This window comes from Syngnathus acus, chromosome 9, assembly GCF_901709675.1.
Source record: "Syngnathus acus chromosome 9, fSynAcu1.2, whole genome shotgun sequence".
In the NCBI taxonomy this organism is placed as follows: domain Eukaryota; kingdom Metazoa; phylum Chordata; class Actinopteri; order Syngnathiformes; family Syngnathidae; genus Syngnathus; species Syngnathus acus.
This window is the reverse complement of record NC_051094.1, coordinates 7,807,875-8,324,086: the sequence shown is the minus strand read 5'-3', so window position 1 is coordinate 8,324,086 and position 516,212 is coordinate 7,807,875. Positions and strand designations below refer to the sequence as shown.

Genomic DNA, 516,212 nt, shown 5'->3' with positions numbered 1-516,212 from the left:
TTTCCATACCTTTGCACAAAGCAATAAAATAAACTTTGCCCCGTGATTAGCATGGTTACCATTCCAGGGTTTATCTTGACTCTTGCACAAATACAACAGGGATAGGATCCAGCACATGGATGAATTCTTGCTAAGTCACTTGTTGCCAGGGTAAATTCATAGGGATCATGCATAACTGCCCCATTAGCTTAAAAAAAGGGCTTATCCCGGACATGCCCACTTGGAATGACTACCTATCAATATAATGGTACAGTGCACCTGGAGGAGGAAGTCAAAACAGTGAGTTACTGATCCGTACTGACTGACTGCCACAGTCTGCGCGAAAGGTAGCAGCGTTAACCACTACACCACCAGTGCGTAATATAGTACTGCAGGGATTGTCAACAGGTGGTCCGCGGCCCTCTAGTGGTCCGTGGCGGTATTGCAGATAGCCAGTGAAATTAGAAATGGAAAATAATTGTAACATTCTTAAAAATGAAATTGATTTATTATTTAGAATTGATTTATTTTCCAGCTAATTTTGTGAATCCCGTCCGAATTATGTCAAATGTAGCAGAGATTCCCATAGACATACATATGCAAATAAGTAGCCTGTATAAGTCTATCCTCCTTCAATGCAAAATAAAATAATATGCCTCCAAAGCAGTGGTCCCCGAGTTGCTTCTTGGTTATAATGGCGGTCCCTTGGACAAAACCAGTTGAAAATCCCTGCAGAACTGCATTGAAAAGAAAGAAAAAAACAGGGCCACCTGCTGGATAAGGTTGGGTACTACAGGTCAAAAAGCCAATCCGTGCAGTCAGCCAGTTAGCCAGCAATTCACCCACCAGCCGTTAGAATGTTGGTTTAGTAGTTACTATGACACTGAGTCCAAAAGGACAGTCAGTTGGTTAGGAGGTCGAGTCGTTAGAGCATCTCTAGTGATTGGGCATGACTCCTTCTTGTGACTGACTTCTAATTATCAGCCCTAAGATAAATTAGTTAAGTAATTTTTCCCCCCATAAGCATCTTTAATTTTTCCTGTGCCACAGTGGCATTGAATTTTTTTCACTTCACTTCCAGGCATGGTATGTCAGCACACAAAATTGGCATTCATTAAATGTTTGACAAAACACATTTTAGATTATACATAAATTACTCTTATTTGAATTTACTTTTCCTAGAACTTGCACACAAAATATCTTGTTGAGATGTGCTTCTGAATGCAAGCCTTGTCAGTGTGTTACTTCATATTGACACACACATACCTGAGCAGAGTTAGCTCAACTATGACCTTTTTCACAACACTACTAAACTGCACACATTCTCCAGTCTTTTTTTTAGGTCACTATCTTCAGCAAAGTGTCACAAAAAAGCCAGAGACCAAGAAAATGCCCCTGCAGAGATAAGAGTTTTAATAGGAAAATATAAAGAAATAAAAGTTTCCTCAAATCATAACATACAACGCAAGTACATAATTTTGGGGGGGGATGCTCTACAAGACCTTAATCATAGATATGGGGGGGCATACTTTTTAACCTGAATGTAAAAACATTTATACTTGGAGCTAACTTGGGTTCTGTTTTGCCGCATATTCCATTTGTAGTAGAAGTTAATGCTGATATAACGCTAGTTCAACCAAATGAAGTAAAATTTACCTGTCTCGGCCAATAAAACTTTCACAACAAAATGTTTCTCACGCTCACCACATATTATGTCTGTTTCTCTGTCTCAGACTCTCACAGAGACACACACACACACACATTAAAAAAATCTAATGAAAATATAAAACCGTGTATGAATGGGAATAAAACTGCTTCAAAATATTGGAACAAAAAATGGTTTTTGTTAAAAAAAATAAATGAAAAATGTAAAAGTACATATAAAATAGGACACATACATAAACTATTTATATACAAAAGTTAAAAGAACCTTTAAAACCTTGCCATCATGACTATCATTATCACACGTGCTCCATCACAGAATATCGGGTTCCACTTTGTACGTTCTTTACTGCATATTTACTCTAGATGTCATATTCAAACCCCCTTTGCAAACCCTCCACCCCACATTGACCGTGCAGTCCAGGTCGCAGCTGACTAAACGCGGTCATTCTGGAATGTGCTGGCTATTATCCACCCCATTCACTGTTGACATATTTTTGTCACCTCCCCATGGACCCCCTTCCCAAGAAGATGGGAGGAGCGTCCTAATCGCATGCTAATTGGAGCTCAGTTCCACCAATGACTACGACAAGCGTGTCAGGCACCGTCGCTCCATTCCAGGATGGGGATGAAAGAGAAGAAAGGAAGTAACATATGGGTATTTTTTTTCAGCCATTCAGACTTTCCAAAGTAGACTAAATAAACCCCACCCCCAAAATCCTCCAAGCAAGTGGACCCAATGAACCCCAAGAAAATGTCAATAAACTCCAAGGGACATTCCTGTGCCGTTTGGGGGCAATAACAGGGTGCATCATATTTGCCTGTTTGTCTGTGTTGGACAATCTAAAAAATGAAAGAACAGAAGTCAGGTTAAACTTTTGTCTCAGAACCTTTATTTGGAGGGCAATGAGGATTAAAATTAAATTAAAATATAAAATTTGGGCGGGTGTTTTGCGTCTTTGACACGAGAGGGGGAGGTTACAAAATGAAGATTCAGGGAGTTGTGTGTGTAATGTGTCTATATATATATATAAAAAAAAAAAAAGAAAATAAAGCGAAACAGTAGTTGTGGTGAAGCCCCTCACCCCCACCAGAACAGTCCTCATGTATCAATCAGTGCTGTCGTTCTGTTCCTTTTTCCTGTAACTTTGTTCTCTTCTTGCAGTGTTAAAACTTAACCCAAAAAGTCCTTCAAAAATATGCAGCAACCCATTTATCAAGTTCTAGTATTACATATACAGTATATATATATATATATATATATCTATATATTTATATAAATACATAAATATTTTACACGAGCAACCAATTTGGAGGCAGGGAGAGGAAGAGAACCATTATGAGGACTTGTGGAGGTGGGGGGCGAGGCCAGGGCACGAATGGTTGCTTGTGTGTCTTTCCTTTTTGTTCCTTTTAGTACACAGGAGGGATGGGTAGGGGTCAATGGAGGTGTGGGGTTTTAGAAGCAATCCTTAGTTGCCCCAGTAGGGAGAGCTGCCGTAACTGGACTTGCTGCCTTGGTTCTTCTGCTGCATGCTGTTTGACTGACTGCGCTGACCCGGACCACCCTTGAGAGTGAGAGAGCAAGAGAGAGCGAGAGCGAAAGAGAGAGAGAGAGAGAGACCAGTCAAGTTTGCAAACAATGCAGTGCAAGTAACACACTTCTGGTACGGTTTGATTGCACGTGAATCGATGCTCGGTATTACCGACTCATATAAGCCACAAAAAAATATATAGTGTCTTTGGTACCTATTAGTTTGTACATGGCATTACCTGTGTGTCCTGTGTGAGGTGGTGATGTAAAAGCTGCGAATGGGGCTGCTGATGGGGGGGCAAAATGTGCAGGAAGGGAGCTGGTGCGTAGCCTGGCGCACCCCCGGGATTCATGGGCCCCGCTCCAAGGGCCGACGGAAGGCTGAAGGGCGGCGGCGTCCCCGTGTGGAAGCCCTGCTTGTCAAACGACTGGTTTAAAAAGAAAAGAAAAGGCTCATTTAGCAAAGTGCTCCTGTGCTCTATTGTTACGATACTGCGCAAAGGCAGACGTCGCCCATCTTCCCATTCTCGCTTGAGAGCAAAATAGTTACTCAGTGTGTACTTGTAAACGCTAAAGGTGAAAGCGAAATTACCTGCGTTTTGCTGTAAATGGACGCACTGATGTCAGGTACTCCTCCATTGCTGCCGGATCCAGACATTCCAGGTGCTGGTAGCAAAAGGAAAAGGGACACAAGTGTTACAAATGGGCACACCGTCGTGCTGTGCCTATGCAGTCCGTTAAGAAATGAATAAACCCAGGTGGTGGGGAAAGGTCAGCCAGTTGGAAGATGCTGATAAATGAAGTTGGAAGCACAGTACAAGCAGGAAGCGCGCTGATTTTCCGGCGTGAATGACGTGCAATCACAGACACACACGCTCAGCGTCCTCGTTTGGTTTTTAAACCCCCACTGAATTGATATGCTGTGTGTACATGCGTGTGTGTGTGTGCGCACGTGCATAGTTGTCGCATGTACCTTTCCCTGGGCCGCTGCCCGCCGACTTGGCGATTTGAGATTGGGCAGAGCCTCCGTACCCTCCCTTATTGTACTCCCCAGCGTGGGCTTGAGACAGGTCATCAAAGGCTGAAGGAGGAGGAGGAGGAAGAGCAAGTAAAGAAAAAGAGCAGATAGGATAGATGAGGTGAAGAGGAAATGAAGAGGAGGGAGGGGAGAAAGGCAGTAAGGTAACCTGTCTACAATGACAGCAGTGTCTATATTGAGGGGCAATGACAGTAGTAATGGTGGGTTTGACGATGATCGTGGTGGAGGTGGTGGGCTTTGAGCTATGCATGCAGCACAAGCCTAACACACACACGCGCGCGCGCACATAAAAAGGCTGACTCCCAACAACCCACACACATGCAGTGTAGAAAGGTAACCTTGCACAAACCACAAAATGGAAGGCAAACCGAAAAGCATCAAGTTGCCTTCCATTTACTTTTGCCAATTGTTGTCTCACTAAAACACACCAAAATTCTTCACATTTCACCTACCTGCAGTACATACACAAGCTGTATATTGCTTATAAAATAATAATCCCCCCGCCAAAATTTGTGACATTCTTAGTTTACAACTATTGTAAAACTAAACCACAATTGGGGGGTAAACATAATCTGGTCAATGTTTTTATTTATATTGAAATAACATGTTTGTGTCAAATCTGTCGCTCCATCACAGAAAAATTCCACATGACATTTTTACACAAGTCTTAAATTTTGTTGTCCACTGTTATTACAAATTATACAATCACAAAGAGACTTAACCTTAAAAACAGAAAAGGGAACTTATTAGGATCATTTTGCTTTGATGTGGCTCTTACTTACTAAAATTAGGCATAAGAATCCTTTAAAAAAATACAGATTTTGACAAACAAAAAATTATTTTGTCTAAGATCACAATTTCGATCCCTAAGTGAAAAATAATTCTGCCCTACTGGAAATTACAGGCAAAAAACAAGTGTTGTTGGTCTTACCTGCGCCATATGCATGTTGTCCATAGGTGGGCTGATGCTGTTGGTGGTACTGACTGGAAGGGTTGGCCAGGCCTATTGTGGGCTGTTTGGCTGAAGTCGGAGGCACAAAAACGGTGGGGCCGTACTGGAAGGCTGAGGGGATGCCAGGCATGCCTGGATAATACGGCAGACCTGACAAACACACACACAGACGTATGAAAATGTGTCTAGCTCATGTGTGAAGCATGTAGTTTCCCATCTGTACCAGCGTATCCATAGCCAGGTGGTAGCGGGGGGTTGAGGAAGGCCTGGTTCTGGTTCTGCTGGCCTTGGCTCTGGCCTTGACCCTGCCCCTGTGTACCGGCTTGTGGCGCCTGCTGGGCCTGTGACTGCACACCCCCTGCGGATAGGCTGGTGGGTGGTGCCGGGGACGACGAGTCATTCCTGCCAAACTTTGTCGCCTCACCTGGACAATGAGCGCAAAATAAGATTTTGCAAACTGGGGGCGCATTTAACACCGAATTTAGTTAACAAGAGAGTCGATTTTAGGGCAGCAAAAATTAATCTGTCTCGGAAACCACTAATATGAGCTGGCAGTTGGTACACAAAATTAATGTTATGATTTTTAAAGCTGCCAACACCACACACACACCTGAGTAAGGATTGTTGGCCAGGCCATCTCTTCCAGGCATGGTTGCCGTAGAACCAGGGAATGCTACACCATAGTAGTCCTGCATAGATAGAGTTACTTAGTGCAATACTATAGCTGCCATGCAATAGAACCTTTAACTAACACATGCACTCACTGATAGATACAAAATGAGACTCACAAAAGGAAGGCGAGATTGCAGCATCTGCAGGTCCTCATAACCATAGATCTGCTATTGGGATTCACATAAATGGCATGATAAATATATGTCTCACATTATTATACATCAGAATTTGACATTTGACGTTACCGGGTAAGCAGGGAGCAAGCCACCAGGGCCCATGATGTACTGGCTGGCCAGGAGAGGGGGTACTCCTTGGGCCAAGTTGGGGGGAGTTTTACCTGGTGGGTATAAAGAAAGTTGACAGATTAATATCACAAAAATTCAAACTTTTGACATACTTACTATAATATTCCTTAATGAAGGCTAAAACACAACACTGAGAAAAAAAATGTATGCACCATAAAAAATTACTCAATTACTCTCAGTTCCTCACCATCCGTGACAGTGCTCAGTCCCTACTCTACTGTACCAAGAAAACCAGTGCAACAACATTTCTAGAGGGCGTACCAGCGGTGGTGGCGAGTAGGGGCGCAGTGCGACTGTTTGCAGCCGAAAGAGCACCGTTTGTGCCGTTCTGAGTCAGTCCCGGTGCTCCGGCCGGGTGCGGGGCGCTGATGGCACTTGAAGTGCTGACAGACAGCGAGGCAGAGGAAGTGGCATTGTGGGGCTGGCTGGAAGGAGCCGAGAAGGCGTGGAGATTGCCGCCAACGTTCTCCTCGTTACTTGTCTGGGGAAGATAAGGTTTGAGAGAGAATGAGGCCAATTCTTGTACACCCAACTGTTTCAAAATAGTTCACACTTACTGGGAGAGATGAGCTTGTGGCATAGGTCAGTCCAGAAGAATGAGAACTGCTCACGTGGCTAAAAAGCAAAATACACGTATTTATATTTGTCAGCTTTCACATGGCAACCATAGATACTTTTCATTTGACTGTTTTATATTTTATTCTATCGTAAACTGTATTTCCCACTTGAAAAACAGTTAGCCTCTGTACCTGTTGAGGGAAGGAATCTGCGCTGAGTGGGCAGTGGTGGCTACAGGGGCAGGCGTGTGGTGGGCAGCGCCGCTGTCACTCATTATCGGAGACTCCGTTTTCACAGTTCTCTGTGATGGTGCAGCTAAAAAAACAGAAATAAAAATAAATAAATAAAAATTGATATTTGGATCATGTCAATTTGACAGGAGCTTGGAGTCACAAATTTACCGTCCTGTGTGCTTTGCGCCTTCATGCCACAGTAACCATTCTATAACAAATGAAAAAGAAAGCACTTAATTTCTGTAACATAATGCACGTTTACATGGACAAAATGTCTTTAATCCAATCAGTTTGGATCAGATGCACGATTTTTAATGGACCCTAAAAATATTGATCTGATTAGGACTGTTCAGGCATCACACTTGGAACAAATCACTGACATGCGTAGGTTGACCAAATATGCTGGAAATAGTAGAAGCCGTAGCGACTTCAACATCAACTAAACTGTCCATTTCTACTTCAAACATGAGCATTATTTGGCGTATTTTTCCCGTTTGCGCTGTTACGTCGAGTTAACACTTCCTAATGGAGCTGCTATGTACCCTCCAAACCGCTAGTTTCGGTTAATTGCACCTGCTGCCATGCATGTAGTACAAGACCATTTGATTGTTCTTCTGTCACTATACCCATCTGGCATAGAGTAAAGACAGATGAACAAAGAGATGACTTGTAGTAATTTTGAGACTAATGAAGTGAAATTGTGTACCTCCAGCACATGTTTGGTATCACTGCTCTAGCCTTACCGTGAGGGGGGCGGCAACAGATGGTGCACTCTCTTTGCTCTGAGAGAAAGCCAGGTGGTGAGGGAGGGATCTGGGCCCCCCACTCTCCACACGTTTTCCAGGAGCCGGCGCCGTGGAGGATGGTGGGCCAGCCGCACCGGGGAGGCCCATGGAGGCGGAGGGTGTGGCACTGGGTAAGCCCAAGGACGGCGAGGGGAAGCTGGCATCTGGGAGGTTGGGTATGTTGCTCATGTGTTCGCTGCTTGGACAGCATGGAGAGAAGATTTGCAAATAAGGCATCTATTTAAAAAGATATTATACATTCAGTAAAGTCTCTCTCTCACACACACACACCTCACAGTTGCAGGCTTGGAAAATAAACTCTGCGGCTGCTGTGCGGTCATGGCAGCAGCGGGGACAGCCATCGCCGCCACCGCTGGAGGTGGTGCCAAAGGTGCTTGCTCCCGAGTTGAGTCCTTCTGGGCCAGATCAATGGCACCTGCCTCGGAACCAAAGTCCAGCGCGCCGAACTGAACATTAAAGCCTGAGACGTCCGATGAGCCTGGCATCTCCACTGCCGATGAGGGAATCTGTGTACACAGACCAAGTTGATGATTAATACGATGCATATTTAGGTTATGTTAAGTTAAAATGAACAAATGCAATTGGAAGATGGGCACAGATGTCAATACAGTTGGTCTTCAAAAAAAAAAAAAAACCAGACACTGATAAATAATGACGTTAACTAGCCGATGACAACCATCTTAGGAGTTACGGGATAGTGGGGCACCTTGGAGGGAGGTGGTACTCTCCGCTTCTGTGTCTTGAGCTGTCGCATGGGAGGTGGTTCTGTAATAGGAGGGTCCACCCCAGGCATCTTTATTCCTGGAGAGGCTCCATCTCTTATAGGCAGAAGTGATGACTCGTGACCTAAAGCATACAGCATATAGAGATTTATAGTATGAAAAAAATAATCAATTGTTTGACCCTGATGGGTAGCGTGGAAGAGTGTGTAGCGCACAGTCATACCTGGTGGTGTGGGCACTTGCGGGGCATGTGACTGGGACAGAACCAGAGTCTCTGTGGTGGTGGGAAGGATGGAAGAGTGTTGGTGCCTGTGTGCTAGCTGGCTGAGCACAGCAGAGGGTTCTGGCTGAAGCTTCGTCTCCACTACAACAAAAATGGAAAAATGAAAGTCAATTGAAACGTGCAAAGTGGTTCAGCTCCTTGGGATTAACCTGCAAAAAAAATTGCTCCCCAAAATGTGCAAACTGCTCCTCAAATGAAGTTACCGTTTAGCAAAACTGCTCATTCAAGAAAATTGTTATTTTAAGTATTCATTGTACTGTGTAAATTTGCAACACTTACACCCAAATGTATAAAAATTCAAAATGGCTTGCTTAAACATTTTGGAAAACCAGCAGTGATGTGATGGGTGGGAAGGCACTGTAGATAACTACTGGCATACAAATTTAATCATTTTACATAATGTCAACTTTAAAGACAAAGGGACCAACTTTGTTCACTAACTTACTGTGCAGGCCTATTAAGGGTCCGTTGTCCAATCTCTGAGGTTTGATTTCGACCAAAGGCGAGGGGGCAGGTGCAGGGCTCGATGACGCGGGTGGCAGCGCATCTTTGGAAACATTAGCTGTGATGGTCGCAGGGGTGGCCGGAATCTGACTCGCTCTTTGACCGAGCCGAGGCCCATTGATCTGATCTGCTGTCATGGTGTCTGAGACTGGTGCCGGCTTGGGTGTGTTCAGGGACCCAAAACCAGGGCCTGGGATTGAAGACTGGCAAGATAAAAAAAATATACAATATAACTACAGGCATCAACATTGGTCGATGAATCGACAAATCTATAATCAAATCACCTCGTATTGCAATAATAGAGTAATTGTTTACAGCCATTTTAACCAAAGATTGTCTAGATCTTCTGATTTCAGGCTCCCAAAAGAAATAATCCTGATTTCTCTAGTCCTTCATGAATGCAGACTGACTCGTCTTTTGTGTTTAACCAAAATAAGACATTTGCAAACATTTATATGTATTCGTTAAACAATAACCATCAACCCTTCTTGTCTGACAGCGCTTAGCTGTTGTTGGTTAAACAGTTTTTTGTCATTACAGTAGGTATAAACAATGGGCGTCCATACATACCAGTGCGGCGTGCGCGTAGGTAGTGCTGGCAGAGGCAGCGTGGGCGTAGCTGTGTGTGGCTGTGCGCCCATTATGGTGGGAGTTGGTGAAAACCAGGCTTTGGCCAAGATCCTCTGCAGAAGGTCCATCGACCAGGTCCGACTCCAAAGACACTCCCGTCTTTGGCAGGAGGCCTGTCAGGTCCACACTGGAGAGAAAGAAATGATTACTATGATGTTAATGTGAATCCCGCAAAAAAAAAAAAAAAAAAAAAGTGCGGCACATTTCATATTCTGTCTGAGGGCTCACTTGTGGTTTGCCGGGGTGGAAGAGGAAGTGAATACTTTGGTTTCAGATAACTGAAAGAAGAAAAAAAGCATTAAAACTATTAGCCAAAAGCCTCTAATCTAGTCCTCATCGTTATCATAGCTCTCTCTACTCACGTCTTCATTCCAGTCTTCTGTAGTCCAGTCTTCTGGGTTGCCTCCCCATGTTGCTTAAAAACAACAGCAGCCATGTAAATGACGGAGCGATTGAGTAATTTCACTTAATAGTAAAGCCGCAGGCCACATGGACAGTTTCAGTTCTTTCACCTTCCTTACCAGGTTGCTCAGCAGTTTCGTTGCCATCGCCTTCCCAATTCTCGTGGCGACCGGCAGTGTAATCGGCAGGATTGAAGGTGCTGAGAGAGAGAGAGAAAGAAAGAGAAAGAGAAAGAAAGAGAGAGAGAGAAAGAGAACATTTTGATATGACCAATTGCAAGAAAATACCTTTGATAAGCTAAATTTCCAAATGAGGTTCAGAAAGTTTTTTTTATCCACATGGTCATAATTGAGATGTGTGCTTGGAAGAAACATCACTACCTCGGTCTACCTTCATAAGTGGTGAGCAACGAATTGTTCTTACCCCATAACCTGGGTGAACCTGGTGCCGGCAGCTGCTCTTCCTCGACCGCGAACGCCTGCCCCTGAAAGTACCGCGAGAGGTTCTTAAGCAAGCTTCGCACAGCTGTCATTAGGGGATGGTGACACAGCAGCGAAAAATTTACAATTTCAAATGATATTGATCGATCCCCTATCGCCGCTGCCGTTGTGCGAAAAGCATAATAGGCACCACCACGTGTGCATTTTAATGTATTCAGACAGAAACCCTCAACATGCATTTTATCCGATGGCAGTATTAGAAAGTTGGTTACCTCTGCCTCGTCCTCTGCGTCCACGATCTCCCCCCCTCTCTCCGGGCACCACTTCAAATCCATTCTCCTCAGCACGACCTGGAACCAAAGCGGTAAGAAAAGGAGCGGGATGAGCAAGATGCCCACACTAACCAAAACACCAGGACAAGACAAGTCACAAAACATCTTAAGTGCAACAATACAACATTGACACTGATCACATTTCCGTAGGTGCCATTTTGTTCAGAACTGTTTTCCAATCACACCCTCAAATTATATTCACTGGTCAATTAATATCAGAGTACCACTGTATTTATGTGGCGCTCTTTACAAGAAAACTCTAAACAAATCTAATCCTGTTGACAAAGTGGCCAGCGATCATTAAAAACAAGGCAAGTTTTTAATTCCACCGCTTGCCTTTACCTTCGCGTCCTCTGCTGATCCCGCGGCCTCCCCTCCTGATGGCACCCCCACGTCCGCGACTAGCCTCTCGCTCGCTTCCCTTCTTCTCGCGGCTCTCCTTCACCTCGGGGGTGGCTCCCTCTTTCCCAAGGCTACGCTTCTTCCCGACCGTCTCCCAGGAGTTCTGATCGCAAAAAAAAAATAAAATAACCAGCAACTTGTTAGCATGCAAGTAGAGGGACAACAACAAAGGCGATGCAGGCTCTCACAGTGTCAGAGGTGCTCTCCAGCAGGAAATTGATGGCTCTATTGACATCCTCGTTGCAGTCATGAAGGGCAACCATACACTCATCTTGAGTCTTGCCAGTGACCTCAATCAGCTGTGTGTGTCAAGCATGGCATCATCAATAAAACTACACGCAACAAAGCAGACAACCAAAGGGAAACATTACCTGTTTGACTTTGTCTTCAAAGAAGGGATCATTTTTGTCATAGATCATCTGGGCCAAACGGATCTGTTCTGCTGTTGCCTGGTAGGCACAAAGACTTCAGTGAGAAGCAGCAACATGCACAATATCAACAACAGACAACCACTCAAGTCAAATCTATTTATTGCTTAATCACTGAAAAGACTAAAAGTGCCCCACAAGCGACAAATATTCACAACAATTGCTGATCAAAAATAGGTCCAGATTAATTCAATAATTCAGTAATTAATTACTGATAAGTCAAATAATTATTGCACCTCTTCTGATGGATAAATGGGTATTGCATTGAACCAAGAGGAAAAATTATAGTAAAGTACATACAGTAATAACACATCCCATTTATTTTTATACAATACAGCGCTAGTTTTCTTAAAAATAAGCAAAACAGTTTGTATTTTGTTTGTGGGGGGGGGGCACAACAGATTAATGGCATTTGACACACAAGCAATTTGAGTTACACGCTTTTCTGTCCAACCACAATGTGTACGGCAACCACCCACCTGTATGTGTTTCTGCGGCTGTGTGGTTTGTGTGTTGGTGGGCAGCGTTCTGTCCCGAGTCCCCCGGGTTTGATTGCTGACCAAAGAAGTCATCACATACAGTATATACAAAACAATGTATGTACAAAATAGAAAAAAATCTGGAAACAAGAAGAGAAATGAGAATCATCAGCCTCCTGGAAAACAGCAGATTAAAATAATAATAATTCAAAAGCACAATGCATTGGTGTCGACTAACTGTTAGAGTGCCACGCCTATTTTCTATGTTTGGTAATGTAATGTATGCAAGCTGAAGTTAAACTATAAGGCTTGGTTGAACATGTTTGATATACAGTTCTTATTTACAGCCAAAACTGAGTATATACTGTACTCTACTGTCCACAAGGATCATCTGAGCAATAATTTTCCATTTTTGCAACTTAACAGGGGAGTTTTGAGTGCAGATATCATTTGAAAACATCACAGTAATTTTGACCCGCCGACGTCACATATTTTTAGCCTGCCCGAGCAATTCGGGTTTATTTTTAACTGAAACTTGTACGCCAATCAGAGGAGGGTGTTCCCCCCAAATGAAGACAACATGAAAGGATCCGAGAGAACTTTGAGGAATATCAAAGATAATCATACTGTTTTGTTCTATTTTGAACAACCTCTTGACCAGAGTTTCTAAAAATGATAGCAAGAAATAGCCATTTCAACTCAGACTCAGCATTGTGACAGGGAACATCTTGTCACCTTACTCCCTGGAAAAATGTGGACTGAGACAGCAAGCACAGGTGGCAATGAAAATTTCAAAACAGGTTTAAAGCACGTGGCAAAGGAATAACTTTTATACAATGTGTCACATTTTCACCAACTGCAGGGTGGGGCTTGAGACACCCATGATAAACAGAGGTTCAGAGTCTTTGCATACCAACTTTAAAGTCAACTTTCCATAACATGTCCCTTTAAAGTAAATATGCAAGTGGGCTGGTGCATTGAAGTATACCATGTAAGAGTATAACTCCATCTGTCACCCACCTACCTCTTAGGGTTAAATATAGAAGTCCAGAAGGGACAGGCAAGGTGTCATCTTACAAACACCCCTTTGACACAGTCACCCACACAAAAACACTGAGCAGCGACTAAGCACTTTATGCCATTATTCCATTATTATTCCAACAATTCCATTTTAATTTGACGTGTCTCGACGTGTCTCAATGGAGTGCACAGAAAGTTGATCAAATGGCCGCCCGTCTGGCCACGTTCAACATAAACACTAATTAAGTCAAGGGACATAGTTTAATGTGGTATCAAGTAAACCTTTACTTATAGCGGCATTGGGCTGATGTATAGGAAGCGCGATTATTAACAAACAGGAGCCGCAGTGGGCGAATGCCTACGTTAGCTTAGCTTTTAGCAGCCACTCCGTCTTTGTTTCGTGTGTGCGACTCTCACACGATATCTCACTCGAGATTAAACTACGCAGTATCAATAAAACCATAAATTCGTCGATAAGAAAAGACTTTCGCTCTACGTAATCATCTTGGGGATGGAATTAACAACAAAACAATCTTTTTGAGACAAGTGCGTCAAGAACTCGCCTTATTGTCAACGCCGCGGACAGGAGTCCGTGGAAGCTAACGCTAGCGGCGAGCTAACAAGTGTGACCCAAGACAGCGCTATCTATTTGGTATATATGGTTTAAATGCTTCAGTGAAGGAAATGTGAAGCGTGCAAATTAGAAATACATTGCGGCCACGATTATATGACAATTTTATGAAGAACGCTCCAAACTAGCCTGGCTTGTCAAGGGCCTAGTCATAGTCAGGATTCAACACATGCGAAGCTCTGCATTTTAACCAGGGGTTGGCGACAGATAACAAAAACTCTTGAGTCGGACGTTTCCTCCAATCTAATACTTTCAGCCTTAAACTCCATAATTAAACATAATCTTTTCTCACTGTGTTTTTCCTACCTGCTATCAGGCTTCGCTCAGACTAGCAGCAGCAGATGTCACGTGACCCACCGTGCCGTTGTGAAAAGCTTTTCCGTTTTTTTCTTCAAAGTGCTTTATTGATCAACTCAACAGTGCAACCGCCAATCAGACGGCAGAGATGTGTATCACGTGTTTCAACACACGCTTCCCTCAAAAATACATGCCCCAAATTGCACGGAAGCGCGCATGTTTTTCGTCTCACGTTTTTTAATGGGGAAAAATATCAACAAATATAGTGCCGTTGAAAAATTATGCTAATTTACGTGTTGTTTTGTTGCTATTTGTTTTACTTAATCCCTCAAGAAACATAAAATTAAAATATTTAAATCATGGGTGACAGACTAATTTTTGTCACCCTGAACTGGTCGCCAGACACACAGCCATACACTCCTACAATCATACCTACGGACAATTGGGAGCGGTCTATCGGCCTCCCGTGCATGCCTGGAATGTGGGAGGAAACACACGAAGGGAGGCATGCAAACTCCACACAAGAAGGCCAGAACCAGAATCAAACCCTGCACCTCTGAACTGTGAGGCGGATGTGCTAACCATAGCCCCACCGTGCTGCCTTCCATGATAACATTTTTATTATTACTTTACTTATTTACTTACATATTACTACTTTTCCCTCATGCGGCAAAAATACATTGAAATTATTCAATTGTGAATATACTGGTTAATTTTTACAGTTTAAGGTCACAAAAACTCACATGCATATAATATGAAGATTTATTAATTTAATTAAAAACTAGTCATAAAACCAAACAACAATGAATTTTAGTCATTAAACAAATGTGGAAGAGGTTTTCCATCTGACAAGTGATGTTAACATCTTAAATTGAAATTAAGCCATCCGTCTAATAACTGAGTGAAAAATGTAAACACTCGCTTCTGACCGTGCTTTATTCAAGCCACTGCTTAACTATTGAGTGCTGCTTGTGTGTATTCGAGCTCAGAAAAAGAGCTGGTCATGCGATACAAGCGAAGCTTGGTCCTCATGCTACGCAGACACTGAGCATTGCGATCCAGAATCTCCTCCAGCCTGTCCACATAGTCCACAAATGCCTAATAAAAAAAGCAGGAAGTCCATCAGAGTAAAATCAAAGCCTTACAATGCAGTAAACAGCTGAATTGTATTTTTCCTGACCATATGAGGTTGCTTGGAAAGAAGTGTCTGCTCTTCCTGCAGTAAAGGCTCCATTTTCCTTAGTTTCTCCCAGTGGGCCTGGATGAGACGCCATCTTGAGAGAAAAGAATGTTGGGATTTTAGCATTACTGAAGAGCAACCAACCCATTGTCTATGCACAAAGCAACATCCTCCAACTTCTGATTTTCAACACAATTCCAGCTATGTTACTTACTTGGCATGATCCACTGTTCCAGAAAAGTCTGAGTCGCAGGGTCGTTCTTTGCAGTGCAACTCTGTAGGATCATCCATTTGGACTTGAAGAGATTTCCAGAGGAGTCCTGGTTCTGGTGCGGTGGTCCGAAGATTTGGCATGGTGTAGGTTCCACACATATTCTTTGAGGGTGAGACGGCTTTCTTTGGTGCACATGAGGGGGTTCCACGTGTCAGCTTTGCTGCGTCAGAAGTGGGAGACCAGAGGTCCTTTGATAGGCAGTCCTCACCTTTTGCATGTGTGAAATGCTCTAAATTGTAGTTATTGGCCAATTTAGTGTCCAAAAATGAAAAACAAATGTCTTTTGGGACACAGACGTCTGCATCTTTGGCATGCATGAAATGCTCCTTTATTATGTACTCATGGGACGACTTGGCGTCAGAGGTGGGAGGTCGGAAGTAGAATTCTTGGTGTTTATTCTTTGCATGTGTAAAATGGTCCTTTGTTGTGAACTTATTGTCAGAAGTGGGAGAGCGGTGATCCACTGGGTGGCAGATCTTTACGTCATCCTTCGTGTGTGTGAGATGGTCCCGTTTGCATTTACTAATCAGTTTGGTGTCACAAGTAGGTGGTCTGATGTCAATTTTGTCATCTTTATTTTCTGCATGTGTGGGATGCTCCTTTGTGTTCTTTTTGGCCAACTTCCTGACACAAGTAGGCGACTGGAAGTCCTTTGGGTGGCATATATCGGCATCCTCACCCTTTGCATGTATGAGCTCCTTGTTGTGTTTTTTTGCCAATTTGGTGTCAAAAGTGGACGACCGCAAGTTGAATTGTCTGTCTTTATTTTTTGCATGTGTGAGTGGCTCCTTTTCTCTCCCAAGTGGACAGAAATGGCTATTGCTCTGACCTACTTGAAACAGTAAGGGTGTGGAGGAGGCCTCACATTGGGAGAAGCTTGAGGCATTATTATCCTGAGACGTTTTTGTTTCATCCTCCGGATATTTCTGTAACTGAGTATTTTTTAACTGTTGCGGTTGCTTTATCTTTTCCTGGAAGGTTCCGACTACATTCTTAAGTTCACAGGCTGAGGAGATGGGATGGCCAGATTGCGCTTCCCGATGCGGCGGTTCAACAGCAGGAGGGCTGCTGAGGGTCTCGTTGACTGACATTAGACAGTCCGTCCACAGCCCGTCGAGCGAGGGGTCCATTTCCAGCAAGTCCTCTCTGTTTTCTCTGGTGTTGAAGGACACAACAGCCGCATCCACCACGGGGTTAGCCGACCACCTCATCTCCCCCTTTTGTGGCGTATCTTTTCCAAATGACTCACAACTTCCGACCCCACTGTCGTACACGGTCGGAGTGTCGTTCGAACCGGGACGACGGGCAGAAAGGGCGAGATGTACAGTTGATGATGTGGAGGAGCAGAGTGATTGGCGGCTGGTGGAAGGCGGCGAGACAGAGAGGGGCATACACATCTGCAGCTGCTGGTGATAATGTCGCAGGTGCTGCTGCTGCAACTCTTCGTCCATCGTCTCGACGTCTCTTTCTTTGGTTGACTCCTTCCCATTTTGGCGTCTCTCACTTCTCTTACACGAAATGTTGGTGCTCCAGTTTTCTTTGTTACAATCGAGCCTGCCGTCACCTTTTTCCTGGCAGTTTCTCGCTTCTTCAGGCCTGACCCCATGTTTGGCTCTTGCCGCTCTTTCCTCCCCATGTCTGCTGTTCCTAGGTGTGGAACAGTCGACAGGACACCCCACGATATTCCTTGGGGTGGGTGACACGGAGGCAAAAGTTGCTCTGGGTGTCGGTGTCTTTCCAACGCTACATTTTGAAGACGATGTGGTTTTGGATTCAGGTTCTCCGCCGCGACCCCTCAACTCCTTCACACTGTGGAAAATAAAACATATGTCCTGAACGAGGCTGCTCACCAATTAAACTTTTATTTTTCCCCTTTTCTCTGTCATGCTAGGCACCGAAGTCCTATCTAATAGAAAAGTTAACTTTGGCGCCGTCTTGTGACATCTATTGACAATTCTAAGTTATTTTAGTGGAAACATCACATAGCCTTCCAGTCTATCAAAATACGAGAAAAAAGATCACTGCGTTTTGCTTCTTCTTTGACAAATTGCACCAATGGTAACCCACACAAATAAACTCACTTGCCATTATGAACACTTACCGGTCAGCATATCTTAGTGTGTTCAGAGTGTGCTCTGTGGCAACGATAGAGGGTGAAATGTTGGCAATCATGCAAGTCATGGAGTTGCCAACAAAAGAATCTTTCAGGACCTAAGAACGAAAAAAAAACCACAGGAGTTTCATGAACTGGAAAATGACATTACAGAAAGACTGCAATGAGGTCTTAGTACCTGAGTGAGTTTGCTTTGTCTGAAAGGTGTGTGCCGCTGCTCTTGATCAAGGGAGCGAATACATTCTTTAAGCTGCAGCAGGGAAAGTTACAAATTATTTCAGGTCTTCCACTTCTGATGCTAAAATTGTCTAAAAAGCACACAAAGGAACACCTCATGCCTGCAGCGATTGAGGACAGAGAATTTCACCTTCCATCTCTCACTTTTGATACAAGTAGCTACATAAGAGTGTGTTGTTGCAGCTTACAGCCAACAGACTCTGGTTGATCTCAGCTCCCTCCATACGAGTCTGCCAGTCTTTTGTTGTGGTGTCCGACGCCCGCTCACTTCCCGCCAAGTCGATGAACCACATTCTTTAAAACAAAAACAACGGTCTTGTAGTTTATGAGTGTAACACGTATGCAGTATGCAGATAACATGCTGACGGGACAATGTAGGTCACCTGCCAAAGATCTGCTGGTTGGGGGATCTGAGCTGGATCTGAAGCAAGGCGTGGGACCGAGATGAGAGCGGATTGACGCTACTGACCCTCTTTGTGCGAGCCGCTAAACCCCGCGAGATCACCTTTTAACGCGATAAAAAGAGACAAAGATGGCATTATTTTATGCGCTAGATAACGAAAGACCTTCATTTGTTTTAAACGTCTGAGGCACTTGTTTACCCACCTTCAGCAGCGAGTTGACAGAGTCCACTCTGACGTCACAAAGTCCTGCAATGTGCACCACGCTGTGACTGTCCTCCCTCACGTACAACCTAAAAAGGAATAAAGCGGGAGTTTGGAACATTGGGAGATAAAAAAGATGAGGACTGAGTATTTTCTCCTCCTCTGGTTTCCCACTTCTATGTGACCAATATCTCATTTTAAGCTGAACTCCTGCAAAATCAAAGAGCACCTTTTCCTTTTGTTGAGCAGGTCATAGAGCTGACGACAGTAGATCTCACAGAAGCTGACGTACACCAGCATTGGGCTGCGCGTTGCCGACAAGTGGGCAAAGATGTCCTGAACTGCCAGTACATATATGCCGGCTTCCCCGGGAGAAGAACCCATCATGGTGTGTGTCTTGCCTGCGCCCGTCTGGCCAAATGCAAAGCAAGTGGCCTTCCCCCTACATATACAAATACGATTTGTCTCATTAGTACCGATATATACTGCTCATAAGGTCTGTTAAGGCTGGGGAGATCCTCTAAATCAGGTGTCAAACTCTAGGCCCAGGGGCCAGTTACGGTCCGCCACACACATTTATGTGGCCCGCAAAGACAAATTGTGCACCGACTTCATGTGTCAAGACTAAAATTACAAATCGTCTTCGCTTTTTAAAAAAAAAAATATTGCTAGCATTTTTTATTGCCATTCATTTTTAAAAAAAATATTCAAACGTCATTTAAGAAAAATATATTTGAATGGTTTTTACTAGTCTCTGATTTCAAAACTAGTTATTCATCAGTTTGTTGTGTAGCCTATGCTGTATATAAGGCATTGACAGTCATAAAGGCATAATGTCATAATAAATATGACTATGTTGCAGCCTGCGACAAAAACGAGTTTGACACCCCTGAGAGTTGAAATAAAACATGACAATTTGTCGAATTCATTGAATACTGAGAGAAAAAGTTCATACTAGCTGGAAAGAACCTTTTAAAAAAAAACTTACAACTGCCCAGTCGAGTAATTCGTGCTCAGAATTTCGATCTAAATAAACTGAAATAAAAAGTGATTCATAAATTGAAGTTGACACCTTACCCATCGAGCATGTGCTGCACCAGAGGGTATGCCGTTTTCTTATACACTTCCTCATTGGAATGACACTCTCCAAAAACTTGGTCAAAGTAGAACGGGTGCTACAAAACAAATCAGATAATGTGACATCATTGCTTTGTCGGGGTATTCTTGTTTGTAAATGAAAAAATTGGAATTGTCGTACCTGTAGAATGTACTGGGTGAGATCCAAAGCTTCTTTGCCTTCTTCCACAACCACGCACTCTGTGCTCGGCGTTATCACCACATCGGCTTCGCCCTTTTTTCTCTCACCGTGCGTCAAGGGTCGTTTCCTCACGCAGACGATGATCCTCGGCCCGTGGGTTTGCCTACAAAATCCAAATGGGAGAAAATGAAGCAACCACGATCAAATTTGGCCATCACTTACCACTCACTTTTTCACAGAAACGGGCTGAAGAGGAAGCCCGTAGTTGTACCCCGGTTTTCTCTTGGCTTCATAAACAGGCATTGGATTGCTTTCTTTATCGGTGCATCTCTTGGCTGCAGCTCTGGGTCTCGATTGCTGTTGGTGTTGTGAGTGGGGCGCGACATTCTTCTGGGGTGGTAGTGCGGAGGACGTATTGCACATGCCTAATCGTTTAGGGATGTCAGGCCTGCCGCTTCTCACCGGCGCCCTGTGGCTGTTGATCTGTGCAGAATGCTTGTAGGATGCGCCCTGGTCAGCTGCCGCTTCACCAAGTCTCAGCCCGCCCTGCTCCAGCGTTTGGACCAGGTGGACCAGCTTGTGGAGGCGGCTTTTATCTTCGGCCGTGTGGATCTCAAGGTAAGGTAGGTCCTCCGAAGTGAGGGCTACGAGATGGCCTGCTTGGCGGATCCCCATGGAGGTGAAGCTGAGAAGTACACGGCAGAATAAGCGATGGCTTGGCCAATTGAGTTTGAATTGAAGCTCTTATTACCGGTCGTGAAGACGGTCCAGGCCCACCACCTTGAGGCACTCAAATAGACTCAGTGTCATGATTGGATGATATTCCACTTGCCTCCACAGACCCTGGTGGGAGCCAATCGCTCACTTTCTTGATCAATTATGCTTGAAATCAAAACAGTAATTCCCCAGTTAATTTGCGGTTCACTGAACCGGTCGCCAGCCAATCGCAGGGCATACAGACAACCATTCATTCACACTCACAATCACACATACGTGCAATTTGGAGGGCTCAATCATGCATGTTTTAGAAAGGGCGGAAACGGGAACTGGTAACCGTTTGCAGTAATCAGTAGCCAAGGCTTTCAGTTTCCAAAACTTTGGTAAGCCCTGCTGTATAGCTACAGTGTGCTAGAATTGGGGGATTACTTTACCCATCCATATGAGATGATGAATCCAAATAATACAAGGTCTCTTACCGCTGCCATGGCAATTTGTCCCTGCTGCTTCCCCTTCCTTTGTGCCTTATTTCAATCAATGACATTGACCACAATGTCATCAGAATACTAATGAGGAACAAAGCACAGAACAAAAATGTGAAAAATGCATTTCCTGTGATAGTCGCCTTCACACAAATTGACACTGCACCCCTCAATAAAATCAACCAGTGTCATCATAACACCATTGACGTGACACCTCAAGACACCACACTTCAATATGAAGTAAAATTTGCGTAGCAGAGCAAAACTTCCGATCTATATGTTTATTATGGTTTTGTACAGTACTGACAAGTTTTGTGTCGTGACAGTGGCGGTATTAAGAGGTGGATTAAGTCAGGTTGCCATGCACGATCCGCCATTTAGTGTTCAAGCGCATAAATAAATAGACGTACATTTATAATAACAAAACATCAATGCAATTGAATGACCATGTTTAAAATTATTTACGGAACAACATTTTTCCGGAGTTGACCCATAAAAAAATACTTGAGAGCCTATTATTTGGGGAATTCTACGCATGACATATATGACAGCTTACCTGTGTGAATTTCGCGCAAAAATAAAATGGACATTGAAAAAGGCCGAAGAAAACGTGTGAGCACGTTTCCATGGTGCAATGATGTTTGAAAAGTACTCTGGACGCCACAGAGGCGTCGTAATATGCGAGCCTTTTTGACCAAAAAACGAAGTGACGGCGATAGTTTACCGCTGTTGCAGGTTCAAAAAGTGCGGTAAATCGCTCCCTTATTACAGTTTCCGTTGACAAGTATCGTTATTCCCGTACACTCGGGTCTCTATGGCGACGGCTCTCGCGGACGAGCACAAATAGAGGATAATCCAATAAAGATTTGAACACTCAGTCACGAATTATTAAAACATGTCACTCGGGTCAAGTGAACAAATAAATAGAGCTCCTCCCAGATTTACTTGTGTCAGAAAATAACGGAAAACGTTGTGAACAACTCACACTTATGGTCCCTGAAGAAAGTGGCAATGTAAGATGGCCGCCAGTGACTTCACTTACGACTACTACAGTAAGGAGGAAGCAGAATTTCAGGTTTAGGTTATTCTATTCGTCCGTGGCAGGGAGTACACAACTTGCCCAACCTTCAAACTCTCCGGCCGTTGCAGTTGAGTTGTCTTTTTTGTAAAATATTATTATTGTTATGAAGTAGACACGCGGTGTGACATTTAATGCACGAACCGAAAGTTGACACGGAGTTACATGTAACGTTAGCGTGAAGATAGCGTAGCGTTAGCCTAAACTCAGCCTAGTTGAGCATGTGAAGGATGTCTCAAAAATAGTTACGTTGACGCTCACATTGGCCCCTGAAAATTTCTTACAACTGTTGTGACGTCAGCCAAGATGAAAGAGAAAAGGGACGCTGCGGCTTCACCAGTGTAACATCTTTTTGCAGCCACTTTCGGTGGCTTAGTTCTTGCATCACAAACAGTCCTCTTCATCTTTATGTAGCCTCTTTCACCAGCATAAGTTGTTTTACCAAAGTATCTTTCCCCCGCCCAAGCCTCATCTCCCTGTTTTGCCTCATCTTCCTGTTGTGTTGACCTCTTATGGAGGAATAATTTGCCCTTCTAATTTCAATTCAACTTCATCCCCATGCAGAGCTTGCTCTTTTACTGCTGTGACTTCATGAGCTCACAGCTGGCTTCTTTCCTAGCATAGCTTCCGCTCCATCTTTTTTGCAGCTTTTCTTTATTAACCTTGATCGATCAATGGTCAATACACACTACGATTACTCTTCTAGCATCTTCTGCAGCATAGATAGCACATTATGCATCACCAGCATATTGCATATTTTTCTTTTTTTTCTGAAAATTCATTCAAAGTAAAAAAAAAAAAAAAAACACCAGCAAGGATGAACTTTATTGATCCTTTTCCTGAGCAGGAATGCCCCTGTAGCAAGAAACCAACATGTCCTGTGAGGAGAAGACTTGGCAGATTTCGTCTTCTCCTTTCCTTCCTCCACTTCCTCCCCCACCTGCCTCTCACTTCATCGGGAAACGTGACGACGTCATCAGACGGGGCCGTGTGACCAAGCTGGTGAATGGATGCCGCGATGTGCTAGTTGTGTACCACCAGGGAGAGTTCCATGCCATGGATATGCGCTGTTATCGTAAGAGTCTTTCATTTGAATACAATACCTTTTTTTTTTAGCCAGCATTACTTGCTCTTCATCTTCAGGCAGCTTCTTCCATCAGTATAGCTTCCTCTTTTCACCGAGGTATTTGCCTCTCTTGCGCTGGCATGTCTCCATGCCGCGCATTGCTTATGTGTTGACAGATGCAGGTGGTGCTTTAGAACAAGGAGACATCGAGGTGAGCTCTCATGCGTCTGAATATCGTAGTTATCACTATTTTACATCTCAGCTTTGTATCTATTTTACTTACCCATCAGGAGTTCAATGGGCGCACGTGCATCGTCTGTCCATGGCACAAGTACAGGATCACTCTGGCGGAAGGCGAGGGGCTGTACCAAGCTGTGGACAACCCCACTGTCAAACCTCTGAGAACTCACTGGCGCTCCAAGGGTGTCAAACAGAGGGTCCACAAAGTCACCGAAGTGAACGAGGACATATACGTCACACTGAATGACTCCAAAGAGGCCATTGAGTCTGATTACTACCAAACTGACACATACAGGACCAATTTACGCATCCAAAAAGTCCACTGACAAGAGACTGGGGCATGTTTTGTATGTACTGTACGTCTTTTTGCAATATTATATAACACATTTGGTTTTGTTCTAGTGGTCAAATTGTTATTTAATGAGTACAGTGGGGATATACAAACATACAGTGGGTCCCCGCTATTCACAGGGGATAAGAACTGAGCTGGCCCGCAAATCGTGAAATTCCGTGGTGCCCATTGAAATCCATCAAGGGGATAAAAATCTTTATAAAAAGTGATGATGAACATCAATATGCATTTTCCATGGAAAAAGGTGGAATCCCTTCCAAGCAAAAACATGGGAAATTAATTATCAACTATATTGTGGGTAATAATTCTCCAGTCAGACATTAAATGGATGAACAAGTCATGAAATAATAAAATATTTTTAAGATCCATCCTTTCTCTTCTCTACACCGCTTATGGTGTTTAGGGTTGCCTGGTGCAGGAGTCTATCCCAGCTGACTTGGGGCAAAGAGTTGCCCTACATTCGATGCACATGTAAGGCTACACAATAGTTGTCAAGCAGTCGCAGGGCACACAAAATACAGAGACAACCGTTCAGACTCACATAGACCAGCATTGTTACCTGCACCGGAGTCAGGTGAATGTGCTACAACAGCATCATATTTGGAGAAGGACTAATAAGAATTAATAATTATCTATATATTTTTTTAATTTTAGCACAAACATCCCCATAAATCAATATATGAATTACATGCCATGAAAAAAATTAAAGTTCAGCATAATGAGTATACATCACAACTTAATGGACACCCTTATAAATCATTTCACATTTGAATGAATTTGACATTTGAATGAATGATGAATGAGTTTTTTTAATTATCTATTCACCTAGCTTCATATTTAGTTTAATGTTGACACAAACAACTATTCATATAGATGAATATATATTGCAATGAATTAAAATAGCCATTAAATCACACAAAAAATTATATTTATATAAAAAACCATAGTCAAAGACTAGTATTTGGCGGTTTATTTAATTACTACTTCTCAAAAATATATTGTAATGGGAACGTACGAGTTGTCTTAAAAATTTAAAACCACTCCATGCCATAGGTGGCAGCAGTGCACAATTTAAATCTAGAAGAACAAGAAAAAGAAGAAGAAGCAGAAGCGTCATAATCTGCGCCAAGAGTTAATAATACGTATTACGATAAATGTACACATTTCTTAGATTTTATCAAGTTTATTTTAGCGTAGCATATTGACCAACATTTTTTTCATATTCGTCGTTTTCTGTAGTTTTAGATGAAATATGAACAATACAAGGGGATAAAACATACCATTGCGCCGTCGTGATGGCATCAGGTACGTTTTGTTGGCTTTCAGGAAACATCGACTTTACATGTTTCCAATCTATTGTGCTTATTTATTTGTGTATTTTTCCAAATTTGTTTCTGCAGAAGAGGAAATCAGCTTGTTGGTCATTGTCGTGGACGTTAACCCGATTTGGTGGGGCCAGCAAATCCAGCGTGAGCCGCAGGTACAGGTCGGAATGATGACATCAAACTTGACAATAATCTTCATGATATTCCTAATGAATCAAATGTTTTCATGTGGCCCTAGTTCACGCTGTCCAAATGTATGGATGCCGTTATGGTGATGGCTAACTCTCACGTGGCCATGAACAGGAATAACAAGCTGGCCGTCATCGCCAGCCACTGTCAAGACAGGTCACGCACCGTCTGTCTGTCTGCCCGTCCGTCTTTATACGTAGTCTGTATCAGTTTGTGTACATCTTGCTCTTCTGTCCCTCCATTTGTCTTGTCTATCTGGGTTCAAGTCTATCGACGTCTGTATCTATTAGGGCTGCATAGGTGAACAGTGTCTAGTCGCATTACTAAGCCTGAATAACTTGTTTTTTGAATGTACTCATTGTCAATGCTTTTTTGGTTTCAGTCACTTTCTGTATCCCAGTAAGAGTCAGTCAGATGGAGATGGCACCCAAGATGACGCGTGCTCCAGCGGTGACGGCAAGTACGAACTGCTGTCTTTCGCCAACGGCATCATTGCTGACCGGATCAGAAACTTGATGTCCAACAGTAGGTCAACTCCACTACTAAATGATGAATCAATTCAAATGTATTGTACATGAATTTGATGGGGAAGAAAACTTCTATCTAAATAAATGTTGGACAACAAACAGTTCATAAAGATTAAACGTAAATGCAATTGAATTGTACTTAGCAAATGTACACTACTGCATTTGAAAAACAAAAGGTTAAGACGCAGCGTTTGAACACTTATTCTTTGTGACACCTAGATGATTGATATGATATTTTATACTGTACGTTTTCATTTTGCAGTTGAAGTGACGGGCGGTTCCACTGACACTTTGCTGGCTGGATCTCTCGCCAAAGCTCTCTGCTGTATCCTTCCCCTACAATCTGCACAAGTGCTGTTTTTTATATTGCTAAATATATACTGCAAAACTGACATTTGAAAATTTGTACATCGTTTTGACAAAATACAAGAAAATATAAATACAATAATACAATATAAAGACAGAAAAAAACATCTTGCCAAATGATTATCTACTTAAAATATAAAAACAACTTTGGAAAAATTGCACATCTATTTTTTTTCAGTAATTAATCTCTTAATTATTTCAACTCAGATATTAACAGAGTTTCAAAGGAACTTGAAGGTACTTTTACTATGACTAGTCATAATTGTCTTGCATGTTTAATATTTCTTATGTTTTTTTCAGTGGGACAGGAAGTCAAGTCTCGAATTTTGGTATGTATTGATATATTACGTCAGAAGGAATCTTGCTAGATTTACTCCCTGAAGTATGAATCAAGTAAATCTGCTTGATTAGGTGATAAAGGCAGCAGACGATTGCGCTCTGCAGTACATGAACTTCATGAATGTGATCTTCGCTGCCCAGAAGCAGGTCATGACATGATTCATTTCTTGCTATTATTTGAACAATTATTGCTCATTTTACAATATTTTTACCAACACTTCAAATTATTATTATTATTTTTTTTTCAAAACAGAGCATCCTGATAGATGCGTGCGTGTTGGAGTCGGACTCGGGGCTCCTACAGCAAGTACTGTTTTATGCTTTTATTACGCACACACCATACTTGTAGTCATATATGTTCACGCACACACACACACACACACCATACTCTGATCTCTTATTATCACCATAAATTGATTCCACAATCAGTATTATGAAATCACTAATAATAGTGGTGAAAGTTAGAACTACAACAAAAAAATGCAAATATGAGACTAAACCAAACAGCCATCCATCCATTATCTGTACCGCTTGTCCCCGCATTGATGAAAAATACTAACATGACCAAATAAATACAAGTTGTTCTTCTGTGTCCGACAGGCCTGCGATATAACGGGTGGCTTGTACCTAAAAATCCCCCAGAAGGCGGCCCTGGCTCAATACCTGCTGGTGACCACCGCCACTCCATGCATTTCTTCACCCACTTACTGGTAATTGACGTCAAGGTGTTATAAACTTTTTTACTTTACGGCACAGTGGGTGTTCCTGCCTGATGGCGAGCAACGTTCACAGCTGCTGCTGCCACCGCCAGCTCATGTGGACTACAGGGCGGCGTGCTTCTGCCACCGCAACCTCGTTGAGATCGGTTACGTCTGCTCTGTCTGCCTGTCCAGTAAGTGCTCAGGTCTTTCTATTATAATTACAATAAATGCCCATAGAAATCCTAATAGTACCACTAGAAAGCTCTCAGCTATTCACTTTTTCCTATCCAGTTAATACTTTAAATTTAGTTTTTGTCCACTAGAGGGCGTCCAAGTAGCTTGAAATAAACGGAAACGTTCATGGTTGGTGAGGCACTGACTTCCCAAGGGTCAGATTTACAAATATATAAACCCAAAAGGGTCTCTTATTCAATTGGCTACTGGTTATTTTGTATCTCATCAGCATTCTACGCGCGCGCACACACACACACCCAGTTTGTGGTCTTACCTTTATTTGTTGAAGTCCATGCACCTATCCTTTGCCACAAAAATCTCCATTACTTTGTTGTGAAAGTCCTCTTCATTTTCAATTACTTTAGGCACCTTTTCTTTAATTTTGGCCTGCACCCCATTAAGCTCTGATGCCATCACAGCAGCTCAGTCATATGTTTGAGCTACTAGCTTTTCACAACAGCTATATGTCTTCAACACTCCCAAGACATACGTAGCTACAGTAGGGTCTCGTTTATCATCACTCACGTCATCAAATCCCCAGAATGCCTCCTTCACTTTAGTCCACTTCACTTTTAGTTACATCGAGCAAAAAAAGAGTTCTGTGCTTGTCTGTTGTCTCTTCTACCTCTACGGCAACAAATGGGGCAGCATTAATCACCCATTGAATCAGGTACGCCCCCCTTCGGTGAGGCAGAGTACTATCTGCCGCAACCTGTGCCTTTTTACTACGGTTTTATGTCCTATCAGCAACCTTAGTATTTGAACAGGAAATATGCAATTCCAGCGATTTTGACTATAAAAATGTTCAAAATTTGTCATACATAAAGACCACTGATGTGATAATGTTAATGATGTGCCATGCACGTGGTCCATAAAGTTTCATTACAGATCAAAAGAAGTCATTAATAATCATTTCTGCTACTTTCTTCACCACAGTATTCTGCAACTTCAGCCCCATCTGTACAACCTGCGAGTGAGTTTAAAAAACATTTTTTTAATCACATTAATATTTACATATTTTTATACTGAATATTTGTGTTTTGTAGGACGGCTTTCAAAATCCAGCTCCCACAAATGGTCAAAGGCAAAAAGAAGAAATTCAAAGCATCATGAGCATTTTTTTTCTATTACCGCCACAGCCTAATTAATCTTGTATAAAATGATGGTTAAACTCTAACATTTTTAATTTTGAATAATGTTTAACCAATTATGATTTTTTCAAACGTAAAATAAACGAAACATGCTTTGTCTTAATTTGAGTCTTTATTTATATGAAAGTAATTGAGGCTTATGGTGGAGACATGGGGACAATCTTACACCTGGTAACAAAACAAAGTGAATGATGAGTGACCGGTCAAGATTTTATAGCTGCATGTGCGCTGTAATGGACTCACCCCATCAGACCCTGGCCGGACCACCGCTGCGGAGTCAAGCTCACATGGGCTCTCTGCCCCCCGCGGACCACCGTCACTCGTAGTGGCTTCTACACCAATCCAAAAAAAACATAATTAGCACAGAACTATTCAGAATTTAACTTACACCTTTCAAGCAGCTTGAGATTGACCAAAGTTTCTGTGAACCTTGAAATAATCAGAGCCAGAATGTTCCAAATTGACAGGCACTTAAGAAGTTATCTCTTTTTTAATGGCTGGAACTGAAAGAGGTGGAGGCTATATAAGTTGAGGTGGCCATGTTTTGGGTGGATTTGTCACATTAAAGCGATCATCTTAGGACTTTGACACGCTAAGATATGTTCATGTCTATCTGGAATCTTACCCCTTCACTGTGCTGCACGACAGAAGCAATGTTATTGAGGCACTGGAAGTTGCCAGTGTTCACTGAACCAAACTCAACAACTTCATCTCCAATTCTCAAGCCCTTTTGCAAAATGGAGAGCAAAAAGTCAAGAAAGGCTCAAACATCAGAGCCAAAGGGTCGCTCTATCGCCACTCACAGCTATGGCGGCAGGCGAACCCTGCGTGATGTCATCCACCCGCGCAAAGGCGGGTGGGAGCACATCCTGCTGCTCCATGGCCTCCTCCAGAGCTTCTGTCTGACCGTGCAGGCGCTTGGCTTTTTCATGAGCGTGCAACCTGTGCAAGGCGTCCTCAATATCTGCCATGATGGCCTTGTGATCGTTCTGCAAGCCTGCAACAGCCAACGGTTCGAGATGTAATGTAGAGCTTGCGACGCAGATGAAAATGACTGTTTCAGCTCTTTTTAAAAGATGAGTACTTCTACTTTCTTCCAGCATTATATACACCGGATTTGCATATTATTACATACATAGGTTACTGTAATTTTCTCACACGACTTTCTGAGTGGGTAAGTGAATGTAAAAGGACAAAATGTGTAGAAAGAGCACACTACAATTTAGCCTACAACTATGACGTTACATTTTTCTTAAGTACATCAGTTAGAGATATTTGTTGTAACAGGTTACTTACACGAAATATTGTGTCTGGCGGTTCTTATCTGGTACAAGTTGATGTCGGCCCTCGGGTAACCTTCTGCGTCCACCAAGGGACCATGAAGTCCGACGCCTTGCTGTAAAAACAAAAAGCTAAGATATAATCATACAACACTGCACAACTTCAGCGACTGGGTGTTATATTCCATGAACTTACATCTTCCAGAACATCGTGGTATGCTTTAATCTGTTCTTCGATCTCATCTTTCTTTTTAATAAGGTTTTTAACATCATCCATGGAGGTTTCTGGATTGTTTTCGTTTGTCGTCTTCATAGTAACTTCCTGGTTGTGTTACAACACGTTTGTGTCCGGGCGGATTTAGTACTTCGGGCGGAACCTTCAAGACATACACATTTGATCGCTGGCGTAATTGAGATGAAAATATTTGAATAGCACTCAAAAATCACTTAAAGACCCTAAATATCAAAAATATATATTTAAAATGATAAATAATTTCTCTGGCTTTGAGTGTGGCTCATAAAGGGCGGGCTTAGTGATCGTTGGTTGTGATGTCACCAAAGATGAACGCTATGGAAGGAGAATGAAATACAGACGCAACACGGGCTAAAAAAAGTAGTACAACTTAATTTCACTGTTGGCAAGTTGTTGTTGTTTTTGGGGGGGGGGGGGGGGGGGATACAAATGTTAATCATGAAACAAATACACTTTTCATTTGCTTAAAAAGGTAAACAAAATATTTTGCATCATAAAGTCTTAATTTTCTTTATTATGGAAACCCTTCAAAAGCGAAAATATGCATGTAAACAGTGCAATTACAAGTACGAGTTATTTCTTAATTCTTTCACAACCCCATTAGCAGTATTATAGACCATCTTAAATTTTTACAAATGTATTTAATACATATATATTTATTATATTATAAATATTTTTTAGGAAAACAAATAAGGCTGAGGTCTACATTATCACAGTTGCTGGTCATCACGGAATGTATTTAAAACTTCCTTCATTTTGCCCACACCCTTAGCAAACAAGTGCAAACGATTCACATATACAAAGTGGAAGTACAACCTGTGCTTTTGTGATCAAGTAATGAAGTTATTGCAGAGCAATTAAAAATACAACAAGTACCTTTTGAGATTGGGATTAACAGTCTGTATCTGGAGACCCTACATGTTCATCTGTAAGAATCAAATGCTCTATTTCCGCTGAATCAGATGAGGTGGATGATGACGCTGATAAAGAGATATCGGTCACTTCTTCTTGTACCAAAGCCAGCTGGGATGTTGCCTGGTCTATCTGCGCATGAACTGCCTGCACCCAGGTCTGCAGCTGCACATTGAGGGCGTCCACTCCATGGTCCAGTCGCTCCTGTCGTGACATCAGCTCGTCCAGCAAGTGGCGCGTCTCACAGGCCGCGGCCTGCACCCCGCTGGCTGCCGCTGGGGCCCGTCCCCGACGCATGTAGCCCTCAAACTCCTCCGGGCTGAGGTTGAGCGAGCGTCCATCCAGTTTTTCAATGAAAGCCACTGCACAGGACTAGAAAGCAAATTGTAAGCAATGGGTTCATTTTGGAAATGGTAAAAGAACTCAGTCTGTACTTGGGTGTAAGAACAAATGATTCAGTTATTTTTCAGAGGCTTCAAATATTTGTAAGGTGTAAGAAACTTACCAGATTGGTGAAGTAGTAGCCGCTCTCTCCAGCCATGAGACTCTGCGGGAGGCCAAAACGGATAACGTATTGCATGTTGGAGTGCAGGCGAGGCGGGTTGGCCTTGAGCACCACGTAGACCAGAGCGGACAGGAAGTCATCGGCGTTGGCCGGCTCGCTGTTGGAGGTCGAGAGCGCCTCGAACACGTGCTGGCTGCACTTGGACACACACACTAGCTTGTCCTGAGGTGCCCGCTTGGCGTCCATCTCGATAATTGCCGTTATGGCCGGAAGAAAGGGGTCCCCCGTGATGGTGCTCTGCATTTCTGGGAAAGGTACGCTGAGCATCTGCGGGGTGACCCAGTTTAAAGAACTGCCGAAAAAGCAACAAAATAGGAAATGAGTCAGTGTCCAACCGTGAATTTGGAAGCTGTCAAGAACCAAAAAGTAAAGATTTGGGTTGTAGACAAGGATGATGTATATTGTATTATTTTTTTTCTGGAATGATCTTTTCTTTTTTTTTTTTTAAAGAATCCATTGTAACTTGAAAAAGAAAATTATCATTGCAATTGCCTATTTTTAACTTAAATTGCTTTAGTTAATTTAAATTTGAGCCAATTACACACTCAAGGGATTTTTGGAGGGAATTCATATTTTTTAAGTATACCTGAGGCTATTGTCATTCATTTATGTCATTGCATTCTCAAGGCATTGAATCAATAGCAGTTCTGGATGAAGACAATTTACATACGAGTGGTTGTTTTAAAGTGCTCTATGACTATAGTAGAGCTCAGCTGAGAATTAAAAACATCAACATGTGAGACAAAAACTAACCGTATCCTCCTCTGCAAAGTCAGGTCCTTCTGTTCATCGTCACAGCTGTCATGGCAGAAGACCCACTTGTGCAAGCGCGTCATAATGAGCTTCTCCACATGCTCCATCGTCCGAGTGAGCTCGGCTTCTGAAAAACCTGAAACGGAGGGTGGGGGATAATTCGCTGTTTTGAGGTTTGGTGAAATGGATGACTAGAATGGCAGTGAAGCGATTGGCATTGGGTACTCACTGGTGAAATATTCAGCAAACGACTGGTAGAAGTCCTGCACGAGGTCGGACTGCTTCTGCACCTGCAGAGCCTGCAGAACAACATCCAGTTAGAACACCCCCATGGCATCTTCTCCTAATATAATGACGGTAATTACATGATAGGCCTCCATTGTGTTGAGGAAGGCTGTGCAACGAGACTGCAGACGCTGGCAGGACGGGCTGCGGAGTGTTTTTAAGAAACCGGTGAAGTCTCCGGGTTCCAGCTTCTGGAAGGCTTTCAACGCATTCATCTGGCTGTCGGAAGGTTCTAACAGCAGAGGTTGGAGCAACATATACAACACACAAACATTATTACATTACATGTTCTGAAATTACATATTGTCAAAATACAGTACATCTTTATGAGCAACCAGTACGTGGTGCACAAGAAGTTGGGCTCCAGTGCTATGATATGATGCCTACGTTTGGGAGGGGATGGGCCACCCCAGAACAATCTTCTCATGGTGTTGATACGACGACCCTTCTCCATATTCTTCTTTTCTTCAAATTTGGAGAAGGTGGGTGTCGTGACTTCACCACTCTCTCTGCAGGAAGTCAAAAAAAGGAAGTCAGCGAGAGAACCAACTGGAATCCTGCCAACATTTTGGGAGGCAAATGAGCCTTTTAACAAATTCTTTTTAAACTCATGTGATACTTTCATTACATTTGTTTTTACACTTGAATGACTATGTTACTTTAATTAATGCCTGCACAGTTTACCTGGTGTCTAGTCGGCGGGCTTCAGCAGGCCGGACCCGCTCCCTCCAGCACTTGGAGCAGAAGCCCTGCCATGCGGGGTTCCCATAGTAACCACAGGAGTTCTTGCACAGGAGTTCGTGCTGAGACAGTCGGATCCCTCGTTGCTTGTCCGTCCACATTGCCCTGCGTTGTTTAATACTATATATATTAGGGGAAAATGGACGACAAAAATAAAATCATTCATATATATATATATATATATATATATATATTTCATACGTCCATTTTTAATGTCAACTTTTCAATATCTTTCAAAAATGTTTATTTGTTCCAGGCATTGAGAATAACACAAAAGTCCAAACAGAGGGACACACTTAAAAAAAAAGTTCACCACCTCTTCCGGAATTCCTCAAAACCTCCTTGTATAACTAAACGACCCAGGTTAAATCTGTTTTAAGACTTTGACAAACTACAGACTCGATTGCGTCACCCTTCAAGCCTGGTTCGACTGAATAAAAGGACGTCCAAATGTTGAGAAAGTCTGTTCGGCGTCCGCTTCTTGTTAGCATTGCTACTCGTTAGCATCTAAAGTCACCAGCTGACTGTCATCTGAGTAGGAGTGAGATAAGCGACGGCGAAAGCTCTAAACTAGAACCATTTAGGTTAAAAGATTTTAACCGATTTTGATGCTAAAGCAGAGTTCCAAAACGTTCCCAATGACACATAAAGCCAAATCTGTACGAGTAGAATTACTTACTTGTCAAAAAAGAGACGGATTTAGTGTAAGCAAGCGTTAGTTTACTCGGAGTGGACTACTCGTGACTAGAGAATGACGTCATAAGAAGTCGACAGTGTTGAGAATGAGAGAAAAACGAGTCTGTAAATCTGCCAAAAGGATTACTTTTCTGAGTTTTGATCAGCGAAAAAAAAGAAGAAAAAAGACGTATACAATTGTGACATGATAGTGATGGTGTTGTGATATGTCTTTTAACTTTATCTCTTAAATGTTATAATATCAAACAAAACGTAAAAATAAACTCTATTGCCGTGATGAATTAAGTTGGAAAGATGTTTTTTCATTTATTCCTGCAGGAAACGTGGAAAACAACGCAGCAGTACAACATGAAAAGAAAATGTGCTTTATGAAATAGCATCATGCATATTCTGCAAACAGGTGTTTTGTTGCAAGATAATAAACAAACAAAATCACAAATGACTTGTATCAAATGACTGGAACAAAAAACAACGGAATCAAAAAAATAATACTCGTAATATATATATATATATTTTAAATTAGGCTTGCAAAGTGAGCAATGCTGTGGAACAAGTCATTTTTCCCAAAGTGGACTCAGCTAATAAATAAGATATCTATCTGTTATTTTGTTACATTGAATGAACATCTTTGACTGTCTGATTTTTTGTTGATTGATTGAATTGATGTAACATACTTTACATTTTACAAGCAAAAAAAAAGCCATGATATAAAAATATGCATTTTTACTGACTGTACAAGGACAATAATTCTGAGTTCATACACTGCATTCACACAATGGGCTCAAAATAGGGTGACAACATAAATTGTTATACCCACAGTTAATTTGCATCAAAAGTATATTATATACTATATATAATTGTCTCTTCCAAAAGGTCATTTTTATGAAAAGGAGGGCTTACAAGACAGTGGCAAATTACTTTATTGTCATCCGATGACATGAAGTTAACTATGTATCCTGATGTAAAAAAAACATCTTAAGAACCTATGCTGTTAATCACACAGGAAGTCAGCCATTATATGTCAAATCATGGCTTTTGTTTGTTTCCAATGGTCAGTCTGCAGCTTTTATTACCTTTTTTTGTTCATGTGTGGTGTAGTGTTCCACATATTTGACTTTCTACAATTGGAGATTTCTGCTTCGTGATCTGGTTACTAAGATGAGAATTTCAAGGGCTATACATTCACTCCTGGCACTAACCCCTAGCAGCCTAACCTTAACTTGGTGGAGAAGAGGGGAAATAGTTCTTGAACAAATCAGGATAGCAACTGTACCGCTTCCAACACCTCAGATGAGAAGTTCAGACTGACCAAAACATTGTTTGCCATCACCTCCTCCAAACAGAGGCTGTCCTGGTGGACCAGTCTGCTCTCGGACGTGGGACTGATGACAACAATGCGAGGGACGCCCTGCTGTTCCGAAGTCGGCAACTCGACGGTCGCGGCTCGACCGACGCACAGAGAGTCGGCCGAGTTGCTCTTGCAGCCTTGCAGCCTGTCAGGAATGATTTTGTCCCTCTTTGAGTCTTTGTGGGTCAGACTGCGACTACGCCTCCTGGTAAGAACTAGCAGGGGGAGAGTGGCGCTGGTGAGAGTGCTGGAAACCAGTTCATGGTCACAGTTGTTGGATGACTCAGTCATGGTATATGGATGCTGGTGGTGGAAACAAATTTAAAAATAAAATAGACATGCATGAGCAAAAAAAATGAGAGACTACATGCAATGAGAGAAACAATATTTCCTCAAAGCCACCTTCTCGACTTTATGGGTGGTCTTCCGCTCTGATGACCTCCTGCAGGAACTACCTCTGCTGGACTGACGGTAGGATGACGTGCTTCTGAAGGAATCGCCCAACTTCCCGCCTAAAGGCTCCATCTCCACGTCTCTCGGAACCTGCAGTAGGTAATGCGAGCCATGTGGTCGCACACATGTAGTACATGCATTGTTAAAAATGTTTTATTAAAGTTGAGTTGAAATTTTACTATGTTCTAATTGAGTGATTTGTTTATTTCCAGGGGTACACGTGCATTAGACCGTGAAAATGGATGGGTACAGTACTTTGTTTCTTTAAAAAATTAAAGGATTAATTTCTATTTGTGGCCACGTTGTACTGTATGTTGTTTGCCTGATATTTGTCTCTTTTTTTTCTTACAGTATAACCATGCAAAAACCTGTTTTTGGTGGTTTGTTTACCTCATTTTGGATGGATTCTTATTTTGTCTGTGTGGCAGAATGTAAACAGTTCATTTGTATTCATGTTCATCTACCATGTCAGTGGGTTTGGAGGATGTGCTGATGAAGTGAGTCCTGGACGCGCTGGACTGGCGACTGATGATGGAGTCTCTGAAGGAGGACTCGCTGATGGATGAGGAGGAGATGCACTCCTTTCGAGGGGCGGGAGACAAAAACCACAAGCAGGGAAACTTCTCTGCCAGAGTCATCCTGAATATACAGCAAAATAAATAAACAAATAAATAAATAAAGGAAGAAAAATGCATGCAGACAATGCGAAATTTACAGTATGTAATATGACCTACATTTACTGTACAAAGGCGGGAGAGCGACACTTACTAGCTCGTCAGGTTTGCACTTGCTTCTAGTAGATGCGTTGTGCTTCTTGTCTTTTGATAATTTAACAATGCTGATTTGGACTTTGTTGAGTTAACTATATGTTTCTCTTTGGGTTTGCGCTCTCAATCGGTTTTACGTGGTGAGCTAAGCCCCCCCCCCCCCCCCCCCCCAAAGGATGTGCACATTTACAGTAGCAGTCTGTGGTTGCACTAATTACCTGTATCTATTATGAATGATGGCATAGATGAAAGGGTTGTAGATTGTGGAGGCTTTTGCTATAATAGCTGGAACAGCCTTGGAGTATGGTGACAAGATGTTGGCATGCCTGCAAAAGACACAGTGAAAAAAAATCGGATTTTATCACACATTTTTGATGGTAAATACAGCCAAATGTTTTTTGTAGAGCATGAAAATATTGGCGTCCCAACAGTTCAGTTACCCTGATCTCTTGATGTTTTGTTACATAATCCAAAGGTCATGTTCGTTCAGAGATTATCTGAAAATGTGTCTTAAATCCATCTGCTTGTGTGTTTGTGATTTCCCTTTTGAACGACGGAAAACAGATTTTAAGTAATATATTGTATTGTTCGCAATTTCATCAAATGTGTTTATATGGGCAAAGGTTTGAGCGGATAAAAACACTTGAACAATTTTGCCATCTGCTCTCGTTTATAAATTGTCCATGGACTGCTTGGCCCTGATATTACATAACATTTTCTGTGTTATTTTGGAGAGTCCACTAAAAATTCAATTAAAGTGCTGCAAACTCATGGTAGGCTACCATGAAACCATATACGGTTGCCTTCATCCAAGTTGGTGACAAATCTTTCCACAGTGGGCACAATTGGGTGAGTTTTGCTGGCTGTCTCGAACCTCTAACATACATGCACGTCAATTTATTGCGTGAATCATATAACTAGTTTAAAGTAGTCTTACCCAGCCCATGAAATGAGTGTAACGCAGGCGTACGGTGACCAGGAAAGGACATAAACAACGATGACCACAAAGGCAATCTTGGCCAGCTTCCATTCGCTCCTGATGGATTTCTGATGGAGCAAGGTGGATTTCCTCACCTGGGTGCCCAGTCTCTCCACCTCCCTGAAGACAAGAAGATTTGCTCATTGTTTAACCAACATGAAGCATGTAGTGGTAGAACGCCTGACTCTCACTCGCAGGTCAAATCTTTGCCAACTTGACTTAGCACCCACAAATCAACCGCTTTAGGCCTCCTGCTCACCTGCTGGTATTCCTGACTGCCAGAAACATGAAGAGGTAGCAGTAGAAGATGATGAGAAGCGGGATGAAGAAGACAAAGCAGCACAGCATCATGGTGTAGCTCCTGTTGGCTGCTGTGTATGTGACGTAATCCCAAGTGCATGATGTCATCAGACCTTCTGGGATGTAAGAGCCTACGCCAAGTAAAATTCAAATTAAGGATGTATCTGTAATAACTAATAAATTGCATTAATAACAATAATAATGTCATTTTACTTGTTTCAAATTGTAGTTTGTTTGCCAAATTGTGATCCGCAGTTGTTTTCAAAACATAAACAGTAGTTTTTGTTTGCCGGAAAGAAAGTACACAAGTCACTAATAGATAAGGTCACATTATTTGACTTATTCTAAAAAGTAGTGTTTCGTACCAAATAGTGGAGCCACAACTATTTACATTTTGCTTACCAAATCGTGAGCCCAAAAGTCACTCATAAATTCCAATACATTGTTCAACTTCACATTTATCTAGTAGGCGGCGGCAGCAAGAGACTCACTCCATCCAACGAGAGGAGCCAGACTCCAGGCCAGCGAGTACAGCCAGACGGAGAGGATGGCCAGAGTGGTCCTTCTCTTGGAGCTCCAGTGGATGGTCTTCAGCGGTTTGGTAATCACCAAGTAGCGGTCGATAGAGATGGCCAGCAGGTTTATCATGGAGGCGATGCCAAACAAGGCACCGCAGAATGCATACGTCTTACAACCTGTGTTGCCAATCCAGATGTTAAATTCTTTGTCTGTTCCATGGAAGTACATACTATATAGGATGAAAGATCAGGAATTACCCATCTCTCCAAACACCCATTCCTTGTAGAGGCTGTTGATGAAGAAGATTGGTGACTGTGTGAAGGCCATGAGAAAATCGCTTACTGCCAGGTTCACAATAAAGTAGTTGGGCAAGCTGCGAAGCTTTTTGTTGCTACAAACAAACGCAAGAGAAGTTTTTGAAGTACGGTTATTAAAACTGAACTTGAACAAAAATGCATCATGGTGAGTAGCTGTAGTGTGCAAACAAGAAACAAGGCAGTCAATGGCAGAATTTTGGCCACATACAAATAGTGAGCACTCAGCATTTGTGTATTATAAAGATCAGCTTGCGCCGGCCAAATAATGAGCCACCACCAATGTTACATCATTTTGTGCAATGTCACTGTTTGTTTTGTCAAACAGTAACATCACAACAAACATTCGGTAATATTGTCCATCGTATATAGCAGCTTGTGGTTGCCAAATAGTGAGACAGAAGCCCACAGGGTGACAGATCGCAACATATCAGTAAAGACTGGAGGGGGAATACGAGCGTTCAGATCAAAATTGGATTAGTGTCATCCCGGGTTAGGGGTTGCTCGTTCTGATGGCCAGCGCTACAATTTGGATTATAATCTAAAGCCTGAGTGAGCCAGAACTGGTTGGTACCACTTTTGAGTGATGGTGACCCAAATGTCAGCATTAGTCAGATCTCTGATAAAGTGCTTGTCAAATAGTGAGCCCACCACTAATGTTTCATATGTTTGTGATAAATAATGACGCCACAACTAATGTTTTAAATGCCCATTATAAACTGTAGTTTGTGCTTGCAAAACATACAAATAGAAAAATTATTATGACTGCTTATTAAACGTAACAGTTGATTCAATAAGGTCCTGCAATATGCCTCAAACGTTAAAAGAAAAACAAAATGTGCCATATCATCTAATACGATAAACTGAGATCGAATACAGTGTGGTGTGTTGCAATGTGATACGACGAGATTCAATGAAATAAGTGTTGATAAAATAAGACGATAGGTGGTTTGATACAATTTGATCGGATACAAAATGGTGCAATGCAATGTGATAAGCGTGAATGAAATGGGATGAGGTCTGATCTGATGCAATGTGATATGATGCAAGATGTGGAACACAATATGATAACTACATTCTGTTTCATTACAATACAGTGCAAGACAATGTAATACAATACATTACGATATGATACCATTGTACAATTTACTTTTTAGGTCCACTGAGCAACATAGCGGAATAAGACTGAGAACAAATTAGGTTCGGTGTATCACACCCGTCCCCCAGACGACGGATCCTTGCATACATAATCAAACCTAACCCAAAAGCCTTTACTACTGTTGCTACATTCTAATAACACAAAGACAAAAAAAATGGAGATCATTTGAGAGGCTATTGGCAATGATTGGTCCACACATTGATTACATGTGCATTTCTGCAACAGAGACTCTACACGCTTCGCTTTTTAAGGTACAAATGAAATGACAAATACTCCGAAACCTATCGACTGATATCTTTCACAGCTTTTAAAGCACCAAAGAATAGAGTTGCGTGTTTGGCATGCCATTGGTGTTGATTTATGTTGAGTTTTATTGACTGTTGCTGCCTCATTAGTGTCTGAACGCACAACACCTATTGCAGGAATAGCATTCGAAATGCCTCAATGACATTCTCCACTTTATTTACCTGTAGAACGCAAACATGACCAACGCGTTGCCTGCAACGCCCAGCGTGCCGATGACCAGGACAAACGAGGCCACCACATAATGCGCGTGGTCGGGCACATCCACCTTGTTGAAGAAGTTGCTCTGGGTGTGCGCTCTCTCGGGATCCATGGTCTCAGTGGACCGTGTCATGCTGAGCAAGAGGAACTCCCACTGTTTGCGCTCTGGGCTTCATGATCAGACGGTCCTCTCTAGCCGCTGCTTGAGAGTAAAGTTGTAATGGGAAGTCCACAAGTGGTTTCAGAGATAAGAAAATGTCCTCAGTTTGGAAGCGTCTTTACATTACAACTGCTGATGACCTCCTCCGGCGTCCCTTCACACCAGCTGTGCACCGCTCTCTCCTCTCTCATCATCTCTCGCCCTCCCATCTCTCTCTCTCTCGCTCTTGCACACTCGCTTTCAGCTCCCAGCTTTCACGTCACCAGGCCCAGAAGCCCTGAGCCTTAACCCCTCTCCTCTTTCCCTAGCAGATGCTTACGTAACGGGCATCATGATTACTATCAACAAGACGCTGAGCATCAAGTTGTCATCGCGAGCAGTGTGGCTCGCGGCTGGAACCGACAAGCATGCAAAAAGCACCCGTGGAACCAGGCAACTAATTGCGGCAGCCCAATTATTCAGCTTCACTACTGCGCAAGCCACACACACTCTTGCTTTGGCTTGTTGTGCACTTGCAAATAGGCTGCGCATGGACTTTTCAACCCACGTGCAGCTGTTTTTGACTCATTGGAGTGATGCTTCTGTAACCTTTGCTGCAGAAACTACAGCAGAATAGCTGAAATATGTCAACTAACCAGTAGTTTTCTTAAGATAATTGCTGAATTATGGGTGTAATAAATTTTTTTATCGTCGAGTCAAATTTATTTGTGTAGCCCTCACAAGAGAGGGTCAAAGGGCTTCACCACCCAATAGTTGAAGGTTAGCAAATGCCCCTTTTTCCTCCAATTTTCTACATATTTTTTCCAAGTAACATATTTGGCTCTCAAGATACCAACATAATGATCAATATTAAAACAGTCGTGTGGTAGTCTTAAGAGTTTATCCCTATAAAGTTGTTTTTTAAGATACTGTAACATTATGCACAGTGTGAACATTATTCTTATACTTAAATACACATAAAAAAAAATCAATTACATATGGAGTCAATTGAATCAGTCAAATCTAAAAACTTTGTGTGTGTAAAATTGTTTAGATTTCCATGCAATTTTTATACATTTACCAGCCCTGTTCTAAAAGGTGCTTTGGAGTCTACAAGAGGGGACGGGACATGCGATTATTTGGAGAATAGGCCATGTTGGCAGCTCATTGCTTTTTATGGTGCTGGAAACGCAGATAAAGAGTAACGGCGAAGGGGAGGGGTGACAGAGGGAGGTGAAGAATGCGGAGCTTAGCCATAAAGTAAGCCAGCGTGGGCAAGGAGAGCCTTAATCTGCACACTGTGCATGCATGTGGACGGACCACTGCAATAAAAACATGACGTCACTCTTCACATGGTTATGTCATGTGGATGCGCATACATATTAACGTGCATGTGTACTTCATCACTCAACACATGGCATATGTGTCCAGAGATTATTTCTCTACTGGCCACTAATATTTACCTTTACGCCACAAATATGTTATGTACAAATCTATCTAAAGATTAGTGAGCATGGAGAATATTTGCCAAACGTTGCAAGATGATAACAAGCATCAGCAGACTATTAATCGGGCAATTAACCATATTTGCTTAGTGGACCCCGAGCACCTCGCCGAAAACACTCCAGCTCAGTGCAAAGAAAAATACTAAGAAAAGTGACAATTGAGGTTAAAGTGTCATGGCATTGTATTCTTTATGATCATAGATTAAATAAGATATTAAATATGGCAATAATTTAAAAAATATAATAATCTGAAAATAAAATTGATAAAATCCAAAATAACATTTTGAAAACTCACAGGCATTAAAAAATATTCATAATCAGACAAGAAAAAAAAAGTCACATGACAACATATGAAGACATAGTGTCGTGTCTTCATGTATATTTTTGCAATGCAATTCCTCACATGCCTGTGCATTAAGGTTGCTGAAGACATCATGTTGTCTAACATTACCTGCGACTGGATCCATCTTGTGTGGCGCTAATGTGGCTGCCGATGACCTTTTGTCGTCGGAAAAAAGTGGCAGATGGTGTCAACTTGACGGCGTGGACAATGGAGGTCAGTGCCTCACACGTCAATGAGTCAATTAACATGCTGCTGAGCTGTGCTGGTGTGAATGTCCACTTGGGGCATTACAGTACGCAGCGCTGGCCTTTTGTGCCACAGTGTCAGGAGACTAATTAGTATCGAGCGCTGGGAGCGGGACAACCAGCATGCAGGCAATCGATACAGTGACCTCTCAGAGATGTGAACCACTGTTGCACAATGGCGAAAAACTTCAGTGAGCCCTTTCGAACTTCCATGTCCACAAACTTGGGCAGACTCATTTTATAATGACTTAAGGAATTAATACATGATCAATACATAGTGTAAAGCAAGAATTGTATAGAACCTGTTTCTTATCATTGCACTTCGCCCCTTTGCAGTTAATGGCAGTGCCAGTATGGTTCTGTCGTGGTATCGCACCAGAAAAAAGTGGAAGGAAAGCTAAAGAAAACGCCAAACACTTTTCATTCCTCTTAAGGCGAAATCTCATGACACATTGCGACTATGCGGTCAAGTAAATCAGGAAATGGTATATGTAATATATAGTATGGAGCTTTAGGGCTCAACCAGTATGTAAAGAGTCGTAAGCCTCTTTCAGGCTGTGTGTGTGTGTGTGTGTGTGTGTGTGTGTGTGTGTGTGTGTGTTGCATTATCCAAGCCAGTGGGAATGTAGGTTAGACATGAAACGTTTTGGAAAATGCAGGTCAAAGCAAACGCCTCCATAAATGGAATGAATTTCAGTCAATATCAGAGCCATGGCCTTTCATGATCCCATCAAATCTCACTGTGACAGTATTTTCCAGCCTTTACTGGGACAAGGCACCTATTTGACATTACAAACCTTATCCTGTGTCCTAAATCCCGTTTTCAAGCGAGGAAATATTTTCTTGGAAGTTCACTGTGATCTCTAATCTTTTGTGCAAAGGATTACAGGATTAGAGTCAGATTTTTTTTTTATATGCGTTTTTATATTGTGTTGTGTCATAATGCAAGCAAAGCTCTTGTTGATGTGGGGTTACCCAATGAGACAAAAGGAAAGTATGAATTAATATTCATAATATAAATGTATATCTATAAATGTATATTTATAGATATTTGTATGTAGCTGTTTGCAAAACTACTGAATTATGTTTTAAAGTATGTGGCCCATCAGAGCCACAGCCTAGGTTAGATATTTGGAGAAAAGTTAAAGAGATCAGACTTTGATGAATTGAACCTGTCCAGAGGTGAGATAGTGAATAGGCCTACATCAGTAGAGGGGTGATGAGGATGGAGCTGCTAGGAAAGAGATTGAGAGCAAGATCTCAAAGAAGATTGATGGATGTAGTGAGGACAGCCAATGTGTGCGTGTGTGATGTAATATAATCAAACATAACTCGATGGAATATTCCACCGGGCGGCACGGAATGTGTGCAAAGTCAAGCGAAGCGATGCCGGCGCATGTAAACCCGGTGGAAGACAGATCAGAGATGTGGGTTAGTTAGCTGCTAATTAGCATCTTATGTCACAAGGAGCTCTAAATTGGACATGCTGTTACATTAACACGCTCTGAGAGGGACAGACCATGTCTTGAATTCATTTGAAAATCACCCCTGAGGATGAATGTTCATGGCTTCACTTGGGAAAAACACCAACGTTAACTTCAGTTAGCTAATGTCAATTTGATTTTCCATCAACGTTTTTACAGCGGTTAACTATATTTTCATCTTCTTTAACTTGTGTACCTTGGTGTTACATCTTCATCGCTGGACATTGTAGCCACATCACTCGGAAGTCACTTATCTGCCTCAACCTGCATCTGATATAAAAGAAATAGAAGAGGAACAATAAAGACAGGGATTTCAAAAATCTGTAAATGAACGATTGTGCACACCTTTAAGTGTATATTTGAAGGACCAATTGGTGTTTTCCAGACCACCTCGACGACAGAAGGGGTCCAGTTTTGGAGCCGGTGCAAATTCAGCACACAGTCTAATCTGAGAGTGACTAAGTTTTACCAAGCAGGACACTTTTTGAAAATTGCAAACTCCCCACTTTAATTTAAAAATGAAAATAACAATTACAATTCAAACAATAAGCTGTCTACATGTTTGCTAACATCACTGAAAAAAAAAAAAAAAACTTGTGAAAAACAAAAAGATAAAAAAATACTAAGATTGTCATCCACATATCTACTGATATTATTTAATTATAAAATAATAGAAAACAACAAAAAAATGTTGCCAGCAAATCTACGGTACTAGCCTCATTTTCTTTGTTTTAGTTAAAATTCAAATAAAAATAGATATTTAAAAGGTCTTGTTTAAGTCATTCAGTTTCAATGTGACATACTTATTAAAAACTAATAAAATGACCAGAGGTGATTGCCGACATTTGCTTTATATTGCTGAAAAAAACGGAAGCTTCTGCATATTATTCACGGCTGACTCATGACTGTCAATTTGTTGAGCTTCACCTCGCATGGCCCAACTCATTTGGTGCCACAGGAAGAAGGCCTGGCGTACAAACAGTAACACAACAGAACCAAGAGATCTAGTCTGTTCCTGTTGCTGCTAGCAGTCTGTTGCAGGGGCAAGGACGTTGTCATTCAAGCAGCTTTCTGGCAGTGACCGATTAATGACATTCTTTTTTTAAATTCGCCTTTGGGACAGTTAGGACAAATTCCGAATACGACTCAACCAGCAAGTGACTAGGAACAGGAACTTGAGTCATTCTGTGGATCTATGGTACCAAATCTGCTCATTGCATTCAATTTGACTTCCGTTGTTAAGTTTTAGAATAAATGTAAGGCTGTCTGACTGATGTTTCATGTGCTAGCTTGATACGATTAGATTTCTGTTAAATAGAATTGGGTTGTTTGTCTGGTCTGACTTCCTGTTCCTGTCAGCTTTATGTCTACTAGCACAGCACATATTTTTCCCTTTGCAATTTCTTTGTTGGCCTGTGGGTCAGTTATAATTGCGCCCTTTGAACTTTGAGCCATTTTCTTACTTCCTGTTCCAAGCATTCGTGATCAGGAATAGGAACTGGCAAGCATTTCTTTGTACAAAACATCACGGCTAACACTAAAAAAACACAAATGCTGCTACGCGCTTCACTTTAGCCAACTATCTCTTTGTCTACATGAGCACAAGAAGACAAAAGAGGGGCATGAAAAGTGAGGGAATTAAGGTTCCTAAGGGCCCAACCAAATCCCCTACACCGACTTGATGACCGCTAGGTGCTCTAGATCAGGTCGCTGAAAAACAAACAAACAAACACATAATGCTCGATCCCGCGGATCAGTCGCTCCTTCCAGCAATCAAATAAGGATTTGCAGTAGAAAAAATAGACGCGTGGCTGCAACCATCCCAGATCAAAAGTTCTTGCAAAGACCCAAATTAGCCATGTGGCATTAAACGTTTTTTTTCCACGGCTAACCACCGTCGTTCCAGTTTTTGGAGACAGAAAAAGTTCTGAAAAGGTGGCTGCAGTGGCCTAAGTAGAGCACGTATTGATGTTCTTGCCGTCAGTGGCGTCTTCCACCAGCGCCACGTGGTAATCGGTGGACAGCGTGAAGTGCGACACACAGCCTAGCAAGCCGCCTACGTACTGCCGGTTGGTGTGTAGGGCAATCTCCTTTATGCCTCCTAAAACACAAACGGGCCCACAAGCGCACACAAACGACGTTATTCTGATCATTCACCTAAGGATGGCAATGAGCAGCAACTGACCGACATATAAGGGGCCGTTTATGTTGAGTTGTCTCATCTTGCCTGGCGACCGGCCTGTTTTGGCACCATAATCATCCACGGTCAGCTTACCGGACTGACCATCCCTGCACAAACAAAACAGCCGATCAATTAAGTCAGCATTTTATGAGAATTCAATACGAATAACGAATAAAAAAAAAAAAAAAAAAAAATGGAGAGCCTCTGAGTCATAATCTTATGAAAATCAAGTTAAATTATTTTATATTTTAATATGTTGCATCAAAATTTGTACTAGAACCAAGTTATGATTTTACAAGCACAAAGCTATAATTGGCTAGAAGGTCGTTGCAATATATATGAGAATAAATTGGTATACTGAAAGTAAAACTTATGGCATATAAAGTAAAAATTTGTATGACGATAAAAAGAAAAAAAGCCTTAGTTTGTATGACAATACTTTGTTTAAATGCTTATGGTACTTGTAATTTTAAGATTAAATAGTAATGTGGAAAAAAAATTAAAACGTAACAGAATACTCATTCATCATTAAACTAAAAATAATAAACTATAATGTTCAAGTTACATATTAATACTGAGAGAAAAAATATTTCTATTAAGATTATTATAAATTGTAATATAATAATAATTATTATTATTATTATGGTGATCAGAGTTAACAATTTTACCATCATTGTAATTCTACGAGAATAAATTCTAAATCCAAAGAGAGTCGTGTTGTAAAATTGAAAACTCTGACTTGTTACAGTTCTTCACTTGTCTTCCTTCGTGTTGATATTTCACCTGACAGCTTTGAGTCTGTGCCATTTCCCATCAGTGAAGGTTCCGTTGACCGCGATGCTCGCCGCACCACTGCCCAGGTTGTAACTACACCACACAATAATAACATGTTGACAGGCACGCCGTGTAGGAAAGGTGTAAGACTGGTGGGGGTCCCATTACCTGAAGATGAGTGCGCCATCCCGCAGGCCGACAGACAGGAAGTCACTATTGGCTCTCATGGGGGTGTCTCCTCTCCACAGCAGCAGGCCGTCACTGGCGCTGCTCTTGAAGCGCATGAACACGTTGTTCCTCAAACCTGACACCCTTCGACACAAGCAACACTTATTCACTTGGACACAACATTGGGTACACTTATGATTTTGGTATTTTTACAAAACAATGAAATAAATGTGGAAAATTGTAAGTAAGATCTAATGAAATAAAAACAAAAATGTAATTGAAAGTTGAAAATGAAATGGAAAAGATAAAAACAAATAAAACCAAAAATAAAACATATAATATAAAATTAAAAGTGATTCTAAATTTAAAAAACAAAGATCTGATGAATTATATAGAGGTAAAAAAATAAATTGGAAAAAATGAGTTTTGAAATAAAAAATCAAATGACATTATCAAATAAAACATTTAACTGATATAAAGTGAGGTCTTTCAAAAAAAGGAAAATAAAATGAAAATGTGCCAAGAATTAAATGAATGAAATAAACTGAAAAACAAACAAACACTCAAATTAAATGAGTTTATTTTATTCTGACCTTTTGACAATGTCCCTGTTGTCATAGGTGAGGTAACTGCGACCCATGAACTGGGGGATCTCAATGGCTTCCGTCACAGCTGGGATGGACAAGGAAGGAAATCAAATGCTTACTTGCCATGACCGTGAGCACACAAACATGAGACACCATGTTACGTGTTGAAGGAAATTAGACATGCTTATTCAAGAAGAGGAGCATGACAGATGCAGCATGACATGCAGCATGACTTACTGTTCAAGCAGTAGTTTCCACACTCTGCATTAAAAAAGATAGAAGGCATATTAAGGTTTAAAGGATTAATATATGGCACTGCATGATGTCATATTGACTTTACTATAATAGTGGGGAAAAAACATTTAATCCGGAACAGGAGGAGGATGTTCAAGGCCAGTGAGACCAGTGATGCATTCATGAGGTTGCAAAGTGGGCAGGGAGGGAAGGGGTGCGTCAGAGGACAGGACCCCCACCCCGTCTTGGACAGATAAAGCCCATCAGAGAGCGGATGTGGAAATGGGAAAATATCTCAAAAATGAAATTAAATACAAATTGAATTTAAAAAAAAAATATGGAAGAACTGGGGAAAACATCACTATTATGAACATTTGATTTAAACTTTCCATTTGGAAAAAGACCAAAAGAAAGCCAATTTGATTCCTCCTTGTCATTTAATGACAGAGGGAAAAGAAAGCGGGTGGCAAACGAACCTTTCTGGCAATGTCTGCCGTCGTATCCGAGGGGGCAATCACACTCGTAGGCGTCCCACTTAGGCCTGCAGGTGCCGCCGTTGGCGCAAGGGTTTTGAACACACGGGTGCTCCGAGTTGGCCACATTGACGCCACTCGCTGAGCCGCTCGTCATGTCAATGGTCCGATCGTTCAGAACCAACTAGGTCGACACAAACGGTTGCCATTAAAGTTCAAGTTGAGTTATGTCATTCCGAATTACTTGATTAATTTGTTTGATTTAAAAATGAATTGCAATACGGCCAATTCAAGACGAGCGTTTCATTACTTTCCAGTGACTTTCCATGACTTTAACTTTTACTTTTTACTTTAATACTTTCAATGGCTATTTCACATGCTTATGACATTTTTAAAATTAAAAATAACATTGAATGCAAACTGTTTTTGCCCGTTACGATAAGATGGCATGTTTATTGTCCTAACATTGAGAGTGTTCTTTTTAGTATTTTATTATAGCTTAATTTTCATTATTAAAAATATTAAAAAGGAGCAACAAGAGGACTGCCTTAAAAGTTGCACCACAGTGTTTTATGAACTTATTTGTAGTGGTTAACTTCTTTTTACGCTTTCATGGCATTGTTAGAAATGTTAAAAATGTCATGCAACACAATCTATGGCTAAGGAGTATTTCATTAGTTTTGTAGGTCAAGCAGTATCCGCAATATATGTGGGGTTTATACACTGGGAATTTAGTATGATACCTTTTGAATCATTCCAGTGAAGGCCTTCCTGACGCCCGCCGTTTTCTTGGTTTTCTCATACAGTGCTACCCCACCGATGTAAAGTCCAGAGCTGCAGTTGATTTGCGTGAAAGCTCCCTGCATACACAACCAAAGCACCCAAGTTTAGTGCTCAGCGTTGCAGGAATCACACAGTAGAGCTTCTCTGCTCCCTTGTGGTCAAAATTGCAAGCACCTCAGCAAAGCCTTCCACTGCCTTCTGACTGTCCACTTGCAGGATTCCACTTTTCGCCGTGCGGGACACCCTCAGCTCATGCCACGCGTCCATATCAATCTGCTCCTCACTCCTGAAGCATCACCATGAAAGCAGCGAAATGTCAATGAATTGAAAAATAGCATCAGTCACTCCAGTGTACACTTGTGTGTGTAGTTGGCACGATGAAAGACAGGATTGACCACTGGGTGGCAGTATATGAAATGACACACTGTAGTGACTGATACCCAGCTTGGACACCAAGACTCATTCATATAGATCATGGAATTAAAACATCAGTTAAATAGCTGTCCATTGAATTATAGTGACTGATTTTTAAAACGGACATTAAGACCAGTACATATGAAGAAAACAGCTTTTGAGTAGCTCTCCACTGTATTGACCAGTGGACATGAAAAATTGACCACTAGGTAGCAGTGTATGGAATGACAAATATCTTACGCTGATGCTTCTTTGACGTCAAGACTTCGGATATAGAGGACAACAGAGAACAGGATCTATGGGTACCTTAAAACAGCCCCTCCCGAACCACAGTCGAATCTGAACTCCACGTATCCATCCAGCAGGTTGATTGCCAAGAAGTCACCACTGCTGTCATCGTCGCTGTAGAGCAGGGTGCCATCGGGCGCTGACGGTCGGAATGTCATCTCGAACTCCATGAAGGACAAATAGCTCTGGGAGGGCTGAGGCCATGGCACCATGGCGTAAGACAACATTGTCTCGTTGAAGAGCGGTGAGGACAGAGAGAAGCCTGGGGAATAAAGTTTTGTGGGAGCGTTGTTTTGAAATGTTTTTTAATGCATATGACAAAAAAAAACCAAAGACTAAACTAAGTCAATCAAACAAAATAAAATGTTTGTTAAATATTTAAATGAAATCTTACACAGTTCAGTTATTTTGTTACATCACAAAAGCAAAATACAGTACTTTGCGCCCCCCAACTCTCCACCGCGACTATAAAAAGTATAATGTGTCTAATATTGTTATAACTAAAAACAAGAAAAATAAATTAAAAAGAAATATAGCTAACCTAAAAACAAAGGATAACTTTGTCGTTTTTTTTCCGTCTCTCTCTGCATTGTTAACTATTTTTCCGAAGTGTCTCTTTAGGGTTTGTCCACTCCACTTCATTTCATGTGACAATATTTAAGTGACTGTGTGTGACAACAGACAAAAAAGGGGTCTCACTATCTTGGCACAGCTCTCCCCTGAAGCCGAGCGGACAGAGGCAGATGAAGTCGTCGGCACGGTTGGCAAGGCACTTGCCGCCGTTTCCGCAGCTCACCACGTCGCACACGCTCTCGCTGCACTCGCCTGCAAGCACACGCACAACGGCGGCATTGTCGGAAGACTTCGAACACAGAGTCGCTTGCGTCCGCTTTGCATACCACTACGCGCTCCGCCCACCTACGTCAGCGCCGCTCAGCGCTCTGCCCAGCGGCCACGGTCTGACGTCGGTAGCCATGCCGTTGAGGCTCAAGCTTTGGATGCAGCCCATAAAGCCTCCAGTGGCGCCCGTCGCTCTCGCCAGCCCGTAAGCGCTCGGAGCTCCGCCGACATAGAGCGGTGAGCGGAACGTGATCTTGCTGTACTGGCCCTGAATGGCAAAACATGCTTTGTAATCACTTCTTTTCCACAGGGCATAATGCCCAAAGTTCCATTTGTTTAGGTGCTGCTGTTTTGAGTTGCAACATAGTTCAAATGGGCTGGGCAGTTAACTCTTTATTGTCATTTACTTCCACTCTTTTAATCTTATGGGGAAAATGGAGACAGCTATTCTATTTGAGGGAATTTATTCATCTGAAGTAGATGACACAACATTAGGGTTAGGGACCTCGAGAGGCACTTTTTTAGTGTAAAATTGCCAAGCGGCCATCGGTTACTTCATTAGGTACACTAGCAGTCTTTGAACATGATCAAACTTGGTATTGTTACCGGTGATCGACCAGATATGGGCGTGTCATTGTCCAGCCGCAACCAGCCACTTGTGCCATCCCTGAAGATGGTGACCGTATGCCACTGACCGATGACCACGCGGCTCTCACTTACGATCTGAGCGGCGCCTGTTCCGCAGTTAAACCTGCAATTACAAAATGGTTGCTTTTGTCAAATCTTCAAATGAATTCTGTATTGGAGTGATGTGCTGGTTTGTTTTTGTTAGAATTCTGCCAGCGGTGTTTTGAACAAATTGGTTTTGAACGCACACAGCCACATTCAAAGTCGCTTGTTGCTAGAACACTAAAATCATCCTGGCTGGTCCACCGCTGCAAGCGACCACACTTGATGCGTCGTACCTGTAATGTAGCTTGCCTTGCAGCAGGGCCAAAGAGGCGAAGTCGCCACGGCCGTGTTCGTTCTCACCACAGTACAACAGTAAGCCATCCTCGGCATCCGCCTGTACCGCACACAAACACAATTCGTATGAACGCAGTTATGATCATGCTAGCATGGGGATAAGAAGAAATGATTTTGATCCTGAATGGTTTCAGCTTCACCTTGAACTCCACCGAGATCTGAAAGGTCTGGTAGGAGTTCTTCAGGGGTTCAAAGGTCATGTGAGAGTAGCCATAGAACCTGGGAAACTTGACGGACACCTCTGAAGGGGAACAACACAACAAAATACTATTTAAGTTCCCTCGACTGAAGACAAAGAGCACGCAGTGCTATTATGTTGTTCATTAAGTTTTGATTGAACATCATTAAATTTCGCATTTGTGTCGCTTGAAGTGGCCATGTGCACTGAATGAATTATGCAGAATCAGATTGTCCAAATAAATTACAACTATTACACAACCTGGCATCGATGTTACGGGCATTACAGCAGTAATTGAGGATTTGCGTTGAGTTTAAATTTTTCATTTTGTATTTTTAACTTTTAATTTAAACTCGTTCTGGTTTAATATTATTTTTTTAAATATATCACAACATAATGAAATAGAAAGTAAACAGTTTGTGCATCATAGATCAATGGGCATTTTGCTGCCTATTGTTGTGTGTGCGTATTAACCACCGGGTGGCAGTATAATTCACATAGAGATTTTTTTTAAAATTTTGCAGTAATTCATCAGGGTTTTTTTCCATTTGGAATGTTGTTTAAAAAAATGTTGACCTTATTTACTATTATTCATGACTTTTTTTTACCTTGAGCACAAGTGTCACCGGCACGTCCGAGGTTGCAGTGGCATCTCGAGCCTCCCCTTTCCAAGTCTGCAAGGCAAAAGCTGTCAGGGGGGCACACGGTGTCATCACAAGTCAGTTGGTACACTCGAGGGACGCCGCCCTTCCACTGGGACATGGTGACAGCGGCGGTGGGTGCAGCCGTAGCCGTGCTGGAAAGGATCAGTGAAGGACACTTTGACGTTTAAATCCTTGATGTTGTTAAATTCAACTTTTTATGCAGGTACCTTGAAGTGGTGGTGGTAGTGGTTATGACCTCGCGCTCTGTGCTGGTAGGAAAAATCAGATCTGAGAAATCCGGGAAGATGGCTGACGTAGTGGTGGAAGTGGTGGTGGAGGGAGAAGCTGAAGGTAACGTTGTGGAATTGGGGGACGCCACGGTGTTCATGCGGTACACAATGTTCTGACCCGACGGACCAGAACGAGAGCGAAGCTGCGACTTGCCGCTGTCTTGGCCGATACCGGGGAACGGCTTCAGCTGAGAACCATGTGCAAGTTTAACAAGATCAATAAAATCAACACAAAAAGTTTTTCTTATAAAAAAATAACGGTGACTTACTTCCTCAATAAATATATCATAGTCTGAGTCGTCCATGTCAAAACCGTCATCGTCCTTGATCTGCGTATCCGTGAAGTAACGTCCGTAATCACCGCTGCCCACGTCTGAGGCTCCTGTCAGGAGAGTCAGGAGGTTGATGTACTTACTGGGGAAGCACCGGTGACATACCCAATGTGATGGATGCATTGATGTACCAAACTACTAATGCATAATTAGTGACTGTATTGCATCAGCAGTGTCCCAATGATGTTCCAATGTTTTCCCCAGTGATACACTCACAATATAGCAAAGGTGTGCCATGATTGGCAGATTCTAGACCAAAAATTTACCGACACATCACATACTGTTCAGGGTGTCCCCCGCCTACTGCCCGATGACGCTGGGATAGGCTCCAGCACGCCCGCGACCCCCGTGGGGACTAAGCGGTACAGAAGATGGATGGATGGATGATTTTAATGTTGGTCGTTATATTTTTTCCCAGATACATGAAAAGATTATGCGAACAAACAATGCAATCAAAGACATTGTGAGTATGCTGATGGGGATAATGTTGAGAGAATGAGCTTCTGAAGTGCTTGCTGAGAACAAAATGCATCCACCTGGTGGAAACGCTCCATGTATGCTGCATTAACGCAACATGAGAAAGCTTCATCATACCTCATTTAACAACCCCCTATTCATGTCTCTTTGTGCTCTACTATTGTAATCAAACAGTTAATAATTACATGCAACAGTGTTCAATTGTGATCATGCAAGAGTCCGCCATGTCAAAGCATAGAAGAGGCAGAGAAAATGCTTCGAATCAGAAGTAAACATGCTACAAGTTGTTTGAATCAGCACAGATTGCTTCTTCAAAAATGCTAATTAGCACAGCCAAGTAACGTTAAATCCTGCATACTGAGCACTGGAACACGGGGAGGGGTCCCCAGAAAACTAATCTGCTGTTGTGTAATTCCAACACACACACACGCGCGCACACACACACACGTCACAGTCGCGGGGTTGTGTGAAGGGGAGCCCAAAGAAAAGTATGTCAGTGCGTCAGGCCCACCCTTGTTGTCCATTCAAGATGCAACTCATTGTGCATGTGTGAGTGCGTGTGACAGGCAGAGAAGAGGGTCTGGCATGCCGTCCTTAATCCCAGTTGATGAGACTTGAACGTAACCCGCTTTGGTCCCCTGCTGAGAGACCACGCTCGTCCACCGCGCAGCTTTTGGCTGTTTGTCTGGCCGTCCTTCCCTAACTGGCATTTTTGGGGTTTCTTTTCAGGAACTTTTCTGTTATTGGCGATATTCTATTACAAGTGGTAACATGGCGTAATTTTAAAAAATTGATTTATTTGCATTATGTTTGTTTAAAAATATATTTGAATACATTTGCACCTTTGATTCATTTTAAAATAACAGATACCAACATACTCTTCGTGTTCCTGATATGACGACAGGTCAATGCTTTAGTCACGGTCATTTTCATCAAATTGTAAGTGTCTACCTCATCTAGGTAATTAAGTACGGTCGAGAGGTGGGGTGAAGAGGGTGGATGAAGCGGTATCTTACCCAGGGTGCGCACCGGATTGTTGACGTGGCTTGGCGGGCTCGCCCCGTGCACGTTGACGGCTCGGATGACAAACTGGTATTCGGTCTCGGGTATGAGGCCCTTCAGAACCATGGAGTTGCTCTCGATGGGCTCGCGGATGTATGTCCACTCCGTGTCCATTTCCGGCCTGCATAAAACAAGATGACAAAGTCAACCAAATATGTTTCAAAAAGTTAAGTCCTCTCAATCCGTCTTTTTCTAAGTTTTTGTGTCTGCTTGTTGAGTTGCGGACTTCAGGAGATGCTGCGACAGTACGGCATCCACGTGGAGGCCGGAAATGCGGCGAACCCAGATCTCTCTCATATTCGAGGCACAACGGGATAGATGCCTTCCTCTCATTTACTCAAAGTGATCTTATATGATAAACTCCCATTTTCTGGGAGCAGTAAAACTATATATGTCATGTCTAAATCACAGATATTGCAGGTGGGTTTGGAGCTCTGATAAATAGGGGCTCACGGAACGATGGATATTTTTGGTGTGTTAGGCACATGTTTTGAATTCTGCTATTTTATTCCTGTCAGCCTGTCAGGTCCAAACCTCTGCAATGATGTGGATGTCTTCGGCTTGCAGTCAGTCAGTTCTTGAGTTTGTGTCTCGTTTGTGAAGAAACAACAGTGATTCACATCAGTTGTCTCTCTGTGTCTGTCTTTGTCACGTAAAGAGCAACAGCTGCCTTTATGCTTTTTATATCCAACGCCACATCTTGGCGCGATGGAATCACAGCGGGGTGGTAAGAGAGGTGTGCTTCAAACACAAGCTGCCTTTTTGCCATCGTTGTCAACCATCAAGGGATTTGGGTGGGAAATGACGTCTGAATGTAACTTGTCTCGACATAAGAGGTTTCTTTGTTTCATGCTCTAAAAAGCTTCTCTGTCACACAATGAATGAGCTTTGTCTCACTGTCACAGCAAAAGCTATGCACGTAACTCCAAATATGGAGTATTGTGCAAAAAATCTGACTGTACTTAGAACGCTACTGTAAGAAACATCAATTTGTATTTGAAGGAGGAGAAATTGCACAGAACAGATGGACGGAATGCAGTAACACAGATGCCGCTGTCACCATTTTAAAAAGCAGTCAACAACATCTATCCTCTGTAATGCGAATCCAGATGTGCGAAAGCGTTTTATGATACCGTGTTTAAAATAACGTTGATTGTAAAAGATCAGAGATGGCTCACCTGATGTAAGCAACCAGGAAGTGGTGGATGGGCGCGCTGCCCTCGCTCTCCCCTTGCTGCCACGACAACGCCAACTCCGTGTCAGATATCGCCACGACGATGGGCTCGGTCGGGGGAGAAGGTGGCATGCACGTATCTGATGGTAGATGATAGATTCAGTAAATCATTAGAGCGTCAGAGGAAAAAAACGCTGCCATCTTGTTTCTATTTTGTTGGTTTCTTTTCACCATGCGAGGCCGTGCCGACGTCTCGGGGCATACTGGGTCGACCCTCGCCAGCCCAACCGTAGGCACCGACGCTCACTCGGTACTTGGTGTTCACCTTTAGGTTACCTATATCCACATCCTGCAAGGTGTACAAAAGGAAGTGTCAAACAAGATGCGCGATTGACAACTAGAGTGCGTGAAACTCCATTTTGGGCACTTTTAACCAAGATTTTATTGCAGCTATAAAACTTTAAATGACTATCCTGTGAAATGATCAAAATGGAGTTACCCTTCCTATGCACTGAAATATGTGCCACTTACACCAAAGTAACGAATACTTACAAAATTTGCCTGTCCATCAAATTGGCCCTGTGGGTAAGAAAAACAACAACATACATATGATATTGCTTTGGTCAACAGTACAGTTCAAAGTAGTCGCTTTTGGAGGTTGGCCCGGACTGTTCACCCCTCTACTGCTTGTGCTTCTTTTTGTTGGCAGACTGTAGGAAATGCTCATTAGCTGCTACCATGCAACATTATATAGTAATACATGTAGGATGTTTGTTTATGTGCAGCTATCAGATCAGTGGTGGGTGGATCAGTCCAAATGTTGACAATAACATAATTTCGATGTTATTCATAGGGTGTGTGGGTGGTGTGTATGTGTGCTTGTGTGTCGTAGTGGGGATGTTACCCATTTACACATTATTGTGTTTTCACAAATTTGTTTAAAAAAAAAAAAAAAAAGAATTCCGGAGTGATCATTGTATGCACTTGTTTATCGATGAAAATAAATTAACGACAATGCTAAGGAATTTTTTTTTATTAGCATTAATACCTTTTAACTATTTCATATTCACCTCTATATTTTCACCACATTCCGTCCTGGTTTTCAAATACAATAATCAGCTAAATTAGTAATTCTAAGAAAAAAGGCAAAAATACAAATGACAATAAAATATTTTATGATAACATTTACAATAGTAATCATCCATTTTTTAAACTGCTCTCAGAATTAAAATTGGGCTTAAAATTAATTTTTAATTAAAAAGGTAAAAATACAAGTTCATTGTCATCATCATTGGCAATAGTGGCCTTATATTTTCCTGGTATCCGCTTGATCCTGATTTCGTGCTGTATTGCGCAGCCATTGTAAAAGCTAACGCCACTAACACTGGCATCAAGCGCCAAGCATTCAACAACACTGCAGCTCTGCTTGCAATTAATTGTAATACGACTCACCGTAGTCAGCATATCCACACTAAGAGGGACATCCTTTACAGAGGCTGTACCTTGGGGACGGCCATTTTTCAACTCAGTGTAGAATATCTGAAATGCACACAGGGACACTGTCTAAAAAAATAGAGCAAAAACCTCTGCCTAGGCTCAAACCAATGCAGGAACAGTCTAAGAGCTAAAATGAGGTTTTATTTGAGTAACCAGCAATAAGATTGTACGTAAGCATGAAAAGAGACAATGATTTGAATTTAAAGCGAGAGAAGCCTCTAATCTAAATTTAAATCGGATTTCCTAGATTGCTGCCAAATGAGCAATCAGGATCAGATCCAGGTTAAACTCCACAGTTAGTGTTTTCCCCACATATTCTGAAATACATTTTAATCATTACTTTGAATGATATGACAATTAATATGTGGATGCTGAGAAACCCCAATAAATGCATGCATATTTTGAATAATCTACATTTACACACTTTAAGTAAAGAGACGATACAAATGAAATCATAACTTTCTTGGCAAAGGTAACACAGACACACTAAGTTCATCTGTGAGTTTGGAATCTCGCTGACTAATCCTCTTAGTGCGGACATATGGTCAGAGCACACACTGATTCACACTTTGTTGATGGGCGACGGCAATTAGGAAGGACGCAAGGAAGGTCAAAAGGGTGACTACAATTAGTGTACACAAACAAATACTCTGTAACACAGACATAATACGCAAAAATTGACCGTTGAGTATCGTGTTGAGTGTGTGGAACTGATTGTGGATTACAGTAATCGCATTTTAAGTATTTGTTCTGCTCAATACACTGGGGAGGAAAGAGGAGTTCAGAACAGTCAGTATGAGGAATTCATTTTAATTCAATACATTTTAACCATGGTGATGGAGCGGGTCAAATGGCCATCCCTGTTTTAACATCGAGTTGTCAGAGGGATTTGGGTAAAAATCGGACACAAAGCAGTTAACATGCACTAAAGGCATTTAGAGTATTTAGCTTAATGCACTGTATTTTTCCACCCAAATAGCATAGATGAAAAACAAGAACCCACATCCCTCAAGGCCAACATGGCGACCAGACAGAGCTTGCGAGAAACACACGTTAATGGCTTGTGGAGGAAAAATGGACATCTATGCAGCAAAGTGTCAATTTGATTTGTTGCTTTTTCCATTACTTTCGCTCGTGACAACTTTCTACGGGTAGAAAACAGAAAGGCTAGCTGATTGATAAATGGAGTGACATTAACCGCACACTTCGCTACCTTGGCATCAAAAATATGGCAGTGTGAGAAGCGAATGGAACCATCTATGTCTCAGCACAAACGCATGGACTCAAATTCCAGTCAGAAAAATGAAAAGCTAAACAGTGGGCACCAGAAGCGAGCATAGTAGTCTCTGAATACTTGACTATTTGTCAAACAACACAAACGGATGCCATGCTAACACGCAGCGTTTAATCCTTTGATGCTGGCTGAATTGAGGTCTAGTGAGGCAACACTTGACGTCTCCTGGCACAGAGAGCCCAGCCATCCCAGGTCAATTTTATAAAAGCATGGCACTTAAAGGGGGTTCCATCCAATTTGTAAACGCAATTGGATGCCTCAAGGCCATGTTGTCGCCGTGGCGTCTGTTTGACAGGTACTTTGGAAGCCACCCTCGCCAGTGGCTTGCAATAGATGCAGCACACGGGGGAAAAGATGTGAATGGCATTGCTGAAATGATTGCAAAAAAAAATACACTTGGGTGTTTGTTTTTTTTATCTTGACTTTTAAAGAGAATCTTCTGCAAAATTAAAGTACTATAGAGGTAGTTTTTTTTTTTAAATAGTGAAATATGGGCGGCTCGGTGGCGCACTGGCTAGCACGTCCGCCTCACAGTTAGGAGGGTGCGGGTTCGGTTCCACCTCCGGCCCTCCCTGTGTGGAGTTTGCATGTTCTCCCCGGGCCCGCGTGGGTTTTCTCCGGGCACTCCGGTTTCCTCCCACATCCCAAAAACATGCTTGGTAGGCCGATTGAAGACTCCAAATTGTCCCTAGGTTTGAGTGCGAGTGCAAATGGTTGTTTGTCTCTGTGTGCCCTGCGATTGCCTGGCAACCGGTTCAGGGTGTCCCCCGCCTACTGCCCGATGACAGCTGGGATAGGCTCCAGCACACCCGCGACCCCCGTGGGGACTAAGCGGTTCAGAAAATGGATGGATGGATGGATAGTGAAATATGATACAGGACTTAAAAATGATATTGAAATGATTCAAGTTTTAATCATTTGATTCATTTTTATTTAACGGGATTTCAGGTACCGGTATCTAAAAATATACATTATGATTACAGTAAAATTGCATTTAAATGAAGACAAAAGCTATTCAATTGGTAAAAAGGTGTTAAAATAAGTTACTATTAAATTCTGTAGGTTCAGTATAATTAATACATATTACGTTTTATATTTCATTTATTATATGTTTTATTATTTATTTATTTATTACAGTAATAATGGACATTTTAATCCATTATTGAACATGTAAAAAAGATTCTATTAATCAAGTTTCTATATTTCATCTTAGTAGACAATTGAAGGCTGAACTCCAGAAGTGTTTTTAGGTAATGCCAACAAGGGCACTAAGTGATGTTGACCAGAAATGGAACTCAGCAATGTCCCTGGAATAGAAAGTGTGGAGACGAGTGACAACCTTGTATCCGGTGATGGTGCTGACATGTCTCCGTGGCATCTTCCATCGCACGCTGAAGGCACTGCAGTTGACGCTCTCCAACTGGATGTCCAACGGAGGACTCAAACGATCTGAAGTGAGGCAAAGACATCAGAATGAGAACATGATCAGGAAGTAGAAACCTAACCAAAATAAACCACTCAAAGGTTTATTCACAAACAAACTGACGACAGTGGAGAAGCCATAGGAGTAGGTATTCAGACAGCGTTGCTTTAAGAGTCTTCTCTGTCTGACCTCCAGTTTCTACTACCTCTCCCTGACCTTTGTCTGCAATGTGAGACAAGTTGCTAAGGAAGTAGCTTTGTGAGTGTGGCATTTTTTGCTTGACAAATAATGACAATATGCCGCATTGATTTCTACATAGCAACAAGAACATGCAAAAAACAGTTTTGGTTTGGGCCGATATTTTTTCACGAATAACACAACATCATACGTTCAGCAATGCAGCACTCCATCCAACATTTCATTCGTTTATTTAGCATCCCTCACTCATCTTTCCTCCAACCATCCATTAATCCACCATTCATCAATGATCACTATCTATCCATATTCCACCCTTCCATAAATTCATCCTCCCATCACTTCGTCCTTTGGACATTAAGCCATTAGTCATTCCATCAATTTAGTCAACAATACATGTATAGACTATCATCCATCCCTACATCCCTCCCTCCCTCCCTCCCTCCCTCCCTCCCTCCCTCCCTCCCTCCCTCCCTCCCTCCCTCCCTCCATCCATCCATCCATCCATCCATCCATTCATCCATTCCTCCCTCCATCCCTTCATCATCCATCCATCCATCCGTCCGCCCGTCCATCCATCCATCCATCCGTCCGTCCGTCCGTCCGTCCGTCCGCCCGTCCATCCATCCATCCATCCATCCATCCATCCATCCATCCATCCATCCATCCATCCATCCTGTAGTACAGAGTGACTCATACTGGTGGCTCCGCTGTTACTGAGGACATCAATGGTAGGCTGGTGGGGCCTTAAAAGCACCAGGATGCCTTTTTAATGAGCGTTTAGTGTTGCGGCGCAGCCTTGATATCTCAAAGAGGGAAATGTCAGCATCAGGACAAAGACTTCAGTTGCAAATCAATAAAAAGGTCGAAAATGGTTTCAGCCCAAAAACTGCAAAAATGATGCCATAACATTTTTTTTTACACTTTTGTCACAACAAAAGTGGTTGACCAGCACATCACAATGTACGACCCCAGAAATTCCATTCTAGTGTCCAAAGGTAAGAGCCCATGCTAATGCTAACATTGACGTAATTGATGTGGACTGACACACCAACCCCCTCTCGTCAAAGACCACACAAGTCCAAATGTCAGCAAGCGTGGACTGTGTGGTGAGAAACAGCAGTGACAGTGTGTGGTATGCGTGTGCGTGGCTCGCATGCAGCCCGAGGGATCGAACGAGTGAGATGTGATGAGAGGGGAAGGAGACAAGGATAAAGTGGGCGGGCCTACAACATGAGGAAGATGTTCTGATGATAAGAAAACAAAGAAAGCAGCTAGTGTGTGCCTTGGGGGATACATTGTCGATGAGATTTACTATACAAGATTTAGCCACATGTCGGACAAAACATGAGGTACATTTGGTGTAACAAAGTGTTTGTTGACACTAATGCAGAGGGTGAAGCCATCTACTGGGGTTGGAAAACCTTTTGTGTGTGTTTAACAATGGTAGGGGGAAATAGCAATAAATTATTTCCAGTCCCAATTGATAGCGGAGTTTAAAACTAAACTACGACCATTACAATTTCTGTGGACCAATGTAAGATGCAAGATCATCTCAAATCAGGAGTGTCCAGATCTGGGCCTCGAGGAGCACTGTCCTACATGTTTTTGATGTCTCCAAACACCTCCATTGAAATGATCAATATACACCTGATTCAAATGATTAACTCATCTGCAAGCTCTGAAGCCTCATAACAACCTTGATCATTTCTTTGGCGCATCATTGGAAGAGGGAAACATCTCAAACATGCAGCACAGCGGCCCTGGAGAACTGGAGATAGATCCCTGTCTTAAACTTGCAGACATGTGCTAAGACTCCATGAGAGCTCCAATAGGTGCTGCTGTTTAGGTTAGCGTTTTGGTTTGGTTAGAGTTTGAATGGACTCGGCAGACAGACGGACAGACAGACAGGCAGGCAGGCAAGTAGTTAGCTAGACAGAGAGACAGATAAAGCGACAGATACAACTTGTAATCAATATTTGCAAACAAACATACACACACACCTCCAATACAATAGCCAGATTTAGAGACAAAATGTCTTAATGACGAAAAAAAAAATCTTTCTGGCACTCCCATGAACATACGCTTCAATGGTATTTTTTTTTTTTTCCAATCAGATGCAAGTCAAGTTTTCTAGATCTTTTTTGCACTGCTTACTTATCTGCCCTTGTTTTTGTCTAGGACATTAGGCTTTAATAATATTAATGATAATTATAATAATAATAATAATACTATGTATTACAGCAATACATTTAGTATTTCTGAATCAGGTTTTTCAGCAAAAGGGGGAAGAAATTAGAACAAAATGTAAAATGTATTGCGCAACCTTTTATGGGTAAAAAAAAGAAAGAAAGAAAATAGGCAGGCTACTCAATTGCAGAAAAAGAAAATACATTTTTGAATCAGCATCAAAAATACATTTAGGGAGCCAACCATCTCAGATTAAAATTTGCAGATGACCAGAACACAATACAAATGAATTACGTGATAACATCAATAAAAATTGCCACAAGACAATTTTTAGGCCTGCAACCCCTAGTTTGGGAACCCTGGTTAAAGTCATAATTGGGTGTCCAGTTAAATGATGGAAGAGATTTTAGGTCAGGAACCCGAAGAACATAAGCGTTCCGTCCTGTCCGTTTGACTGACCAGCTCTCCTGGCACTGGACCTCCTGGCGGCGGTGCTGCGGGTGGCCAAGCAGCAAATCGCAAAGAGGACAAAGTGCAGTAAGAAAGAGGTCCGCGTCCGTGTGCAGTTGCGGCTCGCCATCGCTCCAGTGCTCTCAAATGCTCATCGTACACGCAGTCCAAAGTGCCACCGCTTCACACGGGACAAATACTAAGAATACCACAAAAGTTACGGAGGCGCCGGTGGGGGTGATGCAGCGTCCCAATGGAGAGCTGATGAGATTAGGGTCCGAAAGATCAGGTCGGGCTGGGAACGTCACTGCGCGCGCGCAAAGAGACAGACGTGTGTGTGGGTGTGGGGGGCACCTTCGTGCGTAAGAAGCGCGCGATCGACGCGAGATGGGTGGGCACGCCAGGCGCGCGCGTGCGTTGTCTTTCTTTTTTTTAAGTGTTAGTGGTTTCAGCGTGTGCGTCCACAACACTTGGCAACCCAAGAGCGCATGCAGCAACGCGGATCCATTTAGGGGCTAAGAGGATAACGAACGTCTAATCCGCGCACCGCAGGCCACGCACGCAGATGGAAGCCACACGCGTCAACCACAATAACCAAAGAAGAATTCAATTTGTAAGGATTCGTAATGCACCCTTTGGCTTGACACTGGAAGTCAGTCAGCCCCCCACAAGTAAACCAAAACATTAACTAAACAAAAATAAACACAATTACATAACCAGTCTAAAGGTTCTAGGAATAATACGTCATTGCGTATAAGAATAAAACAAAACATACATGTTCTCAAAGAACTATAGAAATTGTTTTAACAATGGATAAATATCAAAGGATTGATAAAAAAGTATTGGATTACATTCATAATATTTTATAGCTATAATTACATTTAATAACAATTCAATACAAATGCGAAATAGAAAAAGAGCTCGTGCAACTCTTTACTTTCAAATATGAGAATTTAAAGTTGGGCTAGGCATAAAAAAACAGTAAACAGCGTCCACTAGTGGCATCATTTGCTCCTGCAATGAGTTTAATTCAGATGTTTGTTAAAATTAAAATCCTTCGAATTGTTGAAATTTTCTAACATCGATCCCTATTTTTCTAGTTAAAAAACAATACAGCAAGTAACAACATAAAACAGCACATGAATGCATTTAAATGCATACTTTTATATTCTTATTATTGGGCTACGTGAGGAAACTTTCTGCCTGATTTGTTTTCATTCAAGTGCCAAGTGCAGAACTCTAGTCTCTTGTTAATTGAGAATGTGACGTGAGATCGTCGATGTAAATGAGGCGCGTAATTATTCCTTAAGGCAACTTTGGGCTGCGGGCTGATGAGACACGCTACATTTAGCATCACTTGGCTTCTATAAAGCACACTACATTGACACCGATTTGCATCACGCTGGACTTTATATATTTATAGGTTTCCCCATGCTCGCTTCTGTGTATTGAATGTTCATCAGCCTTTTGGGCAGTATTTTTATGATGTAGTAATTGTTTTTCCCCCAATGCATTTCAGTCAGCATCAATTATACGCAAATATTTGCTATTTGTAGGCTAGGCAGGTCCCTATACCTCGCGATCAGCGGGGGCTAACTGGACAGTAAATAAACAAGCTTAAACAGGTCAAAAAGTTCAACCTTAGTTACATCGCACAATACCACATTTCCTCACGTGGGTTTGGGAGATTGTTTTGGCAAAATGTAGCTGGGCTTGGATGTTTTCCTTAGTAAGAAATGGCTTCCTTCTTGCTACCCTTCCCACAGCCCAAACAGAAAGACGGGAGATTGCTGTCACATGTACTAAACACTTACCTGAAATTCCTGCAGCTCCTTCAGTGTAGCTATCAGGCTGCTTGGACACTCTGGGTTTTCTTCTTGTTAATTCATCCATTTTGGAGGGACATCCACTTCTTGGTAGCATCACTGTTGTTCTCTAGTTTCTCTATTACATAGAGTACACAAAAATGCACACGTACACACAGAAGTTAAGAAGTTGGCCCATGCCAAGTGAGCATTTTAAGGATGATGTTGCATTTGTCTTTTTTTTTTTTTTTTTGCAATACCACTACAGAAGACAATATATAACAAAAAGTCCTATCTATGCTCAGGCGTATGATTACTCCTTTTCTGAAAATGATTTTGTTTTGTTAGATGACCCTGTACAACACTGAGTCATAATATGTTGTATCACATATCAGATTTATGTGAAGCTGTATATTTCTGATGAGGATGTATCAAATGTCATGAAAAAACAGCGTGGAGTAGCAGCACATGTTATGTTCCACTGATTAGAACCACATTTTTGTCTGACCTGTGGAGTCTCCACCCACTGGAAATGGATGGCCAGACGTCACCAACACACCCCATCCCTCCTCCTGTTCTTCTTCAGTGTGGATTTAAGCTCTGCGGGAATGCACGTCTGACAGACTTCTGCAAAACAGGGATTTTTCACCCCCCCCTTTTATTGGAGGAATTTTCTTTTGGGAGCGCCTCTCTCTGCCGGATGAGAGCAGCTGGTTCCGAGGCACGCCATGTCCCTCTGCCGGACCCAAGCGGACCATGACGCTATGGCATAGCCTGACCACTTGTTTGATTGTGCTGGGAGCCGTGCACGCCGGCCCGTGGCCCCCGGGGGTGCTGCTCGTAGCAGAGGAGAGGCCCCTGGAGAGCCCTCCGCTCCGAATTCGCCTGCCAGCCACCTCGCAGGGCATCAGCAACAGTCAGAAGGACGTGGACGACCAGGGAGACGCTTGTAAGGATGGGCTTGAGAGTCAAACATTTACTGGGAGAATGTTGAGAGTAAAGGGATTGTCACACTCATGTTAGTACGGAAAAAAAAAAAGTGGGAATGCTGGGAGAGACGTTGGCACAGTGGCATGATCAAAGTATTTCAGCCAGAATGCTGCGAGACCAGCATTCACGATATACTATTGCATGTCTAAAATGTTGGGAACGAGAATGCTGAGAGTCAGAAATTCAGATAACCATGGTAAAAATATGGTTGGTAATGTTGAGATAGAAAGGGGAGATGCTGAAAGAAAAATACTCACATGTTCTTGTTCTCTTCAAGATATGATTCCGCCAACAATCTGTTTTTTCTTTAGACATCATGGAGGAGCCTGTCCCAGCGGACTTTGACAAAGTAGTGGATTTGATCAAGGTGACTGTGAGCAGAATACGAAGCTCACCTACAGGGTCATCCCAGACTGCGAGGAGCATCAGGTCTCGGCCCAAACGGGAGAGAATGACCGGGTCGAGCCGGAAAAGAAACCCCGGTCTGAAGGGACGGAAAACTCCGGGCTGCGCGCTCCGGCAGGTCCACCTCAACGTGACCGACCTGGGTCTAGGCTACCGCTCGGGCGAGGAGATGATCTTCAGGTACTGCGCGGGACCCTGCAGGAAGTCAGAAACTAATTATGACAAGATTCTCCGCCACCTGGCCCGCCGCGGGAGGTTGCCCACCAAGGACGCGCCCCCGCAGGCCTGCTGTCGCCCGGTGGCGTTTGACGACAACCTGTCCTTTCTGGACGATAACCTGGTCTACCACACGCTCAAGAAGCACTCGGCCAGAAAGTGCGCTTGTGTCTGAACAACTCTAATTTCATAAGGCACATCCTGAACCATGTGTTGGATAACAGTCAACACACTCTTGTGTGTCTACAATACAATTTTTTTGTTACTGTCCAGTGAAAAAGTATCTCCAAATTTCATGTACAGCTTTGAAATACAACATTTTTTCCATTAATGAAAAGCATGTATGCATCTCGATTTTATTAGATTTTATTTCTTGACACATGAAAACCATGCGTCTCCAGATGTCATGTGTAGTCCAGAAATTCCAGAAAAACAAAGACAATATATTTGCACGGAAGTCGTTTACATTTAAGTTTGATTGATTTTTATTGCTCCAAGAACAACACATTTTATTTATCGCTCTAGGCCCTTTTCCACCTATTTTTATTGTCAATTTTGTTTTTGTCAGAAAGATGAAATTTAGAGATACTTTTTACCAGACAGCAAGCGTACAGTGTGTATTTATAAAACAATGGATGTATTAACTTATTCATATTTATTTATGTTTTTATAAAACATGTTAATTGGCATTGTTGCATCATTCTTTGTGCCTAAGGCCTGCTTCCTGACAAAACATCTTTTCGTTCTTTCCAATTAAACACAGGCAAACTCATCCAAAAATCAACAAACTAACACAAAACATCTCAGATCTGTTGTATTATATGGAGAAAAGCATCGTATTTCATTAATGCTCCTGAACTGAGCTATGAAGAAAAGTAAATTCGCTCCTCAACTGGCCTTTGTTTGTGTTCATAGCTGGAACGAACGCATCTTGTTTTCCATAAACAACAACTTCACAATAAACACTCCCACCTGTGGGAACCCTTTGTATAAAACCAAGCTGTGGCTTCATCTGCCCAGAACATGAGTATAATATAAAGCCATTACTTGGTTAAGAAATAAAATAAAATAACAACCACTTTTGGAAGGGCAGGCATCTATCATTTGTTTATGATACAGTATGCTGTAGATGTCACCACTTCAAGAAAATTAAACAAAAACAGCACATTTTTAACCCACGTTGAGGTCTCTGCTATGGGTTCAAACATGAAGAATTTGAACACCATCAGAATTAGAGTGTGACCTCTATTCTGAGAACAAAACACATCTGAATCCGGCGAGTGACGAACTAAGCTCAAAATACGTTGTTAAAAGAGACGACAATGAGAGAAAGTCATAACTGGTGAAACTAATAAGTGCGGTATACATTTCTAGAACATTGGCAAGTCATATTTTTTAGGACAAAAAAATAGTCAGATTTTTCGAAGGGAAAATAGTAGCAATAATTACAATAACGGCATATTCTTCTTCTTGTTGCATTCACTGTACGTACGGACCAGCCAAGCCATGACGTTGGACAGTTCAGTGGAGGATATTAAATTGCTGAACATAGTAATGTTCACAAATGTTAATCATGCTTACATACATCTTATGACCAAAGGAAAATAATTTTTCATGAGAAAGCATAAAAACTCATTTTGTAAAATAATGATCTGACGTTGCCAATTTCTATAAATGAAAGGGGGAAAAAATTACAAATCAGATTCTTGTGAGAAAAAAAATCTGAAATTTATTTTAAGGACACATCACCCAACCCAAATTTTCATCTAGTGTGAAGACTGTATTACTACAGGATAGGAACAAGCTCTATTACGCTTCAGTGTGTAAAAGGAGAAGGCAATTAGAGAGAGGATCGTGTCATTAGCGCAATGACTCGCTTGTTCTTTGGTTCAGGGTGTCAAACGAGCTTGTAATGAAGGATCATATTTCCGTTAGAGGATCACTTGGCCGACAGGTGCTAAAACACATATTTTTTGCCTGGACAGTAAGCCCCCACCCCGCCCGAACGTATTGGAACAGCAAGGACAATGTCTTTGTTGTATACTGAAGACATTTGGGTTTCAGATCAAAAGATGAAGATCAGACAAAGCCCAAGCAACGTCATTCCCTCCAGCATGCTTCACAGATGAGCTTGTGTGTTTTGGATCATAAGCAGATCTTTTCTTTTCTTTCTCCATACTTTGGCCTTTCCATCACTTTGGTGGAGGTTTATCTCGGTCTCATCAGTCCATTAAGTTTTGTTCCAAAACCTATGTGGCTTATTTGTGTACTTCTCTGCAAAACCCAATTTGGCTTTCTGATTCGGAGTGGTTTGCGTCGTATGGTATGGCTTGTTTATTTCTTATTTCTTCTTCAGCCAGAAATAAGAACAGAAAGAGGCTGCAGTAAAAGCCTGAGAAAGCATTTCAAATTAAGGATGCATCAGTCTAGTGCAGTCAATGGGGCACAGGCTTGCAGGAAAGGTTACTGCATGCCATCAAATATTGTTACGTCCGTTCCAATACTTTTGCTCTCTGGAAAAGCCGGTAGCTTCGAAAGAAACTTTGTGTTCACAGATGTAGTGAGTTACAGTTGCGGTCAAAAAATGCAACCAGATCATCTATGAGGCGTTAGACCGCAAAATTAAATATTTAGACGAAACCTAAGAATGGGTTGGACTGGGTGTCGTCCTCACACCTGTGATGCATCATTTGTTTTTCGTTTTTTTTTTTTTACATATATACTGGTACTTAACTGTTGTTCAAGTGTAAAGGGAAATTAACTAAAACAATTCAATTAAATTCATTATATAAAACTAAAATCTAATAAATCTAAGAGTAATGTTAAAATATTTGGGGAAAAAAATAGAAAACTTCTTCAAGAGATAAGTATAAATAAGAAAAGGTGTATAATATTAAAAGAATACTATGATTATTTTTAGTTTAGAAGAAAAAGCTATGACAATAAAGTCATGTTTTTTATTATTATTTAATTGTATTGTTTGGCTTGTGAGCTGCTGAACCCTTTCCTGTTAGCTTTTGTTTCTGGTTCTACAGTACTTTTCCTGTGTGCCATCACTTATAAAACTCACTTCTCTAGTTTTCCCAGAACATTCTGAGTTGAACACTTTATACCCAATGTTGTCATGCGGTCGTGTGGGAAAACACAAAATATTATTCAGGAAGATTCGGAACAGCGTCCCCGCGGGCCGGCCGATAAAAGGTGAGAAATGTGATGCACGTGGCATACGCTGTCAGTGCAATGCCGCTGCTGTCGTGCATTCCTCTCATGGTTTCCACATTTGGGAGGTGAGGTACATAGTGGAACTGCTCTAATCTCCTCTGTAAACACTATGTACAATGCACTGTTGTGTGTGTGTGCGTGTGCCCCAAGAGGCAAGGCAGACCTCGACTTCCCATTCATCTCCCGTCTGAAGGGAAAAATGGATGTAATCTTCAGAGGCGCTCATCTCCCCCAATCCAAATGTTATTAAGCCAAGGTTGTTTTCTATGAGTATAGTCTTTCACATCTCTTGACCAGCACTTACTATATCTAGACCTGTGGCAAAAGGTTCACATGTTCTGCCTTCCCTAAACACACACTCATACACATACATACAGATGACATTCACATAGAGGACACTACGTAACGCAACACATAGCGGAGTGACGGTCCATGAGCCAAATGGCAGTAGGAGTGAGAGAACATGCCAAAAGAGCACATACCGCTGATCCACGGGCTCATAAATCTAGTGATGGTCTGCAAACGCTGGAGGCAACGAGTCCTCGGACGACGTCGCCCAAATGTTTTCTCATTTTCATCTGTGGGGAAAACGCACGGTGAGAAATGAAAAAGAGAAGGATGGTCTAAAGTGGGCGGCCAACAAAGACTGTTTTAATGCAATGGGAAGAGAACCTACCCATCATAAACTATCTGGAATCATATTGAGTAAATGAAAAGATACACAGAGACCCACCCAAACACACATGTTTTTGTTGATTGATTTAACTGATTAATAGGATTTTTTTTTTTTTTTTTGAATTTCCATCTTTGTTCTAAAACATGACATTATTTCAAATTAACTGTGCAGAAAATGCACAAGCTGGTCTGTAGCAAGTCAGAAAATGTTGATCATTGTTTTCCAAAGTAAAAGCAGATGTTTGCAAATATGTTATTTTGAAAAAGTACGAAGAACTGCTTTCACGGAGGGCAGTGGAAATCTGAGAAGATTTACTGTTGAGAGGCTGAAATTCTGAGAAAACAGACAACTTTGAATTAAATAACCATGTAGAGTAGAACTTCATTTTATACTTGTTGAGAATGAGTCACGAATGTTAAAAAGATAATTTGCTGTTAATGTATTTGGCTTGCTTATTTACTTACACTGCGAATGGCTGGCGACCAGTCCAAGGTGTACCTCGAAGTCAGTTTGAGGGACCTGCAGCACATGTGACCCTAATCACAAAAAGATTTATATAAAAGGGATCAATAGATAGATGCATTTAGTATTTACAACTTAGACAGTTTCAAAACATTAAAAACATAACAGAGCATTCTAATCTAGAATTTCATTAGATTGTAGTGTTCCTAATGTTGTGGCCAATGAGTGTGCAAAGTTAGGAACTCTACACACACACCCCAATGAAAAAATGGATAACCATCGAAATTGTCAACCAAATAAGAGAGAAAATTGTGTAAGATTGTAACAATATCTCCTCCTCGGGTATTAATGGGCTGCCAGTTCGTTGTCAGACATCTGTTTCAGCTTCAGGTGGGTGAAGACAGGCTCAAACGAAGCCCACGACTAAAACATAGAATGACTCACGGAGCAAAAACAGGGAGCAAACAGTTCAAACATAACACACTCATAATCTTGCCGCGACCTTTCTTCGCTGACAACCACCTTCGGATGACCCCTCGCATGACCTTCGTGACCCCCAGCCAGGCAGAGACGGCACGGACAGAAACATGATATATGCCAGGACGGTTGGTGTCGAGCGCACGCACATACACGCAGACACACACCAGTAGAACTTGTTTCCTATTTATTGGTGTATGGTAGTAGGAGATGGCGTTAGCTTCTGTGCTCGTAGTAGTAATTGTTGTACAATATACAGTAAGTTAAAGGCGAAGTAGTTCAAAAACAGTAGTCTTTTGTTTTTGTAGTGGTAGTAGCAGTAGTTCTGGTTATATTAGAGTATCTATTACGGTTTTAATATTAGTCTACGTCTTATTGGTAAGATATTGTTTGTGTTGTCATATTAGTATGCGTAATAGATGTAAAATTCTCAGTAGATGATGTTTTAGTCATGGTTGTAAGTAATTGTTCTTGGAGTGCATTGTAAGGATAAAAAAACAAAACACAGTGTGATAATTTTCTCCCCTCCCCTCCAAAGTATCAGTGAAAGTCTTTACCCCAGGAAAATAAAAATAAAAAATTATAATAATCCAAGAATAGTCGTGGATGCTTCATGTGCGTTGGGATGCGGCCGGCAGGCGCTCCACAATAGCAGCACATGCTTGCTTTGGCCTTGCATTCATTCACATAAGTGATGCCATATGCTGAGAAGTGAATACTTTCTCACACAGATTAGCACATCATTGACCTTCATGCCACACCTCAACCTTTTCCAACTTGACAAAGTTAATTTATAAATACAAATCTAGAAGTCATGTGTTCCAGGGTTACACTGAGGCTCTAAACTGTGCAGCTGACATCTTTTCTCGGAAATTGTTGTGTGCATTGTAAGGATGGGCCTGTCAATATGAGACCCCAATGAACTGCTTCAGCAGCCAAACTATTTGTTGTATTGTGTTATTTTCTGACTGCTCGTGCATCGATTGTGTTGCACTATAGTTTTATTGTGTTCTATGTGTGCACTGTACAGCTGTGCATTGTAACATTTTACTCCGGGGAGATAGCAAAGTTGGATCATATAAAAAAGAAAGCTGCCCCATGCTGAGGCTACATCTAATCTGGAACATATTGACAGACACACACACAATAGTTCGTTTTTTTTAACATCTGGATGGATCTCCTACACTGAGAACACAAACCAGAATAAGTAAATAAATAAATATATAATAATCTGCATGCTGTCCCGATAAGCAAAGCAGCACGAGACAGGAAGCTGCTGTGATGTCATCAAGGCAACACTTGTCACCAAAGACATGAAATGCAAAGTGCAGTCCCAACTAATCCAAGCATTCTATTTGATATTTTAAATAGATTTGTTTATGTAAAATTTTCTCAGCCACCACCCAATGTATCAGTCAAGCCTTAAATCCCATGAGACTTTTTTTTTTTTTGCTCAGTGTTTAACTCTTTGTATGAATGGTAATTACCGATTACCCAAACATGACAGAACTCTTATTTTCATTTGTGGTAACATTAATCATGATTATATTTTAATATTTAAAAGTATATTTCTTTTTATTTTCAGGATCACAATTATTTCAACACTGTTATAGTTGACCTGGTTTTACTTTAAGGGTGGATTTTATTTATTTTTTTACATTTGATCACAATTGTGAGAATGTATTATCTTCATTAATTGATGATGAACACTCAAATTAATTTGAAAAGTTTTGTGAGTCCTCCCCAGTCCTGAACTACGAACGGATGTTGTTTCACAAAACAACAACTTAGTCTGCTACTGCGGTTTGTGGCCACAAATACTTACTGAATGTGAACTGCAGTTTGAAGAAGTTGGTAAGAGACATTCTTTCTTGTGCTTTTCATGAGTGCACCACTGTGTTTTGCATGCAGTGAAAAATCTCATCTCTGCCTCTGATTAGCAGTTGCATCATAACGTTGACGTGGAGACTCTCAGTGGCTGGAACGCAAATGCCATCGCAAAGTGACTGCTAAACCATTTTTGGTTTTGTCACATCTGCAGAAGTTATTACATGCTAGCAGTGACATGAAGCAGCACTTGCATTAACAATGGTGTAGTTCTGACCACACACACGCAAACCCAAAAACATACTTTATTGGGTTGAGATCGGACATTTTATGTTAAGTACTTGGACAAGACATATCATCGTGTATATGTACCTTAGCTTTCACTTCAGTTGCTGCTTGTTTGTTGGGACTCAGTTTAGACTCTTGATGGGCTTGCCAACAGATGATCTTGCGGTTCCTTTTTTTTTCCAGCTGTTCAACGGTATAGGAACAATCTGGCATAACTGTAAATATAACTTACCATTCACCGCAGGTACTGTGTTATTTGCCAGTCTCGCTGGTTTGGTCTTCTTTTACCAAATAAGGTACTTGGTCAGGTTGAGAATGAATGGATGGCATTTTTTTGCAGAGTATCTCCATTTCCAGAAAATCAAAAGTATTAGCACACAGCTGCAGAATTAAACCTTAGCCTTCACTTCATGGTCCAGGTTGTTTGTTGGTCTTGCTGCCTTCATTTCACCTTTCTCTAAAAAAGAACAATAATCTAGAGGGGCTCATTGAAAAGGATTTAGAAAGCAACCCAAGACATTTTGAAGGCAAATAATTCTTCTTCTACGCCCACATTATTAGGCAGCACAAGGGACACAAGAGTACTCAGCTTTCCGCACCTTACGCAAGTGCCATTAGATTTGGGTTCAAGCAACACGACGGGGCTACAATAACTTTTTATTTCAAATACGTGTTAATACTCACAACAGGTTAACAGAACACAACAAAACAATTCCTTTATAAACAAACCCCAAACAGGTTAACGGAACACAACAAAACAATTCTTTTATAAACAATCCCCAAACCGGTACGTTTTTTAATCTTCAAGGGAGTTTTGCACCTTCAACTTGAAGTCATCCACCATCTTCTTAAGCCCCTGCACGGTCTTCTCATCATCCTCCAGCGCCTTGGAGTAGCAATGCTGCCCCTGGCTGAGCAGGTCCTTCAGGCAATTCTGTGACACAGCAGCAACATGAAACAGCACTTAAGACACTTGCGTCTGCTTCCTGGAGTGTGCTGGAAGGACAAAACGTGAACAGGAATGCGAGAGCGTTACCTCTGTGGCAGACAGGTGGTCTGTTGCTATGGTGAACACACTCATGAGGTTGTTGCAGACCGTTTTTTTCTCCTCATTGGTCTCCAGCAGCACCATTTGGTACCTCAGTGACACAAGTGATCATTTAAAGGGGACGTTATGGAAAATTCACTTTTGGACTTCTTGTATAAAAAACACAGAAGTTGGGTCTCGTCTATATACCGCCGTTAGTGTTCCAAAATGAAGGGGGACTAATTGACACCGTTTTTGTCTTGATCTCACGAGCGTCCCTAATCATGCGCCCACCGTCCGAGCCACTCACTGTTGCTTCAGCGCCTTATTCTCCTGCATGGCTTCCTCGTAACCACTGTTGACCTTCTCCTTCAGAAGATTGCGATTGCGTTCCACCCTCTCCACCTCCTTTGCCCACTCTTTCTCCTCCCGCTCTTCCTCCTAATCACACATGCACACAGTGTGTCATATACATCAGAGGCACTTATACGGCTGCTCCAGGTGGCAGGTGTACGTAATTCAAACCTTCCGGCTGGCGTCCCAGCGGTGTTCCACCTTGCGGATCTGCTCTCTCAACTGCTTCTGGTCATTTTCCTTGTCAAAGATGTTGGAGATCACCTAAAGCAGAAACAAAGTAGTTACCACCTCAATTTGAACCCTCAACAGTGCTACAGGTATTGTTAAGTAGTGTTTGTTGCAGTTCCATTGACAGAAGACTAACATTTTACTAAACAATAACATTTGTTGAGATAAAAAATAAAGCTAAAATTGACATCAACAGACACAAACAGTTGCCTTGATCCATGTTTTGTGCATTAGCATAATCTGGATGATTTACGAGCTACACAGACAATCGACATTTAAAGGCAAACAGCGTTACACAATCGCATAACAATACTACCAGAGCATCTGTGAATATTTTTGTAATTATTTTTTAAACACATTCTCTGGCTGCCTTTGAAGTTACATATAGCTGTCAAAGTGAGTGAATGTCTTAAAAACAACAAACACATTTTCTTTATGTATTGAGAAGGCATGTTGTGTCGTGTTACTCATCTCAAGAGCACCATACACAGAATGCACATCCATTTTTCCTTGTGTGCGCGCATGTATCCAGACAAAAGGCATAAGGAGCACCTGTTCATAAGACTCCTCCAGGCTGAATTTGCTGTTGGACAGTAGATTGCGATCCTCCTCCACATCGTTGGTCAGCTTTCTCAAAAGAACCTACAACGTGACACACAAAGCGGTTAAGAGCAAAACTATCAAATCCATTGAGTACCTTACCTGTGTCTGTGAGTTGAGGTGGACATTCCCAGGTCCGCATTCAAAAGGCCTAAGTTCAAAGTCATGGCCACAGGCGTTTTCCGCAGACGTTGGTATCAGCTTCAGTTTGCGGGCGATATTGTGGTACTCGTTTAGCTTCAACTCAACCTGGAATGGTCACAATAATAGCAAGGTTACAGCTCCACCGGTAAAACAACGTACCCAGTGCCTATGAGCAGAGGTAATTACAGTTATGGTCCGTCATCACTGAATGGGAATACCTTCTCTTTGCTTTTGGCTAGTACGATCTCTTCATTCTGCTTGGACTGCAGGGCTTGTTCCAGAGTTTTGCTTTGACTAGTGATGACTTTCAGAAGCTCACGCTTCTCCTGGTTGATCCGCTCTACGTCAGCCGGGGTATACATTTGGTTTTGCAGGACCTTTTGCAGCTCTGCCTTCTCGAGTTTCAGAGACTCCAGAGTACTGACTGCAGAGAAGAAGCAAATGAAAAGCGGTCAATTAAAAAGGCGGTTAGGCTCTGTGGGCAATGATGTAAGGAAAGAACATATTTTGCTGGTTTCTTTCTGTTTACCAGCGAGGTTTAGCTCATCGCCCAGCTCGGAGTACTTTTTCTCTTTATTTGCTTGGAAGGCCTCCAGTTGGGCGTGATAATCACGCAGCTTCTGGAGGTCTGACTGCAGCTTCATCTGCTCCATCCTCTTGACCTGTAGGCGGTCCTATTAGGGAAGAGAGATTGCTGGTCATAAAATGAATGGCAAATGAGCTTACTATAACTATTGCCCCTGATCCTACACTTGATGACGCGTGCCGTATGTGAAATGCAAACTTAATGCAAAGTCACAATAAAATAGTCTTATTTCCGGGTGATAATGACCTTTGGGTTTTCCTTCTCCAGTTGTTCAATCTCTTCCATCAGTATCTTGTGCTTCTGCTCCATGGAAACCAGCAGCTCTTCATCATAACCCCACAGTTTCTCTGTGAAAGCACGCATCAACACACACATAAACAAATGCAGATACAGTACATATATGCGAAAGAATGCAAACATAAAGAGACATGAACAAAGACAGCATCCCATCACACAAGAGTACATCCAAAATACACTGGCAGTAAAATATAAATGTTATTACGTTCTATTTCTCTAAATGAATATAACCCGCTCTTTCAAATAGATCTTACTCAATTCAGAAATGAAGGCATCGTCGTCTTCCTCATAGGTGTCCTCTTCCTGCATGAATTTTCTGTATGTGGTTGCTGTGTAGTTGAGGAAAAGCTGCAGACAGGAGAATGTTTTGAATAAAATGAGCACCCCACTGGAATCTAAATGAATAAAAGTTCATCTTCTGGCACCTACTAAATCAGTTCAAGGCTCTGTAAACATACAGCTCTTAAAAACATACATTAGACTCGGGAGTGGGCAAAGTATGACCAGCTCCTTTTTTTTTTTTTTTTTAATCCGACGCACCAATCATTTACGTTTCCATGAGTCCCGTATACTGTATTCCAAATGATTACGCAAATAATTCTATGATTTTCCAAAACAGTCGATGAAAATAAGCATAATTTTAGAGTCAACAACAATTAGAGTAGAAATTTGAATGCTTTGGAACAAGCCTCCCAATGATAATATTTAAATAAAAAAACTTACTGTAGTATATTGTTCTGGCTATGCTTAAAGGTGGCATTGTTCTGGAAGAATATGTGTCGTGTTATGAAGGGGACTTTGGACTGCAATGCAATTTTTTCATGTGAAGTATTGTATCGAGGCTATTTACCAAGTGACTGTGTAAAGGGAAAAATTGGACCATTCTTAAGACCATGCTAGCAGCATGTAAAAAAGCCATCACAAACGAATGTCTCAAAACAGGACTTTAGAAAATGGTTGACCAGATGAATTGCCCAGTCAATGTAAATCAAAATACCTTGTTGTAGTCTGCGCTGTCATCAATGTTGTCGCTGTCTTCACAGAAGTCGCTGAAGAGCAGATTCTGCTGGTTCAGGTTTCTATGGACCTGGCGACGGAGAACAGAAATATTTCAGATATCAATTACTAAACCAACCTTTTTTTCTTTTATAATGTAACTGGGGCTGCTGCTCACCTTGACACAGTCAATTAACCACATAAGGGCACCCAGTGCCTGAGGCCACGTGTGGGGAGCACCCACGGAATACAAGGAGGACTTGGACAGAACAAACGGATATCTGCATCGCAAATAGAGAGAAAGAGAAATATTTAGCAAGATCCAAAATTCCTAAACTTGAACATGCCACAAGTGTCAAATTATCAAAATACCTAAGAGCATACGTAACATCCTGTACTATCATTACATTTATAAATTTAAAAAACCCTTAGAGAGTAGCAACTAGGGTATTTTGTGACCTGAGTGACTTGAGGAGAGCTGGAACCTCCTCCTCCACTTTGGAGGTTGGCATTTGAAAAGTAGGGTCCAGCTGACGATAGATGAACTCAAAGATCTTGACAAACTCCTTGGTGGACGGTGACTGGAGGATCTTGGGTGCCACATGGTAGGCATGCTCTGTCAGGAACTAAATCCAAAAGAAAACAAATAAAGTGGAGGTCCTGTGCCACATTTGAAATAATCTTTGATTTTAGGTTAACAGTTTGGGTTAGTAGTGTCCAGGATGCCTTTTCCAAGCTATTCTCTATGGAAAAAAAGCCTTGGAGATGAGAAGGCTGTATTTTTTATTAATAGTGAAGATACAAATAGACTTTGCTCTGATTGGATGACTGTTAAATTGAGTATGTAAAACAATTTTCCTCTGATTAGTAGTTTCCAGATTTTGTGGTGGCCAAGCGTTTGTAATCGTCATAACATGTTGGATGCCTCCGAAACAAAATCTATCACCATTTGGATTGTTTGCCTGCAAACAGGGAATGTCAGTCGGATTTACACCATCATGAGACCGATTTACTCTTAACCTACTAGATATAAGCAGTTTCCAGGTGTCTTAACATTTTCGTGACATGAAAGGTTGTACAATTAGGAATTTGATAAAAATGCTGGTGAAGATATGCCCCACCATTCAGGGGCAGATCCGTGTATGTGGCGCATACAGCAGACACATTGCCACAAACAAACCTACCTCATGCAGCTGTTTGATGCACTGCTGAACATAGGCTTTGTCATGCAGAGGCCGTGTATCTTTGAGTTTCTCGGGTCCTCCAAAGCCATAAACGGAGCTGCTGCGTGGCATACTGGCTCCACTTGCGCTGCACTCAACAACAACAAAATAAGTTATACAATACTGTATGGACTCTATGCAGGGTGTCCTAAAAGTCAGTACATACTAAGGCTGCATAATATTGGGAAAAAAAATGACGCTGATCGCTAACAGGATTTCGGTTGTTCACATACCGTTGACCAAAGAATCTGGACTGCCTCTCAGATGTCTGCAGCAGTGATTTGGACATACTGAGCTTTCCCATTGAAGGCTTTTCACTGTCAATAAAAACAAGGCTGGTAAATTGTGATCATTGGGTTTTTTTTATTTCAAGATAAATATTTAAACATTAAAAATGTTGATTTATCATGGGCCATGTGTATTATCATGTTTTGAAGGCACACATTTTCTAATAATTTCTGTGGAAGTTGATGCAAGTTAACACTGGGGAAAATACCGTTTTGAAGCTGAAGTGAAAGAAATTCCAAAGATTTTATTCTAAGGCTATATTGCCCAGCCCTATAACTAAGGAGTTTTTTTTTTTAAATAAAAAGAACCAACCTTCGGGGAGTTGTGTACGCAGTGCTCATTCTGTTGGAGTCTTGCATTCGCATGGGCATCTCAGACATCCTGCTCTTGACTTTACTCTTTCTTCCACTGGTCACAAATATAAAGAAATGTTGAGTATGTTAAAGTGCATACACAATAAATACAAAATATGTTGAAATGCATAGGGCTTCTTATGAATTTAATATTTGTAAAGTACTTGCATCTGTGGGACTCAAGTGAATCAAAAACATACTTCAGCAATGAAGAACTTGAGATAATTTTATTCTCAGAACAATTTAATAGATTGCAACTGGACTGGTCTAGTTGTCAAACAAAACGCTTTGCCTCTCATCCTTGTGTTAGAAGGTTAAAAGATGATTAGAAATTCCTTGTGCAATTATGTTAGTTTCCATGGAAAACACAAAATTGTGTGGGTGACCCCAAACATTTGAACGGTTGTGTACTTGACAGTATTTTGTTGCTTATGTACTTATATCGACTCCAAGACTCCTTAGTCTACTTTGAAGTAAAACTTTAGTCCTGACTATTAAATTACTTTCACAAGTCCTTCGTAAGAAAAGTATCTGCGGTACTACATTACACTATTCAAAAGTTCCAGTACGTCAACGAGAGCTACAACGGACAAGATACGCCACTACTTTTCGACGACTTCTCTTCGACTAGCATTATCGAAAACATAGGCTTTGTTGTAAAAAAAAATACAAATACGTTTGGCAAATGGATGGTAACATGTTTCAGTAGGTATTGAAAGTACAATCTAATACATACCGCTCCATTTTGTCTCTTCTTTACCAAAGGAACGAAATAAACAGACACCAGAAAGCAAACTGCCAAACCCGCCAAAGAATTAAAAATGGCTAAATCGTGACATCATCGTACTACGGCAAGTCACTTGGGTCAAAAAGATGGCTGTAAAGCAAACCATCCGTAGTGGACACTGAATATAATCATACACGTTAAACTTCTTGTTTAAATGGAATTCTGATTTGCTTGGGGTTTTTAAAATTGGTTTACAACATTGTTTTCAAAACACACAACAGAAATACACTTTTACTGAAATTGTCCCACACACAAAACATAACTTACCCACACTACTAGGTGTAACACATCGCCCAACTACTACAATTCCCACACATCATACTAATTATACTCCTACCAAAACTAATGATTCAGGAGTTAGTGACCATCTCCGTTGCGTGAGGCAATCTGGTCTGCATCATGTTTATGTTTGTGTAAGAACTGAACTCCATCATACATTGAGGACCTTCTGCAGCATTTAATTGGTGTCTGTGTATCTGCTATAGTACAGTAGTTTGAAAAAATGAAAAGATCATGGTGACACTTTGAGACAAATGACAAAGAGAAGTAGAAAATTTATTGCAGTATTTGTTCCACCCCAAAAAGGTTATGAATCCCCTATTCCTTTTATTACTAAGGTGACCTAAAACAACAAAAATCTATATTTACAAAATATCCTTCTGCAATAGGCCACATATATACTGCATGCGTAGTTCGAAATAGAATAAATTATATTCAGAGGACTCTGCCATTGTACAGCATGGACAAACAAGTGAACAAAAATAAAAATTATTTATTTTCTCTGTTTTTTTTTTCTTTCGTCTTTCAAATATCTAAAAGCTGGAAGGGAGAAAAAAAAAAACAGGTGCTAGTAGTATAATAAATTCCAAAAAACACTTTAATAAGAACATCAAAAAGACTAATTTCCAACATTCACTTAAGGTTTTATTTTTTTTTTCTTTACAGTTTTGTCTTCAGAGATATAAACATTGTTTAGCTTTTCTGTTTGTGTTAAACTATGATACATTGGGAGTAGAAACGAGCGACTAGAATTGGCTGCACAACAGCGAAGGAGCTCCCATGACAATGTTGACCAAACATTCCCCCCCCCCCCCCCACCCCCTTCCAGGTCTCTCATTGTAAAAGCGTTCCAACAGAGTATGAACTGGAGCCTATTATTTCATCTCAATATGCCTTCTGGATTCTATATCCTCTCTGTACGTGTACACATACTCACAAACATGAGCAGTCTCTCTCATATAATAATAATAACAATAATAATAATAAGTCCATTTCAAAGAATAACTCATGTAAAAGTATGTAGTGTCTTGTGGTTTTCTTACAAAAATGAGGAAGAGGAAGAGAAAAGGTGAGAATCCAGTGAAGTTTGGCCGTGTTGGTGGAGGCGGCAGGGGAGTGGATAGGAGAGGGAATTCGATTTAAAAAAACACAAAAACAAAAGCACAGGAGCCATTAGCTCGCTCCTCCTTCCCGTGCTGCGTACAGCGATCGTAAAGTCTGCACTACTTTGTTGCTAAGTTTGTGGTTGCTGGTCAAGGAAATCTTCTTGTAAATGACGTCCGACTCCTTGATAGTGTCCACCCAAGGCACCAGTTTGCGGCCGTCGCGCTTTTTGGCCTCAGCCCATGGCCCCGAGTAGGAGCCAGCCATCCAATGGATGGCGTAGCCATTGGGAGTCTTGTGGACCACGCGGGCAATCTGCGGCCGGTCCTTGTACTTGGGGCAGCACAGAGCGATCACGTCCATCACGTCCACCGTCTCGCTCATTCGGCCCGGATCCGACGGGTCGCCCGATCGTCTCGACTTCCGGGAAGACTATAGGGGAGAGGGGTCAAGAGGACAGTGATTGCACAATTAAGCAACTTTATGATTGCGGGAGAGAGAATATAAAATGGAAAAAAAATGTCTGTGGACTCTGCTATTAACACCGGTTAAGCCATGACACTATTAGCCACGACTGCGTATGAGTCACAAGGCAGGCAGATAACCACCACCAGCCGAGGGGGAAACAAGGCAGTTTTGAGAGGTAAATGAAACACCAATCAATCAATCGATCGATCGATCAACCAATAAATAATTAACCCCGCAGCTAGTAAATTGGCCGTCCACGATAGTCATAACTAGATGACTAAATTTGGCAGTCCTACCGGATGGGATGAATCCAACTTCCAACTGGAATGCAGCGTTAGACCTTTAACATTAAGTTTGGGAAAACGACTTGCCCACATTTGCATTTGTTAAATATTACAACCATTTAGCAAGATAAGGTATAATACTAAGATGAATGATGTGGTGTTGAATAACTCAAGAAATGCTGTTTTCTTTTTTAAAATATATATATATTTCTTGAAATGGAGTGGTTTTGGACAAATGAGGAATCAGCCAGACAGTGATCAAGTATTTCTCCATCAGTCTCACCCCTGGAGTCCGCTCGTCACTGTCGCTGTAGTCGTCATCTGTCTCTGGCCCTGCCTGATTGCGCGGACTGGGTCCCAACAAGGGTCCCAAGCCTCCCAGCAGGGCATTTATGGCTTTGTTTCGGATGTTGGCGCTTGCCGACGCTTCTCCTTCTTCGTCTTCCTCGTCTGGGTCCAGATGTTCCATCAGAACCTTAAACTACATCCAGAACAAATGTCAAAAGCCCTTTCAAGACAATGTGGAAGCAATTATTTTTATTTGAGTTAACATTTGGACGTCATCTTTTTAATATAAGGGTCACTTCTTCTCTAGGAAAAAAATCCTCAATTCACAGCCTAATTAAAAAAAAAACTTACCCTTTTGTCCAGTTCAAAGAAAAAAGTTTTACCTACCATTTTTACCCAGTTTTCCTTCATATAAGAATGAAATTCTCGTATAGATTTTTAGTGACTTCTCACATCACAAACTTGTACAACCAATTTTAGACTTTGTCGTGCAGACTTTACCCAACATTAAGGGTTTTCCCCTAGTTAATCATCGCATGATAAACTTTTTATCCAATTTATTACATTTTAAACACAGTTTTACTCCATATAGTACAGCTAGCTGCATCTATAGAATATCTATATAGTGGAGAATTTATTTATTTAATATTGTGATTAATCCATTTATGGGATATCAACGAAGAGGTGCATTGTGCAGGTATTAGTTTTGTCAACTTGAGAATATGTTGTACTGCAATATCTTTAAATTGGAGTGCCTATAGCTTTGAAGGCAAAAGCTGGTACAAAATTGTACAACCTGTTATGTAAGATGCTACAGAGTAACACTTTGAAGTTAATGTCAATTACTTCCATCATCACTTACGTCGAGGTACTGTTTGACAATACGCCGTTTGACATCTTCTGTTAGCGTGGCGCGCGCCATGTTGTTGGCGATGAAGTCAAGGGTTTGTCGTGGGTGGAAGTAAATGCTGACTTTTCGGTTCACTGCCTTATCGTACACCTTAGCTGACTCCGTTGGGGAGTACTTTTGGATTTTACTGTGGGAAGAGCAAGCACACAGGAAGCATTACAAACAACAGCACATGTTTAATACCAGAACTGGCAGAAGTCTTGTAGTGCATACCCGTCTGAGAATCCATACTGATTCTTCAGATGCTGTTTGAGCACCAGCAGCAATAGGATGCCTTGAACAGAATTGGCAAAGTCCAAGAGGCTAGCGGGATTGTCGGGGAGACGCCTCATGACTCGTTCTGTATCGTCCACGTTCAAATCGTCGAGGTCTGATTCGGACTCAGAGTTGTCTGAGTCAGCGACTGGTTTTCTGGGCTTTTTTGGCATCTGCACCACGTCGTCGTCTTCGCTGTTGTGCCCCTTGTCGCTCCCAGGGGAGATGCAGTTCATTCTTTCCTCATCATTCTCCCCGTCTGATGTGCTCTTCCACTCCTTCACCTTCACCTTCACCTTTTCTTTCCGCCTTGGCTCTTTTAACAGAAGCTGAACAGAGGGGGGGAAAAAAAAAACTCACATGAGCACAATGTGACCATTCATCATTACCAGTTGTGCTCATCCAGTGGAACCTTCAAAGTTTAACACAATTCTTCCCAATATTTTTTTCCCGCCCAAAATTGCTATCGGCCTCAAAGAATCCATATCGGTCGGGCCCTAGTTTCAATTTTGCCATCACTGGTACCAAAGCAAAAGCAAAGACTCACCAAGTTTTGTTGGACAGTTGTGGCAGATAATTTTGGATGGACTAAAATTGTATCACTTTTAGAGGTTCTACTATTTTTTTTTTGTCCACCATATTTGGCCTAGCTTGATTACCTCTGTAAAGGTCTGAAGAAGATTGCTACCAGAAACTGACAGGCAGATGTCTATGTGGTGCATGATAAAGAGAGGTTCCTCCTGGCTCTGGTACGGGAAGTAGGCTAGGTTGTCCGCTATGAACAGCAACATGTTGACCTCAGTCTTCTGCGCAATGAAAAGGAGATAAGCTGACTTAAAACAAAAATCACAATGCTTGGCTTTAAGCTCGCAGGTTGCCAATACTCACGGCGCTGTCATCAAAAAGATTCAGCAGCGAGATGAGGAAGGCCCTCCGGTGTTGCCGGTTGGTGCGGATCATGGTGAAAAGATGGGAGCAGAGCGCCGAGTGGGTCTCGTCCTGCCTGAAACCTCGAATGATGGTCTTCCGAGACATCTCGATGGACTGCTGCAGGTTGAACGACATCTTCATCCCAGCCACAGCCTTCATCTGTACAGGAGAGAGTCAGGAGAAATGAAAAGAATCAATGAAAAAGTATGCCAATGTTGAATCAGAACGAGTGAATTTAAATGAATGACCGTAATGCCAACTCACATGGATAAAACCTGTGTACTTCTTGTCGATTTCTACCAGTTGCTGATCGGCTTTGTTCCTCATGGTGGGCTCCGGGTCGGTTCCCATTGCAATCAAGTAAGGCACACACTGACGCACAAATAGGATGAAATGTGTTCTTCACTTCTGTCTTTCAATATTAGGTTGACAATGGGGACCAAATCATTCTAAGTGGCTTACCTGCACCGGATGGATGAGTCCCTGGTTCAGTGTGAGTGCGATGACGTTGAGCGCAAAGTGTCGTACACTGGACTGCGAGTGGAAGAAAGCCTCCAAGACCTGCTTCAGGTACAGTTGCATAATGGAGCTGCTCATCCCTGACGAGATATCTCCCATCTCCTTCAGATCCTCCTGTTTAGAAAGCTTTTTCCCTGTAAAGACACATTTCTCCCATGAGACAATCGAGCACCGAGATAGCGCATGAAGCTTTTCATTGGGTTGTGGAACGTACATTCTCGATCAGCTTCCTGCATCCTTGTGTCTTCCTCCTGGAGGTATGTTTGGAGGTTTTTGAGGATGTTGATTTTGAGGTTGATGGATGAGGTACTGTCAGCTAGGATGCCGTTGTACAAGGCCTTCACTTCAGGCACAAACATTTGGCTGGGATGCATGATCATGAGGAAGCCTGAAAGATGCGAGCAACAACATTTTGATATGGCAGGTTCAAAGCTCCTTGAACTTGAATACCACAGGAAAGGTCTTTGATTGCAATTGGCTAAGTAAAAATGTGAATATGTTAAACACTTCCCAAAAGTACAAGATTTGGAATTTTCTTCCATGTAACATTTTAGATTTCAGTCCGGAATGTGGCGCAGTCTATCACTAAAATCAGAAATCAGAATTCCAGCAAATATTTACATGAAAAAGACATCTTAGGCATGAATGTAAAACAAACTGCAGTAAATGAGTATGCCTGCTTGCTGTTTACAACCTCAAAAGATGGGTTTTGCACTTACCTAAGCCATTGATAGCTTTGGTCTTGACTTTCTCATCTTCATGCTTAGTGAAGTATAGAAGAAGCTCCAGAACCTTATCCTTGATAATGATCTGTACCCCACAAAAAGGTACATTTTTATGTCACCACGTTGTGTAATCCAATTAGGTGAAACAATGGCGGGGAAAATTCAGACTGATACTATATGGACAAATGTATTTAGAGATGTGACCATTACACCGTCTGGAGGTAGAAATAGAGGACGATATAAACATTTGGGCTACTTTCTGACAAGTTACAGACCGAATCAATACCTGAATTACAATCATAATAAGTTTGTGCATTTTCTGTGCTGTCAATCTGAAATGATGTCCTGTTTCTGAACAATGGTAATTAAAAAATGTTTATTTAAAAAGAAATTGGATTTCTCGAGGAACTGAGAAAAAAAGGAGATGAAGACATGATTAAAATAATGCTTAATTACAGCACTGAAATGAACCCTTGACATATTTGGGGCTGTGGGAAAAGCCAGAAAAAAAAAGAGCAGAACACAAAAAAGGGCGGATTTCATCAACACAATATATAGAGTGTGTTGGCGCTATTTTTATCATCCATGGAGTGAGTGTGTGGGTTGGTGGAAGCGTCACTCAGGTCCATGGTGAAAATAGCTCCACTAGGGTGTGTGATCAGGCTCTTTCTACAGTTCTTCGTCTTTGGGGTATTTTGACAAAACTATATGACAGAGGAATCAAGATCGCTGGGAACGGTTTAAAAGCAGTATAAATACCTTTGATGGGCCCTTGAACTCCTCCAGGTCAAAATCAAAGTGTCGACTCAGAGCACCCACAGTGAACAACGCTCGCAGTATTACAGGCTTGTTTGCTGCCAACGTTGTGCTGTTCGGATCGTCTTGATGCTGGCTTTTCAGCCTATTAAGTGTACCTGGAGGTAAAAGGAAGAACGCAGCAATGGTGAGCCAAGAAGTGCAATAAAAGAGACATTTGACACATGGAGAAATGTGTATCTCACTATAGAATTTGTTGAAGCAGGCCCAGGCAAACTTGTAGTTGTGTGTCACTTTGTTGACAACAGCGCCCAAACAGCTTACACAGTTCTGCACCACCTACAGCAAAGTGGAACATAGTTATAGTACACATTCCATAGACCAGTGACTCCAAATATTTCCCGATGGGTAATGACACTATATAAAATAACAGTTTCGATTTCTCAAATGAAAGATAAAAAGTATTGATTGAACTTTTCACAATATTCAAACATGTGAATGTAAACTTTGAAAGTACTGAGCATTAATGTGGAGCCTCCTTAACGTACAGTCATGCCATATTTGAAGATGAGCTTCATGAGGTCCTCTTCTATGGTGGCAAGGAACGTCTCGCTGGGGTGCTCCATCAGAGGCACAACCAGCTCCAACATCTTTGCCACATTGCAAATGACCATGAAGTCATTGGCAGTCTTAAAAAAAAAAAAAAAAAAAACACAAGCGGGTTTAGGTTTAATAGCAATCAAAGCAAGCGAATACGCAGAGAACTTATTGAGACGTTTGGATACTTACATTACACTTGGTGGTTAGGTAAGGCTGCATGGTCATGGCGTGTTTGACCATAAGTTGGGCCCTGATCTTACTGAACAGGTACAAGGTAGTGATGCAGGCCACTAAGCGGGTGGAGTTCACACCCCTGCTCTCTGCATAAGAAAGATGAAACATTGACATTCGTTCCGTGCAAGTATATCAAGGTTAAACGCCTTAGTTAGTCAAAGTTCAAATTTGACCGACACTTCAGGTGAGACTTAGATCAGTGTTGGTTTTGGTAGCTGTTTTAGGCTTTGCCTTTTTTGACAGAGCTGCTTTATGTTTATATTTTAATCATCTCTCTATATTTTAGTTTCAGTCAAAGAAAAGGCATTTAAGTCTAGTTCAGTGGTGACCAATCTTTTTGAAACTGAGAGCTATTTCATAGGAATTGATTAATGTGCAATAGTTCTACTACAAAGTTGCATGTTTCAGACACTCACCAGCTAAAAACCTGGGAATGTTCACAATCCAACAGTGGCTGACACACAAACTCATGAATTGATGTTAAGCACAAAAAGCTTGCTTGCAGCTCGTTTTCCACAGTAATATTGTGGAAAAACGTGTCTAAGTTATTGAATGAATTGATGTGTGTTGCGTTAAGTCAATATCCTCTGGAATAAGTAAAGGTTGAATAAAGAACATTAATCAATGTACAACCATAATTAGCTTTCTTACCTGCGAGAGACTCTTCGTATTTTAAGATGTGCTCCACCAGATTGTCCACCAGCTGAACGCAGGCCTTTTTGGCAGGTTTATACGCCGCATCTTCCTCGGATTTGAGAAGCTAACCCCAAAGGGAAAGCACGGCGTCATGCTTAAAATTAAAAATGGCTTTGTAACCTGCCAGGGTCTTGCCACAACACTTACATTGGAAAGAAGCTGCTCAAACCAGTCATAGCCGGTGTCACGACAGGCCGCAACCACATCGGTGATGTTGAGAATTTTTCTGGTCATGGTCTCCTTGTCGTGTGCCGGCGTAGGAGTGAACCATAACTTCTGGAATGTCTCATTCACCAATTTCTATAAAGAAAAGACATTAAAGGTGATTTATGTAAATCTTTCAAAGCATGTTCACAACCCAATGCAATGAAGTAAGCATACCTTGATTCCTTCCTCATCATTGACTCTGCGAATCATTCTGACGCACATCTCTGTGATTTTACTGAAGGTGGGCTGCTCTAAACAGATGTCTCTCAGGATCTTAATCACTCGCTTCCTTACACTGATACCTGTGTCCTGTAGAAATAAATGAAATTATAAAACACTACCTGAAGTATTTTTTAAACAGGAAGGGAAATCAATCAGATGCTGTTATAACAAAGTGGTGTGTTGGAGCATGTTTCAAACACTAGGAGGCAGTGTAGGACTGCAATGGAGGGTGAACTCCACGTGAACCCGATTGACTTCCATGACAACAGGCATAACAATATCGATGTAATGCTTCCAGATCCTGGAAAGAGATCTTAAGAGCGTGCATTTGAAAAAAAGAAAATTCATTCCACTATGATAATGATTGTTTAGTTTTTTTCTATAGGTGCCACATATTTCTGCATTTCAAAAAAGGGTGTAGGGTGGTAGTAATGCAACTGCACCACACAAGCTGTTGAAGGGGATTCTTATTTTATGACAATCCCGACAACGTTATGAATGGTGCACAGCTTATCATGCTGTCAGTTAGCCAGCTCCAATTATATGATATAATATACAATTAGCAATTTATTGTTTTAAAATGGTTAATAATTAATTTCAAATAGAATAAATATATAATAATAAAACAAATTATTATTTGACATATTAATTTTTAGCATTTTAATTTTAACCTCATCTATGAATGAAATTAATGAAGATCAAACGTGGCCCACAGTAACCTGGTAAATATGGATCGAGTTAAATCTTACCAGGATCCTCTCTATGAGCATGTCATAGTACTGCTCGGTGAGCTGCGGTCTGCTAAGCACAAACTTTCCCAGCAGCTCCACGGCTGCCTCTCTCACACTTGTGGAATTGTCCATCAAGCGGCCGTGAACTCCGCGCTGCATGTCGGACTGTACATGCAGAGAAAGTTGTGTCAGTTTACGACATGACAAGGGAAGGAAAGTCAAATGCGGTGGTAGTCTTCAACAGGAACATCGACAAGTACCCTCGCCAGGATGCTGGGGTCTACAGCCACCACCTCTGACAGACACTTCATGGCTTTAGTCCTCACAGCTATGGCACTTTCTCCAAGGACTCGCAATATCTTAATTCAAACAAAACAAACAAACAAACAAACAATAAGATACAATAATGCTAATTCGATGTTTTATTTTATTCCACTAAGCATGGGTTACGAGTCAAAAATTCTCAAGACACTTCAGCTCAGTAAGCATATTTTTGTGAAGTGTAAGACGGATAAGAGAAAATCTGATGATAAGAACTGAGTTGAAAAATAACATTTATAGCAAAACCTGAATGCCACTATGTGATAAACATAGAGACAGGGTAGGAGTTTTCAATAATTACCTGTGTTAAATAAATATCAAAGCTTTGTGCAAACGGCCTCATGGAGGCCAAATAACGCACAATCAGACAGGAGTCCTCGTAGTCCACAGTGTCAGAGTTCATCCTGAGAGAGAAGAGCAGAAGATGTTGAAAGACTAACATGCAGCAAAAAAAACAACAACAATCACACCACACAAGTGCGAAGAAATGTAGGCTTACTTTAGTGTGGCGAAATGAGCTGGCGTGGTTTTGATGATGTTGCGTAGGAACTTCTTGCGCTTCTCAGCACGCTGCATGATCTCACCCGTGGTCTCCATCTCCTTGGCGTGTTGTGGCCCATCTGAGGAGTCATCCTCCTTTGGGTTCTGATTCCGCATGGACTTCTCCGCCTCTGTTGTGGCGTCCCGGAACCACTGGGCGATGTAGAACTTTCTTGCAAACTAGAAAGCAGTTTGCCTTAATTTCTTATCCTTTTAGATACTACAGTGCATCCAGAAAGTATCCGCTCATACATTAAGCTTCACTGAGGCCATCTTTGGTTCTGCTTAAAACTCACCACGAGGGAGGCATCTGTATCGGCATTGTCTTCCAAATAGTCCAGTAGAGCCTTTTGCAGTTGCTGGGTTTCATCACTACCCTGAGACTGTAGAAACATCACAGGGATAAATATTCAGCACATTGCAGTACATTTAACAACTATAGAGTTGTTGAACCTGTTGTAGAATACGATCAATCGACCGCTGGTCCATCTTGCTAGTGACTGCGTCCTTCCTCAGGCGAGCGGCCACTGTACCGAGGTAGTCAAGAGACGCCACTCGGAGTGCCATCTCTGTCTGCTTGTTGCTGAACTGGTGTACCTGGTGAGAATCAAACAGTTTGTTGGCTTGTGCAGCATACAGAATGTAAACTACAAACAAACAAAGGCCAAAATCATTTCACAAACAAATGAGCCGGATCGCACTAACCAGGAGTCTGCCGAGCAGACTGAGTAGCAGCTCGGCGGCGGGCCACTCTGGTTTGTTAACCGTCGAGAGGAGGTCCTGGACAAAGTTCTCAAACAGCGGCCGGTAATCTTCCTCTCCTTGCTTACTGCCACATCTGAGGAAGAAAACGGGAAATATACGGTGAGGCTAGAAACGGAAGGTGAGCGAAAGTCTAACCACAAATTAGAAAATGGAACCTTCAAAGGTAAATGGCCCAGTTCAGTTCATTCAGCCGTCCAACCATTTTTTGTGCTGGAAGTGTGTGAGGGAGACATCCTAACCACTGTGCCCAACCTCCAGCGATTGACCAGTTGTGTGTTAACATCTTTATTGTAGCTCCTGTGTACCTCTTAAAAATGCCGCTCTGTGTTCCCTTTCTTTGATGAGGCCATGGTTGAATTGCAGATCAAACAAGCAGGCTTAAAATGACAGCTCTGATCGCTGGCTACTGCTGACCGCAATTTACTTTCCATTTTTCTCTTAAGAAAATGAATCTCTCCCTGTCTTTTGCTTTGTGTTACTTGCCATTTTGACAAAGGTTTCATGAACGTGATAAATAGGAACAAAATTAGGATAATCGTTTATTTATTTTACTTTCAATTATACTCTTTTTTTTTTTTTTTTTAATTTTGCATCCAGCATTACAGAAAAGACGGTGTTTTACTTTGGATGATTGAATAGTAAAATCCGTATTCTGACCAAAAATATGGAAATGGAGTTGCTTACTTTTTGAGGAAAACAGAAAGGAAGTTCTGCGCTGTTCGCATTGCCGTCTCATACGAGTTGGTAATCAACACATCTTGGTCCACCTGAAAATAAATACAATGAAATAAAGTAAACAACAGCAAGAGCAGCGGCGCTTCGGCAGCTGCCATGCGTTTTACTACGTATACAACCTGCAGGCGCATGTGTAATTTCTCCTACCATGCTGTCATGCTCCTCAAAAATGTCTCTGTCGTTGGGTAGGTGGACCACACACTGAATGAGCTGCAACACCAAGGCAGTCACCATTTGGATGTACATGGGTTCTCCATCCTGGTCCGAGCTGTTCAACCTTGAGAAAGTATATATAAAGTATAGGATGAGTGTCGCAGCCTCACATTAAAAGCAGGGCCTGCTCTCATTGTATCTTTTCATACCGGAAATTCCTGAGGGAGCGTTTGCTGGTGGGCAGCCTGGCCAGTGACGTGAAGATCTCCTCTAGAATGAGCTGCCGGTGCTTCTCGTAACGCGAGAACACCTGGAAGAGGAAATGTTTTAAGTGTGGTGTTTTGACACTTCTGGTTGGAAATTTTAAGTGTTGGTTTAGCGTAAACCGCAGAACACTCACCGCTGTAACCAGTTTAATGGCGCACAGCTGCAGCTCACTGACATTTTCAACAAAGAATGGCGTGATTCCCATTGAAGAAACCTGGAGAGGGGGGTAGCAAAAATGCAGAAAAAATTGCTTTGAGTGCGAGGAACCAGCAGGAACTGAATGAAGACCGTTGCAAAATTGGTAGATCACCAACAGGGATGAAATCGAACATTTCTTTAGGCCGCAATTGAAAATGTAATTGATTGCAATCAAGTATTAAAAAGTGAAAGTGTGATTTGTGATTGTTGAATTGCATCAAGTTATTATTAGCATATTTGTCTCTTAAGAGGTTACTTTCATTGCTTGTAAAATACAGAAAAGTTTTAGGAAGCGTCAGTATGAACTCCGGAACAAACTACTCCAAATACAATGGACCTCATGGGGACATTTTGTTTTGGGTGTCCATTTAACCACATTTAATCACTGCATGTACCCAGGCACACACACACACACACACACACACACACACAAATTGATCTCAATCTTTTTACCTGGAGGATGGTGGTGTCAGTGAGCAGCTGGATCTCGAGGAGCTCAGAGATGTTGCTTACGACATCACACACTTTGTTGTAGAGCATGATGATGACACGCTGTTTGTGTGTGGAGCATTTGGCACGCTTCGCCTTGGAGCTTAACAAGATACCTAGATGAATGATTAGATGGATGGATGGATGGAGAGCGATAGATAGATGGACAGACAGATATAACAAATTGATTAGATAAATAGATAAGCTAGATATGATTGCTCTCCCCAGACAGCAACTTTTAATGGCATAATGATCAGATAACAGTACAATCCTCACCGCCATGCGGGTCCACCCTGTAGACCGGGTCATACTGGGGATAGAGCGTGTTCTGGAGATGGTACTTTGTATACTGCAGCACCCGCTCGATGACGTCCTCGATATACACGGCCTTCGGCATGTGCGCTGATGTCATGATGTTCAGGGCCGTGAGGCAGGCGTCAGCTGACTTGGTCACTCGCTCCATGATGAGGTCCCTCCAGAGCCTCTCCTCATCCTCTGCATCGTGGTCCTGACATTACAAAGAGAAATTCATTCTTTTTTTTCTTACCTCAAGAACACAAGTGAAAGGTCTAAGCTGTCTGTCTTCAAGCAGTTATTTATTTGAAGGCAATGTCTAATTGAAAGGAAGTCCTGTTGTCAGGGCAATAAAAGTCATACTCTAATTGGCCCAGCATCAGAGGGGGTGAGGGGGCTGTGCCTCATTTGCATGAGACAAGACCACTCTGTCAAAACAAGCTTGAAGAAAGGCTTGAAACAATGCGTATAAACTTTGCCTAGGGCTGCACAATTTATCAAACATAAGTCGTGATGATTTTGGTGGCTACTAACTTAAATGCATTAAATTGTTTAATTAAATCATTTGATCGTCTGCAATATTTACATTTGGAATGCATTGATAAAAAAATGGTTCTGTTGATCATTTTGGCCATAATTGTGCAGCCCTAACCTAACCAACCACCTGTTATTATATTACTTGTCTATTCATCTATTTGTGTGATGCCCAGTTTGAGACAATGCGGGAAGTGGGGACTCACATGGTTGATCATGGTAGAGAGCTTGGCTCCATCCTGGATATTCTTTTCTAGTATGTTGAGCAACTTCACCAGCTTGTCTGATGGGATCTAAAAAGAAACACAAGGAATATAATAATCTGATTTACCAAAGAAAGTAGCTGAAATGAACGAAAGATATGACTACCCTGCCGGTGATGCCCATGGCTTTGATTTTGGCAGATTCGCTGCCCAGCTCGTTTAATTGGTGTTTCCCAAGGAGCAATTCCTGAGGTATCTCATCATCGTCTGCTGCTGGACACAACCCACATAGTGAGTGCACATCAAAAAAGAGGTTCAACAGATAGCGCTTTGACGCTTTACCCATGGTGGTGAAATCAACATCCTCCAGGTTCTCCAGGATGTTGTCTATGCTGTTTGAGAACCTTTTGAACGTGGACGAGTCCATCAGTTCCTCTTGCGTGAGCTTAGGTTCGTACGCTTTCCGCTTCTTCTGCTTCTCCTTCATCTTCAATTTCCTGGCAACTGGTCAAGGAGAATTGTTATCCGGTTGCATTAGCCAAGACAAAACATGCCAAGCCAAAACGGGACACTTGTAAAAACAGACCATCGCTCATGCTGGGAGGAGGCGAATCATCTTCGGACGAGTCCCGGTAACGGCTGCCTGAGCCTCGCCGGCCCTCTTTGACACTACTTCTCCGGTGTTCGCCCGAGAACCGTCGTTCTCTTTCCTCAAAGTCCCATGTCCTGTCTTTGTCGCGACGATGACGCTTCCTAGGGGCTGTGAAAATTTAAGAACATGTACCTTAAGACACATGGGTGAGTTACACTACAGAACTGAAGATGGCGGGACGCATGTATTATCGGGGAAGCGTTTGTAAAATGCCATCCCATCTACTTGAATTGTAATCGCCACAAAACATGACATCATCTTTTAATTCAGCTAGACTGCTTCATTTGTCTCAGCAGGTAATCTAATGTCTGTGTGTAAACAACAGCTAGCAGTTACTGTTTTTTACTTTGGAAAAGGAATGAGTCTTTGACGGTGGTGTTGATTTGAAAGGGGTCATATTTAAATTTGACTGTAATGGATGTAAACAAATATTTGGGTCTCTAGAATGTTGCTAAGTGTTAAGTTCAACAGCCAAGTAAATCTTTTTGAGGTGCCTATTTCCTAAAATTTATGCGCAAGCTGTTCAGATTTTGCCAGACTGTGATTTCGCAATCCTGCTAATTTGCATAATACTGCCCCACACAAAGAATTTCCAGATTTCACAAATGACTTGGCAGCTACTGACTGGCTAAAGAATTTCCATTTTCAAGCAGCGGGAGGAGTTGTCAGTGTAGGGGCAGGGCGGGGCGGTGTTTGACGACATTTTTGTGCTGCAAGTGGGACTTGCGCGGATGCGCGCCACTAGTCAAGTGTAATTCAGTGGCTTGCCGATGAAGTGAGCGAAAATACAATAGATGTTTGAATGGGTACTTGTTTTTTTCCTTGACACTTTGGGTGAGTAATTGCCGCCTTGTTCCAACCCTGTGTCCTCAAGGCAACAAGAGCACACTCACCTTTGGTCTCCCTTTGGAGGAGACAGAACCGCCCACAGTGTGACAAGTGAATGTTAAGTGTGTAGTCTTCTTTATCCCTTTTTTAATCATTTAGACTGAAGAATATCAGAGACACTTGGTAAGTGTCGGCAAAAAATGCACAATTTTCTCATTTGACAAAGGGAATGGCCTACCCGTAGACTAATTAAGGTACAGTGCCGATAAGAGGGGCAGCCATTGTTTGAGCAAACAGAGTAAACCTCTAAAAGACAAATAGCTACTATGCTTTCACTGAACAGGAATCCAAATAGTTGACTCACATTCTCCATTTGCATCGTCATCCGAGCTGACCTCAGCGTATTTGGGCTTCTCGTTGGTCGTACTCCTTTTCCTCTTGTTCATTTTGACTCGTTCGCAAAGGGGCATGGTCGACTCAATCTCCGCGAGCAACTCTGGCGGCAGTTCCTTCAAAATGGCCGGATCCATGCCGCCTGGACAGAGGACAAGATCTCATTAGAGGCGGTACAGGATGACGACATCAAATCAGTTGACAGATTAGTAGTCGTTGGCGCTTTTCTTACTTTTGCCATATTTTGCCGGGGAGAAGCGGTTCTTCCCGGTCCTACTGTGACGAATGATTCTTTGGATCTGGTCCACCGAAAGCTTTTTCAAAACCACCACAGGCCTCGGCCTTTTTTCAAAGTCCTGCACCAGACCCAGCCGCTCCAGTTTCACCTTTGGCTGGCCCCACATGGGACTTTCAGGTGGAGCGCCACAATGCATGTCACGTTTAATCTGAAAGAAGAGAAAGCAGTTAGGGATGCTCTACATGCCAATTATTCTTAAAAACAAAAGCTCAGTTTGGATTTTGAATACAAACATATGAAATGGTACAGTGTCAATTAGAGCTGTGCAATATCAAGACGTATATCGATCTATTGTACGATTGTACGAATCATCTGTCGTATGTATTGTTAGATGCATCTTGTCTCTTCCTGTACCTAGTAAATGTTGGTAAACATAATGGAATGCTATTTGAAGGACTGTTGAACTTATTTCAAATTGCTTGCACTGTACGGCATTCTTTGAAAAGTCGTACCACAAAACAATGTTATTAATTGGTAATTGGATAGTTGTTTCATTTTACTTTTAGCAATCTACAATGCCATTAAAAAATATATTTCTATATCTATTCTCTAAAAATGGTGTCCATATTGCACAGCTGTAACATCAATGGTGCACACTGATGAACTAAGCAACTCATGTTAGTTTTCACTATAGCCTAGTGACAAATACTTAGATGACTACTTCAAATGAGAAAAAGTAGAGATTTAGGGCCCACGGGCCACAGGTTCTCCACCGGTGCGTTGATAACTGGGAAACTGCAGTGGAATATTTATTTATTTTTTTAGATTTGTGCCTTTTTGCTCACAACCATATAGACTAGATGCTCAATTTCATTAAGAACACAAAACATCTACTTTGGAAATGGTTCAAGGCGGATTAATGTGTTAAAATAACCCCCAATACAAACCAAACAATCATACATGAGAAGACTAATGCGAAAACAAGGGAGAGCGGTGGCATGATTTCGTGAGATTGCAGGCAGTGACAACTGAATGATTGGTAGCTACTGCTGTTTGGGTCGATCCAGATCACCTTAGGGATCTGGAAGTTCTTCAGTGCGTCACTTTGTCCTCCCAGGAGGTGAGCGGGGAAAGAATCTGGAAGCTTAGCGCCAGATGGCGCGGCAGCCGGCTTGAGACCGTCTTGCCTATGGCTGCTACGACCAGGCTCTCCGACAGAGGACGCCCGAAAGCCGAATCTATCTCGGTCACTTCTCGAACGGGTATCGCCGGTTTCGCTCCGATGCCTCCTATCTTTGTCAGATTCCCTGTCCCTGTCCCGTCCATGTTCCCCTCGGCCCGACGACTTGGGCATCTCCGCCCGCCTGTCTGAAGACTTGTCATCGTGTCTGTGTTTGGACGACTCCCGAATGTCTCTTCTGCCATCATGTTTATCAACCCTGTTCTTGATGATCTCTGGTCGTCCGTCCGGTTTCAAACGCAAGGCAGTGTCAGAACCTTCTACGGCAGCGGGCCCGCAAGCAGGTTCTTCGGGCCAGCGTTGGGCCTCTAGGGCCGGGACAGGGGCAGCCAGACAGGGGTCAAGCTGGCCGTCAGCTCTCCCTGCCTGCTGGAGGTCGATGCTCACCATGAGGGGAGGACGACTGGCACCGTTGCCTGCTGCCGTGGCCTCTTGCGGGGTCAGTTTGCCAGCATTGCCCCCTCCTGCAGGTCCGCTTCCTGGGGCCCCAGTGGGACCACCGGGTCCCCCGGCACCTGGCTCCAAGGGAAAGGAGTCTTGTCTCCTCTTTTTCAGTGGCTTGTCTGTTTACAAAGACAAACAAACAAATCCAACAAACAATATAGATTTCATGTTTCTATTTAACAAACCAAAAAAACTTCCTGACGGCCTGTGTACCTTTATCTTGGACTTCCTTAGAACACTTCTCGCTTGCCGCCTCTCGCTCTATCCGCTCGATTTCAGCCAGGGCGTCGAGCTCCACATCATCATAAGGGGAACTAGGAGGCTGGAAACCAGCGGCACCCCCGGCCTGCTGGTGACGGGCTCCCAGGTTCTGCTGGAGAACAGGCACCTGCTGGAAGCCCAGTTCCGCCTCCATATTGTCTGAGTTGTGGTCCATGCCTGGCACAGTGTCACCTGAAAGATCGGGCATTGATTACTCTGCTCATTTCTTGAATATTGTCGATACCCAGTGTGCGTTTGCCTACCTGATGGATCTGACTCATTCGACTTGACCCGGGACAACTTGAGCGTGAGTTTGGTGGAGTCCTTGTTTGGCGAGCTGACAATGTCATACATGTCTTTCTCTTCTTTCACAGCGGGAATCTTCCTGCGTTGCTGAAGATGCTGTTTCTGGTCGAGTCCCCCCTCCCTCGGCGACGGCGCATACGGAGGTGGCGACTGCAGAATCAGCGGAGGACGGGAACCCGCTGTGAGGCAGTAGAACAAAAGAAAAAACGAAGTGAAGCCCACGCCAACTGAATAAACACATGAATCCCATGTGAAAGCAATGTTGGCCCCCAATTCATTACGTTTGGGTGTCCCTTCACCCGCTGCTGGGGAGCAGCCGGACTGCGGCGACCTCAGAGGGAACGACGGATTTCTCAAGGCGGAGTCCCCCTCCTAAATAAAACACACAGGGCAGATTTAAAGGGTTTGTGTACAGATAGTTGCATGTCTGGAGTGCCTTCCCACTTACCAAGTCGATCATTTTTTTTATCTACCTATTTCTGTGAGTAAGCCCTTCTGCACTTGCGACCCACTATAACATAACGGTGGGACAAGTTAACATTAAAAACAGAGTTTCTCCGCCTATAATTGCTTCTTAGACCCTAGTAATGGCCGCGTGTTGATTTTTCAATCCCCTTTAGCAACTTTTTCTCTAAGACTTTTTCTGTCAGGTTTATTCAGAAAAATCCATCGGGACTGAAACGTTTATCGTACCTCGCTGCCGAGCCGGTGCACGATGTTCAAGTAGTCGTCAGTGCCATGCCTGTCTGGGTGATGGTTGGCAGCATTGATACCTGATACCTTGCCTTCGTGGATGTTTCGTATACTTCCCGGAACCATTGGACTGGCCACAGACACTTTGAGAAAGCAAACACATCACATTATTGTGTTGTAAAATCCTCAAAAGCTAGTTTATGCTTCAGCCTAAAAGAATTTGAATGGGTCTAATGACTTCACACATGGAATTGATTTTATTTGAGCACAGTATCAGAGTAGCGACTGCCATTTAATTTTGAAGTAGGCAGCCTGTGATCATGTTGTCTCTCGCGTAACTTCCCTTTGCTTGTGTGAAGCAACAACTAACATTAAACGAAATTGTAATTTTTTCTCATGGTGATATTTGTTACCTTTTACAACAGTAAAAATGTTATATTTTTGTTATAATGAATTTGAAAATATGGTGAATTTGCATCGATTGATCACACCAAGCTACGGTAAGAGTCTTAACAGTGCACTGTGCGCCAACTTTAAAATAAAAGCCTAACCAATAACGACATAGACAATGGCTTGTTAGGCTTTTATTTTGGTGCTTGCGTTGCGTAGCACGTTACCCAGCCTTTGTTTATATAAATGTTTGCTATTACGAAAAGGCGATTTCTTAAATCACAACAAATTGGAGGAACTTGTGGTTGATGATGACTCACCTTGCTGTATCTGTTGATGTTGGTTGTAGCTGGGTGGTTGTTGGTGGGGGTACTGCTGGATGTAACCAGGGGCGGGGCTCTGGGGTGTGTATGGACTGGGAACTGGACTGTTTTGCTGGCCCAAGTATCTACTACTAGAGCCAGTCTGGGGGGGCACAAAACGACTAAAAGGGGAAAAGGAAAACAGGGCAAATATGAGCAAGAGCACAAATAGCACATTACAGAGAAATTGTATTTTTTACAGATTATTGATCACCATGGTGTAATTATTGATTTGTATACAGATATTTGGATGTGCCTGCCTACCAATCGAGTAAACATAAAAAGTACAAAAAACATGGCCAGTGTTTGATGCTGATGACAGTCGTGACTCTGACAGTAAAGGTTCCGAATTTAAAGTCAAAACAAATCTGTGTTTCATTTTGATTTGGATTCCATTTCAACTGGATGGTGATCACCTACCTTGAAGGATTGGGAGAAATTGCCGCCGGCTGGAAATTTGCCGACTGGGCCGGACTATGCATGGAATTTTGGGTGATCTTGTACTGTTGTACCATCGGCTGCTGCATAACATCTGTTCAAGGAAAGATGAGGAATCATTGAGACGCTAAACTTTCAGTTTACAACTCCACTGAAAAGTGATGTGGTTTGAGCAGCGTACTTTTTTCCCTGAAGATGCCAGGGTTTCTGGCCAGCATGGTCTGCAGCAGCAGTGGCGCGTCTCCCTCGGGCTCATCGCTTCCCAGGTTGTCCTTTAGCTCTCTGCAATAACACATCACAAAAGGTGCAGCTACTTTGAAGACTTGAATGCTTATGGGCTTATCAAATACACCAAACAGATATATGACACATCAAATGAGGTAAACAGGCAGGAATGATATTATGCGCTCTGCCAATTTTGCACCAGCTAATGCTAACGTTAGCGCTCAATCATCCGTAACAGCAAGAATAACTTATAAATGAACACTATGCATTAAATGGCAATACCACTCACTACCCTCTCATGGACCACACTGGAAAACCAACATCAACACTTTCTACGGGTTGGAAACCACTTCCAGCGCCCCACTTTTTAATTGCTTACATTTTCTCAAAAGATTTACACTCATCTCGAGAATGGTCATTTTGGTCTGAAAAAGTCATAAATCCACCGATTGGTGGAAAATTCTCATCCCTGCCAAAACCAGCTGATAGTGACTTCAGCTCATTGATGACCCTAATAAGGCGCTCTAAGGATGGCAACTAAGATTATATAGAGGGCCTACATAATGGACAGATTTTTTGTCGTGGCCACTTACATGTGCTCTGTGGAAACCTGGTTGAGGCCATGGGCAAGCTGGGAAGCTAGGTTTTCGTCCCGGCAGCCCAGTAGACAGGTGACCTCCTCTGCGATCCTCCCATTGTACAGGAGGCTCTTAGTGGTGGTGGCGGGGAGTGGGGACGGAAGGGGAAGCTGGTTCAACACTGGAACAAGAGACGAAGGAATAAGATGACAAGTGCTCATCAAAAGGACATTCATCAACTGTGTGCTAAGGCAGGGAATGTTGGGCGTCACTCACAGTCTGTCAGGCTAGCGATCCCAGCAAGAGTGGTGATGGGAACATGAGGCATATCCCCATTCATGCTTGAGGTGAGGGTGGGGGGGAGTGTGTTGATACACAGGTAGATCGGGGGGGCCGATGGATGACACCTGTCCTCACATCTCCTGACACCTGAGGGAGGAAATTAAGATTTAAGAGCTGATTTGCAGAGAGTCGCCAAAGTCCTGTACAGCAGAACAACTAGTTGTATCTAATTGATCAAAGGATTGCGTTTGTACTTTTTCTTTGGCTTTTTGTGACACTTAATTGTTAAGCAGAGGCAACTTGAGCAAGGTGTCAAGAAAAGAACGCAAGACTAGAATGTACACTAGGGGTCACTGACGTGGTGCCCACGGGGAGCTTGGGTCACCAGTGAGGTACCAGTATATTTCAGAAGTTCTTTTTATCAAATTACTAGCCCTTTGCACTTATTGGTAGCCAAGAAGTAGCTCTCACTTTCAAAAAGGTTGGCAAACCCAAATCCTGTGTTCACAAATTATGTGACATAAATGGACACCATTATGCGTCATTCACGTCTGTAAATGAGTTCCACTCCCGTTCAGAACTATTTCCACTCCCATATCGCTCCCATTTTGGAGGTCAGCCACATTAAACAAAGTTGCATTTTACCATTACTGAACAGTTTGTCTTCTCTTTTCACCTTCCAACTGAATAATCCCTCTCCCGTCTGCTCCTGTGAACTTTTTATCCTGTTCCGTCGCAATCCCATTATTAAAGGTAAGGTTGACTCCCATCCCATGGGAATCCTGCCTACATTGTGACGATAATTCACAGAGCTGGTGACAGTGTAAATTGGTTGAACAAGTCCTTGACATTTCAATATGCCTATGTCATGTTTTCCTCTCAGTTTCTAAAAACTGATTATCCTGTACATACATATCATATTAAGTACACATTCATTCCCACGGGTATTATGAAATTAACTACTTATTGCGCACATTTTATTGCGTTAAGTCCTTGAACCACCATGTAAATGGATAAAAAGTGGCAATCTTATCCAAACAGTTGCAATTTTACTGCTCTTTTGGAGTAATGCAATGATGAAACATACAGTACTTACAGAAACAGTTTGCAAAAAATGACTGCGCTCATGAATAATCACAAGGATCAATTTGCATTAACTATTGCCACCATACCTTGTCGAAGAATGCTGTGCCGTCGCAGGTAGACACAGTGACATTTCAGATGAAAACAAATCTTCCTATGATCTGTTAAAAAAATAAACATTGCACTTTAAAGGGGTTTGAGTTTATGACAGAGTCCCGTTCTGACAGCATCAACGTAAACCAAATTTGCGCACAGGTCCGAACCTGCCAGTCTATCACTAACTAGGACTGAAGAAAGAATCAAATTAATCTTGAGATAGGGGAAAAAAACAAAAAGTTATCTATTTCAGTTGATCTTTTTGGATACAGTATATTTCTTTGGTTTATGTTATCTAGTTCAGTTTCTGGCTGAAGCAGCGCAGTCCTTTTTCTTTTTTTAATATTTAACTCTGAATGTTTGTGGAAACATGAAAAGTTGACGCGATAAAGTCACAGATTTGTCGGCATTATTCTTATCTGACTTAGGACTTACTGACTGTATGCATGTATGTATAACAAATCTGTAAATGTTTATTGTAAAACAGATTAATTTATTGTTTGTTAAAAATGTATAGGTAGAGGACCTTGGAAAAAATTATTGCAGAATAAATCGCTATTACATTATCGAAGGAGGGAAAATCAGAATTATATTATATTTCAAAATCATTCCAGCCTATCACTAACCTGCGCTCATGCAGTGGTGAAGGAATAATCACATTAAACATTTGTATGAAAAACACTTGTCGGCTATTTACAATAATGGAACCTTGAAAAGCCATATCTCAGGGCTATTGTAAACTGAGGACCCTCACACCACGTAATCTTACTTGAGGATTCCATCTATGCATAATTAACAGGATTACTTTTTAGTTGTAAAAACAACGGAACGTTTTTTTCGACACATATAAGGTGTTACTTCTTTAAACACTTGACGATGTAAAATAGTGCAATAAATGAAGTTGACGTCCTTTAATAGTTAACATTGGCCGAACCAAAGGGTAAATCATCTGACTTGGTCATTATACAGAGTTCATTTTATTTTTAGACTTGGGTGACAGATAAATTAAAAAGCCCTAAATCGACTTCCTTAAACACGTCACTTAATCTGGGGTGATTTAGTTTGCTTTCACTCCCTTTTTTGTTACACCTGCATACCAGTTAAACAGTACCAACTTCGTTTAGAGGGGTGCATAACGGGGTGATACATTGTACTTTTGTTGTACTAAACAGAATGACGCAAAACACGCCCGTGAGCCACTCTTAAGGTTTTGAATAAAATGCAATTTCCTGTTAAAAAAGAAGAAATTAAACAGTGTTTCGAGAGGAAGAAATCGAAGCTTCTGCTATATTGGTATACGTACCCCGCAAACGCAATGTCAATGACGCAAATAGCCGAACGACTGATAAAATGCAACAAGTACGACAAACATACTGTGATTCCAATTGTAATGTGACCGAGTCGACGCTCACAAATCGGCAAGAGTTAGAAAAGCGAGCAACGGACGAAGAATGAGGGTAGGGGAGCTGTTGTAAACACGAACTCGTAGTAGCACGTCTGTGGGGTTCTCCCACTCGGAGCTCGACGTGTGGGCCAAAGATGACAGCTGGGAGACTGACAGGCGAGGAGGCGGCACAAAAGGAGAGCAGATGCACAGTGAATGGTGGCTGTCGTCAACATCACCGGTCCACAAGCGTAATATTACTCATAATAATTCGATGAGATTTAATCGGCACACGTTGAAATGATAAGGCCAAATTAGACAGTCATTGTCAGCTATATGTAAGCTTCAAGTTAGTACTTCGACGAAGTTGTTGACTAAAGCCAGAAGCCCGAGCTCGCCGCGATCACTTAAGCGGTGGAAAAGAGCTCACTCCGCGGGTCGGCTGGGTGGTTTGTCCGGTAAGGCTAACGCTGACTAGCTTTGGATGTTATGAAGTTGGCATAATAATAAAACGCTGGAGTGGAGAGCGGGGTATGGGAGCAAAACGACGAGGGTAAAATGTGAAGGGCTGTGTCGTGTTTCGGGGGGAAACGGCGAGGTTGTTTGCGTACGCTGCGGGAACAGGTCCGCGGGCTTCGACGAGTGACATCCAGCTTCGAGGCCGTGCGCCTGGGCAAGAGCGAAAACACACCTAGCTAGTTAGCCCCGCTAGCATCCATCTCCTTCCCGGTCGGCGATTAACGACGCCGTGGGTGGCCCTCCTCTCGAACACAACTGTTTTGGTTAATAAGTGCGGAATTGGTAAAAAACTGGACTGCACATAGGTGAGTGTATTTACCTTCGGATGAGGCGCCCAAAGGGAGGGGAATGTTTTAGCTTGGATTTGTGTCCGTATCTCTAGCTCCCCCTTTCTTCTCCTCCAGAAGAAAACTCGGATTGGCTCTGCCGAGCTAGCCCCGTTCGAGCTAGGTGGCTAGCTCGCTAGCTATCAACAATAATCCGGGGTCGGGCTCGGTTCGCTCCTTCTTCCGTCACACAACTCGCGACCGAATTATTTGCACGTTTATCAGGAAGGCGAACGTCCTTTCTTCGGCGTCGCGGTTGACCTGTGCGATGAGCGCGAGCCACTTGTTTTTTTTTTTCCGAGCGTAAAAAGGAGAAATGTTGCGATTTGTTGCGATCGGCCGAAAGAGGCTCTCCTCCTCTCGTAGAACAAAATGCCGACCGGAAGTGCCGCCGTCTGACTTGAGCAAAGCTCTCACGAGTGACTCCCTCCATCGGCGCCAAAATGAAATACCACGCAACGGGACTCCTCGATACGCTAGAGGGCGATGCAGGACAATATTATAAACCCACAGTCATGTTTATAAAGTCACACTTTAAATCCACTTCTACATTTTTTATTTTTTTTATTTACTTGGATACAATTCTATGCAGATTCTATTCATTCAAATGATATCGGCTTTTGGTCTCAAGCATAGTTTTTCAATTTGATTTGATCAAGCAAAAACGTTCTATGCAAGCACAAATCTCGATGGAATATTGGTTTCCAAATAGTGCACTTTAACCTTTTCTTTCTTTTATTCATGATAAACAAGTTTCTTAAAAATACCATATATGTCCGTCACTTTCGAATTGATACAAACTCTTGTGTTTGTATGCTTGTCAAAAAATAGAAGAAGCTCAATCTCCAAAAGACACATCAGCAGATAAATCCAGAACAAGTATGTGGGATCTCACTGTACATATTTGTTTTTTATTTCCTTTATTTTAACAAAACATTATGCAATCTACAGTTACAAACACTGTACGTTCTGTGGACGCAAAGAAACAAACTATCCAATTAATTTGTCTCTGTACAAGATTTGTTGACTGGATTTGTAACGGAATCATCAAGTAACCTTTCGCGATTTCACTACAGTTAACATCCACATTTATCTATGTAAAACAATCCTCTACAACAGGCTTTCTCAAACATTCCTGTCAACTAAACCTAGTAGAATATTTCATGGACATACTATACACGAATTATAAACTTTTTTTTAAAAGCCCTTTTGTCATTTGGCATCAATAAAACCAATTTACAGCACTTTTTTTCACCCTTAAAATATATGACCCAGGACCCATTTAGGACCTCTGACCCACAGTTTGGGAAACACAGCTCTGTCAACTGTCATTTGGCTAAGCAAGATTAAATTACTTACAAAATCTATTAGTTTCAGTTAACCAAAAAAATCATAGTGATAAAACAAGTTATGTAATTTTATCAGTATTTTAGATATACTACGATAGAAATTTCTTATTGAAAAATGTGTACAAATGGAATCAGAAACAAAGTAGTCTACATTCGTAATTGCTTTAAAAATATATATATTTTAAATATTGGGATTTGGTAATGACAATTTTGTGGATTCAACATTTGGCTTAGAATATTTGGTTATTATTTTGGATTTTCTGACTTGTTTTTTAATGTAAAAAAAGATTCAATTTGTTATGGTTGTCATATCTAAATGTATCATCATTTTACAGCTGTTGAAATAATTTACAAATTAAGAAAATGACTCATGGAATTTCATGCATTCTAATTCTACTATGTAATTGCTGACAATATAAATGAGAGAGAAAAGAAAAAAGTACATTATTTTCTCAGATTTAAAAAAAAATTGGATCAATATAATGCTGAGAAATTTTGGTTTCTATCCCTTATACAGTACAGTATATGTGAATTCGCATTGCAATTTTCTTTTTTTTTGTTAAACCTTCAGTGCGTCACACAGGCCTATGCGCACTTTCAGGAGAGGGGTAATAAGGATTTGGGGTTACAAAATTAATTAAAAGCATAGTACAAAATATTTGTTCAGCATACCCGCTTCGTAACATCTCACAAGGACTCTCATGCCTGACTAAAGTAAGAAGGTCTTTCTGATCTCCCAAAGAAGCCAGCCTGTTCACAGTGTACTCTATGTGCATGGTTTCCAACATTAACAGTCTCTGAGCAGCACCACTGTCGTGGGTGAGGGGGGTGAGAAACTGTGTAGGTTTTCTTGATTCAGAGGAGGACTGGACTCTAGTGGGAGAACTTGTCATCATCACAATTGAGGATTTAGTGGTATGTTTCACCATGCAGTACACTTGGAAACCTTATAGTTATTGCAGAGCCACGCCGTTAGTCCTATTAGCTCAGGAGCTAAACAAACTACATAGTGTACAATAATGCATCACTGGGAAAATGACAGCATAGTTTTATCAAGCGCTAACCTTCGACCTCCAACTTTGAAAAAACCCCATCAATCTGAGAATGGTTACGCTGACAATTTCTTAGGATTATCCAAAACCTTGCATTTAACTGGTTTACGTCTTGGAACAGGACAAAAAAAAAAACGTTAAAATTCAAAGCAGATGCCTGGAAAATAACCATGTAGATGACTGCATTGCTTAACCAAGATAGAGGATTTATTCAGGGTAATTTAGGGGGGTGGGGTGGTGGGTTTCAATTGAGCAGAATATGCTATGCAACCTGAATTGTGGTCTCCCAAAAAATTAAATAAATCGCTTTTGAATTTATAGAATGGCGTGGCACCAAGAAAATGACTATGCAGATGACTGCATAGCTTTAACAAGAACTTCGTAAATTTCTCTTAACTATAAAAGCACAATTTGACCTCCCATCCCCAAAAAATAGACAGACCTATATGAACCTTTTCAACTGCACTGTACCTGGCTACCAATATTAATACATTCAACTACTTCGGATAACAAATGACAAAAGTAATGCTAATGTGAGCTTAGCGTAGCTCTGGAGGCTTTAGTGTCTCCACTTTGCTGTAGCTGCCCACAAGTAAAATTTCTGTCTGACCTGTTAACACAGGAGACCCTTGTTATTCTCCTTTGTTGTCCACTTGAATCAGTACTGTGCAGTGGAAACATGGCATTTGGTACGGTACCACAGAGGCTGGTACACCAACCAAGTGTGGCAAAAAAATGTTTGGTACGAATAAGTTATTTTGACAATGGAAATGCAAAAAAAAAAAAAACATCCTATGGAAGTGTATTGCTTGGTAAAATCGGGGCCCACGGCAACCATGCCCGTTGAGCTTGAGTCAACAATTGCCAAGCGAGAACATATAGGGAACCCCCAACAATTTGTGATTCATTCACAAATTTCCATTGTTTTCTGTGGAACCTGTCTTCAAATATTGGCTGAATCAAGCCGCAAGATGATGCCAAACAAACACCTTTTGATCATTTTGAAGAAGTGTCAAGTTCTGTAGTGGAAGATTTTGACTTTGTAGAAAAGAAACGCAGCAACAAACAAAACCGGCTACATTTTGGTCTCGCTGACAGTGGTAGGCCTCTCATTCTCGTAATCGTTCTCCTGGTGGATGAGCCGGTAGGGTTTCATGTCCCCTTCCTCAGCTGCTACCGAGTGGACCTCCTCTGGGTCTTTGGCCAACTCGTGACGAGATAGATGCTCCACGACACCAGCCCCGATGGAGTCTCCCAGGACATTAGTAACGGTGCGCAGTCGGTCCCTGTAGCAAATAGGACACAAAGAAAGCATTTATGTAAGCAAACTTACAAACCAGTCATTGATTCCTAACGTATTGTTCTCATCATCAATTTGCTGAGATCATCTGTATTGCTTGCCCCCAAACCGCTAAGCTGCGACCCAAAACCGATAACATGTGAAGTCAAAATGTTGTGGAGGAAATCCAGCAATTTTCAACTTCAGATGTACAATGTTATCAAAAGCGCTTTACGCTGCCTGTAAAACAGGATGTTTGCCTCCCTTTTTTCCTTGTCTGGTTTTTCATAACCGGAAGATGGAATAGTTGATGCCAAGTTGACTTAGCAATTTTCCATCGTTGAAAATAGTGTGACAAGCTTGTCGATACAATCTGTAAAAGCTAAAAAATTTGAGCATGTTTGTATAAACAGCAGCTGACACTGAAGAAGGGACTAAGTTGACCCATCAGTTTTGCGCTTTTGGACTTTGAAGGCTCGTTTTTCTTGCCAGAAATGCAGGATCTCTATCTCTTAAGTAAAAATGTTGACAACATGGCACAGGAAGTACTCACAGGAACCAATCAACGGCGATGATGAGTGTGATGTCATCAGTGGGCAGGCCCACAGACGTGAGCACTATCACCATGGTAACCAGGCCCGCCTGCGGGATACCGGCCGCTCCGATACTGGCTGCTGTGGCTGTGATGCTGCAGGGAAATAGAAGGAGGCATTTTAATGGTCCTTAATTTGACCCGCATGAACTCAAATTGACCTCCCAGCATGCATGCATGCACAACGAGTGTGTGCGTGTGAGAGAGCACTTACCTAATGGTGAGAATCTGCCCAAAGTTGAGGTCATAGTTGTTCACCTGAGCGATAAAGATGGCCGCCAGCGCTTCATACAAGGCGGTGCCGTCCATGTTGATGGTGGCGCCCACGGGGAGTACAAAGCGAGTTATGCGCTTGTCTACTTTGTTGTTTTCCTCAAGGCACTTGAACGTGATTGGCAAGGTGGCGGAACTAAGGTCAAAAGAAGCACATTAGCGAATACAGCGAGTGCGTCTCAGTGACAGAATGGTTACCAAACCTGGAAGATGTTCCCAAGGCCGTGACGAGGGCCTGGAGCAGCCCCGCGATGAAGATGAAAGGGTTCTTTCGAGTGACCACAAAGTAGATTGTGGGCAGGACCACAATGGCGTGGATGAGCAGGCCACTAATGACAGTGATTGTGTACATTCCCAGCTGGCCGCCCATTGACGAGATGTCATCCATCTCCACGATTTTACCCGCGATCAGAAACAGGATACCGATGGGGGCATACCTGATCGGAAAAAAGCTCTGATTGAGTTTCCATCTTTCCTCAGCTTCACAGTTACTTGTTTTTTTGTCTTTCAACAACTCTCTGGTTTTATGTTGATAACACCCAATTAGATATGAGATATTATATAATAAAAGAAAAATAGAAAAAAAAAAAAAAATTATCTGGTATGAAAAAAGTCTATGTTAATGAATGATTTATAAACTTTATTTTACATGAAGTTGAAAGCAAAGTGGTGAAATGAAAATTTCATTGACAAGAAAACAAATTAAAAAATACATTTGAAAACAAGTATGTGTCATTGGATAATTTAGTTTGGACGCACCACATGATGATGGCCACCAGCCTCATGATGGCCTCGTTGATACAGTCGAAGAGGTCCTTCAAGGGCAGTCCTTGGTCCCCCATTCTCCCGATGATCAGCCCGAAGCACATGGAAAAGACCACCAGGCCAAGCGCGTTGACCCCGTTGACTGCACCCGGCACGGGGATCATCTCCTCCCTCGTTATCATCTGGCTCCCGTTAAGCACTGAGTCGTTGACCGTCACATTGATTTGGATCACCCTCTGGGCATAGTGTGTCTTGAACTGAAAGAAAAGTGAGAGCCTCAAGATTAGCCGCTGAAGCTTTTAGCCACACTGGCAGCAGTGCAGTGGCAATTTAATAGCTTGCCATATATTCACAGTGCCTTGATGATCCTCGGGATATGACTCTAGTGAAATGACTACATCTGTAACGAAAAGCATATGGAACAAACATTTCCAGACATAGAGGTAACAACACACGCGTCTCCATTCATGATATGGTGGAACTTAGGACACAAAACATTTGCACAAGTCTACATGAGTCCTCCAGCTACTTATCTAGTCTGCTCATGCAATCACACTTGAAGATGCAGCATCATTTCAATTCTTGTTCACGAGCCACAACATGAGTGCACAATCTAATGAGAGCCGATATGAAAACGCTTTTCACAAAAATAGGCAATTTTTTTCCCTTAACAAATATATATATATGTACATACATATGTATTTGGGAAGTCAGGTAAGACAAATCTTTACAGTAGTACGTTCTATGTGCTCTGACTAGTCTAAACACCGCATTCTGATCAATATTGTATTTGCGTCATATTAATTCAGCCATAAAATCCACCATCCATCTCAGTAGTGGCCATTTTGCCACTTGCTGTCAACCCAATATGACATCACAGTTGCTCAGGGTTCAGGTAACGACAAATCAAGGCTCACTTGTTTTCAGAATTTGGTCATGTGATGTTCACAAGTTAACCTGTGACTGGTTGTTACTTGAGCCCTGAGCAACTGTGATGTCATTTTCAGTCAAGCGGAAGTGGCAAAATGGATAAAACGGGTTGCTTAATTTATATTCTGCAAACGCAATAGTGACTACTGGTGCAGCATAAAACATTATTGTAAATAAAAATTTGGCCTTGACTTCCTCTTGTAATGCATCACCACTACATTCAGATTTGTGTTGTTTTTAATTCACATAATGGATCAACTCTAGTTATAAACTGGTAATTTGGTAATCAATTAACAAAAATATGAAATTATTATTGAATTTGATTAATAAGTAATAGATAAAAGGGAAATGGAAATGTGAGTATATATTACACATTACCTGTTTGGTGCAGGCTTCCACAAGGTTCGGAGGGAACATATTCCTACAAAACATCACATTCACATTATCCTCAGTCAACCAGGAAGTTGTTTTTTCAGTTTTGTTAGGTGAATTTTTACCCCCCCGTTTGCCATTGGAACTGTTGGAACTGGAATTTACCTTTTTTTTTATATACTAGGGTAGGGCTTGTATAAAAAAGAAGGTAAATTCCAGTCGTCGTTTGTCATCTATAAAAAATATTTTGTGGTCTATGCCGTGATACAAGAGTTTTTTGGTCATAGTTTTCAATTCAAGACATTTGTTTTCTGACACCAGTTAGTCAGTCCCTTGCAGTATACAGTTTAAAAAACATTCTTATCATCTTTACCTGATGAGGTCCAGAAAGGCGTCAGCGGGACTAACACGCTCGATTTGCTGTTGATTGGTGACCTCGTCCCTGGAGCCTTTGCCAGGGTGGATGACGAGCACCATGACGATGCCAATGAACACGGCAATAACCGTGGTGGTGGTGTAGTACACAACCGCCCTCAAGCCCATTTTACCTGATGCGCGACTGTCTAGTGCAGCCATGCCTGAAAAAAAAACCCACACACATTTCCAATTAAAATTCCACCACTAAATGATGTGTATTGTGTATCCTCAGAACAAATCATAAAATAAAAATAAATATAACATTTATTTTCTCATAAATATGTCTGTATCTATCATTTTACTTGAACATAGAGAAGCCTTTGTTTGTTTTCTACAAAATGCAAATATTTTATGCTTGACATCCTGATTGTGGGTATTTTTGCACGAGGAGAAACGATGCACATCCTTAAGGGGGCGCTATTCTCTCTTTAACTCTATTTTTTTTGTTTCCAAAACAGTTTTGGGGAAAGTGTGGGCCTGTGCTGTTAATAATTACGAAAGTTGAGTTTGTATTTGGAATATGGGAAAAAAAACTGTGTCATGGTGAGCGTACATAAAGTGAGCCTGGGAAAAAGCCGCTGTAATTATAGATGGAATACACCCATGCCCATAATCTGTCCAACTATCTAAGAAGGAACAAAGCACAAAAAGAAATCTAATCCCGCTCTGATCTACATGGCGGGTAAATAACACCTACTGGACGGCACCCAGGGAACGATTATATCCGCTTTTGCTTTTTGTATATTGTAAATGGTGCTCGCAGTTTGAGATAATATCGGAAGAGCCTCCTTGAATGCTGCATAATTCCCAAGCGATTAATTCAAATTTTTAGGGCCAAAAGAAAGCCAAGTGTGACTGCTCAGTTGATAATTAACACATTGACCTTGATCGACTTGGCTTGGCCAAAGATAAAGCATGTTTGGCATCTGATGCACACAACATTGTGAAGCAACCCGTACAGCAAAGTCTGCATAATGTAGAATCATCTTAACTGCCACTGCCAGAATCCACACTTTGATTCATCCTTTTCTTTTTTCTTTTAAAACTCTGTTAACTCCCTCACCCACCACCACCACGCCCCCAAAAACAGCCTCTTTTTTTTTTTTTTATAAAACGTCATGTAATTTGTGGACTTCTTGTAACAATTCATTTGTGGCTTTTATTTGTTTTGACACAGTTATTCAGATAAGAATCTTTCCCTGAGAAGACAATGTTTAAACTGGGTTTTATGACTGCTGCAGTCAATAGAACACTAACCCTGTCTCCCATAGTTGTGGCCGCATTCAATTGACTACTATAGTTGTCATAGAAATAGCATGGGTGTGGATTTCGGGAGAAAAAGGAACAACTGTGACGTCATTTCAAAGTGTCGCCTCCCGTGATGCCCTTTATGTTCATTCAAAGCATAAACAAGCAAAGCATTCCCCTTTGTGAGAATCGAGATTAATGTCGACCTTTCATAGGCCCAACATATGGCATGAATGAAGCAGCTACGAAAACACCTCATTTTATTTCTGAAGAAAATATAGCCTTTAAAGTGCAGCATTCCAGCCATGTTTGTGGAAATAGTTTCTCGGTGGCTATAAATATATGGTTTTAAAATGAAGGTTTGAAAGATAGAATGCCTTAACGCTTCCAAATCTACATACTTAGAAAATAAACTGGAGGGTGAATGTAAAAGTTGCAATTTTGGAGCAGCCTCCCAGCCATGGTTGTGGTGTGCGTGGAAATGCTTCCACTGTATGGTTTTAAAATTCCCAATTGTTTCCACCTTTTAATCTTTAAACACCTAACTTGAGGCAAATTGTAGCCTTATCAAAGCAGTGTCAGTTGATTTTTATAGACATGTTTTCGGGGGGAATTTTAAAAAGCTCACTGACAGTTGTAAAAATAAGTTTTTTTTTATCCCTTTTCATGTCAAAATATAGCTTATTCAAAGCAACATGTCTGCTACTTTTGTGGTACTGTATATGTTATGGTCACCATTGTTTATTACATTAATGACTATCCCCAATTTTTGTTTTCGCTTTTTTTCTGTCATCACTCACGGAGAGGTGAGGACCCTTCGCTGTGCCCCTTTATTCTGCCTCTCCTTATCCTTTTGTTGGCAAGCCTGGGAACACTTGTTGACACAGACGCACAACACACACACACAATGATCCCTGACCAGTCGTCTGGGCAACAACATACGCGGCCTCACTCATTTCTTCCATTCAAAAGATTGAAAGAGGCAAAGTTGAAGGAGCGCAAGTAGAGGTAGTTTTGGAAAGGTGGTGGGAGGTACAAATCCAAATCCAAGTCCCTCTTCAGAGAGGAAAAAGTTGAAGTTGGGGGCACAAGAAGAAGTCCAGACTTTCTGGAACCCGACCTACAATTTGGCATGTGACCTAAAGTATTGGGATGTGTGACTGACAGGTGTGTTTTGTTGCCCTACATTGAATCTTCAAACAAAAATAGTACTGCACGCAATGCATGTGAAGATTAGTTTTTAATTTTTAAATAGTATACACACTTGAAGCCTGCGATGGCTGGAATATAACCCATCAGGCCATCATATTTATCCTGTATCCTCACTGTTCGAATTACTAGGGGTCTAGTTGAAGTTACTAAATATAGTTCCTGTGTCCTCACTTTTGAGAACTCTGCACATACTGAAACAGGCAGCTTTGACTTGTCACTGTGACCGGGTAGGACTCGTAGTCTGCACAGATCTGAAAAGAGTCAACATCAAACTGATTCCTTTGAGATGCTATCACTGAATTCTGTGTTCAAACATCACTTTTTTTTAAGTGGACATCATTGAAAATAAACTTTTCCATTGCCTATACTGTTTTTTTCCCCCCTTTAATTCTTCAACCAAAAAGTTCACATTGATTTACACATAATGGCCACACAATACTAGTTAAGTACTTTTGTGAATTAGTTGTGTTGAACTAGCCTCGTGCGGCAATGCTGAAGCCGAGAGTGTGTCAAGGGATGTCGTGGTTGGATTTTGCTGAGTGAGCGCTTTTTTTCAGTTTTACTCTGATCGATAATTGCATCGTTTGTCCTTTCGAAGAAGCCTGCGTCTATTTTAACACAAACACAGTCATTCAGTATAATTAGCCACTCGACTTTCCGACACAGTTAAACCCATCCAGCCTCGTTGTGGGCTAGTTTGACTCTGCGTGAGAAAAATCGGAAATACGCACATTGTGTTGCATTGTGTTCATCTGTAACTTTTGCTTTGGAGCTATTTTTTGCAGTAGCCTAATTTTGGTTCCAGAAATTGTAAGGAGACTCCTATTCAAAGCAGTAAGATTTTTGGGATGGTTACATTCTTTTTACATTTATATCATGGCCAATGGTGATTTTAAAATGAGATTAGACACAACTATGCTTTTTGCTTTTTATTTATTTTCCATTTCATGTTACAGAAAAGTGTTTCGTTGTTTGTTATCTTTTTATTGTGTTAGTTATTGTGTTAAAATGAGATGCCTATCCTTTCGCCTTTAGTCCTGGAATGTTTTAACAGATGTTTGCATCTTGATGTTTTGTTATTTTGACCGTATACAAGAATCTTAAAATGTTACTCAAAATATTCCCTGTATTTTTATATGTTTGTTAAGTTATTGGTTGCCACAGTTTTACCTTTGAATTTGATGATTGGATGATTTCCAATGGGCAAAAACAGACCTGTTTTGACACTCATGTTGTTGTTCCCCATGTGTTTTACCAGTTATCACATGACCTGATGTCACCGAATGCTAATGCTACGCTCTGATCCATGCAAAGCACAAAGGCGCCTGTCTTATCTGTGCTGTGTCCCTGCAGGAGGCAATGATGTCTCTCTCTCTCTCTCTCTCAATGACCCGGTCACACATTGTATACTCGCTGCATGTCAAAACAAACGACAAGACCGTTGTCAACACTATGACTGGGCAAAATAGCCTTATCATGTGTTTGCTCATTCAATCGATAGCGAGTTCACCTCATCTCTTTGGGCCTTTCGGCAAACTGAAAGCTCTTGCATGTAGTGGATAAGACGGAAACATTCTGGTCCGACTAAAAGTTTTAGCAAGTACTTAAACAACCTGCAACCCGCCATTGCTCGTTATGCTTGTTGTTAGGGTTTACAGATTATCTTCATCGTATGATTATGTTGGAATGTAACCTGTAATAATTTACCTGGCTTGTCCTGTCCTAACAAAAGTAGTAGACCAAAGTGTTAAGATCTTTTGAACTGATTGACTAGCTGCAGAGGAAGCAATCAAAGTTGCCTTGTTTACACAACGTCGTAAAAGACCCCCTGCTATGCTTTGATCAGCAGGCCAGGGACCCCAACCTCCACTCTCACCCCCACTCTCATCCCCACTCTGTTTCTCTCAATAAAAATGCTCCTGAAGGAGGCCTGAGTCAGACTTCATTCGATCATCGCTGTAAGCACAGCGACGAATGGACTCTCCACCTGAAGGTGTCTAAAAGGACTTACTTGTCTCCCGTGTGGTTCTTGCAAAATACGTTAGAGTGAGCACCACCCTAACACTTGTACAGTTTGCATAAAAGTTTACACTATGATGAAAAATTAAGATTCAAGACTCCATGATTGATTAACACAACGTGCAATGAATAGTGTCCCAAGACTCTTGATGGCCAATAAATTGTCTTTTGACTTTTGATTATGTACACTAGTCTTTTGTGGTGACCCAGTTTGAAGGCGTAAAATGGTGCAGACATCAAGTCATTTGATTCATAAATAGAACAAAAGCCGCTGAGCAAATGTGTCTTCTTTGCTGTTTCTTTTTTTAAGTACTTTGCCAGCAAAATTGAAATTAAAAATAGAATATGATTCATTTAGTCTATTAAGGTACATTAATCTCTGATGCAGGCAGGCAAGGGGTTGCAATATAGTATTTGAACTGTATTTCTTACAATTTAAAATAATAATGTTTGGTTTTGATTCTAGCCTAATGTTTAAAAACAAAACAAATAGTGTGTTAAGCAGATATACCAAACTAATGAATAATATATATTTTTTTTTATTTGACATTTTTTTAACAAAACAAATACTAACTGACGTAAGTAAGTGCTAGGTGGGCTGGATTTAAAAAAAAACAAAAGAAAACATGCCCACTGCTGGTCTTTAAGTTGCGGTGACTAACCTGTAATGAGGCTGGACACCAGCAGGGGCAGCACCAGCATCTGTAGCATCCTCATCAGCAGCTCTCCGGGAAAAGAGAAGAACTTGATGTCACGGTAGGACATTTTGTATGGTCGCAGGGTAAACCCCAGAATGATACCTACAGAGAGTCACGTTAAACATCAGTAATTAATTGAACACAATGAAACAAAGTTATACATATAAGTTATATAGTAACTTGACTCATCTAGTTATTTAGATCACAAGTTAAGTTGTGACTTAATAGGGCTGAGCATGCAGTTAGCTTGTTATGTAGTTCGCAAGTAACTTTTTGTTAGCTTGTCATTTAGCATGATTACTACTTTTATTTATATAGTTTGTACATTAAGTGACAAGATTAAAGGAAATGTACAAATGTTAGTTAGCTAGCAATTAAGTTTACTTTTACAAAAAGGTCGTGCAAGTTTTGAAGAGTCTTTAGTTTTTAGTACCGTATGAGTTGCTTGGCTCATTGGTAAAGTCACACAAACATGGACAGTTGTACACAACATCATTTAGTTTTAGTACGCTTATTACACAACAATGTACACAACAGACATTGTCGAATGTGGTCACATGATTTAGAGAAAAAAAAAAACATTTCTGCGTAATTCGCTTAAAGATCCAGATCACGTCGTGAGGTTCTTTCATTGAAAATGAGTGCACATGCTCTTCTTGTGATGTACGTCACTGTAATGCACTCTCACTGAAATGGAACCCACAGATTCTATGCACTGGTTGCGCTGTACAAATGTGGCCCGCACGTGGGTGGGCCCCCGCCTGACTTCCTGCCACACCATGGTTCAAAGGTTAATTCCAAAACGTTCTGATGTCAGCCACAAGGGTCGATGAGGTCCTTGCTTGTGGGAGTTTCTATTTATTTCTAAGACAGCTGCTCTCGATCATGCTACAGACTCACCGACACAAAACGCATTGCGAATGTTCCAGCATTTCACCATGCATGAAAATCAATCAAGAACGTATCCTGTGAAATGCTCAGTCTGCTATTTTGTTCTGAACGTCACGTTTTTTTGGTCATTTCCAGGACTGCAACTCCTCCTCGGGAATTGATCCACAGACCAGCAAATTTGACAGATGGATGACTGCCATCACAAAGTGTTACCTTTAAACAATCTGTGCACCATGCAGGATGTACACCATTCTTCTTTTTTCTATCTCAAAGGAAGATCTCAGAGGTACCTTATTTTCATGTATGTTATCTTTTCTTACACGGTGAACCACGCAAAGGTTGAACAACTCGAAATTTTCCCTGAACGTTGAATGAAAACAATAATTAAAAGCAAGTTTCTTTGAATGAATCCACAACCTGTTCTCCCTTCCCTCCTAGCCCTCCAGTTTGTGTTTCAAAGTTGTATGTGGTGCGCGTGCGCGTGTGTCTGTCTTTTCCCAGTCATTGATGTAATGCCAAGTGCAGAGGAGGTAACTAAAAAAAGGGTCATCCACAGCAAAATGTTAAAAATGTTTTGTATTATTTAAGTCTGAATGGTGCAAAATTTAAATTCTCAACATTTCTGAGACGTGTATTTAGAAATTTTGGAATTAGTTAACTTTTATTCTTAAAGTACAAAAGCTTAACTCCCTTGCTTCCATGCCTTCCAGTCTGGATTTTTATGAGATGTTTTTTTCTTTTGCACATGCATTTTACACTTCTCACGAGTGTATTAAAAATAAAATAGAAACATAAAATAAACAATAGCTTTACTTTTAACACTTTAAATGACCACCAACTGTACCTTGCAGTATTTCAATATTTTGTTTTTTTAAGGCAAGGTTTACTTCTGGGGGATTTATTTTTCCATATTCAAACACCTTTAATTAAAATATTTCCACTCACCAAAGACGACAGCCGCCACAGTGAATATGACAAAGGCGTTCCTTATGAAGAAGCTCTTCACGTCATTCTTAGTAATGTTTGACATTCTCTTTCTGGCCAGCAGCGAACGGGACTGGATGTTGGCCCGGATCTGCCGGAGGCTTCGTTGCGCTTTCTGCGGATCCTCCCCGTTGGCCTGCATCATGGCGGAACTCTCTAGAATCGAAACATAGTAAACAGCCTCTCATATGGATTACCCGTAAATTGTAAACAAGTTCCCTGTGCAGTATGAAAGAAAACATACTTATTGTCACGGTCCATTTTTTTCTGTTTGGATTTATATTGGGTTGTGTTTCATGCTATGTCCTGGTTTTTGTGGTTCAGGTCTTGTCCTGTTGGTCTTTTGCTTTCTTTCACCCGTGTTCGTCAACCCGGTCCGGTCCCTTGTGTCACCCAATCAGCTCCACTTGCGCGTTGTCTAGGTGTTCCTCGCTGTCTGTATGTTTGTATTTAGATCCCAGCTGCCTCTTTTCAGTCTGTTTGATTTTGCTTGTAGTCCCTCCCGTCCGTCCCTGTGACGTGGTGAATTTTGTGTGTTTGTTGCTGTGTGTGCTTGTTTTCTTTTGGAATTTGGCTTATTTAGTACGCAAACTTGTTCGTCTCTGTGTGCCCTGCGATTGGCTGGCAACCGGTTCAGGGTGTCCCCCGCCTACTGCCTGATGACAGCTGGGATAGGCTCCAGCAAGCCCGCGACCCCCGTGGGGATACAGCGGTACAGAAAATGGATGGATGGATGGATGGATGGATGGATGGATGGATGGATGGATGGATGGATGGATGGATAGTCCGCAAAGAAACTTATAGTAGATCAAGACACAAAGTCATAGTATTTCAGCAGTAAAGCAACGAGACTGAATGATATATTATTGGCAGAATTTACGTTCTCAACGCCGATTGGCTCTCGCCGAGGAGGTACAGACTGGATGCACGTGGCTCAAGGACAGTTGACAATTAGGCATGCACCGATTCGATTACTCATTTGAGATTGCCCCTGGTTTTTATAAATCAAGGTTTAAGGACTTCTTTGATTGGCTGCTTCCAGAGTCCAGTAAGGTTATTGCCTTTAATTCGGTTAGACGAAAAGACACTTTAGTTATGTGATACTTCTGGCTTGTTCTTTCATTTATTGGGTGCTACTAACTAATTTGCTCCTGTATGCCTTCAAGTATGGCCTGGTATAGCGCATTCTCTCCAGTTGAAAAATGAATACATGAATTATTACAGGACGTCTTTGAAAAATGTTGCATCATGTTTTCCTCAGAACTTTATGAAAGCAGATAGGAAAAAGCCCCCCCCAACCCCCCACGCACACACACACGCTGCTTGACTGTCGGCGGACCATTCCGCCTTTATAAAATCAATCAAAAGTCTTAACTTTATAAACAAATATTTCTTATAATTTTGCAATCTCTTTCAAACTCATTGAATGTGGCATGCGGATAAACTGTGACGAACACTTCCTCCGAATACAACACATCCACCACGCAACCGCGCGCGTCAAATGACAGAAAAAATGCTTACCTTAATATTTGACACACTTTCTTTAGGTGGTGGGTTGAAATGTCTTGTCAGTACTCTGATGGGCTGGTGGTGCTCACAACGCTGCTCTGTGCTGGTGAGTGTGGAGAAATGAGGAGAGGGAGGAGACAGAAGACAAAGTCAGCGAGGGGGGAAGTTGGGGAACCCTGTGAATCAAAGCCAGTGAGGGAGAAAGAAGGCGGTGCTAGAAGAGACGCACAGTTGTTGTCTTGTGGGGCTGACAGAGGGGGGAGGGATAGGATAGGTAGGTGGGCATCAAGGTAGAGAGGGGGGCTGATTAGAGCAGGGGGCTTGAGGAACAATGAGCTTTTTCCCAAGAGAAAGAAACTTCTTGTTTGCCTCTTTCAAAGGTTTTGTCACGCCTGATAAGTTGAGACTGATGACAGAATCCTGCAAAGAAGGAAAAGAGGTTTCTGAACAGATGCCATTTTATTTATTCCAATTGAAGTGAGTTGAATTTACCAAAGCATGGAAACGCCAATGTGGAGTAAACGTTTGTATTTTTGTTTTTGAACGTATTGATCAGAGATATTCGATACCACTTTTTTCAGACCGATACCATTACGAGTGCAGTATTCAATTCTTGAGTAGTCATCGATACTGCCTACGGGCTGATATTAGATTCTGACGATCTTCATTTTCCTTTTATTGGGATTACAAGAGAATATGGGGTGGAAATGAGCAAGCACATCATTTTCAAGCTATTCCCATTGCTCAAAAATGTCATTTTGCCATTAATATTCAATACAAGCTTTGCTCCAATTGGGTCCCTGTTTTGCTTAATTGGTTTTCCTCTCATTGGTTAATTGCCCCAAAACATAATGTGGGCATTGTAGGGCTACTATGACTTATAGGCTGTCGAGCCGAATTTATCAATGCACCTCGACTGCACGGCAATGTCCAAATTTATGCGGCCTTCAAATTGTTTGCAAACTATTGTTTCTTGGGAGACAAGCTCTGAGCGAAGGCTACTTCTGGTAGTAGCATACCATGCGCCGCTCTTCGGATATTGTTCTGGTCAACTAGCTTAAATTTGTGATTTAGTGGCAACATTTAGAGGGCAAATCTCCATGTCCCCAATTCAATTTTTTCCTCCCTGTCTTTCTGCCATTCCTTTGCAGGCCTAGAAAATTCTGAGCATTTCAGGCATGCAACCATTCCTCGTTCAGCTGCAGAGTTTTGGTTCCACACTAATGTGCCAGTGAAAATTGGAAACCACAAAAAGTCGATAATATCTCCAACAATTCTATTGAAGAAAAATTCCAAATAACTTTAGAAGACATTCGCTCATTTTCATTTTAGTAACCAATTAGCCCCACAAATTCAATGGCAAATCACAAAAAAATTCCAATGAAGACAGTAAGTACTAGAAGAACAGTCCCATAGTAAACTCGTACATACTCAACCAGAAAGCAAAATATCCACATTTCTGTGGTTTTAATTCTGAAATAGGAACATAACTGAGACATTAGTGGAACAGTACATGCTAGCTAATATGCCCAAAGTCTGTGCCAGTTCTTTTTTTTTTATTTGATCAAAGCCTTTGCCAAGTTTGTACTATTAGTATTATTTTAAAGGCACATTTCCAAAACACAGACGTTGTTTATGCCATGCACAATCTATGATACTCCTTATCTAGATGAGATCAATATTTGCAGAGTCTCATGCTAGTCTAGTCAATCTTGCATTTATTCAAGTTAGCTATTCGTAGAGTAGCGCTGCATGGAAAACGATTGATCAAACAATATAATTTCATCTACAGCCCCAGGGATCATTCTTAGCCGTGAAGTGTCACTGTGGTAAATACAAATGGAAAGTGTGAGCAATTACTCGTGTTTATATTTGTCGAACGGGCAGCCTGGGGTGTTTATTTACTCAAACTGCAAAGTTTACCAAGCATCAGTTTGAGGATGCTACCAGGTTTGCATTTTACTGTAATATTATTTAACATTTCCAGTTAGTTGAGGAAGTACATTTTTCAAATGGTAGCTCAGATGATCTGTGTATTAAGAGGCAAAGCCTTCATTTGTATAAATTTCATAATAATACTATGTCACATTATATATGTGGTCATCTTTATGAAGGCCTATATTTTACAAATGTGTTTTAGAAGGACAACAAATAATATTATTTTTTATCTACTTGTGCCACATGGTCACTGTGGAGCTTAGTAAGCAAGGACACAAGATTACAAATACAAGCATCCCTGCTATTTAAAGAGGAAAAATGCTAATGCTAACAAAAGTCCTCAGGTATCATTTTCAAAACAAAGTGTGTAGAAACACTGCATGACTTGCTATATGAGTGGCAATTCTTCTGCTAGCTCAACAAAAGAGGCGTTCTGGCTAGACCAAGTTAAAAAATAAATCAAACAAACGCCACAAAAAGTGTTTATCGTTTCGCAAGTGTTAATTCATTCATCATCCGTACCGCTTGACCTCAGAAGGGTCACGGGATATTTTTCAATTGTAGCATCAAAATAATTGTGAAGTGGTGGCATTATTACTCCTGCTTTAGTTCTGCTTTGTGGGTAAGAATAGTGAACGTCTCCAGACAGCTGAATGCATCGTTCATGACTCATGTGGAGGGAGTGCATGTTTGGCAACCATGTTGAGTTGCATCAGCTCTTTCTCTCTCTCTGCAAAGTTTGCAGCTGAAATATAAGAATCACAACAACTACAAAAACCGGGAAGCTACGTTAACATCCCAATTTTAATCACAGAAAGCTGGTCAAACATGAGCTGAGATCCATGTTAGTTATCTGTTGAACTGAAAAGGCAAAGTAATGAACAATGCGAAGAAGAGGCTGAGGCAGGTTTTTGAACATTAAAAAGGATGTTGCCAATGTGTTAGTGGAGGTTTCAAAGAATGATGTTCTATCGCTAGTACCAAGTAACACTATAAAAATGGGTGAAATCAAATAAATAACATTAGAAAAACAAATCAGGCTTTGTAACTTTATAGCTTATATGGCTACGGAGTAGACTGCATTAGGAGAATGCACAAACAAATGTGCAAATTATACATATATTTTACAAATTTAGACAGCAGCTAAGGTTAAAAACGGCATATACTATAATCACGCTCAGTCACGGGTGTCGAAAGTAAAGTGTTCGGCATCCTGACATGCTGATGAATCAAAGCTCTGATAGCGATCATCCCTGAAGGCAAGAAACTGAAGAATGAGAGTGAATGGAGGGCGAGGCTACTAGCGATGCAAATACAAGTACAATGACCTGAAACAAAACAGTTCAGATATTGCCGGTCAACAAGCCTTCCTAACACCCCCACAAACCTGCGGGCCGAAGTCGGTCAATGGCTCAGCACCTCGCTTGGTGTTGTGTCGTGTATCGGACCACATGACAGACACACTTCAGGGAAAGTGAACTGTTTGTTGAACACACCGACACAACATGTTATTCAGCCTGTGGCTCACGCTACACACGCATAAGCACATATTGTACATAGGTCATGTTTGTACTGTTTACCTATTAAAGCAATTGGGGTGTATTGGGTGGACACGTCCACAGTGTACTGACAGGTGGGGTCTTTATTCTTAATATTATTTGCTGCAGCGTCAATTTTATGAGAAACTTTTCTCTATACTGTGCATGGAATTTCAGACTTGAGACCAACTTAACTACAAATCTGAAGCCCCCTCCAGGCAAAAATGCCATTACATGCAGTGACAACACTGACAAGGTAGCGCCACTCATGTCTAAATGTGTTGACTGCGAACAATGTATTGCATTGATGTAATGTTATGCATTTAACACAAGTGAGAAATGAGCTACTCAGACTTTTGTAATGTAAACCCTTAACCCATAACACACACGTATGAAGAATCACAAATTTGCAAAAAACTAACTTAGCTTTTTTTACAGCTCTCCTTGTTATTAACGAAGGAATACAGACCATTTGAAGGTCTATCACTGGATCACTAAAGCCAAGGCCAGGCTGTGCGTGTGTTTGTGTGCGTGTGTTTGTGTGTGGAAGCCCACGTGCAGTGTGTGTGTGCAGCACGTGTGTTTTGGGGACATCTGTTCTGATAATCATACAGAGTAAAGCTGCATAAGAATGACGTGAACAAATTAGCAAAATGTTCGAGAGCAGTTTTGGATGTAATGATTGCCTCATTAGTTTTTCCTCTATATTCTCAGTTTTTCTTGTAATTGGACTTTTTCAAAGTGCAAGAAAACATCTTATTTAACCAAAATCAGGTCTTTGTACAGTTGTTAAGCATATTAAAGCATTGTCGGGTAGTAATTATCTTGTGCTTAATACTGAAAGTTTAATGAACCACTGATGAATTAATCGATTAAACATTTATTTCAAACGTAAAAAAAAAAAAGAAAAAAAAAATGCAATTTAATTCTTTTCCCCTACTGAACAAATGAGGCCGTGTTCCATTGAGTGAAAGTGAAGATGTTCACTTTGTTATTACGTAATGCCTCAACTTTCCAAACTGACAGTTACCGTTACATAATCTCCAAAAGTTGTGTGAAATCCAAACACTTACGACCATCTTGGACAATCCACTCACGAGGTGTGTTCCAAAATACGTAAACAGATATATTTAATGTATATACTATGTGCTTTAAAGCTAATATGAAGACCTACAAAGCAAAACAAATAACACCCATCTCCCTTACATTCCCATCACTGAGCCTAAAGCTTTAAAGCGGGAACCCCTACTATTCTTGACCCTGGCCTCAGTGATCCACATGGCATCCACACGCATGCACGCACACATTCACGCACTACTTAAATGTTCTCTCTTTCTCACAACTGCACGCAGTTAGCGTAACTCTACCAAGGCCACGCTGCTCCCAAGGGCCTGATGTATCCAGGACAGGTTATAAGATCTGCTGTCCGAAGTGGCCCCCCAGGGATGCAGCAGAACTGGGGCCGCATTGTTTCATCATCATTGTGCACGAGGGTTTCCCATGGATCAGGTGTTGTGAGCCGAGAGAGGGGGAGTCTCAGCGCGCTCATTTCTGTCGTTCAGTGACTCACATGGTCACGTGCTGTTTTGACACTGAGGCCAGCACGGACCCCACAATTTGAACTCGGCTGCTCACCAAAACAGCAGCACCTACTAAGGCATGTAAACGTCTCAGATGGATTGAAGCATGAAGCTCCACCTTGCCCTACCCACACACACACGACCCACTGACAGGCCAGGACTCGCTTATGGCATTACTGCTCTTATTGCTTTGGCCGAAGCGGAAAACCAGCGCGTGTGAGTCAGTAACGATTATGAGTGACAAAGGGCCCCTATCAAATGAATAAATGAATGAGTGACTGAGTGAATAAATAAGTAAACAACAAATAAGAATGCCGAACTACAAATAGTATGGCTTCACTGTGTTTAGGAAAATTTTGAATACAGTTGGAGGCTTCAACAAATGAAATTTGTCTTCAAGAACAAACAATAATGACTTATATTCCATACATTCGTTAGTTTGTACTTCTTCTATTCATTGGTTATTCAATTATAAAGATCGGCCTTCGAGGGCCATTTTTTGATTTTGGTACCATCTAGTGGTGAGAGTGCAGTGTGACACCAGTATTTGGATGTCGAGTTTATATGAAAAATACAGTATAAAAACATGAGTAAAAACACAATTATCAGATAAAAAAAACTACCAGGAAAATTACAAAAATACCAAAATAAAGAAAAACAAAATACCAGATGGAAATATACAGCACAAACACTTCAAAACTTAAATGATCAAAATTAAAAATAAATAAAAACACACTATTTTTACCAGTGATTATAGTTTAGTCTACTTTAGTAGCTACTTAGTTAGGGTAATCCCAGAAAGGGTTGAAGTGCACCTGTAGACTGACAGATGGGCTCACTAATGAGTACCGGTACTTGCAACTGCTGCTCGTCCTTCGCCGAACATATTCAACGACTTTTTCAACAAAATGGACAATTTTCTAGATGAAGGAAGCGAATATTGGGATTTTTTGGGCCCCGGCTGGATAGATGGCCCTGATGGAGGGTGGTCCACTTGTTTGATTTTGGTGGAGCACATGTGCCTGGACCTGCTGGGTCAAATGGACTTTCTGCTGGAGCAAAGAGAAGCATGCTTCAGAATGTCAGGCCCGCTTTATTCGGACGACCTTTACGTGTGGCTGTTCCATCACATCTGATCATAATATGCGTAACACAATGGATACATAAATAACAAAGATTGTAGTATAAAATGCAGTTTCTCAAATGTTGGAACAATTTTGGGTTTGAATTAATGCTGACTAAAATGCTGTGAAGATTGTTCTCTAGCTGCATTGTTCTAATGTATTAACTGTCAATTGGATAAATTGTGTTGTTTTGTTGGCACAAACAAAAAAATACAATAGGATTTAGTATAAAATTGTCGAAAAAATATTCTGAAACACTGAAAAATAAGATAAAACAATCAATAATAACAAACAGCAAAATAGATACAAATACAAAAATATTACATAAAAATACACAGATGTCATACAAATAGACTACTACTGACTAATAATATAATAATAATAATAATATGTATGCACTCGTGGTTTCCAGCAGTCTTCCCTAAAACTCTCAACTCGTTGTTAAAATAACAACTTAGATTGAAAATATAAATCTAACTTGTTTTCCTGTGGTGTATTTATTAAAATCTAGTTTTGAAATATCTGTTCATTATTCCGAAATTTTATTTTTAGATCCGGTTACATGGTTTCCGGTCAGGTCGTACAACTACAAAACCCACAATTCTATGCGGCGCTAGTCAACGAGCGAATTAACGAATGTTGTTTTTTTATTTTTAAAGTTGTTATGCAATGTAATTTCAAAGGTTGTGCGCCTTTGTATGGGAGTCCACGTCACAAGAACAAAGTGTCAGCATCTTGATCCTAGAGGTAAGAAGTCACTTTTGAACGTCTAAAATGGGGTAAAAGGGGCTAAATGTCAAAGTAAACGATGGTCGACGAATCTGTTTGGATGAGCCGAAACATAACGGGGCTAGTAGGTGATGACACTTTGAGCAAAGCTTTTCATAAATGTCTTTTAATACATTTTTATCGATAGAGTTGTGGAGAGCGTTCTATTAATAGTGAAACAACCACACTATGCTAGCAAGCAGACATTTACAGCCCACTATCAGGAAAACATTTTTGACCAACTGCAATTAAGTAAAACACAAACATTTTAATCTATATGAGACATACAAGATAAGATCAAAATACAAATATAGGAATTTAATACAATATTTAAAATCAAATATCTGATGAAAAATACAGAAACATTAAACAATAAAGAAAAAAGATATACAAATGTTAAATGAACAATACATACATAAATAGACCAAAAAAACGGACAAACTATCACTATCATCTGGGGTGAACACAGGTTACACAAGTTCTTACACTTTACCACAATCTTGACAAACACAGACATTGACAATTATAAAATAAACTGAATGCCTCTACTAATGTGCAGTTGAAGTTCCATCATGACGTCCTGACACCGGCCCCTGCTTGCGTCTGCTCGTCATAATGAGCGCCTTGGCGCTGGGCCTGGTGCTCGTAGCTGTGTTCTTTCTGGCGCTCGCCCTCCTACATCGTTATGGTGACTTGAGGACGCAGCAGCGCATGGTCCTGCTGGGGACGCTGACATCCTGGTACCTCTGCTTCCTTATCGTTTTTGTCCTGCCGCTGGATGTCAGTACGGTATGTACACATGTACATTGTTTCGGGTATGCTTCAGTAAGGATTTTTAAGTGTGCTTCTCTTTCAGACCATCTACAATCAGTGTCTGTTGGATAATGCTCCTCATCCTCCCCCTGTTACCCCAACAAGAATTTCTTACATGACAGAAAATACCTCAACCCTTTATCCAACCAAGAGGTAACTAAGTTACATACAGCAGGGTTACACAAAAAAAAAAACAGTCTTCATAATGTAAACATTTGATGAAAAATATGCACTTTTGACCAAATTAGAAATATTAGACAAAATGTAAAAAAATCAAACACAAATATTACAGACATTAAAAAAACAACCGAATACATTTGCAAATATTGGTGATTGTGTGTGTTGACAGCACACCAAGTGTGTGTGAAAAGCCATGGAGTTATATACCGGATGGTGTTCTACCTGTCTTCTGGAGAGTTGTCTATTGGACCTCTCAGTTTCTCACCTGGTAAGACCCCAGTCACACACGCATGCTCTTTCTATGGTGCCTAATAAAGTGGGTGTATTCTGTGTAACCCATCCTCTGTGGTTGTATGCATGCAGGTTGCTGCTGCCCTTCATGCAGTCTTATGCGCGGTCGGGAGCATTCTCCCTGGTTGGAAAGGTGAAAGCGGCCCTTGTTGAGAATGCCATCTACTACGGCAGCTACCTGCTCATCTTCATCTGTCTGTTCATCTACGTCGCTGTGCATCCGCAATGGCGACTATCGTGGTCAGTTCTCATTGACGCTGTCAGACAGATGTTTATTTGTCTCACTGTGTTCTACGAATGAAACGGTATTAACATTTTTCGCAATTAAGATGACAAAAAGGGTCCGGATTGTCAGTATTATCACTACAAGGCTAAAATAAAAGCATAAAAAATAGATTTGAATACAAGGATATTAGAGAACCAATACATATTTTTTATCTAATCGTAAAAAATATGAGGAAAAAAAATCATAAAAAGTACTAGACACACTTAAAAATAAAAAATAATTTAAAAAAATGCTAATTTACTAGACGAAAAAGAACAAATGTAAGAGGGAAAAAATATGAGGTGAAAAGTACATGAAGCAAAATCCCCAAACAAAAAGTTAGAAACAAATATATAGGACAAAGATAGTACACAAAAGTGAAAACACACAAAAAGTACTAAAATACTTGGGGAAAACTACATTAAAAGAGAAAAATACAAATATATTAGAAGGACAAAACATTACACAGACGTCAGATAAAAAAATACTAGACAATAAATACAATTTCCAAAGTATCTTGGTCACCTTTGTTCAGGACTGAGTTTGAGACCATTGGCATCACAGCCGCCAACACGTGGGGCCTTTTTCTCCTTGTGCTGTTGCTGGGCTACGGCTTGGTGGAAATACCACGTTCCTATTGGCTGTCGTCTTCCCATGACTACTTACTGGCCAAGACCTACTTCAAGGTGGCAAAAATGGCCAGCGAGAAGGCGGCGGCTGAGGAGAACTTGGCCGATGTCATGGAGGTGAGTGCTCTTCTATTAAATAATACTAGGATTATTTTCAAACTAAATAAACGAACTGAAAGAAGTTTGTGTTACACGTGTTTGTTCTGATGTTATCAGGACGTGTCAGCCATCAATGCTTCAGTCAAGTCCAACCACCCGCTCAGGAAGTGTGTGGATACTGTTTTGACAAAGGTAAATTGTCAAGTAGCCTATTTGCTCATTTTGTGTTCTAAATTTACTAAAATCAAGTCACTTCAGTGTCCTATAGAGTACCAGGAGATGAGCAGCGATGTGGAACATCCATGTGAAGATCTGCCCGTCCTTACAACCAAAAGAGGCCTTGCTCAGCTGCACAAAAAAGTACATGAAGTGACCTTGTTGCAATGCACAGGATAATACACAATAAAAAAAAAAAAGTACACTGAAATTTCTATCCAAAAATACAAGAATTGTATACTGAAATATGCAAATTTGATATTTGAAAATATCGTATTTTATTTATTCTTCCAAAATACTAGATAAAAACGAAATGTTATTGAGCCATTGCATCATCAAAAGAGTAATCCATTAGCAACACTCAACGTTAGTCAATAATTTGTAATAAATAACACCCCCCCATCACTGACCACTTTTATAGATTTGTGAAAATCATGAACTCAATCAAATTTGGACACAGGAAATAATGTGTTTTTCAGGTGATCTCAGCTGTGCAGTGGTGTCGTCAAACTCGTGTTCAGTGGTCCGAGTTAGTGAAGCACATTGTCCATCTGGAAGATGTCGCAAAGAGCCGCAGCAGCCCGTCATGCCACTTTATGCGCAGCTTTGCAACAACAGAGCATGATGGCTACATCCGGAGGTTTATTTACACTCCCAAAGTTGGTGAGTGTGGACATTGTCCTATTTTGTTTGATTATTTTGAATCTTTTGACTGTTTGTGGGCAAGGAGTGCTACAATTCTCAACGCACACCTCATTTTACTTACGCCACTGGCATTTTACTTACCCCACCCCAAAACGGAAAATATTTAAAAAATATATTCGTTTTCATTTCTCCCCCAATTTGGACTTGTCTTAGTATTGTGTATGTGTTTATGCGTGCATGCATGTGTGTTGTCCAGAGTGGTATTGGGAGTGTGTGTTCCGACAGGTCTTCTATAAGCTGCTGGCGCTGCTGCTCTTCTTCCTCTCAGTGGCAGTGGTGTGGTCCGAGTGCACTTTCTTCAGCGTGCATCCGGTCCTTTCCCTCCTCGCCATTATCGTCCGCATAACTGAACAGCAACGCTACTACATTTGTACCGAGGTGGGCACCGAGTTGGGCGCCTTTGAAAACGCATCACACATTTTGTGCATGTTTTTAATTGTTTGGGATTAGAGTCGACTCATTTATGAGAAGGCTGCTCTTCCAACTGGCTAATTTCAGTAATACCACATAGGTTGTATAATTCTTTTTTATGTGAATTGAAAAAAAAAAAAGCATAATGTGTCCACCAGGTGGTCTGCTTCGTCACGGTCCTCTTCCTGTGCGTTTGCGTCTACACCACCGTGTTCCGGATTCGTATATTCAACTACTACTACCTGGCGCCTCATCACCAGACGGACGCCTACAGCCTACAGTTTAGCGGCATGTATGCACAGCACACTCATGGTCACATTACTATATATACACCACATGCATGTAAGGTGACATGTGTTATCACTCAAGGTTGTTTTGTCGTCTGACTCCACCCCTGTGCCTCAACTTCCTGGGTCTGATCCACATGGATCCCGCCGTGTCCCAACAAGACAGAATACGGACGTCCTACACATCTGTGGGTGAATTTGCTATCATAACATATTGAGATAGCTTAGGAGGAGTCGTTCTGTGACAATATTTTTTTCTCAAATCACTTCATTTCAGCCTCATTTAACTTAAATCACAATGCCACCAATCTCTTCCAGCCTTTCACCCAAAAGATTTTGCAATTCGTTCGACGACACAAACACCTTGCTCATTGTTTCCCTACAATTTCAATCTTTAATGTAATGGACTTGATCTTCTGCTTCTATTCTGCATGCTTTAAATCCAGTGCAAAACTCAACAAACACTTTCATTGCATGGTAACAAATATGAACGGATGGTGGCCTCATGTTGTGTATTTCCCTGCCACCATTCAGTAGCAGGATAACTGTTAATCACATAAGTACAAAAATCATCCTAGTGACTGCTTGTAACTGGAAAACTTGTTTGTTGCATTTGTAAGTCAAAGTACCTCTACGATGACTGACACTTGCTTATTTTTATGTGCCGACTAGATAATGGGCTCAATGCATCTGCTGTCCTTCATATCCAAAGGGTTCTACATTTACTACCCTGTGTTGATATTGCTGCTCTGCTTTGGCACCATCTACAAGTAGGCTATTAAATACTATTGCTGTCTTGCATTTGGATCGGGAATCGAGAATTAAGTGGAACCAAACAGGAATGAAAAACTAGCAGGAAATGCATGCAAGCATCAAACTTTCAAGTTGCAGTGATTGACATGACTCAGCAGACTAGAAAAACAAAACATTCCTCTGCCCAATACTCCCCATGTGTTGTAAAATAATATTGTGGAAAGAGGTTTCAATTTAAATATGATAAAACATCTCTGGATACACAGAATAGTTGATAGTGTCCTGTCCAAAGTCAGGATTGGGCAATTAAATTTAAACCAATAAAATCAATTTTATTGAACCAACATGTTTAATCTGAAGTTTCTGAACCAACATAAAAATGCAAAACCTCTTCTGAACAAATTTAATTAATAGTTTTGATATTAGTGTGGTGGTAAAAAATAGCTCTTGGGGAAATTCATAGTCAAGTTCATGAAAAAAACAAGTTTCAACTATTTCATCCCATCCCAAAAAAATCATTCAAGCAACCGGAGTCAGAACTGGAATTCAAAAGGTCATCCTAATTTTTCTCAATCAAGATAACCTTTAATTAATCATCGGCACAAAAATGAAGGCATTTCTCAGTGACAACCAAGCTCGTTAGTGTTATACGTATGTCAGTGTCATTTCATGGAAAAATTAAATACTCGGGACTCTCTAAACATTTAAAGAGTATTGTACTTACAATGCTCATTAATTGGGAATTTCATGTGTGCATGTTTTTCTAGCCTGGGTTCTCGATGTTTGAACCTCCTGGGCGTCCATCAGTATGTTGCTGATGACCACCTGAGCTCCGACCTGGTGGATGAGGGCAAGGAGCTTGTCAGGAGAGGTCGTCTTCATGTTGGCACTTCACCAGTTGTTACAAATTATTACCCAATTATATCTTCCTGTTTATAAAAAAAAAAAAAAAAATTCCCCCTTATCAGGACACTTTGTTGACACTTTGTTTTGCAGAAAGAAGAAAAAGACAGAAACGTGAGGATGCTCAAAGTGGAAGATTTGTTAGTATTTTGCATTGTACTGAATACACTTCATTAATTATTCTTCACCCAAACCCCAAAATTCAATTGAGGAACACCTCTAAAATCAGGAGAAACACATGTTTTCTGTTAGTGGCTGGGCTCAGAACACTGTAAAGCATTTTGGGTTAACTTGTTTTTACACTTGATTGACAGGAATATTAGCAAAAACATCTTTTTTTATATATAGATTACATTTACAGTGGTTATCTATTCAAAGTGTTGACTTATTAAGCTTAATGACAGTTAAGAATGTTTAATGTGAGTTGAACATCTCACCTCTAAAGTTTACGATGGTCAGCTCAAGGGCCCGTGTTCAACTTGATAAATTCCAGTGTTTTAAGACTTTATTCACCATTTTTTACACCCCCCTCTCCCCTTTTTGGTGTTGTGATAATGTATTGCTTTGTGTTGACAGGTATGGAGAGAGAGATATGGAGGAGTCCAAAGTGCCTCCGGGGGAAGCAGAACTGATTACACTGAAATTAAAGACAACCGGGAAACACAAACTCAGAGAAGCAGTGGTAACTCGATCCTCGAATACGTAATTTGGTACTGAATTGGTACTTTGACTAGAAGTTTCACACAATATTATTTTGTCTTTGCAGTTGTCTCTTTCGATTGGGGTGAGGTGGATGAGCAGCAGAGTTTACTGCACAGCAATGACAACGATGCATGATGACCGAACAAAACGTTTGCTCCATTGGCAACCACTTTGTTCAACACTGTCCGTTGTCCAACATTATCGTTGAACGGTAGTACTATTTTGTTATATTTGATATCCAGAAGGCTAAAAGGGAAGAAAGTATGCCAACATTGTTTAAAATAGCCTTTCTTTAAGAAGGTCTTGATGAAATTACTCAGGAAAAATCTGAAAACTGCATGTGTGAGTCTGGGAAATGGGAAATTTGCCAAGAGCATTAATGTCATCTTTTCTGATGCTTTTTTTCCCCACTTCATGCACTTCTAGAAACTGTGAACATTCATTAATGATGTGCGTTGGGTTTTGTATTTCTACAAATGTTTTTTTTTTTTAATGTTGGATTTATTTGATAAGTTATTAAAGAATACAAGTGTAACATTTTGTAGTTTTCTTTTTTGAGATTTAAAAGATTAACAATTTGTGATTTTCCGTCGTAAAAAATGCAACCCGCAGACATTTTGTGAAAACTGAAAACAAGCTATCTCAGCAACATGAAAGTTATGCTTCATTCATATTCGTCGTAAAAAAAAAAAAAAAAAAAGGGATTACCAAGGAAGCAACAGGTTGAAAATAAATGCTGCTGCCAATGTTAGGTGTAAATGTGAACGTCTAGTAAATGAATACCAACGAGTTATTCTGCCTTTAGTATCCTTTATTATTATAAAATATAAATTGGCTATCATCAGTCATTTATTTATTTACAATTTGACAATGTTTGCTCCGTTTCGTGTTAGTGACAAATAGACAATTGTACTTGGCGTCCAAAAAACGCCACCACCAGTTAGAAGTGAGCAGTTTGGTGCAATATTCCAAATATTTTAACCGTTAAATATTTATATTTTCCTCGTTAAAAAACGTCATCGCCACGCTTTATTTTTTACGACAGCACTGGAACGCAGCACCTGCGATCCCAGTCAACTCAGGGCACACACCGTCAAAAGAAGTATGCTGTCTTTCGTGTTTGGCCATTAACTCAAACGTCAATTACAACACTGCGTAATGTGCCTTTGCTGTAAGTCGGGGCAACGCCGCGACACTATAAGATCATAAGGCGTCGAATCATTTGGGCGACGCATCCATCTCCTGTCTTTGACTTTACCAGGGTAAGATGATGCTAACCTCTTAGCAAGCTAACGTGTCAAGAGAGAAGAACTGAAGAAGGAACGATAGCTGAATGCGCGTTAGCTTAGAGTCTAAGCTGCCTTTATAGCAGGTTAGTTTATTTAATTTCAAGGAAACATATTATTGACTTCCATTTTAAAGTCATTAGCTAACGATCAGTGGGATGTGTTATCAGGCAATGCTAACGACGTGATAAAGATTCTGCCGTTGTCTGCATCATACAGCGCTTTAGCTTGATGTATGTGAGCTTTGTTTATTCAAAGCTATGATTTAGGTCGACTCATCTGTCCTGCTATCCAGTGCTGGCGTGTCATTACATCGTCAACGCCCATTTCCATCGCAAACTACAACCGTAGTTGATTGTTGTTAGCACTGCTTAGCAGCATGAAAACTGAACATTAAACCTTTTAAAGTTCAAATGTAGCAATATAAAAAAAATAACACTAAATAAATGCCATTAATTTACATGCGCTCCAACATTATAGTGCAGCTCTGCTTACGGTTTCGCTTTGACATGATTTTCCAGACTTGTCTGGTCGTCGCTTGAAAGTTCTTTTCTAGTCTAGTCTCCAGGTTGTGTGAATATTATTATCGATTCGTTGTGTCGCTTGATTATTGTCAATCACCCACTTGTGTGTGTTTGAAGACAAGTCATGGGTGGTCTGGTCAACGGGCGGCGAGGAGGAAGGGCTCCGCCTTTAATGATCGGTGCCCTGGTTGCCTGCATCCTGCTTCTGGGTTTCAACTACTGGGTGTCCAGCTCACGTAACCTTGAGCTACAGGTAACTTCTTTCCGTTATATCGTCCACGTAGCATGTATAGGTTCGTTTGATCGTAATTTTCCGTCTAATCTTAACCAACATTTAGTTATTAGCTAGTAGCAATAATAAACAATCACATGAGAAGGAGTGATGTTAAAGCACATTTCGCCCTCTTGTGTGATATTGCTTAATCAAATTACATGCAAGTTTATACAAAATGTACAGTTAAATTTGGTTTGAGTTCGGAGCAGCGATTTCCATCATCCTGATTTAAATGTTCAAAGCCTCGGTGGAGGTTTGTGTGACACCATCATCTGAATGCCTCCCCGTGTGTCTTGGCGACAGACAAAGCTATACGAACTGGAGAGTAAAGTGCGTCGCGGGGCGGTAGAGCGCGGCGCTGACGAAGTGAAGAAATACGAGTTCCAGAAGGAGATCGACAGGCAGAAGGATGAGATTGACCTCATTGAGAATCGCTATAAGAAACAGCTGGAGGGTCTCCAGAATACCTGCAGCCAGGAGAAGGTCCAACATAAATCTAATCACCAAGTTCATTACCATGCTAAACTCACTTTGTGTTACTTTTTTCTGCAGGTAACACTGCAGCAGAACATTTCCACCAGTACCAAAATATTACAAGAACTTAAAGGTAGCCATTTTCTTCTATCTAATAGTGGTGAAAAAAACAAATGTGCATGTGAAGCCCCTTGAGACATTTCTGTGATTAAGGGCATTTTAAATAGACTTGACATCAATTTGTAATATACTGCTAACATCCATATTTGTTTTTGTACTAATAAAGGCCACCTGCAGTTCCGTAAATAAACATACCATTACAGCATTGGTGTCACGACCGTCAATGTGTTGTGCCAGCCGCGAAGTGTTCATGTGCCTAATCCGAGATGACTGCTTACTTATATTGAATACCGACTCAGAGTAGCGGGTTCATTAGCAAAATTAATGTGTACACGGCTGCCGCATAATCCTAGTTCTGCATTCAGCTTCATTTTCTTTTCTGACTTCTTGTTTGTGGCAACTGCCCCCGTACTTCCTCCGCCATATTTCCGAATTCTGCCTTGCGACAATTGGCCATGCCAAGCAAGTTTGTCATCATTCTTAATAGATGGAGCTTGTCTTTGTATCCATTTTGTTGTGTATTGAAAACACTTTATTTTTAACTTGACCTCCTTTGTGTTGGCAGGCCAGCTAATTCAAATGAACGATGACCTGGGGAAGCTTCAGAAGGAGCTGCAGGCTTGCCAGAGCAATGTCAAAACCCTCAACGACAAACTCACGTATGACATGTAAGAAACGCCTTTAAGCCAATCTTGTTTGAACTGTGACCTACCACACCTTTGGACAATTTGAAGTGAGGAAAATTAACATTCAGGTGGCACGACTGAGTATTAAAGGGCTTCAGCTTTTGTTTATTCAACAGTGAACAACCAAACGCAAACACATACTTAGGAATGACATGCTATGGTCAATGTTAACGTGCTTATTTGTGTGTAGGACACACTGTAACTCACAGATCCTCACCCAGAAGGAACTGTGTGACGAGCGAGTGGCCGCCGCCAAACTGGAAGCGGAGAAGAAGATGGCCAAGCTCGACCTCTCAGACGTCACCCAGGTAACTAACCAACGTTCGAAAGGCCCGCTGTTTGAGAGAAATCACGTCACATGACTGGTAAACCGTCAGCAGGATACGAAGGCGGAAAAGTATGGTGCCAAAGTAGAAGCCGCCGCGGCGAACGTGTCCCTGAAGGGCTCGTCTGACTTGAGCCACTCCTCCAACCTCACGATGACAAAAGCCAGCGTGCTTCTCTCTTCGTACGCTAACAAGATATTTCAAGAAAAAGGTAAAGCACATTCATAATATGGTACCTTTTATCAACAACTCATTGATTATCATACTAATCGACTATTTAGGTAATCAATTAGTTTGTCACACTGTCAATATGAGGTCTTGAATTTAAATAGATAAAATATAAAAAAAAATCTTTGAAAATAAATTTAAAAAATTGATTCTTAGGATTGTTAGTTGCAGCCCTTGCATCCACTTCTCACTTTACATAAATCACATTGTCTAATTAATGTTCAATTGAAATAAAAATAAAGGACTTTTTTTCCAGGTGCTGCAGTGGGCATGGAGGATGGAACTAAAGAGGCCATAAAAATAACTGATGTGGACCTGCTAGCACAGACCAGGAAATCCTCTTTGACACGTAACCAGACACGAGTAGACGGGGCTGCCGCCCAGACACAAGGTGAGAGACACCGAGTGGACTTTGTGTTTGTTAACAACTGCATACTGTATATGTAGTGGACGATGGATTGTGGCGCACGTCAATAATGAGACATCATCTCTACTTGCCACCCCCACAAAATGATGACATAGATAAACAAACCTCTCAGTTCTACCATTTTTATCCTCCTCATTCATCGGTTTTTCTACTTGATTCCTCTTTGGCATTTATGGTGGGAGAAGCTGACTAGGAAAGAGGTGTGAGGGCAGAGAAAGTCGCAAATAAAGAAATGAGATTTAGCTGCTGCTGATTATAATGTGTGCTTTTGACACGCCTGTGAAATAAGACCATTAAAAATAGGTGTCTGACCCAGCGCAATAGCGACATCTATTGGTCAACGTTGGGACCTACATCTAAACATGCGAGATGACCTTCACAATGATGTTTTAGCTTCTGTGCTGGGAATCTCTGCCGTGACATGTCTTGATGTCTTAAAACAGTCAACATGGGAATGGACCAAGTGCTGAATGGACGGGGGAAAGTGGACATGATCGCCACGGAGGAGGAACTAAATGGGGAGAATTATGACCATGATGACAAGCAGGCGCTGGGAGGAAGACTGGACAAACAGCAACCTAAACGGGATGCAGCTATAGGTATGTGTGTTTTCCGTGTTTAAACTTTAAATCATCGTGCCATGGTGTTGAAGTTGTTTCTTTTTCTTGAGCTTGCTTTGTGTGTTTCTTGTGATTCTTTTTCTATGGCGTTTTTGTGTCCCCCCCCAGATAAAGTGATGGAAGATGAGCTGGCTGACTACAATGGCGACGATGACAACGAGGGAGAGTTTGAGACAGACAAGCAAGCTGAACTGGCTCAGAATTAAGGGGAAAACACACACACACACACACACACACACACACACACACACACACACACACACACACACACACACACACACACACACACACACAATTAGTAGATCTACATACAGTAAGTAAGTAGACTACACCGTCTGTTTTCTTTGTTGGATAACACACCAAGTGGACATGTAACGAATTGCAGGCTTCTTGGCTGCCGTTTAATTGGTCCAAAACATTCCAACAAAAAGTTTGTTTTTATTAGCCATTTTTATGGGTCATATCTGAGCTTGCAGGTCAGATGTGCTCACTCATCCACCAAATATTTCCACCGAATGAAGTTAGTTAGTTGTTCTGAACAATCTAATAGACCGGAACCATTGAAGAATGAACTCAAATCTTATCTGCACTAGCAGTCAGATCACTTTGATTTTAAGTATGTATTTGAGAGATTTTTTTTTATGTGTAAATATATTTTTGACCTGCTGAACAAATTTCTTGCTGAACAAAATCATACAATAAAAGCAGTGTTGATCAGAGGATTTATTGTTTACCGTTACTCCTTGTGAGAATAAAATGAAAAGTAAAAGACGATTACGGATAGTCGTTTTAGATTTTAGGGAAAAATAATTTACACAAGCTTGTATGTATAAAACAAAGAAATTACAGGTAAGTATTTTGTTTTTTTTAGATTGAACCCTCAAGTAATCTCTTTTTTTTTAATTAAATGTATGTTTATTATAACTAATATAAATTTGATAATGGCAGACTGATCATTCCCAATCAGTGAAAACTAAAAATGATCATTTAAATACATTTGAGATCTAATCAAATCAGTTAAACTTCAAGAGCTAGACATAATTATAACTGGTCAATTGATTTCTGAGTAATTGTGATGAAATAGAATGGAGATTACTCACCTTTGATAACAACACTTTTATTACAAGTTTTAACCAGTGGCGGCTGGTGGAATTTTTACTGGAGGGCTGAACAGGAAAGCTTTTTCATTTTCCATCCCTCTGATTGAGACTTAGATGGGTGGGCAGCAGTCGTGATAGACAAAGCTGCCACAGGTCACACATTTCAACACAGACTGGCCATACAAACATACATGTACAATTTAGAGTTTTACACACATGCGCACACGCACACAGTTGCAATGAGTGGATCAGAAGCACAGCAGCTGATTGGATCTGTTGCATCACATGATCTTTACCACAGGGAAGTACTTGTGAGACGTGAAGTCAAATTCAGGCAACACCTAGCGAGGAAAGTCAATAAGATTTCAGTGATTATAGTTGTTATAATAAGAATGGAAGTTATCCATACCATGGTCTCCTTCTTGTGTCCTCCAGCCAGGAGTTTGGTCACCACAAAGTTGGGCTTGGCCACTCTCAGGATACCATTCACCTGCAGTCACACAACACAAATGACTATGCATGTGTTTCATCATCAAATCTACATGTATTATAAGTATGTAGAAATGCACACAGCAGAAGAAGCACACCATCCATTGAATTACAGGAAACAAACATTGCAAAAATGGTTTCATTCTTTAAATTGTATTGAATGATGTTATTACTGCGTGTCTTGATACAGTACAGATCGATTAAGAACTTCAACTCGCAAATTAAAGTCAATGAAAGTAAAGACCTCTGAGTCTGGGCTGGGAACGTTTTCCAGGATTAACTTGGCCTGTTGGAAGTGTTTGCTGGCAGCCAGGTAGAGGTCGGCAGAGCCCGGGGCAGGGTTGTACTTCTTCAGGTCAGACATTTCCTGTTGGGTGGTGGGAGTTCCATCATTAAATGCTCACTGAACTTTTCCCAATCACATCATGAGAAAAGAGGGCCTGAAAGAAAAAACACCCACCTTGAACTGTATGTAGTGTACAGGCGGGGGGGTGACGACGCTGTTGAAGGGTGCGAAGCGGTGCTCGTAGCGAACCTGCTCGCTGTCCAGCTCGAATTGAAGTTTGCGCACCTTGCCGTCCATGTCCAGTGCCACCATTGTCTGACCACACGGCGGACAAGGGTTACTTACTGACATACTTAGTGGAGTCTAGAGAAGCCTGGCGCTGTTGTACCTTGTACATTCCGGCACACATGTTCTGGTAGGCTTGACTCATGGTGATCTCTTTGCTCAAGGGGCGGACTGCACACAAACGGTGACACGTTTACTGAGGTCAGGACTTCTCATTTCAGGCACTTCGTTTTTTTTTCCCTTTTCAACCGCAGTTACAAATAACAGAACTCAAGTTTGATTTGTGTAAGATGGATTCATGATTGCGCACATGCGTGGTGGTGTTGTCGTCTCACTGATTACATCCTGCGTACCTTTCTTTTTCTTCTTGCTCTTTTTGCTGCTGCGTCCCTTCACCTGCTCTTCCAGGATCCTCTCCTCTGCTATCTGCGACGCATCCGCTCTGCTCAACGTGGACATCAGCCACGCGTACAGGAATTCCGACAGATACCTGCACAGTGACTCGCTGTTAGTCGCTTAGCTTTAGCACAGCTATCGTGGCTACGAGACTGAGCGGCGTACCAGTAGATGTAGTAGTACTCGTGCATGCTGTAGAGCTCCAGCTCAAAGCCGCTGAGCAGGTACTGGATCATAATCCTCAGGTTGTGATAGAGTATCCAGGTACCCAGGAAGGCCAGGTGCTGCCGCTGGGGCTCGTACTTGACCAACAGGCTGTGCAGGGCCGCGTCAACCTTTTCTGCCTGCCAGGGGGACGGAGACGTGACTACCGTGCTTCTTAGATTCTGTTTGTGTACTGTGTGCTATTGTGAATTAAATGTCACCTCATCCTGCAAGGTAGCAAACTCTTCCAAAATGTGACCCAGCTTGTCCCGCTGCCGAGCTCGGTTGTGTCCATGGATCTGGACCAGGCTGCAGAACGGCTGACAAAATCAACGAGAAGATAAAAGGATGAAAGTTACGTCAATGAAGGTCAGAAGCGCAAAAGACAGGTGAGATACCCTCGAACAGTGTGTGACGAAGGAGTCAATGTAGTCTTTGGCCTGGTGGTTGTTGAACAGACAGCACCTGCGCACACAAGATACACACACGGATTTTGACGATTTCTCCTGGTGGAACAGCCATAAGTTCTGGGTTTGAATATGTATGGCATTTAGTCCCTTGTGCTTTTGTGGGGTTTTTTTTTTGCTCCCACATTCTAAAACCATGCACGTCAATTTAACTCAGCATATCAAAAGGAAGAAGAAGCAGATGCACTGCTGGATGTAGTGATGGCCCCGATTTATGTGGAGAAAGATAATAGCAGACTTACTTGTATGAGAGGACAGGTGGACTGACAAAGTATCGAAGGGCATCTTTGATCATGTCCTGCATCAAATGTGTGCCAAACACTTTCTTGTTGTCAATCAAGAAAGTCGTCTAGATGGACCACAATAAGGATATTTGTTGTCATCAGTGCGTTACCGAGCAGAACGGGCTTGAGCCTACCTGAAGTAGAGATCTGGACAGCACGCAAGGAGACTGCTCACTGAACTCACAGAAGAAGTCCTGTTCAGAGGAACAAACATTAAACAAGACACACGATATAAAAAGACATTGTTTTCACTGTCTAACATGAACTCTTTTAGTCCTTTCTGCTTTTGTTACCAGAATGCCGTGCAGGTTTGTGGTGTTGATGACGTCACAGACGGTCTTGATGCGCTCGATGAGCTTGCCGAAATAGGCTACCATGTCCTCCCTCTTGATGATCTTGGCGTAGCGGGGGAAGGTGGGTGGCAGCAGGCGCTGGTTGACCAGTGGTTCAAAGCCCATCATGATGGGGTGATCTGTCATTTAAATCAATCAATAAGTTGCTCTTTTCAAAAACACACGCGTGAGCTTGTGCATGTGTGTGTTTTTGTTAACCTCCTTTGGTGGTGTCGTTCTGTGACTGGATGCCATGCTGCACACTGGAACGAATGGCTGACAGGAGGTCAGCTGCCTGGGCAACAAGCTTCTGGGCCTCCCCCACCGAGCTGGTCTGTTACACAACACAAAGAAGCCTTGCTCACTTCCGTGCCTGTCACTGAAGTGGAACTTGTTCAAGTTACCTCTTTCTTGGTGAAGGCGATGAGTGCAGTTAGGAGAAGGCGCGTGAACTTGATACGGTTGAACAGTGCCAAGTATTGCTGGTGCTGGAAATAACAAACAGGAATGGCAATTTAGGGAACGGGAGCGGCGTGTCAGTATGAAGAATAGCCAGGAAGAAAAAGGATGGCGGAGGAATGCAAGTCAGCGACAGCAACTATACCCGAGCACATAAGTGACAAATCGGAAACGGGAAGTTATTTTCATGAGTCACACCAAATATTTGCTGTCGGTGCAGGAAAAGGAAGAAGATTATCTTCTACGAGACGATAAAAGTAGGGATGAATTCCTCGTAACGTATCTGAAAGACAATCACTCACCTCCAGCTCCACCTCTGGGTTTCGTTGTTCGCCCTGACGACTGCGTGTGCTCTGAAAGAGGGACGGACGCGTGCACACACAAACAAAAATATAAACCACCGAGTCAAACATCAAACTTGATAAATAGATTACCTTGACTTTCCTCTGCAACTCATCCTCCACATCTTTCAGCATGCCTGGAAGACAGTAAGGTGACATTCCTTATATTTGCTCTTGTTTAACTTTTTTTTTTTTTTTTTGAGACAACATAGTAAGAAAAATGTACCTGTGACCCGCAGGTCTGTGACATTGTTGGCCATCCTGAAGCCGTACGTCATGGCCTGGAAGTCCTCCTGCATAAAAACGTACAGCCTACGTCAGCCCCAGGTTTGAATACTCACACATCCATCAAGATGTTACCCCGCTGCCCACCTCCTCAAACACGGCCGCTTTGTTGACTTTCTCCCGTGCGATGTCACAAATTTTCAAGATGCCAAGCGCGAAGGCCTTGAGGGCGGGCTCCTCGATAAGGTCCGGGTTGTGGACGTACAAGCAGGTGAACACCGTCTGAGCCAGGGAGTGGCCCTCCAGCCATGTGATCTACACGCGGTTCGGAGTAAGCACATGACAAACCCACTCACGTTCGCGGGATTGAATTTTTAGCGGGGAGACTCACCAAACAGCAGAAGCACGTGTCCATGATTCCGATGAGTTCTGGAAGGCTCAAATCTTTCACCTTGATGGTGTGTTCCTATTATTATGACATCAAGCTTCGGTTAGATTTTCAAAAGGCCTGTGTTAGGGTTTCAAGTCTGAGTTTAGGTTTTAAATAAGCCCATCGTAGGAAAAACTTTGCTCTATGTAGAGCCTAATAAAATGACTTGTGCATTGTGTCCGATGAGAGCAGCGGCATACCTTAATGGCCTGCTCAAAGTTGAGCACTTTCCTGTTGACTTGGTTCCCGATCATCCCGGCATCCATTTTGGGATCCATCATCTCGATGGCCGACATGGCCTCAAACAAGCCGAACCTGCCACCGTTTGAAAATATATATATTTTTTGCTTTGAATTCATTTGCATATACGCTACTTGACGATTCCGGTTCTTTCCATACTCACAGCTTGTCATGAAGCAGCTCCCCAAGGCATAATTCTGCATATGTAAAATAAAAGTAAATGTAAAGAGTGGACAACACATTGTATGTTCATTATTACGTACCTTTACAGGAACTCTTGAAATCATGGGTGATGTCCACCCAGTTGGCATTGTTCTTCATCTTATCCGGGATGCCCAGACCCCAGCCGGCATCATCCTCCTCCACCGAAGACTTCATCACCATGGTGACAACTAAATATACACACAGAGTGGGCCAAACTAGACACATTTCATAATCACATCTATATGCAACTCTAGCATCACACGGAGAGAAGCAGTTCATGCTAGCCGAAAATGGTGTCAATTGCACGCTTGGCTGCACAAAGTACTTGCTTGTTAAATGAAAAAGGGGAGAACACTCATCACACTTATACGTTTAGATGACTAAACCCTGTCCCAGTGTATTACGATAACAATTACAGCTACAGCAAAACGACTAGAGCAGACTTTAAAGACATGTCTAATTGGAATCAGATAACAGAAACAGTCAATTATTATAAGTGAGATACAGAAGATCATTTCACCAGAGGATTCTACTACTTTAGACACGTATTGTAATCTAGAACATTCGTGCATTGTATTCCATTTTCCAACTACATAAACAAATAGTGCCAGTTCACAATAACATGACATTCAGTAGATAACCTACAGCAACAACAAGCAACTGGGGGAAGGAAACAGATGCGCGCACACTCCACCTTTTCGTTAATGCAAACTAAATGACTCGAGGGACAGGGACAATATGAAAACAGACAAGGTTTTAAAATAACAACGATGCAGAGCTAGCAAGAGACTAATGCTAAAAAGCACTAGCCAAAGCTAACTTGACATATTTACTGTTTAAACTTTTCAGCGTCCAACGAATGATGATACTAATAAACTTGTGGTGCTTTGACTGAAAAGAGAGACATACCTTATTATATTGTAATAGCCATGCAGCTTTGGCTGAAAGGAGAAATATTTCACGGGAACTGCAGCCCGGGCGCAATAATATGACGTCATCAGCAAACGCAAACTGCAGGGATTTGTAGTACTTTTTTGCACATCGTCCAAAACAAGCCGCTTCCCGTTTGTATTTCACGCCCCAGTGCTAAATAGAACCCCGTTAGCGTTGTATTAGGTGACGACCATGGCGCACTGGCTGTATCAAAGGCGTTTGAGTACGTAAAACCGCAGTGAGAGTCGTACTCTAGGGTGGCTCGCTCGCTCACTTTGACAGCCCCTCTCTCTCTGACAGTCGGGGGCTGCCCCTCATCACAACATCACCAGGGCGTTTCAGCCAGCCAGCCAGCCTGTCCAGCCAGCAGCCAGCCAAGCAACACGCACTCTTAGCGGATAAATACACACCCTTCGATCGTCACTGTTATCTCAAGAGGACAGCCGTTCCTTGTTGCGCAGGTAAAAACAATGCTCATCCTTTTAGGGCGCCGACCGGGCAGACTTGCTCTATCGCAACGCGGGCGGGGCGTTCTTAAAATCGGCTTTATTTGGAGCGCAGTCCTTCGTTAGCTGACTCGTCCCCGGCGGCAGGTGCAACGGCCCCGGCCCGCTAACCTTTTTAGCCTCTTCATCTTATTATTACGTATTTGCAGACAACCATGGTGACTTAGTTCTTAGCAACGACTTGGTGTTTTCATCTGCGTTGTTATTTCACTTTGCTTCCGCGGTGCATTTATAAAAGGGTAGTCGGAATGCTGTCAACCATCAGTCATATTACAATGGCTGTCAAGTGACAGTAAGAACTTATGGTAACAGCAACGTCAATTTCGAGAGGGTTGGCAAACCTGCACGTGTAAATAAGTCCAAAAGGAGAAGGACCCCAACACACAAGCGCTCATAACAATAAAAAGGAAGTTCCCAATTCTTGCTGGTACCCATTGGCCCAGAGAGTCAAGTATTTTTCTTTTTCTTTTGCAGGTTATGATTAGCTTCTGTGCACACTCCAATTTACTAAAATACATCATAAATGAATAATGAATTACATGAAATGCATGATACAATTGTGCCTTAAGATATCCCCTTAAAAAGCTTTTTGAGATACAAGCCCTCGGCCAGTTTTTTTTTTCTTCATAGCTGCAGCTGCAATAAAGTGCTTTCCAGAACACATGACACAAAACAACCACATAACTGCTAACAGTGCAGCAACACATGTAGACACATAATAATACCCACATCTATGTATTTATTAGCGCAAGCATGGATCCAAATGTCCTTTGCCACGAAATGATGTGCCTGAACAAATAATTCAAATATATCAAAACAGTTGCCCTTGACAGTTGTCAATAAAAATTGACTTGTGACCCAATTTGGTCTCCATTCCACAGCGCAAAACAGCTTCATGTTGTCTTCCAATGTCACATATTGTATATTCAGAAGAAGCCTAATAATAGTTAAGACGCAATGTCCTTCTACAACTGTTTATGACCAGCCTTATCTTGCCTTTCAAGTGCTCCTGTATTGTCTTGCTCAGTTCACTCGAGTCACATGGTTTTGAAACTGCTTGCATTTAGTGTTTATTTCTTTTGCAGACGCCATAACATGTTGATGTGACAAAAATGAACAAACCCAAGATGGCTTCAGAGAAGGGGTGAGTCTTTTTTTTTTTTTTTTACTATAAAAACACTTCGTTTTTTTAAAAAACATTTTGTATAATTATGTAGTTTGTCCTGCATCACAAGAATTTGCTCTCTCTTAATCATACACCCTCAAGTGTTTTTTTATACCGCTTAAACGTCAGTTTGGATTCTGTTGTTTGGTTTTTGTGTACGAAACCTTCACGTGAAGGTTAGCATGGGAAAATGTGCAGTTTTTTTTTTGTTCTTGTCGGTATTCTTCATTTTTAAATGTGTTATGTAAATGTACTGTATGAATTAAGACAATGTCACAGTAAAGAAATGTAATGAATGCCATGCTACAAAAATCTTGGAATAATACAAGAATAAACTAGCAATATTATTGACAAAACTGAGACTATACAGGAAGTAGATCATGAGGAAAATAGAAAAAAATACATTCGTAATACTACAAACATTACAAAAGTGTTGCATCAGTAAGGTATTATTTAAAAAGACAGTATAGGAGAGAGAAAAAACATACAGCAATCATTTGGTAATATTAAATAAAAAACTCAAATGAATGAAAACAAAGCAGTTACAGTTGACTATAGTGTTCTTGATGTAGAAACAATCGTAAATTACAAGGATAATGTAATTTTAGGAGAATAATGTTTCAGTATTCTGAACATTTAAATGAATGATAACTTTATCACTTAATGTTTACAAAAGAATTATAATTTATTATAATTATAATTATATTTTAATAGTAATGATTAAAGTAAATACCTACATTTAAAAGAAACGGTACTTACGGCAATAAAGTTGTTATATCGTGAAAAAAAAAACCTTTTATACAATCACGTTTGAAATATCACAAGAAAATAACACTAGAAAAAGTCAAAATAACACAAAAACAACGGTTCATTTTTGATAAAGAAACTACAAGTTTTCTACAAATACATGTTTGGAACAATACAAAACACTGGCATCATTTCTTTTAATGAGAATGCATTAATGAATAGGGAGTAAAAGTTGCAATCCAATGAAACTAAAGGGATAATAAAGAGTAATATTATGAGGAAATTGTTTCGTATTTCTTTTTAGCATGACTCTCATCGCCTTTGATGTGTACTGTAAGTGATGCAATGTGTTTATTTAGGCATGTATTGAACTCTTGGGCTGCCTTGCTATTTCTTCCCGCGCTGTCCCCACTGTGCACTCTTGTCTGCTGTGTCTTTATAAGGACATGGGGAACATTGAGCTGCACCGGGTACGGCTTTGACTCTCTTCTCACATGTACCAACCCGTTGGGCAACCTTTCACCCCGCTCGTCCGGTTGACCAAAAGGGCTCGCCATGTACTTACTGAAACTGTGTCTACTGAAGGACGCTGGTGTTTTTGTTAGTCCTATAAATACCACATGCGTTTTTGATATCTGTCAAAACATGGCCGCTTTACATGCACCCTCATGCATTCCCTCGAGGATTATAATTCAATTTCGCTTTGAATCTGTGTAAAAGCCGATGATTTATTTCCTGTATTAAGTGTCATTTTGGCTTTGAACAGAACAGGGTTAAACTAATACAGCACAAAAGTCTAAAATGGCTGACCTCAGATGACCCTGATGTATCCCAAAGGACAACTGTTTTCTCCCAAACATTCCAATGTGCAAATGAGTGGATGAAACACAGTTGTGTCCATTTTCCGCTCTACAGATTTAAGACAAAACTCAAAATAGTACAAAGGGATCCTTCAGAGCTCAAAGCACATTGAACACATCAGTTGTGAGGAGACGCAGTTAGTATCAACGATGGAATGTGAGAATCTTCTGTATGATTCGGAAAGCGTCTAAAGGCTGTCTCAGCAAAGTGCGTCGTAGTGCAATTCTTCAAAGAAGTGTCTAAAGTAAAAAAACAACACAACATTAACACGTATTTTCATTTCTAGCTTCAAATGTAACAAATTGTTACTGTTGCCCATTCCCCACTATTCAATTCTCCAGTCTCCATGTGCCCCACTTATGTGCATCCTGGTCAGAAACCTTTAAATGATCTCAATATGTTTGATAGTGTCTGGTTTGGCCAGAGGAAAAGTAACATGCATGACCAAATGTTTCACAAAAACAAATGAATATGAAATATAAAATGTCCGCTGAAAACGGTAACACATTAGGAGTCTTGAGCAAAGTGCAAAAACACACTTTATTGCACGCATAAATTAGAACAAGTCATAATTAATAAAGAGCAAGGTTACCCTCAAATTTGGATCGAGAGGACCCTGAGTCCAGCAATGTAGATTTATTTCTTCGTCCACATTGCAAGAATGCAATCAAGAGTTGAGCAAATTCCATTCCATTACTGACGGAAGCGCTTGTTTCTCTCCCAGTGTCCCCAATAACTCGAGGGTGCAGATCCTGCTGGCCCAGCTGGAGAAGCTGTCCGGAGACTCCATGGTGAGGGATCCTGAATCAGCGCGTCAGATCACGTCCAAGCTCCTGCATCTCATACAGACGCAGGGTGAGCACTAACAAATAATACATCTCGAAACCTTATCATCATGTCTGTAAACCTCCAGGAGGCAATTTTTTGGAGCATCAATATTAAATTTTTAAAGATTAAAGTCCCAATGATTGTCACACACACATCTGGGTGTAGTGAAATTTGTCCTCTGCATTTAACCCATCCCCATTTTGATTTTGATCCATCCCCTGGAGGAGAGGGGAGCAGTGAGCAGCAGCGGTGCCGCGCTAGGGAATCATTTGGTGATCTAACCCCCCAATTCCAACCCTTAAGGCTGAGTGCCAAGCAGGGAGGCAATGGGTCCCATTTTTGTAGTCTTTGGTATGACCCGGCCGGGGTTTGAACCCACAACCTTCCAGTCTCAGGGCGGACACTCTACCACTAGGCCACTAAGCTGATAATATAGTGAATCATGAATAATTGTACAGAGCAGAGAATATCAAAATACTGTCTCTTTAAATAAATCTATTTTTTTTTAAGTGGTGGATACATTCTGAAATAGTCCACAAATTGTGCACTCATGCTTAAAAATAGCGAACATACCACTTTCTGCACTCCCACTGCAATTTACTGACCTCTAGTGGCGCCTACTATGCAGAACAATACATGGCTCTAAATACAGCAGGAGCAGGATTTCCTGTCAACTGTTTTGGATCTCTACTTACATACGGCATGACAGTTAAAATACAGACATAACCCTTTTAGTGATTCAATTATTACATTTTTAAATGATCAATTCATTTGTTTTATAGCATCTAAGTATTAATCAGTCATAAACATTAGTTTCAGCTACTTGAACAAAAAAAACATGCAAGAAAGGAAACAAAAAGTTGTTTGGATCTGTACAAACGGAAAAAGTTTTATGTTTTTGCCAAGGGATGCTTGCTCCGTTCTCTTGATCAGGTTTATTGTGATGTTCAGAGCGCTCAGTGCTGGCCACCACAACACCTCTCACTTTTCTTGAAGCCTTGAACATCGTCATACCTCCCTCGCATGACGAACGGGTGCAGCGGAATGTCTTACTGCGTCTGTCACCCTCATTCATGCCCCTCCTGTCTGTCAGCTGTTCCTCTCATCTGCCACACACACAGCACAAGACCCCCAGGGTGTGTGACGCAGCTACCGATCTGTCTGGCGGTAATTGTAAACCTTGGGCTGGACTTTGGTGTCCTCAGGTTTCATATTTATAGCGTGTGAGGCTCAGAGGGCAAGAACAAGGGTGGCTGGGGCATTGGCTGAGGCATTGACATTTTTTTTTTTTTTTTTAGTGGCCCGTCTCACGTGTCTTGAGAGACACATCACTCAAATCGTCTGTCGTTTTATTCCCCCGCCTCTTGCTCCTCAGTACTAATTGGGGAAAATGTGTGAGGTTATGCTCTCATTTCATTTTACAGCAACACATAGTGTATTTTGCGCAGGCTTGTTCTGTGCACAGTGTCAAGGACACGCAGCTTTGGGAATACAATTAGCAAAAAATAAAGTGTTTGAGAAACTATAAATGGAGCATGGCAACAGCAGGAAGCACTGCGACAATCGCCCCGACTCTCCAGGTAAAGCTTGATTTAATTCTTTAGATGATTGACTTTTTGGGAACACGAGTGACACTCACAAATGTTTCATTGTACTCAGGTATAGGTGACAAGAAAAATATGTGACCTAATATATGGACCTAGTATGTTTACACCTTTTGAATATCATCTCCACTTTTTAACTGTAGTAGTTGCATGATATTGATTGCAGTGGAAAAATATTAGAAAATGCTGTTAAACCACTGCAAACCAAATCACAATAATAAACCTCATTTAAATCTGGCCTTGCACGCATTCCCAACTCAGTTTAAGCGTGTTCCCGCATACATCAGAGGCAATAGGAAGTAAGTTGAACGCCCTGAAAAGGTTAAACATCATATGCCACTAGAAGTTTGGTATGGAAGCATTTGCAACTTGTAATACATCACACATGCTAATAATAGTACAAAATGGGCTGCCCGCCAGCTATCAAATGTATTTCAACTTTCTACCACGTGTTATTTGTTTGCATTTAATTTCCAAATTAGTTAGCGCTTACATTATTACTGTTATTATGTTTGCCAGATGAGGTAGTTGTGAAATTAGGAATCCCCCCCCCCCCCCCCAAAAAAATCCACCTTTGTTATTCAAATTACTACTAAATGTTGTAAGGGTGGTTATCTAATTTTAGCACTTGGATGAGATTTGAAACTGTACCATTAAGTTTTCATGAGTGTGACAGTTTGAGAGTTTTCATATTTTCATTAAATGTTGTCATACACACAGTAGATATGGCTTATTTAAATTGAGCTTGGCCATAGCTGTATAAGAGATCCTCAAATGTTCTGAATGAACAAATGACCAAATGTCTTCCTACTTTTGTTCAAATAATGTGTATCGTGCGAATAGAGGGAGCCATCCAGACACACTGGCACGTTGTGGTGACTCAGAAGAAACACACACCTTTGAGTTGCAGTAGATGTATGAACATCAGTCTCCTGTTTGTCATGCAGAGAAGACGTCGAAGGAGATGATGTCCAAAGGCACCAGCGGCATGGATGTCATCCTGAATTCACTGGAGGTCAGTAGGCACCACTTGATGGAGTCTGCCTGCCACTCTGTCCGTCTACCTACCTACTAATCCAACTACTAATCATTTAATTTCTAATAATCTGACAGATCACCCGAGACACCCAGACCATTTTGAACATCCTCTGCATACTCAGTGAGCTGCTGACCTTGGGTGAGTAGTTGTTGGTGTTTATCTTCTAGTCATTCATCATTTGTCCACTCTTGCATTTCCTATGGCGTTTGGAAAGAAAACCCGGAATTATTGAAAAAATATAAAAAAAAATAATAATTTTTTTTTTTTTTTTTAAAAAGTCATCTTAATGTTATTATAAATATGTTCCACAACTTCAAAATTGATGGTGTACAGATTATTTGGTTGAGAAAAAATATACACCGCAAATGAGCATGTACATGCACATGTGGTCTTAAGCTTCCACTCACCCACCATGCAGGCAAAACAGTTCCTCCCTAACATAACAGCTTGACTTTCATTTGAGATGTATCACTGTCTCGTTATTGGCGCAGGCAAAGGACGCAGAGTGGGGGTCTTTGTATCAAAGGGAGGAACAGCGGTGTTACTCCGCATTCTAATCAACGCCAACAAAGAGTTTCACCCCAGCGAGGAGCTCATGTTGCAGCTTCACTCCCTGCTGGCCAAGGTGGGCCCGAAAGGTAGGACACTTTACAAAGACCGTACGGAGGATATGTTCCAGACTAGGGATGAGCGAGTCCCGATACCACGTATCGGATTCGGGCCGATACCAGCCTTATTTCAAAGTATCGGTACTCTTTGCTATCAATTTTACACAATTGCTGTATTGTGCATATGCATGGGTGTGTGCGTTTAGACAGGAAGTTGTGCATGAAGGCACGTCTGACTGGCGCTCTGAACATCACAATAAACCTGATCAAGAAGAACCTCCAAAATGTCAAGTTGCTCCTGCCCTGCTTGCAGGTTCTTCGGGTTTACTCAGCGAACAGTAAGTCAGCTACAATGTTGCTCAATCGTCATTCATCCCCCCCCAAAAAAATCATTCTGCTTGAATTTTTTTGTTTTTTTACCTCTGTGAAGTTATTAACGCCATATCCCTCGGCAAAAGTGGAGCTATTGAGTTGATGTTCAAGATTGTGGCACCGTACAGCAAGAAAAACACAACCCTGATCAAGTACGTATGAAATGATACCAAATACTCCACAAAATGTCAATGGCCTGGCTGCATTTGTAATTATCGTCTGTGTTTGTAGGGTCGCTGTGGATGCGCTCTGTGCTTTACTCAAATCCAGTGAGTATTGATTTAACCGGGTGCACTGGTTTGATGCACTGGTGGGCTTTCAAAACTGTTTCCTTGATTGATAAAGCTGACTGGCAAAAACAAAAATCAGAAAGTGGACAAATGCTTTTTCACGATGTACTTCATCATATCTCCTGGTTCTCCATTCAGACACAAATGTTCGGCGGGCAGTGGAGGGCAACTACGTTCCCACCCTGCTCTCCCTCTACCTGGACTGGCACCGCAAGGACACGTGGCATCGTCACACGGCGATCCGCAAGGGGCTTTTGGGCTGTCTGCGTAACGTCACCAACATCAAGCTGGGCAGGCAGGCGTTCACCAAAGCCGACGGCATGCGCATTCTCTACAACTCTTCAATAGTGAGTGAGAGAGAGTGTTTAATAAATGGCAACACACATCATAGCCTACAAGTTATATAATCACAAATCATTTACAATATTTGGCTTTTGGGTAAGATTCTAACCTTCGCAGGTGAACATGATTCCGTTTTTTGAAGGCAAATGACGTTAAACTGCAAGGTTTGTTGCGATGTCATCTTATTTCCACTGTGGTATTTTTCCAGGAGTGTCTCTCGGTGCGCACCTTGGATCCTCTTGTCAACGCTTCAAGTGTCATCATGAGGAAGTGCTTCCCCAAAAATCGCCTGCCTCTGCCTACCATCAAGTCGGCTTTCATTTACCAGTTGGAGCACGTTCTGCCTTCAGGGCCGGTCGCTCAGCTCTACAGCCAACCCCCTGAAGGTGAGAAAACGTGTGCAAAAACATCACAGGGTAGCTCCGCGTTGATTTCAACACACGCACACACACCCAAGTAATGTTTCTCACACACTGCTACACTTACAGGAAGAACACATGCTCAGGTCTGCAGCGAGCCCTTAAAGAAGGGTAAGACTGTTCGAGACAATGCATGAGTCATCACTTAACTAGCGTGCGTCATACATGCTTCATATCATGCTTCTTTCATGCTCTTAAAGGTCATTTATTCACATGTAAATACAGCATTGCACCGGAATAGTGTAGGTAGACTGAAGAACCAATTGAGAGGACTCTACACGCTCCTCTGTATCAGGTTTTATGATCCACATTCAGCAGTCATGAAAATATTCTGTCTCTATTTTTGAATTCCATTTAACACGCATCCCGTTTGTGTGTGCTTCATAATGGAGCAGTGGGCAGCTTTGCAGCAGCTGCAAAGTACAAGGGAGTTGAATGCGCCGGTCAAGGGTAACGCTGCTTCACTTTTTACTTTGTGGCTACTAAAATGGCTCATCAGGAATCAAATTGCTATTGGTATTAATTAGGTCAGGAGGACAGTGACATCATCATTTTCTACTATCACACAGTCATGGTGGTCATCAGCATTATCATGTACGTGAAGAAATGTTCCTTTTTCTTCCACAAGTACGTATTATCATTTGATCATGGCTGCATGATCTTTGTGTGGAGCCTTAATGCTATACCATGTGCCGTGTGCATGTATGTCCAACCAGTGGACGACGTGGTGGATGACAGTGACGATAACGAGGACACAGAGGCAGACACGGAGAATGATACAGAGAACGAGGAAGATGAGAAGGATTGTGGCTCCCTGGTAATTCTTGCACTTGTTTTTTTTTTTCTTCCCTCCGTGCCTGTAGAAAGGCATTTTTGCCCATGTAGTGTTTATCCTTTTTATCAGAACGACGACATTGAAAAGGATATAAACAAGCTGCACCCTGAGAAGATCCCGAGTCGACCTTACGAAGAGTTAAGAGTCTACGAGAAGTTTTTTGTGGAGTTGTCTCAAGACTTTCAGGTATGGCTGAATGGTTTTGGAAAAACAATGACTGACTATAAAGAAGAGGAAGAAAAACATTGTGGTGCATTCACACAAGTGTAATATGTGTTGCTCCTATTTAGGGTTTCAACTTTGAATCTTCCACAACATCTTCATCGGCACAATCCGCTCTGCCCATCGTTGTTCCCACAGCTCAGCTGCCGTCCCCGAATCACGTCAGTGCACGGACCGTCAGCAACTCATTTGCTCCCAGTCCCACTCTTCATACTTCACAGGCTGACACCGGAGATTGTGTCAAGAACCTCGACCAAAAGGTGGCGGCACCTAAGCATCCAGCTGAGCAGAAACTATCAAGAGAATCTGAATGCGTCCCCTTAAATGCGGACAAGATGGAAAGCAAACAAAAACAACCGAAGCCCACGCAGTCCCCTCTGCATTTGGAGGGCATCGCCATTCGCTGTTTGGCGGGGGCAGGAGGAGGAGGATCAGACTGCGGCTCGGAGGGCGCAGAGGATGAAGTCGGCGAAGGGGCCGTCCTGGAGGTCCCCGACACGGCTCAGCTTCTCCCACTTCACGACCTGGACCTTTATGTGAAGATGGTGAAGCAGACAAAGTCTGTGCCGCACTACACTGAAGTGGCCTACCCAGACTACTTTGGTCATGTGGCCCCCACGTGTCGGGAGCCTCTTCTGGAGAGGTTGTACGGGGTACAGAGGTAGGCAAATGTTGTTGGTGAAAATCATTTTCGCCAATTTTGACACACTTCCCCCTTTAGGGCAACATAGTTCCTTGGCTCAGCCTGAAATAATATGTTAAACCATGCAACGATTCCCCCCAAAAAACAATAAATCTTCTAAATTTGTTCATGTAACCATGCAGGTCTAAGATATTCCAAGATATCGAGAGGTTGATTTACCCAAACCACATCATGGATAAAGTCGTTTATGACCTCGACATTCCCGGGTATGGTTTTTTTCATTATAAATTATTCTTTTTTTTTCAGTTCTGAATATAGTCTGTCGTTAATAGTCTTTATTTGCAGCTGTCCCGTGATTGAAAGCGACGGCGAGTCGCTGAAGTTCAACTCTCAGTTTGAGTCGGGCAACCTCCGGAAGGCCATTCAAATCAGGAAGTAAGCATGCAAATCTGTGATGACCAAGTGTTGAGTTCAGTCGCGCCACATGATAGACATTGTGCACAGGTACGAGTACGACTTGATTCTGAACTCGGACATCAACAGCAACCACCACCACCAGTGGTTCTACTTTGAGGTGAGCGGCATGCGCGTGGGAACCATGTACCGCTTCAACATCATCAACTGTGAGAAGTCCAACAGCCAGTTCAACTATGGTGAGATGACTACTCCATCCCGCTCATTATAAAATCAAGTTGCATTAAGTGGTGCCTTGAAATATGGGTTTCATTTGTTCCATGACCACGCTCCCAACTCCACTCGTAACTCAAATCATGTGCTCCCAATGAAGTCAGTGAAAATGCCATGAATCTGTTCTAGCTCACCAAAAAAAAAAACAATAAAACGTTTTGTGTCTATAATATAGCACTTTATAAAAAAACGAACAATAAATGGCATAATTAAATTGAAAGAATCTGACAGGATAAGAAAGATACAACTGTCAGTTTTACTATAATGTCTATCTACACGTGTTGCGCCTCCTTTTCTACTCAAATGTCGATTGTAGGGTTACAGTTAGTACGTCTATAACATTTTTGTCGTTTGTTAGCTTTAAGCTAAACATACCTTACGAAGGCAAAAAAGTGGTGTGTGGTATGTGGTTGTTTCAAGGTATGATTCTCTTTGTCACATATTTAGTTTGACAGTAAACCCCAACTGGTGTTGTCAGCTTTTTCTGCCAAACTGCCGCTTGTTGTGATTTGAGTTCACGGCCACAAACATAATCAAAGCAAACAAATTTGGCCCGGCAAAGTCTTATCTCTTGAAAGACTCCCAAGTTTCATCTTAAAGCTCCACTCTATGACTATAAACAGAATGTGTATGTTAATATCTGTGTAAGTGCGTGTGTGTTTGTTTAGGCATGCAGGTGCTGATGTACTCTGTTCGGGAGGCCATCAGTGGCAGGCCTCGCTGGGTCAGAACAGGAACAGACATCTGTTACTATAAGTAGGTCGGATTCATGTCTTACCAGAATATGTGGAAATTAGTGTATCATTTGCGTCGGGTGGAATCTTTGTACCTCCAAAATTTTGTAGGAGACCCCAAAAAACATGTTCCAGCATTAACACTGCAGTTATAACTTTCTTGAAATGATTTTTTTTCAACTCTTTTCTTCCACAACACTTCACAAAAAAACGATATATTACAACTATCCTTTGATCACATAAATTACAAACTTGCAAAATTGCAAATGTTTTTTCCCCTCTGGATATTAGGAATTTATTTTTCCTCTTGCCGTGACAACACAGGAAGTAATATGCACATTTTCTTTTATGGTTTTGTCATTTTATTTGCGCTAAAATTGCAACTTAAATGGCATGCACTGATACATATCCAAATATTCAAAAGGAAATAATCTTGTTCACTGTACTTTCTTTCATGAATTTGAGAGGACCAATTGTGTTAAAAACATTGTTTTATTTTCTACAGTTTTTAAGGCATTTATTTAACTTTTTTTTCTTCTTCCCACCGCAGAAATAATTTTGCCAGAAGTTCCATTGCAACTGGGGGTCAAAAAGGGAAGTCCTACTACACGATGACCTTCAGCACCACCTTCAGCCACAAGGATGATGTCTGCTACTTTTCTTATCACTACCCTTACACATATTCCTCTCTTAAGGTATTGTTATTAAACACTGCCTGGTGTTGGCAGAATTTTGGGGAATTGAAATGCCAATTTCTGTTACGTTGTATATTGGCAGATGCACTTGTCAAAGCTAGAGGCTATGAAGCCGCCTGGGATATACCTGCGACAAGATGTCCTGTGTGAGACATTGGGGGGAAACAGCTGTCTGCTCCTCACCGTCACTGCCATGCCAGAATCGAACTCCAGTGATCACATCTGCCAGTTTAGTGAGTCAATCTGGCATTTTACAACTTCATTTGTCCTAAAAATTACGATTCCAGCGCCTATGTAATATTGCATTGTATTGTTTTACTCACATTATCTAATTTTATGTTATTCATACTAAAATGAAAATGTTCATGTGAAATTCCGACTTTTTATCTTGACATTTGTCAAATAAAAAACAAACAAACAAACAAAAAGAAGAAGGAAAACTGAGCTTCCCTTTGCAGGAAATCGGCCATTGATCTTCCTGTCAGCCAGAGTGCACCCCGGGGAAACCAATGCCAGCTGGGTGATGAAAGGCACGCTGGAGTTCCTGATGGGTACGAGCCTGCTGGCGGCCACCTTGAGAGAGTCCTTCATCTTCAAGATCGTGCCCATGCTCAACCCTGACGGCGTCATCAATGGAAAGTGAGTGCGGAGGTGTGCAAAATTGACCGGACCGGCAGCTTTGAAAAATTGTGCCTTTGTTTTGGTTTAGCCATCGATGTTCTCTGAGCGGGGAAGATTTGAATCGCCAGTGGCAAAATCCTAATCCTGACCTGCACCCGACCATCTACCACACAAAGAGCCTACTGCAGTACCTTGCGCACACGCAGCGAACACCACTGGTACACCTCGGCGCCGCATCCGTGATTCGGGGATTGGTGGCGTGAGCTGTTATGTTACGTGTCTTTGTTTGTGCTCTCAGGTGTTCTGCGACTACCACGGTCATTCCAGAAAGAAAAACGTCTTCATGTACGGCTGCAGTTTGAAGGAAACGGTATGGCAGTCCAACATCAGCGCAACACCCTGTGACTTGGAAGAAGATCTCGCGTACAGGGTGAGTGCATACACACGCACGCACGCACGCACGCACACACGCATTGGTCTGCTTTTCACTATTGCCCGTGTTTTCAGGCCCTTCCAAAGATTCTCTCCCAGATTGCGCCAGCCTTCAGCATGGCCAGCTGTAGCTTTGTGGTGGAGCGCTCCAAGGAGTCGACGGCGCGCGTGGTGGTGTGGCGGGAGATCGGCGTGCAGCGCAGCTACACCATGGAGAGCACCGTCTGCGGATGTGACCAGGGCAAATATAAGGTGACTTCATTTTTGTCACACAACTATGAGACCATTTTGCCAAGTCTTACTGTGTGAAAAATATATCGTCTTTTGACAAGAAATTTACATTTATCTTTTAAATGTATTTAATATTTTAAAGTTGTAACTTTTTGTGAATAAACTAAGAAATCTTTTTTGGAAATGAGAAAAAAAGTCACAATTTTATGTCCATATATTTATACAAACAACTGTAAAATTACTAGAAAAATACAACATTTTATGTGGATAAAACTATAATTTTACACCTCTAACCAAGAAGGAAGTTTCCACCAGATGGTGCTGTAGTCCTTGTTTTTATTTTTACTTTTTTCCGCTGACCCTGAACCAACAGCCTGCCATGACAACAGAGAAACTGTTGTGAAGGAAAGCTTTGGCCATTGAAAGGTGCTTTCTTGTTTTGTATTGCCAGATGGTACGACATGAAGCCTTTTTGGGTGGTGGTCCCAAGTTGTGGTGGTTCTGCCTGTATAGTTATGATGTGCTACATTAAGTAAAATTGCATAAATAAGTAAATAAATATATAAATAAATAAATAAGCGTCGTGGCCCAATACAGTGGCGTACTGCACAAAAAGCACTCTGTGAATGTGTGGTATACTGTACTGTATGTTTGTGACCACTGAGCACTTTATGGAGACTCCAGAGACTCCTACAACAATGCACATGAATCTGCACTTCCTGTAACAAAATTACAGTTATATGAACATGTATTGACAGCAAAACCTTTCCCCAGGTTGGTCGTTATATCACAGCGCCAAATTAAAGTCAATATATGTCCAAGTAATTGTATCACAAGTTATCTTTATGTGCAATTCAGCTTTTAATGAATTGATATGCGTGCAGGGTTTTCAAGTCGGCACCAAAGAGCTAGAAGAGATGGGAGCTCAGTTCTGTGTGGCCCTTCTAAGGCTCAAGAGAATGACGGGGCTTCACAGCCATCAGCACCTGCTGGACCTGGAGAGCGACCTCATTGGGACACAGCCTAAAGTAGTCAGGTTAGTAATGACACTCGAGAGGACATAACAGTGAGTCAATCTTTTTTCAACAACTGAAGTCAATATTAATGTTTTAATTTTGTGTAAAAAAAATAAATAAAATAAATGTAATATTTGGAGAAAATTAAGGTGTTAGTAATGACAGCGTTTTAGGACGAATAAAGTCGTGATATTAAAGAAAATTTTGTGTGAGTAAAATGTGAGTTTTTTGGAGAAATAAAGCCATAATATTAAGAGAACAAAGTTTTAATTTTATAATTATATTTGTCGCATAAATGTATGACCCACATCCAACTGACAATTTTAATTTTGTACAAAAAACCTAACTTACTAAGTAATAGTGTTCCAGATATTGGCTGTCATCCCAACGTTTCCAAACAACAGATGACAAAACGTAACAACAAGCTATTTGTTTACGTAATCATTTGGATGTTTGCTGTCTCTGTTAAGACACTCGATGGCTTTATTCTCCAAACCACTTAACACTCACCCCCCCACTACCACCCCTCCCATGAGCATCTTCCTCTGGCCTTCTCCCTCTCCTTTGCTCTCATATTGGGTAGGTATTCATTCATCATTGATGCCTTTGATCATTAAGGGACTCGCAATGTTCTCTCCTCGGAGATTGGATGCTCTCAGGCAGGCAGGCAGGCAGGCAGAATGTTAGCACTTAGCATTTAATAGTTCGTCATCATTGCAATGATATTGTGGCCATTGGGAGCGTCTGCCAGTTTGTAAAAGGCAAGATACGGTCAGTGTGTGCGTGGATGTAAATGATGATGCATGCGCCGAGTGGAGAATGGAACCCAAAGAAAAGGACATTTCCTGTTCACTCGCAACTCTCATCACCATTACACGCACACATTTACAGTACACCATTTGTGTGTCTGTCTCCCCCTTGTACCGGCGTGACACTGGAGAGACGGCCCGTGATGGACTGTCTCCCCGGGATCGCATTTCAGACCATTAACACCATTAAAAAGCCACTAAAGCCACTAAAACCTCAAAAGATGCAGCAGGCGTTTAAGCATTAGGACCCACGGGGAAGGAAAGACAGGCGTCCTTGGCTAGCCATTTTAATTCCAAATGACCATGTATAATTGTTTTTATAATCATGGATAAACACATTTTCAAGTCAAAATAACAGGTTCATATGGTAATATTATTATTTTTTTTGCCTGCTAGATCACCTTTTTTCGGATACTACTACGAATACTACTACTACTACTAACACTAATATATAATAATAATAATAATTGCTGTAGCTAATATATTGTTGTCCATTTATTCAACCCAATGACAGAGTGACAGGGAAAAATGAAATGCTCTTTCATTACATGGCAGAAAATGGTGTTTTGCATTTCACTTCATATTCATGGGGGAAATTGATTTGGTACACAGTAAACAGCGTTGCATGCTTTGTCGCATAAGCCAAGGTAGCTTTTATGACACTTTTGTTTGGTGGTGCGCTGTGAGATTTTCCTGATTTTAAATATGTGCCTCGGCTCAGTACCGGGTGGGAAACACGGCTTGATTAAACCAGTAGTTTCAATGAGGCCGCATGTATCTGCAGCTGCCCCACCACCTACGTGATGGATGAAGATGAGCCGTCCTTCCTGGAGGCGGTGGATTACAGCGCCGAGAGCAACGACGAGGACACCGAGGTGGACCTGGAGGCTGCCGCCGCCTCCGTCGCCATCAGCACGGACGCAGGCGAAGTCCCGGAGCGGCTGTCCGACTCTGAGAACAATCACGATGCTTGGAAATCTGAGCCAGTCACCAGTAGCCACTGATTTTATTTTAAAATTGATTAACTTATTTTTTTTTTTTTTTTTTAAAGCAGAATTTCAACTCCAAAACCAATGACGGTAACCACACTCACAGCTTCCATTATATACGACCGGTTGTCGTCTCTCCGTCTTGCAGGCTGGATTTATGCTACAAGTCTCCAGTTCCCTATTTACTGCGTACTGCTAAATAAAATTTAAAAAAAAACGCATGTAAAGACATGTCAACACAGGGCAGCAACAACGATAAATACATAATATGCAAACATTTAACACTTTAGTTGGCTTAGGCTGACTAAATACAGGTAATGTTCTTGGTTTCTACCAAGTTTTCTTAATTGGTCTCACCCCACATTCACAATGAAATGATTTTCCTTAATCTCATTTTTTTTAATCACATAAACCTGGCATTTGAACAGGGGCATGTAGACTTTTTACATATACTGTATTTTCCCCAAATCTCAATTTTTCTACACGTGTAATGTTATTCTTATTTATATGTTTTTAGTCACTTAAAATCGTTTCTTAAAATTTTATTTGTCCAAAAATAACACACTTATATGACATCGACATTTTCTCAAAACATTTGACCCTCTTTGTGCTAAAATTACAACTTTGTTCTAATATTGATAGAATTTTATTTCTACTAAAATTCAGATTTTCTTTTGCCATTTTTCCCCTCTTGACTTCATTCATCCAAAAAATACAACTAGTCATATGAAATTATGACTATTTTTTGGAAAATTTATTTATTCTTATTTTGTCTTACAAAATTCCAACTTCATTTGTCCCAAAATTGTGACATAAAATTATAATTTTTTTACTGATAACATTGAAACAAAATTAGTTCTAAAATCTTTATCCTTTGAAAACGTCGTCTTTTATTATTTCTTTTTTAACATAGTTATATGCACAGTACTAAGTAACTTAATGCATTGAACTAAAATAAGTTGAAATTCTAAATATCACAACATTAATAGTGACCCAAATTTGGAAATTCACTGAAAAACACTGTCAACATTGTCATTTTTTTTTTTTTTTTGCAACAATCTGTAAAAAAGAAATAGTACATAGAATTTACCATTCGATGCACCTGTTGCAAAACACTGCTAATTTACTTCGCTCTCTGCCCTCCATTTTGTGTATTTTGATGACCTCACATTGGCCTCACTTAACCCATGTAGTGTAAATCCAGCCTTAAAGCCGGTCACAGCATGAACCTCCGCAACTGCGGTGTTCGGAGTTGGTGGGTCTATTTGGCCTGCTGTTTGGTGTAAAACTTAATACAATCCCCCTGCAAATGGGCGCAGTCATGCAATTTCTTTCCACACTGACCCTGGGGTGGCATCAGAAGCTCACACGGGCTACCCAGACCCCTCTCTCCCTTGATCCCGCCCTCAAAAACCAAGACGCCTTCCTTCTCACATTCACACTGCACTTTAACTTGTTTACTCCCCACTTTCTGTCTTAACATGAGCTGTGGTGGAAACCTCACTACTGAACTCAAGTGTTCCCTGCGTAGGACACTTGACGACCCTTGACCTCACAAGCACCCCTCTACCCGCTTTCGGTGCAATGCACATACAGCGGAACCTTTAGTGGAATACTAAGTCATAAAATACGAAATTCCACATGAAATTTTGTGGACGTATTTCTATGCCAACTTGTATCACCTCTTAAAATCTCAGATAGGTGAGCTTGACGAGGATTCCGTGTTCGTGCTAAGGGGGAGAATTGGAGCGCAATTTTAGGGGTACAACATTTCAAAAGAACAAACACTGATTTCCGTAGAATTAATCATTTCTGTGAAGTAAAATTTCATCCGTGCATTTTCTCTTGTGCTCATTCTGTTTAGGGGAGGTGAAGCCTATCCCATAAAGGTCATGCTCTACTAAGAGTTTAAAAAATATATATTTCGACACAATTTTTGAAATTATAATTGTTATAATTTTAGAACATGTTTAAACTCATGAAAAAATTTATGGATCCATTTGCTGTATTTTTTTCAAATTATAATTGTAATTTTTTTCCAAATTTTGTGAATTACATTTTTTCGTGCCATTTTTCAAATCAAAAATTCAGAACTCAGAATTATCATTCATCATTTTTCAAATTGATTTTTAAAACTGTGTGTATCATTTTTCCCCAACATATTTTTTCTTATATTTCCTAATTACCAATTTATAGAATTAAAAAAATATTTTATTTGCATCACAACTTTACAAATTATAAATTGCTTCTATCCTTAAATTTGAAAACATAATTTTCTTACATTTAAGTCATATAGCTATTTTGAAAATATTTGTTTACATTTTTTTTAAAGAAAAAAAAACATTTTCAATAATTTTCATATCTTTTAAAATAATGTTATTTTTCTTGTGAACAGCAGAGATTCACTCCGCTTAAATCTTTTTTTTTTTCCTTCCTCTCCTTTGATGCCTTTTATTGTCATCGTGACCGTCGTCATTTGCTGCAAAAGTTTAGTGAGGCCTTTTCACTTTTACATTAGAATATTTAGCATAAAACACTGGCGCACCATCCATGAATATTCAATGATGGACACAGTTTTACCCTGACCTGGATAAAGTAACTTTCCCTTCTATTCTTTTGGGCAAAAAAAACTGCTTTGAAACCAACAAACTTGAGGTTCCCCCTTCAACCCCCCAAAACAAACATGTATCTACGGCACAGTTGTTGAATGTTCACAAAGACACTGCAGTGCACACACAATACGCAGCAGTAAATATTGAGCTTAGATGGACCAGAAGCCGCATAGAACACGCTCATGATGTTTGTATCTTTCTATTTATCCAGTATATCCATATATAGTATATATATATATATGTATATGTGTGTTTAAGATGGTGCTTTTGTGTATTGAGAGTCCAGCTACAGCTGAATAGTCTGTTCCACTTGCTTGTGAACATGCATTTTCTTTCCACTTGTTGCTTTTTTTATAGAGATATTAATGGAGTATTGTTTCGGGGATGCAACCTGTGTGTATATTAAGCATCTGAGCATGGGAGTGCTTAAGTGTGTGTGTGTGTGTGTGTGTACAATTGTTAAGTTATTCCATTATTCAGCTGCACTAATGCTTTGCTACTGTGTTCCCTCTCTCAATTTGATTACGCTTCCCCTCACTCTGGCCATTTTCTCCCTCCATCAAAAACCTCTCCATCTTTTTTTTTTAAACTTGCATTTTGTTTCACTCACAAACGTCTTAACAGTTGCGTGTATTTGTGTGTGTGTCTGATGGTAAACCAAATGGAGATTTTTTTGTGTGTGGGGGGGCAAACAGAAGCAAAGAGTCAAGAATAGGTCAAAAATAAAATGTGAATGTGATCAACTTAATACATTTGTGTGAACTATAAATGCTGGATCCAAACTGGTGATCGTAAAAAGGTTTAGCGATGTGCCGCTGTTCGGGCGTCGTCTGGTTACGATGCAGTTTTTTGTTTTAGTTTGGCGAAACTAGCGTGACAACTAGCAGCTGACAGCTATGCCGGCCATCCTCTTTCAACTTTCAACATCTGCTGTTTGATTTGATGAACACATCGGGATAGGCGTGGATTGAGTGTGTGAAAACCAAACATCTGCCTTCCGTCATTGATGGATTAGGGGTTTGGTGCAGCGACCAACTTGTTAGATTTTTTGGCATGTTTCCCACTAACAGTAGTTGTCTCCGTTAACAAGATACTGCAATAAACAAACACTCTGTCACAATTACAAATGAGTTTTTCTGAGGCTAGATTTGATTTTGGGTGAGGGTTGTGGGTTCGGCTTTATGGTTACTGTTTAGATTAGTATATTTATGATAACAGGGTTTGAGGTGTATTTCCCCCAAAGATGTTGGAGTTCAACTTTTATGAGCTCATTGAAGCTTTGGAGTTTGCACTCTACTTTATATTTACACAAATAAACTTAGCGTCTGTGGTTTTTTAATAGGCAACACGCCTTAATGCATGTCGTATAGTACAAGTGAGGATAAAAATTTCATTTAGCCACTTTGTATTTTGCCTCAGGTGCTTTTAGTTTTTTGGTCCCCTTCAAAAGTATACAGCCTGCTTTTCTTTTCCTTAAACAGCTAAGTTGGCTCATTGCAGCCTTCGCTTCACCTGTTTTTGGGACATATGGTGAACAATTATGAATATGAGTGCATATATATATATATATATATATATATATATATACACACGAATAAAATACCTTAGAATGTTCTACATAACCGCTTTATGCAATGTGGTTCCACAGGCATGAAAGTATGAAAATGAAAATCATTTTTAAATGTACATTGCATTCATAAATTTACTAACTCAGTGGGAAGGGTTGGATGGTTTGTTTTTAAAGACACGTATTTGTTTATTTTTGTAAGATTGATACCAGTTTGACTTTATCACATTTATTTGTTTTTCTACCTCAATGGCAAGGGTGTTATTACTGTTTCCTTTGAATGGCAAATAATCGGATCTATTTATTTTTAAAATATGAATTAATTGCAGAGAAAAAAGGGCAAGAAAGAACAGGTATTTATGGATACAAGTGCTGATATTTTCTTCTTTTACTTCTTCCCATTATTATGATTGTTATTATTATTATTATTGTTATTCATTTCATTCATTCGTCCTCCGAACTGCTTTCCCTCATGACAGTCACGGGCATGCTTTTGGTAGTAGGCGGGGTTCACCCCTGAACTGGTCACCAGCCAATCGCAGGACTATTATATCATTATTATTATATTAAATGTTAACTTAACCGTGTGAAAACCAAAGCATGTTTCTGAGTGCCAATTTGAAGAAGGCATAAGGGCTCCAAAAGGGCCATAAAAAAAGAAAGGGCTCGAAAAGCTTCCGGTTCTTTCTGTCAATCACAGCAGCCGAAGTACACTTGACAAACAACCCCCCTCCCACACCCACCCACCCACACACACACACACACACACACACACACACACACACACACACACACACACACACACACACACACAGTCACACGCCCCTATTCTGTCCCCAAACCCCCTTGGCCCCCCATCCAAATCCCCCTTTAACATCATCCATGAAAGGTTTTTGACGTAAGTATGGAAAAGTGAACGCTTGTTGCCAAGAGGACTTTGAACCCCCCCTTTTTTTTTTTTCTTCTTCTTCTTTCAAATCAATCTCCCTTTATGTGTGCGTGTGTGTGAGTTGTGATGCAGTGTGGGAGCTCACAGCGGGCCAATTAGCGCAGTGGTCCGACTTGGCTGCTCGTCAAGCGCTCTGGTGGTCCTACTGAGGCAACACAATGGCTCCTGTGAGAAACTACAAGACCGCAAGAAAGAAGAGGCCTGCAATGTGTGTGTATGTGTGTGTGTGTATCTGTGTTTGTGTGTGTTGCTTGAAATCAGATTTTTTGGATACATTCTTTGGGGGTGGCGCAACGTGGCTCAGTGGTAGAGACGTCGTTTCCTGACCCAAATGTTTGGGGTTCAATCCAGAGCCATTGTGACCATGTCGAAGTATCCTTGAGCAAAACACTGCTCCTGATGGCATGTCATCAGAAAGTGGAGGAAGCATTGTGAAGCATTTCACGTACCAAAGATAGAAAAGCACTACACAAGTACAGCTCGTTTACCAAAAAAGAAAAAAAAAAGAAAAAACTAAACTTAATATAAAAAAATCTAAATCAAAAACTCAAAATAGTATGGAAAAGAACAAATCATTTTACAGGGGGAATCAAGTAAAAAAAATCCTTACAATACGTTCTATGTGATCCCACTAGTCTCAACACAGCATTCGAATTCATATTGCGTTTGTGGAATGTAAATTAAAATCCATCCATTTTTACCCATTTCAGAGTCTACTGAAAATTAGTTCACAGTGACTGTGACCCTAAGTAATGACCAATCACAGCTCATCTTTTGGGCAAAATGACCACCCTTGTGTTGCCGTGTTTAAACTAGTGGGGTCACATAGAACTTAAAAAAAAAAAAAGACCCGACTTCTCCCTCAAGGAAAGAAAAATAGGGGCGTGGACTGCAATAAACAAAAGTTAAATACCTAAAAGTGAGCCTTAATAAATCATAAATAAATTCACTAAAACATGCTAAATAAAAAGTAAATACAATGTAACAATATAGAATGGATAAGGATAATCTGAAAAGTAAGTAAATAAATGCAAAAATGCATAAATGGATAAATAAATAGATAAATAATGATGTGCCACTAGGGGAAGCATCGCCTCATTCTGTTTTCATCTGCAAACATCTGAGTGTGTGTCATTTTTTGCATATCAATGACAACCAGATAGTAGACACACATGAACACACACACACACGACGACGACGACATAATTAGCTACGTCGGGAGCCAAGCCAACGTGCACCTCTCGTTGCCGTGGTAACTGGAGAGACAGATTTTTTTTTTTCTTTCAGGGAGCACTTACTCACATCCTGTCTGTTATCCACAGTTTTTTTTTTTTGTTCATTCATTGGCACTTTTCAAAGCTCTCCTCCAATCCAACGAGACACCCCGCTGGCAGGCATATGCAAATGTGGTGGCCATCGGCACCAATTAAACCCAACACCATAGTTCAAATGGCTGTGCAAATTTGGGATGTACAAATAGATTCGTTACATGACATATTGGATTTAATTTGTGTCTACGTACCGCCAGCTTTGCAGTAACAAATAAACAAAAAACAAACCGAAATGTTAAAGTATTGTTTAGGCCATTTGTTGACACAGCAACTGCACTTTTTAGAGAAATAATATATACAGCAAAACAAGTCACAAAGTCACACATATATTTTTGTTGAGCGCTGACAACTCAAAACAGACGAATTTCCATCATTTATTATTAACGTTTTGTTTAGGATAGAAATATATTGACTTGACCTTAACAAAAAATGTGCTTGAGGTTCAGTGGTTTGTTAACAAGACACCTGCATTTTGACTTTTAGGTTAACAAAACATGACATTGCCTGAACAAAGGCATCCTGTGAGCCTCCCCACACCCAGAAAGTTGAATTTTTTTACTTTTTTCCTTGTGCATTCTTTTCTTTCTTTTTTTTTTCAATCAACCTTGGAGCTGTGGACCTGACAAGTTATGTTTCTTGGCAAGATCACATGCCGGCCTGTCGTGCAAATTCCTCCATTTGAAACTTTTTATAAATCCCAAGGAAAAAAAAAAGGAGTCCTGTTTTTACTGGATCGGTGTTGTGTAAAAGTACACCCTAAAAGATTTCAGCTTGACTTCCGAGTCACTTTCCACCCTGTTAGCATTGGTCTCCCGGGTGTATCAAATTATCATTGGCCAGCAAAACAGGAAACAGGAAGTATACTGGATGTGTGTTTCTGCAGAGAGACACACAAATCAAACGCAAGCACAGTCTCACAACTCATCTCATCACAATCAGGAAGTGATAGGTCTCATGTCAGCTTTCTGTCAAAGACGGCGGCTCAAATAGTCTTGTGTCAGCGTCCGGTCAGGTCTCACGCTGCCGGATGACGGGGCAATGGCAGTCGGTGGGTGGTAGCCTGTCAGGCCGACATTCATGACCTTTAAACCACAATTTGAATACTAGTACACAGGGATGGAAGCTTGAATTATTATTTACCAGAGCTTTTCTTTTGAAGTTAACTACACATTCGTACATAAATTGGTGGTCTTCAGCTTCCCTTTTAATTTCTACCTGTCTATAGTTTTAGAATTTCTAGAATTTCTTTGTTCACCATATGACGCGAAATCACCTTTTTATTGTTTTAGCCTTGTTAAATAGCTAATTCCTCACAAACCCCCCGAAGGTGGTACTCATCTTCGAGTATTCCTAGTCATTGCTGTTTGGGGTATTAAACATTTTTTTCCCATGTAATTTTGAGATGTCCTACTTTATAAGCAGTCACTGAATGCACCTCAAGTGAACGTGCAAGTACAGCAGAGGCGGAGTTTTAATCAACCATGCGTCTTTCTTTCTAGTTAGAAAAAATACTCCCCAAATATACCAAAATAACGAAGATGAGATGCTCCTCCTTTAATTTCCTTAACTAGTTTGAAAAATGAACGGACGGACAGAAGATGGATGTATCTTGATAAGTCAAGGCCCATGACCTCAAAAGACCTTCATTTTCCAAAGCTGTGAAGAATGAATGTGGTGTTACCACAGCAACAGATAAATAAGCCACATATTGTCGCTGTTTGGTGGAAACCTTGCACTGTCAAAATATCATTTTTTCTCAAACTCAAAAAACACCATCTTGCTTGAGTTCCCTTGACATTGCTTTGTTGTATTTGTATTATGCCCTTTATTGCGTTCACATTTCATAGCACACTCACATCAACGCATTTGAAAAAAATCACTTATCTGCTCAAAAGAATTCCTGATCTATTATGCTGGCCTCAATTAAAAAAGTACAAAGTCGGTGGCACTTCAAAGTTAAATCTTAAAGGTCTTAAGACATAAGAAATACAATAAATAAAATAATAATCCGATTTAATTAGTTCTCAAGCTGATATTAAATGGAGAATTGTGGAAACTCCATAGCTCACGAGGGTCCTTCTGCAACAAGGCAATACAATGATAAATTTTAACCAAACATGCAAATGTTATTGTATCTAACTTTTTAAATTTTAACACATCCAAAAATTTAATGAATAAGCAAACAAAAACCCATCCAGACATGAAATACAAATGACAATTACACCGCATAGTTTCCACAGGACCTGGAAATAGAGGTTTTTCAACAATTTTCAGACAAATGTTTTACTAAAGAGCGGCAATGTATTTGTTTTCAATTTTTACCAATTTCAATTGCATAAAAATAACAGACAAAGTGGGGACGGACAATTTGTGTTGATTTGTGAAATATTAATTTAACCATATCTGGACATAGAATTATATATAAATTATCTATAAATTATATGTAACAATTATACCATGTATTACTATGTATTTTATAAGAATGTATTAAAATACGTTTGGCTTGTACACGATTCTTTTTAAACTTTTTTTTCAATTCTAATTAAACTTGGAGCTAATGATGCTCGTTTCCCGTGCCCTGAGAAAAGAAGGCCTCAATTAGCCGGCATGACCCTTGTCTGAGTTATACACGCGTGCACGCGCACACACGCGCACACACGAACGCACGCGCATACACACACTGTGGGTCCCCCTTAGGATTAGCCAATTATTAGACGATCTAGCCCACTAAGAAAGAGTGTTATCGATTGATCATCATTATTACAGTATGCCTTGAATAATTCAGTTGTTTTAATAACAAGAAACAATATGGAATCAAGGGAATAGAAGATCAGAACATTCACAATGATGGGAAGGATGGATTCAAATGTTGCCTGTGTGTTTGACATGTCGTGAACACAATAACCGCAACACCCTAACAAGAAAGACTTTTAACTACACGACAGTGAGATTGTGGAGTAAGGTCGGACTGGAATGGAAAAAAAAAAAAGTAAAATTTGCATTGTTATCCAATATACCGACTGCAATTTCACATTAGATTGCTGGTTTGAAAGGTACTTTTAATATTATTATTATTTTTAAATAAACATTTATGTTAAAACTTGTCTGGTGTTTTATTCCTTGTTTTTATATTCGCCAATTAAAACATAAAAATCAGACATTTGGTTAACTGACAATATGACAATATGTGTTTTACGTTGTTATGAGTTGGTGTCACCCCGAATAACAAATGTCGGCATAACGGATTTTTTCTTTCAAACTTTTATTCAAACACAAACACATTCGGTATAATAACACCATCAGATACAATCAGACAAATACAAAATTAAAACATCAATGTCGGCATAACGTGTGTGTCGGCTGGCATAGCAGCAACGCTGTCTGTCACACTCACTCGTGAATCTTCGCGAACGAACCCGATAATGGCGGTGTACCTAATAGAGTGTCCGAATGACGTCACAGATCAAACAGCCAATCAGAAAGTGGGGGTGAGGGCGGGTGTGGCACTTTTCACTTTCAGTTAAGCTTTGACCATGATTTTTCCCTAATGAAGTGGCCTGTGATTGGGTACACCAGAAAATGGCGGTGTACCTAATAGAGTGTCCGAATGACGTCACAGATCAAACAGCCAATCAGAAAGTGGGGGTGAGGGCGGGTGTGGCACTTTTCACTTTCAGTTAAGCTTTGACCATGATTTTTCCCTAATGAAGTGGCCTGTGTTAGGTACACCTGAAAATGGCGGTGTACCTAATAGTGTGTCCGAATGACGTCACAGCTCAAACAGCCAATCAGGAGGTGGGGGTGACGGCCGTTCACTTAAGCTTTTTCCCGAATGATTCGGTGAACGATTCTTTTGAACAAATCTTTTGAGTGAACCGATTCTAAAGATTCGGTTCACTTGAGACCTGAAATGCACATCACTAGTACAAAAGAGTGCAGACGGCCAAGAGCTGCCAGGTCGAAATAGCCGACTGGTTAGAGACACGGGCTCTGGCACGGAAGGAACCTGGTTCGATCCCAGGTGTGAGTTTATACCTAAATGTGCTTTTAGAATTGGAACCTCGCTTTGTATGCGTGCGCATATGCAAACAAATGCACATATTTATGTGTAAATACATTAGGTGGCCCCGCCCTCAAGTTGGCGGAGCAAACCAATAGATCACGCCCACTACCTACGGGGCGGGGTGGAATCCAGCAGTGTAGGGGGCGAAGAGAGTTAGGGTTTCAAACTAGGGTTTTAAGTTAGGATTAGGGTTTCAAAGTAGGTTTAGGGTTTCAAAGTAGGGTTAGGATTTGAAAGTAGGGTTAGGGTTTCAAGGTTAGGGATTCAAAGTAGGGTTAGGGTTTCAGAGTAGGGTTAAGGTTTCAAAGTAGGGTTAGGGTTAGGGTTTCAAAGTAGGCTTAGGGTTTCAGAGTAGGGTTAGGGTTTCAAAGTAGGGTTAGGGTTAGGGTTTCAAAGTAGGGTTAGGGTTTCAGAGTAGGGTTAGGGTTTCAAAGTAGGGTTAGGGTTAGGGTTTCAAAGTAGGGTTAGGGTTTCAGAGTAGGGTTAGGGTTTCAAAGTAGGGTTAGGGTTTCAAAGTAGGGTTAGGGTTTCAGAGTAGGGTTAGGGTTTCAAAGTAGGGTTAGGATTAGGGTTTCAAAGTAGGGTTAGGGTTTCAGAGTAGGGTTAGGGTTTCAAAGTAGGGTTAGGGTTAGGGTTTCAAAGTAGGGTTAGGGTTTCAGAGTAGGGTTAGGGTTTCAAAGTAGGGTTAGGGTTAGGGTTTCAAAGTAGGGTTAGGGTTTCAGAGTAGGGTTAGGGTTTCAAAGTAGGCTTAGGGTTTCAGAGTAGGGTTAGGGTTTCAAAGTAGGGTTAGGGTTAGGGTTTCAAAGTAGGGTTAGGGTTTCAGAGTAGGGTTAGGGTTTCAAAGTAGGGTTAGGGTTAGGGTTTCAAAGTAGGGTTAGGGTTTCAGAGTAGGGTTAGGGTTTCAAAGTAGGGTTAGGGTTTCAAAGTAGGGTTAGGGTTTCAGAGTAGGGTTAGGGTTTCAAAGTAGGGTTAGGATTAGGGTTTCAAAGTAGGGTTAGGGTTTCAGAGTAGGGTTAGGGTTTCAAAGTAGGGTTAGGGTTAGGGTTTCAAAGTAGGGTTAGGGTTTCAGAGTAGGGTTAGGGTTTCAAAGTAGGGTTAGGGTTAGGGTTTCAAAGTAGGGTTAGGGTTTCAGAGTAGGGTTAGGGTTTCAAAGTAGGGTTAGGGTTAGGGTTTCAAAGTAGGGTTAGGGTTAGAGTTTCAAAGTAGGGTTAGGGTTAGGGTTAGGGTTGACAGCATGACAGCATGAACAGAGCAGAATAGAAATTTGTCGCATGACAAAACAGTTTTGGATCAAGGTTTTTTTTAATGACCATTATAGCTGCTTTCTTTGAGCTTCATCGAAGGCTTTTAAAAACATATGTAATGGCAGAAAGGTCATTACACAAGCTTCATTACGCTATTCGAAACAGCAAAGGTGGTTTTAGCCCTCAAGTCAAACGCTCCGCTGAGGCCTTCAAATCTATCTACTGCTCTACCATGACCACAAGTCCCGAGTGTCAACACCACTCCTCTACTCACCCACACACACACGCTCACAACTTAGACCGGCCACACACTGAACAATGCAGTCGACTGAACGGTTGTGGAGTGTATTGGGTTTTGCAACTGAGGTTTAGCTTGCTTGCCACCATTGCCAAACCGTACCACATAATCACATATAATGTACTATATGTATTGAGTTTCATAATAATTATTATCATTTCATGTGTACAGTGCCTGCAGATGAGAAAGTCAAGCGTAGAGAGTCTCCGTCATGGAAATTCAAGAGTCCAGTATGTAATCGGAATCATCATCCTCTGAAATATCCACACTTTCCTTTTTCTTGTTGCCCAGTTCCTCTCTTTGTATCATTCAACCTTGGGCCCCAAATGACAAGCTGCGGCCCTACGTAGAGCCAGCTGATAAACCCAAAGTGGCCCAAATGCATATTTGAATGCTAACCAAAGTGCCGACCAAAGTTGTCATTGCTAATGATGCTTGTGATGTGTTGTCTGTTTGTTTCTCAAGAGCATCAAACGATGGCGGCAATTAGTTTTGTGTTAATGTAGGATGTCAAAACAAAGCTATTGATCGTGCGGGCTAAGCAGGAGCGATTGATCCATCCGTCAACTCATTACGCCGGCTGGCGCTGGGCCGTCATGACTGCTCCACTGGAGACTCCATCAAAAGTATCTGTGGCGCTGTCTGCGCCCCTGCTTTATTCTTTTTAAAAAAATAGCCTCTTTATTATAAGCCATGATTTGCCCTTTTACTCCATTGATTGTTTTTCACTCTCACGCCTTCTTTGGTCATAAATGTGGTGGAGCCTGAAAGGTTTGCTCAGGTTTAAAAAGACTTCTTCTATAGAGCAAATCATAGAATTGGAAAAACGGTCCTAGAGTCAAAGGTTCATACTTGCGATAAATGTTGAATCTGTTTCTAAAATAGTTGGTAAATAGAACATGTCGACATAATCAATTATTTTTTTTTTTTTACTTTGAGTTGATCTTTAGTGTTTCCTTCTGCTACGTTCCTTTGTGACACTCTGGAAAGGAAGGGACATTGAGAATGACAGGACAAGGGCAAGTACACTGCGTAATTAGCAAATGGAAAACAAGAATAGTTCTAACATCACACGTACTATTACATCAGAAATGACAGGTTGAGGCATTGTTTTGAATATTAACGTATTATGTCATAAAACTGGAAACTGCCCTGGAGAGATTCATTGCTCCCCAGTACCAGCAGACACATAATAACTTTGTGCTTGAGAACCCTTGTTTTTTCTCTGGAAATGAATTCTGAGAAAAGGGGCTCATTCATTGCTGCTTATTGCTGCAACAAAATACGTGATCCAGCGAGGTTAGCTAATGGACTCAGATATGCGACGCTTTTGCCCATGTTTGATGTGTTCCATTCAGCCCTTTATCTCTGCCGCACTTGCTTGCTTTTTGGTGGCATAACAGCATCCAAATGGCATGTCAAAGATAATGATCGTGATGGCCTCTGGAGGGAGTGCATACATCTTTGTCCCGCTTGTTTTTATTCCTCCCGTCTCCTTGTGGTGTCATCTTCGCCCTCGTCGTCTTCCCGCCACCTGCTCCCCCGCCCAACAACAAGTGTCTTATATTTCCAAGCTCATAAATCTTAATGGCGCTACTGGCTGTTCCATTTGACTGGTACGGAAAACTCAAGCAGGAAGAGACCACGTTGGATGAGGAATGACTCTCGTTCACCAGCTTGTCCTTTTTTTCTGACCTTTTCCATTCGAACCGTGCCCAACGGACGCTTTTGCACTTTTGCGGTGAGAGCACATTTACTGTAACGAACCCCAATATTGTTTCTAATCACGTCTTCATCTCAACCTTCATATTTGTCCTCCAGTCTGTGAGAGCTTGTATTGTTTTTGTCAAGCTGTAATACTGACATGTAATTATACTGTAATACCATTGTGACAATGTCATTAATATTATAATAATCCAACACCATTGAATAAAGAGCCTTACTTAGTAGTAGTAATAACTTTGTAGTGGGAATATAGAATATTGTGATAACTGCAAATCTCTTGGGACTAAAGTTGCAAGCGCCAAATGCAGGGGTCAGCAACTTACTTTGACCCCGGGCCAGATTTCTGTCCCAATGAATTAATCTTGGGCTGACATGTTTATTAGGCGAACCCTGATTTTTCCTATAAGCCTGGAAAACATGCTAATCTTGACCGTTGTTATATTCTGCAAAAGACATTGCAATACTAACTACAATGAAAAAATGCATAACTGGGAAGCAAAAGGTAGAAAAAATGAAGTCGGAATATTCACTGAAGAGAGTAGCCTAATTGTTTTACAAATAAAAGTCATTAGTGGAGGAGATGTAGATATTACAAGAGAAAAATACATTTTACAGGAATAAAATAATATATTGAAAATGTACCAAAACAGCTGAATTAAATTTGGAGTTAGAATGAGACCTTTGTAATGGTGGAAGGTGTTTGCTGACTCTCATTTAACATAGATTTGATTGATTCATTAATTCAGAACACAGCCAAATCCCTGATTATAAGAGGTTGTGCATATGTTTGCAACAATATTACATCTCAGTAGGGTTATTTTTTTAGTATTCATTTGCTTTTTGTAGCTTCAAAGCATTCTTTATCAACGAATAAGCCCAATAGGCAGAGGAAAAAAAAGAGCCCTGACTTTATGAGAATGAACATTTGAGTGTGTAGTCACAAAATTATATTGTGTGTGATAATAATGTTCAGAGGGAACACAATGTAAACTGCACACAGAACATATTCATTGATATGCTTTTGTACACACACACACACACACACACACAAACACACACACACACACACACACACACACACACACACACACACACACACACACACACACACACACACACACACACACACACACACACACACACACACACACACACACACACACACACACACACACACACACACACACACTCGAACATCCTCCCCGTGGTGTGGCTGATGGGTCCCACAGGTGCAGCGGGGCCTGTTGAAACCTTAATAAGCACGTGTGGTTCCTTTGTCCAAGATGACTGAATAATTGTAGCCGGCGTCATTACAAAGCATCTGCCCCACTCTCTTGCCTCATTGTGTGTGTGCGTGTTCTTCCTGCCATCAACGCTTTTTCTTCCCCACAGCTGTCCCATCTTCCAGGATGAGACAACCAGTGTGGAATTAAAGCAGCGACAAGCTATAGTTAGCAGCAAGTGCATCAGTGAATGCCAAAGTGCCACATCAGGAGCAGCACGACAGGCTTGTAGAAACATCTGCACGCCGATATGTAGTACAATGGACAATGGCTATGATTCATGCATTCATTCATTCATCCATTCATATATATATTTATATACGTGTATGAGTGTGTATATAAAATCTTTGCTTGATGGTAATATGTGTTGGTACATTTCACACAGCACTCAGAGGACTTACTTCATAAAAAGTGGAACGTCCTCTGATAGCCCAAAGGCTCCCTGTCGTAGTTTATCAAAGCAGAGTTTCATCCATCTGCTGTGCAGGAAGCATTGAAGCTCAAAGGTAATCTGAAGCACGACCTTTGTGGTATTTGCGCTCCGTTAACTAACGCTGTCATGTAAAGGTTGTGAAAGACGTGGGTGATTAAGGGATATGGATCAGGACACACAGGAACATCATCGCGTGTCTTCGGAGTAAACTTCAGTCCGTTACGATTATGCCATGTTGCATGCCAGGATTAGAGAAGTTTGGGATTTTTCTTTAGAATTCGTTACATTTTTACTTTGATTTTTTAAATTTAGTTACATTTAATTAGTTGTTGAGCTGGTTTATTTATTTATTTTTAATGCCCTCTTTTTATTAGTTTTAGTTTTTTAATATATTGAGTGTGATTTTTTACTTCTTAGTAAATTCTCATGAGCACGTCTGATAGTCGGCATGCCATTTTGTATGTCCGTGTGTTGTGGTGAGATATTGAAAAAGGACATGGCAACACAATGTCGGACACAGTGAGCAACTCTTTGTTTCTTTCAGCAGCTTATTCACATTTATACACTTGTTTTCGTTGTTGTTCATATACTTGCCACTTTGAATTTCCTCTTACAAAAAAAGAAGCACTTTCAGAGACATAGAAGAGGAAAAGAGTCTGTGGTACAGTAAGTCACTTGAAGAAGAGAGAAAGTCCAAAGTCGTTGATTGTCACTCCCTCTGTTCATACAGTTTACTCTGTTTTGACTCAAAATGACGCCACAGTCCTGTTGTCCATCAAGTAGAAACACTTTGATTATTGAAAACAAATCAAACCACAATTGTCACTCAGTAGATCGCAGACCTCCGCCAAGTCTGGACAGTTAACAAAAGTGAAAGGGAAAAAAAAAAACATGGTGGAGCGCCAGATTTAAGAGTTGTCCATTCGTGTGTTAGCAGGCTACTTCTTGGTTCAGGGCAGGATTGGACCATGCCGTTTTTTTATTCCAAGGTTAATGGGGAATGGTTCCACTGTGCCTCCACCAAGGCACCAACAAAGAAAATTCCTCTCAAGAAGAAAAAAAAAAACCTATATAGTGGATGGCCATATTGATGATTTGTTTTTTAGCAGGCTACTTCCTGGAACCATTCAATTTTTTTTGCAGGGGGAAAACGCAAAAAAAAAAAATGAATTCCCTGACTAAACTGAAAAAACATTGTGGTGTTCAGTACTTGTGTTTGCCTGTTAGTTGGCAGGATGGGAGAAGATGGGAATGTACCAATTTGATTCTCAGATGGGGCACTTCAATTGACTCAAATGGTACAACCGGTGAAAAGAATCATGGAGAAAAATCCTGCCACAGTTTTGCTTTAGCCACAGGGTTCTGGTTTACCTGCCAGTTGGGAAGAAAGAAATTGTGGTTAAAGCCAAACTGTGCCTGGCGATTTACTTTCCGAACCTGATTTTGCTGGTTGGCAGACTTTCTGGTCTATGGTGAACAACGCTGAGGACGATGAGAATGTTACTCAGACTATAAACAGAAAAGTGAATCATTGGGGATTTCTGTATTGATCATTTTGTTAAATAACAGATTATCTGGCAAAGTGAAAAAAAGTCCTAATTTTGTTAGAGGAAAACGGTATAAGACATTATCAACTGGATCGGACTCCACCATTTGCTTTGTGGGGCTGGGGGGACAGACGATTGTGACTTGACAAAAGGACAAAAATATGAAAATAAATTCCTTCACTCACATTTTCACAGGTATTAATACCAAAATCTTACTTGGTAACAAACAAATAAACAAAACACAACTTCTGGACTACACACTTTTACACTTGGCTGACGTAATACAGCAGTGGCAACAAACTGACTTTTGTTTTGTCGAAGGCAGGGGGAAAATTGTATTTTGTTTTGTTTTGAATCCAGCATGCACTCTGCCTTCTGCATTATTGCCCAGAGTGGTTGTGTGCTAATGCGACGATTGGCCGGGGTTTATTTTTAACACTTGAACTCCTTGAAAAGCATTCAAAGCATCGAAAGTCTTCATCAGTTTTACGGCTGCAAAAGGCAACCATGGAAAACAAATTGTACAAAATGCCTTTGTAATATTCCATCAGTGACCATGCTAATAATGTAACTGCCTAACTCTTTTTTTTTTTTTTTGCCTCATCTCAAGACAGTAAGGCAGTTAAGTTATTCGCACGATGAGATTCAGTATAACTACAAGTCAAACCAGTGAAACAATTCATCAGGTCAAGTACACAAAACACATAAATACCATCAAGTCTTGTTGTCATTAAATGAAGTAAGACCTCTAATTCCACATCATATAATCATCATCATTGTTATAATTACATGAAGGTCTCTGGACACAAAATGGTTGAGGCTATGATGTGATGCTTTTTGCCCTTTATAGTGACTTCAAAAAAATCATGCATGTTGTATTTACAGTGTGATGCTTGTAGCATGCAGGTGACCATATTTGTGTGTTTGTGTGTATCGAGCAGGAGTGGGCAACACAATCCATTTTTTATTTTTATTTGGGTTATTTCTGATTAATCATTCATTTAAAATATTGTCATTGGATAACAACATGTGGAATATATAGGGAAAATGTTCAATTTATGAGAAATCTTAGTTGTACAAGTAAATAAAATAATTATTTCATGTGATAAATAAATAAATGCACATTTTCCCACGAATCATTGCCCGCCTGGCTCACAGTACCCTTACAATATCAATAAAAATGCCAATGTGTTTTCTCATGTTGGCCAACAATGTTAAAAAAAAAAAAGACATTCACTTGTGCAAGTATGCTAATCAACTAATGATAATAATATTTTTTGGTGTGCTTTTTCTGTAACATTTTTATAATGTCACAAGATGACTCCAAAGCCTCAGCTAATAGGAAAGGACGAATTAGTATCAGGGAAATATGTTGAAGTAATGCATCTCAAATGAGAGACAAAGATCTTTGGATGTCGGGGAGGAGCGAGCTAGCTTTAGCCTGGGTTTGTCGTGATGGAGCGTCGCCTCATGTGCATTACATGCATTTTTTTTAATTATCTGCATGCCATCCATTTTAAGGGTATAAGGTAAGATGAATTAGAAAGGATGTTTTACAATCATAGGCGGTGAAGCATTCGACTATTAATAGATTATTGTTATAATTGTTTTGAGCAAGAAAGGCAAAATAATAAATCCTTTGCCCACTCCCAGTGTGTAGTGTGTTACTAAATGATGGACGCTCACTCCCCGAGGATGCCGACTACCCCGCAGCGACACCCCACCCTCACTCCTCCGCTCCACCGTCATGCCTTCGACCTTTTCCTCCTAACCCCGTGACTACTCTCTCCATCGCTCCAACACATCTCCTCATCCCTCTCCGTTGTCCTTTTCCCCCCTTTCCCCTTGTGCCATAAAACAATAAGTCTTGAATGTCTGCGAGGAGGCCCTGCGCTAATGGAGCCCATTAGGCCCCGTAATGAAATATACATTACACCATTACAGAGGACTGCAGCGCTCAAATAATAAAACATGCACAATTCAATTTCCTCCTCGGACTGGCGTGAGTGTCTTTCAGCGAGTGCGTGTGTGCGTGTGTGTGTAAAAATGGAGGGACATCGGGAGAAGGTAAACAGTTTGTCTAACACACGCACTCACGGTTTTGAAGCATGTCTGAGTGCTAAGAGGCCTAAGCATTTAATATGAGTTGACCAGAAGAACCGCACCTGCTACCTGTCTGACCCCCACAATTAGAGAGGGGGAGGGGAAGCGTTGTTGGAAACTAAAACATAAAAAAAAAAAAAGTTCATCTACGTATAGTTATGATGGCAATAGAGGCTGCAATGAATATGCCTTTTCTGCTATCTGGGCTGCCTTAGAGATATATAAAAAAAACAACACATGAAATAGAGGAACTGTGGTACATTTTGAAGTTTGTAAAAAGAAAATAAATACAGATGGATGACAAGTGAATTTCACTGGCTAGCGGAGTTAGCCCATACTTTGCTTGGTAAGATAAGTCTGAGCAACTTGACATGTCAACAAGAACAAATTTAAAGGGAGAATATCAGCAGTAAAAGGTTTCGCTCTGAGCCGCAGATTTCACTTGGTGTTTGCTCACTTTTTAATTGGCTACATTCATGAGTTTAATGGAAATACATAGTGTATTTTTTTGCATATTAGGAACTATTCTTCCAAGGCTTTGTATTTAGAATTGGTTTCCAACTCCTGATCTAAAACTTCAAGCTTCCCCCATCTGCAAGGACCAGGTTGACCCTAATAGCCATGAACGTGGTACAGCCGTGGCCGCGTCAATCAATCGACCCCCGACACCAGCACGAGTGAAGCATCTGTTACTTTTTAAAGTATGTGTGTGTGTGTGTGTGGGGGGGGGGGGGGGGGTCATCATGTTACCTCCTATTAAAAAGTCTAATGACTCAACGTTGCACAGCAGTCCCAACGGTTAAGTCATGTTTTTAAAAAAATTGACAATTGGGAATGGCCATCATAGATCCTTCTATTCTATTCAAGCCTAACGTAAAGACTGGAAACAAGAACTGCAGTGAAGTGGGATGCTTTGTTAGCTTAAAAGAAAATCCAGATAAATGTTATAAGACTGTATGAACTAGATTGTACACCTTGAAAACTGCCGGGTTAAAAATTGGACCGACCAAGGAAATTTGACTCAACCTTGTGTTTTTTTTTTTTTTTGCAACACTGGGTTGTTTTGTACAAAAAATAGGTTGTTTTGACCTAACTTCTTGGGTCAGTCCAATTTTTAACCTGAATTAGGTTGTTTTTCACGCAGCATTTTTAAGAGTGTAGAGTGACAGAAAATGAAGGGAGTGAGGTTCCTTGGCCCAGTGAATATAGCACATTGCTACATTTGCACCGCCTCCGGTTTTTTTTTTGTTTTGTTTTTTTTAGTTACTCGATTGCTCTCACACTGTTATTTCATCAAGACATCCAAAGTGGTTTAGCTCTGAGCCCCAGGGCTCAGGTTTGTATTTTTGCATATCATTTGTCTTGAATAAATATTTCAGTGTCATTCATTCCTTCAAGAACTTCTGACTCATTAATATAACTTCAAGAAAAAGAAAAAAACAAGATGAAATAAATGAAAATCAAACATATTAAAAATGTGGACTAAGCTATTAAAAATATTTAAATGTAAATATTACATTTAATTAAATAAGTGACAGTTATTTGACTTACTAGATTGTTTGCGTGTTCATCTCTAATAATTACTCTGGTCAACAATTCTATTCATTGGAGATGCAAGTAAAAATTTCTGGATAATTTTATTTTTAGTTGATTCTGTAGTGCATAAGATTTTATTAAATATTTTATTTAATATTTATGAATTAAGAGTTGGTGGAATTATTTATTATTACGGTGCATGGTAAAATCTGTATTGTGTAAGCTTTTATAGATCAAATTTAACAAAAAAATGAAAATATTTCCAAAACCTGATGTTGACCAGTGTTTGCTTGTTTGTTTATTTAAATATTTAATATGAGGAGCTAATTAATTCAGTAATTTAATATAAATAAAATGCATAAAAATATACAATTTAAAATATTAACAGTTTTTGTATATTAATAAAATTCAATAAATAAATTAGTTACTTTGCCAATATTTGACCAAGCGAATTTGCTGTAATTTCTTTCCCTTTTCTTGTGAGCTGACATTTAACTAACACTACTTTAGTGCGTGTGTGTGCGTGTGTGTGTTGTAGAGGGGCTAATGGTGAGGGGTTGGTAACAATTTGGGCTCAAAATCGCATGGAGCCAAATCCTCCCCCAAACAAAAAAAGCAACCTTCATACAGTCTCATATTTACATGAAAAAGCTCCAAGAAGCATTCCCTGTTGAAATGAGTCCAGCCAAAAGGAGCTTTTCCCTTTTTTTCAGGAAAGATGAGAAGGGAAAAGGGGAAGGAGGTGTTTGGCGGATTATTCTTTTTTTTTTGATTGCCTTTAAAAGTCGTTTTCACATCCTATACAGTGACATCTTGCGCTCTCCTCCACGTTCATCCCAGTATATCCAAGTAGACGGGCGAGGCTTTGGCCAGGTTGAGGAGCAGGCCGTGAATCTCCTTAATGTTGAGTCTCATGTGAGGCTCCCTCTGCCAGCAGCCCAGCATAAGATCGTATACCTCTTTGGGGCAGGTTCTAGGGCGCTGCAGCACCCTGCCCTGGGTGATGCACTCGATCACCTAAGGAGAGCGAGGGGGCGGGGACAAATATGGGAGGTGAACATTCGCTGAAGGTGATGAAGCTTCACCTCGCGGCACGGGAACGTCGTAAAAATATGTCGGCATCCATGAATTATTAACCCGAGTGATGAAGTCGGGCGCAATCGGAACTGACAAGCACACGGATCCGACGTCGCTTCTCGGCGCCGTTTCGAGATAAAAAAAAAAAAAATCTTCAAAGATGCTTTGAAATCTGACACCTCATTTGGTACAGCTACACTGTGTAATTCAAGAAATGCATTATATTACATGCATATATGAGTGCGTGCGTGTGTGTGAAGTGCAAGTCTACTGTTACTTTCTCAGATGATGTGACCCATGTCGCCAATTGACCATTGTGGCAAACAAAAATTTCGATACCTCCACACAATCGCATCATTTCCTGTGCAGATCCCTTTCGGGTCAAGAGTTGAAACGATGGATGCAAAAGGGAAGGTGGAGGCCGAAAGGTTAAACATGGATGTAACCAGAGTGACTTGGAGGGGCAGGGAAATGACTTGAGAGGTCAGATATGTTGAAGGCTAAGCCAAAGGGCTCAAGATGGCAGTCTTTCCCCGGAACTGGGTCAAAACCCAAGAAAAGGGAGATTTGTATGGCTTATGAAATATTCAAAAGACTCTTAATGTGTGGTCATAAACTGAGCATGTGAGCTTTTGGGATGTCATCTTTGAAAGCCCTTTCCAAGTCAAATGGTTACCGCAAGGACAGCAAATTAATCCAAAAAAGAAGGAGGCAATTCTACAAAAGCACTGTTATTACATTTAGATTGGATTATTTTTTTCGGGTGTGCGCAAGAGAGAGCGAAATGGAAAAAGTGATGGCAAGAGAGAGAGGGAGAAGCTCGTGTGAGCTAATCCGACTACAAATATATTAGCATACATTGAGTGCACAACAATTTACTCTTATTAAGTTCAAACTAAACGATTAACATTAGCGTACAAGCTAATAAAAAATACTTAATGACTATTACTTGCTCAGTGGGCTTATCGACGAATTCTTACATACAAGTAGAATGAGTAGGAAATTACAAAAATATTACTATTATACCTTCAAACGGGCTATTTCTGAGGGCAGAGCATTTTCAACTTAAAATAAAAACAGACAACCCTGTGTGGACAAGACAAGAAACCGAGTAGGACATTTTATAAAACCACAAATATTACATCCACATATACATTTGCCTGTGTTGATCAAAATATTCTGACCATAAATAAATACAAATTGGACAGAAACACTGCTGTTGCGTCTATATTGGACTATGTGTGCCCAAGGTAAACCAACAAGCGCTTCTGATTTTATTTATTTTTACAAAAATGCTTGTCCCTCATTTAACTAAATCCCAATCATTTATGGAAATGAGCACAAAATCTGTTTCAGAACTGAATTAATTCCAGAAACGGTGGCAGAAGTGCACCAGTAAGCTTAACCAAGATAACGGAAGAACATTTTTTCACATATCAATGCTGTCGGGGTTTAGTTAGGGCATATTATTTTCAAAATGTGTCCACTGTGGACTAATTACTTAGTTCATTACCTTTGATTTAAATTCCTATTCAATTCTGTCCAGAGTATGACGACATGGTGCACTGTACCTCATTATTGGAGAGCTGGTACCACGGTTGTTTGCCGTAGGTGAAGATCTCCCAGAGGACCACACCCAGACTCCAAACATCACTCTCCGTGGTGAACTTCCTGTACATGATGCTCTCGGGGGGCATCCAGCGGATTGGCAACATGGTGTGACCTCCCACCTAAGGGAGCGCACACACAGGCGGAGGGGAAGGAAAAGCACGGATGAGTTGCAGAGGAAATAATATACAGATTGAGAGAGATGGCAAATAAAATTTGCACAGACATCAATTTGAATGTGAATCTATCAACTGGATGAGTGCTTTTTCAACAAGACTGCAAAATGTTTCACTCCTTCAAAGTGCTTATTGACACTTTTAAGTAAGTGGAATTTGATGGTCTTCATAATTATTGCAAACCTTGCACCGAATTTTGTATACCCGCTCTGTGGTATGGATACTGCTGGGGCCTGAATTTCCCCATCAATAAATATTCAATCAATCAATCAATCAATCAATCAACCAAAACTCAAAAACCTTTTAGTAAGGCTCAGAACATGAAAACTATTGAATTCATATTCAAATTAATATTAAAAAAAGCCATTATGTTCCAGACTCATTCACAAAAGTAAAAATTCCCATTTATGAAAGAGCATTTTTTTGCATAGTGTGGTATGCATTTGAAAGCATTATGGGATGCGGCAGCTCGAAATTGTTTCTATGTTTGAAATAAAATGTATTCTACTTTACTCATTTAGATGAGCTTGTGGAGGCTTAAAATGTTCTTGCAAAAATGTAGTAGAATATTCTACAAATCAGAAAACATTCTTTAAAATGCATCATTAGCATTAAGTGATTCTGTGTGAGCTCAGAACGTATTCACAGAAAATAAATGTAGGAAATTGTATATGTGAACTTCTAAACATTTAGCATTTAGTAAGAAACTGTACAAAAGCCTAACTATCATGTTTAAACTAGACAATTTCTGAGCAATGTCAATTTGCATGTTTCTCCTGCATCTCCATATTTTGATGATTTGTGACTTAACTATAATTGGATTCTCTGTGTCCTCTTGCGTGTCCTGATAAAACTAAATCGCCAAAATAACCAATTAAAAATTCAAAAATGTTTATTGATGTCATATTTCGTGGGCTATCCCCATTTATTGCAGAACCGTCCTTTAAAACGCATATTTCTGCTAAGACACACACCGCACTAAAACGAAACTATCAGGTTTAATGAATCGAGTGTCACCAACGCTTATGATGAACGCAATGTTTTGAGTAAATGATTGACAATAAAAGCACATTTTAATGAACCGAGTGAACGACACATGCAGGTAATAATAGGCCAGTTGAACTCACCCTGAAATATTCAAAATGATAGATAGCAGTGTGTGTGTGTGTGTGCAAAATATTTGCATCAATAGCAGTTTAATTGGGTTGTCTGGGGTTAGCAGAGTAAATAATCCAATTATGATTTATTGTCACCGATGACATCCAACAGCAGCGTCAGCAAGCCAAGAGCAGCAATCAGCGACTAATCATCAACTCAGAGGGACTTTTGCTCTTTTCATTAAACTCGAATCACAAACGAGCCTTAGGAGAACATCTTTGTTCTGTGAGGGTGACTGTCACACAGTTAGCAACAGGACGCCAGTACGATATAAATTTTGTCCGTTGTACGGAACTAATTGTTAAATAATCCCAGAACCACCAAGTAAATGAAGATGAGTGCAATTGACCAAATGGAGGTGAGGTTCCAGCAAGTTGGGAATAGGAAGTTGGCTGTGATGCACATTTCTCTGTTAGTCCCTTTGATTTTCTTCCATCCATTCATCCATTTTCTTTGGCGCTTGTCCTCATTAGGGTCACTGGTGAACTGGAGTGTATCCCAGCTGAATGGATAAGCGGGGAACACCATGGACTAGTGGTCAGCCAATCGCAGGGCCCATTTAGACAAACAAGCAGAATCATAATCCATATACCGTATTTTCACGATTATAAGGCACGGATAACTTTTCAGAACGGTAGTCCCTCCGGGTCAGCGTAGATGGTTTTGAGTCTGTCTCCTTTGCCTTCCCAACAACACATTGTCTCGTCGCCATTTTGGTGTCAATGTATGATTTAACTGATCCACAGAGACAGGACAGACATTAAACAGCTTATTTATTTTAGGCTGCACGATATGACGAGGCATCTCGAGTCTTCCTTCTTCTTCAACGTGCCCAAAAGCGAATTAAACCTCGTCTCATATCAGGCGTCTCCTCCATTGCTCCCGGCGAGCATGAATCTCGCCGGCCATTCTCGCTCCGTCGCGCACCGCCGATAGGACAGTCCATTTTCCAAGCTTTATGTCCGTTATTAATGGCCTGCGCGCCGCACTTGGCCCGTTTCTGTGCTAGTCAGCGGCTTATTTAATGGCGTCATAAAATGTGGACGGTCACATAGATAGCCATCAGGTTCTGCCTCCATCTCTGAAGCGCTAAGTCTTCACAAGCAAACCTTTCTTCTTCTTCTTTTATCAAGTATGCTTTTTGTTTTTTTCCCTCTAGTCTTAATGTGGAGCTTTTTATTATGCTTCACCGCTTGTTGGTTTACTTTAGCAGTCAGTATTTGTTTTATCTTGGGAAACCATCGGAATATGTTTCATAGTCAAGCACAAACCTGCTGCATTTATTCTCTTACTCTTGTTCTCAAACATCATTTAGTCACTTATGTGTATGAACTTATGAACCCATTAGACGTTTTGTTTTATTCATCATGGATGATTGTCTTCCCTGAAGATCTGAAATATTAATAGCTCAAGTGCTTGGCCACCTGGTTTTATTGTTTATTACGCCTGCGTTTGGTTTCGATGTTTGTTTGTATGTTACCAGCAGCACAACAATGGACTGAACTGAATTTCCAGTCAACTTCGGGGAGGGGCGTGGCACGGAGCAAGGAAGAAACCATTATGCCTTGGTGCCGATCCAGAATTTTAATTGGTCCAGTATTTTTAATGCCTCATACATTATCAGGAAATTCCCAAGTGATGGAAGACAGTAACGATGACGTGTGCCGCCTGAAGGACAAATCTTTTGGTCTTTTTTTAAGGCATGTGTGCATCCTGATTTATTTATTTTTCTCATTTGAGAGGCAGTTGGAAAATGGTGAAATATGGTTTTACTGTCGCCAAAGGTAAACAAGGAAATAAAGAATGGTAAAAAAAATGGACAGCCAAGAGCCCCTCTTCTCTTAGTGATTGCTGGCACTTCTTCTCCTTCCTTTATACTATAATGCAAAACACTAATTAAAATAATTTAATGAATCTAATTTGTCAACTATAGCAATGTTGTTTACTGTGTCTGTAGCATTTTAGAGCGGCGGATTTAGGGATTAAGGCTCATTTTGAAGGATAATAAAGACTTAATTAAGCCTTAATTATGGAAAATCAAATCAGGATCCACAGACACGTTGCATTTTATTATGTTGTGCGTGTGTGTGTGTGTGTGTGTGTGTGTGTGTGTGTGTGTGTGTGTGAGACTCATCTTAAGTGTTTGAAATGGGAAACTATTAGGGTGACAAAATACATTCTGAATGCAGTAGGGGCGGGACAATGCTTACATTTTGGGAGTTTTTGCTAGAGGGACGTGGGATGGTGTGTCCAGAGTTGTATCGAGTTGCCGGACATAACGGGGGGCATAAAGTTGAACACGCGCAACTGATTAGTAACGGCTATCATGGCTAGCCAATTGCTTCTAAACGTATCAACATACAAAAACAAACCAACAAATGCCATTGATGTTTTGACAGAATAATCTTTCAGCCTATTCGAACTGTTACTGTTGCATTCGTCTGCATTGTTCTTCTCCTAACAAGAAGACATACTATTTTTGAATAAATATCTAATATTTTTGTAAACGCATTTCATTTCCTGGAGAATTTACTGATAGCAATTTTTGTGTCTACACACAGAAAGAAAATCAGTTTTATATTTTGCATTGTTTTCCTTATTGCAATGATTCCGAACGACTGCGCCACAGCACCTTATTGCTTGGGAAAATTACAGCACAATTTCCCTTATTATGTCAAGGAATTACGATTTGATTACAAATATTGAATCTTTCTTCATCTGTCTACCACTATAGTAACAAAAAATGCTCTTCCACCTGGTGATTTAAACTTTCATTCATTCAATTAAAACACGGCTCCCTCCGAGTATATCTAATTTGTGTTTGATTAAACAGGCCTGGATGACACACTGAGTCAGAACAATTATGAGTAAACTGAAATGAAATTGGCATTACTTTTAGTGCGTTTGTAACATTTTCTTTTTGTTAGATTGTGTGCCCTGTACCGAATGTGAACTGGGCCAAGGCCTGAGACAAACTGATATACGAAATTTTTGGGCCTTGCATTAAACCCCCACAATCTCTCTGTTGTTCACTATCTAGCTATGTATTCATCTCTTCTGTTCTCCATCCATCCATCCATCCATCCATCCATCCATCCATCCATCCATCCATCCATCCATCCATCCATCCATCCATCCATCCATCCATCCATCCATCCATCCATCCATCCATCCATCCTTGCTGTTACATCTACATAGTATCAATCTATGCATCCATTAAGAGCCCTCTTATTTCTGATGTTCGTGTCTCTCGCTCCCTTGTCCTCTCCCTCCCTCCCTCCTCCCTCGTCGCCTTCCCGTCTGTCTCTCTCCCAGCTTCATGAATATGCATCTTCACAGCCTGACGGCTGCCTAATGTTCCGGGCATGACTAAAATAAAAGGGAGGGGTCAAGAACAGCAGCGTAGATTTTTGCCACGCAGTCTTGACCACCTAGAGGCTGGCGTATCTATGGCAACTAGGCCAGAAGAAAAAAAAAAGATGCGGGGTGGGTGGGACACAGGGTGGTGATAAACTCCACCCACTCCATGATGCACAGGAACTTTAATTGTCCTCTGTGTTTCCATGGAAACAAAAACTAGTGATTGTTTTTGTTTTTTTAAGGCGTGTGCGAATGTGTTTTCTTTTCCACATGAGATGAAAATACCTCCTGATGCACTTCATTAATATATTGTGATTCCTCTTTACTGGAGTACTCATAGAAAAAAAGAATTACGTAATAGGCAGTTGAAGATTAAATATGCCATTTTAATGAGAGTAAATCCCTCAATTAAAAACTACCCACGCACAATTATCACACAGTAGATAAAACAACCAGCAATTAGTTTGTAAAATGTTTGTTAAACATTAACATGTGTTTACGTATCGCCCTGGTGTTAATGTGTCATGTGTCTGACAGTGTTGTGCGCTCTTCGTCAAAAAGAGGAGTTACAGACCACAATAAATCCCTCCAAAGTCACACTACTTTAAAACTAGGGTCAGCATTTCAAACTAGGGTTAGGGTTTCCAACGAGGGTTTAAAACTAGAGTCAGGGTTTGAAACTAGGGTTAGGGTTTGAAACTAGGGTTTGAAACTAGGGTTAGGATTTGAAACTAGGGTTTCAAACTAGGGTTAGGGTTTTCAACTATGTTTTAAAACTAGGGTCAGGGTTTCAAACTAGGGTCAGGGGTTCAAACTAGGGTTTCAAACTAGGGGTTAGGGCTTCAAACTAGGGTTTCAAACAAGGGTTAGGATTTCCAACTAGGTTTTAAAACTAGGGTCAGGGTTTCAAACTAGGGTTAGGGTTTCAAACTAGGGTTTCAAAATAGGGTTAGGGTTTCAACCGAGGGTTTAAAACTAGGGTTAGGGTTTCCAACTAGGTTTTCAAACTAGGGTCAGGGGTTCAAACTAGGGTTTCAAACTAGGGGTTAGGGCTTCAAACTAGGGTTTCAAACAAGGGTTAGGATTTCCAACTAGGTTTTAAAACTAGGGTCAGGGGTTCAAACTAGGGTTAGGGTTTCAAACTAGGGTTACAAAATAGGGTTAGGGTTTCAACCGAGGGTTTAAAACTAGGGTTAGGGTTTCCAGCTAGGTTTTAAATTGAATTAAATTGAAAATATATCCCCCCAAAATTGCAAAGGTTAAAATAAGGTGCCTGCAAATCCCCCAAAGGTTGTTTATAAAAGGACAGTACCTGAAGCCTTCTTAAGAATACCTCAAAACCACCAACAAATGTGCTGGAAAAATCAAATAAAAGTTCTTGGTCTGCACAGAGAGACATGTGGCTGGAAGAAAAAAAAGGTTAGCAATGGGAGCCCACAAATAAAGCAGAGGATGGAGGCATCCAAAGCGTCTGCCAGCTTTTTTTGTGTAAGCGGATGCTGTGACGTCAAAACAACCTCGTCAGTCCTACGCCTTTGCTTCTATTTTCCTCCCAAATCCACGCATACGTGCATGCACACACACGCACACACTCACAGAGGTAGGGGGCTGATTCCTTTATGACTCATCTTGGTTTCTGTCTGACGTAAGAGCATGACTGAACACGCTTACCCACCTACATGCACACACACACACATATGGCATCTCACTGACTCCCCTGCATGGCAAAACCACCACTACATTTTTGCGTCTCTTATCGCTTCCCCATCCTTTGTGTCGTCTGTGATAGATGTATTAATTTTTGGCTATGTTTTGTTTTATTTTTCTCCGGCTGTGTTCAACGTTCCCTGTCTGCTTCTTTATTCTACCATCCCTGACTGCTGCTTTCTCAGCTGGTGTATATTTATTTGTTTCTTGTTTTCATCCCCTCTGGTGTCCAGCACTTTGCTCTCACTTGCCGCTGACATTACACACACACACACGCACACACACAGACCCACATACACACCCGTACCACCTTCCTCCTCCATCCCCAGCGCTGCTCCAAGCATACTAAACACAAGTTCCCTGATTACTTTTCTTCCCGAGAAAACGTTGGATACAACTCAGCGGCTCACCGGCGCTGCCTTTGTGCGTTGCCATGGCGACAGCCTCAGCACACTTAACTCTATTGAAGAGAAGAGGGGATGTGAGGGGAGTCGTGGAACAGGGGGAGGTGGGGACGGGGAGATCTGTGGCGAATGGTAGTTTGCCGTCACAGTGTGCAAAAGAAAGCCAGAGGGGAATCTTTATATTTGCAGATCACCTTCCATTCTGTGCAATAATCAGATTGCACGTTTAATTGGAGCATTTAAAAGGGAATTTTCCACACGAACTGACTGTGTCAACTGTGTATCCGGGTTGCCTGTTGTCAATGGCATATTTATTTCTGCATTACGTAATGCTTCGGTTTGAATTAGTTAAAGTGTCTACATGTCTGCTAATTGAGTGAACATTGTCATTATTTGTCCAATTCTTCCACTACAATTGCTGTTAATTGGAGTATGAACTTTATTAGAGCAAAGGCTAAAATTTGAGGACATTGGAAACAGCTACCCCAACAACTACAAGCAGAATATTAAATCTATTGTTGACCTCCGCATATTATGGCTTGACATTTGTGAGTATACCTGTGGTCTAAAAAAAAAAAAAAAAAATCCTTCATTCATGGAAAATCTCAATCATTTGGGTTTTTCTGAGGCAACATTCATATATGCATAAAATGAAATTGAAATCACAGTAGTGTGTGAGGGGTTAGTTTATTTTATGATACATTTATGGTTTGAAATATTAATAACTACAAACATTTTTCAGAGGAAATGTCAATTACCCATGATTTTTTCACCTCTTTCCAATATCATAGCATTATTGTCATGTTGTGGCTGCACTCAAACAGTGTCTTCATTTACCTGCAGTAGAGTCAATCAGTCATGCCCATGCAGGTTGGGGGAGTAAAGTGGGCCTCATGCATCAGGGAGGGAGGATTTGGTCCGAAAAGTGAAAAAGCAATAAAGTTGGACACATACACCTACCCTGTAGTAGTCAGTGCTGTAGACATCTCTGGACATGCCAAAGTCTCCGATCTTCACCAGCAAGTTTTCGCCCACCAGGCAGTTCCTGTTGGACGGCAGACAAAACACGTCAGCCGAGAAACGCCGCGTGAATGATCGTCAGGTATCGATTAGATGCTTGGGAGTTTCAGCGGTAACTTTTACATTTGGTTCAACTGCAGACTGAGCTGCATTTTATTGATTGTCTATAGCAACCACTTTGAAATTCTGAAAACAGCCACACACGGAACATATTAGAGGAGCAGATAAAGCCATCTTTTGTGTGGTAATTTATTCCCATCAGAATACTTTGTAATGCAAGAATTCCACGGAAATGAAAGGCCGGTTAATTTCACTGTTCTTCTAATTTCAAACATGGCTTCCTTCCTGGCAATGCTTGGGCAAAAATATAATTATAATGCAATTATTGCACTTAAAGGATTTATTGAAATTAGAGGCTTGAAGAGACATTGAAATAAGTTTTGAGTGAATTTGTTTTTTTTAAGTGAATTCACTCTATTTTGCTCTGCTTGGAATCAAACAACCCTGGTGCGCATTGATATGCTTGAATGGGCATGATACATTTCATGTGCTACGTGACAAACCTGGTGGCCAGGTCACGGTGCACAAAGTGCTGTGATGCCAAGTAGACCATTCCGGACGCTATTTGCTGGGCGATGTGCACCATCTGCGACTGAGTCAGCTCCACTGGTCTGGTGGTCTGGCCTTCTGCCATCAGGACTGCATCTGGACCGTGAGCCCTAAATGGAAGAGGCCTGTTAGCTTTGTTCTGTCCTTGATGTTGCTCATACTTATCTGGACACCATTTTTAGGACACACGCCATACAGGATGGGAAAGTAAAAGGAGAACTTTGGAGTTGTTCCCATCTTTTCAGCTATAGAAGCATCCAATTTGCAGGAGAGGCATTTTTATCTGATTGCAGGATTTTGTGTTGCAATGTTCAAGTGCACACAAAAGTGGCAAGAGCTTGCTTTTGGACAGGGAGGAAAAATGCCAGATCTTCTCTTGCAACCATTTTCCGGGATCTCGTTGTAAACGAAGCCATGCATAGTGTGAAAGAAAAAATGACCCATGCCTGAGGAACTTGTTGAGGTCTCCGTGTTTCATGTACTCGAACACCATGATGAGGGGGTCGCTCTCCACACACACGCCGTAGAAAGTGACAATGTGCTCGTGCTGGAGGTTGGTCAGCAGCTCGGCCTCGCGATGGAAGTCCTTGCGGGCGTTTTCGCTGGCCTCTTTAAGAGTCTTACACGTACAGAAACACACACACACACACACGGTGTCGTTTTATTAAACTGACAAATGGAAAAACATTAAGGCACACTACAAAGATCAATTAGTCATGTCTGCCGAATGGGGAAAAAAAAAATTGCCCTGCCTTGTAAAAGTGAGTTACGGTGAATTAGACCAAGCAAGGATTGATTACAAGGTAAAATTACAGCTGCAAGGGGCGATGAATAGTTGAGAGTTGTGCTCAATGTGAATATAGAGAGACAATCAGAGCATCAGGAATGGAGTTATGTACATTTTGATCAACAAGCAGCACCTTAGATTATCTTCAGAACGGGACCTCCGTCAAGCAGAAGACGTTTGGTAAAGCCAAGACAAGTTTGCGTTGAAGGTAAACAAATGATCTAAAATGGCCACTTTAAGAAAACTTATCTACTTGTCCTTTTTTTTTTTTTTTCTTGGAGGAGGAGAGGGGGGATTTTTTTTTAGTTGTACTCATGCTAGACACACTGACCAGAATTCATGCTAAGCTAAAGCAATTTGAAGAGGGTCTGCATGCTCAGACCCTCATATTTGCCATCTTCACTGGATCCAATCAGTCATCATTCCTATCAGACAGGTTTACATAACACGCATTTGTGACCGAGCGAAAAACAAAAAGACGCAAGACACAGGAAATGAAAATGATACGGGCTACTTATGCATCTCGTATCCGAGCAAGAAAAATATAGGCAATGGCTTTTGCCCTACATGAATAATAGATAGTCTTCCTACTGTAAATGCCATACATATATATGCCCATCCTTCCACAAAGAAACAAACAGAAGCTCTCGTTACAAATCTAGGTCCGGGGCACAAGGACAAGTTGCTAAAACAGCTCCGAGGGGGTGGGGAAAAAATGGCACGATGACCTCGTGGCAGCTGGAATGCTGAGATGTCAGAAAACGAGATGGACCCTAACCCCACCCCCACCGTTTATCAACCAATCGAGTGTTGGCCGAGACCGTTATTGGCTGTAACGTGAGCCGTCGTGACAATGGAGATTATTTCGGTACAAAAGATGGAAATACAATATTAAGAGTATATGGGAAATGTCGAAGTGGGGTTGAATATCCTTCGAACAGAATGGGGGTGTCAAAAGTGTGGTGCAGGAGGGGCGATTTGGAGTCTGCAGCTTTATATTTCTGATACTAATACACAAAAGTAGCTGATTCATCAATTAAATTGTATTTGAGTATCTATGTCTTAAAATGTAAAGAAAAAAAAATTCTTAGCAGGTGCCCGAGTTCAAAATGTGTCCTCGCTGACACCCACTGCATACACTGAAAATATAATTTGAAATTAATTGCAATTAAATTGAATATAATTATGATTACTGTATAGTTTACAGCAAATCAAATTCATCATCTCAAGAGAATATTACAGAAGAAACTATCAATTGATTTCTAATAGAGAAATTAGGTCAAAAATGATTATTGATCTGTGTTTCCATGTTTCAATTGAACTACCGAAATAAATAAACTTTTCTATGATATTGAAATTCATTGAGATGTAGCGGTCTACTTTATCTTGATTTTTCAATAGTTAAATCAAAATATTATGAAACACAATTAAGCAGAGGCGCAGCCACTTTTGTGGGATGCCTCAGCGTTAGGCAACACACGTTTCCTAAAACAAATGTTTGACAATGAACGTTTTAATTTACATTTTGATTCAAAACAACAATTTCACCCTTCAGTGTTCCATAATAAAACAAACACAATATTAAATGTATTCATGGAATAACGGCCTTTTGGTTTTTCCAATTGCACCCTACTGATTTCCTAATTAATAACTAAAGTGAGCTCACGTTTTATGATGCGAAATCTTGAACGGCAACTCGGAAACCGCTAATGTGCTTTGCGTTGAGAGCATAAAACATTCATGAAGGTTTAAAACATGATTTATTAAATAGTGTGGCTTTGCGGCCTGCATTTGCTTGTTTATTTCTATGGCTCATCCGTCCAACGAGGCTGGAGCAATGATGAGAAATGTCGGATACAAAAATCCAATTTTATGAATTTCCTTTCGAAGAAACATTCACTGATCTTTTAGGGCTCGGCCACTGATGTGATCACGGTGAGAAATGAGAAGTGAAATAAGTCTTTGTACGCTAGACAATCACATACGAGTGCAGTTACAACAGGGACTACATGAGATGACAGCAATTAAATATGATGAGTCCCTGAATGCACCGTCCGAGAGTCCATGGACTGAAAACAGTGAATACAATACAAGTCATGCACACACAGTGCATTTGGGTCCCGCGACAAATAAAAGTAATCACCATCCTCGGGCTGGGAGGAATGTAGCGACTCACATTTACATGTGTTGAAGGACGCATTATTGAAAGTGTTCTTGATTGATGAGCCACAGATGGGAAGCGAGTGTGTGTGTGTGTGTGTGTGTGTGTGTTTGCATGTTGTTAAAGAGTGCCTGTGATCAATGGCACCTTCTCGTATACAGCATAATACAGTACAAGTCAAACTCGCCCTCGCGTTATGGACCAGTGGCTGATTGATGGGTCCAAACCTTAACTCGGGATCATTAAGCGCTGCGTATGTTATTGTGACGTGCTCAAAATGTTTTGTATGTGTAGCGTACATGACACATTGTTGGGGTAATGAGAGTTGTATGTATAGTTTTTGCATATGAGGGCTGTCCAGTGTTTATTGAAGGGAAATTGCATCTCAAATGCAAAGATTATGCACTTAGTGCTCATGTGAAGATGTGATTAATTTCCTCTCAACAAGGAGATTTTAAAGCCACATTAAATCACACAGCGACTGTATTTGCTGGGAAACCTTGCTATTTGTGTATGTTGTTTTCTTTCTAAAATAACTTAACATGCCACAAGATGGCATCAAAGTTCTGTCTGAATAGGAAAGCAGCAAAACAGTTGGTACAAAATGATGTGAAGCATCATGGTTTGCGTGTCAGGAGTTAAGATTAGTCCGGGTTGTTACGGAAAGTCTTTGTGACATTAAATTTTGGAATCTGGAAGCCATTTATTGTGAAGGGTAAAGTACGTTAAGTTACAAATGGGATCACAGTTTGTTGCATATTTACAGTTTCAACGAGTCGGCAATAAACTATTTTTTGTCTCTTTTTTTGCATTATTTGTGGCACCTATTGCTGCAAATAGTCCTGGATTACTGTCGCCTATTATACTTCATAAATTTATTATTCATCCATTTTCTTGTGCTTAATCTACGGACGTGTCACAAGGGCAGGATCTTAAGCATGCACCGAAAGCCATTTGATCAAACTCTCCTAAGGTGTTCCCAGGTCAGCCACGAGACATAATAGTCTCTCCAGCATGTTCTTCAGTTCATCCGCTCACCAATTTTCCAATTTCACCTGCGTCTCTGTCGCCGCAATAGCAAGCTTATCTTGGCGACTTACACGCCATCTACCGCATATCATAAGCAGATCAGCATGGTCGCCTCTTATCTGCTGGGAAGATTAGTTTGGCGTTTAGCGTGAATATTTCAACAGCATCAGACAGCTTTATAAACAAAAAACAAACACATTTATGGCTCTTGACTTATACTTAGCATCTACACAACCTGGAGCAAAGAACTAAGACGTTCCTAATTGTTGCTTTGAGTGGTTGTCCAAAAAGTGATTACTGTAAATGGCTCGTTAAAATGTAAATGAACAAAAAATCTCAATTAAAACCTTTCCTCCAAAACATGGGAAGGCCGTGCTCCCAATTAAATGGCATTAAACAAGTGTTGCTTATAACAACCTCAAGGAAATGAGATTAAGTGGATGATTAGCATCAAATCAGATAAAAGTTTTTCAAAAATTCTATTCCTTCCAAAAGTGGCCTCCACTCTGATACAAGCCAAGCCTCAATATCATCAGGTATGGCATCACTCTAACAAACACCATCCCCGAATAAATCACTGTGGGTGTTGACCACACACAAAAAAAAAAATGTTGGTTTACATACCTTCCGCTATGTGATTTAAAGACTAATTAACACGGTGCCATTAAAATCTAGAAATACATTCCCCTCAAATAGTAACCTTCCCTCTCATAGAAGCCATGCCCGGTTTAGTCACAGGGTGTATCATAAGACAAAGAAAAAAATGTTGCTTCAAGGACCATCCGGAATGTAATGCTAATTAGCAGATGAAATATAATAAAATGTCAGATTTCTTAAAAAAGAGGCCTCCTCTAAATGCTTATTAGAATATAACCAGAACTCATAATGTAAAGTAACACATTTCCTCAAATAGTAGCTTCCATTCTAATACGAACTGTGCCTCTATTAATCATCCATGAGTGAGTCATCCATGAAAGGAAAAAAGAACTTAGTTTTCTGGTGACGTTGCTTAAAGCGACCTTCCAGAATGTGATTAATTGCCTAGTAATGACTTACCCCTTAATTGACACTTAGCACCCTCTGCAGTTGAGTAAATAATTGCCCTCCAGCTAGTAAAAATGCTGTATTATACTTCATTTACACTGTCCACAACTTTAGGAGAGACGGTAGAAACACCTAACTTGACATTCCACCGTAAGAACGGCTGGTTAAAGCCGCTTCATCTATATCTGACTCGTTTAATGGTAGATGCGGCAAAAAGGGAGGAGGAGGAGGAGGAGGAGGAGGAAAGGAGGAGGAACTCACAACATCCCAGCAGAGGCAGGAGGAAGGAGAGAAAGTGAAAACATGCTACATTAACTAATTGGAAGAAAAACCTCAGTGGAGTCTAATCAATGGACTGACTTATTATTTAATGATGAATGCACGTTAGTGAAACAGCAGTTTTAAAAGCACAACACGTGTACAAGCCTAGGTCTTTTTCCTCAGTTGATTTCATGCATGCGCATTTGGGGTTTATTTCTTTCTTTTTATTTTTATATTTCTTTTTATTTTTTAATTTTATTTTTTATATATTTATACATATGTTTTAATATTTTATTATGATATTTTACTCATTATTACTGTAAGGTCCTTTTTGTACTGGCAGTACGTGTGTTTTTCTTTTGGAAATCATTATATTTGTTCTCTTATGTTTTAAGGACTGCATGTTCGTAATAAAAATGAAATCAACTCTACGGCCGTACAAAAGAAGGAAGGCGGAACAGGAAATTATAGTTTCTGAAATGACATGCGACAAACAGTTCTGAATTATGGAGCATAAAATTAATGCAGCACTGTAGGGTACTGCTGTCAAAAAGCAACAATATGTTATAATGAGTGAAGAAGTGAAGGTAGTGCAGGTGAAGAGGAAGTGGAGGATGTGAACTGTACGTGGTGGGCTCTCTTACAGGTCATGTATTCTTAATGAGAATCTTCCCTCAATCAGATTGAGTTTCGCTTCCCTGATGGAGAGACGGATGATCGGATAAATGAGGATTACCAGGGAGGCAAACTGGCTCAAATTGACTCGGAAGTCTGCGGCTTAGGTTCGAATTCGACAGATTGCTGGCGACAAATTGTGAGGAAGTGAACCGAAGAAAAAAAATGAAGAATCACTTTTACCTGAAGTAGTGGATACACAACCCCCACAGTCACTATAATCATGACTTTATGACTGAGTTCGTGCAGTAACCTGTTTAATATTCCCAAACATGCTGCGGGGATGCAGTTGTGCTGCAAAAATACTGTCGGGCTTGCAATAACTTCCCCCGTCTATAACAACATTACCGGCTTTATTTGTGTACCAGGAGTCGGCTTCAATCGCCAGCTTAATTTGACATGCAGATCTCTTCAATTCCCGCGCAGTCAAGACAATAAACACAATGGATGCTTGGCAGGTCTGAATATTAAACATGAGACAAGCAATCCAGTTTTAAATTCAATTTCCTCTACGTCATTGATGTTACCTTGACAGCCACCAGTATCTTCTCCTGGTCAGGTGACAGGTTGTAACATTCGGCCAGGAAGACTTTGCCAAAGGCTCCCTCTCCCAGCTCCCTCTTCAGCACAATATTGTGTCTCTTGATGTGCTGGACAACTAGACGAGGAGAGCAAAGAAAGTCCCATTAGTGAAGAGCAGTATTAGGAGGGAAACCTAAATGGCAGACAGAAGAGCAGATTAAGATGATGACGAGTGTAATGTGGCAAATGTGTCTTCTTCGGACAGCAGACAAAAAATGCATCCATTTTTATTATGGTCATCTCTCCTCCTTACCTCTCCCTCATTTGGGAATCTTTTTGTGTGTGTGATTTCTCACTGCTTCCAGCTCAGCCACAGCAGAATCACTCCACAAACCTGCTTTTGGTTGCTAGGCAACCTGTGACTCCAACGTCAGGTAATATTGAGAATATTTAACATCTCACCATGGTGATGTGTGTTTGCCTTTATTCTGCACGGTAGTTAAAAGCAATGTTGCTGTAACCTCGTAACTGTCAGCTTGCAGTGTGTCACCTCACATGAACGCTAACCCACACACACGCACGCACACACTTGTTAAGATTAATCTGTGATGTGATTAGAAGGCACATTTGAAGAAAAGCTGTCCACTCAGAATATCACATTAAGATCCAGTCGGTCTCTTAGAGGTTGCATCGATTTACACTGAGGGTGCGTGAGAGGGGGGGGGGGCGATTAGTGCTACTTGCAAAAATCCCAATTTCACCACTAATTTTACATCATTGATCTCACGACGCCGGTTAACGTAATGTAAGACATGACCAGGAAATTAGACCAACTCGGTATTGACCACACAAAAGGATTTGTGTAAATTCATGAACAGCTTTAACAATTGTCATAGGTGACTGTTATCTTAGCAGACTAAGGAAGAAAAAAAAAACACTCCACACCACAAGATAATCACCTCACACCACGAGATAATCACTCAGGATAATCTTTGAGAGAAAGCCACGAATTGCCCCTACGATCGTATGGGACGTAAAATCTCAAATTTGAACCGATTTTCGGTACACGAGTGAAAAAGAATCTTGACATTGTTCTGCGAGGCAGGAAACAGTAGCAGTGTTGAGCTAAATTCAACATAAGTGAAGTGAATTCGGGATTGCAGGGCAAATGATCCTGCACATAGCTGGTGGTTTGGAAAGCTAAATAATTGGTAGCCAAGGGACCGATGGAGTAACATGCATCTTAAAAAGCATGAAGAAATTATAATTTTGCTTTTCATTGGGCGTTCTTGATTGTCAATTTTAGGCCGCATAGTAGCAGGCAGACAGTGGTTCAATTGCACAATAAATTTAAAGCTGTGCAAACAACCTCAAGCCGTGTGTACACATCATTGAGTTTGCAATGAAAGATGTTGATTCAAGAGAAGTACTAAGCGGCGAGTCTTCATGGCTAAGTGCTTATTGCTTAATAGTGCGGAGAGGCGATCAGCTGGTTAAACGCAGGGGGGGGGGGGGGAGTGGCCTGGCGGGCAAGTAGATGTGTTGGAGTGTTTTATTTTTTAGATTGAAAAACAAAAATGGGCAGAATTTGTAACAATGTTGGGAAAGAGAGAATGACGTAGCGCTGTCATGAGTGGTTAACATCACCAAATGGTTTTGACTTTTTTACAATCGGTGGGACAATACTGGATAATACATGTGACCTCTTTGAGACAGAGCTCTTGTAAAAGTGCCACATCAGAGCCTTAAGAGAGTAATCATCCGCCTTTGCCTTTCGCACGTAACCCAGCAAAGCACACAGCAGAAAATTGGTGGCTTTTACAGGCAGGGTAAAAGGTGCTTATGCCGTTCACTCTGTCTTTATTGAACATCTTTGTGGCCCTGTTGTTTACTCCCTCTTGCTTTTTAATTAACGTGGCCACCGCCATCATTTGCACCCTGCCACATTATCTCTCCCATTCTTCAACTCCAGCAGTCTATTTGCGTCAGGTGTTTTGTGTTTGTGGCAACGTTCGAGAGCGCCCGCTTTGACACTTCCCATCAAGCACCTTCCACCTTTTCAATTATTGTGCCTGCTCCCTCTCTGACATGTGGCCATCGCCACACTCACACGTGCACACACACACACACACACCTTTCACCCGCCTTCATCAACATCTTATTTCCTGTATCCCCTCCTGCAATCTCGTTTCCAAATCTCTCTACAACTTGACCTGATATAAAAAACGCACATAAAAGCTATATCAACAAAAGTGGATGGCTGCTCTTTGCCGATGCAAGAGAATAAAATACACTGGAAGGCTCTAACTGTGCTACAGATTGGACTTCAACTGAGAAATCTATCTATCTAGCTATCCATCTGTCCATCCATCTGTCCATCCGTCTGTCCGTCCGTCCGTCCGTCCGTCCGTCCGTCCATCCATCCATCCATCCATCCATCCATCCATCCATCCATCCATCCATCCATCCATCCATCCATCCATCCATCCATCCATCCATCCATCCATCCATCCATCCTTCCTTCCTTCCTTCCTTCCTTCCTTCCTTCCTTCCTTCCTTCCTTCCTTCCTTCCTTCCTTCCTTCCTTCCTTCCTTCCTTCCTTCCTTCCTTCCTTCCTTCCATCCATCCATCCATCCATCCATCCATCCATCCATCCATCCATCCATCCATCCATCCATCCATTTCAGTGGCATGTAGTCAGGACCTACAAGGCCTCAGCTTGCCTAAACAATATCAGAAGCACGTTCCACATTTAGAATTTAGGTGAAATTGTATTAATCTGGTGTCATAAACTAGGGCGGAATCCGACTTGCATGCAAGATGGGGTCATGTCGCAGCCCTAGGAACATAACCATTGACTCAGGCCACGTCATCATTGTCAAGTGAGGCGTTGTTTGTGTTAATGGGGCATTTCCATATATCAGCGCAGCGGAATATGTTTCTTGCGAGCCACGTTCAAGTGCATTATACCTCAGCCTCATCAAGGCTGCTGACAAATAATATTTCCATATGCACCACAATCAAAGCGTCACTAAGCGCCTTGTGTATTACTTTTAATGGATGTAATACACACAAAACACTCACACGCAATATTGACCGGCATTGATCTGCCTGCTTTTATTATTCTCTTATATAGTAAATCCTGCTATATTGCTCGCTTGTGTAGGGAGCCTTAAGAGGTCAATCCCCCATTTGCCATTATTATATAACCCCCCCCCTTCCCAACCCACCCACACACTCACACACACCCCACCCTACTCCACCTCTCTTAGCTAATTTGCACAAGGTCACAGCCTGAAAAAGCTTTTATGACTTGCCAATAATCATAATGTCACATTGATGGAGCAGGTCAATATCTGAGAGTATGTGCGCGCGCGTGTGTGCGTGCGCTCGTGTGCATACGTGCGTGTTCATCTTGTCTGACTTTACGGTTCAAGCAACCAGTGCGTTTGAAGCAAACACTCGCCACCAAGTGTGCCGTCTCTCACGTGAAAGGAATGTGACATGAAGTAATACTGCCTAGCGCCTGCTCATGGGTCGCTCACACGCGCACTCACAATTTCAATTCATCCTTTGGAATAGTAGACAGCGGCTGATATTTTACAAGGTCATTGCCTTGACAGCTGCTGCTATTTCGCCATGGCAACCTCGACACAACTTCCACAGTTAATTTAAGCGTTGCCGCTCGGTAAAAATGTCAAGCCCTTCTCTACTTGCAGTTTGAGTTAATTCATTCAAACATCCTAAAACCAATCCATCAATAATCTTATTGCGTCATATTTTATATAATCGTAATTTTATCGTTTTTACATGCACTACTCATGGCTCAAAGTCTGGTTGTGAATTTTTCCATTCACTTCCGAGATGGAGAGCAGCAAGTTATGCAAAAAGTACTTTTAGGATCATTTTGATAAGATAGTTACTGCTGTGTTTTTTTTAGTATAGGCTGCAGGCCACTAGAAAAAGGTGTTGCTACTTACAGGTGTCCGTCTTGAGCAAGCTGTTGGAGCTCCTGAAGTACTGCGGGTTCTCAATGACGGGGATCTTGGTCATGCCGATGATGACGGCGTCGGGGCCCAACTCGGAGGAGGACGGCGTGTTGCTGCCGTTGGAGACGTGGTGGAGAGGCGAGGCTGAATCGTCGTCGTTGCTGATGACCGAGGACGGTCCTAAAAGACGACAGAGAGGCGGATTGTATCTTTACGAGAATGGAGTGCTGAGCCGAGCCATTACACTGCCCGTGCCCGTAACAGAATCGTATGAGGGGCATGGGAGACTTCATTAGGGTTGTTAAGCTGTTATTAGCCAAGATGGAGGAGATGAAGACTTAAAGAGAGGCGCTTAAGTTGTGCTATTGATCTGAACAGGCTCCTGTAGGAAAAGAGATGCCAGTCACTTGAATGTTACAAAACTTCATACCATGTTACAGTGGATGGATGACTGGCTCGAGATAAATATTGTATTTCCTCATGTTGTAGCAAATGAACTATTAGGTGAATTGGAATAGATGCAGGCTGGGTCTCAAGTATGCCTCTTTTTTGTCATAAAGTGGCTGGAATTACTTTATGCGGGATTTTTGGTGTTAATTGTGCCTAAGCATCACGTTAATCGCCTAGTGTGACGTGCCTCACTGACTTCTTGTGGAATATAACTTACCGTAATTTTCGGACTATAAGTCGCACCGGAGTATAAGTCGCACCAGCCATAAAATGCCCAAAAAAGTGAAAAAAACCCATATATATGTATATAAGTCGCTCCTGAGTATAAGTCGCCCCCCCACCCAAACTATGAAAAAAAACCGCGACTTATAGTCCGAAAATTACGGTAATCAGCAAAATTCACACATTTTTATCCATGTCAGGGGTCGGCTTAGATTCAGAAAAGTGGTGAGCCATGATTGGTTGTCACTTGTGGCCTGTGCAACTGTGATGTCATTTTCAGTCGACAGCAAGTGGCAAAATGGCCACCCACTGAGATGGGTTGGCTTTTGCCTGCTCAATTCATATTCCACAAACAAAAGATTAATCAGAACACTGTGTTTCAACGGGTTCGGCTGCACAGAACATATTATCACAAAGAAAATGTTTGGGTCGGCTTTCCTTTTAACTATAATAACCTTGTTTTCAAAGCATTTGAAGTAAAGGCACGGGGTTAAAACGTTGAGATTTAACGCCGTGCCTTTACTTCAAATGCTTTGAAAGCAAGGTTATTATAGTTAAAAGGAATGCTCATTTCCCAATGAGAAAGTGACAAGCGTAAAATGCAACAGCAAATGAATCTTCCTCAGCAACGAAGGGGAAAATTAGTTTGTTTTGGCAACAGCGCGGAGGTGTCATTAGCATGTAATTAAGACAGTGAAAACAGAAACATATTGTTTACATACACCTTCTTGATATTGTTGCCAAGTCTGTGTGAACTACAAACAACATCACAAAATTGGCAGCTGGTGGAAAAAAACAAATTTCACTTTGGGTCACATCATAGACTGAAAGATTATTCACACACATCCATGTTAAAAACATCAGCGTGGCTCAAGGCCAGTGCATTATGAGCTGGGATTGATTTCCCTTGAGCATAAAATGACAATGGATGTCTTTCCACTCGTGCGGCCGCCGAGAATGAATTTTAACATCCAGCTGCAGCCGAAGGGACGTGACTGAGGATAGTATGTATTAAAGTGTGTATTGTGTGGGACGAGCTTGACCAGCTGGCGTGGACGTACGTCGGTGACTCGTGGGGACTGAAGGAGCCACCATAGGGAAGCAGAATGAAAATAGATAGCACAGTGAGAGATGTTTCATAGAAAGGCTGTGTGTTGTAGCTATCAGCTCATTTGACACAAAAGCACTGCACTAGAATTGTAGGAAAAGATTCACATTTGTCTTTGACACACAATTGTCTTCAAGACAACAAAAAGGGCAAAGGATGTGTCTGGTGTTAAACTTCTCACCTCTTTGCGTTGATGAATAAAAATACAGGTTCAATTTCATCCCCGTAGTTTGCATTGGTGCCTTTAATGTAGAACAACAACACGAGGAAAAAAAAGGCGAAGACTGGCGGCTTTTATAATCAGTCTACGCAGATTATCTGTCGTCTTAAAGAAGAAAAATGTAATGCTTTTCAAGGCCCGTTTGATCAAATTTAAGACCTCTCATTTAGTGAATATGGGTGACATGGACTCAATCTTTTATCGCAGTATTTTGCAATAATAGCTCTAATATAGCAATAAAATTAGAATGAATATTTTTAAGACCATTGAAAGGTGTCTTTAAAAATTATGGGCCCTATTTTCGTAGGTATGTGCGCTTGGGCATAAAAAAATGGCACATTTTGATTTTTGACCAGATCCAAGTCTCCTTCAACATGGAAGTAGACTAATCTTTAGACTAGCTAAAATCAGGTCTATTTCATGGTGCAGGTGGTGTAACGCAATTTTAGTGAATGTGATCGAGTTACAGTTGCACCCCCAGCCCAAATTTTCTCAAAAATGCAGAAAATTGACTCTACACAAGAATCAAAGGAAAATAAAGACAATAGCTTAATTTACCTGCACATGAGTTCTGGGATTTAGTCATGTCAGAGTGTTGTTTAAGGAAGCCCGAACTCCTGAAGGACTTCTTTGATCAAATTAAAGCAATATAAACTAATGCAATATGTAGATTTTGTATAAACTGTATTTTTTTAACATACCCCCCCCCCCCCCCCAAAAAAAACAATCTAAGGATTCTTGTTGGTTCTATTCACTCCGATCTCTGTTATGCTAAAATGCAACCACATTATTATGTGCAAATTTAACAATGTTGTATTATCGTATCTGTGGCATTTCTAAAGCCTTTCAAAGGTGGCTTTAAGGAGGGAGGATTTTCCAATACTTTGTTAGTGCCATTTTCAAAGACAACAAAGCCCTTCATTTTAGAGAATCCAATTTAAAAGCACATGGTTCCTAATTCCTTCAAGAAACGGAGCTGCTTGTTTATGTCTGCTAGCTAATTGCTCATTTGTTTAGCATTCTGAGGTTGTCTCTGTGTAACAAAAAGGAGAACACACGTGCTCGTTATTCTCGTGTGTGTGTGTGCGCTCATGTGTGTGTGTGTACATATGGGAGGAGCTGACGATCATTAACATACAGAGGTCTTGGGGTCAGATCGTTATAAATACGGTTAAGCCAAGGGGCAAAACGAGGCTACGTGTGTGTCTGTGATCGTGTTTTTGTGCGTCTGAAGACAGAGTGAGGTGGCGTCAGCTCCACTGGGACTGACTTGGTAAAAAACATGTAGGAGAAGATGGAAGGCTGAGGTGAAAGTATAAGTGGGGTCAGGTTAATAGACATGGAGGCCATGTTTAAACTGGCCTGCCAGGGGGAGAATCCCCCCTCCTTCCACTTAACTGTCAATAAATCAGCAGCGGTCATGACTGCAAACTGGGTGGTGATTGCACGTTATCGTCAAACGCATTCATCTTATTTTTTACGTCCCCCTAAATTCAGCCTACAGGGTCAAAAGACGACATTGTGGAAGTCAATAAACATGTTCTGGAAATAAATTATTTTTAACTTCAAACGTGTGGTCCACTGTAATCCTTGTCAGTTTTAGGGATTTCGTTTCCTCGGGTGAAGACGCATTTTAGTCGGTAGACAACGACAAGAAGCGTCTGACGGAGCAGCTGTGTTGTGTCAGACGAGGTCGGATGACGGCGTCGCTTTAATCACAGTACATCTTGTTCACAGTCGCACGGTGAAATTAGCACGATGCCATCCTTGCCGCCTGCTTCATCAGAGGTTTGTGCTCAACAAAGCAAATAGGTGCTTAGTAGAAAAATAGAACAGATGGCTTTTTATACATAGCAAACACTGTGTTGGGCGGCTATGAATAAAAGTGATGGAGACATTTTAACGTGATAAATAGTGGTTTTAAAAAATAAAGTGGTTGTTGGAATTTGTCAACACCCACACTTTGCGGCTACAATTTCTTGATGGGGAATGCAGTTGATATTCACTTGAGTACTGCCAGCAGGATATCGTAGGCGGAATTATTTGGGTTCTGGAAAATGCATCGCGTCAATTAAAAGTAAAAGCACTCTAGCTTTATAAAGGCTGAATTTTTGAAACCGTTTTTGTCGTGGTTCTGATTAGATTATGTGAGTCAGCTCCAATGCTCATTGGGTTAAATCCCCCAGGTTCATTTTTTGTAATTTGGAGCTGTCGGTTTTGCTGTGAGAACCCCGAGGGCTTCGGGTAAGACGTTTTATGGCCCGTGCTGGAGCCCTATAGAAATGACGACTCCGTTGAAGTGCCTCAGGCTCTCTGGGTACACCACAGACAAAGTGTAGCCATTTGCCGGTGTCTGTTGCTCGGGGCGATAGATGTCGGGAGGCTTTAGTGGGATTTCAGAACATCAGGGGAAGTCAGTTAAACTCTCAAAGGACCTGCGCTTGTCTCATGCCTGGGGAAGAGCAAGGACAGTTATTAGTAAATAATGGTGGATTTTAAAGATCGAAGATAACTTCAAAGTGTTTTTCGGGGGGGGGGGGGGGGGGCAGGCTACAGTTGGTACGCCGAAGGCCAATCACAACCTACTCTTTGGTTCTGAAACGGTTTGTCAGCTACCACGACAAACTAACGTGAAAGCTAATGTTTATTCACAGTCAGTGCTGCTTTTTGTCAAATAGGACGAACAGATGGACTCAAATCCCATTTACGAATCAAAGTCTTCTGTCTACAAAAGTTGGTCAATATTACAAAGCCCTATCAAAAATCAATGCCAACTGGAACAAACACAGCTAAAATAAAGGAGTAAGGCCACTTGGTTTCATTTCCAACTATCGTGACACTGAAGCACTCACAGTCAACATTATTGTGACACCACTGTGTTCAATGTTCAGTTAATTTTACTGCCAAATTTGTTTGTCAAAACAAATATGGGTGTCATCCAAAAGATAATAACTTCATGTCAACTCAACCTGAGGATGTGGAGGATGACGAGCAGATGCTTTTGCCACTAAAAAGGCCTCTGTAACCCCCGAATTGCTTCTCAATAGGCGTGCGTGCACACACACACACACACACACACACACACACACGCACACACGCACACACGCACACACACACAGACACGGTAACACGAACCCCAGTGGTATCTAAACTGCTGTCACCCGACTGAACTGAAGACAGGAAGTAAAGTATTGATCTTGACCAGGGTGGAAGGATGTGGGCGAGACCAGACAGGAAAAAAAAAAAAGTGGTGGAAGACCTTCTGTTGTAGTTAATTACTGCCATGACAAATGAGAATCACCAACTGTACTGTGTGTAAATTCTTTGGCATTTTGCTCATATTTCGTTCATACTTTATCGCTCTGTTTCGCTAACCATAGAAGCAGTATTGGAATAAAGCAATTGTGAGATAATCGATCTATTTCGAGATATCACAGTATATAGTATGTAACTGAAATCTTTATTCAAAATACAACCATGTGCAAGCAAAAGTGAAATGAACAAATTAGAACATGGAGCAGAAAACAGCAATATCAATATTGGATCACAGACAAAATGATACCATTTATTTCAGACTTAACACAATCAGGATCATCGATCAGCAAGTTTAAATAAATGGATCAGAAAGTGAGCATTATTTCTATTTAAATAATTGTTTTACTTTATATACACGTGTACTCGTTACCATTAAATGTAATTTTAAACAATTTGTCTGTTTAACAATGTTTGCCATGCCCCAATCAAGAAATGTTTTCATTAACAAACGAGCAGAACTTAATTTTTATGAACAAAATAACTGTTTTGAAAACATGCAAACCATAATACAACTACAGTACTCTAAGTACTTTAATTAGAACCTTTTCAAAATGATTCCAGTTAAGAATCTGTGGATTTATGAGTGGTAGCTAAATGTTATTATGAAGTGATATGGGACCTGTATAGTAATCTTGAATTGATGTTTCTGATACCACTGAGATAGACTGTCAAACTTAAACATCAATACGTTTGATACTTTAGTCATTTGAGACAGTGCGTTTGCAGTATGGGTATTGATTTGCAGACACACACACAAGGAGCAAGTTCAGCCAGTAGTTATCCTGGATATCGTAACACACACACACACGAGGTCGGCTAACCTGTTTTCCGGGTTTGATAATGTGACGTTCTGCATAAAGCCAGGGTTTTACGATTTTGGCCTCTACACATAAATGTTTATTTTCTTGAGGATACTCTACATGTTTGATATATATCAACATGATGATTGCTCAGTTGTGAGCAGTAGAAGCATGGGGACTTCTTCGAATTGCTGTAAGATAATGACCACTCCTCCACTTTGGCCCTGATGCAGAGGCCTATCACATTTTTCCTGCTTCACACCCCCGCAGGCAAAAAAAAAAGTAATTTCCTCCTCTCCTTTCCTGCTTACTTTTTCTATCATCTCTTACATCTCCACCGCCCCACCGTCTTGACTCACCCTAGTTTGTTTGTTTTTTCTCCCACATCGTCCTTGCTTTCTTTTCTCTGTTTGAGATGGTTTTTTTGAATATTCAACCTGCATCTTCAATGAGGTGCTTGACTGTGATAAGTGAGAGTGATAAATTAGGGTTAGCTCCAAACGTGCCGAGGTCATTGTATAATCGTTGAGCAGATTTTTCTTGCAACATTTAAGGATAGGTGGCTCGAAAGGACAAAAACATGCCTACCCCGCTAGGTTTGCACGCTGCAGCTTTGTACGCTACTCTCCTGCTGCAGCCTTTCATCTAAAATGTATCTCCTTGAAGTAAATACAGGAGATTGTGGTCATCCTTTGTGCTTGTTTGTTGGTGTCGCAGTCTGACTAAAATGTGCACTGCAATGTGGTTTGTGGTGGAGTATGACATTCTACAATCTCCATTTTGCCGCACCACCTCTTAGTCTCCCCTTGAATAAATGTAGCTCCTTATTGTGATTTATGCAGACGTAAAAAAAACATTAGACCGTTGGTATTATTGTTGTAAGCACTGGCGGAGCTGGGATTTCTTTTCCCTAGAGGTGGCCAACGATATAGCAGGGGCTCTGTGGGATACTTTTGTTTTACAAACCTCTAAAATTCTTTACAAACCGCTGATAAACATTCACGATATGTGCCCTACAGGGGACTGGGTGGAAAAAAATCGGGAAAATACCCAAAAGTCAACAATCTGAAATGGCACCTGGAGAGCCCAAGAATATATCAGTGGGGCTAGTGACCCCGCAGCTCCCCCTCTAGTTCCGCCAGTGTTTGTCACCATCGCTGAATCGTACTAATCATTCAGCGCAGCAAGGTTTACAATTTCCTTCTGCACTATTTTGAGAAGGAAAACAAAATAAAGCAGAAAAGGATCCAAGGTTGTACTGCAAAAATGCATCCCGTATCCAACTCAACAAAAAACAGCTGATAGACAATTATATAGAGACCACTTACGCTATTGCCGAGGGGTTCCAAGAGGAAACCCACACAACCACTGCATCCACCATGATGGCACCCAAAAGACACATTTCCTTTGCCGCAAGCAACTGCAATAACACTGCACGCTCAACTAATGCGTCAGTCATTACTGACCTATGACACTGAACACCTTTTTTTAAAAAAGAAAAATACAAAGGCAAGCGATATTTCCTTCAGAAATTCAACAGCACATCTACTCCGAGACGGTTCATGATGCAAGCTTGAACTTTTTTACTCAATAGTTTTCAAGGTAGTACGTGACCTAGCACACACCCTTGACAGCATATCAACAGACTTTGTGTAAGCCTAAGGCAAATTGTGTGCTCGTCGCCGATGGCAACAGCGTTTGTAAGCAGGCAGGTGAGTCCGGGCGGTCTATTAGTCCCGAGCAACGCTTTCACTGCACGTTGCTGTCGCAGCGCATTCTTGTAAATTTTGTGGAAATAGAGAATGCCACAGTGAGCATAAACTGTTCAAATTGCACCGATGAATATGCAAATACATACACGCACGCACACACACACTACACAAATAAACAATTGACTTTATTGAAAGACAAGCCTGCAAAGAAAATATGTTTCAAATAAGCAGCTAAAAGCCTCTTGAAGACACCTTTAAAGGTTAAAATATGTCGTTTATGGAGGTGCTCCAGGGCCACAAAAGCCCTTGAAACTCTCAAATGTAGATGTTTCCTTGCATTCCTTGCATATAAAATGAAATATGGTCATGACCAAATCAAACAAAAAAGCAAATAAAGATAAAACATGAAAAATAAAAGAGCAAACAACTTTTGATATTATTGTTTCTACCAAGTGGTGCAGCTCAGTTTAGCTTACCACAGTAAATATTAATGCAGCTTGTGTTTCCATTTAAAATGGGAATAATCAATAAAGTGGTCATTAATAATTCTGTCAATTTTCTTGAATAGATTGATGGTAACAGGAATTCAGAACATTCAGTGAGTCTCCCGAGTGTATGAAAAATATTGGTGAAGTAATTCTTGATTTAATTGTTTAAAATAAAGAACATTTCACCCAATTTCTGATTTCCACGGATGATTATAGCTGTGTTAGCTGTGTAATTAGCATGATAGCGTACTTTACTTTTCTGGTTGAGAACAAGTTTTTCATTGCCCAAATATACATTCAAGTTGCTGATGACTGCAGACTAATCATATTTCTGTATGTAAAAAACAAACAATAAAGATTGATGTCTTCTCATACACACCCACTGACATAATAACATCATTTTTCATTTGGAGTATAATTGAATCAATTTAAATTGCCTTTTTATTGCTCAAATATTAGGTATCATGAGTTTGGGATATGATTAGTTTTTGGGGCCTAATTATCAAGTTGGCAGATGGATTATTTTCCGCTTGGCTTCATGAGCCCAGAGGATAAACAAGATCTTGACACTGCAACCCAAGGAATCGAGTGTTCGGCTTGCATCTGCCTCTGCCTGACTTTCAATGAGTCAACTGCAAGAAAGAAACTTTGCAGTGGAAAACATGACTTCACTTTAGTCAATGGACAAACAATTACAAACAAAGGTGCCAAACCAAATGTGGTTTGTATTAATTCCTTTTTATGTTATGCTATCCATCCAAAAACCCAGCATATCCACTTTAGAATGACTTTAACTGAGCATAGTTCCACACCCCAATGGAAGCATAAAGCTCCTTTTTTTACGACCCCATTTTCTAACAAGTCATAACTGTGCTGAAGAAAAGCCAATCAATATCACTTTGTTTTAATGAGCAAAGTGTCAACCCTCCTGGATTATTAAAGTAGTGTTTAAACAGTTGATTAACAGTATTACATTTCTTTCCACTGATCCGAGTCTGAATTTGTCATTAAATTTGCTGATAAACAATGATGATATCAACAATGTGATGGGTTTTTTTTTTATGGCACATCCCCAAGAAATGTGCCATACAGCTAAGATTAGTACGTACAGAAAGAACATAAACGTCACATTGGGTTGCGTGTACTGTGAAAATAACCGTTTCGTTGATTTAGAGGGGGAACAAATATTGACTACAGCAGACTTGATGGCAAGTGGACAGAGCAGGAAAGGCTGTCCTGAAGCGAATGCTCAGGATGTTTTGACAGGCACAGAGTAAGTCGAGGACCTGCAGAACGCATTTGATGGCTATCCAGCAGTTTCAGAGCATCATTCACAACTGCTTATCATCTACTCTAAAGTCATTTCGGACGGCTGGATCGCAAAGCAGCTGGTAGTGAAATCAGCAATGATCTGAGAGAATGACGTTGCACCACCAATATTTCACCTTTGGAGATGTGTGTGTGTGTGTGCTTATGTGAACAGGTCAAAGGAGGGTTAGTGGGTGGGAGATGTAGGTTAACATCCATCTTATGTAAATAATTCACTCAATGGGGGAAGCCTTTTGCTTTCAAAGTTCTCTATGATTAGTTCATGAGGTTCTCCCGCCTGGAACTCGGACTACCTCGCAAAGTTCCAATGTGTTTTTGTTGAGTAGATGTTTGTATATATTTATACTGTCCTCAAATCTCTCCTATGCGCAAATAAGAATTCTTTCAGTCATTCTTTAAGCCTCGTGTGTGTCCACGTCCATTAGTGTGACATCACCTCCACTGGGATGTTCACACATCCTGAAGGGAAACAACAACAAAATGAACACAACAGAAATATTAAAAGAAATTTTAACATTTAACAATGAAAACACTAATAATAATATAATGATAAAAATAATGATAATCATATAATCAAAGTCAAAATAATTAGTTGAGAGGTCAGTGATGCTGAGAATATTCTATAAGTATTAGTATTTGTTATTTACAGACATTCAATGGAGTGAAAAAGGTTTTCAGTTAATACCAGATCTTCTATCATCCAGCGGTCCTCGATTTACATCAGTGTTCCGTTACTACGCGGGCAACATAACTCGTTTTTGTACAGTACAGTATGTAAGTCTTCACAAAAAGCGTTGCAGTCTTGGACTAACCTATGCTAAAGTAATAATAGTAAAGTCATCATGACAGTAATTTTGTATGATTAAATGAACCATAATAGAAAGTCATCCAATTAAAAAACAGCTAGAATTACCAATGATTTGTAACCTCAGCATGCCATAGTTACAGAATATATTCAAATCAATTTTTAAAAAATCCAACAAAAATAAGCGGTAACTGGATACGCCTTCTACTCTATGCCAACATGAATTCTTAAAATGCCATAATTACAGTAAATATTTGGAATTTAAGATTAAAAAAAATAGGCCAAGTAATTTCTGACACTCTGTCACATGTTGCATGTCGTGAACGCTGTGAACCGAGGACCGCCTTGGCTTATCCTCCTGTAGATGCAGAGCCCTAATTAGCGTTAGGGTTTAGTATTAGAATTAAGCTTAGGGTTATGTTTTGAATGACCAACAAATGCAAACTTGCCACACCCTACCTACGGCACTACTACGGGACAATCTAATGCCAAACACAATCTGAAATTCTCACAACTAAGCAACCTATATTACCTCTTCCACGACAGTCGCTTCAGAGGTGCTGTACAAAGATAAGGAAGAAAAGCAACAAGCGTCATTGCAAGCGAGTGATAATGTCAAGTATATTTATGCGTCAACTATTCAGCAAAGGTCAACGTCACTCGAAGCGTGTTTGACAAATTCACAGCGGAGCGGTGTCGCCGTCAAGAGCGTGTTTGTTTAATGGAAAAAAAAATGCAACAATTTACTCACAGCCGGGGTGAGGTGACCTTTTAACGTGGTTACCGTGACAAAGACCATCAACGTCACTCTGGTGCAGACACGGTGGACACACAGCACACAATGCCACTTAACAGTCTTCCCTCATCTACTGCACGACATGTTTTTGTTTTTTTTTGGTCCTGCCAATTTTCAGTCCGATACCAGGCGCCCGGCTTGAAGGATTAGGAGCGGCTTGACAGTTTCCGGCAGAGGTGGCACCAGGTGGGCGAAGCGACACCTCTCGAGTTCCAAATCCACGTCAAATGCCACAGGGTGAAAATTCAAAATGACAAAGAACCTCTGACTAACTCAACTCAACTTTATTTGTAGAGCACTTTAAAAACAACCACAGACACATACAAAGTGCTATATTAATGGGAAAACAGTTAAAATAATCATAAAAACATAAGAAAACACCAAAACTATGTAGATTGCTATGTTAGCTTCTCACGTTAGTCACTGCTGATGAAAACTAAAGCGTTATAAAGTGAGCATGTGATACGTTTTAACATTTTACATGACATTTGTGGTTGATGTCATTATACACTTTTAAGACACACCACTACCTGTACAAATGTTAGTTTTGCTTCTGAGAGCATCAAAAATACGTGATCTTGATTGGAAATGATTTTAGAAGGCGGTGGGATAAAGAGAGAACAAATGCTGCCTCTGGTGGTGTTATCATCACGTCAAGCACTTCAGTTTGATTCCAGGTGACAACGCACCGATAAAAGCGATTGGTATTTTCCCGGCATCCTCCACAGAGTTTTGTCAAGCACTAAACTAAACACTTGCTGGAGCCAAGTGACGCCACCCACACACTCGTCTCTCTAATTGTTTTTACAAAGATTCTGCAAAGACAAAGCGCCTCCTTGGGTGCAAATATGAGGTTTTGTTGTGAAGCGCCAAGCAAACTATTGAGCATTAAATCTTGGTTATAGCTAAATCATTTAGGAGCAGGTGGAGTCAAACTATGACCAAAAATGATTCATATTTGATGATGCTGCATTTTCTTCTGTTTTTGTCTGATGAATGGAACCAAACATTTACCGACATAATACTACCATGCAATATACAATTTGCAAAGCAATATGGATGATTGCATTTTTTGCTGACATATTTCGATAATGGGAACAAACCAATGACACTTCCAGCCTGCGCTTCCCAAAATGCGGTTGACGCTTTCATGCAAAAAACAATTCCACTGCAGCGTCTGCTCAATATGCAATTAAGGAGCATGTGCTGTGGAAATGAAGTGGAAGCGAGGTAAAGTAATGGCTGACACGTCTGTCAGGAGGAGAACGCGAGGAAGAAAACAACTCCAGGCAGCTGACACTCGGTGATAAAGGACACGGTGAGACGAGCCAAAAACAACAACTTGCTCCCTGCAACTCTGATGCTAGCTTTGTCATTACTATTCGGTGGAAACAGAGGAGGGGGAAAAAAAACTGTTTACAAGTTAACAAGGCGTACAAAAACACATGCTGTCACTAATACTAGATGAGTGAGGGTTGTGAAATGTTAAAAAGTTGAAATGAATGCTATTTGAAGCTCCTACAAATAGTCCAGAGACATTTTTAAGGTGGCCTGTCTCTTTAAAAACAAAGTCAGACCGTAAAGTAACAATCTCAGATTGCATCGGAGATACTACGATGTATGCCTTGCACCTCACGAGGATTTGCATGTACTGTATTATGTAGCAAAGTCAAAGTTGTGGTCCAAGTATTTCTCTTTAAAAAAAAATATATGTCTGTTTACTTTCCAGAGAAGCTATTTCTTCATGGCGGGACATAAGAGATGATCAAGTGGGGTTGAGAACAGGTGAGCATCTGCTTGTTGTTTGGCTTGGAGTGAGCAAAGCTTGTAACTATCCCCAAGTAATATAGAACAGATTTGGCTTCTAATGCACCGCCCTTCCCACATTCAGAGTAGAAAATAGAAATTGTTTTGTCTACACCGATGCTGGGCTGCCAGTCATAAATGGAAGGGGTGAATAATTTCTTCCCCGCAATGACTCACTGGATAAGCGAGAACGGCAAACACTGCCGAGAAAATCCTCTGTAATGAACGCAGGGGCTCTGACGTCGTCCGTTGGCACCAGGGTCCTCCCCAGGTGACGCTCCATGCCTTCATGTCCGTGCGTCTGAAGGCAGTGAGTCACTCTGCTTGTGATTATGAGTTCCTATTCGGCAATGTCGGTGGGTTGCCGTGGAAACTGCGTGCAACGAGGTAACAGAAGGTGACCGAGTCTACGATCTTCTTCTTTGGGTTTGCCCGATCTCACATGACGAAGGCTCAGGTCTCTGCATAATTAAATATATGATGTTCGTACTTTATTATTGTGATTATAACACACAACTGTGTTCCAAAATCTATGATATGCTTTTGTAGTCATTCTGAATACCACCTGCCTGCTTCATCAGCAAATAAGTTGCATTTTCTTTGCCAGCATCCTCTCATTTAGCTGATGATGTCAGTGGAAGGCAAAACAAATACCGGACTCCATCATCAAATTGGCACCAAACCATGAACAAAGCTACAAAGAAGTAAACCCGAGTGACAGTTCTCAAAAGCCTTTCAGGATGTGTCCCTCACAAGAATATGCCGGAGGAAAATAATAGGTAAATAATGCATAGTTTGACTCTATCAGTTCCTTGGACTTCATTAAGTCTCCATCTTTCAACACTTATCTTTAGGCTGTCAGTCATTCGTTCGCCTCCACATACACACACGCGCGCTTGCACACAAGCAGAGATGCTTACCTTAGCATTAGGCAATGACGAGGAGGCGTGGCCACGACGAGAGACGGGCATGCAATCAATCGATCGATCAATAAACTCTTATCTGGTAGAGTGCTGTCTACAATCACTCAGTACTGCTGCTGCCATTCGCCAGCACGCGCACATTCACACGCACACACACTCCTTGCCATTGGCTCACAAATCTACAGCACAAAAACAAACAGCTATGCTAAATGATATTGGCACTCATCTTTGCCAACGCTTATCCACATTCAGAGAAGCAGCATGGTGCCGTGTGTGTGTGCGTGTGTGTGTCTTGGCCACCCTGCATCTTGCGCAACAAGGACAAAGCCTCATTTTCATTGCATCTTATCGAGGAGACGGTCACCGGTGTGCCGGAAAAAAGGTTCTGTTGACACCACCCGGATGTCGCCTGGCAGGACTGACATTTACGCAAGAAGTACTTTGAACGCCTCTGCGTTATATTTTACGCAGGGGGGTCTCATGATGGATAAACATGACCGAGTGCCTCCTCACACAAATACAGTTGATAGATTCACGTCAAGAATTCAAACCAATTTGATTGCCATTTTGAGGACTTGGCCACACTTAAATATATCCTGCCACAGTAGCCTGTTTCGCTCAGGAACACAAAATTAGGTAGGTAGTTGTAACTCATCATGACCACAAAGAGGTCTCAAGAAGCCTTCCCAAACATATCCCAAAGTCGGCCATTTATCAAAGGTGCGAGTGTGAATGGTCAAAGTCTAAAGTCAATTGAGATAGACTCCACCTTCCTCGCGACTTGCACGAGGACAAGGACCATATAGAAAATAGATGGCTGGATAGCATAACTTTATCCACTTATGCAGCAAGGCCATTATAATCGACAAAGCATAGCTGACTTGTCTGTTGGGAGAGCAAGAGAGGGAGGAGGCGGCTGTGCCGAGCATGCTCAGTAGCCCCTCTGGCCTACGGTGACCTTGAGGGTGTCATATCGATCGATTAAGACTGAGGCTGCTCGTGTGCGTCGGGGAGAGAGAAGGGAGGAGGCGTGCAACATCTCCAAACAAGGAGAAAGCCAAAACCTCCGCTAATGATGAATCATTGATGCCGCGTGGACAGCCAAGTATTTTTCACGTCGACTTCAGCATTCACTCTCGCTTCTTCTATATGTCGGGTTGGTCCTGCCACTTCACTTTCCATCACAATTTTGTACTAAGACTCAGGCACTCTCGTACAACCCGCAAGCACGCGCGACATTCCCGACAGGCATAAAGGAACCATCCCCGTGTGTCAAGCAGGGAGCCTATCTTGAGAAGGAACCTGCTACCAAATGTTGCCCATTTGTTATTGATGAGAGAGGAGCACAATAATGTGGCACTTATGAATAATGTAAACATCAGCGATAGTCGCGGAATGGTTCACACACACACACACGCGCACACACTTTATCATACACATCTGTTTAGAACGCACGCCGCACAGCGCGACACGCTCACTTGACCAATTTCCAACTTCACTGCTGTTATAGCCGATGTGCTTGTACATATGTGTGTTGTGTTTGTATGAACACAATGCAGGTTGTGTAGGTTACGTAGTAATGTTCAATTTTGATTGTAACTTTCATAGTAGCCCTCGGAGTGCGCGACTACATTGCAGGAGTGTTCATAATTTCGGTCATCTCATAAGCACGGCAATAAAATGATGTCGGTGCGCACGACAACTCGTGAGATGACCTGTGGCACAGACGGGCCAAAATCACATCTGTGCATCAGCTCAAGTGTCTCGTTAAGCACAAATGACTGATGAATAGAAAATAAAACTGCTGTAATGGGGCTGAATATTATTCTTAAGTGTTTTCTTACCCTTACATTTCAAAGGCCTGTTAGAAGGCTACTTATTCAAATTTCTGTCATAAATAAAGTTATATATGACAAGAGAATCAACAAGATGTATGAGTGACAGGGTACTCATGGTTGGGAACCAATGACTTAGCATATACAATTGTCAATAGGACATCTTCATTACTGTTCATTTATCGTGTGATTTACTATTAGCTTAATTTCATTATACGAGTAGCTAAAGAACAGGTAGAGATCGCATTTCAAGAAAAGTGCTGCAAAACAGTACGGGGTTGGTTTCAAGATTCAAGATTCAAGAGTTTTTATTCGCCATGTTTGAGCGTGCCAAACAAGGAATTTGACTTCGGTAAAACACACCCTCTGTTCAACATATAGGTGACTAACAACACTCAGGACATGTGAATAATGGCAAAAACAGTGTAGACAAATTCAAAAGGTGTGAAGAGCAGGATGTTATTGCACAGTAATGCCTCTGAGACTCTATTTCCTCAAGAATCACACATACTGTGATTGTGTAAGTTGAGGTGCTGCTCAATCAAAATGAGTTATCCTCCCCGAGAAGTTAGGCTTACGATATCTTTCTATTAAAATCCTTTTCTCCTGTGCTGCGGCTCTAAAGAACCTTCATCAGATTTGATTTACTCGCAGACTTCCCTGCTGACTTCTACAGCGAGCTTTTAGCGATGGTAACACTTTCTCTGTTTATGTAGTGTATTAAAAAAGAGAAAGAACACTATCAATGTTACAAAACCTTTACACAGTATTGTATCTTGTTAAATTAGTATATAATCACCGAAAAATCCATTTCTTGTGCTTGCGTGCAACATATCCTGGGGGCTATGACATCACAACATCCTCACGCTAACCTCTTTCTCCTCACAAGTAGGCATCACAGAGGCAGCGTTAAGGTTTTTAAGAGCCCTATTCATTCCGAATGACCGCATTTGTAACCCCTCCCCGGTGAAAGAAGACCACTAAAAAGTACACAAACGCAGACAGAGCTTATGGCCCATCTGTCACGAGATCGCCCACCTCTCCCCCCGGGGGCTACGAATCAATCTGGACCAAAATATTGCGGTTCAACTGTCATAACTGAGACTCAAGCACAGACTATTTATTTGAAAAAGTGTTGAGGGGTTACATAGTGTTTCAAGCCTTTATTGTATATTTAGGTCTAAAAGTTCATGTGGAATACACGACACATGCGTGTTATGTGGAGCGATTATGGTTAGTTGACAAAGAATGAGAAAGCCAAGCTAAGATATTAGCCAAATCTACACACTAAGTCACATTAGAAGGAAGCAAACCATCAATGCGAGCCACTGGCAAAAGTTCTGTTAAGTTGAGAGGAAGGAAATTAGAAAAGGGCTTCCCAGTGGCTACCACCATGTAGACTGGATGGATTCATGGACGCTTTGGTTTTTAGGATTTGCATTGTGTTACTCCAATGACACCAGCAACACTCAAAAACAATGATGCCAATTAGTACCATGGAACCTCTAAGCCTGGAAACTCAATTTTCTTCAACAATGCAAGTAGAAATATCCAGTTCCTGGTTGCAAAATTCATTCATTTTTTGTTCTCATGCAAAAAAATTACCCCCCCGCCCCAAACTTAAAATAAATTTCCATAACAGACTGCACCTTACCAAAACTACAAAACCCAAAGTACTCACCAAAATGTAAAATATGTAACACAACATAATAAAACAATAACGATAATCCAGACAAGGTCCCAAATTGAACAACTTCTGGGCTGACCCGCTTTACAATAAATAGAACTTTGGTGTCCCTCTGCAGGAGAGCTGCTACATTGCGTCTTCATGAAGCCATCCACTCTACCCATCAAAGCATTCTTCTCGTAGAATCCGCAAAACAGAATGAACAACATGCGCAGTCTTACCTTTGATGCCAAACTTGGAGTTGCCGCCAAACTTGAGGATGGCCAACATGATCAGGAAACCGAAGAAGGCCACAGCGGCGATGCCCACCACCACATACACCTGCGAGTAGGGCGGAACTTAGCAGATATGTCAAGCAGACAGATCAAATGAAACATGATTGAAGACTTACAGCGACTCTGTCCTCTGGTGGGTCTGAAGTGGGTCCATCTGTTGGTGAAGGGAAAAAAAAAAAAAAACTGTCAAGCAAAGTGACCGTATGACTTTGTTGCTCCACTCTTAGAAAACATACAAAGAGTAGCACGAAAAACATATTTGTAGCAGTACCTAGGGGGGAGTCTGCAGCCAAGAGAAGGTGATGTTAAGAAGCAGCAAGAGAGAGAAAGGGAAAAACAAATTAGACGGCAAAAAAATAACTCAACATATTTCAACACGATTTTCCTTAACATGCAGCTTTCAAATGATGTCATCTATTTGAGTGCCCGAATGTTTATTTGACTATCTGGATGCCAGAATTACGTTTATTGAAACACAACAATGGCACACATGAAGCATGCAAAGACGAGAAAAAATTCATGAAAATAAACATGAGCCAAAATGAGGAGGAAAGACACACTAGCGTCCACTGTCAAAATATGCAACGCACCATTGCGGGAAAAGAAATCACAAAGGAACCACACAGAAGAGAAAAAGGAATACGTACAAAAATAATCCAGTAAATTGCACTACTATGAAAAAAAAGTCATACTTTTAATGAGCGAATGTCAAAATTGTCAACTCAACTTGAGGTTGCCCTTAAATGCTCTTTTTTGAAGGTTCACTTGTAAATTACATAACATTTAAAAAGACATCATTGACAAAATGATGTGTTTTTTTTTTGCCTTATTCTTTTCCCTTGTGAAGTTATATAACTTTATTCTCTCAAGATTTCACTATTTATTTATCCTATAAAAAGTTTATTGTCTTTTTTTTCAAAATGATCCACTATTTCTCTTTTCCCTTATAAACGTGTAGGCCGTATTTTCAGAAAATGACAGCGTGGAATGAAAATTCATGAGAAAATAAGTCATTATCATAATGTTGTATTGTCTTGTAATGTAATCGTGGACCCATAAACTTTCTTATTAATACTTAATGCAGGATTACTTTTTGTTCTTCTGTTCAGCACAATTACTCGGTCATCATTTCATTGAAGAAAACGTTTGTTGATTCTACTCACCGTAGTAGTATGAATCTTTGTCAATTCCTGCACACACAAAAAAACAATCAAAATAATGACTTGAAAGTGAGATCAATAGGCTATCGAATATCCAAAGGGAAGGCTTTTGAATTCCAACCTGCCGAGTGTGGGTCCTCACTGTCCCAGGGTTTGCGCATGAAGTGGGCCTCGACCCGCTTCCGGTCGGTTCCAAAGTCGTTCTTGGCCACTAGCGTGTAGAGGCCGTTGTTGAGGTGCGTGGGGCTGTCCAGCTGCAGACAGCCGTGATACTCGCGCTCCGTTTCTTCATGAATCATGGTCCGGATGAATCTGTCCTCAGTCACTGCCTTGTCGTTCAGAAACCATTCCATGCGAGGTGCTGGGTTTCCTGGGAAAGACAGATTCAGGTTTTCATTCCAAAAATCCTTCAGTCAGGAACACGCTTTATTTGTTGGCTTACGAAAAACTCTCGCGATCACATTTCATACATTTCTCCAAAACATCTTTAAAGAATTATTGTTGTTTTTCTTGTCATTTTTTTTCCAATGCTGGTATCCAACTAATAAACTATCCAGAGTAAATGCAAGCGTCAACAACAACAACAATTTTTAGGATGATAGCTTGGATAGCATTTTCATAATACATTATTTAAAAAAAAAAATGGTAATTTTACAAAAATAGGGTTACAATTTGGTGGGATAAAAGTGCAAACTTTGCCAGAGAAATTGGCCCCAATGCAAATGGACTTTAAAAGAATATCGTACCTGCAACACTAAAGGGGATGCACCAGTGGTGGTCTGAGACTGCGCCGCTCAGCTTGGTGATATTCGGAGGAACTGAGGAGATTAGCAACAGCGGACACGAATGAGAAAGTTAACACTATCAAAGGAAGGTCTGTCTAGTCTGGAGCTGCATGAAAGGATTTCATCTAATTGGATTTTAAAAACCAAAAAAGGGCAAACGTACATTGTATGTCCAATAGCATGGAGGATTCTTTCTCTCCGACGATGTTCTCTGCAGTGCAGCTGATCTTACTGTTATGGTCCAACGATGACACGTTGGACAACCGTAGTACGGAGATCTGACCTGACGTCGCTATCTGTGGACGGAATGAAGCGTGCCCGTATTTTAGTCGCAATCGGTGCACTCAATGGCCTTTTTCGTGTAGAATTTCTTTCATCTGACCTTGAATATATTGCTGCTGACTATTCACATTGACTTCTATTTCTAATCTAAAACATGTTCCTAATCATCAGCCTGATTTTCTATAGCATCATTTCTGCCTCTTAATATTAAGCCATCTTCAATTATGTTCAGACAGCACCCCAAATGCAAATAATATCAGTCTGTCAGACCAGCTGAAGTGCTACAAAGTATAGACTTAATCCTCCAAAAAGACATTAGTAATTATTCCCACAATAGCGCCATTCATTTCCGAAAACTGAAACTATCAGTTTGATTTACTGATGATGACTCCGGGCAATGATGTGACGTTGCGCTCGTTTTTATGACTTGTGAGCTATGTAAGTGCGTCAGTTGCTGTATGTGTGTGAATGGGGGGGTTGTGTGTGCCTCGACCTCATAGTTTGTGACCAGCGACATGTTCCAGATGAGGTCTGGCGAGGGCACTCCAGAGGTGGCGCAGGACAGCTGCATGTTCTCACCCTCCCTGACGGTCAAATTGGAGGCCGTCAGTGTTGCCATGGGAAGCTCTAAGGAAAAGGAGATATAGCAAACAATGGAAACGGCGACTTTTATTTTTTCTTACGGAAACACTTTACACGTAAACATACCAAGGGAGTCAAAAAAAAAAAAAAAGTGTGCATGCATGACGAATTTGACTCATCTGACAAAAGAATACGTGTGACCTTTGACCTATAGCAAGCATTTTATCACTCTGTAATCGGGCTAAAGTCCAAACAAGGCACAATAAAAAAAAAATCAAGTCACACATCAAATAAAAGCAGACTCTCTGAATCTGTAATCTTTGTGTCTATATGCACTCAAATGTTGGCGTAACAACTGCAAAACCTGCGCTTCAAGATTTAAAAGTGTCATCAATCTATATGATAATAATGCATTTACGGCACAAGAAGTACTACAGTAATAATTATCCACTAAAGTATTTTAATTGCTGCCATATCAAGGGTTCCATTGCAAAAGGGCTGTTACCAAGCTGCTTGTCAATGTCTCGATCCTAATCAGGCAATGAAAGTTATGTCCGCCTTGTGCATTAGTTATTTAGGACCACATAAAAATGAACAGAAAGTCCTCACAGGCCCTAAAGCCAGTCAAACAGAGGAGATGGCGTGGCGCTGACAGCAAGTGCGCATTAAACCGGACAGATTTCTTATCAAGTCCTTTTGTCCGTCAGGCTGTCACCACGGCAACCCACTTATCACCACGGCAACCCGTTCAATCAAAGCCAGACAGTAAAAGACAATCGTTTCTGTGGTGCCAGCTGCCGTGTTAGAAGCACATATCTTAACAGCCATCCTAAAAAAAAAAAAAAAAAAAAAAAAAAAAACACGCTTTGTCCAATTAAAGTGTCCATACGCCTAAACATGAGGCCCGATTGCATCTTGAAGAACACGGGGAGGATTCTGCTGGGAAATTATTTCCACGCTTGGCTTTTTGAGGTGAAACCAGCCGTGACATTTGGTGATTGTAATCCCTGTTTTGCGAAACGATCAGAAGGAAAAGGGCTAATTAACATGCCGCTGCAGCGTGCAAATATTTTGTGTGCGTCTCCGTTTTGGCTCAGTTACAGTCCACCTGCAAGCCTGCATGTAAACATCTGGAGGTCTAATTCGCAAGACACACTTCAAAAAAAACAAGGAAAAAACACTTTGTCTTTTCTGCTTTCAATTTTTTAGATGATTTTGTCTTGTCTGTTTCAAAGTGTAAATACAAGCGCCAAACAGAGTGAGCCATATGTGTGAGATCAGTGCAGGCCTGAGGGCATGCTCGCCGCTCGGTCACTGACAAGTGGACAGACGGACAGCAGAACACGAGCAGACAGACAAACACCCTGACAAAGCAGAGGCTAACTGTCCATCTGGACCTTTTCAAGTCTTTTCTGTAACCCTGACCACTCTGTGTCCACTTCCTCGTGTGTCACTCCGCCAAAGAGTGGTGGGCTTCCCCCTATGCCAAAAATAAACTCCGCTAATGGACAGGGGGAGGGGGAGCGGATCAATAGAAATTATAAACGACACCGTTAACTTCCCGCAGGCAATGTTTGTGTTCTCTCCTTCCTGACTGCTCCGAGCAATCACTGGCCACGTTGCTCATTGCACCATTAAATGTCTCTTACAGGGACAAAAATCTCAATATTTTTTAAAACAGTGTGGGAAAAGTTTGAACTCACTGATGGTGTAGCAGCTTCTGACTGGCCCTCGCAGAGTCAAAATGAAACCTAAAATTGATTTGATTTGATTTTGAAAGTTGTGCTTTTATTTTGTGCATGCGTACAAGCAGGATTTGCATGATTTGTGTCTGAGGGCTTTCCAACTTTGCAACATTTCATTATATTTAGCGACTTTTCCGACCGCTCTGGCAACTGTTTTTCCCAAAAGAGACAAAAATGACAACAGAGTTTCTTATATTAGTAACATTCATTCATCTCTTATATCAGTAATTCCCTACGGAAATCTCCAGTTTCGTAGACCATGTGTATTGAGTCCTCACTGTATACATCCATCCATCCATCCATTTTCTGAACCGCTTAGTCCCCACGGGGGTCGCGGGAGTGCTGGAGCCTATCCCAGCCGTCATCGGGCAGTAGGCGGGGGACACCCTGAACCGGTTGCCAGCCAATCGCAGGGCACACAGAGACAAACAACCATTTGCACTCGCACTCACACCTAGGGACAATTTGGAGTCTTCAATCGGCCTACCAAGCATGTTTTTGGGATGTGGGAGGAAACCGGAGTGCCCGGAGAAAACCCACGCGGGCCCGGGGAGAACATGCAAACTCCACACAGCGAGGGCCGGAGGTGGAATCGAACCCGCACCCTCCTATCTGTGAGGCGGACGTGCTACCCAGTGCGCCACCGAGCCGCCCTACTGTATACATGACTATAAATATTGTTTTATTCTAAATATGGCTATGGCAGACGAATGAATGATAATAATAATAATAATAATAATAATAATAATAAGCTTTTATAGGTCAAACATAAAACCAAAAAAATGAAAATATCTCAAAACCTTTATGTGCTCGTAAAAGGAAAAGACAATTTTGAAATAAGCATCCAAAATATCATTAGAGACACATTAAACCAGCTCGGATTAAAATTTACTGTCGACCAGTGTTATTTTTATTTCCATTAATTCGCATGGGAACAATATTTTTTTTCCAAATGCAAACTAAATGCCTCAGTGGGTCTTACCAGATCGGGATGTAATAGGACCTTGTTTATAAACAGTGTTTAAAATAGAGCGATTCATGAAAAATTCATAGTGTCGTATAAAACAGGCAAAGAAACATTATGTCAATTAATTGCAGATGTTTATATACTGCAGCATGATAAGCTCGCAAGGAGGCCTTGTTGTCTGTGGCGGGCTGGCGTGGTGCTTAAGTTGACCTTACACTCGTTGGTATCGTAAATAACAATGCGCTTCGCTGCAGGCCCCCTTTTTTGTGTTTTATCAGTGTTCATCTAAACGTTGTGGGTATTTTATTTTTAGGTCTTAAATATTTTCCATTGTATGGATAACATATTCCTTCGGGGAATATACAACTTTGCATCTCTGCAGTGCATTCATCTACCGTAAATTTCGGACTATAAGCCGCGGCTTTTTTCGCAAATTTTGAACCCGGAATCACGAGTTTTAAATGGTGCGGCTTATAGTCTGGTGCGGTTTATAGTCCGAACATTACGGTAAATCCAAAATTTGAAAATTTTGATGCCCTAATTTGTAATTGATTAATTGAAGATAAACTTGGACACAAATTTTCATCTTTTGTCTGGGACGCAAATAGATATAGTGTGTGTGTCCTCACCACAATTGGCTAGTCTGAGTCTGGACAGTGGGCTGCGTCCTCCACCGTCTACGATGCAGCGCAGTTCCTGGGTGTCCGCCTCCTCTCCGAGCAACAGCTTGATCCACATGTTCTCACAGGAACATTGCAGTGGGTTTCCTGTCAGGATCCTATACACACACAACCACACACACACACGCACACAAACACACACATGCTTAACGCAGACAGTCAAGGACAGCAAAAAGTAGAGCGAGACGAGTATTTTTTTTTCCTCTGCAGGTCAAACAAGGACATCGTAGGGCCAACTTGCATATAATGTTTCTTCTATGAGCATAATTATGTTGCATACACATCAAAAACAGTGTATCATTTTACCTTTAATATCCACCCCATCCAGCTATGAATCTACTCACATGTAGGAGATGTTGAGGTGTCGGAATATGGTCCAGGACAATGATGACAAGTTGTTGTCTTTCAGATTCCTGCCAATCAAATGTTGATATCGTTTTAGTGGTCACAAAGGAAATTCAAACTGAGTGAATGCAATGATAGTGATTATGATTTTGTTTAATTTGTTACTTCCATTTTTTCCTGATGAATGAGAGATTTAAAGTGAAGACTGTTTGTATTACCTTGATAGGTGCTTCTGTTTCGATTAGCAACATAGTTAAAATGGACTAAGCGGTAAATTAATGTGCAATGAGTGAATGGAGTCAAAAGTGAGTTTTTTTTTTTTTCTATACTTACAGATATTGTAATTTGACATTGTTCTGAAAGGCCAGCTTGGAGACGTACGTCAGCCTGCTGTTGGTCACCGTTCTGACACACACATCATCATGTTTAACACATCAGTACAAAAGCGACAAACTTTTTTTTTTTTTTTATAACTCTTGACATACCTCATTATCAGCATCTACATGCTATGATGTGGCACAACTCAAATGTCCTGTTTCCCCTGCTGCGACACGCCCACTCAGGCTGTGTCCAATCCAATCAATGAGTGTCATTTTTTCCCTTTAGACCAGTGGCTATGTTTACTTGGACATATTTATTCGGATTAAAAACCTGATCGGAATAAAGATGTTTTATGTAAACACCCCATTCGGAATATTCTGGCCATGTAAAGCCCATTACGATGAAGATTTTATTTTAAATGAAAAGGTTTATGTCGATTAATAATCCAATCAGCGCGCATGAAATCGCTTATTCCGAAATGGCAAAACAAACCGTCTTTAGCGCGCAGGTCGTCTGTATTCAAAAATCTAAAATTAGTACCTTGAATATTAAATTACAATTTAATTACAAAAAATGAAAAAATGCAGGAAAATATATGCATGCCAAAAACACGGATTTGATCAATTGATGAAATACATTGTAAATAAACAAGGACACATAAATAAATGCTTATCCTCACTTGGGTGGCGGGTGAGCTGGAGCCTGTTTCAGGTGACTTTGAGGCAAGAGCCGAGATATACCAAACTAGTTTCCAGCCAATCACAGGGCACATTAGATAACTGCTCACAGTCACGTTCACACCTCCAGACTATTGAGTCTTCCTTTGACCTAGCGTGCATGTTTTTGGCATGTGCACTGGAGAGAACATCCAAACCTTCAAACGGAAAGCCACATCCTGGATTCAAACCCCCGCCCTCAGAATTGTGAGGCACATGTGTTACCACTCATCCACTACGCCACCTCAAGTGAACCCTATGCATTATCATACTTTCAACACATTTAGTGACCTCCATCAAGCTATTCCAATAGACTCACAGGTTCCTGAGGTTCTTGTAGTAGTGCAGGTCTTTGTCGTTGATGGACGAGAAGCTGCTCTGGTTGGCGATGTAGCTGTCGGGTGATACAAACAGCGTGTCAGGCAGCCGTCTCATTTATTGTGGCAAGTAAACATTCCCATGCGAGACAAAGCACCGCTGATAAAGGGAGCATAATTACCAGTCAAAGTGTAAAAATGAACGTGGGGAGGACAGACGCATGTATAGGAGCACAAAGGAAAGCATGTCGGTCAGCAAGTGCTTTTGTAGAGGAGACTTTTTCCAGTACAATTGAGAGCGTTTCGGATGAGGTCAGAACCATAAACAAGCTCTTACTGGCTGGCACTTGAGAACACTCTGTAAGGACCAATGTCAGAACATAAAGAAAAGATATGTCCTTGTCCTTTTTATCTACGCACAAGGACATCCAGATAGTATGCGACCACGTTTAGGAAGACACTCATTCGAATAAAATTTGACAAGCTTACGGAACACGGTTAGCTGATATAACTAAAAGTCTTATTAAGGACTGCAAACTAATTATAATGACACTCAATGATCACATCATTAGGTACACCCTAACAATCAGATACCGTACAATCCAGTACAAGGGTTAAAAAAAAAGATAAAACCAGACAGTAAATTATTAAAGACCTTTTTTCAGAATGTGTATGGGGGAGAAGATGATGCCCAATAAAGTGGCTGCACGAAAACAGAAACACTGTAGATAACAACAAAGAGCATAACCCAGGGGACACCTGCATTTTGTCATGCATTCCAATAAGCAAAAGCACAATCAACAGCAAGCATTCTGAAATGGTGGTGCGGAAGATTAAAAATGTAATGGCAGTCTGATACAATCATTTCCCCCAAAGCAAGAGATCCTGGCAATAAAAGACTTGATGGTGTGGTTGTTGTGTGCAGGTGAAAAGGGGGGTGCGCGAACTGTGTTGCTGTGTGGTGGTGGTTCAAAAGTTCGGGAAACGCTGTTGGACAACAGCATACCCCAAAGACCAGATTTTTGTCCATTACGCCAATTTAAGCATTCCCAAAGTGTGGTGTGCAGGAGGTGAAGGAGATCAAAACTAGATTTGTGGTCTTACAGGACGATTACATATGTTATGATGCTTTTGGTTGATTTTTTTTAGGCTGAGTGCAGGGGAAAAGGGGGTGGGCTAATGCTGTCAGCATGTTGAAATGGGTAAAATAATTGGATAATGACAAAGGCTGTTGTAGATGGATGACAAACCCCAGAGGACACCTGGATTTTATCATGCATTACAAAATGCTTTGGGACCACTTGCCTGCAGGTAGGTGGGTGAAAAGACAAATTAGGATGGTCTGGGATAATAAATAAATAATAATAAATAACGGAACAGCCATTAACAGACTGTGCGGTATATGGTGCATGAGCAACAATATAATGACCGTATTTAATACAGACTCGGTCCTCGTTGGGACACGTGCAGGTCTTATTATTGGATGTCATTGAACTGCAATGGTATAGCTGAAGTTGTGGTTATGGCATGTTCCGAGTCAGAAGATGTTATCTATCCCCGAGGGGCAGTTAAGGACAGTATGATGATGTAGGTTATATGATTGACAGCCTGAAGTTAAGGACAGTATGTTGATGTAGGCTATATGATTGACAGTAATTTGCATGCTGTAATGCTTTCCATCCATCCTTATATTATTTTTAAATAATCACAATAAATAATAAAATGACAAAATATTCAATTAACTTGAAAATATTTACAATAAATGTTTAAAAATGTATAACAAATTAATATAGTTAAAAAATATAAAGCCTATGAAAAACGATAAATGAAAATAATGTAAGCAGGTAAGATAAATAATGTGAAAAAAAAAATAGACTCCCAAGGACCCCTCCAAGGCTTAAGGATAATAAAGATCCAGCATTTATCTCTGACAGAAAGTGATCACGGACAAGGCTGTTTATCTTGTGCCAAGTCAGATAACGGCACCCAATCTCTGCTTGAGACGCTTACACCGGTTTATATAACCTGTTATGACGCTTGTCCTATTAATTTATCATTTTTGATAAATGATTACTGATTTGCTTGATCCTGATCGGCACAATAGCTTCTTTTTCTTTCTCTCTGAGGCATTGTCAAATTGATTTTTTTCCTCCTCATCTCCTAGTGGACTTCATAAATAGACAATCACGGTCATCCAGTGTCTGTGCCAATATTTGGACAGCACACACTGCCCAACGTCTGTATATGAACAAATCAGAAATATGTCAATTAAATCAGCAATTTTCTATAACATACGCATATGTCCTCATGGTGGGGTCGCAGCTCGCCGGTGAGCGAGCTACCTGACTGGGCGAGACCCTGGATTGGTCACCAGCCAATCGCAGCCAATTTCGAGTCTTATATGAATCCAACAATCATGATTTTGGAATGTGAAACAAACACAAGCAAGCATGGCGAGAATTTGCTGTCCACACAGCGAGGAGTCGAGATTCGAATCCCGACCCTCATAGCTGCGAGCCACTCGAAAAGATAAATGAACGTCGGTACCTTTTTACATGCTTTTCTATGTATAGATGCTTCTAAAAATACATAAATGCATCAATACAGATGGTTGCTTAATGGTTGGTCTGCCTCAGACCAGACGTCAGCTGCCAAGCAGAGGAGACGTGGAGAGGATTCGTAAGAATGCGCACAAAAAAAAAAAAAGCCCTCACATGTCCGTGATGTTCTCCATCTCCGCCTCGCTCTGAAGGATGGGAACGGAGGCGATGCCCCTCTCCGGATCCACGCAGGAGATTCTGGTGTTGCTGCAGGCGCAGGAGGACGGACATGCCTCGGCGGACAGCCACGGGTCTCCGGAGCCCACCGCTAGCCCGACCACAGCCACCCACAAGCACAACATCCAGCCCTTATAGCTCCTCCACGGCGTCAGGGACCACCAAGCCCCATTAACGCCGGCTTTGTATGCGCTCATGTCGGGTTGCAAATCTCAGCCAAGGCGCGCCGAGCAGCCCCCACGGCCCGAGCCCAGGTTGGCAGTGGGGTTGAGTGCAGCCAATCAAGGGAAAAGGGTTGCAAGGTGGCTCAAAGATGCAAAAAAAAAAAAAAAAAATCCTTGTGGGGAGCGGGGTGTACGGGCAGGTCTGACAAGGTGTGAAAAAAAGCAAAACAAAGCCCAGTTTGCTCCTTTTATCCCCTCACACACAGCCTGTGAAATCTTCCTTCAGTGCAGCTGAAATCACACTGTCACACTCAGTGCATTGTGCCAAGAAGACTCTCGCTCTTCTCTCAACTCGAGCTCGAGCTCGAGCTCTCCCCCCCCCCCCCCCCCCCTCCCCTGATTGGATGGATAGATGGATGGATCCAGGAGGCAGCTCACGTCGGAGTCAACTGGCACTTCGTTATGGTTGTCCAGTCTGCAGGTGAAGGGCTCCAAAATAGATTTCTCCCCTAAATCTTCTTTTACACAATAAAATGTAAGCAGTAGAGTCAATTGTAACCAACAGAATGGGCTGCCCCCTACCCCCCACCTATCCAAAACCAATATTTACGAGCATAAAAACACGAGCTTCTTCCGATGGTCACAACAAAATGCATTTTGTCGCAAAATGTTCAATGGCATTACTCAATTCCAGGACTGCAAATAAACAAATAAATAAATAAATAAATGTTCAGTCAAATTGTTTTTGCTTGATCAAAGGAACATTATGGTGCTACCTTTGCTGTCAATTTATTTATTGCTCACTTTCAAGGTGTGGCAATTCTTCTGACACAACCACCATGCACAACGTGTAGCCACCGAAGACGGGCGACCCATTGAATTCTATAAGGAGTCCTGCAAGTCCAATACTGTGGTGTTTTCTTGAGACGTGAATTCCATGGTGCAGGAATGTCCAATTCCGATTCAGAAGCGTGGTACCAATCCTGATACAATATATATATATATATATATATATATATATATATATATATATATATATATATATATATATATATATATATATATATACACACACACACACACACACACATACATATCTATATCTAACTTGCATTGGTCCAGTCTGCAGGCCAGAGTGGGACATAAAGGGTTAACACGAGTCTGGACTGGACTTGCCTTGAGTAGTGAAGAAGGAATGTCCTTGTCAGAAAGAGTGAGATGGAGGAGGAGAGTGAGAAAAAGGGGAAGGTCACATTTGGCAGCCACAAAGATGCAGTTTTGTTCCAAACAAAATAAGACCCATTGCTATATCCTCAAAATATATCAGATAAGAGAATATATATTTCAATTAAAATACATTTTAAAAATATTTTCCATCAAATGCCTATCCCAGCAGTCTTCGGGCAGTAGGTGGGGAACACCCTCAACTGGTTGCCAGCCAATGGCAGGGCGCATATAGACAAACAAACATTTGCACTTACAATCACACCTATGGACAATTTAGAGTGTTCAATCGGCCTACCATGCATGTCTTTGGAACGTTGAAGGAAACCGAACTACCCGGAGCAATTCCACGTGGGCAACACCCAAACTCCACACATAAAAACTGGAGCCGCAATCAAACCCACTGCAAGTGAGGTGGACGTGCTAGCCAGTGCGCCGCCAAAAACATGGTGTGCACAAACTTATACTAAAGAGCTTGCAAACTTTACGCTTTGTATAATCAGACAAATAATTATTCATACATACAAGAAATTTCCACATGTTGTTGGAGCTGTGCTCCATGTTTCACCTTGACAATCAATGACGCCACATATCCACGCTCTTCCTCCTCTTCCTCATTTTCCGCGGCTGTGACTTTAACATGACGTTTGTAGTGACGCACGGACACTGCTGCTGAATAGAACAACGTAATTATGGAGCCGCGCACGCGCGCGCACGCGCACACAATACAACACGGTTGTCCGTGGCTCTAATTAAAAGGTTGTTACAACAAGCGAATATTGCAACTAATCGTGTCCTTCCTGTTGAGAAGTGACGGCTGCTCCAAGCATATGAAGTATGGTCGTCCATCATTCATGCCACTCATAAGGCCTTGGTGCCACTGGCAGCAGTCTCGCACACACGTGTGTGTACAGTAATGTGTCATAATTCCTGCAAACAAGTCATTCATCACGTCTCTGTGCTCCATTTAGCACTAATTGCATTTGGATTAATGCAATGACTGCCTTTAAAAAAATGATTATAAAAGAGTTTTTGATGCATGGAATAACGTAAAATTTCTATTCATAATTTGTCATTTATTATTTTCAGTTGGAAATGATTTGACTGTTTTGACAAGATGATAATAACCATCGATTATAACGGATTTTAAGATTATTTACAGTTTCATATTTTTCATTATTTTTCTCATATTTCATAGTTTTAATATTTGAACCTATTTGCAGTGCTTTTATTTTATTTTTTATTTTTGATGGGTAATGAAATGACAAGTATTCATAAATATTTCAAGGCAAATTGGAATACATATTTCTTGACCACATAATTTTATAAGATTGTCTCATCAATTATAGTATGCCCTGAACAAGATATTGTGACCTCATTTGCTCAGTTTGACATTAGAGAGAAATGATGTGATGCTGCCCTCTTGTGGTTGCTGCCTCAGGAGTTGGCATGACCATGACCCGAAGCGATTCAGTCGGAAAAGGGTGGAGCAGCATGTGCATGGACAAAGGTGCGTGTCGATACTCTTTTGCTGCTAGTGTATTCAAAGTAGAGCACCATTATGATGGAGATGATTGGCAGGCACAAAAGCGGAAAACACATCAGAGCCTTTGGGGCCCAGGTAGGAACATAGTTACACTTTACACACAAAAATGTAGTGTCTCAAAAATCAACAGCTTTTGTCTGGAATGGAGATAACTCTTTTTCACCCTTTATTTACTTTTATTCCTCATGTTCCTCAAAAACTAATATGTAATGTTAGCATATTTATCTTATGGAAAAATATGACAATACAATACTACTTTAATACTAATATGTCATGTTAGCATATATGCCTTATGGGAAAATATGACAATGCAGTACAACTTTTTTTTGTAGCAGCTGTAGCTGTAACAAAGCGCTTTATATATAACAAATATATAACGATGGCACAACCACTGGAAATAGTACATTGGACATCGAATTGATATTCAGTATTGATATAAAAATACCATAAAACAACAAAGTCAGTCAAAAGCCAAACAATAAAATGGGCCTTCAAACGAGTACAAATATAAAAAATGTTTTTTTAGTCGATTATTTTTTTGTAATTTTTTTTCTTTAAGCTGTTTGACTTATGTCTACTTTTTTCCTCGAAAATCATAAATGTATTGAACATTTCTTGCAAACAACTTTCCCCCCTGAATATCTCAGCCCTAAAAACCCAAAACCTTATCCACAAAATGTGACTTTTGCCTTCAAACTTTCACTCCCAAATGTACAACTTTTTATCCAGTCGGCTTGATAGTTAAATTTTCACTCATTGTACTACCCGGAACCTTGTGTAAACAATTCATGACAGGGTTTTAACAGGTTTAAAAAACTTCATTATCCTCAGGCTGTGTGTGTGTGTGTGTGTGTGTGTGTGTGTGTGTGTGTGTGTGTGTGTGTGTGTGTGTGTGTGTGTGTGTGTGTGTGTGTGTGTGTGTGTGTGTGTGTGTGAGTGCGCGTGTGCGCATTTGTGCGTGTGCGGCAGGAAGGAGCATACGTCAACATGGACTCCGCCATGGATGAAGATGATGAAAAAAAGTTGAACCGACACAATTCCACTTTGTGGGTCTTTTAAACACGTATCACACTCACACCACTTTATTAGGTACACCATGATAATAACATACAAGAGCAACGTCACAAATTCAACCTTTATGAATGAAACGGGAAATAAATTGATTACATTGATTTTGACTCTCCTCAGTAAAGGTATAAAACATTTTTTATTTGATCTTATAGAGGTTTACCTAATATTGCTACCTTGAATTCCTTTCCTACCTTATTTTCTATTCTATATTATTCTATATATTTTTTTTGCTGCAGTTTGCTGAAGCAGAAAGTAGCTGCACTGAAACACTTATGCGTCCAACACCGAGACACAATAGTTCTTCTTCTGAAGCTGCTTGTCGCGGCAGGTGAGTAGTCTCTGTTGAAATATCATTCAAGATCCTGAAAAGATGGTGACTCTCTTTTAGAAGTAAGTCATTTGAGATGCAGAGCAGGGCATTTTACCAATCCGACTAATCCGGGCCCTAGGACAGAATGGCCATCTGTGTTAAGATGTTGGGGTGGCCCAGATAAGAAAGCAGGTATGAACTGGCCGTGTGTTCCAGGCTGGGCTGCCGTGGTGATTGCGGCCTGCGTGCTGAATTTCCATCGGGCCATTGGGTTGCTGGTTATCTCCTCACTGGTTCTCTTCTTCCTCATCTGGGATTGGACGATGGCACGCTACGGTGATCGGATATGGGAAGGGCTGCTTCCTGTCCGGGACCTGGCCAGCAAACAGTGGATTCGACTCAGATGGTGAAAGTGATGAAAATGATCACAATATTTAAAATCGTTTTTTACGCTAGTGGTGAGTGTAGTGGTGCCCCACCTCCTCTAGCAGATGGTGCTGTGCAGGGTGATACCTATTTTTATAGGCCTTCCCTGTCATCTTTCTGCCATACAGTGCAGTGGATCAGTCTTGAGTAGCAGAATGTATGGTCCAGTTGTTTGATTTTGGATCTCTCCTCTATGTAGGCTGATATGTGCCTGTGTGCTGGTGGGCCTTGTGTGCTGGTTGGTACTGGACACAGCCAAACGAGGAGAAAGACAACTGGTGTCTTTTTTCGGTTTGCTGCTCCTCATCTTTCTCATGATGCTTTTCTCCAAGCATCCTTTTTGTGTATGTCACGCACACGCACACACTCACACTGGCTTCCTTTAAAATGGTCTTGGACCAATGCTCAGAACAAACTCAAATCTGAAGGAAAGCTCAATTTCCAAAATCACGTCTGCAAAATGAAATTGAGTTAGTACACTCTAGGTCTGAAGTTTATCATTATGTGTATGGTTTAGTGGTCTTGGCAACCGTTGTTCTGTGGACTCGGGCTGCAGTTTATCTTTGGGCTTCTCGTTCTGAGGACATCCTTTGGTTTAAAAGCACTGGAATGGCTCGGCTACTATATTGAGGTATGCACTGTACACGCACCCATGAAATTTAGCTGATAAAATTAAGTGAAAATAAAGTGAAGTATACTGTGTATAAAATACACACAAAAACTTTTTGTCACTTGTTTCAACCAATTATTAATTGAAATAAATTTGAATAAAGATGGGCAAACATTTGTGCTTTTAACAGCCTGACTTAATTTTGTGAATACACAAATGAGCCTGGTAATTTGTACAGGAAGTGAAAGAAGGTTAAAATAATAAATAACCCCCAAAAATAATCAGCATTTCAAATTTATTATGTACAGTTACTTTAACTATATTTAATTCATCAATTATATGATAAAATAGATTACAAATTAAATGAACGTAAAATTTTTTTTTTTTTACTTCATATTGTTAATTTTGTTTACAAAGTATTTAATAAAATAAATTAATAGTAGATAATAAAATGTGTATGAATACATTTTAATTTATCACTTTAAGGGGAGACAACAGCTACTGTCAAATGAATTGCAACAAAAATGACAGTCACAAACAGTTGGCCTTCAAGGACCACATAAGTAGCCTACCTGCGAATTTGCCAGTGATGGGACGTTGTGATTTCCTAGGAACATACATTGTCGCATACTGATATTTACCCGACCTTCTGAATCCATCCGGATAATTATCATGGGACATAATTGGCGTCTTCATAAAGATGACTATCCATCCATCCATTTTCGGAACCACTCATTTTTTTCAATATATTTATAAAAATTCATAATAATTCTAATAAAATATTATTAAAGGTAAATAGAGGACACTTGTGTGCCTCAAACTGTGAAATATAAAAGACAAAATCAATGTTCAGGTCGGTGTGATTTTGCCACCCTGATGAATGTGTGACAAAATGTCCTCTTTGCAGGTCTTCATAGCCCACACGGATGTTGGCTCTCGTTTTATCTTTGGGGACAATTACGAGGATCACTTCTTCATCTTCAAGGTAGGTGCATTGTGACATTTAGTCAGAGAATGTGCTGAAAGTATTGATGTTGTTGCTGTTTCTTTTGAAATGCTTTTGGCACAGGTGATGCCCATCTTGATTTTCATGAGTTCCTTCATCTCTATTCTCTACCACCTGGGCTTCATGCAGTGGCTGATTTACAAGGTGAGAAAGCAGCGAATTGCAAAGCACAGGACGCGACAACACCCGAGATTGTGCTTCCTGTCAACAGATGGGCTTCATAATGCAGGTTACCATGGGAACGTCTTCGGTCGAATCGATGGCAGCAGCGGCGAACATCTTCTTGGGGCAGGTGTGTCGCCATGACAACATAAAATACACCGCAACCAAAAACCTCATCACGTCAAATCAATGTTTCAGATAGAAACCCCCATTTTGATCCGACCCTACATCAGTGGGCTCACACTGTCCGAGATCCACGCCTTGATGACGGGAGGCTTTGCCAGCATTGCCGGGACCCTCTTGGCTGTCTTCATCTCCTTCGGGGTGAGGAACAGGATGGAATGCACACATAGGGGTGGGGGGCACTAACAACCTGCCGTAGGTCTTATGAGTGGACTTGAACTGTACTGTATTAAACACTCGCTTGATGGCTCATTGTAGAATCAATGAGCCGTGGATAAAGATGATTTATTTCGTATTTCCTTGTTTCTGCAAGGTGGAAGCGTCGCACTTGATGACTGCGTCGTTGATGTCTGCTCCCGCCTCGCTGACCGTCTCGAAACTTTTCTGGCCAGAAACAGAGACGCCCAGCACAAAATCAAGCCCCGACGTCAAAGTCAAACAGTGAAGAAAAAAAAAAACATTTCAAGGGGAATAAGGACCGTGCAAACCAAGGGCTGATTTGAAATGTCGACTGGTCCCTTCAGGGAAAGCACCAACATTCTGGAGGCTGCATCACAAGGGGCCATCTTTGCAGTGAGCCTGGTGGGCAACGTGGTGGTCAACCTCTTGTCCTTCACAGCGCTGTTGGCTTTCTTAGATGGCGTCGTCTCCTGGCTGGGGGCCATGTTTGACTACCCGCAGCTCAGCTTCTCGGTAAAGTACGCGCACAAAATGAGTTCAAACAACTTTCTGTACCAAGTCAAATGATGCCTTTTCCCAGCTGATGTTTTCGTACGTCCTCATGCCCCTGGCGTTCATTATGGGAGTTTCGTGGGAGGACAGCTTTGTAGTCGCTGAGCTGGTGGGACTTAAGACCTTCCTCAACGAAATCGTGGCTTACCAGAAGCTATCGCTGTTGATGAAGAGGCGCAAGGCTGGCGGACCGGAATACGTCAACAACGTAAAACAATACATTTCTGTAAGGTTGGCTTTTTTTTTTTTTTTGGTGCTCTTTTTTTGCTCTTTGGATCCTATAAGCCTAACTGATGACTAAACACTAAAACCAACATAAGCCAAATGTATTGATTCTATAACAAAACTGGATGGATTGCCCTTTCACAGGTCCACTCCGAAACAATCGCCACGTACGCCCTGTGCGGCTTTTCCAACTTTGCCTCTCTCGGCATGTCGATTGCAGCACTGAGTGAGTGGCGCAACCGCAAATCACTCATCTCATCCCCAAAACAATGACTATATTGTTATTATTATTGCAGTATCAATGGCTCCGGAGAGACAGAGCGACATTTCCTCTTGTGGCGTCCGATCCCTGATTGCAGGCTGCGTTTCCTGTTTCATGACGGCCTGTGTCGCAGGTGATTACCCACGCTTCATTCATACTTCACCCTTTATTGACAATTTAGATCATTTATGATTCCACACATCACGATGTTGCCTTCTTGGTAAGTAGGGGAACAAAAAATGTCCCGTTGGGTATGCGTCATCACTTCCTACAGTCGAATTTGAATCATCCTATTTGGAACACATTTGCATGAATATTCACACGCATATGTCATATTAATATGACTAGACGGAAGATGTGAATAAATCTGGGCTCCATTTGTCCCTTCACTTAGTGTCTGTTCTTTGAATTAATTAGTTATTATTACTTATGATGAGTTATTGTGTCAGCTTTTGGGAACATAACAATCCACGATTGCAGTGGGTGCACCGCATTATAATGAAATCAAACAGAGTAATGAAAATGATGAAGATGAGAAAACATTTCAAATTAAAAATGTGTGTGTGTGTGTGTGTGTGTGTGTGTGTGTGTGTGTGTGTGTGTGTGTGTGTGTGTGTGTGTGTGTGTGTGTGTGTGTGTGTGTGTGTGTGTGTGCGCGCATGCGTGTGTGTATAGGCACACTGTACATTCCCAAACTGGAGTGCCCAAACTACCTTAGCATCACATTGAACAGCACCAACGTGACGGTAGCCACAGAGCTGCTCACCTGCTGCACACAACTTTACAACAGGTATGAAATAAGTCTGTAGTACTCTTTACAAAAGACACAGTCGAGAGCAGTATACAATAAATAGATGAACACACTCATGCAGCAGCTGCTGTCAGCCTTAGCTCACGCCCAGACACTCACACACGGACATGTCAATAACTCCAGAAAACAAATTCTATATGATGTGTGTGTCTGTTTGATTGCCAGCGTGACGGTGCATGAGCCGTGGAACTTCACCTTGAAAGAGTTCACCGAAAGTAGTTTGCAAGCGTGCTGCGCGCTCACGCCCTCCTCGTCACACTTCAACTGTAGCTGGCTGCTTTGACGCACCACATGTTGATCATGTTTACTTTGATCGGCTAATTTTAGTATGACGCCAGGAGGAATACATTTGTTTTCTTTTGTTTTAATGAGCTCTTGTCCCGAAGAATTGACATAGGCCTGGTAGTAAATCTTGTTTTACACAGTGTCATGTAACTAGGACTTTAGAGAAAGAAGCTCTAAGACACAAAGCAAGAAAACCTAACTCATTAATAACAAGGACAATTTCCATGGCATCCATTGTAGCCTGGCGGTCCTGGAAGGAAGATCCAGGAAGGTTTCCCATTTTCCTCAATTTGGGTTTTTGGAGTTTTTCCTTGCCCTCCTGGGGTTCAAAATCAGAGGGTATCTCTAATATTATTGTTAATATTTGTCACTTGTGGGCATGTGAGACGTTTTTGCAATTATAAAAAAAATCTGACTTGACTCTGACATGATAGACCAAAGATAATTGCTCTTTATTTTCATCTATGTCAGTGGATTTATATTTAATGTTGCATTTCAAAATGTTTTACAAGAATTGACGAAGGAACAACTTGTAATTCTTGTTCTGTTTGAATGATGTATTGTTTATTTAAATGAGATCTGCTCTTCTATAATAAAAACAACGTCTATGACACACTAAAGACAAATATTCCTTGTTTTTATACAGTATATAATTTTTTCATTGTTCAGGTTTTGATTTTTTTTTTTAATGCTTAGATTAGCACCATTGGCAAGCAGCTCAATGTAATTTTCATTGTAAAGTACGGTTAGTTGTATTTTTGTCCTAATCTTGAAACCGATATCCTGTTCATTTGCACTTGCTTTTGACGATCTCAAATGAGTTTGGATTTTATACGTATTTATAAGCATCTGCATTCACTCACACAAAGCACTGCCATTTGGGGTTGCAGGTTTCACTAGGATCGTGTAGCTGTAATGTAGTATACGACCACTGGGTGTCGCTAATGTCCTTTTAAAGAGTACCACAATGACCCAAGGGCCTGAAAGGGCTCATCTCTCTCCATTAAACCACGGAGGAATTGAGACAAGAGCCAGACGAAAAGACGGTACTGTGTCACCATGCAGTGCTCACACACACACATATTGATTGACACGTTTCCCACACGTGTTACATCAAATAAGACCTTTATTACAGAGGTGGATGACCATCTCGGGCCATGCGCGGGTAATTCGGTCAGCTATGCAATTATACAAACAGATAGAAGAATACGTAATTGGACAAATAGAAATATGGATGGAAAGGTAGAAAGATAGAGTAAATCTGATATTTCAGACTATCCCTGAAGGCAACACCAACTTCAATAGATTCTGGATACACTAGGTGATTGGACATGGAAGTTCTGAATAGATATTGTGGTAGAGAGATGGATGTTTGGATAGATGGATGGATGGGAACATTCATTGAGTGGTAAAATGGGTCAATGACAAATTTCAGGGACAGAACATTTCTGTAGATCCACCAGAATTACCTAAGGGGTTAATCAGAGATGACTTGCCATAGTTCAGATGGATATTTAAAAACGGACTGCCCTAAACTGTATACTATAATAAATCAATGCAATCACACTGAACAAATATCAACATTTAGGTTGTAAAAGATCCGTGCTTCAACCAGTATCTGGCCCAGCAGGGAAGGCCGGCCTCGCTGGCGCTGGCCTCTCACCACTGTGTCTGATTATGGGAGAGCGAGCAGAGGAGACATTACAGACATTTATACATAATCACCAGCAAATGCAACTCTTCTGCGCCTCGTTAATTGTAATTCCCAGAAACAATGTGGCCTCTCTTCCCCACACACGTACACATTTTCCTTTCTCGGAACACGCGTGCGTTTAGCGCCATGTGCCCCTCTTCCTGTGTGTTTTATCCCCTGCTGAGAGCGCGGGCACGCGCGCCCGCACACGCGCACACGCGCACACGCGCACACACAATTCAAATTCTGTGGAGGCAAGGCAGGTGGTCAGCCATTGTATCCACGCTGGGATCAGAGCAGCAGAGCATGATTCCCATTTATATTGAAACCAGCCACTTAACCCCCAATAGGCTTTAAAAGCGACCAAATGCATCCTAAGAACACCGTGGTAAACATCCTTTGCACTCACGCACACACTTGCAGACATTTGAGAGGGGCAAGTTTGCCCCAAATTGTATGATTCTTATTTCCCTTTTGCTACTTCAAGTTTTAAAGCTCTTCATGTTCTACTCCACGTGAAGCGATTGTACAGCAAAGTGACTTTTTCTTTTTCTTTTCTTTTTTAGACTGCAGCTGCACTCACAATAATTCACCTGCTTTTGGAAATGACATTCAGGGGGAAAGCAACATGCAATTTTGTGTGTTATTAAAATCATAATAAATCATCTTAATTTCACGAAATTGTAATCCATCCAGCCATTATCTGAAACGCTTACTACAAGGAAAACACAATATTATCAGTATAAAGTAACATTATAGGAAGAACAAAATTTCACAAGAATAAAGCGGTAATTTCACAAGGAAAGAACTCTCAATTTTATAAGAACAAACTTGTAGTATGAGATCCGCAGATGAGAATGAAAAGCATAATTTTACCAAAATAAATTTGAATGCCCTTCCTGAGTAATGTATCTTAATTGTTCAGCCTGACACTATATGTCACTGGCATAGAAAGACAGAGATAAAGTATTTGTTGTAAATAATACGTTGTTGACCAACTAACTGGACTATTATTGTTTTTTTTCATGGATTTCTTATGGTGCCCAAGACTGGTCCACACGATCCCTTTTTAGTTTCTAAATGGATCGATGATGGCTGTGACCGATTTCTTGCCGAAGCGTCTCCAGTTGCGAAAAAAGACAAATCTCCATGGCGACCTATGCAGCAGAGCGCAGGTGGAGGGCCCTTGAAGGTGCATTAGGACCTTCGCCATAGACAACTTGCATTAGCTAGCTTTGTTTCAGCCATAACCACTAAGAGCCTCGCTGGAGAAGCATCCTCAAGTCGTCGTCGTATTCTGCAAGGGAGGCGTACATGATCTAGACCATTGTAATTGATATCTATTTACCGGGCCTGAGAAGTAATGAGAAGCATTAGGGAAGTGCTTCTCAATTATTTTCTGTTCCGCCATCCCTACGAACAAGAAAACATTTTGTACTCCCCGCTACACTCTCTCACGACTATAAACAGTATCATTTGTCTACTAAGAAATTGTACGCCGCTGCTTAAACTTGCATCCTCAGGATAGAAAACAGAAGACAGAAATGTAGATGAACTTACAAAGAGTACTTTCTTTTTTTAAGTCCGTAACAGAAAATATTCAAAGTGCATCAATTTGTCTGAAATTAAGAATTTAACCGCGATTGTCACTGCCACCTACTGTTGTGTATGCACAATTACTCTCAACTAGTGCAGCAAAATACATTTTTAAAACAAGTCCCTAGGTTAGTATTGATGTTCCACATGATATTGTTTTCTTTCATTTTAACGTCTTGCTTTGACTTATTTTTGCTTTCCCTACCAGGCTCCTTCCTGCTTTGAATTGTCTCAAATTAGGTAGCGGATGACAACTTGATAGCCCGTCGCAAAGACAATCGTGATGGAAAAACAGATACCTGCTGATGGGTTATTACTTTTAGTGTCAAATGTTGCTTTTATGCCCCCCCTGGAATAACATAATGAAACGAAATATAATATTTATTTGTTTTAATCTATTGTTAGAGTTGTTCAGACTCATACATCTGAAACATGAGAATGCAAAGCTTTGGTGTTGTATCCCAACAAGCAGGTAGAGTGTGATGTTGCATTTTAATAGAACCTCAATATCAAGACTCCACAACGATAACAGACAGCCGCCGTGGCTTTCGTCAATGTGACTGCGCATTCATAAAAAAATTGTATCAAGAAAAAAAAAATGAAAGAAGCCTGGACAAATATAATGGTAGCTCACATGTGCAACCAAGGTGTGTGCCCTAATTAGCTTCACAGGGGTCTTAAAACTTCAAACTGTCAGTCAGCGTATATCAAGATTTGTCTCAGGGAATAAGAAAAAGAATTATAGACAAGCATGTTGAAAGACCATCTTCAAGCAGCTTGATGGACAAGACAAATGACGCATCGAAGAGATGAGAAAAATGAATTGGAACAAAAGAGCCCAGCACAAACTTTAAAGGAACTAAAGATGAACTTTATTCTCAAGAGAGCGACCAAGGAGGACACCGATGTTGAAAATAAATGATTGTTTCCTTATAACTGCAATAAAAAAAAAAGGTTAAAAAAAAAGCAAATGAGATGTCAATCAGGGAGAAATAAATGCAAATAAGCAAGGTCCCCTCGAATAAATCCACAGAAAAAAATGGAAATTGTTAAGAGCAAACCACAAATAATCGGGTCGAGGGGTTCACTTTCTTGAATCATCTGTTGATGCACTTATATTTCTTTTCTGATATTCTATCTTAGTTTGGTCCAATCTTGAGTTTCACAAGGTTCCATGGTAATAAAATGTCCTGTGCTGCAGCCTCAAGACCCACAAGGCCACATACCCAGGTGTCCGCATAATATGCCCACACAGGTTCGTAGTTGTCTTTGTGTGTTTTAGATTTATGAGTAGTGTAGATGCTTTTCATTTTCTTTTTATTATTATTTGGGTCTGTCCTTAATCCATTGCGGATGTTTTTAAGTGCCCTTTTTTTTTCGGGTCAATTTCATAACTGCCTTTTTTTTTTTTTCATACTCAGGAGTGTTCTACTGTGTGCTGTCTGTGGGTTGTTGACGATGTCCGTAACAATTCTGTGGTCAACTACTGTTTATTTATCTCAATCTTTGTATTTGTGGCCCTATTTTACTTCTTCTAAGTTGTGTGTCCAATGCAGATATGTATCTGGAAATTAAAGCTGAAATGTTGATTTCTTGTCTCATGTTCTTCCTTTGTTGTCAAATCCAATTGCTTTTAGTCTATTAATTCTAATAAGAATCAAAGCAAAAAAAAACTCAATTGTAAAAGGCCTCTTGAGATGTTTGGAAGTAACAACCATATTGAAGTCCCATATGATGAAAAAGGGGACAAGTGATGAAAAAGCAGACACTTGAGAGTGGAGTGCAAATGATGATGGTGGTTGCGTTACCATGCTGCCATAGTATCATTTTTTTCTAAATAATAATACAACTTCAATTGTTTCCTTGCGCATCAACAAGAATGTGTCGATCAACAAAGGGCGCTTCAATGCGGGTCTATCATTTGTCGTGTTGCACTTACATGTTTGGAGTTTGCGCAAACCCCCATTCACAACAATTACCTCTTATTGTTTTCTTAAGCCGCATACATTGGAAGCCATATGGAAGGAACACTTCATTCCCTTCTTTGCCTTTTAATACCTCCTTGTCCCAAAGGCTTCCAGCATGCACGTGTGACCTTTCCTTTCATATCGTATCCGGGCTCATCAAGCGGGAGACATTAAGTCACACACACACACATACACACTCGGGCAGAGATAAACAGGTGAGGCCCACAAACAAGATGATGGGCTTGCTCTCAAATGTGACCGCAGAAAAGTCCGATCAACTGCAGTAATCTCCCGGATGAATAAAACATGGCGGACTTTGACAGGAAATCATTTTTTGCTTAAGGTGTTTATATTCTAGTCAACCTTTAAATTGTATTTGTGTCAATTATCACGGTTTCAATGGCAAAATGTAGTTTCCTCGGTGCAACATGTGTCATGTCAGAGGACAAATTCATTATCAAGATTACAATATGGAGCCTTTTCCTACAATGTTCTACAAATTGCTCATTGAGAGACAATTGAGATTTGTGGAATGTGTCACACTGGGAGTTTTTTTTCTTAAATACTGTAGAAGTGAGAGTTCTTGTGAGTATTTGTTGGGCAAACAAAAGGGTTCGTTTTTTTTTCTGCCATGTTGCAAGTTGGCCATCTTTGCGGTCATACTGACGATCGTTTTTCAAAGTTTGCTCACCGATTTAAATCTTTTTTTTGTAGTTTAATCAGAACAGCTACTGTTTTAAGAGTACAAAACTTAGCAAAGGGCTATCAACATGACAAAATATATCACCTTTTAAGCAACTTGACCATATTTGTGGAATATGCTTTGCCCTATAGGTTAATGTAAAAGAAAGAAGAACGTTGTCCACATGCCACTGAAAAAAAACTGACTTTTTGTCCACCTTCTGATTTCTTTTCTTGTACTTAGTAGTAAGTAAGGGCAGGAAACAAGAGACGGTGAAGTGGGAGAGGTGTAAGAAAGAAAAGCACTCTGCAGAGCTTGTCAAATTACCTTCCTTAATGAACAGGTTGTCAGGCAGCCTCATCTCTGCAGAAGAGAGAGGGGAAAAAAGGACAAGTGGGGGAGCAAGCTATTCTCTGCCTTGTCATAAAAATCACTCATCGGTCTCGTTACATGCTCTCCCTCGCGCTCGTCTCTTTCAACGACTATTTGGCTGCTTCGGAGCGCTTGTATTCAAATGGTAGTAATGACTTGGCGGTATATGAACATTGCATTGTGCACTTGTCAATTGCTTGTCGGTATTCTTTCAAAGTTGCCCTGTGGAGCCACAATGGGCTTTTCCATTAAGCCTTATTAATGATAACTCACCTGAGCCTTCGCTGAAAGGTCACAGACAGGATTAATTGTCTCTTCTTCATTGTGGAATAAAAATAGATTTTTTTACAAATCCTTATGGCTTTTATACGGGGACCACACGGACAAGGTGAAAATAGTGAAAAGGAAAACATTAAGGCATGGGTCAGCAACTCACCAGTTGTTTTTTTTTTTCTGTCTCCCTATTGCAACACACCCGATTCAAACGATCAGGATTGTTATCCAGCTTCTGCATACCTAGCTAATTATCTGACCATTTGAATCAGGTAAGTTGCAACAGAGAGACAGAAAAATATAGGACACCTCGAGGACGGGAGTTGCCTACCCATGCCCCCCGGTAAAGTTGAAATTAAAAATTATTAGTCTGACATGATATAAAAGTAGGACTTTTTCCATGTTAAGCATTTTGAATATTTTTTCCAGACATTAAAATTGTATGCTTAATAAGATATTTCCCCAGCTTTTCTGTTTGAAAAATATATTTTTGAGGAGTAAAATTACAATCTTATTCTTACAATATTATGACTGTATTTACATAAAATCTTATCAATAAAAGCTTCCCCCTAGCCAAACCCAAAATATTAAGAACACTGATACAGTAAAAATCAATCAAATGCTGTCTTCACAATTCATGACCACATAGGTCTCAGTCTACACATTTTCAGCAGTTAGTGTATCTTCAAACATGTACATATACTGTATTTAAAAACAGAAAAGCATCTATTAAATTATTTTAGAGGTGATTTGAATGGCGTTCAAATATGACTCCCCCCCCTCATAAATTTCTGATAAAAAAAAGTGCTTTTTTTTATTCTTGGAAATTGCAGTTTTAATTTTTTTCTGGAAAATAAATGAATTTTGTTCATGAATATTTCATCTTAATTCTTGCAATGTTGTGATCTTTTAAAAAATACATATGAATGAAAATTACAAAATAGTGTTTCTGAATACTGCATTTACATTTTTCTCTGACAGCTTTTCCCCCTATTGTGTTTACTGCGACTGACCTTTTTTTCATAGTACGTATTACGACTCCATTCTAATAAGACGGCTAATGCCTTTTCTCAGAATATTCAAACTTACATAACTGTTGGACAATTCGAACTTTATTGTTGGACCATTATGACAACTTTCAAACCATAATGACTTGTTCTCTTAAAGAATTGACTTCATTTTTATAAGACTTTCAATGTCTTAGCATCATTGTTGAACTACATTTTTTTTTAATCACCATTTTTGGACGTTTCACCAAAGAAAAAGTATGATAACATCAATAAATGTGTTCTCTGTAGTTCTGCTAGTGCTGTCACAATCAAGACGTAAGATAACAATTATTACTTTATTTTTGATAGTAAAAAATAATAGCGCTAGTAGCGGAAACTCAAAAGCAAACTCCATTAAGAGCCAAAAAGGGTTCTTAGTTCATTCTTTTCTCAAAGCACACACAGAAAAATAATCTCCTCCATCCAGATGAGACAAACAAAAAGGCAAACTTTTATATAGTTTAAGTTCAATTTCCTCATATTTTTCCTTTTCCTTTTAATGACTCATGTCCTCAAGCCTCTGGAACATTTGGATGCGGGCCCCTAAAAGAGAGCTTGAGCCATCAGAAAGGATTTTTCATTACTAAATGTAATAGGGCAAAGAAAATTACAGCTGCTCGAGCATAGATTTTTTTTTTCTTTCCCCCAGGATTGTTCCGGTGCTTTTTACCTTGATGATGGAAGCAGTACAGTGCAGCTGCATTGGGGCCATTAGGAGAAATTAGCACAGTACTCTCTTCCCATATGTGCTCCATCTTCTCCCCTACCCCCTCAAGCATCTCTGCTCCATGCTATTTGCAATCGGGAAAGATTCATTCGAACTAAAAAGAGGAACGGGCTTGTATTTTATCTCCGGTTCGACACACGAGTGGGCAGCCGACGTAATCACGTAAATACTATCGTAAATGGAAAGCTATTAGGGACAGACGAGCGCTTCCGTCCAAGCCTCTCCGGAAATGTGTGGTGCATGCGGTGTACGTTTTGAAAGAAACTGTCCATTAGTTACATTGTTCAATAAGGTCTCACCATTTTAGAGTATTCAGGCATGACTGAGCAGTTGTCGAGGACTCTTTTTAGAGTGTAATTTCAAAAATACAATGTATAAACTAGGAAATATTCAAAGAAATTGGCAGAAAATATATAGGGTTATAGAAATGGTTAATATAACACAGTTCATAAAAGGTTCCTAAACACCATGTGAAAAGGAACCTCTGGGGTCTGTGACCAGCTGATGAAAAGAAAAATGACTTTTGTATATTTGTCGTCTTTTATAAATGATCCAATGCGGTAAGACGAATGGCAGTAGAATTGATCTAAACTACTGCTATCATAAAACCTTAATTATCTATAGAGGCAAAAAAAAATAATCCTTCCTAAAATTTAAATTCTACCAACTGCTCAGAATCCTGTTCCGAATGCTGGGAGAGCATAAAACATTTTGTAAAGAGAATTTTTGAGTCGACTTATGATTCCAACTACACTGTCATAAAATGACAGCTTTTTCCCATGTACACTTTGTTCATAAATTCAACTTTATTTTCATGAAAGTTTTTCCCTCTTATTACAGAAAAATGAGCAGTTTTCCATGTAATATTTGAACTCTATTCTCATTAACTAACATACAACGTACAAAATCTACTGAAATCTGAAGAAAAATTGAACAAAAATCACTGAGTTTAACAAAAACTACTTAAGTATTTGTATCATATTTCTACTTTATTCTCATACAATTACAACTTTCTTCTCTTCCTGTTTTGACTTCATTAATTAAAATTGTAAATAAAAACAATAAAAGCAAAATAGGCTTTTCCAGGTCATTTTTGATGACTATGCTTAAGGACAGTATTTTTAAATATTTTATTTTTTTCTAAGACATTTTGTATGTCACCGCCAAGACAAAGACAAAACACAACCATACATCATGCATACATCTCTCAAACGCCGCCACCTTGCCGACCCCGACTCCTCGTTTCTTTAGCAAAGTGATACGATGCCTCCTGGGTTGCACGTGTCGCCCCTCAGCACCCCCCCCCCCATCCTTTCCAGACTCATTAGCACAAAACAGGCTATCAACATGCATGGTCGGGTCTGTATTTAGATGCTCAACCTGATTAGCCCCTAATGAAGGAAGACTCGCGACATGAATGGAAGTGCACACAGTAGTATAGGAAAAGGAGTACACTCCATGTACTGTTCATCATATTCAAGACACACTTCATTTGATATGAATGCACAATGTAAATGAGATCCAAGGTGTTGGTTCTACTACTTACTGGAAAAAAAAAAAGAGGCAAAATATTGGAAACAGCAAACAAAACAATAATGACAGAGCTGATCAAGGAATACCTCTGATGCTGTCAAGCAAACTGAGTATTTATAATATTTCTGAATTTGTGTTTTGTCTCAAGACAACTTTATTCTATTAAAGCTGTCTTGTATAGTTTACAGACTTGTAAAGACTTTTTTTTCCCATTATGCACAAAATGTGCCCTTTTTTCACATTGTGACATGATTTTCCATCTGTGTACAGCATAACACACAAACATTTTTATAAATGTTAAATTAGCTATTTCAATACATAATTTGATTTCTTAATTTGTTCTATTAAACGGCTAATTTATTGGTTAGATTTGTGAATTCCAACTACAAGCATTTTGAATATATCTCATGTATTGGATGATTCTCATTGCGTACCAAAGAGTAAACTGTACCTTCAACGCTTGTTCATTGTTCCACAAAATACTATTAATATTTTTTCCACTGTCCAATCCCATTAAAAAACTTGTCGCATACTTAAGTTGAATTCATTAAATATTGGGGCGTGATCAGTTTGTGGAAAAACAGCAACAAGCTCCTGTGCGATGGCCGATAAGAAACAAATGATTATTACGATTTAGCCTCCTTTCATTTCAAGCATTTGCTTTCAGTGGCGCATGTCCCGAAAGGCAGCATTTAATCAAACTTAGAAAGTGTTTGTCTTATCTTGAGGGCTCGTCGTTTATTAGATAAAAAGGCCAATTTACACAACAGCAACCACCTTTCAAACAATTGTGTTCCGTTAACATTAACAAAGTGTCGGCAACAGTTTGCGTCGTACATACAAACTCATTAGGATAAAAATAAATAGGAGCTCTGCAATGATGAGAAATAATGAAAAATCATGAACTTTTTCTCATTTTCCTTTCCTCTTAGTTGCTCCCCCGGGGTGACTTAAATGAAGACCTGCGCTGCCCTTGGATATTCAATTATTTCACCAGCCAGACGTAATGGATGTAATGAATGAATGGAAAGCCGGCAATTCATTACCGCAATTTGAATATAAACTCGGGTCCTCTGCCGCACTCTTCTCATTACAGTTAAAAAAAAATAGGCCTTAAAATTCACCATTTTAACGTTTAAGACGTTTTAATGCACAAGGCCTAATGAGCGACATTGCATGGGGGAAATAGTTGTGTGAATAAATGAATGAAATTTGCCTCTAATGACAGCATGTTATATTTGCGTGCAGCAGATGGGCTGCATTGCGACATGGATTCACACATTGTCTCTTCCAGCTCGGAAGCAGAAGGGCAGCTTGAGCGCAGTCATTTCCCAAATAGGGGGGGGGGAAAACACACCTAAGTCTCATCAAACGAACTCTGCTCATGTTCAACGTCCATGTTCTCATTACCGGCCTGCTCGCATTCTCATTTCCTGTCTCGCACCCTCCGCTCCAGCTCACGGCAGACCCCCTCGGTGACAGGCTCGGCCTGGGTCACCACCGCTTCCCCGCTCCCGCCGCCCACTTCCACGGTCATGAGACAGCACATATCGACCAGCTCCTCCTGACAACGCTTCATGCCGGCATCCAGCTGGGACCTTCGGGCCGGGTCGTGCCTCATTGCCCCTTTCTCTGCCACCGTGAAGCCCAGAAGGTCCGTCAGGACCCGATCGGAGAGCTCCGCGTCCAGATAGCCGCTCCCGTCAGAGAGTGTGGCACGGATTCGCCACAGGCCGGCACTGGCGCTTAATTTGCCCAGGAGGGTTACGATGAAGGCTTTGATTTTTACGCAGGTGGGTATGGAGATTCCGTCGAGCAGACAGAGGTACGTAAATGGGGGCGAGTTTAGGGTGATGTCACCTGGTGGGTATGTTTTTACTCCTGCAGTGGTTGAGGTGTGACTCCCACCATGAAGTACTTTCTCCTTCCTAACTATTTCATTCCCAGATAAATGGCCGGACTCTTCAACTTGTGCTCTCTCTCCATGGGAGTCAATACCTGCAGGTAAATAGTCTATAACCTCCATGACGTCACCCCCGTCCTGTTCTGTGGGAGGTTCACACAGAGGAGCCGAGGCTCCCTGAAACATCGCTGCATCCAAATCATCCATGGTGAGGTCGACAAAATCCTCGTCTGGAAAGTGGTCGTCGAAGACATCGTTCTCCGCCGGGCCTTGCCGGGAATACAAGGGCTCGACGAGGTCGGACTCCTCTTGCTCGTTACCACGGCGACCGCTTGGGAATGAATTTACTCTGTTCACGTTGGAGTGCAGATTTGCTTCACTCCTAGGAGACAAGATCATAAAAAAATTTAAGAAAATTATTTATACTGCGTGACTGATGACCTTATTTCCATTTCATTCATTTTAATTTATCTTTAAATGTTGACAGCACTGTATTTACATTTGACACAACGCACATCCCTTCAGGTGTCAATGTTAGGCATGCAGCCACAACAAAAAAAGTAAATAAAGGTGAGCGGCAATGAAGACCATTTTTCTTCGCAACCTTTCGAAAATATCATTTGACCAAAAAGAAAACCCCACCAAGGCAAATAAACAGAAGTCTGTGTTCACTTGACATAAAATATTATTCCAAGTATTCCAATCTACCAGCAGTCTATAATGCAGAAATAAAACCGCATTTCCTTTGTTCAGAAGTCAGCCGTTTCTTGCTTTGCTCAAATTCGAGCGCAATAACTGGTGACAAGCAAGCTTAAATCTAAAATGTCATGGCGATTATGACCGAGCTGAGGAGTTTTTGTGAATGTCAAGAATTCACAGTGATACAACCACCCACCTGCTGGATGAGGCACTCAAGCTCCTGACGTTGGAGCTTCTAGAGGAGGAAGTGGCAAACGGGCTGAGTGTCTGATAGCCGCTGTCTTGAGCAGGATTGACCGGAAGCCTTTCCACCACCACCATCTCCTCTTGCTGTTGCTCCGCCTCCTGATCCTCCAGACTTGCCAGCAGCTCTAGGTCATCTAGCTCTAGGTTCTGCATTGCCTGGTTTCTGGCATCATCTTGAGAAGTTTTGGTTGCGTGAGTGACTTTGGTGGCATATCATCGAGTTGAAACCATTGAGGTTCTCTACCTTGGTGTGATGGTGGAGCTTCTCCCCTGTCTTCGTCTTCCTGCTGCTGCTGCTGCTGCTGTTCTTCTGGTAGTCCCAGCACCCGACATAGAACCTGTCCCTGTCAGAACAGTGCATGTATCACTTTGCTTTAGGTTGTCAATGTACGCAATCTCCATATTGCAACAGCAAACGTTTAAAATAACACAATCCAGGATTGGGAGGGTTATTTTAAAAATGTAATCCAATGCTGTTAAAATGAAGTTAGTAATGTAAATACAGGACCATAATAAAAAAAAAAACATGTAACTTGATTACTACTCCAATACCAAATATGTTAAAAAAAAAAGGCATACAGATAGACGGACAGATAGATATTATGGCTGTCATCTCTCACCCAGCATTAAAAATCAAATCCTCCAAAATGAGCCACATTTTTAACTGATGTGCCTTACATCCTGCGTGTTTTTTCCCCCAAATTGTAACAAAATAGTTAAATGTGTGTGTGGGGGATTCCAAATACATAATACTGGTACATATAATCTATTACTAACTCCAGCACCCTTTTTATTCCCAAGACTGACCTGGCCACCCTAGTCCAACAGTGAAAGGTTAAACATACCACAGCTCTTCTGCTGGATCTAACTAATAACTTAATACTAAAATAACACCACTCCATTTGATCAGTTGCTAAAATAAAAACGACGTTGACAAAACCAACCTGGCTGTTACTTGCGGTCAATTCTTCCACTTCCCCGCCCAGGACCTTCACGTTGCCCGGGCCCAACAAAAGCATCCCGAGTCTGCAGATCATCTGCCCTTGTAGCTGCAGCTTCACACCAGGCCTGGAGATTGAAAATACTAACTATCGCTTGTGTTTCTTTCTTGTCTTACGTGACACTAGTTGACATGTGTGCGGTCCTTCACCTAAGGGCAGTGCTCAGGAAAGGTATTGGCTGATACTCCATGGCCTGCAGGCTTTGGATCCCATCTGTCACCTGCGATAAAGATGATGATCGTCATAATAAATCAATTTAAAACCAGGTCATAAATGGCCCACTAACCTGCAGCAGGAGCATACGAGTGGGTCTGGCCTCCCACGGTCTCTGAGTGTTCTGTGTAACAGCCGACACATTGTCATTGGTGGAGTCCATGCCCTTCCATTGCTGCAGCTGACCGTATGCGGGCTGACTGATGTCCAGTAATGAGTCAACCTACAACAGAGAGGGATAGTTTCAGCACAGCACACTGTCTTCTCCATGCTGCTTTTATTTTTGCATGCTGAGTGATACAATTTTGCCCTCAAAAACAGTGACATCGAAGACAACCCACCTGTGACCAAACAGATTCGACATACAAAAATATAGTTACAAGACTCCTCACTGGTCAAAAACTATATTTCTTCAGGCAAAAATGGAAATTTTAACTGATGTCACTTCATCTTGGCCTGATAAAATTATAGGTACTGTAGGATAGTTTATACCTGTACACAGAAGATGCCGCTGAGCTGAGTCTTGTGGGCTTGAGCAAGTCCCTCTGGGAGAACCGGGTAGTCCAAGTCCTTCAGGTCAGTCAAGAGCCACTGGTCAAATGCCTAATGTAATCAGAAATCATGTTTTTTTTGTGTTTTAATTGCAGGCTGGTTAAATAAAAGCAGAACTCCAAGTACAGTGATGTAATTTCTGCTATAAAACTCCAGTAGTGGCATTTGAGTATAAGGAGCGCTGCACATAATGCGTCTGGGTCTCAAAGGAACACCAGTGATTGCTGTTTAGTGCTAATTTTTTTATGATGGATGATTTTTGTTGTTTGTAGTGCTTTCTCTGACCATTCTATCAACTATTTCAAGAAGTAAAAAAATGATTGTTTTTTAACTGTCAATACAGTATGTTCCTACCTACCTGTTGGTTAATTTGCTGCTGCGACAGCCTCCCCACACCTCCTGCCTCTTCTTGTAGCCACTGCACACAGGCCTCGAGCCAAGCGAAAGGTACCTGAACATGACGGGAGGACTGCAACCAGGCTTGGGTCACCTGGACCACAGCCTGAGGAGCCATTCTCCGTCTTCTACCTTCAATGACTGGCCACACTGTTGAATAAATCATCATTATTATTATTGCAGTTCTTCTTGTTGATGATGGACTCTTGTTGTTGATGAGGGATTGTTATTTTTATAGTCTTGCTACTTTGATAACATCTTAAGTAACGTTTACGTGACATAAACAAGGCGGCAAGTGCCTAGTGGTTACAATGCATGTCTCAAAATTCAGAATATTGGTGTTTGAATCTCCTCAAGTTTCAATGTTTGTTTTAGTGCTTGCGTGGATTTTCTGCAGGTAGATTCCAAAACGTGCAATAGTCTTTATTATTATTATCTAGGTGACATTCTTGACCTCTCACGCCACCCGTATGAGGACTGCGGGTGGATGTGACATACACAGAGAAGCTTTCAGATGGCGCCAGAAGTTGTCAAAACACACCACACGCGTATACACTGTACAATCAGTATACTTAACGCTATATAGACAAGGAACTTGAAACAGATGTATTCGACGTTTCAACACGTCGGCCACACCTCAAAGTAAACCTACATACCTCGGTACCAGCGTACAGAAAGGGCGCCAGCGCCACGAACTTTGCAAATAAAAAGACTTCCGGGAGACGAGGGCGTCAAAATATGTGATTGATCGCAAGAAGAGCCAATCAAAGGTTCGTTCGAAGGAGCGTTCCCCCTTCGCTTCGCCAATCAGCTCGCGCGGTGAGCTACGCACTTTCTTTTCCGTGGCGAAGGAAGGCGGAACGACAGCGAGGATTTTCACCGCACGTTTGGGTTCGTACGCTCTCAATTTGTTCGTTTTAGTGACACATTTTGAGCGGAATATACCAAGGACCGTTCATACGCCGTTATAAACCTGGTTGTTGTGAAAAGAGTGAGTCCCTAGCGTCGTGTTATTGAAACAAGTTGATAAGACTCGCGCCACTCCTGTTCAACTGATTTAATAACAAGATGGCGAAATTAGCTTTGGGACGCTAACGGCTACCGTGATAGCATTTGATTTATATTCCATAGTAGGCTACCCAATATTTGTCGAAGCAGACCACCCGGGTATTACCGTACAGACGTGCTTTCTTGATCACAGAGAAATTAATATGCCGATAAAAACCGACGTGTGTATTTAATGTAATTTAAAAGCGGCGTTGTCGACAAAGCGCGTAGCTAACGTACGCTTATCCGAGCTAGCCACTTTGCGAGCGTATCCTGGTTGTCTGTCACGAACTCTCGTCAGCTAAAGCTTGCTGTCCTAGTAAGCGACGCTGTTTCGTTCACATTTGTTTCTTTGCATCCGAATTGATTCTTAACACCTAACTTATTTGTGTTATTTGCTTTAATTGTGTCAATGGTCAAATCGACGTGATAGTCAACAGTTTGTGTCCGCAAACCATCGATTACATTTAGCTCGTTTGCTGATTACAACTGACCAATTGGACTAGCATCATTTAGTGCCTACCTACCTAAATAAATTTGCTCAGATAATCAAATTTCCGTTCTAGCTGTCAAACGTATATTTTTAAATTGTGTTTAATAAAGAGAACTAGCACACAAAATGTACGAAAATGATAAAACACGAGAATCTAAAGGAATAAACTGGTTTTGATTGGTGGAGTAAAGCTGAAATTTAAACGGAATAGGGCTGAACAATTTTGAAAAATCTAATTTTGATTTTTGTTTTCCTCTAATATTTGATTTTAATTTAATGTGATTCATATTTTCAAGGTCCTCTTCCAATTATTTATTTTTACCAAACCTCACTTCTACCCAACAAGTGTGGTGTATACACAACTCAGTCATAAATTAGATTACAACAATAATGCAAATATGTAGCTTTATTACTCCAGTTTTCATGTTTCATAATACAGTAATTTTCAAATGTAAACTACACATCTTAAGCACTAAACCTTTCCAGACACTGAGTATCTGTATTCAATTAAGCCTATTGACTGAAATTAACCTTTTTTTTTTTCTCCCAGAAGTGCAGCCCTTGCAATTTGAAAATCTTTCTACTAGATTGAGTTGTCGATTGGAATTTGATTAATTGTTCAGCCCCAATTACCTAGCACTAATTAATACTGATAGAGCATCTCTTGCTCTCTTTGCCCAAATGCAGGACCATAACACTATCACAATTGCTCAATTATTTTGTAATCTTACATTTTAATTTCAAGTGGCAATATAGCAACAGCTCACTCCTGTCAAATTTTGGCAAAGCAAAAAGTCGACCAGACTGCTTGTGAATTAAAACCTTTAACTTTTATAAGTTGAGACAACTAAAAGTCAAGGTACCACCGTAGAACATTTCATTTGCTTGTCTTTTGTTGAACAGGTTGCCGCAGTGCCAGTTCCCCTTTTTGTCTTTTCTCAGTGACTAAACCCGGATACCACCACTCTCTCATGCTATGTTGACAGATTACCGCAGCCAAGCGGATCCCATTTTCTTCTCTGTCCCTGTTATCACCTGTTATCCAGACCGGTGTGCCCCCCGACCCTTGTTTTTCCATACTCAGAGCGGACCATGGACACAAAAGACGAGCAGCAAGATGATTCTTCATTCAGCACAGAGACAAACGGTACGAACTGTGCGTGTGTGTGTGTGTTCTAATGCGGTAGGTTTTGAAATACAATTAACCCGCACTATTCTGCAAATATTCTGTTCATGATGAATGTCCAATATTTATGTTTTGAGATTGATTTTGGCAAAGTGGCATTAATGTGAGCAAGCTTCATGATGTGTGTTTATCTCCTTCTGAACAGGTAAGCGTCCCGCCGAGGATGCAGATCAACAGAAATCGTTTAAGCGCTCCAGAAGCTCGGACGAGATGATTGAGCTCCGCATTCTTCTGCAGAGCAAAGTAAAGTAGCAAATCTTTTTTTTTTTTATTGTTGGGTGAATTTTGCCTGTGTTCCTTTCTGTTCCATCAACTGTGTAATTTTTGTTCATTTCTCCTTTTTACCCACAGAATGCAGGAGCTGTAATCGGGAAAGCTGGCAAAAACATCAAAGCGCTGCGTTCAGATGTGAGTACACGTGGAAGTTTTGTTCCTCTTTGACCCCCACCCCACCACATTTCCACAGCCTTTTAAAACCTCTAATGGGCAGCAGGGGTCTTTGCTAGCAATGCCCCTGGGTAATTCTTTTGACCTAAGTTGACAATGTTAACATAGCTTAAGCTAGACCAGTCCTGCTGTCAAGGTGTTTCTACCGCTGAATGATAAAGTTCAAAGAAGAGCACCGTGTGGCGTTCAGGTAAACTGGCCAAGTCTTGTACTTATTCATTTAGTCATTGCCTACAGTTTGCCCTCCCACTCCCTTCTCCTGCTGTTTTCTGGTCTGTTCCCAAACGTTGAACTCTTCATGTTCTTAATATGCCATGACCTCTCTTTTCCAATGTCACCTTCTCTCCTCCTATCTGCCAAGCCAATCTCTGAGAGAATTCAACACATATGATCAGTGTAGAGCCTGTATATTAAAACTGTTTCCCCTGTCCCCTCTCCCTTGTTTATTATTTTGCTGTTGACTTTTTTGCCCACTTCCTCCTCTGTTGCCCATGTTCTGGATGGCCCCTCCTGCGCCCGCCCACCTGCCACCCCGGTTGGCCCTGCCCATAATCGCGCCCCGTTCCCTAAACGGGCGCCTTACTCGAATGACATCCGCGCTCGAATGGCCCCGGCCCCTCTGCCCATGCCACCACGCCCAGTACAATGCCAGTGTGTCAGTCCCAGACAGCAGTGGGCCCGAGCGGTATGTCCCTAAGCTCCTCCCTCTCACTGCCTGACTACAAGTCAAACAAAACAAAAGAAGATCAGTCATAGTCATCCTGCCTCTTTTTCAGCTCACTGTATTTGATAACCTAATTGTGTTCACTGTATTGTAGCCAGAGTTAAAAAAAAAAAAAAAAAAAAAGCCTTAATGTCCGATGTTCATTATTACGTGCCTTTTTTAAGTCACATCAATTGTTTTCAATGTTTTTTTTTTCTCAATCTTGCTAGAATCTGCTTTTTGTTGTGCCAGCCAAAATGCTTTTGTTGTTTTTTCATAAATAATTATTTTTTTTCTATCTTTCACCCTCTTTTAAAGTTACTATTATGGGTGCTTTATTTGTGCGTTAGTCCCATAAATCTTCAGCCGTGTCTTGCGCCAACCCATTCTTTCCCTGTTTCATTACTGTTTGTGTCCTTGCTCACCTGCCTGTTGCTTCATTTCGGTATCATTAATTGCTTCAATGGTTTGAATGGACAGGATGCCACTGTGCCAATCCTGCTCATATATGCATCATTTGGTTATATAGTATGGCTTCTCCCATTATCACATTATTGGCACCGGCGACATTAGTAGAAATCTTAATTTTCCCTCTGGTACTCGCTTTCGAGTTTACCTGGTTGTTAATAGTTTATTTGATTTACATCAGGGGTGCCCAACCTTTTTAGATGAATGTCTACTCTTCATTTTGCCAGGCTCCTGCATGTCACGATAAGCTACACAAATCTAGCGGCGCCTGTTGCATGTTTGATAGTCGATGCTCATAACAATGTCTACGCAGACAGGCGGGAATGGGGAAATACCAAGCGCGGATGGCAAAGTCAAACGTGTGTGCTGGTGTTACATGATAGGTAGATTAGAAATTACTGCCTACCTTAGCATTTTCGTCAGCACAAACGTCACTGTTGTGGCATGCATGTACAATTTTAAAAGTAGCAATTGCCGACTGCTGACCACAAACAACTTCCTGTGATGCAGGTGATGCGCCCGCCTCTGCAATTTAAAAGACTTTTAAAGAATTTTATTTTTAAATACATTTTGTGGACACGAGACTGATGGGATGAATATGATGTGGTCTACCACAAAATAGATTTAATATTAATAACACACAGACACACAAACAAATCCCTCTTTTTTTTTTTTTTTTTATCCCCCTGGACCCCTCGCAATTGACTTGTGACCAAATCGCTGGATTCCGGTCGATTGGTTGGGCACTCCTGATGTATGTATTCAAAATAATAGTACCGTCTTGAGCACCAGATTTATGCTTGTGAATTCTCTTTAGTACGCATTGGTGCTACTTTTTTTTTTCTCCCCACCAGCCAGATTGTCCCTCACTTTCCTGTCTTGCCCCTCTAGTGGTCACGGATTGCTGTCACTTTCTTTTGGTTTCCGTTTTTTGTCTCCTTTCGTACTTTTTTTTTAATCTGATCTGGACAAAAGACTAAAAAAAAAATTCTCTTTGTAATCACCTTATTGAATTTTGTAGCCTTTTGACTGCAACAATGTGGCATTATCACTGCTCTACCATCTCACTTTAACAGAATAATGGACGTTTGAATAATTTCAGTTAGGTTGAATAAATGTACTTTGTTTTCTTGTTGAATTCTTTGATCTAATATACCCCTCCCTTCCTTCTGGGATGCCTTATGGGCTCCCTTCACCCCCCACCCCTTTTGCCACTGCTTTGTCATTGGCATGTATAATATAAAGCATCCTGTGCATCTGCGCTGACATAGACACCATCGGTGAGATCCTGCTCAAGATCATCCCCACGCTGGAGGAGGTAAGGAACCTGACATGTTTGCAACATCTCACACTGAGTGGATGAGTTATGTTTTAATGCGTGCTCTGCAGTACCAGCAATACAATGGCATGGATTTTGAGTGTGATCTGCGTCTGCTGATCCACCAGAGCCTGGCTGGCTCCATCATTGGGGTGAAGGGAGCCAAGATTAAGGAGCTCAGAGAGGTATTTGTTTACCTGGCACTATGCAGCCGGCATGTTAAGAATCCCACACCAGCAGTTAGATGATGCGGCACAGCCAGTCGTATTCCGCAATGCTTATGCCCCCCCTCCGCACTGTTGGTGGGGGAATTAGAGGACCACCAATTGCTGATAATCAGTTGCTGTTTAGTAAACATGTCCTCTTGTGCCTATTCCCCCCTAGTATACAAAGACCAGTATCAAGCTGTATCAGGATTGTTGTCCTCAGTCGACCGACCGCGTTGTGCTGGTCGGCGGTAAAATGGAGCGCGTGGTTGAGTGTATCAAGACCATGCTGGAGGTCATCGCTGCCGTAAGTGACAGAGATCGAAACAAGCCTATTCTACATGAGACACTTAATTCCTAATGTGCTATGCAGCCATACTTGACATTCATGTTAATTCTAATTTTTACCATTATAAAATTTACTCAGTGTCATATACAATATTTAATTTGAGACAAATTATTTGGATCTCATGGTCTCACAGATTTTCTTTTTGCAGGCTCCTATCAAGGGCCGTTCACAGCCAAGATTGTTTTCTTTTTGCAGGCTCCTATCAAGGGCCGTTCACAGCCATACGATCCCAATTTCTACGACGAAACCTACGAATATGGAGGGTTCACCATGGCGTTTGAGGAGAGGGGCAGCAGCAGCCGCCGACTAATGAGCAACTTCCCCATGCGAGGAAGCAGGCCAAGCGCCGGTGACCGTGGCTACGATCGAATGTCCTCCAGCAGGTCGATGCGGGGACCACTGCCCTCCTCTCGCAGGGATTACGACGACATTAGCCCCCGGCGGGGCCCTCCCCCGCACCACCAGAGCAGGAACCGCGGCCACACTATGTCCATGGGTCGCTCACACAGAGGCGGGTAAGATGTTCATTTCAACCCTCTTCCTTGTCAATGCATTAAATTTAATTGAAAAGTACACATGTTGTTTGCATGAGATGTTTTGAATGCTTATTTTTGTTTTGGTAGTGCACACACTTGCTTTACATTTTCACTTTCATTGAATATATTGTGTGCAGTTTTCTGACTAATTCAGTGCTGTGCAATGCACCAATAAGGATGTATTTCTTAGTATTTATCCATTTCATGAAGTGTATGTTATCATGCCTGGGTGTCTCAGTGTTTTGGTTATTGTTTTTTTTCCTTTTTTTTTCATCTCCATCTTTTCCGCAGAGATGATCGTTACTATGACTCTTACCGTGGCTCAGATGAAAGGTCAAAGTAAGTTTTTTTTTTGTTTTTTTTTCCCCATCTCCCCTCCCCCAAAGTGTTACTCCTCTTATTTGTTTCCATTATTCCTCTATTTGTCAATCTCAGTATTTAATTCACTGTCCCAGTTCCCGCTTTCCAATAATCGTTGTGTCAAATGAAAAGTAGAATGATCTCCCTTTCTCTTGCTAATAACCTACTCCCTTTTTAATTAATGTGTGGTGGTGTGGATGATTGTCAGATGCTACGACGAAACTGCTTACAGTTGTAAGCAAGAGGTTTTCTAGTTTTGAGCCTCACGCAATGAGTTAACTAGTTTGCGCAGTGGCGTAAGATGATGTGGTCCATTTTTTTCCACTTGATTAGTTCATTGGGGTAAGATATTTACTGCAGGTTTGACTTAACTGCAGTTGTGTTACAACTTGTTTACAAATTCATGCTACCGCTGTAGGAATAGAGCTCAGTTTTAAACCGGCCCCGGGCTCCCCTGTATTTCTTCTCTCCATCATAAACTCTTTACCATTTTGCCATTAGTGTTGATAAATACAGTTATCCCTCACAACTTTGCGCTTCACCTTTTGCGAATGCGCTACTTCGCGGGTTTATAAGTGACGGGAGAACGGCGTTTAAATACACGCTGATAGTGCGGGCCGTGCCTCTGAGCGATGTGCTTCATTGAGGCCAAGCGCAGGGTGCGCGGCTTGTTACCGCACATGTAAGAAAAAAGCACTGCCGTCCATGAGTCGGGACAGCGACAATGAGCCCTGATCGCGCGGGGCGTGCCACTGAGCAATGTGCGTCACTGCGGATGTGACTGAGTTCAAGCGCAGGAGGCGCCAGCCGGCCACGCGCACCAACCAGTGCAAAAGGACTCAGGACATGTGACAATATTACACTTTGTCCTTTTATTTACTGTAAAGGTACAATAATACATGCACAGAACAGTGTGGGAATGGCTACAAAGGGAATGAGAAAGGTTTATGTTGCGTAAAAGTATTGAGGAGGGTTTAAAACGCTTTAATATTGTGTACTGGACCACAATGCAACAGCAGATTTATGTGCAACCGTGACTTACTTTGGTTTCACAATACATGATGTCCCCCGGGTTAGCATAGTGTGGTAATTCTGAAGGTGGACACTTTGTATTGCTTTGCCAGGTAAACCATACTTCTAATTTAACTTCCAAAACACCCATGTGCTTTAGCGGCCAACAAGAAACACTGTGTGGTGGAACTTTCAACACAGTGGTGTTTTAAATTTCTAAATATATATATTTATATCGTATAGATATCGTATGTACAGTTTCTACTTCGCATAGTTCCTTTTTTCGCGGGTGGTTCTGGAACGCATCTCGCGTAAAAAACAATGGATCACTGTACACGCAAACATCACCCGGTGTAATATGAATGTTAGAAACAACTTCAACTGTTGGACAAATGTACTTGGACACCACTGGAGTGTTTTTTGTTTTATATGAGTGCATTTGTGTCCTGCCAGTCCCCTGTTGTCAATACAACAAATGATTCTAAACATAACGCCTGAACATATGGAAATGAAGGGAAGAAAATCTGATTCCAAACAAATGTCCTCGGCGGTAGTGACAAGGCTAGCAAATAAATGCACATTACGGCGAGTGGGAGCAGGAGCAGCAGCCCTTGGCTCTGATCTTCATCACCACCACCTGTCACTCCTCTCACCATAACACTGTCAGAGCTGTTCCTGTGACTGTGTGGGAAGATGGCTGGGAGGAAATGTGTTTATACTGTAATCTTGCTCAGCGTGTGTGTGCAGGTTGACCTGGACCACAATTTCTTTTCCTCTCCTCCCCTTGGAACGTTTTCAAGCATTTTCTTTCTAAGCATTTTCTATTTCTTTCCACCCCCACCCACGTTCTCACCCCCCCAACCCCCTTCTCCCCCCTGTCTCTCTTTCATTACCAGTGACAGAAGAGGTAGACCGGATCGCTACAGCGACAACATGGTTAGTGACCCTTGCTTAAATGCATGTAGCTCGCAGGGTGCCAGCATCCTGAGGCTAGCGCATGCTGCTCTCCGCCGCTTTGTGACAAGCTGTGATTGTGCATTGTGTTCCACTCACGCCCGGGCTTTATTAAAACCCAACTCTCCCGCTCGTGGGTAACAGCAATCGCTCCGAAATGACCGTAATCACCGCAGCTGGAGGCATCCCATAATAATCACTTATAATTGCCCCCCAGGCTCTTACTGTGTACTTTTTCATGGCCAGCTTGTTTTTCTGTGCAAAGAGAGAGGGTGACGGTGACCACAGTTGGTTGCTAGGCGATAACGCTTTGTTGACAGACTCTCTCACCCACCGCCCTCTCTCAGAGCTGGCAGGATACGGCCTGCCGTTGCCCAGCAACAGCATTTTGAATTGCCTGTTGCCCTGACAACAGCAGCCGCTGAATAGCAGGTGAAAATGGGGCTGATTGGGAGGAGGGGGAAGGAGGAGGAGTCTGGCATATGGATGAAAACTGGATGGCTTTTAGTTGAGTCTACTCCATTGATGATACATGCACATGCCGGTCTTGACATGCACTCATCGCGCGGGATGCTGACAGAGATGTGGCCTGTTGGTAACTTCTGTCTTTTTCACTTTGCTTTTCACAGAGTGGAGGAGGATATGGTAAGTCACCTTTTTATACCCATATTGTACCGATGGAGTATAAAATGCAGGACTTGTATTTGTGTGTCTACATTGGCATTGGTGATGTCATAGCTTTGCGACATTTTACATGCCACAAATTCAGATCATGTGTACAATTGGAAAAAACTTTTTTCCTCATGTAGTTAGTTACATGTGTGATTTTTATCTTATATTTTTGATTGTCCAAATATAATTGAGCATTGCTGCTTTCTGTCTTGTGCAGACAACAGCTCATCCTGGGATAGCTACCAGTCAGGTGAGTCAACGCTGGCATTCTTCCTTTTTATGTTCATTTTCTTCAGTTCTTGTTTTTTAGACTTGTCGCTGCTTTGTTCAAAAGGCGCCAGACCACATAATTTGGGGTGGTGGCGGCGGCGGCATTATGTTTTCTTGCCAATAATTTGCCTTTGCAGGTAGTATCAGAGTGACGAGCGTTATTGCGATTGCGGTGTGAAGTTTAACACGCTCATCCCCCGCCCTGTTCCTCATTGCGTCATACATGGGTGGCTTCCGTCCTCTAATTATCTGTTTGTGGGATGCAGTGTCCCACTGTAAAAGCAACTGCACAGTTCGGGCAACATCCTGCTTTCATTGGGTGGTGTGTGAAAGACACAGGAAGATACATACTGTTGCTTCTGTCAAGGCGCAGATTTTTTTTGGGGTGAAATACTACCAGCTAGTAGATGAATTCTGTTTTACCTCCTGAAGCGTTTTTTTTGTCTTGCTGTGTTTTATAACTGTTCAATCTGCTGGCGCCAGGTGGACGGGGCTCCTACAATGACCCAGTCATCACCACACAAGTGACCATCCCTAAAGACGTGAGTAAATTGGCTGGTTTATTTGATGATGCTTAGTATTGTGATGACACTAGTTGCAGAAATCGAAATTTGCCTGCCATATAAGTCCACATTATACTGTATCGCAAAAACACTCTTTTGTCAGATTGTTCACCAATGTGCATGGTTTGTATCTAATTTGAGTTGTGGTCCCTGACTAATATGTTTGTGCACCTGCTTGTTTCCCTTTGCTCCGCCCCACCGCCGCCACATCTTCCGATGACTTGTGCCAGCTGGCGGGCTCCATCATCGGCAAGGGCGGCCAGCGGATCAAGCAGATCCGCCATGATTCCGGCGCGTCCATCAAGATCGATGAGCCTCTGGAGGGCTCAGAGGACCGCATCATTACTATTGTGGGCACCCAGGATCAGATCCAGAATGCCCAGTACCTTCTACAAAACAGGCAAGTTATTCTCTGACCCTTTCAATTTAAACTACTTTGATTTATGTCTCATTCTCTAGTGCAGGTGTATGGAAACCCAGGGACGCTTCTGCACAACGACTGGGTTGTGCATATAGCGAAAATATCCTAAAAAATGTCACCTTTGGTACTAAAATGGACAACGTCCTGTCCCGTTTTTCTTCAGGCTTATTGTTACGTCCATGCTAAATGAGGCCCCCAGATTTGGCATTGAGTGGCCTGATCCTTTAAAACTAAATCATTATCATTTCCAGGCTTTGAACATGTTAAAGGTGCCGGAAGACTATAAATAAAGGCTTGAACCTACAAAAAATAGTAATTTAAAATATACATTTGTCCGTCTGCATCATATGCTGATTTATGGCAATTGATTGACATGCAGAAGAAAAAGATTCCCTGCTCCTGCTCTAGCACCTGTTCAGTGTATTCAAAAGATCCTTGTGTTGGCATGTATCTTTTTAGCAGACACAAGTAAGATGTAATTAAGGCAATTTCAGAAATGCTGTTTAGAAATAGTTGTGAAATGCATTTTCGCTGTATTTCTAGCATCTCTTGCCTACTGTCTTTTCCACTAACACCCTTCCTTTCTTTCCCATGCAATCTGCAAGTAGTTCAAACCTTCCTCTTACACGAAATGGCTACGGAGAGGCAACATTTTTTCTGTTTGCAATTGGACTGTTAAAGATTCATTTGGCTACAAAAAAATATATATCAAAAATGGCCAATCCACCTCCGTAGTCCTTTCAGTGTGAAGCAGGGAGTGGAGTGATTCTTCCCCTGGCCGCTGCTGTGTGGAAGACTAGTGATTTTGTTGTTTTTAGTTAGATCAAGCGACAACAAATCACAGTCTGCCAAATAGCAGGGGGCTCCTCCTCTTCTATCTCCCTTGGCAACCAGTAGGCACGTATACAACACACCACTTCCTTCTTTTTGTCGACGCTAATACAGCTGTACAACCTGCTGCTTGCTGCTACTGTCTAATTAGCAGTGGTGTTGCCATGGTAACTAACCCTGCCTCCCTCTTTCCTCCCTCTCCACCCCCTTTCAGTGTGCTGCACCTGCTTGGACTCAAGGACTAACCCCCCCATCCACCCCATGTTTCGTTTTTCTTTCGTTCTTTTTGTTTGTTTTTGCCCACCTAATTGTTCTCCCAACCACCCCGCCGCCACCCCAACACCCGCTGCAGTAGTCTATGATGAAAACTGTTTATTTAAAAAAAAAAAAAAAAAAAGAAGAAACAAAAAATATTTGTTAATTGAAGTTCTTGTGCATTTTACTCTTTATTTCAGTGTGAAGCAGTTCTCTGGTCAATTGCTGTAGACACCCCCCCAGGATTGACTCGAGCAGATTGCCCCCTCCCCATTGCCCCTTCCCCTTCCTCATTCACAGCCCTCTCAGACAATTAATCTGGATTGTGGGTACTTTTGGGCTATTTTATTTTTATATTTTAAATGCGTTATTCAACATTCCTGTGCTTCAAAGATGTTCTATTCTTTGAGAGAAAAAAAATGGGAGTTTTTTTTTTTTAGTTTACCCAGTTACTGTTCGAAATACACTTCAAAAAGGCCTAATTTCTCCCAGCAAATGATAATAACCTTATTTGTGATGCTTGTTTTTTGTGTGTGTAGTGCAGACTTGCACGTCCCATTGTTGCTTGAAATCATCCACAATGTAAGATAACTTGTTCCTGTTGACAGTTTTGAGGGGTGTTGGGACATGTAAGGGACACACTGGCTAATCTAGCAGAATAATCATAGGTGTTGTCGTGTGTGTTGTATTCAATAGTTTCCAGTTGGATAGCTGCAAGATTTTTTGTTTGGAAATTGAATTGAAAATTAAAACAAAACCCACATGTCTGTGCTCTTGACTAGTCAGTTGATGTCCATCCTGTAAAATGTTTTGTCAAGTTGTAAAATGATTAAAGTTGCCAATTTTTACTCAGCCTGTCTTCTGTTTTCTTTCTTTTTTTAAAATATACAGTACAATATAGTCAATGTGTCTTGACAAAAACACTCCAGTTTTGTCCTATCTGTCCAAAGAGCTGTCTCCAAGAAGCTTTGAGGCTTGTCAATGTGCATTGCAGAATGGTCCAGTCTTGCATTTTTGGCAATGCTTTCAACATGAGCGCCCTCCCCTTGGTTCCAACAATAGCTGGTGAAATGTGACCCATGTGCTTTGACCTTGGAGCTCACTTCTATTCGGAGGTTGAACATCTTTATCAAATCTTCAATTTGTCAACAATTTTTCTTTTGCAGCCACCTCCAAGCAAATTGGCCAAAACCCCATGGGCCTTGAGCTTTCTAAATAAAACTATGTTCAGTTGAAATCTGGGGAACATCAAGATGCTAAAATGTTTGAAGATAATCCATAGTCTTTACCTTTACTTGTATGTGCCTGTATGCATGCCTTGCTTTTAATTGGTAAGAGAAACGAAGCTATTTCCGGTTCCGTTTTCGTCTTCTGATTGGCTGAGAGTCGTTAACGAGGCTGGATTGGCTGGAATCCTTTGAACCAGGAAGCGAATGTACGAGTGGGTGACAAGTAACCAGTTTTCAAACCAGATTTTGTCGGTAAGTTTTATTTAATGACAATCAGATACGATGCCGTAACATTAACGTGACTAAGTATGTTAGCATTGTAGTGTTCAAACCTCCAAAAAACTCAAATACAAATTTCCTATTGAAACGTTGTCACGTGATTTAACAATCCTTTAGATAGGCAAAATTGTACAAAATTATGCGATAATTAAGAAACATACAAACAAGTAAATTTATTAGTGCTAAATCATTATTGTGACCGATCCTTTGAAAGATATAGACAATTTAATTCACATGTTAGCAAACACCACCCGGTTGCTTTTATGGTGAATGACATGTGGCGTCTTATTTTACCGTTTCTGTCACAACAGATCAAAAACATGTTTGCATGATCTGTTTTCTCAGCTTCAATGGAGCCTCCCCTGTTCCCCCGAGAGTCTGGCCAGTTTGTAGCAAAGCAAAGTCAGTACGTGTCTGTGGAGGAAGAAGGTGTGCGGAAGGTGGCAGAGATGCTCTACTCTCTACGGGGTAGTGATGAGCTGAGCGCCAGTGGCTGGAAGACGGCTAACCCCTTGGCCCCATCGCCCACCTCTGACCAGGGGAGTCAACCTCATACATTATTACATCCATTGCAAAAAAACAAATGGGCCTTTAAACTCTAAAATTCAAAATGCACAGGTAGTTTACTACGTTTCCCTGAGAGCATGCTGTTTGTTTTCCCCCTTTTTTGGTCAGGTAAATTAATATTTACTTGTTTCTATTTGTGTCACAACCCTCTTGGCCCAGAATACCGCGTGCAAATTGACTGATGATAAAAAAAAATCACTGTCTTGCGCCGGAGAGTGGTAAAGTCTTGTTTATTCCAAAGGTCGTTTTCCATTAAACATTAGCTGGCTGGTTGGTTAACAAGCAGGCAGACAAGAAAAAAAAAAATAGGCCACTTGTCATTGTTTTTAATTGTAATTTTATATTTTGCTGTTTGTGTCAAAAACTCCCCTTTGCTCTAGAATCTAAAATAGCGCACTTTCACTATTGTGCATTTTCCTTTGTAATGAATTATGTTAATTCCTATTGTGTTTCAAGACCAAAATTTGATGTTGCACCAGGAAATCTTGAGTTTTTGTGTGGGGTGGGGAGCAATAATTGCCATTTGTTGCCTTGGTCTCGACAGACTGCACATTGCTAATTACAGATGCTTTCTGCACAATTATAGTCATGTATTTGCTCTTTCTGAGTCACAGTAGAACGTAGAAACATCCTCCCAGCCAATAATACATGTTGTGTTCAATGATAATTTTAATAATTGCCCAATCTGTCGATTTTTATTTTGTTTTTTGTCAATTGATGAATCAGATAAAAACGTGTTTTAATTGTTATCCCTTTATTAAAAAAATGGGACATTAAATGAAATTGATAGTACAGACAACATACATTAGATATGATTCAGTAATAATTGTTAGATTAACAATAATTAGAATATAGACAAAAATGTTGATCTTAATTTTTCTAAGTAAAAATAATCAGTTTGCTTTCGTTGAGGATAACAAATCACGGAACATTTACCTTGGCAAGCTTTATTGTTCGATTAATTGTCAATTAATGGCTCGTTGCACCTCTAATGTTTATGGTCTTGCAATAAAGCAGGTTCATCTGCTGTTGTTTCATCAGTCTTGTCAGCGTGCACACTGCTGATCAAAACTCGCCTCCCCATGCAGCCCAATTTGTCTTAGTGTTGTTGCAACCCTGCAGGCTTTCAACTGGGTGTTCGTGGTTGACACCATGAACTTCTCCTTCTGGCCCGATGAGGAAACACGGCAGTGTGAGGTGACCTTCCGAGGGACAACATACACGGGCTACATGACCTTATGTGCCGCCATCACCAGAGCCATGGAGGAAGGTGAGATTCCGTTCTTTTTTTTTTTTGTGTGACCACCAATAAAAACGTAATTTACAATTTGAATGTATTCCCCTCTTCTAAAGCTGCTAAAAAACAGTCCTGCCATATTTGAATGAATCAATAAAATGAATTCATCACCAAGGCCTACCTCACAATATGTAAACATTTCTTCTCTTTTCGTCCACATCCTGTGTGCATCTGCCTCTTCCAGTTATTGCGAACGTGCCCTTTATTTGAACTTGGACCGCTTGGGGAATTGCTCGTAATGTCGTGTGCATCATTTGCAATTAGACTCCGGATATTTATAAATAACATACGGAACGCTGCGCCCCGTGAATCGCATGAAATGATGTCTGAGCTACTTGACGGAAATGACAGCTATTACTGTTGCTGGAACTTTGTAGCCAAGTCTCCCTTTACCTTGATTCTCTTCCTCTTTAGGGGTGCCCATTACCGACCCCAGATTTTTCTCCCAGATATCCGTGGAGGAGCTGGCGCACATCCTTCGGTCTGACAACGAAACGCCAATGCCCATGCTTCAGGAGCGCCATCAGGTTTCAAAATGAGCATGTTAACAATTTGACTTTCCTGACTGTTACAAAAATGTCAAGAGAAGTTAACCAGTGTAAAATGTTACCTTTAGCATTGGCTCAGACCTCTGGGGTCAACATGAGTGGAACCTCTTAAAGTTAAACACTTCTTTTATTCAATTAGATATCGGTTAATTTGATATCATGTGAAAGATTCTCATAGGAAATCTAAAGAAGTGGTTCATGGGTAAAACTGACCATCATTTTATTTTTTTTATTTGGTTAACTGTACCGGCCAAAGTAACTAAAACCTTTAACTAATCAGCCCAGTTACATTTTATCATTCCTAAATGGAATGCAAATGTAAAATAAATTAGAATTAAGACAAACACGCAGTCCTAATTTTCACAATAAGTGATGACATATGGTGACTCTGGCGATATCACCGACTTATGACGCCATCATAGGATAATGACTCGTGCACAGTTTATTACATCATAGCGTATCATAGCATTCCAGTAGCGTGACAGATGACATCAGAGCAATCGGATTTGTAAGTGCTTTGAGCAATTAGCGACATTGTTGGTTTTTCTGGCGTTCATGTCGCCTTTCGTTTCTTGTTGTTAACAAAAGGCTAATATTTCCCTTAGTGCTAATGCTACTCTGCTACCTAAATGTGGTTTCTAATTATAGGGGTAGAATTGTGTAAGCCTAGCATTGCCCTTTATTGAAGCTCAGTTACACCAACAATACCACTGTGACAGCCCATAGTCTTCTATTTTTCTTGGCAAAATTATCTCTTTCACTCTTACAAAGGTAAGATACGTTGAAATGAAGTTGATGTCGCAATCGGATTAACAGGTTGGTATCACAAGTGCACCCGGGCTCATTTACATGCCAAGTCTGTCTTCCAAGGTGCTGACTGAAGGCGGCCGCGTGCTGTTGCAACATGGCGGAAGCTTCCAGAATTTCATCAGCCGGGCCAAAAATGACGCCCGCAAGATGGTGGAGCTCGTAGTGGAGAAGATTCCCTCCTACAGAGACGAAGCTGTTTACCAGGTGTGAATGTTTTGCACGGTGGTAGGCTCACATGGATGAGTGATTAACACGTCTGCATCACACTTCTGAGATTCTGTGTTTGCATGTTCTCCCTGTGCTCACGTGGATGTCATCCAGTTACTCCATTGTTCTCCCAGTACATTTGAAAAACATTTATAGATTAGAAGTTTAAATTGAGTTTTTTTAATATTAAATACAAATGAATGCTGCGAATCTGTCTTGTACAATATGTGCTCTGTGATGAAGCTGTAATGTGAGCGCTCCATCTACTGGCCACATTTTGTTGTGTCACAGCTGAAGGCCTAGAAGGACGGTTGAGAGCGTAGATTGTTACGCTTTGCTTTTTCCACATTTTGTTACATTATAGTCCGATTCCAAAGTGGATTCAATGAATCTTTTATTTTTAAAATTCTACATAAAGTGACAAAGTGAAAACACGACTGCAGTTTGAGCAGAATTTTCTATAAAATTTCTTTGCGCCTAAAGTCAAACAAAACGAGGACTTCAAAACATTATCGTGTGTGAGGTCATCAAGTCGATAAGACTTTAAGGATGAAATCCACTTGTTTTGCTTTGTGGCCTTTGTGTGATCCCATCACAGAAGCGGAATAGTGATGGCAAAGAGGAAAAGTGTGACAATTAAGGTTCAAAGCTTCACTTTGGACTCATGTTGTTATATTACAGCCGTTTCTGAAGTGTACTGTATTTGATAATTTTATAAGCTCATGCACACTTTAAATGTTAGCAATGCATACATCGACTATTACACAAAAAGTTATATAAATATTGCACCAAACACAGTTCTTAAAAAGCAAATGCATTTTTATTTTAATACAAAGATAAATACAACTCAACAGTACTTAAGGCTCTGATTCTTTCACATGCCATTAAAACAATTTTTTTTTTTTTTTAGTCAATTTCAAACTTTGTATTACTGCTTATGAGAAAATGCATGTGGTCATGAGAATGTCCTTTGCTTCGTTTAAGGGGAGGAAAATCTCATTGTACAAGAGGGCTCAGATCCTGGTGGCAGATTTCTGGGCCATTGCGGCAGCCAGAGGCGAGACCGACATCGTCAACATAGACTGGCTCACCATGTTCGCTGACTACCGGGTCCCACAGGCCCTCGTCTACCTGGGCGCGCTGCGATACTCGGACGCCCTGATGCGCACGCTCAAGAGTGGTATGTGGCACAACATTAGCTTCACCTGCGCTATCTACTGACATGCAATATCCACATTTCTGCCTTCAGGCCAGCTGTTGCACTCAGGTGACCCCCGGGAGGTGGAGATCCGGGCGTGCTCCATTTGGGCGGTGGAGCGCATTAAGGCGCGCTTGGACGAGCTGGCGCGGGAACAAGGCGCTGAGAGCAGTGGCATCAACTCGGTGCTCATCGATTTCTACCTGTGGCCATACGCCAAGCAGCACCACCGAGAGATGGCCCACATTCCCATACACCACACGCGATGTGTTTACTATTGACAAGATAAACGCCGCTACTGTCCAGGACCAAGCCAACTGCCTGTATGTACATTATTTTATAGTCATTCCTTTTTCCTGTTTGCCATACAATGGATACAAAAAGTCTGTACACCCCTGTTCAAATTCCAGGTTTTTGTGAGATAAAAGAATGACGTCAAGACGGATGCGTTCATAGCTTTTTCCACTATTAATGTAGCCTATAACCTGTGGAACTAAATTGAAAACTTGTTTAGCTTGGTTTTCATTCCCCCACCAGAGATACAAAAACAACATAGAAGTACTTATTCGCAAGGCTTGGGCAAAGAGCGAAGTGCCTCAGATAAAACGTCAGTCTATTTGTTGAAGGGTGGGATGCAAGGTGTGAAAGTTCCGCTTGAGGGCGCTGTTTAATTTCTAATGTCTTCAAGCCGCTCCATTGAGGTGACTCTTGAAGCACATTCTTTGACTCGACCAGCGGTTTCCATGCCGACCGAGCAGCCTCAACGGACGCTCAAATGTCAACAATAACGATTTAGCGATCAACTCTCCCGAGGAAATTAAAGCCGGGTAAAATAAGTCAATTCGATTTACTGTAGATATGGACTTTAGGATGAAAGCGTGTCAAGTGAGGAGGAATCAGACTGAGTTGAAAACGTGTTCATGACGCTTGTTGCTTTTGTCAGTCGCACTTGGTTGCCTTTATGGTCCTGTCAGGCTCACTTTCATCTTTTAATTAGGGCGCACAACTAGGAAACATCCTTATTTAGGAGAGTTGTTTTCTTCCAGTTATGTTTCATAATTGAGACAGATTCGTACTCGATTGGTTTTGAAGGGGTTCCAAACAGGTCATGACCGAAGTTCGCGTCCGCGTGGCGGTTCGGTTGCGTCCCCTTCTACCTAGGGAGCTCCTGCACGCCCACCGGGAATGTCTGCGTGTGGTTCCCGGCGCCCCGCAGGTTATTCTCGGCTCCGACCAGCTTTTCTCTTTCGATCACGCCTTCGGGCCGACCGCCACCCAGGGTGAAGTGTATGAGTCGTGCGTGAGGCCGCTGACCAGATGCCTGCTGGACGGAATCAACGCCACCGTCTTCTGCTACGGGCAGACCGGCTCCGGGAAGACCTACACGCTCGGTGGTGGCAAGATGGGTGAGAAACAGAACTTTCCTACATTCTGTATTGAGTTAAAAGTAAAGTTTTAAACATTTAATAAAAAAAGAAAGTATTAATTTTTAAACATATTTAAAAACAATCATTTCGAAATTAATGTTTGCTTGACACTTTTGAAAAATCAAGAAAGCATATTAAATACTAAATAAAATGAGATTTTGTATCAAGACTTGGTGCAGTGCTAACAATGGCAACCATCTCATAGATTCAGAAGGAGGCATCATCTCATGCTTGGCCAAGGATGTGTTCTCGCTGCTCGACAAAAGGCAGCACAGCAACGGCATGGAAGTGACCGTGCGAGTGTCGTATTTGGAGCTGTACAAGGAGGAGCTGCGTGACCTTCTGGAGCTCGATACCTCTCACAAAGACCTTCAGATCAGAGACGACTTTAAGGGAAACACAGGTGAGTTGAATTATTTTTTCCTGTGCTTTTTTTTCTTGAAATTATTCTGGTACTTTGTAAAAAAAATAAAAACTGTTTTTTGAAAACTTGAAAATATAAAAACTTTGTTCTCAAAAATGTGCAATTTGTTTCTCAAAAATGTAGTAACATTTTGTCATTGTAATACTTGAAATCCTCAAAATGACTTTCCTGAGTTTTCTTAGATTTTATTTCCCCCTAAATATTCTTTCTTGTAAAAATACAACAGGTTTGAATTTTTTTAATATTCTACTTTTCTCATTTCTTAATGAGATGATTACTATTTTTTTATATATTTTTGGAAAAATATACAAATGTGGACTTTCTACGGTGATGTTTGCATGTGTATGTGCAGTGGTTGTGGGTGCCAAGGAAGTGGTGGTCTCCTCCTCCGAAGAGCTCCTCAACGTCTTGGAGTTGGGCAATGCGTTGCGCCAAACGGGCACCACCCGTATGAACGAGCACTCAAGCCGCTCCCACACCGTCCTCACGCTGTGGCTCCGCCAGAGACTCCCCGCCGGGCCTGATAGACCAGAGCGCCTCTCAAAGTTCTGCGTGGTGGATTTGGCTGGATCGGAGCGTGTGGGCAAGACTGGAAACACGGGTGTCCGCTTCGAGGAGTCGGTGCACATTAACACGGGCCTGCTGGCGCTGGGCAACGTCATACGGGCCTTGGCCCATCCCGGGCGTCAACGCAGCAGCTACATTCCGTACCGCCACGCCAAGATCACCCGGCTCCTACGGGACTCGTTGGGGGGCAACGCCTGCACCCTCATGATGGCGTGCGTAAGCCCGTCTCACCACAGCTTTGCCGAGAGCTTGAGCGTGCTCAAATTCGCCTCCAAGTCTCACCGCATTCGTCACCATGTCGAGATGGCAATGCCCGAACAAGACTCTGAGGAGACCACCATGTTGACTTCTGATGACCCGACTAACAAGGACATCCAGCCTCCATCAGGAACTGATTCCACAGCAGAACAGGAAGTGAGCCCCAGGGAAGCGTCTTCCTACTCCTCACTGGTGCAGCAGGCTGCGGCTCTCCTCGCAGAGGTCTGCGGACCCGAATCTCAAAACGACGCTTTGATAGGCAAAGTGCACGAGTGGCAGAAGAGGGCGAAGGCCGTCAGCCAATCATGTTGCGACGATGACGTCAGCTGGTCAGATGAGAGAGACTCGCCCCACCTGGTCACCATCTCACAGCTTAGACAGGACCTCAAGAAGTGTCAGGTGAGGGAGATGCGACTGTGAATGTTTTTTTGCGCTCCAGTGCTGTAAGTGGCTGTAATGCTCATGAAACGACTACAAAGTTTTTCACCATTCAAACACCCAACCAACCATAATATCAACAGACCAAAACAGTCCAAAATTGCATTTGTCATGATCAGTGAAACCTCTAATCATCAGAATTAAATATTCCTTCTAACCAACTATTCATAACATCAAATCATAACCATATCCCACCAACCAATATTCAGCCAACACCATCAAATTATGCAATCTTCTTTCAGGAGTCTCTAGAGACAGAAGCCCAACTCGTGGCACAAAAAGATGCCAAACTGAAACAAGTACAAAAAGAAGCGCAAGAACTCTTACAGAAGCAAAACATCCTCCTGCAGACCTTTTGCGAAGAGAAGGCGCAGGTGAGACCACCCGCCATATATGCATCATCCTCGGCCATCGCTAACATCTCCTGAATGTTTTTAAGACGGAGCGAATGGTGGACCAGCAGATTCTGATCGACCGCCTCCGCTGCGACCTGATGGCCTTGCGGGGCAAAGGGTCAGCTGACTCCTGTAAGGCTCACCACAGACCACACAGTGCCAGCTTGATACGACCCAGCTGTGGACACATGTTGATCAGTAAGGTGGGTGGGTGATAGTAGGACCTCAGAGTTAGCATTAGCGCATGTTATGACCAAACTGATTTTCAAATGGGAAATAATGGACATTGAAATAATACAAATGTCATGTTTGTGTAGCTTCGTCCCTGTCTGCCTACCGAGTCGCTAGAGAGGCTGATGGCAACTTTTAAGATAAGCAACCAGCTTCTCCAAAGTCAGGAGGAAGTGAAGGATTTCTGTCCACTGCTGAAACAAACGGGAGAAATACAAGGTCAACAGAAGGACAATTTTGTTAGTGGACTTGGGTAAGGAAATGCTTCAAACATTTGTTAGTCATTTTAGTTTGAGGCTGCATTTGCATTTGTCAGACCAAAGGATCACAATCAGGTTGTCAGGCCCTAATTATTTCCCCTTTCAATTTTCAAATGTCTTTTTTTTTGGTCATGTCCTAAATGTTAATATGTTGAATCCTTCATTTTTTCAGCTGGACCAGCAGGCAGAAGAAATCAGCCCTGAAAGAAAAAGTCTTTGGAATAGACCAACCATCAAAACAAACAACTCAGCAGGCCACATGTAGTATATCACTTTTTTCTTTTTTTTTTAAATCTATCATCTTCTTATACCGTATCTGATTTTTTTTTTTTAAATATATATACTTATTCTTTCAGGGACCAAGCGACAAGCCACTGGGCGCAGTCGCCTGAAAGATCAGAGGCAGAGAGCCGGTCTAATCCAGAGGAGGATTCAGATGTTGTCAACAAACATGTCCTTAAAAGAGGAGCTTGTCAAAGAAATGGAAAAAACTGGTGTGTACATAATGTAGTTTTATTAGATTAAATTATCTGTAAGACATGCTCTTAATAATTCCGTTTTATGATTTTAGAATTTAGTTCAAAAGGGACATTGTATATTAATAAACTCTTGCATGTTTCTGATGGCTGGCTAGTTCCTTGGCAGGTTGATGTAACACAGTAAACTGACTTGACATTTGATCTCTATTTTGCCCTATAGAGAAAGAAACGCTGGCGGCAGTCCGGCGCGAAGCGGGCGACCACCGAGAGGACGACGCGCTGGCTTGGCTGTCGGAGCAGAGCCGGCAGGCCCGCTTGGCGCTGCGTCACAGCCTGCAGCACATGGATCTGCAAAGGGCTCAGCTGCAGAGGAGCCTCAGGCGGCCCAGCCCGGAGAGTAGTGAAAACTCAGCAGATTCAGAGCCTGACAGGGTTAGTGTGGATTCTACAAGCGCCTGAAACACAAACACCGCCAAATCAATTAAAACAATCATCAACAAACACACAGAAGTAATGCTAATGAGAGGTTTTATGCCTTGTTTGCAGCTGGACAGTGTTCGAGAAAGCATAAACAAACTGTGGCCAAAGGAAAAGGTAACATTGAAGCCATTTTGCACACAACGCCTTTTTTTGAGTTAACCCTCCCCTGTGGCGACTACAGGCAGACGAGCCTTGTTGGCTGGATGAGGCCGAAGAGCTGGAGCTGCTGCGGAGAGCCGCTCAACGGGAGCTGGATGAAGAGTTGAGCAAGAGTGAGGAGGTGCGCCAGCGTAGGGATGCGTGCCAGCAGCGCAAGAACGCACTGGAGACGGAGAGGCTGCGCTCCAGCCAGGTAGGCTGGATATTAAACATAATTTTCAATCATACAAGTCAATACAATGTTAATCCTGTATTCTTTGACATGTGTTGTCCTGCATTGCAATGTGCCGGTAATATTGTGTAATGTTATTCGACAGGTTTTGAGTCAGGACCTGCTGCGCGTGTCAATGCGCTTGGAAACGCTGGAAGAGAAGACGGCGAGTGGTTCCAAGCAGGCGGCCATGACGGAGCTGGAGAAAGAGAAAGAGATGCTGAAACAGAAGAGAGATAGCCTGGATTCAAAGCTCAAGGACAGCGCGGTGCTCACTGTGGAGGTCAGAGTGGAGGTCATGGAGGGATCATGTCCAAACATTTTCCTTTGAGGGCTCTATGCATCACACGACTAACATGGTCGTTGGCTAAATAAAAAGCAAAAGACAATTCTCTTTGGTCGTTGTCAAGGAGGAGCAGTTGGAAGAAGCCGTGCAGGTCCTGGAAGCAGAGCTGGACTTCAAGCAGCGTTGCATCCAAGACAAACAGGAGAAAGCCTGGAGCTCGTCGCAGCGACACAGCGCATGCGTCTCCGACATCACCGGGAAGCTAAGGGGGCTCTCGCAATCCCAAGCTTCTGAGCTGCTCGTCAAATACTTTGGCAAAGTAAGTGCGTGCAGTTCAATGCTTCATTTGTCTTGTCAAAATACTAGAAACTGCTGTCAGTTTGCCGCAGTGCCGTTGTGTCTCTTAAAAATGTTCAATGGAGATCACTCTGTCGACCGTGTCAATCAAAAGTAAGCCTTGTCATTTTTGTGTTTTCTAGGTGATGGACCTTCGCCAAGCGGAAGCTTGTTTGCGATTATACTGTGAGGAGCTGGAGATTTACTGTGCGGAGCAGGAGGAAGCACGTACGGAGCTGGAAGCCGCTGTGCAGAACTTGGCCTTGGACGCTGACCGCAGGCTCACCCAGCAGCAGCAGGAACACCACAGGAACATGCGTTTTCTCATGAGCAAACTCAAAGGTCAACACACATGAAACCTTTTTTTTTAACTGAGCTAGTTCGAACAAGAGTGGGATTCAGCTACTCCATGATTACAAGTGAATCTGAGCATTTAGATGGCAATGATGGATTTCCTCCCACTTTTAGAGGGAGCTTCGTCAGGAGAAGCCCAGGAGGTGATCAAGGGGCGTGTGCAAAACTTGGAGAAGGAGTTGTTCTTCTACAAGCACTGCAGCCGCAAGCTGAGGAAGCAGCTCAAAGAGTCCCAGTGCGCTGACCACAGTCCCCGCACTGAGGAGACTCTCCCGGAACTCAACTTGTCCAAAGACGGCAAAAGATTTTCACGCCACCAGAGCCCATCTTCGTCATCTTCGTCGGCCGAGAACGCCAAAACCCCTGTCGACCACCAGATTGGCGCGATAGCCCGTTGCCACGGTTATAGCGAACGCCGGCCACCTCACCCCCACGGGACGCGAGCCACCGTGGCGCTGCATCGCAGGAAGCTGCGGGAGCTGACAGGGCCGGCGCGGGACTCCGTGGTGGACACCGGTATCGAGATGCTGTCGGACGACTCCCTGGAAGTGTCCACCGGCAGTGAAACACACGACTGTAGCAATGTGAGGTCAGTGGGCCTTGACTCGTAATTTTTACAAATGTCTTTTCTTAGTTAAACAACTAAACATTGCATTAAGGTCATGTCACAAATACTTTTTTAATTGTATGAATTAATATTATGGTCACACACACGATAGAAAAACACAAGACTCCATTTTATGTTGTTTTGTTTGTAACACTGCAAGACAGAACAAATCCTGTTAGCTTTAATATTAGAAAATGTTTGCTTGAACAGAATCTTAGTTTTAATATTGAGAGGGAAAGATTTTATTCGACATAGCTGTTGATGTAATTGTGTGATTTTTAGATTTAGACTCAACTTTATTCATCCCTTGGGATTGCTCCCTCGGGAAATTCTGGTTACAGTAGTTTACACAGAAAAAGTGCAAACGAGAATACACATTGCACATGAGGAACAAAAAAAGAGGAGAGTAATAAATAAAGCGCAGAGCAATAAATAGTGTTGAGTAAGAAATAAATAATAACATTAATAATAAATAATATGTCAAGTAATAGTGTTGAAGGTGTCAAAAATCAAAAACTTGGGTATGCCAATCATGTGAGGTCTACCTTTGTAATATTGACAAAAATCATAACTCTTATGAGATTTTTAACTTGCATATGTATATAAAATACTGCAAGGGATAATTAATAATTTTTTATTAAATTTTAGTTGTAATACAACCAGAATAATTTTTATAGTTCTTTAACAATAAGAAAAATGTTAATTTTTCCAACATTTTAGTCATATTCAAGAGTAAAACCTCGTTATATTGGTTGCAATATTACACAAAACATCAAATAAAATTTTAGGAGAAAATGCAATTTGCATTTAAAATGAAAAATAATATATACTTGTAACATATAAATGTATTTCTGTTTTTCCCCTCTCAATATTACACATTTTATGTAAGTTAAAAAAAAAAAACTCTCCACTATTATTCATTTTGTTCTAATATTACATATATGGGACAATTCCTTACAAAAATCTGACATTGAACTAACAAATTACAATTGTGTTTGGTAGACTCACTGAAATAAGACTATACTTGAAATAGACGTGCTCGCTAATCCAACATTCTTTCAAAATGCCGCATTTGTGCATGTATACTCAAGCTGCAGGAAACTGCACTTATATGGTTTAGTTTAGTTGTATGAGTATTTGCAGTTATTGTGATGTTTACTCTTAGGAGTATAGACTTTGTACAATTATTTTGATTGCTGTGTAATTTTTAAACATTTAAATGGAAAGAAACATACCATTGATCTCTATTGGTTTATGTATTTATTGTATACTTGTCCAACAGAATGTTTTAAAACCCTATTTGGACATAAAAGAGCATTTTTGTCCCACATGAAAGCATTTTGAAACATAATCTTACACGATCATGTTAAAGAAAGGCCACTGTCGAAAATAGATGCCAAGCCTAAAAAATCTTAATAAATGCTGCACCTCAAATGAAGCCTCCTTTTTTTTATTTGCCACACTCCAGCGAAAATACTATAAAAAATATTATTTGGTTGTGGGGAATAAATGAACTGTAAAACAGTAAACATTTAAATTCAAACATTCAACTAATACTACATAATCTGTTTTAAATTATTCAACATAATAGAAACGGCAATGTATTCACTGAAAAAGTAGTTTATTGACTTAAAGGTGGAAGATTTAGAAACATTTCTCAACTACCAAGTCAGTCAGATATTTTGGCATTTTGAACAGACAACAGGCACTCGATGCATGTATGCCTATAGGGAGCAGCACTGACAAACATTTAGTGCGTGCGTGTGTGTGTGTGTGTGTGTGTGTGTGTGTACGCGTACGCGTTGAGAGAGAGGCATGCATTACTACATGCTGACAGTCCAACAACAAAAAAATTAACAAAACAAGAACACATTTTGTTGTTGTTGTTGGGACTTCCAGAGATGCCATCAGAGATCCGCTTCAGAACTTTTCTTCCCTCTCTTGTTACCCTGGCAACCACAAAAGCGCAAATGATTCTAAGTTACTTTAACCTTCTTTTTGACCATTTTATTTCTGCGAATATTTGAATGACTGTTGACTTCTTAAGAGAAACTGGAGCGTAAAATGTTACCTGATGTTTGGGCTGCTCAGACTGCAGACATTTGACTTTAGATCGTTCTTGTTCAAGTGCGGTGTGTAGTAAGGTCACCTGCAAACAATATTAAAACTATGAGGTGACAACCATGGATGAACAGGACCTGGCGTCCTCTTTTGTACAATGAATTGCTCAATCCCCACATTGGCTCACCTGACGAGCTTAACTTTCGCAAACTTTACACTCACATTAAAAAAAATCTCTAGCACACAATCTAACAAAAAAGTTACAAGAAGTGGATAAAGAGGTAGCTTTTGCGGTTTAGTCAAAAAGAATTGCGAGCCAACCTGCAATGAGAGCTCCTCTTTGATATGCAGCAGCTCCTCCACTTGCAGCAAGATTTCGGCTTTGTCTTTCACTACACGCACACAAAATAATCAAGGGATGGGGTGGAAAAAATGCTCACAATATCTGTTAAAAATGAAGAATGATGCGTTTTTTTGTCCAGATTTTCTGCCAAAATGAGAAGAACGAGCCCATTCAACAAGTGGTGAGTGGGCCACTGAAACCTGAGCTTTTAAAGCTTCTTATTTGCAACACAATGGGTAGCATATTTGCCTCGTGGTCGAGCGGTTCTGTTTTCAAATCTGGTCTCCAACTAGTTCCCCACATTGGCCCAAAACGTGCACATCAACACTCACTCTCTCCTTGCTGAAGCATCTTGAGAAGCTGCCCATTTCTGGCCTTCACCTCTTTGTATTTGACCTGCAACACATGACGCCAGCCGTCAGCGTCCACAAAGTACGAGGCATCGGGGGGGGGGGTCCCACCTCCCACTGTGCGATGGTCTTCTTCAGCTCACGGATCTCCTGGTCTTTCTTCTCCAGCTCATATTTCAGCTGCTCGGCACGAGGGTCCTACAGCAAAAGATGAAAAGAAGAGGTGGGCTCTCATAGGTCGTCTAGAAAGGCACAGTGGTGGGAAGTAAGGAAGTGCAAACACGTTGCACCGATGTTTATGAATTTGAGGATGTATTTTTCGGACAGCTTTTGACTTTAACTCTCAGCGGGTTGAAGCCCGATTGTCACTGTGCACACACTCACTGGCTCATGTTCCGCCGAGGTGTCACCATTGTACTGCTTGCGCCTTCTCTCCTGCTGGACTATTCGACTGAGGTCGTCCTCCAGCTTGTTAAAGAAACGCTCCTCCTGGCCCAGCCCCAGGGCAGTATTGGACGCTTCCTGGTAAGGTGAGGTTTTTATATAAATATAATTCCATTTTAAACTGGACAGATGGGCAAATTCATGCAGAAGTAAAATAAGAGGTTAAAATATTCCATGTAGTTTAATAACACAGTAAAACCACTTTTGTTTTAATATTAATTCTAAGAGATTTTTGTCCAACGTGGCCATACGTTGGCCACCATATGCTCACCTCTTTCTCCTGTCTCCGGTTCGCATGTTCTACAAAAAGCAAAAGTCCATCAATTGTTCATATTTCAAGAGGTCTCTCGCAGGTCCGATCTTGGAGTTTGTCTGACCTGTGGTGCCTTCAGCCTGGAAGTCCTGCAGAGAGACTGTCTTTTTGTCTTTGGCCTGCGGGTTCTTCTTCTTCTTCTCCTTGCTGCCGCCTCCACCACCATCTTTGCGAGACTTTGGCGACTGCACGTGGTTATTGCTGCCTCCCTGCTAAAAAGGTCCAAAGGTTTTTGTTTAAAGTTCATTTTCATTCTTCCCAATGAGACATCAAAGTCAAAGTCAAAGCTTTATTGTCAATCCTTCATATGTCAAGACACACAAAGAAACCGAAATTCCGTTTCCTCTATCCCACGGTGACGAGACATACAAGTAGACGACACAAAATAAAACAAGAAGGCACAAACAATAAATAAAAAATAATAAATAAATAATTAAAATGAGCGATGAACAAATAATAAACCAACAACCCAATAAACAGAGCACATGGTTGTTGGAAGTACCTGTTTGTTTTGTTCAAACTCCAGTTTGCTCAGAATCAAGGCCTTCTCCAAGTCTGCCTCGTACATCTCGGACGTCATCTGCGGTGAGAAAGAAGACATCTCTCTATGCTATACACATGACGTGATCTTCTCTTACCTGGTCGTCCCTCTGCTTCCACTGCTGCCAGCCCTGCTGTGACGATGGATTAGCACCGTCCGGCGCCGGGGTGGCGCTGATGAGCTCACCGGCTATTCCCGAGAGCGTCATGCAGGGCGGCGGGCCGTGGGACTTCTGCGGGATCTTCTTGAAGGCCAGATTGCGAAGCTGAAATGGAGATGTTACGTACGCTGGTTCAAGCCTGTATTGGAGTTACTTGCGTTCAAATGCTCAGCTCCACCTCTGCCAGATAAAAGCGCTGTAGAAATGTCATGGTTTTAACTTCCCATCCTAACTTCACAATAATCCACATTTTGACGGGATAAAAGTCCAGAGCCACCTACAAGTAATGGGACTTGGGGTTCAACATGTAGTTGTGCCCCTAGTTGTCAGGGTGACAAATGCAGCCAAACGTTAGGGGTGAGCAGTCGTCAGTCAAAACTGAGGGTTCATAGTGTGTGATGAAATCTGAATGATTGTTGATCCTTCACAGACATGTTCTCAAAACACCTGCTGAGGGGTGTTCCCCCTTTCTCACCTCGTTGGCTTCACTTTGCTGTTGTTCCTTCTTCTTATTTTTCTTCTTGTCTTTCTTCTTGTCGTTGCCCTGAGATGCTTTGGCCCCTCCGGACTTTTCCGGGCGCTGCTTCCTGGAGCCGGCTTTGTTGGCTGTCTTCACTGCCCCAGAATTGTCCGAGTCGGAGTCCGAGTCGATCTGAAGCAGGGCGAAGCGAGAGGCGGTGGTGGGGACCATGATGGTTGTTGACGATGCCATTGAGGAAGCCTAATTCGGATCAAGGGAGAAGGTGAGGAGAACATTTCAATTACTGTTATTCTTATGTGTCTTAGGACTAAACACTGGTCGTTAAAAGCTGGCGTTTGATTTGCGGTTAGCTGCGCATAGCATCCTCATTTTTCCAAAAGCTAAAGCCGGGGCTTCTTTTTATTCTAAGCCCTCCTACAAGTACACAATGACACACGACAGTCTATGAAGCTAAAAGGCACTTACGTTGTTTTCTTTCCAATTTGATCAGCGACTTCTGTCGAAAAGTTGCAACGTTTGGAAAAGTTAAACAAGTCTTACTTTCACCTGTTAGAAGAGAAAGGGTTAGCGCTTCCTTGCTAGCTGCTAGCTGGTTTCAGTACGGAAACTCAGCAGTGTCGAAAAAGATCATTCGCTTTCTGGCGTGCCAGCAGAAATTCCAAATCAATACAGAATACACTGGGGGGGATCGATATAGTAATAATAGTAACAGTCTGTAAGTTAAACTGATATTTTATACAAACGTATGTTTAACAAAAACTATAAAGTAAGAACGGTGAATAGTTAACTCTGTACTTTCAGACTTATAAACATCAAAGTTATACTTTATTACTCATTGGTTTTGAAAGCAATTTTTTTTTTTTTTTACACACAGTACCACTGTGACATAATATTCCAACAAGTCCAATGAATACTTCCTGGTGTAATTGTACTATTTATATGATGGCAATTATTTCTCCCATATAAGGTGCTGCATATTGTATGTTCAGTGTATAATTTAATTAACAGTAACCATCTGTCTGGAGCAACGTTTTCCACCTTGTAATGCTCTACCGCAAACACTAGAGAGCAGACACACTCCTGTTTATACGTTTTTTGTTTAATCCAAAAATAGAAAAGTCATTTAGTTTACATCCCCAATTACACTTAACGGAAGCCCCAAAGAAATAATAATTTTAAATATCACATCATGTGCGCATGTAATCCACTGGTAGTGTGTATGCTGCACGTTTGCCTGCTTTGTGATGTTTTCACCGATTCACGACCACGGTCCATTGGGCGCCGTTGAACTGGACTGCCCTTACACCTGTCGATGGACCCCGTGGAGGCTATTTTGTGTGTTTTGGGGTGTTCTCTTGTATTGGGGGTGCTGGTTGGCCGCTGTTACTTTTTTTCCTTTGTCTTTTAGCTTTGTTTTTCTTTGATGGCTTTTATCTTGAGCACTTTCTGACTTTCTTTGTGGCGCCGTTGTGTGGCAGCCTTATGAGAGTTATTGAGTTGCGCTCATGCCATGTGTGTCTTTGTATACCCATTCTGTGGTGTGGATACTGCTGGGGCCTGAATTTCCCCACCCCTGGGGACCAATAAATATTCAATCAATCAATCAATGAACGTCAGTGTTTTGCGTGTGTATCCAGTGTGTTGGTGGGAGAGATACAAGTGGAAATATTCCCCCCCCCCCGTTGAATGAGATTTGAACACGAGTCACAACATTAGAAACCAGTCACATCAATGGAACTGAGATCCATTTTGATGGTTCTTCTTTGGAGACTTGAGGCTGATGAGGTGTTTCTCCACCTCCACGGCCATGTCAGGGATGCTCCTGCTTACATCCAGACATACAACGTTCTCCTTTTGATCTTCCACGGGGTGCTCCAAGATTTCAAACTGTGAATGTAGAAGGTCTGCCTTCATGAAGTGTCCGCTGCGGTCTACCATCCTCCGTTGAATGACCTCGTAGTCTCCGTGCAAGAAGAGAAAGAAGACACCGACATGGGAATGGGGGAGTGGAGGGGAGGAGGTGGAGGAGGGAAGGGCTTTGGAACCGTGGAGGAGGATGAGTCTGTAGAGGCGTTTGAGGGCAGAGCAGGTCACAAGTGCATCAGAGCTGGAACATCGTTCTCTGTGGTGGATGGCAAACACAATCAAATTGTAGGACTACATTTAAAGCTCTACAAAAAGTCAAAGCACAAGAGATTTCATCTTTGTGATGCTCTCTGAAGTTCCACTGTTTAATGTTTTACTGTGCAGCACTGGTTGTTCTTGAAGAAGTTTTACACTGTTGTTTGGAGTATACCTGAACTAGCAACCATTTTTAATTTGTAATAGCACATTTAAAACTCTCCAAAATGGGAGTACTCTTCAAACTTTGCGTAATTACTCACTTGAACAGGCTGCACACTGTTTTCAAAAGGTGTAAAAGATAGCGCCGATAGAAAACTTGGGAAAGCACGCAAGCGCGAAATGAAGTCTGACTTGTTGGAATGGGAAGTGTTAGTGGAGGAGGCAAACAAACACGACTGAGAGAAATGTATTGCTCCAATAAATTTGGGGAAGCCAGCAATTGCATAAAAGCCACGTTTGGGCAAGGAACCCCCCCCCCCCCCCCCACTTCCAAGAGAATTGGGCTGCAATGGTGAGGGCAACTTTGAACACTTGTTTGATAAATCATACTTGGTGCGCAAAATTAATCTGCGTGTGTGCGTGCGTGCGTGCGTATATGTTTAGTCAAACCTTTCAATGACGTCATGCAGTCTCAGAAGCCAAGGAAATCTATCCTGAGGAGAAAAATGAAAACATCATGACTTAATTTACGATGTTTGCATGAAAAACATTGAAATAGTCCATATAGCCTATTTTCTTGACAAAACAGTCATAATAATTCTTACCTGTTTTCTCATTAAAACACAAACAAAAACAATAAAAGCATCCTTGAAGCCCTTATGATTAATAATTTAATCTTATTAATATTATAAATCATCTATGCATCTACAATAGAACCGATAAAAAACTTGAAACGATCTGTTTAGAACCTAATATATACTTCAAACCTTAGCCAACATGTTAACGAAAAAAAAACTTCATTAGACACACGCAAAAATATTACACATCTTTATAAGGAAGCCTTACTCAAAGCCAAAGAAAATGCAAACTGTTCCGAGCACAGTGTCTCAAACTCGGAATGGTGTGACCTCAGGCTGCAATGCTTTTAATCAGGCTAAACTGGAGTCACGTGATTGTCATGCATTCAATAGAAAACAGATAAGAGGAAGCCCATTTTGTTACATGTCCCACCTCAAAGCTCACTCATCTTGTTGTCTGCAGCCAAGTGGGATAGTAACACATAAAAAGCCTGACACTCATCCAACATTTTGCCATAAACTGGTTGATCATTTATTTGGTTGTTTGAAAACTAGAGCCAGAGCAGCACAGTGCAGGTACAAGCATTAGTAACAATAAAATGCATCACAACATTCATATTTTGTCCTAACCCTAAAATGAAGATAAAAAAAAACACACAACAGAAACAAAAAATGTTGACTCATCTAAATTTCCAAACCCTGGCATTGCGCAGACAAGACACCTACTGACCTGATCTGTGAGTGGCTCTCCACGAGCCATCTTGGCCACATTCTCCTCAGGGTGGAAGCTGTCTCCTTCATGCAGAGGCCACCCCAGCTGATACGTAAACACAAAGCACACACGCACAGGTTAAGGCAATGACGTGGTCAAACATCACCTCAGATTAAGCGCTGCAGCGATGGATTAAATCACCTTTTCTGATAGGAAGGCCCCCAAAGAGCTTCTCCATTAGAAACACAACATGAAAGTTAATGTTGATGTACAGTTGCACAAAATTTTGGTGGTTCAAACTGCTGTCCGCTTATAGTGGAGGATGTCAGTTTAGCTCAACTTTATAAACCATATCTGTACTTGAACTCGTGAACCTGAACCTTCATTATTGACACATACTTGCCACAGCCTGACACTCCCATGATGATGTAGATCATCCTGCTGGAGTGAATAGAACACATTTTACATTCCAGTGCATATTTACATTTCATCACCTCTCTCTCTCTCTCTCTCTCTCGCTCTCTCTCTCGCTCTCCGATACCTACTGTAGTATCGATAGTTGGATCGATCTCCGCAGGCCTACCGGTCAGTCGTGTACTCGCGGGGCACAAAATGAGATAAACACATCCACCGAGTTGCAACTGAACGCACGCTGCCTCGTCCCTTCAGACAAATGCACGACTAATACACTAATTTGACGGTACACAAACATGACAATTCGTATTGGCAAGCAGCACACACAGACCAGCTGGCTCCTGCACCATTTGCGAGCGTAGTCACTTGGTGCGTGATGTCATCACGTTTTACAATAAAAGGGACAGTGTCTGACTCCAGCCTGTTGCAAATAGACGCAAATAAATGTATCAGGACGCCATCTCTCTCCACCAATAATAATTTAATTAAAATAAATAATTGTGAAATATATCTAATATTCTTATAATATGACTCTTCAGGTAAAAAAAACATAAAAAATAAATTGATAACATTAAAAACATTGGTAAAATACTTAAATATTATCTCACTAATCACAATTGTGCCTTCATATAGGATTTTCATAAGAATATGTCATAACTCTAATAGCTTTACTAATCTCCTCGGTAATTTAATAAGGCATTGTTTCTATTAAAATAGACTATTTCTCTCTCTCAAAATGATAAAGTTACTCTCATAACAGTCCTCCTACCAAACATTTGTATCGTTCACGAATACTATATTATTCATTCTTTTCCCATTCTACTGAGGTAGCCATTTTTTTCTGATCACTCAATGTGACATCAAACATTATTAATGACATCATATTGTGTGCAGTGGCCCTTTAAGTTGGCTCTCCAGGGAGCGAGTCCGGGAGAGAGAGTGAGAGAAAAGAAGAGAGAGAGAGAGAGAGAGAGAGAGAGAGAGAGAGAGAGAGAGAGAGAGAGAGAGAGAGAGAGAGAGAGAGAGAGAGAGAGAGAGAGAGAGAGAGAGAGAGAGAGAGAGAGAGAGAGAGAGAGAGAGAGAGAGAGAGAGAGAGAGAGAGAGAGAGAGAGAGAGAGAGAGAGAGAGAGAGAGAGCGGCCGACTCCATGCTGTCTGTGCTGCAGCTGTGGACAGCAGACATGCTCCATCTGTCCATCCTTCTCCTCCTGCATCCGTCCATTCATCCATCCCAGCAGCATCAGATGCGCTGACATGCCGCGTGGAGCGTCGCGTCAGAGCCTCACACGAGGATGAAAATGCTCCGCTTCCGCAGCCCCAGCATCCGCTCCCTGGAGAACCACCAGGAGATCCCGTGCACCATCCGCCTGCTGGACGACTCGGAGATCTCCTGCAGCATCCAGGTAGGGAGGCAACATCGCAATGGATCCAGCAAATTGAGGGATACAGCAGCGCAGGCTTTCCAACACATGCTCAATGCGTACCAGTGTAGTTTTACATAACGTGTTGTTTGTCTCTGGTGCAATGCACACAACCTCAAAAATGCATAATTACATCAAATAAGCCCCCCATGCCAGAAGAATTATTTTTGTGTATGTGCTTATACGTATGCACGGGTGGAGAAAGAAGTTAGATAGGAAGTTGCCTCTAAGCACAGCAATGTTGGAGATCCATGGGTGTGGTGGATAGGCTATTGATAGTGATCAGCCTTATTAAAACCTTTGTTATAATAATATTTATTATTATTTTATTATTATTATTGGTGCATGCATGGGTTAGCAGTCCAAACATCTGCATGTGCATGATGCTTTATTGTGGCATTAGATAAAATGCAGAATTATTCATAACGCTCCAATTTAAAAGATCTACAATATTTTAACAACGTATTTCATATTTGATTCAGTACATGTGCACAATCTCTTTGAGAGCTTAAGAGAGCTGTATTAAATATTCTGCCTTTGTAAGTGCTCACTCTGGATGATCACTGTCAGGGAAGTTTGTATTAAAAATGTATACAACATACAAATATACAAATCTGAACACAACCGTTTTGTTTTAGTTTTCATGAACTAACCACAAAAGTCCAATTTCTCCCAATTATTGTTGACTAAAGTGTCTGAATGTGCCCTATCAAGGTGGTGATTAAAAAGCATTAGACAGCAAGTGTGTCTAAGACTCCTCACAATAAAAGGGCACAATTTACTAATGTGCATTTTTACTTTGTCGATGATGTGACCACACGTCATTTAAATAGAATTAATTCAATGGACATGAAGTGTGCTGTAATCCTACTTTTTTATAATTTTTGTATTTTGACCGGAAATGTCTGCGACCTGGGAACTGCTTTAATTTGTGGGGAAAAAATTACATCTACTGACTCGGCTTACTTTATGTAACTTCTTGTGTGCATTTTCCCTCTGTTTCTCAACACCCTTTGCACCTGCAAACAAAAAAAGCCCAAGAAAAAGTTTGATGTGACTTTAGAGTCATTTGACACGATGGAATGGACTAAATTTCTAGCTGACTGCTTTTCTTTCCTCGTTTCTTTTGTTTTCCAAAGTGTGCTTTTTAATGGCTCCGTGTGCCGTGTGCTTGTTCTGTGCTCGGCTGTGCATATTTCATGACCTCCTGCTCTAAGTCACTCACAAAAGCAGCAGCACTTCTCATCACTGGGTTAATTTCTCCTTTCTTTCCTTAATGTGGGTCAGTCGGCACACATTGCAGATGTCAGCAGGTTAAACGAAACTAGGTGTAATTTAATGTCTATCTTTGATGCCTTTGTGCCTGCAGTGGAATTCTGTTGTGTTGAACTGCACTGCATCGCATCAAGAACTTATCCTAATCGTGTTGCACACACCATTGCAGAGCTGCCAGTGCCCAAGTCTACTGGAATTCCTGTTAAGGACACAGTTGTCCATGTAACAAAATGGCCAAAGCCCTGGCTAATGGGAAATAAAAAATCGGTGTCAAGGAAGTATTGTTGAACTGATACTTCTTGTCTGATAGATCTTTGTATGGTGGAGAGAAGCTAAATTTAGCCTGAGTTGTTGGTCCACACATACTTCTGAAAATCAAATCTTCTGTCGGTCATTATTTTTCTTGAAGTGTAATGGAAATATAATTTTTGCTACATTTACAGTTCAAACTATCAACATGGAGAAATAAAAGTGTAGGGGTGGTGTCACTTGTACACTTAGTGCTCAGTCAGTACCATGTCTGTGAAATGCTTTCATCGAAATACCCCAAGGGTATTTTCGCTGTGTCCCAATTTCCAGCCACTGCCAGCCCCAAGCTTAGATAAAAAAAAAAAAATGAAGGGTTGTGTTAGGAAGGGCATCTTGTCTCCAAATTGTGCCAAACAACTCGGTGCGAGTGACTTGTGGAGGCCACCTCTGACGAGACGAGCTAATAGTCAGTTGATCGTACAATGGGTGGGAAAACTCATTGTAGGCGTGGTCATTATGTAAATTAGCGTGTGATGTAACAGTCGGTGAAAGGCTAGAAAGGCTTCCTCGCACTTTCAGAAAAAGCAAGCCAACCAAAAAATTGTTTAATTTCACACCTGATGGGTGGGCATGCACTACAGAGACCCGACCAAACCAAAAAGTAAAATATCAAAGTTTTCTACCTTCTAGCAGTCCGGAATCACGTGTGCGTGTGCTCCATGCTGCAGCATGCAACTTACTGTAGGTCTTGTCATGCCAGAAGAACAGAAGAGACAATAGGAGATCAATATCCAATTGACCTCAGCTCCTTCTTACTTCGTCGTCTTCATCCCGTCTTTATTCCATTCCTCTTCCCGCTGTTTGACCTCTTCCCATTGTACCTTATCTCACATTCTCTTGCTCTACCTATCTTTTTCTCTGCTCTCTCGGTCTCGCTCCCCTGGCGTGTCTGTGACACATCATGTATAATTAAGCGAGACCAGTGTTCCTCATGCGGCTGACACCCGTCAGTTGTCAGTGATGCTTTTGCATGGTGAGTTTCTCTGACTGGGGCTTGGATGAAGACATGTGAAATGCATGTTTGTTTATGAGCGCATCTTCTGAATTCTTTCATGCAGTCCAGTAGGAGCATGCACAAGCATTTTTGCATTTGTCATTATGTGATCATATGATGTTGCAATAATGCAATTTTGAAGCTTATTCTGAGTCGGTCTGGATGGTTGTTGAATCCATAAAGAAGTGGACCGCACAGAAAATAACAAATAAAATCAAATTAAGCATATCTATCTATTACGTAAAATATGGATTTTTTAGTGTAATTGTGGAAAATTATTTCACATTAATCAATAGTCATATAGTTGGACTTTTAGAAATAATTGTAAAGTTAGTAAAATACTAAAAAACTAAAATAATTGCCACTTCCTTTTCTGAAATGTGAGGCTGTTGTTAAAATAGCATATGCAGCAGCAACGCGTTTCTCTGACTTGTTTGAGGAAAGTTAAAAATAGCTAGACTGGTTCTATTCTCGTCCCGTTCGGCCGCCGACTTTGATGCTCATCAAATCAAGAGCCATAATCTATTTTCTGTGGTTTACTTTTGCAGGTTCATTGCAATATAAAAGTATGAGAAATGGTTTACACAGTACAAGGTTGGAAAGGCAATGTTGGTGTGATATACCGTTTTGGATGTGTTAGTTCAGTTTGGATAGCAATTTTTTCAGATATGACCCCTAAAGTCAGACAATGTACTATTAATACATGGTGCAAAGGTGGAAAATGTCACCTGTGTATCACACAAAGGCCGTAACAACTATCCTGTCCATTCTTTTATTATGACATAATTATTTCAAATCAACACATACACAACACACACATGCACTATTGCACACACACTCTAAGGTTGTTTTTTTTCCCTGTGGGTTTTTCATGGATTTTTCTGTCTTCCACAAACCTGCTGTGGTGTGAAGATAAGAGAGACACTCACAATAGTGGCAATGCTGCTACAATCTCAATCACACTGCTCTGAGAGTGTGTGTGTGTTTTATGCGTGTGCCCGCGCGCGTGTGCGTGCATGTGTGTGTGTGAGATAACCAGCAGTGCAAGCGGGATGGATGGCTCTCCATTAGAATAGGAACTAGTCCTGCCCCATAAACGTATAATTTATGGCTCTAACTCCAAGCTTATTAGCCGGTGTGCCCAGCCATGAACTCACTCTCAGCGTGCATGCATTTGAACCCCCCTCCACCACCTCACTGTGTGTGTGCGTGCGTGCATGCCTGCCTCTTTTATTCCAAGTGATGATGAGGTAATTTGCCTTTCCCATACAGGGACAAGGTCGCGGCACCGTCAATGTATCACGTGATGAACACCCCACCTCCCGGAAAAAAGGGCAAAAATGAAGATGGTTTTCTTTTGGCCCCCAGGTTAGAATGAAACCATTCCTCAGAACCTCCAGGTTCTAGAATGAAGGCGGAGGAGGACCGTGACATCACTGTCATCTGATTGGCCAACAGATGTAGTTTAAGCGATGTGGCAAGGAACGCCATTGCGCACGCCCATATCTTGTTTTTTTTTAAGGGAGTGGTTTTTAATGACCAACAACTCTGTGAGCAGCTTGTAAATACAGAATAAGCAACACTTAATCTGCTGCATTGTTGACACAACAGTAAGCTGTTTTGACCTCATTGTACGAGGATTTTCTAATAATCAGTTTGACACCGTGAATTAGTATTAGCTTCCCAAAAGAATAGAAGCCATGAGAATGAACAGAGGGATCATCTCCCTATTTTTTGAAGGGTAATCATCGGTCATTTGGAAGCCTAGCCTCAATTTTGATACATCCTATAATATCAGGCTAGCGTCTTGCAGTGTGAAATCCTCAACTTGGTTTCTGCATTCTTCAGAGCGTCGCCTCAGAGGATGATTTGCATCCTGCATCCTCGGCTGGACTCTAATCTTTTCAAATGGTCCAAACCCCAGCGAGTGACCCACTTAGGCTTGACAAACTCAAATCAATGCAGCCAGATATTCTTCTTTAAAGAAAATAAGAGCTTGAACTGCCAGATAAATAACTACCAATAATGTGAGAGGTACTTTTAAGTTCCATAAAACGATGAGTGGCTCAAATGAGTTTTGCCCTGCGTCACTTTGCACTGGATCAATTCGTTATATAGCTAAATTAAATCCAGTAGTTTCTTATTACCATAGTCAGTGCTTGTCCAATAACATCATTAAGCGATTTTGTGTTGCAAATGCAATGCGGTCGGAGGTCATGTTCCGCCATTAATAGTTGATGTTTGGTGAGTTTTTTCAGATTAAGGACGGACACCGGAATGAATATTTGATGGCATAAGTGCTTTTATTTTATATCACTTGACGTCTGGACGTGGCTGGCTGCACAAACTTGTCGGGCATGCGCACACACACACACAAACTCAAGTGTGTGTATGTGAAGGGCACTTTGCCATCATTAAGTGAGGCTGATGTAGCGAACGAGCGGGTTAATTTTTAATATCCAGGCCTTTGACGATATAAAAAATGGATTTGGCTCTTGTTGGACACGACATAGACTCCTAAACTCCTTCTTCCTGTGTGTCTTTATTTAGCTCCGTCTCAATCTTCTCGATGTGTTTGGCCTCTCACTCTGCCTCTGTTGTCTGTCCTCAAGTTTCCGCCCCAGGGACGAGGATGAGTGTGACTCCATGATCCGTCTGCGGCCTTCCTGCCAGCGTTCGTGTGCTTGCATTTGCTCTCTTTTCCGATTTCACGGCTGACTCCCGAACACTTTTGTCACTGGGGGGTGTGGGCGGGGTCCAGAAGCAAATGGGGATGGACACATGCGAGTAAAAATACACAAATGTGGACGGAGACAGCTCATTAGACACAACTTCTCATTCCAGAGCTGTATAAAAGGATCAAATAATAATGATTTGTTCTTTATTATTTGTCATAAATACAAAAAGATAAAACAGTTTTGCAATGATAAATACAATTGTGTCGAAATCATCGTTTCCTGCAGTGTGAATACAAAACGAGTGCTGGAACTGTGCGTGCGTTTTTTGTTTTGTTTTGACGTGTGTTTGTGTGAGTGCGTGTCCCGGCAAGCGAGTAAATCTCAGCGAATGCCCGGAGGACTCAAATCAATCAGTCCTGCTTAACTGAGCACAAATTCAACCTCCATCAGCAGGTTATTGAGTAGTTAGAGGACACGCTCGCTACGCTGATTGCTGTATAGGACTTGACAGGGGACACGTGGGGACAAAATGGCAGACTCAGGCTTATTGTTGGCAAATTTGACAAAAAAATATGTCTCACGGTCCGGCGTTAAAAAAAAACCCATTTGGGACATTCATAATTTCCATCCTAATAACCTCCTAAATTTAATACATGACAATTTTGACTCAATATTTTCAATGTTGTGCTAGGATAGAGTGGTTGGTTGTGTTTGGCCTTTGTGTTCTTTTAAATTAGAAAAACCAAAATGTTTTTGTTTACAAAATTAAAATTTCAGATTCACAACAGAAAACAGCAACATTTCTCCTCACCATTGCACAAATTGCCAGAGGTCACATTTTAATCTTCTTTACTTGCATCTGGCACAATTCTTTCGGACCACGCAAATTTATCAATACCTTTGTCAGTTTCAGGTTATTTCAGTGAGCGTGTGTGTTAGCGGGTCTACGAGGCTCAGTTCCAATCTGGGTTTGGGGGACATATTCTCCTGGACCTCAATTCAAAAGCGATACTTGATTTTCATTTCTTCATTTCTTACTGTATTTGTTAAACCATTATTGATTTTGTCAAGTTATTTAATTGAGTCATAGTTGCTTAGTTTGTTTATTAGCTTGTTCACACTGGACTATGAGGCTCAGTTATGTTCTGGGTCTGCTTTGCCACTGTTCTCTAAGACCTCAATTATGAAGCAAGGCCCGATTTTAGTTATATGACAGTAAATTGATTTTTTTTAATTCATTATTTTCTCTGGTTTTAGTTAGTGCAATGACAATTTAATTCTAAACAGAAGGGTGCCAACAATTTTGCCCATTGTTAGTTAGTTAGTTAGTTAGTTAGTTAGTTAGTTAGTTAGTTAGTTAGTTCCATTCTAATTTATTATCAGTTCAAGTGACCATTGTGAGTTTTTCAGATTTTTTGAAAGGGAATCAAGAATTATGACCCGACATCAGCTTCACCAAGTGTCACAAAGTTGGTTAGCTATATTAGAACAGGATACATGAAAAGCTCTCATTGATCCATCCGTAAAATTGAAGCAGGCGTTACAGTTTGAAGCTGCCAAATTCCAGAGCTTGACATTACACCTCGCAAATCGCACACAGTCAGCAAGGATATTCTCCATCTGACCTGTGGCCCTATAAGCGCTGCATAAAATGGATTCAAGCTTCTTTTTTTGAACCTACTGTCTAATGCAGGCCGTTCATCACTGGTCTGGTTATCTTATCACTCTTTTCCTCACTTTTCTTTATGACTCGCATGCATTTGCAGCTTTTTAAACACACTTATTTATGCTGTCTCGTGCTATGTGCTACTTTTTCCCTGACTCTGTATGTGTTTGCGTGTGCACTGTCCATGATGAGTAGTTATTGACTGAGGAGCAGAGAGTTTATTGATCGCTCTCTGTGTGTCCGCATGGGCTTTATGGACTGAACATCCGGCCTGTATTTCCTGGCACTACTTTACCTCAGCAGATGTATCACCACCGCAAACTTGCTGATGCTTTTCTTACTGTTGTCATGATATTTACAATCATACAACTGCGTGGCAGGGTTGAAGCTAACAGGGAATTGTTGGCTGGGATTACAAAGCAGCAGAGCAAAGGAAGGCAGGTGGATTTTATGGGATTTGTCAGCTTTGATAGCAAGCGTTTGGATATAGAGCCAAAACAAACTTCTATTTAGGGAGTCAGTGCCAGTCTTGAACTCACACAGCCAGACCCTGTGAGAGTTGTTAACTACAACCATCACGCTCACCCCTGACAGTTAACGCCACCCATGGTGAATGTCTGCCATCTACAGTACAAGCAATTTAATCCAATGACCAGTATTGAAGCGATAAATAAAAGTTTCTTTTCTTAATATAAAATGTAAATATACAATTGATCCATGGGGGGCTAAAGCATGTCATACATATTTCATATTAAGACTGCTGTGCAGTGTTGTATATGTAAAGGGTGAAAAAAAGTCAATACATTTATATATTGTTTGTTTCTACTGTTTATTTTTTTCTAGAGAGACACCAAAGGCCAGTTCCTGTTCGACCATGTGTGTAATCACTACAACCTCCTGGAGAAGGATTACTTTGGTATTCGCTATGTGGATCCAGAGAAACAGAGGGTAAACATCATACTCGCTGATCATCAGCCTTTTCAAATAGTAATGCAACTTATGTGTGTGCGTGCGTGCGCATGAGCATGTTTTAAACTGAAAATTATACGAAGACGCTGCCATAAATATAAAGTGTTCCCCTTTAATGCATCCAAAAGTGTCAGCATTGCCAAGCGCTATTCATCATTGCCTAAAATTATGCCCTTGTGATGATAAACAGCTGTTAAGGTAATATTCTTGTCAACCCTGGAGAGCTTTAGGATGTTTTTAATGTTAATGATGAGTTTGTGAGTGTGTAATATTCAACAGTGGGTAATGATGTCAGATTAATATTTAACTTTTTTTTTTTTTAGCACTGGCTGGAGCCGAATAAAGGTGTGGTTCGACAGATGAAATGTAAGTGCACCTTCTTGTGTCATTTGTATGGATTTACAGGAATGGATGAATGTGATTAACATCTCAGGGTACATATACGGATATAAAATGTAGTCATCCAAAAAAGACGTTTTCATCCTTATACTATACTGGAAAACATGATTTTTACTTCTATTAGAAAGCTACATTTACATTTTTTTTATATTTGTAAAATACATATTTATATTTTGTTTTCTTTATATTTATTTGTACTCTATTATTCTTTAGATTGAATTTGAGTTTGAAAATCTGAAAAACCCAGTGGAATGATTATGTCAACATTACATTATTTTAGCATCCTTAATATTTTTGGGTGGTTTGAAAAAAATGTCTGTCTACAAATATCTGATTTTATTTGTCGAATGTAGAAAAATAAATGCCTCCCGCATAGTAAATGCATACCCTTCACTTGACATATATCGTTATACACCATTATGTCACTAACACTTACTGTATTGGTAAACTGGCCCTAAAAATAAATATTACACTAAAAAATAAATGTCCCCTCACAACACATGCTCCCCTTTAAACAGATGCCTCCTCCATCTGCAGTTGAGTAAATAAACCCCTCGGGCTGCTGCGTGAGGAAGAACCCTCTTTCCTGTCTGTTCTCTCTCTTCCTTCCCATCTTCTGTGTTTTCTAATGGCCGGGATGTTGTTCCTCTTCTGCTATAAACTGATAACGGCTATTAGTGGTGGAACATGCGCCTGGGAATTAGCGCGAGAGATCGAGATAGAGGTAGAGGAAATGTAAAACGTTGATGGATAATGTGGCTAAAGGAAGAAAGGTCTGGAAAACTAAGACGTGGAGCTCTGTTGACAGGGAAGGAGAAGAAAAAAGAGGGAAAGAAATAGAGGCGCTGAGTCGTCCTGACGTGTCATCTCCCTGTGGCGAAGTTGTCACCTAAATTAGAACATGTGACGTATTTTTATTTAGGACATTGACGTCACATTTGCATACGTGTGCCAACTCTGTTTAAAAAAACATCTTAAGCTGCTCGTGTTTTTTTGCCTTTCATAATCCTTAACATCTATTATGTATTATGTGTGGCTCCTTTTTTTTTTTTCCCCTTCAGTGATTGAGGATCATCACTTTAAAGGCAAAATCTGCCAAAAACATTGTGATGGTCCCATTTAAAATAACTGTGGATTGTTAGAAGTTAGTCATTGCCACACATTTTCTTTTGTATTATTTGTAGCTAGTGTTGCCTGGAAGATGAAATACTGTATGTAGCAGCTTTACAAATGCTTGGGTAGTCACAATGAAACAGAAAACTCAATATTTTCAAAGACAGAAATGTGTAAGAATGCCCAGAGAAGCAAGGAAACGTTGACAATTTGTTTATGTCTGTGCACGTGCATGTATTGTGTGTCTCCACAGCTCTGCAGCCCTTCACCATGTGCTTCCGAGTTAAATTTTACCCACACGAGCCAATGAAGATCAAAGAAGAGCTGACAAGGTACAAGGACCCTTTTACACAATATCTGCTCTACTTGGTGATCGGTGCCATGGTAACTGGGGAAATACGAGAAATCTAACCAGGAATGAATAGGAGCAATGTGTAATTACTAAGTACTAGGGGTTCATGATTTACAACAGAGTTCTGTTCCAATGACCTTATTTTTCCCTTGGATGGAATTAACCTCTGCTAATACAGTAGTTAAGTCATTGCAGTAAATATTAGTATCAAAAATACTTATAGTCTAAGACAAATGTATTTTTTATGCCTTTCATGATCCAAGTATCCATTATGTAGGTTGAGTGATGGTGAAAAATGGTGCTGGAAATGTAGCAAAATTCAAAACAAGCCAGAACAAATTCATACTAGTGCTTCCTCCATGCTTGGTCTAATTCGCATGGATGAGTTAGCACCGGCCCCGCCTTAGTAACCGTGGCAACAAACACATCCCCTAGCTGCGGCGCCAGTCATTTTTGATTTCCTTGGTAACTTGATACGCCGCCTTGCCATTAAAATTTCAAATCGTTTCCAGGGTTACGCCACCCCAAGTGTGTATGTTTTCATGTCAAATCGCAGCAGCACATTCTCTTCAGTCATGACATTGTTTAAAAAAAAAACTGCAGTGGAAATATTGTTTACAGTAGCCAGATTTGAGGTCATTGGATGTGTTGCGGGATAATTTATCCCTATTTCATCATTCACTGTGTTTTATATTCCGCTCTGGATCTCAGCAAATTAATGCGGAAAAGTGTGAAAACAAATGCAAATGGTACACTATTTAGGTTTCTTGAATAATTGCTTTAAATGACCTGACATGACATTTTTTGTTTTAGTTTTTTTTTTTTTTTTATCAAATACATGGAAACCTATGTAGTACACATTTTTTTTTTTCAAAGTCAAAGTCAGCTTTATTGTCAATCCCTTCATACGTCAAGACACACAAAGAAACCGAAATTCCGTTTCCTCCATCCCACGGTGACGAGACATACAAGTAGGCGACACAAAACAAAAACAAGAAGGCACAAACCATAAATAATAAATAATAAATAAAATAAAATGAGCGATGAATAAAAACAGACCAATAACACATAGGGGCAGCATGAACCTTGTGACCCAAAATGCAAACAGTACTTTTTCTGCTCATGCATTTTGATTCTCTTTTCTTCCTTGCGTCTGCAGGTACCTGTTGTACCTCCAGCTGAAGAGAGACGTCTACCACGGCCGTCTCCTCTGTCCCTTTGCGGAAGCCGCCTATCTGGGCGCGTGCATCGTGCAAGGTGAGGCCATTTTATTGTACCAGTCAATTAGGCATTCACACAAGTGTGATTTGGCAGCTGGAAGAGGTTTTGTAAAAACATGGGAGGTATTTTCTATTCAACACAATACAGTGACTTTTTCATGTATACAATCTAAGTAAATTCTTCATTTAAATCACACTACAAAAGACATGCCCCATCCCTAAGTAACACTTCAACACAAACTCATCGTTGAAAGGAATGTGTGCACGGATTAGAAACGGGATTAGCGAGATTTGTTCTGTTAGAAATGAACACGTCTGGTCGAGTGCTCTCTGATTGGTTATTGTGAGAACGCAGAAGCCACAGCAGAGTCCTCTCCCTTCCAACTGTCACAATGTAATGAGGACAGGCCCCTTCAGGGTGATGACTTCGGAGCTGAGGATTAGTTTTAATTAGGCAACGCTTTGATTTAATCATTGCACTGATTTGTAATTAAAGCTGGCTCTAAGACAGTTGGGACCTTCCATGTGTTTACAGATCGGGCGATACAGTAATCCCTGTCATATTTGTGCTTCACTTCACAAACTACATAAACTCCATAAAATGTCCTAAAAGTACACAAATTGATGTTTTTTTTTTTTTTTTAAATGTGGTATGGGATAGTAGGCTAGAAGGCAAGGTCAAGAAAATAATACATGTAATTGATTATATTCTATGTCAATGTCTTGCAGTTCCTAATGATTGATTTTAGGTTCATAATATGAACAAAAGTATTGGGACAGATGGTCATTTTAAAAGTGGATGAGTGGAAAGTGGAAGAAAATATGGAGCTTCCGCACTTCTGGGAAAATATCAAAGTGTGTCTTTGGGGAATTTCTGTCCATTCACCCAGAAGATTCACATTCTCTCTGATGGGCTTGTTACATACCAAAATCATCAAGCATGCTTTTATGGACCTTGCTTTGTGCACTGGGGCAGTTAAAATGTTCACATAAAGTTGGAGGTGAAACAAAACAAGTGTCTTGCTAAAATGAATCTATGGTGTTCACTGTTCTGGGCATACATAAAAATTCACTGTTGTGTTTACACTGGGAAAGGAAATGTCTTGGAATAGCTTAGATAACAATTCCAATAAAATATCATCAAATTAAATTCAATGATTTGCTCCTGATTTAGATTTTAACATGTTATGGCTAGTTTTGAACAGAAGTCCAGGGAAATTGGGCCACTTAAAGGGCCTTGAGGTTGACATTGTTGCAATGTATTCACCTCAACTGTTTTGTCTCCTTTCAGCCGAGCTGGGGGACTACGACCAAGAGGAGCATCCGTCCGATTATATCAGAGACTTCAGGCTGTTCCCCAAGCAGTCGCTTAAACTGGAGAGGAAAATTATGGAGATACACAAGACTGAGCTGAGGTGAGAAAACTGAGTATGTGTGTGTCACTTCTTTCTTACTGGTTGTTTGATCTGTTCACGCACTGAACGGAAATAGCGGAAAACACTAGAAGACCAAAAAAAAAAAAAGACCAGCTTAAGTGTCATGGATGGATGAGACTGGAGGGGAGAAACTATTTTTAGATGGTGTGAAATTTGATTAAAGCCATGTGAAAATGGTGCGGGAATCAGCAGTTTGCTTTGAAACACAGTCTTGGATATAAATGTCACTATTTCCCCACAGCAAGAAGGTCTTCTAGCTTTCTGGCTTGTGGACTTTATTTTTGGTCATAATCGACTAAATCGATAACTTAACAGCGGAACCTTTGAATTGAAATGCTCCGGCAGAGGAGAAGCGTGATAAAGACCATCAAAGCGTGCACATGTGTGCACAGCCATTTTGTGATCTCTCGAGAGATGTTCAATTAGATTCAAATCTGGGAGCTGGCTGGGCTACTCAAGTACATTGCCAGAGTTGTCCTCAAGTCACACGTTTGATATCATGGCTCTTTGCTTTGAGTGGTTGTCCTGCTTTGACAAAATGACCAAAAGTGGATCAGCGTGCTTGCAATTTATGTTAAACTCCGCTCTCCTTGATTTCCTTGTGCAGACACAGTGAGTTCACAAGATGCTCTTATCCTACTCCTGCAGGATGTGTTTGTGTTTGTTTATATGTTTGTTTATAGCTGAGCTGCTGCCTGCAAGTGAGCTTTTAAGCATCAAAGACGAATTCCTCATTTGTCAACAGCGCTTTGGCACACGATGACAAGAATGCCCTCGGTCTGCACCGTTGGGTCCAAATGACAGTGATCACAGCATGTGGCAAAGAACGACATGTTCTTCCCTTTAACCTTTTCTGTTCTCTGAATAAATGAGACTGGGTTACTTGGAGACTTATGAGCAGGTCAATTAGTGCATAGTAATCATCATTTGCTGTGACGTCAAAATAAGTTTGGGAAAAACAACTAAAGCACATTTGTATGACTCATAATGTCAACATGCTGATGTTTTGTTTTTTGTGTTATGTTATTATCCATCCATTTTCAATAGCGCATGTCCTCATATCATAGCTGGATTTGGTAAACCCTCGACCAGTCGCCAGTCAATGTCAGAATGCATACTGACAAACAATCATTCACATCTATGGAATATATTAAAACTCGGACTTAACCTAACATGCCTCTGCTCAGAAGAGACTGCCGTCTAGCACGTCCCCAGACACCCTCAGTTACTCTGAGGACGGCTAAAAAAAAAAAAAGAAGGAAAACCATGCATGCAAAGATAGGAGTGTGCAATTTGATTTTTTTATCCGCTGAGGGCAGTAGCGATTAGAAACTCAAAATTCAGCTTTAAGCAATCAGAAGACAACGTGTTGAGAACCAGAATTAACTATAACTTTGAAACTCGGCTCTGGGCATTTGCATAATGTCCTCCCACATTGATGTACATCTTAGGTCCAATTCCAAATGTCTGGCCTCTTCTGAGTTCTTCCGCAATTTGTGCATTTAATAATTTATTTTCTTCTTTTTCACACAGGGGTCAATGTGTTGCCTTAGCAGAACTCAACATGCTCCAAAGGGCACACAACCTTGAAACGTACGGAGTTGACCCTCACCCTTGCAAGGTAGTTTGTATTACTTTTTGTTTCATACATTTGGTCTGAATGATGCTGGATCCTTTGTTCGTCACTTAATAATCATGGGGATAATTGTGTGTGCGTGTGTGTGTGTGTGTGTGTGCGTGTGGGTCTGGGTCTGGGTGTGGGTGTGTATACAGGACTTCACTGGTTCCACAGCTTTCCTGGGGTTCACAGCAACCGGTTTCGTGGTTTTCCAGGGAAACAAGAGGATCCATCTTCTGAAATGGTATTAAAAAATATTCATATTTTTTGTATTATTCAGAAACCAGAAAAGAAATTAAGCAGTGAAAGAAATGCCATACTTTCTTAAGATGGAACCCAGGGACTGCAGATACGATGAAAATAGTAGGGGCCCATAAATTGTACCCTGTGGAACACCATACAACAGTGGGGCAGTGTGGAACTCAGAGCAACCAAGGCTAACGCAAAAAAAATATCCTGGTTTCCTAAGCAGCAGAAGCCAATAGAATATCGTGGTCTAATGTTTCAAATTCTGCAGTCAGGTCCAACAAAACAAGACACAGACAGTCTAGAAAAAAAACTCATAACAGGGCTGACTTTGTGTTACGCAGCATCCTAAAACCTGACTGGAAAATGTTTTGTGTATCCTGTTTCTGCACAATATACTTTGCAGTCTTCACTTTATTGCACCGCTCTTAATAACAACAATCAGGAAAAAAGTACAAAAATGACCAACCAATTGTGGCTTTCCGCATTTCCACGTTTTGTGCTTCTCTGCTTTGTCCAGGGCCGACGTCAGTAAGCTCAAGTTTGAAGGGAAAACATTTTACGTCATCGGCATTCAAAAAGAGGTGAGTTCGTCGACCTCCTCCTTCACCTTTCATGTGTCAATATGAAGAAGGAAACTTCATCGCAGTGTTTACACTTCTCTTATTGACACAGTCCTTGTGAATCATGCGACCTTTCTGCTGCATTTTCCCTTTGCTAACCTTACACACAACTCAACTGTTTATTTCCACCACACACAAACTGTATATTTGTGTGTTACTGTTTCAGATCTCCTTAACAGGCAGGATTCACTGTAACACGATGGTGGGTGTGTTAACCTCCTCACTCCCATCATGTGACCAAATGTTACCCAAACACGAGACACCTTTCAAACCAAAATACACACTAAACATTTAAAGTGATTAAAACACGTTTGTTGCCCATTCTCATACTAATTTAAATTGGGATTGGCTGATAGGGCTGAAACGGTTTATAGTTTCATACGCTGTGAATTTCAGACAGGTAATTAACTTTTAGATATCAAATTTTACGTTGCTACAAATCACAGAGAGAACAGCCTAGATTGCAATATTTGTTATTGGATTTGAATTTTTTTCCCTACTTTCTGAAATTTGGTTTAGTGTTTTTGTATTTGGTTCCAATAGTTGCCCTATTCAAAACATGTACTAATAGTTGTATATTTTACTGTATTTTTTTGTAATGGTTGACAGTTGACACTGTTGTTTTTTCTGTTGTGTTTTATTTAGGTTTTATTCCAACATTTTATATTTAGTTTTTTTTCTTTTGTCAAAATATGTTTGTATTTTTTTTCTCCTAATATTTTTTGTCTGGTATTGGTCGTAAAATGTGTGTATTTATTTAGTTTTGTTTTCTTAAACTTTTTAGATTTTCCATGTTTTTCCTCCAATATGTTTTTGTCTTGGTCACAGTATTTTTGCCGTGGTTGATAATTGGAGAATTGTAGATTTTTCATCTCAACAAGTGGAGTTGCCGTACTAAATTCCTTCCTTCATGTGATTTTAAAAAACAGTCTTGTGTTTGGGTGCACTTTTCATGAACATCTGGGTGTTGCATCTTTGATGCCTCACTTCCATTTGTGCATACTGCCTCTTCATTTTGCAGCTGATTGTGTTTGACATTGGAGACTGACTCACATCGCTGATGATTGGGTGCATTATCGCTAAGTCGCATCGCTGATTGGGTGCTTCATGGTGAAGTCAAAAGCCGGGTTTGGTCTCCAATGTGTTGGCCGGCCAGCCAAGTGCTAGATCTGTGCTAATCCAATGTGATGACGGCTGCTTAGTTTTATCTTTGTGTTTCTGTCTCTTCTCTCCGTTTGTAAACATAGTCGTCACTGGTGAGTACACGAGGAGGCGGGGGGCACCGCAAATCACTCTTGGACTCTAATCTTCCCGATATGATCTCCCCTAAAGCACCAGCATCACATTGCACACATCCAGTCACACAGGCCCATCATGTTACATTAATAGGAACTGTGTTTATGTTTATTGTCTGCTTGTTACATTGTCCTTTGTGTGTGTACAGTGAACGCCCACATATTCTCGTTTTTTTTTTTCTTTGACCTATCACAAACTTTTCACTGAAAACTCACTTGTTATTTTGCAATTCTCAAGATGCCATAAGATGTCACCTGCCATTTGTTTGCGAAGGGCAATGTTGCAAAATGAGTTTGAAATTACATTAAACTGTGCCGGGATCAGAGTTAAATTGATTTTAAATATATTATTACTTGAAGAATGCATCTGAACAATACGCCTTTCTCCATTCCTGCACTTAACTTGAAAATGAGAAAATTGAATTAGCCCTCTTTCATTGTCAGTGGCATAACTTCGATGTATAAATGTGTGCAGTGGCCGGTGACGCCACGTCATGCCTGTCAGTGTGTTTCACCGAGTCATTGTCACGTCATCGATCGCCCTCCCCGGCACCCACGGATTGAGCAGAATCGATTGATTTTCTCCTATTACCAGACGTGCACAGCAACTGTAAACCTGCACTTACAGCAATATGTCCATCTTCCAGGCCCATTAGGACCTCTTTGTGCTGAACAGTAAAATTTAAAAGCCTATGCTTCCAATTGTGGTTGTCAGGCGTTCTTTTTTGCACACCTCTCTTCTCTTTGTGCATGTGCAGTGGACCCCCGCATATTTACGGTTCAGCACCCATGGAATCACCTATTCTCACTTTGTATTTATTTTATTTTTTTTATTTATCTTTTTATGGAAAATACTTTTTGATTCATCTCTGTTTATGCGAAAATTCGGGGAAGGGCCCAAAAAAGAATAGCTAATTTGCACTTGGGCCCTTTCCCTCCCCCGCGGGCAAATGGTGCGGTCCACTGCATTGACATCTCAAAGTGATTTTCTCTTTCCTCTGCTTTTGTGCTTTTTGTGTGCAGAAAAAACTGGTGCTGACGTTTCACACCTCAACCCCTGCTGCGTGTAAGCACTTGTGGAAGTGTGGGGTGGAGAATCAAGCCTTTTACAAGTGTGTCTCACCCCCCCCCCCCCCCCCCCCCACTCACACACACATATACACAAAGCTGATTGGTTATGGAAACAGAGCTTACAGCCTATAGTTGAAGTTAACAGCTACTGATCCTGATTCTGAGTATATTAGATTGATATTGCATCACCAGGAAGGTGTGTTTCCAGGAACAACTCGAATGCATCGTATCGACTTATTAATGTGAGCCGCTCAAGTGTCACGAAGGAAGCGAGAGAGACTAATGTCATCTCAAATATCAGACAAGCAAATTATCTTTTCAATATCATTTTATAAAAGCTCCGTACATCATTACTTTGATTCATACTGAGCTGGCGACTAATAGCCATCACTTATCAGTCATACAAATTATACATTGGTCGCTCATGTTTTTGCTGAGTGTGTGTGCAACAGATGATTTGTGATTATACCCCTATTTTTTTTTTTGTGTCTTGTCACCCTTTTTCTAATAGGTGCGCAAAGTCAAGTCAGATAAAGACGGTGTCAAGTAGCAACATTTTCTTCAAAGGCAGCAGGTTTAGATACAGGTGACATGCATGTTATTGTTTGTAGCAATACAATGCCACTGTCTGAGTTAGCTGAAATGTTTTTTTATTTTGCAGCGGAAGAGTAGCCAAGGAGGTGATAGAAGCCAGCTCTAAAATCCAGAGAGATCCACCTGAGGTGCGCAGGTAAGGTCGATCGCCATTGTTCAAAACAAACAACCGAGTAGGAACTGAAGAAAGAAAAATTGAACGATCGCCAACCTGCTCGATATACTGAATCACTTTTCCAATTGGCCCTAATGCAAGTGGACCATCGCATTGTGTATTCCTTGGCCCTAATTTTGTGGAAAGTCGCAACAAAAAAGACCCGTTTTTTAAAAAATCATCATGTTACCTGTTTTGTTTCCAAATTCTACCAAACACTTGATCAGCCGTCATTGTTGACGTTTGTCTTTTCAGAGTCCAGTTTGGTCAGAGTCGAAGCTTTAGCTCATTGAGTCATAAGAACCTCATCATGAACATGGAACCTCTGGTACCAGCTTTGCCCTCGACCAACGAGTACGACGAGACGACGATGGAAAACGGTAGGCGGATGCTGTGTTTCTTGTTGCGCACAAACGTAGGAAGGTCATATGTGACTCTAATTGAGCAGCTGATGCTCACATCCCTCCATCAGTCCGGTCTCCCTGGAGACGGCAATTGCCGCCTGCTAAAAATACCCTTCCCATGAGCCTCCCCGAGGGTGCCGCCATGTCTGTGTATGCGCACTTGTCTCTGTGTATACATGTAGGCAAGTCAACATTTTGAATGTGTACGTTTTGAGATCCCTCAGACTGAGCGTGAAATTCAGTCCTGATTGATACTGCTCATAAAAGGTCTTGACAAGGTGTCGGCTTGGAAGACTTTTCATTTGCAGGTCATTATCAATCCTCGTCCTTATATCTTCTGTTCTGCTGCCATCTATTATCTGATTTGGACATAAATTTCAGGTATGAAGAGCAGAGGGTAAGATGATAGGAAGATCTAGTTGACACGGCGTGGATGTGATGGATCTTCAATCTCCGTTTCCATCACAACTTCACCTTGGAAGCGTCAACAACCGACTGCAAGGACATTTGGATAAAGTGTCCTCGACGGCTAAAGTCACCGTCTATATTCAGAGCTCTAATCTCCGACATTACAAGAGAAACAGGAAGCTGACCCGGCATCAGTGACTCACCCTGGCACGACGCTATCACTTATGGATGTTCTTATGGGGATTGGAATGCAGCCCTGCCACGTCCTGTTTTGTAAAGGAAACTACTAGACTTTACAACACACTGTCAGGAGGAGTACAGTAGTTGGCACTGTCTGTCTCTTTGGGTAAAGTCTCCATGTAATGTAGCACGACTAACAGTCCTGAAAGACAGAAAATATTTATAAACTGGAGTGCAAAGTAACAAGGAACCAGCACCAACTTCCATTTGCAGGAGATCTGCAGTCCACAGGTCTGAAGCTTAGGTTTTTAAAGATTGGCCAAATTGGCCTGTAAAATCCGAACCTCCTAAGACTTTCACTCCATCCACAAGCAGTATCATGACAGGATTTTCATTCACATTGAGACTTGAGCCCTCAGTCCACCGTACCAAATACCCAGATCTTTAGAGACTGGGAAACTCCCCCCTCTAAATTTGAACCTTTGCGGGTTCCACCCCATTGACAAGCCACCTGAACACAACAAAAGGGGTACAGTTGGAATCAATTTCTATTACTAAGGACTCTAGGGGACTTTTCAGGGGGCCCAGCTAATGTTGGGAAAGACCTTCATGCGGATCGACTTGAAGAGAGGAAAAGGAAAACGATCCCCATCCCATTCAGGGTCAGGCCTGCCTCTCTGTAATCACTGTTAGATTAGTTGCCCCTCTCACACCAGGACCACCTGGGTTATATTTAGAACTTGGAGCTTTGGTTGATCTGCCTCTAATGCCTGCACAGTCTTTGTTAAGATGGTTGACATTCATACGAGGCCGGCCGTGTGTGGATCACAGAGAGTGCGAGAGAGAGAGAGAATGTATCTGGCTGTCTCTCACTGTCTCTCGAGTGTGTACATAGAGGCATGTGTGTGTGTGTGGGTGTTCTGATGCCAAACACTGTTCAAGTCAGTCTATGAAGTAGGGGCATCGCAGTGGACAGTTGGGTCTGAGATTTGTCTTAAGACTCAATGATGGAGGTTCTTGAGCACCGGAACGGCACTGATCAAATCGGTTTGGAGTCGGAAGGGGCCGAGCCAGCCAACCACGATAACCCTTGTAGCTTGCCGCCAGAGCAGTCAGAGGCTAAGGAAATGCAGGAGGGAGAAGCTGGGCCCCTGGAAGTGTTCTACCCAACGCAGGCCTCAGAGGACCCGGCGTCATCATCATCATCGGTGGTTGTGGCGCAGGCCTTGAGGTGCCAAGTGAAGATCACCACCCAGCGCAGCCTCCATCTACGCATCGCCAACCACACCGCGCGGGATGTGTATGTGCGGCTGGTGGGGCACGGGGGACAAGTTGCTGGGATCAGTGCCGGAATGCAGAGGAACATACTGGAGCCAAGTAAGATACATAAGGGCGTCTATGGAGCAGTACAGTGGAACCTTGAAAGGTTGTGCGCAATCGACGGGATTTTCGTAGCAATGCACTCGCCAGCCAGCCATGGGATTGCATTTCCTTTATTAGGACATTTGAGTTCCCAGTTTGCATCTCATTGCTTGCCAGATGTACATTTATGTGCGTGGATTTTCCATTGCATCTCATTATATCGTGCAGACGTACCTAGCTACTGTACTCTGCATGTGTCGCTGAAAGGGTGTCTGGTTTGTTGTGACAACCAGTTGGCACAAAGTGTAAATGCAGTCCATCATTCTCACCCTCTCTGGTGGCATGCTCTATGAACGGTTAAATGTGTGTGTGCGAATAAGAACAAGTCAGATTGCACAAGATATGTGTGTGTTTTTGCATTCATCAGCTAACAATGCTATTGATGCAAATTGCAGCATGCATGGAAGTGACGCCTGACTCGTATAGCTATTAATAATAATCGACTACTACAGACTGAAATTTGAAGGCGACAATATTAGCCTGTCTCCGGAGTCACAACACAAGTGGTGTCAATGAGTCATTGTGGTGAGTGAGTGGGGGTGAGCACCAAACCTATGGCGCTAACTGCCTGTCTCGGAGTTTGTCACTAATCGGTAGGAAAGAATATGGGCAAAGCTGCCTTAAAGAGAGAAGAGCTTGGTCACATAACTGAGATTCAGTTTACATACGTCTTCCCGTGTAGGAGGTTTTGCTTGGAATCATTTGAACAGGAATGGCAAGCCCCATATCCAGGTGGAATTGGGTGTGTTGGAGAAGGGAAACATCTAAAACGTACAGGATAGCGGTTCTCTTGGACTGTAGTTGAACATCTCTTCTGTAGGTGGAAATACAGTACTGCGTGTGTGTGTAAAAATATATTCAGCTGTCATGGTTGCATCAAATTGGAGGGTGGTTGTTGGTGCACTAATGTTCCGTGTTGGTTGACTCAGTTTGTCGACTCTTTGCTCATCCAGAGTTTATCTCTGCCTTCATAGACTGCATGCACACACATGGACAAAAGAGGAACCTGCAGGCCTTTTGTCTAGAGGTCAAAATATGACAGAAAGGACATTCACTGTGACAATGAATGTGGACGAGTGGACAGAGCATGTTTTCTTTCTTTTCTTTTTTTTTATGATATAATTTGTTGCGCTGCTGTCAGACGTGTTTTACTAGCATGTGAGCGCCATCTTGTGGCGAGTATTGTCAGTGAAATGATGCAGTCATGTTTGACTTATATATAAAATAATAATAATAATAATAATAATAATGAGGGATGGCTGGGATAGATTCTAAATGCTCTAATGAAGACAAAAGCAAGTAAAAGGAGATCAGCTAATGCACTGGTGTCAAACTCAAGGCCCGGGGGCCAGATACGGCCCGTCACATAATTTTATGTGGCCCGCGAAGACAAATTGTGCATCAAATTCGTGTCATTACTAGAATTGCAAATTGTCTTCATTTTTAATATCTTTTTTTTTTTAATATTTGACCAGTTTTTACTCGTCTGATTTGAAAACGAGTTATTTGTCAGTTTGTTTTGTAGCTTTTACTGTATATAATATGAGGTGCTCATACATTTATTTGGGTTGACAGTCATAATGGCCCTCCGAAAGAACCTATGACTACAATGCTCATTAGATTCTAACGAGTGTATTTTTATGAACGGAATGTACAATCCACAATGTATTTGTGTCACCCAGCAGGCTTTGTTGCTCTGAAGGACTCGGCCGCGTTGCCTCCCGTCACACCTTCAGCCGCTCCCGTAGACCATCAACCAAGCACAGATGGAGCGAACTGTGCGTCAGACCTGCCGCCTCCCCGCCCTGCCATGGAGACTATTAGTATCCGACCTCAGATGCCCAAAGCAAGAAGTGAAATGGATGAGGATGACGAGGCTGACGGAGAACGGACCATCTCTGAGCTTGTCTACAGGTTTGCTGGCCCATAGATGCACCAATTTGATTAGGGGGTGCAAGTGGATCCCATTTTAGCTCATTTCGGGTGATACATTAGGTACACCTTGACTTACACTTGCAGTCAAAACCTCCAATTGTATTATCTTGTCTTTCGGACAGTTCCTTTCCTAAATGTGTTTCTGCATGTTCCTGCTTAGCCCTTGCGCCAGCATGCTTCCCACCCCGGTGGACGACAGCCAAGGAGGCGTGGACCTACTCTTCTCGTCACCTGTCCAGAGCCCCGCCAGGCTTCTGAGGGAGCTCCACGCCGACCCCGATATCCAGGCGCAGCTGGAGGCCGAGAGGGAGCGCGACCGGGCCTTCGAGCGCACACGACTGGCGGTCAGAAGGGGTGGCAGCGGGGTCCTTAGCCTGCTGTCATCCAACACCCGGCTCAACGCGTGCATACTGAGCGTGGCGCGACTTATCGCCGTGCTCACCGGCGTCTTGATGGTCACCGTGCCCACTCTGCTGCTGTTGCTGGAGTCCGACCTGGACGTGTCCTTCCTGCACGAGATCCGCCAGACGCCAGAGTTTGAGCAGTTCCACTATGAGTACTACTGCCCACTTCGCCGCTGGATCGTGTGCAAGGTCAGCATGGCAATGGAGAACCTGTGGTCAGACTAAACGTAGGATGGAAAAGCTCTCGGACCATAAGAGGGAAGGCATCACTTCAGGGAAAAAAACAGATGCCCAAAAGTCTGTCTTATATGGATCCTCAGACATGAAATGGGGAAAATTAAAAAAAAAAAAACACGTAAGGTACATAGAAAATATTAATTTGTGGCCACAATTTAAGTATAACATGCAAAAATTATTAATTTGCGGTCACAAATTAGGCAAAATGACCTTTTTGAGTGTGATATTCGCATGAATTAAAGCCAACTTCAGTTTTTAACTTCCACTTGGAAAATATTAAAAAACATTTTAAAGCTAGCAAAGCATGGTGAACAAGTGGTTGTATTGAATTTATAATTTTTTGGGGTTCTTACTCCAAAAGTTAATTAAAATACTTTAATACTACGCCACTTGGATTATGAACATATTGACATTATTTTTTAATAAGTAACTAGCAACTGTTTTGGAATACATCACCCTCCCAAAGCTGTTTGTACTTTACACTTTCTATAATAGAAGGTGCATTCCATTTGCTAGTCAAACTGTTCAAGAACTAAATTAATATCATGAATTTGTGTCTTGGACACAAATTACGCCCGCCTCGTGGCCACAAATTCATTTTTGTGGCCAATAAATTAACATTTTGGGCACAAATGAGTATTTTGCACGTTATACTTAATTTGTGGCCCCCCCAACCCAAACTGGAATTTTGTGTGTGGGTTATATGTCAATTCCCCCCCCCCCCAAATCCCTGTCATGTCTGGGTGTCCGTAGTCTTAACATGTCATTCAATCCTATACCCAGTCTTAACTGCTGTTGCATCCTTGAGTCTTGAAGATCACAAGATGCGATCACTTGTTAAGATTGATCTTTGTGGCCAAGAATAGAAGAGGACAAAGAGTGCTGGCAAAAGGCAGAGAGGCACAAAAAGGAGGAGGAAAAAAAATCAAGATGCTGACAAGTGACCGCAAAGACTTTTGTCTTGACTTTATTTGATGTTTGATAAATCTTGTTCAATGATTGCCCCAATTGATCCCCGAGCATGTCAGTCATAAGGGAGTGTTCAGCAGTCGCGCTAAAAGTTACCGCAGTCTCCTAAGTTGAGGAAACAAACAAAAAAAAGCCACATTGGTACAGAAGTTGTTTTTAAGCTTTTGTACATTTTTACGTGATGCGGATCTTTCAGGAATTTTTAAGTCAGAGGATCGACTTTGATCTTATTTTGGGAAAAAAAATGTAACCGTTTACAAAAGAAGAAAAGAAAAAAAAAAAAGCAAATTACCGCAAGTTTTTGGGGGGCAGGGGTGTTTTTTTTACGACTCCTACAGCACAAATTGACGTCGAGTCTCTGTCAGACCGCATGATGTCATTTCTGTAACAGGAGAGGCTATGTTTAGTTTGCGCTTATACAGCAGATCATGTCTTCGTGTTATGTGTATGGCGTGTTGGGATGCAGCAGAAAAGAATGCAAAAGCAGGATGTTGACTTTTTTTGACAGGAAATTTAGAGGGAAGAGATGGACGAGGTTAAGTTAAGGTGTGTGTCATGCCAGTGTTGTACGTTTCCTGTGATGTGTGTCGTAGAGAATGTTTTTTTTTGCCTGTAGCTCTTTTCCACAACACTGTGTCCAAACCTACTGAGCATCCCAGCTCCCAAAGTGGTCGTCTTTCAAATTCTCTCCATCCAAACAAAATCAAAACCAAAAAGACATGGCGCTCTTGTTAGCTACCATTCGGACTGTCCAGTCAGTTATTATGATCGACTTCTCAGGAAATGGCATAAGCAGCTCCTGTTGATTGCATTTACCAGGCACACTTACACTGGGTCAACTGTCCCTTTATTAGCAAGCTCAAGCATGGTTGCCCCCCTCCCTCCCTTCTCCCGCCTCCACTCATTTGTTCTTTCAATTTCATTTTTCATTATTTCGCTAGCTTTTGTTCACTAAAATAACCTCAGTCAAACGTGAACTAGAAGCGCAACAGTGGATTCTATTTCAACTTAATTCTCTTGAAACAATTAATTTGATCTCTCAATTATTAATCCAGCATCTAATTCCTAAGGCCCTGCTCTAGATATTCACCAGAATGCTAATACTTTTGTACAGTACTGTATATAACAAGATGCGTATTTATTTTGAGCAAGAGTGTAGCTGATGCACTACAACGTTCATTTTTGCAAAGGCATTCAGTTAATCTACACAGGCACTCCTTTCACAGTCAGTACAAATGTTTTCTGCCTCATACGAATATGCATAACAACGCGTGTGGGTCCGATCCAGCACACGTAGAAAATATGCAGTGACAAAGCATTTATTTTTCCTACTAAAAACCAAGAAAAGGGCCAAATCACTATGACAACAGCATTATTGTCATATTTATTGCTGACATCAATATTTTGGAATCCCAAGGTGGTTTTGCGAAAGGATTCATAGATGTACAGCTCTTCATTTCCGTACTAATTCACTCACTTGAGTCACTTTGGAAGAATCTGAAAACCTGCATGTCCTCCTTTTGTAAATATGATGTTGATCAATGTGGCAAAAAAAAAAAAAAGAAAAACAGAAAAGAATATGAAAGGTGTTGCTTTTTCCTGTCTTGTAGGCTTGGCTGTCTTGCCCATCATTAGAATGCATGAGACATGATTTGTTTTGACCAAAAAGGGCAAAGATGATTTAGCATTTGCTGAGAACCGAAAATTTGCTAACTTAATGATTCTATTACAAATTTCTTGCTTAAATAGTGCAAAATTATAAAGAAGACTCGAAAACGAAACTCGAAACTAATGGAGTATGCTAGCATGTTACCTAACGTGGTGTTCCCCACTCATTTTGAAACAAATGTGACTTATTAGCCAATTAAGAATATTATTGAGAATAAATGCGACGTAATATGAGACAAATGTAAGGTTAACAATGCACGGTTTGCTAACACCATGTTCCTGCAAGTTTTAACATGAATCGTTGCCCGCTTTGAGATTTAACTTTGAGAAAAGTTTCAGAGACACATGATGTAGCATTAGCTTAGCTTGTAGCTTAGCATTTACCCTAACAGCAAAGGGAATTATTGCTCTTTTTAGCTCTTTTTGAGCTGTGTCACTTTAGAGCATTACGGTAACAGGAAGTTTCATTTTTGTTGCATCGTAATTATATGAAAAATATATCTATAAAAAAAGAAAAAAGAATACAGCTATTAAACACACTAGATGTCATATCCAAGGACAGATATTCTGGATTATTATTATTAGCAAAAATTTACAGAATTACATTAAAGTGTGTACAATTATACATAATAAAGTGTGAAATGTATTCGATTTGAACTCAGGTCTTTGCCAAGGATTGGGCATGGGGATTATGTTGAAAGGTGGCATTTAGGAATTGTGTGAGCATGTGCAGTAGTAGCTGATTTTTCATCATATTGATTTTATTCTTCTATTCTCTGAAACGACTCTGGGAGATTTTATTTTGAACGGTAACATCCACTGCACTTACCCCCTCACCACTCCTCTGGGACAACCAAGCCTTACGAACTTTGTGACGTGAAACATTTGAATGTTTGTATGTCATTCAGAAGAAACTACGTGTTGATTTCGATATGTTGATACTGCCACAATAAAGCTCCCTAATGTAACATGTGCTGTGTCCTGAAATGGAGCATTAGAAGTTATTTGCGGTGCCACGGACACAATGGCCCACGGCTTTAGGCCCAAAAGGTTTGCTCCCCACAAATTCAGTTTTATAAACAAGTCAATCTCTAGTTAAAATGATAAAATTAGAGTCGTATTTTTCAGCTTTTTCTGCTTCAGCATTGTGCTGCACATATTGTAGAAGGACAACACTTGGGCACCTTTGGCAAATCAACTAAATGTGCACCTCGCTCATGGTTTTCTGATTTTAAGATATTCAACTGAAAACAATAGAGTCTAGAAAATCAAACAGATCCACACTTTAGACAATGAGATTTTTTTTCTCAATTTGGTGAATAAAGCGTTGACAACAAGTTAAGACTCAAATCGACATCCCGCCCCAAAAGTCCCAATGGAACAGAAATAGTCCACTTTTGCAAAGTCATCACCACATCACATTAGCGCGGAAACCTGAAACGGCTCACTGTTGTTTGGGGTCTCTCCTAGCACACAGTGCCTTGTGTTTGGTCTACTAATTAATTTCGCACCCTGAACCACAGAGCCATGGCACTGCGAGTCATGAGTCTGTCGCTCTGGAGTGGAGGGAAGTGGCTCTATTCAGCTTGTAAGTAGAGAAAATGGAATATTTGAAAATTACTCTTTGGCCTTGGCAGATGTCTGGCTTTACTGGGAGCTTCTGTTTGAAACGTTTAGATGGGTGAACGTTGAGAGGTTATGTCACTGCCACATGGCATGTTCTCATGGCGTAAGCACATCCAGCGTGGTGGCGAACACGCGCACCACCCTGGACAAACAACATGTCGTCAGATAATCTTGAGACCACATATATCCTGCAGCAGTCGTCTCTCTTTGTGACCTCCTGTAGAAAAATTACTTTTCTGGGTTCTTTGCAATCAGCAGCAATAATCAGGTGTAAAAAAGACTAAATGAACATGTTGGCCATGGAAGGAAAAGCTATCCGTGGCTGAGTGTCTATGATGATGTCACTTGTTGCAAGGCAAATTTCATAGAGCTCAATCATAACTGCCCTCAGGCCATTGTAAAAATTTGCATTAATTAACAATTAATCATTGTGAGCATTACTAGCAACAAGAGACCAAGAAAAAAAAAATCTGTGGCAATTTTGAGACACTTGTTCTTGGGGGCAAATATGATGGTGCCCTGTGAATTCTACCTAGCAACGAGTGACAATAAATTGACAAGAAAACAAATCTTTGGCAATTTTGAGGCACTTGGGCCAAACATTACTGTGCCCCATTCCAGCCAGCCATCTGTATTGACATAACGGTTAAAAATAAGCACTTTCTCATGTTTAAACGGAAGCCTATTGGTGGTGACTTTGTGTATGATAAACAAGGTGTTATTGGAAGCTAATGGCAATAATAAATGAAGAAATGCAGACGAGCCAAGACTCTCACTTTGGTTTGCCTGCAGCGTTTCTTAGAATGTCTTCTTCATGGACATTTTAATCATAGAAAGTGTTCCCATCAGGAGGGTCCACATGTGATGCGTTAAGAGGAAGCACATGAGTGGGATGGCTCCTATAAAAAGCCAGCGCATCATTTTTATTTGCCATGTCGAGGTATTTTGAAAGTGCATGCATGGAGACTCCAGCAACTGCAGGACTGTTTTGAGTAAGACAAACAAAAAGGCATAAAGATGGCAACGGCATCAGCAAGAGCCTTGTCGGAACGTCGACGAAGCTCGCTTTCCCAAAGCCGCAATGAGGAGGATTGTGAAAAACTGATGAGGAAAGACTCTTCCACTTTAACAGATATCGGCGGTGACAGCGGAACGTTCCGAGATCAAGAAGATGGCCTGGACAACGTTGGTCTCAAGGAAACCGTCAAAGCCAGGTCAGAGAATGTAATATTTAAAATATAATACAATTTGGTTAGCAACAAATGGCCACACAAAAATAATAATGCATTTGTAGGTTGGTTGTCATATTTGTTTAACTTGTCTTTAACTTGTCATTGCTGTTTACTTTATATTATTGCTGTGTTGTTGTTGTTTTTTGTAATGTTTTTTATTGACTTTGCACCTTGTGGTGGTCCTGCTTTGGGAGAAGTAACAGAATAACAAATGTTGTTAGGTTACTTTCTTGTCCTCATCAAGCTGTTTAGAGAATGACTGAATGAATTAATTCATATTCAATTAATATTAATCAATAGTAACATCTTGGGATTTTAAAACATGACAAATATGAAAGATGCCGTTTGTGGCAATTCGCAAATATTTTGCATTGAAGGAAAAAATAATTTCGATCAATGCTGTTAATATGCCCCTTTCTCCTAAGAATTCTCAAAAGAACGCAATATTGGGAATGGCTAAGATCCTGCGCAGAATTCTCCATTTCCAGAACATCACGTCAGAACACGGGTCATCTGTTTTCTGGGTTTAGTCACATGACAAAGCAAGCCAAGGGCGTTCTGACGTCAATTTCTGTAGACAGCAGGTGGCAGCGCACTGCCAAGATGGTTGCGCCCTAGAAGCATGAAAACGGGTTAATCAATCAGATTGATTCCAATTGCACCAAAGCACTATACATCGGAATGCGAAATTTAGATTAGCAGAGGCACTATATTAAAAAGTTTTTTGTTTCCGGTGATGACTTCCTCTTCAATTAAAAACAAATCCATTATTTTTTATTACTGAGTTTCCCCCCAATCGATTTCTTTTAATTTACTTTGCGTCCCAAAAAAAGAAACTTGACTCAATTTATTGACTTATTTTAATCCTCAAGAGGGAGGGAATAAGCCCAGAGGCTTGTGAACACGCCTCACGCACACACACGTACACACAGGTACAGTGATAGTTGATGGTGGCTTACCTGAGTGTGAGAGTGCACACTTCATTGGGGGTGTTTTGGACGAAAACCGAGAGGGATTAACGTGTTTATTTATTTATTTTTCTACCACCTCAGTGTGCCACGTCCCAAGGTGATGAGCGCCGAGGAACGTGAGCGTCTGCGCGCACTTTTCGACACTTATGACACGGACGGGTCGGGCAGCATTGAGCGCGACGAGTTCTTCACCATCTGCACCGAGCTGCAAGTTAGTCCCAGCGAGGCTGAGCGCCTCTTCAACCGCTTGGACGTGGATAAGGACGGTACCATCACGCTGCCTGAGTTCATCAGCGGCTTCCACGAGCGACACCGCATGGACGTGGCGCAGGAGCCGAGACAGGAGGAGGACGATGACGAGCCGTGCGAAGTCGCCTGGGAAGACTTCGAGGCCCGGCTGGGGGAGCAGAGCAAGTTCATACCCAAGTCAGTACAGCCATCGGCACTATCGTCGATTTCAGACAAATACTCAAACACACATGCAAGCATACGTAATACCTATCCTATTCTTTAGGTTTACTGAATTTGTAATAATCATAATGAATTATTTTTCTGCACTTTACTTGAATAGTTAATGTAATTAATTTTTACATTCTACATTTGGAATCAGACTAACTTTGTCAAAATAGACAGGTCATTTTTTTTCAACTTCCTCAGATGACAATGTAAAAAGTTGATAGATGGAGAGCTGTGGTTGAATTCTTGACTAAAATGGTGGGGACTTTGAAGACAGACACAACTTAATGTCAACAGATTTGGAGAAGCAAGATATTCCCCATCCATTATTTGTGGCGAACATTTTGTCACGTGGCAGCCTCAAAATCTCTGCCTAATGTAAAAACACGTACAGGGATGAGGGTTTTGTTGTTGTAAGCTCAATTACCATTTTTCATTAGTCAGTGCACAAAGTTAGCAAAATATATCAAAATATTCTCTTCAATAAAATCATGGATCAGAAATAGCTTGCATTTCTGAATCTGCTCATGTTAATAATGCTTGGTTAATGTTTTTCCATGCCACTGCTGTCTCTGATATTTCTTTTTGGATATTTATTTGTAAGACGCCAAGCTCTCAGTTCATCGGGTTCCTAACCGTGATTGACTTTACATCTCTACATTTACATTTTTCATATGATGTGACATCATCTGCAGAGGTTGAACAAAGTATCAAGCCTAGTTTGACAATGTAAGGAGAAGACTGGCGATACCTGTTTCCAAATGTAAGAAGGAAAAGTAAAAGGTTGTCCGAAAAATACATATTCAAGTACAGATACGTGAAAACCTACTTAGTAAATCTACTTAAGTGCAGTAACAAAGTATTTGCTTCTATTCTTCTTCACCGTGAGTCACTATGGACTCCTATTGTGACATTATGTACTCTATATGCAGCACTCTATTTGTTCTTCACCAAAGTTGATAGAAAAATAAGAAATATTTGTGCCAAGGATTCTTAACTTGCTGTATCCCACCTTTTTGTGTGATGTGATTGGCTAAGATTGGATAGTATTGGTATGTCAATCATTAGGTGGATGTTGAATCTTGCAGTACTTAATTTTCGGACAACTAACGGTGAAGCCTAACTGGGCTTTATTGACTGACTGTTGAACATACCTCGAAGCTACATCACATGTTGGTGCTATCCCAACATTCCTCTCTTACCACAATCTGCTATGACCCAATGCTCAAAATCATTGGTTTGGAGATGCAATTTTTCTGGATTATGTGTGTGTGTGTGAGTCTGTGAGCGACCCCAGGAGGCCTGACATGGGACGGCGGTGCTGCGCTTTCGGAGAACATTGATTGTCACAGCGGTCGTGTGTGTGATGCACACGCACTAAAGCCGCTCGCTCTCTTTATCCCCGGTCAGCTGACAGAAGACATTTTGACAAAATATGTTTTGACAAAGATGAGTTTTTGTGTCCATGAGGGAAGAAATAAATGTTACTTATAAAGGGGAGGCCTGAACGTTTTCTCTGGTCATACCGCAGAACAACACTTATCGGGTCGACTTCGGCTTTGGTATGTTTGTGTGTGTTTTTGGTCATAGAAAACAAGCGTACGCCGCGAGCTGTTGACTGACGGCGGCCATGTCTGTGTACTCAGCCCGCCCTGTCAGTCAACACACTACATGGCACTCTTCGACGCGCTATGAATACTACATACACCAAATGCTCCATTAGGCACAGACAGGAAATCAAACTCAGACACAAATGGGAAATATAAATAACTCACTATGGCAGGTTTTTTATAATTGTGGCAGTGACCCTCACCAGATTCATGAATGAGAACATCAAGTGTTAATTTTTCCCATTGCAGACACGATCTAGTGGCGACATTGTACCAGAACATCAGCGTGAATGAGCCCAGGCTCGTCCCTCAGCTGGAGAAAGTTCTGCAAAGCTTCGTCAAGGAGATCAAACAACAGAATGCCGAAATGGAGAACCTGGCACTTGCCATCAGGCGGTAAGTGATACACACACACACACACACATACACACACTTGAAGTAACAATGTTGTTGTAAAAGAGCACAGGATCAAGCGTCCATGCAGCTGAGTGAGATGGAGGAGGAGATGGACCAACGCATTCACATCACCGAGAGGAAAGCGCGTGAGCAGGTGGGACGCTTCATTAGGTACACTAGCAACATCATGCCATGGCATCAAAATAATTGATTGAAACTGTCAGGGAGCAATTCAATTAACAATAACCTCAGTTTCAGTTTTTAGCACTTGTATGGCAGTCAATATTATTAAATTTAAATTTGAAATGTTGCCGTTGCAGTTATGGTGTTGCAAATATTTTGACCACCTTGAGCTGCAATGTTTTTCTCTACAAAGATGCACTGAGCAGTTTGATCAATTCGTCCCTTATGTCAAACCAAAAGGACTGATCTGAAATAAACCCGACTGCTCCTTTACTATAAGAAGCATGACATCATTTAAATCGGTGTAAACTAAGTCAAACATTTGTCATTGAGAAACTATTTATTATTCTTTATTCGTGGAGTTGATTTCATCCTTTTAAGTCTTTCTTTTATTTCTTTTTACACTTTCATTCTATTATAAATGAGAATTAAACATCCATAATAATTATCCTTGCATGTATTTCACAGGCAAACGCAACCATCATTAACATGAATAAAGTAACTTAGTTTATTGAAAAGTGAAATAATGTAGGATCCCTATCAGCGTGTGTACATACTGACTTATGTAAGCGTAGCACATGGACTCAGCTGACTCAGGGGCTGCTGTTTGCTTTGTGACACGCCAAATTGGAGCCCACTTCTTTTTGACAAGGCTTATCAGTTTTTCTAAAGCAGGAACAGGTGACCGTGTCACAGGACTACTACACCGAATGCTCCTTTCATTCCAATCATTTGGGAAAGAAAGTGTAAATGATTGCTGTCATTGTTGTTGCTGTTTTGTTTGTGTGTATAGGAAAAGAAGCAAGGGGAGGCGGAGCTTAATGAGTTGCGAAGAACTTATGAAACTGAAGTGTGTGAGCTCCAGTGTAAGATCCAGAGGATGCAAATGGTAACCAGTCTTTTTTTTTTTCTTAAAATAAAAACATCAACACCTTGATAAAAGTTATAATAGTCAATTGACATGTTTTCTTAAACTGAAGCCTGGGAAAAGCGTAGCAAATATTTGGAAGGCGTTTTCGATGGCCCGATATATTGAAAACAAAATTAACAGAAAGGAATAACCATTTTTTTCATTAAAAAAAGTTGTGAAAGTGAAAATCATACAGACACAAAGGTGACATTTTTTATGACTACCGTATCGCCAAAATAACCACACACAAAAATTAACTAATTAGCATAGTAGCTTACTAATGATTTTCTTACGGTTCCTTTAATGTGATCTAACCAAAACGTGGAGCACAGATCGAGGAGAAGTACAAGAACATCACAGTGAAGGATGAGAGTCAGGCCCTGAAAAAGAAGGTTAATGAGCTCACGCTGGTAAGACTGCTGCAAGCAACCTTTTTTTTCTATTGTTCTTTAATTACTATCGCATTCAGTATTGCATCTCTGCATGTAGGAGAATCAGTGGATTAAACAGGAGCTTCTCAAGTCTCAAACCAAAGTGGCGTGTCTACACAGTGACATGGATTCGCTCAAGACCGAGCTCACCGATCAGAGCATCAACTATGAAAGGTCATTCATTACATGAGTTTTTTTTTTTTTTTTTTTTGCTGTTTATATCAGTCTGTATTACAGTTGCCACATTTATGAACAGTGATGTTAGCATAGATGCTAACATAACATATGTCCTAGGTCGGTTGAAATTGTTAAAATTTAAATTGTAGACAACAACACAAGGTAACAAAGCTGTATTCATAAGCCAAAAAAGTCCTTGTTTTTGTTAGTACAGACGCTAGCGCTAACACACTGATCCACCAATATTAAAGATCACTACAGAAGGGCGTAAAGACAAAATGATTAGAAATAGGATTGTTCAGAATGGGGTGTAATAATGCAGATGAGATGCGTTTCCTCTCACTTTTGACCACGACAGTCTACATGCATTTGGGGCAGTGACCCACCAAATTCAACAGATGGAGCTTTAATGAAAAAAAGCTCTCACCTTTATAGTGCATTACTGCCATCTAAAGGACTGAAATGGAATAGCAATCCATCAAGCCAGTCAGGTGGTTATATGTTTAAGACATTTCTTTTTTACCTTGATGGAGAATACCTCAATCTCTTGAATAACCCTGAGTCATTGAGGGTCAGACAGACAAAACTGTGTCCTCTCCCACAGAATTCTTTTTGTCACTGGGCGAAACAGGATATCCTGGAACAAGCACAGGCCCACAGTGTGTGGTTGCTTGGCAACACAACACAGCACAGACAGAACGCTTCGCCTTGGTCTTGTTTTTCTTATCATAAATGATACGCACAGCTGCTTAGTGGAGCCACCGATGACCTCAATTTGATTGACACAAAATCATGTGATTCATGCTCACTAGACAGTTAGGTAACACACGTTATGTAAATACAAGTTTGATTACATCTCCATACAATTTGAAAAGAATGTATTATTATTATTATATTTGTTTTGAAAAAAAAAACATTGAAATGAATCAGGAAAAATAAAATGAAATGTAACAATTTTAGGAAGTTTTCAGAAAATATAATGCAATGGTAAAAACACTTGAGAGAAAAATATATATAAAGTAATCAGAAACTACAATTATAAAATTTTTTGAGGGGAAGCAATAAATAAAGTGTAGATAAATTGTAGATAACTACACAAACAACCATAATTATTGGCTTACACTTAATGAAACCATCACACTGATATCAATGTGAATATGAACATGATCAGTATTTAGATATATCTGACCAATAGAAACACACCTTTTTTTTCTTACACCAAAAAATATTCTCACAAATATTTTGGGTCACATTTCAAAAGAATTTGGCAAACTTTTGTAGGCACCACAGTCATTTTCAAAGAGGTAAATTCTCAATATCCGACTGTTTCTATGTAGCCTGAAAGATGTTAATTGTACATCATGATCGGATTACCAACAAATGTGACTATTTATTTAGTATTTAACTTATGGTAATTGCAGAGACGAGGAACTAATGAAACAGTTTTCTGAGGAGCGAGAAATCCTGGAGAGCCAGATTGAGATCCTACAGTATGTGCCACACACACATAACAAATTGCATCAGACACAATATTGTAAAAATAATCATCCTTTTTCTGCATGTGAAAAGGGAAGCCAACAGGAAGCTCCATGACAGCAATGACGGTTTGAGAACTGCTTTGGAGAGGACCACCAAGGTAGGGGAGAGGGGTGGGGAGAATATTTCTGACATTGTTTTGACCTGCCCCATGTTTTTAAATACCAGAAGTGGTTCTTGGAATATTATTTTGGTTGATTTTGTTTAACAGTGCTGTGTACGTACGTGTGTGTTACAGTCAAGTAACAGCGGGTCATCAAGTGCCACAAAGGACAGAAACAGAAGTAAAAGCCTCGCCTACCCTTCGCCGCACGCGCTGGAGAGGTGACATTGAATTTCTTGCTATAAATGTCATCCTGGTGCCGGTTTTCCAGGTTGAATATTTTATTTATTTATTTATTATTTTGAGGGAGGTTAATTAAATAAATAAATAAATAAATAAATATTATAATTGTATTTTAAGGAGTCTACCACAACCCCTTATAAAGTCATCCAGTAGTGTCCCCTGGAAAGTTGGGGAAAATTTTGTTTGACCTGTGGACACAAAATTGTGTGGACATGTCCATTATAACAGGTTGCATGGAGAAGTCTCAAAAACCCAGACCTTGTAATTGAACAACAATAAGTCAGCCGTTGTGGTCTCCAACTTTGACAAACTCCTAGTGGAAAATTTACTGAAGTGCATTGCAATCACAAGCAGGTTTCTAAGACAGATGGCCAACATTAAAGTGCCAAGCTTTTTTTGCCAATATCATGTTTTCAAAGTCCAATGCCCATGTTGGTGGTTTGCCATGAGAAAGCTAGCGCAAGGGCCCATTGAGTTGCACCTTTAATTATTTTTAATATTGAAGCAGTTTCCTTGCAAAAGGTTTTGTGTACTTAAGCATTCAAACCTGATGAACCAGTTTGCTAAAGAACCCTCCAACCACTCATCATCCTTTTATTGTTAATGCTTTTTTTCCGGTTCCTCTCTTCAGGTTATGCCAGCGCGTCGACGACTTCACCATTTACGGCCGGCGACCCAGCACTGACTCACTAGCCCTGGCATTATGCGATCCGGGCCTGAAACGGCGGAACAGCAGCGAGTGCGAGGAGGACAGCCTGCCCGAGATCTACATGGACAGTGGCCTGTCCACACTGCGAGGCTCGCACGGCGGATACGACTCGGAGCAGGAGGTCAAAGGCCTGGAAGAGGAGGAGGAGGAGGCGGCGGAGGAAGAGGAGAGCGTGACCAAGAAAACTGAGGTGTTTGTCGCGAAAAACTTGATCGAGGAGATCGAGGTGAGGAATTTATTCTTCAAATGTGCATTGTTGTCTACGCACTTGAATTCCATCCATTTTCTATCGAGCTTGCAGGAACAAATGATACACAACTGAGTTTCTTTCTTTCTTTCTCATCCAAAAAACATTTGAATAACACTTTAATTGTGGTACGTGTAGTGCTAACCCAATTGAGAGTGAGGGCCCCAGGTATTCTTAAATGTGTATGAGGCAGCGTATGTCTGATATTTGCTTGTTGTCCAATTTGACACTGCAGCTGGCAGAGACTCAAGATGGCGAGTCAGCATTTGGCTCTGACACCAGCTCCGTTCTGGACTGGAAGCCGTCCGAAGCAGTTCGGACCCCATCTGAACCCGTTCAGACCCCGTCCGAGCCTGTTCAGATACCCGCAAACCCAGCCACCCCCACCGCGACGCACACCCGAAAAGCCGTCAGCGCCATCAATGTGCAGGTCAGACTCACGGACCAAATTTGACCTAAATAGTATGGAACGGTTGAAGCACTGATAAAGGACAGTATGACGTTTCCATATTGTTGTCCTTAGACGGAGGAAAAGGAAGGTGGCGACTTGGGCTACATGACGTCCGAGAAGGCTTACAGAATCGTAATGGCCGGAGACGCCGCGGTGGGCAAGTCCAGCTTCCTGCTGCGCCTCTGCAAGAACGAGTTCAAATTCAACTCCAACGCAACCCTCGGTGAGGTTCAAAGCAATGCTAAGCGCTAAGCTGACCTAAAAGCTAAGAAGCATAACTTTGTTGTAAAATCATAATACGTATTAATTTCACCTTAAAGTGACAGCTAATGAAAAAAATGGGTTGTAGATGGGCATCTACTATTGTTTGAATCAGTGATAGCAGTAAACCAACCAGGACATTGTGTTTATTTTTGTTTGTTTTTTTGATTATGCTATATATATTATTATTATTATATTGCTTTGTGATTTGATTTTTTGTGTGTTTGTTTTTTATGATTTAGGCGTTGATTTCCAAATGAAGACGTTCATGGTAGATGGAGAGCCCACTCTGTTACAAATTTGGGACACCGCGGGACAGGAGAGGTGTGTGTGTATGCTTATGTCTGTCCGTGTGTTTGTGTATCATGTTATCATGAGTGTTCTGTTGTGTCCAGATTCCGCAGTATTGCCAAGTCTTACTTCCGGCGAGCTGATGGTGTTCTGCTGCTGTATGACGTGACATGTGAGAAGAGCTTCTTAAACGTGAGGGAGTGGGTCGACATGATTGAGGTAAACGCCAAACGTCTGACTTTCACTTTCCAATCTCCTTTGCATTCTTACTATATCCTTGTTTCTTCCTTTTTACACAAGCAGCAGATGTGTAAGTGTTACCAGGGTACTCTTTTGTGTGTTGTGTGATAGTGATGAAGCTTTGCTATGATTTGTGGTGATGTTTTGTGCATGTGCGTATACAGGACATGGGTCAGGAGGATGTCCCCATCATGCTGGTGGGTAACAAATGTGACCTCAGGCAAGGGGCGGCCAACTGTGTGCCCACCAGCTACGGCGAGAAACTGGCAATGGTGATGATCACGATTATTGTCATGACACACATATAGTGAACAATCGCCATTTGTTAGGAATCGAGATCAAGCACCGATGTGAGGAGCAAGAATCCAATTGCCTCATATCAAAAGGGTTGTAATTGCAATTATTATATACATACATACACAGACGTAGTGTTTTATGTAATTATTGACCAATCTTGAGTGTTGAAAATGGCTTGTACTTTTTTATGGTGCAATGTTTGAACAGAGATGCTTCTTGAATTCCGCATGTCTTTATGTTTCTGCAAGCAGACCTACAACACGCTGTTCTGTGAAACCAGTGCCAAAGATGGCTCCAATATCCTGGAAGCTGTGCTGCATCTTGCCAGGTAAAAGTTTTGCTGCCTTCCAGAATTCTACAACCACATACGTATCTTCACATGCGTGTTTTGGGAGGTTGATTTTTATTTTATTTTTTTAACTTTCTTATTTGTTTATTGTCTTGTAACTAAGGCAAGTGACCAAACATTCTAAGTTGGACGAGACAGGTTTTCACCAGTCTCTGCCCAATTTGGATGCTCCCGGGAAAAAGCCCAACTTCTCCTGCTGCAACTGATCCACTTGTCAGGTCTGGATTTCAAGCGACCTACTCATTGGGTCTGGATTTTTTTTTTTTTTTTAATCAAGGAAAACAAAATGCAGCATAAGGAACAAAAACTTTGTTGTGAAGACATTTGAAGTGACAGTTGGAAGTAAAGCGAAGCACATCTACTCAACACAACTGCAACTTCTGTCACTTGTGTGAAGATGACACTGTTTACTGAACTTTTTAAAGGTGTTTGGAACCCTTGTGTTCATCTCATGTTGCTATTTACTTATTTGCCATCACTTTCCGCACTTTGTAGATCCTACGGATGAGATCTGACGGCTTTAAGAAAGATGTGAAAGTATGTTAGTGTTGTTTATTATGGAAAGAGAAGGCTTTATTGGGTTGTTTTATGGCAATAAGCTCAACTTTCCTTTAAAATGTCTTCTTCATTGCACCAGAGCTAAATGTCTGAAATTTACATTTTTACACTTTAAAAAATGTTTTATTCAACCTACTGTTAATATGATTGTTGCCCTACAGTATTACATGAGTATAGTTGATGAATTTATCAAGTGAAAAGTTGAATCCTTTTTTTGCTGACAGCTTCTTATCTGTTGTATTAAAATGTGTCTTAAAAATAAAAATACAAAAATAAACATAATATGTATGAGTTATTATTTTCTATCATGTAGCACAAGCTCTATATTTAATTCTGGTAACTCCGCCTGTCACACACCCCACCAATCGAGCCAAATCACGCATACCTGCGACTGGCTTGATTGACTGGGCTATTTAAACCGTGCTAGCAGGACTCTCCTTGTCAGTCTGCCGTCCTGACCGATCACTTGCTTTCACACACCGCCCGTCCTAACCGATCGCTTGCGATCACTTTATCAAACCGCACTTGGCTGTTCTGCTCTGCACGTTACAATACAGACTGACCAACATGCAGCCAGCGGAAGACGACACCACGCTCTACCGGTTGGGGGGCACCGTCAGTACCCTGGTTGCCGAGCTCCGCACGCTGACTGAGATCTATCAGGTACTTTGGTACTTTCGGCAGTGCTCATGTTCAAACTGTGGGTAATGTTATAATGACTTGCAATAATAAAAGTTTCATGAACACTTACACTTGCTCTACTACTGGAGTTTAGATGGTCGTCATGGTAATACTTGGAACACTTGTTTTTTTTTTTAAGGTAGTACCTAGTGTCCAAACCTGTGTGCAAAGTTCTTGCCTTGCTCAGTTTGCAGTGGCCCTACAGATTTGAAAAATCTATTCAAATTAAAGTTAAATATTTTTTTCTGCAACCTGAACATTTTGTGGAAAACACAAGAAAGGGTTCAGCCTGCAGGCAGCAGATATCCAGATGGTTTTGTTGTGAGCATATGTGTTGTCACACGCCATCTTCAAGCCAGCCAAGCGGAAACTATTGAATAGTGCTTGCCAAGTGGCTGGAACGGGGCCTGTAAGTAAGGGGTCACTGGCTCAACCCCCCCCCCCCCCCCTCCCCAACCAAGTGATCCCCCTTTTATACCAGCGTGCGTCTAATAAACACGTAATGCATGTAAACTGAAACAATATGTACAGTTTGAAATGGTACGTGTATTTGAATTGGCTTCAGCTCTTTGAAAAAAACAAATGAACACATCAAGGTTTTTTTCCCCTCGGCTGCTTTCCTGTTAGCATCATCAAGGCTTTTATTTTGTCAATAACATATGTTCATTTTACATCAGTGACGTGCGTGTGTGTTCACACGCGCCTGTCCCCCCATCTGTTGACATTGTCATGCGAGCGATGAGGCAAAACCGTTCATTTGTCAGACAACAGGTGGGGGAGCAGAATGGAGGAGAGTCAGGGGGGGGGGGGGGGGGGGGGGGGATAAACGGGAGACTGCATGAAGGTTAATGACAGTAATGATTATATTAGTGTGAGGGACGAGGTGGCCACAAGACCACCCAGACCTTCCTCTGAATTTAAACATTTCGAACCAAAATAGCCAAAGACATGAAGCGATTCAGTATATATGAAATGTGTCTACAAATTTACTCAAGTGAAATTTTATAGTATAATTTTTTTTTAGGTTGAAAAAAAATAGCTGCCAAAAACAATAATTTTGAGTGTTTTATGGTCCAAATTCCCCAAAATACATGTTTAATTAAATGACTAACTACTTTATGTTGAAAAATATATACAACAAAATTAGTCTGTAGTCATCCTCATTGAATTGTTGAACCACTCGCATGCAATACCGTTTATCAACAGTAGAGGGCGGCATCCACCACATTCCCTACATAAATGGCTTTAGAACCTGACACTTGCTCCATGTATTTATGATGGAATATTGCAAAAAACCCAAGTTACTGCTAAATGTAGTTAGTTAGCTAGCTAGTTAGTTAAATTACTCACTAAATACAAAATATTTAGTTTAGCAGAATAAAAAGAGAATATCACATATGCAGTAGAAAAAAAACATTGTACAGGAACAAACTAAGAATTGGAAAATAATGAGAACAAAAAATGAAGCAATAATTTGTGTTAAAATAAATACATTTTATGCAAATAGTCTTCATTAAGCCACGTTTATTTGAGATGTTTTGATGTTAATAAATCATTCCGTTGCGTCTAATTGTTTACTGAGAATGCCTGACATGGACACATATGCTAATGAGCAACTTAATTAGGCCACTCAGGTGAGTCAGAGCGGTGGTCATTAGTGCTAATTGCCCTGCTAATAACTTACACAAGTCTGTGTGTACGTATGTGTAGACAGGACATGTGTGACCTACTTGTTCATGGCCCTCTGCCCCCATCCTTCTGTGTGTGTGTGCGTGTGTGTGTCATTTGTTGTCCATCATAACCATTAGCATCCTCCCTGAGCATGAGCCTGGCCAGCCAATCAGGAGAAGGCGTGCTTGTCAGCAGGTGTCGTCAAATGGCGAGCCAGATTTATCAAAGTGACAGAGCGCGCCGCACAGCGTGACAGCAGCATTTATCTTTCCCCATCTCTCATACGCACACACACACGCACACACACGCCACATGAAAGTCACATCAGCTTGACTTTATTTAGTGCAGGATGCAAAGGATGCTCCTGCCTCATGGGGAAGAAAGGGGGGGGGGGAAGCGAGAGATGCTGGGATACTTCTTGGATTACTTTGAGAATGTGTACTTAAATATGAGAATATTGTTTCAAATGTACATGAAGATTAATACGGACTTAATATGGACTTGACTTTCAAGTTAAATTTGTTCTGTGGCCATTCAAGTATCTCAAATCCATTTTCTCAATTGAAATAAATGGAAATGCTATTAATCCGTTTCAAACTTTTTTTGTAATGTTTTTTTTTTTTTTTTTTTTAGGAAAAACAGAAGGGCTTGACAAAAACAATTGTATACTGTACCCACCAAAAATACAAAAATCACATGTCCGAGAGACATGTAAATAGGGTGGCACCATTAAACAAACACGACATGCTCCTTTCGGCCTATGGCCGGGCGAAGCTAATGTCAAAGCTTTTGCTAGTCTTTGATGGGACTGTCTCCCTGGCAACATGGCCGCCACCTTGGAAAGTCTGCAAACCTGCTGTAGTCGGTCCTGTGACAGCAGCGTCAACAGTATTGAATTGGCCACAATTGGCCAGTGTTGCATCATAGCACCATTTTCTGGCACAGTAGAGCAATTCCAACCAATTGCGGCCAATTCTGAAACGAACAGACTTTGACAGCTATTGTGCAAACACAAACACGATTTTCTTTCAGTAAAATCTGGAATCCGTTCCAGTTTTGTTAAATCGAAGTTACACTGTAATTACTGTACGTGCTGTTTTGGATATGTGCCTTTAAGGGGCGTAGCCGAGTGTGTGTCAGTGGGAGCTAAAGTCAAATTACCCCTTGTGAGTGTCCTCATTTTGATTTTTATGTTTTTATTCATGAACGTGAGTGGTTGATGAAGGTGATGAAAGTGCCTCAATGAAAGTGGTTTTATAACCGATCAACTGGTCGATTATTTAAGGAAACAATATACAAGCAAATAACAGCAAAAAAGGGCGTTTGTGGGTGAAATTCCACATTTGAAAGCAATTGGGGACCCCAAAATGGAGTTTGTGACTTTTGAAACTCATGATAGCCTAGTTTAATGTATATTTTTGTCACCCCCATTATTTTGCTTTGTCTGTCTATGCACTGCACGTGTATGTGCCCTTTATTCTCTGTGTGTGTGTGCGTGTGTGTGTGTGTTATTGTGCATTCAGAGGAGACAGTGATATACGATTCGCTGCAACTTCCACCGTCAGACAACATCACATCACACGCTCGTGTCAATGTGTACACACACAAACACCCACACCCACACAACGAGGAGTCTGAGGCGATAAGGGGTCTTTGAAGGTGGAAATGAGTTTTGGCGCCTGGCTGCTCCTGTCTTGCAGGTCATGTGACTAAATCCTCCAACATAACATGATAAGACAGCTACTCCATGCATGTATTTGTGTGTGTGTGTGTGTGTGTGTGTGTGTGTGTGTATGTGTGTGTGTGTGTGTGTGTGTGTGTGTTTGTTTGAATGACTGAGAGTGTTAGAAAAGTTAGTTTGAAAGCATTTCAATCATGACTGTGATAGCCTTTCAGTGGTGTGTGTGAGATTGTTTCTGTAGTGTGTGTGTGAGAGCTTTTCAGTTGCACGTATGAGTGTTACAGGATTGTGTGTGAGATTGTTTTCGTAGTGTGTGTGAGAACATTTCAATAGTGTGTGTGAGTGTTTCAAGAGTGTGTACAAGAGCATTTCAGTGTTATGTGAGAGACAATCCTGAATTATGTCCCTGACAGCCCCTCATGGGAATGAGTTTTTATTTTTTGGAATGCATTTATCCAGTGTGCCTCTCTTGTGGCACGGTAATGTGTGGCAGATAAACAGCTTTAACACACATGCGCGCACACACACACATAATATACCAGTTCGAAAATCACATCTGTGCCTCTACATGGAAGCCAAAAGGTGATTGCACTTTAAATTGTTACCTGGCACAAATTAACAAGTCGATTCCTCACTGTTGCCGAGCTGTTAATGATCATCAGCAGCAGTGAGTTTTTTTCATGTGGAGCGGCTGGCGCCATGCCCACAAGTAAACCTTCATTCAGTGTTAGAAGCAAACAAGAAAACACAAACAGGATGTATCCCCTACCATCACTGCTGCTGCTGCTGGAGAGGTGATTCAGGCCACTTTGTGTGTGCGTGTTAATGATGTCTTTTGCACAGCGTGAGTCGAGACCATCGGAAAGGCAAATGCAAATGGACAAGCTGGAGAGGAGTGTAGTGATGTGATGTGACTGTCTTGCTCCGTCAGGCCCGGAAACACTGCAGAGTGACAGCGCATGCAGGTCACTCGCTTCTAATCTCCTCCTCTCTGCAGTCAGCCTCCTGCTCATGCTCCTGTTTGACTTTTTTATTTTTAGGAAAAATAATTAAATTCATTCAAGAAAATTCATTCAATTAAATTTATTCCTAAATAACATTTAGGAATTTGTTTTTTGTTTAGGAAAACCGCAACCTCCATAACATGTTAGATTCATCGAAGGCAAATTTTCTTTATTTTCATAAAATAAGTACATTCGATGTTCACAATAACAGTTAGCTTCATTGGTGGCTCAATTGCCTTCAGTAAAACATGTATTTTTGGGTCATTGAAGACTTTAAATGTTCACGACAAGATTTGTAAAAACAATATCTTGTAAATTGTTGAATTCACTCCAGAGACCTGACAGTTTGTATACCAAAAAAAGCTGAATTTCGACAAAATACTGTTTCAAAAATTGTATAGTAGCCAACCGAAGCTGCTTCCCAATGCCCTCCCAAAGAGGGTAAGTGATATAAAAAATGTATGTGTGCATGTTAGCAACTTAGCACTGTGCATGGACTTTCCTCTTGTCCAACAGCAGTCAGCGGCCTTGTTTGCCCCTCACGAGTCGCATCCACTCAAACCGAGCCCTCGCCAAACTTTGCTTAACCAAACATGCGCTCATCTTCATTCATGCGTGTCTTCATCTTAAATTTTTCATCGCACCGTCTGAACTCCTCAGCTTTTTCCGCTGAAACCACAGTTCATCACATGCTCTCGAAATCTTTCCACTCGAGCGCGAGTCGGGAAACTGTCAAAGCCGGCGGGAGGCCAACGCAGATGGAGGAGAAATGGACGGATGGACGGACGGGGTGGTGAGCGTTCAGGGATGGATGCAAAAGGGAGGAGACGGGAGATGGTGGAGCTGATCTGTCTGTTTGAAGATAAATAGGGGTGGCAGTGGAGTGTAGTAAGGAGGGCAGCTATCTGTAAACACACAAACAGATGTGTGTGTGTGTGTGTGTGCCCGCGGCGAGGTGGTAAAAGGCCACGGCTGATTGGACGCTGTAGGCTTATTTGGGCCCCGTACTAGCCGAGCGCTGCTTGTTGGAGATGTTTGGATCCGAATGCGTTCATCCGTGCGCACATGAGCGAGTGTAGGTCATCCCCTCTGCTCTTCCTCCTTTTAAACTCACTTTGCACTTCATCATTTCAACTAAACCTCACTGCATGTCAGCGCTGTCCGACGGAAACCTCGTAGCTCCACTTTAGGATTATTTTGTTTTAAACATTTTGAAAACAGGGCTTTAGAATGTCATATCCAGAATATAATAAGTTTCTTTTCCGGCTGCGAGAGCTGTCTTCAAAACATATTTCCACCTGAGATCACACCTCCGAGAGCTTTCAATTTGATTTACTCACCCATAGTGGTGTCAGCCTTGAATCCTAAATGTAATGTTTCAAGCCGATGATCGCCTGCAATGCCTATTTTTGCCCGAGTCTTCTTCATCGTAGACAATATATCAATCATGTCATCGCCCACAATTAGAGGTTCAATGATTAATCGTCAATTATCCGATTCTCTAACGATTCAGTTCTTTTGGAAAATCGATGAATCGTTTTGCGCAGACGGTATACAGTAAAGTTCAGATAGAGTAATCCAAGTCTGATGAGTGTGTTTTTCAGAAATGTGACAAAATATTGATATCTCAATGTAATGTCTTCTTTGTTTTGACATGCCAACATCTTAAATGGATATCATTGCAACACCCCCAAGAAGGGAGCTCACTGTCTTTACTTGATTGCACTGAACCAATTGCTAAATTCACCATAAAAATCAAGTATGTAACTTACCAACTGAGAGCAAAATAAACAAACATCTAAAAAAATATCACTGTCACAGGGATTATTGGAAAATACTTTGATGTATAACAGTTTGTTATTGCTTCTGGGAAAGTTCCCCAATATGTGACATTCACGCTTGTCATTAGGCATCGACAATTTGTCCTTCTGGTTTTCCGTCAGTCTATCTTCTTCTCTTGCCCTATTTTGAACACGCACACACGCGCACACGCACGGACACACATTCCCCTGCAGTATATAGTGTGCTAACAGAATAATTAGTTGTGCTTGATGTCTCTGACAGTTCTAATCCTTCTAAATGGCCACCACATGCCTCCCTGCTCAGCCCAGGGCGAACCACATGCACACACGCACGCACACACACACACAGACACACACACATGCCTGCATAATGGCCGATGTTGCGATTCCATCTGTGTTTAAAGTCTGTTGGAGGATGGTAATATTTCATGTGAAGCAAACATTAGTGGCTTAACATCAACAGAAATAACATACATCACCAGACACACCATTAGGTACACATGCAATGGAGCTCCAAATGCGCTTAAAAGTGGTACTGACAAATTTTCTAAATATTTTTCATTCCACGGCAAAACTGAAACTAATTGGCCTCGCTCTACCACTACTTTTGAATGGGAGTGTAAAATGTGACGTTGGACGAAAAAAATTCTAGTTCTGTCACACAGTGATGCATTTACTAACCTTGACAAAGAGTAAAATTTCCAGTCCACAAGAGATCATGTCCGAGATTAAAATAAATACCTCTTGACCTCACACTCCATCAGACACACAGAAATACTTGGCAAGATTTTGGTCTTGGGTGGAATAATCCGTTTCTAGATGTTAGTGAGCCGTATCAAAAACTCTCAAAGACGGCGGCCAATTCTTTCAAATATTTTCATAGAGGTGGAAAAAGTGTCCATGTGACCATTAACCTATCACGTGTTAAGTAATTATGTGACCACACACACACATGCAGAGATCAAACATCGGTCTCGTCATATGCTTTGAATTAGGGTCAAGTTTCACACAAACACACACACACACGCCAGGGTGTTTGTTTTACGTGAGAAATGTTTGTTATGATGTGGGTGACATGATCAGGGTGTTTTCTGAGGGTGCGTATATATATGCCTGTATAGTTTGGCACAACATTGCGGTCATTGTGGTAAGACTTTGTATGCACGCGTAGGCGGGCGGTTGTGGTTCGGAACATTTTTATTTTCTTTTTCCCCCTCAACCGCTGACCCATACGATACGAGAGGTTGTGGGCTAATGGGCCCACCCACAATCAGGAAGTACACACGCGCACACACACACACACACAGACACACACACACACTTATGCTTGCATCATGGCTGTTGTGCTCCATCTGTATTTATTTACACACACATACACACAATCACGCACACAACACACATATACACACACACACACACACACACAGACGTTCCTGTTGCGAGGACACAATGTTGAAATCGACCGCATAAAACAAAATAAAAACCCTGAATTTGTAATATTTATAATATTAGTTTATTCAAACTTTGAGGCGGGGGTGGGTTCTGTGGTTGTCTGAGAAACACCTTTTTTCCCCTCAGAGCAACATTTTCCTCTTAAGTTGTGGAAAAGCAATTTCACTGATGTGGGCTTCAAAATCTGCACCGCTGGTGTCACATGCATCATTGCTAACAAGTTGAGCATCCAGCTCCCTGCTAAAGTGCTCACAGCTACCACACTGGGGCCTGACAATTGTGGGTTCTGACCCTAAACACACACACACACACGCGCACACACACCATTGCAGAGACAGTCTGTCCCGCATCCAGAGATCTTAGAATAGACTTTGAAACATTGAAGGACAACAAAAGTCAGTGGCACGTCGACACGCTAACACAGTCTGGCCAGGACTTAAGTCTGTCTGCCTTTCATTAGGCACTAATTCCCCAGGGAGTGTTATACGCACACATGTACACACAAAGCACACACACATACTCTCTCTTGCACACTGAATGCATCAGCAGTGGTTGCTGACCTTTTGCAATCAATGTTGTGCTTTGTTTTAAACTAATCTTTTTTTTTTTTTTAAAGAAAAATAGTTAAATATCCAAGATTTGTTTTCTAGTAAAGAAGTTATTTTCTTATTAAGTAGTTTTTTTTAAAACTCAAATTTGTTCGCAATATTACATATTTGTTGGAATTTTTAAAATAATTTGCTCTGGAAAAAAATAAAATAAAAAATACTTGTAAGTTTTTTTAATGCTTATTTTTAATTTGAGAAAATACTTTTTGGCTGGCAAAAAAATTATTATTTATAAGAACAAAAGGCAAATTATACAAGCATAACTCTTTAGATCACATATTTCAAGAAAAAAAATAGCATTATTTTGACATCATAATGGATCCCTCAAAACAAATCAATACATGAGATTTTGTCTAATTGCTGCCAAAGTGTCACTACTTTTTCCAGACGTGACGTTAAATTGTGATTTATTATTTATTTTGTGATCTCAATATGTCAGCAATGTTTGCAAACTTTTTTGCAACAACAGTAGCGCTTTTTTCACATCTTCCCAGAAAAACTGTCCAACAAATGTAACAGTCGCATAAAGACAGATTTGCAGTCTATTCAGTATGTGTATTGAATCGCGATGCCTGTGGGCGACTAGCAAGGTTACAAAAAAAAGCAAAAGGGCACCCATTGCGGTGCAGAACTACCATGCAAAATAATTCTTTTACAGCACGGGTTCGTGTGAAATTTATTGCCAGAGTAAGAGTGATAACAAACAAATCGATTCCGAAAGGGCGGTAAAAGAACTATCGGGTGCGTTCTTTAACGCTAAAACTCATCAGACATGCTGTCATGTGTTTCAATGCTGATTTGCAGCTTTTTTTTTTCCATGAACATTATGTGGATTGTCACAGTTTGAAGTAGTAGAGCATGATGATTATTGCGCCAAAGGAAAATCGTGAATCGATTGTGTAAGCCACAGACGTGGTGCTTATCGTCACTTGCTTCAAAGCATTTCAAAATAAACACAAGGGCCCTTTGTTCGGCCGTCCACACATTGATCGAACTTACAAGTTTTCGAGCCTTGTTGCTGTTTTACCGATGTTTTTTTGTTCGAGCCGTGCCACTCGCGCTAGGCATCATTTTGGAGAGCGAGCTACAGTAAATGTAGCAGCACTGTAGAAAAGTCCTTCCTCTCCATTTTCAGTTTGTTTTTTCATGGCTTTATTTCCATGGAGGGTTTACGTGACTCTCTTTCCTGACAACCTTCAGCGGAGGAATTTTTGCGATGAGAGATTTGATTCACCTTCTGCGGCTTTTTTTAAAAAAAAATTTTTATATCACCTCCCCAGGGCATTAATTTGAAATATTCTGAGAGGCATGTGTTCACGTACTGACTCGTTAGTTACTGAGTTTGCTAATGCAAAAATTGCATGGGTAAAATGAAAGCGCCATTAAAGTTTGGTGCAGAACAACCCCCCCCCCCCCCCCCCAAAATTTAACTTTTAAAGATGATTTCACTCACTTTTTTTTCTTTTTAATGCTTCACATTCAAGTACAGGAAAATCGGCTTAAGTACAGTAACAAAGTTTCAATAGTTATGACCCACATCTGCACACAGCAAATGTGTTCTCCTCCTTTTCTGGATTCTTCCCCTTTCTGCTTTCAATTCTTGCCCGCTGCCTGGCTCAATATCCTGTTTGAGCCAGAAAGAGCAGCGCTCTTCTTTGTGGCTAATCGCTGCCATCACGCAACCATCTCCAGGAACATCCGGATCGGTCGGCGTTATCCGACCTTGTTCAAATCTATCAGGGTTTCAAGTGTAGGCGGCATCCCACACCGAACGCCACATGAGCCCAGAGTCCGTATTTAAACGTTCCGAGATCCCCTGAGCAGATAGGAGGCTCGCCATTACAGGCTAAGCTCCTCTAATAGATTTAGAATTGATCTGTAAAGTGGCTCACAAAAAAAAAAAAGAAAACACAAGAAATGACGACTACTCACTGAGCCCATTTGATTCTTATTGCTAACCAAAACAGGAGCACATAAACACAATCAGGTGAATCTAAGTGTGGCCTTATTAAAGTGAATGCTGTTGTTCACAAACTCTCACCCTATTCTAGCTGCTGAGAGCTAAAGTGGGGTAAGTCCATTTTTGTCATTTTGCAGGAGAGAGATTGAATTTCTTTTTATGGAGGCAATAAAATTCATATTTAGACCTCGGCGACTAAAATAATGATTTTGGGGGAAATGGAGTGAAAGCAAAGCCCATCGGGACTGCTACGAAACGTAAACCTCACATCTGCAAGTCACAATTCACGATACTGAGATACTTTGAATGGTCAATTCAAACAGTGAACTTTGTTCTTTTCTGTGTGCATTTGAAAATTCAAATATTTGAAGTTACTCTTCTGTACATTCGCTGAAAAAATTGTGCCCCTCCATCACAAGTTCCCTTTTTACAATGACTCTTACTGCATTTCACGTTAGTTGCCCTCATGCCGCCATGTTTTTTGTTTACATTTAAAACACTCTTAATCAGTTGAGATATTTCCCAACAGTCTCCAAAGCGGCATTAGCCTCTCGTCCTTAAAACGTAACCACCGCAACTAAAAGGTGTTACTCATGTACGCAAGAGGGTCAACCTATTACATGTGCTCCTTAAATGTGTGTACACGTCTATGTTTGTGCGTCTATCTTTATCTTGAGTACGTGTGGAAGCTCAGTTGTGATTTGACCGCATTAGTGATTACTTCAAGGGGGTCACAAGAGTCTCACTGTCTAAGCCTGTCTCTTGGATTAGCACCACGGCCGAGGAGAATGTCCACACGTACACCCACACACATAGTCATTCGTGAGGAATTGTAAAGCCCATAACAACTTCAGTAATAATAAAGTGGCTAAATTCCACGATTACAATAAAATAAATTATTTATTTAATGGTAAATAAATTAAAAAAAAAAAAGCCATGATTGTAAACATATTTACATTGTAGAATGCAACAAATATGGGATGTATGATAAAGAGGCATCTGCCCATCCCTGGTCTAAACAGATATTTTTCTTCCCCCTTTTGATACTCCACACACACACACAAACACGCCTGATGACTGCGAAAACCGTGCAATTGCACTTCAACCGGACAACAAGCGAGATAATAAAAAGCACCAAGAACAAAGAGAATGCGTTTCAAGAAGTGGCGTTCCTACTGTAAAATGTAGAAGCTACAAATCAGCGCTGACTTTTCTTTCCAAACATAAAAGACGCGTTGAGTGCGCTTGAGAGCCGCCACTATTTTATTTTCTGTTTCATCCTTGCTTAGAGCGAGGACAAGAGAGGCTGCTTCAAAGGAAAGGTAGTGATGGAGGCAATGAAAATAGAGAGAAACAAGGCCAATATTCTCGAGTTTGACTTGAATTTTGTGGTTTTGGTGAGGAGAATCACGAGAGACATTGTGCTTTTCATCTTTCTCGCAGTCTAATACTTCATCCAGACACAATCAAAGGAGACTTTCACAACTGCCGGGAACAGCAGCAACATTAGTTGCTTTACACAGAGGATAAAGAATATATTAAAACAACGGCACTTTGATGCTATTCTTTATCTTGGCTATGGTGTTTCTTATTTGTCTTAGCATTAAGCTAGTGAACTGAAAGGCAAATCTTATGTGGTTGTTTTTAAGACACATTCAATTCTGTTTTTGATTAGTTTTACTCTGAACTGTTTACTGGGAGTGATATAGAACAGCTTGAAGTCTTTGTTGTGCGACGATGAGACAATGTGTGCCAATGACTATACAACAAGCAACGGAACTAAGTTTGTATTTCCTTTTGTGTGTTTTGCCCACTAATTTGTGGCCTGCGCCACACTGAGAGCTGTTTTTCCTATTTTGGTGACACATCCAGCTCCAATTGCTTTGTTTGCAAAAGCAGAATTCCTTTTGTGGCTCATTTGTGTTGCAAAATGATGAATGTTGCGGTCCACTACAAAACAATGTATTTGTCCACATGGCGTTTGAGTCCCATCTGTTGACATGATGTCTTCATCGCGACGGCTTTGCGTGCAATTAAAGTGATTTATTGGGGTTGTTGTCCTTGTGATACAACACAGGACGTGTTCTTGACACACACACACACACACACAAACACACAAACAAACAACTCTGTCAATGCCATCACACAGTGCTATTGTTGTTATTGTTGTTTCTTTCCTCCTCAGCACACATCTGCTGTCAATGACTGTCTCCGACGTCAACTGCTTGTGTGTGCATAGTCATGGACCCGACAGATGAAGTTGACCTCACAAATGTCCACCTTGGAATGTACAGTGGTATGTTGACTTAAGTGACTCAACTATTACGTTTTTCGAGATACAAGTCATCGCATGGGTGATTTTTTTCCTTTTGGCTTGTCAGTAACAATTCGAGATAGACATAAATAAAAGGCAGTTTTTAAATGGGGATTTTATTTATTAAGGGAGAAAAACAAGTCTATTCAATGCTGTACTTGGCTCTGTGTTGGGAAAAAATACTTGACCCCTGACCCTGAAAAGTGGTTGGGCCACCTTTGTGTTGGATTGTTGTCTCGTTGCAGAACCCAAAGAACCCAAGTTTGCTTCAGCTTGTGGTCACAAACCGATGACTGAATGTTCTCACTAGTCAGTGATAATAAACTGAAGAACATGATTAGCAACATTAAATTATAAATTTAAAAAGGCGGAACAAGTATTTTTTCCTCACAGGGTCAAGTAGCTTTGAGTTGTTCATTTACTTAAAAAACACCATCCAAAATTTTCCAAATTTTCTGTAAATTACACTTGTTTGATGATCAATAAAAAAAATAAAAAAATAGTATCCAAAAAGATGGAAAATACTTTCACTGTCTGCTTCAAGTTGTTTGAAGGTTTATAACAACCGTAACGTCTATGCTCATTTCTGTTAGACTGCTTCATATGTTAGACTTTAGCTAAGGGGCTTTCGTTAGATGGAATTAAATGGTTTGATGAGACATCATGGTGTTTAAAGTGTAATAGTTGTAAAAACAATCTTGTTTTTGTGTCAGTTTTACAGTAAACTGGGAGTAATACATTCTGGAAATAGCTTCAGGCAAGCTTTGCTTTTTAATTGGGAAATTGTGTGAATGAAAACCGTCGCTAAGCAATTTTTAAAAAGCGTGTTCACTGTTCTACTAAGTTTTAAGCACGTGGGAGCGATAAAACCACGTATCCTCGGGTTGTACCAATTGCGGTTCAAACTTATGACAAACTCCTGATAAACAGGGGGTCAATATTTTTCACATTAGGTATAAAAGCTGTCAAAGTCATTCCTGCCTTTTTGTCCATATGGAATTGGGCATGCAATGTTGACCTGGAAGTTTTCCTTTACTTTCTTTGGTCAAGGAGAAAAAGCAAACATGCAAATGTAGCAGTATTATCTCCATTTTGTTGCCACGGCCCTTAATCTCATCTTCCTCGTCTAAATACAGAACATCCTCATCTTGTGTTGTTGATTGTTTGCGTTTTGAGTGATACGTTCACTGCAGTGTAATTGGCCCAACATGCTCAACTTACTTGGACTTATTCCAAGTAAAACAGATAATATGATCAGGGGGGGGTTGAAATGTCATATCAGGAGAGATATATCAAGGAAGAAAAGCGGCCAGCAGGCTCCATCTGGATTCGATGGTGTGTGCAGCGGTTCTGCTCCACATGTTGCCTTTGATACGCTAACAGCTGGACCCGATCAAAGTCAGGTTTTGTGGTGTGTGTGTGTCTGAGTGATTAGATGTGTTAGGGCCCTTTTTATGTGTGTACTTGAGCTCCACACTGTGTCACTTCCTTGTCAACTTCTTCATGCAAAACCAGCACATGCACACATGCACACATGCACGCATACACACACACACACACACGTGTTTCCCATTTAGCGTTTTAATTTCCCTCCTTCTCCCCTCTTCCTCTTGGCTGTTTAAACAGCCGGCGAGCTGCCTGTAAAAGCCCTGATCTGTTTACATGATAGGCTGCCCGGTGCGAGGCTGTTTAATGCACTCTCATAAATTATACAAGAACTCTCAGCACGCTGGGTTTGAATGAGCACCATGCCGGGCCTCCTACCCACACCAGAAAAACGGTTTTGCATAGCCACGGGTTCTGATACGAGCCCAACTGTTATTCCTTGTGGTATACCTACAAAGTAAAACAAATCTTTGAACGGGTTTCTCAAACAAATCCCCTGGTTAAAATATTTGAAGCATTTATTTGACGTAAAAAAAAAAATCACATTAATTAAATGAAAAATTTGGTCCCTACATTTAAAGAGTTGGTTAAAAATATTAACATTTATTTTGAAAACAAATCCCAGCAGTAAAATTCCGTTTAAATAATAAAAACAAGAAACTATAACATAATGCTTTAAATTAATTAATTGTTTTTAATTAATTAATTGTGTACAGTGTAAATTTTGTAGATTTTTTTATGATGTCATGTAAAATAAATTTATATACATTATGATTGTGAAAAACATATTTCAAATTTCATCCAATATCTCAACTCATTTTTCAAAAGTTCATTTAGCTACCAAAGTATCCATTCACTGTGTGATGGGCTGTTTTCACATGATACAAACCACATGTTGTGTTTTGCTTCCCTTCCTACAAACCTGTAGGGCTCACATTACTTCAAATGTCTGCTGTTGTGCAGCAACCTTTGGAATCCCTTTTTCAACCAGTGTTAAACTGTTTGGTTTCGCTTTGCTCACATGGAAATAAAGTGTAGTAAAACGGTTAAAACATAACCCACCATCACATTCCTAGAAATTCTTTTAGCACGCCTTTTCTCTGGGGATGAAGTTATAATTACATTAGTCATAGACTTAGCAAAGCAACATAAAATAAAGCATTTCATTTATTATTTAATGTTCCGCATTCCAAATTGTTAGATGAGATCTGGCAAAATCTTCCATCTTCCAAATAAGACACTTGTTGCGTTGTCATAATCGTTCCAAGATAACATCACCAGAAAACTATTTTCAAATTCATATTGTCTGATTTTTTACCTTTGGAACTAGTACAAGCTTCTTCAACACACTTTGTAAAAGTGAGCATTATTATTTACTGCTTATTGCACTTTAAAAGTCTGTAAACTGTTATACAGCACCTCTATTTGATTTGTGCTTGGTTATTCTTTATTGACGTTTAAAACAATACCTGAACCGGGCACAAACAGACAAAAAAAAAACCATTTACACCTACGGACAATTTGGAGCGTTCAATCAGCCTACCATGCATGTTTTTAGAATGTTGGAGGAAACCGGAGTACCTGGAAAAAACCCACACAGGCACGGGGAGAACATGCAAATTTTACACAGGAAGGCCAGAGCCGTGATTGAACCCTGCCCCTCTGAACTGTGAGGCAGATGTGCTAACCAGGGCACCACCGTGCTGGCCATTTAAAAAAAAAAAAAACGTGAAAAACCTGTTGTGCCAGGTGCGTGTAATGCAAATCATAATTTATGCGTGTTCGTGACATTCTGTCTGACTGTGAAGTTGATGTCCTCTATAGATCAACACAACACGGCGGAATCAGACATGGCCACGTGACATATACTGATAAGATAAATGCTAGTGCAGTGCGTGACATGGTGGCTCACATGATAGGGCCTTCAAAGATGTAGTGCGTGAAATAACCCTCATCTTGCTCAGATGAAAATCGCTAAATAGTGTGACATTTCAGCGAAACACAACCAAAAGGAGGAAAGCAACAACTAAACAAAGAACAATAAACAATATTGCTATCGGAGCAACGTTGCAAGCTGTAAAACACATTTTTCATCTGAACTTGATGAATGATCAATGAACTTTACTAGATTTTTTTTTTGGGTGCAGATTCCGGATCTGCCCTCATTTTTTCTCTAGTACATCGGATTTTGATAATAATAATAATAATTAAGTACATTTATATCTAAGTAAATTTTGAACTTGCCTATGTTTGAAATTTGCATATTAACTTCGAAAGCCACGCAGGTTTCATGCAATGCGGACAGAAAAAAAGCACCACTTGACGCACAGGCATGTGGTAAGAGTTGCAGATGTGGGCGGAGCTTAAGCTATTCAAATGATTTCCATTTGAAATAAAACTTTAGCCATAACAAAAGGACTTCAACTTCCATGCAAATCACCGTCTGTTGACACACACACTCACACAAACGCACGAACACACACGTTTTCATAGAAGTTCACACGCAAACACTGGGATCACTCCGCAAAGCAGCTCATTCAGTCATTATCTGTTAGAGCCTCTTATGTCCACTCCAGGCCCGATGAGCGGGTCAGCGCTATAACAGACACTTCTTCTCCTCCTCCTCCTCTGTCAAAACAAAGCCCCCCGCCGTTTGTTTTTCAGCCCGCTAAATCACGACGAAATGGGGGGCATCATTTGCAAACCAAATGAGGCTCGTATGGCTTCTTGTCCCTCATCCAAAGCAGGGGCTAATTGTGCGCTTCTCCCACTCCAAAACAAATGACTCCAAAGCTGGAGAGCCAGTCACTCCTGGAATGAATAAAGAGGATGAGCTATTTGTTAAGGAAATGGTGCGAGCTTGTTCACAATTCACTACAGTGACTAGCTTGAAACACTCTTTCTGCCGCAACGGTTCTTTTAAGCGGATTTAAAGTACAGCGAACCCACGCCGAGTCGCTCTTTTTTCTGGGGCACCTATCCTCAGGCCTTTGTGTTTTCTGTGCTCTTTCTAACAACACCTTCAGAAGAAACTAGTAATTGGTGTCAAGAAAGTTTTTTTGGAAGTGATACGGCTCAACTAAGTTTAGTCTGGGTTGTTAGTGGGGAGTCACAGAAAATCAAATCATCTATAAGCTATCCATTTTTACAGTTAATGTTGTAAAATGAGTTTTGAATGATATGAAAGGCTTTCAGGATGATAGTTTGTGAGAGGACCACCAGCCCGCTCTAAGTCCAGCTCACATTCAGACCTAATGCGAACAAGCTCTATAGAAAACAAATGGACGTCTCCGTGACCTCAACCTAAACCACCAGTTGAGCTTCCAGCTGTTAAATTGTGCATACATTTTTGGGGAGTGACATGATGTATATTTGACTTAAACTGCAGGCAAACGGTGTGATTTATCCGTATCGAGCGATATCATAAAGAAAACTATTCATTTGTGGTATAGCGAGCGCAGAAACTCCAACTGAACTTTGCATGAGGTGGTTTGCACTGTAACTTTAGAATAAGCATTCCGTGCTCATAATATTATTACAAGACCTGAACTTATTTGAAGTCTCTGTATTGGCACCCAGCTGAGTCATAGCCATGTAACAAGACCTTGTGAATTAATAATGATAATAATGAGGCAGTCAAATTTGAATTACGAGGTTTTTGTGTTAGTGGACTTTATGGAGCTATGGAGTCTCTCTAAGGTCAGCTCAGCAACACATTTAGTTAATTCGTTAATGCTCTGAGAGGTAAGTACAATACAATTAAGATAACAGGATTAAAACTTCAAGCTAACCGTCAATGACATACATGACAGGTGACCAACCTGCGGCTCGTGGGCCGAGTGCATCAAACGGACGACTTCCTTTTTCTATCTTTTATATTAGGCTGTAATGCTCACGCAGCGACATCTAAGTGATAACTACTGAACCCCATTTCAACTCAGCTGCTAATCAAGACAGCAGCTTTCAAAAATCCCAAGTATGTATCTGAGCCCTTTTAAACGCAAGCTAAAACAGCAGCACCTACAAAGTGTGGAGTCTGAGCGCTTGTTGCCTTTATGCCAGAAAGTGTCTGTGGACTGATCGACATACACTGAAGAGTATCATGATTTGTTTTACAGTGCGAGGGTACCTTGATTTCCCAGGTCCTCACGCTAGCTTACAGCTAACACATAATGCAACACGCCATAGACGAGTTAATGAAGCTAGCATAAATGTTGCAGTAGTTAAACCCTTTCAGCAATGGATATCTGAACAGCAAAAACAAAGTGTGCCTTTAGCCTTCAAATGGTGTATAACAGAAGAAAGTCAGCTAGTACTGATTAGGGAACACCCAGAGAGACAAAATGGGATGAAGGATGCACAAACACGCAGGCTAACATTAGCTCCGCATGCAGGTCATTGCTGTGTCTAACACTACCACCCACTGCACAGCACCTGTGTGTGTGTGTGTGTGTGTGTGTGTGTGTGTGTGTGTGTGTGTGTGTGTTTTGTGAGAGCTGTGAGAAAAAGGTCACGTCTGGTCGCAGTCAGGAGTCTCTCATATGCACTGGATCAGCCATGGCAGAGGTCAAGGGGTCGAGCCCCTATGAGCCAATCACAAGCCGGCGTGGGCCCTAGGGGCTTTTTTTTCACCACACACCCAAAGCTTAGATGGGATAAGTGGAACACGGCACGCCTTTTTTTACGAGGCACATATGCGGCAATAGTGACCTGTTCACTTTTACCACGTCTGTTGTTTGTCACTTCCCTATTATGAACCGTAACAGGACTTTTTTTCACGGGTAAAAAGTACTGGTACAATAATAACATCACTATGTTTGAGTGCAATAAATTTATTTTCTAGGAAAAAGTGTATTATTACTAGACAGTTGTAATTTTGCAAAGGAAAAAAGTAGTATTCCTACAGGAAATATTTTTCCCCTAGATGAACATTCGAAACTCGCACTTGCCTCCGCAGCCACTAAAGCTTTTCGTATGGTGACAGTTTGACCCTGGAACAGATTCATGTCCCATTTTTTCCTATAGAGGGGGAAGGAAATGGTTTCTCTTTGACCTCTTGGGTGAGGATGGTGGTCCTCTCCCAAGGGATGCTGACATTGGGGGGTTGTACTTATGCAGATTAACTACACAAATACATGCATATTCAAGACGCAATATAGATATACAGTAGATATGGATAGGGCAGAGTTGGTTTGTCTTGACACTTGTTAGTAAGGTTTCAAGGAAGTTGCTGCGCGTGCGTGCCTCTGCGTATGTGTGTGCGTGTGTGTTTGGCCCTATTACGTGGTTGAGCCACGTTACTTTGATTGACAGTCAAAGCCTCCACCTTCCTCCCCCCGCCTCTCACGCCTCACGGAGTAGCTCCGCTCCAATTGGTCATCGCCGGCGAAGCTAATGCAGGTCAACGGCCACAAGGGGGGCGGTGCGCGGCGCGGCGATTGGTCCAAGGTGCGGTCCACCCTCGCAAGCCCCACGTGGAGCGGCGCATCTGATTGGCTGGCGTGGCCACTCGGTGGGCTGTCCTCCAGTTTCGGTTAGCTTGGAGCGTGAAACCGCGTGAGAAAGTTGCCATTGAAGGGGGAACTACAGCCGGACGACGGACTACTGCTCCAGCCGCTGCAACCACGATCGCCTCTTTGGAAGTAGTTGTTATCCAGACTAGCATAATATTTCCTTTTTTTCTTTGCCTTCACTCGACTGAAATGTGTCCACCATAAGTCAGCGGGGAGGTAAATATTTCAAAATTATCAATTTTCCGGATGGCTCGAGTGAAGCAAGTGGGGGCTTTTCAGTGCAATTAACTCGGCGAGGAATTTGTTACTTACGGATACCCCCCTCCCTTGACTTGGAATACGCCGGAGCAAACCTGACAAAAACAACAACAAAAAAGCTCGTTGCCTACCCAGGCCTTTTCATCGCTCACCTGCTTCTTTTACGCCTCGAGCTTAATGAGCCGCTCCCCCGCGTACTTTTCTGCCTGATTTACGCCCCCCCCCCCCTATCCCCCTCGCCCGCGGGAGTGTGGGGGCTAGAAACACCCGCAAGAGGAGCTCGTTAAACGCCTTGCTTGGCTCCCAAGTGTCGCTCGTCGTGTGCAAAGGACGACGGATGGCTTGGTGAACCGGAGCAGCACATCGGCAGCACCAACCTCATCACCGCCCCCCCTCCGAGTTTGGTGCCACTCAAGGGGAGCATCGTGACGGAAGCGAGAGGAGCGCCCCCCTCTCCCCTCGTCCGGAGATAACAATGTTCCCCCAGGGGCGACACCCGGTAGGACCCTTATACCCCCCCCCCCCCCCTCTCTGTCTCTCTCGACCTCACCACGCCCCCTTTGTGGCATTTGCAGTTCATCACTTGCCTGTAACATCCTGACAATATTGCGACCGTATTTCATTGACTAATAAGTTGCAACTACAAATAGTTGCAACCATATTTAATTACATCCTGATGCTAAATTGCAAGATTGATGATGAATAGCAACAGTCATATTTCATTGACTTCTAACGCTTAACGGCTAATACAAATTGCAACAGCCGCATTTCTAGATTTCACTCAGATCAAATTGATAGTTTGCACTTTATGCGGCACTTCGGTGATTCATTGTAATGTTAGAATTTGCCAATCGATCAATTGTAATGTCATAATTTGCCAATCGATCAATGACGTCATTTCTGAAGCTAACTTGCAAATACAAATGAATGGCAACAACCATATTCCACAGACGGCTACTACAAGCAAAAACCAAATGCAATTATCTTCTAATGCCAATATACTAATATAATAGCATCAACCATATTTAATTGGGTGCTGAGGGTAAATTGCTAATTCAAATGGCAAGAACTAAATAATAATAATAATTCATTAAATTTGTATAGCGCTTTTCCAAAACCCAAAGAACTGCATCTGATTGATTCCCCATCCCAAATTGCTAAAAGTAAAAAAATATTCCAAATTGTTAGTGACTCCCAATGACTACAAATGCTAAATTGCAGATTCAAATAAAGAGCAAAAATCATATTTCATTGACTACAAAGGCAAATCCAAATCAGTAGCAACATTTATACTTTGTTGAACACAAATGTTTGGGTGTTTTTGCAAATAATACAGATACCCAAAACGCATGAGGGTCAGAGTCCTGGGGGCCGTACAAAAGTAGCTGTTCCTCTGAGGGTTTTTTTGTCTTTAGAATTGCACGGACTGCAAAAAAATTGCTCTCGCAGGCTGTTTACGGCCCACGTGAGTCAGGTTTGTTACCCTTGCATTAGCCTTCCAAACAAAATGGTGGTTATTCATGTGAGTCTGGACTCAATCCCAGGCACACTGAGGCCTGCAGCATGGCATTGATAATAATGTTTGTGTGTGTTTGTATTAGACGCCCCACCAGGCTCCGGGTCAACCCTTTAAGTTCACCATCCCAGAATCCCTGGACCGCATCAAGGAGGAATTCCAATTCCTGCAGGCTCAGTACCACAGGTGATTAACACTTAAAAAGTCTCACTCTCATCTGTAGTGTCTAAACCAGGTCTCAATAAAATTAGCCAATCAGCTCCTGATAATGAAAACATAAAAACAGAGTAGGCTGCATGTGGCCCGCGGGCCATACTTTTGCCCACCATTGGTCTCCATGCTATTCCAAGCCAGATGCAGTCACCCCTGTTAGCATAACAAACTGGCCTCAGACTCACCCATAAACACGGATCAGGTTCACAAGAGCGTGCAGCGCACTCAGGCATCCGGGCTGCTTTTTTTTTCTCTTTTCTGATGCTGCGGTAGGTCCGAGTGGCTGTAATGGCTGGCGTGTGGGCTTTTATAAATCACCCCTTATTTTCACCCGTGACACGTCTTTTGCGTTTTGTGTCGGGGTGGTTTTGATAGGTGAAGACGCGCTGATGCGCAAACGCATACAAACAGCCTACAGGCAAACACGACGCGGTTGTCACAGCTCAACAGGAAGAATCATGTTCTCCATTTCAAGGAAGATTCAGGGCTTCTCCCTGTAACTTGCGGGTTCTTTAATCAGAGAGTCAACAGAAAAGGCCAGATTAGACGTTTGCATTCTTTGCTCATCTTGTTATCTGTTGTCGGGGAAAACCGCCAGAGGAGCTGCAAATTACTGGTTTGTTTTGCTAGAACGTCTTTTTGATCCAACAGGCCGATAGTGAGGCTGCAGACGCAACCACACATAATCAAATTAGACATTTATACAATGCAACCTCCGATGTTGAACAAATTCTATTCCATAGCGGCTGTTGACGTTTTTTTTTTTGAATGTTTTATATTCTTGGCCTAGAAGTGCTTTTCATACAAATATTTACTGTTATTATAACTTAGCTTCTGCATTAGCATAGGTTAATATTTGATTTCAGGGTGATTTGATTTGCATGCAAATTTAGGTTACATCAACAAAAAAGTAACGACCAAAAAATTGAAACCCTTAAAAAAATGTCACCATTATCAAAAACCTTACAAAAATAGGACAAAACACAAACAATAAATAAAAACCAAAAATATGCCACAAAAACTGACAAGCCTGATTTGCTGCCTTAGGAACGGAATGCTGTTGTAATAAAAAAAAAAGAAAAAAAAAAGGTAAAACCGGTTCAAAATGGCAGGCTACAGGTTCATCGGTTACAATGCACAAACTACTTGGAATGCCACACATTACGCCATTCCAAAAGCCCTTTAAGTCATTTAATGAGGCATCCTATAAAGTACAAGTAACAAGAACCACATGAAAGTAAAATATTGCAAATAAAACTACTCGCCAGCAGACAGATGCGGTGAGGGAAGGATAACAATTGATTGGCAAGCTTCTTTGGTCATTAGCCAATTTGCTTTCAGTTACATGTCCAGCCAGACCCTTTACTGGAAGATACGAGTAAAATCACGTCAGCTGAAGTCTTACGAGTTGCTATGTCGAAAAACAGTAACCTGTGACTTTTGTGTTTCAGTCTCAAGTTGGAGTGTGAGAAGCTGGCTGGTGAAAAAACCGAAATGCAAAGACACTATGTCATGGTGAGATCCATTTACATGTTGTTTTTTTTTGTTCTCCAACAGAAGTTCTCTTGAGAAAGGTGGCGGGTCCTCATCTGCCCTCTGTGTGCTCTAATCTGAATGAACTTTTATCTTGCCTCCGGCGACTATTCCCTTTATGTGTGCGTGTTAACACGAGTATAAGAGGAAGCCAACGCTGTCATTTTAAAAGGCGCTCCCAGATAACTACAACATGCATATATATATATTTCTTTTTTTTTACAAAATATTTTCCAGGTGTTTGTGACACGCTTTTGTCAAAACACACAACAATTATAGAGAACTTTACACCCTCTACTTTGATTTTGGCTGAAATTAGATGCATGTCTCATGCAAATGGGGCACTTCTCAGGCAATGCTGAGGGCAATGCAAAGCATGGCTTCCGTTGATGAGCCCTGACTCTTCCTTGTTACTCTTCCTGGAGGACTTGAAATACTTTGTGTCGACAGTCCAGAGCAATGGTGAGATGCGTAAAGTGGTGAAGATGCAGATTGAAGCAAGTGGGGATGGCTTGAGGAAAATGTCAGGTGTGTTATGTGGTACAAGAGTCTCAGCTCGCATGAAGGGGTTGTTTTCTGTTTTCACAGGCTGACATTTTCAGCTCTTACATGGAAACAGTGATGCTGTTGTTTGCAAAAACTTTGAGAGCCTTTGTGTGGCTCCAAAACAACACAGATTTGATCCGTTTCCAGTTGAGATCCAAGAGGTCGTGTGCACCGAACCCCTGATTGCGTGCATCCTTTCACGGCAGTCTTTGTCCGAGAGCTCTCGCCAGTTTGGAGTTTTTTTTTCTGGATAGACTGTTTTGATTCCGTGTTTCCACTCAGGGCTGCACTTTGGTTGGGATTTAGAATGGCAAACACTGATCTGGGTCGTGTTTTCACGTTTGTTGTTTCTGGGAAGCGTCTTAGCAGTGTGACACAGTCAACAAACAATGGAGGACAGCCAGCTTTGTTGAGAAAAGGACATTTCTGCCTCCTTCCTGATACTCAAAATCTTTACTATACTTTGACTGCATTATCAGTGAAGAGTCTATTATTTGTAATGTAATGCAACCATGTGCTTTACGTCTTTTGCAGTACTACGAGATGTCCTACGGCCTCAACATCGAAATGCACAAACAGGTATAGTTGTGTACATTGTGTTTTGTGTGTGTTTGTCTGTGCCCTACCTTGTTTGTGTGCGTGTGTGTGTGTGCGGGCGCTTGTGTGTTTATCCGTGATCGATGGAGCTCTGTCTCCAATTCCCCGGTTAGGGTCGGCCGGCTGAGCCCGGAGGCAGGATGAATGGCTCTGTAGATTGATTGGTGCTGTCTAGGGGAGCGGCCTGCTTTATTACATTAGATGGGAGGGGCTGTGGGAAGAGGGGAGGGGGGGGTCAGAGGAATCGATCATGAGCAGAGTTAGAGACAGCCAGCTCCACGTTTTCTGCAGCCAAAGAAGTGTGCTTTGATGCAAACCTTGGGAAGGCAGACGTGTCAAATGGGCCCCTTGTGGACATTTGTGTCCCGCTCAAAAAAAGCCAGGAGAAAAAAGAACGCACAAACAAAAGGCTTAATGGTTAAACATGCAGGCACAATCACCTCGAGAGGAATGTTGGCGCGCACACACACGCGCTTCCCCCAGCGGAGTGTTGCGAAGCTCGCGGCGTTTAGCAGTAATTACCCCGGTTATCGATCAGTCACACCTGAAGAAATTGGAGGCGGATTGGCCGTGGCTGCTTCACTGAAGAGTCACCTTCCTGTTGTCTCCTCCTCGTCCTTCTCCGCCCTCTTTTTTTATCCTCCTCCAGGGCTTTCCTTCCATTTTATACCCCAACTCCCTGCTATATACTCTTAGTATGTGAGCACTTCTATACACACACGCACGCACACACCGGCTTGGGGCTTTAGTTGTCGGAGCAACAGGCTTCTGTAGGCGGATAGTGTGGGGGATACAGACTAACAAACTACCCCCTGCTGTGAATAAACGAGTGCGTGTGTGTGTGTGTGTAACAGGAAGTCTGTTCATAGTTAGTGCATTGTGGTTCCTCGCTGTTTGAACTTCAGAACAGAATTCCTTATTGACATCGGTTGGAGAGAAAGTATTTTCTTCCAATCAGGTCAGCACAACAGCACGGTTAAGAATCCCTATGTTAGAATCTCGATTTGTGCTTGCCTGGGCTTTCTCTGCGTGCTCTGACTTCCACATCCCCCCAAATGAATTTATGAAAAAAATTCTGAATGATCCATGGGTGTAAATAAATGAAGGTGAATGGTGGTTTATTTTTAAGTAGCTCGTCAATCGCGGCTCCAGCCAAACTTGCCGTGACTATTAGAATCCCCGTGCATATTTTCCTCCAGTGCAAATATTCCTTTCCATGAGGGAATGCAGGTAACCTGGTTTGTTTGATCCTCATTAAGTTAAGATGCCCTGATAGTCTTTGGTGAGACTATTCTCAGACGGCCTAATCAGGGTAGCTGTGATAGCTGGCTAATTATAGGCGCGCAGCACGGGTTTCTGAGAATGGCCGCGCAGGTATAGCCGGCCTAAAATGAGCTCTTTCTAAGCTTTCAAGACACGCCGCCAATTAGCCCTAAGACTGATTTACAGCATGCCGAGGTCAGCAGCTTGCAAGCTGTTGTCGCCGGTTGTTGTTTATGGCCTCTTTCACATAGCGAAAATTGCTGTATCAGAACCCAAACAGGTGACACAGCTGCCTTTGCCTTCGACACGGATCCCAGACATAACTGCAGACCACAATCAGATAAGAATCAGGTGTGACCAAGTACTTGTTGGACAGCGTCAACACTGCCTGACTTGGCATTACTGAATAAACTGCACTGCAAAAAAAAAAAAAACAAGAAAGCTGAGGCGACTTGCCAGGCTCACTTTGCCTCCCCCATTCTGCGTTGGTGTCATTCATACAAAACAGTGTCATTCAAAATTGCACAAACTGGGGAGTGTTCACTAAATGCATAACTGGCAAGTATGAATCACCCAGACGCCTTCGCGTTGTTATTGATGTCGGCTGCGAACAAGCCCGTAATCGTCGTTTGTCTTGCATCACGTTAATTGTCAAAGATTTACCTGTTGGCATGACATTGTTCATAGTGACTCGCCTTTATTCATCGCCTCTGCTTCATTCCGCATTTTATTACCTTTAACTTCCCCTGTCTGGCTCATTGTTTACTCCCAACCAACTCCTGTTTTGTTTAAGATCCAGCTCAGTTGGTGTTGCGGGTAATCATTTACCGGGATTTCCGGACTATAAGACGCACCTGAATATAAGCCGCAGGTGTTTTAAATGAACAGTCCTCATTTTTATTTCCTGTATTACCAAAACAAATCCTCTATCATGAAAATTCCATCGATAAGCCGCACCGGACTATATTCAAAACCTGTGCAGAAAGTAGCTGTAAGTAGTTGTTTTTATCATTGGTGGCGTTACATTTTAAGTTGCCGCCTGCAGTTAGGTGAAAGGAATGTAGGAGGTATTTCTACAAAAAAAAAAATTCTTGGCACTAAATCAAGACCATAAAACATTCTGCTGTCACAAGAAATGCCAGAACATGCTAACGCTAGTAACGCTACTCTCGAATTGGTGTTGTGGCTTTTAAGTTCCCCGCGATTATAATAGCGCTATTTTGGCACTGTACGGTGGAAAAGTGGTAAGAGCTTCCAGAGCCCCTCATGCAGCGTTTGTGTATGCGTCGACATGCGTGCAGCGATGAGCCATCGCAGTGTGTCGCTGCCCCAACGATTTCCCTCTTCACCCTGACCTCCTTCATATCGCTTTGATTGGATGACGTGTAATACGAGTCCACTTATCTGATTTGACGCTGCTAAGGGGATATCTGCTTTCAGACGATTGTAGCCGCCTCCGGGTGAAGGAGTTGGAGGGGGGGGAGAGGATTTGGGCGGAGAGGGCGGATGTGTTGGCATGGATACTCGGGGCCCAGCAAATAAAGTTAGGGGCTGATGAGATTATGTTTAAGTGCTGTTAGCGAACAGGGGGGACAAGAGCAACCATGAGAAAGGGAGCGAGAAACCCGAGCTGTCTCTTGAGAGAACAGCTCTCGGGTTTGTGTGCTTTCGCCACTTTGAAGTTGCTACATGGATATTGTTAAGTAAAAAAATAAAAAATCTCGCCAAGAAATTGTGCATCATCTCTTAAATTAGAATTTTTTAGATTTTACTCTCTACACTTGAGTAACTAAATGAGTCCAAATCCACAAGGAATTTTAGTTACAGCAACATGTTTTCCTGTCCAAATGTTTTTGTTTTGAACGAAATTTCTGTGACTAAAAGGCTAAAAGCTCCCAGTGTTAAACGTGAACAATCAATCAACCCTCGTGTTGTCGCTTCATTATTGTCAGCAACGTCTCCTGATTATGTTATTAAATTCTTGTCGTGCCTCTTCCTTTCCCACAGACGGAGATTGCCAAGAGACTCAACACAATCTGCGCACAAGTCATCCCCTTCCTCTCGCAGGAGGTAAGCAAGCCTCCCCTGTCTGTCTCTCTTTCTTCAGTATGCACGTCTGCTGCAACCTCGGAGGTAAACATTGTGTGTGTGTGTGTGTCAGCATCAGCAGCAGGTGGTCCAAGCGGTGGAGCGGGCCAAGCAGGTGACCATGGCCGAGCTCAATGCTGTCATCGGGGTGCGGGGACTGCCCGGCCTTCCACCTACGGTGTGTCTCCATCTACTCGCTTACTCACATACTGCATGATCTGCATGCAGGTCTTGATACGCCCACTCAAATCAAACTGTACCTAGTGTCATTAGGAATCGAGGTGAGTTAAGACATCATTATTTTTGGAGGAAAAAAAAAAAAAGTCTCATGATTTCCTGTTCCCGCGACATTCAGGTCGTCCGGGGTTTAGCTCAACAAAGGTTTTCTTCTGAGACTTGTTAGTTGGTGTGGACTGATATGTGTATGAGTATTAAAGACAGTGATTGAAGGCGAAAGGGGGGGGGGGGGATTGGGCGGTTGCTCTTTGAGTCTTAATTGTAGGATTTCAGTGTTTGTAATGGGGGATGGGGGGTTTGGGGGGGTCACGGCTTTGCCCCCCCTGCGCTCCCTTCTTCCCCTTCTTTCGTCTCCCACGCCAGCCTGTCATTCACCCCGTTTGTAAGTTAAATGTGTGTAATGAAGCGTGTTAGCCCTGCCTCCCCCCATAAAACCTCCCGCCCCCCGCACATGCGCACACATTAAGAGGCGGGACACATACGTGCATATGCTCACGCTAACATCCCATGACAAACCGCACTCCGCCAATACTTCCCCTCCATTTGCTCCCATCAGGGGTCCTATTTGTTTTCCTGCGTCTGTGTTTTTGCATCTGTGAATGTGTGCGTGTGCGTGTACGGAAACAACAAGCGCAGAGGGGCACTAAGAGGAGGAGGGGGTGTTAGATGCGCGCCTGCCTTGTTTATCGAGACTCGTTTTGTGTGGGGACGTTTGGCTGATCAAGTGTGACGTGTGTGTGTGTGCGCTTGTGTCGGGTTGTTTGGCAGTCATGCGTGTATGTGTGTGCCTGTGTGTGTGTATGGGAGTGCAGGCTAAAAGACCACTTAGTTGTTTTGGACACATAATGATGGAGAGGTACGGCGGAGGTAGTCGCGATGTTGGGTGGGAGGGTAGTTTAGTCAATTAGGTGAGATAAAAGTCGCTGCGACCTTCAGCTCTCCTTCCAGCCTCGCCGAGCCACCTCCTGTGTCGTCCCTGAATTCCCCGAGCCCAAACCCTTTCCACCCCTTCCTCCTCCTCTTTCTCCTCCCCCCGCGGCGAATCAGTGAGCTTGGATTCTCGCGGCTACTGTCTGAGGAGGCAATAATGATGTTTTGGAACACAAAGGAATTTCACGCTCAGACAAGCGTCTGATTTGGTGTGAAAGAGAGAGCGGCGCTGCCAGCCAAACTCTTCTCCTTCGCTCCCTCCCCTTCCACCATCACTCCCTCACAAGACCTGACAGTGTAAGCAGCAGCTGCGCCCCCGCCCCCACCCACCACCACCTTTTCCCTCCTCCATCATTCCTTCCTTTGCCCCCACCACATCCTCCAACTCAGAGACTCTAATCCCAGCTGTCAGTATTGTTTAGTGTTTGACCCCAGAGGGATGATGATGAGGAGGAGGTGGAAGGGGATTGATAGAGGAGGAAGGAGGGGCTAGAGGATGTGTTCACCTCCTTGTCGACTGCAGCAGCTTGTTGAGATGCAGCGAGTCCGGACACATGAGAAACAGGGCCATCTGTTCGGGGCTGTTGATTGGGTTACACGCTCCCATTGATTTGTACCTGCTGAGATTTGAGTGTCCGGCTGGCCAATGAAAATTGTGCAAACGTCGTTCTTCTTTTATTAAGTCACGTATTTAGCAAGCACGGCATGCAGCACCGTTTTAGCGGTTAACACATCCGCCTCCCAGTTTTCAGGTTTGTGCTGCGGTACTTGGCTCCGTTCTCCCTGCGTGGAGTTTGCACATGTACCTTATTCGGTGTGAAAGAAATTATCACAGAATGAGGATGATTAAGTCGACTTGGCAATTTCCCACCTTTGCAGATCGTATCAGAGCCCGCGTGAAGTAACACTTGCGTATCTTGTCCGTTTGTGGTAAAAGCGACACGTGTTTAATATATCACACCAGACGATGATCTGATTGTGGGTTGCTGCAGATTTGCAGAAAGCGACGATACCAGTTGACTTGGAATTTTTTTTTTTCTTTTATGTTCCATCGTCATGTTCCTACAGTTTGTTTCTGTGCGTCTCTGCCAACAGCAGCATATAGCACACAATCACGGCGGCGCCCCTGTGCCCCTTACGCCCCACCCGGGTGGCCTGCACCCCTCTCAGCTGGGCGGTTCGGCCAGCCTCCTTGCGCTGTCGGGAGCACTTGGCGCCATGCCGCCGCATCTTGCCGGGAAAGACGCTTCTGACAAAAAGCCGCACCTTTCCGGGCCTGACTCGCACCCTGGAGGAGCAGAGCACTTGAGAGGTCGGTCTCAATTTAAAGTGCTGCGTTTGTTTTGGGGGGAAGATCACTGTTATTCATCATTATCTTGTTTTTTCTCTTTTTACTCGATGCCATCAACTTATCGGCCACCGCAGATAGGGAACCTGGCACAGTAAGTATTTTTTCTCATAGTTCTTTCAGAATTCACAAAAATCATATACCTTAGTTGCTTAATTTGACATTTGAGGGGTGGGGAAGGGCTCCAGAGAGATACGGCTCATTAAAAAACATGTCCCCTCTATGAGAGAAACCAGGAACATTCAAGCGCACTAGCACTTGTTGCTCTGTAAGATTTTAACTTCCTCCTCTATGTGACAATAACCACGCCGGTGTTTTGTAATTGTTTTAACCGTGAGGTCACACCTAAATGGCACCTGTGGCAAAGCTTGACAGCCGAACTGTGTGTGTGTGTGTGTGTGTGCATGCACGTGTATTTGCGCACGCGTGTTCTGTGTGTGTATTTGTGTGAGCGTTTATGTGTTCTCTTGGGGAATGGGGGGGAGCTGAGTTTTACCCAGGAGCCACTCTGAACTCCTTTCTCTGCCAAATGAGCCTTTTAGCTCTCTCGCTGTTCTCTCTCTCTCTGTTTCTCTCTCACACTCTTACATGCTCTCACACGCACACAAACACACGCACGCACGCACACACACACGCACACACTCTTCCATCCTAGCTAGCCTGCATTGTTGTGCCTATTTAACACCTCAGTGAGCAGATTATCCCCACCTCATACCCCCCACCACCCACTGCCCCTGATCCCGCGCTTAAAGACTCTATTGTGTTTAATATCGCCACCACTCAGAGAGGGGAGGGCCTGTGGAAAAAAAAAGAGGGGAGGGGGTGAAGGTGCAGCAGTCATATGACACTTGAGAGTGTGTGTGTGTGTGTGTGTGTGTGTGTGTGTGTGTGTGTGTGTGTGTGTGTGTGTGTGTGTGTGTGTGTGTGTGTGTGTGTGTGTGTGTGTGTGTGTGTGTGTGTGTGTGTGTGTGTGTGTGTGTGTGTGTGTGTGTGTGTGTGTGTGTGTGTGTGTATACTTGTGTGTGCATGTGTGTGTGTTATGCTAAAGAGAAATGGGGAAAAGGGGGGGGGTTGCTTATGTTTTGCGGGTCAGTGCTTCTGCGCTCAGCCCACTAAAACCCTATTATGAAGGTGTAGGCGGGACAGGAGGGGTGGTACCATCGGGGGCTTTGGTAGAATGCAGATTTTCTGCCCGTCACCCCCTCCCGTTGTCACCCTTTTTTCTCCTCTATACACTCACCCTTCCTCCATCTTCTCTGTCCTCTAATCTCCTCATCCACTCCCCCTGTTTTTTCTCACCCCCTCCCTTCCTCTTCCTCTTTCATTTATCCCTTATAGCCCCCCCGCCGCACCTCGCCCCTCTCTGTCAGCACTCCCACCCTCCTGCTTGATGTGTGCACGCGCATGTGTGTTTGTGTATGCTGGATGCACATTTCATTGACAAGCTGAGACTATAATGGAGTCGACATGAAGCTTTAATCCATTAACAATAGGAGCCGTTGGTCAGGAGGCAGTTGGTTGTGTGCTTTGGGGACACACAAGCGTTATGCAAGCAGTACACACATCAGCTTTCACAGCCAATTACACATTGCGCACACACATCTCAACACGTACCCAGCCAAGAGAGGCAACGTGGTTAGATTTTAAGAGCCACTTAATATAATCATCAACTTCAGAGGTGCGTGTGTGTGGCTGTCTAACTCGCGCTCCTGTGAGCTCTTAACCTATTTGCTAATAAGTCCGCTCTGTTTTTCTAACCTGCTTCGCACACGAGCAGAGTGGCTGTCATTAGGAGGAAAGTGCGGGTTAGTGCAACGTTTTCCCACCAGATTAGTTGGAAATCAGACGAAAAAGTGGCGCAGAAACTGGACAGGTTTACATGGGCCCTGTAAAAAAAAAAAAAAAAAACACATTGCAATGTTAACAACAAAGCAAAAATATGGAAGTCGTGACTATTTATTTATTCATTCATTCATTTACACAAATTGAACAAACAAATACAGAGACAATAATTTGTGCATACAGCCTGCATCACAAACACCGACACTGTGGCAAAGTTAGCGTGACTCTAAATATTTTTCTAAAGAACGTTTGTAGGTGGTAAATACGAAACAATCCATGAAAAGCAGTAAGTTATCCACCACCGTAGCTGTTAAATGTTTTAAGCCTGTCTTTTTGTTGGCGGCATATTTCGATGCTCTGCAGAACGTTATAGTTTGGTAATGGCAGCAGACGGGGTGAGCCAAAAGTCCTCTGAAAATGCGTCTGTAAAAGCCAAAACACGTGATTAGAGATTAGTCGACAAGCCTTTCCCGTGGAGTAAAAGTCAGCTCTTGAACAAATCATTTCAACCCGTGCTGTCTTAACCTTGGCGCTCTCTCCCACCATGCAGAGTAACTCGCTACTGCCCGAAAGCCTCCGCAACTCAGACAAGCGACGGAACGGACCCGACTTTTCAAACGACAACAAGAAGCGCAAAGTGGAGGACAAGGACTCAAGCCACTACGTAAGACACTTCAGTGGAACACAATGACACCTTTGTTCTGTTCAATGACTCGACCCTGGTGGAAAAACGAATGCTTTATTTGCACCTGAATATTCATCAGTTTCTCTTTGGGTTATTTGATGAAGCACTAAGGGATTGTTCATTCTTCCAGGACAGCGACGGGGAGAAAAGCGATGACAATTTAGTGGTGGATGTCTCAAATGAGGTCAGTTCATTTGTACTACTCTTTTCCATCAAAGCTCCTTTTTTAAAGTAGATTTATGCAAAACATCATTAAGAAGCCTGCGGAGACACGGCCCTTGCTTGATTGACATTCATTACGGCCCACGTGGGAGTCTTCCTTGAATGCCAACAGGTTTATTACAGAAATTCCGCTCGCCGGTAATTAATTATACGGATGGTTATCTCTCGGGCAGGAGCAGCCCTCGCCTCGCGGCACGCCCCTCCCCTCCCCAAGAGAGAACGGCTTGGATAAAGCACGCCTCCTCAAGAAGGACCCCTGCAGTCCCGCTTCGACCGCATCGTCGGCTAGCTCCTCCTCCCTCAAATCCAAAGAGATGGCAATGGTTCAGATCTTGTTTTGATTCTCCTTTTTTTTCCCCCCCAGTTACGCGTGAAGGTTACGATAACATTTTTGTTTTGTCTGTGGGGCAGCGAGACAAAGCAGGCACACCCGGGCTCAAGTCAAGCACACCCACACCAAGAGGGGATTCCACTCCAGGGCCGAGCGCCACACCTGGTGTCAGGCCCAGCCTGTCAAAACCCCCCTCCATGGAGATCCCCCATCCACCTAGTACGTCTCTCCTTGTCTGTGAATCCTCAGTCTTAAATGAAAACTTACTTAAAGACGATATTCTTAAAAAAGGGCATGTAAGCCTTTAATTTGCTGTTCAGAGGGATTAAAATTTGCACACTTCATGTTTTCTCCGTCTCCTCTCAGCTGCAGGTCTTAGGACACCTCTGGCGGTGCCCGGCCCGTACCCAGGAGCGTTCAGCATGTTGCCTCACGCGGCCGGGATGAACGGCGAGCTAGCCGGAGCGGCCAGCGCCGCTGCCTACGCTGCCGGACTGCACAACATTTCGCCTCAGATGAGTGCCGCTGCCGCCGCCGCTGCAGTGGCGGCATATGGCCGCTCTCCTATGGTGAGTAAGGCCCATGTGATTATCTGAGGTTCACTGGGAGTCCTTCAGAAGCGCTTCATTTATCTCTATCCCACATTAATGCAGTAGTCATAATTATGGTAGATATAAGTTTTAAGCAGTGGCGGAGCTAGAGGGGGCGCCACAGGGACACTGTCCCCCCCAAAAGAAATTCATCCTAACTAATTTATTTTTACAACCTTTGTTTTCATACAAAAATGTACGGTAATTATGATTTTTAAAATGTCTTTACTCTTGATTTATCCAGGTAGGGCAATTGAGAACAGATTCTCATTTGCAATGCCCACCTGGCAGTAGACAGAGTAAAACGAGTCATCTTAACAACAGCGTTAGCGTAGCTTAGTGATAGCGTACAGCGCAATTTGACTCGATTACGTTGTTAAACGAGAACTCCCTGTATTTGTTCAGTCAGCATGGGAGGGGGGAGTTTATTTTCCAACGAGCTCATCACTCATTGCTGTATTTGCATAGCGTTCATTACACTGTTTAAATAGGTTCAGTCAAGTGGCGCCTCTGTCCGAGCAACAGTTTGCCGTAACTCTGCTTGTGTGTACTCAGCGGCGGTTTGTGTCACTTTGAGAGGTGTGTGCGTGAGTGTCTACATGCGCGTGTTGCACTCGCAGCTTTTAGTCAGTGTTTACCGACTCTTACACTTGTTATTCGTTTTCGCATTCTGTGTGGCTGTTTGCTTTGTGCTCGCTCGACGACTTAATGCGTTGTTAAGTCCCAAAATGTTGTCAATGCCTGCGTGTGTGTGTTTTTGTGCGTTTGCCCTGCGCTCATAAAGTGTGTGCTGTCGCTCATCAAGGTCGGCTTTGATCCGCACCCTCACATGCGGGTTCCAGGAATGCCTCCCAGCCTGACTGGAATCCCTGGTGGCAAGCCGTAAGTATCTTTGCAGCAACTTGTTTGATTAGCGTGAGGACATCTCAGGTCATTGAACGGATCAACAATCAACGTTGTGCTCCTTTTTTGCTGCTCTTTGTTCCCTAGTGCCTACTCCTTCCACGTTGCGGCCGATGGTCAGATGCAGCCGGTTCCGTTTCCCCCCGATGCCCTGGTGGGCCCAGGTATCCCTCGCCACGCCCGCCAGATCAACACGCTCAACCATGGCGAGGTGGTCTGCGCCGTCACAATCAGTAACCCCACGCGGCACGTCTACACGGGCGGGAAGGGCTGCGTCAAAGTGTGGGACATCAGTCACCCTGGCAACAAGAGTCCGGTGTCGCAGCTTGACTGTTTGGTGAGTAAGCAATGATAATTGAGGCCTATGTGAGTTATACTAATTTGAGCTCCTTCCACACTATTGATTTACCCCCACAGAACCGGGACAACTACATCCGCTCGTGCCGCCTCCTCCCCGACGGCCGCACTCTGATCGTGGGCGGCGAGGCCAGCACGTTGTCCATCTGGGACCTGGCCACGCCCACCCCGAGGATCAAGGCCGAGTTAACGTCGTCGGCACCGGCGTGCTACGCTCTGGCCATCAGCCCAGACTCCAAAGTGTGCTTCTCGTGCTGCAGCGACGGAAATATCGCCGTGTGGGACTTGCACAATCAGACGCTGGTTCGGTAAGACCACATTGACACACACACACACACACACACACACACTGCATCATTGGGTTAAAACATATTTAAGTTCTGGTGAGGTTTTTAGAGTGTGACCCAGTTGCAGGAACATGTTTCTCTTCCACCTAAAATGAATGGAACCATTAATCATACTGTAAAATGAACAGAGGTGGATAGTTAGAAGCTGTGACCAGAATGTAAAGTTTAATACGAGACGCTCGCAACCCACGCCATTTTTTTTTTTGTCTGAATCAATCATCTCTTGTGCTGCTGTTGTCGCGCATCTGACTAAGGCTCTACCTTTAGTTGCTTTGAAAATAATGTGAAATGGGTAATGAATGAAGTACATTACAGTATTCCCATGCTTTATACTGCATTTTGTTTTTTTTCCCAATGTTGCTGTTCTCCAAAGACAAAAAGAAATGCCATAACCACAGAACATGACATGGAACTCTATTAGCTTGGCTTGTTAAAGCAAAAAAAAAAAATCTGCATGTTTTTTTCTTTGTAAAACTGTTCTGTCTCAATTGCCCTAACATGAAATGTGGGCAGTAAAGTCAAGCTTACAATTTTGAAGGTAGTTTCCGAGGTGGCTATAGTGTAGTGGGTAAATCAAATCAAAGTCAAGTCAAAGTCTGCTTTATTGTCAATTTCTTCACATGCCAAGACACACAAAGAAATTGAAATTAAATGTGTCGGTTTCTGCGTTTAAGCTGTGTGTGTATGTGTATCAACCCCGCAGGCAGTTCCAGGGCCACACAGACGGAGCCAGCTGTATTGACATTTCCAACGATGGCACCAAGCTGTGGACCGGAGGCCTGGATAACACCGTCCGGTCATGGGATCTGCGAGAGGGACGTCAACTGCAGCAGCACGACTTCACGTCGCAGGTGCGCGCTCGGCTCGAAACCTCCACGAGCACTGGGAAACATTCCCCGCAGATCCGGGCCCCCGCCAACACGGTCGGTGTCACACTCGCCAGTAACGCCAGCTCTCCCTTCTCGCTCCAGATCTTCTCTCTTGGCTACTGTCCGACCGGAGAGTGGCTGGCCGTGGGCATGGAGAGCAGCAATGTGGAGGTCCTCCACGTGACCAAGCCGGACAAATATCAGCTGCATCTCCATGAGAGCTGCGTGCTCTCCCTGCAGTTTGCCTATTGCGGTAAGACACCAGCTGTTTGCCTTCTACTACTCTCAGTGTTTTGACATTGTGGACCAGAGTTTTTTTTTTTTTTTTTTTTTAAATCGATATCGTGACTGTAAGTTCAAATCAATCACTTTGCTATGAGGCTAACAAAATACATACAGAACCTTAAATGTTGTTACAATGATAGAGAACATGAAATAATCTACTTATATGAACACAATATATATTAAGCAATTGTTTTAACCGTGGCCTTAATACACTTCTTTGTTAATGCTATGCAGGTAAATGGTTCGTGAGCACCGGGAAGGACAACTTGCTTAACGCGTGGAGAACTCCTTATGGTGCCAGCATATTCCAGGTATGCGCTGTGCGTACTTCGTGTACCTGAGTTAGTGAATGTATTAAATGTGAGCACAGATCACACTTTACGCTTTACATGTGACATGCCTTTCACTACATCACAGATTTAACATGTTCAAATAGATTGGCAATGTATTTAAAGCGCATTTCTTCTTACTGTCTTCCCTTCTTCAAATGCTCTGTCTTCTTCCGTCCCCTGGCAGTCTAAAGAATCCTCCTCAGTGCTCAGCTGCGACATATCTGTGGACGACAAGTACATTGTCACCGGTTCCGGGGACAAGAAGGCCACTGTCTATGAGGTCATCTACTAATACGGCAATGAAAGGCTGATCTGTACCGTCCATTTGTAGAGCTTGCAGCCTCCTTCTTCGTCGCAACTCGGAAAGAGAGAACAAGACAAACAAAAGCGTTTTGCAAAAAAAGCCGGACCAAGGCAGATGTTACTGGAAGCTTGGAAGGCTGCCTGCCCTCTTTTCTCTGGATGACTTAACGGGCGACGGGACCATCCATTTTTATTCAAGCGGAGTAAACACTGAAGCCAACAAGCATCGCTGGAAAACGCCAACCCATGGCAGAGCAGACAAAAAAGGTGGACATGAGCCAAGAAGAATCTCGGAGGCGGAGAGCGTTGTGCCTCTTTGCCCTCTGAACCGCAGACACACACAACCCCACCGCTCGGAGACGCCCACGCCATCTCCGCGTGGCCTCTGCTGTCCTTACAGCCAGTCCACCTACACACACTAGATTCACACAAGCGGATCCATTTCTACCATCTATTGTCCTGAGGCGCACACAGCATTTTACCATCTAATAGCAAGGCGATGGACCTTATTCGACTTTCTGTAAAGTCCTCCAAGGGCTACGCTAAATTCATGACAAACTATACTACAACAAATCCATATGATGAGCATTTGTGAGGGAATATATAGAAGTTAGGCAACACGATGGATTTGTGGTTAGCGACTCCAAGCATGGATGCATGGTTTGGGGGATTTCTCAAAAGTTTTCCCACTTCTGATCTCATACTAAATTCAAGAATTAAAACACAGTAAACCAAATAAGACTTTCTAACAGACATTTTATTTATACAGGACCTTAACTAAATCCATATTTTAATTTTTTTTGTTCAATTAGGGATAGACATCTAAATTCAATGATTTCATAGAATATTCACAAAAAAACAAAATTAGGATGAAAGAGTTTGATTGTTCTGAATTTCTGTTTCCAAGCTGCCTGCCATTGTGACATTCCACTCGCTTCAAGATGCCAGTAATCAAATAAGTCTTGACGATCAATCGACGATCGATTATTATGCTCATCCCGAGTCGGGATGAACAAGGATCAAACTGCACCCCCATGCAAACGACGGCGAGCATCAGTGTTGATTATGTTTTTGCGCCATTTAAAATCGCAAGATTTCATAACTGTGCTTATGTTGGTGTTCTTTTTTCTTTTTTTTTAAATCTATTTCTGTCCGTTGAATGTTTGTAAAAATGTACATATGTCTTTTTTTTGTTGGTTTCTTATGGGATGTTGTTTAGGAATAAAGTGTTTTTTGTACATCTTTTACATGGAAAGAAAATGTTGAAGAAAAACTAAATGGTCTTAACAGCTCATCTGAAAAGTTTAGATAATAAATGGTGTTGTTTTGGTAATTGACGTGGTCTTTGTGGATTTTTGTTGAAACCAAATCAATCTTTTTTTTTTCCCCCGCTTTGAAATCGAACACAGGATATAAATAGTTTTTGGTTTAAAGCGACTGTGTGTAATAACTTGCCCTCAGAATAACAGCAGCAAAAATAATTATCTTTGGCTCGGAATGAAGTGAATAGTAGCAGTGTTCGTACACGTAAGCGATTTATTACTGCGGGAAACTAGCCAGGGCCCCTCTTGTGCTGTTAGCATTAGCATGGCTCCTAACGTTACAGTTCGGGGTCACTTGTATAGATTTCATCAATGCTTATTCTTTGGTGAGTTATAAACAGCTAACATTTGTGAGTGTTATATTTCTATTAATGAAATGTAATATTATATTTCTGATGAGTTATTTTAATTTAAATTATATTGACTGTTTAAAAAAAAAAAACACTTTAGCCGTTGAGCTTGCAAAATACTGAAATAGGCCTACTATTTTCTATTTCGACTTCAATGTAACTCAGCAAAAGTCATCATGGAAATTTGCGCTGTTCCTGGCAGCTTTGTTTGCTGTTTGATGATATAAAAAGCTGCATGAATGCTTCCTCTTATTTCAGTGATGTGCTAGCGCAACTCGAGTCATGCTGAGTGGTACCGCAGCCTCAAGTAAGTTATTAAGTCATACTTTCGAATTAAGCATCATTTGCTCGTGTTAAGTGTGGCGCCGCTGTGACTCCTGTGTCCTTGCTGTCCTCCAGTGTCACGAGTAGACCCTTCACTTCGACTTGATCATCCTTTTTGCAGTCGACCAACATCAGCAATTGTGAGTCACCACTACAGTGAAACCGCCATCTGTTCTTTGATTCTAAGATTGGCTCAAGTCTTGTGAGGCCCTGGAAAAACGGTACCACTTTTCAAACCTTCTGTTGATCAATACATCACATTATTACTGTCCCAAGTGTTACCGTGTGATTTGTATGCTGCTGTGGCTCACGAACACGCAGTGTGGCTACGAAGCGTGTCGATAATACCACAAAGCAGCAGCTGTTCAAATCAACCGCGTGTTAAATAACACACGAGCCCAATCTGCTATTTAATACGAACAGCCACAATAAACAGACTCTCAGATCGGGCTCCCTCTCGCTCTCTCTCTCTCTCGTGTTAACTGTAAATCTGATCAATTACTGTGACTGTTTAATTCTCCATCCCCAGTCTCACACGTGCGCACGCGCACACGCCCAGAGGCAGCATGAGGCGATTAGGAGGCAATTACAGCAGCAGTGGCGACAAAATGAAAGCTGATCCTGAGAGGAAAAAAGGGAGACAGTGTCATTGCACGCTCAGAATGGGGGTCAGTGAATGACAATGTTCTCTTTTCATCATCATCTCCTCTCTCGCTTTCTCCCCCTCTCTTGGCCTGCCTCTCTCTCTCTCTCTCCCTGATACACTGACGGATTATTCCCCCTAAATCTCCCAAATCCCTAATCCTATTTATCTCAGCACCACATGTAAAAAAAAAAAAAAAAGGAAATAAATAAACAAACAAAAAAGCTCTCCTCCCACTGCTGTGCACAATGCGAACGTGGGTGCAGTTCTCATTTTTGTCAAATTGCTCCATTGTGACGATTGAAGGCCTGGAAACGTACCGCTTAAAGTGGTATTAAATGATTATTAGCTGTGTAACATAATGAAAAGGAAAATCACCTCAAGCGTTTTTCTTGTAGCAAACACTGGAAATAGAAATGATCCCTTTCTGGATCCAACTGAGGCCATCATTAAACCTTAATTAAGTTTACAGGCAAAGTAACATTGTAGCAACCTTGAATAAAAAAAAAAACTTCATTAAAATTAAAATATAATAAAAGTATTAACTTTTCGAAGCCATAAAATAGAGAAGCGGAAGGAAAGTAATTTGATGTAACTAATAATTCATTGTATTGCTCTTATTGTACTGAGCAAATAGTTTCCTTCCACATGTCATAATTATCATTATGCAAAGTTTCTTATAACACAATAAATGCAACAATTTTATGATGGAAATGCTCGGTTGGCCAGACTTCTGCTCCACAGATGAAATGTCATAAATCTCATAGGCGACCAACAAGTGAACATGTGACGTTCTGATCCTGTATCTCCCCTTTTTTTCCATTTATATATGTACGTGTGTGTGTTTGTGCACGTGCTAACTAATGGCCTCTGTGTGCTGTGTCTCCCCCCTCCCCAAGGTGAGCTACCATGCTGAGGTGATCAAGCCCCGCTGGAGCTGCAGGTATCAACTGCAAACACCTGCCCGCTGCCGCATTAACATACAACACACACACACACGAGAACACACCGACTGCTGCACAACGCCGATAGCGCAGCTCTGTCCTGTCAACACGGAGGATAATCAGCTGCTGGGGATTGTGGGTAAGCTGTAATAATCCCTCACATGGAATATGGAAAGCATCACAGAGTTATTCAATAGCATGGAGATAAATGTGTGTGTGTGTGTGTGTGTGTGTGTGTGTGTGTGTGTGTGTGTGTGTGTGTGTGTGTGTGTGTGTGTGTGTGTGTGTGTGTGTGTGTGTGTGTGTGTGTGTGTGTGTGTGTGTGTGTGTGTGTGTGTGTGTGTGTGTGTCACTGAGGATTTTCCATCTTTAACATCTTCACCTGAGGCTGGCTGTCACTTAGTGAAAACATGCCGCTCCAGACATCTTCCGCTTCGTTAACACTTGATGCGTGTAAGTGGGAGCATTGATAAGGAAGTCACTTGTTTAATTGCATTGAATAATAACAACATGGCTGCCGTACTTTCTCAAACGGTGGCCTCCGCTGGAAGAAATAATTACCTCCGTAATGCCTGAAGTGCACCGAGCAGACGTGGCATCTGTAAAGCTGGCGTTTTACTTTATATTATTAAATGATATCATTCTATTTACATCATATTCATTTATTACCTTTTTGGATTCACTCGCTTTAAAAATGGGCTAAAAATGGGCAACAAAAGGATTAGAATGGGTCTTTTTGAACCCTTTGGGTCATCATGCTAATCTTCTGTCTTTCACACACACACACACACACACACACACACACGCATACATACACACGCACATTTATTCTGGACCAAAGAGTGTGCGTTTGTTTTTTCTATATAAATAAAAAATATGACCACAGCTACGTGGCTAATCTGCCGGTTAATCTGGCTAACACTTTTATTTCATTTTTTTATTCTTATGGGTTTGTTCACTGCGGCGAGGATTAGCGCCTCACAGATCAAAACCTGATTTCCATAATCCATAATCCTCTGTTTGTCCCCGATATTTAATTCCATTGCTTGCATTACAGTCACAATTTTGATTCACTCTATATTTTTTCCATTAAAATAGTTACGAATGTTCCAAAACAATCTTACTGTCATTAGATGGAGAAAGTGTACTTAATATTTTGACTTGTGAGCGCCAACTAAACCCTTCCATCTCTCCCCCTACTCACCGGCCAGTCCACCATTCTCCATTTTCTGCTCCGAGGGTCCGGAGAATCCCCTCATGGGGAGGAAGCTATGATAAAGTGTAGCATGGACATGAGCAGAGGGAGAATTACCATTTTTTGAAGGAAGGAGAAGTGTTGGAAAAAGGTTGACGGAAGGAAGCAAGGAAGGAAGGAAGGTAGAAAATCCAAAGTGCAACACAAAAAGCACCCCAACCTGTAAAAAGTGTAAATCGGTATCATAAAAGCTTTACAGGGAATGCTTTAAAGAAATATTGGTTTTAAGTCTTATTGAAGTTGAAATTGTACTACTTTGGGGACATTTGGAGGCTTCAGCTTGCAATGTTTTACACTGTGGCAGCTGCTAGTCATTCATGGGGTGAGCGCTTATACACCCCCAGGGGCCTTGACTGTGTCTCCATCTCTCTGCTGATCCGTCTCCACTGTTATCTCTCCCCTGACACCATCACCAACCTCCTCCATCGGTTTTCCCTCCTCACACACACGCGCGCACCCACATGTAGACACCCCTGTATAAGCATTTTCCAAGCTCCACCGGTCTTATTCGTCCCACACCGGCTCTTCTCCGTGGCTGTTGTCTTGTTATTGATCGCTGCTCAGTTTGACTCGAAAACTGAACTGTATTGATTGTCGGCAGTAGTGAGCGCAGTAGGTCTCGTACTGGCTCAATCTAGTCCCCGCATAAGATAGCGTAGGAGGAAGAAGCACACAATAAGATTTCAACATTTTTTGAAATAATCTCTTCCAGTTTCAAACGTGGCACATCTTTTTTCATTGTAGAACAAGGGTGGGCACATGTGTGCCCGAAACGTTCTTAATATTGAGGTAGGTATTTACGTTGTTAAAAGTCAAGTAAGAATTGTTGCACTAATCCAGTCATAATAGGTGGTTCAAAGTGAATAAATTATTGATGAAACTATTGTAATAATTCAATAAAAATGAGTATAGAATCATTTTAGAATTTTACACACCTTTCTTAATTTATTTGGTCAATAATTGTTTAAATAAATGAATCTTAAATAATAAAAATAATACATTTTGAGAAATCATTTGTATTTTTTTCATTACAATTCCTTGTACTATATGCCTATTTAACTTACCGATATGCTCTTTTTATAACCCTCTAAGGGCCCTATTTTCATAGCTGTACGTGCGCTCGGAATAAAGACTGGCACAATTTCATTTTCGCCAAGGCAAATTTAGCTTGAGCTGGGTGTATAAATAGGGTTTCCGTGCAACAGTGTCATCACAGCTGACTTTTTTTCTTTTTTTTATCCCTAAAGTGATACGACATCAACTGTAAGAGGTCCCCATGAGTGATTGTGGAAACATCTCTATGTCCCCACAACACTATGAATACACACAAGCATGAATAAATACACTTTGTGTGAGTCACAGCTCAGAGGGGATCATTTCTATTTCCTCACCCGCCTCCTTCTCACCACCATCCTTTTCCTTCCACCCCCCTCTTCCACCTCTCCAGCTGAGTGATTACCCCTCATTAAAAATCCCAATCAAACATTGTTAGCGCCGATCGTTAGGGCGGCTCTCCTCCCTCTCCCTCATCCTCACCCCGAGCCACTTCTCTCCCCCTTAGTCGTTAGCACTAAAACCCAGCGAGGCCTTTGAGGAATGTTATTCTAATTCCAATTAGCTCTTCGGGCTTGGAGGGGAGCCAAACTAACCGAGATACACACACTCATGCACGTGGATTAGCATTTATAAGACACACACACACTCCGTGAGAACAGCAGCAGCTAATGGCTTTGGCAGCGTTCTCAGAGGGACCTGAAGAGCAATTAGGTTCCAAACTACACAATGTAAATCCCCTGATTACTGTGTCTGTGTATGTATACAAATGTGTGTGTGTGTGTGTGTGTGTGTGTGTGTGTGTGTGTGTGTGTGTGTGTGTGTGCGCGTGCGTGTGTGTGTGTGCGTGTGTGTGTGTGTGCGTGTGTGTGTGTGTGTGCGTGTGTGTGTGCGTGTGGGGGGCGTGCGTGTATATATGTATATACAGAGGCGTAGCCAAGCCGGGGCGAGCCGGGGCGGCGCCCCGGTTAGGACTCCCTGCGCCCCGGTTGAAAAAAAAAAAAAAAAAAAAAAGCCGTTTTTTTCTTTCGGTCTTGCGCGAATGTGCTTGCGCTATTCTATGTGCGCGATGTTATCCATTCACCGTTTGCCTCCCGGACCCGGATGTTGTTTTAGCGATCAGCGAACGGCGTGGGTGATGTTCGATTTTTTTTCCTGTGGGCGTGCGCCCCTACTGGAAAAATTCCTGGCTACGCCTCTGTGTATATATATATATATATATATATATATATATATATATATATATATATATATATTTATAGTAATTTAATTTTTATTTTTTTAATATATTTTTCGATAAATTAGTTTTTTTTTGCTTCGTTCTATTTTATTATTTTTTAACTTCATTATTACATTTGTTATGTTTCTAAACATTTTGAAATTCTAGGCACAAAATATTGTAGGTACTTACTGCACCCTGTTGGTCAAGAGTGGGAACTACACAGGGACCTTAAAGTACAGGGCATAGGTAAGAGTGCAATTCTCCTTTATGATTCTTTGATTGTTGGATTCTTATTTTGCTATGTATTTTTTCATTTACAACAACAACAACAAAATCAGTGTTTTGGGCGTGCTTTTAAGTTTTTTTTTGTTAGCTTTTATGTTGTAATTCAGTCCTGGACTTGTCAGTATGATGAAGTTCCGTTGTAAACATTTAAACCAAAACCACACTAATAAATTTCAGGTACAATGATCTGAATATCAATACAATTATTACAGAATTGCGTGTGAATATGATTCACTATTATTATTATTATTATTATTATTAGTAGTAGTAGTAGTAGTAGTAGTAGTAGTCGCAGTTCAATTAATTAGTTACAATTCAAGCTGTAGTTTGCCCCCCTTTGCATAGGAGGGCACTATTGCACGCCTTGCACTGGCTATAGAAGGCCAGCACAAAACAAAGACGAAGAAGAACCGAATGCACTGGATGAGAACTTACCAGAAGAGAGCCGAAATTTTTTTCCCACTCCTCTCATACATTCCCGTCTTTAAGGAGGCGATAGTGCTTTTATTTATTGCGAACACTTGTTTGGCTGTGTGATTCTTGAACATCAAGTCAACCCAAGAAGGAAGCGACCAACACCACAACGGGGGGGGGGGGGAAAGAAGGTGCCAGAGCAGCTAGCGCCAGGTTGCTGAAAGTAAGTGTTGACCTCACGTACAAATAAAGATGAAAAGGAGTTGAATTAAACGGGGACCATTCAAATGAATCATAGTGTGTTAATTATTAATATTTTTTTTAATTGAGATTGTGCGCTCCTAAACGGGGAAATACCTAAGCTCGTGATTTTTTGTTTTTTGTCTTAAAGCAGTAGCTAGTCAATGTGTGTTAACGACCATTTCTGCTTCCGGTCAGCGCCTACCGCAGTAAATCTTTAGGCTCGTGAAAATACATTTCTTTACAGAAATGTAAACACGAGTTTGAAGTGTTTTACATGCGATTATATTGTTCTATAATTAATATTAAATTGTCAGCTGTCGACCTCTACTAACGATTGGTGTTGCGCTAGCGGAAGGCATTAATTTTGGAGTCTAGGAGCGGTCACTTCCTTCTAGCGTTGCGGCTCTCCGCGGATGAATTTGTCGTAAATTCGGCTAAAACTGGGTTTTTTGCTACAAAGTTATATCCACAAGCTTTCTCTTTTGGATAACATGGTGTTAATATCGCATGACAAATAGGTGTGCCAACTACTAAGACTGCCGTATATTGTTCATATTTTCCCTCCCTAATCAATATGGCAACGCTTTATTAACATTGGGGACATCATAAGGTGCCCGCATTGTTGCCTTCCACCTGTTGTGTGATATTTGCACATCTTCTTTGACCGATATTTAGACATCACTATATTAATATATTAATATTGCAGCATAATAGAATAGTGAATGGCACCACTGCCTCACAGTCCAGAGGTTCTGGGTTCAAATTTCAGTTCTGTTCTTCCTATGGAGTTTGCATTTTTTGTGCCTGCTTGCGTGGGTGACTTCAAGTCGCATTCCAAAAACATGCGTCTTAGATTCACTTTAGGCTTAAAATTGTACATTGCAAGTGTGAATAGTCTTTGTCTGAGCCCTGAAATTGGCTGGCGACCATTGGAGGTGACTCACTGAAACTAGTCTTTCTTCCATCAGCGTCCTGATGGTGTGTTTGTCGAGTTGAAGAAGCCCACCAGTCGCAGTGTGTCTCATCCTCCCAAGCCGACATGTCCATCGCCAACACGCCCACCAGCAACGACGCCTGCCTGAGCATCGTGCACAGCCTTATGTGCCACCGGCAGGGCGGCGAGAGCGAGAGTTTCGCCAAGCGGGCCATCGAGAGCCTGGTGAAGAAGCTCAAGGAGAAGAAGGATGAGCTGGACTCGCTTATCACCGCCATCACCACCAACGGCGCCCATCCCAGCAAGTGCGTCACCATCCCCAGGACACTGGATGGACGTCTGCAGGTGGGATCAGTGAGCTGCGACGATAAAGCAGTTTCACCTTCATCCAACTTGTCTTCAAAATGTAATAAAAGTTTTTCGCTCTCTATATCTCGCTTTCTATCTCTTGCTTTCTCTCTCTCTCTTTATCTATCTAGGTGGCGGGTCGCAAGGGTTTCCCACATGTGGTCTATGCCAAACTGTGGCGCTGGCCCGACCTGCACAAGAATGAACTGAAACATGTCAAATACTGCCAGTATGCTTTCGACCTCAAGGCCGACAGCGTTTGCGTCAATCCTTATCACTATGAACGGGTGGTCTCTCCCGGCATAGGTGAGACTTTTCATATTTTCCATATTACCACTTCATTTCTCCTAATGTCTTGCCTTAACTCCCCACCAGATATATCAGGACTGAATCTAACAGGCTCCAGGCCCGGCTCTGCGCTGATGGTCAAAGATGAGCATGATTTTGACGGCCCCCAGAGCCTGCCCCCCATGGACGAAGGCCGCTCCATGCAAACCATCCAACACCCTCCATCAGGGGGCCGCCCGGGACCGTCTGACTTATTTGCCCCTACCAACATGCTTCCCCCCGCCGAGGCCTCCACTTCTGCCTCCACGTCGTCGTTCCCCACTGTCGCCACAGGATCGGCCAGTAAGACTCTCTTCATCTTTCAAGAAACGTGCTCCTTTTGGACCCATCTCATGTACCAGTTTAACAATTTAGCATTTCTTTAGTGATTTGTCATATCTACTGTAAATGTTTTTGATATCTCTATTAGCTGTAGCAACTACTGATCTTTCAATTTCACAGAAATTATTTTCGCAGATTATTTTTCTGTTTTTTTTGTTTGTTTTTTTTAGTTTACTTTTTTTTTATTTATTTTTTTTATCAAGATGCTGCATCTTGCCTTAAATCCTTTGTGGTCATTCCATTGTTTTACTATTTTTTTGTCATCTAGCGCGTCAAATCAAATTTTTAAAGTCATGATTTATTCTCACGTTGTTTTTGTGTCCTAAATTCAGGTGGCAATACTGTCTGGTCAAGGAACAGCAGCTTCACCCCCAACACGCCGCACCACAGCAACGGTCACCTGCAGCATCACCCTCCCATGCCTCAGCCGGCACACTACTGTGAGTCAGACAACAAAAGGAAACAGTATGTTTTCCGATGATGATGATGGTGGTGGTCCTCAAACACTTTGCTCTCATCTCCAGGGTCAGTCCATGATGAGTTTCCATTTCAGCCTCCCATATCTAATCATCCTGGTGAGAACACACAATGAATGAATGGGATTAGGGTTAGACCATGACTCTGATGTGATTACAGTAACTGGTTTTTTTTTTCGGGAGGGGGGCTGTATTTAAGGGAGGAACTTTGTGAGTAGTTTTACCACTGTTTGAGAAAATTTGATGTATATTAAATGATTTCCCTTCTTTGCTTATATATTTTGAGTACCATTTATAATTTACTATTAGGATTATTTTTGCCAGTTCTAACATCGACAAAATAAATTGGCAAAAAGGTGACAATGTCCCTCAGTATGATGTAGCACCCAAGTGTTGTAGTTAGTGCCTCAGTTATGGGTTTGACTGTGTTGCAGCTCCAGACTACTGGTGCTCCATCGCCTACTTTGAGATGGACCTGCAGGTGGGCGAGACCTTCAAGGTGCCGTCGTCGTGCCCCGTCGTGACCGTGGACGGTTACGTAGACCCGTCGGGCGGCGACCGCTTTTGTCTGGGTCAGCTCAGCAACGTCCATCGCACAGAAGCCATCGAGAGAGCCAGGTAGCACCCATTGGCCATCGCGCCAACTTTATCAACTGGTCATGATTGAAGTAACATTAATAATAGCATCCATTCTGCTACTAAGGCAAATCACTTGCATCTCAAATCAACTCTCCCCACATCAATTAAATTACAATATTTGATTGGTCCGCCAGACTTCACATCGGCAAAGGCGTACAGCTGGAGTGCAAAGGCGAGGGCGACGTTTGGGTGCGCTGCCTCAGCGACCATGCCGTCTTCGTGCAGAGCTACTACTTGGACCGCGAGGCCGGACGGGCGCCCGGCGACGCCGTCCATAAGATTTACCCCAGCGCTTACATTAAGGTACTGTTCAGATATACATTTACATTGTTTATTAAAATGGCATTAATCAAACGCAGTTTTAACTCATAAATGCTGGAAAGTGTCCTTCCTCATTCCTCCAGCTAGAACTACATTGTGACGTGCTAATTCATCTCAATAAAAGATCAACTGTTAGGTAATAGTAGACTCAAGCCTGGGTTAAGCTTTCAAAATAGAGTTTCAAAGCGAGTGTTAAGGTTTCATCGAAGGTTACAGTTTCTTTTGAAACAAGGGTTAGGGTTTAAAGGTCAGTGTTGGGTTTTCAAATCTACTAAACTCGTCTGTGCCTACTTGTGTGTCATGTATTTCTGTTGTGTGTCAGGTGTTCGACTTGCGTCAGTGTCACAGACAAATGCAGCAACAGGCGGCAACCGCTCAAGCGGCGGCTGCGGCGCAGGCAGCTGCAGTGGCAGGAAACATCCCAGGACCCGGCTCGGTGGGAGGGATCGCGCCCGCCATCAGTGAGTCTGAACCCTTAAGAGACTTGTTGTTTGTGTCGCTTGAATTAGCCCACAATAGAAAAGCAATCAATGAATAATATCATTCATCTTAAAAGGGAAGCCACCCTGTTTGTCCGCAGGTCTGTCGGCAGCGGCCGGCATCGGCGTGGACGACCTACGCCGCCTGTGCATCCTGCGCATGAGCTTTGTGAAAGGCTGGGGGCCCGATTACCCTCGGCAAAGCATCAAGGAGACGCCGTGCTGGATCGAGATCCACCTGCACCGCGCCCTGCAGCTGCTGGACGAGGTGCTGCACACCATGCCCATCGCCGACCCCCAGCCGCTCGACTGAACTCAGATGGACTCTCTGCTTGTTGGTGTTGTCATCGTTCTCGTCAGGTGGGTTTTGACGGTGCTGTGGTGTTAACCCAAAATAACACATTTCATCCGAAAGGGCAAACTATAGATCAGTCAGACTGCTGGACTAGACCAGAGTGCTGTGTTTTCTACATGATGAACATTTGTGGCTTTTTTTTTTTTTCTTAAATAGAATATTTAGTATGAGATTTCAGTTGATTTTACAATTGCGGTTTTACCAGTCACTACATTAGGTACACATGCATAAAAATGTCGGTTCATGATATTTTCAGATGTATTGAAAAGTAAGGCCACATTGTTAAGAAAAATAATGTAGAAGGGGTAATAGTCAAAGAATGCAATTATGCGGGCACTATTATAATAATAATATAATATAATAAGTTCCTTCACATAATCGTACAACCAATTAAATTTAATTATTTTACAACTAAGTTTTGAAATTATATGGAAGATGTATGTTATTGAGAAAGTGATTTCGCAACAATGAATTAAAACATCTGAATTTTAGAAGTCATTTTAAGAGAAAAAATGGGCTAATAAGAAATTAAATTGTAATTTCATCAGAAAGTGTTTTTGTGTGGGGGGGTTATTAGTATGAGAATGTTAATATTCTCTGAATAAAATGGAAATATTACCCCAAAAATAAGTATAAAACTTTTACAAGGAAATAAACTAGTACCGTAATTTTCGGACTATAAGTCGCGGGTTTTTTTCATAGTTTGGGTGGGGGGGGCGACTTATACTCAGGAGCGATTTATATACATATATATGGGGTTTTTTCACTTTTTTGGGCATTTTATGGCTGGTGCGACTTATACTCCGGTGCGACTTATAGTCCGAAAATTACGGTAAGTCAGAATTTTGACAAAAGGTGACATTTATTTTTGAAATAATAATTTACAAGAAACTGAAGGTGGTGTTATGAAACTTTTGATGAAGCAATAGTTGTCGTAGAGTTAAACGTCTCATTAGATTGTGTACCTCATGTTGTGGCCAGTGACAGATCCTCTTGTATCAGATCACAAAATACTAGCAGTAAATCTACATTTCCCAGCAGTTTTGATACATTTTGTTAGCATTTTCTTTTTTTACCCTTTTTTTTTTTTATGAACTGTTTTATGTTCTAGCACTTTACTTCGACTTAGTTGTTGGAACACTAAAGACACCATTTTGTTTTCCCACCTTTTCACCAACAGATGTTCCTGTTGTGGTTAGTTGGATGTATTGTTTTTTAATCAGGTGTTTGTAAATAGAAAAAAATATAATCTTTGTAGTGCATGCTGATGTCAATGATCCCACATTTAAACTCACTTTTACATGAATAAATCAAGTCATAAGTGATACAAACAAGAGACTCAATGTGGCTTAAAATGAAACCATCTTTATTAAGTAACTTTAATATCAGAAAAATAAAACTCTTAAAATTCTCTTTACAGCAAATATAACAACATCAGTGCTTAGGCCGCAATAACTTAAAAGGCCCATTTATAAAATATAGTCTTGCTTTTTTTTAACGCCTGACTCTGCCCCATTTTGTATTAATTTTTATATCTATATATATGCCATAAGACTTGCTCCCTACATATACATCAAGTAGTAAAATTAGCACAAAAACGGCTACTAAAAAAAATGTACACTTTCTTGAATACGTATTAACAGGCAGTTCTTATATTCAGCGGTTTAATTTCACTTTACTATTTTTTTACTATCTTACATTTTATTTTTTTATTAAACGCAGACATGCTTGTGTATGCACATTCCATAGTTCCAGTGGCGGCGTTCCAATAATCTAACTACAAAGTGGATAAAGCATAGCAAATTCATTCGTGTTTATCGCCCGCGCAAAGAAAAATTTAAAAATTAAAATCTTATTGTAAACATCGGAATATAGTTACTTTTTCCAGATATATATATTTATATATATATATATATAGAATATGAAATGTAACAAAATAAAAATAACTTCTGTATATCTCAGTTCTCAGTCCTTAACAATATAATACAATAAGCTGAGGGTTGACCGTGTATATTGCATTCACCCCCACCCAAAAAAAAAAAAAAAAAAAACACCAACAAAGGACGGATATTGATTAGAGGGAAAAGAACCTGGAGGGTATTATCTTGGGTGTCTTAGTTTTCAAGCAAAGAATGACTCAAACTTGAGTTCAATCCCAAATAATACAACCAAAAAAAACTTAATTTAGTTGTGGAGTGTTTACATTCCAGGCGCTTCCCCCTCAAAAACATCCCGACAACAGTTCATTAGCTCGAAAAATTAACTGAGATGATTTCATTTTTGGGGCATGAGGAATGGCGGGGGGGAAAAAAAAAAACCTCCCCTGAGTCCCAACAAAAAGTACCGTCAAGTCCCTCATTAAATTTCCTCGTCCTGGTTGTCCCAACCCAGGCGGACTCTTGCATAGGCCCGGCGGCAGGACGAGGAAATGAAAGTCGTACGTTTAATAAAAGAAAATGTCAACACTGGACAACATTCAACGAGTTGTTCCTAGATTTACAGCAGGTTTTGTGAAAGGAATGTTAGTATTAAGTATGCTCAAAAAAAGGATGAGGAAGCAAAAAAATCATTTGTAAGACTTGGAACCCCGATGTGTACATTACATCAGTCTAAACACAAAAGGCCACGCTTTTCAAAGTCATTTTTGTCAGCTTTTTTTGTCATATGTATATTTTTTGTTTATAACTTAATTTCAGGCACGAGATTGAACCGTAAACGATTTGATCCTGGTGTAGTGACTTCTGCAAACTGGGAAATAAAAAGAGTAGCACTGCTAAGGTAACGAATTGACGCCCTGTGGAGTGTTTAGAAAGAGAGAATAAAAGGCGGCTTTTCATGCCGCTGTAGTATGTAATGCGTGAGTGTATAATACGACTGGTTAATACGAAACAAGCCGGGGGTCCTGCCGTTTGTAAACATGCTCACTTGCTCACTCCGGAGGACGGCAGTCACAAGAGACTGCTGCAAATCAAAAAATAAAAAAGGATCAAAAAGTGGCTAAAACGTTTGAAACGTTTTCTGGTTGCTACATTTGAGGATTTGGCGATCCGCCAGTCACATGTTGCGCAGCCGAAGGGCCCGAGTGACAGGTGACAGGCACACGGGGCAGGCGGCGTCAGGACACTGGCAGATTTGGGTGGCGCACTTGACGCAGAAGAGGTTGTGGCCACAGGGGACCAGCGCAGCCACGGCCCGGCCATCCAGGCAGCGGATGCACACGTCGGGGCCCGGGCGGCGCCCCGGCCCTGCCGAGGCCCCCGCGCCATAGGCTAGGGAAGGTTCGGGCGGCGACGAAGACGAGCTGTCGCCGGAGGAGGAGGAGAAGGCTGAGCAGTAGGAGGGCGGGCGGTGAGCGCTGCTAAAGGGGGCGTGGAGCACGTGCAATGCCTGGGGGTGCTCTAGCGCTTCAGCCGGGAAGGTGGGCGAGAGACGGGGCGTCCCGGGTTGACTTGTCTGGAAATATCAACGACATATGGTCAAACAGAAAAATGGTGGCGGTCAGGGCTCTGCGGGTCTTCCAAACGCAATTCATCTAAACATGAATTCAAACCTACCACCTACCTGAGCAGACCTTGCGTCGAAGCCCTGGAGGCTTTGGTGGTCCACGAAGGGGCTCCAGATGTGCTGAGGCGCGCCGCTAGTGGAGACGGTCAGGGGTTCGAATCCTGACGAGGAGCTAGCGCCCGCCACTGTGATGGGCTCCTCTGAACCCACTGGGGGTAGGCCATCTCCAAACCAGAAGCTGGAGGCCCCCGGGTTGTCATTGCTGCTGTTATTATTGTTGTTGGAATTGGCATTGAACGAGCAGGTGGGGCTGAAGTCGCCCATGCAGTTGGTGCCGCCGCCCCCTCCTCCATAGAAGGAGTCGGTGGAGCTGGAGCCACTGCCCAGGGAGCTGGAGCTGTCGTTGCGATAGGTGGAAGACATGCGGACACCGCCGCCCGTGTTGGCCCGCTGAGCGCCGCCGCTCTGGTTCGCCGGGAGGAGGCCCCCAGGGCCGAGCCACCCGGCTTCGCCGTTGTTGTCAAAGCTGACGTCCGTGCCGTTGAACTGGAAGTCGTTGTTGTCAGCGCCGGGCGCCTCCACCCCACTGCCGCAGGTGCCCGTGCGAAGGGCGATGTGCGCCTCTATCTCCTCGCGGGCGCGGTCCACGTTCTCCGGCATGCCAGTCACCTCGAACACCGGCTCCTTGTCGCGACTCGGTGTCACGATGTAGGTGTGCGTCTGCTGCTGGATACGCTTGATTGTTGCCCCTGCAGCACAAATTACTCACTTTGAAGGGGAGACACGGCATGGATAATGGACTCAGAATTACGGTGGTAACTTGATTTATAAGTGCCCAAATTTACAAAATCTGATTAAATTGGAATTGGTTACTTGGACCCACAGTACGGGGTCCATAGAAGACATTCAACTTCGATTATCACTGCAGCTTGACCTGATTGTGTAAGCTTGACAGAATGAGTCGAAGTCGAACTTCAGTGTCGGCAATCTTTCCTTAAGGCAGTCTTGAAAAACAACTCATAATTCCAGTTTGTATTTATGAGGTCACGACTGCTTGACAATCAATAAGTGATGGGAAACGCTTAATATTGACTCATGAAGCCTTCCGGAGGCCCCATGGGAGCGTTAGCCTCAAGCGTGTTTAGACAGCACACAGTTGAGAGAAAAGCACGAATCACTGCAGGCCACCTGACACCAGGGCAATAATGTCAACCGGGCACGAAGTGAACAACTCTGGGCAAAAAAAAAAAAAAAAGTACTGAAGTGGAAATTTGAAGATTCTGTGATTCCTCGGAAAGAGGCTGTGGTATTCTTTGCGTTACAGACTGAGGGAAATACCAGTCTGTGTTTAAGTGCTTTGCTGACACCTTGTGGCATTTAGAGAACAATTGCAGACTTCTTTCATAAGAAAGAAAGAATTGTCTCCCAGAAACAAACACTTGTCACAGTACAATAAAGATTAAAAGAAAACTAATACTCGACCATTGAAAACACAAAGAGTGAAATATGCCACGTATGATTGACTGCAAACTTAATTGTTGTTAATCATAATTGTTGTTAATCATGTTCCCACGTTGCAATAAGTTAGATTTTTGGGTCCATGGTTATCACACTTTACCTCTTAACCATCACCCCTCAGAGGTGGCATTACAAAAGAAATAGCCAAATAAAAAGCAAAGCACTCTTGGGGGGGGGGGGGTGATGTGTTCATGTGCCATATAAACAATATAACGAGGAATATTACTGCAGCTCGCAACGTGAAAACAAGTAAATACATTTCAACATGTCCCCCCGCAAGAAATCATGGGAGTTGAGTAAAGAAAAAAGAAAAAATAGCAGAAGAACACACCTTTTGGACCCACAACCAGTCCTACGACACGATATGGCACCCGCACCTGCAGACGAATAAATAAGACATTTTATTGGATACATTGAACAATTCAAATGGACCTAAATGAAGAACAGCGATTCCCTATTTGAATTGCTGAACTAATATCCAATCCACACTATAACCCCACTACCTGAATGGTGGTCTGCCCGGGCAGAGCCGGGATCCCCGGGCCAGACGCCACAGACAGAGAGCCTGCTTTGTTCCGCGATGCCCGGATGAGGGAGAAGTGCTCAGCGGCTGACAAAATCTCCCGCTTGGCCATGCATACGTCCTCCTTGCGTCCGGTCACAACAAAAACTGGCTGCTCGCCCCTCACCGGCGTCTTGATATACGTGTTGGTCTTGGCTCGGAGCGCTTTGATCTTACAACCTTAGTGGAAGAAAGGAAAAATGGGTTTGAATAATGCCAAGTGCAATAAATTAAGTTAGTGTGGTAAACATGGAAGTGGCCAAATATTGGGTCAGAATCTCACAAAAATGGTTGTCGACTTTAGAGTGAGATTTTTTTCCATGCATGTAATATTTCAAAAGAGTTGAAATATTTTGAGGCCCCTTTCATTCATGTCTCTTTATGCGCAATACATTTATTGAAATACAAAGACCTTTTTTTTGTTTTAATTGCAGCACTAATGTTGGCCAACACTACTGTATTTGGTGTTAATTTTTTTCAGAAGCACTGAGTTAGAGCGATACGGTCGCTCCGTCCCTTAATATTGCCTTTATGTTCATAAGTCATAATGCAAGTTAAAGCTCTCAACCACTAATGCCATTTCAAGTAGATTAAATATTCCTTTCAAGCTGTGCTTGAGTCCAGCCATTTCCTGTTGTTGTGTTAACAGTATGCACCCTCCCCCATCGACAGGAGCTCCAACACAGCCCTTTATTTAATCATGTGCAAAACTCAACACAAAGCAAACCAAAAGACAAACGTAGAACGAGGCTATATGTTCACAAATACGTGTGTTTTATGTTGAGCTGAACGTGGGGGAAATCGTAGTTCTGCCCACGAAGAACTACAATGAAAAACTACAAATAGGGCTGATGTGGCAAAGCAACTTGCGGTCTTCGAAGACAAAAGAAAGCACACGACATAGAGATAAAATCATGTGGAAAAGACACACATGCCGGGGAATGAAACGGCGACTCGAATGGAAGTGTCTGTTGGTTCATTAAAAACATTCGCTCCAAGTTTTTAGTCCAACTTGGTTCGAGACGGGCGGCACTGGCTTGACCCACTTTGAACCAAAGCTAACTAGGCTAGTCGCACTCCAGCGAACATGAATGTCAAGGAAAAAAGCAGAACACAAAACGTGTTAAGTTCGAGAACTAAGTTATAGATGCATTGGATTGTTGGCCATTTGTCTACGATGATGAAAACAACTTTAATTCAAATAAAGGCACTAATAATCGGTGTTGTAACAAGCTAGTTACAACAATAAGTTATGAGCTAAAAGTTAGCACAAACACGGCCCGTTCCCCAGCATGGCATGGCTCGTTTTCTCAAAATAAGTGTTCCGTTTAAGCACGTTTAGCCCTTTCTAACGTCTTCGACAAAGACTCACCTTGTCGGCCCACGATCTCCGCAACGTGCTCGGAACTGGGCACGGCCACGCATTCAGTCGTGTTGACACTTTTCCGGCGAGCCAGGAGCGACGCCTCGGCCTCGAAGCAACCGCCACCCGGCTCTCCGCAGTACACGCCAGCGTCGTCCCCCCGCTCGTCTCCGTTGTATAACAACACCGTCTCGACTTGATCCAAAGCGGACGGCATCGTGGGGCCGCCCGGAACCGAAGAATGGTATTGGTGGGCCTGCGATAGCAACGGGCTCCCCGACGTGGCTGAAACTTGTGGGTCTTCGTCCTCGGGCGTGACGTTCCCTTCGTCTCCCGAAGGTGCACGATGCTGCAGTGGCTTCAAGTCGAGGACCGTACCGAGGAGGTTAAAGTGGGACGCCGGGATGAGCTGCTGCTGGTGGTGGTGGTACAAGGCTGAACTTTCATCCGATTGCTCGGCTGCCGCCTGGCTTTGGTTGCCGAGGTGCTCGTCGAGGCCCATACCGGCGAAAGCGTGCGCTAGCGGCGGCGGCGGGACCTCGGATTCTCCCTCCTCCGCCTCCAGCAAAGACGTGCTGCTCGGCATGCTTAAACAATATATTCAAAAATATTGAATCGGGGGTAGGGGGAAAACAAACAAACAAACAAACAAGATGCAAATAACAAGCGACCAGCGCCAGGTGGTTGAAATGTGTGTACTGTAATGTGTGCCTTTTGTTTTGTCTCGCCAGCTTCCCCACTAGCACGTTAATCTCGCTGGGTTTTGCTCTCGCGAGAGTTAGATACTGGGTCAATCGGTGCGCCGTTACCACCTCAACTCAGACACTTCAGGTCACACCCACAACGCTGTAAATAAGTACAATTGCGTGAAATGACTGGAAATTGTCTAAGCACTAATTCCATTATGCACTTGGGTAGAAGTAAAAAGCACAGACTTGTATTAAAATATTCCCCTAGTTTAGCTAACAAACTGAGTATAAAAAAATGCTGCTAAATTAACCACCACATAAAAATAACGGGACTAATGCACCTTGCTTAATATGTGTCATTTCCACTAATATTAATCACTACTTCTAAATAATACCATTGATGGGGAATATCTTGCTTCTCCAAACCATAATATTCTGTGGTTTACATTTCTCCATGTTGCTGCCATCACAGTTGTTTGTTTGTGTGTGTGTGTGTGTATTTTAAACTTTACATCTCTTTAGTTATTTCGGTTTTCACGATGTGTCGACATCTGTGGTAGGTCAAAAAAGTAACAAGCCTTCAAAAAGAGTAAAAGTAATAAGTGGTCCTCAAAGTAAACCAACAATTCACAAACACCTGGAAAATCTACTGAAAGTCAATTTTAAGGTCATATAAGAAATGTCACTGTTGGTCAATGGTGGTTGATATACCGGCCACGTCGGAGCGTAGGCGTCAAAAAACGTCATAAAACGGAGACACCGCTCTAATTCATTCTAACCAATGAGAGAGAGGCAAAGGCGGGCTTTTAGCAAACGAGAGCCAATTGGGTAGGTCCGACTTGTAATAACGTTTCCTAGAATTAGTCGTATCCGGGTGAGATACTGAGGTGAGTGAATAAGGCCGATAGAAACAAAGTAGGAGGTTTTAGTTTTGTATGTCGAAATATAAGTGCGTACAGACAATCGCGTTGTATGTACGATGTGCTCGGGTCCATACGCTTGCCCGTTTCTATGACACCAGGCCAGACAACTCGTCTGTTAGCATTGAGCTAACTCGCCGCTAACGATCAGATCCGGGTATGCATTTTTTCTACATTTTGGGGTCATTTCCTGCTTTTTGACGTATGATCTATTTTCTTTCCCACAGGCCACTCGCACCGAATTTCACTCGACTTGGGTTCTAGGCCTTTAAAAGAGCATGTACGGCTCGTTGCGAGTAATGTTGCAGGTGCTGTGGGCCCAGCTCCTCCTGTGCGCTTGGGCGCTGGGCTCCGAGCTCACGTTCGAACTGCCCGACAACGCCAAACAGTGCTTCTACGAGGACATCACCACCGGAACCAAGTGTACGCTGGAATTTCAGGTGTGTAGGCACGTTTGTATCGCGGCTGCCTTTACAAACAGTTGGCCTATGGTTTACGACGGAGCTGCATTCTTGCTCTGGCTACGTACGAGAAAAATATGAGCCCTCAGGCAGTCTAGCAATGATTTTTTTTTAATTGCAAAAAATGGACCGGCAATGCATATAAGTGATGCAAACAATGTCAACTAAAAAGAATGATGTTACTTCTTTGCTGCTTTTCTGACTGTCAATCCATGCATGCATCTCCACCACCACCACCCTAATTCAAACTGCCTCTAATTGTGTGTCAGCTAACTTTTTTTTAAATAAGTATATAAATTGTGCATTCTCCCAGGTGGTGACTGGCGGCCATTATGACGTGGACTGCCGCCTGGAAGATCCGGACGGCGTAACGCTCTACAAGGAGATGAAGAAGCAGTACGACAGCTTCACCTTCACCGCCGCCAAGGACGGCACATACAAATTTTGCTTCAGCAACGAGTTCTCCACGTTCACGCACAAGACGGTCTACTTCGACTTCCAGGTCGGGGACGACCCACCGCTCTTCCCGAACGAGAACAGGGCCACCGCCCTCACCCATGTGAGTTGACGATAATCATCCATCAGTTGTCTATAGCGCTTGTCTTTGTTTGGGTGCTGGGTGAGCTGGAGCTCTCAGCGGACTGGGAAAGAGGCATGATACACCCTTCATTAAGTAACACATCAACCTTTGACGACCCACGACGACCTGTGACCCGTATGTGTTGCGCCACCATATCGTGTGCGCTTCCCACCTGAAATCTCCCATCTGGCTCTTTCAGTTGGAGTCAGCCTGCGTGTCCATCCACGAAGCCCTCAAGTCAGTCATCGACTACCAGACGCACTTCCGTCTCCGTGAGGCACAGGGACGCAGCCGCGCCGAAGATCTGAACACGCGTGTGGCCTTTTGGTCCATCGGTGAGGCCTTGGTCCTGCTGGTTGTCAGCATCAGTCAAGTGGTCCTCCTCCGGAGCTTCTTCTCGGACAAGAAGACCACCACCACCCGCGTGGGGTCGTAACCCGGCCTGATGTCCTTTTTTGTTTGTTTTTGTTCATTTTTGGCTTGTTTTCATAGAGCGACTTCTAACAGCAGAGATATTTGAATCACTTCACACTTATTTCAGCTGCTGTTTAAAGACACTGTATGCAAATTAGTCGTATACAGCGAGATTTGATTGGGGGAGGGGCGTACACAACAATGATTGTGCTTTTAAAAATCTTCTACTACTGAACATAGTTGGCGATAGCCCTTTCAGTATTTGAAATCATTTGGGTTTTTTTGTTCCTCTTTTAATGTTGTCCTCTTTGTCAGCCATTTTTAGTTAAACTGCCTGGGGACTAAAAAAAAGGGAGGATTCAAGTCATGCCAGCAGCACTAACGCACACGGACGCTTGAGCCCAAAATCTGTTATTTTTCTCAGACTATAAATCTGCAAATCTTCATGCATAAAAAGAAGTCACAGCTTCAACTTTAATGCCTAATCCTTGGATCTTACTCAGATGTGATTCCAGCGCTTTTGTGCAGAGTTACATTTGTATCGGTTGCTGTTACATGATCTGTCTTTGCTGGTAACAATTATAAACTACTTGTAAAGCTTCAGTAGAGCTACTTAGTCACAATTGGCATACTTTCAGGAGGAAACAATATAAAATGATGCGAGTCCCCCCCGTCTCAAGTCAATTTGTAATGCATGTCGAAACGTATCACCAAATTGTGTGCCTGTTCAAAGGAAGCTTTAGAGTAAAAGTCTGCACCTCTTTTTTTGATCTGTTGTAGTCAAATTTAAACAATGATTTACAAAATACAGCCCATGTATTAGTCTTTGAAACCTATAACAAAACATATAGTTAGTCCTCTGTATGATGCAGTCCTCCTTTCAATAGGAACTCATAACCTTCCTGTTGTTGGTTTTACAATATCACTGCATATGTGCATTGATGAGTTTTTTTTCCCCCGTTCAAGAAAAAACCTGTTTTGTGGGCACTCTGGGGATGTGTTAAGTTATTGTAATGACTGAATAAACTCTCCGTTCAAATGCGCGGGTGTGGTTTTCTTTCCACTCAGACCTCTTTTTGTAATTTAAATTACAATGCTTGGTCAAATCCGTATTGTGTAAACTCTTATTCATCAAATCATCCAAATGTGCTGGGGGGAGAAGTTGGCTTTTTGTTTTTTAAATCGGTGTCGAAAATAGGTTTCGATCAAATTGAAGCATCTGATTCAAATTTGCTGTTAACTTGGTTAAGACGTAATTCGTTACCTAAAGATGTCGTAAGTCGGAACCTGAAGACCCAGTCTACAATATTTCCCTTGCTATGCTTCCTTATTCCTGTAGAGAGCGAAATAATCACATTCACCACATCATTCCACAAAAGCCAGTGATGTAAGTTTTGTTCCAGTGGGTAGAAAACAAGCATAAACTGATTAAACGACGATTTGTTTTTTGTCTTTTTAATCGGAACACTTTATTCAATTATTTCCGTACGTAGTATTTGTTGTTTCGCTATTGGCTTACGTCCGGTATGTTTGCCACGCTGCAATTGGACGCACGGCACGTCAATCACCTGACGAAGGGGAGAAAAGGGGGAGCGCTGGTTTCTGCTCTGCTATTCGGCACAACCCGAGTCGTGATCACTTGGTGGAGACGTGGGTGGACAGCCGCCCTCCCCTGTTTACCTCACCGTCGTCAACCCCCTTTTTCTCGGTGCTGGGATCATTGTCCAGCTCCTCGCGGGTCACTCACGACAATTTTGGTTTTTCTTACTTATCGGCCAGCTTGTTTTGGTTTCGTCGACTAAGTCAGCGGATGACGTCGACATTGCATCTCAAAGGTTAAATTAGGAGGCTGTTGTGGCGCTGGTGGAGGATTTTCCCTTTCCTCCGTTCCTGGCCCTCGGGGAAATTCCGTATTCGACGTCACATGAGTAATGTTTCGGGACTATGACACGAATGGGAAGTAACTCGAAAGGAGCCCGTGCTTCCAGGTGGCGGAGGTATTTCTCAGGGTGAGTGTTCGAGCGAGATACCACGAAAGGAGCCGGAGAAAGGCTAGGCCAAGCTAATCGGGCTAGCTGGCTAGTTGGAGGAAGTTGGTCGATCCCTGACAAAGAGTTAAAAATAGAGCTGTGGACTTTTAAGTTCCAGGTGGGTTATCCCCCAACGTTAGGCTTCTAAAGCAGGGAAACACGATCAAGCAGTTACGGCGAGTCGAACCGTAAACAAAAGGGCTCCCCTGCGACTCGCTTCTACCACTTAACTTTGCCGGGGATCCCCGGGGATCCTCCCTCCTCTTCGTTCTCGTCCGTAAGAGTTTCGACCCCAAACATGGATTTAAAGACGGCGGTGTTCAACGCGGCCAGAGACGGGAAGCTCCGCTTACTCGAAAAGATCCTGGAGAACAAAGATGTACGCGAAGTGACCAAGTTAATGGGCGAGAAGACAAACGGCGCCACGCCGCTCCTCATGGCCTCCCGCTATGGTCACCTGGACCTGGTGGAGTACCTGCTCGAATGTTGCCGGGCGCCCGTTGAGGTCGGTGGCTCGGTCAACTTCGACGGAGAGACCATCGAGGGTGCCCCGCCGCTCTGGGCCGCATCGGCCGCCGGCCACCTGAAGGTGGTGCAGTCGCTGCTCGGCCACGGTGCCTCCGTCAACAGTACGACGCTGACCAATTCGACCCCGCTGCGGGCGGCTTGCTTCGACGGCCACTTGGACATCGTCAAGTACTTGGTAGAGCACAAGGCCGACCTGGAGGTGGCCAACAGGCACGGGCACACTTGCCTTATGATATCCTGCTACAAGGGACACAAGGAGATAGCGCAGTACCTGCTGGAAAGAGGCGCCGACGTCAATAGGAAGAGTGTTAAAGGTAAGCCGCGCCGGTAACTGAGCGTGTTTTTCAATGCCGATGAGGAGAAGCACACAAACCAAACCAAAGAAAAGTACCATAATAAAGGGGTCCTCAGTTTAGGGACAAATTTGCAAGCGTTATAAAAACTCACGAACACATTAAGATCATAAATGTTAAACAATGCACTGAAAAATTTTATTTATGAGACCATGAATATCAAACAGGGTGATTAAAAAGGTAAGTATGGCAGTAATCGTGCGTGCCTCCTTGTGCAGGATGAGTAGAAGCTCGCAAACAATGCCCTGTACAATATTGTGATTAGAAATATACTTATTGTATGTAACATTCATCAATTAATTGATATACAATCAATTAATAGTCCAATGTCCATCTCGTACTACTACGGATGGGCAAATCTCAATACCAGGAACAATTACTCAGTGTGCTGTATTAAAAAGATTGTGTAGAGGAAGGCTGGAAAAAAAAGAAGTGCTTCTGTGAGGTGATAGGCACATTTTCTGTCTGTTAACACTCGGGTCGTATGATGATTAATGGACGCATAATGAGACAACCCGACTGCACTCGTGTTGGCAATATTTTTGAGCTACCTCATTTAGCAGTGCCATTCTACTCTGCAAACCACAACTGCACAATGACATGAAAAACCCAATGCAGCCATCCTTTTTCTGTAGCGCTTATCCTCCATTGAAGTGGCGTGTAAGCTGGAGCTTAGCCCGGCTGACTTTGGGCGAGAAGCGGGGTGTAGCCTATACTGGTCGCCTGCCAATTTCAGGGCACATTGACAAACAATTGTTCACGTATGCACCTTTTGCTATTATGCAGGTGTAGCAGTCTGGAACAACAAATACAACACCAGGAAAAGCAATTGCATGACTCACATTCAAGGCTGACTCAAAACTATGTCAACTTCAAGTCTGGGCGTGTCTTAAAGAACTTCATACGTCTACTCTCGTCCTGGAAATTGTCAAAGTTTGGATAAACAAAAATGACACCAATATTTGAGGGGAAAAAATCTATTGTGATGTTAATAAATCGTTAGGGACGATATTTTCGTATAATCCTGCCTAAAGAAAACCGAGATCGCACGCAACCACAGCGGTAACTTGATTTATGAATACGTGGCTAACTATTTAAGACTCGGCACACTATCGGGAAGAACTGGTCCTCCCTTCTGAAGCCGGAATGCCGGCTTTCTCAATCCATCCCAAGATCGGGTTGGCCTCAAGAGGTGGGGTCACTACTAACCACACAGACATTGCTTTAATCAAGACCATCCCTAGCTCCTAAATCGGGTACAAGCTTGTTGACATTAATCCTCAAATGCACTCGCTCAAAGTCGGCCATCTCTTGAACAACATTATTGTTGTAGTCAGTCCACTGGACACAAGTTACATCACATACCCTCCCCACCCCTTTTTAATCTTTTTTTTTTTTTCTTATTCTGAGATGTCCTAAAATACCTTAAATGGTCCTTTGGCATGTGGGTCAAATCTAAGCAGGGAATTTGATAGTATTTCTGCTGGAAGCAACTGTTCCATTTACTCACGTGGGGCCTTTGGAAAATGATTTGCCCACCCCTGCCCTAATACGGGAACCAAATATATATTTATAAAACACTGAATAACAAATATATATTTTTTATTTTTAACAAAATGTCATATCTATTAACCATCATTTAACAAAAAGGCAATTGAGAACAAGACCGACTGCAGAGCAAAACAAGGCAAAATAAGTACCGAAAAAAAGTGAGTACATCATGCCCTGTGGCATAATTTATTCAAGCGCCCATTTGAATATGAGGATGGCACTCAGTGTTGCTACTTGCTCAGAATAACACACGGTGTTAAATCTCTGGCTCACCAGGTTTTACCTGTTGACGCGACCTGGTTACCATGTAAAAGCAAACCTGGCTCGCTGTGTAAGGTTAAAGCTAGTAATTCTGCCAGTTCCTGTTGGGGTGAGAATTTCCCGCCATGACACATCTTGTGAACAAGAAGCATATTCATATTCAATGCGGAAATAGACCACGATTGGGAGAAAGGCACTCCATTTATTTATGTCAATTTTTATTCGTGCTCCTCGGATTTTTAAGCACTACCAAATGGTCAACCGTTTTTTGTTTTGGGGTTCTTCTCTCAGGTAACACTGCGCTTCACGACTGCGCCGAGTCGGGCAGTCTGGAGATTATGCGGCTGTTGCTGCAGTACCGGGCGTCCATGGAGCAGGACGGTTACGGCATGACGCCGCTGCTGTCCGCCAGCGTCACGGGCCACACCAACATTGTTGACTACCTAACTGCGCACAAGCAGGTGAGGCCCTCCAACCAAGACTTTGTAGTTCTTGCCTTCGTTACCACTTCAAAAAACAAACATTTGACTCTCCGCTCTTGCTTAGACGAGCCACAAGGAGCGCATCGACGCACTGGAGCTCCTGGGGGCCACCTTTGTGGATAAAAAGAGAGACCTGCTGGGAGCTTTGAAATACTGGAAAAAAGCCATGGATTTTAGATACATAGACAGCAACTGCGTGGTCCATAAACCCGAACCCAAGCAGCGGATCATGGCTTACGACTATGCCCGTGAGGTGAGTCTTTAAAACGGTCTTTCGCAACAGTGAGGAGTCTTATCACGTGGAGCTATTCGAGTTTAGTATTTTGTGACGAGTCATCAAATTTTGCAAATTGCATTGATTGAAAGGAAAGCTTTGGTCCCGCCCCTCCAGTTCGTTTATTTCTATTAAGACTCCGAAAATGATCAACTCTGAATAGCTCGTATTTCCATTTCACAGGTGACAAACGCGGAGGAACTGGACGGGCTCATATCCGACCCGGACGAGATGCGCATGCAGGCCTTGCTCATCCGCGAGCGAATTCTGGGCCCGCAACACCCGGACACGTCCTACTACATCCGGTACCGCGGTGCCGTGTACGCCGACTCGGGCAACTTTGAGCGCTGTATCAACTTGTGGAAGTACGCCTTGGACATGCAGCAGAGCAATCTGGACCCCCTGAGCCCCATGACAGCGTCCAGCCTGCTGTCGTTCGCCGAGCTCTTCTCCTTCATGCTGCAGGACCGCGCTAAGGGCCTCTTGGGCACGTCTGTCTCCTTCAAAGACCTGATGGGCATCCTGTCCAAAAGCGTGCTGGAGATTGAACGCGCCGTCGGCCAGAGGCGCTCGCTGCCGCTGGATCCTGCCCAGCTCAGCAAGGCGCTGTCTATCATTCTGCATCTCATCTGTCTGTTGGAGAAAGTGCCGTGCACCACGGAGCAGGACCACTTTAAGAAGGAGACCATCTATAGGTACAGAGACTCATTGTCTGCGAGAGAAAATGGATGGACAATCTACCACAAAAAACAGTTTTTAAAATATTTTTCTTACCTCTTCCTATCCAATCAATCAGGTTTTTGAAGCTGCAGCCACGTGGCAAGAACGGCTTCAGCCCGCTCCATCTGGCCGCCGACCGCAACACCACCTGCGTGGGCCGCTACCCGGTCTGCAAATTCCCCTCGCTCACAGTCACCGCCATCCTGCTCGAGTGCGGCGCCGACGTAGATAGTCGAGATGACGACCACAACAGGTTTGTCTCAACTGAACTTAATTTCAATCTGTTTTATTTAGTTAAAAATCATACTTTAATGATTTAATGCAAACGTATTGTAATACTTTATTTAATAAATTTAAAAAAAAAAACAACTACTGGATGTAACATTACGCACAGTTGAACATTTTAATTCAGTAATTCATCTGCATACCACTAGAGAGAGCCTTTTGATATTATGATTGTAGTTAGTCATACAAATGTTTTTGACTTCAATTGTGCTTGAAAATTGCTCAACGGTGGGGAGGAAAAGGTTTTTCGAGCCTAGTGTGTGATGCCACTGTTTTTTCCTTCACCCACCACCGCTCTGGCTCGCCAGCCCACTCCACATCGCCGCGTCCAACGGCCACGCCGACATCATGAACCTGCTGGTGTCAGGCGGCGCTCACTTTGACAGCACCAACGCCTTCCAGCAGACGGCCTGTGAGCTCCTGGACGAAAAGGAGCTGGCGCGCAATGTCGTCCAGCCCATCAACCACACCACGCTTCAGTGCCTGGCCGCCCGCGTCATCGTCAAGCACAGCCTCCACTACCAGGGGAACATCCCGGAAAAACTGGGGGCCTTCGTGCTGCTCCACAGATAATGACTGGAAGTCAAAAATGGCGAATTGAACTCCAACTCAATGGAATAAACAAGATTGGATTAGCAACTTGGATTTGTACTATTTTTTTTTTTTTTTTTTGCTCCAGGAAAAAAACTTGGCATATTCACACAAATGCTATTTATTATCCCAGAAGACTTGAGAGATTTTTCTCCATGCAACGAAAACAAAAGATGCTGTTTTTTGCTGGGACTTTTCAGGTCTTTGATTTTTCTTCCTCGTCCCATCATAGTTGCCAACAACGTTCTCAATCGTGTTTATATTTTTCATTTCTACAAAGCTGGTGTGGATTCTACAGCAGAAGCCATTTTAAAAAATAAAAGCTTTACATTTAGAAGGCAAAGCTGGCTACGGGGTCCGCTAACACCATAAGTGCTTTATTCAATTCCTTCTATGCACAGGCTCGGCTGTTGGGAAGTGACTGTTTTTCATTCTCTCGTCTGTGTCATAGAACTCATTTGCGTTTACCTCATCACTGCCGTCGGGATTCCCCTTTTGTCCGATCCCAAAAAGGCCATCTTTTGACCGCAGTGTTCCAAGATGGCTGCCGCCGCTGGTTTTTTCGTTTCTCAACCTTAAAGCTTTCCGAATGATCATGTTTGCACATTCTCGCTTTTTTTTAATTAGACGTGAAGCTTTTGAATGGCAGAGATAAGAAAAAAAAGGGCTTTTTCATCATTTGTTGGAATTCATATCACAGTGGATATCCCCCAATTTTTCTTCCCCCGGACAGTTTGAAATGGGGAAAAAAAATGTATGATGACTCCCAGGGGCAACTTGGTCTGAATCAGCACTTTACTTACAGCGGAGATTAAGATTGGATACAACGTTAATCCTGATTGCATCTTAATGAATCAGTTTGACAATAAACCTATGTTGCACTTGGCCACGTCTTTGCTTTTTTTGTCATTGTGTGCAACTCTATCCAAAATTGTTGATTTAATTTCCTGGATTGGGAGATATTTTATCAAGACATTCCCACATGGCCACACAATGCATTTTTGAGAGCATATCTTAAATGCTCCTAACAGATTTTCACTGAAATGCAACTTCCCAATCTAATCCAAAATACCTCAAATATACCATTTATGAAAATGTTTTAAATTGATAATGAAAGTGATTCATTTGTACTCAAATTCACTGGGTGTTATGTTTTAAAGGTAAATGTTGAAAATTAGCTAACCATCTTAATGTTGACATTTTATCTAATACATCGAATATCTGAAAATATATATTTTCATTTTAATACAGAATGTCTCATTATTTTAGAAATTAATAATACAAAATATCTTTGTCACATTTAATTTTGAGAACATCTCAAAATTAAATGTGACAAAGATCATTTATCCTTTTAAAAACTGTTCTTGAAAACATATTTAAAAGGTGACTTTAATATGAAAAGTGTAAACATGTCCATATTTTGAAAATGGGATTTTTATTTTTTTAATGCTTGCAAGTGTTTGGTTTTATTTTTTTCCTTTACATTTTTGTTGTAATATGTCAGTGAGGATGTCACTGACAAATGCTTAATCCTTGGCAGACGTCTGTGAGCTTGAAGCTTCTGTAATTGCTTCATTTCAACGTTTTGACGTGCGTCTTTTAATCACTGCTGTTGACGCATATGTGCGCACACCCATTGCAACAAATTGCTGAGTGCATGAGGCTAATCATCTAATGCGCTTTTACGCTTTTGCTGACAGGACATTTTATCAGAAAATACCACCTCCGAAAACACTTTCAACCACAGAAACCTTTGCCCTTTCAACATCACACAACTAACTTGTGCTGTGAGTCCACTTGGCTCCTAGAAGTAGCTCAGAAAAAACATGCTGGTGATTTACAGCTTGTTTATACAGCTAGCCCTCCGAGCCACGGAGGCTAATGGAATGGCTGCTGATATCCTGCGTTAAAAGTCTCACAATAACTTTTAAAAATTATCCTTTGGTGTATCTTTACGTCACGTGGCTTTGTTAACCACACCCGTGATATAAATAAACCTTGGAAGAGGTCACGTGGCTCTGATTCATAGCCAGTAAACTGTCAACGAACTGACTTGAACTGACTTATCTGACGTAAATGTGTGTTATAACCTACGTAGACTTGGCGTAGGTGTGGAATCAAAACTTTAGTGATGATGGGGGATAGCAATCATTCGCTTCAATTGACTGAACACACAATTTGTTATCACACAAAATCAGGTTCCTCAACCTTCTGTCACTAAAGTGTCATTGTTGCTTTCTTTTGCTAGCTGATCTGATCTCAGCCTAGAGCTTAGTCTATATTTAGTCGAGAATAATGCCCAGTTGGGAAGGTGCCCTACATGAAGCTGGGCCGCCACGTGTGGGTACCTGTTGGGACTCAGTCACTGAACTCTGTTCCCTGTCTCCAAGTGACATCCGTTGTGTGTATATATAGCACACCAGGAGAATCGCTACAACAACATCACAACAGATATATGATAGCGGAACCTCTAAAGCTGCATTAGCATATTAAGGGTGAATGCCACAGGTGCTCTGTGCTTTTTCTTTGGCTTTTAGTTTTCATGTGAAGACTAAAGCACAAGCAGTGACCTTTCCCCTCTGTACAGCTGCCGCCATTGTCCGAGTTGTGGGTGAGTACAGTTTCTTGTTTTTAATATATAGTTGTGAACTTCTTTTTACACTTGATGGACAGTTAAAGATATTCAAATGTTACTTGCATAGTCAATAACTTTGATGTTTAGGACTATTATAACATTTCACATCCACAATGTGGATTGTGGAATTTTTAATTTCTTACATTTATGAAAAATCATCAATTATCAGAATTGATTTCATACCTGCAATTCAGTGTGGTTCAAAATGGTTTAGAATACTTTATTGAAATTAGTATCAACACACAAATTGTTTGACAATGTAAAAAAAAAAAAAAGTCAAGACGTTAAAATATTTGATCAGCTGAGCAATAGCATAATAAATAAAAAAATATAAATGGTTTAGTTTATTGATTCATCGATATGAATGCATTAAATACATGCAAATGACAATGAGCATCTTTATTATTGTGGACTTATTTTAGGCCCACAGTCTGAAAACTCCTGAAGCAAGCAGTGACTGTGCACCATAAAGACCATGTAGTGTCACCTTTCACACGTTGCAGCAAATAAGTATTAATAGCTTGGGATATTATACGCGCGCACACTGAGATGAGTCTCGCACGTTGCCTTTCCCTTATGAAACCCGAAGAAACGTATCGGCTAGTCGAGGAAGCCACCCGGTGATATTTTAGGCAAGTGTAAAGAATACTGTTGTTGACTTGACTCGCGTGTTGGAGGTTCCCAAGGCGTGGACACATTCGATTTCCCTGGCATTTCAATGCATTTAAATATATTATACACCCAATTCATTGTGTTGGTTTAAAAAAGTAATATATAATTGTTCACCCATCCATTTAAAAAAAAACATTGTGTGTTCTACAAATTGTTTTTTTTCTTCATTCCCAAAACTATTGAAATATGATTTAAGCAATTGTGCTATGTAAAAATCCGATCTCGCATTCCATTTATTTTTATTTATTACAGTATATATAATGTATCATTAATAGTTTATTTTTGCCGATTTTAACAATATTTTCTAATTCACATTGTTGTGCTTTTATTATGATCTTTTTAATAATAATCTATTGTACACATTTAATTGATTCACTTATTTTTTCATATATGTACATACCATTAAGAAAATATTAGTTACTATTTTTTAAATGTAATATTAATAAATGCAATTCCATTTGGAGAGTATTTTTCCTGATCTACTTTTACAATGTATCAACCCTATTACTGGGCCAAAACAGTCCCAAATTGCATTGAGGACGCCTAAATGTGTCACCGTTTTCCTAAAAAGGAGCATTTATCTAATTAGCTGGGTGAGTGCAAGACAAGAAGCCGAGATGGACTCTGCATGGAGAAAGTGATCGCAGAGGGGAAAACGTGACCTGTTACATAAGAGCTAAAATAGATGGGCAGAGTATTAACATGCCAATCAATGCGCCATGAATCCGATACTTTGTCTGGAGCACGACCCATGGCCGGATAACTCAGCCCTTCCAGTCACGTGTGTATATTATGTACATATTCAGAGAGAGGGTGTGAGTGATTGCATGCTTTGATTAAGACCTTCTGCTTTTGAGTCAGCTGTCAAAACAAGACGTTTATAAATAGTCAGGGAATTAGCTGGCGCGATAAATTCTAAATTCAACACGGGGACACATTATAGGAGAACATAACACGACCCCTCCAAAACTCGCCTTGGAAAGTTGGGGAGAAAGAAAATGACAGCCACAGGACACAAAACCATTGGTCTCCAATTTCTCTCAGGTCAGAAACATTTCAGTTTTCAATTCCTCTGAGGGACTGTTTATGTGCTGCTGTTTTGGTTAGCAACCAAGTTCAAATGGAAATTTACTGTGAAATGAAGTGAGGGATTGGAACGGCAGAAGGCTACTGATGGATGCTCGTCGTCATATAGGCCAAGCTGTGCATTCCACCGTGACTGCTCTTTTATCACAACACCTTTCATTTGCGCCCACATCCTTGGCTGTGAGTCACAGCAGTGAAATGCTGAAGTGGGTGTGTACGGTACATGGTGATAGACGGACAGAAAAAAGAAGGAATAGCCCATCGGAGAGGAATGTAGGTAGACCTGATGAGTCACCCCTTTCAACTTTGTGGCAGATGGTTTGGCGTCGGCGGTAATTGTGGGCACCAATCAAAAGCGACTGAGCTACAATACGATGCTAAGCTAGGCAGCAAGCTCAGATGCTGAAAATATGAAGCACGTTCAATAACATAATTTCCCAGCTACCTATGTAATGCGTGACTTGCGTAACTCTTAATTCATAAATTCCAGTTCTCTATGATTCAATTAGTCAGTGGTGACCTTTTGTTTGCAGTCTGGAAGCCAAAGGCTAAACATCTGCTCTGGAAGGAGTCTCAACGTCTTCAGAAGTCACCAATAACGCCACGGAATGTCACTCGATTTATTGCTACAAGTCGTTATTTTGAAAGTGACTTGCTTGGGGGCATGTAAAAGTCACAAACTAGAGCCGAAAAGTTGCCAACTTGGTCACAGTGACTCCATTTTTTGTCACAAGCCTTAGCTCCACCCCAGTCGTCATGGTGATGAAATCCCTCTCCCGTCCAAAACTGAGCAGCCAGTGTCAAGCATTTTGCTGGATATCTGTATAAACGAGAACCCACCATTATTAGCTCTGATCGACGCGAGCACGAATGTACTCCTCCATAGCCAAGCTGGAACTTGAGTATATTCAAGATTTTTACAGCGATACGAAGAAACAAATCCACGGTTTAATCCGATGGTGTCGTTTCCCGCGTCAGCTACGTTTGATTTAACTCTAGTCTATGTTTGTGCACCACCAGTGTTACTCAACAGGGAAGGCCTGCACGGCCGTTGTGATGACATTCACTTTATCTACGCCCTTCCAATTTCCCATCTTAATAGATTCCGTTATCTCTAGAATAAGTTTCCATGACTGAATTGATTTGACTTCAATAACGTGATTATCTACGGATGTTAGATTCAAAGGCCACTTGACTTCTTTGATGCTGAAAATATTTCAGCTTCGATCAAAGAGGTTTCTTCAGTTTTCTCTATGGCTAAATTGAGCCACATATAATGAATGACAAGCAGGTCAAAATCCAAAATGCTTTTTTTTTTTTTCTCAATTTAATAGCAATGCTGCATTACAGAAGCAGATATGCAATGAATGGTTTGGTGCTGTGCTAAGTGCAGTGTGAAAAAACCTTCGAGTGACTGGACCAGTCCAGAGTGTGCCCTGCCTCTCGCTCAAAGTTAGTTGGGACAGACTCCAGATCACCCGTGACTTTAATGATGAAACGCGTCATAGAAAATGGATATATGAACGTTGACTCTGTTTTTTAAATATGAATTACTTCTCGGCATTTGTCCACTAGATTGTCCCAATGTTTAAAACCTAATACTGAGAGGAGTGCAGTTGGTTAGTGTTAAAAACAGCTTGTCACATAAGGCACATGATCATATCCAATGTCCACAGAGACTGTGTGGGATGTTCCAGCCCGCTGCTGGTGTCCATCACCAGCGATCAAAACACTGCTGCAAATGACAGCTCACAATAAACACCTCATCTGGCATCTCCCAACATCACTTTCACTAATATAATATTCATAAGAATGGGTGAAAACAAACCAGCCTTATGATTGCTAGACTCCTTAGAGTTCCCTTGTGTTAATATATACTCTCAACTATGTACTACTCAACAGAGGTCACAATGCACTGTATTGCATAACAAATGGAGGTCAACTATTGCTGTGATGCCATTGGGTTCACACTGGAATTGAATTTGTTATTGTTATTGTGTTGAGCAACATGACATCACAACTCAATAGATCATCTCAGTCAAGCCTGAGGTGTGCTTTAAATCTGCACAGTGGCGGACTAGATTAAGTATAGGTATTTTTGGAAACTTGTACAAGAGGGCGCAGCGTGAAAAAAAGGGCATTTTTCACCGTAGTGGGCGTGAACACAGCCAACTTGATTCAGGAGTCACATGGCAAATATGGAGACTAAATTGATTTGCTGAAAGAAAAAACGCCTCGGAAAGAAGGGCACTCTTTCTTCAGACAGAGAAAGGGCATTGGCTCTAGCCTCTTTTTATATCTCATTGCATGCACGTGCCTGTCCCCAAGCGTCAGGACACTTTGCCAGTTGATGTGTGCATAGTAGCAGCCTACGTTTATGCACTCTCCAAGGGTGGTTTAGCCAAGGACGTGGATAGGAAGTGGAAGCACCACAGTCATCCAAAGAAGCGGCTGCTATTTGCAGCAACGAGACAGCTCCCATGGGAGATACCACATCCTCCATATGTGCACCCCAATAATGGACTCTGCTGTCTATTCATACTCTTTGTGCCTGTCACCTGACTTTTTTATAGCCGCTAGCCCTAATACATCAAAAGGTTGCTACAAAAGGAATCCTAGTGTTGATTTATTTAAATTTTAGATTTACAGACTTCACAACACAGTTACAACATGATTATACAACAGGAAAGTCTTTGTCAAGGGCTTTAATTAATTACTTGATGTAGTTTGTTGCTTATGGATCATTCATTTAATATCACCACAATAATATTATGCTTTGTTTTGCAGATTGACAGAAATAGTCGCAGAAATGATCAAATAATATGAAAATGAAATATTTAAAAAGACATCAAATCCAATTGTTACTGTATTATTTTGAAGCTCACTTAAGGAGTCGGCCTACGTTACTAAGCACTACAGCGCCATCTGCTGGATATTAGGCACATAACGCCTCCGTCTCCTTTTACGCCAAGCACGCTTCCGTTTGCTTCAAAATGCCTCAATCCAACATGGCAGCCATGGCAACCGCCCGTCAACAATCCTCGGTAGCCATCACGGTAAAATAGACAATATACATAACTTAAAAGACAGAGTTGTTTACCGTAGTTTGAGTGTGAGTGCAAAGCAGAAGGAGATATTTTCGGGTTTTGTGTTTTGTAATTTATACACGGCGCGTACATAGCAAAATGTCGAAGCCAGCGAGGTGGTGTGGTTAATGTTAAAAGTTAAATGAGACCAAAACGTGCCACTTTTCAACTGACTTTTTCCAAAAATACGAGTAGCTAGTATTGGTAATTTTTTAATTGTATGTCATAGTTATGGGGAAGAATAAAATATTGTGTTGTTTTTGAAGTTGCTTTTGTTTCGCTGTCGCTTTTATGACGTCACGATTCTTATGCTACTGAATCATGACGTCACTGCCATAAAAAGAAAAGATAAATGATGTCGCTGCCATTTAAAGCCATAACTAGCTAAATAGACATAAAATGTGTTTCTATATTGTGATTTTCTGTTCTGACTATTTGAGTAGTGCAATGCATTAAATCAGAATATTTTGAATATGTTCATTTATTCAGCAAAGGAGAATTCTTACAGATTCATGTAGTGAAATTAATATCAGAAGCGGAAGTCCTGTGTAATTTATATTTTAAAATAAATAACATTATGTCATACTTTATTTATTGAGGGATTTTATTTGTTAGCTGTAAGCTATGATAGTAAGAACATATTTACATTTCCTCTCAAGACTAAGTAAAAGTACTTTATTGCATGGCACAGGTTCATTCTCGTGCTGATCGGGCCAGTGAGGAACAGAAAGAGTTCAGACTGAAAGCCACCCAGTTTCTCAAGGAAGCCCAAAGCACCAGGAGGCTGTAAGTTGAATGAAATAACAAATGAAATTCAAATGAAATGTTACAGTTTATTTGAAACTGTGTAATAATTTGTTTTTCTTGTGCCTTTATCCCCAGGAATAAAAATTTGACTCGTTTTTTTATGTGCCTTTATTCCCAGGGTTGACAGGTTGGAAAAAGACGGGTCGTTGAGTGTCGAGTGTAAGAGAAATGGATGGTCTGACATGGCAACAGAGCTGGACGAGTATGAGAAAACACTGGTTGAACAGAGAAGTGCACATAGTGGGTCATAGTTTGTTCATATTACCACATAAACATGCCCTCGGGTTCGTCATTGTAATTCTGTTCATTCCGGTTTGTTGGACTTTATCGTGTTTCTCTTTATTTAGTTTTCTTGTTTCCTCCTTCAGAGACGCAACTGCGAAAGCAGCTGGCTAAGATTAAAGATGGCGTCAAAGAATTCCAGCAACAATTAATAGACATGACACCAAGTACAGAGTGTAAGTCACACCATTTAACTTTTTAGTAACAGATTGGGATCTCCAAAGTTGAACAAAATCCATTCTGTGATAGAAAAATATTTATCTCCCCATGTACCATCATGACAAACAGTAAAATACACCAGCAGGAGAGTGCTGTTCGTCAAAAAACAGACAGAGGCCTTATTTGCAAAAACGTTCATATAATAGTATTGTAACCCTTTGTAACAGTTTTAGTATTTTTTATTTTATTTTTTAAAAAGATCAATAGAGTAACCGTTGTTTATTTTGCAGTGATTGAGAAGCTGAAGGAGAGCATGTCTGAGGTGGAATTTTCAATCAACAATTTGAAAGAGGAGCAGAGCATACGGTAAAAACACTTTCCACACACCGATTTTGTAAAATATTGCAGGAGAATGTCCAAATTTAAAATGCCACAAAAGTGGTACCGTTTAAATTATCATGTGAGCCAGCAGCAAATCTTATTCTTAGTGTGTATAAAAAAATGTTATTATATTTAGCTTTTTCTTAGTGGCCTTGCACATGATATGTGTATATAATTTAGTAAGCATGTTAGGAATGACTCATGTACAGATGATGAAGCACTTTGAACCGGGATAACTCGTCTTAGTTCCCGTGAGGAAAATTGTCCTGACATGAGAACAAAAAGTGAAAGTCGACGAGCATCATGGACTATTATGTATTCCACTTTGGAGGTAACACTGAAAATATATGCAGTGTACAGAAGTAATTCAATTGGTCTGTTCTCTGCTTCTCTTGTAGCTTCGGAGAATTGTTAAAAGAGGAGAGGACGTGCTCGCTGGAGATGGAAGCCTATGAGAGGAAGGTTGAAAATTGGAGTCAGCCCAGAAAGTCAAACTCTAAAGTCTCTGCTGCTTCAGCTGTTAAGGTTCACATCTCCTCCTCTTCCTCGTTCTCTTCTCTGTGTAATTATGTTGAAGTCGTGTGTTGTCTTGGCAGCAGAGCAAAGCCTTGAACCAAGAAATCCCTTCCGAGGTCCGAGCTCTGGAAGCTTTCCTTCAAAAGACGGGAGGCGTCTGCGGCGGTTGGGAGGAGTTTGATCACCAGGCCTTCCTCAAGGTACGATACGTCCCCTGGATGCTTTTACATTAGGCACCTTTTTGAAAATTTAATTGCATCGTGGATGAATCATCTGCTTGATTGACAGGCATGGACGAAGCACGGCGGGCGGGCAGGCTTCAGGAAAGAAGCCAAACTGTATCTACCCGGTAAAAGTCAGGAGGAGATTGAGGAACATGAGCGCTGGTACCAAGAGCTGATCTACCTGCAAGAAAAGAGGAGAGAGGTAATGAACAAATGTGACTCCAAAATGGACAATAACCCTGAATAAAAGTATTAATCTTCAATTGATACTATTTAATTGAACATTTGAAAAATTATTCATCACTATTTATTGCCTAGCTGGATGAACAATTACTCTTTTTATGATTTGAATGTTGGACTCTTACATGTGATGAGAATGCAGACAAGCGTGAAAGATCCCACATAGTGCTTATCATGTGCAGGCCATCCAAAGGTGGAGGAACAAGAAGCAATTGGCACGCCAAACGCATTTGCAGAAAGAGGTGGAAGTGGAAGAAGTTGAGAGGAGGAAGAAAGACGCACGGTGCCAGAAGAACGTGCAAGAGAGTAAAAGTACAAACAGAAAAGCAAAATGTTCATTTGAGATTGTTATGTTACTTTTTAGAAGTGAGGAGAAGAAGTCTGCTTGGCGACTGGAGGTGAGGAAGGAGGTCAAGAGAAGCAAAGAGGTGCAGGCAGAGGAGCAGAAACGACCAGAGGAGGGCCACAAAAATGGAATGGCCAAGGTGCGGAATGAGCGGAAAACGCACGATAACGCTTGACACTTCTGTGTAACGCTTAATTTGACCAACAGGTGCATTGTCGTCAGCAGGAGGCCAAGCCGAGGCCCCGCGAGCAACTGCAAGGAGAGAGAGGAGAAGAGGGCAACCACAGGCAGACGAGGAGAAAGCAGACAACAAAAGCCATCCAGTCCTTGATTAAAAGGGTACTTGACAGTTTATCCTGACATTCTGGGATCATGGGATGTGTAGTTTTGACAACCCCAATACTTTAACATTTTGAACATGGGAACCTTTTTCCTGTGAGTGTGAATGGTTGGTTGTCTTCATTGTATATGTGTTGACAGTGACAACCAGGATAGGACACAAAGTATAGAAAATGGCATGATGGGTGAGCATTTGTTAAATGTATTTGTGGGCCTCTTTCTACATGCAACCCTTTTATACCACTTGTTTTGTTCATGGTCACACCCTAGCACATTTGCATTTTGTTTTATTCACTGTAGGATCTCGAGCGAGTGCAGACCAAGCGTCAGGAAAAGCTGCTGAGGCAAAAGGAGGACGGAGAGCGTCTGGAGAGGATCATGGCGAAGCTGAAGGACAAAGTGAGCAATGCCGATACAAACAGAACTAACATGTCTATACACTGTGTTTAGTGAGTTACTTGTTTTTAATTGTCCTATTCCTGGCACAGGTGGACGGTCACATAGTCAGAGACCCATCTAGGCTGACACGACTCACCAAGGGATGGGAGGAGCGCATGAAGAGCATGAGAACTTCGGGAGGAGGAACTCCACTTCGCATGTCTCACAGGTCTGGTTTTTTTTGTATTAATCTGACTGGTAAATACACTTCATGGTATTTTTCGTTTACATTTTTCTTTAAAACCTAAATTTGAGTTATTTGTATTGTTTTCAGAACTATTCCCACGTGGAGACTGGGGCTGTGAAGACTTAAAGCAATCACACAGCTTTTACAGTGTAATTGTATTTAGTCATTTTTCCAAATGTTGGTTTGGTATTAATTGATCTGATTAGGGTGAAATGTTTTTTTTTGTACCAAATTACCCATTGTCACTTTCATTAAATAATTCAAAATAGGTGTTTAGCACGTTGGCATCACAGTTGCAAGGTTCTGGTTTGAACCCCCGCTTCAGTCTTCCTTTGCATGCATGCATATATTCTGAAAACTCAACACAAAACGTGGCTTTACACTTTTGTACTCTTGTTTTGAAACATCATATGCCACCCTTGCGGTGCAGTACTTTTATTTTGTCAACAAAATACACCGGAAGTAGTCATCCTGTATACGGATACGGAGCTGGGAGACAAAGATGGCGGACGAGGAGCATCTCTCGGAGGAGCCGGAGCAACTCGACTTTCTCCGAGACCGGCATGTTCGCTTCTTTCAGAGGACTTTGCAGGTTTTGCCCGAGAGATATGCATCTTTGGAGACCACCAGGTGAGCTCCGAGAGAAGCTTCGGCCTTTTGCTTGACAGCCATTTTTGTTTTAAAAAATAAAAAAGGGGGAACCTCCTGCGCTAGTTAGCATGCGTACTAACGTCAGCGAATGAAGTTATGACAGCAATAGGAACTTGTTACACCAACAATACAACTACCTTCGATTCGAGGAGTCTGAGATTTATTACTATGATGACAAAGTTACTTTAACATTAGTAGTAGGCGTTTTATTGTGAGTTGTAACCACTCTCCCCCTACTTGAACATAACAATCTGGTAACTGTGGTGCGTTCAGGGTCTTTGGCTTAATGTTCCATCTCTTTCCAGGTTGACTATATTATTTTTTGCCTTGTCCGGCCTGGATGTGCTTGATGCTCTGGATGTCATCGACAGCAACGTCATGATCGAGTGGATCTACTCATTGCAAGTGCTACCCACGGAAGACCGTGAGTAAAATTCCCTGCCTAAATACTTTACACAACATCTTTACATGTTTACAACGCATACATTTTCGGATTTTACAGTATTTTGGAATAATGTAGGATTGTCATTACGTTCTAGTTATGGTCAGTAGATGGCAGCAGCAGTATTGCACAGGTTTGCTGCTGCACCTTGGGTTTGAAAGGCATGGTTATTTGGCATGATTTAGGATAGTTTACAATATTTTTAAATCAATAATGTGAACGAATTTGACTACTTGTCTTTACCCAGAATCCAACCTCAGCCGTTGTGGTTTCCGAGGATCGTCACATATCGGAATTCCGTACAGCACCAAGGTAGCTTCTGTTACAATTAACATCAACTGGGTTGACCCCCTGCTCATTTCCATATAAAGACAGAAAATGCTAAGAATCCTACATCCTTTCATGTTGCTGACCTTTGCACAGACCATGGACCAAAACGAAATGTTCCCAACTACATGTGCTTCAGCTACAACGAATACCAACAATTTTTTTATTACAGTGTATTAGTACTTTTATGACTCTCACTTCAATCATCATTTCTATTATTCAGGGTCCCGGGGTGCTGCATCCTTACGACAGCGGCCATGTCGCCATGACGTACACGGGACTGTGCTCCCTTCTCATACTCGGAGATGACCTTAGTCGGGTCAACAAGCAGGCATGCCTGGCCGGCCTCAGGGCCCTGCAGCTCAATGACGGCAGGTTGGCATGCACGCACACATATGCGTACACTCAGTTGGAATTTTTTTTTCTTTCAGTCTACCAAATATACACCAAAGGGCTGTGTATGATCAAATTCACCACACTTTGACATCATGAGACCTCAATTTAATGACCAAAAAAATTATTCAAATATTCCAACTGGGCTCAACAGTTAAATGCCTGTGGGGTTTATGAATTGAGGCTACAGTTATTAACTGTTTTTTTATTTATTTTTTATAGAGTATTGATTTGACTGAAGGCTGTCTTGTTCCCTGCAGTTTTTACGCCGTGCCAGAAGGCAGCGAAAACGACATTCGTTTTATCTACTGCGCAGCCAGTATCTGCTACATGCTAGACGACTGGTCGGGCATGGACATCCAAAAGGCCATCGAGTACATTCGAGGAAGCCTGGTGAGTAGAGGAGCAGTCACATCCGCAATGCGATCAGTGAAAGGCTGTTCTTTAGGCTCTGATTGTTTCCACTCACCAGAGCTCGACCTGAATGTGGCCACCAACCGTCAAAATGGTGGCACTCAGCCGGGAAACACCTCCATTTATAATGAATAGGGGGCGTCACGGTGCTTAAACTGCGATCTGTAGAGGGTTTTCTACTACTCCAGTAGAAGAGCAAGCTCTGTTTTGTAACAGCACCTTGTATTACTCATGTATTTTGCCTTTCTATTAGTAATTTACAACTTACCTACTTATTGTATTTGCTATTTTTCCTCATGTCATGGCTGGGCTATTTAGTCAACTGCGGCGGAAGACAGACGTAGGTTAGGGGTAAGACTTTGTTGGGATAGGCCGTTACTTATGCAAAACTGTTTATAGTAATACAACAGATATTATACAGATAGGTAGATCCCAATTGCTCATTGCAACTACAGCATGTATGGCATTTTCTTTTAATATGGGAGCTCTTAGAATACACTAAAGAAGTCTGTAACTTCTCAAATCTTTATAAAACACTGAGCAGAAGCAAGTGTGGACATAAATAAGAGTGACATCTTTGACGATTCTAAAAAAACAATATAATGCTGTCATTGAAAAGATTGCTTATCATTGACACTTGTCTTTTCTGTTTCCTACTAACAGTCGTACGATAGTGGTTTTGGTCAGGGAGCCGGGCGAGAGTCACATGGTGAGTAAAAGCTTCACACGTTAAACGTAAAATGGTTTAGTTTGACCATGTCTGATGTCAAAAGGTTAATATTATTTTATTCATTTTCTTATTTATTTATTTTAAATCCAAGATATCATGAAAGTCTGCCATCTTAACATTCAAGTATTACTTCCGCTGGGAACATTGTAAGATTCCCCCGCACCACCAGACTTTCCAACAGCTTCGTACTCCAGGCTGTTAGGATCCTGAACTCGCTCCCCCTTTCAGCGTAGCGTCCTGTTCTTGCTGTATGCACACTGGCTCGGTTTTGCCCCTCATATTTAATGGGTCTGTTATTTATTCATCGCTCATTTTATTTTATTTTATTTATTATTTGTTATTTATGGTTTGGGCATTCTTGTTTTTGTTTTGTGTCGCCTACTTGTATGTCTCGTCACCGTGGGATGGAGGAAACGGAATTTCGGTTTCTTTGTGTGTCTTGACATATGAAGGGATTGACAATAAAGCTGACTTTGACTTTGACTTTGACTTTGAGATTGCGAGCCAACGGTCTTATGTCAAGCAATTTTTTTTTCAATTTAAAATTGAAGTGTGTTGGAGTAGTAGAATACGTCCACCTCACTCACGGTAGTAGTAATTGATTTATGGGATTATCAATTAATTAATGTCACTGTTGCCTTTATTAATGCCTGCTCAAATGAAATTGCATTAGTACGGCATACAAGCATTGAGAATACAAGTAAAAATGTAAAGTAAATATTGCTATCAATCAATCTGTGTTCTATATTGTTTGCTACCATGCTGATTGCTACAAATTCCTTTCCTTCACACATCTATATAAATATTCCATAGATGCCAATTACCCATCCGCCTTCAAAGTGTTTGTTTGCACTGTAAAAGAAACAAAAAACAAAACAACATCCAAAGTGTTTATGGCAACGGTTACCATCATATCGTTTATGGAAATATTCCCTATTGCAGCATTTAATTCGGAAGAGTGCTTAGCGCTGCAATTATTTTCCACACGCCAGGGTAAACATGACAAATGCCAACATCAATGCAGGACCTACCCACACAGACACAATGTGTTTATATTCACTTGTGAGCACTGCCATTAAAACATAATGAGAGGGAGATGTCTGTTGACTTTGCATGCCCGTCCGTCTATCTTTGTACACACAGGCGGCTGGACATACTGCGCCATCGCCTCCTTGTGTCTGATGGGTCGATTGGAGGAGGCGCTGAGTCGGCGGGAACTGGACAGAATCCGCCGCTGGTGCATCATGAGACAGCAAAGCGGCTTCCACGGGCGGCCGAACAAACCCGTTGACACGTGCTACTCCTTTTGGGTGGGCGCAACGCTAGAGGTATGCACACTGAGGCTTTGTCATTGAGTAAAGCATTAACAAGTACACGGTGTTAATATAACACGTTTCCCACTCTTTAAAAAATAAGTCTGGTCAAAAAATAAATGAATACAAAAATCAACACAGAATCAGAATTGAACCAATCAATAAAACAAATGCAATGACTAGCTCAATCACATGCACCCCAGAAAAGTGAGTGTGGTGCAATTAGGCCTCTTCTGAGAATTTGAATTACACTCTTGAGTGGCTCCTTGATTAGATGTAGTTAGTAAATGTGTTGTCTTAAGTGCACTGATAAAAAAAAGTGTTTCTCATGGTTTTCTTAGTGTTTTGGCGGCCAAAAATATGGGTACACCAAATTGTACCACTTCAGAGGATCTGCTGTACATGCATGTAGGTCATAGCTAGGCCAGCGGTTTACACACGATCCAAAAATAGAGACCTTGATTTAAACACGGCAGTGAGTAAACCGCATCAAGGCGCCATTAAGTCAATGTAGCTAATCTGTGACTATTTAGGTCACAACTATGCCAGAGGTGCAGTGGCTTTGTTTGTATAGAAGTGCAAAATGTGTTTTCCGTCTTTTATCCTTGGAAAATGCACCTCATGCTCATTATTCCCTTCTTGCTGGTCCAGCTTTTAGATGTGTTCCAGTACACCAACTTTGACAAGAACAGGACCTTCATTCTGTCCACGCAGGATCGATTGGTTGGTGGTTTTGCTAAGTGGCCAGACAGCCATCCAGGTACGTGATTGTGCAGTAAGAGGATCTGTTACGAAAAAGCTCCTCGCATTTCTCCACGTTTTCTTTCCAATTCACCTGCTGTAATCCTACACTTTGATCGGCCCCGGCTTCAGATGTGTAATTGATGAAGCCAGAGATGGAAGACCTCACATTACAAAGGCCAGTGGGGTGAAGCGGCTACTGTATTCACTAACCTCATAAATATTGCTGAACAAAAGTGTGTGTTTAAAGAGGTAAAAGGACTTATCTTTGCTCTGAGCAAAATGAACTAAAGCAAATGAGTCACATAGACAAAACCACTTATGAATGTTTGATTTGATCGGATTTGTCCAGATTATGTTAAGCCTTTTATTTTGACAGACTATTTGGCCATCACTTTTTTGAACTCCTCTCTACAGTAACTAGTGGTTTGTAGGTTGCCATATTCTAATTGTTTATACGTGTATTTGACAATATCTTCTAAATTGTCCAAAAATTTCTAACTTGGTGATAATCATGGAATTGGTCAAACATGCCAATTTAATAAAATTCCCATTAGAAATGATTACGAAACGAATACGCAAGTCTGTAGGCAGGCAAAAGGATGCTCAAATGTAAACTGGACGTTACGAAACATTACTTTAAACATCACCTATATTGGTAATAAAGGTATTATGATAGCTGCCCTGGTGTGAATGAATCCACTTTACATCACATGGCAGCTTTAACATTTTTATTTGTGGTTCGTTTGATTGCTCTAGTGATGCTTGCAGGTCCATTGCACTCATCTTATAGACACTATAAATCCTGACTGCTGCACTGGTTGGTTCTGATGCAGCCTTCCATTTCATTATAATTCAATTACCAGTCCATTTACAAGCCTGTGCAGCCTTTACTCAAGTCCCAGTGGACTGGGGTCACACGGCTACCTCTTTTGAATTATTCATTGCTGCTCAAAGAAGCAGCGTCACAACAAAAGAAGGCTCCTCCTTTTTGGATGGTTAATGGGAGGACGGATGGTTGTTTAATTGAGTAAAAGCAAAGGAGGGTGACGCCTGCTTCAGTCGTCTAAAACAAGGAACTTAGATTTGTTGCTAATTTCCCCCTCTTAATCATGATTATTTTTGATCGACATTGTAGTTAGGATTATCAATCACAATTATTTATTCTGTTAGGGAAAACATTTGTATTTCTAGTGCATACTGAACCAATTTCAGTGCAAAATGAAACTTTACAATTATTAAAAGATAATTTCAGAGAGAAAAAAAAGTTTTTAATAAAAACATCTTCCCCAAATTTAAAATTGACCATGAAACAATTTTTTGCTGTAATATGATCTCTCGCCCTGACTCAACAAATTCCACTCGCCTGTTATTTAAGCATCCTCAAACCATGTGTTTGGGAACTGGGTCAAGCACCAGAACTGGTTAGGCTCTGTTAACCAATTTGGCATACAGTATACTGACATGACACAAGCAGATGTCTCTGCTCAGATGCAGTACATGCTCTACATCCCTGTCCTAGTTTCATCTTATTTCCCTCCCATTCATTCTGACCGCTTTCATCACTCTCTTTCTTCTACCGCTAGACCCTTTGCACGCCTACTTAGGCCTGTGCGGTCTGTCTCTGATCGGAGAGCCCAGCCTGAGGAAAGTCCATCCTGCTCTCAACATCACCCAGAGGGCATTCGAGTGCCTCCGCCAGCTGCAGCAGACATGGAGGGGACAATAGCGACAACTGTGGCTGACAGGAGCATCCGGCAGGTCAAATCCGAGGCGGTTGGAGTCTTTCCGATGCCAGGCCTCCGTTTATTTGAGGACTCAGGAGCGTACAGCTCCTTAGCAACTTTGCAACGTGGCCTTGCTATTGAGTGACTTTTCCTTAAAGCTGCCTTTTGGTCAACGGACTGCAGTCAGTGTAAGTGTTAAAAAAAGAAATCATCAGAGACCTGAAGACATTGTAGGTGCCAAATGTTCCTCCATTGTTAGAGTGAAGGAGAACCCATCTGCTATGATTCCTTGTCAAGCAGTAGCAGTATTTCCATTATGGAGCGCACGGGATCAGAATCATGTAGAATGGAGCGGAAACGTTGAAGAAACCTCTTAAGCTCAAACCGTGTGCTTCTTATGGGCAAAGCATTTGAAGATAATCAAAGGACACCAAGCCACTACCTTTTTCCACACCACTGGTTCATCCTTAGAAGGAAAGTACAATTATCCTCATCCAGTAACACCCATAAGACACTCTAAGGGCCTCTTCAAAGCACTCTAGTATGCTTCTAGCCTGCCTGGTTTGGTCTCCCGAGTCTCAGCCCCTCAACTCCCACTGGTTCCTCCTCCTCATCCTCCCTTTGGCTTAGTTTACTAATGGGGAAGTTTGATCAGGTGTAGCACAGTTGCAGCAGTATACCCGGCGGAGTTGAGGTCAAGAAGCACCTGCTGGGGGCCAGAGTCTTTCTCTGACTTTTGAAAACAAGTAGAAAACAAAAGAACAGGGCAAATATATAAAAAAAAAAAAAAAATGGAACCCAAGACAGATGATGTTTGATTTTTCTTTTTGGACTCGCTCGGGACTTGCTGCTGCTCTGCGGGGCAAGTTATTTGGAAAAATCAACATAGGCGGTTTTAAATCCCTAAAAACCTGATTTGCTTGACTATCCGTACCTTACTCCGTCTTGATGGAACCACTTTAAAGGCCTTTTTCCACTGCATAGTACCAACTTGGTTTGCAAGTTGTTACGACCAAGTTACCACTAGCTACTGTTTTGAGTGCCTGGTCAGACAAAATTCTCCTAGCAGATAGGATTTGACGAAAACCATTGATCACTCAAAATGTCATTTGGAGCATTTGAGGATATATAGCTAGAAATTACCCAAAAATAAACAAACACACAAGCTAACATTAGCTTATCTTGCTGTGCCCTAGCTCTGGATGCCATAGTATTATACAGTCTTCACTTTGCTGTAAAGAGCCTCTGTAATAAATCACAGGTCCTGTTGGAGCTAGGTTTTTCCTTTGGGGTGGCCAAGGATATGTCAGGGGGGTCTGCAAAACTAAACAAATATGACAACCCCCAAACGATTCTTGAGAAAACACAAATAAACTTATGTGTTCCTGGAAAAATCAGGAAATATCCAAACGTCGACTATCTGGCCTCCCATCTGGTGGGTCTAAGAAATTTTAATGGGAAGAAACAATTGAAAAGCATCAGAAATCTCAAGACCTCAGCTCTCTCAACACTGGTGTTCCTCGGGGCTCATTCCCAGGACCTGTTCTATTTTTAGTTATCAGTAATTTCATGTGCTATTCCCCCCCCCCCATTGCCTCCCTTTTTTGAAATACAAACTCACAAGCGGTTCTATGTCCATCTGTCACCAGCTTTGCACCCCGAAATGTTTGCGAGTGAATCAGAGCAGCTGCAGGATACAGCACACTCACATGCTGTGCATGAAGCCAGACTGGCCAGTTTTGCCAAACTGGTCAACTAAAATTAAACTTGCTGAATCCTCACCAACGAGGGACTGTGAGATGATCTTCCCGCTTCTTCAGGAGCAAGCTATGTGGAGGAGGAGGGAACGCTGAGAGTGGAGCGGGATGAATAAGTAATTGGACACATGCATTATTCACGGATACTGGCGGGCAAGCTTCTCACTGCTCAACCAGCCCAATTTTCTAGCCTTATGACTGGAGGGACAATAACAATAGCTTTTTTTTAAATGCGGAGATCCCACAAAATTTCCACGTCAGAGCCGTGAAATACGTCTATAGAATTATTGACACATAGGTCTCTGATACTTATCATGAAAGGTGAAACGACCACGGAATGACGTGGTCCGATCATACTGTGTTAGTGTCCTTTATATCAGAATATCATCATTAGGAAGAAAAGATGCAAAATGTTTAATTATATGTGCGTGAGGAGCTTGAGCTGCCTCTGGTTCAAAACGATTGCAGTATCAGAGACAACTGTAAATTAGCCATTTATCCACCTCTGATTTTTAAGCAGAACACAGATAAGTGGGATTTTGCCGCAGATACTGAGAGGTTTGTCAGGGTATGTAAAATGTTTGTCAGGCAAGCGACAGGTGTAAAACATAGCAACCTAGTGGAATGACCATAACACACAGTCCTGTCCAACCGAGTATATATCCGGTGTAGCACTCATAGTTTGGCCTTTGACCGCAAGCCTTTTTTTCTTCTGAAAAGACTTATTTCGCTGTTTGTCTCCAATGCAACAACAACAATGTAAAAATCTTAAGATATCGATTTTTTTTGGTGTCCGCAATCTGCTCTGTACTGCTGTTAAAACTCAACACTGCTGCTTTGCCAGATGGGGGAACGAGATCAATTCTAATGGAATGATGTCGCATTCCATGCATCTTCTAAAGCCTGAGCGTACATTCATCATGTTTGTGTCCTTGGGGGTGAAGACCGCTTTGAAATGTGCCTCGCGTTATTCGCGTTGTTCTAATTTGCCTGCGCACGAGTAGAGCTTGGCAACATATGACTCTTGTCTGATAAACAGACTTCCTTTTTATTCGCTCTAACAACTTTGGTGCATTTTTCCCTGCAATGCACCGTTTGTTTCAGTAACCGAATGCATTTCTGAAGGAGGACGGAAAAAAAAAATCCACTGTCTGATCCCTTCGATGCTTACACAGCTTATGCCACTTAACTTCTGACAGGAAGCGTCTCTGCCATACAGCCACTAATATACATAATGTAACATCACATGTCATTTATTTTTTCTATGCTTTGTAAAGAAGTGTCCATAAACTTTGTAAATATGCGCAAGCAAAGACCTGGGACAGGATATGCAAATGTTTGTGCTGTATGTTCAGCTTTGAATATTTTGCGGTACCAAGCTCAGCAGCAAACACTGTACTGTATGGAAGAGAAATAAATTACCTAAAGGTGCCTGCCTGTGTCTTTGGTGACTGCTAGTTCGGTTTGAATATTCTAGTCGTAAATAGTATACGCAGTCGACCAAATTTGCCTTGAACATGGAGATAACCAAATGTTTTGACGCAATTCCTCAAATACGGCCCATTTAATAGACTCCGTAACCAAAGTAGAGAAATAAAGTTCTCAAATAGACCCCTCACTTTTCTGTGCCCTACAAATGGAGGCTCCCTTGTATACCGCTAGCATTTTCCAATGTATAAATCGGATACATTATGATTAATATCAATAAAGTAATCCTGTTGCAATCGTTTTGTTCCTCATCAGCAGACCCGATAAAAAGACCTTAGAGATTTTGACTGTTATTGTTTTAAGATCCGAGCACACTTGCAGAGTGACCGATACTGAACTATGAAGGAAAAATGTGCGACCTCCTTCTATGAGTTATCCAAAGGGAATTGAGCCCGACCCAGGTTGAAACTGTCGAGGCGATCCTTTCACCGCCAGCCACAGCTGTATTCGGGTGCGGTGCGATTGTCCTTTTGCAACACGCGCAACCCGATATGGCCTTGAACAACTACTACGAAAGATGAAGGGACAAAAAAAAAAGAGAAGAGCAGCTGATTAAAAACCACTCAGGTGTTGTACTATACATTGCAGTTCTCATTGTTGCCTTTTGTCCAAATTTTAGACAATGGGCTTCCTTCCTCCTGATTTTTCCTCTTACATGATACTACAAGCCTTTTCAACCTTGACTATTTGACTACTTACACAAACTCATGACTCCGGTCAATCATATCATAAAAGTGCATTTCAATCAATTTAAAAATCATTGCACAAATTATTTTTAACATTTTTATTTTAGCTTTGTTGGTGGATAAGTGTGTCCATTTTACAGCGAAGTAATACTTGACTTTTTTCTTCTTCTACTGTTCTTGTCAAGATGTTTGCCAGAACATACTGCATGTTGTTGGCTTGTGCAATTGAGATTCCTCTGCAGTTGTGTAACCCGTATCCACCCTAATCAATGAAACACAAAGTGCAATATGTTTGTCTATTTAGTGCAAAGGGAGGGCGCTGCGGGTTTGCTGAGTCATCATTTGAACAGAACTCTTACCTCCTATGCGGCCTGAGAGCCTTATGCTCTGTAATTGAGCCCATGCAGCCAAGAAAAAAAGCCCAATATAACTATTTTTGTATAACACACACGTCCTAACTTTGCTATTTGTCCAGCAATTTTTATGTCAGTGCCATTCTTACAGGCAGCATTAAGGACTACAAGTAATCAATGGTATTCCTCAGGGGTCATTAGCTCGTTGCTAACATAATTTATTGTGAAAGCAATATGAAATTGTTTATTGTCAATACAATAATGTGTTTGCAGAGAGCAATGACAGTAAGTAGCTGACTTGTGGTTCTTATCACAGACTGCTGCATGTGGAATGTGTCTGCGACACGGCGCCAAAGAGGCCATCTGGCGACGTTGGACAAGTGGCATTTCCAAAATACCAAAAAAATGAGATCACAACCTTAACCCTACCTCACACTGTTCATTGCGGTGCTGTTAAAGGCAAAGGAGGGGAGTTTGATGGCCCCGTTTAACGAGTACATTACAGTAAACGGTTTATGGAGCTCAGTGCTGCACCTGACACGCTGGGTCATTGATATGGATGCATTGATGGATCAATGACAAACAATTGCAGGGTAATAGAAGGATAGATAGCGATCAATATGTTGATGGAGTATGGAAATCAATATATAGATTGACCCATTATGTGGATCAAGTCGGTCGCATGAGTACACTCAATAAATTACTACATAATGAATTTCCATAATACACAGCAGGTAACTAGCAAGGTGTGCTTGCACCAAACAAAAGAATACCATTGTCCTCTTTGTTCTTCCGTGCTGTCAATCATATTACAAAAAAAATATTAATAATTTATAAATGTATTGAAGAATGGAGCCATTCATTCATTCATTCTCTCTCAAAGGGGCTCTGTGTGACAGGAGACATCTCTCAGGGGTGCGGTTTACATGCAAGGAGGAGGTAAGAAGCAATGTAGTATACAGTATATCTATAAATATACTACATATAAAAGATGAAAATTGTTTTCCGGTGCTCTGCGCATGCACGCAAACATACAGGGAGGGAGGGAGGTGGATGGGATGGCTCTCATGTTGATCTAAACCACAGCTGTTGGCCATGTGTGTGTGGAATATTTAACACAGCTCCCGCGCTTGCATCCTCTTCATCATCTCGTCCCAGTCATTCTGCAGCCATGTCGGACTCGGAGGACATGACGGAGTTCGCCAGCATCGTGGAGCGCATCGAGCGCGGCGAGGTGAGTTTTACCGCTGGCAATGAGCGCAGGCGGTGCCGTGTCGTGTGGAAGCCTGACCGTTTCACTTTATGGCACAATTCTATGATTTACGGTCGTTTTAATATGATACAGTATGCACAGCGGGCCTCACCTTTGGGTGTTTACGTCATTTTGTATGAGATTTATTGCCATTTTCTAGTCATTACTCTTTAATGCAGAAAGGCTGCTGTCATTCTCACTGTACGCTATTGAACAAAATAATTCGTCATGGACATGTACAATATGATAACGGATCACTTTGTGGCTACACTAATGCGCTCCAATACAAGCGATGCATGAAAAGATTCTAGCTCTACAAGAGTCATTTTTCATTTAGCGGTAATAGGTTGATTATAGGTGGGTGGGTCGAGCTGTACCGCATTGCATTGGGAGCTGTTCCTAATTCTTTGACCTACTGTCTAATAAAAGGGAACCCAAATACCGTTGTGCACATCAAATCCTTACCAAAAAGTACAGTACTTTTACAAAAGTAAAAATATTCCTAAAAATGACATTTGCCAAAGGAGAAATGACATCTTTTAAATCACCTTCTGATTCTATATAAATTGTTTTATATAACCTTTTTTATTCAGGTATGGCAATTGAGCATACAGTCTCGTTTGCAAAACACAAAATAATGCTAACCATCTAGAAAGATTCATCTTCTTCATCAGCAAAAAAAAAAACCATTTATTGCACAATATGATGTAAACACAACACAAAATAACTGTCTGTTACATGAGATGAGTCTGCTTTCACTGAGTTCATGTCCTGATCACAACCTTTATGATGCCACCGTTAAGTTGACTTTGAAAGTTAAATATTAGGAATAAAAGTCAAGTAACATAATTAAAAGGTAATGAAAGGCCTTATTAGTTATGTCCATACCATATGGCCATGTGCTTTAATACATACAGCTCATGGTAATAAAGCGACTGGTGCATGAGCAACATTGTTATCCTTGACCCCGTATGATGGCGTGACAATATTACATTTTGATTTATATGGTTACTGGGTATTTTATATGGTTAGTGAGTATTTTATTCTTATCAGATGTGTACTTGACACTGAGTCGCCTAAAATAGACCAGTGCATGTATTCTTGTAAAATCTAAAACATTACCGGCACCATCTTGGATATTGATGTTCATACTGAGCTATTTAAAGATCAATTGTCGAGCAGCACTTTGTTGTATTTGCCTTTTGTTGTGTTGCAATGAGCCGAGAGTGTGTTTGTACTTGTGTGTTAGTACAGTAGTTCCACGGTGCTGCAGGCAGGGTGCACACTTTTCTTGTGTATGTGGCACCCTTGGCAGCAGCTGTGCAGTAAATCAGGCAGGGCACCCGGTAACCGAGAGCCTGCATGGTGAATAAGAAGAAAGGATACATTTACCTTTTAGTGATGACTGATACAATCTAAAATTTCGTATTCGACATAATACTGCAGAAAATCTGTGCTAGGGTCAAACTACGGCCTTCACAAGCCATACAATGTTGCGCAAGCGGTGTTTTAAGCCATAAATCGTCTTTAAATGCAATAAATAAATTGTGAAGTACTTAATATTGAAATACAAAAAATAAAATGTAACGCTTAAGTAATTGTGGAAACTTGAATCACAATAATAAACAATATACCCTAATTTACCTGTGAGTAAAAAACTCTACTCTGAGATAAAAAAAAAAAAACACGTTTGCATTTAACTAATTTTGTACAGTTTTTGTACTGATCCAATTTGCCGGTATACCTATAAACTTTATAGGTGACATAAAGTGTTAGCTTTAGCTATTAGCACTCAATTCAAACACGGTCAATCATGGTGTCAATTAACTTGTCATGTTATTTAACTTTAAGAGCCGACGAACTCCATTTTCTACACCAAACCGTGTTCGTTTGACAGTACAAAAATGCGACTGTTAGATTTATGCGCTAGGTGATTAAGTTTACGAGATGCTCTTGAAAGCAACTGTGGTTCCCATGGCGATCTCTTCCCCCCTCCCGTTCTTTCTTCTCACGCCCCCTCCCTCCCCACCGCGTGCTGCCTTTACTGCCGCAGTCAGCGTCGGCTACTTCTGCTAATTCACCGGCTCTACTCTTTCCGCCGCGTCACGAAAAGTTCACACGGCTTTTTAGTACTCTGCTTCAGCTGCGATCCAAACAAAAGCCGTTTGTGTTGGGACACGAAAGAAAATCGTTGTTTTATTCTCTAATTTATTGTGGGAAGTGAAATTCCCCCTTCGTCATGACTGCAGAGATGCGGCGTAGTAGCGCACACGCGGTAAGTCACTTGGGCAAAAGTTTGATGCATTTGGCGAGACGATACGTCACAATTGTCATGCGTTTTCCACAAAACTCGCAAACTCAACACAAATTTCTCCATTTGTCACTTCTTTGAGAGCTTTCTTTTATAACTTTGAAACGTTTTGGCGTTTTTTTTAAAAATCATTTTTGTGCCTTATTTCTGCGATTGTCTTTATGTCGTTACAATAGCCTTGCGCGTCGCAAACGTGAGCAACACGCACGTTCCACGCGTTTTTAAGTCTATATTTAGCTAGTCTACTTAATCCTTCCTTATATAATGTGTGAGAACCACGCTAAAGCCAAGAGACTGCAGACTATTAATTGTCGCACTGGCACGACAAGTGTCCTTGTGCTTGCCAATTTGGTCACACCTATGTGATAGAAAACTACTTTTTAAAATGGGATTTAAAAAAAAAATTGTCATGCACTTAGGCGGATTTATTTGGGTGATAGAAATGTTGATAACAGAATGCGTTTTTATAATTTAGATACTTCATAGTAGGTACATTTTGCTCTCATAGTACTTATGCACATTTAGGCTTTTTTTTTTTTTTTTTTTTTTTTTAAATCATACTTATGTTGTCATGTGGTTGACAGAGAATGTGTCTTTATAACTTTCGATAAAGTAGGTACATTTTGCCCGCGTAGTAGTTTTGCACATTTTATGTGATGCGGTTGACCTTCATGACCTGGTATTACTTTCAGCTCACAGGTGTGCTTACCAATAGTTAATTGCTTAATTGTTTTGACCCCAATGTGTTTGTGACCATTTGAATTTTAAGGCGTTTCCAAACTTAACGGATGTTGAGCATGAGAGGAAAAATTGTATGCAAAGACGTATGAAATAAAATCTGGTCAAAAAGTCTGGAACATGTATGGGGAAAAAGTTGGTCATAACTCAGTGCTATGTGGTGGACATTGAGTTACTAAATGATGGCTAATGGCTTTGCCGCCCGCAGGTTCCCATCAAGAATATTGAGCGTGAGCTGATCTGCCCCATCTGCAAGGAGCTCTTCACACACCCGCTCATCCTCCCATGCCAGCACAGCATTTGTCACAAATGCGTCCGGGAGCTGCTCATGCTCAACTATGACGACTCCTTGGACGGTGGCTCCGAGTGCTCGTTGCCGGGCAGCCCCAGGTCCCGCGTGCCATCGCCCTCCATGGAGAGGCTGGACAAGCTCGTACGATCAGGTCAGTCAGTGTGAGACGAGACTTACAAGACAGCTGTGATGTATCGAGCGAGGTTACTTTTATTAGTCCGTTTTATTAACTATACAGGCAATGTCATGTAATTGTGAAAATTGAGTTAAACCCTGTCTTAACGTTCAAGACGGAATGCAAAGGTGATTGCATATTTGCATCACGGTTCTCGTTTTTATTCAAAAGTAGTCATGCAAAGTAACAGCTTGGATCAACAATGTGGGTGAAATTCCCAAGTTTTGGAGTTTTGAGGTTCCAGTTGACAAGGATCAAGACAAAGGGCCGAGCTTAAAGTGGGCCACGCGTTATTGTGCCTCCCTCCTCCTCCTTGTCCTACTTTAATGAACACAAATGATTTACTGACAATGTGGTACACACGCCTTTCTTGTGCTAATCCTGTCTCTTTTTTTTCCAAGTAGGAGTCACTTTTATAAGTTACAGTATGTCTGAGTTTTGATAAGCTTAAGCCTGAATTGGCACTACTGTCTGGTTTTAAGTGAGGGGGAGTGTCAAATAAATAACCCAGTACAATCAGCAAACACTGATGCATGAACAAAGATTTAAGCATTCTGAACTTGTCACAACAGTTTCTGGCTCCCTGCTTTTAAGTTTTGAAAATATTTCCAGAAATGCACAATAGTTGCCTTTTCCCCCCCCTCTTAAAACAGCAAAGTCGCTCCGATTCGAGAGCTGCTTGTCATTGCAGCGGCTTTGCATGGCAAGAATTGACCAAATAAACACACATGCTAACATTAGCTGGGCAGCAGATGCTCCACTGTTTTTTTTTTTTTCTTCTTTTTTTGGGGGGGCAGGGGGTGATTTAAGGTGTACTCAGTTTGGGCGCAGGCCACCAGGTATGCATCCTTGCTCTCCCGGCTGTATTTTTCTGCTACGCAATCTCCACTTGGCTCAGTGCCATATTTTAATTAGCAGCCCAAGCTACAAGTGGTTGCCATGCAACAGAGCGGTTCTGGGCAGAAAAAAAAAAGAAAAGCAACTCAAACCTGTCTCTGCAAACATTCCCCACCCCGACACTCCCAAGGCAAGCTGAATGAGTTTATTATATCCAGCATGTCTTGAGTTGACACAGGAAACCAAAGCCTCTACTTTTGAATAAGCAAATCTGTGGGCAGGCTGAAAGCCCCTCTGTGCTAGGACACCCCGCCCCAATATGTCAACTATGACCAAGTTCGCTCAGCTACAGCGTTAGCAGGCTGCAAACATTCTACGCAGGATTAAGGATATCCGCATTGCGTACGTTTTAATAAGATGATTACAAAAACGCACAGAGCATCTTGTTGTTGAAAAGCCAGAACTTACGAGCTCATTACTTCGCCGAAAAAACATGCCGGCCTCCGCCGCTCACTCGGATGGTCCGTTACCATGGTGACGCAGGCTGCCCCTGTAAGGAATGAATGAGGGATTACAAGGAAAAGAATAGAAGAGGACCTGCTGGCTGTTTATTTTATCATCAATGTGCAACTGGGACAGGCACTACTGTGGCGTGCTGCATAAACGAATGCTACTTGTCGCACGGCATACCAAACAAAGACTTGGCGATTCATCAATTTTTCTTCTTGAAGTTGAGTTCATTACTCAACTTTTTTGTGGCTTCCTTTGTAGAACGCATGTCCTAGCTGACATCCAATGCCCTTTTCCCCTCCACTGAAGCTAGAGAAGCTATTTTAAATCATGATATTAACAGCACTGATGTAATGCATTATATTGTATTGAAGTGAATTCTGTTTTTTGCATGCACTTGTTCAACATGCAGTCAGTAGACACTTCATTAGGTGCACCCGCACCTTCTGATCATATCCCAGTCAGACATTTTAGCACAGGTGTACCTATTGAAGTGTCCTGTGAGTCTATATCGTGCATCTGAAAAGTATTCACAGGGTTGTATTTTTTTTCCACATTTTATATTAGAGCTAGATTAAGTAATTTCCTCAAAATTCCTCACCCACGACACCCGATAATGACAACATGTTAATTCCCCCACCCCCTTTTTTTTTTTTTTCTTGTAATATGATGCCAAAAGCCTGGCACACCTATGGGCAATTTCCCTTGCCAATCCTGCTCAAGCTCAATCAGGTTGGATTGGAGTTTTGGTGTGCTGCCATTTCAAAATAAATGTATTCCCTTCTCGGATAAATCTGTAACTTCAGCCAAATGTGGACAAAATGGCACTGTGAATACGCACTGTTACTATGGCTTACCCACTGTGTTCAATCATCTATAACTATATTCCACTCCAAGCTACATCATGACACTCATGTTTTTATTTTAATTAACCACTTGCTTATCACTGACTGTTCTCATGATGACATGATCTCACATTCATGCCTTTGTTTCATATTTTATTGTCACCTCTTTTTTTGTTGATTGCTTGCAGCCTCAGTGCGAAGGTCGCTCGGAAGTCGAGGTAGACGCGGCCTCCGGCTCTTGAGTTACTGTAGTAGTGAGTACAGTGTCGCCAGTGGGACCCTCTTTGTAAAACCCTAGCTTGAGTGCTACTTTTCCGCTAGTCCTCACCCCTTTTTATTTTATTTTTTCATTTTAGCTTTGTCATCACTACCAAATGCAAATTCACTCTACGAAGCAGTTAAACAGATTATAGCTTTTTTTTGTCACTTAGTTTCACTCACTTGTGCATAGCAAAAGAGATACGATAAATATATCAGGAAACAATCCAGCACAAGAAATACGTCCATTAAATGATGTTGGGGGAAAAAATGCCAAGCTCGTAAATTTGATTGAAAAGTCATTAGCCACGGCTGCTAATATTTCACTCCAGTTATGGAGGTGGCAGTATTACATTACAGAGTGGTTGACAACTGCCAAGCAAGTTGAACAAGAAGCCATTTCTGTCTTCTCTGCAGCTAAATACGATTCGGTTAGTTAACAGATCCGGTACTCGAGTAAAACTAAATGAGTGGATTTTAATGGTCACAATTTTATCTATGTTGCTATTTTCTCCATCAAAATGAACGAAGAGAAAAATGTCAGATGACGATCACAGGTTTGTGTTAAAACAGAGAATCTCCAACTCAAACTCCCCAACGCCGTTTGGGCTCGCCCACATTCTTGCTCTTCTTGACAGCAGTGGCTCCGGGGCCCCCTGCTCGCTCTACTTATCGTCACCTCTTGGCATTAAATACACAAAGCGGCTGCTAATCGTTTAGAATTGTCACTGCAAGCCAAGCAAAAGAAAACAGAAGATGAGTGAGCGGTTGTTTGTCAGCGCTGCCAATATTTAATTGCACTTTGGATGCAAGTGAGCATTCTTCGAAGAAATTATATCTGACCAAGCTTTTTTGTTTCTTTGATTGCTGTCCCTAACTTTTTGTGTGTAGTGAAATTTACTGTCTGAAAACCATGACATCAGACATGAGAGGTTGAGCTTCAATGAGATGTTCGTACGGAAACAGGAGTTCAAAACATTCCAAGATTCTCCCAACAGTTTGACACAAACCCGATTATATCCGTCCTGGCTTTTGATGGCCGCCACGTTGTTAGACAACATCAAAATCATCTCTCGAATAGTTCAAGTTAGAAGCACTGTCGCTGCAGGGCCGGGCCATGGAAGTCACGTTATGCTCATTCTCATCCTCATCTTGACTTTGTCGTGGTCAGGGGTTCCACTCTCGCAGCTGTTAGCCCAAAGGTGTCAAACCGCCACGCTTCGTCCCCTTGCTCACGTGCACGGCATATATGCAGACCCGACGTAGTTGACACATTTGTCGCTGCCTCCCCCCCCCCCCCCCCCCCCCTTTTCCACAATGTTTTTTCCTCACCTGAGGAGTGTTTGATTGAATTTTCAGGTCCTCGGAAACGAAGCGGAAATACTGAGATAAATCCAGCACTCCTCACTTCTCCCCAAAAACGTGAAGCAATATTCTTGTCAATGTGGTGTTTTTTTATTTTCCTTTTTTGTGTGGTTGCTGAGTCGTCACTTTAGTTTGCTGGCTTTTAAGTGTGTTCACGCAGTGTTTTTAAGTCCATTCTCACTGCTTTGTGTCCGTGATGTGTACGCCACCTCACTTGTTGGGATGCTGCTGCATCAGTAACAAGCACAGTATTGTGAAGGCAAAAAAAGAAAACTCTTGAAAGCTCTGTTGCTTTAGGAGGTCTTGTGTTGTATGTGTGGAAATACAGTAAGTGTTAATATGACAACTGGATAAATGATTCATTACAGTGAAAGACAGTACTTTTGTCACACTGGTTGACTTTCAAGTTGTTTTGATATACAGGAAATAGAAACACTATGTTGTCGCCCAACTTTTGTTAACTGTACAAGACATGGAGCTGGAATAGGAAAGTTTGCAAAGCAAAAATTATAATAGGAGTGTAAATTTGTCGTCACTGTAAAAGCTAACAGTACAAGTAATTTTTACAGTTTTATACGACATTAGCCACTGTTAAACTCAAAAGTCAAACTACTCAATTTTTATCAACAGGATACTGTCAATTTCTGTATAGCTATCATGCATATTCTACCAAGGATAATCAATCTTAAGTGGCATCACACCCAAAAGCACAAAAAGCAAAGAAAAAACAAAACATGCTGTTGGTCTATGAGATGCTAATAGACCTCAATTTGATGAATGCCGAATTTGACCACTTCTGGCGTTTCCGCTGTCTTTAATGTCGTTCAAACACAGAATGTCTCTTGGTCCAGCTTAACAATCAACACTTACTGTCTGCCACTGTTGTGAATGGTGAATGACTTGCAAAAAAAAAAAGATCCCATTTTCTTTCCCCTCACAAGACTGCTTGTCATCTCAAGCCACAGTGGTCCTAAGATAGCGCCTCCTCCAGGACCCATGAGTGACAGCTGCCTGATATGATGCCTTGTGTTGTGCTTCTGTTACATGCATCCACGGAACAGTAGTCAATAGTCGTTAATTTGTGAAGCACAAAGTGAGGAGAGCATGCTGAGGTCCTATTTGTGATCACAATCAAATAGAATCATACAATGCAAGACATTTTGACGTAGCACTTGCGTTAGATTTTGCAGGTGGACGCTCAATATAGTTCTTCAGCCAAATTAGTGAATTAATTAACGGCCTGTTGATTTACTTGACTTGTTAGGAAGTGCGCCTTTATTTTTTTTAGATGCATTTGTGTACTGGTGCTTCTCAGTAAATTCCAATACTGTAGTAAAGTTTTCAGTGCCTCCACTGTGCTGTCTTTTGTTAGCAACCTTTTTAAAGAAATTTGGTATTCACAAGTAGGGCCTCAGACAAAAGACCAAGGCTGTGAATGCAACGCTCTCTCTACATGACACTCACTACGCATCCTCCCCCCCCAGGTTCCATCTCATCCCCGGGCTGGCGCCGAGGGTCTGTGACACCTCGGGTCACCACCATCGCCTGCCCGGGCTGCCAGCACGACATCGACCTAGGCGAGCGCGGTATCAGCATGCTGTTCCGCAACTTCACTCTGGAGAGCATCGTGGAGCGCTACCGGCAGGCGGCCCGCGCCGCCGTCGCCATCATGTGCAACATCTGCAAGCCGCCGCAGCAGCAGCAAGAGGCCACCAAGAGCTGCATGGACTGCAAGGCCAGCTACTGCAACGAGTGCTTCAAGATGCACCACCCCTGGGGCACGCCCAGGGCCCAGCACGAGTACGTGGGACCCACCACCAACTTTAGACCCAAGGCAAGTACCGCCAACCGTCAGTTTCCACTAAAGGCAACAAATCACTTCTCTTTTTGATGTTTACTGAGCGCTGAGTTCAGTTTCTATTTTAAGACGCGGATCAGGAAACTGTGTCTCGATGCTTTTTGGAAGTCTGGTGCTTGTTCCTGTTTCACTTCAACTTAGCTCTTCATGTCTTTGAGCTTTTCAAAGTCACGTTCTGTCTAACGTCACAGGTGCTGATGTGTCCCGAGCACGAGATGGAGAAGGTGAACATGTACTGCGAGGCGTGCCGACGGCCCGTGTGCCACCTGTGCAAGCTCGGAGGCAGTCACGCCAACCACAAGGTCACATCCATGAGCAACGCCTACAAGATCCTCAAGGTACGGAACTTGCGCGAGGCTTCGTGCCGTGTCACATGACCCGCTCTTAGCGTCGCTTCTAAGAATTGACTGAAGAACCTGGAGAACAGGTTTAATGGTTTAACGCTGATGGTGGGCCACACACTAACATGGAATAACCCATCCCAGACACTTCTAAGCACATATCAACTTATTAGGGCAGTATTTGAACACACCAAAATTGGTGTGATGTTGGCAAATCTACATTGGAGTGTTTCAATGTGAGCTGTGGCCCACAGCAGCTCCTGTTCAAGTGTGCTCATTGTGTTTGTGCCTTGCCATTTCCCCGTCTTTTAATAAATGTCTCTCCTTGCCCACTGCGAGGGCATTAAAATGAGAAATCTGTAATATAGTGGGGGTTGGGAATGATGACACTTTGAACACAAGAGGAGTTTAGACTTGTCGTCCGGGAACAGTCTGTGTGAAATTCAATCGGCCGAGTGCAGGCGTGTTAATGTTGAATGCAAGCGTTTGTCCCCCATGACTGCGTTATTCATTGTGTTGTCAAACTGCGGTTAAGGTTGGCCCTGCTTCAGGTTTCGGTGGCTGGGACCAAAAACAAATTGCAGTATCATCTCATTGTGTTCCATACGAACACATCTATGCAGATAATGGTCCTCGACCCTTGTTGGAGTTTGCGGGTGTCCCTAGTCAATTGCCTGGTCTGTGTGTGTGTATATGTAGGCCACCTGAAAATCTGCTGTGTCTTCATCTGTTCTCTCGCAGGAGAAGCTGGCCAAGAGTATCCATTACCTCATCAGCAAAGAGGACCAAGTCAGGGCTCAAATTACCGGACTGGAGCAGCTCATCAGTCAGACAGAGGTACAAAACTTGAAACTCTCAACAACATCCTGGGAAGATGGCTCACTAATGATCACGATCAAAGAAACTCATCTCGTTTTCATTTCCTTTTGTCAATTAGATTTCCTTTTTTGGTCAATGACTCAACCTGGTAGGAAAGTATTCCCCCCCCCTTGTTCCGGTTCTGTGCAAATGGCACAAACACAGAAAAGAGAACAAAGTAGTCCAATATTTTGTAGCACACACATCTTTTAAAGGGAACATAGTGTGACTTGTTTGAAAACCTGTCCGTGGAGTTGAACAGCAGTATCTATTTGACTGCTTTAAGCGTTAAGTACATCCAGGTTAATTAGGTAAACCACACAAACAAGGAAACTGGAGGAGGAAATTGTTCAAAGACATCTTAATGTCTTAAACGTCATCTATTATTGGTTGTTAGCTAGATAAAATGGTAGCCTGAATGGATGAAGTGTTTTCCCTCAAAACTAATGTCAACTGTTAACTATTCCTGGTTTGTTTTGTTGGTCAAGACTTACGATGACATGTTAATGTTTGGATATATTTTGGTTGTCTTGCCAAACCTAACATGTGTTTGAATTGGAATAAAATGCAGGCTGACACACACTATCAAAAATCCCTGGAGAGCACTGATAATATTTCATGTTTGTCTCAAAGGAAAATGGGCAGCTAGCAGAGCGTCAGGCCAACGAGCACTTTGAACGCCTGTTTGAGACCCTGCAGGAGAGAAAATCGGAAATGCTCAAATCCATCGAGCAGTCACGAAGCAGGCGCATGGGACAGCTCAAATCCCAGGTACATGTGTGTGAGAATTTCTGCAGATTATTTTTTCAGTTTTTTCTTTTTTTACAATTTCAGTATTTCTTTTGATAGTCTTTCAGTTGACATTGTTGGAACTTTATATTTTTGGGAATTTTTTCCCAATTCACAAATCACATCAAGAGAATGTCTCGCTAATGTAATTGAAAATATGTTCTATTTGTCTGTAATGGCTATTTGATGGCTGGTTGATGTATACATAAATGAAAACATATTTTCAAATTTGATTGCTATCTTATTTATAATTATTTTAATTTTTTAAATTACGTGTGTACTTTTGTCATTTTTAATATAATTTAAAATTTAAGAATTTTATTGTTTTAATCATTTATTATTAGCAGCTCTATTCTGTGTTCTCACAAAATTCCCAGTACAAAATTAGTTTTGAGTTTTAATGTACTTTCCCAGATGGAGGAGTACCAGGGCATGCTGGAGAACAGTGGCCTGGTGGGCTATGCTCAGGAAGTCCTCAAAGAGACCGACCAGTCTTGCTTTGTGCAGACTGCCAAGCAGCTGCATGTCAGGTATATATTTAAGACCCTTTAAGTTACTTAGGCTTTGTTAGTTTGTGACATGCCAAGCCACGTGCAGGCAAGTTCTCAAATGCAGTAAGCAACCTTAAGCTGGTTAATTGAGCTCCATTAGCGGCTTTGGATAAGAACAGAACCTTTGCACTCATGGGATCATGATACTGTCCACTCTCACTTTAGCACTATTCCTAATCCTTGCTTATGAAAGAAAACAAAATGCCTCAAATACATATCAGTATAAGATTGTGTGTGTGTGTGTACAGAATCCAGAAGGCTACAGAGTCTCTAAGGACTTTCCACCCATCAGCTGACGCCTGTTTTGATGAGTTTGTGCTGGACACGTCAAGAGAAGAGACCCTCCTCAAAGAGTTGTGCTTCGGCGGAGGTAACGTCACATGACACACACAACACGGTTCGCTGGAGTGAAGAGGAACAAATCGTTAGCGGAATAGTCTAACCTTTGGCACATTCGGTCCGCATCGGGTAATTGACCCGACCGATTGCCATTCAGTAACTTTCTTCTGTTCACACGCTCATTGATTAAGTGACCGTCTAACAAATGACCAATTTGATTAACTTTTCCTCTTTATCTTTACGTACCCTCCACACCTGGTGTGTTCAATATCCATGCTTTATCTGAGAAATGTTTTCTGAGGTGCCTGTTTACGTGGTACTCTTTAAGTTAGAGTTCAAATGGGGTCAGCAGGTTCGCACTGAACAAAAGTGCATACAAATTGAGGTGATTACACTTGCCAGTGGTTTCATGTTGTGAAGAGGAAGGCTTCTAACCAAAATGAGTGGCTATGGGAAAACAAATTGTCTGGAGTACAAAGAGATGGCTTGAGAGCTTTAAGAGTCCTCCTTGTGACACTGATCTAGCTTCCATTACGGCACAAGAGACCTGCCCTTAAAGTGACCAAAATAAACTTCTTGATGTGAATGAAGAATGCTTTTTACCACAAAACCACAAAATGACACACTTGCTTTCTGTGGAACCTGAACACACATGGACACTGTTTTTAGGGTTTAAATGCTTGGCCAGAAGATACTTTAATGGCTCATCAACTGCCAACGCTTCAATCAAATTAGTGCAGTGCAGTGCAGTGCAGAGCAGCATTTCCTTTGCTAAGAGCACCTCACAGGAAACTCAAATGAAAGACACATTAAACCAGTGGTGGAAAAGGTCTGGCTGGGGGCCACATTTGGCCCGCTTTGTTCCTTAATTTGGTCCACTGAGCGTTTTTATTAGTAACAGTCCTGTAATATTTGTTGCATTCAACTAGCTTTTTGGATAGCTTAGATTTTGCAATTTATAGTATATCATTGAGCTTGAGTGAAAGTAGAGTTGAAACAAAACATTTTGGATCCTGCCTCTGTCTGCTCACAGTCAGTGGTTATCAGCTGTTGACTTGGGGCCACTCAAAAGGAGAATGGCGGCGTGCCAAGGGGGACCTCAGCTGTGTTTGCTATGTCAGCAATGCCGAAACAGTCTGCATTATTCATTCACTGTCAACGCCGACGTCTGTGAGGACGGCTGACGCTCAAGTGCTTGTGTTGTAGTGCTACTAAACACATTGTAATCAACTTGCGTAACTCTGTCAAGGGGTTTACTCTCATTAGCATGGCAGCCAAACAAAACCTCCGAGCTATAATGCAACTTGGTTGGTTAGTACACGGAGGTCAACTGTTAACTTGTTAGCCATATAAGTGAAGGATGTTAGTTGAATTTCATTTATAGTAACTGAGGAATGCTACTTGGGTAGTCAACAGTGGGCTTGCGAATCAAACGATAACTTGGCAAGCTCGCAAACTAAAGAACATTAACTGAATTCTATTTTTCTTCATTCATACTCTTTATTTAATTTTATGTATTTCTTATCACCAACATGTCTCTTGTAAAGACACCAACTTAAGGAAATATGGGCTGAATAGTGAAAAATGAGTCGGTTTCCTGTATGCAGCAGGAACAAAGAATGATGGGAAGGAGAGAAATCCGAACCCCCTGCAGTAAAACTTGGCAATGCTGCACTCCGTCTGCTAGCAACCTAAATGTCTGATGGCCCACTGCCCCAATTTTGTTGCAAACTGGCGACAAACATGGGAAATAATTAAAAGGCATTGTTTGTTTGAATTTCTGCCATCAAAGTAGTAGTAGTAGTAGTAGTCAATAATAGATTTAGTTGATCTGCGTTATGCAAGATGATTCACTTATGCACATACATTTGCTTCAGTTCACGCAGTAGAGCAAAGTACATCGCTGAGCAGGATTAAAGGCTTAGTGAATCATTGAGATCCACTTCTCATGACATTTGTCAATCACTTAGACTTTCACATCTATGTATTGTTACACCATAAAGGCCACATGTTAGGTGGAAGCTCTCAGGCCCAAAGTGCTACATTCTGAGATTTTGGGAGGAACTAATAACCTTGTGTTCCATCGGCTCAAGTGCTCTCCATGACATTTTATGGTGTACCTATTTTAATGCTATAACAAATGGAAAAAAATGTTTTGGTCCTTTGGTGCTTCCTGAAATACGTTTTGACAGTTCTTAAATGGGAATTGGGCACTTGCACTCGCAATGTAGATCCACCCACAAAAGACTTCATTTAAAGATCCCCTCTCTTTAATATCGAGATTTGCTTCCATCCTCATTCAGTTCCGGACCCCCCCATGATTGACCTGTCCAAGAGCCGAGTCTATAATGAGGCCACCATCTTCTGGAGGCTGTCTGACGACCACCAACCCACAGACCAGCACGTGTTAGAGTACCGCAAGTGGGCCCCGCACACTTACTGAATGCACTGATGTCATCGGCAGAAAAGTACATCCTGTAGCTAAACATTTCCCGATTTCAGATTGGGTGACCCGAGGCAGTCGCTGTCCCAAGAGGATATTGAGGATTGCGCCTGGCAAGCGATGGAGCACCTGCACGGTCCCAGCACCACAGTGTGCGGCCTGGACCCCGACAGCTTGTACGCATTCAGGGTGCGCACCTGCCGGAACTCTGTGTTCAGCCCTTATAGCCCTGAGGTCACCTTCCATACACCCCCTGCACCTGGTAAGAAGGAACATCAGTTGGCATTATTGCTCTTATCACATAAGTGACAAAAGTACTCCAATAGATGTATGGACAGAAGTACTGATGTACTTTGTTACTTCCCAGCATTGTTTACATGATTTATAATCTGTATTGTAATACAGTTTTTTTTTTTAGTGTTCTGGAGAGCTTCCTGGGAATGGTGTTTGCAGATGATTAAAATCTCCAAATGTGATTATGCATGGGATTAGTGACTTGCCTGGTGATTTTGGCCAGAGCAATAAGTAAAAGAATGGATAATCCTCGTTTTTGTGTTTAGAGACAGATTAAAAGATGACAGATGCTTTGCTGTTTAGGTTTTCAATTCTGAGGCGCACAATAGAGGCAATGAAGCACAATGATGTTTTGGCAGATCACCATGGTGATGCTTTTTTCTTTTTTTTTTTCTTTTGCCTGTCTTTCACACTAATCTAACCAGAGCGGGTGAATTGTTTAGTCTGCAGCTAGTGTGAGATGGTAATGTGGAAGACTACAGCTTCCTTCTTGTCAAACAGTGCAAACAGATGGACTCAAATGCCAGCCACAAACAGTCCTGATCAGTCCTTTTTTCACAAAAAGTTGTTCACTAGCTTCTCTGGCTGAGAGTGCTTTCCACCCAACACAATTTGGGACAGTCACTTGGCTTGGATTTTAATTTGGACACGTGTTGTGATTGGGACATCTTCATTCCTGTGCTCTGTTGAAGGATTCAATGTGCATCACTAATGAGGAATTTGAAGCCAGAGAACACACACAGAGTCAGAATCTTGGACTCGAGAGACTAGGATTGTTGTATGTTGGCGGAGGAGCCAAATTTAGCCTGCGCTATCCCCTTGACACTATTGTCAGGTAGACGTCAACTTCAATTCATGTCATTATAAATGTAGCTCTGCTTTGGTGTGCAGGCAGATGTTAGAAGAATTATTATGCCCCAGTTGTTCTAAGGACTTCCCAGGCCCATAAATGAGCGTGTCCTCCCTGGAGTAGACCCCATATTGCCCTTCCATGCAAAAGGTTGAACGAACATTATGGCATGATGTCATGATGTTGGCCTACTAACTATTTATAGAAGCTAATTAATTCCATCCAAATGAGGAGTTTAGCTACACATTGTGATTACATTTCTTGAGGGAGTAGTAAGCCGACCTAGTGACTCTTTTGTATTCCAGCGCCCTCATGTGTCCACTTTTGGCATGTACACATAGTGAAGGCTCAGCATTGGAGATGATCACAAAAATCTCTTATTAGGGTTTGATGAGATTTTTTTTTGGATGGGGATTTTGGAAATAGAAAACATTTTGTTTTGGCATTCAAAATAATGCAATTTAAAAGCACAACGTTCAATAGACAATTTTCTGATCGTAGAACTGTATCCAAATTTAAGTATTTTGAACAATCAATTCTTTCTTTCAAATTTTATTGGATTATTCAGAAGAATTGATCCTAAAAATATTGGATAGTGACAGCCCTACTCTCTACGCACAGCCTTCGACTTCCTGTTCAATGACAAGTGTGGCTTCTGCATGGAGCGCCTGGTGCTCAACAAGAGGCGGGATGCAGTGGAGAGTGTGGCCGGCGTGGCCTTCCTGCTCGCTGCCGACCGCGTGCAGACGGGCAGCTACGTCAGCCTGGACTACATTATTGGCGACACGGGCATCTCTCAGGGAAGGTACGTTACAGCACACACGGTTTGTTGTTTATTATGATGGTGGCTAGGACACAAACCCTTTTGAGAGATGCATTTTAGTGTTTTCATTTTTCACATAAGAATAGAGTAGTATCTTGAGATGAGTGAAGATGAAAGTCATTCTGCCGATTTATTTTTCCGTAATCCGATTGTCTCGTCTTGACCTCAATGGGATTTCATTGAACAGTATACTGTTGCTATCTGTCTTATACTGCCATCAGATGGACAAAGTAGGTAACAGAAGGAACAGCATTCAATTGATAGTGTGACAAAAACTGTTTCATTTTTTAATTCTATTCAAGCTGTTGAATGTGTACTAATTCTGGTTAATATTTCAAATGTTTGATGTTTTGCAGACACTACTGGGCCTTCAAAGTAGAGCCGCAGTCGTACTTGGTCAAAGTGGGCGTGGCCTCGGACACAAAGCTGCTGGAATGGTTTCACAACCCGAGGGACACTAGCAGCCCGAGGTACTTTCCAGTCGCGCTGCACGGTCGAGCTTTTGCAACACAACACAATCTTACCGGTGAAGCTCCGAACTGAGCGTGTGATGTAAAAAGCAGTATCAAGTTTTAAAGAGCTTAAATTCCAGTAATATTTTTTCTTTACTGTGCAATTACTTTTAAAACAGTATTTCTTAAGACCCATATTCACATGACTAAAATAAGATTTATTAAAAAATTGCGAACAAAAATATTTGGATGGTGAACATTGCTCACCAAATCAGCAGCACCTTTGAAAAGTGTCAAACGACCATTTCTCATCTAGGTACGACCACGACAGCGGCCACGACAGCGGCAGTGAGGACGCTTGCTACGAGCTCTCGCAGCCCTTCACCCTCCTCACTGTGGGCATGGGCAAGCTCTTTATCCCCAAGGCGTCGCCCTCGTCTTCATCTGCCACTGCCGCCACCTCCTCGGGCGACCCGGGCAACCGCACGCTGCCCATGCCGCAGCGCCTGGGCGTGTGCCTGGATTACGACGCCAGCCGCGTGTACTTCTACGACGCCGACAGCATGCGCTGCCTCTACGAGAGGCAAGTGGACTGCTCGGGGATCATGTACCCGGCGTTCGGCCTCATGGGCGGCGGCAAGGTCCAGCTGGAGGAGTTTGTCACCGCCAAGAGGCTCACCTTCTGAGGGCGACTGGCCGTGGTCTGCTCTCTATTTGCACCTTTTGGCAAGTGTACTTTAGCATGGTATGTGGTAGGAAGGTTGAGGTGGCTTCAATCAGGGTCTTTGGTCCAAATAGTTTTTTTTTTTTCCCCGTCAGATTTGATCGACTGTGAAACATCCAACTGTGAAACCTGAGCTGGTATGTTATGACAACACTAATATGATACAGACTCTAGAGTCTGATTCTAGAGTTCTCCAGGCCCGCTGAGGTGGCTTAGATCAGCGGTCTTGGTCTGTCTAATTGATCTGATCAACACTAATATATGACACGATTTTATTATCGTTCCTCGTACGAAGCAATGAGATGTGTAATATTGTACCAAAGTTTGTTTTTTTAATTGTTCAATTTAGCTGCTTTATTAGTCAGCAGCCGTTTTAAGTATTTTGCATTTAACAAATGCTTAAGTCATCTGACTCCAGAGCAGGATTTCCCAAATTTGGGCCTGTGAGTAAACTTTTTATTTGGGTTGTCGGTTGTGTTCTTAATGTTTAATTCATATACGGTATGTTTATTTGGAGGGAACCTGCTCTTGACGTGTAATAATTGAGCACATGATTGACTGTTGTGTAGCAGCTGAATCTTTTTGTCTTAGTGGACCTGATGGGAGAAAGCCTTCGTAGCGAATCTTTTAGTGCTAGCTCCTCCGTGCCTTCCGGTTCATTTGTTTGCTCAACAATTCTCTGATATAGTTGCACAATTGTTTTGAAACATGCACTCTGGTTCAATTTATAACACCTGACTTTTTTTTCCCCCCCATCACTGAAAACACTTTTTGCACTTTTTTTTGTTTTTAACTCTTTCTTCAGACACTGTATCACTACCTAGCACATTTGTGTCCTTCACTTTGCATATGGGCATCACTCACTTTTGTCAGAATGTGAACACGATATACCCATCCAGCCTGTTTCCGCCTTCACACAAAGGAAAATCTGGTGCAACCGAGCAGCCTTTGAAACGCATCGTTGACTTTCTTCAATGTTGCGATCACAGTTTACACTCACTCAAGGGCAATTGACGTTTGGGAAATTAGATATTGGGTAGCAACACGGACACTTAATGGTTAGTTTTTATTTCAGAAGGGTCTTCTGGTACCATTGGTGCTTTGCTTAAATATATGACCTACCTCCTTGCTGTTAAGCCTGGATTTTTTTTTTTTTTTTTGGGTAAATATTTGCAGATCCACCATTTTGTTTAAGTCACGTTCAGTGTGTTCGCCTTCAACATGCCTTCTCTTTTGATGTCAGGTTTTATATACATAATATTGTGTGGTTATAAGTATAAACTGTACACTGGAAACGTCCACTTTCATATCACTCAAGAGCAGGGTTGTTTTCTGTGCAAGTGTGTTGTAATCTGTTCTGACTACTGTAAAGTCCTATTTCAACGTAATTCCCTTTTAATCTTATGTACATGTATTATTGGTTCATTACAAATAAATAGAATCAAGCTTCTTACGTTTGAACTCTCCAGTCTTACATCGTGAAAAAAAGCATTTTTCATTTTATTTCAATTCCACAACAGTTGCAAACTTGATCCAAAAAAACTAAATCTCTATGCATTTAAAGACTGACAGGGCAGCTTTCACTGGCGGAATGTAAACAACAGCCGAATGTCTTTGTGTTCCCTGTTTTTGTTTTTGGGTGTAAAGTCAAATCAAGTCAAATTTATAACCAAAATTGCAGGCAAGCTAATATAAAGTAAAGCTAGCATGCCGCATGTCAGTAACACTTGTATGTACCTAACTGAGTGCAATAATATTTCAGTGGAAAAATAGCTAGCTTTGCTTAGACTGAGACTAATTTGCACTGTTGGTAGTTAACAATAATGTTAAATTTGTCAAATTAATTTTTCAAGTATTTTCCTCAAGTTGCTGGAGGTGATGGGTACAATTACTGTATGTGTGATGTAAATGTGAGTAGAATTATTCTTGGCTGGACTCGCGCGTGTATGTGTTGGGATGTCGTCAAATAAACTTGTTTTTATTAAAAATGGTTGTGGTTTCTTGTTGGGGGGGGGGAGTAAAATATAATGAGTAGAAAAGTGAAGTTTTAGAGTGGCATTAAGATTACATGGAGTAATAGGGTAAATAGATTCTGTGTTAATGTTAGTATAATTAGTTTTGTACGATTAATGCAACTTGACATTTCTTATGCAGCTGAAGACTTGGATCTCATGATCTAAATTTAAATACAATGCTTTTATTTTAATTAGTGTGATATGTGTAATTACTTTATATTAATTATATTCTAAGTGTAATACATTTAATGATATTACAGTACTATGGCTACACTTATATTGCTGTTATATTATTGTATAGGATAGATTTAATTGCATTTATTGGATGATATATAATGAATTTGTTAGTTTTGAATCTAATTACATTTATACAATGTACAATACATTCATATCAGCACTGTCAATATTAAATCATAGTATGACTACATTTACAGTACTTATAGTTGGTTGAATGGGTATAATACATTGTAATATTTTTAATATGATATTTTACACATTGGAATGAGTACAACACATACCTTATAACTCTTGAGTATGACAGTATAATTTGACTTGCAAATATTATTACTACCACTGTATAATATACATTTAATTATGTTACTAATGCTGATATTTTTAATATGATATTCTTGTTCAGATGGCCTCACCTGTCAATCAGTCTACCTACACGAGGCCAATTGTTAAGCGCAAGTGTGGGGGCGGGACCGAGACGTGACGTCACGTCGCTGTCACCTCAACGCGGAAGACGATCAAGACGCAGGAGGAAAGGAAATGATCCGATCCACGTCAATGAAGTGGAACAACATCGTTATCGTGCACTGATACCTCCACACCAGCATCATCACGCAACCGACGTCCCCCGTTTCACGGATCCGTTTCGAGGCTCCACACAGCCCCTATGAGCCGAGCCGGAGAGACGCTGGGAATCCGTTGAAAGGTGCGTACAGCTAGCGTCCAGCTAGCTAGAATGGCAGCCTGACCGGTTTGTGTCATTTCATTTACCCTGCACACCTGTCATGTTTTATTTCGCCGGTGATAACGTGTTAACATGCGACGTGCATGTCGTGTGTCGTCGACGCCAAGCTGCACTCGTGAAGGTCACTACGTGCATGTCCGTCATTGTGTGAAGGCGATGGCCTTCACACATATGTTATTCTACTTTTTCACTTTATTATTATTATTATTATTATTCTTCTATTTTATTCTCCTCACTTTTCTGTCCCGCTTCTTCTTCCACAAAATTCATCCGATTCACTCCATTCCACTTTTCACGTATTCCAAATATTCACGAAAGGGTGGCTTCCATTTTTCTCGTTCCGAAAATTTTCCGTTTTCGCAAAATTCCCAGAATTCCGACAAATTTTTCCCCATTCATTCTTAATGTCACATTCGACATTTCACAAAATTTCGTTTTTCACCTCTCATTTCTACATTTTTCAACCGATTCAACCCATTCCAACTTTCAACTGTTCATCTTTTTGCCTACCTATTCCACAACTTCCCACTTACCAAAAACTTCACATCTTTTATTTTGAAATTCAACCAAAATTCTCTAAAATTCCGTTTTTCTACTCTAATTTCTACATTTTTCAACCGATTCAACCCATTCCAACTTTCAACTGTTCATCTTTTGCCTACCTATTCCACAACTTCCCACTTACCAAAAACTTCACATCTTTTATTTTGAAATTCAACCAAAATTCTCTAAAATTCCGTTTTTCTACTCTAATTTCTACATTTTTCAACCGATTCAACCCATTCCAACTTTCAACTGTTCATCTTTTGCCTACCTATTCCACAACTTCCCACTTACCAAAAACTTCACATCTTTTATTTTGAAATTCACACCCAATTCTCCAATATTTCCTTTTTCCCTTCTCATTTCTACATTTTTCAACCGATTCAACCCATTCCAACTTTCAACTGTTCATCTTTTGCCTACCTATTCCACAACTTCCCACTTACCAAAAACTTCACATCTTTTATTTTGAAATTCACACCAAATTCCTTTTTCCCTTCTCATTTCTACATTTTTCAACCGATTCAACCCATTCCAACTTTCAACTGTTCATCATTTTTCTACCTATTCCACAACTTCCCAAAAACTTCACATCTTTTATTTTGAAATTCACACCCAATTCCTTTTTCCCTTCTCATTTCTACATTTTTCAACCGATTCAACCCATTCCAACTTTCAACTGTTCATCATTTTTCTACCTATTCCACAACTTCCCACTTACCAAAAACTTCACATCTTTTATTTTGAAATTCACACCCAATTCCTTTTTCCCTTCTCATTTCTACATTTTTCAACCGATTCAACCCATTCCAACTTTCAACTGTTCATCTTTTGCCTACCTATTCCACAACTTCCCACTTCCCAAAAACTTCACATCTTTTATTTTGAAATTCACACCCAATTCTCCAATATTTCCTTTTTCCCTTCTCATTTCTACATTTTTCAACCGATTCAACCCATTCCAACTTTCAACTGTTCATCATTTTTCTACCTATTCCACAACTTCCCAAAAACTTCACATCTTTTATTTTGAAATTCACACCCAATTCCTTTTTCCCTTCTCATTTCTACATTTTTCAACCGATTCAACCCATTCCAACTTTCAACTGTTCATCATTTTTCTACCTATTCCACAACTTCCCACTTACCAAAAACTTCACATCTTTTATTTTGAAATTCACACCCAATTCCTTTTCCCCATCTCATTTCTACATTTTTCAACCGATTCAACCCATTCCAACTTTCAACTGTTCATCATTTTTCTACCTATTCCACAACTTCCCACTTACCAAAAACTTCACATCTTTTATTTTGAAATTCACACCAAATTCCTTTTTCCCTTCTCATTTCTACATTTTTCAACCGATTCAACCCATTCCAACTTTCAACTGTTCATCATTTTTCTACCTATTCCACAACTTCCCAAAAACCTCACATCTTTTATTTTGAAATTCACACCCAATTCCTTTTTCCCTTCTCATTTCTACATTTTTCAACCGATTCAACCCATTCCAACTTTCAACTGTTCATCTTTTGCCTACCTATTCCACAACTTCCCACTTACCAAAAACTTCACATCTTTTATTTTGAAATTCAACACAAATTCTCCAAAATTTCTACATTTCTCAAGTAATTCAACACGTTTCAACGTCATTCGGCAGCATTCCCCGAAGAAGTTATTCATACATTTCGCCTTCACACGCAATTTCTCCAGAAATTGCACATTCTAGTTGAGATTTGCTTTTGCTTTAATCAAGTAGCGGCCCGTGTCGTGGTGCCAAGGCAGAGAGAGCCTCCAGGGGGTTGTTGAGGCGGGCAGGTGCACATGCAGGCGGGCTGAGGGTGACGCTTGTGTCCGCTCACGGGGCCTCGTCAAAAATGATTTACACTTTCCCCTTGCTATTCGCCGGGCTCGAGGTTAAAATCCAACGTGAACTGGAGTAATTCTCCCAAAAAGTACACGCCCCCCTAAAAGTGTTTACAATTGCTTATAGAGCGAGCAACCCTGTAATGGAACGGAATAAGTTGGATTTTTATGAATTTGTACTTTATCTACATTTCTGATAAGTGACAACCTAAGTCAAACATACTCTCTCTCTAATAAACTGCATTAACACTAACCATCTTCATTTATTGTTACTACAATAACAAACAAGCAAATTGTTTATTGATCACGCAGAAAATAGCTTTGCCTGCCATCGGTAGTGATACGATATGATAATCTTAGCAAGGAGTAATGAAAATAAGATGCAGGTAATCAGGAAGTCGTTTTATACATGCACCTATGAAGAATCTATGGATGCACCGGTTTTGTGTGTTTCTCTGTCGCTCCTTCTAACTTTAGGCCAGCAGACACCAATGTCACATGACAGCCTGGCGAACAACACACAGGTTTTAAACAACACCATTGAAGTAAATTTGACAAATAACAGGAGAATGAAAGCATCATCAAAATTCTAACTGCTTACTTTTTCTTTTAATTCCAGTACACAGGTACAACAAATACCAAATAGTTTTGATAAGTGCAGCAAATGTCAGCTACAGGACTCTATCAATCCAAAGTTAATGGGAACAGAAAATAGGAAGTTGAAGCACATCCAGATTAAAGCCATAACATTGTTTAACTGAACAAACAATAATACTTAACTAGCAACTGATAATTGTGCTCAGTGCTCTACAATGTGACGATTAAGTATTAGACATTAGCCAATAAAAACAGCAATTTGTGTTTCCTGTTCCTGTTCTTTATATTTCTCTGTATTTTTTTTCCCTCACTGGTTTATGGAGAAATTTTGTTATCTGATGATTCTATTGTATTTGAAACATGTTTGCCAATGTGTGGTTAAGATGTTCTTTTCTGAAGTTCTCACTCACTGTTTATTCATATACTACAAATAACACGGGGCCTGTGCCAGCCTACAAGGCGTAGGCTGCATCAATGTGGTGCTATGTTGGGAGAGAGCAGACAATACGTTAGGATTACTGCATCTTACTGAGGGCTGTCCGTGACATTTTGCTTGCTCAAAAACCATCATGTGTGCCCCCAAGTTAGACATCAGCTGAGTGCGGATCACTTTTGGGTTAATGCTTAACTTCTTTTTCTTAGGATTTTGTGATGCAAGGCCACCGCAAAGAGAATCATGATGATAACGTGACGATAAACAATATGGTGACAACCGCAGTCGCCCATGCACACGTAAATCCTCTGTGATGATTGGAGGCTTCACTGTACACTTTATATATTATAAGCTACGATTCCTTCCAGTACAACCTCTTAAAGACTGCAAGGTGACAGTACCGCCCCACAAATACCTTCTTACTCCAGCTCCATTAGTGTGTCTGCCAAGTGGCTACAAAGGATGAGTGTGTTTTTGATACTCTGCTGTATGATGAGGTTAGTTGTTTATATCAGACATCGGCGTGCACCCCGTCGTCAAAGCGATTTTGGAAGCCCGTTGAGTCACACCCCATACACACGCACATGCATATACACTAAAAACAACATGGTCTCATGCTAATTGCGCGGCAAAGTGGGAGTCGCTGTTTATTGAGTGTGTTTGCGTGTGTTGAGTGTAAGTAAGGGGAAAAGATTCAAAGCTAATCTGTTAGCATATGGTGTCATTAGGAAGGCGGCAGGGTGCTCCCATAAGTCGCCAGCTGTTGATTCAAGACAACAAAGCACCAAGCACAAAATATATGAATGGGCTTTTTTGTTTTTTTAACGTAACAACTTTGCATTTGGGACGCCTTGTGATTAGCATCTGGAGATCTGGGTTGGAATCCCTCGGAGGGGTAGTCCTCCGACATTCCTAAAAGATGCAGGTTAGGTTCAGAGGTGTGACTGACAATGACATCTAACAAAGGGAGGAGTGGGAAGTCACAAACTATGCTCCTGTGTGGGGCGGGGCACAGTGTAGGATCCGGAAAAACTTCATGACACAATGAAAAAAAACCCCCATCTGAACAGATTGGTGGGGTGAGGTCATGTTTTAAATTTACCAACAAATTGACTGACTCATACTTTATACGCTGCTTGTCAAATTCAAGATGCACAGAAAAACACAGTGGACTGGAAATTTGCAAAACAAAATTATGGATGGATAGAAGTGCTATGCTGCAGTAATATCGCTGACACTTTAAATCTAAATTTATTTCAAGAGCTTTTCAAGTCGTAGCTGTTCACCAGCCCTCAATCTGTCTGTAATCTGTGTTTAATCAGATGGAGGATGTTTCTCGACTCAAGGTACTCGGTCAGAGTGCATTGTCTAGGTCAGCTGTATGCACTGCGCAATCACAATAATACACTCATATTTTTTGGACCCTGTGATTGATTGGGGGTGAATTCTGACCGCTCAAATCCATCCAAACGTTTTGGAAGTCGATACGAGGTGACATTTGAATGACCTTCAATGTTTGGCATGCGGGCCTCCTGAAATGGGCTGATGTGACCGTAATAAATGACTTGTTGGCAGCTTGATCAAATTTGCTTTCGGAGGTGACGCACCCAGCGAGGCACCTCGGCGCAGGGAGTTAAAGTAAGCTTATTACAGCCAGGTCAAAACCAAAACACTTGAGTTGTTCTCTTGCTACTTTGGGAGTGCTGGGCTCATCAAGTGGAGCAAATAATGAAGATGTGAGTATTTGAACTATTTGTTGTGTGATTTGTAAAGCCAGTGTCATCTTTTTAGTTTTCATGCAGCTTCTTTGCCCTTGATAGCTAAAAGTTAACATGGCATGTAAGTAATCTGCAAGTTAATGTTTACTGTGATGTGTTTGTCTGTCTGTTAATGGGATTACTGCAAAAACCACATGGCCGCGTCTCGCAGAGCAAGTTTTGGACACGCTCTTGTCAGCGGGAAAAACAAACCTTTTTGATTGATTAGTGATGTTATGGTAGGCTTACACGGCAGGTCCTCTCTGTTTCGCCCAAATGTTGAATGGGAAGCTTCTCTATGTTCAAGTTTGTTGTTGTCTGTCTGGTCCTCAGACTACCCCACCACCGCCTCAGCCTATCGATGGGTGAATCCAGCTCCCGCCGCTCCACGCTGGTCTCCCGCCTGCCCATCTTCCGCCGGAGCAACAGCAAGCGGCAAGACTCGCTGCCGTCGTCCCCGTCTTCAGGCGGCAACTGCGTGCACACGTCATCTCCCTCCAGCACAAACTCCAGCTCGGGGAGCACCGGCAAAAGGCGGAGCCTCTTTCGCGCGCCCTCGCTCAGCTTTTCGGCCAAGCGGAGCCACCAGCCTAGCGTCCAGCCCGTCAATTTGAACCTCACGCCGGCGCAGACCACCGACGCCAACGGGAACAGCCAGCAGTCGGCGGGAGCGAGCGACGCTCACCCTAAATCGCGACACTCGTTCGGCTTCGGGAGCCACCGGCAGAAGAAAATCACGCGCTCTCAAACGGAGGATTTTGACAAGGCGTCGGCGTCCTCATCCTCGACCAATCGGAATGTCTTCATCAATTGCCTCGGCGGCTCGGCGGTCAACGAGGGCGATGACTCGGGCTTCATCGAAGATTACGGGAACGGTAGCAGGCGCTCGTCACGACACAAAAAGCACCTGCTGCCCAAGTCCCTCTCGGCGCACCACCGCTTCTCTCACCACAAACCACCGGGGGACATTCAGGAGTGTGTTGTCGTCACACCGGGGGCCGGGGGGCTCACCCCAGGGTCTTGTCCGAGCGATGGCGGCCTGGAGAGCTCCCTCCAGTCTCCCATGGTATCAGAGGACCGCACCACGGCCGTCACCCCTTCTGAGTTCATCCCCATCACAGAGGACTCCGTCTCTGAGGCTGAAGCTCTACCAGCTACCAGTCCTGGACCCACACTGACCACCGACACTGCCTCAGCTGAGGGTCCATCTGTCCCAGAGACATTCATCTCCTCCTCACAGGTACCGCTCCTAGATCAATTGACAGCTAAATTGTCTTGACTATAAAGTCAACAATCTGGTCCATGACAGTCAGCTACTGTTAAACACACTCTTAACTTTTGGGAACAATTGATAATAGGTAAAAAATGCAGCATTGTATCTTAATTTTCAAGCTGTCCCTGTAAAGTAAAAATGAGTTATTAATTTGACACACCACAGAGAAGGGTAATAATCGGCAAGTATATAAAATGAAGTGTCAAAAAAATGTCTGTCCCAACTGTCAGACATGTTCGCAGAATGCTCCGCTTAAATTTCAACTGTTAATCAAATACATTCGTCCGTCTAGCACAAGGGTGTCAAACTTATTTTTTTCGTGGGCCGCATCGTGGTTATAGTTTCCTTCTGAGGGCCACTATGACTGTCAACTCAAATAATGTATGAATGTCTCATATTTACAGTATTGGCTACACAACAAACTTATAAATCACTAGCTTTGAAATCAGAGACCCATAAAAAACTTCGTTTTTAAAAAGATGATTGGTAATAAAACTTGCAAGTGACAGCTCTATTTTTCTAAAAGTGAAGACTAATTGCAATTTTTGTATTGGCACATAAAGTCGACAATTTGGCACCGTGAGCCAAATATAATTACACTGTGGGCCACATTTGGCCCGCGGGCCAGAGTTTGACACCGCTTGTCTACACATCCCTTCATGTTTGCGCTTAAAGCCTTCGGCGGCTGGAATATACAAAAAAAGGCCTCAGCAGAACATGCAAGCTATACATGTGAAGGCCTAGCCAAGAACATCAAACTCAAATTGTGAGTCAGCTCTAATGACCATTATTCCTCCATGCTGCCGCTGCAGGTGCCACTATTCAATAAAACTTTCTTCTTATAAACACACACGGACTTGAGGTGCCCTTGGATGTGAAGAACCTAAAAACTAAAATAAAAGAAAAAGTAGGTATATTTATTGTGAAACGTGTGAAGTCTTGTGTAAGCCCCCAGCACCAGGCATGAGAAGTCTTTTCTATTAAGAGTATAAAAAGTCTGCCCTTCACATTTTACACCTGTGTGCCATCATTCAAGAGTTTTATTTTATGTTCTGCTGAGAATGAGGAAAAAAAAAAAATCACCTGTACTGACAATATTAAACATGACCATGCAAGATAAAGTTCAATGTCATCTTCTTAGGTTTTCTTCACGCCGGCTCCATCTGGCACTGAGAATCCGTTGGTTCCCGAGACCAGCACGGCCAACAACACCGACTACGAGACGGCCGTCTCCCTCTCTGAACCCGAGACGGCCGTACCCTGTCCGGCCTCGCGGGAACTTTCGCCGGACAAGCGGGAAGAGCGCAAGGAAGAGAGAGAGGAGGCCGGGACGGAGACGCCGGGACAGGAGCCGGTCAATCCCGAAATTACCAGCGAGAGCGAGGCGGGAGCGCCGAGAAGCGACGGCTGCCGCTCGTACCCGGAACAGACGGAGAGGAAGGCGCGACACACTCTGTCGGTTCACGAGAGAGGGAACTTTTGCGGCTGTCGTGAACCCAGGTCCTGTCACTTAAGAAAGCCGCACACAGGTATGACCTTTCTGAATAAACTGCATCAGTACAGAACAGGGAAGCAAAGTTGACACAACAAGTTTCAGCTTTCTGTGGAAGTATTAGAAAGAGAGCAGTTTTCCACTTTCTGAGATATCGTCGTCAAAAGCCCGCTTGCACTGTCTGTAAAAATTGTCATTTCCTATCTCCCCCTTTTTTATGTATTAGTGTTTCATATAAAAGGCACTGAAACGGAATGTAGGGACAAAGTTTCAGCTTTTTGAGGTAGTATTAGAGAGCCCCTTTTACACAGCTTGTAAAATGCTCCACTTTCTGACAGGCAGGCACCTCAGACACTACCTGTAAAAGTACAACGAAAAAAATCCCTCTTTTTTTTATATATATATATAAATGACACTGACATAAATCGAAGGAGTAAAGTTGACTAAGGTTTCAGCCTTCTGAGGTAGTACGAGAAACCTGCCTGAAAGAGCCCTCGACGTGTATTCTGTGATGCCACAAGTCACTTATCCCGCAATAATGTGTTGCAAGCAGTTTTCACTCGGGTGGCAAATATTTTTCTAGCGATAATTTTGTCAGTGAACCGTACAATGCAAATGGTTTTAATTTCCGTCCCTTCAATCTAGATTAGAACAGGATTTCAAATTGACAGTGCAGAAAGTCAAAAACATGAATTCATTAGGATTCAGTTCTTGGGTTTGTTTGTAACATGTTGGAAAATAGGCAAAAGTATTGATCGTTGATTTAAAAAATGAAAGCAAATGTTTTATTTTGATTAGATATAAAATATTTACTGTTGAGAAAGAGTCAGGTATCTGAACTATTAATGGATTAAAAAAAAAAAAAATTTGATTTGGTAATCGATTAGGTTTCGATGAATCGTTACATAGATTAATTTGATAATTGATTAACACCTTACTGCCAATTATTTTACATGTTACACAAAACACTAGCGCTGACGAGATCCAATTATCTAATTGGACGATGCCATCTGTTTGTTTAAATGCGTACACAGTCGTTGCAATATCCTGCCTTGACCGCATTCCCGTTAAAAGGCACAGTGGACAAATACCGGCATCACTGAATAGGCCTCCATCTTTTTTGTCAAATTTGTCCTCAATACGGCTGCAAATGAGCTTGAGCTGGAGCCTCTCCCAGCTGACTTTGGGCAAGAGGCCAAGTGCGCCCTGAATAAGTCACATATAGACAAACAAGCAATTCACACATACGGACCATTCAGACCATTCAATCAACAACCTGCTAACCCCACACACTCCACGAGGGTCGGAGCGGACATGTGATAATCCCAAGAGAACAGTGGTGCCCTAAATAAATCCACATGGCAAGAGATATACCGCTACCTAATAATTCAATGTAATTTATTTCTGTGCTCTAGTGTAACATAAATGAGGAGTCTCTGGGCTCTTTTCCTTTTTTGGCTGATTTTAAAAATTCTAAAGACTTCTTCAGTGTGAGGACAAACATGCAATTACGCCCACTCACCTTTTGATGCGTGGAAATAAAAGGACTCGCATACACACTTTGTAAATACTGTTCAGTATGCAAATTTGTGTTGAAGGAGGTTTCTGTTTACCCGCTAAAAAGCATTTCTTTCACATTCCTGTTTGTAGTTGTGGCTCTCTTTTGTTCACTATAACCAAACAACCCTCTGCAACATTATTGGGATTTTCATCCGTGATTTAGTTTCAATACAAAACTAACATATAACCCCCCCATTATAAATAAATTGTGAATGTTTATTGTTTTGTGCCTTCCTGCAGCCTCGCTGTGCAGCAGTGTCAGCCCCTACCATGAGGTGATGCGTTTGGAGCGGCGTTTGCGTTCCTCCTCGGAAGGGGCCGGCGGTCCTCGTATCCACGGCAACCCTGGCATGGAAGGATGCGGCCTGCTGAAACACAGAAACAACTCCTCATCATCCAAATTGGGAAGTTTGGTAAGTGTGTTACTTTGCTTGTAGTACCTCGAAGATCATTTCCGATTGAGATGAATTATATTTGGGATCATGAGCGTAGAAGCTTAATTAACTGTTTCAAACCGTTTTAATTGATGTAAAAGTTTATGCAGAAGTTTGAAAACAATAAAACACTCTTGAACACACCCTAAGCTTTAATCACGATTGAGTGAACGATTAAATGATGCGGCTCCCGTTAATATTAACTGTCAGACAAGTCAAACGCACCAGTCACAGAAGATCAAAATCACAATGCCTAAAAACTCAGAGGGGGGGGATTCAGTGTCACACCTGATGGGGAGGATTAGCTCACTCTAACATTTGCATACAAGCAATGTGCACTTTAAGACGCGCCTTTCCCCAAATGTTCTCCAAACTCACGATGGGGGGGTCTTGGGTAAGCCGTTCACTGACGATTGGCATCACCATTTCAGTAAATGTAACATCTTCTTTCCTGAAAGTGCTCCATATTATGATAGGCGTCCATTTGGAGTGATGAATGAGACATTTTGAGAAGCGCATATAGATAAACCTGTAAGGTATCTGTTTACTTATTTCTTTCGGTTTCTGTTTTTATCTCGACATTTCTTTGGGGTGCCAGGGTGGGCCCAGCTTTGAGATATTTGTCACATTTATCGCATTTGCTGTTCCGCCCACCTTTTCGTTGCTTTTGACAGCCGGATAATAATGTAGCAGGCCGACAGCGATTGCGCCCACTTCTACTTGACAAGATAATCACACTAAACATTTCTCTGTGGGGTGTCTGCAAGTGAGACTCTTGATTTACAGCCCGGTCGTTCCTACCGTCACGTATGGCCATGAGCTGACCAAAAAAACAAGGTCACCAACACGGGCGGTCAAATTAGTTTCCTCTGCAGTGTCCCCGACCTCTCCCTTGAATAATTTCTTTGCGGATGTTTGGGTGTTTTAATTTGTTGTAATCGAGCTCGAGTTTGGCACCTTGTAAGCTTTTCATCGGTTTACCTTTGGTCTGAGGCAGTTCTGTTTTGCCCCGATCCAACTCGCTGGGGGACCAATCAGGTTTTATTATAAAAGTCATTACAAGCGAGGCACATAGAGTTTAGAAATTGATGAGTCATGGCTGTGGGATTTACATCTCCACAAGGTGAGTAGTTTTTTGGTTTGGGTTTTCATACAGCTCCACCTGAATGGGCTACTGGTAACCACTTGAGTGTGAATGCAGCGTGCTGGGAATACCCCCCCCCCCCCCCCCCCCCCTTCAGTAAACCAAGGTTTACAAACGTACCAATTGATTAGAACCAGATAAAGGCTGAACAATAGGTGCGAAAGGACCCTTGGACCGAGTGCGTATTGTTCCCTTTTATGCAGCCTCGTTCAAGAGACGGATTTTACATTTGTCGAAGACGTTGGCTCCTCTCCGGCCCCCACCTCTGGCAGCAAACATCATGCAAATGTCATGTCTGGCTTCTTTAAAGGACAGGATTGTCATTGCTCTGTTGTGTTGTGTGTTGGGGTATTACGCAATAATGTTCTTTTACACTACAGTGTGTGTCTATTACTTTCTATGCATTCTTTTTTTTTTTTTAATTGCTAGCTTCACTGAGAAACTGTGATTCAGTTTGTCATTTAAGGACAGCAGCTGCTTCTAAAAAGACACACGACCTTTTTAGTTATTCCTTCATGTGCCTTTTGTACCCCCCTTTCCTCTCATGTGTCGGTGTAGCGGATCAATACGGAATAAGGCTGTTGCATTGTTTTCGTGATGAGAGCAGAGCAAAGTCGCTTATTGGATTTTCGGAGTCTCTCCCCGAGTTGCATGGATTTAGTTTTTCTCCAGAGCATGCGTTTAACCAAAGTCTTTCAACCAGCGCTAAGTATTTATTGGGAGAAGAAGCATCCATCCATTTTCTATAGTGCTAGTCCTTACCAGCATGTTGTAAACAGTGTGTCAGATGAAAATAAAGTGTGGAGACTTAAAAGGTTCCCGTGTTATATCGTCTCCTTGGTAAAATAATAGCCCAAATCTTTTTTTATCAAATGAACCTGAACCAAACTCAACCAAATATTGAAGTAGACATTTTACAAGATTTGCTGACGTGTTTTTTGATGGGAGTTTGAACTCATGAGGCATATTTTCCCCACTTTTAGGGATCCATTGTATAAAGGTTTAAATGTTTTGTATTTTGTTTCCAGTCAAATGTTACTTTAAACTGATTTACGGGTGCCACAAAATCCTTAGCCATTTTCAAATCTCGTATTTTCTTTCCTTTTTGTAAAGGAAACGTACTTGTCTCGTTTTCTAATCTACAGTAGTCATCCTTTTCTTGGCCTTCAGATGGCAGTATTGGATTTTGTTCCAATATTGTAGAGGCCGGCGCTGCCTTACGGCCTCCAACTAATGCAGACATTTTATCCATTAACCGAGCTCTTTCTTGTCTGTAAAATGAGAGGAATGTCCTCATAGAACAATAGTGCAGAGTGCTTTAGGAAAAGGGTAGTGCGGCAATATTTTAACATGTTAGATTTACAGTTTTTTGGTGACACATTGCAGTGCAGTTGATTATGAAGGAATAAAAAGCTACTCAAAAAAATCCAGGTTCGATGAATGGCTGCTTGTCTTTTTAGTTAACTGATCACGTTCTGCAGCATGTCTGCCTCATAGTCGAGAAGTTTTGGGTTTAAATCTCGTTTTCATGCTCCTTGGGTACTCCAGCCTCCCCTCGCATCTCCAGAATATGCATGTTAGCTCGATGAAAGAATCGTGCATGGGTGCAAATGTGAGTGGATGTTTGTGTGTGACCTGCGATTGGCTGGCAACATTGTGTACCCTGCCCAAAAGTCATTTGGGATAGGTGACAAGCACTAGCGAAAATGGATGGAGGGATGATCACTTTGTCTTCTCGCTCATTCAGTACCTTTTCCCATCTGCTGTCATGATGAGACACTAAATCTCTTTCTATGTCTCAAAGGCAAGAAAGTTCCAACACTCTTCCCAAACAGAGATCATCTTTTTCTCCAAATGATTAAAATCACTTCATCTTTTTATAGCTTGTGCTGTCCAACCCATTTTAATTTTGGGTGATTTATATCCTGAGGCGTTCCAGAACTGTCTCTTCTTTATTGTATTAACGTTATTTTCCCAACATGTTAATCATCTTTATTTGACGTTTGTCTATCTTTTAGGATGTTCTGAATAATATGGGCTCCTCCGAGCTGGATGAAGATGACCTCATGTTGGACCTGGACCTATCTGACGATCAGCGCCATCGTCACGGTAATTGTTTTTAATTGCCCTAGAAAATCATGTGGAGTGAGGTCCAGCCTCAAACTGTCGCCCTCGTCAAACCCGTTCACTCTACCGACAATGTTTGAAGTTTATCATTTCTACCTGGAGTGGAAGCATATCACGCATGATGATGTCAATCCCTGTTTTTTAAAAAAAATTCACTGTGATTTTCTATTGGATGTAGATTTATTTTGTGAAAGGCCTGGAGAGTCTTCTGTTTTGATCACATGCATCTCTCAGTCAGTCAGTCCCCCTATGTTAGTTTTCTTTGATCCTCCTCACATCCATTTTGTTGCCTCCAGTTGAACCGTCTCTCCCAATCTTTCAGCATATGGCACACAACTTTGATATACTTGCCTTATTTACAGCATGTCTCATGCTCGAGAAGTGATTATCAAGGTACACGTGTTGCCTGGCGCCATCCTTCAAAGCATGCCAAGCATATTTTTCATTTTTTTTTGATAAAACGTGTGAGAATATAATCGTAAATGAGTTTCGCCTGTGAACTCACCTCACCTGAATGTGTTAACTGGAGCGCGATTAACTTAAAATGGCGCTAATTGTGTGAAACACTTATATTGTGAGCTTGAGTACGATGTGGCAAGTAGTCCTGGCTCGTCGAGCGGGTTAATTAGGGAGATTTGCTGCGACTGCACTGGATTTATTTGTTCCATTTATAAGCGCTCGCACAGATGGCGAGTATCAGTTCGCACGGTTTCTCGTCACCTCGCAAATGTACGCTTCACTTCTTTCATGCACAACAAAATGATAATAATAATTCATTAAATTTGTATAGCGCTTTTCAAAAATCCAAAGACGCTTAATACAATTGTGACTTATTTTATGAAATCATGAATCGTTGTTGGATTTTTTTATGATTTTTTTAAATTCTTTTTATAAGAAGCGCAGGAGTTGCCGCTGTTGCACCAATACCAACGCCACTCATCAAAATATTCATATGATTGCACAGTACAGGAAGGAGTCACAGGTGCCTCTCGTGATTGATGCTCGATTGTGAAAATGCAGCTCAAATGGAGAAAGAAATTTTATTGCCAGTTTGAAATCAGATCATGGAGGTAGCAGGTGCAAAATAACATTCATATAGCCGAAATAAATCAAAATAAATCGGAGTCATTTTTTCCAGACGGTCGACAAAACCATTAAGCGTATCGATACGCCAGTAAAGACCAAAAAAGGGTTAAACTTTGCTTTCTTGGAAACCATTTGATTATTTTATTAGTATGTTTTTAATGTCCCTTCCACGAACACAAAATCTCAGAGGACAAACTGGCTGATGTATCACCAAAGATGCCACCGTCATTAATAACAAACACACACACACTGGAGCGTGCATGCTTAGTCATCGGCTCTAATAGTGTGCAGACTGTGCTGTGAAATTAAGCATTTGAATTATTACAATAAAGTTGGCACTTTTTACAGATTCACGCGCACCTGTCCTCACACAGCCCTTCGAGTCAAAAATTGCACAGCTGCAATTTTTAAAAAATCTCTCTCAGGAGGCTTCTTGCAGTCTTTTATTAAAGAGCGAGGCATTTCATTGCAACCAATATTGGCGGACTGCCGGTGTTTGTGTGCCACCGCCTCAACTGTGCAGTGACAGATGTGTGACAATAACCATAGAACAGGAAATGGAACTTACTGTGACAAAAGAAAGCTTTTGGGCTTGAGCAACCTCAGATTTTTGGTAATTGAAGGATATGACAGACAAATTGGTGTTATCCTCGGTCGCAAGCGCCCCACCCCTCGACTCATTCATCCAGTCACATGCAATAATGTGTCTTAACAACAAACCTGCATTGTGTTAGCTGGATGGTTGCAGGAATTTTCTAAAATCTGACTATCTATTTGCCTAGATAGACCAATCCAACGTCGGGAAGCTTTCTGCTGTGGGATTGCGTCGTCTGATTAATGTATCAATCAGAGAATTTGGTGATGCTAACATGTTAATTAAAACATTACCTGTGAAGTTTTTATGGTGGCGGCTATTTGATCCTGGAGCAGATTAATTCCATTTCAGATGCTAGCAAAAGTGCTTTGAAGTCTGTACCAACCAGTCCTTTTTTTCTTCCTTCCATTGATCGAATGTTAGTTACCTGCTCATTTTGTGTGTGTGTGTGTGTGTGTGTGTATTTTTGCACAGTTTCCAGACAAGACTCTAGCCAGTCCTTGGCATCTTGTCTCAACCTGCTCCACTCCCCGATTGACCCATCAGGAGATCGCATCCTATCAAAAGACAACAGCCACAGGTAACTCAACAAGAAATATTCATTGGACCATATGTTCATTATTTTGGTTGTACACTAAAAGTGTATTACGCTAACAAAAATTGGAAAACCCCATTGACATGCTAACAATTAGCATTGATAGTTGTGGTTTAAACACAAACGGTGGAGCAACACATGTAGACGATAATATAACAATACTCATAGGTGTATATTCTTATATGAAAACATGATATATTACTGGAACGGATATTTGGTATATTGCTATTAATTTCACTGGGGAGGACGATTTGCAATACAAGTGTGGCCATGGAACAATTTAAGCTCAGATCTCAAGGTATTACTCGTTGTTGTTGTGACCTTTGACTTGTCCCATCTCAGTTTGCCACTGTCCTTATTGATCTCATTTCCATTGTTATAACTAGGAAATGACAAGGAACTACATTTCCTAGTTGCCTGTCAATTTCTGTTACCTTAGGCCATTAAATAAATATCCCGCTGACAATGTTAAGCATTCTCTATGTAAAATGTCAATTCAGCTCTTGTATTGGATCCCAGTAGACTATCTAGACCACAACCGTGCTGCTGAAGGGGCTACATATCTTGCCTATAAAATTGCTGATCTTGAGTCTTCCTTGTGAGTTGGCTGGCATGCTTTATGTCTCCCACAGAGCCATAGTGGCGAGGAAACAAGACTTAAGCACAGTCAAGCATTAAATAAATATATTCATACATTCTCTTTGAGGAAATATGCAAGCTACATTTGTGTTCTCCTTTTCACGTCTCCCATTGGCCAACGGCTGAAACGGAATCTTCACACTTTTAGTACATTCGCATCCAAATTCATCTGTTAAGTTCTTCTTCTTCAGTGCTGCCTTAGCTCGGGTTTCTTTGGGTTGCTGATAAATGGCTTATGTCAGCAGTGGCATTGTGGCTAGTTGTGTCTGACACGACAGCAGACCATTATGACTTTAAGTGCTGCTCTATTGAGTTGCACCCATAGATTAAAAGGTATTCCCTTTGAAAGAAATTGCCCTCTGAGCCCACTTTTGTTTACCGACACTTGCGCCACCAGCACTTTGACACATCTATGACAGCATTGAAACGTAACCCTTATCCTTGGCTGCTATTTTGATTTATTTTTTTACTGAGCAGCTTCCAATGCTTTCTAAATGTCCCCGTGAAAAGTGAAGAGCTTGCGCGTCTAGACGAGAGACCTGCCTGAGATTTTACAACAACTCGATCTTCTGTCCAGGTTTACCTGAAACCCAAGGATGTGTTACATAAACAAAAAGACAATCACAAGTAGACGACATGGACAAAATTTCCATTAGTTAAAACAAATTTGATGAGTTACTGAAATAGAATATATTTTACCCTATGCACTTTGTTTCCATTGGTCAAACCAGCAACAGCAAGATACCAAGGTGCTATTTGCAGTATCTTATCTTATCCTATCTTAATACACTGCACCATTTTGAAGCCACTAAGATGTCGAAAAGATCCATTTTAAAACTTTGAAGCTGAAATAAAATTTTAGCAAGCTAATAAAACTGGGGTGTCCAATGTGGATTTATGAAGTATTTTCTTGAAATGAAATCTTTTTGAAGTAAAAGCTTTTGACAGTGACTGACCACATAATGGAGGCAGGTCTGAGTTCATTTCCCCGATCACCGGTAGGTGTGAGTTACCTACTGTAGGGGAAGCCGAGAGAGACAGAGAGAGGGACGGAGGGCACTCAAAAAAATGTTTGCCTGGGGTTAAGTTTGCCTCACTCTTTCTTCGCAATCTTTCAGGTTCCACGCTCCCTTGAGGGGGACATCGATTTGCTAGAGGCAAAGCAAGCGCCTCAACTACACACAAGACACACTCCAAACAGCCACACACGGACTTGTCACTCACTTGGACTGTCCAGGGTATCAGCTGCAACATGCTGCTGGCTGTCTGATAGGCTGAATAGAACATCTGCTTCACACACACACGCACACGCACACGCACACTCATGCACTGCAAGCAATGGAAACGCTGAAGTTTTTGCAACACCGAACTAAAACGACACACTGTACTATCTTGTCAGCCATTCCGGTTGTTGACAATGGGACTTTAAGTGTCCTTCCTTTTAGTGTTTTGCAAAGTTGTAAAAAGTCAGTCTTATCTCCGTCTTAGAATAGGACAATAAATGCAAGCACTCACTGTGCATTCCCAAAGCCTTTAACTGTTTATCTCTTTGAAATCACTGAGTAAACGGATGAGAGTGATTTAAGATCCAAATAAAGGAGGTAAAGTTTTATTTTAGTCTTTCACTTTGTCTCTTGACTTCAGAGAAACCGCTTTGTCTATTGGAAAGCTACCACAGCAGGCTTCTAAGCAAGGGCGTCTCCTTGAAGGTGGTAAGGACCATCTCGAAACAAACGCCACGTATCCCCCCCACATACAATTCCATCACATTCATTAGTTTCAAATGGACTCCATTTTTTGCTACCAACAAATAACAAATTGCCTCTTTTAGATGTTTCAGGCAGCTTCATTACCTTTTTACAACTGAGCAGAATATTGAGGAAGTTTCGATTCGTGGTTAATAGTCACGTTTTCTACAGGCTGGTGCTGTCCTAATCAAGCCTTTTTGCATGAAGAGATGTGAGGTGAAATTTCTTCCTAGACAACCAAAATATATTTCCAAGGATGTCCATTTCTATGTCACTTCTTTGACTCTTCCAGTCTCTCTGCTGATGACAAAGTTCTCACATTTCCCTGCATGAATGGTGTTTCCCACTGTCTGACAATCAGCAACAACAATTTGTTAATCTCTTGGAATCCATGTAAGAATACAAATATACACACTATACATCCTACTTGAGCCAATCACAGAAAGAAAACCACTTTTGGGGAGATCAGTAGGCTGAGTCGTTCCCCGCCGAGAACGTGGTCTTATAACATGAGCCCACACAGTCAGAAATAGAACAGCATCCATTCCAGTGTGATATGATTCATTCTAGGTAGCTGCCAACCTGTCTAATTTCAGTCAATGTAATAACACACACATGCGCATAGAAACCTACATCTCTGCTTCCCTGTCTTGTAGAGATGACTTGGAATACAGTGTACAAGCTAAGAGTAAACTTGATCCTCTAGTGAGCGTACAAGAATACCTGTGGACAGTGAGTCACATGCTGCTTCACCTAGTCTGGAGACATCCGATTGTGGAGGAGTCTGCTGCGGTAGACTACAAGTCTATTTTAGGAGGCTGGTTCAACGCTACAAAAGCCTCTGCGGAAATTCTCCATCTAAATGTGAATTTTGCAATCTAGGGCCAGCCTAATGATGTTTAAGAAGATCCTTTGTGCATTGCTGCCGGTGCCCATTTGATATAAATGCTCGGTACAAGGAGACTAATTAGTGTAGTCTTCATTATTTGAGTCGGTGCTTGTGGTGCTGCTTTTGTACGAGTAAGTTTTGTTTAGAGACAAGGATGAATTATTTCAAAACATTTAGATGAAAACTTTTCAAGAGGGCTTGAGACAATGTGATTGGACGAGTACGCACACACCTTTAATAGAGACGTGGCAGTGTTCAGAATTCACCAATCACATTTATGTTAAGTTGAAGGCAGAATACTCATGTTACCATTAAATGCTGTGATTAACCTCAAAAAAAGTTCAACTTTTACTGACAATTTTTGTAGTCACCTCTTACAGCACGTCAGGGTCTGCAGAGACCTTCCACAGCATCAGGGGGAATTCACTGTTCAAAAGTATCAGTTCTGGAGAAGGACACTAAATAATTTCCATGACAACACATCTACGAGAGAAAACACGAGACAGTTTTTATCAAGTGGAGAAAAAAATAGCACAACTGTAACATTGCCAAGAAATTGACATCCTTCCAAAATTGATGACAAAAAAATGCTAAGGGACGCTTTAGCGAGATTGAAAAAGCTGGCTGTTTATTACATGTGACACCAACCTGTACATTTAGTCTGTGTGGCCTATGCGGTAGGACGGCACATTTTGCAATAACACATGTCCCTTGAAGTCCCCCAAGTGCATTTGAGAAAATGTGTTATGGTCTGATGAGAACATCCCCAGAAGACCACCATACCTAACATCAAGCATGTTGGTTGCAGCATTATACTCTGGGGCTGTTTTTCTTCAGATGGAAGTTGAAACTGGGGCCTAAAGTCTATGTGGGGGGAATTATGAACACTTCTAAATACCAGCCAGCACAAAAGAAGACTTCTGCTAGGAAGCTTAACATGTCAGAGTAATCCGACTAGAACAGCTGAACTTTATTTTGGAGACAAATCCTGACAGGTGTGTGCTGACTCGCATTTAATGAGTTTGAATGTGGTTAATTATAAGTCAGATCCCCAGTTATGGGGGTGTGCACACTTGTGCAAGTACATTCTTTTATGTGTATTTTTGCTTCTACGTTTTTACTTCCCCTCTTGAAAAGATGTCATTTCGTTTTCTTTCAGACATTCTTTTTTTTTTTTTTACCCACACTAGTGGGTATGCATATAATTGCATATTAGTCTACATGTATGATGGCAAGCAGTAGTTCTGGCTTAAAAGAACCATTTTAAAAAGCTTAGATGCTTTACCTCTTGATTGTCAGTGCATTATTAGAGTTTTTTTTAAGGTTTTGATGGTACGATGTCATTTTCTGTCGTATTTGTAAATGTCACTACATGCACTGAATATTGCACTGAAGCTTGATTTGAAGAAAATTGTGTATTGAATCAAAACCACGTCTATCAAAAAAAAATCGCAATTCAATCTTTTCTTAAAATCGTGCCGCAAACATGAAATCATTCCCTTTGTTTCAATAACATCCATAACGATAAAGTCCCAATATATCACCAGTAAAAGATGTTGTTTTTTTAAATCTCTTTCCCCCTCTTTTTAATTGACATGATAAAATCGTGCCCTGCAGTTTTCTCGAAGTTTCGCCGAATTAATTGTAACTTCATCCACTCACATTCAAAGGAAGACACTTCCTTTGTTAGCTTAGTGCTGAGGCATGATGAATTAGTCAGGACCGCTCCCTTTATGAAGACAAGAGTAAACCTGGCAACTGAAGTTTGCACAGACAACATTTAATCTCAACACCAAATGAGACATTTTGATGTACTTTCTTCTCAAGGAGTTTGTAATTTTTGCAATGTTCTTTTTTGACAAAGAGAAGTCTGTCCGTGTGTGGATGTGTGTGTATGCGGAGGACAGAATGACGATCGACTCCGCACTGCCGACCGGCACGAAGAAAATCAATTCTCCAGATAATTAGAGCGAAGTTAACTTCAGCCTGTCGGATGGCGCCTCGTATTGAGTGCGGTGAACAACCAACTACGCTGTCTGTTGTAGACATGCGTCAGTCGACAGCAACCTTCACGCTATCCGAATAGGTTGAAATTGTTCACCACTGTCAGGCGAGAACAATTACACCTTACGAAACGCTTTTAGCCTGGACTGACTCTGAACTAAAATAGTCAAATTAAATTGTCAATTATTATGACAACTATTTCAAACTACCATCAGGAAGTTGTCGACAGTCACGCCAATGGATAAAACTAATTCCTTGTTCGAGATAATGAACTGATTTAACCTAGCTTGCACCATGCAGGATGAATCACTTGTCTTCGTATCACGATTCGGCAAATTTCTACGATATGCCACTTGCTATCGTTATCACGCTCACGCCTGTTTGGATAAAAATCCCCAGTGGCATAAATTACATGGCATGCCTTTTTATTCTTGACAGGTGCTCATGTTCACCGCTTGTGAACAGAAATTCATGCGGCCTCTCAAATAAATGAATAAACCAAAACAAACAAACAAACAAACCTGAGGATCAGAAGGGCTATTTATCTCTAATAGTTGTCAAAAATAATGTGGAGTGTGAATATTCAAACGATGTGGATCTAACGCTCGAGCCAAGTGTCAGAGCGAAGCCTGCAGTCTTTATGCTGCAGTGCAGTCATTATGTTGATATTTGTCTGGAAAAAAGAGAACTTTGGCTTCGGATGATCAAAACCGCTTTCAGCCAGAGATCGTACATTATTAGCATAACAGGGCCTTACAGAACATCATGTATTCATACGTTTTACCACAACTGGCATTTGCAGAATTTCAGCTTCATGATAAGACTTTATTCGCATGCAAATACTTTTCTCACTTCACTTTTGTATGGATTTTGAATTTCTGAGAGTTGGATACTTGTTGTTACTCTTGTATTTGGTCCTTGTCCTAATACAGTGAGGATTTACACATCTGTATTTATCCAACCCATCTTAAAATGTTTCTCGATTCAGTCTCGTTTTGTTTGACTGTCTTTTCACTCAAGAGGTGAGCGAATAATGGCTTCCTTTGTTCTCTGAGCTCTTGTGTGATTTGTGCGCTCCTGAGGCTAAGCTCAGTCACCCTTTGAGGTGAAGCCCGCTTTCTTGCATCCGTGATCTTATTGGTCTGGGCGTCTCTCAAAGTCCATGACCACGGGTGAAGGCTAGAACGTAAATGGACTGCTAAATTGAGAGCACCACTCAACGTCTCGCTTCTCTTCTTCACCTCGGTAGACCCCGTGCAGCGGCTCTCCTCGTTCGCTAACTCTACGTTGTGTTGATGTAGTGGCAACATTCAGCCATATTTCAAAATGTCTGTCTCGGCCAACCCTATTACAGACGCTTAACCAATGTCACAGTCTAGCAAAAAATAGGAACAAAAATTTGCTCACAGACCAGACAGAATGTTTTTCAGTAAAAGACAGCTAATGAAAAATTGTGTAGACGACATTAAAAATGAGTTCCCTTTAAAAAATGTCCCTTTTCATGCAGTACATTGTTACTTTTTACTCAGATTTGTAAAAGGCAAGCTGAAAAGTTAATTAAGAAGTTAGCCCTGCGATATGCCCTTCATTTTATACCCTCTCCATTTTTGTGTCTTCAAGTCTGGAATTCTCCATCAGACTTGCTGCCCGGAGCTTTGGCCGATGCTTAGTCATTGTCACAGATGCTTCTGATGAGTTAACGGCGGCGTAAAAATGCTCGCTGCCTCAGGTGCAGCATGCAGATGAACAGACTGAGTTTTGACAGGTACAAGCGAGCGATGACAAATGAGCACCATCAAAGCTCGGGTAATTGTTTGAGGAAATGTATGACATACGTACACGCATGTCCGATAATTGTCTTCCCTCGTTCGCCATAAAAATTTAACGCTGCTATGTGATTTGCGTTGCATCTGAGTGTTAAACTGTCGACTGTCTTCTACTGTTATTATTTAAACAAGGCTGTCTTTATATTGTAAAGTCTCTAATGCTGCTGATAAATTACCTCGCTTTTTTTAAATTTATTTGACGCCGCGTTGTCATTTCTCCCGCCGTCATGCAGTAACTCAAAATTTTGTCAGGTTCCGTGTACAGTGGCTGCTGTTTTCGCACCATTGTTTATCGCCCGCGCAGGTGCGTGTTAGCATGAGCCCCCGACCGCACGGTAATAAACCACCACCAGCGGTAAAATAATGAAAAGTAATAAAAGGCAGATAATTGGCTTTTTTCACTCTCGATGAAAATGGATCACTTCTGAGAAATGAAATGAGAGGAGAAAAAAAAAAAACACCGGGCAAAGGACAAGACTAAGGAGCAGGAAAGACAAAAGGCAACCACTGTTTAGAGGAGTGTGGAAAATGAGAAGAAAGTGGAGGAAGGAGGACATCTATTGTCATGCCAAAAGTGAAAAAGGATGACCAAGCAAAGTGGGACAAACATCGATCACATGCTTTTGGGTTTGTTCGTGTTATATTACAGTGAAGTTTCCGGAACGTGGTCATCTTCCACATAAATTAAAAGTCGTCGCACAATTCTATAGTATCACTCCCAACTTTACATTCAGTTTTCCACACTGAACTGTGAAGTCGAATACAGTGTAGTTTATATTTATAAACTATTCACTATTTGCTGAAAAACTCGCCCTCCATTTGTTAAACATCGTCGTGGAACCACAAAGTGGTCTGTTAAAACGAACACAAGTTCTGGGGTTGCTCTGCTACATCCAGCACAGAGGTGAATCATTACAGACCGCAAAGAAATCTCCAGAGCAAAACGTGCTACCCTGTGTCAGAAAACGTTGTCTCAACTCCCGATCACAGGTCATCCAACAAGATAAAACCACAAAAAAACACTGCTAAAAACAGAAGCCTGGCCGAGAACGAAACATTGGACTCTTCTCAACTGCCTCTGATCCTATTGAGCGCAAATGCTGCACTTGACACAAGTACGGCGAACCATTGATCAGTTGTCACCCATTTACACCTGCCCGCCTAGCACAGCGGAGTTGAAGGACAGAAAAAGGGGAAAGAGTTCACTGAGATAGATTTCAGCAAGGTGTAAAAGGAAAAAAAAAATAAGGGAGCGCGGGAGGGGGGGGAACCTGTCATCTTGAGAGAGAGGTCGTCTCAGGTGTTCACACCGCTACCTCAGAGGACACATTAGCCTCTGATAATGCCCGTGAAGTGTAGACTGTCACGACACTGTCAAAGTGGCACGGCGGAACCACCGAGGAGACACGTAGGCCAAAGAGAGAAGGCGACACCCGTGTGAAAAGATGGTCAGGTACGACATACGACAACGAGAGAGTTGCAAACGGACCGACTGGAGAGGTGACGGGGATTGATGCTCTCTCGTGCTCTCCAAAGAGCAGCAGCTGGACTTGAGGAATCCTAGAACAAGAATTAAGATTAATTAAGAATTGTTTTTGCCCCCCCGCATGTTTGCTTTAAAAGCAACTGCATGATGTGCTTGTGGCCGTCGATGCACACAGACCTTGAGCATGTGGACCCCTCAGGCTTTTATCTCGGCCAGACATTTGAAACATCCTTTGCGCCAATATGTTTGTCCTTGAAATAGGAACGACATTTGATGGTTTTATTTTTTATATGCCGGTGATAGATCTCAATGTTGAGCCGATCGGCATTTTTGTCTTTTTCCATTTTGCTCTTTCTTACTGAAAGCTTTGACCATGTCTTACATTGCTGGCATCACTTTTCAAAACTCAATTTAAGTGACATATATTCCATTAAGATAACATTCATAAAGAGTGAATGGATATGAGCAGGCAGGGATAGAACGGAGATAATCCACAGAAGTTGAGGCTTATAGCAGCTAAATGGAGCCAAGTGAACTATTCTCAACAATCAAAATAGTAGAATGTGAGTAATCAACCAATTTTCCATCACAGTAGACTTTGCGCCAAATTTCCCCACAAAGAGGACACGCGAAAGAACCCAGTCCCACTACTAGTATATATATCTACTGTAAAAACAGATGAACTAGTATGATGTTATGAATTATATATTTTAAACAACCACATCATTTAAAATGGACATGCTAACAAATAGCATCTCTGTTGCGTGTTCAACAACAGATATAGGAACACAACTGGTGGAGCAAAACATGTAAACAGACAATATAACTCACATGCATATTCTCATAATACTGTATGTCTGTGTAAATCTATGTAATACTATTACATTTCTTTACATTCTATATTTGTGTTTCAAATATAGAGTTCTATTAATCTTATTCCAAACACTACAAAGACACATTAAGAGCAAGGTTGAAAAAGATGAGTGATGAACTATCCTTTCTTACACCGGTGCACACACAAAAAGGATGACAAATTTTACATTTCTGTTGTTGTATTTTCCTTCCAGGGAGCCTCGACGTCCGACAAGTCTGCTGCCGGCCGACTGCAGCTCGGCTCCGCTTCTGGGTAGGGAAGACGAGCCCTTGCCCCCCGGAGCGGAGGTCCTCCCCCTCCGGCTGATGCAGCAGGACTGCACCGCTGTCAAGACCCTACTTTTGAGGCTGAGGCGCACCCTACAGGAGGTGGGATGTTCTTACTCACGCACCGATATTCAAATGCCTACACAGGCTTTCCACCAGGAGGGATATTTGGATAAATTGCTCACAACCGCAAGAGAAAAAGTGCAGTTAGCCTCCATTTACTACACTGACAGGGGTCTTTTCAGGTTGTAAAATGCAGAAGTTGTTTAAAGCAGCAAGGCTTCGGGCTAAGGATATATGTAGTGATTACATCTGGACACAATCACCCCCCCCCTCCTTTCTTTTTTTAATTAACTAGATTTCAGCTCCATTAAATCACCACCGAGTGGACCCTACATATGCACCCTCACTCTCCCTCTCTCTTTATCTTTATCACCTTTTGTAATTTAATCAGTGTTGAGGATAAGGGCAAGAAGTTTACTCACGCACACACGCACTTATACTGTACATTAAAGTGCCTGCATCCCTTTGCTTTTAAATTGGATTTGCCACTATAGATGCAAACATTTCCTATTTTGACCCGGAGTCTCTCGCACCAGAAGCATCATCCATTTAAATTTCTTTCGATTACCTACATGTAATTATTGCTATTCTTTCATTAATACTGTTTTTCCACATATGAAAATCATTTAATGTAGCTTAATTTCTTCCAGTTTAAAACTATAGTAAAACCTTTGACTGAACAATATCTAGCCATGATGCTTAAAATATTTTTTCCATGAAGTACATTTCCATAGCAAAGAGCTGGGCCACGGTGCTGGTTTCCGCCAAAAGCTCGAAGCACATCCATTAGCACTGTGTCACCAAACAGGTGCATGACCTTTTACTGAATTTAGTTTTGTTAAAGATGCTCACATATGTGCAGAGAAATCTGTATGAAAGGTGGCGTCACCCCACGTCAGAACTATTAGCACTTTTAAAGTAACATCAAAGGACCTATCCGCGAATTTTCTTTCCACCGATGTTTACTCGGTGGACTTCTGTGAAACAAATATACCTTGAAAATAGGCATAGCGGGCAGTACCTGATGATATAATAGTGAAAAAAAAACGGACTCAGTCAAGAGATTCTGGGTTCGAATGTAGTTTGCATGTTCTCACTGAGTTCACCTGGCCCAAAAATCAGGATAGTAGTGCAGATTATTATATGAGTGGAAGAAGCATTTGCAGATGAACCGAAAGGGGGAAAAAATTGCTGTAATTCAACCTGATGCTTGCTTGTGTTCCTGTGTACACCATTTGAGCTTCCATTGTGACTCCATGTGACTCGGCATGTCTTTGTCAACTCCATTTTATCCGCTTGACCTTTTCGCGCAGAGCACCCAGCTGTTCTTCTTCTGTGTTTAGCGTAAGCGGTTCCATTTGTTCGTTTGAAACCAAAAATCAGGTTGCATCAGTCTCAAAATAAAAACAACAGGAGGTAGCATAATAAAAAAAACAAAAAAACAGTTGGAGTTCGATTATCATACGCCGTGATCCAAGCTTACGCTTGTATCATATCAAATTGATTCCCCTACTTCCTGCCAAAGATGACAACGATGAGCTGCGAAGGGATTCTTCCGTTTACGATGGCGCCAACAATGGTCCATAATAGGCAATTATAAACATAATTAGAGTCCTGTCAATTACTTGTTAGGGTGTGGTCTCGACAGTTTGGGAGAGCATACATTACATGATTTTAATATCAGATGCAATGCAAACTTTCTATTACGGTACAGCTGATGGGCCAGTATATTTTGTCAAACATGCACTTATTCACCTGAAATATTCTCTGCTGTTAGTTTATTGGGTTAGATGGCCAAAAAACACCCCACATTGTCATCCACGTTTTCTATATTGTTGCCCAATACAAAATATTCTCATTTGTCACTGTCAGTCGTGGATTCCGGCACAACAGCCAGACTCCAGCACACTCGCTCACATCAGAGACACTTGAACGCCTCTATGATCAAACCACAGTAGGGTACTAGTAATGGCAAAGAAAAAAGTTGTGATGATTACTGACAGTATGTGGAAAATTGTTTTGAAAGATGTAAATCATTGTCAAGAAACAAAATTATACAATTCAAAACTTGTCTTTATATATTGAATATAGAATAGGTTGAAAAGAAATTTCCAAACATTGTTCTGTTTACATTTTACACAACATTGTTTGTATGAATATTAGATTTAGTCGGGCTAATGTGTTATTTGTACTCCGATGGCCATTTCATCCTTATATTAGCATACCTGTACATAGGAATGCGATTACAGGGGTGTGTCAGACAACCAAGCCCGCTTTACTTTTGAAGACCATTCATCATCCTTTGACATGTTGCCTCGGGCTAGTGCAAGTCATTAAATTTGGAGCTCCCAGGCAGTCCCCCATCCTTCCCCCGTCTCCTCACTTCTCCCCCAATTGCTAAATCCGAAAGGCTTTTTACTTGAACCACATCTAATTGTCGGGACAGTCGGACGATGCAGCCCATGGGACACGAATGACCTTAAACAAAATGTGTTTATTTTTTGAAAGGCCAAAAAGATAAGATGGAGAGACTGCCCCGTCGTCTCCCTCCATGAGGTCGGGCATTGATCACCAATGGCACATTTAGGACCACGTCGCACCTATAATTCTTGGGAGTTATTGCTTTTTAAAAGGTCAGCATATCTAATAAACCGGCAAGTTTACATTGTTCCCAGAGCTGACATGTCTCGCAGGTACCTTAGATTATAAAAGCTGACGAAATGGACCAAGATGACACTTTTAGCCTTCTCTCGCTTAGCCAAAAGTAAAAGGTCTCCGATCGGAAAGTGATTCAACCAGTACCAAAGATTTGTTTGTTCCTCAAGGAGATCTTTGGCCGAGCAAGGTACTATTTGTATTTCATGGTGGCTAGTTTTTAGCACCCGTCTCACAGTCTTGAGGTTTGGCCCTGGAATCTTAACTCTGAACTTCCCTTGTGCTTGGGTACTTTGTCTTCCCAGGTATTCCGAAGCAAGCGAAACCATGTACGCTAATGATTACATTTATCTTATTTTACAGAGCACAGAGACAAGTCCTGCCAGCAGTCTTCAGTCTCTACCCATTAGCCCCTGCAGTGAAAAATCACTTCCATTGAAGGTAAATCCATATTTTTGTTATCTAAAATTGTTCCCTCATGGCCAAAGTGTGTTAAATGGGCTGACCGAGGATCAGCTGGACAGCAACTTAGTTTCACAGAACAATTACACATGCGCGCCCTCTTTATTGACCCACATGGATGATCAGTGGGAGAAATTTAGGCTGCGACACAGCTTGAATACAGAAGCTCACGTGCAAACAGCTCACATGGAGGAAAGGTATGTAAGGCGGAGGCTGATAAAAAAAAAAAAAAAAGTGACTTTTGGAGATGCACAGTGAGGGCTAATTTCCTACACTGAAGTATGACATTGAACTTCAATAAGGCAGATAAACAAGACAAAATATACTATTGTATTGTCGTTTATTTTGAGAAAATGAGTCCCCCTTGGGATAATAATGGTACTGGTCTTAAAGACAACTTTTAATAAGAACAATATCGTCCAATATCTATTTTTCGTCCATATATATACAATAGTATACAGTTTTTCTGTTGCATTTCCGTCACTAATAGCCAACAAATGTGTCTTGAACGACACTACAGGAAAGAGTTTCTGCTCCATGAGAGAGGAACATTATTATTAGATTAGAAAATAAAAGCTTCACTATCATTGTACCATCTACCACAAAATTCAGACTGACCTTCCATCAGTGCAGAAGTCTTTGAATAATGTCATTGCTATTTGTTTTGTTCTACAAGGTAAAAGAGAATGACAAAAAGCCATAGCAACCTTTGCCACGAATACGGAGCGCCCAAAATATGCCGCATGCATCCAGGGAATGACTGAGCGAATGTCACAAAGTGTGTGCAGAGTTGTCGCTCGTCAGTTTGATGGATTGAGCGTGAGCAGGAGTGATGAAATATTGTGAAACGCCGAGAACAGGACAGTGTTTTAGTCGAAGGAATGGCGAGTAGAAAGTTAAAGATTTTTTTTTTTTAAGGTCAAATTTAAGATGGCTCAGGGCAAGCGACTATGGATCAGCCGAGGAGTGAGAAGATGAGAATTTGTCCGGCACTCAAGTAAATGTCTGTTGGAGTAAAAATAATCTCAGCGAGTCACCTGAGAGGCTGCAGTGTCACACAGCGCCCCAGTTTAGTTTTTTTTTTTTTATTTGCCCTAGTTGCAACGTTTTAGTGCGTTAAAGAGCGCCCGCTCATTATGTGTATTCAGAGGAGCGTTCTAGGACGGCACAGGTAATTTAAATGACATTTGTGTACATTCACCTCTCGTTTCAAGGCACACTGGGAACATCTTTTTATAGGCGAGGCATTCATCACCGTGTCAGAATTTGAAATTAATAATGCATAATGGAACGTAGCCCTCACCGAGGATGCACTTCCTATTGAAGAGTACAGCCGTGTCATAACAGCATGTATGAAAACAGTTGCTCCTTGACTTCAAAGTTTAATTTGCTCCGTCGACAACCTCCCAATCAACTTTTCCCGATTGAAACAAATACAATTGCCCTGAGTCTGTTCCATTCCAAGTGCTATGCATAATGATGACTGTGTGAGACAAGACTATAATAGTTCTTTTTTCCCCTCCAGTTTTTAACATGCTTGATATGAGCTGCTGGGTTGGAATGAAAAGCCAAAAATAATGAAATGTGAAAAGGCCTTTTGCATCTCAATTATTCATTACAACAACTCAATTTTAGACTCAAAAGATGAAGACTGGAGAGTGAGACACTGAGAGATTTTTTTTTTTTAAAATAGAAAGCACAAACACAATTTAATTATTAGACACGTTTTAGCTTTGGAATAAAATGTAACTCCCAATTTCTAACATTGTGTTGCTTCATTTCGATTGATCAGCTATAATTGGGAGTGAAGTACCACAAGATTATAATTTTATGAACAAAATATGCTATCAAAACATTTAAATCATCATTATTGGGCCCTCATAAGATTTCAGCTCAAAGAGTATAAAAAGGAAAAACAATTTTGACTTGCGCTTCAAATCCGCAATAAATTACAACTTTTCATCAGATGCAAAAGGCAGGTAGGTAAGTTATTTAAGGAGGAACAAGTTATTATACTATATTCATCCATAACGTTTCACGAAACCTATGGAAGGAAACGCTTGTGCAACGCATTAATGATTTCTAAGTGCCAGCGTGCACTGAATGTGAGCAAATGGAATCATTTCTGCTAACCTGAGGAATCTAATTCATCTCCACGGCCTCTTCAGCAGGCTTCTGATTGCGAGCATGGGGTGCCTTCAACCGTGGCACAAAATCACATTAAGTGGCTGCACTCCGTTGATTCTGATCAGATTTCTTCCCTCCCTCAGCCCCCAGCTGAGGCAGTTCCAATCACATTATTTTAGAAATACATTCTTATGCTCCACTTTTACCATTCAATGGAGTACTGAGAGATTGTCCGGAATACAACCTGATGGTTGAGTTAAAAAGCATGTCGCTGTTTCTTTGTCCAAACTTTAGTTTTTGTTTCACAATATGCAGTTTCATGGGTATTGGGGATGTCAAAAAGGAAAAGGCTCACCAGATTTTTCAGACGTGTTCATCCTGATGATATGTTGCAAGATGTCGTGGGCATGACCTTTAAATATTGACTCTTCCTTTTCTAGCCTTTGAGAATGTGGTAGGCAGGTTGATCATGAATCAAGCGACAAAAAAAACACAAGACCAAAAGGGCACGTTCGGAAATGGGAGTGCCAGAGCCGCTTTAAGTGGGCAGACAGAGCGGCAGCATGTCAGAGCGTAGAAGCTATTCAAGCAAGGTGATCGTTTGTAAATTCAAAAAAGGGAGCACGGTCTGGGTCTCGCAACACCGGCACTCTAGAGTTAAGGCATCAAAATTAATTTCTAAGTGCACTCGGGTATTTAAGGGGAGTTTGCCTTTTTTTTTTTAAAACCCTCACCAGTGTCAACCAAATTCATTTGGCCCCTGAAGCCATGTTCCCCTTCTATATTGAAATTTGGTCTGTGTACAAAAGTCTCCTTTAATAAACCTGAATTCAGCCATTTTGATTCGAAGGAGACATTTTTGGCTCATTTGACACATTTTGAGGGGTTGCTCAAAGCCAAATCGACCTAACAGATTTTGTCCAGCCGCGACCACATTTGATCATATATTAATTACGGATGGAACATGACAGAGAAAGTAATGAATCTAAACTAATCGTGACACAAGATCAAAGCCGAACCAAACACTTTAATTACTGAATTAATTTAGTATCAAATAAAAGCATGGATCACCATATTGAGAAGAAAACTTGTGTGGATGGAGAAAAAAAAAACATATAAAAGATTCATGCTTTTTGAGGCTGATTCGAGGGGCAATGTTAAAGTTATATATCCTTGACTTTGCCGGCTGTCCATTCAGATAGATGACTCTCCAAGGATCCCTTAGACACCATCATGGTCTGCCTCAGGCCCTCTCCGTCTTCTCCTGCCCTCTATCCATTATCTCATCTTGTCCCCTTTCTCCCGTGTTTTTACATTTTCCTGTCCATTTTTCTCTTCTGAAGAAGTAATGGCTACCTGACCACCTGTCTACTTTTCTCAAACTTGTCTTTCTAACTTTTTCTTCCCAAAGCCTTTTATCCTTTGACAAAATTTCACTCTGTGTAGCATTTTTTTTTAGCAAACAAGCTTGTGAGGATTACAACAGCTGCAGTTGGAACAAAGTGCTTCACATATCGCAATGGGACAACCACAAAGACAGTGAAAACACAAATTCATTCATTCAGTTTCAAAATCCAAAGAATAAAAATAAGTCTCCAAATGACTTTTAAAAATGGACAATGATGGGCCTTTCCTAACTTTCAAGGGGAGCTAATTAGGGAGGGAAGCATCGGCAACAGAAAAGGCTCGATCCCCTCTGAGGCTCCGCTTAGTCCTCGCCACTTCCAGTAGCGTCTGGTCTGCAGGAGAACGCATCATTTCTCGCTCAGCGGGACATAGATCTTACTGACATCCGCATAAAAGTGGAAGGAAATGCCATGTTTTCGTATTTCAAACTTTACAAAAAGCCAGCATGTTGCCTGAAATCCTCCGACAAAAATTATATATACTTTACAACGTAATTATGTAACTAAATACGTATTTAATTATGACTATAGGTATGATAATTCCATCAAATTATCTCGGAAAGACTGAAAGGTTGCGATGACAAGAAGGTGAAGCTGTTTTCTATGCAAAAGTAATATTATAGCTGGCAGTTATACTTCCTAAATTGTTTTGCATGGAACCTGGTTAAGTCTCATTACTTTACAGAATGTTCGGAGTTGAAACTCTAAACATTGCAAGGTCCACAGAGACTCTGTCTCCCATGCGTGTATAAAATCGCTACTTTTCACTCGTGTTTTTACTTTTCCAGAACGGACTCCAAGTGTCTTCAATCGGTCCATTTTTTTGTTGCGAGATAAAATGTGAAGTTTCAGATATGCCATAACGCAACAACAACGGAACAACATATTTGACTTCATAAAACTGCAGCTTTGAGTGTCATGTTTGAGTACATATGCAACAAGCTGTCTTGTTTCTTGTCTTCAGGACTGGAGCAGAGAGGAGACGTTGCTGCAGCAACTAAAGGAGAAAGACGAGCTGATTTTCCGACTGCAGAGTGAACTGGTAAAAATCTCTATGCGTACACCATCGAGGGGACTTGAATTTATAATCTTTATTGGAGATGGAAAAGCTTTCCCTCAATTTCGATGATTATGGGGGGAGAGCGTTACGAAGCAAATAGGTCCAAATGACCAAATAGCTTCATCATGCATAATTGACATGTGTTTTATAAATAAATAGTGTCTATGTTTCTAATGGACCACATCCCCAATTAGTTGCTGAATGTGTCGTTCACTTTTGACAAATAAATCCTTTTTCCTCTCTGGGAAAAAAACCCCCAGCAGGTAGTAACTTAGTGTAATTATCTGTAATGTGGCAGATCCGTTGCCTGTTGTGGACACATCAGCAAACACAAATCACCAAATACTCCCGAGACACAAATATTTGTGTGTAAGTCATTTCCAAAAGTATCTTCCATGATATATATATCCTTTATAAAAAGTTAACTGCTGAGCCAAGCTGAACTCTGTTGCTAAACCATAACAGCATTCCGTCCGTCCACTATATATCAGAGGAATAAAAGCACGGTGACCTCTCATATGTTGTTCAACGCGCAGTTTTAAAGATGCTCTAACGTTACCCGAAGTCTTAAACGACTTGTTTCTTGCTGTTTTGCATCATTTCTATTTAATAGCGCACAATGCGAGCAAACAGACTCCCATATGCAGTTAATAAAATACAATTTGTGGCTTGGGCTATTAATATTTTTTATGGATGAACGGCGTCAGACATTAAAACATTTAAAATGTGCTCTTATAAATTTACTATGGGCACACTTTCCTCGACTTTTGGATTAAATTATTAAAACAACGAGAATGTTTTGACGCAGTTTTAATGCATGTGAATTAAGGCATAATTAGCTTTGAAGCGTGGATCGTGGGATTTTTTCTTTTAGCCCTCTTTAAAACTTAAATGTGTCAAACTTTTCTGTTAATGACTACAAATGTTTTCTTTATACTAAATACCACTCAAAAGTGCAGTGACTCAAAAGACGAAAAATAAAGGTGAAATAACTGATGATCAAAGAAATGACTCTATATTATACATGCGCAAGATGCAAATTAATTCAATTTTCATTTGCTGACATTAACACAAATAGGGAACAGAGGTTTGGGGTGCGAGTCCGATTAATAACTTGAATTTGACAAGAGTAATAATGACAATTTAAAACTAACCAACATTACTCCTGAATTGTGATTTAACAGAATTATTGAAGAAAAAAAAAAAACCCCTAATGAAACACATGTCAATGTAATGCTTGAAAATGGCTCTGAATCTTCAGTCAGCCTAGCCGATCATGTCAAGGGCAGTTACGCAAGTTAGCACCTCTGTTACAAAACTGGAAGTGCATGCTCGTTCAGACACGTTTTCAGAAACACACGCATCAAAAATTGGGTTGGTTGTTTAATTTCCCAATTGATAGGCGGGCAGGCACTCCAGAGACCCAACTCTGTTTACACAAGCAATTAAAAAGTCCATTTCCCCACAATATACCCCCTTTAAGTGTTGTTTGCCACAATATTGTCATCATTGTTTGTCCGTCATTTGTCACCTGCTCTATCGAAGCGGCACAACGCGGACATGATGCCAGGCCTCAATAGGATAATGTGCCGGCGTCCTACGGCGGAGCATAATGAGAGATGCCAGTCACCAGCCACTGACTTGAGTCTCATTTGGCATCTTTCTCTGATTTGCTGTCTGTGCCGCTCGCATCTCAATCTTGTCAGCCTTCTTTTGTCTCTCAGTCTTTTGAATCTAACGCCGCCTTCATTCCTCTTTCTCATCAAGCTGTCCTTGACACTTGCATCGCTTACCTGTTCTGACAAGGACCATTTAATATGGTGCACATGTTAATACTTTAATAACTAACCAAATTATAATCAGCAGAGAGCATGATGGATCCCTCTAAAAGATGCCGTGTCCCATTGAGTTGCCGCGTGCCACAAATAAACTCAAACCTTTTCGGCTCTGATTATATATTTCTTTGATTGAGAAGCAGGTTTGTGACACAACCAATTTTTGATAAGCTAATTTCAAATTTTGATGAGCAATCTTTTTGCAGGTTAATCCCAAAGACTTTTATTAAACAACACTATTATGAGACTATAACGAATGAACATTTGTTTTCTTTTTATTGATATTATCAACATTCATTCAACATGTTGCCTCAAATTCTGGAAAACTGGTTGACTTGGACACGTTCCTTGTCGGCAGAACAACAACACAGGATAGAAAGCAAAAAAAACCAAAAACAACATATCTTTACCTGCCTCCTACTTATTCATGGTTCAAGTATCTTTTAAAATCTCTGACTCGCGTCTCTTTTCACCAGCTGTATTCAGTTTTCCTTCAGAAGCTGTGTAAAGTACACTGAACCTACAAACCCCAGACCAACGCTGCATTTCATTTTGTTAAATTGACAGAGACGAGCTTTTCGAGCTCGCTGGCGTGTACCTCCTATGTTGGGGAGAGGGAAAGAGAGCGGAAACCTTGCCTGCCGCTGCCAAGTTTAAGTGCGCCACTTTGAAGGAAAAGGCAATTCGTAGCCAAAGCTCCACCCGTCCGCGTCTGTAAATCTGCCAGTGGAAACCTATTAATTATCTCCTACAAGGACCTGCTCACAGGCCGGCCATCACTGGCTGTCACTTTTAACAGCTTTCCCGCTCTTCCTCGCCGATGCATTCTGCTGAAAGGACTTTACTTCAGCCCACGACGTAGCGCTGTAAAAATGCAGACTGGCTTTTCAAACGGGCGGTGAGACGTTTTTAAAACACATGAAACTTGTGGACAAATTTGTTGTTGGATTGGATGAGGACAAGTTTCATTTTGATAAACCACTATTTGCAGACTTTACACCAAATCTCTCGAAAGACTTATTTAGATGCTGCTGTTTTGGTTAGCAACATGGTTCAATTGGCCCTAGCAGCTAACACTTCAAATAATTCTGACCAGATTTTTTTCCCTTGATGAGATTGGGGAAATATGTCTCTTAAAGAATGCCCAGCAACTTATGATACATAAATCTTAACTTCTCCCAGCATTCCTAATTCATTCAATTGTTTCAATTTAAGTCCACACCACATCAAGTCCATTCTGTGTGCTAGCAGGGGCGTCACAATAATTTATTACTGTGTAGAAGAAAAGGCTCCCGGGGTAAGCAGTGCAGAATTCCAAGGAACGTGCAACCTTCTACAAACATTGCCATGCACATAAAATGGCTGTCTGCAACTTTGTGTGGTCAGGGTAAAAGTGGAAATGTTGGACATTCTGTAAATCCCCAAGAAGGACATTCAAGTGAACTTCATGACTTTTCCATATACACACCAAAGGATGAATGCATGTTGAAGGTTGCTAACATTGTGCACTTGTTTTGATTCACTCCATTTGATGTGCCCTTTTTGCATTTTTGGGCGGCTGATTACGTGTTTGTTTGTTGTCCTTACAGGAGAGTGCCAAAGCCGCCCTGAAGATAAAAGACTGCCACGTGAGCGACCGTGCCACACAGACGGAGCACATGGGGCCAGAGGTAAGCAAGCTCCAGAATCTATTTTAGCCCGAGTCTCTTCTCTTGCTTTACTTTCCTTCCCATCTCCTTAAGAGCATCTTTTGAAGCTCTAATCCATCATATGTCCAGTCGTGAAAATGCTGTGACATTCATCGGTTTGTCCGCTACCTACCTACCTCCTCTTCAATTTCCACAATGCTCAGTAGGGAGGACACTGCGTGACGCATTTTACCTGCCTTTGACATGGCTTTACCACCAACTGACATTATGGGAGCGCTGTCGACGTAATGAATGTCTCCCTGTGCTGGAAACAGGGTCGTTGTGTTTGGGTCACTTTCCCTTTCTGATACACTGGCGACAAAATAAGTAACGACTGCAGCACTTGGTTTGAAAATAGGACGTGTGATATAACCGGTCACCCGAATAAAATCCGACTATCAGCATGCTGTAAAGTGCGACATGAGGTACCATAAGCAAGCGACCTGCGTTGACTCTCCTCCACCAGTTAATGTTGTCCAGCGCCACAGTGTTGAGCTTCAGGTGCTACAGATGGAGATGACAGATGGCCCTGTGTGTGTTTTCCGACTTACAGAATTTAGAGTAGTCTTCATGTTCCCAACACTTTTTAACTGGCACATATAGACTGCATCATATCGAATGGGGAGCCTGAGCTGATTGATTTGCAATTACGCGCGGTCATTAAAGCTTCTGGTTCAAAGCGAACGTGAAGGTGGATTTATGTGCACGCAGTCCCCTTGAACCAGCATTCACCTCTCAATTTAGACACTACAGATGGTTCACATACCTGCAGCCTGGTTAGCTCGTAGCTCACTTGCTGATGGCTTCATAACTAGGCTGTTAACTCATTCACTGTCAGCCGTTTTGAAAATAGTTCTCCATATTGACAGCTTTCCAAAAAAATACTGCCAATATCTGAACTAAAGAGAGAACCCATAGAGGGAACTGTACATTTGAGTTTCTAGTCCGTGTTGGTTGTAGATCGCACAAAATGTGGTCAACACACACACACTTGTGTTTGCATTTGCAGTGCTGAATCTCCATCATTTTGACCTGATGTCATTTATACATATTAATCTGTTCCTTTTTTTTTTTTTTTTTTCTACCCACATTTCAGGCTTTTATTACACCCTTCTGGCGGCGCACACCTACTCCCACTAATGCTTTTCCAATAATACACTCAGTGATGGCCTCGCCCTATTGAATGCGCGTCGCTTCTGTCGGCTTGAGCACGCAAAAAAGTGAGGCTTTGCGTGTGACGTGGCGAGTGCCTTGTGTCTATTTGTCATCGCCTGGGTGTGTGTGTGTGTGCGTGCGTGCGTGCGTGCGTGCTTTTTGCGTCGCAGCCATTAGTGGGCGGCTAGCCAAGTCAATAATGTCTTGAAAAACGTCAAAGTAGCTTGAGTGAAATAAGTTGCGTTTATGCCACAGACAGTAGCATCAAGTCATTATCGTGTTATGTGTGTTGTCATGCCTCATGGCGGAATTCAATTATAAGCACGGCAATGCCATTAACGCAGAATCCATTTAGCTGAGCTACTTGTTTGTTAAAGCTTCATTTCTTAATGTTTTGTTCACTTTGTCTTGTGGGCATGCTATCAGGGCTTTTTGATTCAGACCTTTTGTGTTGTGTACATCGATGTTATGGAATGTTATGATTTAAAGGTGACATTATTCGGAATATGTATCTTTGGGGCATTTTAAAATAGTTCCCTGGTTCCTCGTTAAAACTTCTTCATTTAACATAACAGTATGTAAAGCATCAAGGATGACTTCGAACGTGATTTCCATTTGTAACATTGGATGAAATTACTAGATTTTATAAATGTATGTAAATAATTATGATGCCGTAATGACTTGCTCACAGACGATCATATTTGCAAAAACAGGCTGCTAGCAAAAGATTTAATTGTTTAATTTTGCACTTAATCGATGACACTCCAGACATGTTTGTATACAAACAATACAATTATTATTATTATTAATTTTTAACAAATTGAGCCCTCAAGTGTGGTGCTAATTTTTTTTAATCAGTCCTCTCCTAGAACTTGAATTATTGAGTTCCTTTAGGTTTTTGCGCTCCTCTGATCAATTTTTCATTAATTTCATTAATGCTCACATCTTGATTTAATGCACGCCAGGAGTACATTGAGAATGACTTGCTGCTGTGACTAGATTCCATCTGTGGGCACAGAAACAATTTTTACACACATTTCTCAGTGGCAAATTAATATTTTCCTCAGGTATAGAATAATCATCAGCACTGTCAGAAGTTGAAAGCATTCTAATGCATTCTTTTGGAGAGGCTGTCTTGGAACTGCCCTTTTTTTTCAAAAATAAGCTATTTTGAGCTTTATATATCCATTTAGCTTACTAAATTATGCTGCTGTCCTGGTAGCAATTTACACCCAGATTTCCTCTTCTTCCTGTTATTATTTTGTATTAATTCTGCTCCAAAGCCATTTTCAAAGAAAACATTGCTGCGCGGCACAAGAGGGTACACTGTGTTACCGGCTCATTCACTGTTTCTCATTTTGTATTCTTATCCAAAATTCTGTATTTATGACTTTGCTGTACTACTATCGTAGTGGAGGTTAGTGATAGACTACAGCATATTTAGATTTATGTGCAAATCCGGTTCTGATGCCACCAGGAGAACAGAACTCCTTTGTAAACCCTGCATGAATTCATAGCTACCAAAACGTAAATCCCAGAACTCTTCTCAATCCTGCGTAAATCCACACTGACCTTAGTCTCCTTTAACAAAGTATCCAAATTGAGGAAGAAGTCTGGCCCGCGCCCAAGCGTACATCTTGTGATTTATTCTAAGGCCAGCACCGAGAGTGGCTATGGAGACTCCCATATGCTCGGCCCCTCCTCTCTTCAGTGAATGGGCTCTTAATTAGAAGAGCATCTGGCTGCCCGCTAGCAAGGTAGGCTAGTAAGCGCAGGTGACTCTCCACAGCAGTGGCTTGCAGCATGTGCGGCCTGATTTCAGCCCCAACCACCACCTCAATGCCACCCACTTCTCGTTCCCGTGACCATGCTTGTGAGAGAGTGTAGGATGATAATGCAGCTATGTAGGTTAGGTACCCCGGTGCGCTGTTGGCTAGCAACAGCAAGAGTGTCTGAAAGTGGGGCAGCTATTTCTACTTCTTCAGCCTCTTCTTGCAAAGGTCAAGCGTCCCACTTTGTCTTGCTCCATCTATCCGCTGAAGCTGGACTCAGGCACATGTCCCGAATAAACAAATGACCACTTTTCTTCAGTCAACCTAACATGGATGTCTTTGGAATGTGGGAAGAAGTCAGAGCATACTGAAGAAAACTCGTGCAAGTATGGAGAGAATAACACACACGTGACATGCATCTGGCAGCTAGCAGCTTGTGCGGAAACTATGGTAGCACTCTGCGTTTGCTCCTTCTTGATGTCACATCACTGACAGATGGACTCAAAGGCACAACACCTCTCGTGCTCACAAAAAGCAATCGATAATGATGGACAGAAGTATTCAACAGGGGAAAAAAAAGTTTTACAAATCAAAACACAGTTAATCACCACCAAAAGGAAATTATATCCTTTCACTCTGTCTCAGTCATGTCGTTTTCAAAAACTGCAGTGAAGAGAAAGCTTGGTGATGCAAACAGCCAATTTCAAGAAAAACAGCAGGCACATTTTTTTTTTGCTAACCCTCCCACGAGCGGGTCACCAATCTTGTTCACATTCTGAAGAACTAAAAAAAATGTTATCAATGAATAGTTTGATTATTATTTTTTTCTTCATCGTGTATGAGCTTTACATTTTCTGTTGATATAGATTATTGCAAAGCATTGGCTTCTCTGGGAATTTTTGAAAAATGACCGTCCTGAAAAATATGACATCATTGGTGACTCGATGTCATCAACGCCACTTTCATCACATTAGTGTCATCTTTAAGTCTGAACTTGTGCAACCTCTACTGTCCTCTTCCACATCAGGCTGCTGCGTCGAACGGGGGGCCACGCATTCACCCAAAGCTGACAAGCTGTAATATTGCAAGAGACGCAAACCCAGATTGAAAAGTGTGACCTCCTCTCCTCTCATTTTTCAATTGTGCACTTCTAAAAAGGGTAAGATGGAGAGAGAGGGAGAGAGAGGGAGCAAGCGGGAGAGAGAGGAAGTGTGGCCTGAGAAGGAGAAAAGCTATTTTACGCCCTGCAGAGAATCTTATGAGCTTGGAGGTATGGTAGCTGTTTGAAAGTTTTTAGAGGGGATTGAATAGATTGGAATTGCTTTATTTCACCAAGCTAATTTCATGGGCATTCCTATCAGGAAGCTTTTATGGGGGGAATCAAAGGCTCTTGATGGTTACTTCTCTCTTGTTGCCTTTCTCATTCTCACGCTATTTTCTCTAAATGGCTTGCAGCTTTTATTCAGCTGCTTCGCCTTGTTCCATATCCGCCAAAACTCACCCTGTCATCATTCAACATGATTATTTACATATCGTGCTCAAGACGTGAACTATGTGTCGATATTAAGGCTAACAAGGAGTGGATTTGAAATTGAATGTTGCATTCTCGATGAATCTTAATGGCAGCAGCCTTGAAGGTGGTTGGTTGGCTTTGGGAGCAAAGTTGAGTACCTTCCATACTTTTTAAAATTATTTTAAAATATTAAAGCTTTTTTCATGCCATTGTTCTATAAATGGAATCTGGGGGACAAAGTGGACTCTCATCATTGGGAGTTGGTTGTTTGAAGCCCTTTTTACACTGCCTCTTGATGTTTAATAAAATCGACTAACAGAACGGGAGGACAAGGTTGACCCGGCAATTTTCCGCCTTTAGAGGTAGTATCAGTAGCTGCTCTTATGGCGCTTGTAAAAACCAGCCAATAGGATTCTCAAAGTCCACTCTTGCGTCAAATGGCAACTTTTGGGTCGCCTTAGTGTTGGTTTAAAACGCACAGGCAGAAAGATACCAGCTCTTACTCTTGGACTTTTAAGGCTCTACACTGCTCTCTAACTTGTGAATAAATGGCTTGAGTCTGCCCACTGTGCATTTCTACAAACTATACTCATAATTTTTCTTGCAAACCTGGAGAGATTTTATTTTTATTTTTTATTTAGTCACATGAAATAAATTATCCGCGCATTTTTACCAACTAAGCAAGAACAGTTATCGATTCCTTTCGTTGTTGACCACTACAGCCAGGGGGGGGGGGGGGGGAGGAGACTTTAAGCTCATCCCTATTTTATGTTACTGCAGCAATAACCCCCCAATGTGGGGGACTCTCCATGAACACGTGTGCTGACACGCATCATGTTAACGTGCGTCATCAGCACTCCTTGCCACTTTAAGCGGCAGCAGAAGGAGGAGGGCCGCTCCAAACACTGATTGGAACTATGTAGGTCTCCTATTCCTGTAAACTAGATCATTTTGTACAATCGTGGTCCTCACTGAGTAATGGCACGGCAGTAAGACAGACCCAGAAATGTGCGGTGCCCTACTTAGAGTTTTTGTACATTTTTTTTTTTTAATGTCGTGTCCCTCCCTCCACCTCAAAGTTTTACAATCTTGCTAATATCCCACTTTTAATTTGTCGCCTTTTCCACATTTCGATCAATTTTCTCAAGCCTCATTCTCCCACAGCTTTTTTTTCTTCTTACTTTCCACTTTTGATTTTCCATCATCTACAAAACGTTTTACGTGTCTTTCTTGAAGTCTTTTCATCATCGGCCCGACTACTTCCCTGTCTTTATGCCCGCTGTTTCACCTGTATACCTCTCCTCACATCTGTCAGTGCTTATCACTTCCTCTCACAACATCTACTTTCTGTGTGTATCATTTTGTTGATATACACTTTTAATACTCATGTGTCACCCAGTCAACTATTTCACAGCTATAAATCTTATTTATGACATATTAATATAAAACCAATGCTTTCAGGGTCAAAAGTTCAAAAAATGAGATTGCCATGACCATCCACAATTTGCACAAGATGAACTGAGACATGCATACCCCAAACCATGGCTGGCTCAAATAAAACCTACAATCATTTCCCCAAACGTTGAATAGGTTAAAATACTAAAATCACACAGGTTGAAATTAATCAAATATAAATTCCCCCCTTATCTAGTAGGTAGGTGATTACTATAAATCCCCCTAAATTGTGCCCCCAAAGTTGCCCACGCTCAAATAAGACTATTGTAAAGTCCTCAAAGTTGCGCATGTTAAGAAAAGATTTAAAAAATGCGATCACTACAACTCCACCTTATTATTAACAGCAAGCAAATAGCTGGGGCTGCATTAGATGACACTAATAACATTCCACAACATAGCATTTTAATTGAGGCATTATGAGACCACATACTTGCCCCATTCCGCAAATGCTATTTATATGATGACATAAAAAGAACATGGCTGGTTACATTTCCCCATGAAAGTCCTTTGCTAATGAGACCTCCATCCAGACCCAGGTAATATCTTTATGGTTGGGAGTAAGGCGTTTAATTGTGCTTTTATGCCATCATCAAGTTTTACTGTTGAAGGCCACTTTCCATCTGCCTGCTGTAGAATTAGCCCTCTGCGTGCAAGCACTTGAGAGCCGTACTTATGAGCGCAGGTGGGAAGCTTTATAAGTCCTCCATTTCCCCCCAATTCTTACATTCTAACATTTTTCACCACAACCTTCGTAACACCAAAAGCGATTTTTGCTCATCTTGTTAAATTCGCATGGCTACCGGCATGTAGTACACCATCAAGTGTCATCAATACTCCTCATTAATTCCCCTGATGCCGAGCGTCGGTCACGCCGGATTGGAGGCGGCGGCAGCATAGAGTCTTGCAAAGATGAGTCACGCTGCCCTTAGCTTCCACCTCACGTCTCTTATTTCATTTAGTTAGTTTTCTGGGTTGAGACAACTTGAGGCGAGACTGTATAAAATTGACTACGGCTGAATGAAAACATTGGAGACTTAGATGCTTTTCTATTGGCAAAATTGGGTCCTTTGTCGTACACTAACCTCCCACGGTTCACTCGTTATAAATTCACCTATTCAGTTTTTTCGCCCATTGGTATTCCTCCCCAGCGTTTTGCTAAAAAACTATTCACATTTTCTTTCTAAAATAGCTATGATACAATAGGATGGTGCCAAATCTCGCATCAGTAGGAAGTTGGTCTCGAAGAAATATGTTGAAGTGATCCATCTTGACTTAGAGATATGTTGGGGAGGAATCAAGTTAAGCTAACATTTTTGAGTGTCTTCATGACATGTGTGTGAGAAGTAAATGAAGAAGCCCAGTAGGACTTTAAACTCAGTTGCTAACCAAAACAGCAGCATGTAAACAGTCTCTCGAATATGGAGACTTAATGATCGTATATTACGTGGCTTACCAAACCATTCTCTGCAGAATCTTTACATCCTGTGATCCAGCTCTTTTTATTGTCTTCCAGCAAACAATGTGGACTGCTTTGTATTGGTGGCTGTATACCGCTTTGCATCGGTGGTTGTATATTTGTGTCGATTCAAACGACACTTTTGTGGCTCAGATAATGAGTAAAGACCCGAACCAGTCTTCCAATGATGAATTTACATCGAGGTTGATTTTTGCTTGCTGTGTAATACTCTTAAGTGTTGCCTACTAACAACAATCCCTCTTTTGTCTCTGTGCCCACCCCCTTCTTTTTTTTTTAATTTGATTTTTTTTGTCCCCTTTACAAAACTGGTTGCTTTTTGTGTCAACATTTCTTCTGTTTCTAGGGCATCAAGGCGCATGGGAGCGCCACGTTGTCCTCAAGGAGACAACTAAGTGAGTGTCTATTCTGATATCACCCTTGGACGTGATTGTCTTGTAGTGGCCCCGTGTACACAACTAGATGTGCCAGAGAAAACCAAGTCACTAGGGGGTCTTTATACTGGGTCTTGCAGAATACATGCTGCTTGTTTATACATCACAAATATGCTGATTTGGCAGTTTTTGAGACATTGACCAATCTTGTCCAGCCTGTATGTAGCCAAGGCACATCATTATTTTACATTTGAAAAATATCAGTGCACACGACCAGATGTCACACAAAGTGCATAAATACCGAAATAGTAAACTTTTCTTAGTTTCCTCACAAATTCATTTTGTGTGTGCCCGTTTAATTGAATACAACACAATTATTCTCTTGTATGAATTGCAACAGGTCGACAGGTTAATCGTTCCTTCTGCTTTCTTGTGGAAGAGAATTTCATTTTTCAACCTGTCAGTATTCGTTGCTGGCATAAAAAGATGAGCATTCACTATTTGTATGAAATAAATAATAGATTATTTCCTGCAGCGCACCTCGTGATCTCTCGTAGTGTATTAATCTACCGTTGAGCAATTGTTGGGAATCACTGACCTTGGCTAGTTTTGTGGTAAGGATCTAATCCTTATCACCTATTTTCAACATAATATTCAGATTTTCTTCAAACATTTCTTGTCAAAGCAAGCCCAAACATATTTGGATCTTTCCATGTGTGAATCAAGACCCGGTATGGAGGCCCTTGAAGTGAGGAATGCTCCCTGTCCTGTTACGTAGAAGGGAATGCTGCCCAGTGCCACTGTACTGCACTTAGAGAACCCTAACCCCGTGAGATCCTAGCTCATCTGGTTTGAGAGGATGAAGTCGTGATAGCCAAAATGTCTTTGTCTAAAAGAAAGTAAGGGGAAGAAAGTCTGACCAAGAAAGGCACTGACCATTTCTCTCCACTCGTTATGTGGCTTTTGACTAAACCTCATGGTCGCAGGAATTGAACAATGGAAAACACACTTACTCTTGGAAACAGTGGTCACGTGTGTCTAATCATCGCATCTAATCAAGCAAGCGGACCTTTTTGACGCATTACACTGATTGAAGTGCGCTGTTTTTTCATACATCACACCCCCCCACACTTTTGATAACTTTGGCTACATACACGTGCACCCTTTTTGAATTTATAACATTTAAAGTGGAAGCGCATCAGAGTCATATCAGCACCTCCCAAAGAAAAACGACATGACACTGAATGTTTTTGATTCCATTGGACGACTCAAGTCATTGTTGGCATTTTAAGAGTTAAGTCAAGCATGCGTTTCTGTTTTCGTACAACCTGTAACCCCTACTGTCTGAACTTTTACCTCGGACAGAACCTTTGTTTGAACGCCGGGACCCGTCAACTTCTCAGAAACAAATTCTCAACCACTTCACTCTGATAACACTGCACGCACACACGCATGTGCACACGCCCACACAAACACACACATGCCACATCAAATGTTGACAAAGTCCAATCAATCAGTTTCTGATTGCCTGCTTTCGTTGTAGGTGTGTACGCGCACGTGCGTGTGCATGATTACGTGTGTGCATGCACATGTGTGTGCATCCGTGTGTGTGTGTGTGTGAAGGTTAAAGTCGGAAGAGACAATGACTGCCTATAGCGTGTCATTTGTTTGTTCTATATGTGCAAGGGCACCTCAGCACTTTCTCTTTATACGAGTTATTTTTACGCAGTTAATTTTTTTTTTTTAGGAGAAATACCCTCATCATCTTTATCCTTGTGTGCATTTGTGCCGGTGATTCTTCTCGCTCATTAAACTCCTCGAAGGCTGATGCTAATGTGGCGCTGTGGAATTACGATTCTATTGTGGACCTGTTTTAGGGCAAACAGTACTAATGAGTTTAAACCGATTGTGACCGCGATCAGTTTTGATGTATAAACTTTTTTTTTTAATGGTCCTCACATGACAAAGAAAAAAAGGGAAAGCGTGTGCTTACTGCCCTTTTAGGGCTTGCTCTAATAAGATCCTAACTCACAGGCGCTAAATTTCTTTATCAATTTAACAGACTGTGTGCGGTCTTGGTAAGCATGTTAGGTTAGATTTACAAAAAGGGCGATCTTTTACTAACGATCCAGCCAATGCAGCTAAGATGGCCGCCGCAGGAAGGGACAATCAGATCGGGTTGTGTCACACTCAAGCCTTAATCCTTCTCACACAAATGGTTTGCTCCAATGCATTATTGAATAGCATATTTTTTCATCACTATTCTTATATGCAGCAGAAAGTACGACTGATTTCCAAACATATCGAAGATTAAAAAGAGCCAACCCGATGTTTGACCTTTTGTTGACTTTCCAATTTAGTTGAGCTTTGCTTCATTCACCTTAGCTTCACCTTTATAAGACAAACTATGTCATATGCGTTGCTGCTTCTTACATTGTATGAGATTTGCGTGCTTATAATATGGTGGAATGCTGCAGAAATGGAGAAAGTTGGAGTTCAAACCAAAACTTTGTGAGTAAAGTCCTTTCATAGGGCTCCAAACAACGTGGCTGTTTTATCCGCGTTACTCTGCAGTCGTAAAGACTCTTGACCAGCGTCGTTAACAGGTGCATTAGTACATAATGCTTTTGCAAGGCCCCGTAATGGCCTGACAGCGGCGGCCAGCGTTACCGCCGTGTTTGTGAACTTTAATGTCGTAAATGCATTTGCTCTTTATGCGTCTTGTAAATATTACAACTACATTTGCCAAGCGCCGCACTTAGTAGTTAGTCGGTGTGTGGCACATTTATATTGACTTAATGCGAGTGCGTGTTTGCGTAGGAATGAGTCGCAGGTGGAGACGAACGAGCGTGGGTTTACAATGAAGTATGCCCAGTGGCGGTTGTTGCAGAGATGAAAGATTGAAGGTCGCCTGCCGGAGGAAGTGTGCATGTGCAGTTTGCATAATGTCATATGTGACTTGTAGGGGTTGAATGAGGGCAAGAACCGTTAGCATTTTTCACTTTCTCTTTGATGCAGCAGTTTGAGGAGCTCATAGGGTTGTCCCAGGCATCCCCCGATTATGAATTACAGTTGTTTCTGTGGCCGCGGTCAAAGATCAAACTGCACTCGGTTCTGCGATCCCTGTCGGAAGTCCATCCATTCCGTCTCATACAACCTGTTCCCGTTAGAGCCATGATTGAGCTGAATTCTATCCCAGTTGACTTTGGGTGAAAGTCGTCGTTTACACCTGACTGGTCGCCAGCCAGCCCATCCATTCGTATAAAAAATAAGGAGCATATGCATGGTTTTGGAATATGTGAGGAACCCAGAGAACCTGGAAATAAAATCAGACCTATCACTTGCGGGCGGGAAAACCAAGTCATCTCCAAACAAGCACAGCACATTGCAGTGTCCCACTCACACATACACATGGTCCTCTGTGCATGTGTGTGTTGATGTGAGGTTATCTCCACCCTGGCTCACCGCCAGACAACTTATCTGACTGTGATCCACAGCGCTACTCGCGGCGATTCCTAATTATAGACAGAGGCACTCAAACAGACAAGCCTGCACACAGCTTTTCCATGTTCTCCTGTGCACTATTCAACACTAATGAGCCACTTTGCCCCCCCACCCCCCCCACACACACACTCCCCAAGGGGAACAGCCACACTCCTCTACCCTCACGGCTCCTTGACGGAGGCCACCAGGACTACCTACATTTGCCAGCCGCCCATCTGCTCTTGTGATCGTGCAATGTTGCACTCAAGCAAGCATGATTTTTTAGTTGTTTTTTTTATTCTTTAAGCCGCCCTCTCTGACTTGCCTTTCCATCGAACCAGAACAAGTCTTGTGACACAGTAGGCAAAGGACAGCAATGGTGGAAGATGATTTTTGTTCTTCTTGGCAAGTTGTTTTTTTGTTGGAGGAAGCCTTTTTGGAGGAATTCTTCTCAGGATGTCGCATGTGCGCATTTACCTCGCTTTAGCGTATACAGGGCTTTTGAAAGAACCGTGATTTTGAAGAGAGAATGCGTGCTGAGAGTTGAGGAACTGTGGTGACACATGGAGCAAGCGGGAAAAAAAAGAGAGGATGAAAGAAAGCTGCTGTAGGGAAGTGGAATGAGATGAGAGAGATGAGCTGTCAAAAAAGTTAAGAAGCCAAAAGATAGCAATCGGGGCGACGGAACGCATGGCACTGGCAAGAGCAGAAGAGAAGAAATAGAAAATAGTTGTTGTTTACTTATTTGAGATTCGACAATGACAAGTATAATCCTCCCACAGTCCCAGTGGCTTTTTTCTTTTGTTTTTTCTTCTCTTTCCTTCCCTCCCTCCTGTTGTTTCATTCTTTATCTCTGGCTCTACTTTTTTCATCCATCTTTGTCCTCCTCCCGCCCCCTCCATCTGCACTATCACAACAGAATGACACTCGGTGAAAGGCTTAACTCTTTCAAGATGTCTCCAATAAAAATCGAGGCATTCTGCAAAGTTGAAGGACGATGCTGATGTTAATGCCAAGTAGTTTGGTTATTGGATTGGTGGGGATGAGGTGAACCTCTGACAATGGGAACCTTGTTTCAACTTTAATATATAGTATATATGCTCCATGTATACAAATGTTTGTTAAACGGAAAATCAAGTCAAAATTCTTCTTGACAATTATGTGTTTTATACGTCACCACTAATCTAAACCACAATTAATTTATGAATCAGAATAGCCTGTTTAAACCAGTGGCGGGGCAATGGAGCATATTACTGTACGATCATGCGTTCACACACAACTGACATATTTGTTGGACAACGACAATTGCTTTCAACACAACAAGAAGGAAAAGTAAGGACTTGAACCTTTATAAATTCAAATACTGCACCACAAAGTCACCATATTCTGATATTACCTCTAAAGGTGGAACTTTACCTGGTCGGATTTGTCCCCTATCCGTGATGTCCATGTTTATACAGAACAAAGATACAGGAAAAACGAAAAAAAAATGCCATCCAACTCTTACATACATTGCCCCCATCAACTTTGTCCCCCTTTTCGGCTTACTACCTCTCAAGGTGGGAAAGTTCTTGGGTTGATTGTCCTCTCATTCTATTTCTTTGTTTCTAATAGTAAACGGTGAGCAGAAAAAGATGTCTTCCTCCAGGCAGTGCTTCTCCCACTACCGCTGAAGGCAGAAAATTGCTGGATTGACTTTGTCCCTACATCATGCAATTCATATCGATCAGTGACACGGGACATGGCTGGGAGAATGACTGCTTTTAGAGACAGTCTGCAAGGAGCTTCTAATGCTACCACCAAAGGCGTAAAATTGCCAGACCTCCTGCTCTGTGTTGGTGGCGTTTATACACAGGTTAGGTTAGGTTGCTTTCTGAAAAACATTTGCTGGGTCAAACACTCCTGCCCACATTCCATGTTATTAATGCACTCGATACAAAATGGCAACAAAAAGTTGCCTTTTAAATGTCGCGTAAATGGGCCTAACCCTGAGGACGGATAATTCTTACTTCTTTTCCCCCGAGAGTTTTACCTCCCCATTATGTCTCAGTGCCGTTACTAGAGAAGCCTGCTTTTACAGACAGCACGGAAGTGTCTTGAGCCCTCTGTCCGTCCTCTAAGTAACTTTATCAAGGTAAGCGTTATCTTTAGTCCAATGACAACAGAATGGGACAGAACAGGGCAGAAGGGACTGCGGCGACTACTGCTGCGTGTCTCTTTTTGCCGGCTTGCCCCAGGGACTGCACAGAGCAGTGCAACGCTGAGGCTGTCAACAGAAGGTGTGTGAGTGTGCATGCGTGCAAACCAGAGAGAAAGTCTGCACTTGTGTGGGAGCCTGTGATCTGTGTCCCCATCCGCCACGATGCTCCCCCTCAGGCAGGCCGGGCCAGAGCGGCACAGGATGTGGAGGACGGCGGGCACCTGACTGAACACAGATGGCACCGAAAGACAGACATGCTAATATATAATTATCTTTACAATGACACAGGGTACCTTGGAGTCGAGTAAAGGGAGGAGGGGGGACTCTAGGGATGTGCAGGTACAAGCTCAATACGTCCCTTTGGCTAAATTGGGAGCCGACGTAGTGACATCACATTATTATCAACTACAAACAGTTTATATAGTCTCTGTTGACATTTTCTTTTAACTGAAGCCTGAAAATGGAACATTAGTGTAACTTCCTGTAATGAATGTGTTAGGTGGAACCGGTACTGAGAAGTTTGGAGTTTGCTATACCGAAAAACATTGAGTATTTTTGCGTATGTTTTCTGCCGATTTTGGGGTTCGACAATGGATGGGACTCATTTGTGCTGTTACAGCAGAAAACTGTGACGGTAAGGAAGTAGCACTGGATTTGATAAGGGGATTTGTCCCTGAGTTGCTGCAGCCGGCCAAGTGTGGAAACAGTGTACTTGCACTTGTGGCAGTTGAATTTCTCCACGTACAGTCAAAAAAATCGAAACAATGACAACATGTATTTTTCTTGACATAGTTTACGTGTTGCAATATTATGGTTTCCAAAATACGTGTTACTCTGAGTTTCAGGATGTCAGTCGGGCCACTGCTCACTTAGCCAGCACATGTTGTGCGTATAGTTTTCCTTTCATGTGAACAACACTGAACATGTGAGCTCGGGACGTGAGCGTTTGCGGAGAGTCCTCATTCGAACCCCCCCCCCCCCCTTCATCTGGTCATTGCAGGCTTTGATCTACCGCTTTCAGAATTCCCACTGACGCGTCTAACTCTTGGCGCTTCCACAGAGAGCGGTTTGCGGAAATTTTGGCTTTTTCCCACATCCCCAAACTCGTGTGTTAATTTCACCGGCGACTCTAAATTGCCCATCGATGTGAATGTGAGTATGAATGGCCATTTGTGTCTATCGAGTCAGTTGGAATAGGCTCCACTTCACCTATGATCCTCATGAGGACAAGAGATAGAGAAAATGGATGGCTTATTTTGCAAAATGGACGGAAGGATTAATATGAATGTGCATTTGTGCAAACAACACCATCAGCCCTAATAACCCCCTCAACAAAAAAAAAACACAATTACTTTTGCAGTTGAGTAAACAAACACCCCAACCACTCCAGTGTATGAAATGAAATGGGAGAATCGTTGCTACATTTCCCTTTTATTGGCTCTCATTAGGAGTACCTAATATTGTGCCTTGAAAATTTTTCCCGACCATACTGTTTGTGCATGAATGCGTTTGAACTGCCGTTACCCCTTGATCAAGCACCGATCATTACCAGTATTGCTTGTTTGTTTCCGTCTTTATGGATCATCCGTCTGTGTGCTGGAATCATAATCAGATGATAAATCATTTTGATAAGTAAACTTGGACTTTAAAATGTTCATCTTTCCCTGACATCATGCATCATTTCTCATCGTCTTCTTCAAATGTGTGTTTTGTATACAAAACATACCAATTTGTAATATCTTAAGTAATTTGCTGCTGATTTGATTGGAAGGCAGAAAAAAATTTCTTATTGGGCTAGATTATGGATATGTGTGCCCTCTGTTCGTGTTTGCCGTTTCGTGTCATCCATCTTTCCCATGTGCTTGTATTTGTAACTTCATTGTTGCTCTCATGTCACTGTGCCATCTCACCACTGTGTCGTCTTCTCATGTTTCTTCTCATCCACGCATCTTCTTCCCTTTGTGTGGAGCCAGTAAGCAGCATGGTATGACGGAGGAGTTTAAAGAAAACAAACAAGGTAGGAGTGTCTCAGTTGGCCCACTCAACAAACTTGGAGCTGTCAAACTTGTTTTGGGGTTTATTGTTACAAGAGGAACCTTTAAAGTTGAATGCTCTGTTTTGTTTTTGCGATTTCACCAAAATGATGGCAAATGATGTCGATTCGCTAACGATTCCACTCTAAATCACATATCGTGCTTTGGTGTTCCAGTAATGGTAAGCGTAATTGATTGATTTATTGATGTAGTGTGTTAGGCCATAGACTCTGTAATGGCCTGTTTGCCCTCCATAGGCAGGGATGATGTCACAGGCAGCACAGGTTTGAATGTGGCGTCGTCCTCCGTCTCTCCCGTCGTTCATCTCATTACTCACACCAATCAAGACGACCTGATTTACCGTCGTTACCTTAAATGTGACCTCAGCGAGTGTACTCCAGCGGCATCTTCTTCTCTTCTTCATTTTCTCCCCTTCTAAATGTGGCAATCAAGTCACTATCACACCTTCCGGAACAAGAGGCGCCAACAGAAAGTTGACATTGATTGATGATAGCGTTGCAGTCGCTTGAATTTTGTCATCTGCAAATTCACTTGAGCAGTGGATTTGAGTCAAACGAGTACATTTCGGATAATAGCCCAAGTCCACCATTCAACTTTCTCTGCTCGTGTTAAAGCGGGACACTCAGAGGAAAAAGATGAACAATTTCAAGTCTCCTCACCCAAGCTAGATTTGTCACAGTACTAAGGCTGACTTCATTATCCGGTTGGAAGTCATATAGAGCCACTGGGAAGAGAAATAATACAGGAAGTAGACACCTATCATTACTCAACCAGCAACCAACTGTATTAAACAATTAATAACATAATATAGATTGTAGTGTATTTCATTGTTGACTTTTGAGTCCAAAGTAAAATTATTGTAAAGAATTTTCCGTAGGTGTGGATGGATGGATGGGTGGATGGGTGGGTGGATGGATGGATGGATGGATGGATGTTTGGATGGGTGGGCTGGTTGGGTTGGGTGGGCTGGTTGGGTTGGGTGGGAAGGTGGGTGGGTGGAATTGATGGGACGATGGGTGGATATATTTTGCTACGTTAGCGTCGTATTCTCCATCAGCTATCTGTGACTGATCGATTGTATAATGTTGTCGGTAATGAATTTCATGTTGTTTACAGAACCACGATGTAAAGGTCAATGTGCCGCCATTGTGCGAAGTGGCCATTCCTTAATGTCGGCACACTCAATGGAACAGCTAAATCTTGTTTAACTATAGTCATGTGATCCATAGTAGATAATCAGGTCGTTTCTCTACATTGGGAATTGTCTGATTTTGCTCTTAATTGGCCAGTCAAGATGCAGAAGAATGCTGGAAGGCTGATGTAATGAGGAACACAGAGGTTTGTTAGTGTAATTGCTTTAGATTCAAAGTGAAATTCAATAATAAATAGTCTTTATTTGGAAGAATTGCAAATCAACTCAGAAGCCAGGTAGATAAATTATGAATCGGCAGCACAGGCATTTGGTTCTCTCCTTCAAAATAAGTGAATCGGGGGGGGGGGGACATAAAAGCCACATAAATTAACGTGAGAGTTTTCTGCTCCTCGAAGACTCCTCTCGCCAAATCCGCCCGCCGCCGTTTCCCGGTTCACTGGCTGATGGATTAGCTGTGGTCATGTGAAGATACATCAGTTTAATCAGTTCTAGAAATTAAAATTGGTGCAATGATTGATCCTTCTCTATTAGAGGCATACACGGCGCTTAGGGCCCCGAGCAATGAGTTGCATGAGTGGCTTGTGAAGGGCACATATGTTTATGTGTTTGTGAAGTTTATGACTTTAAAGCTGCATCCACAGCAAGAAACAGCCACATTTTAGTTTCGTTTTATTTCATCACCGTTTGCACAATATACCGGAGTCATTTTTATACAGCAATCCATCAAAATAGACATGGCAGAAGATCCCCAGCAAAAGCTGCATGTCCCTTTCACAAAGAACTCAGATGTGACTGATTTTCAAAATGAAACTTCTTTAAGACTGATGATCATCGGAGTAGTTTTTGTTCAGTCACTCTGTATAGCTTGGAACTGGTATTCGGGCCTATGATTGGGGACCCCGGATTCAAAACATTGGTTCTCGGTATTAACTTCTTGAGACTGAAATATGAACCACCATTTCAAACTAGGGATGTTTCATACCACATTTTTTCAGACCGATATCACTATGAGTGTTCACTGAGTGCTCAGAGATACCAAGTACCAATACCTCTTGTAGTTTTGATATATAAAAAATAATAATAATACAGCAACAAAAAATTGTAAACTACCTTTTTTTTGTCCAACGCAGAAGCGGATTCGGCAATGTGTCAAAGTGCCACAGTAGTAGCACCAACTACTCCCCAGGAGGCCTTAACTTGATGTCAGATTTTCTTTTTTTTGCTGTAATTATCGGTGTCTAGTATTGGCAGCCTCTATGAGTACCCGATACCTCAAAATCTGGCCGCCCATGAGAGCATTTGCTGTGTGTTTCTGTCCCATTTAATGTCGTCACTCAAAAATTGCTTCCCAAATGACTGTTCATTGGAAACAAGCCCAACTGACACCATTTTGAGGGTTCAATTAGACAATGAAATCAGTTGTACGAATCTCAACAGGTAAATGATACATGCCTCATATACCCCCTTCCGTTGTCCTGCAACAGTTAGATGGCAAGCAGCTCCCAAACTGGATTTGTCTTGAATGTCTGCATATTTTCTTATCATGCAAATGAGGACGTTTGCTGGGGAACAGCTGGTGCGTTTCACCGTGTACAGCTTTCCATAGCAGAGATGGGGCGTGTGATCACCCCAAGCGCACCACAGGATGCTACTTTAACTCTCCTTCAAACCAAACAATGCTGCTCTTTCGCCCTCCTGTTGCGTTTGTTTCCTAACAATGTTCTCAGGTCAATGTGACCTGATGTCTAATCATCATAAAATATCCAATAATGCAATGTTTTAATATTTTAAAAAAACAAAAATGAACAAGTAGAGACTATGTTCACACTGCAGTGCATTACCCAATTTTTTTTTTTTTTGGTCAAATCCGATCATTATATTTATTCTTTCACATTACCAAAACAAACTTCTAACATGAACAAAAAGTGTCTGCGGTGTGATGCCATACTATTTTGCATGTATGGGCTCACCTCATATTAGCAAAGGAGCAAGACAGGAGGAGGGAAAGGTTTTTTTGAGGGATATGAGACGGCACCTCTTATTTCAGGGGGACAGCTACTAATGATGTCACGTCATTGCCGCGCATAACAAATGAACCATCTGCATCAATTATTTACTGCTATCACCAGAAATGTCCACTTTCCATAAGGGGTTTATTCCTACCACGTTTATGCTATAATCTCTTTCTCACCAGGTATTTCACATAAACATCAAAATTATTTATTATTACAGCTGTCACCCAGTCCACCCATATAAATGTGCTATTTTGTCCCCTAATGCAGTCGACTAAGCCGGCTGGGCATCGTCGGAGAGTGTTGTGCCCGGTCGCGTCACAAACAATCCGCGCTTGTCGGAAGCAATCGCTCTCAGCTCTGCCCGGCTCATTTGTGTGCGCTTGCCTGCTTATTTCTTCATTACTGTGCTAGACCTGGTCTTTATTAATGAAGGGACATCTGTTTCATTAAAGCAGGGCGATGCCTGCGAGAAAAGAGGGAAGGAGCTGGGGTTCAAAATGGAGGGGGAAAAAAATTCAAGGAGAGAGGAAAAAACACAAGGTGAAGATGTGATTCATACTTAGTGGGACCGTTTAGTCTGTTTATTGAGAAATGTTAGCGTAGGGGTGCTTGGATGTGAATACTAATCACATTCTCGTCTTCGACAGTCTTCCAAGCAATCAGTGCTACAGTACGTCTCATTGACATTTCCAACATTTGACTAATCATGGGTCAGAAATGCTGATTGATAAATGGTGACTGATTGGAGGAGGCGTCTATTGGTATGGTTATTGATGCAAATTGCTTTTTGAAATAGTAAACAAGTTAACTGGTTGAAAACAGAATAAATTGTGGAGAAACGAGCAGACCATGCACTCAGTGACGACTGTAATTTGAGACTTGGTGTCTGTTACTGACGGGGTCACTGTTTAAGGAAATTTTGTGTCGACAGTGCAGCATTATTTGAAACACCAACAGATAGTATGAACACTGGTTTCAAAGTCGATCATTCCCCAATGTGAAAGTGGTTCATTATTTTAGTTGCTGCTATTTTGAGAGTTGAGAGAGGGAAAAAGTAACCATGGAAACCTGTTTGTATGGAAGTAACACTGGTCGGAAGAGACGTGCCTGCACATGGATCTTGCTCCATTTCGGGGATTGCCGAAAATAGTTTCGACTTAAACGGCAGACTTGTTGATTATGCACGATTTAAGCGAGGTGACTGACGAATCACAATAACGCAATCAATTTTTTTGGTGTCTGTATGGACTTTTAACTTTAATTTAATGCTTTGATTTGAAATGAAGACAGATGCAGTGCAAGGGTAAGCGTCAGGCATCATGCTGTAGGGGAACAGCCGTGGGCCAAGGTCACGCAAAGCCATGTTAAAGATGGCGAGGTCTCTGCAGGAGGCCGGGCTGGGGTGAGCAGGCTATAACTGACAGTCATAATTGGGCTAATTAGAGAAACAAAACCATCAGCACCGTGGGTAATGACCTGACCAGGCCAGCTGAGGTGATGGATGAAGCGAGAGCAAAGCAGGTAGGCAAATTAATTAGAGAACAGGAGGGACGTAGCGATGATGGATGGCTACGATGGATGGAGAGGAAAGAGTGGGGGCAACGTGTTTGATCTGCCACTTGACACTTACACTCGTGTGATCTGATTAGAATTCATTCATTCTTTCAGAATCTCATAAAAACAGGAAGTTGCTGAACTAAATTAAGACTTAACACTTGAAAAAATAATATTCACTAGAAGAGCGTCTAGCAATTCAATGAGTGACGAAACAGTTCATCTCTTGCTGGGTTTTTACCCCAATGACCTTTTGTAATCCGCAAGTCTTTCCCCTCTTTTGTTTTCCCCAACCTTTGATGTGCTAAAGGACTAAAGCAACACAAAAGACGTTTAGTGTGGAATCCGGGCTAAATCCTCATTGTCTTCAATCGGGAAGATGAGACCGATTATGTTGGTGATTGAAGTAACGTTGGGTTTTTAATTTGCTCCATGTAAAGCATTTGGCAAAGAAACACTAATAAGAATGCATTTTTAAGCTAGAAATTACAAAGTCAATGCAGTGCGCACATTTTGGGATGACAGGATGCATGCTTCGTAAATTTGGAGAATTGGGACTTTTGAGACGGAATATTTCAGAGTTGCCTTGGGGGCCAACTTTAAGGAAGCCACAGACTGTGTTGTTATGACCCTCAATGAAATGGTCATGTGACCGATTGATGGTGAAGAGAACATATGCAGAAATACATTTATTTATTTATTTTTTTACATTTAGTCACGCTTAAGAACAATTTGTTTCTCAACAAGTCGCCTTTTGTTTTTTGCTATCAAGACATGCTTAATTACATCTGCTGTGCTGCAGTGTGGTAAACAATTGCGCACAGCAAAGTCCGATGGGACGAGAACTTTTTATAGTCACTCGCAGTGTGTGGGAGCACACGTTGCTCTGCACTAATTGAATATTTCATGTTTTTATATTCTCTTAAGCATTTCTAACTGCCGTTCATGTTGACAACAAGTCGTATCTTTTTTTGCTTGTTGGAATTGTCCTTCTAACTTAGCTAATTGTGTCATGGCTGGAGAACCTCGTGTGAGGGTGGTTAGTGTGTAAACCAACCCCACTCTTACATAACTGTGGAGTGCTTAGTAAATAAACAATATGCAACATTCATACTACAATTACTATGACCAGAAATTTATCTTAGCGGCCAATGTGAAAGTAGCATAACTGCCAAGCCTTGGCCGGAGAAACTGGTGGTGGAAGTATTGTTAAAAAAATTCAAAATTCAAATCAGCTCGCTTAAGGACACATTTCCAGAAATAGGCAGCTAACCAAAGATTTACTTAGCTGTTTAATTTTCCACCTGATGGAGTAGCAGGGACTCCAGATAATTTTTTCTTTTTAGTTTTCCCCTTCAGAGTAATTGCCCTCAAGTCTATACCTGTGACTTCAGCACATGCACGCACACACACACACACATTTATATACCTGTCCTATCCTCCATGTCAGATCGTCAAGCAATGAGCAATGTGAGTGATGATGAGACCAATGAGATCAGACTTGCTAGGGAGAGCCATCACCAATGATGAGTAATAGATTTCCGTACGGCCCAGAAACCAAACCCCAGAGTCTTCAGTGGAAGACTCTGAAGAAAAAAGTCAGTCAGATTGTTCACGTTTTTTAATGTGACGGGCATCATCTGTTGTGAGTTCTTGTCATAAGGTCAGATGAGCAACCAGCGTATCCACAAAGATATCCAGCAACGTTTTTTTCGTTCAATTCGTGAGAAGAGGCAAGTGTTGTGGCACGACAACTCAAAATGGTCCGTCAAAGGATAACTTGTGCTTTGGATTTGAAATATTTTGCGACACAGGCCATGGCACATATTCTGGATTTAACTAACATAAGGTTGAATTTTCTCTCAAGCAGCAGTGAAAAATATCCAGGTTACGCCTCTCGGACAATCCCGATTGGGATGAAAGCAGAGCTTCACAAACATGTCAACAAGCTTGTAAAAAGAACATTAAATTTGTCCCGATGTGTCATAACAAGAAGCAAACGAAAGGTTCATTCTTCGCCTCACCACGCACACAATTGCGTATGTCCCGAGAGTCGCATTTCTCCAGCAAAAATTGGCAACGCAAACATATTTTTCCACTTAGCCTTGTGTCATAAATCTGGCCAATGTCACAATGAGACTTTTAGAGCAAAACTTGTCGGTTCAAAAATACTAACGAGGCTGGCTCATTTGAGCAAGTAATCACTTCCTTGTTGCCCCACACAATCACACAAACAACACAAATTACACATGGGGACACACACTCCAACACAATAACGCATGTCGTGAGCTATTAAAAAGGCAATTAGTTTAAGCTCTTTCAGAGAGGAGACCATGGGAGTACTATGTTGAAGAAAAAAACCCCAAAAACAAACAAAAATTAAAACGCAATCATGTCCTTGGTATGTTTCCATTTGGAAATTAGTGGTTCAGGGAATCAATCTGGAGTTTGCATGTTCTTCCTGTGCTTATGTGTTCTTCTCACAAAGTCGAGATAGAGGATACAACCTTTCTCTCCCTAAGTGCAAAATGATTCTCACATGTTTAACGCTCCTTACGTTTTGCTGAGTTCTTGGAAGCCTGGCTGTTATCGTCTTGGTTTACTTCAGTCACATGAAAGCCAGATGGAAAGATTACTATGTTGACTTTGAACATGGTTAATCATGCTTGGGATGGTGTCAAGAGGATAGAGATTAGGAGGCATGAAAATTGCGTGCATAAAAATAAAGCAGGGATTGTTTATCTAAAAAAGAAATAGAAGATGGCAAGAAGACGCTAACAGTGGTTTTATTACAGTAAATCTCCAGAAAGACCCTTGAGCATATCTTGTCTTCCATATAAGCGACATAGTTGGTTGGTTTTTGGATGCAGTCTATTACGTGTTGGAATAATGTTATTGCGTGCTAACATCCTGTCAAAAAGAAATACAGACTCTTGGAAGTATCATATGCATTGGGACTGTGGTCATGGAATTTGTAGATTGAAGTCTATCTTAAATTTGGTCAAAACATGTAATTACAAGTAATGTGATGTACTTGATTTGTTTAACTAGTATTCATTATAATGACTAATTATAATTTAAGATATATTGTGATGCTAATTTAAATCCAATTTTATTCAATTCAGAAAAGGGAAAAAGGTGTCACACCCTTTGCTTTTCTTGTGGGTCACATGGCTTTACAGTGTCCATTATGTCGGATGATACATGTCTCTATGATATCGTGTGTGTGTGTGTGTGTGTGTGTGTGTGTGAGCGTCATTGCGATCAGTGCGTGTGACGAGAGGGGGGACAGCGATTTATTTAACACTCGTGGGGCGTCGAGACCACATTCCCTCATCTTCATTACACCGTAAAGAGCATATTATATCACACGCCGGTAACATTTCAAGAAAGCTGACATGCACACACACACACGTGCACACACGTGCATACGCACACACACACTCACAGGCGTTCACTGATGAGTCCTCTGCTGACTCCATATTCGTTAGTCAGACAAAGTGTGACAGATTCTCACAAATCTTTCCAAAGGTGCCTTTTCATGTGCAGGGGATGCCAACACCATCTGTAATGGTAATGAAAAAAAACCAGAAACACAACGGTATTGTCGACACGAGACAATTTGCAGCAACATTTCAGTAAAAGGGGAAGAATAAAGTGGCATAAATATTAATGAACAATGCCGCACGAGTCGGCACACTGTGGTGGTGCCACCGGGTAAAGTTATAAAACTGCACTTGACGCAGGAGACTTGCCAACATGGAAGCTTCCTCTGAAGTGGATTCATACACACTGTAAAACATGAAGTTTTTACTGTTTGTTGAACACCCAAGAACTTAGTAGGGGGTCCGCAGCTCACAACAGCCTCTCTTCCAAAAGTGGCGGCCTCAACCTAAATTTGTAGTACAGTGTGTTCAAAATGGTTTTGTCGTTTTTTTTATTTAACTGTAAATTTGGCAGGTTTTTGCTATTTTTTCATTATTCAAGAAGTTTGTTTTTTCATCCAATTTTTGTCATTTTCTTTGTCATTTTTTTCTGGATGTATTTACCCCCTCATTTTAAAAAAAAATAATTGTCAGTTTTTTCCAGGTTGTCAGTTGCTATATTATTATTATTATTATTATTTAACATATTTTAAATGCTAGTTTTAATTAGTGACGGAATTCAAATATGGTATCAACTGATTTAATTACACCTATTTTTTTCTTTCTTAAATCCCTGAGAAAACCAGGCCAGAAAAACCATGAAAGACCCCCCCCCCCCCGTCTAAAAAAAAACCCCACCTGATTCACAATATGACATGTAACAATTCACTATATATATATTTAATATTTAATAATTAACTGCCAACACTAAAAGCAAAGAAAGGAAAAGAGCACAATATATTTGGTCAGCTTGCTTGTATATCTCGTAAACAATGGTGTGTACCGAACTCAACATTTGCAAATAATTCATAATCAGTCATAATGTCGATGCTACACGTTGATATTTTGTTTCCTGTTACAAAGTAGCCCATACCATTAAATTCAAGGAGCTCTACTGTATAGTATCTTTGCATGCCTAACACCGTGTCATGTAAACTCAATCCTCCATTTCTGGTTATTATTTTGCTTAAAAGAAACCTCATAGTTAACCTCGGTTCGATTGCAAGCTTTCATTATGCAGACCGTTTAGAGGCGATAAAATTGAGTGTTGACTTTTACAAGTGTGGACTTGTTTGTGTTGTACTTGCAGAGTGGTTAAGATAATCCCACCCAGAAAAAAAAAAACCGTTAGCTAGTGTGCGATTTAAATACTGCCAAACTTGTGGGGTTGTCCAATGTACTGTATCTGCCAAAAACGAGGCTACAAATGGGCCGCTGTGCAGAAACAATGACAATACCCATGTATAATGTAGGCTAATGATCTCTGTGGCTCCTTCACGAGGAAGGATTCAATTATTCAGAACAAAAATAGTTCATTAAAACGTAATTAGAACAAAATAACTTTTGCAAACTCATTTGCCTCGCCCAGCCTCATTTGGAAAAAAAACCCCTCATTTGCTGGACTCATTCCAGGAGCAACAATGGCGGCTTGTCATAACGCCGGCTGAGCGTCTGCGTGTGTTTAGGCTCGAAAATTCTCGAGGAGTTTTTGTTCAAAAGGTTGCTTGCTGTTAATAATTAATTGTGTGATGTGTGCGTGACTTGTTTTGCCTCCTTTGGTGAATCACTATTTTGGATTTTGCGAAGAGAGTTTGCACGGCAGCAACCAAATGATGGTTCAGTCATTTGACTGAAATTAAACACATATATCCCAATTTTTTTTAACTAAGACAGAAAACTTAAGTCCCCATCACAATAATATTTCTTTTCACTGTCCTGGGAGTTCATCCTTCGACGCTATTTATAGATTTCCATAGCGCTGGGAAATAATGTTTATAAATTGTAATTATACGCAATTACTGATGCACATTTTTGAACATCAAAGTACTATTGCGCGTTCTGTAAAAAAAAACTGATGGCGGGGAATAATCTCGAGCAGCTAATTAATGATATAGCGCTGTACAACGGGTTGAGCGCTTCGCACCGTAAGGTTTATTGGGTCTACATTCAAGTGGGAGATCAAGTTAAAGTGGAATTTGAAAAGAAATCCAAAGGACCTTTGTGGAAAATGTGTTGTGATTAAATAAAGTAACTAAGGTAGACTGGGTGGAACTAATAAGTCAAGAAAGACAAACGTGGACGAACCACATTGCGGGGCGAGTTGACCAGAACGCTAGACTTTGTTCAAGAGCTGTGTCCACATGAGATAAGATCGCCTCGAATATTGTGCATGGAACTTACGAGCTTGGGGACTGCTGTACGAATCAATTGGTTGAATGGTTATGACAATCCCTGAGCCAAACAATTCCTTGTGGGTGGAGGTAATGATGAAGTGCTGGGCCATCTCGTCATGGAATCATCGGTGGTGTCTTGTCTGATTGTAGTTCTTTGTGTTTCGGGCCAAGTGGTAATTTTCTTGAAAACACGTGCTCTGTTCTGCAAGTACAAAAAGGAAACAAGATTAAACAGACTTTTTTTTCTTTGCTCTGTCTATTTATTGGATGCCTGCTTTTATCACCATCCTCTGGTTTCCTAATTATTTTTCTTTTTCATCTTCAGTAACTTTGAGCTTTTTCACTTTGTCCTCCTCCATCTGACCATGTAGCCTACATGGCCTTCTGCTTTTGTTGGATTATTTAAGCATTTAAGAGCCTTTCTCTTTTTTGCCGCTTTGCCTTTTTGTCCTTCATATTCTCATATCGTTCCTCACCTCCTACTAGTACTTCACCCTCCACTTGTTCATTTTTCTTCTCGCCATCATCCCACTCGCTTTGGGCAATGTCCAGGCAACATTTGCCCAAGCTGGTGGTCAATGATTTTTTTTTTTTTCTTTCCACCATCATTGCACCCGTGCACCTGTTGGGGTTTGTGCATCCAAGTGTCCCACCATATCGCCTTCCCGAGAAGCCTCTTAAAGATTTCCTGTTCTCAGGGTGACTCTGGCACAATGACTTGGCAGCCCACCACCTTTCGTATTGCAATGGGCAGTTCTAAAGCCTGTGGCCTAATACTGCATGTGCAATGACCCAAGATACTTAAATTGGGCTAAATCCTCAGCAGCAGTAACTTAAAGGCAGCATAATATGTATAAAAAAAAATCGCAAGGAAACTCATGTGATGGAAACGCATGCTAGCACAGTCGCATTGTGAGGCAAACATGCGAACCACTGTTCTGTCCTCCAAATACTTCAACTTCTTATTTTTTGAAACTTCAATAGCGGTCTCTCCTTGTGTGCGGTCTCCAGACTGCACCAGTCTGCCATCCATCGTCCAGCTGTCAAGGTCTGCTCGGCCCTGGCACCCGCCGGCATTCTCATGCGCTGCATTACATAACCATGAAGAAAAAAAAAAAAATAGAAGTGGGACCAAATGAAGGGCGGTGGTGGGGAAGGTGTGAGATGAGTGAAGAACAGAGGTCAAGGGAGGGGAAAAGAAAAAAACAGGATGCAAGGTCTTCAGACATTGAGCAAGACTGGTGTCACGGACTTGTCCACTCAAAGTGCTTTGCATTCAATCTGGCATAGTTGGATTATTCATAGAAAATAAACACCCGCGCACTTGACAGCATTTACACTCAATAGATTAATAATGCACTTATTCAGTTTAATTCAAACACTTTCAATGATAAAGAGTACATGTCATGCTTAAGTGAGTTACACCAATTACAGTTTTTGTATATTTTTAAACTTAATCTGAATTTATTGTGTTGTCTATCACTAACGCATACTATCACATTAGTCAAATCCAAATTTTATTAAATATTTGTATGAAAAGCATAGCAGTATAAAACAATCAACTGGAAAAACAGCATGTCTGGCACTAGCCGGTTCTTGTGCCGCATGACCACGTTTTCCACGCCACTGCACAAACTCCTTTATTACACCCTAACCTTGAACTATCCATATGTCAAGATGCTCGTAAACTGAGGACCTCATGTAATAGTAACATAAAATCACCCACTCATGTAATGTAGGTGACACACGTATGGTAGCTAACTAGTCTGCAGTTAGCTGTCTAGCGCTACAAGCTAACATTGCAGTCTTTACTCCGTGCTTCTTGTCAAAGAGCACCAACAGATAGATTATAAGTGATGCTGTCACCTAACCAATCTGCAGCCAACTGGCTAGCACAAGAAGATCTTTGCTCAGTGCTCTTTCCATGTCAAGGAGCGCAACACAACGAACAGATAGACTCAAATGATTGACACCTGTCATGAAAGATCCAAGTTACAGTTTTTGTTCACAAAAAGTTAATCGATGTCGCTGGCTGATACTCCGATCGAGCCAATAGAAATGGGGACAAATCTTAGCTCAGTTGAATAGAAGCACCCCTGGCTAAAGCCAAATTGAATTTTACTTTCTGGACCTGGATTTGACACCTCTGAGTTGTATTTGTATCCTCTGTTATGGAATTTCTGTGACATCTCACTTAAAAATAAAACGAGAGTCAGAGAGGTAATGGGAGTGAGAAAATGTTATTGCGGCAGCAGGAAAGAAAAGCTATTGAAAATTTGAAACATTACACTTTATGCGGTAGGTGAAGAGCAGCAGGACAACGGGGAGGATGTTGCCAAAGGCTGTTGTCCTCCTAAGGGGCGTGTTTACTGAGGTAAACCAACAAGTTGTTGAAAAAGCATGTGTTATGGCCTTGAGACAGCGCTGGCGCGCTCGCATTCTCAGCCTTTATTCGATCGTTTGCAAGCAAATGGATGAGGAAGATATTCTGGGTGTCTGCAGGCATTCATCGACGATTCTAGGCCGTGTTGTTCCGTTCTCGTTTTGATGCCCAAGTCAAATAAAAAAAAAAAGGCCCGACCTTGTCACCAATTAAACAGTTGAGCATCTTCCAAAGTCTGTTACAGTCAGGCTTTCTTCATTTCGTTGTCCTCATTAAGTTCACAAGAGGAAGACTCATTGCTAGCCGACTGCTGGATCATATTTGATAGTGTTTATTCATTAAATTTTATTGCGATTGTATTTAATCTTACTCTGGTAAAAAAAAGTGTCTGCGCTGTAACGATCTCAACTGCTGTCTAAGGAAGAACAATATGTTCAACTCTGAAAGTCAGCATCGAAACGGTACATCAGAACATTCTCAGCTCATTAAAATGAACAGCAGCAATTGATTCATTTGCGGTTTACTCGATCAATGAAACATCATCAAATGTAACAACGGGGTTTATACCATTTCTTCTACTTGTTTGATTTAAACTTTTTCATGAAGGCAACAATTAAATAGCCAGCAATTATATTAGACTAAACTTTTCTCCTTTTATCTCGGTGAGGACTTCTTAATCTTTTGGTGTCCAATGTGTTTCTTGGGTCCTCGTTACGATTCTGCTCCTCCGTGGGGTATTGGATCCTGGTGTGTGATTGATGACTATGCTGTTTTGCTTTCACTGCCCCCCCACCCTCGGTGTGCATAACACATACAGTGTGTGTGTGTGTGTGTGTGTGTTTAAAAGTCATTAAAATGTTGTGAGACGGAAGGCTTTTGAGAGTCTTGAGGAGCCCTTGTCCATTTGCACCCTGAGTACGCAACACCGTGATTTATCCAGGTCCACTTGTGGACACACACAATATTTGAGAGGTGTGTACTTGGGAGAGGACACCTGAGTTTGTAAATCAGCTCTTCTGTTTTTCTTTCTTTTTTTTTTCCCCCTCCCGTCTGTTGCTCTCATCGCGTTTTATCTACGTCTTTGATCACCTTCTTGCCAATCTGTCAGCCCTCTCCTGTCCCCTCCATCCTTTGACTCCATTTGTTTACGCCTTGCTTTTCATTGCGCTTGACCTTTTGCTTCGTCTCCATCTGTTGCCGCCGATTATGCACACGCACGCACACACAAACACACTGCTATACCACAAGGTCTCACTTTCGAGATCAGGAATGCATCTTATTTCTGCAACACCTGTCCCAACCTAATTTGTCCCATAATTTTGTATAAATCTGGAAAAACAAATGTTGTTGTGTCTTTAGTCAAGCCAGTGCACGATAGACTGCTTGCTTCTATGCCTTGTTAGAGTCACGACAAATGAAAAATAAAACAAAATTGGCTTGGCAGCTCGCACGTTTAAGTCATCCCTAAATTTGTGTCAGTAGTCAAAACAGTTCTTGAGGTTTGATGAAAAGTTTTGTAGAACTCAAGAATAAAAGAAGACTCCTCCCGTAACCAAAGCATGTTTGCTCTCGTTAGATTTAGCCCCAATTAAGCCATCTCGCATAAACCAATAGCCCGGTGTTGTCACAATTCCCTCGTGAGGTTTCAGCCCCCCCGGTCCTCGCTCATGAAGCATCGGTCTGCACTCGTCGAGGCAAATAAGTCTGAGGGAAGTCTTGCTGCGTGCGGCCACTCATCAGGACGCATTAGTAAGCACCAGACGCTCATCAGCCAGTCCAAAGTGCCTTTGTTAGTCTACCGTCTAGCAATTAATGGACATGAAAAGAAATGGAGGGAGCCATTTGGGGAAGGAAAGTAGTCCAGGGTCATTTGAAGGAAACACTCTGCTTTGACTGGAAATTTGAGAACAGTTAAGTACATGTTCAACAACTGGAAGTTGTGTGTGTTAACCATTGAATGATGACACTTGAACTTTGCGCTTTGTTTGCTAAAATATGCATAAACAGCTGGACACATATTGATGCAGCGTCTTTCGTGTGTGATTTGCTATTGAATTAAACCCTAGAAAAGATTTTAAAATATATATCTGACTGGTTCAACATGGCATGTGAAGTTGTACTTAAATGTGACCGATTACTGCCAAATTATCCTCATGGGTCAAAATAAGGAAAATTTATATATTCAGAGAGTCTAATTTTGCACCTATTTCCCTTTTAATTGTTATTCAATATGAGGAGGTCCATCAAAAATTGATGATATTAGAGCAATTTTAATGATGAACAGTTGGTGCTACTTGTGTCCTTTTTTTGGTTGATAAGGTCAAATTACTGCAATATGAAATATAAAAGGGTTATTTGCCATGTGGAGTGGCCTGTGACAAGAACGTTTATTGATAATTTATCTTGATTATCATCTACGGAATGCATTTGGCCCCAAAACCAATTAAAGTCATGCAAGATATGTGACATCATACTTTTCTGTACTGACAATATGTCTTTAATTAAGCTAATGCGTATGCAATTTGCCGCTTGTTGAACTGAAAAAGAAAAAAAAAACTTTTCCCACAAAACTTTAGTGGAATTACCAACAAAAAGCCATTAACAAGCTGTTGCAAGATTATTTCCCTCACTAGACTTTTTATTCAGTACAAACCGCATTGCCTTCAAAGCTGTCATTCTATCAAAGTTTACAATTGCACTGTGTGAATGTAAATTAGACTTGCACACCGTGTACCAAACTGCAAGCCTGTATTCCCATCTGGCCTTTCAAAAGTGGCCCATGCAGTGCAGACATAAGAAAAGTAAACATACACCAACAAAATCAAATCAAATTGACAATTCTGCTTCTCTAGTTTCGCTTAACACTTTCAAAGTTCCTCTCAAAACTGTGACTGTGTTTCAATATGACGCTGGGGAACAATTGACTTTTTAGTGGCTCGTACATTTCTTTACAAATCAATGGTGTTTTGATTCATTTCAACGTGGGAAGTTGAATTCATGAGGAAATTGAGTAACAAGCTCCAAATGACCACTGTATTAAATCTTGGTTGGATGTGAATTTTTGCAGTGTAGTGTGCGAGAGAAGAGCGAGGGAGGGTAGCTGTGATCCACAAGGGGGAGGCGTGCAGTCAAGTGTGAAAGGAGAACAGGTGGCTTCTGTTTCTGCCATCCAGCTTTATTTGCCCTCCTCCCCGCCGCGTCCTGGGAGCCGCTTTGCGACTTTGTGCAAACCTTGCGGCCTGCTCGTTTTTTCGGGTTCACGTGCGCGTACGCGTGCCAGTGCGAGTGTGTGTTCTTTAGTGAGCAGGGTTCCGCTTGGTTTAGAAACAATTAGAACAAGCTGCAGGAGCCCAGAGAGCCCCAGTTCTCCAAATGTCACCCAATTAACAGTCGACGGCAAACACGCGAGCAGCGCGCTCCCTCCCGCTCTAATTGTGGCGCCTCTCTTACTCATCACGCGCTTGTGAAGAAGATGTGTTACAAAAATGGTTGTTTTTGGACAAGACCATGTATGATAGGCACAATGTTGCGTGTTTGCCATCTTGATGCGGCTCTATTTTTAGTATAAGTGGGACAGCAGCTCTGGTGCTCCTCAGAAGACCTTGGGTAGAAATTTGTGACACAGTGAAGCAGCGTGTGGCTCATTCCTCAAGGTTATTTTGAAAATCTAATGTAATGACACAACAGCCATTTGTAACGGTTTTTTTTTTCTGTATTTTCTTTTAGGCCAACAACCATCCAGGGCGGTTGTCAGGACCAGGCAACAGCAGCAGCAGCCAGCCCCTAAAGGAGCGAAGGGCAGTGCGGGCCGGGGGTGCGCCGCCCCCTCCGCCGCTCGCAGGGGACCTCGCTAATGTCTCCCAGCTCCCACAAGCTCTTGGTTCAGCCAGGGAGGAGAATCACTGCCACCCCCCTACTGGTAACCTGAACACGGCCCAGCATTCTTCCATCGCCGCCGCCCAGCCGCAGCTTCCCCGCGCGATACCGTTTTTGACCAGCGGGCAGCCCGAGAGGGTGTCGTCCTCCTCCGAGTCCATAAGCGGAAGCTTGGCGTCCCGCAAAGGTGAGTCTCACCACCCCAGCCTCATCCCCCGAGCGGCGGGCACCTCCTCGTCCAGCCTCTACGGCCTGGCCAGCAGGGAGAGCGTCTCGTCTTCGGGCCTCCCCTCCCCCCCGACTCCTTCCTCCACCTCCTCGTCCTCCTCTTCCTCACCCTTCACGGGACGCCTGGGGCAACCGCCCCGGGGCCCGCTGTCCCTGCACAGCTACTCTCGTAAAAACGTCTTCCTCCAGCACTCCCTGCACACCGCTGACCTCCAGGCGCTCACGCAGAGAGACACTTGATCGCCAGCGGACATTTTGTTTCCTCTTTTCACAAAGCCGTAGAAGAGAACAAGAAACCGTGCACAAATTCAACGGAATGCTCCAAACAATTCTCTTGGATGTATCTTCACTGACATTTTGTTTACGCTCACGACACACAACGCCTCTTTCGTTGCTCATCTCCCAAAGTCAACAAGAAAGATAACAATTGGGACAAAAAAAAAATCACCTGACACACCGACACACACAGACACACACAACACCTGCAGGTGCTCTTCCCGTGAAGTCGGAAAGGAAAACAAGAAATAGAGCCACGTAGATCAACCTTAGCTGACAATTTGTTCATCCAGGCACACACACACACACACACACACACACACACACACACACACACACACACACACACACACACACACACGGGTGGTCTTCTTTAACGAAATTGCAAAAGAAAACAAGGCACATTGGCAAAATTCACTTGAAAACAACCATGCAACAGTCCTCGATGAAACTTCTCTGACATTTTGTTCAAATACTCTCACAGAAAGATGCACTCACGCACACACACACACACACACACACACGGACACGCCATGTGTCAGAGCTCCCACATGTTGTCATGTCGACAGTTTAGATGTGCTTACACCCACGTGTGCACCCTACAAAGTACACACAAAAACCTACAGTCATCCTCATAGACAGCTAACGGGAAACGAGATGAACCTCAACGTGAAATGGTGTTTTTTATCCCCCTGAATGTTATGATTATGATTTCAAATCCTTGATTTGAACCTTTCTGCTGCTGGATGCAATGGGGACCGACTGTCGCACGTGCTTTGCAGGGATACTCGCCAATGCTGCCAAAATGAACGCATCACTTCCTGCACACCTTCCTTCCTTCCTTCCATCCCTCCATCCATCCATCCATCCATCCATCCGTCCCCTTCCTTCCATCCATCCGGTGTGTGCTGAGTGGTGACGTTTAAAGGGACAATTAAAAGGTGAGCTTCATAAATCTGTTAACAAAAATCAGCTGCTAGATTTTTCAAAAAGGGAACTTCACGTCTACGGCCCATGTGAGCTTTCTATCCAAATTTTTAAATTTGAACTTACAAATGCTGGGAGTAGACAATGCACAGAGGTCTCTGTTTATGTCAGACCCGACGTATAAACTGAATCTGTGATTTTGTACAATCTATTGGGATTTTAGTACAGCTTTAGCATGGGGTAGTGATAGTCGATTAGCATCCTAACTTACGCACAAATTAGAGTTTCGTCATCAAGGTTGGGATGGAGGACTTAACCAAAATCATCCCTGGTGTGAAAAGGATTCCCCATCCCCCATCTAAACACCGAAAAGCTACAGAATTGCTTTTCATTTTCAAGCAAGGGGCAGCACGGTGGTAAAGAGGTTATCATGTCTGCCTCACAATTCTGAAGTTCTGGGTTGAAATCCCTCCTGTGTGGAATTTGCATGTTATCTCAAAGGTTGCGTGGTTTTACTACAACTCACACCCCCTTTTAAAAAAGAAAAAAACATGCATGTTATATCCATTGAAGGCTTTAAATGATCCATTAATGTGAATGCGAATGCTTGTTTGTCTATACAGGATGTACCCTGCCAATGGCTGACTATCAGTGTAACGGTGCAAGGATACATTCTCATATTTAAAATTCCAATAACTTTGTTGCTAATTATTCATTTAAAAATATTGAAACATTTACGACAGAAAGCGAAAAAAAAAATGAAGATACTGAAAACTTGCATGGATCACCTCATTGGTGTGATCATATCTAAACGCAAGCACTTCAAGGATGTCAGAAATTGTAGAAAAAATGAGCACTTTTTGTACATTTTGAATTCAAGTGTAGATAAAGTTGTCCTAAAATGATTAAGACATTTGTCATGAACATTTTATTTATATTTGCATTATTGAAGGTGCTCCCAAAGTGGAACCAATGAGGTTGACCAATGGTTGCACTGTATTTGTGGTATGAGCGTAGTCATGCAGGTTTTGTGCTTTTCCACAAAATCTAATTGGGTTTCTGAAAGAGGTCACATCCAATTGTTCTGTCCCCAACTTAAAACCTCGTTAGTATGGATCCATTTTTACATTAAGAGTCAGAGTAAAAGGTTACACACAAGGTTGCTGCTGCCAGCTATTTTGGCTGGACGGTGTTTTGATTGCTGCTGGGTGCCAGATACCCGCCCCTTCCCGCCTCGCCCCCTTTTACCTCAACCCCTTCTCTGACTTCAAACCTCAATCTTGCTAATCACACTCAGCTTTATTCCAACCTCCCGTATTGACATTCCATCTCATTGAAGACTCAACATTCTTACGTCACAATTTTATTTGTGTTTTATTTTTCATTGCCTTATTTATGTTTACCGCCATAGAGAATACAATGAACAATCACCCGGTGGAACGGACATGAAGAACTCTGATGTTCCTAATATGAATGAAAAAAAATCTAATATATTATTTGAGCTTTTGAAATAATGCTGATATTGAATGTTTTTTCTCGTAAATTTTTGTTCTGGAATCAACGTTTGATTTGTAAATGGACTGTACATGTACATACAGTATGATTCTTATGTGAACGCGTGAACAAACATATCCGTCCACCGGTCAACTAGAGTAGACATCACCATTCAAAAAAAAAAAAAATACAATCAATACAAATAATAGTGTATGTACTCGCACTTCTGAAGGCCTTTGCACTTTAGCTCAGTGCGACCTCAAAACACTCAATACATTAAAACATAAAGCTATAAAAGTTTAGAAATGCGCATTTTAAAGATTGTCAATACTTTTTACCTGCAAGTATTATACTATTGGAAAGTATTTTTTGTACTCCCCTTTGAAATGACACCCCATGCCCACCATTCAATTCACAAAAGTCCCACAGCAGTGTGCCCTGCCCGACTGGAATGTCTCTTTATTTCCCTTTGAATTGAGTCCCATTTGGAAGCACTATTGAGTGGATTATGTCTTGCTTGTCAAACACTGCTGTGGGTTGGAATTTGTCCCACTTCTACTAAAGCAAGGTGATCAGCACGCATGGCACGGATGCCATCCCACAGCACCGTTTGACTAGCATCACACACAGTATTCAATTGAGATGATATTTCAGTGAAGGAACGTGCATGTTATGATCACACTGCTGTGGGGTGGCAAAATGGAGAACGTCCTGCTGGTCATGCACTGCATCATTTCAAAGGGAAATGTATAGATATTTTTTCTCCTGAGAAGCTGTGGGATGAGCAACACAAGTGCCATCCCACAGAGGTGTGTGACCAGCATGGCTTTCTCAATATTTAAAATAAAACTGGCTTTCCAATAGTATAATGTTTATAGGCAAGAAGCATAATGAAAACAAAGATTTCTAAACCTTTTGTTGTATGTTTTCTTTCAGCTGCTACATTCCATTTGATGTTGAATTGCGGGTCTTTTAAACATATGTGATACATACGTGTCTGTTTAACGTCATGATGACTTCTTACAAAATGATCAGGTTTATTTAATTATGTTGTATTTTTGGGACTTGTTTTTGGCACCATCAATGTTTTGTCACAGGATTTTTGCTTCGCTCTCTTTGTTCTGATTAATATTTAAAGCCATTAAATCAATGAAAAAGACTTGAACTAATTTGACTTTAATTCAATTATTTATATACATCATATATAAATATATATATCATATATAAATATATATATATATGTATATATATATATGATTTATGTTGTTAGATGTTATGACAAGCACATTAATAAATGTGATTCACCAGAACAACAACCTTGAGGCATCAGACTTTAGGATTTATTTTTGCTGCGTCGGCCCTGTCTGCTGCCATGTCGTCATGCAGCAGTTGGACACTTCAATGGGTACACCTCATAGTCACATACACATTGTCTATTAACACCACTACATGTTGTTATTTTTCAATGCATGCATGTAAAAAAAATATTTCGACTACAAAGTAAAATTGCCGCTTCTATCATAAACATACACACTAAAATATTTTTGACCATTCACACATGCATGTGTGCAGATGCATGACTGTCCATTCACACACATGAACTAAAATGCCTCGCCATTCAGACGTACAGTACAATGACCGTTCATGTTAGAGGTGGATAATTTTTAAGATTAAGATTAAGATTAAAGTCCCAATGATCGTCACACACACACCTGGGTGTGGTGAAATTTGTCCTCTGCATTTAACCCATCCCCGTGTGATTTTAATCCATCCCCTGGGGGAGAGGGGAGCAGTGAGCAGCAGCGGTGCCGCGCTCGGGAATCAGTTGGTGATCTAACCCCCCAATTCCAACCCTTAATGCTGAGTGCCAAGCAGGGAGGCAATGGGTCCCATTTTTATAGTCTCTGGTATGACCCGGCCGGGGTTTGAACCCACAACCTTCCAGTCTCAGGGCGGACACTCTACCACTAGGCCACTGAGCTGGTCACAATTAATTGATCATTAAATCAGTGACCAACATTTATGATTATCCATCTACCAATGTTTTGTGAGTTTATGTGCTTCTGATGAATATAAACCTAAGTACGCCTAGTCATCGACTGTATGAGTACCCTATATTGATTTTGAAGGGTACAACACTGTCACTTGACTTGTCAATTTCCTTGACTTGACTTGACTTGACTTGACTTGACTTGACTTGACTTGATTTCAAAGGAACAATACGTTTGTGAAGCTGCCAGACTT

The 516,212-nt window shown here is 41.6% G+C and overlaps 35 protein-coding genes across 84 annotated transcripts; 20 read left to right on the top strand and 15 right to left on the bottom strand.

The window, feature by feature from the left end:
• Window positions 1-2,511: 2,511 nt before the first annotated feature.
• On the bottom strand, window positions 2,512-14,401 carry LOC119127006 (ubiquitin-associated protein 2-like). Of its 5 annotated transcripts, none has more exons than XM_037258659.1 (29): window positions 14,320-14,401; window positions 12,363-12,502; window positions 11,827-11,904; window positions 11,644-11,754; window positions 11,396-11,558; window positions 10,994-11,071; window positions 10,705-10,765; window positions 10,392-10,480; window positions 10,242-10,294; window positions 10,108-10,157; window positions 9,820-10,006; window positions 9,191-9,452; window positions 8,686-8,826; window positions 8,447-8,586; window positions 8,011-8,246; window positions 7,678-7,918; window positions 7,103-7,142; window positions 6,893-7,016; window positions 6,701-6,758; window positions 6,405-6,624; window positions 6,084-6,175; window positions 5,955-6,005; window positions 5,777-5,855; window positions 5,390-5,590; window positions 5,146-5,316; window positions 4,149-4,256; window positions 3,768-3,841; window positions 3,415-3,603; window positions 2,512-3,209 (listed from the first exon to the last, which is right to left on the bottom strand). In XM_037258659.1, exons 2-29 carry the CDS (start codon window positions 12,453-12,455, stop codon window positions 3,114-3,116), a joined length of 3,486 nt encoding a protein of 1,161 aa, XP_037114554.1. In that variant the 5' UTR covers window positions 12,456-12,502; window positions 14,320-14,401; the 3' UTR covers window positions 2,512-3,113. The 5 variants fall into 5 exon arrangements, with proteins under 5 accessions (XP_037114554.1, XP_037114555.1, XP_037114556.1 ...); XM_037258660.1 differs by having other exon boundaries at window positions 7,678-7,915; XM_037258661.1 differs by having other exon boundaries at window positions 10,401-10,480.
• Window positions 14,402-15,097: 696 nt separating this feature from the next.
• Window positions 15,098-22,107, bottom strand: LOC119127630 (kinesin-like protein KIF24). Its single transcript, XM_037259623.1, has 15 exons — window positions 21,484-22,107; window positions 21,174-21,260; window positions 20,729-20,859; window positions 20,207-20,662; window positions 19,978-20,140; window positions 19,797-19,894; window positions 18,949-19,161; window positions 18,721-18,808; window positions 18,498-18,619; window positions 18,303-18,408; window positions 18,056-18,127; window positions 17,866-17,975; window positions 15,705-17,573; window positions 15,491-15,584; window positions 15,098-15,408 (listed from the first exon to the last, which is right to left on the bottom strand). Exons 3-15 carry the CDS (start codon window positions 20,785-20,787, stop codon window positions 15,262-15,264), a joined length of 3,597 nt encoding a protein of 1,198 aa, XP_037115518.1. The 5' UTR covers window positions 20,788-20,859; window positions 21,174-21,260; window positions 21,484-22,107; the 3' UTR covers window positions 15,098-15,261.
• An 89-nt stretch (window positions 22,108-22,196) lies between these two features.
• LOC119127631 (Rieske domain-containing protein) lies at window positions 22,197-24,285 on the top strand. 4 transcript variants are annotated; one of them, XM_037259625.1, is made up of 5 exons: window positions 22,199-22,324; window positions 23,102-23,329; window positions 23,497-23,531; window positions 23,611-23,895; window positions 24,014-24,285. In XM_037259625.1, exons 2-4 carry the CDS (start codon window positions 23,128-23,130, stop codon window positions 23,884-23,886), a joined length of 513 nt encoding a protein of 170 aa, XP_037115520.1. In that variant the 5' UTR covers window positions 22,199-22,324; window positions 23,102-23,127; the 3' UTR covers window positions 23,887-23,895; window positions 24,014-24,285. The 4 variants fall into 4 exon arrangements, with proteins under 4 accessions (XP_037115522.1, XP_037115520.1, XP_037115521.1 ...); XM_037259626.1 differs by having other exon boundaries at window positions 23,611-23,916; window positions 24,050-24,285; XM_037259627.1 differs by having other exon boundaries at window positions 22,197-22,324; window positions 23,503-23,531; window positions 23,611-24,285.
• A 687-nt stretch (window positions 24,286-24,972) lies between these two features.
• gtf2h3 (general transcription factor IIH, polypeptide 3) lies at window positions 24,973-28,847 on the top strand. The gene is made up of 14 exons (XM_037259430.1): window positions 24,973-25,068; window positions 25,152-25,217; window positions 25,313-25,392; window positions 25,476-25,582; window positions 25,809-25,951; window positions 26,216-26,278; window positions 26,527-26,556; window positions 26,620-26,648; window positions 26,731-26,805; window positions 26,912-26,965; window positions 27,259-27,327; window positions 27,415-27,550; window positions 28,530-28,566; window positions 28,640-28,847. The coding sequence occupies exons 2-14, from the start codon at window positions 25,208-25,210 to the stop codon at window positions 28,704-28,706; spliced, it is 900 nt and encodes a 299-aa protein (XP_037115325.1). The 5' UTR covers window positions 24,973-25,068; window positions 25,152-25,207; the 3' UTR covers window positions 28,707-28,847.
• psmd9 (proteasome 26S subunit, non-ATPase 9) lies at window positions 28,838-30,375 on the bottom strand. Its single transcript, XM_037259431.1, has 6 exons — window positions 30,221-30,375; window positions 30,041-30,140; window positions 29,548-29,741; window positions 29,370-29,471; window positions 28,988-29,076; window positions 28,838-28,912 (listed from the first exon to the last, which is right to left on the bottom strand). The coding sequence occupies exons 1-6, from the start codon at window positions 30,335-30,337 to the stop codon at window positions 28,882-28,884; spliced, it is 633 nt and encodes a 210-aa protein (XP_037115326.1). The 5' UTR covers window positions 30,338-30,375; the 3' UTR covers window positions 28,838-28,881.
• A 396-nt stretch (window positions 30,376-30,771) lies between these two features.
• Window positions 30,772-34,325, bottom strand: LOC119127034 (rab5 GDP/GTP exchange factor-like). 5 transcript variants are annotated; one of them, XM_037258704.1, is made up of 8 exons: window positions 34,213-34,325; window positions 33,477-33,653; window positions 33,180-33,301; window positions 32,873-33,027; window positions 32,737-32,806; window positions 32,508-32,643; window positions 31,695-32,046; window positions 30,772-31,561 (listed from the first exon to the last, which is right to left on the bottom strand). In XM_037258704.1, the coding sequence occupies exons 2-8, from the start codon at window positions 33,632-33,634 to the stop codon at window positions 31,169-31,171; spliced, it is 1,386 nt and encodes a 461-aa protein (XP_037114599.1). In that variant the 5' UTR covers window positions 33,635-33,653; window positions 34,213-34,325; the 3' UTR covers window positions 30,772-31,168. The 5 variants fall into 5 exon arrangements, with proteins under 5 accessions (XP_037114599.1, XP_037114602.1, XP_037114600.1 ...); XM_037258707.1 differs by having other exon boundaries at window positions 32,873-33,024; XM_037258705.1 differs by having other exon boundaries at window positions 33,477-33,638; window positions 34,213-34,307.
• Window positions 34,326-34,515: 190 nt separating this feature from the next.
• On the bottom strand, window positions 34,516-40,955 carry LOC119127033 (melanopsin-A-like). The gene is made up of 9 exons (XM_037258701.1): window positions 40,536-40,955; window positions 38,853-38,986; window positions 38,568-38,771; window positions 38,036-38,207; window positions 37,735-37,896; window positions 37,016-37,123; window positions 36,495-36,669; window positions 35,980-36,120; window positions 34,516-35,880 (listed from the first exon to the last, which is right to left on the bottom strand). The coding sequence occupies exons 1-9, from the start codon at window positions 40,703-40,705 to the stop codon at window positions 35,485-35,487; spliced, it is 1,662 nt and encodes a 553-aa protein (XP_037114596.1). The 5' UTR covers window positions 40,706-40,955; the 3' UTR covers window positions 34,516-35,484.
• A 3,814-nt stretch (window positions 40,956-44,769) lies between these two features.
• On the bottom strand, window positions 44,770-65,714 carry LOC119127032 (pikachurin). 2 transcript variants are annotated; one of them, XM_037258700.1, is made up of 26 exons: window positions 65,577-65,714; window positions 65,078-65,207; window positions 60,345-60,454; window positions 57,667-57,753; window positions 56,767-56,793; window positions 56,446-56,563; window positions 56,219-56,354; window positions 54,995-55,161; window positions 53,439-53,551; window positions 53,107-53,357; window positions 52,844-53,031; window positions 52,198-52,298; window positions 51,997-52,097; window positions 51,638-51,782; window positions 51,110-51,299; window positions 50,891-51,016; window positions 50,210-50,453; window positions 49,664-49,775; window positions 49,450-49,566; window positions 48,710-48,890; window positions 48,237-48,260; window positions 48,006-48,084; window positions 47,413-47,556; window positions 47,254-47,337; window positions 46,474-46,577; window positions 44,770-46,389 (listed from the first exon to the last, which is right to left on the bottom strand). In XM_037258700.1, exons 2-26 carry the CDS (start codon window positions 65,184-65,186, stop codon window positions 46,238-46,240), a joined length of 3,210 nt encoding a protein of 1,069 aa, XP_037114595.1. In that variant the 5' UTR covers window positions 65,187-65,207; window positions 65,577-65,714; the 3' UTR covers window positions 44,770-46,237. The 2 variants fall into 2 exon arrangements, with proteins under 2 accessions (XP_037114595.1, XP_037114594.1); XM_037258699.1 differs by lacking the exons at window positions 65,078-65,207; window positions 65,577-65,714 and adding an exon at window positions 63,273-63,587.
• Window positions 65,715-65,798: 84 nt separating this feature from the next.
• On the top strand, window positions 65,799-67,368 carry LOC119127035 (glial cell line-derived neurotrophic factor-like). Its single transcript, XM_037258708.1, has 2 exons — window positions 65,799-66,017; window positions 66,370-67,368. Exons 1-2 carry the CDS (start codon window positions 65,825-65,827, stop codon window positions 66,852-66,854), a joined length of 678 nt encoding a protein of 225 aa, XP_037114603.1. The 5' UTR covers window positions 65,799-65,824; the 3' UTR covers window positions 66,855-67,368.
• Window positions 67,369-74,275: 6,907 nt separating this feature from the next.
• On the bottom strand, window positions 74,276-80,583 carry ndc80 (NDC80 kinetochore complex component). 2 transcript variants are annotated; one of them, XM_037259657.1, is made up of 18 exons: window positions 80,467-80,583; window positions 79,690-79,785; window positions 79,323-79,406; window positions 79,051-79,177; window positions 78,326-78,492; window positions 78,045-78,147; window positions 77,868-77,957; window positions 77,125-77,218; window positions 76,820-76,920; window positions 76,517-76,661; window positions 76,206-76,411; window positions 75,946-76,092; window positions 75,796-75,885; window positions 75,184-75,276; window positions 74,969-75,099; window positions 74,668-74,770; window positions 74,408-74,565; window positions 74,276-74,358 (listed from the first exon to the last, which is right to left on the bottom strand). In XM_037259657.1, the coding sequence occupies exons 1-17, from the start codon at window positions 80,472-80,474 to the stop codon at window positions 74,428-74,430; spliced, it is 1,923 nt and encodes a 640-aa protein (XP_037115552.1). In that variant the 5' UTR covers window positions 80,475-80,583; the 3' UTR covers window positions 74,276-74,358; window positions 74,408-74,427. The 2 variants fall into 2 exon arrangements, with proteins under 2 accessions (XP_037115552.1, XP_037115551.1); XM_037259656.1 differs by having other exon boundaries at window positions 74,276-74,565.
• Window positions 80,584-81,051: 468 nt separating this feature from the next.
• On the bottom strand, window positions 81,052-105,353 carry nipbla (NIPBL cohesin loading factor a). Its single transcript, XM_037258475.1, has 48 exons — window positions 104,956-105,353; window positions 102,727-102,798; window positions 101,549-101,701; window positions 101,288-101,453; window positions 100,651-100,751; window positions 100,452-100,563; window positions 99,990-100,153; window positions 99,280-99,422; window positions 98,868-98,958; window positions 98,544-98,765; window positions 98,233-98,472; window positions 97,408-98,138; window positions 96,330-96,543; window positions 96,069-96,239; window positions 94,811-94,984; window positions 94,567-94,728; window positions 94,391-94,497; window positions 94,228-94,314; window positions 93,470-93,701; window positions 93,158-93,309; window positions 92,640-92,720; window positions 92,449-92,549; window positions 92,234-92,363; window positions 92,036-92,118; window positions 91,292-91,424; window positions 91,040-91,183; window positions 90,883-90,969; window positions 90,546-90,766; window positions 90,348-90,450; window positions 89,986-90,084; window positions 89,744-89,890; window positions 88,947-89,081; window positions 88,713-88,865; window positions 88,521-88,629; window positions 87,825-87,955; window positions 87,584-87,724; window positions 87,281-87,374; window positions 87,039-87,193; window positions 86,274-86,364; window positions 85,769-85,942; window positions 85,498-85,688; window positions 85,300-85,407; window positions 84,994-85,194; window positions 84,765-84,911; window positions 84,064-84,434; window positions 83,803-83,977; window positions 82,936-83,133; window positions 81,052-82,332 (listed from the first exon to the last, which is right to left on the bottom strand). The coding sequence occupies exons 3-48, from the start codon at window positions 101,610-101,612 to the stop codon at window positions 81,970-81,972; spliced, it is 7,599 nt and encodes a 2,532-aa protein (XP_037114370.1). The 5' UTR covers window positions 101,613-101,701; window positions 102,727-102,798; window positions 104,956-105,353; the 3' UTR covers window positions 81,052-81,969.
• Window positions 105,354-106,517: 1,164 nt separating this feature from the next.
• Window positions 106,518-119,188, bottom strand: LOC119126965 (excitatory amino acid transporter 1-like). The gene is made up of 9 exons (XM_037258568.1): window positions 119,005-119,188; window positions 117,133-117,270; window positions 111,948-112,152; window positions 111,581-111,623; window positions 110,267-110,529; window positions 109,711-109,944; window positions 109,449-109,643; window positions 109,196-109,330; window positions 106,518-108,649 (listed from the first exon to the last, which is right to left on the bottom strand). The coding sequence occupies exons 1-9, from the start codon at window positions 119,186-119,188 to the stop codon at window positions 108,439-108,441; spliced, it is 1,608 nt and encodes a 535-aa protein (XP_037114463.1). The 3' UTR covers window positions 106,518-108,438.
• Window positions 119,189-127,327: 8,139 nt separating this feature from the next.
• On the top strand, window positions 127,328-134,291 carry LOC119127624 (G-protein coupled receptor-associated protein LMBRD2B-like). Its single transcript, XM_037259613.1, has 17 exons — window positions 127,328-127,479; window positions 128,060-128,289; window positions 128,357-128,466; window positions 128,663-128,761; window positions 128,857-129,024; window positions 129,585-129,795; window positions 129,895-129,969; window positions 130,036-130,137; window positions 130,473-130,656; window positions 130,895-131,076; window positions 131,268-131,401; window positions 131,479-131,584; window positions 132,069-132,166; window positions 132,917-133,020; window positions 133,146-133,192; window positions 133,629-133,734; window positions 133,819-134,291. The coding sequence occupies exons 2-17, from the start codon at window positions 128,116-128,118 to the stop codon at window positions 133,887-133,889; spliced, it is 1,971 nt and encodes a 656-aa protein (XP_037115508.1). The 5' UTR covers window positions 127,328-127,479; window positions 128,060-128,115; the 3' UTR covers window positions 133,890-134,291.
• A 501-nt stretch (window positions 134,292-134,792) lies between these two features.
• On the top strand, window positions 134,793-139,441 carry golm1 (golgi membrane protein 1). 4 transcript variants are annotated; one of them, XM_037258249.1, is made up of 11 exons: window positions 134,793-135,016; window positions 135,679-135,817; window positions 136,142-136,321; window positions 136,391-136,445; window positions 136,998-137,100; window positions 137,309-137,426; window positions 137,496-137,655; window positions 137,929-138,063; window positions 138,543-138,698; window positions 138,828-138,932; window positions 139,001-139,441. In XM_037258249.1, exons 2-10 carry the CDS (start codon window positions 135,689-135,691, stop codon window positions 138,923-138,925), a joined length of 1,134 nt encoding a protein of 377 aa, XP_037114144.1. In that variant the 5' UTR covers window positions 134,793-135,016; window positions 135,679-135,688; the 3' UTR covers window positions 138,926-138,932; window positions 139,001-139,441. The 4 variants fall into 4 exon arrangements, with proteins under 4 accessions (XP_037114144.1, XP_037114146.1, XP_037114145.1 ...); XM_037258251.1 differs by having other exon boundaries at window positions 134,801-135,016; window positions 135,682-135,817; window positions 138,585-138,698; XM_037258250.1 differs by having other exon boundaries at window positions 134,802-135,016; window positions 135,682-135,817; window positions 137,499-137,655.
• Window positions 139,442-139,815: 374 nt separating this feature from the next.
• Window positions 139,816-145,503, bottom strand: naa35 (N-alpha-acetyltransferase 35, NatC auxiliary subunit). Its single transcript, XM_037258247.1, has 23 exons — window positions 145,371-145,503; window positions 144,521-144,649; window positions 144,421-144,454; window positions 144,218-144,332; window positions 143,979-144,053; window positions 143,735-143,902; window positions 143,589-143,655; window positions 143,456-143,499; window positions 143,324-143,374; window positions 142,967-143,050; window positions 142,782-142,896; window positions 142,524-142,702; window positions 142,365-142,424; window positions 142,189-142,295; window positions 141,878-141,944; window positions 141,701-141,799; window positions 141,441-141,619; window positions 141,233-141,369; window positions 140,983-141,050; window positions 140,769-140,909; window positions 140,553-140,675; window positions 140,229-140,309; window positions 139,816-140,160 (listed from the first exon to the last, which is right to left on the bottom strand). The coding sequence occupies exons 2-23, from the start codon at window positions 144,639-144,641 to the stop codon at window positions 140,101-140,103; spliced, it is 2,175 nt and encodes a 724-aa protein (XP_037114142.1). The 5' UTR covers window positions 144,642-144,649; window positions 145,371-145,503; the 3' UTR covers window positions 139,816-140,100.
• A 6-nt stretch (window positions 145,504-145,509) lies between these two features.
• Window positions 145,510-162,281, top strand: agtpbp1 (ATP/GTP binding protein 1). Of its 4 annotated transcripts, none has more exons than XM_037258242.1 (28): window positions 145,510-145,617; window positions 145,695-145,855; window positions 146,986-147,044; window positions 149,398-149,528; window positions 152,053-152,120; window positions 152,219-152,282; window positions 152,636-152,782; window positions 152,959-153,090; window positions 153,183-153,276; window positions 153,356-153,393; window positions 153,553-153,761; window positions 153,965-154,142; window positions 154,245-154,286; window positions 154,892-154,992; window positions 155,080-155,196; window positions 155,301-155,893; window positions 156,058-156,141; window positions 156,221-156,310; window positions 156,380-156,528; window positions 157,231-157,318; window positions 157,847-157,991; window positions 158,074-158,224; window positions 158,450-158,630; window positions 158,701-158,830; window positions 158,911-159,042; window positions 159,120-159,296; window positions 160,160-160,311; window positions 161,885-162,281. In XM_037258242.1, exons 3-28 carry the CDS (start codon window positions 147,013-147,015, stop codon window positions 162,102-162,104), a joined length of 3,645 nt encoding a protein of 1,214 aa, XP_037114137.1. In that variant the 5' UTR covers window positions 145,510-145,617; window positions 145,695-145,855; window positions 146,986-147,012; the 3' UTR covers window positions 162,105-162,281. The 4 variants fall into 4 exon arrangements, with proteins under 4 accessions (XP_037114137.1, XP_037114140.1, XP_037114138.1 ...); XM_037258245.1 differs by lacking the exon at window positions 145,510-145,617 and having other exon boundaries at window positions 155,301-155,393; window positions 155,454-155,893; XM_037258243.1 differs by lacking the exons at window positions 145,510-145,617; window positions 154,245-154,286 and having other exon boundaries at window positions 145,699-145,855.
• A 21,259-nt stretch (window positions 162,282-183,540) lies between these two features.
• On the bottom strand, window positions 183,541-234,825 carry ntrk2a (neurotrophic tyrosine kinase, receptor, type 2a). 4 transcript variants are annotated; one of them, XM_037258354.1, is made up of 20 exons: window positions 234,773-234,825; window positions 230,042-230,116; window positions 229,019-229,090; window positions 228,685-228,753; window positions 228,290-228,438; window positions 224,860-224,993; window positions 224,248-224,380; window positions 224,046-224,117; window positions 223,421-223,669; window positions 223,303-223,329; window positions 222,411-222,422; window positions 222,256-222,293; window positions 222,086-222,185; window positions 204,360-204,548; window positions 200,384-200,514; window positions 194,346-194,518; window positions 193,854-194,009; window positions 193,225-193,315; window positions 185,429-185,587; window positions 183,541-183,797 (listed from the first exon to the last, which is right to left on the bottom strand). In XM_037258354.1, coding segments are annotated over exons 4-20 (2,001 nt in total). In that variant the 5' UTR covers window positions 228,687-228,753; window positions 229,019-229,090; window positions 230,042-230,116; window positions 234,773-234,825; the 3' UTR covers window positions 183,541-183,611. The 4 variants fall into 4 exon arrangements, with proteins under 4 accessions (XP_037114249.1, XP_037114246.1, XP_037114247.1 ...); XM_037258351.1 differs by lacking the exon at window positions 234,773-234,825 and adding an exon at window positions 232,754-233,332; XM_037258352.1 differs by lacking the exon at window positions 234,773-234,825 and adding an exon at window positions 232,754-233,332 and having other exon boundaries at window positions 193,231-193,315.
• Window positions 234,826-235,699: 874 nt separating this feature from the next.
• Window positions 235,700-242,459, top strand: LOC119127664 (solute carrier family 28 member 3-like). Of its 3 annotated transcripts, none has more exons than XM_037259677.1 (17): window positions 235,700-235,825; window positions 236,720-236,796; window positions 237,058-237,149; window positions 237,348-237,537; window positions 237,757-237,901; window positions 238,075-238,188; window positions 239,075-239,152; window positions 239,237-239,317; window positions 239,385-239,465; window positions 239,534-239,659; window positions 239,832-239,959; window positions 240,043-240,211; window positions 240,279-240,476; window positions 240,620-240,701; window positions 240,772-240,870; window positions 241,413-241,527; window positions 241,714-242,459. In XM_037259677.1, the coding sequence occupies exons 1-17, from the start codon at window positions 235,766-235,768 to the stop codon at window positions 241,829-241,831; spliced, it is 1,953 nt and encodes a 650-aa protein (XP_037115572.1). In that variant the 5' UTR covers window positions 235,700-235,765; the 3' UTR covers window positions 241,832-242,459. The 3 variants fall into 3 exon arrangements, 2 of the variants coding, with proteins under 2 accessions (XP_037115572.1, XP_037115571.1); XM_037259676.1 differs by having other exon boundaries at window positions 237,055-237,149; XR_005098891.1 differs by lacking the exon at window positions 241,714-242,459 and having other exon boundaries at window positions 237,055-237,149; window positions 240,279-240,481; window positions 241,413-241,455.
• Window positions 242,460-251,332: 8,873 nt separating this feature from the next.
• Window positions 251,333-258,045, bottom strand: rmi1 (RMI1, RecQ mediated genome instability 1, homolog (S. cerevisiae)). Of its 2 annotated transcripts, none has more exons than XM_037257785.1 (9): window positions 257,392-258,045; window positions 256,698-256,885; window positions 256,280-256,390; window positions 255,861-256,010; window positions 255,724-255,794; window positions 255,518-255,641; window positions 254,818-254,917; window positions 254,524-254,746; window positions 251,333-254,010 (listed from the first exon to the last, which is right to left on the bottom strand). In XM_037257785.1, exons 2-9 carry the CDS (start codon window positions 256,851-256,853, stop codon window positions 253,152-253,154), a joined length of 1,794 nt encoding a protein of 597 aa, XP_037113680.1. In that variant the 5' UTR covers window positions 256,854-256,885; window positions 257,392-258,045; the 3' UTR covers window positions 251,333-253,151. The 2 variants fall into 2 exon arrangements, with proteins under 2 accessions (XP_037113680.1, XP_037113681.1); XM_037257786.1 differs by having other exon boundaries at window positions 251,333-254,007.
• On the top strand, window positions 257,570-269,677 carry hnrnpk (heterogeneous nuclear ribonucleoprotein K). 2 transcript variants are annotated; one of them, XM_037257787.1, is made up of 16 exons: window positions 257,570-257,626; window positions 259,262-259,422; window positions 259,607-259,704; window positions 259,813-259,869; window positions 260,550-260,593; window positions 262,325-262,397; window positions 262,469-262,582; window positions 262,782-262,910; window positions 263,148-263,467; window positions 263,780-263,827; window positions 265,756-265,795; window positions 266,443-266,458; window positions 266,703-266,735; window positions 267,239-267,297; window positions 267,549-267,718; window positions 269,026-269,677. In XM_037257787.1, the coding sequence occupies exons 2-16, from the start codon at window positions 259,368-259,370 to the stop codon at window positions 269,054-269,056; spliced, it is 1,287 nt and encodes a 428-aa protein (XP_037113682.1). In that variant the 5' UTR covers window positions 257,570-257,626; window positions 259,262-259,367; the 3' UTR covers window positions 269,057-269,677. The 2 variants fall into 2 exon arrangements, with proteins under 2 accessions (XP_037113682.1, XP_037113683.1); XM_037257788.1 differs by lacking the exon at window positions 269,026-269,677 and adding an exon at window positions 268,785-268,981.
• Window positions 269,678-270,092: 415 nt separating this feature from the next.
• c9h9orf64 (chromosome 9 C9orf64 homolog) lies at window positions 270,093-275,272 on the top strand. The gene is made up of 7 exons (XM_037258859.1): window positions 270,093-270,306; window positions 270,679-270,872; window positions 272,023-272,170; window positions 272,612-272,724; window positions 273,616-273,759; window positions 274,747-274,942; window positions 275,012-275,272. Exons 2-7 carry the CDS (start codon window positions 270,684-270,686, stop codon window positions 275,239-275,241), a joined length of 1,020 nt encoding a protein of 339 aa, XP_037114754.1. The 5' UTR covers window positions 270,093-270,306; window positions 270,679-270,683; the 3' UTR covers window positions 275,242-275,272.
• Window positions 275,273-275,406: 134 nt separating this feature from the next.
• Window positions 275,407-282,458, top strand: LOC119127124 (kinesin-like protein KIF27). Its single transcript, XM_037258855.1, has 15 exons — window positions 275,407-276,366; window positions 276,593-276,790; window positions 277,164-278,035; window positions 278,317-278,448; window positions 278,514-278,672; window positions 278,787-278,953; window positions 279,133-279,221; window positions 279,317-279,454; window positions 279,660-279,871; window positions 279,986-280,033; window positions 280,101-280,271; window positions 280,396-280,572; window positions 280,700-280,894; window positions 281,055-281,253; window positions 281,380-282,458. Exons 1-15 carry the CDS (start codon window positions 276,069-276,071, stop codon window positions 281,874-281,876), a joined length of 3,552 nt encoding a protein of 1,183 aa, XP_037114750.1. The 5' UTR covers window positions 275,407-276,068; the 3' UTR covers window positions 281,877-282,458.
• Window positions 282,459-283,472: 1,014 nt separating this feature from the next.
• gkap1 (G kinase anchoring protein 1) lies at window positions 283,473-287,185 on the bottom strand. Of its 3 annotated transcripts, XM_037258856.1 has the most exons (13): window positions 287,031-287,185; window positions 286,560-286,811; window positions 286,263-286,361; window positions 286,022-286,189; window positions 285,886-285,963; window positions 285,448-285,595; window positions 285,342-285,370; window positions 285,011-285,148; window positions 284,738-284,824; window positions 284,609-284,672; window positions 284,255-284,325; window positions 283,944-284,021; window positions 283,473-283,821 (listed from the first exon to the last, which is right to left on the bottom strand). In XM_037258856.1, the coding sequence occupies exons 2-13, from the start codon at window positions 286,794-286,796 to the stop codon at window positions 283,780-283,782; spliced, it is 1,239 nt and encodes a 412-aa protein (XP_037114751.1). In that variant the 5' UTR covers window positions 286,797-286,811; window positions 287,031-287,185; the 3' UTR covers window positions 283,473-283,779. The 3 variants fall into 3 exon arrangements, with proteins under 3 accessions (XP_037114751.1, XP_037114752.1, XP_037114753.1); XM_037258857.1 differs by lacking the exon at window positions 286,263-286,361 and having other exon boundaries at window positions 285,011-285,151; window positions 287,031-287,184; XM_037258858.1 differs by lacking the exon at window positions 286,263-286,361 and having other exon boundaries at window positions 285,448-285,592; window positions 287,031-287,184.
• A 463-nt stretch (window positions 287,186-287,648) lies between these two features.
• Window positions 287,649-290,944, bottom strand: LOC119127662 (probable gluconokinase). 3 transcript variants are annotated; one of them, XM_037259674.1, is made up of 7 exons: window positions 290,684-290,944; window positions 290,538-290,576; window positions 290,340-290,370; window positions 290,157-290,243; window positions 289,299-289,342; window positions 288,173-288,687; window positions 287,649-287,792 (listed from the first exon to the last, which is right to left on the bottom strand). In XM_037259674.1, the coding sequence occupies exons 2-6, from the start codon at window positions 290,573-290,575 to the stop codon at window positions 288,294-288,296; spliced, it is 594 nt and encodes a 197-aa protein (XP_037115569.1). In that variant the 5' UTR covers window position 290,576; window positions 290,684-290,944; the 3' UTR covers window positions 287,649-287,792; window positions 288,173-288,293. The 3 variants fall into 3 exon arrangements, with proteins under 3 accessions (XP_037115569.1, XP_037115568.1, XP_037115570.1); XM_037259673.1 differs by having other exon boundaries at window positions 290,538-290,579; window positions 290,684-290,943; XM_037259675.1 differs by having other exon boundaries at window positions 290,538-290,579; window positions 290,884-290,917.
• Window positions 290,945-291,667: 723 nt separating this feature from the next.
• frmd3 (FERM domain containing 3) lies at window positions 291,668-318,579 on the top strand. Of its 5 annotated transcripts, none has more exons than XM_037258644.1 (17): window positions 291,668-291,954; window positions 299,738-299,842; window positions 300,187-300,229; window positions 301,629-301,707; window positions 302,887-302,984; window positions 304,239-304,362; window positions 305,917-306,004; window positions 306,157-306,245; window positions 306,768-306,831; window positions 307,037-307,072; window positions 308,118-308,126; window positions 309,189-309,277; window positions 309,748-309,822; window positions 309,898-309,966; window positions 310,240-310,364; window positions 314,084-314,312; window positions 314,494-318,579. In XM_037258644.1, the coding sequence occupies exons 1-17, from the start codon at window positions 291,844-291,846 to the stop codon at window positions 314,960-314,962; spliced, it is 1,902 nt and encodes a 633-aa protein (XP_037114539.1). In that variant the 5' UTR covers window positions 291,668-291,843; the 3' UTR covers window positions 314,963-318,579. The 5 variants fall into 5 exon arrangements, with proteins under 5 accessions (XP_037114539.1, XP_037114538.1, XP_037114541.1 ...); XM_037258643.1 differs by having other exon boundaries at window positions 291,669-291,954; window positions 314,081-314,312; XM_037258646.1 differs by lacking the exon at window positions 307,037-307,072 and having other exon boundaries at window positions 291,669-291,954; window positions 314,081-314,312.
• Window positions 318,580-320,072: 1,493 nt separating this feature from the next.
• On the top strand, window positions 320,073-331,166 carry rasef (RAS and EF-hand domain containing). Of its 2 annotated transcripts, none has more exons than XM_037258641.1 (18): window positions 320,073-320,451; window positions 321,522-321,866; window positions 323,756-323,902; window positions 323,966-324,056; window positions 324,879-324,974; window positions 325,328-325,405; window positions 325,485-325,600; window positions 327,025-327,093; window positions 327,173-327,239; window positions 327,378-327,463; window positions 328,117-328,420; window positions 328,677-328,871; window positions 328,965-329,115; window positions 329,396-329,477; window positions 329,549-329,663; window positions 329,849-329,956; window positions 330,233-330,309; window positions 330,434-331,166. In XM_037258641.1, exons 1-18 carry the CDS (start codon window positions 320,255-320,257, stop codon window positions 330,534-330,536), a joined length of 2,427 nt encoding a protein of 808 aa, XP_037114536.1. In that variant the 5' UTR covers window positions 320,073-320,254; the 3' UTR covers window positions 330,537-331,166. The 2 variants fall into 2 exon arrangements, with proteins under 2 accessions (XP_037114536.1, XP_037114537.1); XM_037258642.1 differs by lacking the exon at window positions 320,073-320,451 and adding an exon at window positions 321,358-321,401.
• Window positions 331,167-351,009: 19,843 nt separating this feature from the next.
• Window positions 351,010-369,892, top strand: LOC119127401 (transducin-like enhancer protein 1). 3 transcript variants are annotated; one of them, XM_037259329.1, is made up of 20 exons: window positions 351,010-351,176; window positions 352,820-352,920; window positions 354,399-354,462; window positions 355,561-355,605; window positions 358,894-358,956; window positions 359,048-359,152; window positions 361,237-361,453; window positions 361,567-361,583; window positions 363,882-363,995; window positions 364,147-364,200; window positions 364,412-364,561; window positions 364,650-364,788; window positions 364,936-365,138; window positions 365,965-366,041; window positions 366,150-366,399; window positions 366,480-366,727; window positions 367,470-367,617; window positions 367,738-367,888; window positions 368,155-368,231; window positions 368,437-369,892. In XM_037259329.1, exons 3-20 carry the CDS (start codon window positions 354,442-354,444, stop codon window positions 368,542-368,544), a joined length of 2,187 nt encoding a protein of 728 aa, XP_037115224.1. In that variant the 5' UTR covers window positions 351,010-351,176; window positions 352,820-352,920; window positions 354,399-354,441; the 3' UTR covers window positions 368,545-369,892. The 3 variants fall into 3 exon arrangements, with proteins under 3 accessions (XP_037115224.1, XP_037115223.1, XP_037115222.1); XM_037259328.1 differs by having other exon boundaries at window positions 351,010-351,717; window positions 361,240-361,453; XM_037259327.1 differs by having other exon boundaries at window positions 351,010-351,717.
• A 589-nt stretch (window positions 369,893-370,481) lies between these two features.
• Window positions 370,482-381,487, top strand: LOC119127404 (mothers against decapentaplegic homolog 4-like). Of its 3 annotated transcripts, none has more exons than XM_037259333.1 (13): window positions 370,482-370,534; window positions 370,627-370,691; window positions 372,094-372,277; window positions 375,834-376,590; window positions 377,579-377,889; window positions 378,024-378,198; window positions 378,268-378,522; window positions 378,894-379,001; window positions 379,086-379,136; window positions 379,472-379,655; window positions 379,811-379,979; window positions 380,320-380,458; window positions 380,578-381,487. In XM_037259333.1, the coding sequence occupies exons 5-13, from the start codon at window positions 377,650-377,652 to the stop codon at window positions 380,787-380,789; spliced, it is 1,533 nt and encodes a 510-aa protein (XP_037115228.1). In that variant the 5' UTR covers window positions 370,482-370,534; window positions 370,627-370,691; window positions 372,094-372,277; window positions 375,834-376,590; window positions 377,579-377,649; the 3' UTR covers window positions 380,790-381,487. The 3 variants fall into 3 exon arrangements, with proteins under 3 accessions (XP_037115228.1, XP_037115230.1, XP_037115229.1); XM_037259335.1 differs by having other exon boundaries at window positions 377,564-377,889; XM_037259334.1 differs by having other exon boundaries at window positions 370,484-370,534; window positions 372,094-372,137.
• A 406-nt stretch (window positions 381,488-381,893) lies between these two features.
• Window positions 381,894-388,555, bottom strand: LOC119127402 (RNA-binding protein MEX3B-like). Its single transcript, XM_037259330.1, has 5 exons — window positions 387,788-388,555; window positions 386,357-386,595; window positions 386,185-386,230; window positions 384,393-385,084; window positions 381,894-384,284 (listed from the first exon to the last, which is right to left on the bottom strand). The coding sequence occupies exons 1-5, from the start codon at window positions 388,362-388,364 to the stop codon at window positions 383,886-383,888; spliced, it is 1,953 nt and encodes a 650-aa protein (XP_037115225.1). The 5' UTR covers window positions 388,365-388,555; the 3' UTR covers window positions 381,894-383,885.
• Window positions 388,556-389,255: 700 nt separating this feature from the next.
• Window positions 389,256-391,885, top strand: tmed7 (transmembrane p24 trafficking protein 7). 2 transcript variants are annotated; one of them, XM_037259336.1, is made up of 4 exons: window positions 389,256-389,354; window positions 389,615-389,827; window positions 390,162-390,407; window positions 390,628-391,885. In XM_037259336.1, the coding sequence occupies exons 2-4, from the start codon at window positions 389,666-389,668 to the stop codon at window positions 390,862-390,864; spliced, it is 645 nt and encodes a 214-aa protein (XP_037115231.1). In that variant the 5' UTR covers window positions 389,256-389,354; window positions 389,615-389,665; the 3' UTR covers window positions 390,865-391,885. The 2 variants fall into 2 exon arrangements, with proteins under 2 accessions (XP_037115231.1, XP_037115232.1); XM_037259337.1 differs by lacking the exon at window positions 389,256-389,354 and adding an exon at window positions 389,368-389,544.
• Window positions 391,886-392,438: 553 nt separating this feature from the next.
• On the top strand, window positions 392,439-398,803 carry fem1c (fem-1 homolog c). Its single transcript, XM_037259332.1, has 6 exons — window positions 392,439-393,714; window positions 395,857-396,026; window positions 396,112-396,300; window positions 396,505-397,016; window positions 397,118-397,294; window positions 397,635-398,803. Exons 1-6 carry the CDS (start codon window positions 393,171-393,173, stop codon window positions 397,897-397,899), a joined length of 1,857 nt encoding a protein of 618 aa, XP_037115227.1. The 5' UTR covers window positions 392,439-393,170; the 3' UTR covers window positions 397,900-398,803.
• Window positions 398,804-399,286: 483 nt separating this feature from the next.
• Window positions 399,287-409,584, top strand: LOC119126573 (coiled-coil domain-containing protein 112). Of its 8 annotated transcripts, none has more exons than XM_037257780.1 (14): window positions 405,295-405,366; window positions 406,088-406,182; window positions 406,322-406,443; window positions 406,572-406,661; window positions 406,935-407,010; window positions 407,424-407,550; window positions 407,622-407,741; window positions 407,830-407,967; window positions 408,188-408,288; window positions 408,370-408,490; window positions 408,577-408,690; window positions 408,991-409,089; window positions 409,179-409,297; window positions 409,403-409,584. In XM_037257780.1, the coding sequence occupies exons 1-14, from the start codon at window positions 405,304-405,306 to the stop codon at window positions 409,431-409,433; spliced, it is 1,416 nt and encodes a 471-aa protein (XP_037113675.1). In that variant the 5' UTR covers window positions 405,295-405,303; the 3' UTR covers window positions 409,434-409,584. The 8 variants fall into 8 exon arrangements, with proteins under 8 accessions (XP_037113677.1, XP_037113675.1, XP_037113674.1 ...); XM_037257779.1 differs by having other exon boundaries at window positions 408,559-408,690; XM_037257778.1 differs by having other exon boundaries at window positions 408,556-408,690.
• Window positions 409,585-409,694: 110 nt separating this feature from the next.
• Window positions 409,695-421,197, top strand: pggt1b (protein geranylgeranyltransferase type I, beta subunit). 2 transcript variants are annotated; one of them, XM_037257784.1, is made up of 9 exons: window positions 409,695-409,945; window positions 410,272-410,390; window positions 410,656-410,720; window positions 410,959-411,110; window positions 411,389-411,521; window positions 412,206-412,251; window positions 413,416-413,600; window positions 414,237-414,345; window positions 420,654-421,197. In XM_037257784.1, exons 1-9 carry the CDS (start codon window positions 409,818-409,820, stop codon window positions 420,758-420,760), a joined length of 1,044 nt encoding a protein of 347 aa, XP_037113679.1. In that variant the 5' UTR covers window positions 409,695-409,817; the 3' UTR covers window positions 420,761-421,197. The 2 variants fall into 2 exon arrangements, with proteins under 2 accessions (XP_037113679.1, XP_037113678.1); XM_037257783.1 differs by lacking the exon at window positions 420,654-421,197 and adding an exon at window positions 415,913-419,241.
• Window positions 421,198-421,367: 170 nt separating this feature from the next.
• On the top strand, window positions 421,368-441,230 carry trim36 (tripartite motif containing 36). The gene is given in 15 exon segments (XM_037257773.1): window positions 421,368-421,571; window positions 424,847-425,081; window positions 430,405-430,754; window positions 430,970-431,116; window positions 431,861-431,956; window positions 432,611-432,748; window positions 433,181-433,296; window positions 433,566-433,687; window positions 435,960-436,077; window positions 436,159-436,361; window positions 437,865-438,048; window positions 438,423-438,536; window positions 438,835-439,118; window positions 439,121-439,263; window positions 439,338-441,230. Coding segments are annotated over 15 exon segments (2,319 nt in total). The 5' UTR covers window positions 421,368-421,508; the 3' UTR covers window positions 439,344-441,230.
• A 740-nt stretch (window positions 441,231-441,970) lies between these two features.
• On the top strand, window positions 441,971-511,855 carry ccser1 (coiled-coil serine-rich protein 1). Of its 2 annotated transcripts, XM_037258315.1 has the most exons (12): window positions 441,971-442,194; window positions 447,764-448,670; window positions 449,845-450,232; window positions 451,996-452,168; window positions 455,352-455,442; window positions 457,616-457,721; window positions 467,396-467,570; window positions 470,550-470,627; window positions 475,146-475,223; window positions 478,666-478,746; window positions 486,480-486,528; window positions 510,894-511,147. In XM_037258315.1, exons 2-12 carry the CDS (start codon window positions 447,792-447,794, stop codon window positions 511,019-511,021), a joined length of 2,226 nt encoding a protein of 741 aa, XP_037114210.1. In that variant the 5' UTR covers window positions 441,971-442,194; window positions 447,764-447,791; the 3' UTR covers window positions 511,022-511,147. The 2 variants fall into 2 exon arrangements, with proteins under 2 accessions (XP_037114210.1, XP_037114209.1); XM_037258314.1 differs by lacking the exon at window positions 486,480-486,528 and having other exon boundaries at window positions 441,972-442,194; window positions 510,894-511,855.
• The last annotated feature ends 4,357 nt before the right edge of the window (window positions 511,856-516,212 follow it).

What these genes read in the sequence shown, in the direction of transcription:
- LOC119127032 (XM_037258699.1), bottom strand. Translation starts at nt 63,393, where the DNA reads ATGGCGAGCCGCAACTGCACACGGACGCGGACCTCTTTCTTACTGCAC. An exon ending in TTCCTGGTTGCTTACATCAG is followed by an intron (nt 55,162 to 56,218) that starts GTGAGCCATCTC and finishes TGTTTTATGCAG; the next exon opens with GCCGGAAATGGACACGGAGT. An exon ending in GCTGAGCGGCGCTGACGTAG is followed by an intron (nt 51,017 to 51,109) that starts GTGGGCGGAGCG and finishes GTGTGCTTGCAG; the next exon opens with GCGAGTGCAGCGAGAGCGTG.
- LOC119127401 (XM_037259327.1), top strand. Translation starts at nt 351,694, where the DNA reads ATGTTCCCCCAGGGGCGACACCCG. An exon ending in CTGCAGGCTCAGTACCACAG is followed by an intron (nt 352,921 to 354,398) that starts GTGATTAACACT and finishes TTTGTGTTTCAG; the next exon opens with TCTCAAGTTGGAGTGTGAGA. An exon ending in GGAATCCCTGGTGGCAAGCC is followed by an intron (nt 366,042 to 366,149) that starts GTAAGTATCTTT and finishes TTTGTTCCCTAG; the next exon opens with TGCCTACTCCTTCCACGTTG.
- LOC119127006 (XM_037258659.1), bottom strand. Translation starts at nt 12,455, where the DNA reads ATGACTTCTTTGGTCAGCAATCAAACCCGGGGGACTCGGGACAGAACG. An exon ending in TGCAATCTCGCCTTCCTTTT is followed by an intron (nt 5,856 to 5,954) that starts GTGAGTCTCATT and finishes CTATCTATGCAG; the next exon opens with GACTACTATGGTGTAGCATT. An exon ending in GGGCAGCGGCCCAGGGAAAG is followed by an intron (nt 3,842 to 4,148) that starts GTACATGCGACA and finishes TTTTGCTACCAG; the next exon opens with CACCTGGAATGTCTGGATCC.
- fem1c (XM_037259332.1), top strand. Translation starts at nt 393,171, where the DNA reads ATGGATTTAAAGACGGCGGTGTTCAACGCGGCCAGAGACGGGAAGCTC. An exon ending in ACCTAACTGCGCACAAGCAG is followed by an intron (nt 396,027 to 396,111) that starts GTGAGGCCCTCC and finishes GCTCTTGCTTAG; the next exon opens with ACGAGCCACAAGGAGCGCAT. An exon ending in AAGAAGGAGACCATCTATAG is followed by an intron (nt 397,017 to 397,117) that starts GTACAGAGACTC and finishes CCAATCAATCAG; the next exon opens with GTTTTTGAAGCTGCAGCCAC.
- LOC119127034 (XM_037258703.1), bottom strand. Translation starts at nt 34,040, where the DNA reads ATGCTAACGAGTAGCAATGCTAACAAGAAGCGGACGCCGAACAGACTT. An exon ending in ACACAATGGAGGCCTATCAT is followed by an intron (nt 32,807 to 32,872) that starts GTAATTACCGTC and finishes GTTGTTCTGCAG; the next exon opens with GCTCTGCAGGTGCAGAAGCA. An exon ending in GTTTGCTGAATATTTCACCA is followed by an intron (nt 32,644 to 32,736) that starts GTGAGTACCCAA and finishes CCTCCGTTTCAG; the next exon opens with GTTTTTCAGAAGCCGAGCTC.
- LOC119127402 (XM_037259330.1), bottom strand. Translation starts at nt 388,364, where the DNA reads ATGCCGAGCAGCACGTCTTTGCTGGAGGCGGAGGAGGGAGAATCCGAG. An exon ending in GGAGATCGTGGGCCGACAAG is followed by an intron (nt 386,596 to 387,787) that starts GTGAGTCTTTGT and finishes TCTTCCACTAAG; the next exon opens with GTTGTAAGATCAAAGCGCTC. An exon ending in ACTGGTTGTGGGTCCAAAAG is followed by an intron (nt 385,085 to 386,184) that starts GTGTGTTCTTCT and finishes TTTGTGCTGCAG; the next exon opens with GGGCAACAATCAAGCGTATC.
- LOC119127631 (XM_037259625.1), top strand. Translation starts at nt 23,128, where the DNA reads ATGTCCTGTGAGGAGAAGACTTGGCAGATTTCGTCTTCTCCTTTCCTT. An exon ending in CATGGATATGCGCTGTTATC is followed by an intron (nt 23,330 to 23,496) that starts GTAAGAGTCTTT and finishes ATGTGTTGACAG; the next exon opens with ATGCAGGTGGTGCTTTAGAA. An exon ending in TAGAACAAGGAGACATCGAG is followed by an intron (nt 23,532 to 23,610) that starts GTGAGCTCTCAT and finishes CTTACCCATCAG; the next exon opens with GAGTTCAATGGGCGCACGTG.
- hnrnpk (XM_037257787.1), top strand. Translation starts at nt 259,368, where the DNA reads ATGGACACAAAAGACGAGCAGCAAGATGATTCTTCATTCAGCACAGAG. An exon ending in CTGGGATAGCTACCAGTCAG is followed by an intron (nt 266,736 to 267,238) that starts GTGAGTCAACGC and finishes TGCTGGCGCCAG; the next exon opens with GTGGACGGGGCTCCTACAAT. An exon ending in AAGTGACCATCCCTAAAGAC is followed by an intron (nt 267,298 to 267,548) that starts GTGAGTAAATTG and finishes GACTTGTGCCAG; the next exon opens with CTGGCGGGCTCCATCATCGG.
- LOC119126965 (XM_037258568.1), bottom strand. Translation starts at nt 119,188, where the DNA reads ATGATGCAGGCCAACGGGGAGGATCCGCAGAAAGCGCAACGAAGCCTC. An exon ending in GCCTTTCTGGACCTCATCAG is followed by an intron (nt 111,624 to 111,947) that starts GTAAAGATGATA and finishes GATGTTTTGTAG; the next exon opens with GAATATGTTCCCTCCGAACC. An exon ending in TGGAAGCCTGCACCAAACAG is followed by an intron (nt 110,530 to 111,580) that starts GTAATGTGTAAT and finishes CTTTTCTTTCAG; the next exon opens with TTCAAGACACACTATGCCCA.
- rasef (XM_037258641.1), top strand. Translation starts at nt 320,255, where the DNA reads ATGGCAACGGCATCAGCAAGAGCCTTGTCGGAACGTCGACGAAGCTCG. An exon ending in CAGAGCATCAACTATGAAAG is followed by an intron (nt 325,601 to 327,024) that starts GTCATTCATTAC and finishes TGGTAATTGCAG; the next exon opens with AGACGAGGAACTAATGAAAC. An exon ending in AGCCAGATTGAGATCCTACA is followed by an intron (nt 327,094 to 327,172) that starts GTATGTGCCACA and finishes GCATGTGAAAAG; the next exon opens with GGAAGCCAACAGGAAGCTCC.
- golm1 (XM_037258249.1), top strand. Translation starts at nt 135,689, where the DNA reads ATGGGTGGTCTGGTCAACGGGCGGCGAGGAGGAAGGGCTCCGCCTTTA. An exon ending in CACGTAACCTTGAGCTACAG is followed by an intron (nt 135,818 to 136,141) that starts GTAACTTCTTTC and finishes TCTTGGCGACAG; the next exon opens with ACAAAGCTATACGAACTGGA. An exon ending in GACAAACTCACGTATGACAT is followed by an intron (nt 137,101 to 137,308) that starts GTAAGAAACGCC and finishes ATTTGTGTGTAG; the next exon opens with GACACACTGTAACTCACAGA.
- LOC119127630 (XM_037259623.1), bottom strand. Translation starts at nt 20,787, where the DNA reads ATGACACTGAGTCTATTTGAGTGCCTCAAGGTGGTGGGCCTGGACCGT. An exon ending in TCACCCAGTACATTCTACAG is followed by an intron (nt 19,895 to 19,977) that starts GTACGACAATTC and finishes TTTGTTTTGTAG; the next exon opens with CACCCGTTCTACTTTGACCA. An exon ending in AACCAGCAGATCTTTGGCAG is followed by an intron (nt 18,409 to 18,497) that starts GTGACCTACATT and finishes TTTGTTTTAAAG; the next exon opens with AATGTGGTTCATCGACTTGG.
- agtpbp1 (XM_037258242.1), top strand. Translation starts at nt 147,013, where the DNA reads ATGAACAAACCCAAGATGGCTTCAGAGAAGGG. An exon ending in AGAAGGATTGTGGCTCCCTG is followed by an intron (nt 154,993 to 155,079) that starts GTAATTCTTGCA and finishes CCTTTTTATCAG; the next exon opens with AACGACGACATTGAAAAGGA. An exon ending in AGGTTGTACGGGGTACAGAG is followed by an intron (nt 155,894 to 156,057) that starts GTAGGCAAATGT and finishes GTAACCATGCAG; the next exon opens with GTCTAAGATATTCCAAGATA.
- ccser1 (XM_037258314.1), top strand. Translation starts at nt 447,792, where the DNA reads ATGGGTGAATCCAGCTCCCGCCGCTCCACGCTGGTCTCCCGCCTGCCC. An exon ending in CATCCAAATTGGGAAGTTTG is followed by an intron (nt 452,169 to 455,351) that starts GTAAGTGTGTTA and finishes TCTATCTTTTAG; the next exon opens with GATGTTCTGAATAATATGGG. An exon ending in TGAGGCGCACCCTACAGGAG is followed by an intron (nt 467,571 to 470,549) that starts GTGGGATGTTCT and finishes CTTATTTTACAG; the next exon opens with AGCACAGAGACAAGTCCTGC.
- ntrk2a (XM_037258351.1), bottom strand. Translation starts at nt 233,013, where the DNA reads ATGAGCGCATACAAAGCCGGCGTTAATGGGGCTTGGTGGTCCCTGACG. An exon ending in CGCTGGTCACAAACTATGAG is followed by an intron (nt 224,381 to 224,859) that starts GTCGAGGCACAC and finishes TTCCGTCCACAG; the next exon opens with ATAGCGACGTCAGGTCAGAT. An exon ending in CATGCTATTGGACATACAAT is followed by an intron (nt 224,118 to 224,247) that starts GTACGTTTGCCC and finishes TAATCTCCTCAG; the next exon opens with TTCCTCCGAATATCACCAAG.
- LOC119127624 (XM_037259613.1), top strand. Translation starts at nt 128,116, where the DNA reads ATGAGCGCCTTGGCGCTGGGCCTGGTGCTCGTAGCTGTGTTCTTTCTG. An exon ending in AGCCTACAGTTTAGCGGCAT is followed by an intron (nt 131,402 to 131,478) that starts GTATGCACAGCA and finishes TTATCACTCAAG; the next exon opens with GTTGTTTTGTCGTCTGACTC. An exon ending in TGCTTTGGCACCATCTACAA is followed by an intron (nt 132,167 to 132,916) that starts GTAGGCTATTAA and finishes ATGTTTTTCTAG; the next exon opens with CCTGGGTTCTCGATGTTTGA.
- frmd3 (XM_037258643.1), top strand. Translation starts at nt 291,844, where the DNA reads ATGAAAATGCTCCGCTTCCGCAGCCCCAGCATCCGCTCCCTGGAGAAC. An exon ending in ATCAAAGAAGAGCTGACAAG is followed by an intron (nt 301,708 to 302,886) that starts GTACAAGGACCC and finishes TTGCGTCTGCAG; the next exon opens with GTACCTGTTGTACCTCCAGC. An exon ending in ATACACAAGACTGAGCTGAG is followed by an intron (nt 304,363 to 305,916) that starts GTGAGAAAACTG and finishes TTTTTCACACAG; the next exon opens with GGGTCAATGTGTTGCCTTAG.
- tmed7 (XM_037259336.1), top strand. Translation starts at nt 389,666, where the DNA reads ATGTACGGCTCGTTGCGAGTAATGTTGCAGGTGCTGTGGGCCCAGCTC. An exon ending in AGTGTACGCTGGAATTTCAG is followed by an intron (nt 389,828 to 390,161) that starts GTGTGTAGGCAC and finishes GCATTCTCCCAG; the next exon opens with GTGGTGACTGGCGGCCATTA. An exon ending in GGGCCACCGCCCTCACCCAT is followed by an intron (nt 390,408 to 390,627) that starts GTGAGTTGACGA and finishes TGGCTCTTTCAG; the next exon opens with TTGGAGTCAGCCTGCGTGTC.
- gkap1 (XM_037258856.1), bottom strand. Translation starts at nt 286,796, where the DNA reads ATGGCATCGTCAACAACCATCATGGTCCCCACCACCGCCTCTCGCTTC. An exon ending in AGCGCTTTTATCTGGCAGAG is followed by an intron (nt 286,190 to 286,262) that starts GTGGAGCTGAGC and finishes TCTCCATTTCAG; the next exon opens with CTTCGCAATCTGGCCTTCAA. An exon ending in AGACCATCGCACAGTGGGAG is followed by an intron (nt 284,673 to 284,737) that starts GTGGGACCCCCC and finishes CATGTGTTGCAG; the next exon opens with GTCAAATACAAAGAGGTGAA.
- LOC119126573 (XM_037257774.1), top strand. Translation starts at nt 405,304, where the DNA reads ATGCCTCAATCCAACATGGCAGCCATGGCAACCGCCCGTCAACAATCC. An exon ending in CATGACACCAAGTACAGAGT is followed by an intron (nt 406,662 to 406,934) that starts GTAAGTCACACC and finishes TTTATTTTGCAG; the next exon opens with TGATTGAGAAGCTGAAGGAG. An exon ending in TCCAGTCCTTGATTAAAAGG is followed by an intron (nt 408,691 to 408,990) that starts GTACTTGACAGT and finishes TATTCACTGTAG; the next exon opens with GATCTCGAGCGAGTGCAGAC.
- naa35 (XM_037258247.1), bottom strand. Translation starts at nt 144,641, where the DNA reads ATGGTGATGAAGTCTTCGGTGGAGGAGGATGATGCCGGCTGGGGTCTG. An exon ending in AGTTGCAGAGGAAAGTCAAG is followed by an intron (nt 143,375 to 143,455) that starts GTAATCTATTTA and finishes TCCCTCTTTCAG; the next exon opens with AGCACACGCAGTCGTCAGGG. An exon ending in GACACAAGAAGGAGACCATG is followed by an intron (nt 140,161 to 140,228) that starts GTATGGATAACT and finishes TTTCCTCGCTAG; the next exon opens with GTGTTGCCTGAATTTGACTT.
- LOC119127124 (XM_037258855.1), top strand. Translation starts at nt 276,069, where the DNA reads ATGACCGAAGTTCGCGTCCGCGTGGCGGTTCGGTTGCGTCCCCTTCTA. An exon ending in CGACTTTAAGGGAAACACAG is followed by an intron (nt 276,791 to 277,163) that starts GTGAGTTGAATT and finishes GTGTATGTGCAG; the next exon opens with TGGTTGTGGGTGCCAAGGAA. An exon ending in AACAACTCAGCAGGCCACAT is followed by an intron (nt 279,222 to 279,316) that starts GTAGTATATCAC and finishes TTATTCTTTCAG; the next exon opens with GGACCAAGCGACAAGCCACT.
- gtf2h3 (XM_037259430.1), top strand. An exon ending in TCTTCGCTGCCCAGAAGCAG is followed by an intron (nt 26,806 to 26,911) that starts GTCATGACATGA and finishes TTTTCAAAACAG; the next exon opens with AGCATCCTGATAGATGCGTG. An exon ending in CCCTGGCTCAATACCTGCTG is followed by an intron (nt 27,328 to 27,414) that starts GTGACCACCGCC and finishes TTTACGGCACAG; the next exon opens with TGGGTGTTCCTGCCTGATGG.
- pggt1b (XM_037257783.1), top strand. Translation starts at nt 409,818, where the DNA reads ATGGCGGACGAGGAGCATCTCTCGGAGGAGCCGGAGCAACTCGACTTT. An exon ending in GAATTCCGTACAGCACCAAG is followed by an intron (nt 410,721 to 410,958) that starts GTAGCTTCTGTT and finishes TCTATTATTCAG; the next exon opens with GGTCCCGGGGTGCTGCATCC. An exon ending in AGCCGGGCGAGAGTCACATG is followed by an intron (nt 412,252 to 413,415) that starts GTGAGTAAAAGC and finishes TTGTACACACAG; the next exon opens with GCGGCTGGACATACTGCGCC.
- LOC119127404 (XM_037259333.1), top strand. Translation starts at nt 377,650, where the DNA reads ATGTCCATCGCCAACACGCCCACCAGCAACGACGCCTGCCTGAGCATC. An exon ending in GAAGCCATCGAGAGAGCCAG is followed by an intron (nt 379,656 to 379,810) that starts GTAGCACCCATT and finishes TTGGTCCGCCAG; the next exon opens with ACTTCACATCGGCAAAGGCG. An exon ending in ACCCCAGCGCTTACATTAAG is followed by an intron (nt 379,980 to 380,319) that starts GTACTGTTCAGA and finishes GTTGTGTGTCAG; the next exon opens with GTGTTCGACTTGCGTCAGTG.
- LOC119127664 (XM_037259676.1), top strand. Translation starts at nt 235,766, where the DNA reads ATGATGGAGATGATTGGCAGGCACAAAAGCGGAAAACACATCAGAGCC. An exon ending in GAAGCTGCTTGTCGCGGCAG is followed by an intron (nt 237,150 to 237,347) that starts GTGAGTAGTCTC and finishes CGTGTGTTCCAG; the next exon opens with GCTGGGCTGCCGTGGTGATT. An exon ending in ACCCGCAGCTCAGCTTCTCG is followed by an intron (nt 240,212 to 240,278) that starts GTAAAGTACGCG and finishes GCCTTTTCCCAG; the next exon opens with CTGATGTTTTCGTACGTCCT.
- c9h9orf64 (XM_037258859.1), top strand. Translation starts at nt 270,684, where the DNA reads ATGGAGCCTCCCCTGTTCCCCCGAGAGTCTGGCCAGTTTGTAGCAAAG. An exon ending in CACCAGAGCCATGGAGGAAG is followed by an intron (nt 272,171 to 272,611) that starts GTGAGATTCCGT and finishes CTTCCTCTTTAG; the next exon opens with GGGTGCCCATTACCGACCCC. An exon ending in TGCTTCAGGAGCGCCATCAG is followed by an intron (nt 272,725 to 273,615) that starts GTTTCAAAATGA and finishes CTGTCTTCCAAG; the next exon opens with GTGCTGACTGAAGGCGGCCG.
- LOC119127033 (XM_037258701.1), bottom strand. Translation starts at nt 40,705, where the DNA reads ATGACACGGTCCACTGAGACCATGGATCCCGAGAGAGCGCACACCCAG. An exon ending in GTCATGTTTGCGTTCTACAG is followed by an intron (nt 38,987 to 40,535) that starts GTAAATAAAGTG and finishes GTTTGTTTGTAG; the next exon opens with CAACAAAAAGCTTCGCAGCT. An exon ending in ACACTCATTTCATGGGCTGG is followed by an intron (nt 37,124 to 37,734) that starts GTAAGACTACTT and finishes TGTCTTTTGCAG; the next exon opens with GCATGCCAACATCTTGTCAC.
- LOC119127035 (XM_037258708.1), top strand. Translation starts at nt 65,825, where the DNA reads ATGACGCTATGGCATAGCCTGACCACTTGTTTGATTGTGCTGGGAGCC. An exon ending in GGACGACCAGGGAGACGCTT is followed by an intron (nt 66,018 to 66,369) that starts GTAAGGATGGGC and finishes TTTTTTCTTTAG; the next exon opens with ACATCATGGAGGAGCCTGTC.
- nipbla (XM_037258475.1), bottom strand. Translation starts at nt 101,612, where the DNA reads ATGAATGGGGATATGCCTCATGTTCCCATCACCACTCTTGCTGGGATC. An exon ending in GTCTGCTCGGCAGACTCCTG is followed by an intron (nt 91,184 to 91,291) that starts GTTAGTGCGATC and finishes GATTCTCACCAG; the next exon opens with GTACACCAGTTCAGCAACAA. An exon ending in TTGAGCAGCTTCTTTCCAAT is followed by an intron (nt 88,630 to 88,712) that starts GTAAGTGTTGTG and finishes CTTTGGGGTTAG; the next exon opens with CTTCTCAAATCCGAGGAAGA.
- rmi1 (XM_037257785.1), bottom strand. Translation starts at nt 256,853, where the DNA reads ATGGCTCCTCAGGCTGTGGTCCAGGTGACCCAAGCCTGGTTGCAGTCC. An exon ending in CTCGTATGCTCCTGCTGCAG is followed by an intron (nt 255,795 to 255,860) that starts GTTAGTGGGCCA and finishes TCTTTATCGCAG; the next exon opens with GTGACAGATGGGATCCAAAG. An exon ending in TGACCGCAAGTAACAGCCAG is followed by an intron (nt 254,918 to 255,517) that starts GTTGGTTTTGTC and finishes CTGTTCTGACAG; the next exon opens with GGACAGGTTCTATGTCGGGT.
- LOC119127662 (XM_037259674.1), bottom strand. Translation starts at nt 290,575, where the DNA reads ATGATCTACATCATCATGGGAGTGTCAGGCTGTGGCAA. An exon ending in GGAGTGTCAGGCTGTGGCAA is followed by an intron (nt 290,371 to 290,537) that starts GTATGTGTCAAT and finishes TTTCTAATGGAG; the next exon opens with AAGCTCTTTGGGGGCCTTCC. An exon ending in GAGAGCCACTCACAGATCAG is followed by an intron (nt 289,343 to 290,156) that starts GTCAGTAGGTGT and finishes TTTTCTCCTCAG; the next exon opens with GATAGATTTCCTTGGCTTCT.
- ndc80 (XM_037259656.1), bottom strand. An exon ending in CGATGAGCTAAACCTCGCTG is followed by an intron (nt 76,412 to 76,516) that starts GTAAACAGAAAG and finishes TCTTCTCTGCAG; the next exon opens with TCAGTACTCTGGAGTCTCTG. An exon ending in AATAAGGCGCTGAAGCAACA is followed by an intron (nt 74,771 to 74,968) that starts GTGAGTGGCTCG and finishes TGTGTCACTGAG; the next exon opens with GTACCAAATGGTGCTGCTGG.
- psmd9 (XM_037259431.1), bottom strand. Translation starts at nt 30,337, where the DNA reads ATGAAGACGACAAACGAAAACAATCCAGAAACCTCCATGGATGATGTT. An exon ending in CGCCAGACACAATATTTCGT is followed by an intron (nt 29,742 to 30,040) that starts GTAAGTAACCTG and finishes TGGCTGTTGCAG; the next exon opens with GCTTGCAGAACGATCACAAG. An exon ending in GTTCGCCTGCCGCCATAGCT is followed by an intron (nt 29,472 to 29,547) that starts GTGAGTGGCGAT and finishes ATTTTGCAAAAG; the next exon opens with GGCTTGAGAATTGGAGATGA.